General features: G+C 43.7%; 5 protein-coding genes across 13 annotated transcripts; 4 read left to right on the forward strand and 1 right to left on the reverse strand.

Moving 5' to 3' along the window:
• Positions 1-72,183: 72,183 nt before the first annotated feature.
• On the reverse strand, positions 72,184-79,047 carry LIPG (lipase G, endothelial type; the record flags this gene model as incomplete). The annotated part of the gene is made up of 9 exons (XM_080638760.1): positions 72,184-72,280; positions 73,185-73,403; positions 73,972-74,092; positions 74,582-74,824; positions 75,278-75,502; positions 76,641-76,752; positions 77,727-77,906; positions 78,709-78,890; positions 78,972-79,047. The coding sequence occupies 9 exons, from the start codon at positions 79,045-79,047 to the stop codon at positions 72,184-72,186; spliced, it is 1,455 nt and encodes a 484-aa protein (XP_080494886.1).
• A 22,644-nt stretch (positions 79,048-101,691) lies between these two features.
• On the forward strand, positions 101,692-105,286 carry RPL17 (ribosomal protein L17). 2 transcript variants are annotated; one of them, XM_080637224.1, is made up of 7 exons: positions 101,692-101,752; positions 102,116-102,168; positions 102,260-102,300; positions 103,246-103,380; positions 103,884-103,982; positions 104,504-104,695; positions 105,195-105,286. In XM_080637224.1, exons 2-7 carry the CDS (start codon positions 102,129-102,131, stop codon positions 105,240-105,242), a joined length of 555 nt encoding a protein of 184 aa, XP_080493350.1. In that variant the 5' UTR covers positions 101,692-101,752; positions 102,116-102,128; the 3' UTR covers positions 105,243-105,286. The 2 variants fall into 2 exon arrangements, with proteins under 2 accessions (XP_080493350.1, XP_080493351.1); XM_080637225.1 differs by lacking the exon at positions 101,692-101,752 and adding an exon at positions 101,790-101,877.
• A 232-nt stretch (positions 105,287-105,518) lies between these two features.
• LOC308231597 (UPF0729 protein C18orf32 homolog) lies at positions 105,519-110,401 on the forward strand. 3 transcript variants are annotated; one of them, XM_080637219.1, is made up of 4 exons: positions 105,519-105,601; positions 106,222-106,324; positions 107,894-108,201; positions 108,777-110,401. In XM_080637219.1, exons 3-4 carry the CDS (start codon positions 107,918-107,920, stop codon positions 108,865-108,867), a joined length of 375 nt encoding a protein of 124 aa, XP_080493345.1. In that variant the 5' UTR covers positions 105,519-105,601; positions 106,222-106,324; positions 107,894-107,917; the 3' UTR covers positions 108,868-110,401. The 3 variants fall into 3 exon arrangements, with proteins under 3 accessions (XP_080493345.1, XP_080493347.1, XP_080493346.1); XM_080637221.1 differs by having other exon boundaries at positions 107,894-108,145; XM_080637220.1 differs by lacking the exon at positions 105,519-105,601 and adding an exon at positions 105,608-106,062.
• A 3,399-nt stretch (positions 110,402-113,800) lies between these two features.
• Positions 113,801-342,648, forward strand: DYM (dymeclin). 6 transcript variants are annotated; one of them, XM_080636968.1, is made up of 18 exons: positions 113,811-113,839; positions 117,561-117,672; positions 125,748-125,925; positions 138,567-138,619; positions 139,266-139,359; positions 140,642-140,775; positions 150,596-150,668; positions 164,530-164,655; positions 166,280-166,422; positions 207,029-207,211; positions 211,567-211,745; positions 217,669-217,794; positions 229,357-229,470; positions 230,788-230,882; positions 274,856-274,958; positions 299,053-299,235; positions 309,596-309,709; positions 339,957-342,648. In XM_080636968.1, the coding sequence occupies exons 3-18, from the start codon at positions 125,786-125,788 to the stop codon at positions 340,104-340,106; spliced, it is 2,010 nt and encodes a 669-aa protein (XP_080493094.1). In that variant the 5' UTR covers positions 113,811-113,839; positions 117,561-117,672; positions 125,748-125,785; the 3' UTR covers positions 340,107-342,648. The 6 variants fall into 6 exon arrangements, with proteins under 6 accessions (XP_080493095.1, XP_080493094.1, XP_080493097.1 ...); XM_080636967.1 differs by having other exon boundaries at positions 113,822-113,835; XM_080636969.1 differs by lacking the exon at positions 117,561-117,672 and having other exon boundaries at positions 113,801-113,835.
• Positions 342,649-386,999: 44,351 nt separating this feature from the next.
• Positions 387,000-413,418, forward strand: SMAD7 (SMAD family member 7). Its single transcript, XM_080637764.1, has 4 exons — positions 387,000-387,507; positions 388,131-388,184; positions 392,964-393,035; positions 411,517-413,418. The coding sequence occupies exons 1-4, from the start codon at positions 387,015-387,017 to the stop codon at positions 412,053-412,055; spliced, it is 1,158 nt and encodes a 385-aa protein (XP_080493890.1). The 5' UTR covers positions 387,000-387,014; the 3' UTR covers positions 412,056-413,418.
• Positions 413,419-440,173: the final 26,755 nt, after the last annotated feature.

Below are 440,173 nucleotides of genomic sequence, written 5' to 3' on the forward strand. Positions count from 1 at the left end.
ATCTGGATCTAAATTGTTTAATTCCTGCTGTCTTTAACTCCCCACATCAAGTGTGCATCAAATTCTTGGAAACAGATTCTATTCATATAGGAAAGTAGGGAATAAGTATGTAAATATACATGCAATGTAGGAAATACTACGTAAAAATACGTGAACAGGGAGAACCTCATGGCTAACAGAGACCACCCCCATCTGTGTTGGGCTGTCATTTCATATACCTGCATTTATGGCCCTCTCCAGCTTTTTCCTAGCTGTAGTTAGGGGCTAACTCTTTTTGTATCTACTAACCACTCTGAAGATACATTTGGTCTTGCCAAAGTCTTCTTTGGGCTTGATGGTATCACGGGACAGCAGAGTACGTGAAGTAAGCCTCGGCGTGGGCTACAACATGCAACTCATCATACCTTACACCAGTTGAACCTGCTGGTGCACCCCTCCTCCCCGGGGCCAGTCAGGGACTGGCAGAGGCATATTCCCACATAAGGCAATATGGATCACCGGAGCGTTGATATTGCAATGGAGGAGCTTCAGGCTATGTCAGGAATCCTCCTCCTTGCTGGCTGAAAATACCAAGGTTACTTTCTTGATGATAGCAGTTTTCCTATTTTAAGTTTAGGGATTGAGAGCACAGTGGACAATGGGTAGAATACTCCTTTTTAATGCAGGAAAAAGTCTGTGCTCTGCACTTTCCCTAGAGAACTTTATATTGCAAGGGTGTTTTTAAATAATGGGGGAGGGTTACTATGGACTCCACCAAAACTGTTAGGCCTTCTGGTGTTAATAAGTGTTGATAAGATGAGGAACCCCAAGAGAGAGAGATCAGTCAGCACTCTCCAACTATGAGATGTCTGCAATTCACTTGCCGTGAATCGATATCTTCCCGTTCATGAGCATTGCAATGCAAGGATTTGAGGGAGAAGCTCTGCCCAGAGAGGTTGTACAGACTCTATCCTTGGAGACTTTCATGACTCAGCTGGATAAAGCTCTGAGCAACACAGTGTGACTTCGTAGCTGACCTTACTTTGACCAGGGTTCAGGCTGGAGACCTCCTGAGGCCCATTCCAATCTGAATCATCCAATGAGCCTGATGCTGAGTTTGCTAGACAAGCTTGATGATTAGCTCTGGGTCTTTCCCTGATGAACAGCTGCTTATTCCGAATCTGTGTAGTTTGGAAACTATAGTTTTCCATTTCTTGTATGTTGTCCTAAAGAGGAAAAATCCACGTTCCTGTGAGCATTACAACTAGGAAGCCTGATTTCCTATGGTTTTGTGTCTTGAGGTTGGTTGACTTTGATGTTTTAAAAGAGGATGAACTGTGATTTAAAACTTTCTCAAGGGGTGTCTTCTGTGTTTCTCCAATGTTTAATATGATATAGACCCATAGATTGTTACTCTGAGTGGATACACTTAAAGGGTCTTTCTCTCTCTGCTCTCCCCAACACACTTTTAGAAACCTTGCAGAAAAGCAAATTCTTTGAGATCACTCTTTTTATGTCAAATTTACTTAAAAACTTTACAACATGAGGCTTGTTGAAGGGAGGGGGATCCTAAACAGCTTGTGTACTTTGATGCAGAAAGCAGATCTGTAGACAAACCCCAGATCTTTTGGGCCCTCTTATGTCTTTGCTTTAGGATATAATAGACACTGACCTCTTTGAAAATGTGACCCTTTTTCAGGTTTGTATGTGAGAGCTGATATCTGCAAATATCTGGTGTTGGATTTCTTTTTGGTCAAGAAAACTAGTCATAATATGGCCTGTGATTATACAAAAGTGGGGTGGACCTTCTTGATCAAGGACAAGATCAAAAAGAAAGCAAAGTGCTTTGTATGAGGCTCAGTGTGCCCTCTAGCCTCTGATCCTCCTCCTGCCTTGTCTCCTCCTCTTCCTTTTTAGTTCCCTTTGCTTTCTTTGTTGCCTTTTAGCCTTAGTATTTGCCACTAAAAGCAGAGAAAATAGCATTGTGGAGTGCAACATAGCCCATGTAAATCAAAATCCCCCTTTGCTTTTTCTTTTGATGGCTCCACTCAACTGCTTTCTGGGATAGTGCTGCAATAGACTCTAAGTTGCCAAAACACTGTGGCATAGAAGCCTGTGCTCTCTTCACACACATATATGAAAGACTTCTGTGTCCCTTGGTCAAACCTTGATTTTTCTTTGTGTGTGTGTTTATTGATTAGGTTGACCAAAACAAGGGACAAACATGGGCTTCGAATGACAGTTCTGTCAATGGGGTCAGTCACCTGCCTTTTTGGTCCATGAAGCCCCAGCATGAATCTGATAATAGCAGTCAGTGTCTGAAAAGAATATTTTATCATTGACAGGAAACAGAATGTGAATGAGGCTCTCTAACCCTTTTCTCCCATCTTGGACACCTGGAGGTATCTGAATATAGCTTATATGAATATAGCTTAGTGCCCCAAAGCATGAAGAGATAGCTAAGTCATAGAGTAAGCCCCTTGAGAGTGCTGTGATCTGCAAGGTACATTGTCATCCAGGACAACTAGTGTCACCACTCTAAAGGTAAAGGACAAAAGAATATTAAGAAAACAAGGGTAAAGAGCAAGAAGATTTGTTAGGAACTGGGGGTACTGCCAGCTTGCACTGTGGGGTGTTTGCTGTGTTTAAGATCCATAAACCAGCTGAGTGACAGTAATCTGGCAGCAAGAGGAGATGGCATGGAAACCCTGCACCTCCTCGAGAGGTTAAAAGGCATTCTTGCCCTGCAAAACATCACATGTTTAATTGTTTTATCTTCGGCAGTCAGGTTTCTCTGCTGGGATGCTGGGATGGAGCAATGCAGCTTGTGTTTCACACAGAGACGTGAGTTTGGTTACGCTCTGGCTTCTGCCACTCAAGGAAGGTCCGTACCTTCTGATGAGTAGAAGAGTTTGCTCAGTAACCTGCCCCATTTACATACATTGAAATAAGTATTTTAACAAAGAACACTGTGTTTGGCTCATTCTCCATCCAGTGCCCTGGTCAGCTCTGAAATGCCATCAAGAAGATTGGCCTCGCCAGGAAGAGGTCACGACTACAAAGAGGCAGAGCAAGCGCGGCGGGACTTTTCTGAGTGCTGCACATCAATGGGTTGGTCCCTCCGTGCTTCCCACGCTCTTTGGGTTGCATTCCCAAAAGGAATATGGTGCAGGAGGGTGGTGCGAGTCGAGTGACGTGGCCTGAACCAGCGGTGGGGTGAGCAGCACTGCTGTGGTTGAGCTCCACCTCCTGCAAACCAGCAAAGAAAGCTCTTAGCGGTGAAGAGAAAGCCAGGTTTAATAAGGGAAATGGTTATAATTACACTGCAATGAGACCTGGGTCTCACATGTGGCATTAGTGTCACTGAGAGACTTCAAAGCCCTGCTAGGTAAGTGCTGCTAGGCTCTTGGAGCAGGTAGGGAAACTGAGGCACACAGCTTTGGTGCTAGAAATGGCCCGGCGCTAGAGACAGACGCAGGCTTTGCTGCTTTTGTGCTGGTCAGCCCTAGAGAGCAGCTCAGGCACTGAGAGAGCCAAAGCAGTTATCCCACTATAGACTGTGAAACACCACAAAGCTCAGGTGTCCAAGATGAAGCTTCGGTAGAGTCAGAACCTGAACATTTTAACCCCTGCCTAAGTGCTGCTGTCTGGGTCCTTGCTGTCCATCCTGTCTTGCTCCATGCAGCATCCTTGCTTATGTGCATGGGGATTCCTGGAGCCCCTTCAGACGTGTTCCAAATCCAGGCCATGTGACATAGCTCCAGGTCTCCAGACCGGGTCTGCAGGAAGCTTTTTGTGCCTGGCAGCAAGCCCTGGCTGAGATCTGACTGCCTCAGAGCTAAACCTGGTGTAACTCTGCTCTTGCTTCTTCCTGGGCTGAGCTCGCGCTCGAGATGGGTTTTCCCTTTGTTTTATGGGCTTGCTTGAATTTTATTGCAAACATAATGACTGGAAAAGGGCAGTCACCAAGGTCTCTTGGAGCAGGTGTTGGCTTTCCGAAGAGGCCAGGACTCAGCCACACCTGCAGAGCAAATAAGCGTATGGGTCACACAACAAGGGTGCAGGTGACAGGGAAAGATAAAATGGCCCATCTGGCATCTTCTACCTGGCCTGGGTTTGGCTCTTCCAGCCTGAATCCCATCAATGTTTGCTGAGGGTTTTTCCTAGGAAAATGGATGACTGATGCGAGTCAATGGAGAGACCTGAGGCCAGACGGCATGGATCCTAAGCCTCTGAGCTGGAAGATCTTTACCTGCTGCTGTCCTGACAAAGAAACCATCTGTACGTCTTGTTGCTAGCTTGATGGCTGCTTCTAAATCTGATCCTGGTGCATGGAAAAACTTGTCATCTAATAAAGCAGCCGGCTGGAGAAGGCAGTTGGCAGGCAGCAGCGGGGAGCGGTGTCCAGCGTGCATCATGTTTTGGCATGTCTGTCTCTGTTTCTAGCCACCTTAGAAGGTTTCCTGAGATATTAGTTCTTTATCAAAAAGAAAAACCCAAACCAAAAAACAATGCTTCCATTGCAGCACATCACTCCATAACTGTCTCCCTGCAGTTAACCGGAATGGGGGACTGGAGCAGGCAAACATCTGTACATCAGGTTAACGCAGCACTCTCACTCTGGATTTCATCCAGATTGTGCTTTCCTGCTCAGCAATGATTATCCCTCTCTGTCTTCTATGAACAAATAGAGATGCTCTGACAAAAAATTACTGGAACAAGCTTCTAGGAAAGAGTGCTGTGCGCATCGCCTTGGGGAGCCTCATTGCCTTACAGGGCAGGCATCCTTAAGCACTGGAAAGCCTTACCTCTACCCAGGTCTCTGTGTTTCAAGCTTTCAAAAATGTATATAGTGGTGTATTTTCCTACCTCATAGCTAATTCAGCTCATTGAGCACTTTATATCACAGGTGAATTACAGCAAATCTAACGCGGATTCAGTGAATCCAGATGTTAGCGCTGGCAATCACTGATTAGGTTTGGGGCACCTGAAGGCTGGGCACTATTGTCAGGTTGGATTTGCACCTCTTCTCTCCCTGTATCAGCTCCCAATAAACCAGTTAGACAGCGAGTTTCAGGGTCTGCCCTGCTGCATCTCCAGCCCAGCATGGGATGACACCACTGTGGGGTGTTGGCTGGGGCTCAAGGCTCTGAAACGCATAATGGATGTAGCACAGTGATGTTGCCCAACTGCTAACCACACACAGATGGCTGCAGTCACAACAATCTGCAGGCACGTTTGACTTCTGTAAGGCTGGATGACAAAAAGGATGACAGAAGGATGGGACCGACCTTTGTGTCACGATGACCAAATATGTTTGTTTCTATTTAAGGCTGAGGGGCTTTTTTTAGTGCTTTAACAGATGAGGTTTGCTAATCTGTGGCAATTGAGGATTTTCTGCAGTTTATGAGTATGAAGGAAAAATATTCATTTGCGTATTACTTAACTCTACTGACAAGTCAATAATTTAAAGTGGGTTTTAATGCCATTTGTTGAATGAAGTGGGCGTTTGCAGGAGATGTCAACATTGGATTGGAGTCCTCAACACTGACGTGGTCACAGCTCACTGGGGAGCCAAGTATGTTGTGCAAATACAGAATGAAAAAAGTGGTGATGTGAGTGACCTTTGCTATGTGATAGGAAGTCTGTAGTATTGCCCTATTGCATTCAAAGCAGACAGCTGGAGAAGAAGCATCCTTTCATTCTCCATCCGTTTCTCCTTGGGACTTTCCACTCCTCTGTGATCGTTAGTACCAACGTCCTTGCAGAGAAGGGAGGAAAAATACTCACAGAATCCCAAACTGGTTGGTCCTGTCCCTATAGGTCCTTGTCCAAAGCCCCTCTCCAGGTTTCTTGTAGGTCTGTTCTAGGGAAAAACATATTAGTAACTTGAGTTATCAGCAGGACACAGGGACCAGGATACGGAAGGCTGTACATAAGAAGCATGTAAAACAACAGTTATGTTTTTAAATTACAATTTTAGTGGGCTTCAGACATCAGCAGTGCTTTTTATTCAGCCTTCTAATATGACTGGAATAAATTGAGGGGGGGCGTGTGTGTAGGAAATAAGTACCTATCAAAAAAGGAGTGTTACTGAGTATAGTGTAACATAGAATTATTTAGGGAACTCCCTGGGGATGTGTAATTGGAAGGTAAAATAGCCGTGTATATAATGTTATGGTAGGCTGTCAGCAAGTGGCTGTGTTCCACACAGACATCCAGGACATTTCCTTTAATGTGTGAGCCAATGCTCAGTGTGGGGAGGACAAGCTGTGGTGATGTTAGCTTTTTATTACATCCTGTTCTGCAAGGAAACCAGTGCCTAGGAGAAGCAATTTATGAAAGCATTTACTTCTTGATTGTCTGCTTTGCCCTGAATTGTCTAATAAAGCACTTTAGCTGGTATAAATTGTTGCTGAAACGAGTTGGTCCAGCTTTTGGGGCTGGAATGTGGCCACTGGAATGGTAATGTGGGAGGTTACCTGAAGAGCAGCCCAGGTCCTGGTGGGAGATACTCCACATTGTGCTACGAATGCAGATGTACAAATAAACACATATGAAGGAGTTACCCCTCTAGGCTCATGTAAGTGGTGAACTTGAGAACCAGATGCTCGTTAAGGAGGTCAGATCTATGCATCTCTATATGCCCCCCCTGTGAATAGTTTCCTCTTTAGCAGCTGAGCCCATCACCGGTGTTCAGGATTTGAATTTGACACCTCTGCCAAGTTTGACATTTCCTGGCTCTTTGTAACCATGAAATTTCTCCTTTCTGGTCTTTTTCTCTGGGCTAAGGGAGACACACAATGATATTCCTGAGCCTCTAATCTACTCTGAGACTCATGTGTGCAAAATGCTGCCCAGGAACGTGATCTGGGATCCTTTGTCCATCTGCAGCTCTGGGAGAGGCAGAAGAGCAGGAACTTGAGAGATCTTTGTGCAATGCAGCAATTCAATCAGTTTCAATATTGCAGGAACCCCGGCTCACCTCAAATAGCCACTGCTGAAAGCCATATGTGTCGGCTTTCTTCTTTATGAATCACTCGCAAAGCCCATGTTTGACTCTAAAATCCATTCATTTCTAGCTGTACTGCTTTTATCTCCAGGTCAGACACTAGCTCCTAAGTGGGAGCTGATTCAAAACAGATTGATGCTTTCAATCAAAATCCTTTTCTTTAAGTGCACCATGGCAAACCTGGATGTTTAATACATTTGAGGAGGAAAATAACCCTTCCTTTCTCAGTCGTGCAGAGAGCCTTACTCTGTAAAACATACTGGCTGCAGAAGTAGGAAGTGTGTTTGTACAAAGGGGAATTTCTGCTAGGTTCTGCTGAAGGGGCCAGTATTTATTGTGAGGCTGCTCGAGGATGAATGAATGAATGAATGAGTAAAAAATCATGTGATACAAGTATCTGGGGTTACTTCGAGTCAGTGAACTTCAATTGCAGCATAGGTAACACCTCAGGCCCTCTCTTCCAATAGGAAAAGGACTTGTACGGAGCGAAATCAGGAGAGTTTGTCAACCAATGAACGTTTGCCCTGGGAGTGAGTCACATTCATAAAGAGTTTCAAGTTTGTGGTCTGGCAGATCCTGAGAGATGATTAAACCCACATAAAAGACCATTATTAATACAGTTTCTATAGCTCTGCTCCAGCGTTAGTTCATGCAGATGAGGCAGGGAAAGAGGTATGGGGGGGGGAATGAAAAATTACTTAAGCATGCTGGAAGCATGAATCACTGCTATCCTGGGTGAGAGGCAATCCTGTAAGTGCTCTGTGGGCTTTACATACCTGCTGGCACTCTCATCAAGAAGCTCCTATTTGGGACAAAGACAGTTGCAGAGCAATTGGCCCAGAGGAGTTTTAGCTGTGGCTGGCTGCTTTGAAGTAGGTTTCCACCTTCCTGCTGCAGGCTGCTCCCCGGTGTCCTGCCCAGCAGTGCTGCCGGCTGGGATGGGACCCCATTGCTATTTGGCAGTGGGATAAAACAGAGGGTAGGCCAGCCCCAAACAGCTTAGCCAGGGTTTTCCTGGAGCAGTACCCACCTCCTGACAAGATGCTCGTTTCTCCCTTTCTACCACTGGGATCAATTTACAGATTTATATGATCATAGAATCACAGAAGGGTTTATGCTAAGAGGGACCTTAAAGCTCATCCAGTTCCAACCCCTGCCACAGGCAGGGACCCCTTCCACTGGAGCAGCTTGCTCCAAGCCCCTGTGTCCAACCTGGCCTTGAACACTGCCAGGGATGGGGCAGCCACAGCTTCTCTGGGCACCCTGGGCCAGCGCCTCAGCACCCTCACAGGGAAGAGCTTCTGCCTAAGAGCTCATCTCAGTCTCCCCTCTGGCAGGTTCAAGCCATTCCCCTTGTTCTGTCACTACCCATCCTTGTAAAAAGTCTCTCTGCTTGTCTTGGACTGGAATAATTAGATTGGAATAATCCTGGTTGTGGGTTGGAGTAATTTGTCTTGATTTTTTTACATTGAGATGATTTCTCAATGTTTCTATCCCTGGAAGTCTTCTGTTAGAGTAAATGTTTTTCATTATCAGCTATGAGGTTGCCAGGTCTGGGAAATATTCCTGTTTTATATTACTCTCTATGATCTTCTTAGTGTGCATGAGATGTCCCAGAACCAAAGACAATGAGATGCCTGCTTTACCCATAGGAAAAAGATGCAATATAGTACAAGGGCTGCTGCCCCATCAGTGTTACTCCCACCAAAATGCCATAGCCCTATCTCAGCCGTTAGACCTTCAACCCCCTTGACAGGGAGCATGGGGAAGCCTGAGGACATCTTTCCCTGTGGCTGGTGCTCTGCTGACCTACATACCTCATTGCAGGAGAGCAAGAGGTGCAATTCTGACACACCTTTGCTACCGCAGCAGCAGCTGCCAGGGAAAGTGCAAGAGTAATGATGGGGAGGAAGGGAAGAGGGGCAAATTACAGGCTGTGAGCCTCCTAACACCACATCAGGAGTGGCTTAATGGGAAAGAAAAGGAGAAAGGGACCCATCTGGTGTCTGGCAGAAGCGGGTGACTGCTGGGAGTGGGAGCTCCCGCCCTGACATGGGGAAAAGCACTTGAAACAGTTTCCCAATAAAATTGGATCAGAAGTTCGTAAGGGAGTGAAAGCATTCAGCAAGGCTCATCCTGGTCCCTTTGTGTTCAGGGTGCTGCACACAGATCTGATCAAGAGGTGGTGGGTAGTTCTTTGGGTGCAGTCTTCTCCAGAAACCCAGAGAATAAGGGATATCAGTGTCTCTAATATGCTTCTGTTAAAGACCTGTGAGTGGAACAGGAATTTTTCTCTTCTATAGCCATTGACCTTCTGACAACTGTTGTCTTTACCCGAAATAGGTAGGTCTTAACCCTAAACACCCATGACTCTACCACCCATCCCATCATAGGCTGAGCAGCAGAGGGGGATGCCACAGGATACCAGGCCCCTGCATGAATGGAGAAAGTGTGAGCAAAGCCACCTTCACCTTCATCTTCTCACCCTGCTCAGGGGCTCTGCATGGAGATGCAGTAGCTTTCATATTACATCGTTCTCTGGGACAAGAGGGAAAGGACTTCTTCATCACCTGGCCCCAAGGGGTGCTGCACCAGGCCGGTTGTTTGACCGGTGACTGGATCAGATCCCATCTGAGGTCACGCTATTCCTACCTGATTACACCCTGCGGTTTTCTGCCTAGGTAAATAATCCCATACCGGCTTCAGGAAGGGCCGTCCCAGACTCAACTAAATATTTCTACAAGCAAATACTGCTCTATTATTTTTGGAATGAGACTTTAAATGAAATAGATTTGCTGTTCCTCAAAACCCCATCCACCTCTTTTCTTGGTGTGAAGAGGCTGGGTGTTATCCTGAGCTTTACCAATACTGAACTAAGTTATTTCCCATCAAATATACGTGTTGAGAAGACTGTTCTTATCCCTTTGGCTTCCAGCTGAAGAAATGAAGTGTAGCTGGTCTCAGCCATACCTACAGCACATTCACATTTCTAGGGCTTTTCATATAGAAAGGAACTAGAAAATAATGTTCTCAGATCTGCCTTAAAGAGAGATGGTAGTGATGACTGCTCATGGCTCTGCTGCAAAGAATGGCACTATCCTGCTCATCCCATGTCCAAGGGGAGCTCTGAGCTGGTACCCTTCAAGGAACAGAATCTCCTCCCCAGGCTGGGAGTCTTCTGGACAAATATCTCCTTGGATAGAGCCATATTGGCTGATATAGCTCAACACCAAATCAAATTATAGAATCATAAAATAGTTAGGGTTGGAAAGGACCTAAAGATCATTCAGTTCCAACCCCCCTGCCATGGGCAGGGACACCTCACACTAAACCATGCCACCCAAGGCCTCATCCAACCTGGCCTTGAACACTGCCAGGGATGGAGCATTCACAACCTCCCTGGGCAACCCATTCCAGTGCCTCACCACCCTCACAGTAAAGAATTTCTTCCTTAGATCCAACCTAAACTTCCCCTGTTTAAGTTTGAACCCGTTACCCCTTGTCCTGTCACTACAGTCCCTGATGAAGAGTCCATCCCCAGCATCCTTGTAGGCCCACTTCAGACACTGGAAGGCTGCTCTGAGGTCTCCACGCAGCCTTCTCTTCTCCAGGCTGAACAGCCCCAACTTTCTCAGCCTGTCTCCATACGGGAGGTGCTCCAGTCCCCTGATCATCCTCGTGGCCTCCTCTGGACTTGTTCCAACAGTTCCATGTCCTTTTTATGTTGAGGACACCAGAACTGCACACAGTGCTCCAAGTGAGGTCTCACGAGAGCAGAGTAGAGGGGCAGGATCACCTCCTTCGACCTGCTGGTCACGCTTCTTCTGATGCAGCTCAAGATGCAGTTGGCTTTCTGCCATGCTCCTCTGCATACCACATGGGTGGAGAAAGCCCTCTCTAATTACAGTTTATGAATAATAACAGCAAGGTTTGTGCTGAGCATGTTCTGGTCTGAGGGTATCACTGCGGCCAGGGCAGCTTTGGCTCATGTTCTGAGGAGACCTTAAATGGGACTCAACTTGTGACAGCTTCCCTGGATGGCTGCGGGAGCTGGGAGCATTTATCTGAACACAGTTCAGACAGCATATTTAGCTAATCTCTCTGTTGTTACCTCTTCCTATTATTTATCACTCTATAGCTGTTGCATGTGTTTCACATCAGCTGGTAAAGGGACAGGGGCTCAAGTACCCAGCTTTTACTTGCAGAGTTAGCAGAAAGGAGCCTCAGTTGGAAATGATGGAAATGATGAGGCATATCACTGCTAGGATCTCTCTGATGAAGCCTTATCCAATGGTCCGTGGAAAAATAACTCCCCGTGGCCAAGAATCACCATTTACTTGAGGTGTCCATCTTCAAGTGAAGAAAAAGGTGCCCAGAGAAGCTGTGGATGCCCCGTCCCTGGAAATCATAGAATCATGGCATGGTTGTAAGGGGTTGTAAGGGACCTTAAAGATCAATTAGTTTCAAAATATTCAAGGCCAGGTTGGACAGAACTTGGAGCAACCTGTTCTAGTGGAAGGTGTCCCTGCCCATGGCAGTGGGTTGGAACTGGATGAGCTTTAAGGTCCCTTCCAACACGAATCAGTTTGGGATTCCATGAATGAATGCTGAGGGATCCCACCATGCTCTGCAGGGTGAGAGAGGTCCCAGTGTGACCATGAGCCAAACTTGCCACTTGAAACCTAGGAACTGCCCATCCCAGAGCTGGGCTAAGCTGTGCTAAACCTGATGGGTTGTTGTTGTTTGCACAAGGAGGGTGTTACATGAATGCACCCGCCTATAAAAGCACCAGGTGCTATTAAAGCATCCAGTCCTGCAAGCTGGGAAGGGTTGGTGGGGTTCCTGTTCCCTGTCCAGAGCTTTGCCTGGAGAAGGGAAATCCTATCTTTGCACAAGCATTTAAAAGGAAACTCTGCTATGGAGGCTTTCCCTGAGTCAATTCTTTTCCTGGAAAACTTGTGCGGGGCAGAAATTCATCACTACATAGAAACTTGTGGGGTTTCATCTTCTGAGAAAGCTTCAGAGGCCTTGCTTGAGAGGGGGATTTTTTCAGAGCTAATGCAGCAGATATGCTCATGCTGCACAGTGACAGGAGAGGCTTTCAACACGAGCTGAGACGCTTCTCATTTCCTTGAAATCTTAGCTGGGGAATTTGGTTTGCTGCCATCAGCTGCTGCTCTTCAGAGAAAGCCCCCAGTGCAATCTCGTACCAGTGAAATGTACAGAAAAAGGTCTCTACTGAGCCCTAGTCCCATTCTGATCGCTTGCTGTAAGCCTGGGGGGGATGGCTTTGGAGAGAATCAGTTACGCCATGCGTGTGAGTGTTCAGAAAACACATTATTTGTAATATCTTCTAATGCCTGTCAATTTTGCTGATGAAGAGTTATGAACACCCAGCTTTGTTTTTGCCATTCTGAAAAAATCCACATCCTCAATCATGATTTCTGCCCTCCCCCCCCCTTATTTTTTTTCTTTCACCTCAAACCAATCTCTGTAGATGGTCCATCTTCCTGGGTAGATGCTTCTTGCTTTTCACCTGTAGCTGATGTTCATGAGCTGAATGCTATAACCTGACAAAATTAGAATTGTTCCCTCAAATGTTGTACCTACATTGTTTGTTTAGCATCCCTGAAGCCTAATCTTCAAACAACACAGCACTGGGAGCTAATGACTTTTTTTTTGCCAAAATAGAGTCTTTGCAACTGTTTTTTCCTCCCCAAAAAATCATAGAATCATAGAATATTTTGAGTTGGAAAGGACCTTAAGATCATCCAGTTCCAGCCCCCCTGCCATGTGCAAGGACACCTCACACTTAAATCTGGGTGCCATGGTTTAGTGTGAGGTGTCCCTGCCCATGGCAGGGGGGTTGGAACTGGATGATCTTAAGGTCCTTTCCAACCCTAACTATTCTATGATTCTATGATTCTATCTCACCCAAGGCTCCGTCCAGCCTGGCCTTGAACACCACCAGGGATGGAGCATTCACAACCTCCCTGGGCAACCCATTCCAGTGCCTCACCACCCTCTCAGTAAAGAATTTCTTCCTTATATCCAATCTAAACTTCCTCTGTTTAAGTTTGAACCCGTTACCCCTTGTCCTATCACTACAGTCCCTAATGAAGAGTCCATCCCCAGCATCCTTGTAGGCCCCCTAAAGAAATTGGAAACTGAATTTATTTTAATACTTTACAGAGGCAGAACTATTCCTGAGTGCTGGTGCTGTCAGTTCCTCATTGTTGTAGTTAGCAGGATTTAGACTGTAAAGATAAAAAGCCCTGAATGAAAGTTCTGTTGACCCTAATTTGCTGGCCAGTTATTTCCTGGGGATGTAACAGCTGCATGGTATATTTTGAAAGGGAAAACTGAAAATTTTACTTCCGAATATCTCCTTCTGGTTTTATGTGATTATATTTATGTGATTATATTATGGAAAAAGATGGTAGAAGTAGGAATACAGGTAGAAAAAAAGAGAAATCATTGTGTAGGAGTGCTTAGAGATCTTGAACTTAACCAGGAGCCCATTTCCAGAAATGAAGGTCTCACCTGAAAGGGTCCCTTCTCAACTCTGTCTTGGAGAGGCATTTGAATTTAGCTTTAGCCCTGGCTCTCTCACTTAGTATATTAATTAAAAGGTAATCACTTCCCTATCTCTTTTTCCCAACACACAAAATTGCTTGAAATCACAGTGGCTTGTTTTAAATCATGTATTCAGTGAGGCTGGTTTACCCTTTCATTTAGTCATAGGATCACAGAATCACAGAATGGTTTGGGTTGGAGAGGACCTTAAGATCATTCAGTTCAACCCCCCACCGTGGGCAAGGACATCCCACACTAGACCATGTTGCCCAAGACCTTGTCCAACCTGGCCTTGAACACTGCAAGGGCATTTACAACTTCTCTGGGCAACCCATTCCAGTGCCCACCACCTTTACAATAAAGAATTTCTTCCTTAGATCTAACCTGAACTTCCCCTGTTTCAGTTTGAACCCGTTACCCCTTGTCCTATCGCTACAGTCCCTGATGAAGAGTCCCTCTCCAGCATTCTTGTAGCCCCCTTCAGATACTGGAAGCTGCTCTGAGGTCTCCACGCAGCCTTCTCTTCTCCAGGCTGAACAGCCCCAACTTTCTCAGCCTGTCTCCATACAGGAGGTGCTCCAGCCCCTGATCATCCTCGTGGCCTCCTCTGGACTTGTTCCAACAGTTCCATGTCCTTCTGATGTTGAGGACACCAGAACTGCACACAGTGTTCCAAGTGGCGAGGTTTTTGATAATTTTTGGGGTTTTTGATCATTGTTTTTCCAGCATCCACAAGAAACAGGTTTCAGTTTTATGTTGGTGACAGCTAAAATTTTCCTTTAAGCACAGGAGCCCAGGAGTGATGATTTTAAAGAAACACTAAACACTGTGAACCTCCAGAGATTGGAGCAGCTCTGATTTAGCTTATTATGCCATCATGAAAGGTACCAGTCTGCTTTGGACATGGAAGGCTCAGCTTGTAATTCCACCATTGTGCTGTGCTTTTAGTTTATGAAGAATATGTACAATGGAAACAGATATCTTTTTTGCTGTTGATTGCTGATGATTGTGAAGGTTCTTTGGGCATGCTTCCAGCTCTGTGAAGGGATGTGATGGTGCTGATGATTTTTATTACGTGAAGTTATAATGTGTGGTTTCCATGTGGAACTGAAAGCTTGTGCTAACATCTTCCCCAGGAGGGGAAAACTTGAGGCCCATGCAGAGCAGCTATTCAGTAGTCTTGTTCCACCTTTTTTACACAAACATGTTTTGGTTTTTAGTACATTTTATTAATTTCTAAAGTGCCCCAGGCTATTATTTAGCTAGAATTTGACTTCCAGAGAATACCAAAAAAGTTAGCATGTAAAATTGCTTTTTTACCAGTCAAAACTCATGGAATAATTTTATTCTCTTAAAACTCACTGATTTATGCAGCCTTTACCCCGCTGTTGAGAAAGGAGACAGCAAGGGATGAAAATACCTGATGGGAGGTGGCTTATTGCTTATGAAGCTCTGCAGAACATGGAGCAATTTGGAAATGGACTATTGACATCTCAGTATGCTCAGCCCCATTTTGTGCTCTTGAGCTCTATTAGTGAACAGATATTCTGAGGGGTAGGTTGCTGCCCTGAGATGAAGTTGTTGAAGACTAAGAGATGTCTCTGAGCAGGAAATAAGGAATAGACCCATCAGACCACTTCCTAAGAGCATGCTGCTTCACAGATTTGCATTTGAAAACGCAATGTGTTTTGACTGCATGTTATATCAGGGATTTAGGTGGAAAGCTGTCCACTGTGGCTTGGTGGAGCTGAAAGGCTTTTTGTGTAGTAAATGGCTCAAGATGAGACAGTGGGGGAGCTAAAATAACAATTAAGAACACTTCTGAACAGCATCAGCTGGTACTACATGGCATAGGCTGCTGTTTGACTTAGACACAGCCCTTTTACTGAAGTACTTGTGCCAAGGAGCATGTCAAGGCAGAGGTGAATGATGATGATGCTCCTGCTGAGTAATATGCAGGTATTAGGTGGAAAGTACTGCACATTTCTTAGGGACTATGAGTTCATGCCCACATTTAACTAGCTTGCTACAGGTCAGTGATCTTCCTTGAGGTTTTCGGACACTGTAGATATCTTTCTGCCTCCCACATCAGCAGCTCCTGATCCAAGTAGTGTCTGACCTGAAGCAAATCTCAATGCCCATCAAAGCAGTGTTCTGGGCAGGTAGCACTTGAGTGTTGTGAGATGTCCCTGTATCCCAGTTTGAAGGGTTGCCAACCCTAGGAGAGGAGAATACCTTGTGGTGCCTCAGCTCAGGCTCACCCAGCTGTACCACTAGACAGGGTAGACAGATGAAATAGTGCATGAGGCTAAAAACATAGATTTGAAGTAAAGGATAAAGATGAAAGAAGATAAAACAAGAAAATACCTTCTTAAGGTTATGCTTAATTACAGAGTTGGTGCTTAGCTAGCTCAGCATTTTGACAAGCACATGTTGCTTTTTCTTCTGGAAAGAAGCTGGAATCACCCTCTCTTTTCTCCAGTAACTAAGACAGATCCTGAATCTTTCTGCTCTTCTGGGAGATGAAAAGTTCCACTGGAAAATCTGTTACCCTCCCATTTAACAAGCCCAGGCTCAAGTACCTGTAGTTGTGCATGTCTGTTCAAGAAAGCTCCATACCTTCTTCTTTGTGACTGAGTGGTGGGACACTGCATGGACTCGGGAGAGGTGAAGTCTTGTCCTTCTGAAGCCTTCTGTGAATGTTTGCATCTTAGCACTTCACTGGTCTCTGGCTGCTTTCTGCCTATTCAGATATGTAAAGATGTATCAGTAAAGCTCTTTAATCTTGAGAATATCCTGACATTTATAACTGAGTTAATAACTACTTTTAGATCAGAAGCGTTATATGATGAAATCTATGAGTACTTTTTTGGGGGGGTCTGTGTAAGGTAGCCAAGTAAAGGAAACATTCTGCCTATAGGTGTTCCCAAACATGAGGCCAAACCTTCCATGGGAAAAAGTCAGAGGCTCTCAGGGAATAATAAGAGTTGAAAATGCTGGCCGTAGGGTTCAGACCATTATGTTAAAAATTAACAGAGACATGTGAAAACCTCAAGCCACATCTGTGGTTCGTAAGTGAAGGTTTACAGTTGAACAAATTACTGCTGAAGTCTCGTTGAACTCCCTGAACTTCTGGTAGGTCTTTTAAAGGCTGTGTTTTGCTTTTCAGCATTTCCCCATATTATGTGAGACAAGTAACAGCATCAGCGTTCTGTGGAAATCCAGTCTTGTCCTCTCTTGACATCTTCATAAGTGCTGCAGCGAGCCAGATAGCTAAGGCATGCACTGTGATTGTAAACTCCTTTTATTAAAGAGTAATGAGGTTTAAGATGGAAAACAAGTGATGGCTATGTGGGTAAATAACAGCACCGAAATAGAAGTGCCTAGGATAGCCTCCTGATAATTACTGTGTGCATCTGCTGGTGTTTACTTTACATCCAAAAGTAAGTGAGCACTTGGTGGCTGCGTGCTGAGCCCTGCGTATTCCCAGGAGATGGATGCTCAGCTGTCAGGTGGAGATGCTGAGAAAAAATATGAGCTTGTTTATAAGGCCTCATCTGAAGTTTTGCAGCAGAGTAAATGAAGACAGGATGTCCTCAGGAGTCTTGACCCAGCCATCCCTGAGGGCTGTGCCTTTGGGACAACTGAACCAAAGGCCCATTTGCTCAAGAGGCAGGGATGTGGCTGACTTGGGGAGGAACGTGGCATTAGAACTGATTATTTTCCAGATAAAAGGAAGTGTTTTTCCCTTCCAACGTTTTGGTTGTTAATCCGAAGAGGAACATTCTTGTACCACCTGAATTTCTTAGGAATTCCCCAAAGCATTTCAGTTTGGTGGAATCTGCTCAGCACCTACAGCTATTCTCATGTTGTGCTAGCTTCATTCTTTTCCTCCTCCTATTCATTATCCTCTACATGCCTAACTGCCTTCATGCTTTGCCTTCCAACATCATTTACATAAGAGTAAAATTAGCAGCTTGAGTAATTATGAATGAGTTACATTAGACAAAAAGGCCCTTAGGCTGAACGTAGCCAAAACGTCTGGCATCACAAAACTTTAACGCACAGAACAGCAGGGAAAGGATTTTTTTTCTCTCTCTTCTGAAACAGAAATTCCCAGAAATGTCAAGGGTTTAGGAACCTAGATCCCATTGATGCTCAGCAGGAGGCTGGTGTAGATATAGGGGATGCTCAGTGTGCACATCTTCGAGGTGCCCAAGCTGTGGTCTTTGGTCCGGCTCACCTTTGTAGACCTCTTCTCTGTAGGCTGGCCACATGTAGCGCCCAGTTACAAACACCACTACCCATCTGCATCCCACCAGGTTAATCTGACACTGAACACCACTGAGCAGTTTTTGAGAGCAAAGCACTGGGGTTGAAACTAGATGATCTTTAAATTCCTTCCTAGCCCAAACCATTCTGTGACTCTATGACTTTATAACTTGTGCCCTGCTAATCCCTGGTCAAGGGCTGGGAAGGAAAGCTGCACCTGATTTAAAAGAACAAAGATCAGAGTTTGGGTTGGTGTTTTCCAGATTGAAGGGTTTACCAGCCACATTTAATGAGGAGAACGGGTGCTGCTGAGCTGAGTCCAGGACAACAGCTGTTGCTAGTAAAAATAATGATTGTTTTTACTAGGGAAAATCTACTCACAGGCAGCAGAAAGAGAGTTTTACTTGAGTAGAAACTGCAAGGTCTGTCTCCTTATACCCATATATTGAAAATATATCCTTAAAAGGACAGCTTGTAAACAGACGTGTTGTTGTCTCCAAGGCCTGATGAACATAAAAGAGTCTATTTTAATTTTTTGAATGTATTTGAACACTTACTTGTATAAAAAGCAGCTTGTTTTGTTTAAAAATATTAAAATATGTGTAAAAACCATGAGGCTTATGGACAATTTTCAGTCAATTCAGGGTCAGTGTCAGGGCTCCCAGCAGATCCAGACTGATAAAAACATGCATCTGACCGTCAGATTTTAATTGCAGCCAAAAATAGCATCTTCTATTTTTTTTTGGAACTTTTTTTTTTTTTTAGTTTTTGTTCCATGCCATAAAAAAAATGAAGTGCTTCTCCCATCATTTATGTATGGAAAAGGTCTGGTTCTGAAATTGTGCGCTTGCCGCTTGGAAAGAGATGACTGTTTTACAGCTTGCTGGTTTTCAGTGTTACTCCCCCAAAATGTGTCATGAGATGACACATTTCAAGACAGTAATTTTTTTTCCCTGCACTACAAGGCCTATTTGCATTTCATATTTTTCGATTCTGGCCTCTGGTCGCTTCCTGGTACCTCAAAGTTTATTTTTCTGTTACCGTTTTGTATCATTTTGATGTATTTGCTCTGCCAGGATTTCTGTTTTATTCCAGCTGTCATATTTCTTAGGGATTTTGGTCAGCTACAACATGTAGAGGCCAGAATAAAAGCCGTGTTTGGCAGAGGTGTTGAATAGCTTCTTGGTGAGCACAGTTTACTGTACACAAAGACATCACGAAGGATAAATTTTCTTCTGTCTTTTGCCTCTTCTTCCTTTGGATCTGGTATTGCAGTGCTGCTGCTTGATGTGAATTTGCTTAAAGACTCATTCTACCATCTCTAATCTGCTGATTCATCCAACCTCTCATGGGCTCGCTTCCAAACAAAAGGGGTTTTTAAACTTCTTTTCTGATATTTTTAATTGTTGCTTATAAGGTGAAGGAAGTCACAGCCTTTCTAACATTTCTAACATTTTTAACTAATTTGAGATGACATCACAGGGCAAGATGTTCCCCAGGTATGTAATGAAGTCACTGCTAAACCCTTTGACTCACTTTTACTTTGCTCTTCAGTATTTCAACTTGATCACTGTGACTTTTGCTCACTTCAGGACCAGCTTCACAAAGACACCAAAAGTCTCTTCTTATAATATTTTGGCTTCTTAACAAGTAGTCGTTTGTATGCTGTAAATCCTTTGGCATATTTCACATTGTTTTCCCTGCAAAGATAATTTTAAGAAAAGTTGCAGTATTGCACATACTGAAAGGTCATGGGAACCTCTTGCTAAGATTACTCCAACTTCTTCCTATCAATGGCTGTAAGTGGTGTTAGCATTGTAAAAGGAGTACTGTGTGAGCATTAAAAGACATTTTTTTTCCCAGTACACATTGAAAAGCACTTTTATCCCATGTCTAGGGCTGGGCGCTAACTGGAGCTCTATCACTATGGGCTGATGTTTTCTATTCAGTGGCTCACAGAGAATGCATTGTTTGGAAGGGAGCTGAGCTGCAGAGGTTGGAACAACTTCATAAGCACAAAATTATTGCAAGGTGTCTGTGAGGAGCCTTCAGATGGAAGGGAAACCCCACGATGCAGGCTGTTAAGCAAATGAGCTTTACGCTGTACAACTCTAAAAATGGGAGAAATAATTAAAACCTCCCAAAGTTGGTGCTTCACTTCACCCAGTTTATCATTACCAGAAGACGAACAGAAAACATCATGTTGTACACAGAGCAAATAGATTGTCCCGAATTTCTCCAAGGATGTACTAAAACTCAAACACCTTCCAGTATCCCTCTTCCATTAGCAGCTTACAATGGTGGTGATGCTGTGAGAACGTAGACATGTGTTCTTCTAAACCCTGAGAGACACCACTTTAATTTGAGACCCCTACCCAAATAGATTTAATTTCTCGAATGGCTGCTTCTCTTTTTATTTTGCAGCATGTGGGGTCTTTACAGAAGGAAGGCTGTAGGTTGGGAGCCCTCACAGAATCATAGAATAGTTAGGGGTTGGAAAGGACCTTAAGATCCTCAAGTTCCAACCCTCCTGCCATGGGCAGGGACACCTCACACTAAACCATGTCACCTAAGGCTTTGTCGAACCTGGCCTTGAACACTGCCAGGGATGAAGCATTGACAACTTCCTTGGGCAACCCATTCCAGTGCTTCATCACCCTCACAGTAAAGAACTTCTTCCTTATATCTAACCTAAACTTCCCATCTAAACTCATCTCCATGGGCTGCACCCCTTGCTTTGAGGAGTGGCTGGAGGCCACCTTTTTAGAAACACCATAGGTTGTCCTTAGCACAGAAACTCTGTGCTGATCAACCCAAACCCTGCCTAGCACCCCTGGCAGATTCTTCCACTTAAGTGCATTTCTACCAATATTAAGGGTTAAACGTGTTGCTTGATGGCTTTTCTACTCCTTCCAGTTCTTTGCTGAAATGTCCAGGTTACAGGTAGCTCTCCTGGTTCCTCAGCCCTCAGCAAAAGGAAGAGAAATCAGCTTGGAAAGACACCAGTTTCTGCAGGGGAGGGATTAAAACATCAGGCAATTACTGAAAACTCTCCTGTGTGGTGACGACAAATTTCCTGATTCAAATGGAGAAAGACAGAGATGTCCCCTGAGTAAGATTAAGGTTGGCTAGCATAACAGGAATAACAAGATGTGGTTTTGGAGGCTTTTCTCTCTCTGAAAAGGACAGGCAGTGCTTCAGAGAATCCTCCTTGTATTGCTTACAAAATGATGCTTCCCACTAAAAGGCTGATACATGGTCATAGAATCTCAGACTGGTTTGGGTTGGAAGGGAGCTTAAAGCTCATCCAGTTCCAACCCCTGCCACGGGCAGGGACACCTTCCACTAGAGCAGCTTGCTCCAAGCCCCATATCTGGGGAAAGGTACCTGAGGGTCCTGGGCAATGCAAGCTCAATAGTAGTGAATAGTGAGCAGCTGTGGCAAAGAAAGCCAAAAGGATGCTGGGGAACATCAACAACGACATCGCCAGCAGAGATAAAGATGTCAATGTCCTCTATTCAGTGCTTGTCAGGCCACCCTTGGAATACTGTGTTCAGTTTTTGTTGCCGCTACACAAAAAAGATGTGGATGGACGGAGAGGGCCCATAGAAGGCCATAAAGATGATCCAAGGAATGTGCAGCATGTGAGGAAAGGCTGATTGAGATGGGACTGTTTAGCCTGGGAAAAAAAAGGCTCAGGAGAGACCCTGTCACCATGTTTCAGTATTTAAAGTGCATCTACAAAGAAGATGGAGACTCTGTTTTCATGAGGAGTCCCATGGAAAAGACAAGGAGTGATGGGCACAAGTCACTCCTGGGGAGATTCCAGTTGGACAGAGGGAAAGTTTCCATACTGAGAACAATTAGCCACTGGAATAAGCTCCTCAGGGAAGTGGTGGATTCCCCAGCGGTGGACACTGTTAAGATTGGGCTGGACAGGGTGCTGGGACATCTAGTCTAAGACATGCTTTGCCTAGGCAGGTTGGACCAGAAGATCCTTGAGGTCCCTTCCAACCTGGTATGATTCTATGATTCAATATCTAAAGGTCTTACCAGCTCAGGTATCAATTTAATAACCCCTTTCCTTAGCTAGCTGGTTATCCTAGAGAAAACCTGTTAGCTGAAAGTGCATGCACAGCTCTCCTGCTTCAACTCTGAGCAGTCCCGACTGCAGGCAGATCAGGAGAGACCTTCATCCTGCTCTCTCCAAACTGCAGGTCTGGGGTAACACTGTAGGGCTGTTTGGGTCTGTCTGTGCCTCTGTATTTTGGTGAGGAGTCCCCTGTGCTTCAGCACCCACAGCTCAACCTGCCATGCTCAGGAGCCAGATACGTCTCAGCCTTTTTGCCATGGGGATGCCACAGCCACAATTAGAGCTGCAAACCCCCAACAAGGTGGATGAATATGCAGCTGCATTTGCTTTTTGTCCATCTTCTTCATGCAAAGACCTGAAAATATTTGGGTTTATATTTTTCTTTATTTTTAGCTTTTGTCTTTTTATTTCTTTTTTTATTGCTATCACCCTTTTCAGTATCATTACAGATGCATCTGCAATATTTCATCAGTTGCAATATCATTGCATCTGCATTGTTTCCAGATGAAACATTCCAGAACACATTTTCCCACCACATAGATAACAGCTACAACTGCAACTTTCTGTACAGCTCAGTGAAAACGGGATTTGCCTGGCTGAAGTATACCCAACATCTTGTGCAACTGCCCTGCCCTCAGTGATAGCTGCCGTCCTGCCAATGCTAATATTACCCACAGATTTTATCAGCAGGGTCATGTAGGCGTATTTCAGGATCATTCATTAAAAAGGTCAATTAGCATTGCAATATTTCCCACCTAAAAAAAACCCACCAGAGTTGATTCCAAATTCTTGAGATTCCAAAGTTGTGAGAGTCTTTAAAAGGAGCAGAGAGATGATGCTGCATGAAGGAAATTCCCTCTTGAGTTGTCTACTCCAATATCTACAGGTATATTCTCTCCCATCGCAGTTACTATGGTGTATATGTAGCTGGGGATGAGGATGAGACCTCAGAGCAGTCTTCCAGTATTCAAAGAGGGCCTACAAGGATGCTAGAGAGGGACTCTTCATCAGGGACTGGAGCAATAGGATAAGGGGTAACGGGTTCAAACTGAAACAGGGGAAGTTCAGGTTAGATATAAGGAAGAATTTCTTTACTGTGAGGGTGGTGAGGCACTGGAATGGGTTGCCCAAGGAAGCTGTGAATGTTCCATCCCTGGCAGTGTTCACGGCCAGGTTGGACAGGGCTTGGAGCAACCTGCTCTAGTGGAAGATGAAGGGGGTTGGGACCAGCTGAGCTTTAAGGTCGCTTCCAACCCAAGCCATTCTGTGATTGTATGAGTCTATGATTCTATGAAAGCACATGTGGAAAGCTTGAAATGCTCTCATAGGGGTTCTGCTGTCAGTACTAATATTTTCCACACTTGGTGTCCAGTATTGACAGTGGGATAACTTTTGGCCGAGGCCGATATGAAGTAACAAATCAGAGCAAATGTTTTATTTCTATTTAATATACACTCTCCATGAAACTATTGTGGGGTGTGTGACTGCTTAAAATGCACAGTCTGAATTTCAATCTTGATTAATTTCATGCAAAGACATTAGGAAAGCATTTGCAATATGATGTGTATGGCAAAACCACAGCCGATAGCAGAGTGGGTATAAGAATAGTTTTCTGCAATGCTAAGGTTTTTTCCTTTCACTTTAGACAGTGGGTAGTTTTGTTTGTCCCATCAGGAACTACTGATGAAACACCACTAGAGCTAATCTGGAGCATTTCTATGGGTATTTTTTAAATGGGTACCAACAGATTAAATAAATTTGCTTGTAGTTATCAATAAAACAACCCATACAAGAACAATGAAGGAACAATGAGCAGAAGGAACAATGAGCAATCTGATTTTGTCTTAAGCTTTTATGTCATTCTGTTTTGAGACTGAGGAGAGGACAAGGTAATTCCTATGATAAACATAGGAGATGGGATGGGGTGGGATGTCTAGAGTGGTAAACGAGAGAACTGGTAAAATTAAGAGATTTTTCCAGCCATGATGGTAAATCGACAGTTCTTGATTAAGAGTGATATTATAAATCAATGGTTGTACTTAATCTGTTAAAGTTACCATAGGATCCTAGGACAATCTTGCTTAAGCATCTGCTCACTGCCTTAGAGAAATATGTAGAGAGCAGCTAGGAAAAGGCCAGTTCCAAGGCACAAGCATGGCCCAGCTTGTGAAAATAGCATCCCCCAGGGTAGATCCTGGACTTTGCTGGCAGCTCAGGTGGTTTGGGATCTACAAATCCCAAAAAACCCTGCAACAGTGGCACAAACTGTGATTTGAGGGACACCTGAATCCTTAAGTTCCCAGTGTGGTTGTGGCCCTTCTGATTAACAATGCAACCTTTTGTTTCAGCCTGGCTTTTGAAGTCTAAAGGCAGATATTAAAGCTACACTTGCTTTAAATGAGACTGAAAGGAGGGAACAGGTCCTTACTAGGTCCCATATGGCTGTGCAATGTTGTTCCTGAGCACCCTGTGCTGAACATAGGGCTTCATTTTATTGCAGAGGAGCCTAGCAAACACCGAGCAGACACTAAAGTTTTAGGCTTTGGCACAGCCAAGGCATAAGAAACATGCTGGTCCTCACCAAACAAAATGTCAACTAGCAGAAAGTTTGTCTTTCATCTTCTCCCAAATACATCCTGTTATTTCACTGCTGTGCAGATCTTTCACTATAAGAATTACGTGGCTGAATACTTTGAGTACTCCCAGGATGCGGAGGCTGGGTCCATGTTTGCAAGGTCAGAGCACTTCTTCAATGCACCTTCCAGTTAGGTCTGAGCTGGTGGCATCAGGTTTGTACACCCAGATCCTTTGAGAAACCAAACCAGGGGAACAAGGGCCTTTCGGATATTGACCCTGAGAATGTGTTCCCAAGTCAAAAAGAAGCTCTGATATGGATCAAGGACTAAGCTCTGGTTTATGGACGTAGAGTAAACGTGGGTGCTGTGGTTGCCCGCAGGTACTCGTGTTCCCCCTCGCTCAGGATGCCCATCTCTGCTGCACGGGTGGTTAAGCTCCCGCGGAGCAGCTGTTCAACAGCTGCAGGTTACACTTCACATATGAAAGAAACCCCAAATCTGTGTGAAATTTCCAGTGGTTTAACAGCTGTCGCTTGAGCCAGGCTGTCTGTGTCACGTATACGGGGACACTGGAGGGGAGAGAGGCAGGACAGACAGCTGGGAGCAGTAATTTCTCCAGCCGCTTAGTTTTAATCTGCTTTTGGTCGTGTCAGAGCCTTCTGAGTGAAAATTTGAGAATGGAGAAGCCTTTGGATTTACTTTCCTCACTTTTCTCACCCTCTACCCCACGGCTGCAGTGAAGCTAGTGTGAGCCAAACTCTGTCATTAAGGGATTTATTTCTAGAGATACTTCTTGGTGGGATTTATTGCAACGTGTTTCAAATATCTGAGCAAGTCGAATGCTCATTCTTGTGAATGGAGATGAGCAAGCATCCAGGAATGGTCAATTCAACTGAATTAACTATTGGTTTTAGAGAAATACTATTCAAATTCTGAAGACAGGAGTCTTCTCTGACTCTAAAGTTCCTGGTTTTAGCTGCAGTGCTGGGGGTAGATCCCCGTGTGTTCTGGATCTTCTGGGAAGAGGAAGGTATTATGGAGAGACGAGAAACTTTGGAAGAAGAAGTGCCAATAAAACTCAGGAAATTGGTTGTGTACGGTGAGAAAACCATGAAGAGCAATTTGCCAGGGAATCTGGATGGTGTTTAAAATATCTACGTATTAATAGTCTGTGGTGTGACCAACTGACTAACCTTGTTTGCCTGTGGAAAGAGACAGTTTCATGCCCAGGACATAGTGGGGAAAAGTCTAGGTCACCAGAAGGGCTTCATTTACCTCAGTCAACAATTAAGTGCAGGATAAAATCTGTGGTATCGCTGGGATTTATTTTAAAAACACCTGGTACAAACCCTTGGTTTTACTTCCTGACTTTTTGTGTTCTGACTGCATGTTTAAAAATAAAATGACCCATTAATTCTTAATCAAAACCAGCCCTTAATTCTGTTTTTACTGAAATTGTACTCATGCCAGGAATCCCCTGTTTGCTCTTAAATGTGAATTCAGGTTAACCAAAAAGTGACGCGGTTTAAGCTGTAGAAAGTACTGCTGTCAGCAGAGGTGATGCTGCAAAGTTCAAGCACATATAGCACATGCTGAGGAGGTCATGTCTTCCCAACACTGGTTGGCCTTATTTTGGCTAGTATTTTCCTGATTTTTGCTTGCCAATGAGTTTCCTGCAATGTACTATCAGTGTCTGTTCAGATTATAACTTCGTTGAGGAATTATGTCTCTATGGAACAGGGTCTCCTGCAATGAGGCAGCAGACAGGTCACTTCTCTCTTGGTCTTGGTTCCTCTGGTTGAGATCATAAGCTGAATGCAAGGTCAAAATGATTTGGGTCTTAGTGTCTCCCAGAATAATCAGCCATGCAGGGTGCTCTTCCTAAACTCCAAACTTCCCTGCATATCTAATGGGTCCACAGGGATGGGGCACCAGGAATGGAGAGCCAGATGTGAGACCTTGAGCTGAATGTTACACTAGAGGAAGCCCTGCATCTCCCGTGGCTTCCTCAGGAGCTTGAACACCACTTCGGTAACCCCAAAATATTCCACAAGCAGTGCAAACTGGAGTTTTCTGTCTGTGGCAGTGAGCTGTGGGATTCATGCCTAAGGATGGCTGGAGAGGGCTGGGACAACTGGAGGCCCCACACTGGTGGGAGATGGGCTGCTGCCCAGCAGCTGTTGGGGTGAGACCATGAACACACTCTCCATGGAAAGAAGAGCAGAAAACAGGGGTGGTCCTATTAGGTTGAGGGAGAGCATGGAGGGCACCTGCTTTTCCCTTCCCCAGCCTCTGCAAGGGCTCTGTCATGCCAAAATAGAGTCACAGAAACACAGAATCAACCAGGTTGGAAAAGCCCTTTAAGCTCATCCAGTCCAACCATTGCCCAGCACTGCCAAGGCCACCGCTAACCCATGGCACTGAGGCCTCATCTCCACGGGGTGTGAACACTTGCAGGGACGGTGCCTGCAGCCCTGCCCTGGGCAGCCTGTTCCAATGCCTGAGCACCCTTTGGGGCAGGAATTGTTCCTCAGCTCCATCTAAACCTGCCCTGGTGCAGCTTGAGGCCGTTTCCTCTTGTCCCATCCCTTGTTCCTTGGGAGCAGAGCCCAGCCCCTCCTGGCTCCATCCTCCTGTCAAGTCATTGTAGGGAGCGATTAGGTCCCCGCAAGCCTTCTCTTCTCCAGACTAAAATCCCCTCCTTGGCACTGCAGTGTAGAAAAGACATGCCCCATGCTGTCCACTCACTGTCCCATGAGATAGCTCCAGGGGTACAGGACACCCCATCTCTGAAATGGGTCTTGTCCAGGGACACAAGGTGTGACGCCACCAGGGATGCACAGGCAAGCAAGGTGACACAGGGTGAGTTATCCTTGCCTGGCACAGAGGCTGGACGCTGCCAGGATATTCAAAGCAGAAAATGCCAGGGCTGGATGTGCGATGGTGTGGTTTTGTTGTCTTGTTTAAAACAGCCCCTGTGAGCAACTGTTGTGTGTAAGAGGCGGGAAGGGGGGGTTGCCATGGCAAAGTAGGATTTGTTGGGAATGAATAGCCTTCTTTTTCTCCCCTGAAATGAATGGGTTGCTAAGACCTCCCTGCGTATGAAGATTTTAGGTGCTACGCTCGATGGAAGAGACAGCGAACAATATCCCCCCCCCCAAGTTCTACGTTATCAGGCCTCTTAATACAACTCAATGTTATTACACACAAAAAATGTGATCTCAAGTGTAGATTGAGAGAGACAAAATGTTCCCAGTGGGATCTATCCGCGCCTCTTCCCCAGTCCGCTCCAACAACAGGGATTAGTGGCAATGTTTGCACTGACTGTAACTAGGACATAAAGACCATGGTTCATTTCTTCCCATTCAGCTAATTCTTTACATTGCAGACACTACAGGATCCATTTATGGTTTGTTCTTTTCTTTCGTTCTTTTTTTTCCCTTCTTTTGTGAGAGTGGGTTGGGGTGGGAGGGGTCGAGGGGGAGAAATCTGCCGAGGAAACTGTTGGAATCTCCAAAGAAAAGTGTCTTTTCAAACCCTCACCCTGCAGCCCACAGCCCTCCTCTGCCGGGGATGAAAGAAGCCGCAGTCCACATCTGATGAAATGACATTCAAAGGCAACATTGCTTTTAGATGAAGGCCACAATATATGCGCCAAGGAGGGCAACTTTTAAGAAATAAAGTGATTTAAGCTGGCAGATTTGACTTCTCATATCAAGCTCTGGGGCTTTTTTTCACAGCTAATGGGAGTGCTTGCTCTCAGCCATCTCTCATTCCTGACACGTACCCACCTCTAAAGCAAACTACAGCACCGACTTCAGGCATGTTTTTTTTCTGGGAGAGCTCTTGGAGGCAGGATTTGGCCATGTGGGGAGGGTCTGGCCAGAACCCTGGGGTAAATGTTTTTGTCCCTGATGCAATCCCTAATACACATCAAATGACAACATTCATGTTTTATTCCCATTTGGAAGAAAACTTCTCCAGCAGCCGAAAACAGATGTGGGACACAGGATTTGTGCAAAGTGGCTGGAAGATAGCCTTGATGTGGTGCAGCACGGTCATGTCACAACCTCAGCCTGTCTAGAAAAGGGTCAGTGGGGCAATGTCATCTGGAGCATCCTCATATTGGTCCTGAACTCACTCCATCCTTCTTCTGGGGCATAAGGATGAGAGAAGAGATGGTTAATGTTGCCAAAATGCCTTCTGGCTGACCCAGGAACATGCTTTATCTGCTTCAAAGCCATGCATCAAATTTGCCTTAACAGACAAGTCCTGCTGACTCACAGAGGGTTCAGGGGAGGTTATGTGGTACCAATGAAGGATTGTGAAGTGAAGGAGGAGCTCATACATCTTTCCAAGGTGGAGAGCAGACAGGGCTGAGTGTCATAGGCAGTACCAGGACATGGTGACCCATCTCTGCCTCGTGGTTTCTCACTCCTGACTGCTAAGTCAAATACTGCAGAAATAAGTGCCACAGAGTTCTTCAGCACTTCAGGATGTTGATTGTGATGGTTTATTTCCTTATTTAATTACAAACTTCCAGCCTCAGAGAGGAAAAGTGTGCAGTGTGGACACACCTCTTGTCTGAAACTTGGTCATCACATTTCCAGGCCATGGTCCATGCAAGGGTTAATCCAGATTTGTGCACAGACAAGGGAGAGGAAAAATGATCTAAAATTGCACTGTGCATCTCAGGTGATCCTCATTAATGTGCCCCAACTGTGTGTGATGATATATCTACTACCTCTCACTGCTGTTCTTGGCACTGAGAAAGAGAGCAGATGAATCTGAGCTGCCTTTTGGGGAGCATAGCCTTGCAACGGACTTCAGCACATGCTTTGGAGAACAATAGTGCATGTGCTTGAAGTGGAGGATGATGCCTGAGTATGTTTTTCTGCAGCACTAAGAAATATCCTAGGGATGGGCAAGTGCTGGTATGCATTATGCATTCCCAGGCAAAGGGAAGGCATGAGTGGTACCTGAGAGAAAGTCTCCTTTCTGGCATTTCAGTTCTTCTTGCAAAGGAAATCCGGTCCAGACCTCCCAGGCTAGATAGATAGATAGATTGAGACTGATAGACAACCTGTGCTCCCTGTTGGTTTGTAAGGAGAAAAACAGGGCTTCCACAGGGTCCTACCTGAAATGCGTTCTTCACCTTCAGATGTGCCAAACTGAAAGTGGAGAGGGTACCAATGGAAAGCAGAAAATAGCTGAGGATAAGAGAAGTTTGCCAGAGGCTAAGGAGGGATTTCCTGTAGTGGGCTTGATCCAGCATCCTGTTGAGAATTTCCATCCTGGGAAGTTACTAAGAAGGTTGGATGGGGCTTGGAGCAACCTGCTGTAGTGGAAGGTGTTCCTGCCCATGGCAGGGGTTTGGAATCAGAGGAGCTTTAAGGTCCCTTCCAACCCAAACCAGTCTGGGATTCTATGACACAGTGGGTGGGATTTAGGCCTGAATTATCAGTGCCCAAACGTAGATGTGCATTGGTGTCTCCATGTGTCATTGGTGGTCAAGTTCCCATCAGCTGGCAGAAATCTAACCATGTGGTCAAACACTTAGATGGCCCATGGCTGCTTTATCTGAGCAAAGTGCTCTCCAGCCTTTATAACCTGCATCAACCAGTTCTCAGATGACTCTGGGGGAGCTTAGATGTTTAGCACACATACAGACACATTCAGGTGTCCCCCATCTTGTGGCTGCTCACACTAACACTTTTGTTCTGATGGCACACCAAAAGATACATGGGACACTTGATCTGCTCATCCCAGGAATACCTATATGGACTGCTCACCAAAGCCATACGATGTTAATATAGTGGCTGTTCTAACGAATTTTCCTACTAGGCAGGGATATGTTTTTAGTAGGTCAAAGGATGCTATTTTTCAAAATAAAGGCATATTGGAGATTTTGGAGAACGTGTGCCCACACTGACATGTTCATTTGATGTTAATTAGTGAGGAGAGGGAAAATACTTTGTCAGATTTACTGCTCTTTGTTAACCCACTCCTCTTAGTCCTGAGCTGGATGAATGATTTATATCTTTAAACATAAAGAACCTGGAAACAGACCTGCTTTTTCTTCCCATGGGAATATCACTAACTCCACTTGTTCTAGCTTTCGTAAAGTCTGAAACAAAGATGGTTTTAATTCATTACTGTCAAATGTGAATGATGCTCTAACTTTGTAAAAAAGCAGCATAGTTCTAAAATTAGTGTCATCCTGTTTCACCTTCTTCCTGGTCTCTTTGTGAAAGCAAAGAAATCAAATCTTTGTGCTTCTCCAGAACAGAAATAATTCATATTTGAATTAATTTAAAGCGAGATCACACCACAGTAAGTGTGGACTGAATCATGTTTTGAAAATCAGGTGGGAAAAAGTACATGCTTTGACATTAGGAAATGTTCTGAACTTCCAGATGCTCTTCAAAGACACACTGGAGATCAAAAACCTCTTAGATTTTCTGTTGCAAAAGTGGTGAACATCATACCATGTTGTGTAAGGAAAGAAGTTAAATATACAGGACACAAAGCAACTTTATTACTCAGTTCAGTCATGATTAGACTTTACCTAGGACAGAGCTGAAGCATGGCTTTATGTACTACCTGTTACGGTTTTGGATGGATGGATGGACTCAAAAATCCAACCTACCCTATTTTCAATTTTTTATGGAGACTCTTTGGGGTTTTTTGATGAAAATCACCTAATAGCCACAGGAAGCCAGCTAACAGTTAGTTCCAGGTGGATTACTTCAGTTATCAATTAACTTGAAGGAATTAGTCAGAGTTTTCTCTTTCACCTAGGAGCTAAATCTCTTCATCATTCAATTTATGTAGTAATGGGTGCCTGCAAGAGCCTGGAGCAATTAATTACCTGTGTGTTTCCTCTTGTGGTGGGAAGAGCACCAGTTGTTGGAACTCTCTTAACAAACACATATCAGGACAGTCTCAGCAGCCCGTAAATCACTGCTGGTTCCCACATCTGAAGCTACACAGCCATGAAAATCAGTCTTATCTTGGTATAAAGTAGCTCCCCTCTCCCTTCAGGGCAGTATGTCTGCAGGTGTCCTTTGTCACTGAGAGCATCTTCAGAATTAGCATCAGAAGATGCAACTCAGCTGGAAGGAGAAATACTGGTGGGTTGCTTCTGAATGCATCTGCAATTAATTACCTGCCAAGTGAGGAGCACCTCTCTCTGTCAGCAGAAGATGTGTAGCTTTGTTTCAGACACCCAAATGAAATCAAAAAGCTCAGGAAAAATCCTTGCTGAAGATGTGGCAAGTCCCTGTGCACAGGAGTGTCACTGAGCTCACCCGGCTCAGGGTGATTTCATCCTGGGTTCAGGTACCTGGGTGGGTACTGGGAGGTGACGATAACCCTATAGTAAAGCCACTGCTGAAATCAAACAGCTTTGCATTGTTTTCTGCACAAATGGTTTCTCAGGAGGCTTGTGGCCACAAGGATACGTGCCCTTGCTGCTGGCAAAGAGTGCAATCACCCCTGCTGCTAATTACCCCACCACTTGGGAGACGTAATAAGTTAGGTAGGCCTCCCCCCACTAGCCTTATGAGAAGCTGGGTGGCGAGGCTGGAGGAACATCGGGATGGCAGAAGAGTGATGGCTGACGGAGCACAGTGTCTTCAAACTACACAGGGGCTTAGAGGGTGGTTCATCAGCTTTATTTCCAGCTAAGATATTTGCTTCACAGAAAGATAAGTGGTTTATTTCTATGATTTTCTTCATGAGTGCTTGCTGTGGTTGGTGGGGGTCATTATTTATAAAGGGCAGGGAGGAGGATATGATGGTGTGAGTGCCTGTGCCAGCAGCAGTGTGAATGTTTGCTCATTTAACTCCTGCTTCTTTCATGCAAGCATGCTGCTGAATATTAGCTTTGTGTAGCTAAGGATGCAGTATCTCTAGCTCTGCTAATTAGGGTCTTCTGTATTTCATCTACTGCTGAAAGGCTGTGGCTATAAATCAGAGAACAGAGGTCCTGCTGTATTTTTCCAGGTTTTAGGGATTTTGGGGTGGTTTACCTTGATAAATGAGCTAGGGGGTTTATCTTCTCGGAGTTGTTATTCTACTCAGTTACTAGACTTCTTTGAGAAATGTTTCCTGGCTAAAAATCTAATGTAACTGTTGGAATGGTAATGGAGTTTTAAAGTATAGTGTTTGGAAAACAGGTTTTCATGAATTATTCATATCCTGGCTTAATTTTTTTGTTTACCTATTGTATTGTAATAGCTTTTCAATTTTATGTTTCTACATATTGTTATCCTCAGAGAATAGAGTATGAGTGTATATCTTGTATGGAATACAGAAGAACTACTTGAAAATATAAGGGATAGTTCCCAATTTTCCGTAAATTTTTGGAGAAAATAGTTTTCATTATATATATTGTCTGTCAGTAGAGTATGAACACTTCTAATCTTCAAGCATATGGCTCATTTGTTAAAGTTTCCCTTTATAATTTAAAATCATACTTATTGCAAGTTTAAATACATTCAGACTATGTAATGAATATAGATTTTCAATTTTGCAATCACTTCTTGAAATTATGTGCAAACGCTGTTAAATTAACATCTGTTTGAAGCTCAATTTTAATAAAATTCCTTAGTTGGAGAAATCCATCAAATTATATATTTACAAAAGCAGAATTCTTTTCTCACTGGGATAGGGAATGAAGACACCAAATTCCAGAATTTCTGCAGAACTGAAAAGATGGTATTTTTTTCAAGATATAAAGATTAAGTAATTTCCTCATTCAGGATCCCAGAAGCACTGCATGTTGACATGCAGGGCTCTGCATACAAATAATCCATCCCCTATTTGGGGAGTTAAGGCACACCCTTGCGTGAAATCTTTTGCATGTTTTTCCTGTTCCGCAGCATTGTATTATTGGATACAAATTCTATTTACAATAAAATAATCCATTATCTGTTCCCTATTGTGAAGCTAGTTGTGTCTCACCGTTTCATTTGGCTGATGAAAGAGGAAAGTTAGTCATCCAGCCTCTCTCCATAGCTGCTGGAGCAAGACAGATTCAGGAAGCAATCAACCCAACTGTGCTGGGGGTTTTTACTGTTTCTGTAGGACTTTTTTTATGCCAGGACAATACTCCCAAAGTCACTTGCCTCTTTATCATATTAAACATTGATTTTATGTTGAGTTCACCCCTCTTCTGGAAATGCTCCTCTCCTACTCCCTGTAGATGAGATGCTTCCTATGGTGATGGCTGGAGTGAAACAAAGCCCCTTCCCAGTGTCCTCTTCGGATCAGTGTTGACACAAAAACCTCCACAAATGGAGCTGATGTGATTCCTTTGACTGAATGTCCCTTCTTGTGTTTTCCCAGAGGAAGGCAAGGTAGAAGGTGGTGATGAGGAAAAGGGCAGCACATCTGGGGAAGAAAGGGAGTGTGACAATGAAACCAAGCAGAGAGCCAGGAGGGACTTTCAAAGGATGACCTTCTCACCCTGCTTTCTTGGGACTTGGACTGGTTTTTTTATATCTGGTTAATAATAATAATCTTGTTAATAATAATGATCTCATTATTTTAATATAATGAGTTGTGCTCAAACCTGAGTTGAGGCTGAGCAGTGCTGTTCAGGTCAATGGCTGCTGGCTGGGGAGTTGGATGTGGGTCAGGTTTCCTCCAGCACAGTGCCTGATAATGCAAAGATTCCCGTGGGGATGAAGAAGGTTATGTGACTTGTGATAAGAGTGAGATGGGCAAAAGGAAGGTGGGCAGACAAAAAATCCTGTGATTTTCTCTATTAAGTTTTATCTGAAGAGGCTGAAGAGGTGTGTTCTGCCTCTGTGTTTGGGCAGAAGCAGGAATTCACTTTCTGTCTCGTGGTGCTTGGAAAGTCTCTCTTTGGGGACTTTTGGGGCTGGGGAGGGGAGGCTAGCTTGTTTGTTGGTTTTGAATCCCCAGTGTGAAATCAGACTTTCCTGTATAAGAGTGTTTTTCCTTTGCATCTCCGTCCAAGGGCATGTGGCTGGTGTACACCAAGGGCCAAGAAGAAGGAAGGATGGACAAGGAGTACCAGGGTGGGTTAGGAGCAGGGCATGGAAGCAATGCAGTCCCTTCACTGGCAGATGCACAGTGTCTTCTCAGGGTGTAATGAAGAATTCAGAGCTCCCAGGCCTCCTCCTGGGATGCTTAGTCCAAATTCCCTTCAAATGAAGGTCCATGAGAAGTTTCTCCTCTCCTGTCTATTAGCAGGACTGTTTGGAAGGAGGTTTGGCTGCAGAGCAGGGTTGTTAACAGCAAAATAAGGATAAATCTTCACCATGAGCAAAATAACTAATGGGGAGTTATCACCCTGACAAGCAGGGTGATAACCTGGGGCATGGTAAGAGACAGAAAACAGCCAGGAATGAGAGGGTGTCAGGACAGCCTGTCTCAGAAAACATAGCTCAGTTTGTTTTGGGTTTTTTTTTTCGCACAGCTTAACTTACAATGGGTGAAACCACTTGTGGTTTCCTGTTTTCATTATTTGGCTTTTTTTATTGTATGGCAGAGATGTTTTTTAGAAGCAGAGTCATCTCCAGGCCCACTTTAGCAGGTTTGGCTACCATGCAGTGTATCGTGGCCAACCAGAGGCTCCACTGAAGGGGTATGCATCCCACTATAAAGAGAAAGCTGCACTGTATGGCAAAGGAGAGGGCAAAGAAACCTGGTGTGAGGCTCATTTTGCCACGAAGCAAAGTATAATCTGCCTGTGTGTCTATTTTTATTGTTGATACCCCAAGCTCTGTAGCTGGAGACTGTCATTTATAATGCTGCATAAAGCGCTGAGAAATGGAGTAGACAAAACAGGAAGCAAAAGAGCCTCACAAATGTAAGTATTTGTGATTCACAAGTATTAAGGACTTTCTAAGTGCTGGAGATACTTATGGGATGATGGTGCTTTCCCCAGGAGTTCAGATGAGGATTCCAAAAAAAAACAAGGAGCATGCACTGGGCCACCTCTTTGGCTGCTTTTCTCCACAAGTGACTATGCAGGAAGAATTCAATCCCATGTTTTTTCCCCTGAGTTATACCCAGTATTGATACAACCATGCAAAATATGATGGATGGTTGCATCTTGATTGTGCTAGACAGCTGAAAATTCCTAGAATTAGCAGCTATCTGCCAGCCCAAGTGCACTAGGGAGAGGGTGTTCCTCTGAACTGACCATCTGTACAAACGTTGAAGGAGCTGAGGAGAGAAGAACAATGTTGTGGTGCATTCCTGGCTCCGGGGTTGGATTAGCAGCAGTGTATTCACGTCCAGGATTTAAGAGAAATGTCACCATGGGAAAACATAGGCACAAAGAGTTTCTGCACTTGGAGAAGAGCCCCTGCTCCTGCAGCCCATGCTGCACAGCTGAACACACGGGTGAAGTCTTACAGATGGAGTAATACCTGTCGTTGCCCTACTGGATTCAGCCTGAGTGTCACCACTGCTTCAGGCTGATGCTGTGTTATGTCCTTAGAGCCTGTAAAGGCCAGGAGTGTGCTGGCCTCCTGCTCGCTTCCCCCCATCATCTGTCAAGCTCTTCCCCAAACACCTTCTCCTGTTGCAGTGACATCATAATGTGCCGTAAGTGACCTTCTTCCCTAACATTCATAGATAAACTTAGCTTTTAGTTCTTTTTCTCTAACCAGGAAAACTTCTCCTTTTTAAGAGCTCTGTGAGTGAACCCTGAAAGTCAGTATCAATGAATGGACTTCTGCCGTGTTTCCTGGAAATTTTGTTAATTTATAGCACAAGATTTCTTTCAGGAAAGACAAAAATATTCCTGTAGTGTAAACCTTCGGGAAGCACTCGTTGCAGTAAGCACTGATAGAGCTGTGTTACACCAGTTTACATTCTGCAGATGGCTGATTTATGGTAGTGGCAAGTTGGTGGTTTTTCTTCCCCTTCTAGATGCAAGGTAATTTCCTGAGCAAGTCTGAGGTTGAGTATCTGTCACATGTATCCTGCAAGAACTACTTTTGTTTAAAGATGTCTCAAAAATGAGAACACTGAATGCCCTGCCGGTATGCAATTGGTACAAAGTCATGTTTGCAGTGAGCAGAAACTCTCCCCAGGTTGTGGATGAGATGAAGATGCTGACGAGAAGGGGTGTCTCCCTCCCTGTTGCTCTGAGCAAAGACCCAGTATTGCACAGAAACACTTCACCAAAAAAATGATGGACTTAGTAATTAAAGGCCTTAAACAATTATTTAGCTCCTAATAAGAAGCTGCTTCTGTGGAAGCAGAGGTCTGCAAGCAGCACTGGATAAGAAAAGCCACTGGTGTTTGGTGAGCAAAGGTTTTATGAAAAGCCAGCACAGTTCCTTGTAGTAGCAGGCAGCTGGATGCACTTGAGAATATTTTTATTTATCTATTCTACTGCTCAGCAACAGTAAACACTGTCTCTTCTTCACTAAAAATTGCTCACCCATGTTTATATCTGTAATAACATGTCAGTTTCTGGCACAAATGTTCCTTGGGAATTTCATCAGCTTGAAGAGCCACAGAGGGATGAAAAGGATTTGAGGATTTACTTGAAGGGTCTTCAAAACATCAAACCTCCCCAAGTGAAGCAATGAGGGTGTCCAAGGGTCTGCTTGGTGGGGGCTGCAGGTACTCTATTTGCTGGGGTTACCTTGAATTTGCAAGTGGCCTCCAAACTCCAGCCACCAAATGGATGTAGGATGCTATTCTATGATTCTATATGGAAGGAATTTAATAGCAGTTTTCATCCTGTGCTCAGGACCCACTAGGAACATTTTATATTTATTAATATTATTATATTATATGATATTATTTTTTAACATTTATAAACAAATATTTATATTAATATTTACCAGGGGTCTGAACCTGCAGTTCTTCTCATACTGAGCAGGATTACTATTGCAACAACACATCATCAGCACGGTAAAACTAACCTGTCTCACAATGGTCTAAACCCAGCTCACTTTCCCTCTTAGTGGGTGAACAATCCAACGCTTGATGAATTCTCCTTCACAATGATAGGAAGAGCTGACATCCAAGGATCAAGGAACATAACATTTATATTTAATGAAGGATTGCAGCAGTTGAGATGGGAATGAAAGAGTTTTGATGCCACATCCTACATTCCAGGAAGTACTCTCCCCCAAAAATCAGGAAAAATCCCAATAAAACCAGCTTATCTTTTCCCTATACTGGATACCTAAACAGAGCTTTTCAGTGCCATCCTGTTTTGTGGTTTCCTTCTGTGCTCCTACTTTCTGTCTTTCTACGTACACAGTCAAATGTATTAACTGGATATAAAAATCCACACTTGGCTGAGATCTTTAATACTGAGTCAGTGGCGCTTTCCTACTGTGCACAGGCAACTGTATGTGGCTGCACGTCTCTAAGCAGAAGCTCTATATGTGTGTTCAGCTTTTCTAAGGAACTGAAATGTAAAAAGCTCTTTGTCACTGTCAGCAAATGGCAACAGGAACAACTGAGAGGTGGGAAGGAGAAAGAAAATGTGGGGTTTTTTTCACCGAAAGACGAATTCTGGGAAACAGAAGAAAAAATAGATTGCAAGTAAAAAACTCCTAATGACTGCCCAGAACTGGTTCCTTCTAAGGTTCTCGTCTCCATCATTTAAACAATTGATGGCTTGGCTTCGCAAATGAAGTTTTGGGAGGGGCTTTACCCACACTTACTACAAGGGTGATGATGACTAAAAGGACAACGTGAGATGAGCAAATCCGGTTGGAAAAAAGGCTGCTTGGTCATTCAGGATGTTTCCAAACAAGACTGTCATCTTCTGGGTCAATCTTGAGAGACCAATGTCCTGAACCACTTGCATGCAGGGTTGGGTCTGTGGCTTCCAGTGCACCTTATCACCTGCTCTTTCGTCCCTTGCTTGTTGAGGGCTTTGCAAGTGTGAGTAAACCCTTTGGGTCTGCGCAGTGGGTTTTTTAGGTGAGGCACAGCATGCATGAAACTGGCCCCAGCCTTTACACCTGAGGTTTATCTGGCAGGGCCTAGTGAGCTTGGACAGTGACAGCAAAGACTCCAGGTTGTAGGTTTGGTTAGAGTGTCCTTCTCTTAGATGGAAGGCCTTACAAGGCTAGATGAGCTCCATCTGCCCGGGTTTGAAGTTAGAATCATAGAATAGTTAGGGTTGGAAAGGACCTTAAGAATTTTCCTTCTCCTAGGAGTATCGCTACATCTAGACAGGATTCTGACTTGGAAGCGTTCAGTCATAACCCCTCAGATGGTAGCCTCATGCCAGTGGCTCCTCAGCCAAGCACGTGCACCAGGGATCTAAACCTGCAGTTCTTCTCATACTGAGCAGGATTACTATTGCAACAACACATCATCAGCACGGTAAAACTAACCTGTCTCACAACGGCCTAAACCCAGCTCACTTTCCCTCTTAGTGGGTGAACAATCCAACGCTTGGTGAATTCTCCTTCACAATGATAGGAAGAGCCGACATCGAAGGATCAAAAAGCGACATCGCCATGAATGCTTGGCCGCCACAAGCCAGTTATCCCTGTGGTAACTTTTCTGACGCCTCCTGCTTAAAACCCAAAAAGCCAGAAGGATCGTGAGGCCCCGCTTTCACGGTCTGTATTCGTACTGAAAATCAAGATCAAGCGAGCTTTTGCCCTTCTGCTCCACAGGAGGCTTCCATCCTCCCTGAGCTCGCCTTAGGACACCTGCGTTACGCTTTGACAGGCGTACCGTCCCAGTCAAACTGCCCACCTACCGCTGTCCCCGGAGCGGGTCATGCCCGGCACTTGCCGAGTGCTTGGGGCTGGAATTATTTGTTTTAATAATAAATATTATTAAATATTAAATCTTATTAAAATAATTTAATAATAAATAGTAAGTTATAACTGTTATTAAATATTTAATATAATTAATAATAATTATTAATAATTAATAATATTTATTATTATTTATTATAATTAAATATTATGAAATAAAATAATATTATTAGAATTAAAATTATTATTAATTCTACACCTCTCGTGTCTCTTCACAGCACCAGACTAGAGTCAAGCTCAACAGGGTCTTCTTTTCCTGTTGATTCCACCAAGCTCGTTCCCTTGGCTGTGGTAAAATCTACACATCTCCACCAGTGGCAGAGAGAATATTCCTGGCCAGGTATACCCACCAGCTTTCTTGTAGTATGCATTGTTTTGGCTTCTCTTAGGTATGAGCTGCATGCAGATTACAGGGACAAGTGTCTGCAAACAGCTGATACTGGGACTAAAGCTGGTTTAACCATGCCAAGTGCAAGGTCCTACACCTGGGTCGGAGCAATCCCAGGCACAGGTCCAGGTTGGGCGAGAAGAGATTCAGAGCAGCCCAAGGAGAAGGACTTGGGGGTGTTGGTCAATGAGAAAATGAACATGAGCCGGCTGCAGTGTGTGCTCACAGCCCAGAAAGCAACCGTATCCTGGGCTGCATCAAGAGGAGCGTGACCAGCAGGTCAAAGGAGGTGATCCTGCCCCTCTACTCTGCTCTCGTAAGACCTCACTTGGAGCATTGTGTGCAGTTCTGGTGTCCTCAACATAAAAAGGACATGGAACTGTTGGAACAAGTCCAGAGGAGGCCACGAGGATGATCAGGGGCTGGAGCACCTCCTGTATGGAGACAGGCTGAGAAAGTTGGGGCTGTTGAGCCTGGAGAAGAGAAGGCTGCGTGGAGACCTCAGAGCAGCCTGCCAGTATCTGAAGTGGGGCTACAAGGATGCTGGGGATGGACTCTTCATCAGGGACTGTAGTGACAGGACAAGGGGTAATGGGTTCAAACTGAAACAGGGGAAGTTTAGATTGGATATAAGGAAGAAATTCTTTACTGTGAGGGTGGTGAGGCACTGGAATGGGTTGCCCAGGGAGGTTGTGAATGCTCCATCCTTGGCGGTGTTCAAGGCCAGGTTGGATGAGGCCTTGGGTGGCATGGTTTAGTGTGAGGTGTCCCTGCCCATGGCAGGGGGGTTGGAACTAGATGATCTCAAGGTTCTTTCCAACCCTGACTATTCTATGATTCTATGATTCTGTGATTCTATTCTATAAATTGGAAGTGTTCCTTGTCTACAGCTTCAGAGATGTAGTGCTGCAGACGTGTGACACAGGGAGGACTGCAAGTTCATGGCCACCTTTACTTAAAGGACAAAAAAGCCCAACTCACCACCACCAAAAACCAAACAGCAAAACCCTTTCCTGTGATGTGTCACTCACTGCTTAACTCATGGTTGTGTGATACTCAAAGACATCCTAGTGATGGGACCATTACAAGAACTGAAAACTGTTTCAGGAATACCCTGGAAATGAAATGCTCTGAAGAAGATGAACTCTCCAACCTTGTGGGTATTGAGTGGGGAAACAAAAGAGGCCATGAAAAATGCAAACATTAATGCAGGTAAGCTACTCCTTGGAGAAGACACATCTGGAAATAGAGCAGCTTCACAGTGGACTCCCCTCACGTGCTTGTGGAGAACCTCTCTGTGGAGAGCCGGAGGTGCTCTTTGGGAGTGTTCATCCCTCCCTAAGAAAAAGATTAAACATGAGATGAACCATCTTCTGAAGTGCCTGTTATCTTCAATAACTATACTAGACCTTTTGCTGAGACTTAAATATCAAACTTTTAGCAGCTTAAGGGTACAGAGGATCCTTGTGTGCTTGACCTGGATGCTCCAGCTGTCCCTCCTCTCTCTGTGCTCCTCTAGGTCTATTTGGACATCTTTGTTCTTTCTTTGACTGCACCTGAGAAAGCTTGGCAAAAGTAGATCCTTCTCCTTTAACAGGCTCTGCATGGGATCATGTGCTGCAGTTGCTGTCTGGATACTTTTGTGGCTCAGATTTCAAGCCTTTTTTCTGCTCGGAATCATATTGTTCCCTTATTCATACACTCTTACTCATAAGAGACATCCTCATCAGGTTTTTGACAGTGCATCTTGTAGGTACTATGACTTGCTCAGTGTTTTCTGTTTGTTTTAGCTGCTGCAGCGCGGTGTGTGGAAGTATTTGGCCAGTTGGAGTGGGGTGGTGTGGGCTCTGCATGCTTTATGGATGATCCTGCAAGTGATGTATGGTGTCAGACCTATAGGTTAAGAGTAATCAGAGGCCATGAATTACTATGATGTGTTGAGAAGACAGGAAGGAGAAAGGTCAGTTTAATTTTACTCTGTGAGTATGAGTTATTTTGTAATCTTCCTGTCACAACTAGGAACTGAACCTGGATAAAGCCTATTAATTCAGATTTTGCAAGCAAAATCCCTCAGTGCCTTCCAGCCATTTACCCTGAGTGTAGTCTCCAGCTCCTCTTCTTTCTAAAGATATTTCTGTGGTGTTTTGCACCTTATTACATCATGAAGCATCTCCTCTTCCGCACTAAGACATGCTTAAAGGTCTCCTCTGCAAACAGGAGCCTTGACTTGTGTGGCCAATCTGTGTACCATCATTTTCTCTTCCAGACACGTAATTATGTGAATAACTAGCCACGCTGAGCTGAAAGCTGATCCCCTGTAGTCATGGCAAAAATGGTCATGGTGGTTGTGTGCTGGGGGTGGGAGCAGAGCCCTCAGCCTTGGTCAGGAAGTCACTGGGACACTTCCATAGTGGAACAGTTTTTGTCAAAGCATGACAATAACTCGTAATCACCCTTATGTGGCCAACTGAGTAATTTGGTTGAATAGTCCAGAATTTCCTACTGCTATTCTGGCTGGAATACGGGATTTTCCTGCCCCAGCCCCCTCTTAAACAGGTGCTTTCTATCATCTGGAAATAGCTGCATTTCAGCACGGGGATCAAGTAGATTTCATGGAGAGGCTGAGAATTGCTTTCAAGCTTGGCTCATGTGACATGAAAAGCTGGCTTTACATGTAATAAACACTAATATTATTAAAGCACATTTCAAGGTAGGCATTCTGACAGAAAAGCACCACTTTATCACAAATGCAAAAGAGAAGGGTGGGGATTTTATGGGTTTTTTTTCCAGTTTTGGGGGGGATTTTAACTGTTTTGTTATTGTTCCAAACCATGGTGCATTTGACCTAAACCACAGTAATAAAAAACTCTCTCATGGGTAGAGCAGACCAGTAATCTCATAACCACACTTTGTGGATAACAGAGAAAAAACACCCTTTGCATCTCAGCATGTTGGAGGAACAGGCTGCTCTCCCTCCCTCGCTCTGGAGTCAAGTCAAAGCAGGAATCTTGGCTGTGTGAGTGAAAACAGGATGCCAAGAGATTTTTTTTGTTTTGTTTTTCATTGATTTATGACTCCACCTGCAAAATATTCCCAAACTTACATCTATGTTTTTCCAGCTTTGTCCTGATATGTTGAAATAGTGCCATGATTCCCGAAAAATCAGGGGTTATGTGTTCACCCTGTCTCTTTTGCTCTCTCTCCATTTCTCACAAAAATGGGGAAAAGTAAAAGCCTATTCAGGGTAAGGACAGTTTCTTATAGCATGAGTGTTCTCCATAGTGCCAGGGAGAAGGATCTTAAATGACAAGACTCTTAATTCCTCCATTTAGCCCCTATTATTTTCCTTCCTTTGCACTGGCTTGGCCATGGCAGCATCCCTGGAAGCCTTGAGGAGCACACTGGGTGAATGCACAATGAGGGAAGCGCACTGCTTTCAGAGTTACGTGGGCTCATGGCACATCTCAGTTGACATCATGCAATAACAGCCACAAATCCTTCACCTCCTCTGTATCACACCAGCGTGTTCAAAAGATTTAATTAACTATGAAGGCAGTAATTCTTCATGGGTATCAGTTTGATGACATTTTGAGGTACTTTTATCTGGTGTTGCAGTTTCCCAAACACACCTTCTCACGTTTTGTAATCATGGTCTCTGAAAGATCCCCAGTGACTACAGAAACTGAGCACACGCACAGAAGGAATGGAAGCAGGGAATTTTCTTCCTCTCTCAGCTGCTGAGACTTTCCCTTTTCCCAGCTGTGTTCCTTTCCTGAAAACTAAAAGGCTCCTTGAAGCTGATGTCAGTTGTAAGGTATTTTGTGCAATGATCCAAAACTGACTGTAAAAGGCTGCTGATGTCGTGTGCATGCAGTAGTACACTTTCAAATGAAAGTAACTTGGCTGCCAAAGGTTGATATGTTGAACACAATTAACCATCAAGAGCAAAGAAACTTATAAGTAGACCTATACATAACCCCATGTCATTATTTTGATCACTCCAGATTTTTGTGACTCGCAACATAGACTTCAACTAATTCGCTCTGAAGATATTTTGAGCTGGAAAGGAGGAGACTGAGATGAGCTCTTAGGCAGAAGCTCTTCCCTGTGAGGGTGCTGAGGCGCTGGCACAGGGTGCCCAGAGAAGCTGTGGCTGCCCCATCCCTGGCAGTGTTCAAGGCCAGGTTGGACACAGGGGCTTGGAGCAAGCTGCTCCAGTGGAAGGTGTCCCTGCCAGTGCAGGGGGTTGGAAGTAGGCGGTCTTTAAGATCTCTTCCAACTCAAGCCGGTCTAAGATTCCATGAAGACATGCTGTTGCTACAACATCTGTAGACATGAAATAAGAGTGGAGGCATCTGTGCATTGAGACTTGCTGGGGTGGTATATTATAAACAAGGGGCTAAATGGACTGAGGGACTTTGGGAAAGGAGGGCCAGAGTTCCACCTCCCCTCTTCTCTGCACATGAGTTGGACCCCTGGAAAGACCTCAGGCGATGGGGGCACTGGAGCTACTAGAGCATCTTCCTAAGCTTGACAGAGCTGGAGTTTGGACCTTCTGAGGCAAGTGTTTCTCTTTATTCTGGGAGGTGAAACTAAGATGGGGGATAAGGGGGATATTTTTCTTAGGCAAACAGAGGAAAACAGGGTCTGTCTCAGATCTAGTAGTCCAGTGAAGACCATTCACCTGAGATATAAAAGAGCATTGAGCAGCAATCTCTTCTTCAAGCCATACACAATTCTCTATACAAATGAGAGCTGTTTCAACTGGATGTATTGGCTTAGGGCAGAGGACGCAAGCTCAAACCTGGGCAAGAAGGGATTTGAACTTGGTCTCCCTCACCCCATTCAAATTGTTCCAGTGTTTGTGTCAAAATGGATATTGGCTGGGTTGGGATGTGCTTTGGGAACACGGGGGCATGTTTTCTGCAGCAGCTTGCCCAGGACTCTGGGGGTTTCCACAGTAGTGTCCTGAGGGGATACATGTGTCTGTGGTTGCACATCTTGCTGAGGCCAGCCTTGGGTGGTGGTACCCACACACTATACTCAGTCCTGTTCATGCTGCCCTTGGGACCATACAATCATAGAAGGGCACAATCCATTTATCAGGACACAAGGGGCTGTGGATCTTGCAGTCCTGAATGAGGAGCCCACATGCGCTCCATCATCTCCTCAGTAGACACTGGCAAGCAAGGTGCCCTTTTTGGGATAGGGAGAGGGACGCAACAGGCTGAGAGCTGGGCTGGGTCAGCCTGGAGAAGAGAAGGCTCCTGAAGGGGAGACCTGAGAGCAGCTCCAGTGCCTAAAGGGGCTGCAGGAAACCTGGAGAGGGGCTTTGGACAAGGGCCTGTAGGGACAGGCCAAGGGGAATGGCTTTAACCTGCCAGAGGGGAGACTGAGATGAGCTCTTAGGCAGAAGCTCTTCCCTGTGAGGGTGCTGAGGCGCTGGCCCAGGGTGCCCAGAGAAGCTGTGGCTGCCCCATCCCTGGCAGTGTTCAAGGCCAGGTTGGACACAGGGGCTTGGAGCAAGCTGCTCCAGTGGAAGGTGTCCCTGCCCGTGGTAGCGGGTTGGAGCTGGATGAGCTTTAAGGTTCTCTTCCAACCGAAACAAGTTTGGGATGCTATGACACGAGAATCTCGCAGATCTGAAAGTCCCTTTCTTTGTCCTTCTTTGAGTTCCTTAATCCCAGCAAATTTATTTTCCTGCAAAGGCTTTATTCTTTCTCTTTAAAATCAGTATTTATTTCCATTGAAATCCCTTCGAGACTACAAATCCCAACATTTCTCATTCATGATGCTTCACTCCACGCGAAAGCAGAATGAAAAATCAATCCTCCTGAATTCTGGGGAAAGGAACATTTTTCGGGCAGTTAAGCTGATTGCTGCCTCAATCATGGTGTACTGCTGGGGCACTGCTCAATTGTCCTTGTATATGAAATCCCTGTGAGTGCCACTTGAGCAGGTTGTTCCAATTAACAAAACAAAGTGTTTGTACTTAGACAAAACATCCTGACGCAAGATACTGGCTGTGCAGTTTAGTCTCACCAGGCTTTTCAGAGAGATGCTACTACTGGAGCCGATCTGAGGCCAGTTTAAATTATATATTGTATATTCCAGCTGTAATGAAAAAGCAGTCTCTAACGCTGATTTTTTGGAGCTGAAGAGAGCACTGCCACTGAGAGAAAACTCTTTGAAATGTCACTTGTGCCTTGGGGCCCAGCTCTGCTCTCCTGTAGGCAAAACAGCAATTAACATATTTTATTGTTTCTATTTCCCTCCTCTGCATTGGTCTTCCCAGCCACATCAGGAAAAGTGTTAGAAAGGAGAAGTGTTCCTGCTGAAAAGGCTTCTTTAAGTCTTGGGTTTGACACTTCTATGTAGGATTTCCATCCATGTACACAGCAAGGCCACGGCTGTTAACAGTGGGGAAGGGGCTGGGAAGCCAGGGTGTGCAGGAAACAGCCAGCATTTACCTTGTCTTCCTTCTGTTTGCAACTGCTGCATTTAATAAGTAATTAATAAGTAGTTATGTGATCAGAGCAAATGGATGTGCTCCAACAGTACAGAAAAAGGGCAAGGCCATAACAATGTCTGTAGCTATGTCCTTCTGGAGCCAGAGAAGCTGTTTGTGGCTTGAACAGACTTTGTCGCGTTAAGCGTCTTATCCTGTTCCCATCTTGTTGCCACTGAAACCAATGTCATGTCCACGGCTTTTTCTCAGCTTCATGAAGCATGAAAAATTGTCTTCATTATGCCTTCTTTTCTTTTTTTTTTGGAGCTTCTAACTGGTAATTTGATTTGTTGCTCTCCTGTACCTGGGCTGCAAAGGTGTGGATGCAAAATAGGCAATAAAAAGATTACTGAAGATCATCAAAATGTGATTTTCAATGATATTTTTAATACTACACAAAATGTGCAATTGCATCTGAGTTTCTCAGACTCGTTTTTTGATTACATGTAGGTACTAACTAAACTTATTCCCAGGTGTATCTACAACACCTTTCTTTCTTTTAAGGCTGTTTTCTTGTTGTCCTTAAGCCACCACCAGCCACACAACCCTGCATGCAGCCAAATATTTACAATGTTCCTCTAAAGCTAGCATCCACCTCGGAGGTATGTCTTTCCATGCTAAGCCTGGACATCTCCATTTTGAGTGTCCAAATGGAGTCTGCAGCAGACACAAACATTTCTTGCATCCTGAGGCAAATGGCAGCCATGGAAAGTTGAGATGGCAGCTTTGAGGCTGGAGAAGGACCATAGTGGGAACTCAAACCCAGCGTGAGCATGTGCTACATGGCTCAATTCAAAAGAGTTTTAACTGCTGATATGAGTGGTGATGTTTAGCAAAAGCTGTGAGATGTTGAGAGGCAGAATGGGTTCAGTTTAGATGATTCACATGAAGCTCAATGGGAACTGAAATCACAAGTACCAACAAGAGCCTTCTCATATATGTTTGCTGCTTTTTGACTCGTCTCCCGTCTGGCAGGTTCAAGCCATTCCCCTTGGCCTGTCCCTACAGGCCCTTGTCCCAAGCCCCTCTCCAGGTTTCCTGCAGCCCCTTTAGGCACTGGAGCTGCTCTCAGGTCTCCCCTTCAGGAGCCTTCTCTTCTCCAGGCTGCCCCAGCCCAGCTCTCTCAGCCTGGCTCCAGAGCAGAGCTGCTCCAGCCCTCGCAGCATCTCCATGGCCTCCTCTGGCCTCGCTCCAGCAGCTCCACGTCCCTCTTGTGCTGCTGCCCCAGAGCTGGATCAGGGCTGCAGGGGGGGTCTCCCCAGAGCACAGCAGAGGGGCAGGATCCCCTCCCTGAGCTGCTGCTCACGCTCTGGGGGTGCAGACTTGATGAGAAAGTATAGAAGTGTTGGAAGGGGAACATGGAAGGATGAGGGAGTAGAAGGTCCTTCAACACTGAGGCTATGGCACACTAATCAGGAGGAATGATGAGAAGCTGGACAGTTTTCCACGTTTATTCCAGCTCTCAAAGAAGTCTCAACCCACAGTAATGGCCAAACTAGTAGGAAATGCAAACTGGGGTGGCTTGTTGGTTGTTTCTTTTGTTACTTGGTTTCTCATGAGCATAGTAAGAAAGAAATTCTTCCATATTCTGTAACATTCTACACAACAACAAGAAAAGCTCGTCAAGAATTCCCACATTTTTTATGACCATGTTTTTAAAACATTAAACCATTGTAAGATCAAAGAGAAATGGAGACTTTGTCTTGAATCCTAGAAGTATTTTGGCTAGCCTGAATTGTACATCAGCTAGCCTAAATAATCTGGACTTTCACTCTCCCGGAACTTCTTGAGAGCCACACAGTGAAGTTCCTTTCTTTAAAGCCCTGAATGTGCAACACAAGCATTGGCTCTGTGAAAGCACAAGTGATGTTTCCAGAAGACAACCAATAATATTGCAAGGGGCATGATTCAGTAAATCTCAACCCAATTATATTTTCAAGCCATTCATTTATATTTGCAGTTTAAATAAAATAAGCCTGCATAGCAGTTAAATACAGGGAAAACACCAAACTTTGGAAATTGGTTAACCATGAAGAACTCTGTTTCTAATTCAGTGCTAAACTACTGCGTTTAATCCCTCTGGATTTTTATGGGGTGAGGGTGAAAGCAAAAATTATGATATTTAGGAGTTTTGCTGTGCAAAGTAGTTGGGTTTGTGTAAGATCTGAAATTGGTTCTCCAGCACAGTATTTCTTAGTAAACTGTTTTCTGAAGCCCTGATTTCTTAAATCTGAAAATTCCTGTATATAATTGTAGTCTTGCCAGGTCATGGGTTTCTTGCATAACTCCTGCAATGTGCAGTGATGCTTTTATAAAACCCTGTTTCTTGTGTTTGTGAGAAACTCAGCTCTTGTTAAATAAGCAAACAGAGCTCCTGGTCATCTTGACTGTAAGAATAAAAGGAAAATAAAGTCTTTTAAGACACAACAGGTGCATAACCCAATGGTGTGGGTGGCTTCTCAGCTCCAGGAAGGAAGCTGCACGCCCAGCTTTGCAGAGATGTTGTGTGTTACTGGAAGTGAGAGGGGAACTCGTCATTCAGATGTTGGGGATTGGCCTCTGCAAATAATGAAATGGGTTTTCTGGGTCTCTTTGAGGTGTAACAGCTCACAGAAAAGAGATGGCTCCTTGGGTCTCTGCTAGAGAGTCCTCTTCTGTAGACTCCTTGCAAAGCTGTCCATATGGATTAGAAGGAGTCAGCATGGCTGTCAGCAGGGCAACATGCAGAATGTATTCATAGGCCACAGAGGGGAAAGCTACTGGCTTAGTGTGGCCTTTCTTGTGACTATTTGGCAGTTAATTGGAGACATTCAGTGTATTGACACCTTGGAGCCAAAGCTGCCTTTGTTTCACCTGGGTTGGTAGCTGCAAAAGTGTAATGAAGATGTAGAAAGGGCACAGATCTTGTCAGTCTCCTGATTTCTCTGATCCTTGTAGGATTCAGTTCTCTCGCTGAAGCAACAGATCAAGACTCATTTGTTGTTTTGTCACAACGTCTGTGCTGGAGGGAAAATCCATGTCATGTAAAGACAGGTAACTCCTCAGTAACTGAAAAGTGCTTGGGAGCTATTCCTTACCCAATCCACTTACCTGCAAGTATCGGTATTGTTAATTCACAAAATACATGGGAAATCTGTTGTTACTCATCGCTACAGCATGATGGACTGTGGAGTCCTGCCAAACGTAGGTGTGTGCAGTCTGGCAAGGATTCTCTGTGGTGCAAAATGGAATGTGCAAGATTTTCCAGGGAATGTTTGGGGAGCGATTGGAGGTTTGACTGAGGCTGCAGGCACCTGAGGTCTCATTGCATCTGCTCAGAGTGAGTCATTCCAACCTTACGGACCCAGAGAAGAATTTCATCAAGTTCCTTCAGATGAACTCACCCCCTGCAGTGAGACTTTTATCCTGGATAAATGGGAAGTGAATCTCCATATCATGCCTGAATTTTGAAACGGAAAAAGGTACTGACTTGTTCTTGTCTGACTTCCTTGGCACTTCTACTCTGCTTCAGAAAAAAATATTTCTGGACTTCCTGAAATTAATTTTTGTCTTGTATTGAACAATAAAAATGCTGTACTTTAACATTCTGAATACTTTCGTTTTGTATTGTTTGTCTGGAGGCCCTTTCAGAATAGGAAATTTGTTGCACTTGGTGTTATGCAAGCACATGGGGAAATGTACATAGACTTTTTCTTTAAAGAACTGATTTAGAGATCCCAATTTGGCATAAATAGTGTTACAGAGCTGACTAAAATGGACTAGACTTCGGGAAATGCCTATGTACAGTGAATGGACTGACAAATTCATTCTGCACGCATTCTGCCTGGTTAAATGTCCATCAGCTGAAATGTAAAGGTCACCCTCTGGCTTCACATGGGCCATCATGTCCTTCTACAGGACACCTGCCAAAAGCACATATACCCATTCCGGCCAATTTCAACGCTGAAACTTGAAGAAGCAGTTTTAAGAAAAAGCTTTAGGTCTTGAAGTGATTAAAACCAACAATTAATTGCCATGTTTCTATGAAACTGGTACTGTGTTGGGGACGAGGAGGATTAGCAGCTCTGCAGTGAACCTACTTTTGTCCTGCTCTTTGATTCCAACCTCAGTGCATTGCTGATGGTTATGCTTTGGGCAAACGTAAGGTTTTGGCCTTGGTACAGGATGACTCGATGGCTGGATCCTTCCAGAGCAGCCTCCGAAGTGTATGCACTGCAGCTTCATGTTTGGATGTCATCCACTATAGCAGTAAGAGCCACCCGCAGAGATCTGCTCTGAGTTTAAACTTTCTGGGAGCATTCAGAGGATTTGACAGGGATTCTTAGTTGGGGATTGAGTACAGGGATAAAATGCACACATGAGCTCCGTAGCCAGATGAATAGGATCCTAGCAGGGAATGCCCATCATGATATAAACACATATGCTTCTTAACATCTAGACACTCACTGGGGCTATTTATGTCTGCCTCATCATTTATGCAATCCCTAAAACATTCTGGAAAAGCAAAAGCTGTGAAGCAGAGATGCCTGGTGAACCTGGCCCAAAGTTGCCTGCAGCAGTCCCAGAAAGCTAAGAAGTTGGTGAGTCCCCACTGGATAAAGGCTTTCAGGTGATGGAGGATGGATGGAGGAAGATCTGTTGCTGTTGCTCTGATGCAGTGAGGACTAACAGAAGTTGTTGCTCCTGTTTGTGTGTGTCCTTCATGTGTATAATTTAAACCCATAACTCATCAGAAGTTAATTTTTTTACGTTTGTCTTGAGTGTCTTGGCTGTTTCTAGACTGTCAAAACACAGTTACTTAGGGATGAGTCTTTGTTGTTATTGCCTGTAGAAGACTCGATGCTCAGTCCTGCTGGGCCAATTCCACCAAAAAAAAGAGTCTCTGTCCCAAATGATTTCCAGTCTGAACACAAGGAAAAGAAAACAGACATATTGGAAGCGCTAAAAAAGTGAAGATCAACTTCCAGGCACAGCAATAATGAGCAATCCACATCTGCCAACTCCTAAATTTAATTTAGCAAAGGTTTCTGAGTAGCAGCTGTATCTGAAAATCTATCAGTCCAAGTTCTTTCCCTTCCTCTCATGCAACCATAATGATTTTATCTTTTTGTGAGCTGAAGTTTTACTGACTTTTTTTCTCCTGCTTTTTCGATATTTAGTATTTTGTTTGTTCTTCCTCCTGCTCCCAGCCCATTTTTTCTCCAATACTTTGAGTATCCAGATTCCAGCCGCTTAAACTACAGAGATGGCCAGATGAAAAGACCAGCTCCCACCACTAATTCCCCAGAGTCTGGTGTAATCTGAGTCCTCAGGGCAGATCCTGGATAACAAACTCTTTGGGGTGATGCTGTCTGACTCAGGCATCACCCATGTCAGCATAGCAAGTGTTTTAACTGACCTGAAAGTAATGGCAGCACACACACTGGATGATAATTACAACAATCAGTGGAGATGTGAATATCCCAGTTAGTGTTTACTGAACTCCTGAAGCTGTACAGAGACCGTGTTTTGCAGTATGGACCCATTCCAAACAGAATCAGAGAACACCAGTGGCACACAGAGTGAGGCTTTGCTCTTGCCCAGTTTTGCAGGTTCAGGACATTTGAAGCACACGGGGTCTCAGATGCTGATCCAACCCTTACGACACAGTCACTGTGGGGTGCATTCAGGCAATGTTTTTCGCATGTTGAGAATATACAATGAGGGCCAGACTTAGAAGAAGCTCACGTTGCATTTAGGCAGTCAGATAAATCTAAGCAGCTCCTTTTAGGGTGAATGAGTTGCAGAATTGGATGTTCCACCACATGAGAAGGGGCTTGATTTCCCCAGGGTCTGAGCTACCACAGGGTAACAGCACTTGATATATCATCCCAACCAGTGCAGTGCTGACCTGAAAGAAACGGCTAGACATGGGAAACCTGTGTCTCTATGCCAGAAGGACCAGATGGATATTAAACAGCCAGACTCCCTCAACCATGTGTAACTGATAATATTCCAAATTCTTGTTCCAGGTAGAAAGTCCACAAGCAAACAGACTCTTTAATTAATTTATGGGGTTTTTAAGTTCAAGAGAGTGGTCTCTGTGCATCAATGTGCTGCTGGCTGGGCTCCAGGACTGGATGTATCAGGTTCCTGCCTGTGTATTTGCACATGGGTTTGGATTTGGGAGGAGAAGCCCTTCTTCCTGTAACATAGCTGCAGCCTGTGCTGGACTTTCTGTTGCCCAAGCACTGCATGCTGAAATGGATTTTAAAAAGCATGGGTCATGTTTAGACTGCTAAGCAAAGGCAACTTCAGTTTTGATCCTTGTGGCCAGTTTTTATGAATCCCTTGGTGTTCTTGTATTCCCTTCAAGATCCAGGGCCTCCCTTTGGTGTTTGAATAACTTTCTTTGCAGCTGAATTAGGTATCAGCGGTCGCTTTTCCAAGTGCCTGGGGATCTGATGATTCAATGACTCTCCTTCTCCAGTATCTATCTCTAATTTCAGTAGTTTGTCATCCAAAACGACTGCTTTGTGTTTCCATGTGTTGAGTGTTCACCCCATTGAACTGACCTTCCCGGCTGTTTGGCTGAGCTTGACTCGTTTCCATCACCAAGGAGACTGGTGAAAGGACAGATCTGAGTCAGCATAAATATGTTTAGGAAGCTGATGAAGCTTTATTTTGAAACCCTCTCACTCCCTCCCTTGTTACATTCCCTGTTAGTGCTGAGGTTTTCCATGCGTGTCTATCACATCCAGTGTCTGCCCTTGTCCTTAATCAACCCCTCTTTTCTGGTAACCTCTGGGCCACATCTCCCGGGCACTGTTTTGTTGCCTTGTTTGATGACTTTCCCTCTGGTCAGCTCCTGCAGGCTGAGGCTGGTGGTGTTTCTGAACCAAGACTCAAAACACTGGTTCCTCCCACGTGCTGGCTTCCTTCTGTGTGTATTTTTTTGACATTTACATCTGTTCTAGCCTTTCCTGGTTATCTTTTTGGCAGGGAGTTTAACCCTCCTTTCTTAGAGTCTGTCACTTTGCCTCTTCCGCTCCACCTTGGCTTCTCAAGGCCTTGCTCTTCTTTACCTTCATCAAGTGAATGAGGCCATCAATGTCAGGGCAAAAAAGCCTCTTGGATTCAAATTAAGTTGGTTTTTCTCCTCCTTTTTGTCTGCTGCTTAGCATGTTTCAGGGCAGTGTAGTTGCCACAAACCACATCATATTTGAAAATGAGCTAAACATCCCTGAAGGTATTTAAAAGACATGAAGCTCAGGGATATGGTTTAGTGGTGGACTTGACAGTGCTAGGTTAACAGTTGGACTTGATGATCTTAAAGGTCTTTTCCAACCTGGTTGATTCTATGATTAAAGGAGCTTGGAGCATTACTGAAGGTGCCTTTGGATGGGGAACCAAACCTTGTCCTTACACAGGTGGTACCAGATGAGTAGTCATGCATTGGTGAGAGGCTCTATGTCCCTGGAAAGGGAACCACCATCTTTTCTCTAAGTGCAAAATGTTTCTTCTCAGTAGGAAGCCTGCAGTTTGTACACACAGAAGTTACAAGCCTAAAAATACAAGGTTAATCTTTCATTCTCAGCTGCTTTTCAGTTGCTGTCCTTGCTTTCTTGCTGAACCCTGATGGTTTCTTTCACCCAGTAGACCTGGCACTGATTTTGTGACAATCCTTAACACGCATTCTTGGTAAACTTATTGTCGTATCTTCACAAGGTTTTGGTGCCTTGTGTGCCTTGGTGACCTGGAATTCGGGCAAGTAAGTTGCCAAGATACTGAAGTTGCTATTTCTCCAGCCAAACAAACTGTGCAGCACTGATTATAGTTAAAATATCTTTAGAGAGGACATCATATGCTGCATGTGTGCTATGCTAGAAGAACAAGAATACCATAGCAGGCACCTACTGCATAGATTACATTTAAGATTGCAAGTATAAGGACAGTGGTCTTCCCAATATTTGTTCCAGCTTTCAAAATTGGCCAATATAAAGAGTATTTTACAGTTGCTCCTGGGGTAAGAACTCTGACTTTCTAACTTTGTAAAAGTACTTAATAATAGGTGAAGAGTAAGTGAGTTCAAGTCCTACCCAGGTTGTTATTTGGTCCATGTTCTGGTCAAGTAAGTAGAAAATCACAGAATCCTAGAATGGTTTGGGTTGGAAGGGACCTTAAAGCTCATCCAGTTCGAACCCCTGCCATGGGGGGTTCCCCCCCCCATGCTAGGGGACACCTTCCACTAGAGCAGGTTGCTTCAAACCCCTGTGTCTAACCTGGCCTTGAGCACTGCTAAGGATGGGGCAGCCACAGGTTCTCTATCACACACTTTTTGTCTCAACTGTGTTTGGGGTAGCTACAGAGAAATTGGGAAACAGAGACTATGTGTTTTAGGCAACAAGGGCTTAACTAATGCCAAAAGATCAAGGTCAGACCTGAGAGCTGCATGCAGCTGATCCTCTGGTGACATGTAGCACAACCACTTTCTAAAAGCACAAAAGCATGTGGGCACCCAGCTGCCCATACTTAAAGATGAGCAAGCTCCTGTATAAATAGCATATTTACTTTGACCGAACGGTATCTTCAAAGATGCCAAAACCGCTCAAGAAAGTCTTCAGGAATTCAGAGTATCAGTTATAGAGAAGATAACCAGGCTGTCGGGGCGGGAAGCCCTAAGAAGCCCATGCTCCTGTGCAAGCCTGCAGCCACTGTCTTTCCATGTGGCCTCTGAAACTGAGGGCACGCAGGGCTGATGTCCTCAGAGATGCTGGTGAATACTGAGCCGCCAGTGTGTGCCAAATCCTGCTGTAAATAAAGCTGAACTGCCCCTCTGCTAAGCCATGCATCAAGTAAACCTCCTGGGAATGGGATCAGCGACTCGCTTCACATGCAAATCACCGTTCATGCCTGGCGGAGGCGCAGATTCACGTGCACACATCACCATTCTTCCAGCCCTGAAAGCCAAACAAGACTTAAATGAGTAATAAAGCACCTAATTGGACTTTAACTACCAGCTGCAGTGAGTGTGGACATGTACACGTGTGTGTACGTGTGTCTTGCCCTTCTCAGCCGGGTTCTTCCCTCGGGTAGCTGCTGCTGTCTAAATGGTGTGGGTCTGTCCGACACCGTCTGCTGCCTCTTGGCTGGCTTCCACCTGGCAGCATTTCGGCTAAGCCCTTCAAACAGAATAGCTCCTCTGTAGGCTCTTTCTTACTTTGGAGCTGGGAGCAGCCAGCGAGGACCCTGGGACCACAGAGCTATGGCAGCAGTGAGAGCAGGAGCAGTTTGCACCATCGCACATGGTGTGTCGTGAGCATGAGGCTATCTCATTGCAGTGCTCTGCCCACATGCAGCCCTCGTCATGAGAAAAAGGTATTTGAAGGTGTAGTGAATCCCACAGATGGACATATTTTGGAGAAGAAATACCTTGATTCATCTAGGAAGAGAAATAAATTGGGTTAGAGAAGGCACCAGTGTTGGGTTGTTTCTTGGGTTTGGTTTTTTGTTGATTTGTTTGGGTTTCGGGTGGTTGGTTAATTGGCTTTGTGTGTGTGTGTGTTTTGTTGATTTGTTTGGTTTTTTGTTGTTTTTCTTAAGGTAAGAAACTTCTTTTTTTGTCTAAAAAATTTCTGTATCAGTTTTCACATAGTACCAAAAAGACCTTTCCAAAGTCAGTCTTACATTGATATATTGCCCTCACCTACTAAAACCATAATCTGCCCAAGGAATAAATAAGGTTGCTTTGAAAAAATCTGCCACATGGAGTGGGGAGCCCACCACGTGCTGTATGTTGTCTAAAAACCCATAGAGATCTGGGGAAAGCAATTTCTCATCAAATGCGTTCCTCCTGTTATCCATCAGTGAATGCATTGGAGAAACATCTGAAAGAAAGATGGCATCATCTCTGACCCTTCAGGTGAAAGCAGATGTTGGCAGATGCTCAACCTCTGAAGACCCCAATGGTTCAGACCCACCAGAAACTTTATTGTCAGCAGAGCAGCATGAAGAAGCTCATGCTTCATGCATATTGTTTATCACCTGATCTCTGCAGCAAGTACTGCATGCCCTTAGGGCATAAGGATGAGACTGACCTGGTGCTTCAAACTGAAAAGAAGTTCTCCTAATAATTTCTAACACTTCTAAGGCATATCGTGTCCTGAACAGCCGCCCTATGTGGGGTTTTACTCTTGGACAGACCTCAGGCTCTTGAGACTGCTTGGAGGGCATGGGTGGAAGACCACACTTTCCTGGGGACATAAGTTAACCTTGTGCTTGTGTGCATAGGTATTTAGTAGGTACCAAAGGGGGTGGAAAGCTGTTTATGAGGTTTGTGACCTGGCTGAATCTCCTCACTTTTTCTATGCCTTGATTTCATAGAACCACAGACTGGTTTGGGTTGAAGGGACCTTAAAACTCATCCAGTTCCAAACCTCTGCCACGGGCAGGGACCCCTTCCACTGGAGCAGCTTGCTCCAAGCCCCTGTGTCCAACCTGGCCTTGAACACTGCCAGGGATGGGGCAGCCACAGCTTCTCTGCGCACCCTGGGCCAGCGTCTCAGCACCCTCACAGGGAAGAGCTTCTGCCTAAGAGCTCATCTCAGTCTCCCCTCTGGCAGGTTCAAGCCATTCCCCTTGGCCTGTCCCTACAGGCCCTTGTCCCAAGCCCCTCTCCAGGTTTCCTGCAGCCCCTTTAGGCACTGGAGCTGCTCTCAGGTCTCCCCTTCAGGAGCCTTCTCTTCTCCAGGCTGCCCCAGCCCAGCTCTCTCAGCCTGGCTCCAGAGCAGAGCTGCTCCAGCCCTCACAGCATCTCCATGGCCTCCTCTGGACTTGGTTGAGCAGGTTCATGTCCCTCTTGTGTTGAGGGCCCCAGCTTTCCATCCCACACTTCATATTGCTGCTTTATCAATGTGACCTCTGGGGAAGTGACTCTTTAGTTAAAGTTTACCTGTAAAGCATCTGGAAAAATGTGATTTTGATCCATCTTGAGGCCTCCAAGATCTACTGTCTTTCCCATACCAACTAAATTCCCTGAAAAAAAGTCTGCTTTATTATGCAAGGTGATTTACAGCCATCTCTTTATCTTCTCTTTAAGCTGAGCAGCGCAGATGAAGAAAAACAGGGAAAACAAATAAGCCTTGCTAGAGCCAAAGGGACTTCATATGGAGTTAATTCTTGTTTTGCTGTTGCATACACTGCAGTTATTCTTGCCCTCCTTTAATTCATCTCTCTCCCAACCAGTACAGGCTTGCACAGATGCAGCTGAAAGAGGAATGAGGCCCATGGTCCATAAACACTTCAGCCAAGATTAAAGGTACTCCATAAATGCAGTTTATGTTGTTATAAGGTGTTTCCAGATGAGAGAAAAAGGGATTATCCGTCAACTTAGTCAAGAAAAATATCATATTGCAGAGCCAGTCCCTGGAAACCTGGTTTGAAATAAAGCAAAACTGGCCTATGAGAGACAAGCAAAAAATATGTTGTCTTCTTCTCCTTGGTAGCAAATAGGGTTCAGATGCTACTGTGTCTGACACAATTACTTCGAGTTTTCTTCCCTTTTCTTCTTACCATCTAGTAGTGATGATTTTGCTAGCTAACTCCTTGTTTGCTTTCCTCCTGTTTTAAATATGGAAAAGCAGTAGTTTTACTTCCAATCCCAGTCTTTTGCCAACGTAGACCCCTTCACTTGCTTAGTGAAGAGCTGATCATATACACAGGTAATAAATTACCAGCAAACAGCGGTGGGTAAATTGGCTAAGTAAAGATCACGACAGAGCCTTTGGGAAAGTTTCCTGTGTTAAAATGCAGAACAAGGATTTGGCACTATTAAAAGGTGGGTTCCTCACTCCGTGTAGCAGATTTTTGTCAAAACAACCCTATTTATTCCTTGGGGAGATTATGGTTTCGGTAGGTAAGGGCAATATATTGATATAAGACTGACTTTGGAAAGGACCTTTTGTACTATGTGGAAACTGACAGTTTCAGTGCTGTTCCCATTACTCATAAAGAAGATTTTTAAGTGGGATGTAATTTGGGTGTGATGGAGGAGCCTTGATTAAATTCCAGAAAGACAGCGTTACATCCTCATCTTGTGTTTAAGTTGGATCTAAAATTTCACCTTAGGCGTTTAAGTTGGATCTAAAATTTTGCTGTTGTAACAGCTGAAGAGTTAAACTGATTGGTTTTTATTCTTTAATGAACAAAGACCTCAATATAAAATCTGCAGCAGAGTTAGCAGGGGTGACTATTTTTTTATCATTGCATATATCAATAGCTAGATGGACATTTCACCTCCACAGACCATACTCCACAGAATACAGGCACACACCTTTTCCCCTTCTTTCATCCTGGGACCTGAGCAAACACGACCCACACAGCCACATGCTTCAAAACTCATCCCAACCTGTGCTCCTGTCTCTCTTTTATTCTTCCAGCCTGGTTTCTGTACCTGTCAGTGGGGTCTAAGGTCAAGAAAGAGAGAATATGTGTTTCTTTAAGTAGTTGTTGGGTGGTTGGGGAGCTCCTTCAGGCCTTTATGCTCTGTCCCGTATCTCGAGAGAGCTCTGGCCAAGGGCAGGACCCCTTTGTGGTGGGAGGATGACAAGCATGTGGTAGGAAGCACTCCCCACCTTATGAGGCCCTTGGAACAAAAAGCAACGTTTTGATAACCCGAACTTGCTGATTTTCACATCAAAGGCAGGGCTCCCAGGAGTTTGAGATCTGCTCCAGTGTCCTCTCACTTGAATTGGGCCAGCTTTTCCAGGATGTACAACAGTGAGGTCAAGGAAGGGTTGATATAGTTCAGGCCCTGTGCAGCAGGTCAGCCTAGACATGAGGATTTATCTACAGATCTAGAAATGTGAGGTGCTCCAAGACTGAAATTCCTGCCTATGTAGAAACTCCTGTGCAAAACCTGTGTTTCTGGTCTTTTGACAAGTGAAACATCACCACGAAGTCCATAAAATGCTAAGTTCTGGCAGGAGCACTTGCAAACATGCTGGAGAACTGGTCTGGGGCCTTGGGTTTAGGTATGGTATGGTATGGTCTTCTCTGCTGTAGGGCTTTTTTTGCAGGGAACATTACCATCTTAGACTTGGTATTTGAGTGTTCTGAAGAGCAGGGGACATGATAACAGCAGATGGTGAATACAAAGGAGAGGTCAGCAAGGGACAGGCAGCTGGGCTACATCCTCTGCATTCTTAGGTGCATCCTTTGAATACAGCCCTTCAGAAGAGCCTGCTCTGCTCCTATCTGCTTTCTTTGGCACCTGAGCACCTTAGAAATACTCAGCTGGGTTATTTTAGGACTCTGAACTGGCACATGAAGGCCAATATGGCTAAGACCAGATGCGCTGTAACAGGCAGATAAAAGTGCTTTATCCATGGTCCGACTGCACAAGTTCTTCTTTCAGGTTTGTGTGTGTGTGTGTGTGCTTTTGTCCTCTCTGGACTTTGTGTGTGATAAGAAAGTGGTTGAGCAGGAAAAGATATTAAATCCATTTTCCTAACTCTTCCTCACTTACTTTGCAATGCCAGCTGCAGTCAGAGGGCAGCCCAGGAATGGTCTGTAGAAAGTTACTCTATCCCTGATCAGAGTATCATCTCTTTGTCTTTGGCTTGTACTCTGACAGCAAATGGTCCCCCAACCTGAACACCCCCAAAGTGGAGGTGCTTGGGGTACACATCCCTTGGCTGTTATCCAAGAGGTCTGATCATGGATGAATGGATTAAGTTGGTTTTATTCCTGTAAGTGGTAGGAGGTTGCCCTGCATCATTACAGTATTAACAAGGGAGCTCAGCAGCAGCGTTATCTGTTCATTTGGTCACCCAACATCAGCAACTATTTTTTCTACAGACTTCAATGAGGTAGGAGCTCTGATAACATTCTCCTACTGTTGAAACAGGCTATAGTTGCCAAAACAAGCGTGTCCTTTGTTTCACCCTTGGTCAGCGTTGGTCCTTGACGTCATACATGGAGTTGAGAGGGACTGTGTCTTTCTGCTTATTCTAACCTGTGCTTGCACACAGCTGTGTACAGGATTGCCACATGGATAGCAGAGGTCAGACTTGGCACGTCGTAAGATGTCCCTTGGTAGCCTTCATACCCACTGCTCTTGCTTTTGCTGTGCATCTGCAATGCCGTTGTCTTAAGCCATCAGACTTCCAGCTCATAGAAAGAAACCACAAGCTCGAGACAAGGCCAGCATAAATGTTTGTCTTAAAACAGATTTCACCCTTGAAAATCACCTTCAACCAGGCTGGGTTGCTGGCAACATCTTTTTGCACCTCTCAAGCCTCTACAAGCAGCTCATGTCTAGACCTCAATCAGCTTCACCTGTAATTGTGGAGTGCATCAAAAACAATGAATTATGGGCATGTTGTTGAGGGGTTTCTGGGCTCAAGACCCTGATACCAGCATAGGCTTCAAGCATTCTGAAAGGACAGAGACCAGTAAACTCACAGTCTGGTTTCGGCAGCTTGGCAAGAGGTTTGTAGCATATTTGGGATGTCTGGACTAGTCTGTGACCTTGAGGTTATCCTTAAGGATCAGTGTTGATGACCAACCTTGGATCCATTTTGCCGTTCTGTGCTATAACCAGAGACCCTTTCTGTGGTCGGCCAGCCAGTCAAAATATTATAACTGTGATTGCTTCAGCATGATCTCCAGAGACTCTGGATAGTCAGTCCAGTAGCCAGGAGGGAGATGCTTGGTGTGCATTTTGCAATAGGTCAGCTCTAGTTCTGATGGGTACAGAGACCATCTGTGTTTAACAAGTGCTGTGAGATTTTTATTGGTTCCTGTGACCTTCCCTGAACCTTTTTGCCATGGGGTGATGGATCCATTCACAGCAGAATTCAAGTTAACAGCTCCTAAAATCTGCAGCCTGCTGGGCCCCAAAGGCTCCATGTTAACATGTATTATTATTATTATTTTCCCCAAAAGCAGGATGAAAAAGCTACATCAGTATATGCCCAAGCCCACACTCAGTCTTTTGCTTTGTTTCCTGAGCTTAGCCCCATTAAAGCCATGGGATGGGACGTTCTAAGCAGAGCAGTTTGAGTGAGCTGGCACAAACAGCCTCCTGGCTTGCTGGAGCCACAAAATGCTGTTGAAGCTGCATAAGGAGGCAACTCAGTGTGATTAGGAAAACAGATTTTGCTTTTTTCCTAAATGCAAAGGTTTTTTAAATGGAGTTAAAAGCTGAATCAGCAAAACTGGAAGAAAACAACACAGCGGGAATTTAAGAAAGAACAGTTTCTCTTTGTCAGCCGGGGCAGAACAATGGGCATCTTTGTTTGAAGTGTGGATTATGCAGGAATAAAATAATAAATAAAGGACCTGCTGAATGGGGCTGACATAGCGTGCCTTCTGAGGGATACTGAATTAATAGGAGGAATAAATCATCCTCTGTTTACAAACAAACGCGCCTGCTCGTGTGCCCATCTCTCAAGGTGTGAATCAGCCCAGGCTTGCCCCTGAGAGCCAGCAGCTGTCTCAGTTCCCTGAGCCAGGATTGGAGCTGCTGTAAAGCAGGTGCTGCAGGTGGCTTTGTCCTGGTTTAAACAATAATAATAATGAAATTGATAGAGTGAGCAGAGAGCAAAGCTCTTCTGTTGCACAACCACCATGGGTCAGACAGGAGGGAGGACATGGTCCTTTCACTTGAATTTCCAAACTGGCCACAGATTTAGGTAAGGAAGGTCTGGATATGATCGTATGATCACCAGGTGGTGATAGTTTAGATGCACGTGGGAGGAGAGTTCTCATCCCATATATCCTTCCCAGTTGTTGCTATGAGAGCAAAGCACAGGGGCCAGCTTATCCAAGGGACTTCCCAGGAAAGGCTTCTCTTGCTGTGAATAGTACCTGTTTCTTCTGGATGCTCAAGCCAGGATCCATAAAGATATCAAGGAGGAAGCCTTTGGGATGTGCTGTTTGGCTCCTGTAGCATCTTCCAGCAAGGGGAGGCTGAGACTTGGCAAACAGGCTTGTCCTTTGGTAGCCTCCACCATGGCAGGGTGCACCATGACTGCTGCTGTTATCACAGCTCATGGTGAGTACTGGAATTGGCTTTACAAGATGGCCAGCAGCAGCATGACCCAGCCAAGAGGGATAGGCCCCAGCAATGCATGTATGCCTTCCACCTCTCTGCAGAAGCCAGGCAGTGTTTTGCCTTTATAAGATGCAGGCGAGGAGGGGCTCCTGTCTGTGCATCTCCTGGGAAGCCCTAGGAGAGGATGTAGGTTGAGGAAGCAGAGCTCCAAGTGCCTCTGCACAAGCAGAGCTGAGGGCTGCATCTCTTTCAGCCTCTCCAGCACCCAAAGGGTTATGGCAGGGAGCAGGTGGTGGCCTGGCTGGAACAAACTCTCCTCTATCCCTGTTTATGGACAAACCTCATAAAACCACTTCCTTGATCTCAGCTGCTTTGATGCGTGGCTCTTGGAGGGACAGGGGACCACTGTCTGCTTGCTAAGGCAATGTCATTGCTCATCTTATCCTGGGTGTTACTGGGGTTATGAGTGGGGTTTCTGCTCCATGGTGGGAGCAACATATCCTCAGGTACTTTAAGGCTTGCCCTGGATGCTCTTCTATACCTGGCCATTTCTCAGCTAAGGAGGAGTATAGTGCTCAAAGTCTTCCAGGAAACGCTTCTTGGAGGGCTGAGCACATAGGAAGAAGATGAGGAAGAGCTCAAGATGTTGTCTGAGCTTCAGAGAGTGTTGAAATGCAGGTTGAGAGTGAGCTCTGTGCTGTGAGGTTGCATCTCAGCAGTGATGGTGGGAAGAACCTCCTGGGTAATGACATGTCAGTGGATGGGGTGGGAATGATGAGGCTGAGGCAGATGGATGGAGCAGAACTTCATGGAAGAGAGGAGTTAGCAGTGGGTAAGTAACGGGAAGAGGAGAAGGTGGAAGAAGATTGAGAAAGAGGTAGGTTTGGAGGTTGGAGGGGGAGATGTCCTCAGCTAAAGCACTGCAGGTGGGATTGCACCATCAGCCCTGGGTTTTTTAATTCTAGTATTTGGGTGCAGATATTGAGCCTTTGGAAGGCAATCACGGGTTTGCTATTTCTCCAAATGTAGTCGGGGTAGAAGGGACCAATTTTTCTAACGCTTGACAGAAAAACAATGAGGAACATGGATATGGATCTACTGGAAAGAGGCAGTGGTTCGAGGGTGGGAGCCAATCCCAGAATATGGCTGCAGAAACACGGATGCAGGTTGGCTTTCACCTGCTGCAAGGTGAGAGGAGTTGTGATTTTGCAGAATTATCTAGAACAGTTGCTTTCTTACGGTTTCTGGAAACTAAGGGTGGACAGCAGAGATTGGCTTTAGCTCCAGTGGCCTGTATAGGATGCGATTTGAGTTAACATCAACTTTATCAAAATGTTGTTGGGTTTTAATTTTGGAGGTTTTAACTCACAATTTTGGTGTAAGTGGAAGAGTGGAAAAAATTTTCCGGTTACTTTCCTGTGTCCCAGCTATTTCCAGTATTAGTGATTATTATCTTAAGGAGATAGTAATCTATTTAAATATTATAAGTCTATTTGATTTTCTCCGCAGCTTCCCAGCCCACTACTTAATAACTTGGAGTAAGACTAGAAGAAAAGTAAACACTTGTGGATTGGGGTTTTTTACTCTTTTTTTCCCTTTTCTTTCTTCTTTTTCTTGATCACTTGACAGCATTCCATTTGTACAATCAGGTTCTTTGCTTATCCTGTGCAGCTGGCAGGTTTTCTTTGCTTGTTTCTCAGGGTCTTCTAGTTGGGAAGGGGAAACAACTTTTAAGAACACTGAAATCCTGTTACAGAGCAGCAAAAGTTAATTCAGGGACTTTGGATCAAAACAAAAAAAAAGAGCTTCTTTTGGCTCATCTTTGTAAAGATGCACTAGATATAAAGTTCATTGTGTCCCATTAATATGCTGTTGGTCAGAATGCAGAGCGGTGAAGGTCAGGGCTTTGATGTTGTTACTGGAGCTTGTTTGGAGGCAGCGTGTTGCCTGGACTTCAGACAGGAATTTAGGTCAGTTGCTGAGGATGATGGGAAGAAGAAACAGGACAAAAACGTGGATGAAGCTTAATTTTCCTTAAATTCATGCCTTTAGTAACCAATCTTGCAAAGCGCAGAGAGTGCTCCTCACCTGGGCATTTCAGCAACAAATCAGCTTCCACCACTATCCTGGACCAGCACCTCTCCATGGGCTAAAACCCAATAAACCTCTGCTGAATTCTGAGGAAAACAGCAGATTTCAAAGGGAACCCAGCAGGAAAACTCGTGCATGTGCTTATTTGTGTTCTGTGTGTATGTCCTATGGACCCGTGCCCCAGCGGACCAGTCTGAGCTTGTGTGGGAGCAGCTGGTCAAAGCTCTTAAGATGAGGACTGTGGAGCAACCTCCTTCTCAGGCAGGAGGAAGCTTCACGGACAGGCCTCATAGAAAAGCTAACCTGCCCTGCTTTTGCAGCTTTGGCTTTGCTTACTGAAACCATTAAGGCAAGTATGTGTAGTGTGTAAACGTGCTGCTTCTGTCCTGAGATGACCTACCATAACAGCCCCTAAGAGTGTCCTTCTCTCCCTTTAAATTTGTGCTTTCATTTACCTTAATCACGGAATCCCAGACTGGTTTGTGTTGAAGGGACCGTAAAGCTCATCCAGTTCCAACCCCTGCCACGGGCAGGGACCCCTTCCACTGGAGCAGCTTGCTCCAAGCCCCTGTGTCCAACCTGGCCTTGAACACTGCCAGGGATGGGGCAGCCACAGCTTCTCTGGGCACCCTGGGCCAGCGCCTCAGCACCCTCACAGGGAAGAGCTTCTGCCTAAGAGCTCATCTCAGTCTCCCCTCTGGCAGGTTAAAGCCATTCCCCTTGGCCTGTCCCTACAGGCCCTTGTCCAAAGCCCCTCTCCAGGTTTCCTGTAACCCCTTTAGGCACTGGAGGTGCTCTAAAGTCTCCCCTTAAGGAGCCTTCTGGCATATTATATGAAAATGGGGATGTAGATCATATTAGGCAAGGCTGAACAAGTAGAAGAAAAGTTCAGTAAGCAAAAGAAAATCTTCATCTGTTTTTCAGTGCATGAAAACTGCTTGGAAGAGAAGATCCTGCACCCTTTTGGTGCAGTGCTGAGCAGTTATCCAAGGTCAAGCCATCTGGGCTTTGTCTCTGTCACTGGCTTGTGGAGTATATTTAAAGCAGACCTGCTAATCTTCTTGTGCTATTAGTTGATTTTGTTGTGTTTGAAGGGATTCATGTGCCTCAACAGTAAAATCAATGCTAATAAACTCTTTGTAAGAGAGCAGCAAGCTTTTATTAACCTTAATCATCTGTAAACCAGCCAGATCCACTGTGTTGAAGTTGAGAGAAAATTTCAAGCTTGCTTATCCAACCGATGCTTTGAGATATGTCATTGGAAGTTCCCTCTGTTTCAATGCATGAATAATACAGAATCTAGCTTTTCCATGGGTGTTTCTTTAATGGGTTGTTCAAAGAACTGACAGATTTGGCTGTTTCACAAAGATCTGCAGAGCAATGATCTTCTCATTAACATCTGCAGACTTTATGGCATGGGAGTAAGATTGTTTCTGTATACTTCCTTAGCAGCAGCTAAGCTGAATGTGGCCTTTCTCTTCATAATTTGGTAGGATACATCTGTTTTCAGCCAAAAACAGGACATAGAAAGCCGTATGGAAAGGAGGAGAAAAAAAACCAACCGGATTTGCCTTAAGCTTTGGTCCAAGTCTTGTGTCATTTCTTACTTTGTCTGAGCTGGTTTGCCTGTTAGCAGTAATAAGGACAGCTGGCCAGGAGAGGTGAAACAGCACGGCCCAGAAAACCTTATTTTATTGGTCTCTTTTCCTTAATTTTCAATCTTATTAGAAGTCAGGTCGGAAGAAAAGGATTCTGAACGTTTGCATATTGTGTCTTCTTTATAGGGCTTGCCATAAACATCCTAAACTTTGTGAAACAGCTGCAAAACCACCTAGGACAGAGATAGGAAAAAACAGTAATCGAGCAATAAAAAGTGATCTGATTTTCAGTTTTACACTTGGGTCAGCTCTGGGTCAAGCTGCTTTACCCATCCCTCTGGGCAGCATGAGGTCTCGCCATGCTTTTGCACGGCTGTGCAGAAGTTGCCAGATCCTTTGTGTTTGCTGCTGGGCCGGACGGGATTGCCGGGAAGGCAATGAGCTGTATAATTTATGTTGGAATGTCAGCATCTGAACAGGCGTAAAATTACACCTTGTTATCACAGGCTGAGGAGCAAGATCTTGGGTTTCTTGGATGGTCATGGTCATCTTTCAGTGAGGCTGCTTGGGGACACCTGGAAAGCTTTACCTGGTGGAATGGGGCTGTTATTTCAACACAAGAAGCCAGCGAGGAATGTGCTGTCCTTGCTGTCCTTGTTCCCAAAAGGACTGGCTAGTCTTTTGCCTCCCAAACACAGCTGTTGTGTTGGATTTGTTCTTCTCAGCTTGGAAATTGTCTACGAGAGACAGCCAGCACTTCTCATGACAGGGAATTCTGCCGATCCATCTTCCAGCTCCGGCTGAAGGGGTGCTGTTAAACTGGGAAACAGGGGAGAAACTAATTCCAGGCAGATTTTGTGTTCAACTTCCCTTCAAAAGCAGGGATGTTCTTGGTGAAACAGCGCCCAGTTGCTGCTGCTCATGGTAGCTGGTGCTTGCACTGGGATGCAGGAGCTGGTGTTTGCGCTGGGATGCAGGAGCTGGTGCTGGGATGCAAGATCTGGTGCTCATGCTGGGATGTGTGGAGCTGGTGCTGGGATACCAGAGCCTGAAGTCAGACGCTGGAGCAGGTCAGCCCCATGTGGGGGGGTTGTAAGGAGGGTTGTAAAGCATTATCTTTGCAAGGCATATTGTTCCTCTGGAGACACAGCCTGACCCTTACTGGGACCCAGCTCTCAGGGCTGAATGGAGTGGCCGTGAAATAGCGATCCCAGAAAAACCTGGGAGAGGGGGAAGGATACCAAGGGGCTGCAAGCACAGGGGTCAGCCCCACAGCAGGTCCCTCCTGCAGCCTCAGCCCTGCCTGGCACAGGTTTGGGAGGCACCCGCTGTGCTGATCCTAGATTCATTAGAGACTGTAAATAAACCTGTTCCACCCCCTTTGGCTAATGCACATCCAAATTCCCAACTAGGGGAACTGTGCAGGGATGCATGTTGATGTGCCTGGAGGTGTGGAGTTAGCGTCAACATGAGCAGTGTGATGCATTTGGGAGCCCACATTTGCTACAGGTGCCCACAGGAGATGCCCATGGATCCTGTTCCTCCTCTCTCGTGAGCTTATATTCTTTCCACTTTTCCATATAGAGAGTAGCTGGATGTGAAAGCTTCACCCTTTTCCTTGTATAAGGAAAGGGACCAGATCCTGCTTGTCTTTGCAGGAGAATCACCCTGCAAGAGACACCAGCCCTTGTGCTGCAGTCATATCCAAGGGCCAAGAAATGAGTCCCAGATGTCTGGAATGGCTTCTGGGATTAGAGTTCTCCCTCCTTTGCACTGGGTGGAAGGTAAACCCACGGCAACACATCAGAAGAAACCTCCAGCTCTGGGCTGCAGAATAACTGGGGGTCCTACAGGTATCAAACAGCATCCCCCTCGCTCTGCTGTATCTACAAAGATTATTTTCCTCACAGTGACCTATTGCAGGGCTAACTAAGTAATTTCATGTATCTTGCACAGCTTGGAGGTATCTACTTTGTTTGCAAAGTCCTTCTGTCGCTGCTGGATTTGTGCCACCAATTTATGCCAGGCATAGGCAGAGCACTGTGAGAGGTTTCCTTAAATTTAGTGGTGTGGCTCCTAGAGAAAGCAAGGAAAACCCAGTTAGTGATGAGATTTGGGTAAGTTTTGTTTAAAGTATTCACCAGTGGGCTGGCTACTGAAGCCAGGCAACAGAGAAGCATTTCAGGGTAGGAAAAATGACATTTGATGAAGCAGGGAGGGAAAGCATTAACACAGGAAACCAACAGAGGAGTTTGTCCCAGCTTGCCCTGGCTAGCCTGGCACAGCAGCAATGGTCTTTCTAGAGCGTCCTGTGTTCCCTGCAGCAGCCATAGAGTGTAAGTAATACAACATCTCGTTTTCCCCCAGCCAAAAGCAGTGGTGGTATTGCTGTGGCTGAAAGGAAACAGGGTGGGAAGGAATGGTTAATGTCTTTAGTAGACTTCCCCTGCTGAATATGGCTTACGGGCATGGTGGGGAAGGGGCAGATAGAACCCCGGACTGGTTTGTGTTAGAAGGGAACTTAAAGCTCATCCAGCTCCAACCCCTGCCACAGGCAGGGACCCCTTCCACTGGAGCAGCTTGCTCCAAGCCCCTGTGTCCAACCTGGCCTTGAACACTGCCAGGGATGGGGCAGCCACAGCTTCTCTGGGCACCCTGTGCCAGCGCCTCAGCACCCTCACAGGGAAGAGCTTCTGCCTAAGAGCTCATCTCAGTGTCCCTAGAAGGTCCCTCTGATGCTACCCAGACAGGGATTTTTATCTTGTGATATTCCCTGTGCCAAAAAACAGATGATCCTTTGGGCACTGGTGAAATCATGTCCTTGTTGCTAGGCTAAAGCTCAAAGTAAACCTCCAATGTTGTATGATGGACAGCTCAGGAGCTACAGCCAACATGGGAGTAGATACGGAGTGACTTTACTCCACTCCTGAAGGCACATTGTAGTGTATGGATGGAGAGAACAAGCCTACTTTGGCCACACAGACTGGAGAGGATGTGGAAGGAAGGTGCTGGATAAGGGCACCTACTTGCCAGCACCCCCCTGGCTGCTGCTCTGCCATTGTGTCCTCATTCCTGCAGGAGAGGGACAAGATGGCCAGGGGCTGTTGTTCTGGCAAGGCATGTGTAAGCTTGTGATAGATCAATAATGATGTTTCACAGATTTTTATGAAGCCCTTTATTTTTTGTTTTAAGGCTTAATAAAAACTGTTACTCGAAACTAAAACTTTACATATATACAATACAAGAAATAAATTATGTTTTAAGTCATACAAAAACCACAATATACAAACAGGGCTTTAAAATCACTCTAAACATGGCACGGTGACAAGTCACAGATACCAAAGGTTTCAGTTATTGAAGCCTTTGCACAATACCATGGAAAAAAAAGCAAAACCCAAAAAACGAAACAAAATCAAAAACAAACAAAACAAAACAAAACAACCCAATCAACCAAAAAAAAAACGGAAAAGAAAAAGAAAGAAACAGAAAAAGAAACATCTCCAATGTGCTTGCTTTGGTTGGATTGAAGCTCTACAAAATCTCGGAGAATTGCAGGCCTCAGAAGGACTTGTTAAGTCTTCAGAACTCAGCGCACCATCTGGCAACACCACTCTCTGACACTGCATTTCTGCACGCCGAAATTCAAGAGTCTTTACACTGAGACTCCTTCCAAAAGCAGATAATAATGTAGTTCACCTCTGACAAGGTCCACTCTGCTGTAGCAAACAGGACAGCTTCAGTCTGTCCAGCTCAGAGCAAAGCCGAGTTCACCTGGCACCATGGAATCCAACCAGGATTTGCCATTAGGCAATGGGGGTAGGATGTTGTCTGTTTGGCTCAGTTGAGTAATTCCGCAAAAGATAAGGTCTTAACTGTGCACTGGTACCAAAGCAGCACCAGGACAGAGGTGAACGCATTCTCAGTAGTTAAAGGGACTGGTGCAAAGCTCTTCTGAAGCAATCACGGTTCATTACCTTCCTCCTCCCTCACAGTGGTGGGGCAGCTGCTTTTTGCCTCTGACACGTGGGACTGGGCAGTCTCACCGCAGACACTGACCCAGAGCAAGGAGCAGCTGCCAACACCATCATCTGCCATCTGCAACGTGTTCTGCCCTAGGTACCGTGAGGACGGAGTACCACCTTCTGATAAGGTAAAATACAGAGATTTAAATATCAGCCAGATAGAGAACAGATTATTTTTAAGGCAAGCAAAGGACAAATTGTAAGTGGCATTGTGCTTATCCCCATATTCCTCCCCTGAATATCCCCAAACACTTGACCTGTGCTGATCTCATCTTTCCATCACCCATAGTGCTATTGGACCCACATTAACTTCTATGCTAGATCCTAATCTGGTTTTGACAGCTCTGTTGCCAACAGTGTGATGGGGAGTTAGCACTGTTATCTTCTCAGCTCCACTGGTTGGCAGATCAGTAGATCATTGCTGAGCTCTAGATCTGTGAAGATCTCATCCATAGTTCTAGTTAATGGGAAATGCAGGGCAGGAAATGCAGTGTGTAACAGGTCAGGGTAAGGTTAAATGCACAAACCAGGCTTCTTGGGAAAGGGAGAACATCGGTTTAGTTATTCTAGATCCAAGCCAGAGTTTTGCCAGAGCATCTTGCCATCTCTGTAGCCATCTGGGTTGCCCAGCGGTGTCTATACAGAAGTCTTCAGAGCACATTTGAAACAGATCTGGGAAAAGCAGAGAGGTGAAAAAATGCAGTTAAATGCAGAAGACAGGAGGAGTAATAAAGAATTCCTAAGAAACTCTGGGACACTAAGAACAGGTTTGGACAGTACAGGTTGGTATTTTACTCTGACAAAGCAGCACTTTGCTCAATGAGAGCCTGAAGCAGACATTATGCACACAAGTAGGCTCCAAAGAGAAATTGCAGGTCTTGATGCTAGACTCTGCCTGCTCGGAACAGATGTGTGCAGACGCAGTCTCCAAGTAGGGAACTATAATCGTGCAGTGACTTGGCAGGAATGGAGAGCAAAGAGCAAGTAATCTGCTCATGATCTCGGGGAAGGATCATTTCCTAGAAAACACAACGTGTTGGAGCTCTTATCTGCCTCGTGTAAAAGCTGTACTCCACGAGGAAGCAGGAAGGGCACATCTGCCAGCAATTCTGCTTTATGGGGGTTACCAAGAGGCGTATCAAACCAGCCTTTTATAGTACCTGCAGGAATGTTTACTTGATCTTTCACAACACTGTGGCAGAGCAACAAGTTTTTGCACAGAGGCTTCATTCACAGAATTGCTTGTTACTGTGTGTAGCACAGCTTGATGGGTTTTGCCAAACCTGGAACCAGCTTGCATTTCTGAGCTGAGCTCTGCTGCCCAAGAGGGTTGTGCAAAGCACGACTTCCACAGTGCTTTGCTAGCCCTAACATGCGCTTTGTCTCCCTATTAGAAGTGACAAAGCTTTAAGTTTACAAATTGGAATGTTAAGAGAGAGAGTAAAAGGCTGAGTTTCATCTGAAGGAGACTATCGTTTAGTTAAATAAACAGGGATTCATTCAGAACACCACTAGAGACAGTCTGAAGCAATCAAGCTATCACTGCTAGGACCAGATTTACTGTTAGTCAAGCTCTGAGGGCTGATCCTAAGTGTCTGAAAAGTCCCCTAGAGGTTAAGCAGGCAGAGATGCTCTGTCAGTGGCCGAGTTCGCACTCTCCTGAACCAGAAGAGACTAGCATAGCTGGAGATGAAGCAGTAAAAATCATTACTGTAACACCAGAACAAGACCTCGCTGTTTCTTGCTCATGCAGTTGAGTTCAGACTTTAATCAAAGAGATTTTTTGGCAGCTCAAGGTCTTCTACCATGCTGAGAAGATCTGTGAGGCAATGCCCTGCACTCCCACCTTTCTTCTGTTTTACAGGGCAGTTAATAGATGCTCCTTATTAGCTCTGCACTATTGCAAGTGGTAGCACCTCATTTTGAGCATCTATCATAATAGCAAGCAGATGGGTTCTTTAGGCCTAAGGATTGTGTTATACTCACTTGATAGTAAGCATGTAAAGGTACAAGATGACAAACCATCATCAGAAGTGAGAAGAATATCACCTAGCTAGAGACAGCTGAAGGCACACATGAAAATTAACTCTAACAGCTGTGAATCTTGGGCTAGAATTTATTAGCTTTCTTCTGAAAGAAGACGAAGTTCCAGGAATCTAAACCAAAACAGCCCTAAAAATCTGGCTCCACTCATCCAGCACAGCCACATGCATCAGACAGGATTTCTCTTAGCCGATTTTTTCCTACCTTTTTTGCCATTCCTCTGTGCACTTCACAAACCAGAGCTCCTTACCAGGATTTATACTGGTTAGCTGGGCATCCTCCACACAGAAAGCAAACCTAAGAAGAGGAATCAGAAGTCAAGAAAAGGTACATTTTATCTCCACGATTAGCAAATAACATGTAGTACGGAGTACAGCTAATTCTAGGACAAGTTGATTTGACATTCTTCCTGCGGAGCACCTTAATATACCGTTAGCCTGTTGAATGGCTGTTTTATTTCCTACTTTATTTTTTATTTGGGAATCCTTTTCTTCTACTACCCCTATGTTTCATAAATTGTAGAAACTGAGATGCAGACATACCTTACATATGATAGGAGATGTTTTAGAAAGCTTTGAGAAATGTGGGAAATTGTCAATATCAACTGCTGTTCTTTGATAGATCTGGATTACCTTCAGAACATTAGCATGAGATTTGGGAGTGCAGGCTACATGCTTGGTAGCTTTTCGTTGGCTGTTGAGGTAGCTTTCCAGTTATAGACATCTCAGCAACACTAAGGACTTGTTGTCACCATGTTAATGGCTGCAGTTTTAGATCTGGTTTGTGCCAAATCAGCACATTATGGGTGTAAATAATAACCATTCCTATCTATGCTTCAGTATTTTTGGTGCTGTTCCTTTTTTTGGTCCTTTAACCCTTTAGGTATGACCTAAACCATCTTGAAGTAGGCTAATTTTGCCCCCAGAGGGCAGGCAGGGCAGCATCCTAAATAAAGCAAAAGAACATCCCAGATCTGACATATGATGACTAGTTTTGCTTACAGCCCAGTTCGCAGCCTCATGCTGGCAAGTAACCTACTCTCCTGCACCATGAGGGAGCATTACCTGGCACACTGAAAACAAAAGGCAGTTCAGAATATCAACCAAGTTCAAACCCCCAACTTTTCCTGCTAGATTCTGAGCATTTCTCCTTTGAATCAAGGTTTCCAGTCAAATCCCATGCAGTCTAACATAGCTGTTACCTCTGTTGCGTCTCCCCAGATTTCACACGGATACGTCGGACATGCAGCTCCTGGGAAAGCTTTGCAGGCCGGTACCAGTAGCTCTTCAGCTCTTTCCATAGGTCGTACCATGACTGAGATGTTCCCTCCCAGGTGAGCTTTATTTTCAGAAGTTCACCCATGTCCTTTTCAGTATACACCAGGAAGGTGTTAGTAGCATTGAGGCCAATTTGATCAAGCCTGAAAGATAAGCAGGGACTCAATATCTCTTCCTTATGGAAGCAAGCCAGATGCTCATTCATTTCATGCAAGCAGTTAAACAGAGCCCTCTGAAGCTTATCAAGTGCTCCACGTTCCACTGTCACCAGTTAATCACTGATTACAGCAAAGAAAGTAAGCTTAGATACCTGGCTCAATATAATGCAACATGTATTTGGCTCAGCCATCCTTCCTTAGCTTAAAGGTGGATTTCATGCCTTGTGTTTCTTCTGGGAGAGGCTAAAGGAGGTCAACAGTGCCTCCAGAGATCTGGGTGATTTCAGAGTACATCCAAATGGTAGGGGAGAAAGCAAAATAAAGTACCTCAACAATGAGCCATGAAGGCTAATACATAGAAGACTGGGCACGTCAAACTGCTTTTTCAGAAATAACTTATAATTAAAGTACTGAATGAAAAGTGTTTTGAATGGTGATGCAGCAGGTTGCTAGGCTCAGATGCAAGGTTAATGTTACCTGAGGGAAAAGAATGATGTCACCTTGCTTAGTCCCAGTACATCCTTAGCTAAACACCACAGGCCAGCTTACTTACATTTCTAAAGAGAGAGGTTCAGAGTCTCCATTGGTGCCAAAAAGGGTGACGGAGAAAGTGGGATCAGCCTCTCCCAAGCCCTGATAGCTGAAGACATGCATTTTCATCTGATAGTGATAGACTGGAGAGAAACAAGGAGAGCATAGATGGAACCAACTTTAAGAGACAACATTGCTCAGCATCAGTCTTTGTGAAATAGTGTTGGCTGGCAAAAGCTAGACCCTTTCTTTATCATCAGTTGCTTTTTCTTGCCCTTACTGTTTACAGAGTTGATATTTACACCACAACAACAGCAGGTCCACTCTGGGGAGAGCTCCCCAAACCTTACACTGCCCTAAGGCTGGGGTGGTCTTGCAAGTATGACATGTGTAAACTGCAGTTCAGCCTTTTTGAGCACCCTTATGGCCAGAGTCCTGTTGATTTTCCATGGAGGAAGGACCACTGTAATGCCACAGGACAGCAATGCAGCCAGGTAACAGCAAAAGACTAACACCTGGTGCTGTGCTGCTTTAAGGTGATGCTACTTTTCCACTTCCACATCTTTCCCAACACTGACTTTGGAGCCTGCTTTCAGAGAGGAGACTGCGCTCTTTCTAAGAAGGAAGCACACCTTTGAACGGCATGTCAGCTCTTGTTTTCAAGTACATCTTGCTGTTCCTTTTGTTCCGTGTTTTCCTGGCATTGTAGCCGATGCCGTTGCAGCGGTTCTTCCGGCAGCTCAGGCAGATGCCCTTCTTGAACCGGCTGGAGTCGGTGCATTGGAATGCGAAGCTCTGCTTGTCCTGGTTTACAAGGGAGTCCACGAAGAGGTACACAGACCGCTCATGCTCACATTTAACCACTTCACCGATCGCTAGAGAGGCAGAGTTGCAAGGGAAACATTTTGTTTAGGCACTTGCCGCCCCAGCAGCGGGTAAGGTACAGTGAGCTATGCCTTTCTGTAGCCCAAAACATGAGCTGAACATTGCCAAATGTGAACATTATTCAAACAGTAGCAATTCAAGAGGTTAGACACGTGAAGAAGACCATTCGTTTTGTCTCTACTATGAAGAAAGCTTTAAAGAGGATTTTAGATGCAGCATAAAATGACCATAGTTCACAATCAAGTGTTAGAGCGAGAACATACTACTTCAGAATTAAAAGCAGGTCTAGTTTCTAGCAACCACCTCCAGCAGTACAGGCAGTTTAGAAGGAAGGAAAAGAGTTTTCTGTGCTCTTGTAAACCAGATCATCCCCCAGCATCAACCCAAGCCTATTTGTGAGGAGTCTGCACTGACCAGAGGCAAAGTAAGTAACGAGAACTTACTCCCATAGGCAATTGCTCCCAAGACATCACTTAAACCACAGCCAGGCTGGAAGTCTCCCCCATTGGGGTAGATGTCAACATGGCCTACAGGCATCTGGATCCCAATGCTAACACCTAGTGTTTCCCTTGTGTAGGTGTGAAGGACATCCACAAAGTTAGCATCATCAGGGGAGAGGCGCTTGCTAGGGTCCACTCCTTCAAACATAGGGCCAGCAGGATCCAAACCTGGTGTTAGAGACAGTATGCAAAGACGCCAGGTAAGAAACTAGGTTATTTCATACAGAATACAGCCAGGAGCCTGCTGCTAGCAGACCTGCTAACACAGACAGTCCCTGCCTCATAGCTGACGCTGTCCCCCAAGATTTCTTCACCACGGGCTCACTGAGGGAACAAATGAAGATGTCCCATGCTACTTTTGGTGCAATACAACAAGTAGCACCAGTCTGCTCTACAGTAACGGTTTCAGATTGCCTTTCAGAAGGAACAAGTTTTTGCTAGGTCACAGTAAGGAACACCAGAAGAGGTCTAGCACCACACAGAGACCAGTAGTAGCCAAAGCTGCCTTGGCTTTGTCTATTTTCAAACTGGACATATGGAGAGACTGATGCCAGTTTAAGCAGCAGCCTGGTAATCACTGCATCTGAGATCCCATGAAGGGTTTGGGAGGTTCTGTCAACCTCTGAGCCTCACCCCCACCTGAAGCTGTGCTCCTGAGCCATTCCCAAACTTGACTTTTTAGTGATTTTTCTTTTCTTTTCCTCTGCTTAACTAAATACACTTATTTATTGCTAGGTTCTGAGGAATTCTCACAGCCAGTGTCACACCTAAGCGCTTAATGCAACTCCTTGTACCATGCTTCAAGTTCTCTCATGTTGAAATCAGCTTTCCTCTGGAGTCAGAAGCATTCCTTCCAAGATATTTTCAGAATGAGGGGTTGGGGTTGGTGGGTTTTGGGTTTTTTGGCCAAACATCCCACAGGACAAACAGCACCCAATAGTTCTCACTTCCACTAGTTCTGAGCTATAATTACTAAACCCAGTGACACTCAGAGGCTTAGGATTTGGACAGTAAGAGTTTGAGTTGGACTTGTTTGAAGTATTTGAAGTTAAATGTGGGTTCACAATCAGGTTATGCTTTGAAAGGTTTTCTCATTGACACCCCCCACACACACTTAAGGGTTCAAAATTAAGACACTTTCTCATGTGAAAGGACCCGTGCTCCCCACTGCTGCCACAGGTAGGAAACTTGTCATTTCTGAATGCGCAAGCCCAAAACAGCATCGCAGCAACACAGGAAATGAGCCTCTCTGGGGAAACATGCTGCTGCTAAGGGAAGGTAAGAGACCGCTTAAAAAGCCACTTGCCTGTAATCCTGCCTATCGTCCCATGGACGTGGTTACCAGCAAAGCCAGCGACGTGAGCGCCCAGGCTGTACCCGATCAAGTGGACGTTCTCGAGCTGGAAGAGCGGGTTCTCCTGCATGGAAAAAGAGGTGTGATAATTTTCTCCCCTGTCTTTGAGGGCATCTGCAGGACTATGAAGTCCAGTTCTAAGAAGGGATTGGAGGGAAGGGGCAGACAAGCATGCTTCTTTCTTATTCCATCAAGACACACTGAAGGATTTGGATGGCATTTGTCATCTGCCCCCATCCACAGTACCCAGCTTCCAACCCCAATTATGAAGCTCTTTCTTTGAGCAGCAGACCTCTGTACTGGCCACAGACTCCATGGTGCTACACCACAGGCCTTTTCTCTTTTCCACCCTCTTGCCAAGCCAAGGTTGACTTTGAATGCCCAACTCCTGACTTGCTCAAGCAGGACTCCTAAATGGAACTGCTGGAGCAAGTGCAGAGGAGGCCACGAGAATGATCAGGGCCTGAAGCACCTCTCAACAGGCTGAGAACATTGGGGCTGTTCAAGTTGGAGAAGAGAAGCTGCTTGGAGACCTCAGAGCATCTTCCAGTGTCTGAAGGATTCTGGAGAGGGGCTCTTCATCAGGGACTGTAGTGATAGGACAAGGGGTGATGGGTTCAAACTGAAACAAGGGAAGTTCAGGTTGGAGATAAGGAAGAAGTTCTGCCCTGTGAGGGTGCTGAGGCGCTGGCACAGGGTGCCCAGAGAAGCTGTGGCTGCCCCATGCCTGGCAGTGTTCAAGGCCAGGCTGGACAGGGCTTGGAGCAAGCTGCTCTAGTGCAAGGTGTCTCTCCTGTGGAAGTCCCCCTCAACACCACTGACCCAAACGCGCTGCAAGGCAGTGTCTCCAGGAAAGCACAGCAGCACTCCCTTGTGCCAGGGCTGAGCACACACCTCAGCTCCGAGCCATCGCCCCGCCAAGCCTCGGGGTTGGGATTACACCAGCTCGTGAGCGCTGGAGCTGGTGAATGCTCCGTTCCCTTGTGCAACATTCCCCCACAGAGCATTACAACAGAGGCTGTTCTTAACTCGCGTTACCTGTAACCAGTCAAGCAGCCTCGCTATGCTTTTTCCAACAATCTGCGTGTTGTTCACAGCATCGGTGTAGAGCTGGTGGGCGAGGGAAAGCCAATCCACCACCACCACGTTGGCATCCTTCTCCCTCTTCTGGAGAGCGGATACCAGGCTGCCCAGCCAGGTTTCGAACATGCCACTCATCTAGAAGGAGATCCAGATGTTAGTTTCCATCTCACAAAACCCAGATTACATATTCACAGTTGGGTTATTTGCACATCATTTACATATCCTGCTCCAACTGCATGCTGGTCCTCTGCAAGCCCCACTACTTCTCAGCATTGCACTAATGGTGTAAGAAAAACAGGTTTTGAGAGGCTCTGGGTCTTGCCGGTTAAGGCAATAGCAAGAGGCAGGCATTACATGCCACCTTATCTCCCTTTTTCTCAAGGGTTTCAGAAATTCTGATGGATTGCAAAATGATTTTCCAGCCCTGGTACTGTATAAGCTCTGGCAGAGTTCAGTCCCCTCGTACCACATGCTCGGCCACATTAAGTTCACAAGAAGAAAGCTAGGTAAAGTCTATCAGCCCTCTGTTTCTTTATCAAGGAGACCTTGGAGCTGAAGTCAAGGCTGCAGACTTACAGCTACGACTACAGAAAGGCTATGCATGTGTGTTAAGACACGTGCCACCTGCACAAGGGTCAGTTAGTTGGGTTTTAGGGAAAAGCCTCAAAGTTCCCATTGCCATGTTCATGTTATACAGGTATGACGTGGTCTTAGCAGTTGTGAATAAGTTGGGTGATTTCACAGAGCTATCGAGTGCAACTTAAATTAAACAATCCAGGGGCCTCAGGCACAGAAGCTAAGAGACTGCAGTGTTCAAAACACAAAAAGCTGTCCCAAATCCCACATATTCTGGAGCCCGAGAGCAATTACAGCGCATTTCACACTCTCTAAGCGGACGGATCGAAGACTGAGCATCCCCGCAATGCTCCGTACTTACGGTCCACCCGTGGATGATGAAGAAGGTCTTGGCTGTCACGTTGAACCTGCAGTCCTCCAGGCACTTGCTCTGACCGACGGCAATCGCGCAACCCTCCTCTTCAGCGCCCGACGCGGAGCGGAGCGAGAACTTCACCCGCGGCTTGGCTGCTGTCGGCGCAGGCTGCTCGGCGACCGTGGCATCTGCAAACCGGAGCGGAGCAAGGGGTCATGCCGGGGAGAGAGGGACCCGCGCTCCGCAGGGAAGGGACCGCGTTCACTCACCTCGGGCCGGCGGCGCAGTCGGCGCCGCGCTGCAGCAGATGACGGCGGCGCAGAGCAGGAGGGCGAGCTCCCGCATGGCTCGGTATGGATGGATGGAGGGAGGGAGGGATGCACGGACGGACCGACGGGCGGGCGGCGGCAGCGGCGCTGCTCCGTTGGCGGCGGGGCCCTTTAAGGCCCCTCGCGGGGCGGTGCTCGTGGCACGATGGGCGGTCCCTGCCGGCGCCGGCCCGCAGCGGCGCTCCCATTGGTCACGCCCTCCGTGACGTCGCCGGGGAATTATGAATGAAGGCCCGCGCGCCGTCGGGGGGAGGTGGTCACGTGTGGGGAGCCCAAAGGGGGGCAGGGGGGAAATGGGAAATAGGGGAAGAGAGGTTGTGTTTGTATGTATATGTGTGTGTACGTGTGTGTGTACATGTGTGTGTATATGTGTGTGTACATGTGTGTGTGTACATGTGTGTGTATATGTGTGTGTACATGTGTGTGTGTACATGTGTGTGTATATGTGTGTGTACATGTGTGTGTGTACATGTGTGTGTATATGTGTGTGTACGTGTGTGTGTGTACATGTGTGTGTATATGTGTGTGTACATGTGTGTGTGTACATGTGTGTGTGGATATGTGTGTGTACGTGTGTGTGTGTACATGTGTGTGTATATGTGTGTGTACGTGTGTGTGTGTACATGTGTGTGTATATGTGTGTGTACGTGTGTGTGTGTACATGTGTGTGTATATGTGTGTGTACATGTGTGTGTGTACATGTGTGTGTATATGTGTGTGTACATGTGTGTGTGTACATGTGTGTGTATATGTGTGTGTACGTGTGTGTGTACATGTGTGTGTATATGTGTGTGTACGTGTGTGTGTGTACATGTGTGTGTATATGTGTGTGTACATGTGTGTGTGTACATGTGTGTGTATATGTGTGTGTACGTGTGTGTGTACATGTGTGTGTATATGTGTGTGTACGTGTGTGTGTGTACATGTGTGTGTATATGTGTGTGTACATGTGTGTGTGTACATGTGTGTGTATATGTGTGTGTACATGTGTGTGTGTACATGTGTGTGTATATGTGTGTGTACATGTGTGTGTGTACATGTGTGTGTATATGTGTGTGTACGTGTGTGTGTGTACGTGTGAGTGTGTACATGTGTACGTACAGGTGCGTGCCTATGGATGTGTGTGTACATGTGTGTGTGTACATGTGTACGTACAGGTACATGCCTATGGATGTGTGTGTACAGGTGTGTGTGTATATGTATGTGTACGTACAGGTACATGCCTATGGATGTGTCTGTACATGTGTGTGTCTATATGTATGCGTACGTACAGGTACATGCCTATGGATGTGTGTGTACATGTGTGTGAGTGTATGTATGTATATGTATGTGTACGTACAGGTACGTGCCTATGGATGTGTGTGTACAGGTGTGTGTGCATATGTGTACGTACAGGTACGTGCCAATGGATGTGTGTGTACGTGTGTGTGTGTATGTGTGTATATGTGTGTATATGTATGTGTACATACAGGTACATGCCTATGGATGTGTGTGTACATGTGTGTGTGTGTATATGTATGTGTACGTGCAGGTACGTGCCTACGGATGTGTGTGTACAGGTGTGTTTGTAGATGTGTACGTACAGGTACGTGCGTATGGATGTGTGTGTACATGTGTGTGTGTATATGTATGTGTATGTGTATATATGTATGTGTATGTGTGTACATGTGTGTGTGTATATGTGTACGTACAGGCACGTGCCTATGGATGTGTGTGTAGGTGTGTGTGTGTATGTATGCGTACATACAGGTACATGCCTATGGATGTGTGTGTACAGGTGTGTGTGTATCTGTATGTGTATGTACAGGTACGTGCGTACGGATGTGTGTGTACACGTGTGTGTGTATATGTATGGGTCAATGGCTGAGGTGAACAGCTCGAGAGAGGACGCCTTCAACACCTGAGCGGGGGGAAGCTCAGCGTCCGGGAGCCTCAACTCAGAGCGGCCAGAGCCAACGGGGGAGCCTCAGGTCCTCGACAGGACTTGCCCAGGAGCCGGCAGCTCAGCTGACGCGAGCAGGGACTCACAGGGGGCAGAGCACCAGCCCTGACTGGGTAAAAACCCGCCCCAGGGAGCATGGCGAACAGGGCAGGTCGAGGCAGTTCGTGCAGGCAGGTGAGCGGGATGGTGAGCACCCTCTGCATGAGCAGGGCCCGCTCTGGGAGCTCTGCTCTGGCTGCCCCAGCAGTGACCAGCTTAGGCACCCAGACAGAGCCGATGAGAGGGGAGGCTGCAGTGCAGAGCTCGGAGTGCAGAGAGTGCCTGCACTGGTCTCCTGAGGGAACGGTGCCCAACAGGCAGGGCTGCACTCAGCCCTCCCTGGTGCAGGTCCTCCTGCAGGGGCTGAGCTGCGGGATGCTGTCAATAGGCTGAAAGATGTCAGTGAAGCTGGGAGGAAGCAGGACTGCTTGCTCCAGGCCCAAACTGTGCAGGGGCCTCAAGCGTCCCCTGCAGCTCATGGAGGAGTGGAGGAAGCTGTCAACCCAGGAAGCTGGGAAATAGTAACAACAAAAAACAACAAAAAAAGAGGAAGAGGACAATAAAAAACAAGGGGCTCCCTCCTAAAGCTGTTGTCCCCACCCAGAAACACTTTGCTGTTCTGCAGGGTGCTAAGAAGGAAGGGCACTTGCACCAGAAACAACCGGCTGGTGCACCAGTAAAGAAGATCACTACTGGTGATCCCTGGAATACAGGGATGCTGTCCAGGAAGCTAGGGACCAGGTGAGGAAGGCTAAGGCCCAGTTAGAATTGAACTTGGCTAGGGATGTTAAGGATAATAGGAAGGGATTCTATAGGTACGTAGAGAATAAAAGACAGACTAGGGACAACATAGCCCCCCTCCGGAAGCTATCAGGAGAACTGGCTACCCTGGATTTGGAGAAGGCTGAGGTTCTTAATGACTTCTTTGCCTCGGTCTTCACTGGCAAAGGCTCTGACCACACCACCCAAGTCTTGGAAGGTGAACGCAGGGACCGTGAGAATGAAGACCCTAGGCCCACCGTAAGAGAGGATCTGGTTCGAGACCATCACACGTTCGAAACCTGAACGTGTGTGGTTCGGTTGATACGCCGGAGGGAAGGGATGCCATCCAGAGGGACCTTGACACGCTTGTGAGGTGGGCTGATGGCAACCTTATGAAGTTTAACCATGCCAAATGCAAGGTCCTACACCTGGGTCGCAGCAATCCCAGGCACAGCTACAGGTTGGGCAGAGAAGAGATTCAGAGCAGCCCAAGGAGAAGGACTTGGGGGTGTTGGTCAATGAGAAAATGAACATGAGCCGGCTGCAGTGTGCGCTCGCAGCCCAGAAAGCAACCGTATCCTGGGCTGCATCAAGAGGAGCGTGACCAGCAGGTCAAAGGAGGTGATCCTGCCCCTCTACTCTGCTCTCGTGAGACCTCACTTGGAGCATTGTGTGCAGTTCTGGTGTCCTCAACATAAAAAGGACATGGAACTGTTGGAACAAGTCCAGAGGAGGCCACGAGGATGATCAGGGGCTGGAGCACCTCCTGTATGAAGACAGGCTGAGAAAGTTGGGGCTGTTCAGCCTGGAGAAGAGAAGGCTGCGTGGAGACCTCAGAGCAGCTTCCAGTATCTGAAGGGGGCCTACAAGGATGCTGGGGATGGACTCTTCATCAGGGACTGTAGTGACAGGACAAGGGGTAACGGGTTCAAACTTAAACAGGGGAAGTTTAGATTGGATATAAGGAAGAAATTCTTTACTGAGAGGGTGGTGAGGCACTGGAATGGGTTGCCCAGGGAGGTTGTGAATGCTCCATCCTTGGCAGTGTTCAAGGCCAGGTTGGATGAGGCCTTGGGTGCCATGGTTTAGTGTGGGGTGTCCCTGCCCATGGCAGGGGGGTTGGATCTAGATGATCTCAAGGTCCTTTCCAACCCTAACTATTCTATGATTCTATGATTCTATGGTGCTGCCAGGAAAAAGAGGCGGGTCATAGTGGTAGGGGACTCAACTTTGAAAGGGACAGAGGCACTCATCTGTCAGCCTGACCCGATCTCGAGGGAGGTGTGTTGCCTACCTGGGGCACGGATCAGGGATGTTGCAGAGAGGCTGCCTGCTCTAGTGAGTCCCATGGACAATTACCCACTTCTGGTGATCCATGTGGGTGCTAGCGATGTTGATAGAAGTAGCCTGGAGAACATAAAGAAGGACTACAGAGCCCTGGGAGAGGTGGTTAGGGGCTCTGGAGCTCAGATTGTCTTTTCATCAATTCTCCAGCATAAAGGCTAGGACCTTCAAAAAGCTAGGAGGATTGGCCAGGTTAATAAATGGTTAAAAGGGTGGTGCCATAGTCAGGGGTTTGGGTGTCTTGAACATGGGACCCAAGTTTGTAGGTCAGGTCTACTGGGGGCTGGTGGAGCTGCTCTGATAAAGAAGGGGAAGAGTGGTTTTGGTAGGAGGCTTGCCAGGCTGGTCAAGGATGCTTTAAACTAGATGTGTTGGGGGAGGGGGGCATCGTTCCATCCCAACACATTCAGTCAGTTGCCAGCACCTATAATAAATGCTCGGAGCGATGTAGAGATATTCCAGCCGCTCCAGCCAATGAGCCGGCTTCATTTGGAGCTCGTCTCAGATGCCTTTATACAAACGCCTGTAGCATGGGGAACAAACAAGAGGAATTAGAGATGTGTGCACAGCTATGGGGGTGTGATATAATAGGCATCACAGAAACATGGTGGGATGGCTCCTATGACTGGAGTGTTAGAATGGAAGGTTACAGGCTCTTTAGAAAAGACAGGCCGGGCAGGCGGGGAGGGGGAGTTGCTGTTTGTGTTAGGGATAGGCTGGAGAGTATGGAACTGTCTGGGGACAGGTGAGCAGTTGACAGAGTTTGTGGGTCAGGGTTAAAGGGAGAATAGCTATGGGAGACATTACTGTGGGGATCTGTTACAGACCGCCTGATCAAGAGGAATCTGTGGACAAAGCGCTCTATAGGCAGATAGGAGCAGCCTCACGCTCACAGGCCCTTGTTCTCATGGGAGACTTCAACCACCCTGACATCTGTTGGAGTGATGGTATGGCCCGGCACAAGCAATCCAGGAGGTTCCTCGATTGTGTGGAAGACAACTTCCTTCTGCAAGCAATAGAGGAACCGACAAGGAGAGGTGCCATGCTTGACCTCGTGCTCACCAACAGGGAAGGGCTGGTTGGAAATGTGATGCTCCAGGGCAGCCTTGGTTGCAGTGACCACGAGATGGTCGAATTCGAGATCCTTGGGACAGTGAGAAGAGCGTGCAGCAAGCTCACTGCCCTGGACTTCAAGAGAGCAGACTTTGGCCTCTTCAAGAACCTGCTTAGTCAGGTTCCATGGGATATAGCCCTAGAGGGCAGGGGGGCCCAAGACTCTTGGTTGTTATTCAAGGATCACCTGCTCCAAGCTCAGGAGTGTTGCATCCCAACTAGAAGGAAGTGCAGCAGGAGGGCCAGGAGACCTTGGATGGATAAGGAGCTGCTGAGGAAAATTCAAAGGAAAAAAGAGGCTTATAAAAGGTGGAAGCAGGGACAGGCAGCCTGGGAAGAATACAGGGATCCTGTCCGGGAAGCTAGGGACCAGGTTAGGAAAGCTAAGGCCCAGTTAGAACTGAACTTGGCTAGGGATGTTAAGGGTAACAGGAAGGGATTCTGTAAGTATGTAGCGAATAAAAGACAGACTAGGGACAACGTAGGCCCTCTCTGGAAGCTATCAGGAGAACTGGCTACCCTGGATTTGGAGAAGGCTGAGGTTCTTAATGACTTCTTTGCCTTGGTCTTCACTGGCAAAGGCTCTGACCACACCACCCAAGTCTTGGAAGGCAGACGCAGGGACCGTGAGAATGAAGACCCTAGGCCCACTGTAGGAGAGGATCTGGTTCGAGACCATCTTAAAAACCTAAACGTGCACAAGCCCATGGGACCTGATGAGATCCATCCACGGGTCCTGAAGGAGCTGGTGAATGAAGTTGCTAAGCCACTGGCCATCATATTTGAAAAATCATGGCAGTCAGGTGAAGTTCCCGACGACTGGAAGAAGGGAAATATAACCCCCATTTTCAAGAAGGGGAAAATGGATGACCCGGGGAATTACAGACCAGTCAGTCTCACCTCTGTGCCTGGCAAACTCTTGAAGCAGATTCTCCTGCAAGGCATGCGAAGGCACATGAAAAACAACAAGGTGCTTGGTGACAGCCAGCATGGCTTCACTAAGGGGAAATCCTGCCTGACCAATTTGGTGGCCTTCTATGATGGGGCTATGGAACTGATGGACAGGGGTAGAGCAGCTGATGTCATCTACCTGGACTTGTGCAAAGCCTTTGACACTGTCCCACACGACATCCTTGTCTCTAAACTGGAGAGACATCAATTTGATGGGTGGACCACTCAGTGGATGAAGAACTGGCTGGATGGCCGCACGCAAAGAGTTGTGGTCAGTGGCTCGATGTCCGGTTGGAGACCGGTAACGAGTGGTGTCCCTCAGGGATCGGTGTTGGGACCGGTCTTGTTCAACATCTTTGTCGGTGACATGGACAGTGGGATTGAGTGCGCCCTCAGCAAGCTTGCCGATGACACCAAGCTGTGTGGTTCGGTTGATACGCCGGAGGGAAGGGATGCCATCCAGAGGGACCTTGACACGCTTGTGAGGTGGGCTGATGCCAACCTTATGAAGTATAACCATGCCAAGTGCAAGCATCCCAGGCACAGCTCCAGGTTGGGCAGAGAAGAGATTCAGAGCAGCCCAAGGAGAAGGACTTGGGGGTGTTGGTCAATGAGAAAATGAACATGAGCCGGCTGCAGTGTGCGCTCGCAGCCCAGAAAGCAACCGCATCCTGGGCTGCATCAAAAGGAGCGTGACCAGCAGGTCGAAGGAGGTGATCCTGCCCCTCTACTCTGCTCTCGTGAGACCTCACTTGGAGCATTGTGTGCAGTTCTGGTGTCCTCAACATAAAAAGGACATGGAACTGTTGGAACAAGTCCAGAGGAGGGCCACGAGGATGATCAGGGGCTGGAGCACCTCCTGTATGGAGACAGGCTGAGAAAGTTGGGGCTGTTGAGCCTGGAGAAGAGAAGGCTGCGTGGAGACCTCAGAGCAGCCTTCCAGTATCTGAAGGGGGCTACAAGGATGCTGGGGATGGACTCTTCATCAGGGACTGTAGTGACAGGACAAGAGGTAACGGGTTCAAACTGAAACAGGGGAAGTTTAGATTGGATCTAAGGAAGAAATTCTTTACTGAGAGGGTGGTGAGGCACTGGAATGGGTTGCCCAGGGAGGTTGTGAATGCTCCATCCTTGGCAGTGTTCAAGGCCAGGTTGGATGAGGCCTTGGGTGGCATGGTTTAGTGTGAGGTGTCCCTGCTCATGGCAGGGGGGTTGGAACTGGATGATCTTAAGGTCCTTTCCAACCCTAACTATTCTATGATTCTATGTATGTGTACGTACAGGTACGTGCCTATGGATGTGTGTATACAAGTGTGTGTGTACACATGTACGTGAATGTACAGGTACGCACCTATGTATGTGTGTGTACATGTACCTACATGTATACATAGAATCATAGAATCAACTCGGTTGGAAAAGACGTTCAAAATCATCCAGTCCAACCATTCCTCAGCACTACCAAGGCCACCACTGACTCATGGCACTGAGGGCCTTGTCTACACAGTGTGTGAACACTTGCAGGGACAGTGACTTCACCACCGCTACCCCAGGAGGCAGCAGGGACTGGGCTCCATCAAATCTGGTTTCTCAGATGGGTAATGCAAAGCACCACGAAGGGCTATGTGAGCCATCAGCGTGTCTGTGCTGTGCTCACTGCCCACCCTAAGTGCTAGTGTGGGTCTGGGGCTTTCAGATCCACACGCAATCTTGTACACTCTGGATTCCACAGACCCAACAGGCATCAGATGTTCCCCATGGGGCAACCCCACCTGGCTGCCCACCAGCTTTCACAGTCGAGTTAGCGATGCCATAAATAGCTTTGAAGCCTCTGTTGTGAAAAGCTCTTTATTCCCATTTTTTAATTGTCTGATCCATAAGCTAATGATCTATAAGATTACATTTTATTGTTTTCTGCTGCTGTCTCACTGCACAAAGTGTAAGGAGGAGATGCCCTAGGACATGATCCCTTTCCTTTCCCTCCAAACCCACAGGTAAGGAAGAGGCTCTGGGGTCTGAGGTGTATGAAGGCAGCAGGGGAGAGGTGCAGCAAATGATGGGCAGAGATGAAGAGATGGAGGCCTAAAACCAGTCAATAGCAAGGGAAATGTGGGAAATCAGACACAGGAATTGCTTCAGCCCTCACTAGTAGGTATCAATGGCAGAACTGATCTGATTTTCCAGCAGTGCTTTCACAGAGAGCTGAGTTCATATCCTGCAAGCCTGCAAGCATTATTCAGCCCAGCCACCTCCTGACTCCACATGGGCTGGCAGTTGGCCTAGGTGACCATTGGAGGTCCAACTGAAATATTCCATTGTATATGCAAGGCCAGGTTGGATGGGGCTTGGAGCAACCTGCTCTAGTGGAAGGTGTTTGCGCATGGCAGGTGGCTGGAACTGGATGAGTTTTAAGGCCTCTTCCAACACAAACCACTCTGGGATTCTGTGTTCTTCGTAATAATAAAATCACAGACTCCATAAAGTTGGAAAAGATCTTTAAGATCATCAAGTCCAACCTTTACCCCAGCACTGCCAAGGCCACCACTAGATGCTGCGATTTCTTTTGTGTCCCAGTTGGTTCACTGATGGACAATAATTACATCTCTTACGTCAGGAAGCTTCTGCAGTTTTAGGGATGTGATAAAATGTGGCAGAGCATTGGAACTGGATGATCTTTAGGGTCCCTTCCAACTCAAACTACCCTATGAGCCTATTCTAGTCTAGTCTACTCTATCCCATCCTATCCTTCTCTTCTATTTTATTCTATTTTTTATGCTATTATATTTTATTCTGTTCTGTTCTTCTCAGTTCTGTCCTGTCCTGTTCTGTCCTGTCCTGTTGTGTCCTGTCCTGTTCTGTCCTGTTTTCTATTCCATTCCATTCCATTCCAAAAGGTTTCCTCCTAGTTGTTATATAGAAGGTTGTGGCGGGGGACTGCTGCTCTTCTCCTTTTGGGAATAATTCCTGAACTTCTTCATTTCTGACTTGGCAGAGTGAATACACATTCTGGGAGCTATTTGAGCAGCTCCTGTTTCAGGAGGCTGCAGATGACGCTAACTGCATCTCCCTGGGGAGCATGGCTTTGAGCTGCCTCTCCCACAGCTGTGTGGTCTATCAAGGAGCAGCATTCTGACATCGGTGGCCTAAAATAGAAAGGACAGAGGTTTCTCAGCTGCTGGCCCACAACCGGCCTTACTCCTGCAGGAAATGAATCAACCAAGCCTCATCACCAAACGCTTCATCATTTAAAGACATTCCTGGTGCCAACAAAGCCCTGCCAGACCATCCGCCACTCTGACGTCTTCTCATTCTTCCTCCCGTGCCTTTGCATTCAGCTGCTGCCTCTTGCCATTGTAAAGCTGTGATGGGTGGAGACGTGTCCTCCTTTTGTCTGTGCAGTGTCCTGCTCTTTGCCTCTGGCTTCCACACATGACAGTAGAAGTGAGAATAACTTAGCAACAGCGAGGAAGAAGCACATCAAGTAATTCCTGGCTGCTTCAGCCAAAAGGCCCAGGGAGATGCTCAGGAACTGTTGTGATGGGCATCGTGTCAATGCAAAGAGTATGCATGCATCAGCTCTGCACTGACCTCTCTGTAACCCCAATGGCCTGGGGGGTAAAAGGCTCCCACCCAGAGCTGCCTGGAAAATAACAGTTCATTAAGCCCAATAATTTTGAGGAGAAATTCCTAGTTTTGATTACTTTTTCACTGGGAGAGATTTCATGGTTCCCAGATGGAATTCCTGGATATTGTAATAAGTAATAAATAATAAACCAGGGTAAAATGGATAATAATCCACTTTAAAAGAGCTGGAAGCTCAGTATTTGCAGCACTTGTAGGGATGTTGGAGGCTTTATCCCAGCAGCTGCTGTGAGCTAGGCAATGCATGGGGAGATGGTGGCTGTTCTTGGAGGCATCTTTCTGGCTCCCTTCTCTCTTCCCAGCTCCATTCCCACTGTGATCTCCTGAAGATCTAAGTTCAGGGAAAGATAAAACAGGTTTTTCAGCAGCATTTAATCTGGGAGGTTTCCATGTTCATGCATTCATTGGTGAGACCCCTTCAATGCTGTTTCCACGTGAGTAGAATATCTCTGTCCTGCGTTATGGTCAGTGTCTTCTGCAGGAGCTCTGTGTCTCTGATAGAACCCATCTGTCACCGTCCTGCTCAAGGAGACTGACATCAGGAGCCTTTTGCAAAATAGTTGTCTTTAATGCTTCTATCTCTCTGTCTTTAAAATCAGCCCCTGAAGCCTTTCCTTGCAGAAATCACAGCAAGAAGTGTGAATGAACCACACCATCAAAGACCTGAGCAGTAAGGGGAGAGGGAAAACCCTTCAGCATCACACAACCTCTTTAAAGACTTGCAGAGGCAGAGTAATTCTGGTGTGAGCAGCTCTAGAGATCACAAGCAGAAAAAACAGCAGCCTCTTGCATGAATGGGGCTACCAATATTGCATCTTTATTCTCTCAGGGATGTCCTGCCATGGAAAGAGCAGCAGTGAGAACGTTTAGCTGCCCAGGACAAGGTATCATCACCTCACTGAGTGGCTGCAGGATGGATTTGCATGGTACTCCAATGGCTAAGATTGCATCCCGTCACATTCACATCACCAGGAAGGTGGAAATGGAGCAGTTGGCTCAAGTGGCCCCTCTTGATGGAGAAAAACAGTGGCTCTTGGGTTCGTGGATGCTTGTTACTGAAAGTAACGGCACACCAACAAGAGACAAAGATGCTCCTAATAAGGATTGCTCATTTGCACAAGCCAAAGATTAATTTCATTGCCTTAGGTCAGATACTCGGCATCAAGGAGTGATTATTCCTATTCTTCAAATTTTTAATTCCACATTTAGAAACCTGAGAATGCTTTACACACCCTCCATTCTTCCTGCCTGGCTTTCCCCTATTTTCATTCTTTCTCTCCAACGGAAGAAGGAGCAGGATTTTAGTATTTGCAGGATCGGAGGAGGAGGGGAGAGAAAGGGATTGTTCTTCTCTTGTGGTTTTTTTTGTTGTGTTTTTTTTTTTTTTTTTTTTTTGTTATAAAACTGTTTTTCTTTTCAATTATAAAACACAGCCCAAGCAGTAGAATTTAATGGGATTGCTGCTACTTCCCTTCTTGGCTCCATCTGCCTATTTTGTTGCTGAGATGATGGAGAGAAGGGGTAGAGATGGGGCTGTATAAGAAACCAAGGAGGGAAGTGCTGTACGGGCAGCTTTGGGGTGCACTGAGCTGGGGCCATGGAGGAGCCCCCATCAGACAGGTTGCAGAGCTGACAGCACCCCAAAGGGTCTGTGGTCCTGGAGAGGCAGCTCTGTGGTGAAATAACACCCTGGGTTAATCCTTGCATAACCCTGTGTCTGCTCAGTCCGGGCCCTCTTGGTTTGTCATCATCCCATCACGCCATTAATTCTTTTATACTTAGTGCTTACTGCAGAGGGGGGAGATATGACTTATGTGGCACAGTTTCTGCTGTGGGTGTTTTTGCTCTGTGAGCATCAAACTGAGGTGAAAAAAGGTCATGGTGCCTTTGTTTCACATCCATTCCTCAACCCACAAAGTCTCTCGTCCTCTCCTCAGCCTTTCGTATACACCCCCTCTATGAACATGCTTATACCCCTCGATAGCTTGCTTACAGAGGAGACTAATCTCCATTAGGTTATGAAATCAGCTCACATGCTTCAGTGGCATTACCCACTATTGATATCCCCATTCGATCCCTGTTGAGCTCTCTTTGTTGGAGGTAACCCCTTCTCCTACTTCTTCTAAGCTGAATTCTTAGGCCACATCATTCAAGTCCCACATCCCCATGGTATTTAGATGTAGTAAAAATGACTGAGGGGGAAAATAAATGGCAACTAAACTGTCTGACTATTAATGGTCCCGTTAGTTGCAAATTTACTCTACCACAAAAGCCCCAGCATGTAATCCTTAGATGAATGCCTTTGATTGTGAGGGAATATTTACAGCTGACCCTGCTGGCAGTCTGCAAACCTGCAATGGGCCTCCTGTCCCACATTAAATCCGCTAGCATCTGTTCCTGGGTTCTTACCAAGCACATGCTCTGTCGGTGCAGTGTTTGGGCTGCAGCGCTTGCGAATACAGTGGGCCTTGAAGAATAAATCCCTGCATTCCTGAGAAATGCTAATGCTTGTGATCGTTGTCACACAGGGAGGAACGTTACAGTCTGTACCTGCCTCTGGGTGTCCCCATCCACAGGGAGAGTCTCAGAAGGCTTTGATCCCTGCTGGCTGCCCTCTTCCCATAGCAGAACCCCAGTTCTGCTTCTGGACCACCCTTCACCAAGGACAAGCTTCTTCCTGGCCACTCTGTTGTGCCATTTTCCCAGACATGCCTAAGCAACGTGAAGTGATTTTTAGGGTGATTTTAATCTCTTTTCACCCCTGCCCATGCCTTGAAGTAGTTGCCAGGTTGCTCTGACTGAGCGTGTGTTGCTCTTGCAGAGACCCTCAGGTGATTTCACACCATCTCCAGCCACAGCAGAGCTGTGCAAGAGCACAGCCTGAATGCCAGTGAGAGCTCAGTGTGTCCTGATGCCTATTCCCTGTGTCCAAACCGACAAGTGCTAATTCAGTGCCTTGTCATTCCCAGCACGTGCCAAGGTACGTGAGATGGATCCAGACCGCTTGGCTGCTTTGTGTCGGACAGAAGACCCAGTGGTGGGTGGTGAGCCTGCTCCATCCACTCTAATGACAAGGATGTCTTTAGGTCTGTGCTGAGGAATGACATACATTTTCTCTCTTTCTACACATTTGCCCAAACCCCACTCATTTCCATCCAAGCTGTATGAACGCTGAGCATGTTTGGGCTTGAACAGGGACTTGGACCCAAGCCCATTGCCAGTGCAGAAGTGCTGTGGGTACCCAGGGGAATGTTTGTCTCCGTTCTTTTCTGTCCTGTTTTAAGTGGGGGATTGGAGAAGCATCACAGAAGTTCATGATCACTTGACTCTTCATATTGTGGTGGATGGTGAGCTTCCAGCAGCACTCCTGCTTTAACTCTCCTGCATTCAGCAAAGGGAAAGATTAAAACACCCAATAAATGACTAACACTGGTCCCCCGCCTTTTCTGTAAGTGGGGCCTGGTGCTGCTGGAGAGTACAGAGCAGAGTTTGGGGGCAGCTCTTTGGTTTAAGGAGTTTTTTAGAGCACATATCCTTATCCACATGCTTTTCTTCAGATCTGCAGAAATACCTGGCCCAAGTCTGGACGTGGTAGCAACATCAGTGTGATGTATTCGACACTCAGACAGACTGCAGCTTAAGGGGAGACCATAAGAGCTGTCCGATCAGGCAGCAGCTCTCCTACCTGCTTAGATCAGCCTGTCAGACCAGGTCACACGCTCTGTCTTTGGGCTCATTTCTAAAAGATATTGCAAGATGGCATTTGGGGAGAATAATCAGTAAGATGACATCTCCTCCTTTTCCAAAAACTTCCCAGACTAAAACCAAAAGCAGCCACCTAAATCATAATTTTTAGCACTCTTAAATCCACTCTAAATTGACCTCAGCAGCACTCAGGCTTTCAAAATGGATCCCATAAATCTAGATGGACACAAAAGTGAGGAAACTCTGAGCATGCCATTCAACATCCCAGTGCCTACAGGAAAGAAAAGGAGGTATTTATTAAAACCAATTAATTTATTACTTACAAAGCAAAGCCCTATAAAGACATGTAATATTTGTTCTCTCCGTTATTGCTAATTTGCACTTAAGGTTTGTGGTTGCAAATCTGAGATTATTCTTTATTCAGCTGTTGTTGGGTCAGACAGCTACAGAATGTTCTTCCTCTCTTCATGGTACCGACTGTTGATTTGGCTGGTGTTTAGAAGATCCTTCAGCAGTATTTTATTGTGATTGACATTACAGGAGAATGGCATTTTAAGCCACACTTTTTCTGGGGTTTTGTCAGAGAAATTGTGGCAAACACTTTGGGGCACAGAAGTAAGCAGAATGAGATCGTGTTGTATATCATCAAGGTTAGTATTGTTTATACTCCAGTGCCCTGTTTTTAATTTCCTCTCTTCTTTTAATCTCTGTCCTTCACAAATCGCAGCAGGGTGTAGCCTGGGATCTGCTGGAGACAGGGGAAAGCCTTGAGCCATCCTTGGAGATAAGTAGAGTCTCCTGCTTTCCTCAGATGTTGGCTTTAATTAATAATATATAGAAAATTAAATAAATTTATTATTGATTATACTAGAAAAAATATATTTTATATATAACATTATAAAATATTAATGATATAATATTTTAATGTTAATAATATAAACCAACAATATTACTAATTTAATTTTTCACCAGCTTGCACATTTTACTTTGAGAACCTGACAATTATCCCCTGCCTACATCCAGGCTCAATCCTCACTGTCTCAATGAAAGGACATCTAGCACATTCATTTACAGCATATGCAGTATGACAATGAGGAAGAACGAGATGTCCCTGAGGATGCTGCTTACACGCTCTGCTTCACCTTCTGGGCACTTATTCCTAATTGCCTACCTTCTCATATTTATTGTGTGTGTTGAGTGTGCAGATATTATTAGGAACAGGCAATGGCTCTAATTAATTAAGAAAAGCTTAGGACACTTCTTGGTACTTCGTACTCATGTTTCTGCCTGTAATGTACAGACACTGCTGATGTTCATCACAGGAACTGCCAGTACAAAGACAGACAGGCCGACTGAGGTCAGGTCATAGGAAAAACAGAGTTTTTCTGTAGAGTCACTTAAATCGCAGACTGCACCCTCAGACCGTGAGCAGCAGGTTGAGGGAGGGGATCCTGCCCCTCTGCTGTGCTCTGGGGAGATCCCCCCTGCAGTCCTGATCCAGCTCTGGGGCAGCAGCACAAGAGGGACGTGGAGCTGCTGGAGCGAGTGCAGAGGAGGCCATGGAGATGCTGCGAGGGCTGGAGCAGCTCTGCTCTGGAGCCAGGCTGAGAGAGCTGGGCTGGGGCAGCCTGGAGAAGAGAAGGCTCCTGAAGGGGAGACCTGAGAGCAGCTCCAGTGCCTAAAGGGGCTGCAGGAAAGCTGGAGAGGGGCTTGGGACAAGGGCCTGTAGGGACAGGCCAAGGGGAATGGCTTGAACCTGCCAGAGGGGAGACTGAGATGAGCTCTTAGGCAGAAGCTCTTCCCTGTGAGGGTGCTGAGGCGCTGGCCCAGGGTGCCCAGAGAAGCTGTGGCTGCCCCATCCCTGGCAGTGTTCAAGGCCAGGTTGGACACAGGGGCTTGGAGCAAGCTGCTCCAGTGGAAGGTGTCCCTGCCCGTGGCAGGTGTGTTGGACCAGGTGACCTTTAAAGGTCTCTTACAACCCAAACCATTTGAAGGTTCTATTCTATGACTCTTATGATATGCTGTAGAGAGCAAGGATGGTATTGTCTAAGCAGATAGCAATGTAAGAGGTGTGAGCAAAGTCCTGCCGGGCTGGCAGGTCAGGGGATCAGTGTCAGCAGACCTGCCCAGTCTGAGCTGTGGGTGAAGGACCCATCCTGCCAACCACCTCCTGTGTGTGACGCTCCTTCCTTGCATTTGCAATGCAGTTCCACGCCTCCAGCTCCCACCCGTGCCTGGCACTGTCTTTCTGCACACTGCAGGTCCAGCATCTGATGGAGTCACAGGGTGGCAGTGGCCATGGGGTGGGAGCTGGAGGTGTGCTACCCAGCGGGGCCCCACGTTCAGCAGATGCCTGCCGCAGCCTTGCCCAGCGGTCCCTACTCATCATATGACTTTCCCAAGCAATGGCATGTGACGGAACCATGCACGCTGGAAAAGAGTGGAGAGGAGAGGTTGGAGAGGGGGAGGGCAGCTCAAATAGGGGATTAGTAAGCATGGACAGATAAGGAAGGCTTTGAAAGAGGGGGCTTGTGTCAGAGCTGTTGTAATAGCAAAAGAGGAGGTAGCTGGAGGGGTGGGAGAGGGAGGGGAGAGCCAGGAGGGAGGGATGACCTCAGAGGTGACATTTAGGATCAAAGACGGGAAGTCATTGTCTTGTGGAGAGGAAGATGCTGCAATCATCACAGCAGGGGACAGCAGGAACTTGGAAAATCTCTGACAATAGGAATAGGAAAGAATGAACACAGAAACCACACATTGGGGTTATCAATGAAGATGCTGGAAGAGTTGCTGCAGAGATGAAGTTTAGATGAGCAGACATTGAGGGCTGAAGCTTCTTGCCATGCCTTGAACAGAACCCTGTCTGCTGGCTGGAATCCTTGCACTGGTTGTGCTAATAGGCATCATCCAACCTCACTTCCCAGGCTCCCATTGGATCTCTGCCTTGTTCCATGCCCAAGTCTCTCTGTGCTGAGTCTACTAGTAGTGAGATGCAGGTGCAGAAGCCCCTGGAAGAGAAGAACAGGTTTGATTGTGCTTTATCAGCTGATCCTGAGGAGCTCTTCGTCAGGCCAGATGAAGACGTAGATGTACCAGACACAGAAAGAAAGGTTGAAGCCTCTGTATTTCACAGAGGAGAGGAAGAGGCTTCAACCATCCTCAGAGGAAAACAAAAAATGTTTTATATTTAAACAGAATTCCCCATATTTTAATCTGTGACTAAACTGTGGATGCAAATTGTGGGCAATATCCCCAATTCCAGAGATATTTTTGGTTTCATTAACCAAAAGCATATTTAAAGCGGTACTTCTTGGCTATGAGCTAGACAGGTTAGAGCAAACAAGAGCCCATGATTTCATTTATCTCAAATAGTGTTTATGATCAGGCACTTACATGATATCTTTATTTACTGCCTTACTCATCAAGTTGATTGGCTGGTCCATTTCTGGCATGAAAGCCACAAACGAGCAGTCACAGAGCTGCAGAACCTGCGTAAATGGTTTGCTGGCAAGAAATACACTGAATAAACACAAATTCCAGCCACAAGGTTATTTGATCACATGGGAGATGCATTCCACTGGTGATTCCCTCATAGGTAGGCATGCAGGGGGCGGGTGAACCCATAGCTCTAGGATAATATGTCAAAAATGCTGAGTATTGAGACACTATCAACAATTGCTGTGGTTTCTTGTTTTGACCATGTTGCTGGCTGGCTGGACACCAGCAGCACGGAGAAGGTGTCATGCTTCAGCAGTGGTGACGGTAAGGACAGAAACATGGATGCCATAACACTAGCTGCCTTGGGTGTTTCCTCAACCCTGAACTGGGTACAGTACCTATAACAGAAACAGACTGTGTAGCTAACCTCTTCTTGTAAAGAATTGCGTGTGGCTTAGGAGGATTCACAGGGTATCAAAAGCATCCTGGTTGTTCACATATTTTAGATGACACACTTGTGATGATTTACATGTGTACACATATATACAGATACATACATACAAAGACATGTATATAAATAACCTTGTTATATATCTGCTTAAGTAAGGAAATTTTGGCCCCCTATGGAACCATGTCTTCCTAAAAATTACACGGAGGAATATAGAACATAATTGAGCTCTTCAAGTGACCAAGACCAATGCAGAGCAAAACTCCTATAGTGTCTCATTCTGCTGACGTTGATCAGTCCATCTTACCAAATTGTAGAATCCCAGACTGGTTTCGGTTGGAAGGGACCGTAAAGCTCATCCAGTTCCAACACACCTGCCACGGGCAGGGACACCTTCCACTAGAACAGCTTGCTCTAAGTCCCTGTGTCCAACCTGGCCTTGAACACTGCCAGGGATGGGGCAGCCACAGCTTCTCTGGGCACCCTGGGCCAGCGCCTCAGCACCCTCACAGGGAAGAGCTTCTGCCTAAGAGCTCATCTCAGTCTCCCCTCTGGCAGGTTAAAGCCATTCCCCTTGGCCTGGCCCTACAGGCCCTTGTCCAAAGCCCCTCTCCAGGTTTCCTGCAGCCCCTTTAGGCACTGGAGCTGCTCTCAGGTCTCCCCTTCAGGAGCCTTCTCTTCTCCAGGCTGCCCCAGCCCAGCTCTCTCAGCCTGGCTCCAGAGCAGAGCTGCTTCAGCCCTCGCAGCATCTCTGTGGCCTCCTCTGAACTCACTCCAACAGCTCCATGACCTTCTTATGTCAGGTAACTTATGGTGAGGAAATGCATCTTCTGGAGATGCATTTCCTCCTTTTCCAAGCCCACAGGTCTCCCTCTGCGACTTGCTGCCTGGGTCAGTGCATTTTAGCACGCTGCTGTGGAGAGTGGCTTAGCTGGAGAATTCACCCCATGTACAAATGCTGTTGGAGGAAAAGGGAAACAATGGGGGCAAAGTGTGCCTCTGGAGAAGCCCCACATCTGGGAGGAGGAGTGCAGGATTCCGTAGGCTGGTCAGGAGAGAGGATTTCAGGGAAGGGAGGTGCAGGCAGCTGTCTGAAGGCTGGAAAGCTTCAGTCTTTCAGCATTCAAGCTGGTTTCAATTTAAAACATCTTTTCCTTCAAGACTTTCTGCTTAAGCATTAGGACAAGCAACCCATTTGTATGTAATTTTGTGAATGACAGTTAATATCCCCACATAACCCTTGGACTCCAAAAACCATGTAAGATAAATGCCAAGAAATCTACAAAAAAGCTTGAGGAATTGGCTTTCATCCTCATGCAAAGAACCGGTCAACCCCCACTCCTACAGTGCAGCGGATACAGGATGTGTTTTAGCAAGCCAGAGTTAAGCTTGGTCAATCAGCCCCGCAGGATCTATCTGTCACAGGGATTTTAGCATGGACCCTCTTGTTGCTTTACCTGCCCCTCTGTTAGCAATTACTGCCTCCAAGCAAGAGCAGAGGCAGATGTGTGTCTGAGCTGACAATCAGGCACTTGAGCTGCAACAGAGTAGGTGATAAAGTATTGCCTTGGCAACTGCAATCAAAGTATTGCCTTCTGGCAAGTATCAGAAGAGGTTTGCTTCTGCCACATCTGCTGTGGTAGTGGTTGAACTCTAGAGCTGGGGGAAGGTCCTACAGATGGAAGTGAGCTCTCTTAGATACAGACCTGCTGTGAAAACCCCTAACCAGTTTCAAAGCTCACCTCTCCCTCCCCTTAGGGATGGTGGCTATCCAGGGTGTTGACCGACTGACACTTAGAGTGACATTTGGCTTAGCAACTACAGCAGGATAGATAAAGCTGCTTGTTTACTCGCTGTACATTCATAAAAGGACTTGTGTGATGCAGCATTCCTGCACCTGTACACTTCCCGCTGCCTGCTGGGCTCTTCCAGGGCAGGTTAATGGGTGCAGCTCCCTTTCAGCTCACAGAGCACATCCAGAGGAGAGGTGTGAAGGCAACGCACTGCAGGTTTCTCAGCAGAAAACCTGCATTAGGGAGGGTGGGAGCACCTCTGCCACAGAACAGCCTTTGTCCTTGTGGTTGGGTTGTGGCTTTGAAACCGCTCAAGGAAAGAAAACTGAAAGTGGGTCTCCTACGCTGCTGGGTCAAGGTGGGCACTATCCCTTTCTGCCGGTTTCTGTCTCAGGAGATGGTAGAAACCTTTGCTGCTTTTGTGATGAGCCCTTCATGGGAGGATGCTCCCAGCAGGAGCTTCCAGAGCAGAGGAATGGTTCAGGTATGAACACAGTTGGATCCTTGCTTTCAGTGCCTGCCAAGAGAGTGAGGTCTTCCTGCACATGCCTGGCACAATCACCAGGGCTAGGTGGTGTGGACAAGGGAGCTAAGAGGGATGGCACCAGAGGAGTTTAAGGTAAAGTCCTGCAGAGATTCCAGTAGGACTAGGAGGCAGTTGCCTCCTATGCAGGAGTCTTCAGGAACATGATTTGGGACTTAGGTGCCTACATTTTCTGCTTAGGATCCAAAAGCTCTTTTCAAGTCAGCTCATGCAAGCTAAATATCCAAGGCAGCTGGTGCACTGGGGGACTAATCTGCATAAGTCTCAACAGGGCACATGCTCAAGTGCCTCAGCCCTGATCTCAGCTCCAGTTCTGTGCTAGGCCGCTTCCGAGAGCAGTTGTTAACCCCCCAACAAGGATGAGAACATGCATTTCATTTCCTGACACCATCCGCAGAAGCCCTTACCTCTACACTTGCATCACTGCAAGCCCTCAGCAGCTGATGATAAACAGCTCCACATGTGGGGAAACATAAAATGTAAGTAACAGAAAACATGCCCTCTTTGTTTCGGATGTGATGAACACAACAACCATATGATAATTCCCACCATGTGTCAACTGCTTATGTTTCACACTTCTCTTCTAGCTTTCTCTGAACATCTCATTGCTCCTGTGCTTTGCTCCTAAGAAGCAGCTGTGTGTGAAGCTGCTTCCCATGGAAAGGCAAATTTCCCTCACTGGCAATACATGGAGGCAGGTGCCAAGGGCAAGACAGAGGACAGTTACACTCACACACACTGTGAGAGGAGATTCCCACAGGATAGTGGAGAAGGCTACGGAAGTGTTTGAGGACCTCAGCTTTTGCTAGCTTTAGTTTACTGCATCTGGAAAGTTAACGCTCTTGGAATACTGTTCTTGTTCCATGGGAAGGAGAACTGAAACACTAAGAAAGCACTGGGAGTCATCACTGAGATCTCTTTTTACATATTTACTGTTTCCTTGAAGCCATGGGACCCCAGAAGGGACACCTTCTTTTGTTTATGTTCCTTTAGTAACGCTTCACTTACAAAGGCTGTTGTGCGTGTGTTTTGGCAGTGCCGATCCTTCTTCACATTACCACTGTTCTGAGATGGTTGTGTGCACTGAGGTGCTCAGTGGCTTCTAATCCCCTGGACGATGACAGAAGTGCTAATTGGTGAAAATACGTCCTAATTATCTGAAAATAAGGATTTCTGACTGAAAGGTAGTGTGCATTCTTGTGAGAATGTGCCCCTAATTTTTTTTCACAAAAAAATCATATATAAAAAGAAAAAATAATACTTGCCCACATCCCAGCAGGTTTTCCTGCTTTGAGATCAGTGCTTTGAAGTTACATGGAGAAATTGCAGAAAGCTTCCCCTTGGAAAGCAAAGTAGAAGTCAGATTTTAAGGCAGGGAAATGGAAAGCTGCAGCCACATTTAGAACTCTACAAGTCTCCAGCCATGTAAATATTTGTGATAACTCAAACATTTTCCTCTTCCCATGTGGGTGAAATCCTAGCTTCAAAGCTTTGGGGGGTTTTACCCTAAACAAGAGATCTGAAAATAGCCTCCTGGTCAGAGCATTTACACGGACAGTGTGTTCTTGCTCTCCTTATTTCTAAAGGCAGAGTTGAATAGGACTCGCTCATGGCAGAGAGGTGACACCAGACTAATGGCTGCTCTGGAAGATGGTTTGATTTTTACCCACTGTGTCAAACTGTTCTTGATGAGCCTTTTGCTGGAGATGGGAATAACTTTCAGGAAATGTTTTGGTTTAATTTAACTGCTGCTTTGTCAAATTTCCCAAGCAGTTGTAGCTGCAAACACACCTAAAAGGAAAAAAAAAAAAATCTTTTATTTTAACAAGTAATTATAATTTTTTATAATGATGCAATAAATAACTTGACTCTCTTTGGTCTCATCTCTTGGATATTGTTATATATAAAGTACTATATATAAATGTGGATAATAAATGGATATAAAGTATTCTTGGATACTGTGGAGCTGCTGGAGCAAGTCCAGAGGAGGCCATGGAGATGCTGCGAGGGCTGGAGCAGCTCTGCTCTGGAGCCAGGCTGAGAGAGCTGGGCTGGGGCAGCCTGGAGAAGAGAAGGCTCCTGAAGGGGAGACCTGAGAGCAGCTCCAGTGCCTAAAGGGGCTGCAGGAAAGCTGGAGAGGGGCTTGGGACAAGGGCCTGTAGGGACAGGCCAAGGGGAATGGCTTGAACCTGCCAGAGGGGAGACTGAGATGAGCTCTTAGGCAGAAGCTCTTCCCTGTGAGGGTGCTGAGGCGCTGGCCCAGGGTGCCCAGAGAAGCTGTGGCTGCCCCATCCCTGGCAGTGTTCAAGGCCAGGTTGGACACAGGGGCTTGGAGCAAGCTGCTCCAGTGGAAGGGGTCCCTGCCCGTGGCAGGGGTTGGAACTGGATGAGCTTTAAGGTCCCTTCCAACCCAATCCACTCTGTGACCCTAATTCCATGACGCCTGTGTTAAGCGAGGCGCTCCTCTATTCTCATCCTGACCTGCCATCTAGCGGCACCCTTTCGGCTTGCTCCTCGGCCTCGGGCAAACAGCCCTGCCCCGAGCTGTCGGTTACCAGCACCTCGCCTTGGCTCCATTGACACCTTTCCCGACAGCAGCGGTCTGCTCCCCGGCCAGTGAGGGCTCTGGAAGCAGCTCCTGAGGCACGGATCCGCTGCCATCTTGCGCGGTTAGACCTGGGGCTGTGGGGAGCGCGGCACACGCGGGACTCAGCGCCAGCATTCCTGCACACGGACACAAGAGCACTGGCTGGTGTCCCCACATTCCAGAGCTTAGGATCAAAGGCGGGGATGTGCCGGAGCGACCTCTCGCTCCCATCCGCTGTCGCGCGCTTATCGCGATTGATTCTCCGATTCAACGGTCCCTTCAGCACGCCCCGCGCTGGCAACGCACCTCAGCGACGCTCCCCGGCCGAGATCGCGCCCTACCTCTCGCGAGAGCTGGCGCCTCTTCCCGGCTCCCGGCAGGCTGTGCACTTCCTTTTTCGCCGCCGCAGCTTTGAGGTAAGGAAGCCATGGCGGCTGGGGAGCGCCCTCAATCGGGTCCCATCGTGGGCTTATCCCGCCCAGGGAGCCCCGGGGAGGCCATGAGGGCACAAGGGTTCTGTCCTCCTCGCCGGATGCCTACGGTATTTGCGGGGCGGGACGGATGGAGGTGGCGAAGCGGGGGGTGTCTGGTGGTACGAGGTAGAAGCAGGCCTATGGGGGAGGCCGCAGCTGCGGTGATGATTTTCTTAGGACACCTTCGGACTTAACTGTGAAGAGTTAAGCGTAGTTTCTGAGCAGCTCCTTGGCATGAGGTGACCATTCTGCATATCTTCGTTATAAGCTTAATACAGGTTATTTATAATTACTTCTCGTTCGCAGTTGAGCAGCAAAGATGGTGCGCTACTCTCTGGACCCGGAAAACCCCACGAAATGTGAGTTGTTGAGGTTTTGTGGATGTTCGCGGGGAGCTTTATGGAAGCCGTTAAGGTTTTAATTCCAAAAAATGGTTTTATTTCTCCGCAGCATGCAAGTCACGGGGATCCAACCTGCGAGTGCATTTCAAGGTATGCAGCATGCGCATAGTGAAAAATGCAATGTTTGAGGTTTTTTTTTTTTTTTGTAATTTTGTGGGGTTTTCTTTTGCAATACGTGTCTTTTACTCTCTTATATCTTTACATAGTTACTCAGGGGTGGTAGCATTGGTTAGGGCCTGTGTTTGGTTTAGCTGATTGTAGTGGTCTTCATCCATAGGATCAGAAGTAAGACGGTATGCCCTAAATATCTTTGTATCTTACATAGATAAAACACAGTAGGGAAGCATTTGCAGGGAATTTAGCAGGGAGGGATTGGGCTAGTGAAATACTCGAGTTAAGCTGAAAACTGGAGCTGAGCAGATGCTTTTTTGCTTGGTGTTACACAGAAGAAAAGGGATTTTGCTCTTTTATTATCAACAGGTGGGATTCTAGTTACTTTCTGATGGTCTTATTCAGTGCTGTCTGAAGCACTGATGCTTTAACTTGATTTTTCTTCCTGGGCTTTCTCTCCTTTTAATAATTCTCTACACAGATAACTATGTAGTTTGATGCTTCTTTGCATAGTTTGTTATCACTTCCCTGAGGTGTCATATTTGACATTTTAGTAAGGATTTATCCTTCAGGTGTTTTCTTTACTTTTGGGGATTAGTGGTGAAAGAAGTTAAGAGAAGCATAAATACTAAAGTTCTGTTTTTTCTGCTTGGAAAGATGTAGGTACAGGGCAAAAACCAATAAAGATGTCTCCAGAGCTGTAAGTTCAGTAGTGAAGCTTATAACAAGGATTAGAAGAGCAGGTTGTGAAAACAGTAAATATAGTGTTGCTGGTTATTTTATGTTAATTTGTCTGTGTGTGATGCTTTTAAACTGTTATTGTAGCAAAAATAAGATCTGGGAAGGAGAAAGGAGTGCTTTTACTCACTTTATAACTTGGAAAGATGGCATTAAAGTGAAGTTTTCTGTGCTCTGTGTTGCCAGAACACTCGTGAGACGGCTCAGGCCATCAAGGGCATGCACATCCGCAAGGCCACCAAGTACCTGAAAGATGTCACCCTGAAGAAGCAGTGCGTTCCTTTCCGCCGCTACAACGGGGGTGTCGGTAGATGTGCCCAGGTGAGGGCTGGGGTGAAGAGAGGGGAGGATGTGGTGGCTTGATGGGAAGGAAAGACAGTGTGAGGAGCAGTGTGGTGGTGGTGGTGGTGATGGTTGTATTAAAATACAAAATAGTTTAATTACTTTGGTTGATGGTACCTTAAAGTTTATCCAGTTTCAACCCCTGGCATGGGCAGGGACACTTTCCACTAGGCCAGGCTGCTCTACAGAGAGAAAAGATTCACTCATTTACTTCTAATTCTAGTACAGGAAGCATTGCACATACTTGCAGGGTGAAGTAATTGACGAAATGTAATTATTTTGGTTTCACTTTAAGGGAATGTAATGATAAGTTAACAGTGCATAAAAGATAGGTAGTATTGTACTGGGACAAAGGTCCTGCCCCTTTCCTCTTCCCCCTCCTCCCCCTTACTCTTCCTTTTTCCCTCCTCATTTCCGCCTCCTTTTTACCTGTTTTTTTTTTCTCCTTTTTCCCCTTCTTACTTTTTTTTCTCTTCCTCCAGGCCAAGCAGTGGGGTTGGACGCAGGGACGCTGGCCAAAGAAAAGCGCAGAGTTCTTGCTGCACATGCTCAAAAATGCAGAGAGCAATGCTGAGCTCAAGGTGGGTGTTACAGAGCATTTGTGTCAGGCTGTGTGGCTGTGCTCCCCAACAGGGTGGCTCTGGAGCAAATGTGATTTAGTGCTCCTATAAACTACAAACCAAAGCAAATTCTTGGGGCAGTTTGTACCTTTGTGACATTAATTTGGAAAGTTTGATGGCGGTGATGACGTATCTTAGGACACCTTTGGAGTACCTGTGAAAAAATATTAAAGTTTTTTTTTTTCTGAGCCATCAGCATCGTTTTTTGAGAGATCTTCTTCCATATCTCTGTATTTGTTTTCTGGTTATATGTATGTGTATTCTCTCCTGAATCTGTTGTGGCAACAGTAATGCAGTCTTGTTTTCCGACTTCTGTTGGTGCTTCGTTGGCAAACAACCAGTACTGTGGCATCACCAGGTTTGGCTGTTCTGTTTGCCAGCACCAACATGCATGGAGGGGTGGTTATTCCCTTTTTTCGTGCAGAGGTGATTGATGTGAAGAGGAAAACCCAGTGACAAGTTTAATTTCTTCCTCTGCCCAGGGTCTTGACGTGGATTCTCTGGTCATCGAGCACATCCAAGTCAACAAGGCCCCCAAGATGCGCCGGCGCACCTACAGAGCGCACGGCAGGATCAACCCCTACATGAGCTCCCCCTGCCACATCGAGATGATCCTCACTGAGAAGGAGCAGATTGTCCCCAAGCCGGAGGAAGAGGTTGCTCAAAAGAAAAAGGTACCAAGCATTATACCCTTGTCACCATCCAGGGATGGGAGGGTTGGTGCACCGCCGCTTGCAGCGGAATGGGTTGCTGTGATGATGATCTTAGGACACCTTTCGAGCAACTGTGAAAAAAAATTCCATGCCAATTCTGAGCGACCTCATTGTTTACTGTAAACACAATGTTGAGAAGGAGGGAGATGGCTTTGCTGAGGTCTCTGTTATGGGAATGGTTTGTGCCACTGTGCTGGAGCAGAGTGTTGTGGTGAAATTGTAAGTTGAGTTGACATTGTCTAGGCGAATTAATACTTGTCAGCACACTTACTTAACAGTGTGCTAAATACTGTTAAACACGACTGCAGGTATGATCGATCAGTGGTTTTGTGAACAGGGGAAGGAATCCCTTGCAATTCCAAAAACTTCGTGCAAGGGGTGGCTGTGAGCTCACAGAGTGATTGAGAGGGGAACTGTAGGCTCCTACTCTCACTTTCTCCATTCCCTCTTTGTTTTCCAGATCTCCCAGAAGAAGCTGAAGAAGCAGAAGCTCATGGCTCGGGAGTAAGCGTGCTGCCGCAGATGTACAGAAATAAATACTATAAACTCCAGTGCTTTGGCTCAGTGTGTCTCAGCCTTTGTGGGGCAGGGTGTGTGTGGGATGTTGGTGCCGTGCGGCCGTTACTCACCCGTAAACCGAGTTAATTACCCAGGATAATTAACGGGGGGCGCGTGCAGCTGTGCCTATTGTCGTGCTGTCAGTGTGCAGCGCAGCGCGCAGGCGCACCTCAGGGGGAGGGAGGGTACCATGTGACGCACCACCGCCACCCATTGGCGATTGGGTCGACCGGACGCGCGGGGGCTGCTTCCGGTGCGGCGACGGAGGCTGAGGCGGCCGGTATCGGCGCTGGACGGGGGCCCGCTGAGGTGAGTGCGGGCCCGGCCGGACACCGCCGCGGCGGCGGCTGCTGCTCCCCTGTTGGGCCCTTCGTACTCTGCCTTCCTCCATCCCGGCTGCACGGGGGCTCGCTGCTCCTCTACGTTAACCGGGTGTATCCCGGCATGCCCAGCTCTTGCTGAGGTGTGGAGCGTTTCGGTCTGAATGCGCGTCTGAGGAGCTTCACCGAGTCGGAAAGGCCCCGCGCTCCAGGCTTTACGTGAACGGGCGTGGGGGGAAACTACTGCACGGAGCGGGAGGGCTGTGCTGGCCACCGGGGAGTGCGCCGGGGCTGCAGAACCGAAACGTGTTATGTGAATCGGCCCTTCTGGACTGGCTCATCCTGTATGGAAAAAGAAGGAAAACCCCGACCTTTTGTCTGTGCACCCTTGCTTTGTTTCCTTAATAGTTAGTTAACAGCCGAGTTAAACATGCAAAACAAAGACGAAAGGTACTTGAATGTGCCATGTCAGGCATGTTCTTTCTGCTGACCCTAATGTGTGTTTGTGGTACAAAAGCTTGTATCACAAAGAAGTAAGCTAGCTATTAAAATGTGACCATTTGCCCTATTATTCTTTTTTTTTTTTCCTAAAAATTACCTGCTAATCAGGCCACAGAGCACCACCAAACCGCAGAAGAACCTCATGAACGGAGCTTTGCTATCTTAGGACCAGCGTTACGCTTCCAAAGGCTTCCTTTTCCATCTGGCACAGGTATGACATACTTTTCAGCTGGTATCTTGACATGAAGTGGCTCCAGAGACACTCACTGTTGCCTCAAGGGCAGGCTGAGGTGTTCCCTTCAGACGCGTTTGTTAGCCAGTGGATCTACCTGCAATATCTTGCTGGAAATTTGGTGTCTGGCAGAGGGAGTAGCTGAATTGTCGTTCTGAGTGACTTTAATGGATGAGTTCATTCACATTGTCTCATATTCCTGGTCTGGGGAGAGAGAGGAGGATTTATTGTCTGATAGTTCATCTGATGGTACAGAATTAGTGTGAGATAAAAGGTATTCCACCAAGTGCAAGGTTCTGCCCCTGGGTTGAGGCAGTCCCAAGCACAAACACAGGCTGGGGAAGACTGGATGGAGCAGCCCTGAGAAACACTTGGAGATGTTGGGTGAGGAGAAGCTCCCCATCACCTGGTTTCAGTGAGCGCTTGAGCCCAGAACCCCCCCATGTGCTGGGCTGCACCCCCAGAGCGTGAGCAGCAGCTCAGGGAGGGGATCCTGCCCCTCTGCTGTGCTCTGGGGAGACCCCCCTGCAGTCCTGATCCAGCTCTGGGGCAGCAGCACAAGAGGGACGTGGAGCTGTTGGAGCGAGGCCAGAGGAGGCCATGGAGATGCTGCGAGGGCTGGAGCAGCTCTGCTCTGGAGCCAGGCTGAGAGAGCTGGGCTGGGGCAGCCTGGAGAAGAGAAGGCTCCTGAAGGGGAGACCTGAGAGCAGCTCCAGTGCCTGAAGGGGCTGCAGGAAACCTGGAGAGGGGCTTGGGACAAGGGCCTGTAGGGACAGGCCAAGGGGAATGGCTTTAACCTGCCCGAGGGGAGACTGAGATGAGCTCTTAGGCAGAAGCTCTTCCCTGTGAGGGTGCTGAGGTGCTGGCACAGGGTGCCCAGAGAAGCTGTGGCTGCCCCATCCCTGGCAGTGTTCAAGGCCAGGTTGGACACAGGAGCTTGGAGCAAGCTGCTCTAGTGGCAGGGGTTGGAACCGGAAGCGCTTTAAGGTCCCTTCTGACCCAAAACATTCCATGATTTTATGATATCGTCCTTTTCGCAAATCCTGACTAGGATTCTGCTACACTTTCACACCTGTCTGCCGTTCAGCAGTGGCACGCTGATGGACCAGATTCCTGCCATTTAATTTCACCTTAAGTAAAAGAGGAATGAGAAAAACAAACCTTTTGCCTCCTCTGTTTCACTATAGTAAGGAGTGGGCTGTTACCTGCAGCTTGCTTTTAAAACTATTTTTGTGTGGTTTAAGCAAAAACTTTTATTTTCTGTAGTTTTTTTTCTCTGTTTCTGCTGTGGGACTGATGAATTAATAGCAGACTTTTTTTTTTGTAATGCCAAGAATGTTTGTCTTGTTAAGAATTTTATAACGTTGTAATGCAGAGCATTTTTGAATCCAGAACAATAATTAAGGAATCTAAGGTTAAAGAATTCTATATCTAAAATGTCTTTCGTACATGAATATCAACTACAGTCTTTATTCATTAAAGACTGTTTTCTTATCTCACAGCATACAACCGTGTCATCCTAAGTTGTTTTTCTTTTCCCCTGTCCAGCTTTGTCACGAGCAAGAGGAAGCTATGGTGTGCATTCCCTGTATTGTCATTCCTGTTCTCCTCTGGGTCTACAAGAAATTCCTTGAGCCCTATATCTATCCCGTTATCGCACCTTTCGTGAAGCGCGTATGGCCCAAGAAAGCTGTACAAGAAACAACAGCCACAAAAGAAGGTCGAGGAGGCAGCACTGGGAATCCAAGGGCACCTTCAGCCACGAAAAGAGATCAGGAGGATGACTCTGGAATTTATGAAGTAAGATTAATGCATTCAGCTAGCTGGGGATTAAAAGCACCTGGTGATAGTTCAAGGTGGGCACCACAGAAGAGTAAATGGTTGTTGTTATAAGAGTTTTTATGGCTATTTTCTTAGCAAAGGGAGTTAATGGTAGAAATACAGCTAGGAATAGTTGCTTCAGCTATTTGATAGGTCTTGGAAGGATAGGAAATGCACCTGTTTTGTGAAACAGCTTAGTTAATTTATTATTTTTTTAAATAACTGGCTATTCTTTGAGAGAAGGGAGAAGTCAAGTAATGAGTACCTCACACCAGATACATGAAGCAGAACTAAAAATACCTTCCTCAGCCAGCTCTTTTCACTTGCAAGATGGGAAAATGTTTGGTGTGTGTAAATTGTGCATTTATTATTTGTCTTCTCTAACAAATTGCAAAGATTTGCATCTGTTATCTCTGCCTTTTTTTTACCTCCGGAAGCAGTAATGATATGTAAATCTAAAGAGAAGCCTCTATTCTAGTTCTTGCTGCAGATTTCTTCAGGATCTCCTCTGGCCTTGCTTCTGAAAGCCATTTCCATCACCAGCTGTTATTGTTCCAGGTGCAAAGTCCTTTTTTGATATCCCATTGATGATGCTGTCTTTTATTTGCAGTTTGAAAGCAATGGCGTTACAAACGGAATCACTGCAAAAAGATCCACAGAAGTTTCTGACAAGAAAGCGGATTAGAGGAATTAATTCATAATTTATTCGCTTGTGTCCAATATGAACTGGTAATATTCCTCCTACTTTAAGACATTTTTCTTTGCACATTTTAGCTGAATAAACTCCCCTTATCAGTCACAGGAGAAGGTCTCTTTTGCCACTCAAATGGCAGCTAGCACATTTCTTAATTTAAACTATCTGAAAACTGAAGTTCTTTGTTTTCCTCACTGGAACTACTTTTCATCTATAATTGATTTGGTGTGATTAGAGTTTAGGTTCAGTAGCTTATGACTAAGTCAAGCTTTGGAAGGTAAATTTATCTTAACATCTTAGTTTCATTAACTGCTAGTGCAGTACTTCAGGCTTTCACTTTGAAAACTAGAGCTGCTCTTGCTTGCTAAAGAGCCATGAACTGCATTGTGACAGAAGCATCATTGTTAAGAGTTTAGATTTTTCGTGTTAAATCTGTGGATGAGCTAAAGGAATTATGCTACATGCAGAATTTACTTAGCTTGCTAAACGTAGAAAGTCTTGATTTCATACTTCCATTAATTATTTTCCTTGAAACATTGTGCCTTTCTTTCCTGAAGGAGAGCAGCAGGGGCACGATGCATGTTGCATTGTATTCTGTTGCAGTGGTTTAAAATGGTGCAGTTCTGTCTTAAAAAAAAAAACTAAACAAGCAAACATCCAACTCAAATTTCTTCAACGTTCTTGTGGAAGTTGGATGATAATAAACCAGGATTTTATTTGAAAGTAAGTTACTTCATTCAGTTGTTCGTAGGCTTCTGAGCTACAAATATCTAAAGTAGTAACAAAACCTGGAGACAGGCTGCAGGCTGAAGGAGATCATAAAACTACTGACTTTGGGACAGAGAAAGTGAACTAGCGAGGTCCAGCTTTGCCTCCTCCTGGGAAGATGTGTTTTGGAACAGATCTGCCTCCCAACATGGTACTGTAGTTGTGAAGTGGTTTAGATGCCCATGTGCTCAGTAAGGAGATGATAGTTCGTACTTTGTCCTCTCTGCCAAACTAGAGCATTCATTAAAAGATTCAAGACGAAACCATTTTGCCATTCTGGATTTACCATTTTCCCAAAAGTATGCTTAAAAAGGCATATATGTAATCTTTGAACTATTCCTGAGGTCAGGTCTTGTTCTTGTAGCCACATTTCCTCCTAGAAGATAATTATTCTGCAGATTCACTTGATGCCAGCCAAATGCCTGTATTGTGTCCTGCTGGTACCTGGTTTTGTCAGGTCTTGTGTGAACTGATTTGCATTGTTTGTAGCTGGGTATCAGGCCCCTGTTGTTACACCATTAATCCTGTAATGAGATGAGTCTCAGAAAACTAGTAAGATGCTGCCTAATAACTGTTTGCTCTCCCTTAATGAGCTAGTCTTAGGAAGTGAATTTGGTATTGCTGTTTAAAGAGCTTTTGCATCATCCTTGGAACGTTACCCCCATGTGATCAGCATATCACAGCTACAGCTTTCTCCTAGACTGGTGAAGTTCCTGCTCCTTGTGATACGGAAACCTGGTTTTATTATTGTCAGTATGCACAGATGGTGTAATTCATACAATAAAAGATAACAATACTAAATGTACACTCCTGTAACTTCTCACGGGTGGTGTTGTATGGATTGTGTAGTAGAAACGACAGGGATTGGAAAGTGGAAGTGAGGGAATTGTGCTAGTTTCCAATTGTTTTTGTCCTCTGTCTTTGAATATTTCATCCATATTGTTGCAATGAATCATAACCATATCCATCCAGCCATCCCAACCCTATCCATCAGAATTTCACCTAGTAAAGTATGGATGTAATCTCTGCTGTGGTGGATTGGGTTTTCTAAACAAATCAACCTCCTCCTCACCCCAAACAATGAATTCCTCTGTCAAAGCTCATGCTCTAAATCTGAAAGCTTGGAACTTCTATCTGAAATCGCCTTGTGATGAGAAGGGAGTAAACTGCATGAGAAAGGCACTCCAGAGCTGAGGTCAGGCACAGTGCCTTTCAAAGGGCTGGAGAAGTGAGTCCTTGCAGATGTGCAGCTGAACATGAGTTCTTTCATTGTGAAGATTGCTCCTTCGCTGTGTTTCTTGTCCCAGGGCAGGTAACCTTAGCCACTGTTGTGAAATGTTGGGCATCTCATAAACAGGCCCAAGTTTTGGGATAATAAATTCACCTCTAACAGCTGTGAACATGACAAAAAGTAGAGGAAGAGCTGTACTGGGGCTCTTTGTCAGTGTATGCGGTTGATTATGAAGTGTGCATAATTAATTATTTGGGTTATGATTATACAAGGAAGTGCTTCAGACAGTAACAGGGAAAATAAACTGTATAGTAGATCAGCCTGCAGGCTGAGTGAGGCTTCTAGCTGTGTGCTATTTAAACACCAGTTTCACCTCTACTGAAGAGACTGCATAAAGCAAAATGGGCAGATAATGCAAGTAAAATTGCGTGATTTGTGCTTTATGAGATAGTGTTTTGGTGCTTCTGTTAGCTGCAGTTTAACACTCACAGGAATAATATACATCACAAAGCTTTCCAGAGTGAGGTGCTTCACTGGGAGTCGTGCAGCAGCTCTTCTGTTCCTGTAATTTTCCAAGAACAGGTCAATAATCCTGTTGTGTGTTGTGAGTAGTAAAAAAGCAAAGGAACTGCCTGAGCCTGGGCAGGAGCACAGGAGATATCTGCTGGGAGACAAAGAAGTGCACAAAGGCTTGAGAAAAGTAAGTAGGCAGAGATTAAGGAAATCCTCACACAAGAGAACAATATCAAGTAAATTTAAGTTAACTGAGAAAATCTGCATATATTCGTTACTAAAAGCAAGGTTTACAAAAGGGCCTAGGCACCTAATGATGGCAGTGGGCATCTACTAAGATTTATGAGGCCAAAGAACAGCTTCATTTATGCCAAAGACCTTTAGGAACCTGCAGTGTAGGAATCTTTAGGGACTAGAGTTCTGCAGATCTAGTCCTAAGATCTTCAGCATTAAAGCTGTCTGGTCCTATCTGAATACTATGGAGGAAGAAACAATAATATTGGAAAATATTTGGAAAATTATTCAAATCGACTCATTTAAAATATTTTTTTCTTCATGGGAAGATCTAGATGTGATATGGTACCTTCTATATGCTGGCTTGCATAGGTAGCTGACTGCCAGAGACATGGCTTTTATTGAAGTACACCTTAAAAAATCCAGCGAGTATCTGTAAAAAATTCTTAAATAGAAGTTGAGAAAGTTTTATGTTCCTGATTATTTTGATGGGTCTGATTTCTGGAAGGAAAGGAAGTTCTGGCAGGTTAAATTGAACGGGATCAGCCTCCAAGGATGTCTAAGCTGACAACCAATTCTGTGGAAAATGATCTTTATTCAGATGTGCTCACAGAACACAGTTGAGTTCTATCTGCAAAGCTGATCTAATGACAGGAACACAATATGCTGTCATTATCCGAATGCAGCAATCACGCCCCAGCCCTGTGGGAGCTGCTGGGCATGCTGCTGAGTTTAAGTCCTTGGAGTCATTCCTCCTTGATTTCTGCACAATGCGGAACATGATTGCTGACAGAGCAGTCTTTTCAGAGGCTGCAGGTAAAGGAAATGGCAAGAAACTCAATTTATACTTTAGATTAACTAAATTTGCCTTCAATGAGAACTAATTGTTTCATTAAACTGAATGACATGAAAGAAGAGATTATCTTCCCTGTGCAGTTTTCTTGATTGTTGGAACATGCTCACTGAACCAAACCATGTTTTGTGTTTCACAGCCTGTCATTACTTCTGCTTTGCACTGAACCTGACTGCAGCAGTTTAATTGAAATGGCCTAGAACACTGTGACTCTCTTGCTTTAGAAGTGGTTTTCGATCATATTGCTTGATCTTTCATTGTATTTGAAGCATAACCTACTTGAAATGTTGTGGAGTGTTTACATGTAGGGAGATGTAGCAATACTTGTATTTCAACTCCTTTGTGCACACAGTCCTACCTGTTCTATAGCCACTCTGTTGGCTCTGCACGGTTTTTATTGCCGCAGAGGTCTGATAAACACCATATGAACATGAGGCCAAACCCTGTGCCAAGATATTTGCTTTACGTGGCAATGTGTATGCAGTGCTTGCGCCCCACCTTTGCACATGTGCTGTTGGATTGCACAGCCCAGTTATAGGTGTGTGTAAGAACTGGGCTGCATATTTAGCATCACAAACTGTGATAATGTGATTATGCTCTGGACTGTTCATACTGGGAAAGGTTTCCCTTTTGAAGGAGCCATTGGGTATTCATAGAGCCAGCACAAAAACCACTTTGGAGATCATTGCATCGCAGAGTGCTTGGTGTTGGAAGGGACCTTAAAGCGCTTCCGGTTCCAACCCCTGCCACGGGCAGGGACCCCTTCCACTGGAGCAGCTTACTCCAAGCACCTGTGTCCAACCTGGCCTTGAACACTGCCAGGGATGGGGCAGCCACAGCTTCTCTGGGCACCCTGTGCCAGCGCCTCAGCACCCTCACAGGGAAGAGCTTCTGCCTAAGAGCTCATCTCAGTCTCCCCTCTGGCAGGTTCAAGCCATTCCCCTTGGCCTGTCCCTACAGGCCCTTGTCCCAAGCCCCTCTCCAGGTTTCCTGCAGCCCCTTTAGGCACTGGAGCTGCTCTCAGGTCTCCCCTTCAGGAGCCTTCTCTTCTCCAGGCTGCCCCAGCCCAGCTCTCTCAGCCTGGCTCCAGAGCAGAGCTGCTCCAGCCCTCGCAGCATCTCCGTGGCCTCCTCTGTCCCAGAGGCAGCAGCGATGGCTGGCACAGGGTGCCCAGAGAAGCTGTGGCTGCCCCATCCCTGGCAGTGTTCAAGGCCAGGTTGGACACAGGGGCGTGGAGGAACTCGGTCCAGTGCCAGGCTCCCCCCACAGGACTACACTTCCCGGCGTGCCCCGCGCCACCTCTCTTCGCCCTCCTAGCGGACCGCTACGCATGCGCGGCGGTGCGCGTTGGCGACGTGGAAGGCCGGACGCGGGCGGTGGGTACGGGCAACTGCGGCGGCGGGGGGCGCGCGGGCCGCTGAGGGAAGGGAAGCGGGGTCGAGCCGGGCCGGGCAGGGAGGGGGGACCCGCGGGAGCCGCAGTCGGGCCGGGCCCGCGGTACCGGCCGCCTTCTGCCCTGAGGCGTTGCGGTGCGAGCGGACTGGGAGCCGCTGACGGGGTAAGCGGGGCCTTGGCGGTGCCTCTGGGCCCGGCCCGCCGCAGGGGGTGGGCGCCGGTCAGTGCTGACGGGAGCGGAGGGAGCTGCCACGCGCCCTTAGGGTGCCGGTTGTCCCTTGTCACGACTCCCACCGCTCCCTGTGGTGATGGAGGGGCTGCAGCGGTGCGGGAGCGCTCAGCACTGAACCTGCGGAGAGTTCCCGGCGCTGCCGGTGTCCGCTCCTGGGCAGCGTCCCCGCTTTGTCCTCCCGGCCCTCCCGCTCCCCAAGGCTCACTCAGCGGTGCGGGGCTGCGGCCGCTGCCACAGTGCGGGCGTCAGAGCGTGTAGGAGAGCGTTCCTCCCGCATTGCTGGTGTTGCGCTCTTAATGACGCTTATTATTCATGAAAACAGTATAAAATGTCGTATTTTCCATTTTTCTTCTGGGAGTCGGGGAGTTGTCGTTTCCAGGGGTTGCTTCTGCATTGTAACGGGTCTGCTCAGGCTCCCTGTGCCTCGTGGTCACTCTTGGCTGTTTGTTTTCATTTCTCCCAGGGGTAATGATTAGCAAGCCTGGGGAATGGCTTAGCTGAAAAGAGTTTTTACGTTAACAGATGCCAGGTTGTATCTTGTATGCTTTCACATCAGGCAATTAATAATTGGTAATTAACTGTACCTGGACCAAATTGACCTCAAACAGGAGCTGGTAGCAAGAACTGTTACATCTTTATATATAAATGCCCCATCCCTGGCAGTGTTCAAGGCCAGGTTGGACACAGGGGCTTGGAGCAGCCTGCTCTAGTGGAAGGTGTCCCTTCCCTTGGCAGGCGGTTGGAACTGGGTGACCTTTGAGGTCCCCTTCCAACCCAAACCGCTCTCTGATTCTGTGTTTGTATGATTCTGTAATTATTATTATTAGTGTTTAATCTTTTGCACCAAGTGTAGCGAGGTTGTAATCTCATTTCTTCCATTGCGTGCACTGAGGGATAACACGCTGGGCTGCAGTTACAGTCATTTGAGGTATTTATTCAAGTAAGTAGGTTGTTAATATTTCCCCTGTTGGGCACTTTCTGAGTGCGGGGGAGCAGGAAGGAGCTCCCGGGTGGTTGGTTCTAGTTTCCTAACGCAGGCTGCTGGGTTGTGCAATCCCCATTTAGTCAATTTCCAACTAAAAAGCGTTGAAGCCAGGCTGGATGTGATTCTGGGCAACCTGTTCTAGATGAAGATGTCCCTGCTCATTGCAGGGGGGTTGGACTGGATGAGCTTTGAGGGTCCCTTCCATCCCAAACTAATCTATGGTTCTATGAACTTGCTCCATTTGGGGTGAGTTAAAATGTGTCCTTGCTCCTTAAATTGCTAGGAGCTCCAGGAGGCCACATTCCATCCTCTCCTCGAATTGTTTTCGCTTTCCATGTTGCTGCTGCATCAGCAGAAGCCCATGGACAGCTCTTTCATCTGGCTGAAGGAACCCTCCGTTCCTTCTCTTCCTATCCTGTGCCGATCTTTTAGTAGCACAGCTTCTAATGCTTAATGTTTTATGATAAATTCAGTAGGAAAGTATTTATGGCAAATTCATAACAAATTTAGATGGCTCTGGTGCTTCCAGCAATTTCTATCAGGTGAATAGGAAGATCCCAGCGTGTTTTTAACATGCTGATGACTGACAATATTAAAAAGTAAGAAATCCTGTTTGGTGGCTGGTGAGCTGATGTCAAAGTGGATGGTTAAAGGTGATAACAACATTTCTTCAAAGTGTATTCTCTACAGTGGAAAGCCCACTGCACCTTGTGGTAGTTGCGCACTTTGGCAAGTGTAATTTCATTTGCAGCAGACTCTGGAGATAGGCGAGATAAATCATGATGTGTCGTATCATATAAAATTACGTATATGTGCAAAACAGATTTGGCCTTCTGTGTAACATGCTTTTTTATGCTCTAGATAGTTTTTTATCTGTGAGAAACAGTTAAAGCAGAGACAAATAGCCTGTTGGAAAAATATGCATAATGCCCAATTGTGGGAAGAGTACAGATGCCAAAATAATTGTATAAGCTTTGAAATATAGCAAAACCTACCAGTATAAAAAAAATTGCAGACCTTTTAATGAACATCTGAGCATCTTTTTGAAGCTTAAAAGGAGTTTGATTTATTTTTCCTTTTTAAACATCGTTTTGGCTGTTACACAAGATTTATTTATGTCTGAGAGTGAAATAGGGAGAAAATCTTAAGTACGTGTAACAGTAATTTTAACATCCCTTCCATAAAGAGATAACTGTACCAAGCTACTAGCTATGCAGATGATTAAATCTTGTTAAGTTTAGCATGACTTGTGTCATATCCTACCCAGCTGCCCATTTTAATTATGTTAGTAAATTAATGGATTACCAGAAGTCCTTCTTTAAGTAGGTATAATGATTATTAAAAAAATAAAGTGGGGGCAAATTCATCAATAATCATAAAACATTTTCATAGCAAACAAAATTTTCAGCACTTTAGTCCATCATGGTTTATTATGTAGTTTGTATAAAACTGTGCTTTTGAAAACCATTGCTGTATGTGTGGTAATGAAAGTGTCTTTTTTGCCACTGTAAGAAGTTGTGGTCAAAACAGAAATACGGGTACAGATATACAGGATACTCTTAAGCTGTAGTCAGGTCTTTGTATGGATTGTGCGTACTCTTGATTTGTTTTTTAAGCTCCTTATTCCATTGATGTTCCTGTTCAAAGTTCAATTTGTTCCTCTCTCTTTATAGTTCCAGTACAGCAGCAGGAATGTCACTGGTGAGGGCAAATGAAACCTTTAAAGAAATACCTGGCCACTGCAAAGAGCAGGATTAGTATTTGAATTTACACTACTTGAGACTTTTGAAACATATGCTATATACCTGTAGTAGTTATTTAACAGGTGGAGAAAAGTGGAGCCTTTTACACAGTGCTTGCCCAGCCTTCCTTCCTTCTAATGGCACTTTGCTAATCAAATTAAAGAAATTATCTCTGCGTGTCTTCCAGAAAACACTGTTTTTGAGTTCTGACATTTACTTGGCATGTAGGAATGTAAGAGTGAGGATAGAGGTAATTTTATTTCTTTAATTGCCCCCACACCACCTCTCCTTCCCGCTATGACAGGATGTATTTCTGAAACTGGTGCTGTCATTCCACTCTCAAATTGGTAGGCTGGGTGCAGTAATTATTTAATAAAATGCTATGACTGGAATTATGTAGGAGGTCAGGAAAAGGATCTTTATAGATTTTGCAGGTTAAAATTTTGTTAGTTCCTGACAAATTTTAGAGGCTTTTGAACCTTCAGGGAGGTTTAGCCACAGGTATTGTGATTTAGTGTGGGAGTGTAATTAGCAGGATTAAAAATGGTCAAAATTAAAGAGTCCCTAACAGATCTTGTGGAATTTTATATTGAACTTTATAATGAATTTATAAAGTTTGTATTTAATTTTATAATGAACTAAAGATATGTTTTGTTGAATGTGTGTAAATTGGACAAAGAAATACTTAAATCCTATAAATGCTTATTTACTTGTAAAAGTTAAATAAAGGCTCTCTGAACTTAACAGGTGTCTGTGGGATTCGCATCCTGTCCATCCTGTCCATAAAAGCTCCTTTAGGAGGTTAGGTACGTTCCTGCTGTCTTGCCTCTGACAAAACATTGTGAGTGAGGGGAGAGAGGTAAGAGTTAAATCAGTTGTGTGATTTAATTGGTTTCTACCCCACTTAATGGGTATGTGCTAATGTAAGGGCTTATACATGGTGGGTGGAAATAGCACAGTTTTGGGGTTTAGGTCTTCAAAACAGGATTATTATTTACCACATATATTTCCTTATTGGTGACCAGTGCCATAATGTAACATTTTTGTATTTTTTACACCAGTATGTTTCAGATGTTTTTGTTCTCAGGCAAAAGGTCGGAGCAGTAAGAAGGAATGGCATTTTTATGTCAAGTGTTTTTTGATCTTGTATAACTTTAGAGAAAGGCAGTTTGGGCAAGGTTTTGATAGTGTTTTCCCCCTATGAGTCAGTAGTTCCATTTGGAGACAAGACTCTGAAGGTAACCAGTGATGGTGACAGTAGTATATCTGAAATAAGCTATTTTGAGATTAATAAACAGTCATTTCCTTAGTGATCAAAATCAGGAGATCTGATCACCACAACAGTAACCTGGTGCTTAGTGGTTATATGGAAAATACGTATTAGGCTCCTGAGATGGCACTGGGAAAATACATAAGCTATACATCTTAGTCTCATTTATAGAATTTAGGATTTCATTTGTCTGTCACCTTCTTTCCAGATCACTTTCTGGCAAACTCAGAGATTACCGTAGGGTGAACTGGCAAAGACAAAGGTGATTTATAGCATCTCTTGTTGAGCAGTTTGGTCAGCAACCACAAGATCCCATTTCTCCTGCTCATATCCCATTTCTTCTGCTTGAAATACACCTAACCAAAAAGGTCTTGAAAAATCGCTTCTTCAGCTGTGAGCAGAACAACTGTCCTGTAGGTGGGATGTGAAGTGAGCAGATTGTGCTCTTCAGAATTAGGCTTTTATTGATGACTGACTCCTACGTAAAATGGTGTGGGAAAGGAACTGGAGCAGAAAACACAGTATCTTCACTGGTTTTTGCAGCTGCTGTTTGCCTTCCCTATGAGTGGCCTTCTTTGCCTGCAGTAAATCTATCAAGATTAATCACTTCTACTATGTGCAAGACTCTTTAGGCTTCAGTGGAACCTGTAAGGACCATGCTAATGTCAGTGCAGTGCTGCTCTTGCTGCAGAAGAGGAAGGCACTAGAACAAGTTACAGTAGGATGAAAAAAGATGCTGTGATTGTTCATCCAGCAGACTAAAGAGTGGTCAAGTCAGATAATTTTTATTGAGAGCTACCTAAAGACCTGAAGATGGCATTTTCTTTATTTTTCTTGTACTTAAGCATTGTGTGGACCACTTCATAATTGTGTTGTATTTATTAACTGCTGTTCAAAAGTACATCTGTCTTCAGGTATTGAGCTTTAAGGAAACACGCTTTGGTACCTTGTGAATGGTTAGTGTCCTGTGGTGCAGAAAAATGTATTTTAAAAGACTGTAGACATAAGGGGACTTTCATGACCTCAGACAGTAACTATTGAACTTGATAGAGTCTGAAAAATAGTGGGTACAGGAAAAATAGAGGTATTTCTAGATATTGGTCAAATAGACAATTTGAACAATAACTTGAAAGCTATAAAAGATGGTATTTACCTCCAGGTTGCAAAAACAGAATCCTTTATGGTCAACAAGGTTCTCTAGAAGAGGAGATATAACGTATTTTTCACAAAAACAGCTTGTCTCCTGCACAAAACCTTATATTTTTTTCTCTTTTTTTGGGGGTCACCGCATGTGTCTGAACACTTTCAGTTTGGAAGATTAAGGGGTGTGGGTAGAGGGAATTGGAGAAAGGAGTGGTTGCTAAGCATGCAGCAGAAAAGAGGAGGAAAATTACGAGTCAGTGCAGTGAAAAGTAAAATGAGCACAGTCTTTCCTGCAATAGTCATTAACTTAAAATCAGTAGGAAGTGTTTTTAATTTCTAGTCATGAAGGATGCATTAATTGTGCTCTGAAATCTCCCAAGCTGCTTGGTTTTAAGCGGCTGGCATATAAAAGAACGTGAATTCTTAGTAGTGGATTGACTGCATTTGATGATTGCCAGACATTAAGTTTTAGCTCAAATATTTTGACTCATTAACATGCTTTAAAAGCAGAGATTGTTTCAGTGCTTTTCTCTGATTCAAAAAGGCAAAATTTCCTAAATTCTGAGGATTGTGAAGATTTTTCCTTACCCCCCTCAAGCTCCTGTTACAGGCATGAATTCTTATTGCTGTGTATTTCTGCCTCATCACTTTTGTTTAGCAAAATGTTACCAACTTAATTGGTAAACCCAAAATTCATATGCTTTTGTACCTCATTTTGGGGTATGAATGATCTCTTGCTGTGAGTGAAATATTGGTGTGAGTGCTTTTTATCTATGAAGAAAGATCAAGTCACATCTCTTGTCGTGTATTCTTTTTCCCCAGCCTCACTAACAACACCAGAACAATTCCCCAAGCAGGTACAGTGGAATAAACACTTTTTATGCATGGAAAGCTGCAAAGCCGTCCCTTTTAAGGGAGGGAGCAGTGTCACTTTGGTTTTCAGATACCTACGTTCATGCTTCAGTGAGTTAACTGCAATTTAAATTACAGGATCTGTTGACTGTTGCCTTCTTTTCTGGAAGTGGGCAGGAAGCAACTACAGATGACTTAGGGAAGAGAAACTCTGGTTTAGCTGCTGATATCAAATCTCTTTGGTTTTCCAGTATCAGTGCTCATTTAATAAGAGCTGTTGGAGCAAGTCCAGAGGAGGCCACAGAGATGCTGCGAAGGCTGGAGCAGCTCTGCTCTGGAGCCAGGCTGAGAGAGCTGGGCTGGGTCAGCCTGGAGAGGAGAAGGCTCCAGGGACACTATAGAGAAGCTTCCAGGCATTAGGCAGAAGCTCTTCCCTGTGAGGGTGCTGAGGCGCTGGCACAGGGTGCCCAGAGAAGCTGTGGCTGCCCCATCCCTGGCAGTGTTCAAGGCCAGGTTGGACGCAGGGGCTTGGAGCAGCCTGCCCTAGTGGAAGGTGTCCCTGCCCGTGGCAGGAGGTTGGAACTGGATGAGCTCTAAGGCCCCTTCCAACCCAACCCAGTCTGGGATTCTGTGATCCTGTGGTTTCTTTTGTGTCCCAGAAGGCTGTGTTGCTTAACTGATGGACAGAAATAACATCTCTTTCATCAGAAAGTTTCAGCAGTCTTTGGGATGTGATGAAACGTGGCAGAGGATTGGCAAAGCCAAGATGCAGAGGGGTGAGTATTAAAGCAGTACATGCAGGTGCTTGCTGAGGTCAGCTTGGAGTTATCCGATCTCCCGTCTTCAGTTTGATTGCCTCTCTTTCAGTGGGCCTGGAGATGTTCTGAGATATTTTGTGTCTTGCCTGGAAAATAGGAATATTTTAATAGGAATAAATCTCTCATTTGGGAATACAGAAATAGGCTAGTGAGTTGCAAAAGCTGGATTGCTGGTTTTGAGGAGCTTAATAAAGGTGTCAAAAGAAGCAGGGCTTCTGGTTTACTGCAGCTTTCCCTGGTCTAATAAAGCAGGAGAAAAGGCATTGAAGAGATGTTTCCCATGGACAAACCTGAGGGCTATGCAGCTACTGTGAGACCGCTCTGATCCTGCATGTGAATATATGTCTGCAAGATGTAACTTAAGTTTTGTCAGACTGTTCTTTATCTTTTATGCTGTATCTGTTTATTAGTTGTGTAGATATGTGTTGTGTGTGATACTTAGTCCACAAAGCATTTGATCCTTAGGTGTTGTCCTGGGTTCAGGTATAAGTATTATTGTCATACAAGTAAGTAGACAGAATTCAAATATATTGTGTGGACAGTGAAATTCAAATACTGGAGCTGAATAATACCTACTGTCAATGTAGCTTCCATTGTGTGGAGAGAAGTATATATATGTTGCAGTAATCTTGTAACTGGGGGGGAAGTTTTATGTTAGGATTTTGTGGGACGTTTTGGTGTCTTATAGGTGAAAGATGGTCTGAAACCTGAAGTTCTTGGAAGCAAATAGGAATCGGCCAAAAACCTCAGTGCAGCAGCTTTGATAATACTTGAATAAGCAGCATTACATCTCAAATGTTCTCATCTTTACAGTGGCATTGGCTGCTTTGCTGGAAAGGAGAGCAATGTCCATTAATTTTAGTTTATAAAGCAGCAAACTATGAAGGTAACCAAGTGCTGTTATGTATGGAAATGAAATCTTTTAGGTTTTCAAATGTAGAATAGCATCACTTTATTTATTTTAATATGGTTGTGTTAAAGACCCAACCTACAAAGCAGATCTCAGATGGTGAAGTCATCTGCTTGACTGCCTCAAATTCTTACACTTTAAAGTATTAACTTAAACCAAACCACAAAACCCAAACCAACCAAACATAAAACCCCCAAACCCCAAAACAACAAACCACAGCTGTATGTAATCTTCATTATTCAGGTTGTCTGCAGGCTCAGCCAGACGACCGCGTTGAGATTAGCTTTGGAAGGGGGAACTGGCTATACTGGACAGATTAGCAAAATGCCAACATCGGGAGTTAAGTTGTGAGACCCGTAGGAGATCTATTACCTGGTGGAGCTGTAATTACTTACCTGAAATTATTTAATTAGAAGGTTTAGAGAGCGTGACAAGTTTTTTTCCAGGTTCAGCAGTACACATGCTGTACCTTGAGTCACGGGCTCAGACACAGCATGTATGTACTGCTGAATTGGTTCCAACTTGAAGAGGGAAAAATTGTGTTCTTGTAAACACTGTTAATAATCGATATTAAAATCTTTTAGAAGGAACAGTAAACTCAGGATTTCTACCTACCCATAGCTATTTGAGTTTGGGATGAGTCCTCGTGCAAGACAAACTTCTTTGTGTTTACTCTGAAAGGTCTGCTGCTACATCATGGAGCCCAGTTCTAGGACTAAGAAAGTGTTGGGTTTAATAAAGCATGTCAGTTGTAGACAAGGCTATGATTCTTTGAGGGTGTTCCCAGTTTATTTAGATAGAAACAGTTGTGGTATGTGGAGGTAATAATACTATGTTAAACCAAATGACTTGCTAATAAATTGTCTCTTTTTCTTAAGGAAAAAAATAAGTTAATGCTTCTCAAGAGAAGACTTAATTTTATTTTTTTTTTATGAACCACGCTTTTTCTTTTCTTTTCTTTTTTCTTTTCTTTTCTTTTCTTTTCTTTTCTTTTCTTTTCTTTTCTTTTCTTTTCTTTTCTTTTCTTTTCTTTTCTCTTCTCTTCTCTTCTCTTCTCTTCTCTTCTCTTCTCTTCTCTTCTCTTCTCTTCTCTTCTCTTCTCTTCTCTTCTCTTCTCTTCTCTTCTCTTCTCTTCTCTTCTCATGTATTTCCAGAAAAAAAAAATTAGATTTCATTGATAATTTACTTCAAGGGTTGGAACTGACTTTTTTGGAATGAATGGGTGTCGTAGTATAAGCACCAGCTACTAAGAAGGAGAAAAATAACTGTTACAGCTGAATTCAGGACAATGGGGATTTCCTGTTATTTGGTGCTTAGTGTGGCTGTCCTGCCTCAGCACATGACTAAGCAGAAGCTGTTCAACTTGGTCTTCTGAAGTGGCTTTGGGAACCCCTTGGCTTACCTTGCTGTGTGGTGGGGGCTCTGATTCTATGAAAATCATGGGCAAGTGAGGATTAGGTACAATTTCAAAAATACAGTGGCAGTTGTGTTCCAAATTATGTGACCTTTTATGTCATCTAAAGATTGGAACCTCTACTGCTTTAACCAACATACAGATGGATGAGAATATAAAGGAGCACATAGCTTAACAGAGATGTGATGGGGTTACCGAATCCCAGACTGGTTTGTGTTGGAAGGGACCTTAAAGACATGTACAAACCAGGGGCTGCAGAGCTGATATGCCCATGTACAAGCTGAACCTTGATTCTACTTCTAAGTGATGATCCAAAATTCCCTGATATTACGCAAAATTTGGTTTCTCCTCTGTATTCTATTGCTTCTGTATTCGTTGGCTTTGTTTCAAAGGTAGCGTACACTGAGTGTTGATCTTTTTTCTTTGAGGCAGCAAAACTTGTGTGTAGGTTAGCTGCATTCGTTCTGTTGGGTGAGTAAGCATTCAACCAAAGTTCTGTAAATCCTCTTAAACTAATTACATTTTATAATCCTTTATTGCTTCTTCACAGAATTCCCTGGCACCAACTTCCCTTTTTACTCCTAGGTTGCTTTTATATTTCTCTTCCTCCAGGTAGTCTTCATGGCGAAAATGACTTCTGCAAATGCTATAAACAGTATTGTCTGAAGTTTTTTTGCTATATGAGACATATATAAGGTTATAAGGTCATTGTATCTCTCTCTCCTTTGGTCAGATATAAAGGGAAGTGGTAGAAACTAAACTGCGTTATAAAACTAGAGCTCCCTGGGTGAATGATAACAGAATGAGTTACAGCAGTGGAGTTGGAATGAGAACGGATATACTGATTCAGTGTAAAGTTTCATCTCATTGTCTGCTAGAGCAGTGAATAGTGATAGTGGAGGATGGAGCCCTGGAATGAAGGGGAAGGAGTGTGGAGTGGTATTTTCCTAGCCTATAGTGTCCCTTGCAAACAAAATTTAGAAAACAATAAACATTTTCCTCATTTTTGTGGGGTGTCAGGTTTTAAAGACCTCTTTATTACTTAATAGTATTAATTATTCTGTATTCTACTGTCCATCTGTTCTGGCGCTTTCTTGTTTCTGAAATACTTGGGTACTGTGCATTCCCTCTAAATCTTGAATATAAGTTCTTCAGGTAGCCTTTGCGATGGCTGCAGACATCTCATCTAGTTGAAGGTGTCCCTGCTCACTGCAGGGGCTTTGGACCAAATGACCTTTGAATGCCTCTTCCAAACCAAACTATTCTATGATTCTATGATTGCAGCTTTTCATGGCGTCTCTATTTCTTAATAGTAATTTCTCTTCATTTTTGTACTGATCTGTATTAATATAAACTGCTACTAGAATGCTCTTTTCTGGAAGTAATTGCTTCTGCAAATAAGGGTCTAAGAAAATCAGTACTGGAGTAATTCTTGGAACAAATCCTATTGAGACCAAGGGAGGTGTTGCAGCTTCTGATATAGCAGTCTCTGTTCTTCTGTCTTATGCCAGCTGAGGAGTGAATATTTAGGTTTCACAGTAATATGTTGCACAGCAATTTTATCTTGATGGGGGTGCTTTTTTAAATACAAACTTCTAAAGCTATTGGTCACGGTTATTTCTCCTCAAAAGGTGGGAGATTATTAAAGCTGATGTCCTGGAAATGTTTAAGATGCTCAGGAGCATCCCTGGCACATAGTTAATTGCCTCGTGGTGTTTTTATTTTCTTTAATTAAATCGTTTATAAAGTGCTGATAAGCAGCATGAAGAATTGAAATCTTTTCATTCTTCACACAGATCCAGTGAAACACAGCAAGTAATGAGAAGGTGTTTTGGAGCACATCCCTGCTGACTTGTGCAGTGTTGCTTCAAAAAACAGTTGTTTCTGATGTGTTCATTTTTTCGCTTTCCCCCCTTGAAGTAGTTGGCTGGAACCAGCCACGTTAGTTTACAAATATCAAGAGGTTCAGTAGTACCTTTCCTCACTTAACTCAGGTTAACGGTGCAGCATGGTAACCACTGTCCTTGCTCTGGCAAGGTGTCTGCTTTCAGGGTGTGGATCATTGATGGCATGTAGAAATTAGCTGCATGATGGACTCCCATTCTTGACAACAGGAGTAATTTTCTATCCATGTATATTCAGTTGGAAAATACATTTTTTGAACAGTTTGTTGACTTCACACCTCTGTTTAAATTGTGAATTCCTTGAGTTTTTCCGCACTGGTAGCAGCCTTGTTATTGATACACGTGTGACACTGTTGCTGCCGTGTGATTTATGAAAATCCAAGTTAGATGATGACTGAAGTATATAGCACAGTAACTTTTAGTTTCCTTGGCTGGAGGTGTTATTGCCCCAAGTTCTTTGAAAGAAAATCTTTTTAATAATACCTTCCTGTATGCCTGTTTTCTACATTTCAATAATTGTTCAAGGTTGTGAACTAAAGCTTTACTGATTCTGGGTCTGTATATTCTGTATTTGTACACAAGACTTTAAATGTTTCTCCCTTTTCATTTTTTTTTTCTTGAAGAAATGAAGATTTAGAAACCTATTTGCCAAACAAAGAAGATGGGAGCAAATAGCAGCAGCATCAGTGAGCTTCCAGAAAACGAGTACTTAAAAAAGTTATCAGGAGCAGAGCCCATCTCTGAGAATGACCCGTTCTGGAATCAGCTGCTGTCTTTTAGTTTTACCACTCCAACAAACAGGTAAGAGGGTGCTTGTTGAGGAACTGAACTTTGATAATATATTTATAGAAGTGATAAGTCTGAAAGCAAATGAGTGGGTTATGTTAATTATCCCTGCTTTAGGTAGGGAGCTATAAATGCCTAGGTAAAATGGACAGTTGTTTCTAACGCTTTCCACCACCTCTTCCATCTCTGTGGGTTCCTTTGTAATAGCTATAATTACTGTTCATGCTACTGGTAGCTGGGAAGGATCAGAAGTAGGGTCTGTAGTGTTGGGAGCAGCTTTTTTCTTTTGGTTGGGTATTTTTTGATTGTTTTGGGGTCCTCACTTTTATCTTTCTTTGAGGAATTCTCTGGAGTTAATGAAGATTCCAATGTGTGATGTTTTCTCTCAACTTACAGTGAATTCTACATCTTGCATGTTTTAGCTGTATGTTAGGTATTGAGTTTCTTAGTCTGTATGCCTTTTTTTCCCCTTTCACATTTTAAAAAGAAGCTTGGAACTTGTCTCCAAGTCTTTTGTATTTTCTAAATATTTGAAATTCAAATTCTGCGTGTCTTTTCACTTTTGTAAGTGGTGTAGGTATAAACAGAACTGGTATTTTTTTAGAGGATCCGTAGCATATCTCCAGAAATGCAGAATATAAGTCTTTGTGATTTATGTTAACCCAAGTCCATGGCTAAATTCATTGGCCTGGTGGGTGATTATCAGTCTCACAAGGACCATCTGGTATTACTTAATACTTCTAGATAGTACTTAAACTGTTTTTTAGTTTACAGTACCATCTGACACTTTTCTATCAAGTGAATGTCTTATTTACCCTGTTTTATTAGCAGTATTTCCTTGCAAAGGACCTAGCTTTTTCATACAGAGTCACAGGAGACTACAGCTAAACACATTTGTGTAGTAGGTTTAAGTAGAACACAATGTATGAGTGCTAAAATGGGGAACACTTTCAGTCTTTAAGAAATTTGACATATGTTTGAGAGGTGTTTTGGCAAATTTTATTGTTATCTTTTTGTTTCTTATTTATGATTCTGTGATTATTTTTGTTGTTAAACAGAGCTCTTGTGAAAATGAATGGCAGTCAAAGGTTGGTTTGTTTAGGTTTTTTTTTTTTTATTCAGAAGGTGAAAAACTAGTGCAGGTTCATGAGGTCTCAAACCTTGAACGTAAATTAATGTTTGAATGGAATACGATTTCTAGTGAGGTATAGCTTACGTGTTATCTGACTTGCCTCTGTGCTCTATCTTTTGCAAAGTACCTTCTGAAAAGCAAAGAATCACATTTATCTTTCTAACACAGATAAGGTAGATAATTTGTTGTCTTCTACTGAGTGCTTGTGAGTAAGTGAAAGTTCACACAACTGGGAGGGAAAATGGTTAAACAACGCGGAGGCACGTACTAGGTGTTATTTTTGTAAAGACTGAGGAAGAGGAAGGATTTTGGCTTCTGCATGGAGAGAATAGCAGGGGATCAGCAGAAGGTGCAGAGTTGTGAAGGGTTGTGATGCTGGCAGGGGGCAGTATGTAACTGTTGGTGTGTGAGGGAGCAGTTGTTCTCCAGGATCCCTGAAGGCATACGAACTAATTACAGCATACCCATAATGAGCAAAATTTACTGTGAGGGTGCTGAGGCGCTGGCACAGGGTGCCAGAGAAGCTGTGGCTGCCCCATCCCTGGCTGTGTTCAAGACAGGCCTTGAAGCAACTTGGCTTGGTGGAAGGTATCCCTCCTGTGGCAGAGGGTTAGAACTGGATGAACTTAGAGATCCCTTCCAACCCAAACCATTCTAGGATAATATGATGATTCTGTGAAGATGGAAAATATTCCAAGAATCCATATAGTACTATATAGTTTTGTTTTGGTTTTAGGGGAAATAGATATATATAAACCCCCAGCAATTCTTTTCAGTTGTTCTGCTCTTCTCTCACCCACCAAAGTAAAGGAATTTTTCCTAGCTTGCTTTACAGCTTTTTTTGTTCTTACCTCATGGAATCAGATCCAATGCAGAGTAATATTGCTTAAAAAAAAATCCAAAACAGTCCCATCACCCCCAAAAAAACCACCAATACCAAAAGCCCCAAAGCAAACAAAAAACCGGATCCAAAAGCGTGTTGATGGTTTAATTGTCTGACCACCAGATGGTGCACTTACCTAGCAGTTACAAGAGAATTGAGAGGCGTCTTTTGTGCGGCTTAATTGGAAGGAAACAGAAATTTTCCATTAAGTTGCATCTACCTGAAAGAACCATTTGACAAATGATGCCAGGTGATATTGGCTGCACAGCGCCCTCAGCCATTGTTTAAATCAGCTAACCTTGCCTGCAGCGACAGAACAATAGAGGTCAATGTTCATTTTTGAGATTGATATTTCACAAGATTTCAATTCAATTCTTTTTTTTTTTAATGAGGCTTGAGCGCAGGTCACACTTCTGACAGCAGCAAGGTGGCAGTTTGTGACTTGTGGAAAGGAGCTGGTTTTCACTATCAAACAGGACAGATTTTTTAAGTTTTATTCTGTTTTCAAATTACGGTTTTTTTAGTTGTGTGTTGCAAAATTAGGGACTGTTGGCAAATGTTAATGGGAATCGCATAAATGTTTGTGTTGTTTTCCTGGAGGTAATTGGTAATACTCAAGAGTGAAAGATCTATCCATCTTCCTCAGACTTTTGGAAAGAGGGGACTGATCGGATCCGCAAGAAGAGGCTTTTATTCTCTGGATGCTGTTTTGAACATACTTCTGTTCTACGTATGGCAGTACTACAGGGAAAGAGGAGGAGAAAAACATACTCAGAGCAGCCTTCCAGTAACTGAAAGGGGCCTATAAGGACGCCAGAGAGGATCTCTTCATCAGGGACTCTAGTGATAGGACAAGGGGAAGTGGGTTTAAAGTGAAACAGGGCAAGTTCAGGTTAGATATAAGGAAGAAGTTTGTTACTGTGAGGGTGGTAAGGCACTGGAACAGGTTGCCCAAAGAAGTGGTAAATGCTCCATCCCTGGTGGTGTTCAAGGCCAGGTTGGACAGAGCCTTCAGTGACATGGTTTAGTGTGAGCTGTCGCTGCCCATGGCAGGGGAGTTTGGAACTAGATGATCTTAAGGTCCTTTCCAACACGAACTAGTCTAGGATTTTATGAGAAGGTACTAGGAAAATGCACAGGAGCAGAGAAAGAAACCAGCAACAAAAAAACCCCATTGAAAACTCAGTAATATTTGGGAGGTGGTAGGGCCAGGGTAGATTGCATCCTTTCAGCAACTGATGCCCAACAGATTCACCTTGCTGTCAGGTAACCTTGCCCATTCCAAGGAACTGGTATCTGCAAGGAAGGTGAAAGGGTACTTGTGATACATTGAAGGGAAGCCTGAATCAGTGTGTAAGTAGGTGTAAAGTGATCAGTGTGAATCAGTGTTAGATTTTTAACACTCTCCAGTGCATGCTTTCTCCCTTTTGAATGTGTGGATAGTTCTTTGCTTTATGGAAGCTGTTCTGAATTAGTCCAGGTACAAAAGGAAGGCCAAAGGAAGATATTTCGGGCTACCAGACTGAGTTGGATCTTCTGAGGAACAACAGTCTCTTAATCCCCAAAATCAGAAGCCCAGGGCCTCGGTTTGGTAGTTGGTGAATTACTGGTTTTCTAATGTGAGAAGGATGAAAGTGTGATAACATATCAGATGGCATTTTTAATGGCACTGCTTTCCTTGCTCTCATGTCCTCATTTTGTTATGCTTTGCTTTTCTCAGCACTTCATACTCTTTTCTTTCTTTGTCATTATGTTGCTTTTATCACTTTCCCCTTTCAGTTTGGTTCATCTCTTCCTCTACCTATCCATTTCCCATCAGCCTGGTTCTCTCTCTTTGCTTTGTCTCCCCATCCGTACCTGATCATATGTGTTAATCTTTGTGGTTCCGTGTATAGTTCTTAAGTATTACTCATTTACTCAGCCACATCTTCTTTGCTAGACTTATTTTTTTCAGTACAGTTAGCTTTTTCATCTGTTTCTGTGAAGAACACAAGGTAGTTTGCAGGGGGGAATGGGGTTTGCCAAATACCAGTGCTACTAACTGTGAAGTTGCTGTGTCTCTGTCAGCAGCATTGATTCAAGGCACTCCTGCCCTTTCACTGTCCCTTCCAGTATTTATTCAGGTCTGCCGTGGGTTTAATAAGAAACTAATCTGTCTAAAAAACAACAGAGCAAAAAGAAGTGTATATTTTTTAGCCAAGTTAATTCTCTAGAGTGATTCATAGCATGGCACCACCAAACAATTCTGGCACAATGAGAGATTGATTTTTGGGGCACAGCAGACTGTTGGGTTAAAACGTGGGATTGTTTAAACCTGCTGTTCCATCCAAAAATGAACGTGAAAGTGCGTGATCAAAGCAGAGCTGGCTGTAATATTCTGCTTTTCTGGGCTGTTTGTTCTTCCTCTCATAATGTTGATTTTCTTAGTAGTTAAGCACATAGTAAGACAGAATATTAAGTGGGTGTAGTTCTGGTCTGTGCATTCACAAACCCTGATGATGAATCAGCCATCAGCAGTTAGGAATGAGCTGACAGTGAATCCCTGCACACTACCTGTGACTCCCCTTGCATAAGTGATGGTAAAAGCCAGAGCCAGTCTCTGGCATTTGGCAAATAAAGCCACTGCAGCCTTACAGAATTTAGGAGTCATATATATGTATGTGTGTATATATATAATTATATATATATGTTTTTATACACAAGTGATAGTATAAGGAAAAGCTATCAGCAATTCAGTTTTGAGTTGCCTGATGCTTTTCATTGTAAAAGGCGTATTGTGATACCCTGTTCTGTAAAGCAGGTTGTGGATGCTGGGAAGGTAAAACTCTCTTAGGCTACAGATGTGTCTGCTGAGAAGTTTCTGGTTTCATCTATTAGGAAATACTTGGTGGTCTAAATTCTCACTCCTATGTGTCCTTTTTCTTTATGATTCTTTCTTTGTTGCACAGAACAGATTCATGGGAACTGAATTAAAATTGTATAAAACCTCTTGAATCTGCCACTTCCTATGATTCTGGTGGCTGACTTATCAATCTGAGTAGTGTTTAGGTATTGGAAAAATGAAATACAGCTTTCTAGATGATTTTTTGGTTATTATGAGCAAAAGCTGTGAGGTTTACTTTGGAGTCTTAGCAGTCCGTTTAGGCAGACCTTTTTGTTTGTCTGACTCTCCAATGAGTTGCTACCAAGAATCCACATCCTCCTTAGTGGTGGTGTTATTTACAGTTCTTTCCTGGTGGAAAACTTAAACCAGAGTTAACTAACACAGAACTTGCTGAAAATCATGTGCTAATATAATATTTACTATTCCACTTCATTCCTTCCCTGGAGTTATTAATGAGTTGCTGGTTTAAGAACAGTGGGCATAAGCCTTTAATAGGAAGACATAAAAATCAGCAACTTTTATGTTGCCTTAATATACAATTTGAAATTGGTACAATAAATTATATGCAGCTTTATGTTCTTTGACATCTTTCCTCCAACTAGTCCCTTAAAGTCAAAACTGCCACAGTATGGATTTACTGAATGGGCTGATTCTTAAGTTTTATGTTCAATGGCAAAGAAAAAAGCTGTACTGAGAGGAAAGAAAACATTCCCTTGGGGGTTTTTTCTTCTCTTTTATGGAGAATTAGTTTCCTGGGGCTTATTCTTAAGGTTTGGGCCTTATTCTTATCATAATAAGGGTGGCATGGTTTAGGTATGTTTGTTGTTTCAGTTTCTATGCAGAATACTTTCTCTTGCCATGTTGTCACACTCTAACAGTAGTCACTGACACTTCGAAACCTGTGTTGTGATACCTTTAACATAAAAGCAGAGAAAACCATGTTCTTCAAAGATGACTGCTGTCAGGAAGCAGCTTTGCTTGTCATTTATGGGTTACAGGTTTGCTGAAGTCTGTAGACTGATTGGTCCACAGTTAGTAAATTTAAAGTAAGGCAACTGAATTCAACCACTCTAAAATAACTCCAATGATTTTTGTTTTGTTTTTACCGTCTTTGTATTTTAGTTTTTTCCCCCTCTTCTTTTGGGAAGTTATAGTTTTTTACAATATAAGCTGGAATAGCTAACTACAGAATCAAGCTTTCTGTTAGTGTGAAGCCAGAAATAAAAATCTGCAGTCAGTGAAGAAGATGACTTTTTATATTTTTTTTGTGCAATAGACTGCTTAAATTACCTTCCTTCCTCACCTTTACTGAAAACATACTTTTTTACAGAAAACTAAAGTTGTGATGAAGAAGCTGCATGTACTGTGATCAGTAACTACAAATACAAGGTGATTAAATCCCAACAAAATAAAAAAAAATTATGAAATGATAGAAGAGTAATTTCAGCAAGACAGTCTAAATACTGTTCCAATATTACATTTTACTTAGTTAATAATCACTGTCTGTATATATGATAAATAACGCAAAATTTTCACTCCTCCTTGTTGGACATGAAGACAGGCTGAGAGAGCTGGGCTGGTTCAGCCTGAAGAAGAGAAGGCTCCTGAAGGGGGAGACCTGAGAGCAGTGCCAGTGCCTAAAGGGGCTGCAGGAAACCTGGAGAGGGACTTTAGACAAAGGCCTGTAGGGACAGGCCAAGGGGAATGGCTTGAACCTGCCAGAGGGGAGACTGAGATGAGCTCTTAGGCAGAAGCTCTTCCCTGTGAGGGTGCTGAGGCGCTGGCCCAGGGTGCCCAGAGAAGCTGTGGCTGCCCCATCCCTGGCAGTGTTCAAGGCCAGGTTGGACACAGGGGCTTGGAGCAAGCTGCTCCAGTGGAAGGTGTCCCTGCCCGTGGCAGGGGTTGGGACTGAGTGAGCTTTAAAGGTCCCTTCCAACATAAAGCAGTCTGTAGTTCTATGAATATAAAGAGGTGACATTGGTTTCTGTTACTATTCCCATATATTTTGGTGGAGGTGTGTGCATTGATTCCCAAATGACATTTAAATGACAGTACAGGCTTGAGAGGTTGAGTTTTTTATCAGGCAAAAAGATGCCTCTAGTATCAAAGGGGCAGTATTTGAGCATGCAAGTTTGATCTTAATTGAAGTTTCTACCCTACCTAGTACAGAGTCCTTACTATGTGATGTAAGTTCGGTGGTCTTGCTGTCCCCTTTCCTACAGAAGGGGGTTACCCTTGATTACTCTTTACTTCTACAGCTGATGTGTGATACCTAGTGTCACCTTGAAAATAAAACAAGGTAAAAGTTTTCTTTGAAGAGATTCTGTGCTGTCAGGGAACAAATTTTGCTATTAATTAGTTTTGCTGAAGTCTGTGGGCCTACACTCGCCATAAAAAAAAAAAAAAAAATTTCTGGCTTTCTTAAAAGAATTTGAAAATGCTGAAAACCAAATCACAGGATGAGGCAGGAATTCTTATGAATTTTTTCCTAAAGTGTGTGAGAAGCAGTCCTGCCCCTCACATGTTTGCTTGGATCTAAATAAGCCAGTCAAGTCCGTGTGGTTAGGTATACTTAGTGTGTGTCTCCTGTGCTCACAATCTGTTTGAATCCCCAAACAAGGTCATACCTTTTACTTGCGTCTCGGAAAATTTTAGGACTGGTAAATATGATCGGGATATGTATTACTTGTCCCAGAGCAGGTAGGTGGTTTAGTTCAGGTTGTGCCAGCTGAACTATAGGATTACATGTACAAACTCACCCAGGTCACTGTGATCGCAATATTAAAGATTGGTAGCCTGAAGCTGGTGTTTGCTGCCACATGTCCCATTCAATGGCAGGGCTTACTGGATGTTGCTGAGGTGCGTGGGTTTCTCCCAGTGGTGCTCAGCAGTGCTGCAACGCAGCAGGAAGGGTTTACTTGCCTTGCTGCTTTGTTAATGCTAGAAACTCATAATCTTCTTGTTCTTGAGAATATGCTACCCGTTGTTGTAGACCAGGGGATATTTTGTGCCCCTATCCGTAATGAATCTCTCTTCTACCTTTACATGTTACAGACAATCTTTCAGAAGCTCTCTCAGTTCTGAAAAGGTGTGATTTTGAATTTCCCAGTTCCTTGTGGGTAAAATTGCAGAGTGGAACATGTGTGGGATTTTTTCTTTTTTTTTTTTCTGAAAGGTTGTTTTCTCCTGCATCCTCTCATAGGTACTTTGTTACGGTTAAATAGAATATGTTGATGGAGATCAGTTTAGCTGCATTTTAGACTTTTTTTCTCACCATCCCAGATAGCGGGCTCCTATAATATGTATCTATGTATATGTATACACATATGTTTGGCAACAAGGCAGTTTGTGTTCTTTGGATGGAGGTTTTCAGAGAGGATTGGAACTTTTATCTGTGATCAGTGCAGTGAAGGAGTTTCACTCTATCACGGCTTGCTCTTATCATTAGTTCTGAAAAATAGTTTGAATACTACCAGTGCTGCTCTGTGGGTTAGTGAAAAGATGGAAGTTTTAGTGTTAAGTTTCCATTCTTACATTCATTAACCAAATGTCATCTCCACAGGGATTGTAGAGCAAAGTCAGTACTGTACCTGGTCATCACCTTTCTTTTGTGCCAGCTTTCTGAATCTTACTCTGGCATTTTCTACCTGAGTGTTAATGCAAAGTGTCTTCTGTCCTCACAGCACAAAAAAACCATGCAGGCATCATTTTGCATGTCTTTCACTTCCCTTTCCTACCCAAATGAAGGCAAGAAAGCCACTGCCAAGCTTTGCCCCAGGTAGCTGGGAATGGGTTATTTATTGTGTTTTCCACTATACTCTATCCATGAGTCCATCCTTGGGGATGTAGCAGGAGTATAACTACTATTGAGTGTGCATGTGTTGGGTGGTGGTCTGCTGTAGTTCTTCCTCATTAGGTGTTTCTGTTGGACAAACTGAAGTTTTGCAGATGATGTTGCCTAGTTTTGAGTATGGCAAAATTCAATCTTGTGTTCTTGTTTTTAGGAATAAGAGGGAATGGGCTGTATACTTCTTTCTTTTTTAGTAAGCATTCAGCTTTTTTTTTTTGTTAGGAAAAAGAATGACTCAAGTGTTAAAAGCTTCGCTGAAGATGTGAAGGTCTTGCTTGGCTTACCACTGTTTTTGATCCTGGCAACTTGCAGAAATGGGTCAACTCTGGAATTTGTTTGAGGACTTTGTGTAGCTTTTAACAAAGGGAAGGAAAAAAGCCCTGTAAGAATGCTTTATGTTACAACCTAACTGCTTAGAAATCAGGGCAAAATGAATGAACCGTAATTAAAAACTGAATGTCTGCATTTAATGTTTAAATCCTAGAGGAATTACAGTAATCGATCAGGCTATACTACAGAAGTCCCCAGCATCTTTGGGTAGCAGGATGCGGGTCACGTTGTGTTGGATTACAACTATTCAGTACCTAAGAACTCTCTCCTGAGTTGGTGCCCAGTGTAACATTCACCCTGCCTCTCAGCTCTTAGGAAGGAATACATACTGATGACAAGCAGCCAAATGGACAAATGTAAAAGTATTTTAAGAAGTGCAGAAATTCCTTGTTTCTCATGGATTTAGGAAACTGTGTTGTCTGTAGTTGCTGGCGAGGTGTTTTAGCTTCATGCCATTTGTTTTTTATTACTTTGCATGTGTTCAGCACTGAAACAAGAGACCACCTTTGAGAGCAAGTCTGATGTTTTTAAAGTGTATATGAAAGTGTAAGTTTGTTCTTTCTGAAACTTGTGCTTAAAAGCAATTTATAAGAGAGGAACGAATGCTGATGTTTGATATATATAAAAAAAGCCAGTCTCCATACTCTAAAGTTGTCTAAGGGTATTCAGCTGTAGATGAAGAGATGTCCCTGCTGTCAGCTCACGACACAGAAAATGAGCCTGACACAAGGGAAAATTTGCAGGCATCTTAAAACTTAATTTATTTCATGTCTCCATCTTGAAGCATTTCCTTTCGAAAAGGTTTGAAATAATTCTTTTGGCTGCTATTTCTACCAACATCCTTACCTCCTCTTTCAGTCCTCAGGAGCTTGGGCACACCTCAGACAAACTCAGCAGCTTCTAAGAGCACAGCTCCACGTGGGTTTTCAGCAGTGGAGCTGGCTTAGGGGCTTCCCACACAGCACCACAGTTAATCTCAGCTTGATGCCACAGTTCTTAGGACTGTGCTGTAAACTGGATTACCATCTAAATTTAAAGGCAGAAAGAAGGGGGACTGCTTCCCCCACCACTGCCTTTTAGAAAGTCACTGGCAGAGCTGTAAGGGGATGCTGAGACAGGGTTTTGAGAGGTGGGACAGAGAGAGTGCATGCAGGACCATTCCTTTTTGCCTTCAGTCTCTGCTATTTTTATATAAACCAGGTTACTCATCAGAAGTCTTAATGCTTGGGAAACAACAGCGGCTTTGGCAATCTAATTATGGCAGTATTAAGTTCTGCAATATTTTTATATGAGGAGAGCTTGAATGGAGGCCACACCACTGACTTTTATAGGCTTAGTTACTTATTCAGGTTTCATTACATTGCCACTTTCCTATTTATTCGGAGATGGTGATTTTCATACCTTTAATTACAAGGATGTAGCTGCGCGGCTCTGAAATCGTTCAGCCTGTATTACATACTGTGTTATATTTGCAAGCATTAAACTGCTTAGGGTTTTTTGACTGGCTTTTGATTTGGGAAACTTCAGAAGGACTGCAGTTCCTGTAGGTCAGACTGCATGTTAATTGAGTCTGTGTAGGAGCTGTACAATCTTCTCTGATACCCTGAGCTGTAGGGCCTGTAGCAATGGGGCAAGGAGTAATGGTTTTAAACTAGAAGAGGGGAGATTCAGAGGAGATACAGGATTTTTTTTTATGATGAGAGTGGTGAAACTGTGGAAAAAGTTGCCCTTTAGGTGTTAATATGGGGACACCTTTGTATTGCTTAATGTGGCATTGGACACAATATCTTATTATTATTTGTCTTTTTTACCCATCTGTTACGGAATAATATTTCCCATATATTATTCTGTTTTGTATTCAAGGGTCAGTTACTCTGTTCTGGTAGGTTTGTAGTGATGGAAGTATATAAATGTCTTTTTATGTGTTTGACACTGCTGGTATTTACTTTCAATGGTTGTTGGCAGGTTCTGTTTTAGTGCTTTATTGTTCTTTTCAGCAGATGGTTTTCACTGGGGCGTACCAACAGGCAGGTAATGAAGTTATGAAAACTCTGGTGTATCGGATGTGATTGTTGCATGAGTGTAATAACATTAGTTACAGGAAAGTGGTGCGTTGCTTGAGGTAAAATGTCAGGTTGAAGATTCTTTAATTTATGCTTCTTAAAAAGGTGTTATTTTATATGATAGTTCTTGTAAAAATTAAGTTCTGTCTGTAGGTTGCCATTTGATGTGTAGGTTCAGTGGTGTCCAACTAAGCAGAGCAGCATAGAATCATAGAATGGTTTGGGTTGGGAAGGACCCTAAGATCATCCAGTTCCAGCCCTCCTGCCACAGGCAGGGACACCTCACACTAGACCGTGTTGCCCAAGGCTCTGCGCAACCTGGCGTTGAACACTGCGAGGGATGGAGCATTCATAACTTCCTTGGGCAACCCATTCCAGTGCCTCACCACCCTCACAGTAAAGAACTTCCTTTTATCCAACCTGGACTTGCCCTGTTTCAGTTTGAACCCATCACCCCTTGTCCTGTCACCACAGTCCCTGATGAAGAATCCCTCCCAAGCATCCTTGTAGCCCTCTTCAGATACTGGAAGCTGCTCTGAGGTCTCCACGCAGCCTTCTCTTCTCCAGGCTGAACAGCCCCAACTCTCTCAGCCTGTCTTCATACAGGAGGTGCTCCAGTCCCCTGATCCTCCTCATGGCCTCCTCTGGACTTGCTCCAGCAGCGCCATGTCCTTTTTATGTTGAGGACACCAGAACTGCATAATATGCTGCAAGTGGGGTCCTATCAGTGCAGAGGGGCAGAATCTGCTCCCTTAGCTGCTGCTGATGCTCGGGGGGTGCAGCCCAGCATGCGGCAGGGGTTCTGGACTGTGAGCGCACACTGAAGCTGGCTCATGTTCATTTTCTCATTGACCAACACCCCCAAGTCCTTCTCCTCAGGGCTGCTCTGAATCAGTTTTCTGCCCAACCTGTAACATTGAAGCCACAAAGATAATAGCAATATGAAACATGTAGTGCCATCACTTCATTTTGACAAACAATTCACATTTGAATATTAGTTTCCTGTATTATAGTCACTGTACTTCAAATGCATCTCATGCTGCCTGTTACTAGGGTGACCGAGCACAGGAATGGCTTCCCCAGGGAGATTGTGGCGTAAGTCAAAAGCTAGCTGGTTGTGTTCCTGGGCAACCAGCTTTGGGTGGCCCTAGTTGAACAGGGAGGTTGGACAAGGTGATGGACCTCCAGAGGTCCCTTCTCACCTCAACCACTCTGTGACTCTGTGATATCTATGTAAACCTATGTATATCATCATAGAATCAGAATGCTTTGGGTTGAAGGGGCCTTGAAGCTCATACACCACCCTCACAGGGAAGAACTTCTGCCTAAGATCTAACCTGAATATCCCCTGTTCAAGTTTAAACCTATTACCCCTTGTCCTATTGCTAATGGATCAGTAAAATTAGGTGCTTCATAGAAATATTTTACTACTGTTTTGTAATGGATTTTCACTCCAAGTACAGGAACCCAATTGCTTGTGTAACCATGTTTATTTTCTTTTTCCTCTCTCCTAGTGCTGACTTAAAGCTCTTGGAAGAAGCCACAATCTCAGTCTGCAAGTCTTTAGGTGAGAATTTGTGGCATCTTTTTTTCCATGTGCTTAATCAGAAAAATTAAGAAACAGCATTCATGTGCACATCCATGTCTTTAATATACCTAACTTTCCTTCTATGTGTAGTAGTGTAAAGAATGTGTTTTGTATATATATACCTCTGACTTTTAGAAGCTTCCATTGTCAATTGTTTTGTACAGCTTGAAATAACTGAAAGACATAAAACAAATAATTCCATCCCTACTATGTTTATGTACTCTGCCCTCTAAGTTGATCAGTAAAGGGAGAGAATTAATTGTAAGGTGAAAGGAAGGGATAATTTAAATGTGATCAGTGATGTTTCAAAAAGGTAAAAACTAGTTATGGAAATCTGCCTATGTTTCTGACAGGAGACTATTGTGCTATAGATAAGTCTTGAAGTGAAAGCAGTAGGAGCTCTACATTTGGGCTATTTTAAATCTAGGCAGAAAAGTATGTTTAGAGAACAGTTACAGAGTAGCATGTGCTGGAGAATCTTAAAAGAACATCAACAGCTATGCAGAAAAACTAGATATACTGTGCTTTAAGACTTTGAGATTTGGTTTCATTCTGTATATTTTTTGAACTAGGTAATGTCAACTTAGAAGTGCTATATAATCATATCTTATTTTTCCTCATTTAGTTGAGAAGAATCCTCGAACAGGAAACCTTGGATCATTGATTAAAGTCTTTCTTTCTAGAACCAAAGAGTTAAAAATTTCAGCAGAATGTCAGAAGTAAGTGCCCAAGGAGCAAAGCTTTGTGTGCCATTTCACTTCTTAAGTGTTGCTTTTGCTGCTAGCTCTTGAGTTTTCTACTTCGCTAATAAACATGCTCACGGACCAAAACTTAGAATTCTCTTAAGTTGTTATTTGAAAAGGAGCAAGTATCTAGTGCTTTTCCAAACACAGATTAAGTATAATAGGTAAATTGATCACTGGGGGGAAAAAGACATGTTTGTGTTCATCCTGTGTTACACAAATACATTTGTGTACAGGTGATGTAACTTCTGGTTACTACTGGTTTAGAGCTGTTTAAAAAACACCTGATCTTTTTAGCTAAATCTTAATATGCGAACCAGTGTTGATAAAAATGCGGAAATATTTTAAATTGGGTTGGATTTGAACACGAACTTCTACACAAAGACATCGCTTTCAAATAGTATTGTGCAACTGCCATTGGTTTTGCTTGCTGCTTCCAGCAGTAGTAAAGAACTCTAAGAGTGGTGTGTAGCACTGTATAGTTTTTGCATGAAGCTTTCTGTAATTGCTTCCCCACACCCATAGACAAATGTCCAAGTCTCATCAGATCTGGGACTTCAAAAAGGAAGATTTTCTTTTAGTGCCCCTTTGTACCAGGACTGTCCTCAGCCTGGATAGCTCCTGCTGTTTTAATCCAAAAATACCCTGAAAGTACAGTGGCAGGCAAGAGCTTGACTATGTGCTGTTGTGTGGGCTTCCCAGCAGATGTTTGCTGGGACTCAAGAAAACATAGAGAAGCTATATTGCCCTTGCATTCAGAAAGCTTGGAAAATATTTGTGTATGTTGCATAGAAAAATCTTGCTGTATTGAAGTCCATAAATGCCTATGGTCACCTCATGGCTGTTTTGACTGCGAAGAGTGCTGAGGGAGACAGAATAGCTTCTCTATCTGAAACTGATGAAAATTTTCAAATACCTTGGTGGCTTGAGTCCATAGAATGTAGAAACCTGTAGAAGTATGCCGAGCTACCTGGTGAGCTCTTCAAAGAGTGGTGCTTCTGGCAACTGTGGTGTTTTTTAACAAGACAAATTTAGCAATAAAGTTGTATTCTCTTTGGGCAAGAAAAAAAATACTGCTTTTAAAACCATTTCCAGTTTACTGTATCATCAACTGAAGACTCCATGCTTGAGCACTTTGGCTTTTCCTTGCTTTAGCTGTAGGAACCCCTTTGTCTCTGGCATATATTAACTTGTGGCTTTTGATGCAGGTTAGCAGGTTAAGCATTATTGATTCTTCTTTGTTTCTGCTCTTTCCTAGTCACCTCTTTATTTGGCAGGCTCACAATGCACTGTTTATTATTTGCTGTTTGCTGAAAGTATTCATCAGTCGAATGTCAGAGGAGGAGCTGCAACTTCATTTTACTTATGAAGACAAAGCACCAGGCTCATACGGTAGGTATACAATAGTGCTAGTGAAGCATATATCCCACAAGAGACTATAAAGTTCTTTGTCAGTGTTCGTCGACATGGCATTCAGAAACATGATTTAGTGATGATCTTGTTGGTGTTAGGTTAATGGTTGGACTCGATGATCTTAAGTGCCCTTTCCAACCTAGGTAATTCTATGATTTTATCTTTTGTTTAGGCTGAGAATCCCAAACATTGCTGGATTCAACTGGATATGAAGTACTCGTGAGGTTCCTTACAACATGTTTACAATTTGGGGCAACCTGTGAGGTTGAAAGTAGGTAGTAGTAAACCAGACTTATTTCCTTTGGGGTTTGATTTTGGTGTAAACCGTCTTCCTTTGTATCATACATACGAAGGCGAACACCTTCAGAATGTGATGAGACCTTTTAGTTGCACATTAGCTGTTGTCATCTGCTAGAATTAAATCTTTGTTAACAAGCTGTTACAGGTTCTTACAGCAAAATAGACTTCTAGAGTAGGGTTAGAGTTGTTTGGTTTATTTTTTTCTTTAAAGATTTGTATTAAATTTAATATGTCCATTTATTTACAAACTTATTTTGACATTCATTTTAAACAGTTGTTCAGAAGTGATGCTGTAGACCTATCTTAGAATCATAGAATCATAGAATAGTTAGGGTTGGAAAGGACCTTAAGATCATCCAGTTCCAACCCCCCTGCCATGGGCAGGGACACCCCACACTAAACCATGGCACCCAAGGCCTCATCCAACCTGGCCTTGAACACCACCAAGGATGGAGCATTCACAACCTCCCTGGGCAACCCATTCCAGTGCCTCACCACCCTCTCAGTAAAGAATTTCTTCCTTATATCCAATCTAAACTTCCCCTGTTTAAGTTCAACCCATTACCCCTTGTCCTGTCACTACAGTCCCTGATGAAGAGTCCCTCCCCAGCATCCTTGTAGGCCCTTCAGATACTGGCAGGCTGCTCTGAGGTCTCCACACAGCCTTCTCTTCTCCAGGCTGAACAGCCCCAACTTTCTCAGCCTATCTCCATACAGGAGGTGCTCCAGCCCCTGATCATCCTCGTGGCCTCCTCTGGACTTGTTCCAACAGTTCCATGTCCTTTGTATGTTGAGGACACCAGAACTGCACACAATACTCCAAGTGAGGTCTCGCGAGAGCAGAGTAGAGGGGCAGGATCACCTCCTTTGACCTGCTGGTCACGCTCCTTTTGATGCAGCCCAGGATACGGTTGCTTTCTGGGCTGCGAGCGCACACTGAAGTCCTTCTCCTTGGGCTGCTCTGAATCTCTTCTCTGTCCAACCTGTAGCCGTGCCTGGGATTGCTCCAGCCCAGGTGTAGGACCTTGCACTTGGCATGGTTAAACTTCATAAGGTTGGCATCAGCCCACCTCACAAGCGTGTCGAGGTCCCTCTGGATGGCATCCCTTCCCTCCGGCGTATCAGTCGAACCACACAGCTTGGTGTCATCGGCAAACTTGCTGAGAGTGCACTCAATCCCACTGTCCATGTCACTGACAAAGATGTTGAACAAGACCGGTCCCAACACTGATCCCTGAGGGACACCACTCGTTACTGGTCTCCAGCCGGACATGGAGCCATTGACCACAGCTCTTTGTGTGCGGCCATCCAGCCAGTTCTTTGTCCACCGAGTGGTCCACCCATCAAATTGATGTCTGTCCAATTTAGAGACAAGGATGTCATGTGGGACAGTGTCAAAGGCTTTGCACAAGTCCAGGTAGATGATGTCAACTGCTCTACCCCTGTCCATCAGTTCTGTAGCCCCATCATAGAAGGCCACCAAATTGGTCAGGCAGGATTTCCCCTTAGTGAAGCCATGCTGGCTGTCACCAAGCACCTTGTTGTTTTTCATGTGCCTTTGCATGCCTTGCAGGAGAATCTGCTTCAAGAGTTTGCCAGGCACAGAGGTGAGACTGACTGGTCTGTAATTCCCCGGGTCATCCGTTTTCCCCTTCTTGAAAATGGGGGTTATATTTCCCTTTTTCCAGTCGTCGGGAACTATACCTGCCTGCCATGATTTTTCAAATATGATGGCCAGTGGCTTAGCAACTTCATTCGCCAGCTCCTTCAGGACCCGTGGATGGATCTCATCAGGTCCCATGGGCTTGTGCACGTTTAGGTTTTAAGATGGTCTCGAACCAGATCCTCTCCTACAGTGGGCCTAGGGTCTTCATTCTCACGGTCCCTGCGTCTGCCTTCCAAGACTTGAGTGGTGTGGTCAGAGCCTTTGCCAGTGAAGACCGAGGCAAAGAAGTCATTAAGAACCTCAGCCTTCTCCAAATCCTGGGTAGCCAGTTCTTAGCTTTAGTCATTTTCATACAGCTTGAAAGGTGCTAACAGTCCTCTTCAGAAAAACAGAATAGAATTGGGATAAAGCTGACCATGTATTACTACAGGAAAAATGATGTTGCAATTTAGTAGTGTTTCTTTTCACATATGTTTCATAAACGAGCAGCATCCAGGGAGTGGAATTGATGCAATTTTCAGGAGTGTAGTGAGGGAAAATAACAGTACTGTGGTTAGAACTGATTCATTGAAAAGCCAACTGCTAAAATTTAATTAGTGGGCAGTAGTTTATGCAAGAGTACAGGAAACTCAAAGAATTTAGGCAGAATGTTCAAAACCAAGTGCATCTCCAGGAAATGGGTCACATACTAGAATCATAGAACAGTTAGGTCTGGAAAGGACCTTAAAATCATCCAATTCCAACCCTCTCTGTCATGGGCAGGGTCATCTCACACTAGACCATGACACCCGAGACTCTGTCCAACCTGGCCTTGAACACTGCCAGGGATGGAGCATTTACCACCTCTTTGGGCAACCCATTCCAGTGCCTCACCACCCTCACAGTAAAGAAGTTCTTCCTTATAACTAACCTGAACCTCCCCTGTTTAAGTTTGAACCCGTCACCCCTTATCCTGTCACTACAGTCCCTAGTGAAAAGTCCCTCCCCAGCCTCCTTGTAGGCCCCCTTCAGATACTGGAAGGCTGCTCTGAGGTCTCCACGCAGCCTTCTCTTCTCCAGGCTGAACAGCCCCAACTTTCTCAGCCTATCTTCATACAGGAGGTGCTCCAGGCCCTGATCATCCTCGTGGCCTCCTCTGGACTTGCTGCAACAGCTCCTTGTCTTTCCTATGTATTACACCAGGCGAAAGGTGACAGGCAAAGTGTTCAACTAATCTAGCTATTCTGTTTCTGCTATCACATCATTCTTTCTGAATGAATAATGTCAATGCATTCAAAATCAGTTTGATTACAGCAAAAAGAAAGTTGTAACACTGTCTGCTACAAATCTTTGTGTAGGCCTGTATCAAGACACTCTACAGAACACATGATAGATAATGCTGGCATAGGAGCCTTGATTGCTTTTGCTTTGTTGTAAAGATACTGTTGAGTTTGTAATTACATGTGTTTATTGCATAAAGCCAAAAATGGTCTTGCAAGAAAAACTGGTATGAGGATGCTAATATGTTGTGAGTGGATTATGGAATAACAACCAAAAGTATCTGACTCTGGATTTCACTCAACAGTCAGTCCAGCAAGGGTACGTGTTGGGAACACCTTATAGCTGCTTGCTCATTGAATAGGGAAAACTGTTTATTAAAATCTGTTCTCGTCCTTGGCACCTGCCTTTGCTCTGGGGAAAGCAGACTTCTGGTGCCAAAAGATTAACTGCTACACGCTGAAATGGTTTAATGTGTTTAAACGGTGCTGAGTGATCTCCAAGAATGAAGTCACCTACCTGATGTGTTAGAAGGCAACACCTGCTTGTGGAATCATGGAATAATTCTGTTTGGAAGGGACCTTAAAGCTCATCCAGTTCCAACCCCTGCCACGGGCAGGGACACCTTGCACTGCAGCAGCTTGCTCCAAGCCCCTGTGTCCAACCTGGCCTTGAACACTGCCAGGGATGGGGCAGCCACAGCTTCTCTGGGCACCCTGTGCCAGCGCCTCAGCACCCTCACAGGGAAGAGCTTCTGCCTAAGAGCTCATCTCAATCTCCCCTGTTCTGGCAGGTTAAAGCCATTCCCCCTTGTCCTGGCCTTGCAGGCCCTTGTCCAAAGTCCCTCTCCAGGTTTCCTGTAGCCCCTTTAGGCACTGGAGCTGCTCCAAGTTTGCAGCAGACTGCCTGTGAGTGTATACTTGCATTAAAAAACGTTGCCCACCACTTGCTTCAGTGGTATAGTGCGGCGCAGCACAACAGGTGGAAAAGCTGATATTTTGTTAGCTTGCCCCTGCAATCTTTACTCCTTATGCTGGGGATTCCTCGCAGCATGGTACAAAAGTGATTCTTGTCACTGGGGTAGCTCCATGTTTATACCGTGTCTAGTAGCACTTGACTGTAATTCACAGTGACATTTATTAGTGATAATTTTGTGCATATTGATGGCAAATGTACTTAGCAATTAACTTTGAGCAGATTGTTCTCTGGATGTTCTTGATTAGGAAGGTAATTGTGTGTGGTCTGCTGGTGAGAGCAGGGGATGAAGGCAGGAAGCAAGGAGCTTCTCCTCGGCTCATGTGGCTCCAGTCTGCTGCTGCTTTTGACTCTGGTTTCCAGTTGGAGATGATTCTTGTGACCTTCCTCAAGATGTTGATGTTCATAATGTGTTGTATTTTCAGTAGTTATGGTTTTGGTCCCTAGCAGATCTTCGTGTACGTTTTTTTGAAGTATTTATAGAGCGTGGTAATAAGGTGAGTGCCCTCCTATAGCTTTTGGCTTACTTATAGGAAAAGTGATATATCATTAATGGAGTATAATAAACTGCTGTTGTGTTAGGGCCTATTGAAGTGTGCAGAAAAATAATGAAATGTGGTTTTGTTCGTATTTTTATAATTAAATCAAGTGCATCTTTATTTTAACTTCGGAGGTTAAAGCGTGACTTGTTATTGTGAAGTTTACACAGATTTATTAGTACTTTTACTGAAGTTTAACATACGTAATGCTGTCTTTGGTGAACATGTTTTTTAAAAAATTCAAGCTTTTCTGTGTTGTCCTTGCTGTCTTTACATTTACCAGAGCCTGATGATATTTTGCTGTTCTTCAGTTGTGAGAATGATAAAACAAACCTTATAAAATACATAATTCTGTGAAGTATATAATGTAAATAAAATATCCATATAGATAAAAGCTTTCACGGGGTGCCTGAACTTTGAAGTACTGTTTGCTTATTTTCTTACTGGCTGGTGAGTAGTTATTGGAAAGAACAGTACAACTAACCAACAACACAACCAACCTCTCTTTCCTGTTATCCATTTTTAAAACCTTGTTCAATCTCACAGCCTTCTAAAGAGACGTAACCATTCTTTTCAGGATCATCTTAAAATCTGAGAATCACTGTGGTTTTGTGTTTGAACCATGAGCATCCCTTTTTATCCTTCTTGGTGAAGCTTATATCCAAGTATGATGTTCTCTGGGTTTAAATGTAGCACACTCAGGAGTACATAACTGCGGTGTCAGCACATCAGGCTGCTCACACTGCAGTTGGTCAGAGTGTCAGCATCTGCTGTGTGATACTTGGCATGACAGGCACAAGTGTATAGTGTATGACAGTAGTGATCCATGGAAAATGTCCTGGCATTGGCTACTCAGGAATATACCTTGTATTTTGGAAGATTATATACGACATAGCCACAATTGTTTAGTTAGCATTTTTTAATAAGTCTCTTATCTTGAAGATTTCTCCTCCTGGATTTGCAATTTATGTGCTTTTGCTTTTTCTGAATGTCCAATTTGTGCTTTTGCCAACTAGACTGTGTTTTAAGCTCAGAAGAAAGCTGAGCAGTTGTGCTTTGTGTCATGAAATATGATTATTAAGGTTTTTCATTTTCAGGTTTGAGTCCATAGATATGTTGTAGCCTATCATTATAAAGCTGTAGCGAAAAAATTGTGCGTGATTAGTCCCTGCTAACAGTGCTGTTTATTGAATTCCTTCAGGAATCATCTGACCATTAGTAGAAGTTTGTTCCTTTTGACAGTTTTCAGAAGGTTCTTTAGTCCAGGAAGAGCAACTTTTGCCTTTTCATCCACAATTGGGAATTTGCATATGAATTTGGAGGATTTTTTTTTTTTTTTTTTTTTTTTTGAGGATATATTTGGGCTGGGTCAGCCTGGAGAGGAGAAGGCTCCTGAAGGGGAGACCTTAGAGCAGCTCCAGTGCCTAAAGGGGCTGCAGGAAAGCTGGAGAGGGGCTTGGGACAAGGGCCTGTAGGGCCAGGCCAAGGGGAATGGCTTGAACCTGCCAGAGGGGAGACTGAGATGAGCTCTTAGGCAGAAGCTCTTCCCTGTGAGGGTGCTGAGGCGCTGGCCCAGGGTGCCCAGAGAAGCTGTGGCTGCCCCATCCCTGGCAGTGTTCAAGGCCAGGTTGGACACAGGGGCTTGGAGCAAGCTGCTCCAGTGAAAGGGGTCCCTGCCCGTGGCAGGGGTTGGAGCTGGATGAGCTTTAAGGTCCCTTCCAACCCAGACCAGTCTGTGGTTCTGTGATGTGATATTGAAGATTGTTGATGGTAGGAAAATCCTCATAGGGATTTCAGCCGTTTTCTTTAACATTCAGCTAAAAAAATCTGGATATTAATAAATCCTAAACTGGAATCAGCATATGCAGATCTAAGGCTGGAGTTAGTCTGGCTGACAGAAGTCGTTCATCTTTCAGTGAGGCTTCCTCTGGCTGTATCCCATAATTTTGGCACAGTCTTTTACTATTGTGATTCAGAGGTGTAAGAGAGCACACGCTGTTTATTATATTGTAAATCAAACCATCAATGCATTTAACCTATTTTTGACCTGTAGTAAGAGACTTTATTCATGCTCTGTAGAGAAATTTTTATCACTCGGCTGCTAAAGGCAGTGTTTGTTCTATTACAGCAAATCCGAGGACACAGAGGAGGGAATAAGTAATAATACATTTACTTCAATCCTCAAATGATTTCATGAGTGCTTAGCTGTCATACAAAAGACATGAGGGATGGCAATTAGTTTATGTACTCATTATTAACACTTTTAAGTGAAAGTTGGGAGCTTTATAGAGCCCACAGAGCTGGAGATAAAACCACAAAACCCGAAGAAGCTTTAAGTCCGCCAGTTGTGTAACGTGTTGAATGAATGGGGCTTCAGTTACTGTTTTGCAAGTAACAAGTTATGTCCAAGTTATGTCCTTATTGATGCTTGTGTTCTATCCTATCTGTAGGAGCAACAGGGAAGAAAAAGAACCTTGCTCTGCCTGAATATCTTATTAATAAGCACATCCAGCTGCTACAGCAGCCTAGATCATGTTTTGACAACAGTTAGGTTTTTGAGAGGAAAGACTGTTTTATAGTGAATGTTAAACCTGGCTTCATGGCCAAGGATGGTCCTGGGCTGGTTTCAGTAGAAGTGGAGTCTCTTGGCATGCGTACTGTCCTCTGGATAAGCCGGTTTGCTTGTGTAGTGTTAATCCAGTGTCTGTAATGTTTATAGCTTTGAAAAAGTTTTAAAAAACCTCCAAATTATGTAAAAAAACCCCAAGAAACCTAATCCAAACAAACCCCACCAAAAAAACCCCACAGTGCAAGTGGTGCACATGTTTGAGGACTTAAATATATTGGTAAAATATGGTACTTCAGCATAACTGGACATTTGAAAGCTGTGTGTGTTTGCAGTTACTTCTGCGCTGCAGCAGACTTGCACCTATGATTCCTCTCTGTGCAGGTCTGCTCTAATCTTATCTGGACAGATTCACCCTCTACTTATTTCCCCCAAGGCTTTACACGTGTCTTTGATCCAAGTATGTAATCTATTAATGTGAATGAGTATTGTGTGTATTGTCTCTATCCTGCTATTGAAAAGGGCATTGTTTATGAAAACACATAGTGTTCTGCGTTTATAGCTGTCTCTCACGTTATAGATTTGGCATGAGTCCGCCTCATTGTCTTGGCAAGACAAGGATTAAACAAGAATGCATGTGCCCCAATGGGGAAAAGGATACATTAGTTATTGTAGCTGAATGACATTGATTACAGCAATTAAGCCTTTTTTTATTTTTAAAGAAAAAAATAGTTGGAGAGCAGAGCAGGGAAGACTAACATCTTCCATTCTGTGTGATTGTACTAACTCAATATTTTTGTGCTTTATTTTGATTATAGTTTGGGGAAAACCCTCTTTCATATTGAGATAACATTAATCTGTCTTCAGATGGGTTGTGTATAGCATGGTGGGAGAAATTATATTCTTAAAATGCACTCACTTTACTTTTTTCATCCTTTTTCCTCCTCCTTTTCCTTAGTTGTTAAGAAAATGAGGCACTTTTTGGGAAGTAGTCTTGCTCTATAATTCTAGATTCAGAAAACCTTAGAAAGCTGTCATGTTTAAGTTACTTATAGAATACATTATCTGGGCTTCATTATTGGCTGTGGTTCTGTCTAAGGTTAAATACTCCTAGCAGTTCTCTTTTTTTTTCACTAACAGGAGCTACATTGTGTTACTCATGGGGGATTCTATATAAAGGAAACCACGTTTCCGTGATAAAAACCTGATTTCCTTTAGAATGTGCAGTTCACTAGGTGACAATTTTTAATGTGTTTTTAATAAACCGATTGTGGAAAGAAATAATTTTGCTTTATTGTGAATATTCCCTCTAGTGTGCTTCTTAAAATTGAGTCCTGGCTTTAGGAACAAACTTGGGTTAAACAGAGTAACACTGCCATAACCTGGCTGTAATGTTGTGTTTATTGCAGGACGTATTTATTTGAAAATACAAAATAAACAAGCTTTTGGGTAATCATTGAGTTGTAATGCAGAGGGGAAAAACTATGCATGTTTTTAGGCCATTCAGCACTATAAAACCCTGCACTTCTTTGTGCTGTAGGTTTCTCTTTATAATTTTATTTTGAAAGCAGAAAAAGAGATTTATCCTTTTTTTTTTTTTTTTTTTTGTTTATTATTGTGTGACAACTTCAAATGGTTTAATAATCTTTTTCCTCAGTACGTCTTGCAAGTTTTCATTACAGTTGCTTTTAAAAATTGCAGTGCTAGTGTAAAATACCACCAGTTTTATTGCTTAGAATAGTTGAATTTTTAAAATAATTATGCATTTTTAAAATAGTCTCATGCATTTTATCACGTTGTGTGTGAGTAGAGAATAATTTCTGCTCACTTGAAATGCAGTTCTAAAAATCACAAATCCTTATTGTAAAAAATGTGTGAAACCTCTTCAATAAATAACTATGTATTCATGAAAAAATAGTGTGTGCATTTAATTGTGTAAGAGTGACAGTGATGTGTACAGCAGGCTGCATTCATTTGAAAGATCACAGTTTAGAATATTGTTCAGTGCAAGTTAGGCAAATGGAGCAGTTTTCTGTCTGTCTCTGCTTATTCTTCAGTTGAGATTAGAAAAAAGTGGGAAGATAGGTGAAGTGCAGGGAATTTTGAGATGAGACTTGGAACTGTAGAACTGAGAAAAAGTCAATAGTGATCAGTTTGACTGTTAGTAGTAATGCCATTTAATATGACCTTAGATAAGTAGGCAAGTAAGGCTCAATGTGCTTAATATTAGCGTATTTTTACAGTACCAACATCTCATTTTCTGATTGTTGTTAGTTATCTTTTCATTTATAAAAGAGTCAGCATCACCATTATCCCAGTGGTAATCCCAAATGCTTTCTATTCCAAGAAAGAATGCAATTTTCTTAAACAGATAGAATTTATCTTCTGGTGTTCGTTCCTTAATTAAAATACTCATTGTTTGGATTTAGGTGTATAAATCTTTGCTGTCTTTCAGTATTTGAAAAATCCAGAAAACGTTTATATGCTTCTTTTCAGGAACAGAGTGTGAAGACCTCATAGAAGAATTGCTGTGTTGCCTCATCCAGCTCATTGTTGAAATTCCCCTCTTGTAAGTTGGCTTTTTCCTTTATCTTTCTCTAGCCTCCTTGTATAAACTGAGCATTTGAGAGAATATAAAACTTAAGAGTGATGGGGTTATAATGTTTAAATACTTCTGTTTGAATGCTCCGTGTTCAGTGCTGATAATGATAACCTGCTGCCAGTACCAGCCCTGAATATTCTGTTGGAAGAAGTACTTGAGCGTCTTGCATGCACTTCACATTACCAAGAGAAGCTGTCCCGTTTTATTTTGTAGTAGATTTGACATTTCTTTGAGGAACCCCTGTGGGCACACAGACAGTTGCTGGTAACTCATGGCTGGAAATGGTTGTGCTGATTGTACAGGGAGAGGTGCATTGGGTGTTGCTTCATCTCTAGGGGATGCAGCAAGGTGCAAACTGAAGTTTGTCTTACACAGTTGCATGGCTTTTTGAACTGCATGTGCATTAAATAAGTGTTATGACTCATTTAATATTAGTTTCTGAAATATCAGTGAATTGAAATATCAATCTGAAGAAGAGAGAAGACCAATGAGTAAGTGGAATCTTTCTGTAGATCTGCAGATTTGCCTACCTAGCTTTTTTCGTGCATCTGCTGTATTTGAGGTATGTTGATTCCACATCTCACTGGGATATGTGTCATAAAACATACTTCAGTATTACATGAAGAAGAACTTATTTTGTTCTTTGGAAATAGAAATCGTTTTACGCACCTGTCCTGACAAGTTTTAACCTCTTTTTTTTCTGCAAATAAACTTCATCAAAGACAGCGTTAGCAGCATTAGATGGTATTGTGCCTAAAATGTGGTGCCCCAATTAAAGGATCACAGCTTTAATTAATAAGAGTTTCACATTATCCCTTATAGTGTAGAGTAAAGCTCTGCTGACGATTTAGTTTTTGTACTTCAGATTGTTCTTTAAGTTGGAAAGCTGACAAGGATGCAACGGGTTCTGAAACACTGCTCTCATTAAATACAACTCTGTCACCATTACATGAGGGTTTTGTGTTGCTAGTATGTAATGAATTAGTGATATGATTTAGAGCGTCATTCTGCAAAGCTTGTCAGGACTTCCTGGAATAGATACACTTTTTGTTTGGAGCAGATTAAAGGAAGTATGAAGGGTGAAAGGACTCCGATATATGGGCAAGTTCATAAATCCTGCAGGGTTTTATTTTTCTTTCTTCTAAGTCCCAATGTGTGCGTGGGGTCCAATATTACTTACTTTGTCTTTCTGGCAGAAAAAAATTTGTGGGCATTATTGTTCTTAACCCTTTTGAACAACTCAACCTGTCAGCATCTCTGTTTGTTTGTGAATGCTATTGCTGGGAATGAAAGTAGCTGTTGAAAGCACTTACTTTACTGAATAATATAGTGATAATAAGGGTTTATTTAAAAAAAAGTGACAAAGCCTGTCTATAATCCTAAATGTTCAGCTTAAAACATTCACTTTTCTTAAGTGAAAGTTGTGGAAAGTTTATGTTTTGGGTTGGTTTTTTTTTTTCAGATAGGTTTCCTTAGTTGGTTTTTTTCCTGAAATACAATGCTACTGAACTGTTAGTAGGATACTAAAACTTACAAAAGTAATTTATTGTCTTGTTCACCAGTATAACGTTTGTCACAATAACTAAGGATTTTATCCCTAAATAATCAAAGGGGGAGTAGAGGTAGAGGAAAGGAGATACAGAAAATCTTGCTTTCTCTAATACACAATCCAACTCTTCATAAACATGTTATAAAGCTGAGATTTTTGCTTACTGTAATTTTATTTGCCGGAGGATGATCAAGATTATTTTAGTAGCGAGTTTGCCTTTTACTTCCCTCCCTTTCCTTGGTCAGATTTACGCTGTAAATTCTTCCCCTACTTTGTATCAAAGGAATAGCTAATTTCTGTCTTTTGGGTGGAATAAATCAAGGAAAACATAAGCCTACTATGTGAATTTTGGGAAGGAATATATTATGTGTAATACATGAAGTATTTAAACCTTGGGATCATTTGCTAGAGGATAGGCAGCATTGGAAGCATACAGTGGCACTGCTAATGGGGTCTCTGTAAAGCTGCTATTAAAGATGAATTTTTGTTGTGACAGACCATTAAAATATCCATGCTGAGCCTGTCTTTGAAGTGTCATTCAGAATAGCAAAGTTTTTGTTAGGACCACTCAATAGCCTAAACTGTGGATTGTCACAATTTGTGTGTCCCTTGGGTTCTGTGGATGCAGTTTCATGAAGGAGTGGATACAGCTGGCAGCTGCTGTCTAAATATATTGCTTTGCTACACCCTGGTTTAAGCTGCTGTTTTTCCTCCTTCACTGAAATACTAAGATTATTTTTAAACCATCAAAGACCATCTCGGTGTCTGAAATGCAGGAGCAGAGGTACCTGTACAACAGTCCTGCACTCTTTGCTTTTGGAATGGTTCTAAATGTCACAGGGGAATGGCTTTAAGCTTCCAGAGGGGAGACTGAGATGAGCTCTGAGGCAGAAGCTCTTCACTGTGAGGGTGCTGAGGCGCTGGCACAGGGTGCCCAGAGAAGCTGTGGCTGCCCCATCCCTGGCAGTGTTCAAGGCCAGGTTGGACACAGGGGCTTGGAGCAAGCTGCTCCAGTGGAAGGTGTCCCTGCCTGTGGCAGGGGTTGGAGCTGGATGAGCTTTAAGGCCCCTTCCAAACACAAACCATCCTATGGTTTGGTATGACCAAAACCAAGTGTAAGAGTTTGGGCTTGGCAGGGACGCTGAGTTCATGAACGCTTGAATCTTTGTGGAGTGTGGGCAGAGCTTGCTCAGCTTTGAGCTTGCTCTACAAGAAGCTTTGTTAAAACAAGCTCATGTGTGCCTAGAAAATAACCTACAGACAGATTTGGGAAATGCAGGTGGGCAGTCTAGCTCAGAATGAATAAGGAAGGTGTGAGATGGGGAAGAAGTCAAATGGCAAATCTGTATCTCACCTCTCCATATCCCTTACTATGAAATATAACTGAAGAACCAAAATGTGTTGATTGTCATTGGGAAAGGCTGCAGAGGTATACAGCAAAGCATGTCTAGGAGTGTCTCAGAATTGTGTATGGTGAATTTAAGAAACTGCTTCTCAACGTTAGTTTGTATTGGGAAAGGTAAGTGCTTTAAGGCAGTTCGACTTGGCATAGCTAAACCAGGTTGTAGGAGGGACCATGGAGCTCTGCAGCATTGTGGCTCTGTACCTGAGGTTTATTAAAAGTATCTTGAATTATCCCTTTGAAAAACAGGCCCTGCTGCATTGTACAGAATGCCAAGGAAGAAGGTTTCATGTTTAATTTTAAGACATTTTATAGAAACTACAGTATTATTGCTTTTCAAGAATCAGACTTTTGCAGTCCCTTATAACACTTGTGTTATGGTATGTTGGTGTTTGATTTATGGTTCCCTCGGGTATGTTATGGATACTCAGCTTTTTCTTTGGTTTTGTTAATGTTAGCACTCAAGAGTGTACATTAATGATTAAAAGTGCATAATCAGCAAAAATATGCCACTTCAGTATTTAATTGTATGACTTTAATGTAGAAACTATTGCTAACGTTATGTTGCAAGATAGAGCTCCCAAAGTTAAATTATAAAAGCTTCTTTCAGCAGCTTGTTAAGAGCTGGTATACATAACTGAACATCTGGTTGTTATCAGTAGGTTTTCACTTCATTAAAATCTATAAATGCATATGGAGGAAAAATGAAATACCGGGATTTAGTTGTGTCACTATTGAGTAGCACCCTGTGGTGCCAGTAGAAGTTAGTTGATATTTCTAATGCATTCCATTGTTTCCTGTAGTTACAATTGGCTTAGGTTGTAATCTCAGTTATTTCCAACTGTAAACGTTAACAATGTTTTGTCGTATTTAAGGATGTTCACTGCATTTCCTGGGAGCTTAGAAGTTGAACGTAGGAGGGAAAAGGGCAATATAACTGATTATAAGGCTCTACAGAGTCATTGCAGCGTAGAGTGCCGTGTTGAGAAACGTTCAGGCTTTTTTTCCTGGAAATTGTGAGCAGCGAAGAGGTTAAGAACTGTTTTCTCTCCTATTTCATGGCTGTCATATTTTTATTATTTGTTACTTTTGGAAAAGTCAGAATAGCGCTTCTTGAAAAAAGGACTGTTCAAGGAACTTTAATCAAGATTGTAGTAGCTCCAATGTTTGAAGAGCTATTGACTTCAGCATTTTTGGCGATTTTGTCTAATCATCAAAGGAAACTTCCATCTGTTGAAACTTAGGTTGAAGCTAGCGAAAATACCCAAACTGCAAGAGATTTGTGTTGCTTCACTTTGAAGATCCTCAAAGTTTAGGACTCCTTTGTGTAGGAGGGGTCTGGTGAATATAAAGAGAATTTTATTTACTGCTGAACCTTGAGGTAGTGCATCAAATAAAAAATATTGATTTATTTGGAAGATTGTCTTCATCACTCTCGCATCCATTTTTCAGCTGGCAGATGTGTGGCCTCTTAAGTGGGTAAAGGTCTTAAGCAGGAGAACCTTAACCTGTATCATGTATTTTTCTTCTTGTTCTAATTATGTTCCAATTTAGTTTTATTTCAAACTTAGATCATCATTTCTTCGTGACCTGTCTTTTCACTAGGCAAGGTTTAACTGACATGCAACTTGTAACAACCTTTGTAATCCCAGAGCATATTATTAGTGGTTTATAGTATCTATCATACGTTGTGCTGTATATTCAGGCTCCTAATAATCTGCTTTCTGTTATTCTGGTTTTCAGCCCTGTTTTCACAAAAGACATTGGATGCATCTTGAAAAATACACTTGCTAGTATTTGGGGTTTGTCTCTGATCTGGCCAGCAAAGATAGCTAGGCACTGAGGTCACGTATATCTCTCCTTGGCACTCCAGAAGTTTGAAGACTCCTCCAAATCAGTGACAGTGATGAGGTTGACAGCCATAAGCCTTTTTTCTCCATTGCCTTCACAACCATGAGGCCCAAAGAGATTATTACTGTCACTACATCAAGATGGCTCTGCCTTGGAACCAGTGGCTTACATTTGAGAAGTGTTGTGACAGAGAGACTGGAGCAGGTCTGCCTTTCACACAGGCTGGAACACAGGACATGATTCCTGTGCTCTGCCTCTGTCCAGACCTCTGCAGTGGTCTAGAGAAGACTTTTGATCACCTGGGGCATATCATAGGTCATAAAGTGGTTTGTGTTGGAAGGTACCTCAAAGCTCACCCAATTCCAACCCCTGCCACGGGCAGGGACCCCTTCCACTGGAGCAGCTTGCTCCAAGCCCCTGTGTCCAACCTGGCCTTGAACACTGCCAGGGATGGGGCAGCCACAGCTTCTCTGGGCACCCTGTGCCAGCGCCTCAGCACCCTCACAGGGAAGAGCTTCTGCCTAAGAGCTCATCTCAGTCTCCCCTCTGGCAGGTTCAAGCCATTCCCCTTGGCCTGTCCCTACAGGCCCTTGTCCCAAGCCCCTCTCCAGGTTTCCTGCAGCCCCTTTAGGCACTGGAGCTGCTCTCAGGTCTCCCCTTCAGGAGCCTTCTCCTCTCCAGGCTGCCCCAGCCCAGCTCTCTCAGCCTGGCTCCAGAGCAGAGCTGCTCCAGCCCTTGCAACATCTCTGTGGCCTCCTCTGTATGAATTCTCCATGTCCATCTTCTCTGTAGCTGCCTTTTCCCTGAGGGTTGAAAGCTACACAAGCCCAGTCACTGGAGTTGTCCATTTTGGACTACTCTCTTATGTTCTGTTGTTTGAAAAAGTGAGGTCTTTCGTTTAGATTTAGTGGCTACTGCAAACAAGACTTGTTGATATGAAAGGTACATACAAAAGAATAGATGTTAGAAAGAATAGAGGAGCTCTAAATCTGTAGAGGGAGGAATGCTGGTTAGGTGAAAATGCACACAGCCGTGTAGTCTCAGATGGCTTAGGAACAGGTCTGGGAATAAACGGTCTTGAATCCAAGTGTCATTTTCATCCCTCAGATACTCCTTTTGGAGTATTTCCACCTTTTTTATTTTCCCACTCTCATTCTGTCTCTCAGTTAAGAATACCCACTGCGAGGGAGATGCAGTAGGAAATGTCAGAGATGCTCTCAGCTTCCAGTTGGTGTTTCTCGAATGCCCCTTTGGGACATCTCCCCGAATGTCTGGAGTCGGCTATAATGAGCACAGTGCATTATCAGCTGCCACGGTGCGTATGTGCCATCAGTGGGTGTAAAATTAGGAGTGCTTCCAAGAGAAAAGATTATGTTCACTTCGAGTTGTTGTACTTTATCCTGACACTGATAACCAGATACTCTACTTGCTTTTCAGTTTCTCAAAACTGATCCTATTCGCTGTGGTGACTCCTCTTTCACCTTTCTGGTGGGCCCTCAGGAAGCAGGGAAATGAAACCTGGTTCCTGTATGATTTGAGAGTTTTTGTATGAATCAGCCCTTTTGGCAACTCTCCTAAATTAGAAAATTAGTTACCTTTTAACCTTTTAATACTTGGAGTAGACAGCGCTGGCTGGGTGAAAGTTCAGGAAAATATTTAAACAGGGAGGGGGCTTGCTCTGGTGGTGTGAGGTGAAATTCAGAGTTTTGTTCCTGACTGTTGAGGCTGTTTGCTCTGTAGGTGTGAAGTCATTTATGAGCTCTCAGCCTCTGTGTGTTAAGATATAGAAATAGCTGCATTTCATTGAGTAATTAAAGTGTTTACAACACTTCAGAGTTGTAACTGGGGTTCCTTAGCTGAGATTTTCCTATATATTGCCTCCACTCTTCATTTTGGTTCCTCTTTCACAGACCTTTCTCTCGTAGGCAGGGAACAAAGCTGGATGATGAGGTGAGCATCGATGCAGTTGTGAGGGGTGCTTGGTGTTGGAGAGAAGCCAGCAGCAGCAGGATGTTGACAGATAGGTAGATTGTTAAAGTTCTTGGTAGGTGATGCTGATAGAAGGTCATCCACCTTGTTCTGAATGGGAAAAGCAGATGCCAGGGTACCGGGAAGCTGAGGTTTTATCAGGACCATAGTTTTTGTTCTGGCATGGGATGACTGCATCATTTGGAAACAGTGGTTATGATAATAACTCTTCCCTTACCAACTTAAGATATATAAGCTGCAGGTGGCATCAGACTCCTGCAGACTGCGCCTGTTGTTCTTAATTTGAGTCTGCAGGAGCAGACAAGCGTATTTTAGGGTTTTTTGTATTTTCCCATAGGATACAATTAACAAATGACCTTGCTGTTATGATCTCCATGTTTTGGTCTGCTTTTGACTCTAGAGTTTTCTTTGTAGATCAGAAGAAATCTACTTCAAAACCTAGTGGTATGTTGTGGTGTGGCATTTGTTTGCTGTGTAGGACCATTTAGTGTGAGCACTTGTCTGTGGGTGCATGTAAGTAATGGCAGGTGTTCAAGCCAGTGCAGCTGGAATCACAGAATCAGCTCAGTTGGAAAAGCCCTTTAAGCTCATCAAGTCCAACCATTGCCCAGCACTGCCAAGGCCACCGCTAACCCATGGCACTGAGGCCTCGTCACCACGGGGTGTGAACACTTGCAGGGACGGTGCCTGCAGCCCTGCCCTGGGCAGCCTGTGCCAATGCCTGAGCACCCTCTGGGGCAGGAATTGTTCCTCAGCTCCATCTAAACCTGCCCTGGTGCAGCTTGAGGCCGGTTCCTCTTGTCCCATCCCTTGTTCCTTGGGAGCAGAGCCCAGCCCCTCCTGGCTCCATCCTCCTCTCAGGCAGTTGTAGGGAGCGATCAGGTCCCCCCTGAGCCTTCTCTTCTCCAGACTGAACCCCCCAGGTCCCTCAGCCGTTCCCATCACACTGTGCTCCAGGCCCTGCACCAGCTCCATTGCCCTTCTCTGGCCCTGCTCCAACCCCTCAATGTCTCTCTTGTAGTGAGGGGCCCAGAGCTGAACACAGGATTCGAGGTGTGGCCTCATCAGTGCCCAGTGCAGGGGGACAGTCACTGCCCTGGCCCTGCTGCTGCACTGGTGCTGATACAGGCCAGGATGCTGGTGCCTGGACACAAGCTGCTCATGTTCAGCTCCATCAATCAGCACCCCTAGGTCCTTTCCCATGAGCAGTTTCCAGCCACTCTTCCCCAGGCTTGGAGTATTGCATGGGGCTGTTGTGGCCCAAATGCAGGACCCAGCACTTTGCCTTGTTAAAGATACTTAAAGGAGGTACTGCTCAGCCAGGTTTCTTAACTGACTGCTTGCATGTGCTCTTTTCCTGTTTCTACCACAAAGAAAGTATTTTATTTTTGTTAAGTATTACTATTTTGACCATAGACCTCTTTTTCAGATATTTGAAGCTTTTAGAGTGGAGTGTCAGCATTGCAATACACTTGAAATAAGTGTCTGTAAAGGGCAAGGTGAAATCTTGGTCCAGTTCAAACAGACTCCCTGTGAGAGTGTAAGATGCAAGTAGATGGTCTGGTGCAGTTCTCCAGCCCCAAATGTCTGAAGGTTGATAGCTCTGATGGAATTTACAGGTCTGCCACCACAATTAATAAATAAAGTAAATCAGTAAAAACATATGTTCTTACTGGAAGAACTTCCTGACCAGAAGAGAAGTAATACCCTTTCCAGTTTGTATCATGGAAGAATTGCTCTACCAGTTTCTTCTAAAGCACTAGTACATTTAAGTCTAAATGCAGTGCTGCTTTAAAGCAGTACCCAAGGGCCCTTGGGGTCTCAGAGGACCTTAGGATCTCTGCCGGCTACCTGACAAAAGGGATTAAGATGGAAGGTGTTGCTGAATTATTATGGGATTTTTTGTCATTTGATTTTAATGAGTCATTGTCTAAAGATCACTATTGTTAAATAGAATTTTTGGCCCTGGGTTTCCCACAGCAGAGTCTCAGACATCAATTCCTAGAAAATAAATTAGTAGTTGAGTGGCACAGGAGTAGGAGTAGCTCAAGCTGGTGCCGCCAGGGAGGGACCCAGAACAAAGGAATTCCTGGTGTTTCATATACCCTTACATTCCATTCACCCAACCATCACACGCTGTTCATGTGCCTTGCACATGCCTCTTGGTCCGGTGGTGAATGTTGGTTTGGGGTCTCCTCATCTGTTATTGGGTTCTTTCCTTATCTTGAGACCAGCTGTAAATTCCTTCTTATCTCTCTCTTGTTTCTTGGTCCTTGCTAACTGGATGCAATGCCTTTATCTTCCAGTTTGTGCTGGTCTCAAGGTGTTTGTTTGCATAACTAAGCGCAGGTTGTAAATTAAGTTCAGCTTTATCTAAGTGGGAGTTAGTTGCCTATGGCCTAAGGCTGCAGCAGCTTTAGCTTCCCATGCTTAGCCGCTTCTTGTGCTAGTTACTTCAGTTAAAGGAATTCACCTAGCTAAACTTAGTTCACAACAACTATAATACAGATTACATGGTTGTTAAATTTAAAAGCACTCGCTGCTTTTGGAAGGAATCCAGTGACCTATAACTGTTTCTCATTGAAATACAGATAATAAAGTGTTTGTTAAGTAGATGCACACATTTATGTTATGCTAGCATCTAGAAATCTTGCACTTTGGAGCTCAAAGTCATCACTTTCTGAAGAATTCATAATTTAAGATAATCATAGATACATGTGATAGGTCTTTGCTTTAGAGACAAAATGTGTGTATATATATATATAAATATATAAATATATATATATAGGGTTTGTTGCCAGAAATCAGTTTTAATGTGGGTGTCACAGGGAAGAAACCTGGACCTATTCCATCTGCTTGAGGAAGAGGTGCTTGCTTTGTGTTACTATGTAAGAAACATGATACCAAGGAAGACAGCTACTTATAGTAAGGAAAGAATCCAAATGCAGGAGAGAAACCAGCTTTACAGTTTACCCTATGCCAGATTGTTCCCTCATGAAAGAAGTATATCTGAAGATGGACAAAAGAATAATATCTGTTATCTTGTCTGCCTAATATAGGAAAAATACGCTCCAGTGGGAGGGAGAAGAAAAAAAAGAGGAAAAAAGTTAAGTGAGAATAACTATTGAGATCTCCAAGAGAGAGAATTCAGGAGAAAAGTCAAAAAGAGACCTTTGTATGCCTTGGTGCACTCAATTTACTTTATCTGAGTTCTGTGGAATTTTTTTGTAAGACACTTGGGAAGGAAAAAGAAAACCCACAGAAGCTCAAAACATCATGCAGTTCTTCTGCTTTTCTGAAATACATATCTAAATAATTCTGACATGTAATTGATACATGAGTTCATTATTTCTAGTTTCCTCCTTATCTGCAAGCAAACAGTTTTCAGAGGAAGTTGGAGATCAGCATAAATTCCATGTAAAGTCATTCTACATGACTGATAGCTTTGAATAAAAGAAGTAAAATTCAGAACCAGACCCCCCTGTTCCACCAGTCTATAGTCTCTCAACATAAATAAAACAGTATTTTCTTTGAAGTTAGAAGAGATTCCTGGTAGTTCTTGTCACCCTTCAGAAATGCTTGAGTTTCAGAAAACTGTACATTTGACCCTCGGTGGAGAAAATAACTTTTCTCTGAAGCTTTATACTTGCTGATAAATTAAGGGTGACTGTAGCTGAGGAGTTACCCCAGGTATCAGGCCTCTGTTTGTGTTTATGTCAGAACAGATTTTATTTGAACAGATTCTACAGGTTGAGTGGAATGTTTCTGCAGTTAAATTTGCCCTAACTGGGTTTTGGATAGAAAGAACATGAGAACAAATCAGTAACTGAACTGCATGAATTTAGCTTGCTTTCTATTTTTATTTCTCTCAGAGTTACATAAGAGTATTGAAAGCAGATTCCCTTCTGTTCCCCCTCCCTCCCAAAAAATGTTCTGACATTACAATAACCTCTTTGTTTATTTCTTTACATGGAATCATATAAGAATAGAAAAGAGTTTTTTAATGTCTCCTCAAACTTGCTATTCCACTTGTATGATTTGTCAAAAACAATAAATGAACGAGTGATTGAAGTGGACGAAAAGCAGAGTAGACTTTAGAATTTGTTTCCTCTGAGCAGAGTGACCCAGTGCGTGTTGTACTGTGTCATGAAGTTACCTTTTTCATTAATCAGCTCAAGATTGGAGCATTATTCTTCTATTCTCAACCTTGGTAATTAGAAGCTTCTGATTTTTGTGGTTTTTTTTTTGTCTTCCATATCTAAAAATAATTTTCAACCTATTATTTTAATTTTGAAATAAAATGGTTCTGTTTTGATAGGAAAAAACCCCTATTTTGATAGAAAAACATCCTATTTTGATAGAGGAACTTTTCTTAATTTTTTTCTTCTGGCTTAACCTCTAATAATCAATATTTATAGGTCTTCCTTGCTTTGCCTGGGAGGAAGGTGGGTAGAGGGTTGCAAAGCATCGCTGGTTTGGAGAGGGAGTGGGAGCTGTTCCTAGCTCAGCCTTGCTTCTGGCTAAGATGGATTTGTCGTGGAACCACATCACAGTGTAACCTCTGGCCTGATCTAATTATCAGCATTTACTAACTTCCTCAGTAGTGGGCAAAAAGTCAGGTAACTGACAAAACCTAAAAGTAATTAAAATGTACTTCATGATTTAAGGAAGAATGTTATTCAAGCAGTACGTCTCTTCCTGACCTGTAACTAGAAGTGTCACAGATTAAAATACTTGAGTCATGTGGAAGGAGATAAAAACAGTGAGTTTGCATAACCTTCTCTTTCAAAACCATTTTCGTATCAGAGGTAGCGTGGGTTTGCAATCCAGGATATTGTGATTCCAGTTTGCTATTGCTTTGAGCAAATAGCTAATACTCTCTTTGCTCAGAAACTCTGGCTCAGAGCTTAATTTATCTGTGATGCATGAGACTCTTCTTCTTATGCTTTAGAGTAATGCATGTTACTTGCAGCCCAGGATACGGTTGGCAAATGCTGTATCAAAAGGAGCGTGACCAGCAGGTTAAAGGAGGTGATCGATCCTGCCCCTCTACTCTGCTCTCATGAGACCTCACTTGGAGTATTGTGTGCAGTTCTGGTGTCCTCAACATAAAAAGGACATGGAACTGTTGGAACAAGTCCAGAGGAGGGCCACGAGGATGATCAGGGGACTGGAGCACCTCCTGTATGAAGAGAGGCTGAGAAAGTTGGGGCTGTTCAGCCTGGAGAAGAGAAGGCTGCGTGGAGACCTCAGAGCAGCTTCCAGTATCTGAAGGGGGCCTACAAGGATGCTGGGGATGGACTCTTCATCAGGGACTGTAGTGACAGGACAAGGGGTAATGGGTTCAAACTTAAACAGGGGAAGTTCAGATTGGATCTAAGGAAGAAATTCTTTACTGTGAGGGTGGTGAGGCACTGGAATGGGTTGCCCAGGGAGGTTGTGAATGCTCCATCCTTGGTGGTGTTCAAGGTCAGGTTGGATGAGGCCTTGGGTGGCATGGTTTAGTGTGAGGTGTCCCTGCCCATGGCAGGGGATTGGAGCTGGATGATCTTTAGGTCCTTTCCAACCCTAACTATTCTATGATTCTCTGATTTCTAGCAACACATTTGAGGGTATTAAAGTATCAGATTGTGCTAAAAGTCAGACTGATTTCTTTTAAATGAAATCCATTTTCATTTCATTCAGTTCTGATCTGAGGCTAATGAAGAGTTTTACTCCAGCCAGTCTTTTCTGTGGTTAATTTATTATGCTTCAAGGGGGATTGCACTGTAGTTCTCAAGTCATCCTTATTTGAAAGAGCACTTAGTTTTATGTTTATGCTGGTTTTAACTGTTAAGAATGAAATTTTTGGAAGGTGACATTGTAAGAAAGAAAAATCTTGACATCGCTGCTTAAACATACTCTGATGCTGACATTTTTTTAATTTTATTTTAAATAGAGACACTATAAAATATTTTAATTTGAGAATTATAAATAGATTTTGAATTTCCAGTAGGTCCCAAGCTCAAAAAAGCCTTGATAAGTGAAGCTGGGCACATGCTGTAACTTAATGATATTGGACTGTGAATTGTAGTGTTTAAATTAAACCGTAGGGAAAGCATTAGAAGTACTTAATAACAATTTTTCTAACGGAGTACTGGATGATACTGTTGCACCAAGTGAAGTACCTCCTTACATTTAGAGGAGGTGAAAACAGCCTTTGGTTGAAAGGAAGAGTAATACCAGTTCATGTCAAAGTTACATCAATGTGTTTTAAAAGGTTTCTTTATACAATTTATTACTGATTAAGGAGGCTCCCCCTTTTAAAAACAAAAAACAGAGTCATTGTAGGCAGAGGTGGGAGCAGAAATCATAAGAAATCCCAAACCTCTGTCATCCGTTTTGCTGCACAGGCTTTCCCAATTAACTTAATGAGCTTTGCTGAACTAATAGGTATCTGTATTTAAGTATCAGTGCACATTCTTTAGAATTGTCTGAAATATCTTGAAACTTTATACTTCACTGTTACCTCAAAAGTACCATTTAAAACTGAATGGCTGTATGTAGTATCTTGATATCCCAAGCATTTCTTACACTTAAACTAGCATTTGTGTATTACATTTCTTTCTTAGGGATCCAGTTTTCCTGGCAGATGGACCTGTGTTTGGCTAGCTGAACGTTTCCCTGGCTTAGCATGATGGTTTTGTGACAATTTTATTTAACAGGACAAAGGGCACACTTTTGAGATACATTTCTTTTATTTTTAGGATGAAGTGTGGTCTGAAAATTGCATCTGGAATGTTCTGGGCAATACCTCAGTGTTTTCACATTGTCTTGGCATATGAATAAAAAGGTGCTTATATCTAAGAAAAACAACCCATTGTTGGTCTGAAGTGATTCTGGGTTTTTTGAATGTGGTATTTACGTGTTCCCAGTTGAAACTGGCTGTGCTACACAGTGTATATAACCTCAGGTGAAGCTTCCAAGTGTTCTTGGAAGTCAGTTTGTAAACAAAGCCAGTAGATTAACCTGTATAAATTTCCCCTTTTTTCCTGCAGAGATATTACGTACAGCATTTCTTTGGAAGCTGTGACAACTCTCATCGTCTTCCTCTCCTGCCAGTTATTCCGCAAAGAAATTCTGCGGGAGAGCATCATTCACAAATACCTGATGCATGGCCGATGGTACGTCGTGTTCTGGAGTGGTTCCTAACGGCAAAGCAAATGCTTCTGATCACTTGTAGACAGTTTGTACCTTAAAACAAATACGGTTGAATACATTTTGACAGAATACTTGTTCTGCTCTAAAGAGAACAGAACACAAAAGAAAACAGAACACAAAAGAAAGTGGAACACAAAAGAAAATGGAACACAGAACACAAAAGCAAACATTTGTAAAGGCTGTTGGAAGGTTCCAGGGCTACATCTCACAGCCCAGACTTCAGTAAAACTCCTTTGGAAATAATTTTCATTTTTTGAGGGTTATTTCATTAACTTAAAACACCTTTTACTTTTCAGGATGGATTTTTTTGATTCAGTATGGATGTTTTCCTCTAACACTGCAGTCTAGAGAAAGTCAGAATTGCTAATGGGCCATTTTGTGATACAAGTACATAGCCCCTCAAAAGATTGCAAATATGTGCTACTCAGTTGTGAGCTGCAATAGTGCAAATGCTTGGCAGGTGGTAAACTTGGTTGTGTGAGTAATACCACTTGTTCTGGTGAGTCACTTGTTCTGTTTAAATGCTTTGTCATGATGGCTTACATGCATCATCCTCTTTCAACTTCAAATACCACACGGGCAGATTTTTGGTAACTGTATCTATTGTCTGGTGTTCTGGAATATCTCCTAGATAGTAAGAGAGGAGTACTGCTACGGGGTGATGTTCAGGGAAAGGAGGAAGTCTGTGGGCAGACTTCAGCCTGAAGTAGCAGCAGGGTAGAGGTAGAGCCTCAGTATGCATGGAGTTCGGTGGTACTTCAATCTCCAACTGACAGAATTGAGGGTTTGGGGCAAAAAGTGGAATATTCGGGAGAATATGGTCTAAGGGGTCTGGGTTGGGAGTAGCAGGTACTTGGCATCTGGAGAGAGGGGTGGGAATTTGATGTCTGGGAAGCTAAGGCAATGCCAAGAGTTGGAGGGCTACTAGTTAGAGGGGATTGGAGTTCATCATTGCACATCATTACAGTTATATCATCATAACTGTCTGTTCACCTCTAAATTGTATGTGAATAGCAATCAACTGTTTGCTTCTGTAGAAATCCTTCTCTGTTTTGGAAATAGTGTAACCTTTTGTTTAAATCAAACAATTTTTACATGTGTTTGTCAAGATCACTGATACGAGGTCAGATGTCGTGTTGGTCTTTGCAAATGGACTGCAGCTTCACAAACAAACACAAATACTGGGGTAGGGAAATGCTCTTGTTACCTGTTCTATGTAACGAAAGCATAGAGCAAAACCTAAACCAATATAATGTTTCTCTCCCTTGCACAAATATTTTTACAGTCACGTTTTGAGGTAAAAGAATACGATTATTCCACAAACTGATTGACTTAAAAGTACTATTAGAAAAAAAAGAAAACAAAAAATAGTGCTGTTAAAGGTGCCCCTGCAGAGCTCTTCTCAAGCTGGTGCAGCTTTGCATGGGCAAGGCCTTGGCATTCTTTTCCTTTCCAGTCTGCTCAGCACTGGGAGAGCTACTGTCTGTTTTTAATGGCAAACACCAGCCTTTGCACCCTGCCTGGGCTTTGTTGTGCCAGATTTTGCAAGTTGTGAGTCAACTAAAGCTGTTTTCTTTTTCTTTTCAGTCTCCCATATACCAGCAGACTTGTGAAAACTTTGCTATATAATTTCATTAGACAAGAAAGAAGCCCTCCTCCGGGGACCCATGTCTTTCAGCAGCAAAGTGATGGAGGAGGACTGCTTTATGGAATTGCATCTGGGGTGGCAAGTAAGTCGTATTTTCTATAAATCATACTTCAGACCTTGGGAAGGAGCATCTTCTATGTGACATCTCTTACAAGATAACCTGTAGCCCATTTCTTTTTCAGCATTTCAGTTATATCAGTGTGCATGCTCAGTATAGAGAAGGTGTCCGGATCGTAATCATATACATTTTATCTTGACATGTGTTAGAACCTGAAGCAATTGTATCTGCAGGACAGCATGTGATAGAAGTGGCACGTAGACCCTATTCTTCTTTTATTGAGACATTAAAAAAAACCCTGAACAAACAACTAGTGCCCCATTTGATAAATCACATCCTTCAAGTTGCTTAAAATATTGTAAGAAATACTTTTATGTGCGTATTTTGTAATTACTCAGTGGCCATGGTGACCTGCTCTGTGGCTCTGCTTGAGCAGAAGGTTGGACTAGGTGGTCTTAAGAGGTGCCGTCCAGTCTTATGGATTGTGTGATGTAAAGGAGTGACCTAGACAGGAATATTTGTAACATATTGTAGAGTGTGCCTTTCCCGGTAGGTTGACTAATGTTTTTTCCTGAATAGTATGACTAGATTCTGACCTTTTGTGGGTGGCCTGTTTGTTACAGACCGGTATCGCCTGAAGAACGTGAAAGACTTGATGCCATTTTTTTGCTAGGAAAACAGGGTTCTCATGTTTGGTACACCATGTTTTGGTTGGTAGTTGCTCTCTTCTCCATACCAGATGTGTTTTATTGGTGTGTGTATTACATAGAAAAATTCTTCCTAAAGGTTTTTCGTTTTCCATATAAGAAGAATGAAAAAAACAGTGTATTGCCAACAGTAAAGGTTTATGTTACTTTCTTTTTTCTGTGATAAACTAAGTAACGCTTTTCAAGTCAGTTGCTCTTAAAACTGATGCTATTTATTTTAGTTTTTTGTGAAATCCATTCACTGGCAGCATCCCTAGGGGATATTAAAGTTCAGGCTGAGAGTGGTCTGCCAGAAAGTGTTTCACAGTCTGTGTCAGTGCATGTGGATCTCCTCACGGAGGCAGTAAAAGAGCATGTGTCTGTGACTTGGCACAGCGTAGTCTAGATACATTCCTGCTTCTGTGTGAGATGAGGTTACACGCAGCTCAGTGTGCTGCTGGAAGATGCATCTTCTCTCTGATTTCCACTTTACACGCTCAAGAGTAGGCCAGTGTGGTTTGCATTGTGTCTTCGGTGTAAATGCTTCAGAAAGCAGTTGCTTGGTTTGCAGTTTATTTAAACATTGAGTTGTGGTCAATGGCTCAATGTCTGGCTGGAGACCAGTAACGAGCGGTGTCCCTCAGGGATCAGTGTTGGGACCGGTCTTGTTCAACATCTTTGTCGGTGACATGGACAGTGGGATTGAGTGCGCCCTCAGCAAGTTTGCCGATGACACCAAGCTGTGTGGTATGGTTGATACGCTGGAGGGAAGGGATGCCATCCAGAGGGACCTCGACACGCTTGTGAGCTGGGCTGATGCCAACCTTATGAAGTTTAACCATGCCAAGTGCAAGGTCCTACACGTGGGTCGCAGCAATCCCAGGCACGGCTACAGGTTGGGCAGAGAAGGGATTCAGAGCAGCCCAAGGAGAAAGACTTGGGGGTGTTGGTTGATGAGAAAATGAACATGAGCCGGCTGCAGTGTGCGCTCACAGCCCAGAAAGCAACCGTATCCTGGGCTGCATCAAAAGGAGCGTGACCAGCAGGTCGAAGGAGGTGATCCTGCCCCTCTACTCTGCTCTCGCGAGACCTCACTTGGAGCATTGTGTGCAGTTCTGGTGTCCTCAACATACAAAGGACATGGAACGGTTGGAACAAGTCCAGAGGAGGCCACGAGGATGATCAGGGGCTGGAGCACCTCCTGTATGAAGATAGGCTGAGAAAGTTGGGGCTGTTCAGCCTGGAGAAGAGAAGGCTGCGTGGAGACCTCAGAGCAGCCTTCCAGTATCTGAAGGGGGCCTACAAGGATGCTGGGGATGGGCTATTCATTAGGGACTGTAGTGACAGGACAAGGGGTAATGGGTTAAAACTTAAACAGGGGAAGTTCAGATTGGATCTAAGGAAGAAATTCTTTACTGTTAGGGTGGTGAGGCACTGGAATGGGTTGCCCAAGGGAGGTTGTGAATGCTCCATCCCTGGTGGTGTTCAAGGCCAGGTTGGATGAGGCCTTGGGTGACATGGTTTAGTGTGAGGTGTCCCTGCCCATGACAGGAGGGTTGGAACTAGATGATCTTAAGGTCCTTTCCAACCCTAGCTATTCTATGATGTGAAACAGAAAGGAAGTTAATTAAATGGTTCCCTACAACATTTTTATTCCAGAGTCTCAACAGGTACATTCTTTCGAATTGCTAGAGAAATTGCTATTCAAATGTTTTTGTGAAGCAGTTTCAGCATGTGGTTTGTACTTTTGCTTGTGGTAGAAGAGTGGTTCTCTCGGCATATTCTCGTACTCCACTCACCTTGGTTCTAATCTGTCTAGTTACACTTCAGTGTCCTTCTACCTTAGTACAGCCACAGGGAAAATAGCTTTGTTTCCCCCCAGTCCTCTCCTTATTTGATTTGTAGAATCCATCCAAATTGCCACCACCCCTGCCTTCCTCTAGTGCCTCCAATATTACATGCGCTTCTTACATACTGGGTTTGCTTTTCTAAGTGCAAACTCCGAAGGTTTCAGCCTACGTCTGTTCTTGTCTCTTCCTACACTTCCACCCCCTTCACTCCTCTAAAACCATTCTCTTAATGTCTCCCTTGGTGTACTCCTACGCTTATTTTCTTGCTCCTTTCATGAGTACCTGAAGTACCATCTCTTCTCCCAGCGAATTGAAGATTTTCATTTAAAGCTTTAAGTAAAAGAACCTGTCTAGAGAGTTTTCTAATGACCTGCCTGGGAAAGAGGAAAAAATAAGTACCACATCCTGTTAGGAAATACAAGTATTTTTTCTGTTTGGGCCCAAACAGTTGGTTAATGATTTGATGTATCTGACTATTTGCCTGTAGATGATGTTGGACTATAAAGGACTCCATAAGATTTCTAGATTATATAGCATATTTGTCCATGTATAATATCTCAGAATTAACCCTTTGCAGTCCATTGTTTTATATGGCATCTGGTACGTTGGTAGAGTGCTGTACAGATTAGAAGATGGTAACACAAGCCGAGAGTCTTATTTTTGGAACAGAAGCAAGTTTAAAGCAATGAAAAAACAGACATGATTTCTGTGTTCTGGGTTTGGTTTTGTTTTTTGCTGGTTTTTTTGTATTTTGTAATCTTTACTGGAGAAGAGTTCAAAGAACAGAAGAATTGAAAATTCATGGAGGTGATCCTGCCCCTCTACTCTGCTCTCATGAGATCTCACTTGGAGCATTGTGTGCAGTTCTGGTGTCCTCAACATACAAAGGACATGGAACTGTTGGAACAAGTCCAGAGGAGGCCACAAGGATGATCAGGGGACTGGAGCACCTCCCGTATGAAGACAGGCTGAGAAAGTTGGGGCTGTTCAGCCTGGAGAAGAGAAGGCTGCGTGGAGACCTCATAGCAGCCTTCCAGTATCTGAAGGGGGCCTACAAGGATGCTGGGGAGGGACTCCTCATCAGGAACTGTAGTGACAGGACAAGAGGTAATGGGTTCAAACTTAAACAGGGGAAGTTTAGATTGGATCTAAGTAAGGAATTCTTTACTGTGAGGGTGGTGAGGCACTGGAATGGGTTGCCCAGGGAAGTTGTGAATGCTCCATCCTTGGTGGTGTTCAAGGCCAGGTTGGACGAAGCCTTGGGTGCCATGGTTTAGTGTGAGGTGTCCCTGCCCATGGCAGGAGGGTTGGAACTAGATGGTCATAAGGTCCTTTCCAACCTTAACTATTCTATGATTCTATGACTTTTAAATATCACATAATGCTTAAAATAAGTTTACTGAAATAGTCTAAATATAATCTACTTAGGATGAAAGGAGCTAGGAGCCTGGGTTTGAAAAAATAATTTATTTTTCATATTAAATTCCAAGGTCTAAAATAACAAGTGTATTTGTCAGTTTCAAATTATTTAACTTGATATGTCATATACGTTACTAAGTATTGCATTACACATGTTCTGTAGTTACTTGTACAGGAGCAGTAATCAACAAGCTCTTATGAGCATTGTACTTTAAATCCACCCTCCCCTTCCTTCCTTGTGATTCAGCGGTTTACCCTTTCCCACAGTTAACCTTCTCCTGCTTTTCATCCTTCGTATCTTGTTTTTTTTTCCTCTTATAAGTCTCCTTAACCCAGAAACTATGCAGCCAACATCCTCGCATCAGTTACGCCTCCTTAGTTTGGCTTTTGACTGTATGCAGGCTATCTATGTGCAAGTTTCTCCATCCTACCTACTTCAATTAGAATTGCATTGCCAATTATGTTGTTCTTCAGTAGTTAACAAACAACTGTGGGTTCAGAAAGAGGTACAGAAATGATAGTTTAGTTCTGTAACTTCATAAAGGTTCTTCTTCTGTATGGAGTCAACTTTGTCTTTGCAGTCTTTCTATAGGTGTGCAAGGTAATCGTAAAGTGCTGCTAGGTCTGGTGCTATGTTGCTGATGTGAAGGCATAAATTACATCAGTATGCATGTGATAGAAATGAGACTCCATATGTTAGAAATTCAGTTTTCTTTGTTCACAAGTCACATTGAAATAACTTAGCTTCAAAAAGATGGTTTGGGGTTTGGGGTTTTTTTTAGCTTTAAATCCCCTCCTCTTTTTTTGGAGTACCGTTAGCATTGGCAGATTCATGGTCCGCAGTTAACCAAGTTGAGAGAACTTTTTGTGGGCAAGCAAGATTTTTTTAATTAGCCATTTTATATCTTGCAGAATAAAATTCATGTTACAGGGAGCAACTGCCAAAGAAATGATATGCTAAGAAAGGAGAATGCTTGTGCTACTCAAGACTGTTGAAAAATAAGTAATTTCAAATAGTTTCATTTGAAGTTGTTGATCCGGTTTATACTTTGCTGTTAAAAAGACCGAAACACTTTAATGCAACTTGTAGTACTTAGGAGTTACTGGAACAGTAAGATCTAATTGACTTAATTTGTGCTGTTTAGGTGATTATGGATGTAATGGGTACAATGTTGTACCTGTAAGAAACTAATGAAAAGGCAGTAGCTGGATTCATCTTCATTAATCACCTAAGCAACCATCATCACTAATTTGGCCCACAAATGTACTGTCGTGGTATTCATCTAAATTGCAGAATTCAGTGTGTAGTGGTCAATTATGACTTGTTTTCTCATGTCTGTACTCTTTGGTTGGAACCAGACAAACATCTCTGGCCATTAATGACTTTCTATCGTGTAAGTATGTACTTCACTCTTCATTATGTCATTCAGCATAAGTGCACTTGAAGGCATTGGATGACCTCTGTTGTACGTCTGTGAGTTATATATATTGCATCTCATTCCTTTTATTTTTTGGTGCTATCCTTTGGTTAATAGGAGCACTTGCATGGTTATCTTCAACTTTACAAGAAAAGTGTTTATGAATATTTGGTGTTTTGTGTTAATATCTTTTTCCTCTTCAGTCTTACAAAGTCTGAGTAGTAATGTTTAGATTAGAACATGTCAAAGTAGACAGACGCAAAAAGCTGCTAATGATGTGTCTATTATTTCTTACGATTCCATCAAGTTCTTTTTCTACTAACAAATATTTCAGGCTGGTTGTTTCTACCTTCCAGAGCCTTTTCATGATGTGTCACAGATCTGGTGTATGATCTGCTACGTAGCTACAACCTTGTCTGTCTCCCTGGCGCTTAGTCAATGTTTAATTGCCTGTTCATGTTCACCATAATGAAAGTGTAGATCTGAGACTTCTTTCCTAGTTTTGTCTGTTCATCTTGCTTACAATCTGTAACAGTGTCACCCTCTTGTCTTGTAATTGTGGTGCTTTGACCTGACTGAATGTGAAGATTTAGGTAATGAATAGACCTTTAATCTTTCTCTTAGTTTCTCTGAAGATGCATCCGAACCAGAGCACACTGTGTGTTTGTAGTTCAAGGACACATTCTCTGAGGCTAAGTAGTTGAGTATTAATAGTAGTGTAGCTGTGGCAGGCTTCGTCTGCAAAATCTGCTTGGCAGGTTGGGATCTGAGCAGCTTCATCCTGACTGAAATCTGTGCTGTGAGGACCAAGGAGGTGGTTTGAAGTTTGGTTGAGCTACTGCCAGAGGGAGGCCTAGATGCCCCCTTTGGGAGTCTTCTTTCACTTTTTGTTATGAGATAAAACTCATCTTCTATATTCTGTAGCACAGAAAATAATTGCCTCTGGCATAAATGTCTGAAGGCCACTGATGTATCAAGGTCTTGCACACTTCCTTTGACATACACTGTGTTGTGGCTTTTGTTTTTCTTGAAATTTATCTTTGTGCTTCTGAATAATGTGAGAGCATAGAACAGTTACACAGCATCAGCGCTTTAGGTAGCATGCCTTGGTCCCAGGTCCACCAAAGGCTTCGGACTTTCAGCCACAAGGATCTCAAACTGGAAGAGTTGTAGTGTAACCCTTTAAGAAACTCTCGATCAGTCTTACAAGCTTCACCAACCTCTTTTTGATAAGTTGACCACCAGTGATTTAGAACTAGCTGGACAGTGTGCAGTTCTGGTGTCCGCAACATAAAAAGGACATGGAACTGTTGGAACAAGTCCAGAGGAGGCCACGAGGATGATCAGGGGACTGGAGCACCTCCTGTATGAAGAGAGGCTGAGAAAGTTGGGGTTGTTCAGCCTGGAGAAGAGAAGGCTGCGTGGAGACCTCATAGCAGCCTTCCAGTGTCTGAAGGGGGCCTACAAGGATGCTGGGAATGGACTCTTCATTAGGGACTGTAGTGACAGGACAAGGGGTAACGGGTTCAAACTTAAACAGGGGAAGTTTAGATTGGATCTAAGGAAGAAATTCTTTACTGAGAGGGTGGTGAGGCACTGGAATGGGTTGCCCAGGGAGGTTGTGAATGCTCCATCCCTGGCAGTGTTCAAGGCCAGGTTGGACGAAGCCTTGGGTGGCATGGTTTAGTGTGAGGTGTCCCTGCCCATGGCAAGGGGGTTGGAACTAGATGATCTTAAAGTCCTTTCCAACCCTAACTATTCTATGAGTCTATGATTCTGTGACAGGTAGCATAAGTTTTGCTCTGAGTCCGTCAGTCACAGCAACTGATGGCAATGATAGCAAAGTATCCTTTCCCAAAAGAGCAATTTATGCTCTAAGGTCCTGGGATTGATAGTTTTAGGAAGTCTTCTGAAGTCTGGTGAGACTTACATATTTGCAGTTCCAACCCCCTGCCATGGGCAGGGACACCTTCCACTAGACCAGATTGCCCCAAGCCCTGTCCAGCCTGGCATTGAAAAAGAATTTCATACTAAGCATTCAGAAGGCTTGTATGTTTTTAAGTCTTCTGTAAAGGTTCTTTTCTGTGCTATCTAACAGACACAGTCTAGGCGCATGGTGTGCTCTGAGCTCTGCTACTATGCTGACTAATGCTGCCTCTTCTCCAAGCCTCTCTCTGTGCTAATCCATCTCATCTCTTTTCCTATATCTATCTTGTAAGCTTTTTAGGTTATGGACCATGGAGACTACGTACAGTAGATAGCATAGCGAGGCTGTGGTTCATGACTACAGCTTCTGATTTCTGTGGTCATACAAATCATAATTGTAACCATATGCTCCAGCTTGTTTACTGAGAGTGCTGCAGCAAGTTTCACGAGGTGTGCTGATGATTTATCTCCCTGACATTTATCCTAATATTCCAAAACCTGAGCAGCTTCAGATAAACCATTATAAAAGGAAAAAAGAAAACCTGTTGGCTCAAAAATGATTTTTCTTCTTCAGTTCTTCAGGGGAAATCGCTTGTTAAAGGAAACCAAGAATCAAGCTGATGTATTATAACAACAGAAGTTTTAAAACCTGGTATCCTGCAATGACTAGGGCTAGGAAAGGAATTTCATATAGGAGAAAAGGAGGCATTTCATACTTTCCAAACGCTTCTTAGCTCTAGAGAGTTACATACATTGAAATTGATATAGAGACAATTTTTATAATTACAAAATTTCAGTAATCAGTTATTTTTAAAAATACCCTAAACACAAAACCTGTTATACTTGAGTTTTTCTTAAAGTCCTGTAACTTTCAACTAGGGAATGGTAAGAAATCCATACCTCTTCACTTTACAGTCGAGTGTCAGCAAGAGTGTTCATCTCCTACGTAGAATTTATTTTGGCAAGAAATGTGAAAATGCTGTAAAAAGATTGTAAACACCCCTATTTCCACTTCATTTTTGAACATATTGCAAGTGAAAAAGAGGCTTGGCCACACCATCTAGGAAATGGATCAAAATCTGGGAATTACATTCTTCTGGTTCAGTGCCTTCTTCCAGTAGGCCACAGTGCTTCTCAGAAAGTATTAACAGATGTTAAACTTTTTGATGATCATTCTTCTGAGTGGTAGATATGGGTATATAGTATTAATATGTGACTGAAAGGGTAGGGTTCTTATACTAATATGGGATATTGAAGTGAGTCAGAACTCCATAAGGCCTTTATTCTTCAGAATTTTGAAAACGCCTGCAGTGAACCGCTCAGGTTGTTCTGTTGTGCTGCACATTTTCCGACAAAAATGGCTCAGTATTTCAGGAAAAGGGACAGTTTGTTTGGCTTCAGATGCACAGATTGACACTTATTATGAATGGGTTTCCACTTGATGTCTGATTAGTGGCCGGAACCCTGGAGGGCTGGAAATAGAATGAGCTGCATTTTAGGTCAGGGTGAACTTCCTGCTCCTTCCCCAGAATAAGTGACCATAGATTTTCATTTTCAATGCATCTGAAATGAAAATCTGTATTTTAACCCTTTCTTCAAATAACTCCTGAAGTCTGGTAGGTTTTTAACATGTCCAAGGTGAAAGAATAAAAGCTTATTTGTATTGTATTTATTATGTTGGGCATAGAATGAGCTACTGATAGGAGCAGCAGTTTTGAAACAGTTTTATTTGCCTTATCAACAGTTCTGTTAGGGAAGGGGAGAAATTATTTCAAAGCTTAAAATAAATTAAAACAGTTTTTGCCTTGGAAAGGAAGTGGAATTTAAAAATAAAAAGCTAAAGAGTACATTTTCATAGTGAGGGACGTAATTATACGTAGCTGGGAGATGAGGAAGGCAACATCTGTCACTTAGGTGGACAACAGGAACAGTGAGCTTGCTTACCTGTTAATTGCATTAAATCGTTACATTAAATCCTTAAATTAATGCAGCAGCACTTCCCAAGCACACATCTTGCAGATACAGCAGAACTTATGTTTTTCCAATTATCAGCAGACATTCTAATTTACATAACAGATCATATCTAATATATGAATTTGGTATGAATATAGCCTTATTCTGTGATGTCAGTTTACCCAACTGCAAGGTTTAGATATGAAGAGTAGTTTACATAAGGAGCCTGCAGATGAACTCTTATTTAATGCTGGTACTTAGTAGACAAGAATGTTCCTTGCAGAAGAAAGTGGTGGCTGTCTTGCCAATGCCTGTCCAGGAGGAGGTGGATAATTAACTACATTGTTAACTAAGTCATTAATGCAAGTAGAAAGATGTTGCTCTAGCTGTTGAATATACATGGTGCAAAGGAACACTGTGCTGTTAGGATATGACAGCTGTGGTAGGTTTTGCAGGGGCTCTAAGGGAAATGAAGCAAAACGTAAGTGTATTACAAAAGCAACGCTTTCAGTGGTGCCAAAACTTAAAATCAGATGAACACTTGAATCTGATTAATCTGTAATGAAAATATTCGTGTGCATGAGGACATCTGTAGTTCAAAATTGCAGTTTTGAAGATGCGTGCAGAGGCTTTCAGCCTTGGCTTGGATCATAAATCTGTAGTTTTTATTTTCCTAAGTAGCATTGTTCTCAGTTCTGTTGTGTGTGCATTTTTATAGTTGTGGTCATTATGCAAAGAATACATGGAGTTTGCATAGTACAAGGCGAAAATATTTTGGGGGATAAGTGGACATGCCATGAAAATCTTGGCTGTAATGAGTTGTGTAATGCTGAGGCAGTGTGAGCTTGCTAGAGCCACACTCCATCTGGATGTGGCTCATAATATGTTTTCTCTTGAGCCTCATAAGTTACATACTGAAGAGCACATATTTACTATATTGCATATATGGACTGAAGTGTTTGATTTTGAGGATGGACTTCACAAATAATTTAATTTCCACAGTTTCTAATGAGTAATTTTTGTGTGAGAGGGAAAATGTCCTTCTTTACGTTAGAGCATCAAAAAGCTTGGAAGTCTTTCAGTCTTTCTTTTATTTCTATGGATTATGGCCGTGCTTCCTTGTTTTTGTAGACCCATGGAGGAACTAAGCTTTGCAAAGAGTGATCTAAGATTTAATGAGACCTTTGACTAAAATCTTTGTCTTAAACCAACAAAGACAAACCCTTAATGTGATTATAGCATAGCTATTTTTTACCTAATGTTCTAGAAGAGCCAATGGTAATTAAATGTGTTCTGCCAAACTGTAGTTTCCAACACAAGTATGAGATTTTTACATAACCTGATAAATGGCTATTTTTCCTTTTGAACAAGCCATCAAAAACATTTTCCGTCTTTCTGCGAAAGACTTCCCAGCCAAATTAGAGCAAAGCCAAATAGATCATGTGCTTAGCAATGTATTAGTAGAAACTATTCTAACAGTTGCAGATTTAAATTTTATTTCCTTGTCCTGAAGCCAGTTACTATTGTTGAGTAATTTGGAGCTTTTCTCCTCTGATTGAAGTTTAAGTTATCGGTACGTAGTGGTTTGTAGTATAGAGCAGTGAACATTCATTTTCATGACAGTTGGGTTTGTTTGTCAATTTTTCTCTTTCAAGTGAGTGGCATTTTCCACAGTGACTCACTTTGGGGAAAGAAAAATACTATTAACAAGAAAAGAATGTGGCACCTAGGAACAGACATCCTGGTGAAAAGAATGGATTTCCATTATTGAAAAATAAATTTCTGTATGACATGGAAATTCAATTATTATCCTTATAGGAAAGTGTGAATTTTTTCTTGCTTCTCAGTAATTTGATTTTTATTTGGTTGTCAAATTTTTAGCAAATCCAGAGCCGAGCTGCTGCCAACCTCTGTCAGTCCATGTCTAGCTGATGGCTGTGTCACGAGTAAGGGACATGGCTCAGACCTAAGTGATGAGCTGATGCTCAGCTGCTGACTGGCAGGGCACAGCTACACTAGGACAGGCTCAACACTAAGCTTCACCCTGATCATTCTGCACCTCCCTTACTGCGGATGAAAGGCTGGAGCAAGTGGGAAGAAACGGCATTTTGTTGGTGTCTGCAGTGCCAAGGATGCTTTGCTGATGGCAGTGTAATGTGGTAGCATTCCTGAAGGTGTGCACAAGAGAAGGTCTTTGAGTCTGAGAAGAACAGCTTTGAAGTTAGTGGTGTTGCAGTTCTGATGGTCTATGAAGGGCAGGTTTGTAGAAAGAGGCAATATTTTTCATTAGACCAGTTACAGCAGTTGAAATAGCACAGAGATATATGTGAAGTGTAATAGCATACGTGTGCTGCCCAAACCATCTTCAGATGGCATAGCTTCTAAGAAATTAACCTTATGAGAGGGTTAAAAGCCTTTGATGTTGGCTCCCAAAAGAAGATTTCTCTAATCGTTTTACTGGGAACAGTACTGGGAGCCTGAATGTAAATTGTGTTACCAGCACCATAGATGCAATACGGTTTTATTAATCTCATCTTTCATCAACAAATATTTGGGTTTACTAAAACTAAGCATTTTAAACTTGGAGCTGTATCTCTTTCACCATGGAATGCAAGGGAAGGACTAGATAGATGACAGGCTGGAGAGGAGGGCACAGAAATACAACTTTTCTTGCATTAGTTTCCTATATTGTCTTCTAGTCTTTTCCATCTTCTGTTTCTGTCCTGTGAGATAGAGAGAATGGGCATGGTGTGGAGCTGGGACAGCAGAACAGATGTAGGGAGGAAGATGACTCCCTGGTATCTCTAACTCAGGTATGATTTGGCTGGCTGATGCGAAAGCTCTTGCCAACATGTAGGAAACTGTTGTGGACATAAAAACATTCCTGATGTGAATATATATGTAAGAAGTTGATGGTAAACAAGCTTCCTTTGTTGGAGTATCATTAGGGGGTTGCTTAGGCAAAATAGAGAGCATGTTGGGCTGACAAGCTCTTGCACATTACTTTTATTTACTATGTTAAGCAAACACTTTCATGTTTGGCCTTTCTAGATTGGTCTCTGGATAGTCTTTCTTCCTTTGTGCCAAGCATCGCCCTTTTCCCTGCTCATTTTGGAGCATTTTGTGAGGTTTGGAGTAGTCTGTTATCAGGGGAACTGCTGCAATTCAGCAGACAGATTTTCCTTGGCCAAGATCCAAACCTTGCCTTCCTTTTGTGGATATTACTAATGACAGAGTTGTCACTCTTCTGCTGAGCAGTGTGGGTAATAAATTGGAAACTCGGTTTGCATAAGAGAATTGTGGTCAGGAACAGGACAAGGTTTTCTGTCGAAATGAAAAATTTCAGAATGATTCTAACTCTGGAGCAGTTCCCTATGATTATTAAAAGACTAAATTTTTTAGCATTCCTGCTAATATTTTGCATTTTTGCTCAGCATTATGAGAACCTGTAGTTGATAAATGTACAGACCTGTATTCTGTGACTGAACTAAGAACTGCTTTCCCACTGGTCTCAGTTCACACAAACCCCTTGCATTATTGAGCTGATGTTATGCTGCAGCTGACATTCAAAATCAGTTTAAGCCCATTTATTTCTGCCATGTACATACATGAGTTTTCTGTATTAAGCAGTTATTGTAGGACTTCAAGTTCTAACATGTTTCTGGGGCAATGGGTAAGTCTTTAGGCTGCTTGAGGGTGAAAAGCTTTTATCACTAGGTTTCTCAGGTCACGTTTAGCTGGCCATCAATAATAAGGCTTCCGTAAGGTATTGAAGATTGGCTTCCCAGATTTATTTTGCACTTCACATCTTGTGAAGAAAATACTTAAAATGTGCATACTTTCATCAGAAACCCTGTTCATAGAACACATGGTGATTATAATGGGATGCACAGGGCTGTCAAGAGAACGTTCTGCATCAAGTCTTTCCTCTTTCCACCTGTAATTGCTGTCCTGTGTCATTCCTGTCTACATCTGCCTGTCTACATCTGTGAGATATCCTAACAACTGCTCACGGTTAGTGCTGTGGCTGATGGGTTTTAGGAAGGGTCAGGAGGCATGTCTTACATACCGGTGTGCTTTTCATTTTCTTTGGGGTTTTCATTTTCTTTTCCTCCTCTCTCTTCTTTTAATGAGGTTTTACATTAGCGAAATCCAACCATTAGAAAACCTGAGATGTCTCTCATATAGCTAGGTATGAACCCGTGAGAAAAGGTGAACCTATAAATTCTTCTGAGCCCTTTAGAACATCTAGTTTTCAGCAGATCTGAATTAGGGCTTAAATGAGCTAGGACTTTACAGGCAAGAAATAGCTCTTTTGCAACTGGTTCTTACTGTACCAGTCACGTAATATCTGTCTAAATAGGTTGCTTTGTGAATTGAAATAAAAAAAAAAAAAGAAGTGGGGAAAAGGATTAGACAGTAGGATGTAAGAGAAGTGAATCATTTGCTGAGAACCATCTTAGCTATTTTTTCCTCAGTATTCTCAAGGAAAACCCTGTATTATAGTTATCAGCCTTACAGACTTTTATTTTGGACTGGCAAAGGAACATGTCATTTCTTTAAAGAGAAATTTAACTAAAGGCTGCCTGCCTGAAGGCTTGTCTTTTCTCCAACTGCATAAGCTGGTCTTACATTACTCTTTGAATACTTTGCTTTTGAAGTTTTTGTGTAAACATATTGGAAGCCGTGCAGTTCTTTTCAAGAAAGAGAACAGACCCTGAGGATTGCCATTAAACATAAATGACAATGGCAAATTACAGGGTGTGTGGTGTAAAAGCCTTCCTATTGCTTTGCGTGGAAGAGCATGGAAGAGTACACATATTTATGGCTTTAAAAATGGGTATGATGCTAGTTCTGGGTGTGTTTATGCACTGAGACATCGTGCGCTCATGCTACATCCTACTAGCTTCAGTGGAAATCTTTTGAGATGAGCCTAAGCTTTCAACTCTGTAGCTGTAGCAAAGGTACTGAACGCTTGTAGGGAAAAAGGGACACTTCCTGACGATGCTCTGTGATTTATAGTGATGGAGGAAATGCAGGAGCATTTAATTTTTCCCAGTATATCAGGTGGAATATATAATTTTTAAAGAAACAGATATGTTGAAAATAATCAGAAAACCATAATTAGAACAAATGCAAAATCACAGTATTTAAGCATTTGAAGAAAGAAGGTGGTGCAGCTTTCCAGTCAGAAACCGGGTATGTCGTGTGGTACAACGTGCATGGAGCACCTTGATATCTGGTGGGAACACTGTGATAATATGTCCCCAGCCACCTGTGTTCCTGAGGTTGTGCATCTTTCGGGTAAGAGCTTAGAGCTTAAGATGCGGTTTCAGAATTTCTTGATATCTGGATATTTAAATAATACTATGAAGAACTTGTATTTCTGTAGTCAACTGCGAACATGTAGGTCTTTTGTGTTGAGTGCTGTTTCTTACAGAGAAGAGTGGGAAAGAGAACAAAATAAGTTTGAAGAAAACAGTTTCACTAAAGAGACGTAATTATTTTGTTTTCCAAATACATTGTTCGGAACACCACTGGATATCTGTAGTGCAAGGTCAAGCAAGGTACGGTGACGTGCGTGACAAATTGCCTATACAGGAAACTGTTCTTTTAGAATTTTAGAGGTTCTAAAATGCAATAACTGCTTTAAAAACATGGCTGGGAAGTAGAACAGTAATAGGCAATTTTTGAAACGTAATGAGTTAACACCAAATTGCTGAAAGGGTACTTGCTAGGATACATTAGTGGGCTATTTGTGGTCTTGTGGTGGGTGGCAATCAGGCTTAGCAGCTAGAGTGCCTGTGACAAGGCAACAGGATTTATCATCGTGCTTTTGAGACCTAATGCCTACCTCAGAAATTATTTGTACAGTCTAATCAGAAACAACGTATGTGCTAAGTAATGGAATAAAGATTCCTTTGGGTTGGAAGGTCTCTCTTTGGAGAAAAAGTAGTTGTAAATCTAAAAGTACAGTGCTAAAACCACATGTATTCTCTTTATCCAGAGAATTCACTCGGAAGCTGTATGTCCTGGTGTGGAATATATACTAAGTTTTGGCAGGAGGGATTGTTCCCACACATGCCTTTCAAACAGCTGATAAGTGGAAGTGACGCAGCTGCTTGCAAATTTTTATCACCTCAGTCTCCTGGAGGAAAAAGTAAATGCAAATATTTCTGTTCTGGGAACAGAAACAGAGTGGTTGCTGCTCATGGTGAGCCAGTCAGTGTTGGTGCATGCACGTGAAGGGCTTGGTTCAAACGTGTATCTCCTTACAGTAAAATAAGTTATCTCTGAATGTTGTTGAGCCTCAAGAAAAGGAATTAACAGCATCAAATCTGGAGCATCTTAATTGGAATTAAAAAAAACCCCACAAACAGGTTCGTTATGAGAATAATGGCAAACCTGATCACTACTCTAAGCAGACACAGTCCCATCCTTAACTAAATAATGGACTCCATTGCTACAAAGCCCGACCTTCGTTGAGATTATCCACGAGTTTTCCTGTTGCCAGATATTTAGTAGAACGAGTCAAATGACTGTAGTATAAATGCTATGGGGACAACTTTTGTTCAACTTCTTTAAGTTATCCTGCTTGTGACCAAGAAGGGAGTGGAGGCAAAAGGTTCTTCCACTGACATTTTCAGAAGCAGCATTGGTCTTCCAGGGTCTGTCTCAAACAATCCGGAGCATCTGCTCCTAAAATCAAACCTAACATCTGCACACTGCAACTTGCTGAGGTAGGACTGCTGTTTTAACTAGCCTCAGTAGTAGACTGGTGGTCATTAAGAGGAGTTTGTCAACATGAATAAACATGATCCCTCTTTGTTATGGAGAAAGCCTGATTGATTTCAGGCATTTCTTTTTTCTCCTCTCGACTTTCTCTTCTGTTATTCATTTTGGGGATTTTGTGTGCTGTTATTTCTATTAAAAATTAAATTAGGGATTTGCTGTACAACACAGGGGTGTTTGTTACTTCTAGGACAGGGTCACTGCAACCTAGGAGATGGACAGAAGCTATAGAGCCTCTGATTTTGTAACGGTTGTCCTTGGACAGGAATGACATGTAATCTAGGTTAGAGAACTGCTTATTATGTAAAGGTTTTATGCAACTGAAAGTGCAGCATTTTACATTTTTGCAATTAAGTTGTCCTGAAATACTCTTAGCATAGATGGAAAATGTGCTCATTAGCCATGTTCCTATTCTTGCCCAATGTTCTGTTTAATTTGTCTGTAAACTTTTAACTTGCAGTGGCTGCTGTCACTATGTTTTTTTGTTAGAATTACTGTATTGGTAAGAATTGCTTATTAATGAAGATTTATATAAATTTCCACTTTTTTGAAATGTATTTACTTTCCTATCCTGACTCCTAAAGCACTGTGAAGCTTTGCAAAAGTTGTTGTACTGCTTCCCAAACAATTTTTAGCTCCTGTACCAGTCACAAAACAAAGTTTTGGTGACAGCTCTTGCTGCAATCAAGTGATTTAATTGCAGCATTAAAATGAACAAATGCAGGGGAAAAACTAGAGAATGTGGCTGGTCTGAGTGCATTTGCCATTTATGCTAGTGCTGCTTCATGAATTGAAAATACATTATGTTTAATCTGGGCTCTCCTGGGACTGTGTGAGCTTACTAAATAAGTGCATCAAGTGCTGTGAAAAAGCAAATTGTAGACTGTAAGAGTAGAAGATTCTTCTTCTACTGTTTTTCTGTTCCGTTAGTGCATTCTGTCTATTTATAAAAGTCTCTCAGAAATGAAGGTTTAGGTAAACTCACTCTGAACAACATATAGAGACTAAAATTCAATAATTACTTTCTAGATCAGTTGTCTGAAATGTTTTAAACGTAGTCCCATGTAGCTTGTCTAGTCGGGTTAGTGATTTGTCACATAATTTGTCGCTACTTGTGGAATTTTTGTTCCTGCTGAATAGAAAACGTTTATCTTTGCCATTTGGCTTCTTAGTATTTTCAGTGGAAGAAGAAAAAATAACCTTGTGTGCTTTTGCAGTCTGTGTATTGGAAAATAATGTGTTCCCAATCGCTGTTGCAGTGTTTCTTTCCCTGTCTTTTTAATAGCATCTTCCCTCCCCCAGCTCTGTGTTTTTCACTCTCTCTCCCTACCGCAGCCACCACCAGTCTCTTAAAACTCATGGCATGCTCTGAAATTTGAAGTCACTTTTTAAGTCATTTCGGCATCTTACTGGTATGTCGAGAAATGACATACTCGCAATTTGCAGTAGTCAGTTCATGAAGCATACAAGCTGTGTAAAAGTTTGCTTCATCATATATATACAGTTCTCCAGTTAATTAATTTTAAATTAAATTTTCACTGTGGTTTAGCACATACTTGAAGCAAGCAGAAGGCAACTACTAAAGATGGAAACCTGAAATTCTTGTGATTATTGCACCTTATGTACCAATTAATCCCCTTGTTATGTAGAACTGACATTTTCCTGTCACTTCTGCCTCCCTAGGAGGCAGACTCTGAAAAGAAGTAAATTAAAATTTATAGTTCAGTCTGGTTAGTGTGGGTGTCATGCTAGACATGATTCCTTACAAAGTGTGATGTCCGTTATGGAAATTGTCATTGTATCCTTTCTCAAGCGTAGGAAGGGATCTTATAATTTCCCAGAATGCCAAATGCTTTTAACTAGAATTGAATGTGGTCCACTATCCATAAATTATAATCATGCAAGCATGTGGGTGTCTTATCATTAAAGTCTTATGTCTGAGAAGTGTGGGAGGTAATAAAAGCCTGGGATGTAATAGGTGATATATTGTACATTTTCCTCTTAAAATTTGTTCTGAATGTATTTTGGGGTCCTTTAATTCACATCTTTCTCAAAGATATTGATGGTGTGTTTGCTTAAAGGGATGCTAATTAAGCAGTACTGTGTTTTGGTTTTTTTCTTTTGGGCTTGTACCAAATGGTGATTAAAAACAAGTTAATGAAGCCCATAGACTCTGCTTGAGTATGCAAGGCATGTTTACGCGATTTCATACTGGTTGTAAGCATTTGACGTGGAACTTGAGGGTTTTACAGCATTAAGTACATCAGGACATTGCTTATTGCAGAGGCAGGTGTCTCTGTAGCTGCTTATGCTTTTCTTCAATGCATAAACTCAAGGAAGAGAAGCTTGGCTTAGCCTCACGTATCACAGTACCACGGGGTGGTTTGAAAGAGACCTTAAAACCCACCCAGTTCCAACCCCTGCAGGGTTGTCCCCTCCAATGAGCAGGGACACCTTCCACTGGAGCAGCTTGCTCCAAGCCCCTGTGTCCAACCTGGCCTTGAACACTGCCAGGGATGGGGCAGCCACAGCTTCTCTGGGCACCCTGTGCCAGCGCCTCAGCACCCTCACAGGGAAGAGCTTCTGCCTAAGAGCTCATCTCAGTCTCCCCTCTGGCAGGTTCAAGCCATTCCCCTTGCCCTGTCCCTACAGGCCCTTGTCCCAAGCCCCTCTCCAGCTTTCCTGCAGCCCCTTTAGGCACTGGAGCTGCTCTCAGGTCTCCTCTTCAGGAGCCTTCTCTTCTCCAGGCTGCCCCAGCCCAGCTCTCTCAGCCTGGCTCCAGAGCAGAGCTGCTCCAGCCCTCGCAGCATCTCCATGGCCTCCTCTGGCCTCGCTCCAGCAGCTCCACGTCCCTCTTGTGCTGCTGCCCCAGAGCTGGATCAGGACTGCAGGGGGGGTCTCCCCAGAGCACAGCAGAGGGGCAGGATCCCCTCCCTGAGCTGCTGCTCACGCTCTGGGGTGCAGCTATATTATAGGGCTACAGTATACAGCTATTATGGAGGGCTATATTACAGCTGCGATGAGGATTCCTGGGCATGAAATTAATATGAACAGTAGAAAATAAATATGTGCATCATTTCAGTTATACAGCTGAAGCTCTGTACTCCAGATACAGACAACTGCTGACAATCAGGGCTTGATGTGGATATTAAGTCTTGTGGGACAATCTAAAAATGCCGCATGCCTTAAAAATGAAATTATATCATTCTGAATCTTTGTCTGGCGTGCTATTGTGGCAGTGCTAGCCAGCTGTAGAAGTGGTGCTGGTTTAGCTATAGCAGTCAGATGGCTGGAGAAAAAATAAGTCGTGCTTGGCCAACTGCGTTGCCTTGGCAATGGTAAAATGACCATTGTGGGTGAGGTAAGAGCAGCTGAAGTTGTCTACCTGGCTTTATTAAGCCTTTTGACAGTCTCCCATAGCACCTTTGAATGGGTATTATAGCCTAGGTAGGTGAACTACTACGTAGGTGGTGAGACACTGGCCTAAAGAGTGGTGGTTTGTGCCCCCTCCAGCACTCTCAGTTAGGTTTCTGTCTCCCACTGTGAGAAAAGCTAATGCTTTCGGTGTTTTCACTTTTACCAACCCCAAACCAAAGGTGTGGGAGAAAGGAAATCCTTCCTTTTGTGAGACTGTAAGGTTTCAGCTGACACTTTAGAGGGATATCCATATTGGTTCTGTTGTTTCCTTTTTGAATATAAATAGCTAATTTAAATTTTGCTGTGGTGTTTAGCTTTGGTTTCTTAGCCTGCCATGTGTATATATGTCTCAAAAAGTACGTTTGTCCCTCAGCAGTGAGTTGGCATTCCATCAGGAGATTATTCTGTGACTCTTAGTCACTTTGAATTTGATTTTCTGCATTATAATTTTTCTATCTTCAGATTTTAACCCCTGAGTGCTTTGCTGGTTTCCAAGATGTGGATGGAAAATCAGAAGTGTTAATATCCAAGGGAGCTGTGCAGTAGCTGGGGTAGCAGTCCAGAGATAATTCATTATGCAAACTGACCACTTACGCCTTTATTTAGTCCCTGTTAAATTTTATGAATCCTTTTCTTATTCTTTCAGAAGCTTTGCTTTTTTTTATAATAAAGCTTAGTAGAAATCCAGTTGTAGTGGATCCAATTCCACATTCACTTTTGATCCAACGGAAGTATGAGTATGTTGAAAGAAGCTCAAACCACATGCTACCGGTTTTGCTTGCGTGTTTCTGCCTTCCGATTTTTTGCTCGTATTTGCATTTGTGTGGCCTCATGGTGAGTTGTTGCAGAGAATTGAGCTAGCTAAAAATTGTCCTTTCCCATAACTTGGCCAAAGAAATTAATTTTCTTCTGTGGCTATGCAAATATTTGAGGTTTTGTTTATTTTCAGAAGGGTACAGAAAGTGGGAAGAGACGTGCAAAGGGAAGGGGCTGCGTTTTGGTGGAAGCTATGTTAAAAACTCAATTGACAGGCGCTCTGTGTCAACTAGATTGCTCCTACTCCTGTTTCTTGACTCCTTCAAGAAGTTTGAAAGGTCTGTGAGATAAACATATGGAAAAATGTTAAACAAATGGGAAGGGTTGATGCAACTTTTTTAATGGATTTGACTTACCTGTGTAAGATCCTGATCTAAATCTTCTCCAACAATCATAATTTATCCATGTGTCTCCTGCTTGTCACTGCTCTGCTTACACATTGCCTACAGTGACGGTGCAGCGATGTTGTTTCATGCGTCCGTTGGATGCTCTTCACAGATTGATCTTGCAGATACCAGTTTATGCTGCTTTATTAACAGACCCTCTCTATTTGAGGGTTTAATAGCAAGAGTTTACTTTAGCACTACCAGGTAAGCCCCTTGGTCTTGATGATTTGTGGCTATTCTGAATTTCTTTCTAAATCTTCCCCTCACTCTTCATTACAAGACTATTTCTCCAGAGACAGCTTCCTGGTGAGTCTTAACCTGATCAAAGATGACCTGTTGCTGAAAGAGGCTGAGCATGGATGCCTCAGCACTTGCTCATTCCACAAGTCTTGCGTCAGACCTGCTGATGGTGTATGCAGAGTGTATTAAATGAACCCAACATACTTAATTTGGCTCATCTGCTAGAGCCTGTCTGTATTGGAGTGTTACTTTCATGCCTCCATTGCTTTTAGGCCTCTCTGTGGAGCTGTCTACTTCAGATTGTTCAAAAAAGCTTTTACTGTTAATTTTTATACCTTTAGCAAGCTGTTCCTAAGTTATTTTTGGCTTGTCTCAATATGGTTTAGCACTGAACTTGCCAAAGCTGATGTACCTTTTTCTTTCCTGATTTGGAAAAGACTTAATCTTTTTTTCATTTAATAGTCTCCTTCCTCTGCAGTTGAGTCATGGTGCTTTTTAGTTCTGTTCAAGGCCTCTAATATCTGATATACATCCTCTCTGAGCCTTTAATGTGGTGACTTTAAGTTGTCTTACTGCTATCTACAAGCAATTCATAAGCTGAGTCTGTTTTCTTACCTCTTTCTTAATCTTTTCAGCAAGTGCTATGTCAACACTGACCTTGTTAACTAGGAAAATTAATTCCACTTTGACAAGATACTTGGGACTGGAAGAATCCTCTGAATGTTTTACAGTTAACAGACTTCAATTAAGAATTAAGAAAATCAGATCATGACCTTGAGCAAAGATTTTCCTTGTCTGCAAGAGAAGGTCAAGTAGAAATGTGGGAGGTTTCAGCGGAGTTTACTCCCAGCTGGAAGGAAAATCTGGGTCAAACTGAACGGGAGATGCTTTTAGGCACCCCAGCAGTTGACACTAGTTCTGTGTGTGTATGTATATGATGGAAAAATGAAATGGTACAAATAAAATGTAAGGACATAAATACATTTTTATAACATAGACATGTATGGTCTAGTATACTATATCAGTGTATGCTTAGTATATATATATAAATATACATCTTGAAGGTATCAAAATGCCTAGAGAGATAATAATTAAAATCTGCGTAAATTTTATATAAGAATAATTGGTTACATGAATGTAAAGAAAAAGAATATTGTATATAAAAGTAAATTATATGACAAGATATTAAATATATATATTAGATGTAAGCAATAAAAATATCACTAGAAAAATGTTTTAGCTTGCATAACTTCAACTTTGGCTTCAGGTTTATCCATGTAACGCACTGCTGATTTCTGAATTAAGCCTCAATTCAGAAATTGAGCCTTCAGTAGTTTGAATCTATGGAACTGCTCTCACCACTCGGCATTCTCAGAATGTCAGTTTAAGATCTATCTTTCTGTATATTTATATGTGATATCTTTATGTTTATATAATTGCATGTATATATACGTCCATATGTATGTACACAATGCCTATGTCATCTATTCTAATGTATATGTAGTCTATTCTGACTCTCTTCAGTAAGTCAGAGATCTCTGAGGTGATGGGGACATTAGCTCAGGATTTCATGATGCAGCCATCGGTCCCGTCCCTGACTTGCACCAGCCCAGTGTTGGTTTAATTTTCCAAAGCACTAACTGGGAATCTGACTAGTTTGCTGCTTGCTGATAATTGTTCTTTGTTCCAGATTAAGGAATCACCTATAAACTAAGGATTGTTTCCAGAAGTATTATTTCACTCCTTATGTCCTTGGGAAACTGTAATGATGAGAGTAGTTCTGGTAAACCTGATGTTCTTCCTGTGTTCAAGTATGTTGAGCTGTAATGTTGGGGAGATGATAAATGGATATCATCCAGCCTTAACCACAGCAAACAGCTCATGTTTGGGCCAAGGGCATTGAGATGTAAATGCCCTTACTAAGTAGAAAAAACCTCATTTTTACAGATAGGGGAAACGGAGGAAATAACATTCTTGCAGCTTGACTAAAATTATACAAGCAGTTGACATTACAACTGCGAATCAAATTCCAGTGTTCTGATCTTTACCCTCATGATTTAACTGCTAGGCCTTGCTTCAAGGTTAGTAAAACATGCTGCTTGCATGTGATAGCTTGTGGAAGATTCCCACTTAACTAACGATCTCAGATGATTTTATAAGATGTATTATAGCATATACATGTGTCTCTTTGTCTAGTCCTGCTAATTATAATGCTTTGTTTTGCTAAGTAGAGTTTAGGATGTAGGCAATCAACATCCATTTTTCCATGGATTTTCCTCATGTTTTCCACAACACAAGGAAGCCTGTTGTCAGCATTCCTGAAGAACCCCCATGAAAGGGTAACTAATGTGAAACACAATCATCGATTGCAATTTGAATAGATGCAAATACACTTGAATATTCTTGTACACAAGTATTTTAAGTTCATGGAGCTTCAAATTGTGTGTTAAAAGTGACAGTATCATCAACCAGCCTCGGTAATGGAGGTAACATCTGAGTTACCTACTCAAAACCAGGATTACAATGCACAAGTGGCAGCTGCTGATGCTAAAGGCCTGCAAAGATTGTATACAACCTAGGGCTGTCTTGGGCTAGGTAGGGCTTGCCAACAGTTTCCATTTTCCATTCAGGCTAGGTAGGGCTTTCCACTGAAGAGAGAGCTACATGAAAATCTGGAGCGCTGTTCAAAAGTGTGTGCAGTAACCGTGGGGGCTGTGGTGCTTTTGAGGGCAATCTTACTGCTCAGATTGCCTTTTCTTAACACCGACGTTGGTCTTGTACAGAATGAGAGTTGCATTGTAGGTTATATTAAAAAGTAAACTTCTCTTTCTCAAGCATGGGCATGGGACCTACTATAGATGGTTGCAGAGAAGGCAGTCATGGATAGACCTCAGTATTTCCTAATTGCACTCCCAGAGAGCAAACGCTTTATTCTTAATGGCTTGGCACTATTGCAAAATCCTTATGAACAGGAAAGAGCCTAAAGGAATCCCTTGCCCTGTGGTAAAACATTTTTGGGTACTGAATATGAAACCTTTTAGAACTGAGCATGCATGGTAGAGACAAAGTGCCTCTAAATGTAACTTCTAATACTAGTATAAGTGCAAATCTTTGTGTAATTTATGCCATAAGGTGGGTTAATAACAACTGGCAAATCAGGATTTGGAACCAAAAATTTCTTAATACATGATATGTAATTTCAGTCTTTAATAGTGAAGTTGATGAGCGTTAGCACATGTTTCTATATAATTTCAATGTTAACTATCAGTTTTTGTTGGAAAAAAAGAATATCTTTGTAAAAAAGCTTGTATATCCAGGCAGAGTCAGTAATGCTTAGTAAGCCTCTTTCTCCCCCCATAGCGTTGTATTTTTGTAGTCAGCAAATTCGATACATGGAAACCTTTCCCAACAGCATTCCCTGCACACTGGCCATCTACCCAAAAGACAAGCAACTTAATGGGTATTAGAAGTGTAAGAGAACTTCAAATAGGATATCGTGTATTGCGGCTCCATTTTGTTGGTTTGAATCCAACCGTGGTATCTAGTGACAAAAACTTGTTACTAACTGATGCCTCTGGAGTTGATTTCAGTTCAGAGACCGAAGCCAAAGGGCAGGTGCTAACATAAAACAGCTCATCAACATTGGCAGCAATTTATGTGCTGCTTTGAACAGCGAGCAGGGAGAGCAGATTCTTTCAGCTAAGGAGTCATTTTCTGCTAGTCAAGATAATGACAAATCTCACTCTGCTTTGCCTGTGATATGCTTGTTCGAGGGGCAGGACTTCGTTGGTCAGGACTGCTATTTTTCTCAGTGCTTTATCATTGAAAGTACTGTTTTAATAACGTTCATATGGCCGAAGCTGGTATTGATGCCTGTAGATAAGCTTATATAGTACTTTCTATAGCGAAATCCAATTATCAATTGCTCTTTTTTTTTTTTTTCCTTCAAATTTCAGTTGTTTGTGATGAAACTTTTCATGCTGAGTGTCTTCCTTAGGCTGATTTTTTTTTATTATTTTTATTTTACTGGCACTGCTTTAATTGAAAACAGTTCTTCTGTTTCTGAGAATGAGGTTAGGGAAAAATGTTACTTAACCAATGCTGGATTCTTACATCTGTTTTATTGAGGAGTTTTAGAGCCTTTACGCCTTGGAACGGGCTCTTGAGATTTGGGAAGGGGGTCTTAAGGGAGTGAAACTGTGGACAGAGATGTGCCATTTGCAATCCTGTGTAACGTTTACTAGATCTGATGAAGTAACAAGGTTGTGAAACTTACTGTTTGCATACGTTGAGCAGAAACTTGGTGAAAAACTGTCAGCAAAGTCTCTGAATCTTGAGTTTTCATCAGGTGTGTTACACAGAGCATTATGCAAGTGGGGCTTGGGAAGTACTCTGTGCAGTCCTGGTGTCCCCAGCATAAAAAGGACATGGAGCTGTCAGAGCGAGTCCAGAGGAGGCCACAAGGATGATCAGGTTGTGGAGCAGCTCTCGTATGGAGACAGGCTGAGAAAGTTGGGGCTGTTCAGCCTGGAGAAGAGAAGGCTGCGTGGAGACCTCAGAGCAGCTTCTAGTGTCTGAAGGGGGCTTATAAGGATGCTGGGGAGGGACTCTCCATCAGGGACTGTAGTGACAGGACAAGGGGTAATGGGTTCAAACTGAAACAGGGGAAGTTTAGATTGGATATTAGGAGGAAGTTCTTCTCTGTGAGGGTGCTGAGGCGCTGGCACAGGGTGCCCAGAGAAGCTGTGGCTGCCCCATCCCTGGCAGTGTTCAAGGCCAGGTTGGACACAGGGGCTTGGAGCAAGCTGCTCTAGTGGAAGGTGTCCCTGCCCGTGGCAGGGGTTGGAACTGGATGAGCTTTAAGATCCCTCCCAACACAAACTATTCCATGATTCTATGTGGCACCCTTTGTGGAGTATGCTAGTTCCAAAATGTGGGGGAGAATTTCCTTGCAGTTCCTTCATTCAGTAGCTGGTGGACCAGGTTTCAAGCAGGAGAATTAACACTCAGGGTCTTCCTCTTCCTTGGTACAGCTGGTAAAGTAGAGGAGAAAGTTATCTCTGCATTATAAGATGTTACGGCTCAGAGGAAAAATAGGGAAAGGCTGGAGCAGATGAAGACCAATATACCCGTTGCATGTGTGTGCTGTGGAGAGGTGGTAGGGTCCAAGGAGTGTGAGCAAATCTTCTCAGAAATGTGGGTGGCAGCCAGAGCTCTCCCAGACTGTACAGAACCAAGTTTCCCAGCTGTACTTCTATTTGGAGTTGTATTTAGTTGCTTTTAGATGCTCTCCTGATGGCTGTGGTGGAGAAGCTGGTTGAAGCTGCTGCAGGTACCAGTGCCTGGGGATGCTTCACAGGTTTGGAGGAGTGAAACTTAGGCCTAGCAAGGCAGCAGCAGATCTGCAGTGACTTTGCTGTGCTAGCTATTCCTTCTTAGTTTTTTTGGTGCAGAAACTGGAGACTGGGATCTTTACCTGGTATTTGGGGAAAGGAGCAAGCAGACATTTATTTTGATAGCAGGAAGGGCATGAAGAGGTGGCGGAAGATGCTGAGATTTAGCTGTCTAAGTGTAACTCAGTGATGGGATGGAGGGAATAAAGAGAACTGGGACCAGGAGGAGAGGTACATCATCACAGAGCCAGATCCAGCAGGTCTGATAAGCAGTCTGGTTGTGATGCAGGCAGTCAATTCACCCCTTACCTCATCCAGCTCCATCACATTGCCTAGTTCTTGACTGGTTAAACACAGATAGAAGCTGACTTCTCCATGGTAAAGCTGAGCCTTGATTCCTCAATACTGGACTTGAACTAAGTCTGCATTTGACCCCTTGAGTGGTGGCAAGAATGAGCTGTGAAGTCCTCCAACAAGGGAGATGTGTTGTCATGGAATTTGAATGTGTCGTCTTTTGATGGAAATGGGTATGTCTTGCCATGGCAACTGAGATGCATACCTTTAACAAGGAAGGGAACAGGAAGATGAAAATTATCTTGTGCTTTAGACACCTGAGTCCAGAAAAAAATAGTTCTCCCTTGTCGCTTACCATTTTATTATTAATTTCATTTTTTGGACATATGGCAAATCATTTTTAAGGGAGACTCCCAGGAGCCTTTTCTCATGTTCCTTGTGTTCTCATCTCTCACTTAAGAAATGGGTTCATTTTGCGTTGAGTGCCTGCAGTCACAACAGGTCAACAGGAGCAGTGTGTTAAAACTTGCAAAGTGATATAAAATTGTAGCTGCTCTGAAAAAGTCAATTGTTGGATGTCAGACTCTGTCTAGCAATGTAACAGGTCACTTCTGTCCATGGTAGTCTGAATTTCACCTGCCTTCTTCCCCATCTATGCACGGATGAAGTTCTTCTGAGAGTACTGCTTCAGAATCATTAGTTAATATCAACACCCTAATTAGCACTATTTAAAAATAATACTGGAATCCGGGAAATAAAGGTTAATGACAAAAGGAGAATTTGAGTGCTGTCATTCATAATGGGATCATACAGAAAATATGGGTGCCTGCAAGTGTTCTGGTATCATCTGCATAAACGAGAGCAGAACTCAGGTGCAGTGTGGACAACCATGATTTTTGCAGTTGCTTCAAACTCTGAACATGTGTGTGCCATGTGTATCTTGTGGTTCATGATTGGAACAGATTATCATTGCAGTAGGAGAAGCATGAGAAGGTGTTAAAAAATTTTATTGTCACTTGTTTGAGTAACTGAACACCACATCTTTAAGTTAGGTCTTACATTGTGTTTGAAGTACAGCAGAGCCTGGTGCGTGGAACACCAGCAAGTTGTGAGACCCCACCTGGAATACTGGAGCTGAGGTACAGCTCTGGGGCAGCAGCAGAACAGGGACGTGGAGCTGCTGGAGCGAGGCCAGAGGAGGCCATGGAGATGCTGCGAGGGCTGGAGCAGCTCTGCTCTGGAGCCAGGCTGAGAGAGCTGGGCTGGGGCAGCCTGGAGAAGAGAAGGCTCCTGAAGGGGAGACCTGAGAGCAGCTCCAGTGCCTAAAGGGGCTGCAGGAAACCTGGAGAGGGGCTTGGGACAAGGGCCTGTAGGGACAGGCCAAGGGGAATGGCTTTAACCTGCCCGAGGGGAGACTGAGATGAGCTCTTAGGCAGAAGCTCTTCCCTGTGAGGGTGCTGAGGCGCTGGCCCAGGGTGCCCAGAGAAGCTGTGGCTGCCCCATCCCTGGCAGTGTTCAAGGCCAGGTTGGACACAGGGGCTTGGAGCAAGCTGCTCTAGTGGAAGGTGTCCCTGCCCGTGGCAGGGGTTGGAACTGGATGAGCTTTAAGGTCCTTTCCAACCCAACCACTCTGGGGTTCTATTAAATTGCCTATAGTGGGTGTCGTGTTACTTGGAGAGAATTCACACTTAATGCATGTGTTATGAATGTGTGTTTATACGTGTTAACTACTTCACGATTCTGTCTTCTTTATGTATGCATAGTTGATATATATTTGATAATTTCAATAAACCGATTATATTTTATAATTTATTAAAATGTTATTATATAGAATACCATTTTCATATACTTACATAAACCCCAAAATGAATCTACCTACAGTAAAAATATTAGAGTAATATTTGGCCTCTTTGCTACATAGGAGAATTCATGCTGGCAGTCTTGTTCTGTTAAGCGGGCTTCTCTTCCTTTTGTCCTAAAAGGAGGTTAATCAAGATGTGCATAACTTTGTGACAACAAATTCTTGCTCTTCTCTAAGCCTACAGTAAACAACAAAAATTCAAGGACAAGGTTATCAGGAGAATTTCAGTGAGTTTTCTGCTGTATTGCTGTGAGCTATCTAAAAATTTTTGGCTTCAAATCCAGTAAACAGCAATCAGACTTTCAAAATGTTTGTCAGCCTGCATCTCCTGTTTTTCCTATGGTTTATGCTTTATGTTTTACCAAGATCATGTCTTGAAGTTCTAAAACCTCTAATGCAGTGCATGAATGGATAATGTCTGAATGTGGTATGTGGAGCACTTTTGGACACCTTGAAACCTGAGAAAGACCCTTGAAAGTCTTCTCACTTTTAATTTTCCATAGTTTTGTAAAATTCATAATACTGTCTTACTATTACATCATCTCTGAACTTACAACAGTGATCCCTTCTCCTACTGAATAATTTCTCTGCCCACCATTGCTGTGGCTGCATAGGCGTTATTGTCTAAGGCAGCATGAGTGTGATTGTTGTGGCTTTTTTCCAAGAATTACATTACTCTGACTGCTGTCTTTGTCAAAATACATAGAGCAGTGCCATAAATTCACCTTGATGGATTACATTGTTCCTTAATCGTTCCTAACTATTATATAGTATACTAAATGTAATTGCTGCCTTCATCTATTTTGTTCTGTGTACCTTTCTTTCAGGGCTTATATTCTTTCCTCTATTTTCTGTAATAAACTCTTAAAACAGATGTGTGGTTTCCCTAGGTGCATACTACAATGGCTTGAGCAGAGGTAGGTGTAGCTCAGATTGCTGATAAGTACTTACTGACTTTGTTATGAAAGAGGTAATGACTGACAACTACAGCTGCCAAGTGTTTGGCTTGCTGGTTTTGTAAAAGTAACTTTAGTAAGTAAAGCTAGTATTTTGTTTGCTTTAAATGTTTGCGTGTGCCAGCACTAGGTTTAAAGGTATTCTTTAATTCAAAATACCTCCTCTTTGAGCATGTACACATCTTAAAATCATTTCCACAACAGCCCTGTGCACCCGACTTTAAAGAGGGAGGAATGAATGTGAAATCATAAGATCTGATATCAGTGTCGATAAATCTTATTTTTCTTCTTGGAAAATTAATTTTCTCCTTCTGACAATTTTTTTGTTGCTTGTCTTTCTTCTCCCTTAATCCTGTTTTAAACATGCAGGATTGGAAAGGGATTTATTTTTTTTCCATTTTATAAATGAAGAATTATTTTTAAAAGAAATTAAGAGTTTCTGGAATCCTATGGAAATATTTATGTGTGAGGACCATGAGGACAGTTGAGCCATGAAGCAGGCTGCCCAGGAAGGTTGTGCCATCTCCATCCTTGGAAGTTTCCAAGGCTCAGCTGGATGAAGCCCTGAGCAACCTGGTGTGACCCCATAGCTGCCCCTGCTTGAAGCAGGAGGTTGGGCCAGGGACCTCCTGAGGTCCCTTCCAGCCTGAATCATCCTGTGATCCTATGCTCTGAAAAATGATTTCTTCCTTTCGACTCAGCTCCTAAAACTTCTCTGTCTTTTCCATCCTCTTCATCAGGTTTCTTTGAGCCATTGGTTTGGTCTTGGTCATGTTTTTCTTCAGTGCACTAGCGTGATCGTTTCGTTGTCAAAATCAATGCTGTGGATGAATGTGGCTCTCACTTTGCCAAGATATTTTTTGAACGTGTTTCCATGTTTGTTTCTGTCCCCAATTTTGTCTGGTTGTGTTGGCAAAAAATGTTACTGAAAAAAAACCAATGCCACCATCAGTGGGATTATATGTGTGCACTGTGCTCCCTTCCATTCTGACCACAACAATAAAAGACCAGGACAGTGCTCTGAGCAAAAGCCAAAGGAGTTTTCTACCTAAAAAAAAAACCCAAATCCAAAATGCCAGCACACAAACAAGCCCAGGAAACCACTGCCAGGTTTAAAATAGTCATAATACTTACGCAGTATCATAAAACCTTTATTATCTTTATGGCCACATTTGCAGCTTCAGTTATACTGGGTAGTCTTCATATGTGCAGCAGAAATATTGTTTCATCTCCGAAATTGTATTGCTTGTGTCCAAAGGAGTTGCAATGGGCGTTTTCATCAAGGGGCCTTGTGTGGAGCTAGTAAAAATGTGATGATTTCCTTCCTTGTTTAAAAGGTTCCCATGCTATAGGGTTTTTTTTCTGTGTTTCTTGACGTGAATTGATGGCTTATTAGAGTTATTTCTAGCTTTATTTGGCATCTTTATGGCCTTTTGATTCAGGAATGTGATAATGTAATTTGCTTTACTTAATTCTTCAAGGCGTCTGTCACGAGATGTGTCTGCTATTAAGATTCATGTTGCAGATACTAAAAACGTCTTCAGAGGTTTCCAGCTAACAAAGCTATCCCATTCTGCAGCACCTGTGTGCACGTAAGAGTTGTTCATAAATGTTTTTGTAGTTTTTCAGACTGAATAGTTGGGGAGAGGCGAATGTCTTTATACATTTCTGATACAGCTGTGCTGTCAAAAGCTTTAATGAGAATGCAAGTCTCTAACTTCATGCTTCTGGGAGAAGGTGATCTTCTCCTATTTTGAAGTTCAAAGCACAAAGGGTAAGGTAATTTGAAGGCATAGATAGGGCTCTAGCTCTGAAAAAAGCCTCTATCAGTTTAGATGCCAAAGTAAAGAACTCCTGAGTTCCAGTGGTAAAAAAGAGGATGAATAGTTTAAAATAAATAAACATTATTTTTGCAGTGAATTGAGGAATAGGCTTGTTTATGATATTAGACCTATGCAGTTTAGTGTTTGTAATCTTTCTCAGTGCAGTGACATTTGAGAGGTCATGCAAAGTGTTGGAGCTGCGATTAATCGCTTAAAGCAAAATGGAAAAGACTTTCAAAGAAAGGAAAGAAAAATCTGTGTATATAATTTGGCTAGGCAACAAAGGAGGCATGACTGTGCTTTTTATTTAAAGGCTGTAAACACTGAACTGGAGGAGAAAGGTTTTATGGTATTACATAGAACCACTTGTACGAATAAGTAGACAAAGTTGAACAAAGTAATGCTTAGGCTGAATATTAGGAAAACAATCTTAACGCTGAGGTTTATTAGATTATGGAACACTCTTCCCAAAGGAAGTGGTTCAAGCTCCGTTACTAGTCCCTTAAAATGAGACTGGATAGAATAACAAAATGTACTGGAGGGAACACTGGTGCATGGGTAGGGGATGAACACAGTTACCTAATGTGTCTTCGCTTTTCACTTACTTCCATGATTCATTTCCTGAAAAACTGCTTCCAGAATGTGTTAATGACATCACAGCCCCGGCCTTCTCAGACACGCTGGTGCTTCTCATGCTACAGCTTTAGGACAGTTTATTTGTAGATTTGCTGGGCTTTCCTTTTTTCCAGTGCCTCCTATAGCACTGCCATTCCCTGCAGCTTTCCTGTTCTGCTGCAGCAGTGCCTAGGGCAATGGGGATGGCTGAAAATCAGGTGCTTGGATTGCGTTTTGAAAATACAGATATAAACACACACAAGACCTGGGCTGTTCCTGGTCAGGACTGGGGCAGGCAGCATGTTTAGTGTTGCAGGGCTTGGCTTCACAGAAATGACTACCTTGCTGTTCTTGGCAAATGGGATGAAATACTCGTCTCCTTTACTATAATGTTATTAGGTGTGAAAACCCTCAAACAAATAAGTTTTATACACTCATATATTGCAATGAGCCAGCCTTAGTGGTTCTGTTGCGCTGGTTTGATGAGAAGAAAATAACTTGTTTTTAAAACATGTCTTCTGTAATTTATTTCTTAAACATTCAAAAATATCATCTAAAACGTGCTTAATTGTTCTAGAGCTTTTTCTGTAATAATTAGGAATTAAATACTGAAAATAAATAAATTAATGATTACGATAATAATAACAGTACTTTGAAATACAGCCCGTGGCAGTCTATTACGTACATTGTTGAGACGTGTGACTTTGACGTTGCGCAGCACTTTGCACCAAGGACTAAGTGATAGCTTGGTCAGATTTTAAGCCAAGATGTGTTGTTTCAACTGATGATGCATTTACTCTGATATACATCCCGTATTGTTCTTATGTTCCAAACAATAAATAGAGTCAAGATGGTTTAAGCTGTTGTTTCAAAATGCTTACAGCACTGCCCACAAGCTTTTAAATTCAGTATCTCCCGCGTGTGAATACTTCCTGCAGCCTGCTGATGAATTAGAAACCAGCTAGCCTACTAGTATTTAAAATGTGAATTTATTTTACTAGACCGTGTGTTACCCAGAAACTATTCATTTATAGCTGTTTTTCCAGCATCTTTCCTTCTATGTCTGAAGCTATCTTGGGCTAAGTCTTTTTGCCCAGTGCCAAACAGTGGAGAGCATGAAAATACTGCTGAAAATTAAAAAATTGTTACTTTGTCGTTTGTATTGCCATGTCAGATATAATGTTGCAAAAATCTGCCATTAATAAGGACTTGTGTCAGCTGAAGCAATTACTACAGACACAGTCACTGCAATATTTAGGACAGCCATTTTTATGCATCTCAGTTTTATAAATTCCCTCCCTAAAAAGTCCACGCTGTAATCAGATGCACTTTTTCAGTCAGGAATTGTAGTTTGTGTATGTATTGGTGTGTTCATGCTCCTTACGAGTTTATTGTTGCTTGAGGATGGAATACTTAACATGCAAGTTCACTAACCACATAGAAATTATTCTGTATTTCCTATACTTCAGCTTTGCTTGTTTCTTGCTGTAATGAATCTTCCAAAAACTTGCAATGGGACTTTCCTGAAATTAATGTAGCTGCTATTTTTATAGCCTTTTAAGCAAGTATACCCACTGCTTCTCACAATTAGCAGTTTGAAGCTGCTTTAGTAAAGACCGGAGACGTTAAGGATGTGCTTATAAAGCATAAGACAACTTTATGTGAACTGCATCTTGATGCTGCAGTTGCCTGGCTGATCCAGCCTCTCCCGTTTATGATTCCATGGGCCACTTTTTCCTCTCCCATTCATTATCACACAACATCCCCGTGGCAACTTGAGAAATTGCTTACATGGAAAAGTAGTCGTAGGAAAGTATTTATGTATTTTTAGCTTTCTTCTAACACAATGTAGCAGCTGGAAACAAGGACAAGAGCCAGCACAACGTGAACTGCCAGCTCTCCGTGGGCCACCAGAAAGTGCTCATCAAACCACAATGTGAGAACCGTTGAATTGACTTAAGAAATGTGACACATATAATAAGCATTAAATAAAATAAAACTAAAAAACCCCCAAAACAACAAACAAAAAAACCAGCCCTCAAGTTCCCAAAGCTGCTGCTTGAACGTAGTAAGAATGAACTGGTAATTGTAATGTTTTTGAATAATACGTTATTCACTGGTTTTGGTGGAGGAAGTACATGATGGTATCAATTAGATGCAATGAAAATCACTTTTGCTTTAGTTCTTCATAGTCTATATTTACTTCTGTCTTAGACGTTGTTGAATGATTGAACAATCTTCTGGATGCTGAAAGATTCATAAATAGGAAGGCAGGGTGTGGAGTTAGGACTTGATTTGGACAGATACTGAAACATGAGTTAGATCAGTTTGGTTTGGTGGGGGTTTTTGTGGTTCTTTCTGATATTTAACACTTTTTAAACTGTCTTCTCTAGCCTCATCTATTTGTGTTCTTTCCATTTTTGAAACAAGGGAAGAGAATTGCCATTTTGGAAATGTTAAAATGACAGGAATTGATCAAGAAAATCTTCTGAAGATCTTCATGTCTACTAAAACTCTTCGTACTTTTCAGTCTTGAAAGCAGAGGGGGGCTGCACCTTGACCTGATACACTCTGCAAAATAGTATCAAAAGTAATGAAACTCATTGGAAGGATGCTTTGAGCAGCATGGTCTAGGGGAAGGTGTTACTGCCCATGGCAGCAAGGTTGGAACTGGATGAGCTTTGAGGTTCCTTCCAACCTCTAACCATTCTGAGTCTATGAGATGTTAATGATTTGGGATAGGACTTGGGTTTTGTCTATGGGGGGATGAGGAAAGGACCTGTTCTGTTACCAAGCTCCAGTGAGGTGAGAAATCAAAGAATCCTGGGTTGGAAGGGACTTCAAGAATCCTCTGGCCCAACCTGTCTAGTCACAGGATGACCTAAACTACATGTCCCAGGACCCTGTCAGCTGAATCTTAACGGTGTCTAGTGTTTGGGAACCCACCACTTCCCTGGGGAGGTTATTCCCATGGCTGGTTGTTCTCACTGCAAAAGATTTCCCTCTAGTGTCCAACTGGAATCTCCCCAGGAGTGACTTGTGCCCATCACCCTCATCTTTTGCATGGGACTCCTTGTCAACAAGGAGTCTCCATTTTCTTTGTAGCCACACTTTAAATACTGGAACACGGTGACAGGGTCTCCCCTGAGCCTCTCAGCCTTTCCTCACACGCTGCCCAATCCTTGGATCATCTTTGTGGCCCTTGTCTGTACCCTCTCCATCCATCCACATCTTTTTTGTACAGCAGGGCTCGAAACTGAACACAGTGTTCTAGGGGTGGCCTGACCAGTGCTGAGCGGAGTGGGACAACGACATCTTTGTCTCTGCTGATGAGCATAGTCAAATGGGGTATGCCAGCATTAACTGAAATTTAATGCCTACATTGAAACTTAGTGAAGTGTAGGTTGTTCAAAGGAAAACCTCTTGAAGTTCAGTTATTACTGTGATTGCATTTTGCAACTGCTATTAAATAAAAAATAAATAAATATCTCCTTTTCCCAGAAAGACACTGTGAAATAAGTAACAGCAATTTCTTCTGCGTTAATGCTCTGTCCAGGGAGAGGGCTCAAAAGGGTTTATCTTCTTCCAAGGCTTTACATTGGAAGGTGCATAAGATGTGTTTTGTTTACAACTAGTTTAATAAATACCCCCGAAATGCTCACAAATTGATTATATCTCACAGTTTGTTGATATACTAACTTGAAATAATGGCATGCAGTACCAGAAGTTCAGTTGGCCATGAATTTCAGTGCTTTATAATGAGTAAATTTTTTACCCTCTGCACTCCCACCTATCTTTTGGTTTTAAAATGTCTTCAAAATACAGCTCAAAAAACGTTCCTTCATTGCATGAAACTGTAAAATGTGTTTAAACTTTTCTCCACATAGGTACAAACGTGAACATGATTTGTATCTTCTTGTTGCATAACAGAGACCAGAACATTAGGCTGAGATTTCTGCAGAATTGTGTTTACATTAAATAACAGTCAGGTGAAAGAAAATTCTTTTTTGACAAATGTGTCATAACTTCATTTTGCCATTAAGTGTTGTCCCACAGACTGTCAGACTAGATTAAAGTCCTGGGTTTGTTTTCATGGCTATGAACACTGTTTCTAGCCATCTTATAAGAGACCTCAGATTCTCTATTGGAAAACCCCCCATACATTGCTCTTAAGCAAGACCTGCTTTCCTTGCCATGCCTTACTCATATGAATTTGGGAAAAAAAAGAAGCTGCAATGGGTGGTTTTGTGGAAGAGAAAAATGCATCTCCCAATTTTGTTTTAAAGGTAAAAGCAGACTGTGTCTTCTCAAAGTATCTGTGTGCTTGCCAGAAATAATTGTCAAAATGTTACTTGAATGTTAAATATTAATCAACAAAAAAAATCTGGTAGTGTGGTTCTGAGTCAAGAAATAAATTTATATTAGAGAATTACAATTAAAAATAGATTTTGCAGAAAACAGTAAATTGTATAGATGAAACAAGTGATCCAAATACATAAATGTTTGTACTCGTTTTGGCTGGAATAGAGTTAATTGTCTGTAGTGCTGTGTTTTGGATTTAGGATGGTGAATAATGTTGATAATGTTGTTATCTCAATGTTTCAGCTGTCCAGTGCGTACAGTAAGTCAAGGTCTTGTCAGCTTTGCATACCGGTGAGGAGGCTGGGGGGCACAAGAAGCTGGGAGGGGGAACACAGCCAGGATGGGTGACCCCAAGCCCCAAAGGAATATTCCATGCCGTATGGTACATTCCATACCCTATAATGTCATGCTGAACAAAAGAAAAATGGGGGCCAGAGGGTAGTGGCTGCTGCTTGGGATCTGGCTTGGCATCAGTTAGCGGGTGGTGAACAATGGCATTGTGCATCACTTGTTTGGTGTATTCTTTTACCATTATTATTATTATTCTCCATTCCTTTTCTGTCCTATTAAGCTGTTTTTATCTCAACCCACAAATTTTACCTTTTTTTCCCCAATTCTCTCCCCAGTCCCACTCGGTGGGGAGTAAGTGAGTGGCTGTGTAGTGTTCAGCTGCCTGCTGGCTTAGACCACAACAATGCTGAAGAGACTCTTTTAGAATTATGGGTAATTAACTTCATCAAGCTTGTAATTAGCACCAGAAAGGTAACATTAGGTAATGCAGAACCTTTCCAAGAGTTTCTAGACCTTCAGTAGTACTTGGGTCTTGATGCTATTGCAGGTAAGTCACCCCCTTCATCCTTTTCACTTCACCAGTTTAGTTTTGAGTCGTAGCTCAGAGACATAGAAGGCTTTAAGAAAACTTCTGTAATTTGCATTTCCCTTGGGATATGTATTAAAATGATAAGAGAATAGGAAATTGAAAGTGAAATTTAAATGTTAAGGAAAATCAAGCACTATGTGTGGAAGTGTCTGAGCAAATTTCATTCCATGCTTTTAATGGTACCAGGCAGCACTAGTACAGTCACAGCTACTCTTGGCTTAAACAGGAATTTCAAAGATGGCATTTTCTTCCTTTTATTCCGGGGTGGGATTTTTGGAGATTTTTTTGTTTATTTGTTTGATTTTTGTTCTGCTGCTTGAGAACATCCTGTGATGTTCTCAGGAAGCAGATTCTGAAATGTGATTCTGGATACTTGTTTTGTGTCAGTGTATATTCTTCATAATTTTTCTGTTAACCTTCATATCAGATCTGAAAAGAATATAATGAGGAGAGCCTCTGAGGGGTTGCAGTATAAATTATTTTGTTTTGCTTCCTATAACCCCTGAAATACAGCTTAGTAATACTGAAATAACATAAATATCAAACCACATGTAGGAAACTGAGACTTAAAATATTATAAACATGTAGAATGTTTTAGAACACCGAATTCTTGTCTTGATGTCCTCTCAAGCTCTTTAGCTGTTTAGCTAAATAGCGTTTCAGTCTGCTGTTAATGATCAGAAACGATATTTTCCTTAGGAATTTCTCAACTTGAGTAAGTTGGGAGCATCAACTGATACGTACCACCTAACATGACATTGCATTTTGGAACTGAAGGGATTATTACAAACCTGTTAGCCTAGGATTGCTTTTCTGCAGGAATACGTTTGCCAGCAAGAGATGGAACTTCAGGAGATTACTTGGGTCATATATCAATGTGCAGATTTCTCTTGGACATAATTACCTCATTCTCCCTACTGGAAGATTGAACTTACTCACCAGTATTTTGGCCATATCTGTCTTTTCCTAGCTGTTGAGGAAAGGTGTAGTAATGGCAGATGCCAACCTCAGAAGGGTGGGGTGGTGGAAAAATTAAAAATGAGAAGCACTCTAAACTTTAAGAAAGCAAATGTGCCAAATTTGAAGTAATTTAACACATGATGATAAATACATAGATATGAATAATTTCTTTCCATGTTACCTATCTGGATAACTCGTGTGGGTCTAAAAGCTAACTTTGTGGTCATAATTTTTATTCAGCTTCTTTCTGATTTAAAGACACTGGATCAAAACCACGCTGATATGGGATTATTAATGTAACATGATTTTTTTGCTAGGAAGGCTGTAATTATAGTGCTTTTTATTATAAGAACTCCTTCAAGCTGCTTAGTACTGAATGGCATTAGTTCCCCTGCCCTTGACATGGCAGTAATTGCCTTGCAATTGTGATGATGGAGTGTTGGTTTATTACTAAATCTGACTATATATAATTATGTTTGAAGAAAAATACTCTTTGCCTGGCTTTCATTGTGCAGGACTAAGAGTACTTCAAGTTCTTTTAATTGGTTATACTGTGCATTCAAATGGCTTACAGGTTTTTATCCTTTGTGTCTTGAATCTAGCAGACTAGATTTCAGACAGAAGACTGAAAACTAAACTTTCTTAATTTTTCTATCTTCATTAAAAAGTGTGTTATAATTAGCATTTCATTTAGATAATGTTGAAAAAAGGGAACAGGAATTTTGTTTTGTTTTTAAGTTGAGATTATTTCTTTTTTGTGCTGTATAATTCAAGACTTTGACCTATTACATGAATAATTCAACAAAATGCTCAGTCTCTGGAATTAAATATCAAGATACATTCAGAAATAACCCCTTCTAAGCAGGCATTTTGGGGTCAATGTCATCAAGAGGGGATGTTTCTTATCACCTTGGAATGTATCAGGAGTCCAGATGTGGTAAGGGTAGATGCGCAGTGACATGGAACTTACCACGTATCACCATCACAATGGGGGGAGAAAATTTCATCCTTTGACCTGACTTTTCCCCCAGAATCTGCAGCATCTCCGCTTTAGTATTTTGGCATGTAACCGGTGAACTTGGTTCATCAACACTGCTGTAATTAGGAACAGGATTTCCAAGTATGGTAGTTTAGTATTGGAGTTAATTTTTTTTAATGTTTTAAGAATTAAATATGAAAATGACTCTGCATTTCAGGCTCAAACATCAAAGTTCAAGCAGTATGATAATGAAAGTTTTAACAAGCAGCCTTCAGGTTCTTTTTACTGGCATTATGCCTTAATACTGTATATCCACCATGTATATACACCTAGAAAAGGGGGAGGGTATGCTAACATGCATTCTTATTGTAGACCATGAGCAAAGAACTGTGAGTCGGTGTGGATTGATGATCTATTTATATTTATGTACCTAATAAATTTTTGAGGCTTTAAAATTAATTAAGTTTTTGTACTTTGTTATGTGTATTTTTGAGGCAGTTTTTAGTGACAACAAGAGCTTGCTTACCTAAGAGGAATCAGTCTGGTTTTTTGACTGGTTTTGGTTTGGTTTTTTTTGACACATAGTGATTTGCCACTTCAGACTTTGATTTCTTATTAACTAGACTTCCAAATTATTGTAAACCCTTTATACATCCATACCTTAACATCTTACATGCAATCTCTTCAAAGGGAATTTCTAAGCAGTGTAAGTACTTCTGACTGGAGTGCTTTTTCAAGTTGTTTCATCTTCGGTAATAATGCAAAAATATGAGGCTGAGTTTAATAATACCTTAAAATATAAATTTAAATTGCTGTTGATCCCGTCTTCTTTCCCAGAAGGTTTATTACTTGCTATTAAGTTGTCTGCCCACAATAATGAGCAATAATGATGATCTCTATAGGACGCTCATTCTCGAGATCCCAGTTTAAGCAATATTACATTTTGTTACTCTATTTTACCTAAAATATGTTGAGTTTATTAAAAATAGAATGCTGTATGATGGACCAAGTTGGTTACATTAAATTGTGACATACAAGCTTCTTTTCCTCTCTTAACATGTTAGCATTATTAGGATTGCTACATGCATCCTTTGGCTGGTATCTGCTCTGTGTTTAAGGTTTTCCCCTTCAAAAATATGCTTTTGTTTCACCTCTCCTGATTTCCTTTTATATCACAGAATCCCAGACTGGTTTGGATTAAATGGACCTTAAAGCTCACCCAGTTCTCAACCCCTGCCACGGGCAGGGACACCTTCCACTGGAGCAGCTTGCTCCAAGCCCCTGTGTCCAACCTGGCCTTGAACACTGCCAGGGATGGGGCAGCCACAGCTTCTCTGGGCACATCGTGCCTCGGCACCTTTACAGGGAAGAACTGTCTTGAATTCTGAGTAATCTTGAAATTCCCACTTCTCTGTGCCCACTGCTGTGTTACTCCTGAAACTTTCATTTTGAGAAACCAGTCAGAGCTGTCAACTCATTGTACAGGGGTGAATTGCTTATCCTCTCCTCTCTCTACCTGTGTGTCAGATGCCATCCTTTGCTCTAAAGGAGCTTTGTTCATTAAAATGTGAACAAACATAGTCTTTTCTGCCTTTTCTCTGCAGCTGGCCTGTGGACAGTCTTCACGCTTGGTGGGGTGGGCAGCAAACCTACGCCGCAGCTGGAGCAGTGCTCCCCTCTAGCTAACCAGAGCCTACTGCTGCTGCTGGTCTTGGCCAATCTCACTGATGCTCCAGATACGCCGAATCCCTACAGGCAAGCTATTATGTCCTTCAAGAACACCCAAGGTTTGTATCTGTTCCTACTTCTAACCATGAACTGATGAAAATGAACTGTTAAATTGCTGTGATGGCTTACAGGGTCTTTTTCCAAAGCTTTTTCTCCTTCCAGCCAGCCTGTGGAAAAGCAGTAATTATATATTATTGTTTTTCTGGGAGCTTTGAGGTGGAGTTCCTCAGCTGCTGGAACAGGGGAGAGAAGGATGTCCATTTCTTCAGACTTGAAAAATCTTAGAAAGCTTCATCATCTCAAAAAATATAAATAAAACTGGCCTACAAGTAGGTTGGTTATCCAAGAGTCTGCAGGAGTTGCCTGAAACTTTATAGCACTTGGGGAAATACTGTTTAGTTGGTCATGTTCCTGAGAGCTAAGATAAGCAGTTGAACTGCTGACGGAGCTGATTTGCTGAGTGTATTCTTGTATTGCAAATGTGAGGAGAAACTGGATAGTATAAATGCTTTCATGGTATATATGGAAAGTTTCAGAGTTGTTGCAGCACTTGCCTGGTTTTTGAGGCAGGTTCCAATCCGTATATTGGGTCACTGCAGGTGTACTGCTTACTGACTCACAGTGCCTTAATGCAGAGAGTCTTGCTTTTGGGACACAGTAATGCTGTAACACAGTTTGGACTACCTAGATAGCTCAGCTTGCAGGCAGTTTGCTGCTTTCCATATATACCTTACCCACACACTTAAATCTCTTCAAGTTTTAGCCATGGTGTTTTACCCTTCCCTGGCTTTGTGCAGGTTGACAGCATGCACAGGGCTACTCAGCACAGCTCAGGTGCTGCGTGATAACCTGTGGAACCACAGCAGTACCTCTGAGTTGCTCACTTTATTTTGGGGGAGTTTTTACATTCCTTTAACCATTAAGTTTTTAGCAGGGCGAGCTCTAAATTCGTTCACCCTTACCTCTGAAATGTTTTGGGGTTATGAGGATGGAGGGTTGTTATTGTAAGAAGAATTCTTAGTCCTGAAGTGCCCCTTTGCTTTATTAGATCCTGTTTACTCATTTCAGGCGTATCGGATAATGTTTACTCATTTCAAGCGTTTCAGATGAAACGCATGATACAGTTTTAGTTTGTTCTGGTTTTTAAACTGCAAACTTCTATGAATATTTTATTTTGATTGACTTTGTTTCATCTCATCAGTAACTAGTAATGTTATATACTGTTATATGTGTATCATTATAAACTGTTGTAACTGTACACATGTATCATAAAATTTTAAAGAACTTTTTGTCAAAAGCAGCATGAAAACCATATTTTCTCTAGATGTATACGTTTATGGAATTATTTATTGTTTCCCATAAACTTGTTTCCACAAGCAATATACTCATATAAATGAGCTTAAATTTGATTCTTGTGAACATTCTGAGGGACTGGTAAGAGGAGAAAGATAGGAGAAAGGAAGGCTGGTTACTGTCAGAGTGATCTATGGTATGTGACTATAAAATGAAAACTGTCTTTTTTTGGTGAAATAGTTTATATATAACTTAATTGGGACAAAGCTAATAAAATTCAGGATAGTTTTTGTTATTCTTCATGATCTAGAATAATTTTTCTGTTGGTCAGTTTAATGTTCTGTAGGAATACAGGATGTGCTGCTGTTGCTCATAAGTTTCTTTAACACTGCTTAGGGTTTTTTTCTTAGTTTTTTAACTATCCTTTAATAAAACAGAGAGTGAAGAGCTGTAATTGTAAGTGGCACAGTTTGACCATCCACAGAAGTGAAGCCTGAAAGTCAACACTCTTTAGCTAATGAATCATGGCATCAAGTTGCTGCTTAAGAGAGCGCATTGACTTGATCCGATGTTGCTGTCTACATACAGATTTTCCCTAGAAAACAGAAATACTTGCCTGAACACCACCAGGGATGGAGGTTGTGAGTGCTCCATCCCTGGCGGTGTTCAAGGCCAGGCTGGACAAAGCCTTGGCTGCCACGGTTTAGTGTGAGGTGTCCCTGCCCATGGCAGGGGGTTTGGAACTGGATGATCTTAAGGTCCTTTCCAACCCGAACTATTCTATGATTCTAAGTGGGATCTTTTTAAACCAGTTGGTCCACAATCACCGTGAGTGATTGAAGGGGCTATGGTGGCAGGAGCGGTAGTTCAGAACACAAGGTTTGGTCTCTCCTCTTCCTCATTGGTACGTCGTTTTGGGGCAGAGGCAGGGTTTCCATCACTGATGGGCTGCGTCTCAGCTCTGTGTGTGTGGCAGTGCCTCCCAGCTCCCGCAGAAAGGAGGAGGGTTTGCTCCAGAGCCTCCTGCTGAGTGCAGCTGAATGGCTGGAGCCGTCACCCCTCGCCCAGGCCAAGAGAAGCAGTGGCTCCCTGGCATGCAGTCTCCTGTGGGGCTTCTGCAGGTCTTCCAACACTCCTTCCTTCCAAAGAGGGTGGAGATGTTCAAAACAAGGGACAGCTACCACAGCCTTGCATGCTGAAAGCCATTAGAAACCTTTAGTCCACTAAAAAGAAAGGCGAAAGCAAGACACCCACATCTCAGTGGGTGCAGGGAGTGTTTGTGTGATCAGTCCCTACCAGTATAGATATTTCTGCAGGAGAGTATAAAGGTTTGGTAAGAAACCATGGAAGTATTCATTTAAGAGCCAAATTTGTGATGGCTCACAGTTGCTGCCCATGGGCACACGTGTGATGACACTGTTCTCACCGTTATCTGTGGTGATACGTTCTATAACATCCGAGAAATCCTTTGGGATTTGAGGAAAATAGAAGATTTGGATGAAAAACAAGTGCTGCTGCCTATTATGTCGGCTGTCATAATACTGTTGGCTGTAAAATAGCTTGTAAAAATGCTGGTTTTTAAATTTGCATTGTTGTTTTCCTTTATTCATCTGAGTCTTTCTTTCCTCTCCTTAAGATCCCTTCTGTCCACAAATTACAGTGCAGGAGGAGGAGTATTGTCACACTTCCCAAAGTTTATGCACTTCCTGAAGTTAATGCACTTTTAATAAATGATAAACAATTCAGAAATCTGCAGTCTGTTACAGTGGGAACTAAGGAATTTTAGATAAATTCTTCAACTTTGGAAGTTGCTCATAGTAATATGAAAATTCTTAAGTCTACATCTTCAGTATACTTGAAAATCCCTGCTATTGTTCCCAGAATATCATCTTGCCGTGAAATTGGAGTAAATTTTCCCTATGCACAGCTTATTTGTATACTCAGAAAAGATAGCCTCGCATTCAGTTGCCAGGATGCTGAAATCAATCAGCCCAAAAGGGCATAAATGTCCTACTTCATGTATCATCTCAGACAATACATGTTTTGGTTGGATGTTTTTTAAACGAGCTGGAGAGGAAAATGCTGTATATAAATTTCTGTGAAGCTTTTTGAGAGCTGAGAAATGTACCTGCTCTGCACTGGGACAAAACCTTGCACTCTCAAAGGTTTGGGTGCGTGTTTTGTTTTATTAGGAAACCAAAGGCGAAATTTCTGACTGGGGAAGATTGGGAGGCTGAATGAGAACAGGAGCCCGGCTTTCTGACATGAGTGCATCGACTGTCATTCTAGCTTTTTCCATTTCCACTGGAAATTGCTAGATGTTAGAGTTCTGTGCTGATGGACGTTTTTATTGAAATTGGTAAAGCTTCCTGTGAAAAGCTTCTGTGAACAGAAATATGTTTTATTCTCGTTTCCAGCTCTGGCACAGATTACGTTGTGAACATGAACAAACTGCTGTTACTTTGAGGGGTGTTAGACTATGTGATGTGGTGTTTTAAATCACTTAACCCACGACTTCCCACCACACACGCTTCTTTGAAGTCCTGACAATACCTGTGCTTCACTGACAATATACTGATAGTCTTGACCTGTGTACATCTGCTCTTCATGCCAAGAAATGGCGAGGAGATGCTCCACCTCAATGCCACTGAGCAAAACCTGGAAGTTTGGGGTGCAGGGTTTGAATCAGCATCAAGGTGCTGGGACACTGGCACAGGGTGCCCAGAGAAGCCGTGGCTGCCCCATTCCTGGCAGTGTTCAAGGCCAGGTTGGACACAGGGGCTTGGAGCAACCTGCTCTAGTGGATCGATCCATTGGTTCCAGAGAAGACACTGTGGCTGCCCTTCTTGAGGCAGCTCTTGGGATTGCCTTCCTTTCTAACAAAGGAAGCCATTTGGAAGAACAGAATTGCTTTATGAAAGATGAGTCTTTTATGCAGTTAAAGGGGTCTTAATGGAGGTCATATGGGAGAGCAAGTTTAGCATTTTGGCACAAATGGATCTTCATGAGACCCTATTAGTGTGTCTGTATAAAATATTTCACCAAGAGATTTTTGTAAACAGACAGCTGAATGGTAAATGTATTTGTTAAACACTGTTTTTTCTTTATTTCTTTATTTCAGATAGCACTGCTTTTTCATCATCAAATCCACACGCTTTCCAGATTAATTTTAACAGTTTATACACAGCTTTGTGTGATCAGCAGAAATCTGATCAAGCAACTCTTCTTTTATACATGCTTCTGCATCAAAATGGCAATGTACGGACATATGTGTTGGCACGAACGGACATAGAAAATCTTGTAAGTATTGTTTTGCTTACCTTGTGCTCATCAGGGGGGATTTGTCCTAGGAGCTTGTGTGTCACAGCTGCCAGTGTCCCCTGTTCTATGGTGAGAACAGCAGGTTCTGCTTCACTTACTCACCAGTTCTAGCTCACTCTTTCCTTTTGATTATGTCATCTCAGGAGTAAAAGACAGTAGTAAAAGACAGTACTGGTTGCAGTAAAAGTAAAAGACAGTACTGGTTGCGCTACCAAGCTGTCTTTTGAGTCCCTTCTGTCTTTCTCAGTGCTTTCTCACTGTCTTTCTCAGTGCTACTGTTAGTCTGATCCATGTCAAACCTGCTGCCCTCTGGGCATGGTGTGGAGGAAGTGGTAGCAGATACCATTCTACTCATTATTTAATCTTTCTTTTTCAGATGTTCAGGCCAGAAAGTTACACGAGCTTACTGTGTGCATATAGGGATCATAGTTAACAAAATGAGCTGTAACTTGGCTAACATGCCAAATGTCTTACAGGGCTGACCTGAGGCTGGAGCTCCTCAAGGAGCAGCTGACAGATTTTATAGAAATGCAACTGTAGTGAGTTTTTAGCTGCTTTAAATAGGATTGTGGTTAATGGCCAATGTTACAGACACCTGGTACAGTTTTTGTAGGTTATAAATTAGCTTCTGCTCCCCACTTCAGTAATGTCACAAACCACTTTAACAAATCTTACTTATTAAAAAGCATTCCTTTAATAAGATAATGGCTGTCTAGGGGAATTGGTAACGGAATAGAGAACCCTTTCCATTTTAATATTTGAAATCTTGCCAGATAATTAGATCCCTTGCCTGCTTGATGGCAATATGGAATGGGTTTGGTTTCAGTCCAAGTCCCAGCAGATGTATTGCTAAAATCGGAGTTGATAGACACCACTGTTGGCAAACTCAAGTGAGATGGTTGATGCTGAATTGATTCAAGACTGAGCTCCTGTGTAGTCTGCTGCAGATTATCTAGGTGAGGGCTGGGTCATTTTGCATGAACTCTGTAATTAAATGGTCATACTTAATTTTCTGGGCTGTTAGTATGTGATATAACAAGTTTCACAGCTGCTAACCAGATCAATTTACTTTAGAGAAAAAAAGGTTAGGTGTGTGCATTGTTCTATAATTTGATGTTAGGTATCTTGTAAAACTTGCAGTAAAAGCATGATGTGCGTGTGTCAAAACAACTCCAGATGCAGGTACACAGATGCTCTGCCATGTGGGGTATTTTTATGTACTATCATTTATCTTTACTCTCCTTCAGAAAATAAATAATCAGAAAATCACAGAATCATGGAAATAATCGGCAACATTAAACAGCTTTTGGGAAAAGCTGAGAAAATTTGGAAAAGCATGACTGAGAAGTCAACAGTATTTATTCTTTTAATACCAGCATTCGAAACTCTCTGCTCTTCAACAGCATACTGTTGCTTCCTGTGATCCCTGCTGACACATTACTGACATCTTTGTCCAGTGCTCTCATTTTTAGTGGGCAGTAGGTAAGAATGAGCAGCGGCTGACTGAGAAGAGCAGTTTTAATTGCTCAATAGTGCAGGCTGAGGCAGACACAATAAGGATTGGAGGGTGGGAGGGTTAATGGGGAGAGATCATGATCTCTCAATTACAACCCTGTGGTGAAAAAGGCTAATTCAGTTTTGGGCTTCTAAATGAGAAGAAGGGGCAGGAGCAGTGGAGCTGGTTATTTCCTTCCCTATATGGCAACAGCAAGAGCAGTGCTAACACACTGTTTACTGTGCTGGTGATGAACTACCATACTTCATAAAGTATTTACAGGCTATTGAAAAGTGGGGAGAGTGTAGAGAAACGTTTTTTTCTCTCTTTAAAATTAACAATAAAACTGGCAATGAAAGCTGACTTGGCTCAGTTGGTCAGAAAAGAGCTTGAGAAGCATCAGGATGTGCATGTGCCGGATCAGGATGTGTGCGTGCCTTTACAAGGGGAAAGCCTTGAACAGAAAGGATTCTCCGCTTGCAGAGAAGTGTGGTGAGAGCTAAAGCCTGGAGGTTGAATTACAACTTAGAGAGATGGGAGGAAAACAGTTAAGGTAATGAATTCAGAAACAAACCTGTACTCAGATACTATGGGTGTCTTTGAATAAGGGTGCATGACTTTCTGGAGGAATGTGGTGTAAGTCAGCAGCCTCTTCGTACAGAGGCAGGTGGGAGAAGTATGAGAGTCCACAGCATATGAGAGATCACATCAGCAGTCAGCTGAGTGCCCATCTTAAACTTTCAGGGGTTTCGCGGGTTGTTGCCGTTGCACTGCACGCAGTGCACCGCATTTGTTGTGTTTTGCCCTATTTTAATTCTTCTCAGTTTTGGTGCTCAGGAAGCATCGCTAGCAGATGTTCTGTGACATTTCCTAGGGGTTTTTGAAATACGTCTTTGCTCTTTTGTAACTTCAGTTTAATTTGTAAATTGAATCAGCATGTTTTTTCCAACTGTTACGCTAGATAGTCTCAGCTTACTTCTTTCTTCGTATATGAATCTACCTCTGCCAGTTGTAAATAAAGAACTGACAGGTAGATTGTGTTATGCTTTATAATGCTTTGTCATTAGTAAGCCAGTGCGTCTTTTTTGCTCTTTAATGTAGAATGAATAGGATGGGTTTGTGTCTTCCATAACTTATAGCATGTCACTTGGTATAATTTCATAAAATAACTGGGTTAAATATCTGGTGCCGTTAGGGATGTTCACATCTGGAATTTGGTTGTCTTATTGAAAGTACTTGCAGGGATTCTCCAGGAAATGGTGAGACTGGTGAAATAGGGGCAACTGGCAGATTTTTCATAAGCTATCTGTCGTGGTCTGTGGATGGGAGAATTTTGTGCCCTTGTCTGTTTGGAAGAGCAATTAACACCCATATTGCAGGTAAAAATACCAGTGAGATACCTGCTTATAGAAATAAGCTTTTTCTGTTGAACGTGTTTGCTTTGGCTGCTGGGTTGGCATTTCATTGCTGCTCAGTGACTGGACAGAAATAATGTATATGCTGATTTATTTATATCAACCCATGGTACAGCATTATTTTTTCCTGTGGTATTATTTGGCTAAAGCAGGGTTACTCTTGTGGCTACGTGGTCTTGTATTTTGTTGTATACTAAAGACAAGTTATTTTAAAACACTTTGCTTGGGAAACTGTTCCTGACCTTGGACCACATATAGCACCTGCAGTTTTCAGTGTCTGTTTTTACCTGCTTTTGCCATTTTTTTGTCTGTTTTTACCTGTTTTTACCATGTTTTCAATGGTGGCTGTGTCTTGCCAGATAAAAGCTGCTCCTGATGGAGGAGTATTAGAAGTAGGCCAGTAATGAGAGTTTAATGACTATGAATAAAAGGGCCAGCAACACAAAAAGAAGTGGTGGTTGTCTTCTCAGAACATGGACAATGCTGTTGCATAAGATGGCATATAAAAGTTTTAATGCATGTGCTTAACATAAAGTGTAGAAATGTATTTTGGTTTAAATTCTAGATAGTCTTTCATATAAATAAAATTTTAACCTTATATCCTTATTCTCATTTAGGTGTTGGCTTCTGAATTAATTTTTGTTTAGAGAACAGTAATACTTGTCCTAAATATGTCTGACCTCAGCAATCAGTATGCAAAGAAGAAGTGTTTGAAGGAGTAAGGGTTATAATCTCTGTGTGAATTGATACCATTTTCATCTGGAAATGGCAGGTATAGAGAGTTAAGGTGGCATTTGCCTTCTTCGGTTTGGTCTGGTATGTACATGGAGAGAAGTCTGAAAGAGGAGCAGAAAGGAAACTGGCCAGGGGAGTTGAGGAAGGAAGAAGAGGTTTTGGAAGCTTTGAAGGTGTTTTGGGGGCAGGAACACTGAATGGAGAGATCTGGAGAACCAAATCTCTCTTCAGAGTGGGAGTGATTTCAGTAGCTAGCATGAAATTTTAGTAAGAGTATTTCAACGTTATTGGCTCATGTGGAAATATCTGTAATGTCTCAATGTCAGAATCAGGTACCCGTTTTTAATATCATTGTAGCAACACACTTCTAGGGCTTGAAGCACTTGAGGAACATGAATGCAGTTTTTCAGCTTAGTTTGACCTAATATTAATGTGCATAGACAGAGATGTTGGGCTGTTCTGAAGGAATGTTTCTCCAGAGTTCTTCGGATAGTATTATTTAGCCTTAACCACACTGGCTCATAGTTACATTGAAGGAGTGCAAGCCATGTACTTTGTAAGGCAGCATATTCAATTCTGAGAAGCTGTAAAAATTAACAAACACGGCTATTTGAGAGCTGTCTTGAGAACTAAGAACTTGTGCCACTGGTTACCTTCAGAAAGGCTTTTATTGTTCTCCCTGTAAAGTCAACTTGTAAGTGCAATTCTTTGGTAGTTTTCTGGTTTTTCCTGCTGTATGCTGCTTATTGTAGTGCTTGGACTTAGAAATGAGTTTGAGCTTATGCAGTGCAAAGCTATGTGCAATATAAATATTGGAGATGGAAATCATTTGAAGAGTGGCCTAGTGCAGTGTTGTTTGTCTCCTTTTTCCCCTATCCATGAAAAAGGACTAATGTTTTTTTGCTGTATATGCTAAGTAGATATTCCAGGGAAAACATCTTTACTTTCGAGACCTATATTCACAAAATACAAAGACATCAACTCTGGTTTCATCTGGAGAGAGAAGTTTGCGAAGGATCCTTTGAAATGGAAAGATGATTGCAATGTGTAAATATTTCTTTCCCTCTGCTTTTGTTGTGGTATTGTGTTGACCCTGGCCAAAGCATCTGTCAAAAGGTTTTGTGGCCTGCAGCATTTAGATCAATCTCATTGGTTTTAATAGAGACTGTTGTGTGTTTTAATATGTTCCAACTGTCTGGGGACTGGTTGATTGTAAGAGAACATTCTGGTAACTTCAGAGGCTTATGAAGGACTCGGTGTCCTGGCTGCTCACCAGAATAGGTTTAACATGATTCACCCGGCTTTACTCGGCCTGTTTAGAGAAGCAGCAAGTCTTTAGGTGTCTGGAACCTTTTTGGAACAAATTCTGCATCTCATCCGCTATCTTGGAATTGAGAGTTTTCTCCAGTTCCTTTTCCCAGGGTGTTTTGTGATTTAGGCCTATTTGTACAGCCCAGGGAAGCCACATTGTACTAAGCCAGTGGAAAGCTAATTTTCAGTTGGTAGAGAGACAACATTTGCATCTGGATTAACTTTAGACTAACATTCAGGTATGCTTGCTGTTGCAGTGAAATCTCATTTTCATTATTATTGCAAGTCTTTGGCTTAAGCTGTTCATCCTGGTGGAAATGTTGCAAGACCTTGGGCTGAACTCACATCATAGTGTCAGTTCTCTTTGGCTGCGTATTATCTAGAATTAGAAAAACAGGCCTTTTCTAGTCTTAAATCCAACCCAAACTGGTTCTTTTCTGGGATTATCTCCACACACCAAAGTGGGTTTTGAGTTTCAGGTCTCAGAATGCCTCTGTGCACCTTAGCTCCATTATGCTTGGCATAATGAGGAGGGTCTTCAGACCAGGCTTGTGGGAGCACGAATGGTTAGAAACAATTGTTTTCCTCCTTCAACTGGTGGAAATCTTGTTTAATAATTTTATTTTCCACATGGTCTACGGGGGAACTAAAGCTTTCAGAACCCATGGTAACTGGTATGGCTGGAAATCTCATTTATTAGGAATTGAAATCCCATGTCTGACCACAAGAAAGAATTTGTTTAGACTCTTTTGTGGAGACAGAATGAAACAGATGGAAGGTGTTTGAACATTGTACGTCACTATTTAGGGGTGGTTATTTCAAGAAGGAGGAATAGCTATGATGTTGTTAAGGGCAGGGTAATACACGGGAAGTTTAGAGTCTCCTCTTTTTATTGTGTGAGGTATTTGAAGACTAAACTAATGCACACGTTTTTTCTTCCATAAAGGTTCTGCCAATTCTTGAAATCCTGTATCATGTTGAAGAAAGGAATTCACACCATGTTTACATGGCTCTTATCATTCTGCTGATCCTTACAGAGGATGATGGCTTCAACCGGTCCATCCATGAAGTGGTGAGTTGTTCTTTTGGTAAATAATTCTTCAGCTGTAGAAATGGTTTAAATCTTCATTTTTATAAAGATATATTGGTATATCTGTTTCCTGAGCAGAGGCTGTACGTGTTCATCCAGATTTGATGACATATACATATTTCTTTCATGAGGACTAACCCGAAGTTAGAAGAATCATTTCAAAACTTTCCAGATGAACAAACGCGTTCCCTCTTGTAGAGGAGGTGCTGCGTGTACCTCTTTTTCTGCCTTTTCTTGTGTTTCCTGTTACAAATTAATGTAATAATAGTCAGGCAGCTGTCTCAAAGATGCTGAGTGTTTGCCATGAAAGTGGAGGGGCTAAATGAGAGAAAAAAAACACAGAAAACCTTTCTTATTTCTCTTGAAAAACTTCGCTTAACCAGTTTGATGCAGCTGAGAGGAGCTTTTAGTTGGAGTTTTATTTTCCAGAGAAGGTTACTTGGCATTTCTTTGTCTGTCTTTCTGCTAGATTAATATCTATTCTATGTTGAACATATAAAATTATCCAGATTTTGACTAGTTTTGATGGGCCCCAACCATCTGTGCTTGGACAATGATGTTCTAGTTTCCTAGCTTCTAAAGCTACGATAATGCTGAAGGTGTCTGCACTGGTTTTTCTTTGATTTTTAGACTGGGACATGGAAATTCTTGTCTGGGGTTATGTGATATTAGTGAAATACAAAAAGCTGGAGGCAGGTTTCAAGGTGTCTAAACAGAACTCTTCTCTCAGGTAAATTTCCAGCCTGTTTCAGAGGGAACTGGCATTTACAATATTTACTTCCAGTATTTACTCTTGGAAATTTCAGATTATTTCCTGAAGCTTTGTATGGAGAAAGCAGGAAGAGATGATGTTTATATTTAATTTGCTGGGAGTACCTTTTAGGAAGCAGTTTTTAGGAGGAGCACCTGTAGTAACCACGCAGATAACTGAAACATCATTTTCCTGGAGCTTTCTTCTGCCTCAATTTCATGTGCCTTGAACCTGTACATCCACACCGTGTACATGTGTGATGTGTATTTTGGGGTTCTGTATCACCAAGTCGTTTAACTTCTTTTGTAAATTGAGCTTGTCAAGCATTAGCGTCCAGCAGACACACTGCCTCAGTGCCTTCATTCTTCATTTCTTGTAAAGGCTCCACACATGGTCTTTCAATAAATTCCTTACTGGATAAGTAGAAGTGGAAGATTTCCCTGCAATTTATTAATGAGAATCCAGATGTTGAATGAAAACATAAATCAAGTTTTCTCCAGTTTGTTCTTGCCTTTGCAGCTAACCCTGCCAATGTTTGTAGCATTTTCTGTAGCATGTGGGTATTAGTTTAGTACTTCCATTTTAAGTAAAAACAAAACCAAACCCCACCTTGTTCCTTTTCCCGTGCACTGTTTTGATGGGGTTTTTTCTTTTTTCAGCCCTGCCTTTGCTTCTTCCAGTTTTTTCTCTATTTAATCTTAGATTTTACTTCAGATTTTACTAACTGCTTCTTTCTTTTACTCTGTGATTGTGTTTTCCCACTCCATAGTATCTGGTAAGAAGCATCCATTCAATAATACCATTAATATGGCCAGAGTTTTGCTGGTTCTGCTTCTTAAGTAGGTGAGAGGTGGGTGTGAAGTGATGAGCCTTAAGGATTGTCTATGTGAACATCTGCTGTCAGCCCTACTGCAGAAAATAGCTGTGAAAATAGAAACGTGCATGGATGGACTGCTGTGATGCTGCAGAGGATAGATGTAGCATAGCCTTAATTCTTCTTCCTGCCTTCCTCTGTTCGTACTATTCTTCCTCTTAGACTTTTCTCCATTATCTGAAATGCCTTCATGCCGAAGGAGAGAGCAGACTTGGAGGCAAAGCAGTTTACTTTTCCACCCTTGCAGTGTTTCTCTTATTGAATTTGAAGGCTTTTTCTTGCTCCATGCTCTTATTTATGTCACGCAGGTGGATTGGATGCAGTGAAGGAGAAAGAGGTCTCCCGTTGTTCAGATCTTAAACTGCGCTCTGAAAGTCACCTAATAAACTATGATAGAGAAGAGCTGATGACTGTGATACCAACTCCTAAGTATTCCTTATAGAAAGGATTCCTTATTTACAGAAAAAAAACACATAAAATTAAATAAAGTTACCTTCTTGGTCGCTGTATCTACACCATTCCTCGACTTTACAGAAGGATGTGGATGTCAAAATACAAACATTCATAGATTGTGAACTGTTGGGGAATGGCTATATGGCTAGTGAGTTCCTACGTGTGAGGTAGTGAGGTCCTGTGATGAGGAGCAAGTGTAGTTAGTGCCTTACATTGAGGGAAAAGGATTAAAAATCATACTGATAAATCACTTCCTGTCACCAGTCTTTTTGGATTACTTAAATGGATGTTTCCAGGAATGAATGACCAAGTTGCTATTCAAAAAGGACAGTATAAAGAAAGTAATCAGTCTTATACTGTCTTAAAGATTAACTCCACATCTCCTAAAGGCTGAGAGCATATTATAGGCGAGCAAAATGAAGGGAGTTGGGAAAAATGTGCAGTTATTTCTGTAAAATGTGTACATCTAGCATCAGTAACAAAACTGGAATGAAGCTCTTACTCCCTGCAAATATTCATCAGATTTTATCCATTGCAGCAGGATTTATTTTTCTCCCCATCACTTGGGTAAACTGTGGAGAAAAAAAAGGCTTGATGTATTTTAGATCAACCTGTTTTTCACTCTGCTGCTGTGTATCCTGCATACTGTTCTTATGAGAAGCATGACTGTACAGTCTGTTTATGGGCTATTTTCCTTTGTGGCATTTAACCCATATTTATTTATTGATTTTAAAGATTAATTTTAGTAAGCACAGTTTTATAAATCTTGTGATTATACTGATTGGTAAAGAGCTCAGGAAACCACAGAAACTCCTTCTGACTGCTGAAGCGTTTTTTTTCCTTAACTGCTGGAAAATACGATCAGAACCATAGGTCCCACTCCTGCAGTTGGCTTAGTGCAGTTAAGTCCCTGTAACCACACAGAGCTCAATTTCATTCACTAATAATAATAATAACAACAGAGTAAATGGGTAAATGCAAGAATTCCCTAAAGGGAAGAAGTATTGCTGATTTTTCTTCTCTGATTTATGAAACTAAATAAAATTAAATCGGATGTCAAAATAACATCATATAATATTTTATGTAGCAGTGACTTATAGTACTACTATAGTACTTTTTGCTATAGTAAACAGTGATAGATTGTAAGTCACAGTTTAACTGTGTTTATTTTTATTGTGTTAAGAAACATCCCACAAGCAAAGTTATGGGAAACTGAGAATCTCAGTACGTGGTATATATAGAACTGAGTTCCTGTTCTTTGCATCTGCAGTTCTGACACCCTCAGTTGTAGATGTCCAGGAGCCTGGTGTTAAAAAGAGTAATTAAGCAAAACATTTTAATTTTAATTTTTAATTATTGCAAGACTGCCCCGGATCTGGACTTGTTTTAATTTTTTCCCTTGCTAATGTTATAAGCAAACCAATGAGGTTGTTCAATTGGGGCACTGAGTTCAGGCAGATGATTCTGAAATTTAAGATAATCTTTGTTTTGTGCTTCTGCAACCTGCGCCCATGGGAGCATTGGTGGCGGGTGCTGCTCTTTGTTTAAATAGGCATTTCATTGCCTGCCTGCTGTGGTTGCTTTCTTCAGTAAGAGGGAGAGGAGAATCGAGGTGATAGGGACTGGTAGATGACCTTTTAGCTTTGAGGTTTGGGTGTTGTTGTGGTTTGAAGTGCACTGTTACAAGCTGTGGTTGTCTCAGTGAATGTAATTTTCCAGGGCTGGTGTTTTTAAAGTTCAGGTGTGAACCATTGGCCATTTATGGAGTTAGACTAGGACATGGACATGTTTGTCCATGGTTAAAGATGTCAGAATGTCCTTTAACAGGCTCTGATAACTTCATGTTTTTCATTAGGCATTTGAAATGTACAGGCGGCCTTTGTGTGAGGGCTCTGCTGCCGATAATCTGACTAAACTTGGCCAAATTATAGCCTCTGTTTTTAAGCAGTCTGTTTCCATCTGTGCAGCAGATGCATAGTCAGAGGTGGCCTGATGTCTGTTGTGATTGAATATTCTCATTTTCCTGCTCCCAGAGCCAGGTGGGCTGTTTGCATCCTCCCTTGCCCAGTGATCATATATCAGTTGAGGTGCGTAGGGACAAGCTGAAGCTTGTGTAGATACTGCTTCCAGCTCCTGTGGGATTGGCCTGTGCTCCCAGTGATGCTTCTGTTGCTGCCTGGCAATAGTTGAAACCTCATAGAATCATTTATGATGGAAGAGACCTTTAAGACTGAGTCCAGCTGTAAATCTGATGCTGCCAAGTCCACCGCTAAACCATGTTCCTAAGCACCACATCAACATCTCTGAAGAATAAAGTGTGAAGGAACAGGACCCCTGACATCGATCCCAGGCTGGTTTGGGTTGGAAGGGACCTTAAAGCTCATCCAGTTCCAACCCCGTGCCACGGGCAGGGACACCTTCCACTAGAGCAGCTTGCTCAAAAACCTGTCCAACCTGGCCTTGACATGACCATGGTTAGGAGAAATTGGAAGGAGGCTGTGGCTGGCTGCACAAGGAACATGGGATGGGTGGAGTGGGGGAGAGAAAGACAAAATAAACAAGAAACAGGTAAGAATTGGGATTGCTGAGCAAAGAATTGAGAAAAGAGGCAGGATAGGAACAAAGTAAAAATGCTGGAGAAGGTGAAGTCAGATTTGTTTATGATGAGAGACTGGAATGGCAAGTTGACTGGGGGAAGAAGAAACTGGGAATAGAAAGAGCTGAGAGGAATGTGATGTGGGAGGGCAAAGAGCTGGGAACGAGCCACAGGGAGTTAAAACAGAAAGGGTGACAGCTTGTGCATAGCACAGGGAGCCAAAGATGTGTGACAAAGGTGTGACTGGAGGTTATCTAACTTGTTCCAGTCCCATTCTTCTTTTCCTGTGAAGAACTCCTGAGTTCCATCACAGTGTGAATCAAGGAACTTCCACTCTGGTTGGTGAAGCACAAGGATGTTCCCCACAAAATAGCACCAAAAGGGGTAGAAAGAAACATGGGCCTCAATTTGTTTGTGGGAGAAGGTTGCTTTGCTATTTCACTTTCAAATGAGAGACTGTAAGAAATGTCTTATTAGAGATTTAATCAGTAAGTTGATCTTTTTTGTTTGGGTAAGCATATTTTGTCTCAGACAGGGAGAAAATACCCACTCTTTGGGTATTGTTTTAGAGCAAATTGAGTGTAAATCTTTCTTTTCAATAAGCATCTGGAAATATGTGCCTTTATGTGGCAATGGTTTGGATTTACATTGTGCATCATGTCAAAACAAATAGTATTCTATACTACCCATTTTCGTATTTAAGTTTTGTTTTAAAGGATATATTACATTTTCAATAACGTAAGTGTTCAGAAGTTTCAGGATATGAAATATGCCGTCACAGCTTATCCTGTTAATATTTATGTATTGCAGAGTATAAACATTCAAAAACCAGTGTATTTTTCTTCTGGAAGGTTCAGGTGCTCAGCTTTGACGCTTTGTTGTCAAAGTGGTTCATTTATTTCCTTATATAAAATCTTTTCTTGAAAACAGATATATTCACATAGTCATAATTTCACATAAACTGTTTTTAAGAAATCAAAATTAATTTCAACTGAAGTGACTGTCTACACTTCATTTAGCATTTTGCAGTTGTGAAATAACCCACTAACTTGCTATATGTGATCATATGTTTATGTTTAGCAGCCTTAGGATGATTAAGTTCTCCTCTAGCAGAGTATCTTCTTGCAGTCAATTTCATATGTATAATCCATTAATTACTCAACTAACAGGTTTTTAACTTTTCATTGCCTCTTTTGTAAAAATATAGATAGATTTTTCTGTCTTTCAGGCTGTTCCTGTTAATCATCTTATGCTGTCCATCCTGACCAGATGTCCTTGTTTACTAAAACTCCTTGGATAACTTGCTTTCATTTAGACCATCACCACTTTGTCTTAAAATAGTATTAGTGACTTGTTACAACCAGAAATTATACTTGTTTCCACATCCACTCATAGCCTGCTATATGTGGAAACCTCTTGTGTAGTGATTTCATGTTTCCTATTTGTTCCTCAGCTTTAACCATTCTTCCTTAAATACCTCTCAAGTCTTTCCCTCTTCCCCATATTCTGATTTTTCTATCCTTTTAGCAAAAGGTGTTTACCAGAAATTGTCACATTTGAGCCTGTTGCTGGGGATGTTTGTCACCTTAGCCAGCACTTCAACTACTATTAAATGTTGGTTTTCCGTTCTGTAGGTCAGTCATTGGCTTCACTTTAGCTTCTTGTGGAAAACATGAAGGTGCTGACAAAAAGTCAGGGGTTAGCTAACATCTGATAATGGAGATACTTTTTTCATGTTTTATTTTAATGATCTGAACTTGTATTTTGTCTCTTCATATATGGTACAGAAATCATTTCAGATCTCAAACTGCATCAGCTTGCCTACAAACATGAATTTCCTGAGCCTACCAAGTATGTCTTAAGTGGCTGTGTCTTTTTTTGTCATTGTAGAGTATCTAGTCTATAATGGTATTTGGGATGTACCTCTTGTTGCGTAGGCCTTTGTATGCATGATTTTCCAAAGCATAAATGGGTAAGAATCCTTTTAGGAGGTTCATCTAAAAAGATCTTTCAGCACAGACAAATGAAATCTTCCCTGAAATACTTAATTAAAGAGAGGCTTTCAGGTATGCTAGGAATAAAGTGAGGGAGGAGAGAGTTTGATGAATCATAATTGGGATGCTATTTCAGATGTCTCTTGTACAGTGAAAGTACAAGACACACAGTGAAGGTAAAAATGAGGGTGGGAGGTAAAGGAAAGAAATATGTATGCATGTGGAATATGCAGAGCATGGAAGGTTCAACAATGTTTTTAATAAAAACCAAACCACCACCCAAAAAAGGCAGTTTTAAATAGTACTTATAAAGCATTACCCTCGTCTGGAATAAACTTCATAAGATTCTTTCTTTTTTCTTGGGTTTTGTTTTAGAATCTATTGACTAAGAGTTTTGATAAAATGTACGTGTAATTATTTCTTGAGTAGTAAGTATTCCTTACAGTAGGATCCTACAAGATACTAAGGGAAATATAATATCCCCCAAAGCCTTGTATTATTTATTTATTTAACAATAATATTAACTATTATTTAACAATAATACCCTGATTTTTGCCAGCAATACTGCTATCAGAAGTGCTGGGAACAGCCATGGTACTGTTGCAAAGCACAGCTTGGAACTCTCTGCTGTGGAGTAATTGAGAAGCGAATGCCTTGATGTGTGTCCCGGGCAGCATCAGCAGTAGCTGAAGCGGGGAGACAAGAAAACCGGTGATGTGAAGGCAGTGGCTGCTTGGAGGAGGAGTCCTGTGAGAAGGACTCCTTCATTTTAAAAAAAAGTATTTTTTCTTTTTAATTTGCTGATCTGAATCTTTCTGATTAATCCTGAATAGTTCTGTCAGGAGCACAAAGTTTGCTGAGAAGAGGAACTGCTGGATGTGTCAAAAGTCTTTCTTATATTACTTTGATTGGATAGGTCTGTCTTTGGTTTGTGTTTGGAGCTGATAAAAGTGCTTTTGAAGTCACAAGTGGGAGTATAGTGTGTAAGAGAGGGAGGACTTGATCCCAAATGATAATGAAAAGAAACCCTTAAAGCATAGAGACCTGTAACGTGCATGTTTGGGATTTAAGGGCAAAAGTTGATGAATAGAATGAAGCAGAATTACACGTAGGTTACAGGGTGCTTTGAGTATGTATTTCAGAGCAGTTAACATCAAACGCTTGTAGTCTAACCTCTGCATTCTCAACACGAATACAATTTGCATTACAGTGATTTGTGAGTAACTATTGGGGGTTCCTAAGAACAGCACAATATTTAAGATCATTGATGCTTCACAGATTGTAATATTAATAATTTGCTTAGTTCACATGCTTTTGTGGGAGGAATGGACTTGTGTGTGTGTCTTAAACTTACTGCAGGAATGAAGGCTGCTGAATAGAAAAGAAATTCAGCAAGAGGCACATTGCAAAATACTTCAAGCTGCCTTATTGCAGCTCAGATTTGGAAGGATTGGTCAGCAGCGGTGTGTTGGCTGATTCTATTGATGATATTCCAAACCCAACTATGGGGGAGCATGGGGAAAATTCAAGATGAAAGCAGACTGATGGAAGAGAAACAAAGATCAGGAAGACAATTGGAAAGGGAAATTCCTACTTAAAGTGTTCTTTTTATAATACAACTTCTAATTTTCTTTCCGAATAAATGTGTTCTATTTAAAAACAAGTTGTCATCTGCATGACAGTCATGCTGTTAATGTTCTTATGGGACTCTGACATAGCCTACTCATATTGCACTGTATGAAAAGCATCCTGGCCTGTATCAGCACCAGTGTGGCAACAAGGCCAGGGCAGTGACTGTCCCCCTGCACTGGGCACTGGTGAGGCTGCACCTCAGATCCTGTGTTCAGCTCTGGGCCCCTCACTACAAGAGAGACATTGAGGTGCTGGAGCGGGGCCAGAGAAGGGCAATGGAGCTGGTGCAGGGCCTGGAGCACAGTGTGATGGGGAAGGGCTGAGGGACCTGGGGGGTTCAGTCTGGAGAAGAGAAGGCTCAGGGGGGACCTGATCGCTCCCTACAACTGCCTGAGAGGAGGATGGAGCCAGGAGCTGCTGGGCTCTGCTCCCAAGGAACAAGGGATGGGACAAGGGGAAACGGCCTCAAGCTGCACCAGGGCAGGTTTAGATGGAGCTGAGGAACAATTCCTGCCCCAAAGGGTGCTCAGGCATTGGAACAGGCTGCCCAGTGCAGGGCTGGAGTCATCGTCCCTGGAGATATTTGAAAGATGTGTAGATGTGACACTTAGGGTTGTGGTTTAGCAATTGGACTCAATAATTTTAAGGGACTTTTCCATCCTAAACAATACTGTGATTCTGTAATTCAGAAGGGTTTGCACGGATCCAGGCTCTGGGCTGAATGGAAGAAGTTGCGTTAGCAAAATAGCTCTCGGTCTCCTGTTTCCTTCTTCAGTATAGGCAATGAAAAAAAGATTGCTTAACATACTGCCTTTAATGAGCTTTAGTGAACAGTGTGCATGACCATCCTTAATAATCCCCTTAAATACAGAAAATAAAGAATTTCAAATGAAAAAATTAATATTTTGGAAAATGCAGATATGGCATGACCTTGTTGGATTCCAGATCTGTGCTGTTTTAGTGATTGGCAACCAGTTGACTGCATCATTTAAAAACGTGACATATAATTGTGTGTAAACACATGATTATTAGAGAAACGAAGCAACCCTTTGCCATTACCAATACCGAGCCAAGTTGGTGTTTTGCACTGTTAACAAATAAATAACAAGATCTAAATGCCTATGTGTTGATTGTCCATTTCTCCAGGTCACGTAAATGTGTAAGTACAACCAGGGTTTTTACTTTGAGATGTGGAGTCATTTCTCCATGGCAGTGTTGAGTTGAAGTGGAAGAGTCTGCCCTACCAAACCAAGCGATGATGCTGTAACACTTCGAAATGAGAGCTGCGTAAACTAAACTGCCCACATTTTGCCATAGATTTTGCAGAATTTTACACTGTATTCCTTCAGAAGCCTGTGTAGACACCATTGTATAGATTATCTTTTTTTTTTTTTTTTTTTTCAGGTAACTATATGAGGCTTTAGATTCTAAAACTGCTGTTTTTAAAATATTTCAGAATTTCACTAAATTAATATATGATTTTAATTTTGCTTTCCAGATAACCCTTCCTTTTCACAAATACAATTGTGATTCTTTCCATCACAGTTTATATGGCTGTGTATGTCTTAGAAGGGGTAAATAGTATAAAATCAGCAGCAACTTGAAGTACTTCCTAGCGGTGCCTTTCCCTTTGGCCTTCTGCAAATCATTCAACATCCAACTCTTCATATCTCCTCATAGGAATTCAGTTGCTACTTCTCCATCCTCTCTCTTAAAGAGGTTTTGCTGTGAGAGCTTGTTAGAGGAAGAGGGAATTCTAAAAGCAGAAATTATATAAATTGAAGTGCAACAATTTTTTTACTCATCCAAAGGAGAAGTGGCAAGAAGGAATATGGTCGGAAGTCTTTTCCTGTAACTTTTTAAGAGTTAATAATCATAGAATCATAGAATAGTTAGGGTTGGAAAGGACCTTAATATCGTCCAGTTCCAAGCCACCTGCCATGGGCAGGGACACCTCACACTAAACCATGCCACCCACGGCCTCATCCAACCTGGCCTTGAACACCACCAAGGATGGAGCATTCACAACCTCCCTGGGCAACCCATTCCAGTGCCTCACCACCCTCACAGTAAAGAATTTCTTCCTTATATCCAATCTAAACTTCCCCTGTTTAAGTTTGAACCCATTACCCCTTGTCCTGTCACTACAGTCCCTAATGAAGAGTCCATCCCCAGCATCTTTGTAGGCCCCTTTCAGATACTGGAAGGCTGCTCTGAGGTCTCCACGCAGCCTTCTCTTCTCCAGGCTGAACAGCCCCAATGGGTTTAATGAAGTTGATTGTTGAGGTTGATAGGGTTTAGATTTTTTAAATACATCTGTATTATTTTCTTTGAATGTGAAGTTTCAATGGAACACACTTTTAATACATCAAAAAATAAGTTATATGGAGTTATAGCTTCATGTTAAGTAGTCCTTGTTAAGCAAATTTTTTTTTGACCCAGAATAAACCTGACTTTATAGAAGACCTTCTCCACTAGTTGAGTTCCTGTTGACCCATTTTTACCAGTTCTGTAAGGCAGGGATTTTTTGCTCTATCACTGTGGGTTGATTGGATGAGTAATAGGAGAGAGCGAATTGATTCTCATTCTGCAATAAACTCAGAAATGGTGACGAATTTCATCTACCCTGATGGTGGAGAGCACTAAAAGATATGCAGCTCTTAACCTAGCTGATGACTTTCACTAACCTATTAAGGGAAGAGACGTCACGTCTGGCAAGAGAAAGGCTTCAGTGCGAAGTCAACAGTTAACCTGTTGATCTGCCTCATGACCTTCAGCAAGTGTGCTCTTGCCAATCAGTCAGGGATCGTACATGCTGCCTCTTGCCCAGTTGGTAATGAGGGAAAATAGGAAGGAATTGGCAATGTTATTCAGGTGTCTGGGGTGGAACTGGAGACTTTATAAAGTGTGAAGGGTAAGATCAAAAAGAGTACAGACGTGTGGTGGCACAGGGCATAGAAATTAGGGAAATGCCAAGTTGAATCATCTTTCTACACATAGTGTGTTTCCACTTGACTGATGATAAAGCTGATGAGATCTATGAGGTGATAGTACTGCAGAGATCTGTCTTTTTTGTTCTTTTTCTTTATTACTATTTTTCTATTCATGCTTTAGAATACAATAGATTTTGTCATGTTTGAGTCTGGAAGCTAATTTACCTATCATAAGGAATACGAGAATACAAACAGCTTTTGGTGTTCTTATTCAGACCTAGGTGCTGAAGAATTTTGTTCTTGTTTTTCAGATATTGAAAAATATCACCTGGTACGCTGAGCGTGTCTTAACAGAGATCTCACTTGGGAGTCTCCTGATATTAGTCGTGATAAGAACCATTCAGTACAACATGACACGGACTAGGGTAAGAGTTATGTGTACTGCTTACGCACATCATGTGCATTTCTAACTTCAACAGCATCAATTCAGTTTCAAACAGGGTGTGGGATTTTCTTCATTCTGTTGCAACCAGTTGGCATTTGAATTTACAGGAGAGAAGGAAATGGATAGATCAGCCATATTAACTAAGCACAATGTTAAGTGGTTCTGAACTTGTAACACCATTTCTGTATCATCGTCCTGTTCAGTGAGTAGGATTTTCTAAAGACTGTAATTCAGACACTGCACTCGTCTTCAGATGAGAAGAAAACTTCCTTAGTTTTATGAAAAGAAATGAGTCCTATAGGTTGTTTGCCTCTCAAGTTACTCAAAAGGTGGGAAGTTCAGTTCTACTTGTTAGTGTTCTATGAAGTAGGACAGTGACTGGGCCATAAAAGTTTTTTGAGCTCTAGCGAACAAAACTGTTTCAACTTTATAGGCTTGTGTCAGATTGCTTTTGTGCATTTTTCAAGTATTCAATTCTATAACTTATCTCAAACATATAAGCATGGTATCCTACACTTCTGAGTATATTTAGCAATTGAAGGCACGAAAGTTTTTACATTGAAAAGTAACAAAAAATGTTTAAATATATTTTAAATTGGAAAACTTCAGGATCAAAACTTATGATCAAAAGAAACTGGGAGAAACAATGCCATTCTTGACATACATTTATAGGATTTGGAATCTGTCGTGTTATGTATATTTTAGATTTAAGTAGGGAAATAAACCCCTATTGGATTGTGTAAGTGAAAAGTTTGGTTCTCTGCAAACTCTTGACTTCACTAGGGCCAATATTTAAATGCTTATCTGAACAAATGGTTTCAGGGGTGCTAACAAGGGCACCAGTTCTCTGAAGTATCATATGGTTATAGTTGCTGGATAGACAGAATGCTTTGAAAGAGCTAATAGGGAAGATGAGCTGTGAAGCAGAAAATTTTAGGATAAGACTACGAAAGGGAGAGAGAGAAAGGGAGAGGATGAGAATGTTTCTCATTATTTGCTGTATCTGTGATGTCATTGTAAGTAACATTGCTAATGAGATGTATATGTGTATCCATATAGACATACACATTCCAAACTCTGAATGAAAAAATCATTCTTTTGTAAGCCTTACAATTTAAGACAACAATTTAAAACATCACCAAGTATATACACTGTGCATTTCTGCTGGATGCTTTTGACTGTGTCCTTTGAAGCAACATGTATTACTCAGTCTTTTGAATGATTCCTGCAATAGGTGTCAGTGTGTATCAAAAAAACAGCTTGATGTAGGTTTTTTCTTTCCTCTTCTTTCTGACAGGACAAATACCTTCATACAAATTGTCTGGCAGCCTTAGCAAATATGTCAGCACAGTTCCGCTCACTTCATCAGTATGCGGCTCAGAGGATCATCAGGTAAATATAAAGACTCTCGAAACTCATCTTTGAAACTGAAAAGTAGAGGAACTTGAATTCTGTATTCCTTAATAGATACCAATGAAGTAAATAAATGAAATGCTAACTGAATTACTAAACAATCCTAGAATAAACCTATTTGCTTTATACTTGAATCTGTTCTGGATGCACAAAAGATACTTGTTTCTCTGTCTGAGAAACTTCTGAGTCTATTAACAGAACAGCTCAGTAGCTGTTTTCATACCAGAAGTTTTCAGGGATTTGTGTGAGTTATGGTTGGGGTTTTCTTTCAGTCATGTAGCACATTATTAAAAAAAAGCACTAGAGTGGTAGTTCTCAAATACTATACAGACTGGATTTTCAACTTGCTTTGCTTCTCACTCCGTATTTGGCAATGGATCTATTTGTTAAATCAGACATAATACAATGACCATTTTGTGATGATACGGGCAATCAAACACACGCTTTTGAACTGATAAAGTGTATTAGCCTGTGTAGTCATAAGTAGTCAATATCTGCTCTGGTTCTAAAATACGGCCATAACTTTAAAGAAGTAGATACGGAAGGTGCAGATCACTTTGTAAAGGCAGGTAATTATGTGTCCAGCATCCTTCTTGTCTTGGCAGCCAGCCCCTCTCTGAGCTCCAGGGGAAACTGGGAAGGTCGTTGTTAATGCGATCTGGAATAAACTGTTAACAGTGCTTGTCAAATACAGACAGTGTGCCAAAAATAAGTAAATGATAATTGCATGCCTGTACACTTTGTAAAGGGCTGGATTAACAAGGCATTGTTCTTAAGCCATTGCTCTTCAGGATTTAATTCTCTCTGAGTTCCTTCTCTTTTGGAAATGGTTGATTATAGAAGTATGGACAGCAAACCAGGATGAAAGCGTTCTGCCTTTACCTTCTCCCTTCTGATGCTTGCTCTCTTTTCATACCTTTTGCAGTGACAGTGGTTGTTCAGAATTTGAATTGCAGCTCTTTTCCTGTTACCTATTACAGACGTAATCTGAAATGCTTGCTTGTTTCTCAAGTCATAGACACAGAGTCTGAGTTTTCCAAGCTTTTGCGAATGTCGCACCCTGAAATCATAGATCCTGGTGTGGTGTGGGATGCTCTACCTTGAGGCTCAAACACTTGGTCTGGTTTTTCGTGTGGCACTTCGCCACTTCAGAGCTTTTTTCAGTGTTCCCAGTTTCTGATTTTGTTCCATTTTATTTTGCTGCTGTTTCTGCAGACCAAAGTAACGTGTTCTTCTGGTAGCTGGAGCAGGAAGAAGTTGCCTTGCTAGTAATGTTACAGCCAGCTCTACCACTGCTCAGTAATTTTGAGTCCTCTAGACTAACTGCATGTGTATTTCTGAGTGGCTTGGCTTTTGTCAAAATGCTCTGAGATTATGGACATATACTGTTCAAAGTAAGTTTAGCTGGATTGCTTTGATTTAATTGGGTTACAAAATGGCTAAGCATGTGGTCTGCTGGACTATAGTCCAAAGATACTCCATTGCTGTTGATTTTAAGCTTCTCCCTTGTTGCCAGATGCTCATATTATTATTATTGTGGAAATAGTGGAGGTGACTTCAAATTTGAAAAAGAAACAGGGAAACAGGAGGAGGGTTAGGGAAGGAAGATCTTATTCTGCAGTTAAAAACCAGTACATTTGGAAAATAGGCAAAAATGGCCACCAAGTTTGGGATTTAATATGTCACCAAGATCATCATTGCATGTAAATCAAAAGACCCAACTATAAAACTGTGTTTAACTCTGTTGTAAAATGCCCTGTGGTGCTAGAAGATGAGCAGGCTGGAAGGCAGAGTCAGTTGAAGGGGCAGCTTGTCTCCTGTATGATTTTACTACGAGTATGGTAGCATTTTCTTCTCAGGAGCTTTACAACCTTGGGTTCCCTGTCAGGCTTAAGCACCATAAAGGAAGTATTTTAACCCAATTTCCTCTCAAAACCCACAGATTTGTTCTAAGTTTCAGGTTTTGAGAACTGCAGTAGGAATGCAGGTTTCATAAGAGATTGGTCTTTTGAGGCATACGTTGTCCTTCCTTTCCCTACCTTAGGAAGCCTGTTAGCCACTTTTAAACTTAGCCAGAGCTGATGGACCCAGCTTTGTCCATGATGCCAAAGCAGAATATTTATATTTAAATTCCTATTCTGGTTGTACCATCAGAGTGCAAGCATCTCTGAAAGAAGAAATCACGGTATCCATACTGAAAAAGTAGTTTCAGTAAAGAAAGAGCCTAAAAAGAAGATGGTATTTTATATTACATGAAGTATTTTAGGTATAGGTTTTTTAAATTAAGTAGCTCTGAAACACTTAACTTAAAATCTGCTTAGCAATATAACTGAACAGTTATAACTGAAGCCTTACCAGATGCTCTAATGAGTCCTTCCTTAATGTTGAGAAGTAATTCCATTTCCATGCAGGCTTTTTCCTAATCCTATTCTGAGCATAGACTGCCAATTGTTTTGAATTCTGAAGACTATTTTCTCTGAAAGAATTAGCTGGGAATATTCAATGTAGCATACTTAAGATCTCAGCAAAATACAGCTTCGTAATGTTGAGTAATTTGTGTCACAGAAAGCACGAAAATTGATAGATTTGTATAAATCTATCACAAGCAGCTGCTGGAAGTAAAAATAGATGTAATAGATGTTTTATAGTAAGATCCAATGCACTGTTCACTTAATGTTGGATGTCTTCTATTGTAGATTACCCTGACTTCACGATCCTTCCCTTCTCTATCCACTGTTAGCAGTGGTTTGGTTCTAATTACACAGAGCTGTTTTATCACAATAGTGCCAAGGGTGATGCTGCACTGCACTGTGTCTCTGTCATATTTGTGGAGTGCTGACATTTGTAGTATCTTTAAATTATATTGGTAGACTTATTATAAACAAATAAAACATGTGTTGGTGTCATTATTGTCACAAATGACTACCAGAGGTGGCTGTATAGTCTCTAAGCGGTAAAGCACAACCAGGTGGAGTGTTACTTACCTGCAGTGAGTGTAGGCTTTTCCTTTGCTTGCTTTCTGTTCTACAAGTACAATTACCAAAAAGTGAAGCCATAACTGCAGTATTAGGGCAGGTATTCGATTTGTGTCTTGAAATTTCAGTTAGTCGGCATTAATTCCTTTAACCTATTTGGAAACAGCTTTCAGGATCTTTGACTTTTCTACTGATAGCCTACCTACTCCAGTATGTGACACACTTGGAAATGGAGAGTCTGTCCCTGAACAGCTGTATTGACATCTCATCACCATGTCAATCAGTGACAAGAAAATGACTGATTACTTAAGGCAACCACTTTTCCTATAGGTTCATGTGTTGGAATGTTTGCTGTTTTCTGAGCAGGCATATACCACTAGAGGTTGCCGTACACTTTACTAATTAAACATGCTCACTTAACGTTAAATGACTTTATGAGGCTAGAAATACTATCCAGTTTTCTTTTTTAATACACTATCACCACAGCTGTTCACACGCAGGGCTGTGTGCGCCGCTAAAAACACTTTATCGGTTGCTCTTCTCCCTGTAGGTGACATAAGGAACTTAAATATCAAAAGATGGCAGATAATTATATCAGTGTCAGACCTTGTAGACGTCTTTGGCTATCATAGTGAGTTCAGTGGGGTTCACAGAACAATATGAAGAGAGAGGTTTGTCAGCTGTGACTGCCCCATCCCTGGCAGTGTTCAAGGCCAGGTTGGATGGGTCTTGGAGCAACCTGCTCTAGTGGAAGGTGTCCCTGCCCATGGCAGGGGTTGGAACTGGATGCGCTTGAAGGTCTCTTCCAACCCAGACCATTCCATGATTCTATGATTCTGTGATCCTCCTGATGCTCACAGGGGTCAGGTGGAATCAGGGAAAAAGGTGTACTTAAAAGGGATACAGATCAGAGACTTGGGCATGCTGTGGGATGCAGTATGTGGTGCTTGAGTGTCATTGTAGCCCTGCTGTACCTGTTAGGAGAACAAAACAAGACATCTACAGCCGACTGTGCCTGTTCTATGTCTTGACTGGAAGAAGAAGAGGTAGCAACCCTACTTCTCACTGGTTGGCCAGCCTGGTAGTTGTATGATACCCTGGAGCATAATGCTGAGCACAAGATTTGCTCAGTGTTGGGTTTGTCTTCTCTTTTGTTTTAAATACAGCTGTAAGTATTGTGCTTAAATACCTATGCTTGTAAAGGGAGACTGCATCACTGTGGATCCCCAAGTCTGCCTTCTCTCATCTGGGAGGAGGATGAAGCCTTTCTTTTCCTTTGTGCTCTTCAGCAAAGTCTGCATCAATTTTTAGAGTCAATTATGCTTCTTAAGCTACTAAGAAAAATTCCCATCCATTCTGACAGGTGCTGCTGTATTTGAGAAGTTTCACCCCGCCAACAAAACCGTTTTGTTTTTGCCGTTTCCTAATTTAGTAATTTAATTTTTCTGATACAGTTTCCTCTTATAGAAGTCTGTCAGGATTTTCTTGAGTGAAGATAATTATGGAGGTTCTTTAAGAACAAGAATACATGATGTTGATTTAAACTGCACTTTTAAAACTCAGTTTAAGATTATGCTGGGTTGAAACCTGTGTTTAAGTTGTAATATACGAGTTTGTAGAAATGTTGTATTGCTGCTGCAATGTATTTATTAAATGCATACCAGCTGCAAGTGTCTTTGATCAGCAAATTTCATGCTGGATGAGAAAAAAGCTTACTATCATTAGTGCTGCAGAGAGTAAAAAATACATATAGCATAAGGAGAAAATGTATTTCTCATAAGTGGTCATTTAACTTGATTTTTTCCGAGGGAAGTCTCTGAATTTTCATAATAGATGCATGGAGCTCTGTATTTTATATTCCTGCGTATGAAACCATATAGCTAACTTTTAAAAAATAGAGAATCATAGAGCCATAGAATAGTTTGGGTTGGAAAGGACCTTAAGATCATCCAGTTCCAACCCCCTGCCATGGGCAGGGACACCTCACACTGAACCATCTCGCCCAAGGCTCTGTCCAACCTGGCCTTGAACACTGCCAGGGATGGAGCATTCACAGCTTCCCTGGGCAACCCATTCCAGTGCCTCACCACCCTCCTTAAGGGTGACTTCCCTTCTTACAAGAATTTCCTCCTTAGATCCAATCTAAACTTCCCCTGTTTCAGTTTTAACCCAGTACCCATTGTCCTATCACCACAGTCCCTAATGAGGAGTCCCTCCCCAGCATCCTTGTAGGCCCCCTTCAGATACTGGAAGGCTGCTCTGAGGTCTCCACGCAGCCTTCTCTTCTCCAGGCTGAACAGCCCCAACTTTCTCAGCCTGTCTCCATACGGGAGGTGCTCCAGCCCCTGATCATCCTCGTGGCCTCCTCTGGACTTGTTCCAACAGTTCCATGTCCTTTTTATGTTGAGGACACCAGAACTGCACACAATGCTCCAAGTGAGGTCTCACGAGAGCAGAGTAGAGGGGCAGGATCACCTCCTTTGACCTGCTGGTCACGCTCCTTTTGATGCAGCCCAGGATACGGTTGCTTTCTGGGCTGCGAGCGCACACTGCAGCCGGCTCATGTTCATTTTCTCATCAACCAACACCCCCAAGTCCTTCTCCTTGGGCTGCTCTGAATCTCTTCTCTGCCCAACCTGTAGCCGTGCCTGGGATTGCTCCGACCCAGGTGTAGGACCTTGCACTTGGCATGGTTCAACTTCATAAGGTTGGCATCAGCCCACCTCACAAGTGTGTCGAGGTCCCTCTGGATGGCATCCCTTCCCTCCGGCGTATCAACCGAACCACAGAGCTTGGTGTCATCGGCAAACTTGCTGAGGGCGCACTCAATCCCACTGTCCATGTCACTGACAAAGATGTTGAACAAGACCGGTCCCAACACCAATCCCTGAGGGACACCGCTCGTTACCGGTCTCCAGCTGGACATTGAGCCATTGACCACAACTTTGTGTGCGGCCATCCATGCAGTTCTTTATCCACCAAATGGTCCACCCATCAAATTGATGTCTCTCCAATTTAGAGACAAGGATGTCGTGTGGGACAGTGTTGAACGCATGGAATAATGTGCATCCAGATTTCAGTGTTTTCAAGTTGTTTCAACTTCTCAGTGATTACAAGTTTATCAGCCATTTATTTAATGATGGCTCTGCTTGCTCTGAGTAAAACGGTCAGAGTAGCGTAAAGCATTTGTGATCCAAGCAGTAACTCCAGGTTAAAAAGTGAACTATTACAACATGTTGTGAATTATTTGTTTCTATATTAGCACACAATTTTTAGTCATTTAGATGTGTGCTTTATTCCTGGGTACTGGTATAATTCTTGAGTGCTTGAATTTGCAGAAATGAAAAGTAGTTTGCAGAAGAAAGTTCACTGCTTTTCCAAGACTGCATTTTGCTTACAATGTAAATATCTGTTGGGTCTGTGAATTTGAATTTTGGTTAGTTCACAGTTCCCCTTAATAAAGTAGCTATGTTTTTCTTGCAGTGTTTTCCTTTTACAGTCATCTTTATAGAATTTGTTATTTGGTGGAGTGCGTCACATACTGTATTTCCTGCCTAGCATTTATAGGCTGTGAGTAATCAGATTAGTTGTTATTGTTGTCAATTTTCATATTGTATTGTCTTTAAAAGCAGAAATTATATTACTTCCCTCTGCTTTCCCCTAGATTATGTCAGTTGTTGCTTTTATAAATTAGGGAGAAGGAGGAAACAAATCCATTTTTTCACATGTTGCTGTGTTTGTGATGATGACTCTGTGATGCATGTATTAATTACGTCTGATACCACTGCTTTTTTTTGCTGCCTTAGGAGTATTTATTGAAAATATATTTTTTTTTATATTTGTGTGTATATATATAGAGAGAGGTGAGGTAATTTTAAACCTACAGTTTCTTCAGCAAGGATCTCTGTGTATAAAAAACATCTTGAGTTCGGTAGGAGTTCGATTATTCAAATAGTTCAGTGTATGTGTGTTCAGCAAAGACGAAAAACATTTATGCAGCAGATACTTGTGATCTGACCTGTTATTAGGGGCCATGTTCAACTGAAAAGTCTGAAATTGTTGGCGTGTGAATGTGATAACATTAGAACTTACCAATTGCTTAATAAATTTTTTAGCAGTGTCAATAGTGAGATGTAGTTGCTGGCTCGAAACTCATCAGGCTGTTTATCTTCACATAGGAAGATAAACAAAGTTCTCTCCCATGTGGCTTTGCACGCTGTGAGCATTCTGGTTTTCCTGCCTATTTTACTTTGATGTCCATGGAGCTTTTGGGAAGGTCTTCAACATACAGCTTCCTCTTTTGCTGGAGGAGAGCAATGGGACAGTTGGTGCAGAAAACTGGTGAAATGGAGTTACCCAAATCAGAGGCACTTCTTAAGAACAACTTGGAATAAAACCCCAAGTTGCTGCATGAATGCTTCAGAGCTGTTTGATTTATAATTTAATTCTCATTTGGAAAGTATAGGAACAAAAGAGTTGCTTCTTATACAGGAATTATGATTTTTAAATGGTGAAATATTCGCTTAGTGACCATTTTTAACTTTAAATGACATATGTAAATGGAGCAAAAGAAATTAAGTGAATACGGTATGCAGTACTTCTACGAAACTCGCCTTGCTGGCTTCTTTCTTAGAGCAGAGGAGTGAATGGTGTTAAATTAGAGCTATTTTTCAGATAGAGAATTTCCTAAAATTGTTCCAAATTTAGGGGTTGGAACCCTTTGACCCTACGAAGAATTATTTTGTAAAAAATCTAATTCTGGAAATGTCAACTTTCAGTTTTCATTAAAAAAAAGGAAAAATATGTATGGCAGAATAGCCAACCTATATGTTTATTAACACAGAACATGAATACTAGTTCCTCCTTCTTTTATTACTGTTGTAATAAGGGATTTCTGTTGCTTAGAGCTGTGTGGCTCCAAGGATGCTTTGAAACATACAGGTTTGCATCATACCATGCACACTGGGAGCCCAGATTTTAATGACTTTAATGCCACAGTAGGAGCGATTAGTAGACAAGTCTTTTATGTTCTGGGTTCAAATCTTAATTGGACCATTAAATTTCAGTTTACTGATCTCTTAATCGTAATAATAATCTCTTAATTCATAGTAGCACACCCTAGAGAAAAGATGCTGCTTCTGCTCTCACACCAGTGTAGATCAAGAGACTTCACAAGTCAAGTTATACAATAATAAAAGATTAAGCTCTAAAAGGGGTGCTTGGAATTAGTATCCTGTGGCCAGAGCTGTTAAATACTGAACCTTCTGAGCATCAGCTGTCCTCTTCTTTTTTATAACTTAAAGAAAAGTAAAATGAAAGAGATTGATGTTAATGAACAGTTTCACTAAACCATTGAGATCTGCCTCTGAAGATACTGAGAGAGGCGTATTCACAAATCCATGGTTTCTGATTGTAAAACGGAAATATCTCTGGTCTGAGCTATTCAGGAATAATAGGTAATTTTTTCCTTCTCTTTTGCATCACCTGTGGATTGTGTCTGTGCTGGAAGGAAATTACCTTGATGAAAGTTATCTCAACAGTATGACTATTTCCTAAGTTTTTTAAATGAAGGTTTCTTTAATGTTGGGCCTATGTTGGATTTTGTTGGCGGTGCTCATGGTGCAGGTCATGAGTGTGCAGTATGCCCTGCAGCCCTGGACTTTGGTTCAGTACTTGGGAAGACCTACTGGTACAAACAATGACTTTCAGTAATTCCTGTCCCAAAATATTTTCATACAGACATCATGTCACTGGAATAAACAGGAAGCATCTTTCTGTGGGTACAGCTTCAGGTGATTTATCTGCCACTCAATGAGCTTGTTTGATTTTCGGGGTTGGTTGTGAAGCAGTAGCAAGTGACCTGTTCATCCCAGCAAACTTTCATTGCCAAATAGTACTCTGCCTGATGAATTTGTTACTTAGAAATATTTGTGTTGATTTGCCCCCCTTCCCCTTGTCCTTCACTTTGCTGTCATTTACCTTGTGCTGTAAGACTTACATTTTAGCAATAAATTCTCTTCAGTATAGAAGGCCGTAGAACTGACTGGTTGACATTGCTTCAGAAGTAAGAATTAAAAACCTCAAGGACATTTTAGTGCTGCTTAACTTTGAAAATAGTTTTGTAGCATTTTAGTTTAGAGGAGAAGACATTTATTATCTAACCTGGATATAAAATGATTCTTTATTAATGAGAAACTGCTTTATAGTAATATTTTTTCTTATCCCCCATGCAGTACAGTTAAAAAAAAGTGGTAATCCCATTTTTATTAGCTGTTTCAACAACTAATAAAGTAGAGTGAAAACTAACAGCTTCTCAGAAGAAGGGCTTTCATGGTATTGTCATGTTCAGGCCATGTTTCAAAGAGGACATTGTGCAAACAGATCGTCCAACAGCTCTGTTGAATGCTGAGCTGTGCTTTTACTCTGTTGACTGTCAGTAGTAGAAGTTATAAGCACAGCAGGATAACTGGAGAGATTTCTACATCAACTGGTCGACCTAGGGTAGCTCTGGATTGCTCTTTCACAAGCTGTTTGCAGGCACAGGCACACTAGTCTGTTTGCAGGTGGTTTTTATGCCCTTCATCCTCCATTCTGCCATTCTTCTTTCTTACACGTACAGAGGTTCCCGAATCTGTGGGGTGGCTTTTGTTGGGAGACAGAAGCAATCTATAAAGATCTGAATAGAGTTAAATAAAAGAAACATATGCTGGCCTTATTAGTAGCATGTTGACCTAGATTAGCTGTGGGGAAGCTTATAAGCTGATCAGCCATTTCAAAATTGGGAGGTGTCATTGCAATTAGTAGGAAAGGCTGTGACAAAAGGGAAGACTACGATTGATGAGATATGGGAAATGAGAATATTAGTAGCAAATGTCATCTTGTTGATATGACTGAGCAATGCAAATATAATGGGGTTAATATTTAAAAGGAGTGAAGCATGCTTTGTTACCATGCATTGAGTGTCGTCACGGTCAAGCAGTGTTAAAATACTGCTTCAGATGTTCCAACAGAAAGAGGAGTACTCCATGTGGGCTTGCCTGTTTTTGCCTGTGTGTAACATATGGAGGTGAGGTTTTAGGCTGATATCAGCTGTTTCCAACATGGAAATATCATTGAACTTGGTTTAAGCCTGGTTGAACCTGCTGGGGATTCTGAGTGGGCACCTGATGGGACAGTAATACCCTCTTCCCCATCTGGTGTGAGCAGTTGAGTGCCCTGCATGCCATTAGAAGTGTTCAGAGCCTGGGACCACCAAGCTCATGGGTTATGGAGAATTCGCAGATGGACAGGCTCATAGCTTTATTTTGAGATAGATTGGAATGGTGTAAACCACAGAGTAGTCTTGGGCACACGATTAGTTCTCTCTGTCTTGGGGTCTTCTCACGTGGAGCAGATTGGTTGAACTGTTATTCTGTGCTTTGCATGTCACAGCATAGGAGTCCTTACAAATACCATTGTTTATTGCTCATCTGGCCTAAAAAGGTTTCTAATATCCAAATATGTGCCACTTTAAAAGCTCAGCTTCAGAGAAGATAGTTTGCTCTTCCCTTGACCACTTTTCGTTTTTCTGATGACTGGTAAGACATAGCCATCCTGGTAGCACTGTCATTTTCTGGGGGGAAGTCATTACTACAACTCATTGTTCTTCTGCCACCCAGGAAATTGTACAGTCCTCATTGTCTTGAAGCTGTAAAAGTGAAGTTTATTGAAGTTTTGATACTTGTCTCAGGGAATCTGGAGCATCACACAGATGCTTGCATTCATCAGAATGGCATTCTGGAGGTAGAAAGTCCTGTTGTCCCATCTTTAATTATTATGAATGTCCCATTCATAGTTGTCGTGCCACATAAGCTCTTTGAAAACAGTACAGTTTGATAATAGTCTTAAAATTGGGGAACTAAACTTCTCTTTTTAGTGGAACCTTACAGCTTCTTAAACTGATGATCTTGCAAATGTGTTACAATGGAGGGGAAGAAATACTTGAGGAAACCTGTACAGAAATAACTTTTTTTGTGATGCACTTCCACTGTTGTTTTACAGATGAATTTGCAGAGTAGTCTGAGGTTCCGAGTCATGGCACTTCAGTTTTCTACATGTTTAACAGGGAAAGGAAGCAAAAATAAGAAAGTCAATAGCATTATTCCAGTCCAGCTAGTGGAATTTTGATTTCTTTTACTGGGCCTGGAAGAAAAGGTTATGTCCACTAAAAGGTTTACTGAGTTGTATACCACTGTGTTATGTGGGATTTGGTTGTCTAAGGTACAGTGCCATGAAAATGTGAATCTTATAGTCTTGTTTTATAGCAATAAATTGTCCTGCATAAGATTTTCCGAGATTTAAAAAAACCCCAGGGTTTTCTAATTGTCTCTTAGAAACTATTATTTGTTATTCTAGTAGAATCCTAGAAGCTGTCACCTTGTCTTCTCAGTATGCTTTGAATGAAACGTACTTACAGGTGACTTGAGATAATGACTTGAGTGAACCTGTGTTTTATCTTCACTTGCAGGGTATTGGGCTCATTATCTGCTTTATTCAGACACAACGTGTACTCTTTCCTTTTTAGAAATTATCTCTTTGGAAAAAAACTGTGGGCTGTGATCTAAAGAAGTGAATGAGTGATGAACTTACATGGATTTATCTGAAAATTAAAATAGTATTATGGCTGTAAGTAAGCATTAGTATGAAACAAAAAGTATTGATTATAAAATTACTTTTTTTCTTTCTTGTCAGGCTGATGCTTATTTCTCATTAAACTCATGTCGTTATATATGTCTAACATTGTTCCAGCATTGCAGTTCAGTGAACTAATTTTACTTTCCAAGTACGTGAAACCTGGGTAGGTATGAGTGAGTGCAAGGAGGGAAGCAGAGCAGTTACTAATTACGCCCAAATTAAGTGTGTTGGTGCCCTCCAAATTGCTCCTGAAAACCTTCCTTTCCACCACACATGGAAATTTTTTGGTTCATTCAGATCCCACGTTAAGAGACTTTTTCCAACTGGCTTTTTAACTCATTTTAGGAATAGGCGATAACAGTTAATGAAATTTTTGAGTCTCTTAAGCACTAGAGCCAAGATTGTACTTGTTGAATCAAAGCCAGAAGTGCATTCAGCTCTGGAGCAACAGCACAAGAGGGACGTGGAGCTGTTGGAGCGAGGCCAGAGGAGGCCACGGAGATGCTGCGAGGGCTGGAGCAGCTCTGCTCTGGAGCCAGGCTGAGAGAGCTGGGCTGGGGCAGCCTGGAGAAGAGAAGGCTCCTGAAGGGGAGACCTGAGAGCAGCTCCAGTGCCTAAAGGGGCTGCAGGAAACCTGGAGAGGGGCTTTGGACAAGGGCCTGTAGGGACAGGCCAAGGGGAATGGCTTGAACCTGCCAGAGGGGAGACTGAGATGAGCTCTTAGGCAGAAGCTCTTCCCTGTGAGGGTGCTGAGGCGCTGGCCCAGGGTGCCCAGAGAAGCTGTGGCTGCCCCATCCCTGGCAGTGTTCAAGGCCAGGTCGGACACAGGGGCTTGGAGCAAGCTGCTCCAGTGGAAGGGGTCCCTGCCCGTGGCAGGGGTTGGAACTGGATGAGCTTTAAGGTCCCATCCAACCCAAACCATACCATGGTTCCTGCCACCGTACACTTTCACGTAGCTGTGTGGCTCGCAAAGAGAATATTACACTTTGAAACATTGGACATTTTAAAATGGAGGGTGAAACTATAGGTAGAGAAGAAAGAATGGAGATTTAACAACTTTAATGTGCATCAATTCTTTACAACTGTTGAATGACTCATCCTTTTTAATGGTAATGGCCTTCAGCAAGTTTAGGAAAGAACAGGCTTTTAGGTAAAATAAATACACTTAGTTCTGCAATGAATAAATAAATTTGCTGTGAAGTTGTGTAGAGACATGTTTCTGTAACTCATTAATTGTGCTCTTGGGTCCACAAGGAAGTCTTTCTGCATATGCTGCAATTTACATGGGCTTAGATGGGTGAATGCTGCAGCAGGACAGGGCAAGGGCTCAGAGAAGCGGTGCCCTCTCTTGCGGTGCTGTAGCCATAGTCTCCCAATGGAGGATTTTCAGGTGCATGCAGACTGAGATGCAAATGTCTGTGTTAATGCGGGTGTTGTAGGCACCTCCTGTAATCCCATGCAGAGCCTGTGAATTATCACAAGTGTCTAGCCAAAGGATAAAAGCGCAGGAGGTTTCAAAAGCAACATTCCCATAGTAGCATCTCTTAAGCTGCCAGGGATGTGTGCCTTCCAAGTAACCAGTGCATCTGGGTGATTAAAGCCTTTGCTCTTTGAAACATCAGTGCTGAATAGATGCTTCCTCTGAGCTCTTTCATATCCTTTTTTTGTTACGGGTCATCAGTTGCTTGTGTCTGCTTCTAATATACAAATTCTTTTGTTCTCTTTATAGAGCTTCATCTGTACAGGGCTAATTTGGCCTTTCCATAGCAGAATCTCATGTATTTATAATTTTATTTTCAGTCTATCAAACTTCTCGAGAACTTGTTTGGTTTTCATTTCCTTGCCTTCCTTCACTATAAATACTTTCATGCATGAAGATAATATTCCTCTCAGAAGCCTGTTGTATACATTTGGCCAGCACTGTGACAGAGTGCTGCTTCAGGGCATGGGAACTTAACGTCTCTGACACATTATCACAAACAATCACTTCTTAAGTATTTAAATAATTTTCATGCTTCTCTCTTCCGTGTTGTTACAGCACCTCTAACCCCATAACGACCCCTCGCCCCCAGACTGCTGTTTTGCAATAATGTAATTTAAAATGCTGTCATCACTCTACGCTATAAGATATAAATTTATTGATACTTGTTTGTATCCCAAAAGTAGGCCTGCAAGACTGAAGTATTTTTAGAGAAGTCACCCTGTTACTTAGGTTAGGAAGTTAGATGAGGATCAAGAAGGAAGGAAAGTACTAGTAGTGAAAAAAGATCAAGTCAGGGATTACTTGAGAACTAACACATACATGTCTGTGGGGACCTGATGAAACACATCTGGGACTCTCGCCATTGCAGGACCACTGACTGTCTGTTGGATCACACGTGGAGAACTGCAGCCAGGTTTTGGGCCCCTGGACATAGGAAAGGTGTTTCTGGAGTGGGGCAAGTTCAGTGGAAGGCTTCCCCAATGGTTTGGGGTCTGGAGAACTTTCTGTAAGATGGGAAGATGGGCTTGAGGGATTTAGGCTTTTTTAGCTTGGACAAAGGAAGATGTCAAGGCAAGGCTACAGCAGGAGTTTCAGAGGAAGGGTTAACAGCATTCCTGCACTCATAGGATTGGATTACTGAGAAGGTAGAACCAAGCTCTTTATAGAAGTGTGTAGCAGGAAGATGAGAATGAATGGTCATGAACTGAAGTCAGGAGGTTCCAGCCTGATAGAGGACAAGAATTCGTAATGGTCAGGGAAGCACTGACAGGCAGCTTGGAGAAGTCATAAAGTCTCTGTCCCTGGTGGCTTTCAGGACCCAACTGGAAAAATCCGTGGTCTGGCCTGGATTCAGTGTTAACCCTGCTTTGAGCAGGAGGTCAGGCTAGAGACCTCCTAGTGTTCTTTTCAACCTTAATTAGAACTCTTAAGGTAAGAAATAAGGAAGAAATTCTTCACCATAAGGGTGGTGAGGCACTGGAATGGGTTGCCCAGGGAAGCTGTGAATGCTCCATCCCTGGCGGTGTTCAAGGCCAGGTTGGACAAAGCCTTGGGTGCCATGGTTTAGTGTGAGGTGTCCCTGCCCATGGCAGGGGGGTTGGAACTGGATGATCTCAAGGTCCTTTCCAACCCTAACTATTCTATGATTCTATAAGAATAGTTAAAAAAATACTGAAACTGGCTGAAAAAGGAGGAATTGTTTGAAGTGTTCTATTATGGTGAAGGCCAATGCGATCTCTTGCGTCCCCAGTGCCAGCTTTTATTGTACCTTTAAGCAGCTTAATGGTGCTAATACCACATTGACAGAAAACCGCCCCAAATAGCCCCAGACCGCGTTTCCATGGGCATATGCATGTCAGGCTTTCCTAACAGTCTTGTTACTGAAAACCAAATATATAATACTCTTTCTGCTGTGGTTCATCAGCACCACAGTTAGTCATGTCATCAGCGGCAGAGTGCTACACGGAAATGAAAATTTCAATCAGAAATTCTAATTTCAAATGAGGTATGCAATCTATTTTACCATTGGCAAGAAGGCAGGTAGGCTTTTGATGGTTTACCTTTCTGGTGTTTATACTGTATGAAATAACATTAATAGGTGATACTTTAGGCAGAGCATAAATCATTCTCACAGAGTGAGTGATCTAATAAATTGTTGTAGTCATCTGTGTAGTGTTTGAGTACAAGGATGTATTTTGTTTGGGTTTTGTATGGGAACGTAGGAGAAAGGACTAATAGGACTTCCTAAAACACAAGTTATCCAGCATGAACAACAGAATGTTTGCAGCACATCACAACATTCTCCCCACATGTACATAGGTAGTTTGGTGTGCTGACTAACATGTACTAGTTTAATTAGCTTCTCCTTGCATTGTTTCTTTTCTTAAATAAAGCTTTCACATTGGCTTTCCCATAAAGTCATGTTGTAGCATAACTTGCCTTTGGAAAATACAGCGATTAAGTCTTCAAACTGCACAAAAGATGTTATTTGCTGTGCATTTTTCAAATTCTGCTGCAGAAACAATATGACCCAAATATTTAATCAGGCTTAGCAGAATTGGCTTTTTTTATTGCAGCAGATTAATCTAGTTTCTCTGAGCTGATACATGTGGCACGTATGTATTCAAGACCGTATGTTTTCTGAGTAACATTAAAGATTTATATCCTTCATAAAATCTGGCATGCACCGAGAGGAAGACTACAAATTACAATTACTTAAACATTAGCACTGGGAATTTTTCTTTTGAATCCTCTAGATGCTGTTTCAGACTAGGTTGTACTCATAGGGGCATTAGTGAGTACTGGCTTTGTACTGCTTTTCTATATCCTGCCCGATTTACTTGATTTCTGTGTTGTCAAAAAGATGTCAGCCCGGTGGTGCTGTTTGTGCTTTTGTCCTTGATATATTTATTTTAAAATTGCAGTTGACTTCACTAGGGAAAACACCAGCTTTCTGGTTTAAATAAATAAGGATGTAAGTGGCTTTGCATGTTTTGCTTAGTGCTCTTGTCTCATTTAAGTCTGTTCTTGAAGTTATGGGTGAAAAAAAATTAATATGAGCATATCCATAGATTTTTTAGGTCTTATTTTTTCTAAATACTCTTATTTTTCAGTTTAATCTGTGGCTGTAGTCTTGTGTACACCTCTTGGATTGCATGGAGTTTGAGTTAAATATCGAAAGTGATACGATCACCTAAACCAACCAATTGCAATGGCCATTTGAGACATTGACAAACAGAGAAACAGCAGGTTTGAAAGAATCTTTAGCAAAGTCTCGTTGTTTGTTGGTTGGATAATCTGCGTGTTTCACACACAGTCATCGGAGAGCTTCCAGGTGATCAGGGAGACTCAGGAAAGCTGCAGAAAGCCACAGCATCCATTCATGCCAAGACAGCAGACCTCATCCTGGGATGCATCAAACATAGTGAAACCAGCCAGTGAAAAGAGGTGATGATCCTGCTGAATTCAGCTTTGGTGTGGCCCCACTTGAGTTCTGGGTGCAGTGCTGGGGCCCACCATTTAAAAAGGGTGTGAAGGTCCTTCAGTGTGTCTGAATGTGTCTAGAGGAGAGCAACAGAGCTGGTGAGAGGTCTTGAAGGGATGTCTGATAAGGGGCAGCTGAGGAATTCAGGCTCATCTAGTTTGGAGAGAAGACAGCTGAGGACCAACCTCATAGCTCTGTAGACCTTCCTGAGGAAGAGATGTGGAAAGGGAGGTCCTGAGCTCCTCTCACTGGGATCCAGTGATAGGATGCTTGGAGATGGTTCAAAGCTGCATCAGGGAAGGTTAGACTGGACGTTAGGAAGCATTTCTTTACAGGGAGAGTGGTCAAGGCCTTGAACAGGTTTCCTAGTTAGTCGGTGCCCCAAGCTAGTCAGTGCTCAAGAGGCATTTGGACAATGCCCTTAAAAACATGCTTGAACTTGGTCAGCCTCGAGTTGGTCAGAAAGTTGGATTAGATGATTGTTGTAGGTCTCTTCCAACTGAAAATATTCTATGCAGGTGGGATGTAACTGCCATCCCACAAGTGCTGTTCAGCTCACTGCTAATCTCCACCTTCAGCTAACATCAATGTCAAACTCCCATTGATTTGGAGTGTTTCTTTGATGCCCTTGTTTGGGATTGTCCAGACTCTATGGAAAGGAAACTTTGTTTGCCTTCATCGAATCTGCATTAAGTTACAACTAAATATAGATATTTTGGGTTAATTTTCATACAGATAAAAAAATCACATGTTTCGCCTCCATGTGTGTGAGTAGCTGACAGTGAAGAGTGTGTACAGCAAAGGTCTCTGCCCTGTCTGGGGTCAAAGTGATGATGAGAGCATTCATTTTAACTACTATTGGTTCAGACAAATCTAAAATGCCCTGAGGAAGAGGACATGAGATTGGCATGAGGGTAAGAGTATCCTCACTGTACATTTTTGTTCAAAACCACACGTTATTCATGGTTAGCAAATGAGCCTTTTTTGTATTGGTTTTGGTGTTCTGTTCAATTTTTGTCTCTCCGTTTCAATTCCCCACCAGCTCTGTGTAGTAGGAAAAGTGGAAAAACAAACAAGAAACCCACGAAAAAACACCTATGGAAGTAAACCCTTGGAGACTTCTAAATGCCACTTTCTGACTTCTTCAGGATTGAATTTGATGCTTTGACTTGATGCCTGTCAGTTTGGAGCAGCTTCACTTGGAGCATCTGCACTTATTTTAAAGATGATGTTGGGTTTCTGTGTTCCTGTTCATTTCTTACGCAGTTTTTGTTCTGGAATCACATAGCTGATCTGGTGTGAGAGATGGATGACTACCAGATAGAAAAAGATCCTCTCACTTGACTCTCTGAAATATTGATGCTAACCTCTTTTGGTTTAGATCTGAAAATTTGGGGGTTCTGTGGCTTTAATAGCCATAGCTATTAAGGAAAGGAATGTAAAGAACTTGATGTTCAGCGGAGCATATGGAATATATATACTTCTGGTTGGGATAACTGTAGTCCACTCTGATTTCCTAGACCTATGTAATCAGGCACTACTTCTTAGCTATTGGAACTTGACCCTGTACTGTTTTGTTATCAGAAGTCAAAGGGTTGATCAGATAGATTTTACTTTTTATAAGAGGGAATTACTTCTTGTGTGGGATTTTAGTACAGTATGAACTGTAGTTTTGTCCTTCGGGTAAACAGAATGCATGAACAATACATGCACGCACACCCCATCAATCAAATATGATGTTCTTTTTCAGCAATACTTCTTAAAATTTTTCAGTACTGTATTGTAGTTAAAGATTGCCTTTTGTTGTAAAGTATAAGTAATGTGCCCCATAAAACATACAGGAAGCAAAAATTTCAGTAACTTATAACTGTACGTGCAGTGGCTACTGGAAAACTGATTTCTGGTGGCTCAACCACATGATTTCAAACTCAGCCTCCTCAATTAGTCAGTGGAAGTTGGATGAGAAATTTTCTTAATATACATATCCATTGAGGGATATAAACCTTGATTTAACGCAGATTTAGGTTAGAGGATTTAAATAGTGGAGATGCTTAGTCTTTGCTATGATTTAAGGTATGTTGGTCACAGTGGCTGTGTTACAAGTTATAAAATGCAGGTTTATGGGATTGCCTCGCTCCTGGTACGGGTTTAAAATCACACCTTTTGAATAAATAAGTTCACCTTTGCAAACAGGAACCGCCTTACCCTGATTGTCTGAAATGGTGGAAGGAGGGACCACCGCATTGCACTGGCTGTACTCTATGAATACCCAAGAGGGCAGGTGACACTTGAAGGTTTGGTTTCCAAAGTGTGACACATGAGCCAGCAGCTGCACCAGCACCTGGAGCTGGCTCTGAGAGCTGCCTGCCCGCAGGAATGGTTCCTCCTGTGCTCAGTCCCATCCATGGGGCAGGAGGAGAGGATGGCACCAAAGCTGTCAGTGAAGGGAGGGCAGTGCTGCTGGCCCTGTCTCACACTGTGTCTGTCCCAACAGGGCATGAAACCCCTGGGTGAAGTTTCTGGGTAGTTTCTCCTCCTCTCCATTACATGCCACGTTCTCATCCAGTTTGTCCCTTTGCAGTAGTGACAGCACCGGTGAATGGGCATGGGTTAACGGATCTGTCTGTCCTTTGAAACTATGTTGTTCTATGTCAGACTGCTCCATTGCTTTCTTGGCATCATCCATTGACTCTTGGCACAAAAACCAAGGGACGTTAAACCATGAATTAGCTTTCTTAAAGGAAAATACCTCTTTTTTCTGTTTTTTCTCCCTTTACCCTTGTCTTTCAGTTATACCTGCCGCCACTTGCGGAGATATGTATATGTCTTGGACAAACTGTATTTCCCCCACTCCCACTGCTCCACGCTGCAGCATTGCTTCTCGACCCTCAGTGACAATGGAGAGGAACTCTTGTCTTTAACTTGTTCTCACATTCTCAGATCCTATGCTTCCAGGTTATTAACCTCTGCTCTCCATTTACTGCATGCTGCATGCTCTGTGACCGATCTGTGCATGTTTTCAGTAAACTGATGAATAGAATAACGTTAATTTATAAGGGGATGTTTTGTGTCTTTGTGGCATCCTTGATATAGGTCCTAAAAAATGTGGTAGAAATGAATGTCTGGTAACATTTTTGTTTCTTATTATATATATATAATGTGTGGCCTTTGGAAGTTTTAAATGCTTTTCATGTTAAAGTATTTTAATCCGTTTCCCAAAACTATGACATAAGAACATAAGCTGTGATTCATGAAGCTTCTATACAATTATGTAGTTTGTTTGGAATTAGTGGAGAGATGTAAGTCGTCTTACATGTAAGTGTCTAATACTTCATCGACGCCCATTGTCTATATAAATTGCTTTTCAAGAATGGGAATGACGAGGATCCACCAGCCCAAAATGACAACGTAAAATCCTTGTTCATGGTGCAGAATTATACATGCTCTACAGAAACTGTAAAATAGCAGGAATTCAACTTGCAATACCCAAATGTTTTCTCTAAGCTGTTTACTCCAAGTAAAAATTCAAGTTTTACTATTTCACTGTTGACGCTGCGGATAATAAAATATATTAACCAAGATGCCAGAAGCTTTAGGGGAAAAAAGGCAAAAATTGCATGACAAAATTGATCAGAACATGGAAAACATCCAGGGTGGAAATGCTGCTTCCCAGCTAAGCCGGCATACAATAGCAGTAGACCACACAGTAAACATAAGTAAAACCAGCTTTGATTTGTCAAGGGAAGAAAATATGGCATGCAAGCTGAAATAACTCTTTTTTGTACAAAAGAAATTTTATAGTGGTGCATAATGATGGAGAGTCACACTGAAGGATCTCAACAGGAGATGAAAATCTAGCTGTCCCAGGGGCGTTCTCCACATTAATTTGGAACAGGGCAATGACACTAAAGTAGGCAAACCCCTAAGATTTCAAAGGCATTATTTAAAAATGCATAACAATAATCAGCACGGTGTACACCAAAATCTTGTTTATGATGGAATATTTTACACGTAGGAGTGATATCCCGAAAACATTAAAGAAATAGCTTAATTATTCCATCTTGTTTCACTGAAATTTTGGTAATTCTGTACAATGGCAGTGCTACAATATTAAGTTGGCAGAATCATGCTTGGGAGACTAAGTATTACTCCATGGATATTGCATCTCTCAGGTGGCTTTATGGATGAAAATAAGCAGTGATAACACTATATGCAGTTTTATGTATCAAGCTTCTGAAGTTTTTAAAGCAAAAAGTTCGTTTAGTTAGTCTCCATACTGAAACTGATGGAGAAATAGTTTGCTGATTTACTTTCTGAAATGGGAGTTACGCATCAGTTGAGATATATTAGAATATATCAGCCAGGGAGATTGTAAAATCTCAGGTTTTCATTACAGGCTATCCTTTTATGAGATAGGAGGAGGATGGAGTATTTGAAATAGAAAATGCTGCTAGAAAAATATATAGGTAGCAGGTTTTAGTGGCTAATTCTCTGTTGTTGTTCTGGTGATATATGGCTAGAAAAGTGTGTGCTCAGGAAACTTGCCCTTGGAAGTCCATAAATAACATTAAATACAGTGGCATAAATGGAGGTGTCAAAAGTGTGTTTCGTGGGAATCTGTGCATCCATCCTATAGTAAGTACTGCAATATTTTATCCTGCTTGGAGAAGAGATGGGATGCATAAATTACAAAAGGCAGAGAATTATTTATCATGGTGATTTATAAATTACGACCCTCCCACCCAGGCTTTTTTGCAGTGCTCCTGGTAAATAACATAAAACTTAGCCTTGACTAATGGCTGGTCTCTAATGCTGTCCTGATACCCCCAGATGATGTTGCCTGGTTTTAGACATCCCATAGAATTAAAGTTGTTATTACGATTTCACTACGTTTTGTGTGCACGAACAGTTGTACCTTTAATTTGAAGGTGAGGAGAGGGAATTAATTTGTTTTACAGTATTTTACTTTGTCTTACTTAAAGTAGAAAATATGAAGGCAGTGTTAGAGTGACAGTACTAATTAGTACTTCATAACTACTGTTTTCCTTTAAAGCACTTACAAAGGGTGTTTATGCTGCTCGCTGATCAATGTTCAAATTGTCAAGGATTTGTGTGAGATACTAGCGGTGGCCTGTCAAATCTACAGGCACCGTGTATCCCATGCTCACAGAACAGCAAACCCTGGTTAAAGTGAGGGAGAGGGGAAGGAAAATAGTATATATATGCACTATATATGTAGCATATATTCCGGTATCCTGCAGGGAGGAAGCCCGCAGCACCAGGACTCCAGGCAGCTTTGACTGGGATTTAGTACCAGTGTTGCTTTTGGTGGCTTTTCTAAATGATAAAAACAGAGGAGACACAATACCTATTTTATTATGCAATGCATTAGCATAGCATAAATATTGAGTTGGGGATTGTAATCTGTCTAATAATTCTGTTGTGGCTGTGCTGTTCATTGATTCTTGCAGTAACTGCTTCGTGATGTGAAATACATTCTCCCACCCTTACCATTATGGTTTCCTTTTGAATTGCGTGTTTGTCGTGTGATGTTTTTATGCTCGTGTGTGTTCCCTTTTTGTTTTAAACCTCTTCTGGTTGCAGTCAATCTCAGGAAAATTGTTTTTGAAAACGAAACTGGCTTAGTGCATGTACTAGCAAAAGGCAGTTAACAAGCAATGATTTGTTTTGGGATGCTGAACAAATTAAGGATGGTTTTATTTTCATAGCTAGCTTAACATTGTGTGTGTGAAAGCAGGAAATATGGTTTTGCTGAGCCTTGTAAATTGAGTAAACATGTTCGTGAAGCAGTAGAGCAAAATGAAAAATTATATGGATTCTTTTGAATGGAGTATTTTTGCCCAGAGTACAAAAAAAGACAATGAAATATGATGTCAAATTCACAGTTTAGCCATTTTACGTGTCTTTTATTACTTAAGACTAGGTGAGTTTAAACAGGAAAATGTATCTAATAAGATTTTAATGCTCCCTTTCAAAAGCATTCTGGCACATTGTCTGAAGTCTGTAGAGGATAAGCTTTGCAGCTATACTCCTCCCATGCCATCAGTGTTGATGGAATTATGCAATTGCATTAATTTAAGAATGTGCAGTCTTTGCAGGATCAGGGCCTTGGAAATTAGCTTTGAAAAAATCTGCTAATTACCAGAAATGTTTCTGTTGCTGTAATGTGATGGTGAAGTAGTGCATAAAGCCAACTTGTATTCATTAACCAGTTGCCGGCTCCTTTTCCCTTGGAGTGTGTGTTGTGCTGGGGCATTGGGGCTGGATCCTGGGAATTCATGGAATCATAGAACTGGGGACTGGTTTGTGTTGGAAGGGACCTTAAAGCTCCTCCAGCTCCAACCCCTGCCACGGGCAGGGACCCCTTCCACTGGAGCAGCTTGCTCCAAGCCCCTGTGTCCAACCTGGCCTTGAACACTGCCAGGGATGGGGCAGCCACAGCTTCTCTGGGCACCCTGGGCCAGCGCCTCAGCACCCTCACAGGGAAGAGCTTCTGCCTAAGAGCTCATCTCAGTCTCCCCTCTGGCAGGTTAAAGCCATTCCCCTTGGCCTGTCCCTACAGGCCCTTGTCCCAAGCCCCTCTCCAGGTTTCCTGCAGCCCCTTTAGGCACTGGAGCTGCTCTAAGGTCTCCCCTTCAGGAGCCTTCTCTTCTCCAGGCTGCCTCAGCCCAGCTCTCTCAGCCTGGCTCCAGAGCAGAGCTGCTCCAGCCCTCGCAGCATCTCCATGGCCTCCTCTGGCCTCGCTCCAACAGCTCCACGTCCCTCTTGTGCTGCTGCCCCAGAGCTGGATCAGGACTGCAGGAGGGTAACATTTATTATTAACCTTAAATGGGTTTTGCATGTTTTAATGCAATATGGAGAAGTACATAAATTAGTATTCTTTCAGGTGAGCATTGACAAGTGTGAATTCTTTTTCTCTGATTCTGTAGATCATTTTGAGCATTTTTCCATTCAGTTTTTAAGCAGTTAAGTTAAAAATCTCACCCTGTTACTGCAAGTAAAATAGTCAGTACCTCAGCCTTGCAAGAGTACTCTCTGGATAAGAAATCTGGGTGTTCTCTTCCAGACCCTCTTCAGCATTCTGAAGAATGGTCCTTTTCTATTTTCCTGCTATTTCCAGTTAAAGCAGTCAATTACTTATAACTTTTGAAAATAATTTTTATCACTTCTGATAACTTCTTAGTGTGATATTTTAAGTATGAAGTAACAAATATTGATTCTTAGGAGCTTAACCCGTAAGAGCTGATACTGAAAGTGGCCATCATGTAAGGAGAATCAAAACACTCTTGAGAAATAATAGTGGTTGTATTATAAACATCTAGTAAGTGGGACAACGGATAAACACTGAAGTCAAGAAGATTAGCAGTATTATTTTGACTTTAACAGTCATTTAAATGAGAAGGTCTCTATTTGGTGTCACACCTTGGTTAAACACGGTTGTCTCTGCAAGCCAGTCACCCAGAGTGAAGTCAGTGCAGGTAGAGTTTTACCCAAAGTGGTGTGTAAAAAGTAAATATCTTTGTAAATTGGTGTAGGCAGGTGACATTGGTTTAAGAATGAGCCAATTTCCAAAGGTGCCAAAAAAAAAATCTTACTTCTGCAAGAAATTATGCTTGAGTCGTATCTCATGAGGGGCCCCATTCACAGGAACTATTGAAAGAGGTTTTGGTAAATAACTCAATAAAAGCTGTGAGAGAAGGAAAATAATTTGTGAGTAATTGGACCTTATTGAAAAGGCTTTTTAAGTCTTTATAAGTTTTGAACAACAGCTTTTTCATCTCTTATGAATAACCCCCCTTATGTTAAAGGGTTAGAAATAGAATAATGAAACCGGCAGCGTCTGGGTCAATCACAAGCAAGAAACAGCTTCACTTCGTTTATCACTAAAGAAAACTATTTTGGAATGGTAGATAAATTAGTTTAATATTTCTTTGAAGATGCAGGCTGGTTTGTTAGGATGGTGAGATTTCTATAGAGCAGCCAGTAACTTTTTATGGAAACTGTTCTCCAAACTTCCATGCAAAATATTTTGTGTGGACTCAGTTATTGATCTCCGTTACTAGCAGCAGGTGAGGCTTTTTCTTTGGCCACTGGGTGGTGTGGAACATTCCCCTGAAATCCAGCTTATTTAATCATTTTCCTTTGGGAAATAAGATAGAATTAAAACAAAATATGGTCAGAGGTCTGCTGAATGAATAATTTAATGTTTTATTGCTTTTTTATTGTGATTTCTAGTCAGCTGCTGATAATTTTATTGAAAGGTTGGGTTATTTTATTATGGAAGGATCACTTTACACTCAACATTGAGTGTCTTGGCAGTGGGGAATTGTTTATAAATAATTCTGTTACAGATTCTTTGTCTTCGTAGTGCACGGCATATCGACCAAGAAACCAGTGAGATACCAAATCAATGCTGTGGGTATTCGATGGGTGAAAAACCACGTAGGATTGAGTTCGTAGGTCTCAAAATGCTTTTTAACTGGATGCCCATCCATGGGGTGCACATCTAGTGGAAACCCTCGTGCATTGGTTTAACTCCTAACCTATTTAAAATAGCATATTGAGGATAGTTTTTAGGGAAGCTGTGGTCAATAAAGGGGAAAGATTGCCAGTATCAGAGAGTAACTGCCTAAGCCTGATGCAGGCAAAGTGTATTTTCACAGAGCTGGTACAATTCCATTCATGTGGGGCACACACTTGGGATAAGAGGTCTAGGTAGCATTGGTTTTAAAGGACTTGGAAGTACTCTAGGGCAGTTTTATGAGTACTCTGAAATTATTTGACAGATTAAGGGCAAATAAACCCTTTAATAAGGGGCCCTTTAGTACACAAAAGTATAATGTACTCCAGTAGCTGGAAATGGAAGCAAACCCGATTGAGACGGGTTCATCCTTTTTTTACACGGTGGATGATTCATTGGAATAGTTTAACAAGGGCTCTGGATTTCCCAAGATTGGAATTTTTAGATGAGATTGGCTGCTTTCCTAAAAGATATGTCCAAGTCCAGCCACAGCTATTGGACTTGAAGGAGGAAGTAGACGAGGGAATTCCAATGGCCTGTGTCAGACGAGCTGATCAAAGTGGCTTCTTCTGGCGTTAGAAATCAGAGTTACAGGCAGATTGCCATGCAGGATTTTGTAGTTTTGTTTGTCCTACAGATTTCTTTAAAAGGCTGCATTTTGAGTTAGAATTTTCCCATTACAAATGTTATGTTTTCAGGTACCGTCCCCCAGGTGATGTGATCCAAAGAGTACAAAACAGCACTGTTTGCCAAAACCCTAAATTCTCAGGCACCAAAAAAAAAAAAAAAAAGAAAAAAGAAATTGAAAGGGAAAAACTGCAAGATCTGTGTTCTTTCTATAAAATAATCTTTATTCCTCCCACCCTGGTAAAAATTTATCACAGACATGATCTAGACGCATTCTACCACATTAGCATGTGAAACTAAAACACATCTCAATCAGACGGAATTATTTTTAATTGAATGCTTATGAGCCCACGTTCCCATGAGATGAAATTGGAACAAAATTACTTTCACACATTTCCATCGTAGCAGTATGTTCAGAGTTTGGGGGTTTTGCACTCATACGTAATGTCTGGCAATTAATCAGGATTGTGGAGGGTGTCTTATTCTTTTATAAGTATGTAAATAAGCTATTGTTTGGAAACTATAAAGAGAAATACTCTATAGCTTGCCTGAAGAGTTCAGGAGAATGCTAATAAAATGGATGTCAAACTGAATATGATTTAATAGTTTTTAGCTGAAAGCAGAAAGAATTTATGCTCACGTAAGCCAATCTTCTGTCAGTCCAAGACCAAAAAGCCTTACTGAGGTTCAGCTTCTGTGTAGTGTCTGATGGCTTTCCTAAGGTACAGAACTTCACCTCATGGGTACAGAACATCACCTCTACCTCTCCAGCAGCTTCTATAAGTCATTGTCACTGGCAGCATGGACTGCAGCATGGATTATTCTCTGTTTTGCCCATTTGGTGATGCACTGTTGTCTGTTTTGGTTTCCCAGACAGCATTGCGTGAACTTTGACTAGTGAAGGCAACTTAGTAAAATGTGTAATTATTGCCTAAATATAGAAAATTATTCACTTGGAAAATAACAAACATATGTTACTGATTTGAAACATCTTCCGATTTGTCAAATTAAAGCACAGATTCTCACCAAAGCTACATTTTGGCTTAGGCAGAAGTCCTCTTTATCATGAGCTTTCATTGCAATCAACAGACTGTAGCTGTGATTCCAGCACTCCTTAAGTTCTGATGGAACTAATGGAAAGTACTGACTGTAGCTAGAATTACCACAGTTGGTAAGTGTGATTAAGGTGCTTCAACCAGAATGACTAAAGTTAAGCATCAAAATGTATACTTTAGGTTTTTTTCCTTTTAAGTATTTACATCTTGCAATAAATTGAGAATTAAATGTTTAATTCATACAGGTGGATGCCTGGAGAGACATCTGCGTGTCTACCCCCAACTGGGTAGTGCATTAATACTAAAATATTTGAGAGAACTTTGCAGATATCTCTTGGAGACAAATAAGTGATTAAGGGATTCAAATCGTGCATATGAACAGTGGGGATGAATGAAATTTTGGCAAAGGACTCTGAAGAACAGTAGCAACAAGAGATTTATGTTATCAATAGGGGACAAGCTTGGCTTTTAAGGTCGCATGCAAAGTATCCCACTCCATAAAATGTGTAAAATTTTAGTTCAGCAGTAGTTTGTAATCAATAAACCCAACAATCAATAGCGCAGCTTAAAAAAGAAAAATTAAAAAAGGAAACCTCGCAACATACTCTTAATACTGTAGGTGGCTTTCAGTTGAAATTTGATTTGATTAGCAGGATATGGTGCATAAAATGTGTGGCTGAATAGTCTGCTGATTCTGGGTTGATTGTTGAAGTCCACCTGGTTGTGCTAGATGTACCGGCTGACTTTGGGATAATAATGGTATGTTAGTTTAAAAATGATGAGTCCAAGAGAGAAATATGATTCCGTAAAATTCCGATTTTTTCAGTAAGCCCAAACTGTCTCAAAGCAAGTGTTTTGATATGTTCTGCAGGCACGTTCTGCATAGGAGCCAGAGGGTAGAACTGCTTAGTGAAAATACCTGAGAGTTTCCATTTTCCTCATTAATTGCAGCTCCAAGGTGCATCAGTGTGGAAAAGTTTGTTTGTTTTAAATAGTATCTTTATTTAATAATTTATTAACAATGTAAGCGATTAGAAGCATCATCCTTATGGTTCTCCTTCTGGAGCAGCTCTGGGTAATCTCTCAGCTGTCCAGCCATTCAGCTTAAGTTAGTGATTCTCCGACAAAGAGGGAAGTGCCACCCCTGAGGTGTTGTAAGAACATGGCAACGAAGGCAGAGCCCCTGAGTTGGAGAGTCCTGCAGACCTGGCCTGGCTCTCCAGGAAGACATGGGGCAGGATGGGAAGGAAAGGAGCTGGATGGAGAGAACTGGGAGCACTGAGACTTGATTAACAGATGTATAGCTGCTAAAGACTTGGAAGCTGTCATCCAGATGCATCCGTACTGATCTCAATGACCTAAAGCACTCCAGATTTGCAAAGTTAGTAAGAACTATATATCATGGAATCATGGAATAGTTTTGGTTGGAAAGGACCTTAAAGCTCATCCAGTTCCAACCCCTGCCATGGGCAGGGACACCTTCCACTAGAGCAGGTTGCTTCAAGCCCCATCCAACCTGGCCTTGAACATTGCCAGGGCATCCAACTACAATAGCTGTCATTTCTCCACCCATTTTGGTATTGCCATTCCTCACCACAGCCTAGTTGGCCAAGAAATGCAGGGGAGAGTGGGGGGGAAGTGGAGGAGGGGAATTAGTCAGCTTTTTATTCTAATCCTCCAAAGGATTAATTTAAGTTGTGTAAGGAGGGTTTGGATCCCCACTCTCCAGCAGGATGTAGGGGTTGAGAGCTGTGAGCTATTCTTAAGTGTTTTTGTTCTTTCGTGTTTGTAAGCTGAACTTGTGAGAAAACATTGATGAGAATGCTCCCACTGCACCAGCCACAGATCAGAAAAAGCAGTGGGAGAGGAAAATAAGAACAACCACAACTGGTTTCCAAAGATGACTAATCCTGCAGCCCCAGCGTAACCTCCAGGACAGTGATTAGCAGTTGGCTTTTCTTCTAAACTCTGGAAAAGCTTTATGGGGCGTCAGCCTAGTTGAAAACTAGTTCAATACGTGTACAGTAATGAAAGAAGATTTTCGAGTTTCCGTTTAATGTTCTTGCCTCACATACTCGACCACTTTAGATACTTCTAGGTGTGTTACGTGCAGCATTGCATCTCATCTATGTTACTTAATAGTTATCAGAATATTTTATGAAAGAGGAAAATAAAATTCTGTAGGTGGGATAAGAAGGTGCCTCCAAGGAAAATTGCTTGTACTCAATAGTTTGATAGTTTTTTTGACTTCCAGTTGGTGAAAAAACAGCTCTTATTTGTAAGCTTGCGTAGATTGGAGTGCAGTCCACATTAGTGGTCTACTAAGAAGTGAGCCTCACAGGAACGTCTACTCTACTGAAGGTGAATATCAACCCTAGTGGTTGTTAGATTCCATGAAAGTTGTTGTTATGCGTTTGGTAGGGCATGGTCCCACGAAGAGCTGTGCTTTCTTAATTTGGAGTTTTATTGTGAACTCTGCTGTGATTGCTCCTCAGTTTCGCAGAATAGTTTTAAGAGAATTCAATATAGTTATTTTGCTTTCCTCCACAGTGCAAAAAGATGCAACTCCTTGCTTTCTCTGCAGCATTCACCCAGCAGAAATTAAAAACTCATAATTATAAATAAATAAAATTGGGTCTTTCTGATGCTGAATTCTTCCAATTAATCACCAAGCCGTCCCTTTGCTACTGCAGGATTTTACCCCAAAATAAATTTTCTGTATTTCCCTAAGTGCTTTGTAGTACAGCTGTGGTTTTGCTTGGCTTCTACATTGACGTAGTGTTTGTTTCCAGCAGGCAGCACTGCCTGCATTTCGTTGTTTGTCTCAACTGTGCTCATGGTGATTTCAAAGAGTCACCAAATTGGTTGGGAAGAGATTGTCATGACCATGCCCCTGCCCAACACGCAGTTACCTAGAGCCAGTTGCCCAAGGCTGTGTCCATTTTTAATATCTCCAAGGATGGTGACTCCACAAACTGTCTGGGTAACTTGTTTGTTGGGGTTTTTTTTCCCTTATGTTTAAATGCAATTTCCTGTATTTCAGTTTGTGTCCATTTCCTCTTGTCCTTTCTCGGGGCACCACTGAGTCTGGCTTCGTCATCTTTACACCTTCCCATCAGATATTTGTATCCACTGCAATCCCCTTGAGGCTTTTCTTCCCTAGGCTAATCAGTCCTAGGTCACACACTCCAATCACTTAATCATCTTTGTTGCTCTTTGCTGGACCCACTCCAGTATGTGCATGTCTGCACTGCTGGAAAGCCCAGAGCTCCAGATAAGGCTTCCCAGTGCTGAGCAGAGAGGAAGTGTCACCTCCCTTGATGAGCTGGCAATGTTCTGCCTAATGCAGCCCATGGTGCCGTTGACTTTCATTGCCATGAGGGTGCACTGCTATTGTACGTTCAACTTGGTGTCCACCAGGACTCTTAGGTCCTTTTCTGCAAGGCTGCTTTCTAGCTGGTCAACATGCAGGATCCGATATTGTCCTTTGCTCAGCTTCACAAGCTCTCTGTTGGCTGTTTCTCCAGCCTGCCCAGGTTCCCCTCAACAGCAGCACAACAGTGTGGTGCATCTCTTCCCAGTTAAATTACCTGCAGTCTTGGCAAGGATGAGCTCTGCACCACCAGCCAGGTCAACAGATGTATTGAGATGAGCTCTTAGGCAGAAGCTCTTCCCTGTGAGGGTGCTGAGGCGCTGGCCCAGGGTGCCCAGAGAAGCCGTGGCTGCCCCATCCCTGGCAGTGTTCAAGGCCAGGTTGGACACAGGGGCTTGGAGCAAGCTGCTCCAGTGGAAGGTGTCCCTGCCCGTGGCAGGGGTTGGAACTGGGTGAGCTTTAAGGTCCCTTCCAACACAAACCATGATACTATTCTATGATTAATGAAGATGTGAAAGAGCAGTGACCGCAGAATCCATACATGGGATACACCACTCATGACTGGCCTCCAGCTGGACTTCGTGCTGCTCACTCTCTAAGCCCATCCATTCAGCCAGATTTCTGTCCACTTATCAAGCCTTGACTTCATCAGTTTGTCACAACTTGGCTTAATTTGGGAATACTACAATTATCTTGATTTTTCATTTAAGCACCTTTATATGGTTTGTATAGTTGACCACATTTACAAATTGCTTTAGTATCCAGAATAGTTTTGGTATCAGATTAATCCAGATTACATCAGTAGGGTTGTGAAAACTCATCTGCGCACACCTTTGCTTGTCAGCTGGATAAATTTCAATTCAGGAAGGTACTTGTATGGCACAACGTGCCTAGGAACCCATGTTGTGTCTCTTCATAATATACCATTGAAATACAGCTTGTGTTTGTTCCCATGCTCTGGCTTTGCTTCTGCTTCCCAAAATGGAGGGGAATCAGCATCCCAAGCAATGAGTGTTGTACTTGCTTTTTGTACAGCGTAGGATAGAAATTTGTTGGTGTTTGCTCTATCATCATACTAATTGAGTTCTTGGAACTGTTTCCTTTTCTTCAGGAAAAACAGAATGACCTGGAACATCACAGAAATTTGCCTTTTTAAAAACACATTTTGGGGAGGGTGGGTTTTTTTTCTTTTTTTTTAGGAATTTGGGAGGATTTTTGAATTGATAGAGGCAGAAAGTATTACACAGGGGAATAAGATGTATAAAACTGAGTGGGAGGTAAAGTGCAAAGCACAACCTCTTTTCTCTATGGGAATGAGGTTAATTTTCAAATAAATTGAAGACAATCTAAATTTAATTACTGTGCATCTTGAGGGACTGGGACTTAAAAAAAATATATATCATGTTGGTTTTTAAGATGGAAAAATATTGCACAACTGCAAGAATGCTGAAATGAATCATTAAATCAAATCTCTATCAGCTTTCCCACCAATCCCAGGGCTTGAGTGTGTTTGTCTGAAGGCAATAAAATAACCTCTCTGTAAGAATGACAAATTCAGTAGTGGATAAGGTAATTTAGGATGACAGTGTATGTGGGAAATAACCTTTTTCCTACTGAAAATGTAACAAACTATAACTTTGAATTGCTTTTCATGCCCATGTAATGTTTCCAAATCTTAGCCACAATGTCTGTAGCACCTTTTTGACGGAAAAACAAAAATTAACAACCCTAACAGGCAGACTACAGGGAAGAAACATGATTACGTTTTAGCTCTGTCGAGGTTGGGTAATGATACATGGGTCAGACGTGATGTTTTGCTAAATATGGAAAGTATTTTTATAAAAGATGAAGGGCCGGTCAAAGACAGAGCTCCTTTAGGATGCTGACAAGCCTTTTCCTGCTGTGAGCCGTGGTGATTTTGATCGCACGTGTTTGTCGTTTGGGAGAGCAGTACTGGTGATGGAGACAAAAGCCGAGCGAATTCAGTACTCCAAACATTTTTCCTTCCTTAAAGGGTTCCAGATGATCTGTTCTGAATCTGTCATCTTCCTACAATGATGAGTAGTGTAGAGCATTTCAAACTGTCTCTAATGTATTTCTAAATATGTTCTGTAGATGCGGAAGACCATGGTGTGTTCTTGATACATACCTGGGAGTTGTGTCTGTAAGCATTACAGGTCCTTGCTCTACATTTGCATAGGTTGTTTTATGGGTGTTTTTTAAGAGCTGTAGAACAAGAGGGAGAAAATCACTGAACTTCAAGTTTAGGGTGCAGTGTTAGGAAGGTCAGCTTTACTGTTCGTAATAAATTACACATAAAATGAAGCAGATGAAAGACCCTGGTGTTATTTCTAACACATATGTAAGGAAGGGCATGGGTTCTGTAGAAAGGCTCTAGCTACTAAGTAAAGAGAAATAAGGAAAATAAAGAAAAATGTTGAATAACAGGAATTAAGAAAATGCTGTGGGCTGGCTTCCCAGGACGTTGGCACAGCACTTGTACTGAACTGGGCAAGGGCAAGCTAGGGCTTCCTAAAGCCAAATTAACCTCCATGTGGATGATTAACTGTAGCTTTTTCCATAGTGAATTGAACTCTTACGAAATGCTGCATTATCCCTTGTTTTATTCAGCATCCGCTGCTGTTAGATTCTGGCTGGATATTAACATCCCTAAAAAAAAATAAAAAAAAAAAAAGAAATAGTGCTCTTGATAAATGTTTCTTTCAGTGATGCAGATATTTTTCAGGATGAATAGACCTATTTTTTTATTTCCTATCTATTTTGACGTGAATTTTCCTTTGGAAAGAGGTTTATTTATGACTGCCTACATTTTGCAGGTCTGTATCTAGGTACATGAATCCACAGAAATTCAACAAAGGGGATTGTTGTTGACATTACGGTGAAGGATGTAGACAATTTTTGCTTGTGGTATTTATTTTTAAAGTACAGAGCTGTTATGCTTTTGCAGGAAAGGTTTAGTAATAGAGATTAAACTTAATCTTGGTCTTGGTGTTGAAAAATATTTATATATTACATTATTTGACATTATCCGGCAGTTTTCTTCTTTTTTTCCTTTTACTCAAGTAGTAGCACCTTGATGAACCTCTCAAAATTTTTAAGCGTTTCAGTCACTTTTGAAGTTTGTATACCTGCATATCAGTGCTATTTGCAGCCAGAAGTAGTATTTCCAACAAATACTTCTTTTGGAGGAAGTTATGTGTATCTGTTCACATGTGCATACATGTATGTTAGACCAAATATTGTAGTATGAATTTTGAGTTCATGATAAGGTACCATACACTTTTAATAGAAAGCTCTCTCCTCCATTCCTTTCAATGTATTTTCCTATCAATGTAAATCATGTCCAACATGGTTTATTGAGAAAGGAATGCATAAGTAAAATCTGAAAATTTGAAATTCTGTATTTTTTGGTTTGAATACATGTGCCTTTGGAATTGCAGTTTGTGTATCAAGAAGGAACATCCTTCTGAATTACTGCCTGGTGAAGTTGTAGGCGAATGAACAAGCTGCTGATCTGACTTTGGCTCTTTAGTAGTGCAGCTCAAACTATAAACTATTTCGCATGCCTGGAAATTAAAACTAGATTTCTTGAGCCAAAATCACTAGTACAGCATGGATGGAGGTACTCCTCTGAATTATACACTCGATATATGGTGTTTTACCACTGCATTAAAAAAAAAAATAATGCCTTGATCAAAATTTCTCCTGAAGTTTAGGGAATAATAGATTAAGGTTATCTGTGAAATTTTAATTCAGTATCTTTGTTTCAGAGCAAAACCAAAATCTTTACTTAGGTATTTTTATGCATATTATGACTATGCATTGGGTTTTTCTTGTGAATGTAATATTATTCACTACTTTGTTTTTCTACATTGTCTTTATTCCCTGTGTGGCCTGAGGACAGACTGAGCTCATGGCATCTAAACTCTGTCCGGAAGACAAAAAATACTCATTTCCTTAATTACCGATTTTCTTTAGATCCTGTGGTACCAATAACAGTTTCTCAGAGATTCACAAAGTAAAGAAAGTATACATGTATTTGGATTTGAAAAAAAATACTACCAACTGTAAGTGGTTATGGAAGTTATCTACAGATACAAATGCATTAGCATTCAAAATTTTCTTTCCTTATGGGGTTTTAGAGGTCTAGAATCATAGAATCGTAGGATCATAGAATAGTTAGAGTTGGAAAGGACCTTAAGATCATCTAGTTCCAACCCCCTTGCCATGGGCAGGGACACCCCACACTAAACCATGTCACCCAAGGCCTCATCCAACCTGGCCTTGAACACCACCAAGGATGGAGCATTCACAACCTCCCTGGGCAACCCATTCCAGTGCCTCACCACCCTCTCAGTAAAGAATTTCTTCCTTAGATCCAATCTAAACTTCCCCTGTTTCAGTTTGAACCCGTTACCCCTTGTCCTGTTACTACAGTCCCTGATGAAGAGTCCATCCCCAGCATCCTTGTAGGCCCCCTTCAGATACTGGAAGGCTGCTCTGAAGTCTCCACGCAGCCTTCTCTTCTCCAGGCTGAACAGCCCCAACTTTCTCAGCCTGTCTCCATACGGGAGGTGCTCCAGTCCCTGATCATCCTTGTGGCCTCCTCTGGACTTGTTCCAACAGTTCCATGTCCTTTTTATGATGAGGACACCAGAACTGCACACAATGCTCCAAGTGAGGTCTCATGAGAGCAGATTAGAGAGGCAGGATCACCTCCTTTGACCTGCTGGTCACGCTCCTTTTGATGAAGCCCAGGATACGGTTGCTTTCTGGGCTGTAAGCACACACTGCAGCCGGCTCATGTTAAGTTTCTCATCAAAATGACCTCATTGTTATGCAGGAGGCAATCCTTGCAACCAAGATGATATTTGGGATCATGTCTTTGCTGTGATGCCTATGTCTGGTTTGAATTTCTGGCCATATCTGTAAAGTCCTTAGCAACAGCTTTACTGTAGAGTCCTGACAGGTCCCACTGATTTTCTTTATTTCCTCCAAAACCATTTCTAGCGTGTTAAAATTTCAGAGGTTTTATATCAATAGGGTAGTTTAACTATAGTGATTAGCAAGCGGCACGTGGAAGCTTTCCATGACCATTAGCAGAGGATCACCATAGAGGGAGGAGGAGGCCCCTAAGATCAGAAAGGACCTTACCAAAGAGAATGTCGGTCATAGAATCATGGAATCACAGGATGGTTTGTGTTGGAAGGGACATTATACTCATCCAGTTCCAGCTCACTGCCATGGGCAGGGACACCTTCCGCTAGAGCAGGTTGCTCCAAGCCCAGTCCAACCTGTCCTTGAGGAAAACAATAAAACTCATTCGTTTGGGGCAAGAATGGCAAAGAGACATTTAGGACTGGGCTTTGAAGAAAAGCAGTGGGGAAGGAAATGAAGGCGTTAGGCAAAACAACATGATAATATGTCCTCCTGGCAGCTCATTTCTTGTTCTACTGCTTCAATATTGAAGCTCAATTTTATGAAGTTAGGTCAAAGCCATGATCTTATTTCCAAGGTTCTAAGAAGAATGCAAGGAACTATTTGTTTTAACCATGATGGGGCACTGAAAAGCACTGAGCAGGGTTGCTATAACGATAGGGTTAGGGTGACATGTGATGCCAGAGGTGAGGACTCTTGGCGACAGAAACGCGGTCCAGGGCTCACGTTTTGCGTGAGTCTTAGCCTAAAGAGGGCTGTTAGCAATGCACATACCCTGTGTTGTTCTGCACATGGAATGAATCCATTAGCTCCTAACATGGATCCCAGATTCTTTCCTGTCAGAATGAGAACAGAGGGGCACAGCAATTTTATTTGTAAGTGTAGCAATGACCCAAAATTGTATAAATACCTATGTACACGCACACCCAGTGTGTTTGAGCAAAGCCATGCTAAATGAAAGCTGTTCAAAGGATTGAAAGTTGGACCTTTGGCTGCATAATAGTGATATCTTTTTAATTTTCTTGTCATTTCATTGTTCAGAGTCCGTCTTTGGGTTTTGGGGTGGGAGTTTTGCTCAGGCTGCTTTCTCCAGCAATTTCCTCTGATTCTCACCCACAGAGTTTTGTCCTAATTCAAGACAAATGTCTTCTCCCAGCAGCTATGAAACACCCTGTTGAATTAAGAGCAAGTGGATGAAACAGAATGATTGTAGACTCTGCCCATTCAGTATTCTTGTAAATATTAACAGTACAAACACAGGGAACATGGAAAGGAATTATGTTCCTTCCTTCAGACAACTAAGGGAGATTCAGGGTTATGTAGCTCAAGAGTAAATCTTTTAATTAGTCTGAGCTTTACAAATATGTATTCTGTTTTTACTGGACTACATGTATCTTTCCCCCCATAGCTTTCAGCCTTCCTGAATTTATTTTACCACTTGCTACTCTCTGTTACAGAAAAATAGAACAAGTGTCCAATCAAAATAAGCATCTCCTATAGGATTTGCATGGGAGGTTTCAGCCTGTGGTAGATTGCAGGCTGGTTATTGGGTTTATACTTTAATACAGGCTGGTTATTGAGTTTATACTTTAATGCAACATGGAGTTAAGAAGATGTTGTTTCTAGGTGTTGCTTCTCATCCTTGCATGACTGTCTTTTAAGTGGAATCACAAGCACATTTGGCATGCCATAAAAAAGGAATGAAATTATTTTATACAGGGGAGGGATTTTACTGCTTTCTGGTTTTTTTACTTCTCTAGCAATAGGAGCATCTATTTCCCAACATTTGTTGGAAAGTGGCCATGAGCTGCCTAACAATTTATGCCTTCAGTTGAAAAATACATTTCTTTCTGCAAATTAAACTCTCAGCTTACTTTTATAAATATTTATTTCTGCCTCACCACATCAAATTCCTTGCTTCCATTTTTTACTCTTGTTTCTTTTTGATTATATTTTAGCAGAAAATCCTGTTTATTAATGCAAAGCCACCATTAATTGTCCTAGGTTGCTTCTGAATTTGCGTATATACTTTTGCCACACGTGTTTGGTGACTGTGTGTTTTTCTACTTACTAATAAGCAAATTCCTTTAGGAGACAGTTTGGAATGTCTTCGTAGCACATGAATTATAGATACCTGTTCATATGTAAGCAGTGGCAGATAAAAGGATGCTCATTAATATTAATGAGAAGCTTTTGTCTTGAAGTAAAGCTTTCTTGAAGTACTTAATTTGTGTGTTCAAGTTTAGGACTGTGGAATTAAAAGAATGGTGTTTAACACTTGCTGTTTAACAGGAGGATGGGATAGCAATCCTTTGTTTACCGAGGTTGGGTTAAAATAATTTGTGATGCTTTGGGATTTGCCTTGAAATAGCAGGCAGCTGAGGCACACAGCCTGTTTCCAAGGGGACACAAACTCGTGGCTGAGAAGGCAAAGTTGTAGACAATAAAAGTCAGAAGTCTGATGACCAACCAGCTAAGTTAGAACTTGGCAATACCAGAATCATGTGGACCTTTTACTGCCTGGGAGAAGCTCTTTTCATTTCCTGATCCTTTAAATACACTTTTGGTGAATAAGTCCATCAGTGATGCCCATACAAACCATTTTATTTTCATACATGACCTTTGTGAAGACTCAGCACTGTAAGTCTCTTGTTTTCATATCATATCTACAAGCCAGAAGGACCTAATAGTAAATATAGCAAAGCTTTGTTCAGCAGAAGCTAGTCACACTTCACTTTACAAGATTAGATAGAAAGGTATAAAGTATGTTTCAGGGATTTTATCTGTGAAGCATTTTGATATCTTAATTGGTTAGCTTCTCACTCCTGGAATCCCACATGTCTCCCAGGCATTAAAGTTGGGCTCAAATAAGTAAGAACAGTGTCCCTCCATGGAGCAAACTGCCCCACATAGCCCTTGGGAATTCTCCATGGCTATTGTCTCTTGTTATTTCTATTTATGTGCTATTACAGCTTGGATAATTCAAACACAAAATGCCTCAGGGGCTCTTCAGTAGACATGGGCATTTGGGGACTCTAATGATTTTTCTGCATTTATTCATGCTAAATGGATTTCTCCCTGGGCCTGGTTCCTTAAGTGCTTACAGAGCACTTCTCCATCACCCACAGAAAAGCTGCTCAACTGCCGCTACTGCACTTGCTTGCAACCAGTCCCCCCGTCTAGGACTGTAGTACAACACATTTATTATATTTCACATGAAACAACAATAGTGCATTTGTTTTGATGTGGCTTCTTGTGTGATTCAGGTCCTCTGCTTGAAAATAAATGTCAGTGCAGACATCTTATCCAGTGCATGTGCAGGGTTCTTGTGCCATAGTGCTCTCTTTTTTGCTGTAATACATTAAAAAATAGGTCAAAACCAAGGAGCGTTCCTTACATGTACAGGAATTAAGGTATGGTTTCAACTTTTGTATGTCAGCTTTCAAAACGAAGATATTTTTAGACCTTGCTATATAAAGGAGTTTTTTCTAATATGATGTGGCATTCATGCAGGCATTGTAAAACCCTATTGTTTAAGAAGTATTTGCATAACATGGTTTCGGTGTTTAGGGCTTACATTTAATTCTTTAAAATTGAGAACAATAGTACATTTGGCATGTATATGAGAGCAGAGAGAAGGAACAGCACGGAGTATTGCAGAATTGTCTGAGAACATTCATCATCAAATTTTTTGATCTGGGGAACTGGTTTTTTCCATCATGAGATAGTGCTTTGTGTTTGTGTGCTGTTCAGTTTGTTTGTGGTGTGCTTCTGAACAAGGACAGTGAGGATAAAAGATTCAGAACATCTGAATTTCCAAGCTTCAAATAAATTATATTTCTAAATACCTAGGTAATAGAAATATTTCCTCCTTGAGAAGCTCACTTGTGATTGGGTTTTGGAGGAGTCCAGTCCTTGTCTGACCGTCCTTGACCTGACCTTCCTCTGCTAAGGTGCTCAGTTTGTCTCCCACTCTCTGATAGTGCCCCTTTCTTTCAGGCTTCCATCTCTGTCTTTGTGTCATAGCATCAGCCTAAGCTCAACTCATACGCTTGGTATTGAGATTCTCTTCTTTCCTCCCAGATTTTTGTCTCCTCTGTGCCATTGCTGTGACAGTGTAAATAGGAATTTTTTTGCACCTCAAGCCTGGTTTCAACCACCTCTCTAAGAGAACTGTGCCCATGGAACCAGTGCTTTAGTTTCTGTTCAAGTAACTCTTTCTTCTTCCAATAGATTGAAGGGTTCTCTGTAAAGAAACTTCTCTCCATGTGCCAATTTTCTTATTTTGGTCAATCAATCATGCTTTATTGTATTTCTGGTTTTATTGAACTTGTGCTGATTGTGCTTGACAAGGTCTGTTCATCTGTGCCAGTGATACTGTCCCTCGAATGGGTCTCACGATCACTGTTCCATTGTTATGCTCAGGTTTAACTGGCATGTTGCTATCTTGGGGCATCCTGTTTAATTTCTTAAAATAAAGTGCACTAGTACCCTCCTTTCTCATGGCCCAAAGGTTTTAGAAAGGTCTAGTTTTTTGCAAATTCCAACTTTGAATTTACTTCTTGTTTTAATTCCCTTTTTTTCTAATTTTTAGTTACAAAAGTTCCATTCTATACATTATTTTTTTCATGTGAGAAGACTACTTAATGAGCTGTTTCAATCTGCTGTAAATCAGACTTTCTGCAGAACTTCCAGAACCCTTTCTTGTGTTGTTCATGATTCTTGGCTTGTGATTTTTGGTGGACCAAGAAGAAATTAAGTTGTTTAATGAGTTCCACTTATTGGTTTTTTTCTTTTTCTTTCTTTTTGTTTTTTTTGGTCCCCTGACCCACAGGCTTTCTTGAATTGGCTTTTTGAAAGCTTTATGTTCATATATTACTGGTTTGAATTTTATTGTGTGTGCAAATAACACATAATCAAATCACTTGTATTTAAGCAACCATTACTGTTTGGTCTGTAATCGTTTTCTTATTGATCAAAGTTCAGCCTTGTGTTAAATTAAAAACTTCATCTGTGTAGAGGGAGTTAAGAAACTAGTGCTTTCTTATTCCTAAAAATCGGAAACACGAGACCTTGAGACTGTTGTTCAGCCTTGAGTCTTCCGTGTTGGTTGAGCTCATCCCTGGTGTGATTTGATGATGTGTAATGGATGCCAGCTGTTAACTTCATCTTGATGTTGTTCCAGCCTGTTATTTTCCTTGCTAAACACTGATCCATCCATACTTCTGTGAGAGAGAGCTGGGTTGAGGTACCAAGAATTTTAAATTGTTCTGATCAGAACTTCTTATTGCTATAGAATGTCTATAATGGGTGAGATTGAAGGGCTGTGGAGGTCCATAGCCTCCAATGGAGAAGAATAGAAGAAAGAGGAAAAATATTCTGGTCAAAAAATCCATATTCTTGTCAACCTGTGCAGGCTGCCCTCTGTGACCATGTACTTATTATCTATATCTTTACATTTGACCTCAACTTGATTTTTAGTGGGGCAAAAATAGAAGTGTGACTAAGACATGGCGGGGAAATTTGGGAGAAAGTCTTAATTTCCACCTCTGCACAAACTAGCACTTGTCTCTTTTACCTCATTGCTGGGGGTGGACACAACCTTGTTGTAAAACATTGTTGCCTGTTTTTAATCGCATTGTTCATGCTTTAAAAGTCAAAATAAATCCGAGAAACTTAGAGACACTGAAGATGTAACTGCATCAAAATTAAGCATCTCTTTTAAAAGGCAACATTTAGTGATGATGAAAGGTATTTATGAGCTAAATTGCATGCAAGTGCCTTTTGAGGGTTGTGACTAAATCTGATACTTTAAAAATGAAGCTGATATTTATCAAGGTGGTTTTTAGAGGCAGAGATAGAGGCAGAGTAAGAAGAGAATTGCTTGGTGGTGTGAAGTCTTACATCATTTTAGGAGGCAGCGCTGCTTCCTTCACAGTTCCAAATTCATCACTTAATCAACATTTTTGTTGTAGTGTCTCTCTGGAGCTCTTTTTGAGTTTGCTCTTGGTGCAGCTCTCTACGGTTTTATTCTCAGTATGAAAAATCCCTGCCTACGTGTCTCTGTCATCATGCTCCTCTAAAGAGTGATTCTTTCAGAAGGGTAGCCAGTTTATGAAGAATAGAATTGTGTTGAGTTTTTTAAACCTGAATATTGGTGTTCTGGGCAGCAGGAAAATATTTAAGGAAGCAAAAATACGATATAAAGAAATAGTCTTAAGGCCTTTTCCTTTCTCTTTCTTTTTCCCAGTTCTCTACATTTCTGCCAGAGAAAATAAATTTGCTCTTTGCTACTCCAGTTCCATGCAGAATACCAGTTGATGTGCATTTTCCTCTTCACATGTGTTGAATAAATGCACTGTTCCAAATCCTGATCTCCTGCCACTGTTTGTATTTAAATTTCATTTATAGCCAAAATGCTGTATGTATTTTGGAGAAGAACCTACTAGTTGGAAATCCTTTTTATTCCAAATTCTTCCTCTTTGTGAAATTATCTGTATCTTCTGAAGCAGACAGACACCAGATTTAATCTGTTCTTACTGTTCACACACCCCTAAGCATCACCAGGTTTGTTTTAACCGATTATTCTGTCTCCACAGCACTAGATGGTGCTGATGACAGTGTCTCTGCATTATGAGCCTTCAAGAATAACAATGATGGGAAAAGTGGTGTTGCTGTTTCAGACCAAGGACTACTTCTCAAATCCAAATTTTGATTTGAACAGAGATTTCAGACCACAAACGCAATAGCAGATTATCAGAGGGGAAAAGGTGGAAAGCCTGCTAATCCATCTTCCCTTTTTGACAGGGAATGTTTTGCTAGTTTTGACCAACAGCTGTGAAGGAGTGGGAGGTTGGCATTCAGAATGACACGTGTTGTCAAGGCTGTGTTGGATAGCCTGGAGATAAAAACAAGATTCTGGTTTTCATGATATCAAATGTGTTGTGCTATCCTGAAAACGCTTAATGTTCTAAACCTGTAGCGACCTCGTAGGCCTTGCATTCTCATCTGATGTTCTTGCCGTATCAGTCCAGTTGCGATTATCATCACCCCAGCGATAGGGTCCTGGTCCAATCAGGAGTCTGGCAGTCATGGCACTGACGTTGGTTTGGCCGTGACATCTCTAGGCTGTTCCTCATGCAGGCAAACTCTACCTGAACCTTGAACCTACCCAAGGCCTCTTGCATGGTTAGTCAGATATCTTGAAGCATGGCAGAGGTTGTCCTTGAAAGGAAGCTGTTTATCTGTTCAAGAAATGTCTGACTGAAGATGTGTTGGGAGGAAGTGGAATTTAGTGAGTTGGCTCTTGAGGGGTAAGATTTGGTCTTGAGAAGCATTAACTAATTCCTTGTGGTGGTGAGGAGCGTTGGAAAAGCTTTTTCCTGTGGCCCTTGACTATCAGTGAGGGGATGAGCACTTATACTCCAAGCAATCTACTACCGTCTGTGAAGGATGCAATATCAATGATCTTTTTTTAAGTAAAAAAATAAAATAAAATAAAATAAAATAAAATAAAATAAAATAAAATAAAATAAAGGGGACTTCTTCAAATGCTGACCATCATTTCTTGAGGTAGGAAAACTTCCCAAGCATGTGCCTCCAAGCACTGAAGCTGTCCTTAATTCCAAGAAATATTAGGCTATCAAGAATATAACACTGAGGTAGTATTTTTCCACTTTTTTAGATTTCTAAACTGGCTTTAATATTTTGTGACTGAATCTGGTGAACAAGGAGTTGCCACTGCTCCTTATCCAGCAACAAGTGTAACCAACTTCAAGAGCAGCATGCTCAGGCATTGGTGACTTTTGTTGGTACTTATTTGCCAAGTCAACTTTCGTACCCTCTAAGGAACAGCACAGTCATCCTTGGAAAAGCCTGACAGGAGCCTTGCCATGCTCCAAAAAGAAAAACGCAGAAAGACTCAAAACATTATAACCTATACCAAGATGGGGAGTGTTATCTGTGAGTTGAAACCCATGCTTGAGGTATTCAGTGGCTTTACAGAAGCATCGGACTCCTTGAAGCTGCTGAACACTAGCTGGTGGCCTTTGTCCACTGCTTCATTACTTCTTACATGTCATCTCTCCTTCTACCATTACAGTCAAGTTACATTCTACTTATATATCAAGATTATACCAACCTCTTATGAGTGCTGTTGCCATGCTTGTTTTCAAAGTGCATGAAAAAAAAGGTTTTTTCTCTGTATGCATGTGGGCCCCTGATTTCACAGGTTATTTATAAAGCTAAGATAATGCTTTATTATTTATGAAGCTAAGTAATGCCTTATTCCTTGACTTAAGCTAAAATAAATTTGAAAATAATATATGCTAGTAAAATGCAAAAAGTCAGCCTTCAAATACCCAAAGCTTCTGACATATACTTGGTTTCTTCCTGTACTAAGCAATTAGGTTAATGAAATGAATAATACACAAGATGCTTAAGGATATATTGCATGAGGTGCTGCACTTAAAAATTGCATTTTAGTGAACACATAGAAGTTACAAACTAAAATTGCATGTATGCCATTCCTTCTGTTACAGTTTGACTTTCAAGAATTTAACCATGCACATATGATGTTATTCACATAATTTTTATATAGAATATTTCTAATTCAAATTCTGTTGTTGTTTAGCACAGGTCTTAAATAAATAAATTCTTTAACTGTTGTGCATTGCATTCTAAAAATCTTGAATATATAATAAAACCTTTCTTCTGACTGGACAGTCTAACTATTTCAGTTATTTTATAATTTTTTTTCCCTTTTTTTTTTTTTCCCTCTAGTTTGTTTTCTTTGTTGTCTAAAAAACACAACAAAGTGCTGGAACAAGCCACGCAGTCCTTGAGAGGTTCCGTTGGTTCAAATGACTCTCCACTTCCTGATTATGTGAGTATCAAACTTAATGTTTTAGTAGGTGCTTCAAAACAGAAGTGGTGCATCACTAAATCTGCAAAGATTTATCAACATGGGTGACAGCTAAGCAACCAGGGACATCAAAATACAGGAACCTGTATGAATGATGTCATGTCTGAAATGTCTTTAAAAAAAAAAAACATCCCAATGTTACACTTACAAATGGTAAAACAAAACCGCAACTATTCATAGCTGAGAAACTTACTGTACCATGTCAACTTGCAATTTTCAAGCCATTTGGATTTCAGGATATTTAAATCATACAGTTAAAAACGTGAGATTTAAGAACGGGGCTTTGGCATCCACAGTATGTTAAAGTGCCTGAAAGTGATTGAAAACAATTCCCAGTGGGCATTTGGGGAAGTACTGTAGTCAGGGGGCAGATTAGTGTGTTCTGAATATATGGATACACACAGTACTTGTCAGTCTGCTGAGCCAATACCCGCAAGCAGGCAACAATTTTGTAATTTAATTGCATGGCTTGTTGGAAAATCTCTAGTTTCGATACAAGAAGCAGACGTCTTCCAAGGACTTGAGTAATATCTTTGTAGTACTGAAGTATCTTTGGTTTGTACTCACTTGAACTCATACTGCAATAGTGTGTATAAAATAAAAAGGGCTGTTTTATCAGTTGAGGAGGAAAACCTAACTAGAGTTTTATTTTTAGTGTTATTGCATGTTCTGGGACACGCCTGCCCAAGATTTTACATATCATACTGCTCTAGCATTTAGTATAAGAATACCTAAAAAAGATAATTTGGTATAGTAGTTTGATGTCTTCAATCTAATTTAACTTACCAGGTTTCTTAACCTGCACCTTTTAGTTGTTATTGCTGACACATATCATAGAAACTAGAGGCACTTTATTGTTCAGAAACTCGTGGGTTTATAAATCAAATGAATCGCAGGATTTCCCTGTGTATTCTTGCTGCCTTACCATGCCCTAATTCATGTGAAGCTCCTTACAACACCTGTGGTTTTGGTGCTTCTCATTTCTCACCCAGAAGTTGCTGTCTGACCTTTTATTTTTGGAATTTGAATCATTGCAGCAAGAACCTCCTCAAGTTAGTCTGTGGCTAAAGAGCAGAAGATCCCCATTCCGTTTGCCCGGTAAGGCAATACACAAGCAGCATAAAACTCTTTCATCTGCATGGACATGAACAACTGAAAGACCCCAAGACTTCAGACACCTTGGACAGGACTTGGTGTCCCTTTCCCATAGGTTTGCTTCTCAAGGAGCAGAGGCTCATAGTGCAAGGACTTCCACAACTGTGAGGACTGAAGTATTTTGGATGCTTTGTGCATTTTTGACTGTTGTGGTTGATAAGGCTCTTAGGGCTGTATTTCTCAGAGGTGATTAAGCCTGGTGTCATACCAGGTTCCAGCTTAAGCAGTTACACAGCTACTCATTCAAACTCCTCCTGTGGTCTCATGGCTCTTTATTGGGCTGTCTGGAGTGCTATGGTGCTTCAGTTGGCTTCCAGGGCAAAGGAAGGCTGCTTCGGTGGAGGTGATGTCTTTTGATACCTGAGATGCATTATACCATATATCATATCATGAGATGGTTCTGCAGAACATGCAAACTCACAGCCCAGAAAGGGTTGGAGTAGGTGCTTGGGGCTGGGCTTAAGGGGAAATAGGCTGCATAAGGTGGAATTGATGCTAAGGGCTGTGTATTTTGAAACTAAGCTGCACTAACATCGTGGGCTCTCAGTTAAATAACTGTATAGCATCTTCAGATGCCTAGAGGAGAGAGCTGAAGTTTTTAACCCTAGCTTGTGTTAGGGTTATACAAGGTCCCCCTTTTATACAGGGGCTGCCGTTGTATGTGGCCAGTTGTCAGGAGGAGGATATTGATTTTATTATGTTTTCTTCCCTAGACAGACAAGTTACCATCCCCACTGTTCAGAGGAAAGAAAGCAGGATAATACACACATGTGTTTGTGAAAGAGCACATATAAATAAGTATCTACGTGTGCATGCATTTATTTATAAAAATGTGAAGATCTGTATATGCATATTTTGGAGAATGTGTAAGAATTTGGTCCTTGAAAAATATTTTGTAGGTTCTGTACTTCTTTTTAACTTGCTGGATGCGAGCTAAGCTGCAGTTAAGGAAAGACCTAACATGCTCTCTGTACAAAGTTATCCCCTTACACATGGAGACAGCTGAGAAATGCTGGAGGAGTACTGGGGAAACACTCTGGAATACAGCCCAGAGACTTAGTTCACTGAATTTCTGCCCCTTTATTGTTGGTATTATGTAGGGAGGGAGAGGAGGAGAGCAGCTGGAAAGATTGTAAGGGAGAGTAAAATCACTGAAGTTTGTGGCCTGTGTTCTGAAAGAAGACTGTATGCTTTTACACGTGGCTTTTTGCCTTCTTTTTAATTCCAAATTCCTAATGTTCCAGCTCAATCTGAGGCATAGTCAGTTGACTAAATAGAAGTTGAGGCCAGATTTCATTACTTCAGAGTATTCTCCTTCTGAAAGCCCATGTCTGTGTTGTCCTTAAGAATAGTGAAGAATTTAGGAACTGAGATAATTTAAGTGTCTGAAGTCCTGCAGCTTGTTTATACCATTGATCCCTTTCTTTAGCTCCATGCTGGGATAGATTCCAAGATTGCCTGCTCTGCCTGGATTTATGTCTAGGGAGGAAGAGGATTGCCGAGTAAGCTGTTCTCTTCACAGGTTTCATTCAGACCAATCAAATATGTCTTTGAAAACTGTATTTCCCATGGATTTTTAATTTGCTTTAATTTAGAAATCATGTTTTTCTTACTGTGTTCTGTAAGTTCAAAAGTGAATTTGTGTGAACCAAGAGTCACAAGAGTTAAATCACACATAAAATTCCAGGTTGCTTAAGGTCTCGTCATGAGGTCTTTCTACTCATTTGTGGGTACTAGATGTCAAAAAACAAGTTACAGTAAATAGTGCGTGTTCTTCTTAGGGCCAGGAAGGATTTGGAAGGGAAAAGGCAGCATCAGTGATCTTAAACTGAGTGCTGTCCATTGTGAGCACCATACGATAAAGAGGTGCTGTGATTTTGAGCGTGGTTACATAGTGTACCCAGGCTGTGACACGTACATACAAGGGCAACAAATGGAGAGTAGACAAGATGCATGTCTCAAGCAGTAATAGCGTTTCTATTCAAAAACTCTTCAAGTTTCTGACCTACTATTCAGTCCCTAAGCTGGTGATGGTTGATGGTGGTAAGAATATACTGGGATCTTCCTTTACCATGTTTCCTACAGTCTTTTTTATCTACTGCAGACTGCCATCATGTCTTTGGTGTGCCAACAAAGCTGCTGATACTTTGCTGTGAACTAGGATAAGAAACTAACCCAGTTGGCTTTTATATTGTTCTTATTGAGGTTTTATGGGCTTTAAAAAAGAAAAGAGCAAATTGTTTTAATTTATTAGGGCTAGACCAATTTCCTGGTCCTTTCCTGATAAACTGTTGTCAATGGAGTGGGATTCAGGAGCAGGATGGAGAAGCCAGCAGGGAAGAGAGAAGAAACCCCATCATCAAACCATTACGTCGGAGGCAGGATCCTTGGTTAGCCTCATTCTCATGCTATTTCATATACTAGATATTTCATAAGCTTTATTAGTAAGCATTAGTTTCAGAGCAGCAATGACCTGTTTTGAAATACCACACTTGGGGCAAGTTGTCTTTGTCTGCGAGTATCTCCAGGCTTGAAGAAATGGGAAAAATCTAATTAAGTTTTTTTATTGCTTTCTTGCATTCAATGAAAGCACATTTTCCAAAACTTTTAACAAACCGGAAAACTTATAATGAAATATTAAGAATTTTGCTTTTTTCAAATGAAGGCAAATTTCTTGAGTGAACATATCAGTGCGTTTTTGGATTATTTTTTTTTTTATTTTATTAGCACCTAATGTAATTTGTTAAATCATAGATACTGAACAGCATACTGGAGGCATGCTAACTTGCCTTGGAAAGCACCATTTCAAACCTATTTGTTGGAGCTTCCAACTACCCAAACAGTTGCTTTTTAAGGATTTCATGGTATAATGATTTTTGAGCAGTTCAGTGCTCATTATACTATAGCTGGTAACGAAGGGTTCCCCTTAGCTTTTTGTAGGAAGGGAAGGGATGGAGAAGAGGAGAGTAAATTTTGTATTTTGGAAAGCTTATGTCAGAGGTTCAGAATTCTCTTGCTGATGTAAGAAAGAAGTTTTTTCTTAATGCAGAAGTTGAGGAAAATAAATATCAAATGTAGGAATAGGTCTAGATTCAAATAGTTTGGCATGCATCATCACTTGAGTCTGTATTTGGATACGCAGCTTTTGATTTGGTTTCTGAATTTATTTCAACATCATCTAATGCAACGCAGGGACAAGGGATTTTATGTCAGTGGGAGCCCAAACTCTTGTTTACTGGTGGTGGGTGTGAAGGCTTAGTAGTTAAATGAAAACTCCTTGGAGCACACTCTGAGAATCACTCAACACCCTGGGTAGGGGTCACATTTCTGAGCACCCCATGGTGTTGTCTGCTGGGAGTCCTTCTCTCTGCCATCCATGGGGGTTTCACCAACAGCCTCCAGTTGCTTAAATGGAATAATATCCACAGAAAATAGCGTAGGTAAGATGATCACTAGCCACAAAGGAAAACAATAATTCACTTCAATTTAACTTTATTTTTACCTTCTGAATTTTTGGCTGTAAGAAAATGCATTGTTCTATCCAGATGAAGCATAAATGTATTAGGACAAATTCTAAAAGTAATCCCACTTACTGCCAATATCTTCGATTATTTCATATATGGGACCGTCACTTAAACAGCACTTTGATAGTGGAGGAATGTTGTTGATGATTAAAACAACATAATACAGTGTTGGACTTCTCATGCTGCATATGTGCTCCCGTGAATATATGAAGAGCTATCCTTTAAAATCTGTTGTTTCCCTGTTAGTTGAGGTATAAAAATAAATACATGTTGGCAAGTCAAAGGGAAAAATGTAAAGATTATCAATGCAGTGAACTGTGTCTGTGTATATGGGTGTGTGTTTATATATATTTATAAAGTCTGCAGTAGCAAAGCCTGGTGGTACTGTGAGAGTTCCCGATCTTAGCTGGCCCTTTTCCTGGCTCCTTACCAATCCAGTTAAATCTACCTGCTGTGTGGAGCTGATGTGTTACATGGAGGCTTGGAATTCTGCGAGTGTCAATGAGCTTTTCTCTCATCTTAATAACAAAAATAAAACTTTGTGTTTGAGTAATGAGATTTCTATATTTTCTTTTTTCTTTTCCCTCTCAGTTTGTGCTGCATAATGGGCTAAATGAAGTCCAATATTTAGGTTCTTCTTTGATTTATCCTTGATTTTTATGGTAAATAGAAAGCAGCTGCCTATTTAAGCATCTAATTCTTGAAACTCCTAGGCCCCTCAAGCGTCATCTGGAAATAATGTAGCTTGTAAAACAAAGCTAAGAAGAAAAAGCAATGTTTGTTTTATGTGGGATGAATGACTTCGGTTGGGGTCCTTCTAATTCGGCCATTATGAGGGTTATTAAAAAGCAGTATTACAAAAGTGGTTTCAACAAAAAGAATTTTTTTTTCTTTTTGTAACTTGTATCTTGTTATTGCAGTTGATTATGTTCAAAGCTGCAAGTACTTCATAAATAGTTCTTCATTTTAGTTTCTCCAACAGAGAATCAACCTAATCACCCTCCTATACATGGGGAGATGTTAAGAGGTTCCTCTGTTTCATTTAGTCCCTGGGATAAAATTGTCTTTTATAAGTAAGGGCTCTGTATTTATCTTAGAAATTTTGAGTTGCTAAAGAATAGGTAGAATAAGGTGTGAACCTGTCTTTTAAACGTAATGAAACCAATCTAAAATCTATAAATTTTACATTACAGTGGAGGAAAGATGACAGTACCATATATTCAAAAAAAACTGATGTCAGCTCTATATTCAGTTTAGTTTTAGCCTTGCTAAACAACTAAAGCAAAATTGATATTCTAGAAATCTGTAATATTAACAGCTGTAGATTAAAATTTTTTGTCCAATATGTTTGTTTACCGGTACATAGTCATATAAACCTTGCTCTGTACCTTTCAAGGCACTACTGGGGTTCTTTCATGCAATAGTTTGATATTTGAGTTGAGATTGTGGGATCTTGTGATACAGACGTATTTTTTATGAAGGATCCTGTGCAAATAAGTTAATTCTTTCAGTCTATATGACATGTAGCAAGCATGCATTTTGTTCACGATCAATGTGAACAATATTTGAACTGTAAATAAATGTTGCGATGTTTGGAGTCCTAGAAGATGTTCTATGATCCTTCATCTAATGCTACATTAGGTATGCTGCAGCTCTGTCTGATTTTTTCTGATTATCTGGTTTAATGCAGAACTCTGCCACCAGACATAAGCATTTTCCTATAAATGCGTGCTATCCTGAAGAAATAGGAAGTCTTCCCTGTGATGATCTGATGACTCTAGTAATGATGCAGAAATGAAATTAAACCCACTTCCAAATAAACTGGTCTGCCATAATAGAGTTAGTACGATTAACATTTATGTAGCTGGTAGTCTGTAAAAACACTGCTTAGTGGTAACTGCTGTGAACGTACAAAATGCATATTGTTTAGCTGTAGAACTGAATGAAGCATGGAAAATTCTGTATTCAGAATGAGAAGAACGGAGAAATTTTACCAGATTAAATCAAGGCTCCCACTTGAGATGGGTCCATATTTATCAAATACGAGAGGTGGGGGGAGTTAAGGGAGTTGATTCTGTCAAAATGTTTATCCAAACTCAGAAACCACCTACTTTTAACCAAAAGCACTGCCTCTGTCTCGTTGGTGTTCTTTTTGTCTGTATATTCTTCCATTTTTATATATCTCTAAGTAACTAAGTGGAATTTTTTTATTTCATTAGTCATGCATTGTTAATAGTTTAAAAAAAAAGAGAACTTTTTTGTGTGTGTGATTTTTTAGATCATTTTTTGTCTACTGTAAAAAACTTAAAATATGATTATACAAGATTTTTTTAAGATGTTGTTTACTGAAAGCAGTATGAAGTAATATATAGTAAAGCAATCTAGTAGTTCAATGGCATGTGTATGGCATGTGGATTCTAGCAATTTAAGTTACATTTAATAGGAGAATCGTCTTGTTCTGCACTGAATTGCCTTCTCCTTGATTACTCGGAGTTGATCTCTTCTGAGCAGAAGTAACATCTTCAGTTATTCTTGAGTATACTTGTCTCCAGTACGGTATTGAGCCAAAGGCCTATAAATATATTTTCTAAATATTAGTCATACGCTCCTTCTGATGAATTATATTTTAAAGAATATTACTCCTACCTAATCCCCCTATTTTTATATCATAAAAAATAGTAATTTCAGAATAGACTGAAATAACCAACCTAACCCAAATCTAAAGCAAGCTTTTCTATTGAGTGATAGCCAAATTCTGCAGTTCTCTCTGAATTCATAATCAGTTCTTTCCTTGACCTGAATTTGAAACTTCTCAGAGAAAATGCTTCTTATCAGAAATGGCTATCTAAAATTCCTAAGATAAAGACGTTGGTGAAGGTCAGTCTGTTTAACCTTCTTTATATTAGTATGAAGGACTGAATTACTTGCAATTGGTGTTTGCATTATTTTGTGTTTAGTAATATGTTTGTGGTTGAAGGATTTGGGAATGAATATATTCAAGAGCATCAGGATGTTCTGCAAAAGTATGTTTTTCTTTCATCAGGAGTTCCACAGAAAGTCCGACTGGTGTTGGGTGTTCATGTTATGTGTATGGTGTGAAGCCTTATTTCACTTAGAAATTCTCAATATTTTGGAAAATAATTTTATTTTAGTTAAATTAATTAGAATTTAGGATTAAAGATTTTAAGAATTAAAGAAATGAAAGAACATTGCTATATTAAAAAAAACAAAACAAAACAAAACAAAAACCAGACAAACCCAAACAAACAAAAGACATCTAGTGTGGCAGCAGCATCTTATGCTCATCTGACTGAAAATTTTCCATACTTCAGATTTAAGAGACATGAGAATAACTTGAAAGAAGTGGGAAGAATTTCTGACATTAGCAATACAAATGTCTACACAAGTCTTTTAAAAAGCCTGTTATCTTGGTCATTGCACATTTGAAGAAAGCCAAGCATTAACACAGTATTTTTAAATTCTTTTTCCTCCTTTAATAGTTATATAGGTTTATATATTAGTTTTTAGGGCATTACCATCATTTTGCAGTAAAGAGTATGAATAATGTCTTGTTTTTTGCATTTTTGTACTCAAAGGACAGGTTTTTGTTAAGATCACTTAAACAAGTGACCTTAAAAGCAAACTTGATTAACCTGAAGAAGTAGTGAGTGCTTATTTCAGAAAAGGATGAGCACTATCTCAGGATCCCTTCATGTCCTCTCAGATGAAGCTGTATAATATTGTGTGCTGATCTTTCTACTGAGCATCTGCTTGTGTTGCATTTGGAAGAGCTGAAAGCCTGATACAATACTGGGATTTTAGAAGGGCCTGAGGTATGATACAGCATAAGCCGTAGATTGAATATGTGATATGTTACTTCACAGTCCTTTCTGCAAATACTGTTTCTGACCTCATTGTTAGCCAACATGTACTCAGTCCGGGCTAGTAACAGCACCGATGTTTAAGCATCCCTCGTTGCTCCCCATGACCCAGCTTCAGTGAGCGCTTGAGCCCAGAACCCTCCCGTGTGCTGGGTGCACCCCCAGAGCGTGAGCAGCAGCTCAGGGAGGGGATCCTGCCCCTCTGCTGTGCTCTGGGGAGACCCCCCCTGCAGCCCTGATCCAGCTCTGGGGCAGCAGCACAAGAGGGACGTGGAGCTGTTGGAGCGAGGCCAGAGGAGGCCATGGAGATGCTGCGAGGGCTGGAGCAGCTCTGCTCTGGAGCCAGGCTGAGAGAGCTGGGCTGGGGCAGCCTGGAGAAGAGAAGGCTCCTGAAGGGGAGACCTGAGAGCAGCTCCAGTGCCTAAAGGGGCTGCAGGAAACCTGGAGAGGGGCTTGGGACAAGGGCCTGTAGGGCCAGGCCAAGGGGAATGGCTTTAACCTGCCCGAGGGGAGACTGAGCTGAGCTCTTAGGCAGAAGCTCTTCCCTGTGAGGGTGCTGAGGCGCTGGCACAGGGTGCCCAGAGAAGCTGTGGCTGCCCCATCCCTGGCAGTGTTCAAGGCCAGGTTGGACACAGGGGCTTGGAGCAAGCTGCTCCAGTGGAAGGTGTCCCTGCCTGTGGCAGGGGTTGGAACTGGATGAGCTTTAAGGTCCCTTCCAACACAAACCAGGCTGGGATTCTGTGATCTTTGCTGATTTGGTCATTAGTCGCTTTTCCTGCTGCCTCATTCACATGAATGGGTTGTTCTGGACTTTACAGGGGAAGTTGATTGTTCTGCATGGTTCATCTTTGTCAAATCTCCATAGACAAAAAAAACCCCAATGCAGTAGCTCTCCAGAGAGCAGGATTTATTTTTGTAGCTGCTATGTATTTCAACAATGTAGTGAAACAAACTTCTTGTATTCCTAAAGCCAGGTTTTGATTGAAAAATGTAGTGCTTAAAAACCAGAAGTATGTTACCATATGTTATAAACATCTCAGTTTATGAAAACTGATTTCCTTTTTTTAAACATGCAGCCATATAAAGTAAAGGAAGTGGATGCAGAATTAAGACTGTTCAGAACCTTTAGGCTGTTTGTTACTATATGCTTAATTGGAGTTGGAATCTCTTTACACTACTTTTCTGTGTGAGATACAGAAATACGAGGTATTGGTGAAACATGAGAAATTTCTGATGTTGCACCTTCTGTTTCCAAATACATCTCTTTGTGTTTTACAAGGGCTAACCAGTGATGTTTTGGAACTATTTTAGTTGTTTAAAAAAAAGAAAAAAATCAATCCATTTATACCTAAGAGTAGTAAATAGTTATTGAAAAATAGCGTAACAGAGATATTTAGATTCCTTCACTGCAGATATCTGTGGTTTGGAATTGGATAGACAGATGGAGAAAGTAATAGAAATGAAGGTAAATCAAGACTTAGTGATTTTGAAAGAGATGATAAGAGGACGATAGTGTGCTATAGACCGTGGATAAAGTCATGCATGAAATTGTTCACCTGTCAAATTGCCTCTCAAATCTGTCTGAACTGGAACATGAATAAGTTGTTAGAAACCATTTTTAACCTCTGCAGAGCCATGTTTATTCCAGCTGTGTCCAAGTTACAGGAGCATGGTCTTATCAACTTAGTTTATCATCTTGGACAGGTGTCCCTCTGAACAACATACTGAGCTGTCTTGCTGAAGGCAATTCTCCCACTAATGGCTATTGTTAATATTACCTATAATTATATCATGCAACTGCTATTAATTGGCAGTGTGGGTGGCCAGGGGACCAAATGATGGGATGAGGGAAAAGAGAATATTTTAACGGGAATGCATCAAATAAGATTGAAAGACAGTATTGGCATGAAGTGAAAAAGAAAAAGGTTTGAAGAAGGAAAATAATTGATTTAGGCAGAAACTCAAAACCAGAATTACCCTGCCAGGGCTGGTTCCTCTCCTGCTGCTCATAAGAAGCATCACACTGAGCTAAATAAGCCACTTACTGAAAAGTGATTTCCTCATCACACAGCCTGAAAAGCAGTGCTAAAGAAATGTAGAACAGAGAATTCCAATTTTGTTTATTCCTATTGACAATGGTGGATTCTTGTTCTCTGTGAAATAACTTTGTAGGAAATCTGTCAAAACACATGAAGAGTGTATTTAGAAGAACTAGATATATAAAAGAATCTCTGTTTTTCATGTTTATTAACTCTACAAAATCACACTAATGTTTTTCACAGGCATAATTGGAAAGATAAACTTTTATTTCCCTTTCATGTAACCAGTGATTTCTCTTAAGTTTCTAATTTCTTTTTAATTTAGGAACTAAGAGAGAGAGAGGAATATCTTTCACATTCCATACACTAAATCCAGTTTTGTAAATGGAAATTCTTCCACACAATTGGTTAATTACAAAACAATAACCCAGAAATTGGACAAGAAGTACCAATTTTTAACATGCTATGATTTATATACAGACATGATGGTTAAAGGATTCAGTGTGATGATAGATACTTAGAATTTTCAATTAAATTGTATCTTAACACAAATACACTGGGATAAAGGAAGCCTGTGCTTTGAATCTGATGTCTGGTTTTTGAAGGTTTAACCATGCAGTTCTAATTTTAAAGCAACAACAGGAGATTAATACATACATAAATTCTCTTTTTTGTCCCTTTGATTTATGCTAACATAAAATTTTCTGATTTTCTGAAGGGGAAATAAATGATAAATAATAAATAAATAGATATAAAATGCACACAAACAAAACAAACAAAAAAAAGGAAAAAAGCTGATAGTCATATTCTGCATCTGTTTTCTGCCAGTGAAATACCAAACATAAAGCCATTTCAGGGAATTATCTTTTTAAAGATTCATAAAGAGAAAAGACTCTTAATATATTGCCATTATTTAATCCTCCTATATTCATATCCCCACTTCCATTGGGAGATTGCCTACGCTGCTCTGAGACAAAGTTGAGACGAGTAAGATAAGTTTTTTTATTGTCCTTCAGATATGTTACTGGAATGTGGTGGAGGTTTTCCAGAACTGCTCTTGCACATATTTAGGCTTGACCCCAAGCGGAGAGAGCTGTAGCCTGCTGTTGAAATACATGACATCTTCTTCAAGGACGCTGTGGTCTGCCGCGTTTTTCTTGGTACCAAGCTGGTACAGCATGAACAGAGGCCGTTCCCGCTCCAACATTTGTGTGTGTGCTAACCCAAACCCTTGACCTGAGCGAAACTGTTTACCAGTAACAAAACCCAACCATCCTTTTCTAGAGAAAAGAAGATGGATTGTAACAATACAGGTTAGACTTCATCTTTTTCATTGCAGTGCGAATCAAAATTTCTTCCCTCCAGGTAAACTGAAACGAGAACAGATGTTGCAGTTCCTAAAGGCAAGTCTTTAAGCTACTCACTACCAACTTACCTGTTGCACTTGCAACAAAATCAGATTCTTGCTCATTGCAGGGAAAAAAATATCTGAATGAAAAATGACAAGTTTTCCCATTCTCACACTAATCTTTTAGATTTTGATAGATTGAAATGATAGGAAGAGTCATGTCACATTTTTCTGAAATATAAAATTATTTTACCTTGTGGTGGGCTCTGTTAATTCAAATTCATTAACAGAAAACTGTTAATTAGAATTCATTAGGTAACAATCAGAATTGCTCATAGGATTTTGGTAAGGAACAGTTGACTGACTCCAGGATGGATGTACAACATACCCAAGTGCTTCTCTGTCTTTCAAACACAGTGATCTCTCATCGTGTCCCTATCTTGTCACTACAGTCCTTTATGAATCAGGCTACATGAAATTAAGTTTTGTCCCAAAACAGATGAGAGTTCATAAATATTTCAGGCAATTTTATTTAATTTTATAATGCAGGTTTTTCATATTTCTATCAAGAGGGTTTTGCTTCCAGCAGTTGAGAAAATGTTATCTGTTGCTTATAGTTCATGTTGGAGCAGATACCTCTGTACACAGGCTTCTTGAATTACTTCTGTGTGTGCTCTGGGTTTTCCAAATCCAGTTAAAGCTTCATTCTTCAGTGTTCAGGCTGCGGCTGCTGTGTGCTTCCATACCATTCATCAGGAAGCTTAGAGGTGGCCATCAGCTTTTGTGTTTATTAGAACTGATGCAATGTCCAAGGGAATGAACTTGAAAAATAAGACAGAATGTAGTAAAAAACCCATTTAATTTAGAAGTTGCTCCATTTTTTTGGTTTGCCTGCTGTCATCTCTCAAAAGGCTAGTTTTCATCTGCTTTCTATTTGTATTTTATTCCACTAGAGAGAGCAGTTCTTGAAATTTGGGTTTTGAGCTTTTTTTAGGCCCATCTTAATGGAATAAATGGTACTGCTACTGACAGTGACTAGTTTTGAAGAAGTGGTAAGAGAAAAACAAATAAACCTACTTTGTTGTATTTTAAATAGGCTTACCTATCCTTCAGACTGCAAACCTCCTCAGAGATCAATAATGCAGTTTTTCCTTTGAATATAATAGGTTTCTCATGTCTTTATTTATCTATCCCCTTTAATTTTCAAAATATTTAACACCATTAAAAGAAATAGTAAGGTACATATGCCAAGTGGTCTCATGAAGTTGTATTTCTGTATGCCTTTTCTAACCATGCTGCTGTATTTTAATATATCAGAAGAAATAAAAAGAGTCTCCATTATTTATCTTCAGCTCAGGGGTAAAATGATGGCGGTAAAGCAGCATATTCCTGCTCACAACAGTTTGGGAATCTTGTACCTTAATTCCTTACCAAGTGTATGTTATCTGGGACCTGACGTTTTTTATCATGCCCTGTTACTATTTAAGGAGCTACAGCAGGAAAAGAATACACCACAGTCATCGAAAGTTTTCTGTGTGCACACTGTCATCTTCTGTATGAACAGCAATGGATTAAATCAACCTATTTTTGTTATTCTTATTTTTAAACATGGCTATTATTGTCAGGAGGCAGTCTACAAGTGGTTTTTTTCTGGCTTGTGGAGACTATTAATGTCCTACTCAACCCAGTTTACCTTTACAGTGATTTTCTTGTTTGAGCAAAGCAGGACTCTTACATTGTCTAGGCATGGGAAGAATGCCTGGTGGCCTCAGCAGTAACACTGCTTCACTTGCCTCCTTGACATTCCCCAAATTGTGATGATGGAAATGGCTGCTTTTCAAACTCTTCCTGACTTTCTTATGCATCCCACAGAAATTTCAATAGCAATTTTCACCCTAAGGGCAAGAATACAGAGTCTTTCGGCTGCTGAGCGTGTAGGGAGTAGCACTAACTTTCCCCACTGACATCCTGTGCGTCATCAGGACCAGAAGATCTTCTGCTTGGGTAGTCTGGAAATTATGGAAACTTAATGCAGTCTGTGTTCGTTATTGAGGACTTGGATTCTGCAATCTTACTGGCGATGTTTCTTTTCTTAAACAGGGTCAAAATGAATCAGGGATACTTTCAGTGAAAGATGACTTACAGTTGCAAGGCAATGTCTGTTTTGAAAATGTCACAGCAAAGATGCTGAACCACAGGATGTAATCAATGAGGAACCAGCAGAGACCCTCCAAATTGAGATTCTGTGCAATTGACAGCTTTAGTGAGGAAATGGTGTTTATTCAGTTAGTTTTGATACCTTCTCAATTAAAATGGCTTAGACGCTGAAGACAGGTCTGCAAAATCTGCAACACTGAGTGATTTTCTTGAATAACAGCAGCTGGTTTATTAGAAATACGCTCTTAGATATACATATATTTTGCAATGAGTGTCATGGTTGTTACTGCCAAACATAATATTAAGGGTGGAGAAAATAGGAAAATAGTTGATTATATGGAGATGATGCTGTAGCTATAAGGAAATGGTGGATAAATTACATTCCTATAACTGTAGTGTACTTTATGGAGGAAAGTTTGGGAGGTGTGAAGGGAAAATGTTAAGAAAACTGTTTGGTTTAAATTGCTAATCGGTCCTTTTTTCTGTCTGTTGGCAAGATGTAATATTTTTCTGTCTTATTTTAATTCATCATAGAAATAAGGGCTTCTATACTTTAGTTAAACGTCACACAGGATAAAAAGGATAAGAACCCATTCCAAAGAAGCATTAAAGACATGATAAGGATTCTGAAGTCTGGACTAAACTGCATACTGAAACACAAACATCAGTGTGTATGCTAGCAGCTGTGCCCTCCTGCAAAACTGTGAAGTTTGTTTCTTTTTGGAGGACCTCTTGCTTCAAAAAGGTTCATCAGAAGTTGTTTTAAAGGAATACACTTTTAGGTCAAGAGATTTCATTAAGTAGCATTTACATATTAAATGCATAAATGTGAAACTTTATGTGAGCGTTATATAAGACCTGCTATGCAATTAAAAAAAAAAATAATTAGGAAGTGTGGAAATTTCAGTTCACGTAGCAGTAATTACTGCATAACACCTCCGAACAGTGCTCTGGTGACATTTTATAGCTAAGCTGTGTGTGTAGTGCTAGAATCAGAAACTTTTTCACTTGAGTAACATCTTTAAAGTCCTTCAACTCTACTCAAGGTGGATGGGTTCTGTTAATTAAAGTCTGTATCAGTATGATCCATTTACCTTTGTATACTGGAGATGGGTTTGCCTATGGAACTTGTCCTTTCTGTTCTACCCATCAAACTAAACAAAATCTTCCCATACCTCTGGGAATACTGCCTAGTTTCAAGGAGAAATAGAGAATTCTTAATTTCCTTTCAACAGCATGATTTATCTCAGGTGTGATTTGACAAAAACAGAAATTCACACTTTTAACTTTAATTTTCTTAGTATGAACATTGTCATTTTCAGAGCAGCAGTTGCTTCCCAGGCTTTGTGGGACCTTAGAAAATGATTTGGTTTAGTTCTACTAAATACTATGTGCATTTTGTTGTCATGGTTGCGTGTGTTTGGAAATACTGGCTCTTGCATGGACAGCATTGAAGTCCCTAGCTGTTGACTATCAAGTATTTTGGGCAGTTTGGTGGGTCCCCTTATGCTGGACCTTCTTGTTGGGCTTCAGCCACACTCTGAAGCTGAACCTGGAGCAGATGCCTTCGATAGTCATTTACTTTTTCTAAGCCAGTTGGGGTGAAAATTATTTTAGTTAATTTTAATCTTAGAATGCCAGGTTGGAGGTGACCTCCAGGTTCGTCTGATCCAACCTTGCTATGCAACCGTGACCTAGAATAGATTTGATTCGTCATTTTTGTCATCTTAGGAAATCACTGGAGAAGGAGATTTGTGACCTTTTGGCTTTTCAGGGTGGAATTCAGCACTTGAATGAGATGGGAAGTTCCCAAGAATGGAGTTTGGAAAAGCTGGGATGCTGGGATGAAATGCCAAAGAGGAGATAGAATCATAGAACTGTAGAATAGTTAGGGTTGGAAAGGACCTTAAGATCATCCAGTTCCAACCCTGCTGCCATGGACAGGGACACCTCACGCTAGACCATGTCACCCAAGGCTCTGTCCATCCTGGCCTTGAACACCGCCAGGGATGGAGCATTCACAACCTCCCTGGGCAACCCATTCCAGTGCCTCAGCACCCTCTCAGTAAAGAATTTCTTCCTTAGATCCAATCTAAACTTCCCCTGTTTCAGTTTTAACCCATTACCCCTTGTCCTGTCACTACAGTCCCTGATGAAGAGTCCATCCCCAGCATCCTTATAGCTCCCCTTCAGATACTGGAAGGCTGCTATGAGGTCTCCACGCAGCCTTCTCTTCTCCAGGCTGAACAGCCCCAACTTTCTCAGCCTGTCTCCATACGGGAGGTGCTCCAGTCCCCTGATCATCCTCGTGGCCCTCCTCTGGACTTGTTCCAACAGTTCCATGTCCTTTTTATGTTGAGGACACCAGAACTGCACACAATGCTCCAAGTGAGGTCTCACGAGAGCAGAGTAGAGGGGCAGGATCACCTCCTTTGACCTGCTGGTCACGCTCCTTTTGATGCAGCCCAGGATACAGTTGCTTTCTGGGCTGCAAGCGCACACTGAAGCCGGCTCATGTTCATTTTTTCATCGACCAACACCCCCAAGTCCTTCTCCTTGGGCTGCTCTGAATCTCTTCTCTGCCCAGCCTGTAGCTGTGCCTGGTGCATGTCAGGGTCCTTCTGGATGGCATTCCTTCCCTCCAGCATATCAACTAAACCGCACAGCTTGGTGTCATTGGAAACTAAATAGATCCATCTAAAGTCCTGTCCTCTGTAACTGAACACCTTCTGCAGTCGTGGCGCTGAATCATAGTCTCACAAAAATGCCAAAGCCTGCACCTCTGCTGCACTTAGGTGCCTGTCCATCCTCTTGGGTCTGGATGACAGCTCATGCTTTCCTTTTAAAGCAGAGGAGCAGAACTATAGAAGAAATGAGTAGCTGTAACATTCCCCCAGAAAGTGAAACATTAATATGGGAGCCTGAATGTCAGGTTAAAGCCATTTTCCCTTGTCCTGTCCTTACAGGCCCTTGTCCAAAGCCTCTCTCCACCTTTCTGGTCAGCCCCTTTAGGTATTGGAAGATTGTTCCCCAGAGCCTTCTCTTCTCCAGGCTCATGGGACATGCTGGAAACCTGCTTTTCAGCTTACTTTGTTGTTCATGACGGCAGTGATGGCAAGTGTCAGGACATTAGGTTTATTCAGTAAAGTGTTGGGCAACAAACTTCGCTCCAGTGTGACAGCTCTTCTTTCATTTCTAAGCAGTGATCAGAGATGCCGGGGTTAGTTTTTGAGACTATATCCCATAAGCCCTGCAAATTTCCACTTAATACCCACTTACCCACAATTCAGCATCATGGCCAAAAGTTATCTGGATTTGACATAGAACAGCCAAAGAGTATGTGCCGGTAAAACAGATGAAGATAAGATTTCTGTTACCAAAGTCTTGGCTTTGAAGTTCATTTGCTTATTGAGTACAAGAGCAGCTTTCTTGGACGCTTCCTTCTTGCCCCTCTGCTCTTCCATTCCTTTGGCAGAGCGTGTTTATTTTGTTGAAGGTTTTATTTTCTGCTGAAAATGCAGGAAATTCAGACAGCGCTCTTGGAAGCTCCCCAAAGCTAATACAAACAAGATACATATGCTTCTCTTAAAGTAACTAAAAATAAAGTAAATTATTTGAAACTATTTAACTGCAGAAATTCCCCTGTAAAGAGAAAAGGGAAGTTTACATCCGTGTAATTGTGGATGCTGTTAAATTATATTATCAAGGTGAAGTTCCCTGGAGTGTCAGCTTGTCTACTCTACACAGAAGAGTACATCACCTTGGAGTTTATAACAGTGTTCAGGCAGGTGTGGAAGAGCTGAAATGTCCAAAACCACCATCACTTGACATATTCCTTAGCACATAGCAAGCTAGCTGAAAAAAAAGTAATGGAAAATAGACCAAAGCGGTCCATGCATCTAGACTTTTTGTGGATGCAGTTGATGGATCTGTAGCAGTTTACCAGATCTTTCCTCCTTGTTTCAACCTGGTAAAAAGAAGAACGGCAGGAGCTGTCAGTTTTGCCTTAATTTGGTATTTAATATTTTTGATACGTGTTAAGTATATGGTCTATGTCTACTTTTATTTTCCATTGCTGACAAAATCGCCTTTAGAGCCGTATCTGCATAATGAAGGAAGTAGTTGTTAACAATTACAAGATTCTATGTTTGCAGCTCGAGCTAGAGCTCCTTCAAGTAGCCTCTTTGCAGCTTTTGCATACTGTATGCACTCCTTGCTGCGCCACAGAGGGTCTGCAATGACAGTAATTGTGAACTAAAGCCAACAAGCTTCACCATAAAGAAACTTGCACTTTGGAAAATTCAACTGTCGAAGCATCCTATTAGTGGCAGCAAGATGCCACCTGCTAAAAAGCCATTCATTGCCATAAGCAGTAACTTCAGAACAGTGTTTGGACATGTTTCTTTGGGTCAGCCTGCATTTCCATTGTGTATTTCTTTTCCTATTACAGGTGACACTGCCGCTTTATTTTATCAGGTTTCTTTGGATTAAGACTTCACTAGTATTCCTTTCCTAGTGGCTTGGGGCTTTTTTCCCATCCTGTTTACACTGTGTGGGTGTAGTGTATTGCATTACCCATCCCTGCTCGGGTTTTGGGTTTTTAGGTAGATAAGGTTCTTCGTGCTCATTGTGCTAATTGTATAACTGCCTTTTTGAGAGCAATCGTTGTGCCATTTCAACAGGCAGAAACCTCGAGCGGTTACTTACCTAAAGGTATCTGTGGGATGGAAAATTGCTGCCATGTGAATGCCCAGTGAGAAGTGGGGCTTTTTTAGTTGTTGGTAGTGTCCTGGATGTATACAAGTATTGTTGTTTACTGCTCTGTTAGATCTCTGGTTTTTTAAAAACTTGCAAAGTAGACCTGTTTAGCCTTAAAGTTACATGTTGCTTTGAATTGCAGATTAAAATACATCCAGATAAAAAGGAAAAAAAGTACTGTTGCTTTTAAGTGAGTGAATAAATAAATATATAATCATACATCTTGTGGAGATGATGTGAAACTTAAGTTTGTACACTAGTGCTTTTTAGAATCATAGAATAGAATCACTGAGTGGTTTGTGTTGGAAGGAACTTTAAAGCTCATCCAGTTCTAATCCCCTGCCATGGGCAGAGACACCTTCCAAAAGAGCAGGTTGCATCCATGCTGCATATTTACCCCAGATACCACCCAGAACTGGGCAGTGCTCGGCTTATAGCCTGTGCCCAGGGCTGAAGGTCAACAGATGAGCCAGGCTCAAGCGAGAGGCTTCTGCATGGCTCGAAGCCAAAGCAGGGACAGGAGCACTTGAGTCAGTTCTGCAGTGAGGACACATCTCGTGTCTTGTTCTGCAGTGAGGACACATCTTGGGCCTGAGGCTGGCCCAAGTGGACATTGGGCTGCTGGGGTCACAAGCTGCAATCGCAGAGGAAATGGCTTCAGAGAGGCTAACAGGATTCTTAAAAGTGTTCCTTTCTCTAAAACTTAACACAAAGCTTATTTCATCGTGAAAGAGCCTCATGTCCATCCTTGCTATAGGTGTCTCTTCATAATAACACAAGTGACTGAAATTCTGGTTTTCAAGTAACTATAATTTTCCATACAAAATGGAATAGGAGGAAAGAAAACAGATTAATTTTGTTTCTGTTTTTTATTAGATAGTACAAGCCCCAAGGGATGGTTAAGCAAAGTTAACCTTACTGACACACGGACATACTTCCCTTTTTCTCCTAAGAATAGTCAACATTTAGAGGCTGGAGATCTGCATTCGTTCATAATAGAACTTTTTTATCCAATTCTTTAGTATTATAAGAATCAAAATGAATGGCAATTTAAAAGGGTGAGCACTCAGAATGTTCTGATATAGTGACCAGGACATGGCTACCATAAATTAAGCAGGGTTTTGGTGACACTGGATTCTTGTATCTTGGTATTTAGGCTGCTTGACTTCTCTGTTATTTTATAAGCCATATATTTTCAACTGTTTTTGCACATAAGTGTCTTTACAGCAGTATAAGTATCAAATTTTCTGGAAGTCTTTTTCCAGAAAGATACCATGCTAATTATTAATTATATTACAGTAAGGAAAGCAACAGCATTCCAGGATGGTCAGAGACAAGAACATCCAGCTCTGCCCATAGTTTTCTTTGGCTTTGCACATTTGTGTGTTCCTTATTAGTGTTTATCAAACTCAAATTATTTTTCTCCAGATAATGTTCTCATTCCTGTGCTCGTTGTTTTTTCCTCTGCATCCTGTCAGCTTGGTTTCATTCTCTTTTCTCTGGCATTATCACTTGCTTGTGCCTTTTCCTTTCAACAAAAGAGACCCAGACTACCCACAACTGTACCTGGATCTCTTGTAGCTGTTGCTGCCTGCTTTGTTCCTTGTCAACTAGAACATGACCAAGCATCTGGCTTTTTGTCTTAACAATTAAAAACTTTGCCAGAAATGGTAGCACATTTAATTCCATTCCTGAGAAGAAACTGTGGGGTGATTGCCTAGGATTACCCGCAGTAATGCTAGTGCTGTGCCTACATCTCCATCCCCTTTGTAGTCATGATTTCAGTCTCAGAAAGTTGGTACCAAGCTTTAGCTTCAACGTTTAATGATGGGTATAATTGTTTATATGGGCATAAACAAAACAAGGGGGAGGACTGGTGCTCATCGTTGTCAACAGAGGCATTATCTGAGCCCTGTTTTGTAAAGGAACACTGTAATAATTTTAAATGTGAATGCCATGTTGAATCTGCCAATTGTAAGCAATAGGAAAATGCCATTACTTTTAATTCCTCTCCCACTGAAATACAGATTGAAGCTTGTCTACCTGTTCCCCCCCAAAATCAATATCTGGCTTTTTTTGTCACAAGATAACTAATTCAGTCAAAGAAATAGCCTTACAAGATTGCAGTGGATGATGTGGTAGTCCTTGTCTTGGCCATATCTGTTGAGCATTTCAGCTGTGTTCAGTCTGAAAGCTAATATGCAGGGCAATAAGCTTCTCTTCAGTAGCTCAAACGGTTCTGTAACCTTATGTATATCTGTTGTTACGCCATGTCTAGATGCAGGGGGGCCATAGCTTGATAGTGGTGAGCAACAAAAGCACACGGCATTTCGTCAGCTATTACAGCAGTTCTCCATTGTCTCATCCAAACGCTGTCCTTGGCTTTCTGCTTGTTTTTTCCTGTTTTGAAAACTTTTAAGCCTTTACAAATGCTTTAATTGCTAATTATAGGAGCATACAGCTCTCCAGGTAGCATATATGCAATACTGTGATTCAGTGCCACTTCTCTGTCTTTTACAGAGCTCAGTCTTCTTCTAAATGGTTTCTTTATATAATCACTTGTCAGTAAAAATCTTCACTGTAGCTCCTGGTTTTTTTTTTTCATTAGGGTCCCCGAATCCTTACCTGGAATACAGTAGCTGAAAAAGAGATGGTTGGTTCTGTCCATCAGCTTCTAAAAGTTTTAAATGTATTTACTGAGCAATAACGTCTGGTAGGTTTTAATTGTTTGAAGCTGACCTATAGCAGAGTCTGCCTTTTCTTGAAATAACATGTTTGGAGATGGTTAGCAATGCTTTCTGATTAAACTAGCTGTGATGCCCAGGTTTTAAGTTCAGCATATTGTATTAAAAAGCATTTAGTTTTTTGAAAAGCAGTTGTGTGGCTTGTTGCCTTTCTGGTAACTGGATAGATCTCACTTGATCCTGAATCATAATGTTTCTGCAGAAGTGATGTATTCTGTAGTTTAGGATAGTGTCTCAGTCACTAGGTCATCCTATTGCACTGGGAAGAGAATTTTACCAATGCTTAGAGCTTTTTAAAAGCCACCGTAATATACTATATTCTGACATAAATCCAAGTTGACAGGCAAGTACCACTCCCAGATGAGTTAACCAGGTCTGGATTGCTGAAGCAATTATTTCAGGTTTTGTCTAATATTTTGCATTAAAGACATTTCACATCATCTAATGGGGATGCTATTTTATAGCACGATAAATAGGAAGCTACAGAGGAGCCACCTGTGTTTTGAATGTAAAGATTTTTCTGTCATAGAAGAATGCGATCACATTGACAGGCTAAGTAGTTGCAGTGATCAGCTGTGTAAGGGTTTCTGCCAACATGGTTAGCACAGTGCAGTGTGAATTACCACACTACAGTGGTAATTCAGGTGACAGAGGCAAAGTCAATAAAGAAACAGGAGGAGATCCTCACATTCAGAAAAAAATCAGTGACCTCCACAGTCAGGCATCATTGCTGAAGAGGGAGATTTAATTGGAGTGTATGCACCAAATACTGTTCTTTAGACAAGAATTATAGAACCACAGGATCCCAGACTGGTTTGTGTTGGAAGGGAGCTTAAAGCTCATCCAGTTCCGACCCCCTGCCACAGGGACACCTTCCACTAGAGCAGGTTGCTCCAAGCCCCTGTGTCCAACCTGGCCTTGAACACTGCCAGGGATGGAGCAGCCACAGCTTCTCTGGGCACCCTGTGCCATTGCCTCAAGTTTCAAAATTTCAAATTTAAGAAGGCTTTCATCACTTAAATCTACTTTGTCCACGCAGAAGTCAAGCAATGTGGGTAACCAAATCAGAGTGCTGATGCGTTTCAGCATCCTCAGCACCATAGAAGAGATGGAGGAGTAGGTTAGGGGAATGATGCTGCCCTTGCAGGAAGAAACTTATCTTTGTTTTCCATTGCAAGTAGCCAGAGCAAAGTGGTACCAAAGAATTTTGCTCTTTAATTGAATCTAACCAGGATAATGAAATGTTCCTGTGTTCTCTTCTGCCTGCTAAGAGCATATATCTGACAAGTGACGATTCCTACAGTGCTACCTTATAGAAGAAAATAACTACATGCAGATTGAATGACAGTCCAATGAAATGCTGTTGCAAGAGCAGCCTCGTTGTGAAGTATTTAAGTGCCTTATGATAACTCAGAAAATGAGTGCTTTGTAGGCAGTCAGCGAAAGGAAATGCCAGTGGTTTCAGTGTTCATACTAAACAGAAAAACTCAAGCCAGTTTGGTATGCTTCGCGTTCTTGCCAGACCTGTAAAGTCTCACAATCCAATGTTTGATGTGGTGGAGAGACCTAACAAAACAAACAAAGTAGATTGGCCTTTTTTACCCTATCCCAAGGGAGGACAGACAGCTCTCCCATATGAACAGCTGTATCAGGTACATCCTGATGTGCAGCCCAAGGAGAGAAATCCAGGCAGCTAGCAGGGGTTCTCATGCCAGCTTGCTCAGTGTAGAAAGTTTGAATTTCACAATCATCAGGGATGGTTTGCCACAGGCATTGACGTGATGAAAAGCTCTACAAGTTTATCTTGAGCATTAGGGCTTAGCGCACTACAGAAGATGTCTTTTATCATTCATTACAAGTATTCTTCTATGCTAAAAATACACACACACGAAAAAAAGGCCAGGATAAAGTCTGGAGAACAGTGGCAGATGTTGAGGGGTCAATGGGGTTTGATCCAGTCAGTTTTCCTTCCACTGTCTTTGCTTTTCTCTTTCACCAGCCACTTTTTATTTTTATGGTATTTTTTCCTCTCTTTTTCTCCCTATCCCTGCTCCCCAAGCCAGAGGCTCACCAGGAAATGTATTGAATTAAATGTATCCTGAAATGCTTTTACTTAGCATAGGAAGGGTTGACAAGACTTAAATTCACTTAACCCCTAGTGAATTTGGCTGATTACAATATGTTAATGCTTTTTGGCATGAGAAGATGGCTGCTATTGAGAGAATCAAGCTATGAGGCTGAATGCTACAGTGCAGTGCATTTCAGTTAAGATTTTGGTTATTATAGAAGAAAACAGATCTCTTTCCAGATAGATATGCCAGATTTGCTCACTGTGGAGACTTTAACCAGCTAATAGCTCCATTGGTAATAATTACCTGTGCGCTATCTTACTACCTTATAGGTTTTACAATGGAAAAAGGCACACTAACCTTTTATTCCTTTCTTAAAGGCGCAAGACCTGAATGTGATTGAGGAAGTGATCCGAATGATGTTGGAGATCATCAACTCCTGCCTGACGAATTCCCTTCATCACAACCCAAACTTGGTGTATGCGCTGCTTTACAAGCGGGATCTCTTCGAGCAGTTCCGAACTCACCCTTCCTTCCAGGACATAATGCAAAATATAGATCTGGTGAGTGATACATTATTTAGAGAATGCTTACACGTGATTATCTGATCTCTTTATCCTCTTGAGAAGTGGAAAAAACTCATCATCTTATCAGTTTAGTTTAAAAAGTATTAAAATGTTGAGTTTTTCTTCCTTATTTTCTGGACCTCCACTGTGATTCTGGACAACATCTTTAACTTGGCAGAGCCAGAATTCTTCTGGCAAGGAATTCCTAAGCTGCGATGCTGAAGACATTCAAGGCCAGGCTGGATGTGGTTCTGGGCAACCAGATCTAGTTGAAGATGTGCCTGCTTTATGCAGAAGGGTTATACTGGATGACCTTTGAAAGTCCCTTGCAACCCAAACTATTCTATGAATCTTTCACTCCCATAAGGAAGGACAGCACCAGCTTCTCTTTACTGCCTCCTGTCTTTTGGGGAAGAAAAAGTCAACTTTCATCACCAACCAATTTTTCTTTTCTCTTACTCCCATTACCAGCCAATAAATTATTATATAAGGAATTACTTTTTTTTAGTAGTTAAGAACAGGAACTCAGCTGCCATATTCCCTGTGCTGTAGAACCACAGAATCCCAGACTGGTTTGGTTTAAAAGGGAGCTTAAAGCTCATCCAGTTCCAACCCCTGCCACTGGCAGGGACACCTTCCAGTTGAGCAGCTTGCTCCAAGCCCCTGTGTCCAACCTGGCCTTGAACACTGCCAGGGATGGGGCAGCCACAGCTTCTCTGGGCACCCTGTGCCAGCACCTCAGCACCCTCACATTAAAGCATTTATTCCTAATATTTAACCTAAATCTCTCCTGTTTCAGTTTGAACACATCAACCCCTTGTCCTGTCACTACAGTCCCTGATGAAGAGTCTCTCCCCAGCATCCTTGTAGGCCCCCTTTAGGTACTGGAAGACCCCAGTTTTCTTTCTGTATGTGAATGCTCTTGGCTTTCACCTGCAAAGTGTCTCTCCACAGCAATCCCTTTGGATAAGTAAATGTACTAGAAGAAAACAAAATTAAATAGCTGTGGAGTAGAACCTGTTCCCAGTGTGGCTCTCCATGGAGTATGACTTTGGAAACAGTTAGCTGTTAATTAATTACTGCTGCAGCTGATAGTGGCTTTAATGTTCATACTGAGAATCTGAGTAATGATTCCTGGTAGAAAATAACAGATTTTAATTGCAATAAATATCTCCCTGTCCTCCCCTCAGTTTTTGCAGTGCTAGGCAATGCTTGAAGTCACACTGACCACTAGATGCAAAATACTGGAAGGAGATGCTGAACAGGGCACTAAATTTCTTGCTGCAGTAAATAGCACATTTATTCAGATGATTTAAAATTTGCTGAGGTTCTGTTTTGATCTGCTTTTATTTTAAAATACTACATGAGATTGGAAGACTTCTGATGATCCATAAAGGAATGTGATTTTAAATGTCGAACTGAGATGCTGCTCCGTACCTCTCTCTTCCTCTTCTGTTCTTACTTTGTATTTTTCTGGTCATGCAAGAGGTTGGAGAGCAGAAGATTCAAAGATCAAAACTCTCCAAACTTCAGGCAGCTGCAGACTACAGCTATAGCATGCTACTGCCTGGATTGTAAGGGCAAGATGTCTTTGAGTTGTGTAAAGAGAGAATATGGCACAGTAAAGATAAGTCTTCTTCATTCCTGACTTGAGATAAGGACCTGCTCTAGTTACTTGCCCAGGTCTAGAAAATCTAGTGGTGGCCAGATCCTTCTGCGTGACAGCCCCGTACTTCCCACAGATAGCAGCACATCCTTTCCTTTGTAACACTTAAATGTAGGTTTTCCTCAACAATTTCAACAATTCCTCCCCAAAACTATTTAATATTGGGTTGCACCGTAATGCCAGTTACATTCAGAAACTATTTTAAAGCTTTCCAAGGGAGCATGTTGAATTTTTAAATAGCTCCTTTGTTAGAGAAGCGAGGATGTCAGAAAAATAATATTTTTTTTTTTTAAATGTACCTGTCACCAGCTGGCAAATGGTGAGAGCTGTCAGGCTTGCAGATCTGAATAAAAGATGAGATACAGCTGACTCCTCTGCTACCGTGTCATGTCCTCCACTGCATACACGGTATTGGCAGCACCGCCATCCCATACAGAACCAGTCTTTGTCCTCTGTGCTGCAGCCAAAATGTTTTAACTGGTCTTCAGATCCCTTGAGAACATGGCAAATCATGTCAGTTTTACTGTACACACTGGGGGGATGTGGTCTGCGACCATGTGGGCTCTATTTGAGAAGAACCAAAGTAGGTTTCTGGATCCCAAACTTTGTTCAGGCTTTTTCTCTGCAGCAGTAGAGGTGGGAGCTCCATCCTCATAGCTGTGTAGAACGTTGTGAATGTCTGAAACGCAGCTGTGCTCCAAAAGGAGTCATAAAACTGAGGAGAAGAGGGGGTATGAAATCTTTAAAGAAACATGTCACTCAGTAAATTCCTAAACTGTATGTTGCTGGAAGCTTGGAGGATATATTCACGGGGAGGATCTCCCTATAATTGACCTGGTCTTACGTTCTTATTTGATCATCTATCGCAGCCTACTCTGAGTGACAGAATAGTGAGCTGGCTAGCCTTTTCATGTGGCCAAGGCTGGTTATTCAGAGCAGGATGGATCCATGAACTTAGTGTGTATCAGGAGCTCTGATGGGTTTTAGACTACTTTGCTTGATGTGAATTTGGTGGCCCAAAGCATGTAAAGCATAGGTGTGAACAGCAAATGTTGCAGCTTTTGGCGATGGGATGGTGAGTAAGTTCTGCTACCTCTCTGAAGCCCCCAGAGCATGTCTGCAGAAGCTGTGTGTCATCCTGACTCCCTCCATTGGTACTTTTCCTAGTCATTACATAGCAAAGTATGTTTGGATTATCTCCCCCCATGCTACAGTGGCAGCATGAATCACAGAATCCCAGACTGGTTTGTGTTGGAAGGGACCTTAAAGCTCATCCAGTTCCAACCCCTGCCACAGGCAGGGACACCTTCCACTGGAGCAGCTTGCTCCAAGCCCCTGTGTCCAACCTGGCCTTGAACACTGCCAGGGATGGGGCAGCCACAGCTTCTCTGAGCACCCTGGGCCAGCGCCTCAGCACCCTCACAGGGAAGAGCTTCTGCCTAAGAGCTCATCTCAGTCTCCCCTCTGGCAGGTTCAAGCCATTCCCCTTGGCCTGTCCCTACAGGCCCTTGTCCCAAGCCCCTCTCCAGGTTTCCTGCAGCCCCTTTAGGCACTGGAGCTGCTCTCAGGTCTCCCCTTCAGGAGCCTTCTCTTCTCCAGGCTGCCCCAGCCCAGCTCTCTCAGCCTGTCTTCACAGGAATAGAATACGATGTCCATCATCAGATGCAACTAGAGGTCTGCATGAGCAGTAGGTGCATGTTATACTCCGGGTCACTCTGACATCCCTCTGTGCTTTAGCAAAATCCTCCTTACATTGGGTGTAGGATCCTTTGATCCTACACTATAGTCCGGTTTTGTATTTCATATAGATATAGATGTACTAACAGATAGTATAGCAATGTTCTATATTGAAAAGATCGGATCAAAATACAGAATATATGCAATCTGAAATGAGTTTGGGACACCGGAACAGTTGCCAGGCTGCTTTGTCAAGAGTGTATAAAATGGATATGACATATCTTGACTTTAATACTTATTATTTTTACTCTGTTGCACATAATGTTCTCATAAACCAAAATAGGAAGCACGGAAGGGTTGAAACTGCTACTGATTGTATGCAAAATTAGTTGGAAAATGCACCGAGAAGGTAGTAATTAATAGTTGATGGTGCAAATAGAAAGAGGTATTTGTTGTAGTCCTGTGTGGACATGCAAAGGGAGAGTAGCACACAGGTATCCTCTGAGCTTACTCATGCTAGCGACATGTTAGCTGCTTTACTCTGGATTTAGAATCATAGGATAATCTAGGATGGAAAGGACCTTAAAGATGTAAAGCCAGCCCTGCCAAGCCTATCACTAAACCATGTCCCCAAGTGGCACATCTACACATCTTTAACACTTGCAGGGACGGTGACTGCAGCCCTGCCCTGGGCAGCCTGTTCCAATGCCTGAGCACCCTTTGGGGCAGGAATTGTTCCTCAGCTCCATCTAAACCTGCCCTGGTGCAGCTTGAGGCCGGTTCCTCTTGTCCCATCCCTTGTTCCTTGGGAGCAGAGCCCAGCTCCTCCTGGCTCCATCCTCCTCTCAGGCAGTTGTAGGGAGCAATCAGGTCCCCCCTGAGCCTTCTCTTCTCCAGACTGAACCCCCCAGGTCCCTCAGCCCTTCCCCATCACACTGTGCTCCAGGCCCTGCACCAGCTCCATTGCCCTTCTCTGGCCCTGCTCCAACCCCTCAATGTCTCTCTTGTAGTGAGGGGCCCAGAGCTGAACACAGGATTCGAGGTGTGGCCTCATCAGTGCCCAGTGCAGGGGCACAGTCACTGCCCTGGCCCTGCTGCTGCACTGATGCTGCTACAGGCCAGGATGCTGGTGGCCTCTTGGCTGCCTGGGCACAAGCTGCTCATGATCAGCCATCACCTTGAAAGAAATACTGGGGAGAAGCAAGAGCTGTAGGAAACAAGACTTCTAAGTACAGATAGAATGGGTGCTGACTAGCAAAAGGAAGGCAAAAGGTGATGTGATATTTTTCAAAAGAAACACTGCTGTGAAGGGAAAGGGAGTAACGTTTTTCACATACTTGTGGATTCACAGGTCATAACAAAAGACTTTCTAATGGTCCTAATAACGAAGCACTGTGGTAGGTTTCCAGAGCCTTCAGCATCATAATCCTCTGGATTGCAGACGTTTGGCAGGGTGACAGTAGGGCAGAAGGTAGAGCAGAACATGTCTGTAGGCACATATGAATATGGGGGTGAGTACACAGATTCAGTAATGCTCAGCTCTACCAGCTGCTCAGACCAGAGTGGCAATTGCTCGGATTAACAGTAACTATGGACCTCATGATTTGGACCCTTTCTGGAGATAACACGTAACCTCTGTGTGCTTAGCTGAGGCAAAAAGTGTGAATGTTTAAGGGTAATCAGCATATAGAACAATTTTATATTGAAAACTATTTATTTGCCTCTGGGATTTTATAAATAAGCTAAAAATCACCATTGCCAGCTGATTGGGAACATGTGGGAAGGGTTAATTCTGTACAGAAAAAACCGAACTCAAAATACCTTCTGTTTCCTATTAATTTACTTTTCATTTTAGAAAGTCATCTTAATAGGATATTGTGCATCTTGTTTAGCTAAATGGGGTATTCTTCCTCTGAATGGTGAGCAAAGAGGAGCGCTATGGTTCCTGTTCTGGCCTCCTGCAGAAATGTTTCAGCTGTGAACTATCTATAATCCTCCGCTTCAGAGGTGGTCTATAATTTGGCCAGCAAGCTCAGATGTCTCAGGAATTTGGTGGAGACTCTTTGCTAGGAATTCCTAAAGATGAGTTTGGTTCATGGCCATCATGAGAACTCACTGGCTTTCATTTTTTTCATATTTCCTATGAGCTAATGATAGATAGTGTGTGGTTGAACAGGTTTAACTAGGATTTGCTAGAAGTTTGTTTGCAAAATAGTCTGATAGAAATCAGGAGGTCAGGAGCAATAATTTAATGGTGCAAGGGATCTGTTTGATGCAATTTTCTGCTAGGTATTTAATTCTCCGAGGACATTTCCCTCCTAGATTTTAAAATCAGTTGCGTTGGCTTGGCTCTGGTACAGCAAAGCCTACTTTGACATCGGCAGGGCTTGCAGTAGACGTGAGAACTAACATTTTATGGTTTTCCTTAAAATGCCCATACAAAAACCTTGATCCTGCTGATTACTAGAGCCTGGCTAGATACTTTAAGTGATTATTTTTGTCTTTTTGCTTTGTTTTCTCCCCACTCCTACCCACTTCCTATGCTAGGAGTGAGGAGATGAGAAGTACTTTGAAAAGTTTGTATCTCTTTGAACATGCTCCTAGTTTCAAGGTGAATCTGAAAAACTTCAGTACTTCAAGTCTGCTGATAATCCTTCTGTGTTTCTCCTGATATTGAATCACCTGAAGCTATTTCATCCCTTCTTAAATCAGTGACGGTTGGCGTTGCCTCAGTTTTGCTGCAGGATAGTGGGCTATGCCTGTTGCCTACTGAAAATTGCTGCGATTTATGTTTTCCTAAGGAAACTACTTAGCTGAAGTGCTAATTCTGTGGTACTTTACTACAAGAGGTTTGTTTTTTCCTTTTCTTCTCCTTTCAGTGTGCGTCAATACAGTCTGTTACTCTCCCGGTGTTGAACATGGCTGGACATGTAAAATAGCCAATGTCAAAATGTGCGCCTTTCCAAAGGGAGAAACAAAAGAAAAAAGGGCAAAAAAAGGAATCAGAACTTCTCCATTTGGTGCCAAGTTTGGGTTTTTTTCTCTTTTTTTTCAGAGTTAACCTTGACACCCGCAGGCAGAGGAGATAGCAGCAAATTCCACTGTTATTTTAGCTAGAGGAGAAAGCGAGGAGCTGTAGTGTTCATTAGGGAATGGGCTGGGGCCTTGCAGGACTTCGGCATCCCCTGAAAGAATCCAAATGGAGAAAGCGTCTTGCCCTTGAAAGCGTTGCTGATTCGTGCATGCTATAATAAACAGAAAATTTGTTTTACTGCAGCCTTTGAGCCCTACCAAAAACAATAGATGGGTGAAAGAACAGATGCTGTAGTTATACCTTCATAATATTAAAAAAAGTCCCCGAAACCTAAAATGTTGGTTTTGAATAACTCTAGCTTTCTTGTAACACTTTTAATCTCTGAAAATGTTTCATTGTTTTGAAAATAAAAGGGATAAAGATGGGTCTTTCAGGGAAAATTGACCTCATAAATTGAAAAGCTCTATGAAAACCTATTTTGGAAATCACTATAGAAAGCAGGTTTGTTTAGAGATCTCAAGTCTGTTAATATTATAGGAATCAAAGCCTGGAAATCCCTAGAACTGGTGATGACCAAGCCATATCACTGCATGTCCATCACACTGCACGGTTGGATAGCCTGCACAACCATCATTAGGCTCTGCACAGGGCAAGGTGCTGTTCGTACATCATTTCATGTGGATGCTGATAAGATATGCCTGATGAGGGGTTGTCTAATCCAGGATTAGACGTACCTTTTATTCTCTGTTAATGTGGAAGGCAGATTGCAGAGAGAGAGCTTTTTAAAACAGGTTATGTTCCTTGCATGGAGAGGGCCTCTCAGTGCAGAGCGTGAATTGGATGCGAGTAATTCACAGTGACTTGTTAAATCCCTTGTTATTCTTCTGAAGCACTGTTTGCTGTTATTTTCTATTTTCTTAGACTGCTTGCCCAAATAATTGATGAGAAAAATAATTTGCAGAATATCATAAAGTGGGCACCATCTCTCAGCCTCATTCATTTGCCCTGAGATCTGGTTCTCTTCATACACTACATTAATATGCTGAGCATTAGGTTTCAAAGCATGTGCTAAAACTTGAAACTCATTTAATATTGTCCACCCAGTTTGATTTTCCTGGTTCATTTTTAAGTTGACAAGGAGTTGAAATCTGGTAATTTTCATGATTATTTAAATGCAGCTCTGTTACTATGTCTAGAAAATAATTAAAGCTCTTTCAAAGGAAAGGGCTACTGTTCCTTGATATAGTGTTATGCTTCTATGTTTTTATATTTGGGCTTTGGTCGGATTACTAGGTAAAGTGTTAGACTTTCTGCTACAGCGGATGGAAGCTTGGGCAGTAGGGATGTAATGCTGGATGCTTTTTGGTTTATTACCAATGTAATGGCAATAAGCAAATGCCTCTTTTATAATCCTCTATGTATAATTCATCTTTTTTTTCTTTTTTTATTTTTTTTCTTCCTTATTTCCATATCTCATTGAGGTACTGTACAATCAGTGTTAGAAAGATAATTACTCCAATTTCTATATTGTCTGTAGTAGTAAGGCAAATAACACTTAGAGAAAAGTATTATTATTAAGGTAGGTATTTTTAATTTCAGTTGTCAAATGTGTACTGAAAAAAAAAAAAAAGAGCCATTCAAAGTGCCGTGAAATGCTGACATAGCCTGAAAATACTAGAATCCCATCTTACTTTTGTTCTTTGTGGAATACAACTCAACCAAGATTAGTACCTTTACCACAAAAAACATAAAAGTCTTTTATAAAAATATGTTAAGATTGGAGGCTTTGACTTTCCAAACTAGAAAACATCAGAATTCAGGTAGTATCTGTGAGCTTCATTCAGGTTTTTTATGCTTTTGCATTAATAATAGTATTTTATCCTTTTGATTAAAAGCCAAATATTAAGCTTTGCTTTTGTTGTGGTTTAGCAGAACTCAAGCTAACAAGGCAGCACTAGTGGGATGGATTCTCTGCATGAGCCTGCCCTGGGCGAGGATAGGTTTCACCAGTGATTACTGACAACAGAGGAGTGTTGAAATGCAGGAAGATGTTTTTCTCTTTCGAAGTTTGTGGGCAACTTTCTCGTTCCTCTCCGAGCTGTGTATCCTCCACCAGCAATTTGTCCCAGACTCCATGCCAAAACCATGTCAGCCTCACTCCAAGGTCCTCACACTCTTTGTGCAAGCTGTTTCTTGCCATTCCCCTCTGTAATTCCTGGTTCCTCCCTCCAGCTCCTTTGCTGATGAACTCAGCACATCTTCCTAGTCCTGTTTATTTTCAAGAATCAGAAATCACAGTGCTGCACCGGGTCCTTATCTGTTAAAGTGTAAAACCTACCTGCAGCATCTGCCAGAGGCAGTGAAATTCTCCCTTCTACTCAAGTACAGAGATAATCATAAGGACAGAAGCTTAGACCTGACTTTTGACTATTTCCATGGGTCTGTTGTTTAAAACACAACAAAGAAAAACACCAAAACCCCTCAACACCCCCAAAAAGACAACTTGAGCAACTGTCATTTGTCTTTATCTCACTTGCTTGGTGTTTCAGGTTTCTAGAGAAAATTGCTGTATGGCCCAGCAAATCTTACCTGCTTAAAACAAGGACTAAGGTTTCAGGATCACAAGAGAGGAACGACAAATTTGAATCTCACAGTAATCAAGCCATCAGCTGTCTTTGTTTTATTAGCAGCAGCTGGGCTTGGAGGCATAATTAGGGTAATGGTTTCTGGCTCCAGCTGTGTCTCACTCCAGAACAAAGAGAGCTCAGCAGAGATTTTGTAGTATAATACACATTTCCCCCCCTTTTACTTGGGAGAATTAGCAAAAATCACTTGATATGCTGGAGGCTGTGATTCAGATGCAAGTGGACATGAGTACTTTTCAGAACAGAGCATGTCCAAAGCCCACCAGATGTTGAAGAACCTCCAGCCACGGGGTAGCCTGGTGCTCACATGTATTCAGGCTCTACTGAATGGTTCTGAACGTCTTGTGGTACTTTCAAAGGACACTAAATAGGTCCTAAACAGGAGTTGAAATTTTCCCCGCTACCTTTTTTGCATTGAGTTTCAGATCCTCTGCATGACTGATGAGTTCCTCTGGGATAAGGGATGGAGCTTGCAGGGTGTGTTCTCTTTAGATGAAAGCAGCTATAGAAATGGAGGTTTTCTGATGTCCCACATGGAGAACTGCCGGTGGGATGTCTGCTTCTGGTGTGACCTACTGAGCTTGGAGAGGGATAAAAGTTAAAGCCTGACCTAACTGTGTTCTAGCTAACAAGGACCAGCTGGGTCATAGAAAAGGGGGTGGGGAGGGAAATATGGTGAAAATCAGCTTGGCCTCACCAGGGAAACTGGTGGAGGATGAGAGCATTGAGAGGTAACTTAGAGGTCCTTGGGGCTGGAATCTGTGATGGAGAAGGTAATGGGGCTTTCTGGGTGATTAATTTAGGGAGAAGTGGAGCTTTGTGGGCTCCCCCCACAATTGCCATGGCTTTGAATACTACAAAAGCCCCAGGAAGTCATGTAAGTCCTTGTATTGACATATGTAGTATTTCTCTTCAGGCCTTCTCTCCAGAAGTAATTGAAACTATAAGGATTTTACTTCAAGGCTGGAAAGTGAAAGCAAATTTCTGGCACAAACTATACAAAGACTGGAAGGCCTTGAAAATCCTGATGTGCAGAAGTACTGACAGGTAGAAATATAAGCATATGTCAGTGCATGGCACTTGAAAATGTAAATTTATTAATTCAGCTCTGTGTGTTAAATTGTAAAATCATCTATCTGTTAAAAACGACTGCAGGAGGATACTGGTAATTGTGCTGGTTTGACATTAACGAAGTCTCTCTGGCACAAGTGATAACATGATTATTCTTTGAGAAGTGCAGATACATTGATCCACAGAAAGAAGATGACAGCTTCGTGTGTAAATTGATAAAAAGATCTCTTCAGGTTTTTTATGTGCTCTGATTTTTCATTCCAGGTGATCAGCTTTTTCAGCTCCCGATTAGAGCAAGCTGGAGCTGAGCTGTCAGTGGAGCGAGTTCTGGAAATCATCAAGCAAGGAGCTGTTGCTTTGCCCAAAGACAGGCTAAGAGTAAGTGCTCAAGACCTTGTCAATTAAAGTGTACTGTTCCAATCAATTACATACCCTTTATATCCGTAATGTCAAAACATCATTTCTCCTATCGATAGCAACTGATAAGGGTTTACATTGTGGATTGCCATGTGAGTATGTTTTAATTTAAATTCCTCATTTGTACTAAATGTTTGGGTGAGTTTTCTTGATTAGTTATTAAATTGAAGTGCGTGGAGGAATTTCAATTTGATGAGGCCAAGGTTTTCTTTGACAAAGAAAATGTCAAGGATGCAGTCTCACCTTTCCATCCGTTGTTTAGTTAAGCTGTAACTGAAGTTTGATCTTTCTCTTTGCTGTTGTTGTTAACTTAATCTTTTTTCTCTCGTGCTCTGCTTCTCTGTTTGAGTCTGTATAAAATGCTACAAAGATAAGTTCTGGGGGCTTTAGTTAAGAATTAACCAATCTAGGAAAAATCATTTCGGGACCTGTAAGTCTGGTCAACATGATTATGAGCTTTTTGTATAATCCTGAGCAGACCCCTCCATTCCCTTCTGAGAATCTCTCAAGTCTTGCGAGGGATTTACCAACTTGACAGGTTTTGTGAGGCTAAAATCCATTAACAGCTGTGTGATGTTTAAATACTGCAATAATTAAATCTGTATGAGTAGGTAAGTCAGTAAATGGGAGTTATGTGTGTGTTTTAAGCACACGACGAATTTTGGTTTTCTGTTATGCCAAGTGTATTTTAAATACTGCCTGCTTTCTGCAGAACCATTTTTGTTCCTACTCCATGATAAGGGAGCAGGAGCGTCTTCTCAAGACCCATTTCTTTCATGGTAACTTTAGGAAAATATCATCTGATAAGGCACACTGAATACACAGCCATTGGCGACGGCTGGTAATTTATTTATACCCTGGTAATTTTAAAACACCCAGTGGGAATAGTCTAGCTGGCTGCACTTACTAATGTCTTTCCTACAGTTCCTTATGTCCCTGAGATGGCACGTATTTAGCCACTCAGGCCGAATTACTTCGGGAGAGATTGGTCTAGAGTCCGAGTCCTGAGTACAGGAATAGCCTGAGTAACACCAGAGAAGTTGTTGTATCCAAATACAGCCCTTTGGGTTGTGTCCTTACTACACTTCAATCCTTTGAATACAAACACTGGACCTTTTGCTTTTTCTGTAAGAATTTGTTCTTAAATGCAGATAATTAAAAGCTGTTAAGAGGCTACAGTGATTCCTTCTTGACACAGAGCCATTGCTAAATAAGTTCACAGCTTACAAGCAAATGAGGGGTTTATCTGTTACTTAATGTGCCAGATTGATTTGCATTTGGGCCACAAGTTAAAGAAATGTTGTTTCTGGAATGAAATCCCATTATGTTTAAATTTTCTGCATTAATGATATACAGCATTTAAAATTACATGTTTATATTGCCACTTGAATCAAAGGATCAGAATTTTTTGACGAGTGCTGAGCTCTGTAAGCCCTCACCATGCAGTTGAGTACTTACAGTTTTAAGGATGCTTATAGTGTGAGTTGGAGTGTGACTTACTATAAGCTCTGAAGCTTATAGTGTGACTTGTCCTTCCAAGGATTTGCATTTGGGGACAGGGGCAAAACCAGACACTTTTCACATAATTCTTCTACACTGCCCATTCTACGTACTGAGTTTTGTCATTGTTTTCAAAGTCCTTCTGCTGAGCAGCAGTTTGGCCAGAGCAGGTGAGAGAAGTTGGTGACACTGACCTTGGTATCTGTAATGTCATGCATTAATTTGTGAATGCAAATAACATCCTTTCTTTGAACAGATTAATGATGAGCAGCATGAGATTCCCTCCTGTAGAAATGACCTTGTGAGTCTCCATGCCCTCCATCCTTGCACCTCTCTCCTCAGAGTCTCACGGTTCCTCAGGCTTGCCGCTTCAGCCTCTGAGGTTTTCAGGGGAAGCTATTCTAACGCTCAACAAACTCATAGTAAGATCAGACTAAAGATATAGTTACACAATAACTCTGGCAACTCTGAGGAATTTCAGCAGCTAAATAAAGGAGAAAGCTTTAATCCACATGTCTTTAATGACACTCTCTGGGCATGTCTGGATGGGTGGGAGCAGCCCTACCTGCAGTCTCCTTGCCTGCACAATAGGCTCCTTCGCTGTTCGCATTGCTAAGCTCCCGACTGTGAGCTGCATAGACCAACTAATATTGCCTGCTGAGAAGACATGTTTTCTAACACACACTGACTAGGGCACAGCCAATTCAGAGAAGCAGCTTCTGCACAGGAGTTGGCTTGTGTCTGGCCAGCTTGGACAATGTGTGAAGGAATTACGGGTCTGTGTTATCTGGGTTGACATGATCTACATGTAATTGCAACATGCAAAGCTGTGGAGTTTAATCCTGAGAATTTATAGATCAGCTTTGCGGTTAATTGCTAATTAATTTTCAAGCCATCCTTCCCTTTTGCCATAACATACTGAAGTGTTCTCAAGTACAAGAGACCCTGCAGAGATATTACTCCTACCTCCTAGAAATTACCATCTTCAACTGAAGCACTGTGAGGGAGGTGGCTGAAACACAAATAGGTTATGACTGGGAAGAATGAGGACTGAATCAGTGCTTTTACTCACTCGCTTCCCTGCAGCTCAGACAATGGTGGGTTTTTTTCTTATGTGCAAGTACCTAATGTATGCACAGATAAATATAGTGAATGTTTTCAAGTTGCTTATCTTGGCCTTTGTCAAGGAAGTGAGCATTCAAGAGGCGTTACATGTATTCAGATCTTGAGACTGTTGCTTAGACCATAGTTCAAACGTGAACAAACGTCAACTAAAAATAACAGCACTCAGAGCCACGATCCTGATCTGCATAATGGAGCTTATCAGTTTTGTAGCACACCCTGGTACTCCTGCTCCCTTTCACCGTGGGAAGCAACATTGGGATGCAAAGTGGGCATGTTAGGAGGAGGTCACACACATATATATATAGAGAGAGAGAGAAGACCAACAAATAAATACATGTGTGTACATATATGTATTTGCATATTAGGAAGGATATCCTGTGTTTTCTTAGCAAATAATTATTGGGAAATGGCAGCTCTAACTCAGATTTTCCTTCCAGTCCTGGAGCAATCTGACTGGAGACAAACAATATAATTAACATTATTTTAAGCATATGCTTTTAGCCATGTACTGTGGAAAGCAGGGAAAGTCCAGGCTGAGTAATTAGCCTTTTAGAAGACTTCTGCATAAACAGAGAGATAAAGGGCAGGTGCTGAAATCAAGAGCTGGTTATTTCTTCTTCAGTCTGTGAGAGAAGATAAATGAAGTTAATATGCCTAGGATGGAGGCAGAAGCCACGGCATGGAGATAGAGCTGTCTGCTTCGCAGACGAGCAGCCCACAATCCAGGCTCCCTGTTTTATTGCAGAAGCTTATTAAAGGCAATTTAGAGATCATAGTGATAGGTGAAAATTGGTCTCATTCTTTCTTTATTTTTATTTTTTTTTAAAGTTCTCAGGAACTTTCTTTTCTGCTTTTCTTCCCTTTAGTGAACCATCCCTACTTTCAGGATTAGGAACGTGAGAGAAGTGGGACCGTGTCTGGAGTCAGGCAGTTATCTCAGGATTTCAAGGGGAGTTAGCCAACAGATAACCACTCTTTCACAATAAGTGGGAAAACTTGTTTCAAATACCAGCTAGTGACTAGAAGCTGACATTTGGGTTCATGGAACGATCACACTTGGGAGGCCACATTTAATGCTTTATAAAAGAAAAGTTCCCATTAGCTAAGCCGCTTAAGGGAGAGATTTCATCTTCATCAACGTACACTGAGCTGCTTTTATTTTTCTCCTATTCCTTTTCTCCGTGTGTCAATGAGTATTTTGTCACCAGTGTGCATCCTGTCACACATTCTTTGTGTGTTATACAGACATGCCATTATGCCATCAACTCACACTTCTTTGGCATGGTACAAAATTTAATATTTATTAATGTACGTTCTAGTTTGGGCATTAAAATTTCACAGAATAGTAAAAGAAGCAGGAGTAAAAGCTTTCAGTCTCTCAGCAGAACATGTTCTTTAGGTGTTAAAAGCACTTCTCATAGGTTTCCCCTTTTATTAATGGTGTACTTCCAACTTCCATTTGTTTCATTGGAGAAAGCCCCTAATCATGAAGGCATCAGAGCACAGGGGAAAAGAGTAAATAGTCATTGGAGTGAGGGTGGGAACTGCCTGGCAGATGGACCAGAACAGCTTTGCGTCCCCAGCACATCACCCCACTCCTGAGGAAGCAGCACCGACACCAAAATGTCATAAAAATAACGTAAGTGTTGACTGAGGTGATGGTGAACTCAATGGGGGATGCCAAGCATTAGGTACCTCCAGCTCTGGGAAGAAGGTGGACCCATAAAGTGCATGTGAAGTCCCCAAAACTGATGGAGTCTGAACAGTTTCTTGGTTTGGCTGCTGAGTGCTCTGGGGAAGGGTTACCCTCTTTCTGCAGATGGTCCTTCTAGGAAGGAGGCATCTTCTGTTCAACAGTCACTTGTACCATCACACTGTGCAGAGGGGCAGGACATGGGTAGCACTTGTGCAGCATCCCAGGTTGCAAAGGAAACTAGTGGCATTCTATGTATATGCATCCTACCTAACATGATGTTGATACCAAGAGACCATCCATTGCGCTGTCTTCTATTCAGTTGCTCCTGGTGCTCTGGTTGGGGTTTTTTTCCAGAGTCTTTATGTCCTTAATCCTCAGTGGTTGTTATCTGGCCACAGCAAGATACTGGCTTTGGAATCCAGACCAGTGGTTTTTAATGATCTAAATTAAACCTTGGGGCAGATCTGTAATTCTTAAGCTATGTACAGCTTTCTTGCATTTGTTTTAGTCCTGTAACAGTACCTCGCTACCATGGGTTTCAGATAGAAGACTGCATGATTTAACTGTATGACACTGTAAAGAGGTAGGGGCAGAGGAGTTATGGAGACCAGCAGCTCCTTTCCAGAGCTCTAGGGTGTAGCACTAATCAAGAGAGACAGAAAACTTCCTTAAAAAAGAAATTAATCAAATTCTTCCTGATATATATGTTTTTCTGGCTGAAGGGTCAAAGATCTTATTATAGTGGAAGCTGATTGTGTCTAATACATCCTTAGGTCTGACGCTAGGCAGGCATCTATAGTGCAGGCTTCCTTTCCTGGCCCTCAGCTGCTGTTAACCCTTAACCTGAAGAAGATCGGAGTAGTAAGAGAAGTGTAAGAAACTTTTAAACAAAGTGCTTTTTGGGCTTTTCCAAAACACCAAACATATGCTAAGAAGAATAATATTTATGGATTGTATATTTCCTTCTGACAATTTATACCCTCAATTAAGATGTCAGACTTCCCTGCTTCCGTGAGCTGACCTGTAAGTGATGAACAGTAATTCACATTTCTTTTGAAGGCATTCGTTTTAGAGGTCAGATTCTCAGAGACCTCGGGTAGAGAAGAATATACTCCCCATCCCTTGAGAAACATGATTTTGGGTAATCAAAATTCCAGGAAAAACAATCTTGAAAGTTCTGATGGGCTTTGTGGTCAGAAAATAACTTATCATCGTGAAGCTGTGAGCCGGCAGTCAAAGACATGTCTGCACTCAGCTGACTCTGGCAAATCTTAAAGTGGGATTATAAACCTGTCTGTCTAAACCAGGGCAAACCCTTACGCAGGTGCTCTTCTATTAATGTAAGCCCAGCCACTTAAACTGTTGAGAGTGAGTTGAAACTAAACTGAATGACACCACTTTATAATAAGTATGTCCAAGCAGGAGTTTATATCATCTAAATCTATTTAATTAAATGGTGCAAACTTGTGTGTAGGCAAGATGGAAAGCACGTGAAAAATATTATGGAAAAACTGTGACTATTACAGTGTTTAAGGTTAGATACTTGCTGGCATTCTTAAGTGCATCATCTCAGAATGGAACCAAAACTTCAGGACTGTAGTTCAGAAATAAATGCTGCTGATGCTTTCATACATAAATATGATAATCCACAGAAATGCATCCTTGGTAGGATGTAGGCTGGAGCAGCTGGTTAGAATTTATAGCATGGTAACAAAAGACTTTTGCTTATATGTGCCTGGTTACTTTTTTTTTAACAGTGAAGACGCCAAGGGCCCAAGTAAATTAGCTTTAGCATCTGTGGACTCAGGCTCTGAAATTTGGTGAGTCCTTTTGTTCCATGGTTAAAAGTAGAGTTTGGCAGGTCTTAGAGAGATTTGTTTGTAGCTATGTATAATGCAAATACAGTTGATGAGTTGGATTGAATGCTAACACTTCATTTTCAGAAGCATCTTCAGGTAAGACAAGAGAAATTGGTTAACTTTGAAACTTTAGAGAAAATGAAATAAATTATACTGCAGACCTTTGAAATATAGTTTTGACTGGAAACTAGTGATCCATAGAGCTTCATATTGCTGAACTGTGGACTTCTGAAATGTTGGCATAGTCTGATAGTGTTGGTGAGTCACTTATAAAGCATATTTATTTATTTTTCAAACTTTGCTTTGATATTTTTATGTAAAAAACCAACCAGACCTCTTCCTACAGTTGCCATTTTGGCAGGTGTTTGCATGGATTTTGACTGTCGTTTATGTCAAGATTTGGTTTTTCTTGGAGTGGTGCAAGAGCCCTTTTGCACATAAGGTCTTAGTTACAGCTGAGTATGTATTGTATCTGTTTGAATACTGCCAGCTCTAACAGCAGTGGTGTGTACTGTGGCATTCACAACCTCTCTTTGGCACTCCCAAAGAGAGTCAGCTAACACTGTAACTGATCGCATATTTATACGTTACTGTCAAGGCTATTTGAAAAGGGGATGTGCTCTCCACCTCTCCCCAGTTGTCTGTATGTGAAAATTAGACAGTTTTGCTTTTTTACATTATTTTCGTAGCATTATGGGGAAGGGTCCAAAAACACCCCACCCCTCTCGTGGCTCCAGTAAACTAAATTTTTCAAATGTGAATGCTCTTGAGAACCCAAACATGTTAAGTTTGCTTTTACATAGCAGCTGTCAGTCAATTTGGAATTAAACCCAGCTTTTTAACTTCAGTTTACTTCAGTGGTTATAAATTCTTACATGGGGGTGGAGAAAAATAAACAGTAACTTTTGGCATTGTTGACTAGAACAAGAGGGAAAAAAGAAAAAGCTATTTTATTTTGCTTGTTTGCCTAGCACACAGTTAAAACATATTAATGTTTTTCTGACACCTCCCTATTGAAGAGTAATATAAACACCATTGCAGCATCAGCATAGGAAAGTATGCATTAGCAAACTCTTGAATCTCTGATCTTTAAACTGTTTCTCATGTAATATCAGTTTCTTGCTGTATAGGAGCCAAAATCTCTTTGAACAGAAAATAATAATCATGCTTGCAACTTGGAGAGAGCACTGTATAAAGCTTTAAAGTAAAAAATAAATGGAGAACTTCAACCTTGTTTTTTTCCTAGTTGCTGGAATATTCATTGCTATATCCTGACTCTTCAGAGATCCATAGGAAAACTCCTGCTTTTGCTGGAGAGTTTTGCTGTTGGCTTCAGGATTCTCAAGGTTTTCAAGCCTTATCTTCATGCTCATGAGATCCTACCAGGCATAATGTGAGAAGGACACTGGGCAGGTGCTTAGGACTTTGCAGATGTCATTGTGGGGAGTGTGTGGCTCCTAGTGGCTGGTGTTAATCAAACGAAAGCAGGACTATCCTTCACTATTCTCTGTCCTCTCCTTCATTTTTGTGGCTGCTGTTTTGAAGGAGTCACATTGATGGAGCAATAGTGCAGAAGGTTGAGAAGATGTCCTCTCTTTGATTGAGAAGATTGTCCTGGCTTTGTCTCTCCTATGTTGCTTTAAAGGACTGGGTTTTTTTCTGTTGTATCACTGTAGATGGAAGGAGACCAGCCCCATCACCTATATCTGCAGTAGTTCAGTTGACTACCAAGGAAAGCTGTACATGCATTTGCAGAGCAGTCATGCCCATGGTGGTCAGCAGTCTGGTGAGGATCTCGCACCATGAGGTCTTTGCATTTCTTCCTATGTTGCATGGGAACAGAGCAACAAAAAAGAGTCTGGGAGCTTCTGAGCTTCAACCAATTCGGTTGAAGTGGATTGAAAGAAGCAATTAAAGGAGCGAAGATGGAGGTTAACTGGTGAATAATCAGCTGGAAGGATCTGGGAGTGAGTCTTGGTTACCCACCCCAAATCCACTGAGCTTTTGAAAGCTCTCCTGTTGAAATGGAAAATGGTAGGTTTAGATTGAGCATTAGGAAGTTCATCCCTGTGAGGGTGCTGAGGCGCTGGCACAGGGTGCCCAGAGAAGCTGTGGCTGCCCCATCCCTGGCAGTGTTCAAGGCCAGGTTGGACGCAGGGGCTTGGAGCAAGCTGCTCTAGTGGAAGGGGTCCCTGCCCGTGGCAGGGGTTGGAGCTGGAGGAGCTTTAAGGTCCCTTTAATCCAAACCAGTCTGAGATGCTGTGAAAATGTAAATTATTCCACAAACCATTTCTCTTATACAGGTTATAATTGAAATAACACACTGATGTCTAAATCCCTTCAATGTGCTTTGACTGCTCCTTGTAAAAATAACAAATAAATACTAATATTATAGTGCCTGGTTCTACTTATGTCAACCTGTCTGTGGTATACTATACTCTGCAGTATTATCCTCTATTTTAATACCATGCCGAAGAGATAAAAAAGGAGACTACTTGTTTCCCTGCTCTGCAATGATGTGCAATAGTCAAGGCAGTATTTGCTAAAAGCACAGCAGTAGCCCAAAGGGTAGCAAGGACACTTTCAAATGCAGCAGTATCGTGGAATATCTAAGTGCTCTGAAAGAATTTCATTGCTCTTTTTATTTGGGGTCTAAAGGATGCATTAAATAGCATGAGTATTATGGAAGAAGCAGCAGCAATAAGGCTCCTGGAGTTGGTTTGCTTTAAGTGTCGACCTTGGTGGGTCTGGAGGAAAACCAGTCCGCTGTAGTATCCCTCCAAGGCCGCGTACGTGGTTTGTAAACCTTGGTAGTTAACAGAGAAAACTGTCTTTTTTGATGTTATTAGCTTGTGTTTCTCACAGTCTTGAGCACAATGCATCAGAGATCCCAGCAAATTAATGAGTAGTGTTGTCATGTTAATGGGCAGCCTGAGTCAAGTGAACATCATTTTCCTTGGGAGCAAGAAGGAATTTACCCCAGGCTTTCCAAAGAGCTAGAAGATGCAGTAAAACTGAACTCAGATGCTTTGGTTGAGAACAAGCATATTTCTTTAGCTTTCACAGCTTCCATTTTAGATATATTGTCTTTCTCTGAAATGGTGTTCTGCTTCCCAGTAAGCTCTAGAACCAAAAGAACTTTCCTTCTGTCACCAAAACATCTGGTTGTGTTGTGGTAGCTGATCAGTTACAGACGTCGTTGCTATTATAAGCCTGCAAGCCACTTGAAAAGTTACCCAGGATTTTGGTAATGAAGGGCCTGAAGTTATTATTTGAGCTATATTTTTTCCTTTTATCCTCCCTTCAGGGGTCATCAGACTGGCAATATTTATTTATTTATTTATTACAAGCGCAAACTTCAGACTTCTAAAAGTTCAAATCTCTCTGTGTGTCGGGCTACTTGAATTTCCTGTGAAAATGTTGGAGTTCTGAATCAATTTGTAGTAACATAAAAGCGAACAAACATCCAGGTTACCTCTGCATGGAAAGATGGCACTCACATAGATGAGCAGCGCACAGCTGAGCTGGTGTTGGGGCACATTTGTCATTTTGCAATTAGATCTGAATGTTACTGTTAACATTCAGCACGGCTGTCATCAGTCACTTCTATGAGGTCAACTCTTCAAAAAGTCAATTTAGAGTTTAAAGCTGAGAACAGTTTAAACCTGAGAGCGATGTTCAGCTTTCCAATCAAGGCAGCCTATAGCTCCTATTGAAAATGCCTCCTTTGCAGCCTCACTACTGCCAGAATCTATGTAATAATGAATGATTTATCCTTCTGTATTTGGCTTTTTCCTGTTGGAAGGGCGGGGAAGGGGGGAGACTCTAAGCTCCAGAAAACCAAGTCACTCCTAGCACTTGGCAGTAAAACACATCAACAGTGCAGTCACATCCCAACGCCTGTGCTATACAACCACGCGTTTTCAGCCCGGTTGCTTGAAGCCTAACGCAAGACGTGTGCTGGAGCTGGTTTATTTTTTCAGGGGATCCCGTGTGTTGATGAAGCACTATCACGTTGCAGCTCCAGCTCGAAATGGAGTCTGGCAGCGCCGGTGTTCGGATGGTGCCTTTTGGCTGGGCGGTGATAAGCAAAGAGACAGTCTGGCTCCTTCCAGGAGCCTCTCGGTCATGTCTGAGCTCTCGACAGTTCCCAAAGCCTCTGGCTGACTTTCCCCTGCGGACCGTTCATTTATCAGGAAATGAAATTGGTTACAGGATTTCGCACGTTGCCAAACCTCACTGACGAAACCCGGTTCGTTCCTGCTTTCAGAAGTAGGAAGAACGCGTTAACTCTTTGTGTTTGGTACTTGTTTTTATTGCTTTTGCTGGAAACCAGCCAGGTTCCTTCTGGCTTTGAAAGGTTTCTGGAGATCGCTGACATGCTTTCACGCTGTATGAATGTACTACCAATGCAGCGAACTTGGTAATCTTGCCTGTTACACTTGCTCCTTCACGTCATAGTTGCCACTGCCTTTATACATCTTTTAGGACTATTGAACTATTTTAGGCCAGTTGAATTGTTTTAGGACCGTTTAATTATTTTAAGGTAAGATTGGCCTAACGAGTACAGTATAATCTTGCTTGAAATACGTCATCCAAAGCAGAAGAAGGAAAAGTAAGATTTACTAAAAAGATTACTAGTGCTTTGTGGCTTACAGGGAGGTTTTAAAGCAAGTCATGTAATTTATAGAATCTCAGGCCGAATTGAATAGAAATATAACTTTAATTATGCAGATAGGATGACTGTGAAAAAGCCACATGCAAACAGGGTGCAGTTGTTTCTGAGTATATTGCTGTGTTTGCACATAGTTAGAAACCCAATTGTCTTGCAGCAGCGCAACCACCACTTGTGTTAGATGCTGTTTGGATGTCATTATCTTCCGTTATATATCGAGTTTTCAGCAAACATCAAAAATCAAACACATTTTGAAGAAATCTCGGTGTTTTTCTGAGGCCCTCCAAGCTCCAGGTGATCTGGGTTCATGAGGTAGCACTGATTGTCATCACTTCTGCCTGAGCAAACTCTCAGTATGGCAGATGGTGGAGAGAAATTGGAGATGTATTTTTGTTATGTTTATCGATAGGTACACCAAGTGATTTTGCATTTATCCAGCGGTCAACATCTGCCTCTTAAGACCCTATAATTCTTGTCCCTGAGCAGCTGAGGTAACTGCTGACATTCTCCTGCTGTAATACTGGGTTTATGTGTTTTAAGAGGGGATGGAGAAATGACTGTTAGCAAGTTGTCCGCTGATGGGTGCAGATGGCAGTTTCTGTATCACTCGAATCATCTATTTTGTGCAACGATGTGTTGCAGTGGGAGCATTTCTGTTGTAACATATCAGTATGTTTTAATGCAATCAAAAGTTGTAACCTCCTGCATATGAAATTAATAAGCCCAGAGGTAAAGCCTAGTGCACATATGGTAATTATTATGTCTGGAAGTTGTTGCTGCATTAATTGATAGCAGTAGCAAGTAATACAGACTTACTTAATTTCATTGCTTCTTATATGAAGGTTCTGAAAACAGAATTTTTGCACTTTATCAGAGCTCTTTTTCCTTTTTATTGAGACTGGAACCCTGTGAAAATATTTAGAGCTCTTTTGGCTCATTTAGCTTTGTTGTGGATCATAGAACCCCAGACTGGTTTGTGTTGGAAGGGACCTTAAGGCTCATCCAGCTCCAACCCCTGCCACGGGCAGGGACCCCTTCCACTGGAGCAGCTTGCTCCAAGCCCCTGTGTCCAACCTGGCCTTGAACACTGCCAGGGATGGGGCAGCCACAGCTTCTCTGGGCACCCTGGGCCAGCGCCTCAGCACCCTCACAGGGAAGAGCTTCTGCCTAAGAGCTCAGCTCAGTCTCCCCTCGGGCAGGTTCAAGCCATTCCCCCTTGGCCTGTCCCTACAGGCCCTTGTCCCAAGCCCCTCTCCAGGTTTCCTGCAGCCCCTTTAGGCACTGGAGCTGCTCTAAGGTCTCCCCTTCAGGAGCCTTCTCTTCTCCAGGCTGCCCCAGCCCAGCTCTCTCAGCCTGGCTCCAGAGCAGAGCTGCTCCAGCCCTCGCAGCATCTTCCCGACATCTTTGTCCATAAACAGAAAGTTGCTGAAAACAGCTTGTGTGTGACCTGAGAAGTTGCCACCTAAGTCTCGTCTGCCACTCACTGAGTCTTGGTGCTGCAGGATCAGTGTGTGGCTGATGCTAGTGAAGGGAACCCATCCACAGCTTCCATCCTGCAAGGCTAAGCCACTGCAAGAAGAAGGTAGTCATGATTTGGCCTCATTGTTGACCTGAGACGCATAAAAATCAGACACTTTCAAAACTGTGTCTACCAATGAATTTAACTTAAAAATATTATAAATTTAGCATTACTTGCTTTTTTAAAAAAAATTGTTGTTTAGTAGTGTAAATATGATTTTCCTTTAAAAACGCAGACATTTTAAAATAGTGTACATAGATGCTACTGAGAATCTCAGAACTTTGGTATTTCTATCACAAACCAGGGAAGCCAGAAGATTTCTAAGGGCTCCCTCATGTCTGTTGATGAGGAACTGTTGATATCAAGGCCGAAGTGGCACTAACACTAAATTCCACATTTGCTTTATATGTTGAACAATCAGTGAACTTGTCATGGTCCCAAAAAGACCATTTCTGTCATCAGGGGAAGCTCCAAACACTTTAATCCAGTTTCAACACTTGCTTAAGTTCATTATTTTCTTTAGTACTCACAAGAGCGATGACTGTCTGAAAATGGGCTAATTTGGAGTAATTGGGAATAACGATTAAATTGTATAAATGCAAATATAATACAGGGAAACTTTATGTGTAAGGTTTTCAGAAGTACTGGCAAGGGTTTCGTTGGCTTCAGAATTATAATGGCAGTTGTGGTTTTAAAATCTAATATTTTATGTGGTTTTATTATCTCCTTTACATCTTATTCATAGTTTGATCACAGTTCTCTAGGAAAGAGAATCCCCTATGGGGTTTTTTTACCTTGCTGTAATCCAGAGAAGCAAATTTCACCTTCCAGAGATGAAGTAAAGCAGCAAGAGCTGTGTATTGCACAAGAAAAGGTAGCTTGGGAGGGTGGTGCCTTGGGTGAGTGACTCGAGTAACAGTGATTCTGCAGTTCAGGAATGAGGTGCATTGGCCAAGATGAGGATGAAGGGTGGGCTAGCTCAGGACACTCCTATTCCCAAGCTGTCATCCACATGGAGACTAATGTTTACATGGAGGCTTAATGTCTGTCCCCTCCACCCCTGAAAACTCTTCCAGTTACCTTCTGGAAGCCTCATTCTGGATTCAGTCACTTCATTCCAGAGTAATTGCTTGCTTCACAAAGCTGAACAATTACACTGGAATGAAATCACCTTATTCTGGAGTTACCATGACCGCTTCAGAAGAGCGATTCAATAGTATTGCTATGCAGGTCAGTGTTTCACAGAAACTTGGACAGTTTGGGTTCTTCAAAACCACAGTTTTGAGAATCAACAGAAATGTTCAGATGACAAGATCATGTCTGCCCAGCCAGGAGACAGGTACTAGGTAATAACAATTTAATTGTATAAATGCAAATATAATAATATTGTATTAATACAGTAATATATATTATTAGTGATTCTAATTCTTCAAGAAAAATGTAAAAGGGAAAATAAACCCTTCTAGGAGCAGGGTGATGAGCAGTGCAGGAGTTATGCTGTTCCACAGGGCTTCTGTCCTGCATTGTCTTCACTTTGCTATTGACTGAGCTTAGTCCCTTCACTGCTACGCAGTGAACTGAACTCTTTAACTGCTGTTACAGCCCCGTACCCAGCCGACCTGATTAATGTCTCAGCCTTGCCTGTGGCAGCTTGTGGATTGTAATTAACTGCTTCCCATTAAGACAACAGATGAGGTTTCATGCAGTTACATGCAGAGGCTTTAGAAGATGGAATAGTGTCCTGTAACAACAGTTATTAAAGGGGTGCTTTTTTCCTTTCCGACCCAGGATTAGGCCATCAGGAAACTATCGATGTTGTAAAGTTAAGAATTCCTTTGAACCTGAGCAGGAGCAGAGCTGGGGTCTGGGCAGAGCAGGAGAAGGTGGAGGGCTGGTTATCAGGGGATTTAAATGCATCATGTGGTCAGGTAATAACAATAAAATTGTTTATTCGTGTTTGTGATTAAAGTTCATAACAAAAAAACAAAGTAAAATGGGGTAAAAGAGCTGTTCGACAAGTAGCCTGGGAAAGAGCAGCACTGAATTGGCTGCTCAGCGTTTGCTAAGGGTTTAGTTAGCATCCTTTTGCCTCCAGGGATAAAAAATAGGAAGGGAGTGTGAATGACAGTATAACAAACAATAATGAAGACGCAGCAGTGCACTCTCATGGGGGCTGGTTACCTCCTAACTAACAGCATTTGCCTTTTGTTTTGATGATCTTCTTCCTTGGATCAGAAGAGTCTGGTTGTGCTCTGCTGGTGACACAGCGTGAGAGGGGCCCTTCAGCATCTTCATTTCATGGCCAGTGAAAGATGCTCCAGGCAGACAGAGGCTGTTTTGCAGCAGTGTGCAGGACTCATCACTGTTAGGAATTTGTTTTGGAGGAGCAGAAAGGTGGTTACGTGGTGGCATCTTCCTACTGTCACCCAGGATGAGGAATGTTTTCCTTACTGCTGCTCTCCAGATGGCAGAGCATCCTTGCACAAGGCATTGCCAATAGTGATAAATGGAGGGCCTGATGTTAGGTTCTCTGCAAACTCTGTGGAAGGGAAGGGTCAGGAGATGACATACAACCTCCAGTCATTAAAAGGAGCATGGGTTGCCAAAAGAGATCAATCAGATACTGCTTTATGCACAACTGAAGTCTGGTCTTGGCCTCTCATTGCACTGTGAAACACCCAGTGAGACTGGAGGTGAGTAGCAACAGCATCTGTTTTTCCCATGTGAGCTTTTGAGATGCTGAATTGCCCATCAGTGCATCTACTTTGATTTAATTGTGCTGTTAAAAAATAAAAGACATATTCTCCAAGTTTAATTTTTCTGTGGCACATAGAAAGATAGGGTCATTCCTTCACTTTATTGGAAGGGAGGGCACCTGTTGGGACTGAGCCAAAGAATTTAAACTTTACACACATTCTAACAGGAATCCGTCTATCTCTGTGTATCTGGTTGGTTGTCACCAGCTACATGAAACTGGTTGCTTTCACTGCTTTAAGGAAGCTACTACAAGAAAGACATATAAAATATAAGGCAGGAAGAAAGCACTGGAGAAATGAGAGGATGGGAAAGCAGCGTGAGACTTTCCAAGTCTCTCCCCATAGTAACAGATCTCTGACACTGGTAAACAACGTTTTGCGTGTGTACGTTTCTCAGAGCTACTGCCATTCTGCTAACCGCTTGCCTGCCACATCATTTGAACTCTGTTAACCTTCAGGGATGATCCCATTTGTTTGAAAGAGAGCACAGAGGAGCTTCCCTGCCCAGAGCTGCAGAGCTTCGCTGGCTCCGCAGCAGCTCGGCAGGAGCCCAGCGCTCATGAGCAGCCCATAACTCCCCATCCAGTACATCTTACAGCAGGGCTGCAAGCCAGAGCCCATCCCCTGTTAACTTCAGAGCTATACATTTGCTCGAGCTAAGTAACATTTCCCAAGCTTTCCTCCTCCATACCCTAGAAAGCCACCCCATCCTTTTTATTACGTTTTTGGCTGTGACTAAATCTGCTTTGCATGTGTTGTGCAGCCTCCCCTTACTTAGTTGCATGTGTTGGGAGTCTAATGAAAAGTCCAGTGCCAAATGCACTGCATGTGCATGACGTGTTGTTTCCAAATTATCTTGCAACTTTGGGCAAAGTAAAATTACACTGAAATGCTCTTGACTTTATTTTTTTCTTCTCCTCTGTTGAGAGCTATTTCTAACCCTTGTGTTCATTTTTTACTGCAAGGTCTCGGAATACGCAGGGTAGCTGAAAAGGGAAAAAAGTTGCATTTAAAATTAATTTATTACTTTTTTTGATTAAAAAAAACCCCTACATTTTTTCCTACTTCATTTAAAAAAAAGCCTATTTTAAAAAAAATATAAAATAATGTGGCAGAGCCAAGCAGTTTTATCCCAGAAGGCGCAAGATTTCGTGAGTTACGAACAACTGAATACAAGATAAAGGGAGGGAAAAAAATCATGTAACCAGCTTCCAATTATACTGGCCCAATTGCTCTTCCGCTTTAAAGGTTTAGCTGTCTTTTCAGAATTAGTCTTTTAAATTAAGTTTCCATAATGTGGCAGATTGAGAAAAAAACAGTCCTTGGAAGATTTCTGCCCCAGTTGACAGATGAACTAGATAATGGAGTATAATCTTTTCCATTTTCATGATCTGACACATTTTCACTTCTGTGTGTATGTTTAAATCAATGAATCAAAATAAATTTGAGTACAGAATATAAATCCCAGGCAAAATTACAGCTTTCATTGCAGCATTGGGTTAAACGTAAACAGCATGAATGTTATAGATATCTTTTAATTAAATGCATAAATCAGAGAAATGTCTTGAATGTTTACAGCAACTACACCAAGAAGTGAGAATGAGGAAGAAATGTACTTTGTCAGCTGATGGCTGCCTCAACTGCATTCCCATACTGAGTTTAATTTTGTCACAACCTTTGGTACAAGTTGCAGTGCTTCTCTCCAGTTGATTTACAGGCTGTTTGTTCCTGCTGAGGATGATTAGTGATGTAGATGGCTTTTTCCTGGCCAAGCAGGGGAATTCTCACGTATATCAGCATCACTGCTGTTAGGATTTAGAGGGCAGCTGGTTTAGGTCACCATGCCTTTCCTGTAGCTGTGCTTGTTATGAAGGATCAGATGATTGCATTGAATCTTGAATCCATGTGGGTTTAGGCTGGGTTTATGGTTCCTAAGGTTGTAACGCTCAACCCATCTGTTGAGCTTACAAACTCTACTATCTTCTTTCCAGCTTTCCTCCTAGCACTTAATGACTAGTACTCTAGGTAGGTGACAAGTGTTTCCAACCACTGTGTGCTCTTAGGGCATGGAAGATGAGGAAAACCAGGGAGTCCTGCAGGACATACATTGCATTTGCTCCCTTCATGCTAGCTAGGTAATTTGTACTAGTTCTTCGTTACAAAATGTGATTAATCTATGGGAGAGCAATCAAACTGTGGCTCATGAGCTAAGTTCAGCTTGAGGACAGACAGTATGGCAGTGGGGTGAGATGTTCCCAGCTTGATAATGCTGCAGCATCATCCCACAGCTCCAGGAGGAAGGTTTCCCTTCGTTTGTGCTGTGTGTTAAGTATCAAAAACCCCAGGAAGGATTGTGTTTTGCAGATAGGAAACCAGAGACTTATATCAGATAGCTTATGAAGGAAGGTCTGCTAGATGGCAGCTCCAAAACAGAGCAGGAAATGTTGTATCTATGGAGTAAAGTGGGAGAAGAGCACAGCCCTTAAATTTAGGTGTTGTCTTTAATTGAGACCTGTGAGATTCAAGTGGTGCCTATAGCTCTGAGATCGGAGTCAGACAGCAAAGCTTAATTTGAATTCCTTGTGCTTATCTATCCTATCAGGTTTTGCCAGGCTCCATTCTCCTGTGCTAAGACCAGCAAAGACTGATTGTTGCTACCAGGGTAAACAACCTTGATCTGAATGCACAGGCAGGGAGGGGGCAGATATGTTCAATAACTAAGGGATATAATAGCATTAATGAATAAATTGCTTCTAAAATTCCTCTTCCTGAAGTGGGGAGCTTTATAGGACAGTTTAATTTCATGTCTGAAAGACAGTCTTTAGAAGTATAGGTGGTTTAATGCAGTTAAGGTTAGTAAAGGCAAACAGATCTGGAAGTACTGCATCTAAAGCTTAGTAAAATGGAGAACACAAGTAATTTTCATGTATTATTGAAAGAGCAGCTCACTTGAGGCCCTTTTTCTGATTGAGGTGATTGTTTGCATTAGAAAAAAAGCAGTTTCACTGTAGGAGAGTGCTGCTTTTTAAACCTGTGGGTTCAAGGAGGACATCAGGCATACAGATTGCTTTTTGAACGCAGTCAGCTCTTGATTCCCCATACTTAGCCAGCTAAAGAGATGCAATTGTCCAGCATCCAGACTCGTAAAAATGTTCTCCACCGTGTAGGAATCCTTGTCTTATTCATTAGTAGCTATCCCTTTCTCCCTCCTACACGCTGTTTGCCTCTATCATGATAAAGGCTTGTTTCCAGTAGCTAATATGAACATGCCTATTGCAACCATCCTGTCCTTCATCACTAGAATATAGAATATTGAATATAGAATATAGAATGTCAAATATAGGACAGAATGAACAACCTAAATATCCATTTAAAAGAAGGCACCATGGTCATACGTTGAGTTCAGCTTAAACTCCCCTGGCTTGGGTCTGTCTTTACAGAACAGTCAGCATTAGAGTGAATTAAAACAAAGCAATAAAAAAGAGCTGTGAAGTCCATATCTGCAAAAGAGAGAGTGTAAACCTCCACATTTGGCACTGACTCCTCATCTCAGGAACCAAGCAGAGATAAGGCTGCAGTTTGGCACCGCGTGCTACGGCTGGAGAGGTTTTACTGTCATTCCACGTTTCACTCCTCAAGACAAATAAATTGGATTTCCTGCATTGTAGCAGGGCAACGCTGCTCATCTCACGGCACGATTTGTCTGTTTGCTGAGGCCTGAAATACTTAAGAAGGGAGTATGTCCGTCAGGGTGTACATTTTCCAGTTTGGGGAGATTAGGGAGCCAAAGGTCTGCAGTCTCAATAGGGGTGTTAGTCAGCATGTCCTGGACCTCAGTCAGATAAGGGTCCACTTCCTAGGCTGCCCTGATCTGAGAGTTAACAGTTGGTGACAGCGAGTCTGTCTCTGCTCTAAAGTCATTGTTATCATTTTTGTGTGATATTTACAGGCCTGGCTCCCTCAGATTAAAAAGTACAAAATCAAAAGGAGGTCTTCCTCCACGGGCGCTCGGGGAGGGGGGAAGGATGTTTGGGCTTGGCGTGCCGCCCCGCCGCCGTGCTGGGTGGGAGGGACTGGAGGAGGATGTCTGCTGGGGCTTCGTCTTTGTGGCTGCTGTTATGTGAAAGTCAAACCTCGTCAAAGGAGCTGCGAGGAAACGTGTTGTAAACGTCTTGTAAATGCCGGCCTCCACGAGGCAAATTGAAGGTGTTAAACCCAGCAGGGAATGAGGTCTCCTTTCCCTGCTTGATGCACAAAGCCAGAGCCTAGGCAGTGTTTTGGGACCCCTGTACAGTGATAACGGAGAGGAGCTTTGTCCCAGTTGTCCAAAGGAATGTTCTTTTTGGCTTGGTGGGATGTTTTGGATGCTGCTGCAGAGTTGCACCAATTTCCAGTGAAAGCATGTCTGGGACCTCGTCACTGGAAAAATATGCAAACTGAATCACTCAGCTCTTCTCCTGCCACCTTTGTGTTAGGAGAGTATGTTCTATGCAACTAAATGGGAAAACAAACTGTAGTAACTCTGAAATTTGGGTGAAAGAAACCAGCAGGTGAAAACAGTATTTTGATTTCTCGATGCTCTGCATTTGTGCTTCAATGGGATCATCCCAAGACTGTTTTAGGACAGCAGAGAGGGCTCATATAGGTAGTTTCCCAAAGGAAAAATCCTTTAACTATGGAGATCAGCTCTAGAGACCTTGTGGTGGTCACCAGCTCCACCAGCAAGCACAATGTGGGGCTCAGCCTGTAAAGATGGGTGGTGAAATCTCCACTTCCTTTCCCAGGTGAGAGAAGACAAATCTAACCCTGGGCATGACAATTGCTATGAAAAAGTGAGAAAATCGTAGTCTTTACATGTTTCTGGGTCACAATACGTGCATTATGCAGACAGTGTTCCTGAGGCGAGTCGCTCCTGCTTGCTTCACTGCCTTACCTAAAAACGTGGATCATGGTCTTACAGTTTAATGGGTTTCCTTCATTGCCACGCTTGTAGCAAACACCCTGTGCTTATTTTGCATTGCTGATGGCACGGTACGCATCATGGCAAGACTTTTACTGGCACAAGTGCTGGGGGTTTTGTGGGAGTAGAAGAAGTCAGGTAGCAGTGATAGGTTTATCTGGGGTTTTACTTTAGGACGATGCGGTGGTACGTTAGCCTAGGTAGGGTAATCATCGGTGATGTTATCTGGAGTACGAAGCCTTCCACAATAAACAGCATTCCTCGTATTTTAGACTAGTCTGCTGTCAAAATCAAAACAGTCTGCTGTGACTTAAACAGTAGCAGTCACTGCTAGAAATTAAAAATATATAGCTGGCTCTTAGATTTGTGTAGATTCACCACGTCTCTGAGTATATAGCTACGTATTTTAGTATACATTCATTATTCAGCAGGATTATTTGCTCCAACCCTTCCGTTGTTCATAGGCTTAAGAAGCCCTTTAAGACTTTTGAGGTGAGGTTTTCTTTGCTGTTAAAGTTCAATAAATTATGTCAGATTAAAAGGGTGCAACTCACTTTTCAGAAAATAATTGGCAGATAGTTTTCTCTGATGTGACAACTGGAATAGTGGTTGTCATTTATAGCATTGGTTTGGGGTTTTATAGAAAGGTTGATGAAGGGAACACATCTGTAACTTTTATCCAGTTGGAGCAGGCTTCGTAGCCCAGGCACATGAAAGCTGAACCGTAAAAAGCCCTGTTTGTTTTGTCTAAGGGTTTCCCTATTGACCAGGTGATGGTGCAGCTCTGAAGGCACCATGAGCTTTCTTTGAAAGGACCAAACACCTCAGCTTCTTGCTGATCTGCTGGTGGACTGCATAGCTGATCTTCCTTTGCCTCCTCTTGTTTGCTAAACTTAGGATGTATTTTGTCTGCCTTGATTGTCAGAGTGATCCAAACAGTGCACATATGGATTTTGGACAACTTAAGTTTTTGCCCAGTTTGAGACCTTCAAAGAGTTTATTCCCCCTTCCTTTGATTTACACAACATGTAAAAGTAAGTAAGAGGTTTCCAACTGAGTCATTAAAGCCAATTTCTTCGTTGAAAGTTTACATTTTGCATACTTGAGAAGTGGCAGATTTTCAACTGTCTCATTCATAAAATTCTGGAAACAAAATTCAGCCTTGAATCTGCTTTGTCTCTGGGAAGAATGGTATTCTGTGGTTTGGAAAGCCTTTATAAGTTCGCAGGGCTTAATTCTGAGACTTAGGAAATTCCTGGATGCCCAAGCCCTTCTTTGAGAGTACTGCTAAAGCATCATTGTCTTAACTGTGAGTTGTAGCAGAGTAAAGTATACAAAGTCTCCTCCAAATCTTGTAGTTTTTTTCATAGCAGCTATACAAACTTCTGTATGAAGTCAAATGAGTGATTTCTAAATGCAGTCCAATTTTAACAAAAATGTTTGCTTCAGACATGCTGATGTTCACGTCTGTGTAAAGCTTTGCACATTATTCTAGAGAAGGACGGGTTGAGAGCTGAAACACAGGAAGCCAGGGCTTAAGTTCATTTGCATCTTCCTCAGCACTGGTAAAAATAGGGTCTGCTGTTATGAAATGTGCATTTGCTGCAAATCCCACAGTAAGAAGACTTATGCATCCACTTCATATCATTAAAAGTTTTCTGAGTTGATAGGTCTGTCCCCATTTGTGCAGTGGCATCCCTTAATGCCAGTGGGAAATGTCCAGGGATTATTCTGGTTTTCAGGCTTTAATTCCCTAAATTCAAAAGCACACAAAGGATTTTACTTACTTATCTGAGTGGTCAGTGTGTGTGTACATAACAGGATCATGAATGCTCAAGCGAGGTCAGGCACCAGCACTGTTTTTGTGAACTGAACCAGTGCCTTTCTTCATTCTACACATTTAAATCTTTTCTTGGTTAGTTTTATTTCAATTTTAAAAACATTCCTCATTTTTACCTGTCATTATTTTGAGGCTGTTCATTTTTTGCTCAGATCCCACACCTATGTTGTTTCTTCTCAAAGGCCTCTGTATTTTCAAAGATCTATTACTGTTTCGTGTTAAGTCCTGAAGTGGATGAAAGTTCTGGTTTTTTGTTGATGGTACCTCATCTACACGTCATGCCTTCATACCCAAGCTTAAAGCATAATTGCATCAGTCTCTAGTCCCTTTTTTCTTACTATTTGGCAAAGCCAGCATATACTATATTTTCTACAGTGTTCTGAACATCCCTGTAATGTTCCTGTTGCAGTTTCCTGTCTCTCTCTGGTCTGGCGGCAAGTCACAGCTTGGGCTCTCAAATTGAAAATGCTCTGAAATTATGTGTATCCATCTAGACAACATCGTATACCGAACATTCCTGGCATGGCAAGCAAATAGTAATGATAACTGTAAATCCTTGGATTGTGACTCTGTGTGTGTAATGCATGCAGTGTTGTGTAGAGGCTAATGATGCTTATCAGTGCATAATATGTGAGTTCTGCTTTAGTCTTCAATCATCTTAATCTTTTCTTCCCATTCTGAAATTTCTCCACGTAGACACAGCACCCCTGAAGCTGAGCAGGGATCCCGTTGTTTCCTCAAAGTAACTGCTTTAAGGTATTTTCTCTGGATCAGCTCTTCAGATGTCACGTTTTCAGCCAGGTTTGCTGAAGAAGCTGCTGACCAGGGGTCCAATTTATCTACTGTGCTGTCTGGAAGTAGCCCAGAGTCAGATGTTTCTGAGGTGGACCCAGGGCAGCCCGGAGTGGGTACCTGACTTCATCCTGAGCTCTAATTTGTACCTTTATACAGTGCTTTTGGAATTTGTACAGATTAACAACTCGGTATGAAGACAAAAATAATTTCTACTGGTGCTTATCAGCAGTGATTTCCTAGCTGTAAGGCAAAGAAACAAGAGCTTGGGTACATGCATCCCAGACTCTTGGAAGGACTTTAAAGCTGTGTTTGCCAGTCTGTCCCAGAAAGAAATGCAGTCCTTTTAGCAATGTGGTACTCCACAAAGCTTTGCACCATGGCATGGTTGCTGCAGACATTTCACTTCTTTAAATCATTGTGCTTCGCTAACACACACCTAGCCACCACTGTTTGGTTGCTTTTCACACAACTGACCTGGCTTCTCAGTACTCTGTAAAAAGCAGTTGTAATTGCTGAACTCTGACCAGAGGCATGTCTGCTTCTCTGGTGGTCGTTCACATCTAACAGTGCAAGTTCACTCCCTGTGCATTCATTTTCCCACAGCTGTGGTTGCACAAACCTTTACTCTCGGGGACCTGAAAACAGAAATCACGTATCAGTGATCCTAACTTGCTAAAACTATTGTGTCTCTACAGATAAACTTCCCTGCCTTTGTAGTCCAGGAAGATTGTATCCCACTGGATGAGTTTGAGTTATCTGGCTTATTGAATTTTACTCCCTGGAAAAACATTGTTCCCTACTACAGCTCATGTGATTGCTCAGATGGGGATGTTTAGCTCAGTCATAGATTGTTTTGAACCTTTTCTTATCACCTTGAGTTTTCTATTTCTTTTTCAAAGCCTCCTGACACGCTCCAAGCCTCTGTTTTCTTCTCTGTCTTTAAATTTGCACCTATTCCTTACGCAGACCTCTGAACACGCTGCTCATGCTTAGTCTAGCAGGTTTCCTGTTTGCTTCCTTCATCTCCCCACCATCGTCTTCTGGGCTATCTGTGTTTCAAGCCTCAGATGGAGATAAAGATGGTATCAGGCAGGTGCAGTGTAGCCAATACAGATACTTCACCAAAGCCACAGAAACTATCTGGCTGAAGTAGCACAGTAGACACAAACAGAACCAGGGGAAGATGAAACGGCATTATCTCCCCAGAACAATTAAATAACTGCAAAAATTCAGTCTGTCGGTATCTTAGAACATGTACTGACAAATTTTCTTCTGAAATTTTCCTCTATAAAACCACTTAAGTGCTTATATTTGCATAAAAATTGAATATATAAATGTTTACATGTGTACTTGAATATCTGTACCGTGAACAGTGTGCTAGGCATGACCGTTGAGTTGTTTTCATTAATTTAACTCTGATTTTGGGGTGGCATTGTGGATTTTGCAGGCAGTTAGAAATGTTATTTCTCGGCTCAAACTCTTTACCTGGTGCAAGGCAGGTTGTAGGACTAACTTTGCAGGGGTAAATTTTTGCTGTGGTTTCTATAATAAAGACTTGGTAGTGTGTTGAATTTGAGCCACTTTGGGTTTTTTTCAGTTTGCCAGTTGGTTTTTTGCTATTATTATTTTGCTAGCAAGGTCCAATCCTGCAGATGCTCCACAGGCAGTACTATTATATTTAGCTGAATCGATATGAAACATGTAATTTGCCAGCATGTCATTAGGTTACCAAGCACGACTCATGCTAAGCTTTTTCAAACACACGCAAATCCTGTTTTCCAAAAGACTTTGAACCTTCAGATAGGTGGAAGGTTAATGGGAATTAAGACTCTCAGGTGAGTTCAGACTCCTTTGGAAATGGTCCTTTTCTCCTAAACCAATCATGTGCTTTTGAAAATCATAGAATCACAGAATGGTTTGGGTTAGAAGGGACCTTAAAGCTCATTCAGCTTCAACCTCCTGCCATGGGCAGGGACACCTTCCTCTAGAGTAGATTGCTCCAAGCCTCATCCAACCTGGCCTTGAACACTGCCAGGGATGGGGCAGCCACAGCTTCTCTGGCCAACAAAAATTAGTGACTTGCTTTGGATTGTTTCAGAAACCAGTGTTTCTAAGGGAGGTCTCAAGGAAAAGATTGTTATCCAGTTCTATGTTAAAGCAATTCTTTGACTTCTTTCCTTTCCACAGTGACTGTTTTTTGATGAGGGCTGCTTTTCATCCAGTTAAGCATCTACATAAGTGAAGAAGCAAAGACATAGCTCTGCTCCATCAATCTTAAAGCAGCTCCATCTGCCCTTGCTTATGTTATCTGAGTGGAGATCATCCACTGACATGACACTGCAGCCGAACAGCAGCTCTGATGGCTCATTTGTGAAGGGAAGGGGACTTTCTTTATTTAATGTATGCCTCAAGTGCCCCTGAGTTGGCTGGAGCCGTGCCAGGTGCTGTTGGCTGGCTGTGATGCTATCTTCCTAATCGTTAACTGCAAAAACAACAACAAAAAAAGCCCCAATGTTGTTGGACTCCTGCGGTAGGGGAGTTACTGCAGTTCAGTTCTGCATCTGTTCATCGGACTTCCTGTGGTTTTTCATCGAATCATATGATTGACAGCGCAGACAGTCTGCAAAGTTCTTGGTCTGTCTAGTTTATACCCTCGTCCCAACCACTAAATCTTGACTTCTGCTTTGTCTGGCAGAAGAAAACAAGACAGGGTGCTGTGGTAGGTTGATTCACCAGAGCTGGTAAGTGGTTTCTGTATTTAAATCGTGCAGTTCACATCCTCGTGTTAACTCCAGCTCTCAGGTTCTTGGGTTGGTTTGTTTTAAACTAGCTGGGGTTGTTTCTCCTCTGGTAGTAACTGGGATAAATGCAAATAATGGCTCCACTGGACCCATTTACTTCAGGGTAATGAGTTTAAAAACTTAAATAGCAAAGCGAATGGGTAACAAAGTGTTTTTACATCTTTCAACACCGTCCAGCTGAACGAATGGGGATGTGAAGGAAAAACAGGGATAATATACCCCATGCCAAGACTTTTCCTCTGTTATTAAGTCTTATCATTTAAGATGCCTTAGAGTGGTCCCTCTTTTAGCAAATGCTAAGAATCAGATTCATTTGAGTGTCACCAGCTAGGGAGCAAGTGTCTTTCTAGGATTAAGTTGGGCACAAGAGCAATAATGCGGAAGAAAGGGGGTTTCTACATTGCTGCAATGCTATGGAATTCCACTTTGGGAATTTCAACCATGATAAAACTCTCTCCAGTGCTGGCTGGGAGTGCCCCAAGACTCCTGTGACCTGGTTGCTTTACAGCTCTCCTGAAACATTCATTCGGTGTCATCTCCTGTCTGTCTGCAGCACATGGTGACAGCTCTGACCACTCATTTGGAAGCAGTACATGCAGGAGATAAATAGCACAGAGCTGAATTTAAACATTCCTTAAACTCCCACCCATCAAAAATCTTACAGCTTTATGGCATCAGTCAAGCTTTTTATGTGATGTTTAACCCCTGCTGTTATAAATTGCTTTAAAGTCAGTCTGGTAAGTCAGAACCTCATTGAGGTGACTTAAATTTCATGATTTTTGAATGTTAACAAATTCTGGTTACAGTGAACACCGGAAGAGTGAGACAGTATGGGTAGTGTTTTATCTTTACAGCGGATGACTGCCACGCTGGTAGATGTTGTAAGGTGCAGTTCTCTCCATGCTGAGCCTATAGGATTTCTCATTTTTAATAAATGAGAAGACATGACCACCACACAGCCATGGATCACTGCAATCACCTAAAGAAGCTGGGTTTGAATTACTGACCTGGAATTCAAATTCCCTGTGTCTCGTTAGCAATGCACTGAGCTATTCTGGGCCCACTATTCAGGTGGACCATCAACTGTCCATCACTTCTGCCGTTACTTATGTTCGTCCTATAAAGATACACTTGAAATTGTGTGTATGTAATCGCATCGTGTATTATACCTCTCCTTAAAAATCTTGTCTACATTCCTTGTCTACATTCCAAGATAAACGTGCAGACTGCTCAAGGCATATGTTGAGTGTGAGAGAGTCCAGGCTGATTGCAGTAAATTATAGTCTTTAATCTGAAATTGATTATTAAATTGCTAAGGTACGATCACAATAGATGGCAACATTGATCAGTCTGAAGAAAGGCTTGATAATAAAATCAATGCAGGACTGTTACTGCCTGAAAATATGAATGCTATCTGATTTATTTTATGCTGTCCTTTCAGCTGAGAGATAATGGGATAGTAAGAGCTGAGCATCTCAGATGTAGCTATTGGAATTTCTAATGCAGTCTTACCTGCTGTTTTAAAGCTAAAGATGTTTGTTAAGCTGCTTGAGAGCCCAGAATGGTCCCAGACTTCTGCTGTAAGCGCTTGCAGAACCAGCAGCTATAATCTGTGACCTTGAAGGTGAAAAATAGTTGTGTGTTTCATTCAACTCCAATGAGCATCTTTAATCACTTTTTTTCCTCCTTCCCTCCCAGAAGGACTACTACAGGCTGCAGTATTGGCGTGCAGCCACCTTTGGGGTGAACAGTGGCAGCCGTGTAAGGGCTTTTTCTCTGCTAGGAAATGTTGCAGCGGTTTAATCTTAAGGTTTAGCCATTCATTCTGCTGATGCAATGCTGAACTGAACGTGTTCCTGTCTACACTGACCACAAGGCAGGAAGCATTTAGGAGGGAAGTGGGGAAGATTACACTGAGGATAAGCAGGGTAGAATATCAGTTTAAAATAATAATGATAATTAAAATCTACACGAGGGCTTACTTGGAGAAAGGCTTAACCTCCCAAAAGAGTCATGGGATGGTGTGGCAGAGAGGGAAGGCAGGCACAGCTTGAGGGCTTGGAGCCAAGGTGGGAGGGGATAGAGGATGTTAATGAAAAAGAGGATCTCACAAGGCTGATGAGCAAAAAGAAAACTTGGGCAAGTGCAAAATAGGCAGATTGCTAAAGAGACCCATAAAGATGCAGTGGAAGGAAATTGGAGACAAGAGAAGGCAAGGAGACAGAAAATGAGAGATGGGGGTGAGTATGGGTGCAAGGTATCATAGAGTGAGGAAGCAAGATGATGCAGAAGATTGAACAGGCTGATCAAAACAGATTTGGGGAAGAGAGGTTGTAGACAGGTAGTAGAAAATGGTTTAGGTGCACAAAAGGGCCGTGAGAGAGCTTCTCTACCACAGACTGCATGACTGATGCAGGAAACGAAACTTGCTGATGTACCTTTGAGGTTCTGGGCTTTGAACTCAACAGGAGTTAGATGCAGAAGTGCCTTTAACAACCTTAACTTTTAGCTGCCTTAGTTCCTTAAATAGAGATAGTAGTGCTAGAAACTATACTGTCCTCCTTCCATCCCGGATTGCTATTAAGGATGAGCTCTGACACATTCTGAAGTCATCCAGTACTATAAAGACAGCCACACTAATGGCCAAAATGATTCCTCCCAGGCTAAAGATTGGCATCCAGCTAAATTGAACTGTGGTGAAGGGCCTCAACATAAGCCAAACAGCAGCAGCTCCAGGACATTAGAGCATGCTGGAAGGTGACACCAACATCCTCATCAGTGGAGGCGATGGCACGTCATCACCCAAGGCTGTGGTTGAGTGAAGCTGAAAAGGCTGTCCATGGAGACATGTAGGAGCTGGCACATTGTCGCCTGTGGTTGAATGAAGCTGCCCATGGAGACATCTGCATAATGCAGGTGGCACCTTTGTGGCTTGGTGTAACTGTATGCTCGGTGTTTGCACCAGACTGCTCCAGTAACAACAGCAAGAAAAGGAAGGAGTAAAGCAGTTTCCATGCTTTCCGACTTCGAGGACACAAATAATGTGGGTGTCTGAAAGTTAAATAAACAACCCTGAAAGGCAAGTGGCTGAGAAGTGCCCCTTCAAAGGAGACTGTTCCAGCCAGAAGGGTCTTGTACCCTAACACAAGGAAACAGGACACTCTGAGCTCCAGAAAGATGATAGGGTATCCCTTCATTATTAATGGGCAAAGAGGCTTCTTAGCCATTGCTGTGCTTCTTCTGAGCGTGTCACACCATAGAGTTTATTCTTAGTCTCAGCCACAGCCTTATAAATAATAAAATGGGTCATGTTTTATCTTACCCCAGTGATCATTGTAATGTGGCTTTTATCTGAGACTCTGCCAAGCTCTTGACATAGGCAACATTTAGAGATAGATAAAATGATTGAAGAGCACAATACGAAAGTAGGCTCAGCTCTTCCCCAAAACGCATGCTTACTGAGAGTGAATGCAGTGGGTTTGCAGTGTTTGTGCTGCTTTGGGAGGGAAGAAATGAGAACACTGGAAAATGGAGGACGCAGCATGTCTATCCAGTTAGGATGGGCTGGGGTAGTACATCCAATGTGTGCTGATTCTAAAAGCTGTGTGCTTTGCTTAAAGCTGGTACTGAAAAACAGAGCTTTTGTTGAAATTATTGTCGTCAAGCCTGTAAGTCTTGGTTGGCATGGTTTAGTGTGAGGTGTCCCTGCCCATGGCAGGGGGGTTGGAATGGGATGATCTTAAGGTCCTTTCCAACCCTAACTATTCTATGATTCTAAGTTCCAGGAGGGGGAGATACGTGAGTGGATGGGCAATGATGTCTATGTGTGCAGGTCTTATAGTTAGAGCCTTAAGGGGCTGAAGTGGGATAGACACGTGATGTGTTGCAGTTGAGGAGCTTGAAGGGCCTTGCACTCTTAATTACCACAGTGATGCCATTAGCATGCTCCTAAGCAATGGGAAAGCCAAGGCACAGAGATAGTGACCTACTCAAAAGTGCAGGAGAACCTGCAGCAAAACTGAAAGTGGCCTCCTGGACCCAGTGAGCTCATGCATGGAACCTAGACATGCTTCCCACCATGCTTCCTGGAGGAAGAGCGATTATCTCCTGGAAACTTCTGTATCATAGAATCATAGAACAGTTAGGGTTGGAAGGGACCTTAAGATCATCGAGTTCCAACCCCCAATACATGAAGTCTTTCAGAACAGATGTTAAAAATCAGTTTGCCAGAACACTGAAAACTTATCACAGGATATGTTTATTCTTACAGCATTTCCAAAGAATTGTCCTGCTGAGATGCTGAGTACAATTAATAGCGAAATGCTTTGTAGGAAAAACTGCAATAAACAGGTCTGTACATGCACACGCAAGAAGGTTTTTGTGCGGCTGCGAAAAATGAGTTTTCCTTTAGACCTTTGTGTTTTGCAAAGGATTCACATGTTTAGTCTTTGTTAACAGGCAAATTGAGTGTGAGTTGAATACAGTATGCTAATGTAGCGTTCAGTTTGGAGAAGAAATTATAAATGATCTCTTCATCCCATAAATGTTTTTGTTCGGGTCTGATGGTTCAGTTCTTCCCATGACTTTCTTCACCAGAGCCCAGTGCTTATGTGGGCTGCGTGTTTGCAAACACACACACATGAAAACCTTCCCTCAGCAGGCTTTGGTTTCTCTCATTGCAGAAGTTCCCGGAGCTGAAGTTCAAGTATGTGGAGGAAGAGCAGCCCGAGGAGTTCTTCATCCCCTACGTGTGGTCCTTGGTCTACAACTCCGCTGTGGCCCTGTACTGGAACCCGCATGACATCCAGCTCTTCACTATGGACTCTGGCTGAAGGAGATGCCACAGCCAAGCCAACTCAACTCCCTTGTCTTACAGGAAACAGAACTCTGCACCGCGTGTTAATACGTGACCCCCTCCAGCGTGCACCCTCTGACCCCACAGCTTTTGGAGAGTGAAGCTTGCCGCTAGTGCACAGTCCAGTGTCAACGTCTTGGAAGCAAACTGCCACCAACACGCTGGCAACAGACTGTGGTGTGAGGAACTGACGGCTTGTAGGCAAACCTTGCATTTATAGTCCTGTAACCTAGAGCTTGTTTGATGAAAATGAGGCCTTACACATGGGGTGTGATGTTACTACCAACCACAAACCTGATTGTTCTTTTGACTTAGCGGGATAAATGCGGAAAGGGATTGCGGACTTTGATTTGGAAGCAGCATTTGTATTCTTGTTCCTTTCAAGTGAGGGAGGTTCGTTGGGTCAAGCTTTCTGTGGTCTGTTGGATTCTGCCATGGGTTCCTCGTCACCTAATCCTGTGCTTTCACTCACAGCCCTTCACTTCGGTGGCACTCTCAAGGCTGCAGACACTAAATTGGTGTCTATGCCGTCAACCAAATGAACTAAGCAAGCAGCATAGTAATGAGATTAGCTCCCAGCCTGATTTAAAACACTTGATTTAGCTGTCAAAATGTTTGTGGGAGGATTTTCAATAGAAAGTCTTTTTTGTCGTTGTTTTTTGACTGGCAAACACTCGATAGAGGGCTACAAACACCATCGTTCAGAGTCAGGTCCCTTGCAGACTTGTTTTACTGCGTGTCTGAGCAAAAGTTGTTCCTGGAAATTGAATGTGTGTGTGAGAAAACAAACAAAAAACTCTCCAAAGAAAATAGTTATAAGATTGTACAATAGAACAATGTCCTGTTAGAATGGTGTGGGATGGGGGCAGTGTCACGGGGATCCTTGGCTCAGTTTCGTATTGAAAATGCCGTTTGCCATTACAGAGTTTATGGCAGAAGTATAAATTTACCTGAATGTAGAATACTTCTCTTTTGTTGTTGTCGTTGTTTTTAAGTGTCCTTTCCTGATATACCCGTTTATGCAGTTGGGAGAACAAAAGAAATGGCTTGACCTGATTTTGACCGAATATCTCATTTTTCGACGCGAGGATCATTTCCTCTCTGGGGAGGCTCCTGATGGTGCCCATGGCACGTGCATGCAGACACTCTCCTAACCCCACATGCTGCTGTGTGGACTGCCACCAGTGGATTGCATGCCAAAACATAAAAACCACGTAATTAGCTCCTAAAGATACATGGCAACCCCCTGTATCCACCGCCTGCTCCAGCATGTTCTGTTTATTGACCTGAAGAATTGGGTGCATTTGCTTTCAGACAGTTCTTTGAGTGGCTTTTAATAGAATTTCTTGCACCCTTCCTTTATTTTTCTTTCCCTGAAGAATGAGCTAGCATTGTACTTTCCTTTTACCTGCTTATTTAGAGGTGGGAGTCCATTAAAGCTCTACCCAAATGGAAATGCTGGCTTAAAAAAACAAAAGGCAAAAAAGCTTTCCAAATTTATTAAAGCATAGCTACAAAGTGATATGTACAGCCCAGGAGCATTTAGGGCTTTAAAATGACAGACGCTGTTTTAAAAAGGCAATAGTTAAGACTGGGGATGCAGTTTTTCTTAGCAAAATAAGTGGAATGAATGAACCATGACCGAGCTGCACAGAGTTTTGTGCTGGTTTTGGGGTTTTTTTGGTCTGTTTTCTTTCGTCTTTGAGCAGCAAACGTTGAAAGGGGATAACTCTTCTTGGTTATTGTGGTGATTTGTAATTTCATCTTTATTACAAAACTCAGAGTGTTTGTGAGTCAGCAGGGCTGCCTGGCCTTTGGAAGGGTCAGTCTGAAGATGCACTTTTCAACTGGGTTCTGAAGGTACTGGATGGCTCATTTTAAATCTGATTTAAACTGCCCATGAGCACTTGAACCCGAGGTGAGCACCCTTCACCCCGCTGCCTGCAGCAGGAGTGAGCACTTCACAAACAGGGCTCAGCAGAGGTGATGCGTTTCGGCTGGGTGTCAAGCTGGAGAGAACCTGATTCTTCTCTTTGAAAGGCCTTTTCATAAAGAGAAAGGTACACAGAGCAGTAATCTGATAGAATAGGTCAAACCAGCTGCTGAATCAATGTGGGAGTCACACAGTAAGTTATTTCTCACTGCCCTCTTGTTGCGATGACCTCGAGTTGAAGTGCAGAAGGAACAGGTTTGTTCCCATCACATAATTTCCTTGTGCATTTAGTTCATATTTAGTGCTCCTAGGGCCTGGCTGGTTTGGAACAGCTGGAGTTACAGTCCAAAGCCCAGACAGCAGAGACAGACCAAGATTTATGCTGAAATCCAAGCTAGCCCCATTGGCTCTTCCAAGAGTTTGAGCATTGTGTAGGTCTGGCAGCATCCTGATGTCTGCAGTCTGGCATGGTCACAAATACTCTTGTTTTCCTTCAGATCTGTAAAGTACCACATTGGGGATCCTTTTCATGACTTTGTGTGAAAGATTTATTATGCATAATGATAATAATAAAAAAAATAATTAAAACAGTAAATACAGGGTGTAGTCGTGTTTGTTTTAGGTGATAGCTGCTGCGTGGTGCCATGTGGCCAGTGAATCTTGGTGTGGCCATCAGACCTAACACGCACACGTTTTTATAATGTTCTCCATGATGAGCAATGGGAAGAACATTATTGTATTTGTTGTATTAACTAGGAAGTTGTTTAAATCTGTGCGTGGTGGAAGAAGAGACGTGTTGCAATGCCATGCTGAATCTCACCTAATGGAGGGCTCTTGCCAACTCAACTTCTATCATTGCAATAGCTACAATCCCAACAAGGCCCTGGGAACATGCGGTCATGGGGAGGAGCAGAGGAGGGACAGAATTTTCCCCTTCAGACCAGACCCCACTGGTGGCTCTTTCCCCTTGTTCTGGCCACACCATTTAAGCACGTGGTGTGTCTCTGGTTCTCGGGCTGTCGGGTGGGTGTTGCACCAGGACCTTAGCATTATCATGCTCATATCCTTGCTCCAAGCGCTGATCGCCATCCGCTTAAGATCCTTGAGTAGCGTTGGAGAGGGAAATCCCTTGCTGCAGGGCTGGGGAGGAGAAGGGAGATCTGCTCCATCCTCACCCAGAGAACCATCCTGTCCAGAAGACCAAGTTGTCAGTGAGGAGGTTGTGCATGTGAAGTCCTAACTCATGTGTCCCTGATGAGGGAGAAATTGTCCTGCCCCATTTAATTGAGAGCAACTGTGATCTCGCTACAGAAACAAGGTGGTGGGTTGGAAGCTACAGATGAGTTGGGAATCATTCACTTTGGCAAAAGCAGCCCAAAAAACTTGCATATTTCACAGCATTTCTTGACTCTGCTAGCCCAGAACTGAAGAGTTTTAGGCAAGTTAAAGGAAAAAAACCCTAACTATTTTCTATGTGCCTGTTAGGTTGTTATCTACCAGTTAAACAGGTAGAAAGGAAGAAGCAAACAAGCCCCTCACTTTGCAAATTCTAAAGCTTTTGTACAACCTTTCCTACTGGGCAACTTGATTTTATTCTTGTGTATGTTAATTTAGCCAACTCAAGGTCAAATAGAGTCAACCCCAGGTTCTCTCCTGATCAACTGGGCTCCGTCTGTGAAACCATTGGCTTCTGTGTGCTTGAAGACCAGCAGTTTTCTTTACAATTACACTTCTATAATTGCCCAACCACCATGAATCGTTTCCCATCTTCACCCATTAGCAGGACTTTGGCCACCTTACCCAGGTAGCTGTAAAAAACCGTACCAATCATAGAATCACGGAATCACAGAATAGTTAGGGTTGGAAAGGACCTTAAGATCATCCAGTTCCAACCCCCCTGCCATGGGCAGGGACACCCCACACTAAACCATGGCACCCACGGCCTCATCCAACCTGGCCTTGAAAACCGCCAAGGATGGAGCATTCACAACCTCCCTGGGCAACCCATTCCAGTGCCTCACCACCCTCTCAGTAAAGAATTTCTTCCTTAGATCCAATCTAAACTTCCCCTGTTTCAGTTTGAACCCATTACCCCTTGTTCTGTCACTACAGTCCCTGATGAAGAGTCCATCCCCAGCATCCTTGTAGGCCCCCTTCAGATACTGGAAGGCTGCTCTGAGGTCTCCACGCAGCCTTCTCTTCTCCAGGCTGAACAGCCCCAACTTTCTCAGCCTGTCTCCATACAGGAGGTGCTCCAGCCCCTGATCATCCTCGTGGCCTCCTCTGGACTTGTTCCAACAGTTCCATGTCCTTTTTATGTTGAGGACACCAGAACTGCACACAATGCTCCAAGTGAGGTCTCACGAGAGCAGAGTAGAGGGGCAGGATCACCTCCTTCGACCTGCTGGTCACGCTCCTCTTGATGCAGCCCAGGATACGGTTGCTTTCTGGGCTGCAAGCGCACACTGCAGCCGGCTCATGTTCATTTTCTCATCGACCAACACCCCCAAGTCGTTCTCCTTGGGCTGCTCTGAATCTCTTCTCTGCCCAACCTGTAGCCGTACCTGGGATTGCTCCAGCCCAGGTGTAGGACCTTGCACTTGGCATGGTTAAACTTCATCAGGTTGGCATCAGCCCAGCTCACAAGCGTGTCAAGCCCTAATACTGTAAAATCCATGGTCCCAACTGCTTTTGTGTTTAGTTTGCTGTTAATTTGGTTGAGGGGGTATTATTATAATTGCTATTATTACATCAGACTCTATTAACTCACCAGGAGCAGTGTTTAAGGTAACAGCTGCACATCTAACAGTGACAACCTCAATCGAGTTACCAAGTTCAGAGGAAGGAAATGTTTACTTGGTACAATCCTGTCTGTGGTTGTGGTCTCTCCCTCTCCACCCCAAGCCCAGATTGGGGTGCTAAGAGCTGGGTCAGGGCATTAATCTTACTACAACCACTCAGTTTGGGGAGCTTTTGCTTGTACTGAAAGCTGCACAAAGGTTTTTAAACTTTGAGGTCTCTGCAGCCAACATTATTGGGTTAAATTCAGTGTCAAGCGCATGCCTGCACCTGAAAGGTTCCAGGAGGGCATTTTTCCCTTCAATTACACAACAGATAAAAATGTCTTCAGCATCATGACACAGACCCGATCATTGCTAACATTGCTGGCAGTCAAATGTCAGTTGTCATTTAAAGAGGAGGAAAACATCTACCTGCTCCTCAGCAAGCTGCAGTGAGCTGGTTGGACAGGAGCAGCATCCTCCTTGGCTCCACCACGATGGCCTCTGGATCCATCTGCTGAATCCACCCAGACTGAGAATCCCAGACTGGTTTGTGCTGGAAGGGACCTTAAAGCTCTTCCAGTTCCAACCCCTGCCACGGGCAGGGACCCCTTCCACTGGAGCAGCTTGCTCCAAGCCCCTGTGTCCAACCTGGCCTTGAACACTGCCAGGGATGGGGCAGCCACAGCTTCTCTGGGCACCCTGGGCCAGCGCCTCAGCACCCTCACAGGGAAGAGCTTCTGCCTAAGAGCTCATCTCAGTCTCCCCTCTGGCAGGTTAAAGCCATTCCCCTTGGCCTGTCCCTACAGGCCCTTGTCCCAAGCCCCTCTCCAGGTTTCCTGCAGCCCCTTTAGGCACTGGAGCTGCTCTCAGGTCTCCCCTTCAGGAGCCTTCTCTTCTCCAGGCTGACCCAGCCCAACTCTCTCAGCCTGGCTCCATAGGAAAGAGCCAGCTGCGGGCAGCCGGTTGGGTTTGCTGCCAAGGAGCTCTTTAAGGAAATTTACTCAGGGCATCCCAAGAACCTGGACAATGAAGCATCAGCTCGTGGACACCATCCAGCAGAAGCCGTGATGTCCATCAGCTCTCAGTGCAGGTGTCCCTTGAGACTCAATTCTGCAGGGCAGGATGTCCCGGATGTCACCAGGTTGGTTGTCTGGGTTATGCTGGGCTGGCAATTATTCTGGGCTTGGCCAGAAAGCTGATTTTTAACTCTTTCAGGATTATTCATTGATGGTGCCTTTGCGTAGCTCATTCACAATGTTCTGATTCAGCAGCTCTGCTGTGGGGGCAGCAGCACGAGGGTGTGTTTGGGGAAAACATCATGAAATCGAGGAGTCTGCCTGGTTTTACCCTTTCAGGAAAGGAGATGCTGGCAGGAGATCCCCAGGCTGCTGCGACATAACCCAGGCGCTGCCAAGCGCTCCAGTGCGGTCCTCCTTGTACACGAGACATCAGCGCATGTCATTCATTATGCTGATACCAGTTCTGTTGTCAGAAGATAATGATATTTCAAATACAAAAGAGCAACACACCTTCAGCTGACCAGGACAGCAGAGCTGTAATTCCTGCCGTGACTTTGGGTACGACCCATTAGGAACAGGGCATGGAGGTGCTACCAGCCATGGAGGCAATGAGTTAGGGTAATCATGGAAGTGGTTGCATGACTGCATGAGCTTCGGGCTCAAAAGCAGCAACACGTGAGCTACATCCCTCCTTCCCATGTCCCCAATGACGGGTTTTGGCATCCCTTCACTGGGAAGACCAGGGACCACTCTGGAGTAAGTGTTGTAAATGGTTTGCTCTTTGGGAGTAGTTAACCCTGAGCTGCAAAGCTCCAGCTGAGATTACAGCACTAGAAGCTTGTAAGCATTTAATCATAGATGCTGGGTTATTGCTGGATGGATGCTTTTCATATGCGAGGGCCACGCTGCGCTCTTGCAAGTGAATTACTGCAAGTAGCCATGTTTAATAGTGAAGGCGCTGCTACCACCCATGGGTTGCGCCAGCACTTACATCACTCTGTGTAGATGAATTAAAATGTCACTATCGGTGAACCCCTCCAAATCACAAATCACATACACCGCTGAGCTGCCAAACTGCGACAATTGGAGTGAGAGATGTAGAGAAGAGGGAGATTTTGTTATTACATTTTCATGCTGCGGGAGCGCGCGGCACAATTAATCCAAAATGAACATGTCTTGGCAGACGTGATGAAATTTTCAGCTGCACGTAATGGTTTTGCCAGCTGTCTTGGCACACTAAATGGCAGACTTCAGTTTTCCTTACAGCCACTTTGTGCTGCTGAAAGCCCTGAATCCGATGGCACCAGCAGAAAAGTCTTTGAGTATCCAGAGAGGAGCGGTGACAAACCCGGTGACGTCCCTGGTGATGCCATCCAGGCCCCTCCTATTTATGGAACAATGAAACAAGTGCCTTCCAAAGAGCAAAGCAGCTTCTTAGAAACTGGCAATTGAGACTAGGAACGGCTGTCATCACCCGGCTGCTTCCATTTCTGTCCCTGCAGACACTGTCAGGGTCCATCCCGGTCCATCACTCGGCACAACTGCTGCATCCGAGGCTGCGGTGTCCACACCATGAGTCCTGCCCAGGGTACAGGTGGCATGGGATGCTCAGCCCCATCAGAGATGGCTGCCCCTGTTTAAGGGCTGTATCAACCACAGAATAATGGGAATAAACCAGCCAGGGACAAAACCAGACCTGGGTATTAAAGGTGTCTTCCAAACCAAGTGCTTGAGGACCACTAATGGGATGGCCTCTTCAGATGGCGTCTGGGCCAGCAAAACCAGCATGTAAAAGAGGGGCTGCATCCAGGAGGGTATCCCTGAGTGCCAGCATGGCAATGGCACCGCACTGTGGGAATGGGGAAAAAATAGTGGGCAAAGAATTGGTCACTGAAAATTGCCTAAAAATGTGGGGTTTTCTGTAATCCAGCTCTGTGTGTTGTTTTCTTGCTCAGGCTGTTCCTACAGGGAGAAAACCGACCTTTGTTCCTTGATATAGGATATTCAGTATCCAGTGTATTTACTTGGCTGATCTTCAGACTAAATGTTCTGCTTAGTGCCTCGTGTCTTGTACATGTGTCTGCAGTGCAGAGCACTGGCGCAAGAGAAGCAGCAGAGCCATTTTCACCTGAAATGAAGCTCCTTGCAATGGCTCCAGGAAAACTCCTCAACCTCCTCCCCAGAAAAGCATCTTTGGCGTCTGCAATCTTGTGAGTTTCTCCTCACTGAAATACGAAGTGAAAATTGAATTTAAATTCTTTTCTTTCTCCTAAATCAAATCTTGCAGGCGCCAATTGCCCTTTAAACGGTCAACCTTTTAGCCCACAAAATACATAATCAATACATTATTGACCTAAACAATAGCCATAAACTTCAGGCTGCCTTTATCTCCTCACTTGGCTTCTCCCCCTTCCTGACAGAGCACGTTTGGGCTGGGAAAGTGGCAGTTCCTGGTGACGATAGCATGGAGAGAGCTCATAAGACCCCACGCCCACAGCGGTCCCAGAGCAACACCAATGCCACACAAGGCAGGATTGCCTCTTTTCTTCCTTTCTTTGTCTTTCCTGCTTGCTTTGGTTTCCTGGAGGACACATTTGTGGTGTGTCAGAGGCCCCTTGCCCCTCTTACAGAACCATTGCTGTAGGACCAAAGAAATCAAGTTTAACAAATGTTCTCCCAGAGCCTGGCCAGTTTTGGAGTGGAAACCATTTCTGGTGGTCAGTGCGGTCGGAGGTGGATTTGCAGCATGTCCATCCCTAACATAAACACAGAAGACGCTTGCCATTTGCACATCTTCCACTCATCACAGCATTGTTTCTCTGCTCAATTAGGTGTGTTACATGGGATGTACAGCCACACCAGAGCCACACCAGCACACGTCAGCAGCAAGACCAAGAGCTCATGACCAGGTCACCATGGCCAACAGGACTAAGAGTGGCCTTGAGAGGATGGAGGTGATGCTCTCCTGAAAAGTGACTCTTTACCAGGGCAGAAGGTAGGAGTCTGGAGCACAAGGACAGATGCATTGATGCCACATTGGAGGATACCAACTTCCCCACTGGTGTGTCCTGGAGACAGATGGTAGATGCCCTTCCTGACTGTTTGGGGAAGAAACAGCCATTTTCAGGCAATACCTTCCTGCTTGTTGTCACTGACTCTGTGCAGCCAAGTGAAAGTTCAGTGGGTACAAGAAGGAGTTAGAGAATAAACCAGAAACCATGGTCCAGACCCAGAATACTAATAATGAGGAAGAAAATAGACTGGTTGGGAAGGGACTGAGACTAGACAGGCAGCTTGGACGTAGGTGTATATCTAATATATATAGTATGTACATATATACATGTCAAAATGGCTATCATTATTATTTATTCATGGAATCATAGAACCACAGACTGGTTTGTGTTGGAAGGGACCTTAAAGCTCATCCAGTTCCAACCCCTGCCACGGGCAGGGACCCCTTCCACTGGAGCAGCTTGCTCCAAGCCCCTGTGTCCAACCTGGCCTTGAACACTGCTAGAGATGGGGCAGCCACAGCTTCTCATTGTTCTATTCTTATTATTATTCTATCATTATCTAGAAAATGTCTCCCTGTCATGGTACCACCCTATCTATTGAAGGGCCATCAGTGGAGGCACACCACAGGTTGGGTTTGGGTGAGTGCTCTATATAGTACACTATAAAGAAGCGATGGGTGAGTAGTGACTACAGGTAGCATCTCAGCTGCATTGTGGGCACGACTTGAGGGATCACGAGGCTTTTCCCAGTCTGGTTTCATCCATCCCATCCGAGCTGGAGCTTTGGAAGCGTGGCAGTGGGTGCTGGGGAGCGGGAGCTGTAGTCACCAAGGCAGCGCGCCCTGTGTAATGAGGCTGGTGATGATGGATTTACCTCGTCTATTACCTTGTGTGGCGCGTATGTTTATGTTCTGGCTACCAGTATTAAACGAGGGCAGATTAGTTGTGTTTGTGCAGCTGCCAAGCTCGCTGTTGTGACATTTCCATCTGCTTTGCTGTTGTATAACCCTCTGCTCACACTGAAATAAAGAGCAGGGAAGAAAACCTCTCCTTCCCTGCTCCTGCACAGGGGCTGGCAGGGCAGCTTATCCCCCAGCCCTTGGCACCAAGTCCCAAATGTTTCCCTCCAACATAGACCTGAAATCCCGTGTCTTGCCCCATGGCCAACAGAGAGCAAAACCCCTGTTGGCAGTCATGTCTTTCAGCATCACAACTGGCTCTGATAAGCTTCGAGGGCTGACAATCATCTCCAGGTCAACACAATTCAGGACCTGGTCTTTGTAAGCCCTTATTTTCACCTCTCTGGTGTACACCAGAAATAGCTATCAGCAAAGGCAGAGCTGTTTCTGACATGGCAGACCCTCACCCTACCTCATCCCCCCCCAGAAAGTTGGAGTAGGATGGAGAGCATCTCTGAAGCATCCCAAATGACAACCTGCAGGTACCTGCTGGCAATGGCTGGTGGAACCAGGGCTTTTTCCTCAGGTCTCCATGGTCTGGAGCTTGGGTCTGCAGCTCATGGTCTGGTCTGCTGCGCGTCATCCCAGGCAGTGCCCCCAACCCTCCATGGACCAACCAACCAGAGGTTGGGCAGTGAATCACAGAATCATAGAGTAGTTAGGGTTGGAAAGGACCTTACGCCCATCCAGTTCCAACTCCCTGCCATGGGCAGGGACACCTCACACTAGACCATGTCACCCAAGGCTCTGTCCAACCTGGCCTAGAACACTGCCAGGGATCCTCCTGATTTAAGAGACTTGGAAGAGGATTTGGCACCCTGCCCTCCCCATGTAAGGCCAGATGGAGAGGGGTTAGGCTTAGGACAGTTAGATAGGAGTTAGGATTCTTATTTATGCTGTTGTAGTTCTGCCCATTCAAGTGTATCCTCGCTTCCTAGCTTTCTCTTACCTCCACAGTAACCTTTGGGATGGCAAGCTGGTGGGGTGAGTGTGGGAGATGATGAAAGATGGGGAGGTGAAGGAACTTGTACTGAACATACTGTTGGCTCTTGGCCTGAGATGCTGGGCCCTCTGAGGGCCTTGCCAAGATCGTTTTCGCTGGGAGGATATGCTGATGATGACAGCCAGGTATTTCTTTGATGCAATTCTGTGTATTAATAGGGAAAGTATGTAAAGTCCTGTTTCCTTGAACACCGTAGGACCAAGTAGGCTGCACAGCCTGGAGCCCAAGCCTGAGCCTGCCTGCAGCCACTCCTGCATTGCATCTCCCCAGCTCCCTTTCTGGTACCTCCCTGGCACTTTGCTGGCTTCCTCTTTGCTTTCTCATCCCTCTGACATCGATTAAAACATGCACACACACCCTCTATGCAAGCAGATGCAACCCAACCAGAGCCCTGGGAGGAAGAGCAGCCTCTCCTCCATCCTTTACAGGGATTTCCAGGGAAATGGCTCATTTTCCAGCCCAGCTTTGCCATGGTGGTTTCTGGCCTGTGTGAGAGTTTCTCCCATTTTGGCTTTCACCAAAGAATGGTGAGAAACTCTTCTTTCCTTTAGTCCCAGGGCAATATAGCAAATTGGCTAATGTGATGCTCAGCTTCAGCAGAACATGCCCCTGGATCAAGGTGAGGACTGATGGCTGCTCAACTGAATTCTCTTGGAGAAAGGGAGATGCTCTGCAACATGCCTGTCTGTCCTGCCCCATGGAAAGGGTCATGGGGCCCCTATGACCATCATTGTCCCTCAGAAAGCTGCTCCATGGGGTGCTCAGCCTGCACTGTCTGGGTACCATCACCCTGGGCATGGAGCAGAAGTCAAAGAGGGCTTACCTCTGGGTCAGCCATTGCTTATTAGAGAAAAATACCATCTTGGGGTAGAGAGGAAACCCCAAGGAGATGATTGCAAAGACCAGCGCTCCCAGAGGCTGCCCAGGACTGGAAAGGACAGGAGTACGAATAAGCCATGCCTAGACATAGAACCATAGAATCATGTCATGGTTTGGGTTGGAAGGGACCTTAAAACTCATCCAGCTCCAACCTCCTGCCACGGGCAGGGACCCCTTCCACTAGAGCAGCTTGCTCCAAGCCCCTGTGTCCAACCTGGCCTTGAACACTGCCAGGGATGGGGCAGCCACAGCTTCTCTGGGCACCCTGGGCCAGCGCCTCAGCACCCTCACAGGGAAGAACTGCTTCCTTATATCTAACCTGAACTTCCCTGTTTATAAGTTTGAACCCGTTACCCCTTATCCTATCACTACAGTCCCTGATGAAGAGTCCCTTTCCAGAATCCTTGTAGCCCCCTTCAGATACTGGAAGCTGCTCTGAGGTCTCCACGCAGCCTTCTCTTCTCCAGGCTGAACAGCCCCAACTTTCTCAGCCTGTCTCCATACGGGAGGTGCTTCAGTCCCTGATCATCCTCGTGGCCTCCTCTCGACTTGCTCCAACAGCTCCATGTCCTTCTCTACGCTGGGGACACCAGAAATGTACGCAGTGCTGCAAGTGGGGTCTCATTTCTCTGGATGGATGCTCAGAGGGATACAGGAACCAACAAATGCAGCAGCATGGCCTCGGAGAAAAAGCAATTTCTTGAGAAGGAAAGAGGTACTGAATTTGTGGGTCTGCATCCACCAAGATAGATTTATGCATGGGACATCCCAAGACAGAGGAATCCAGGGGAGCTGGGCGTGTTGAGTAACCCAGATTCCCAACACGTGTTTAGCGTGAGATGGTTTTTCTGGGAAAAATAAAAAACAAAACCAAACTTCTGGAGCATTCATGAGTGTGGCGCACGCACGGCTCAGCGTAAGGAGGGAATGGGCTCTCCTGGCCTCTGTGCTCGGGACAGAATGTCTCAGGGCTCCTGACGAATCACAAATGAAAGACAAACGTCATGGGGCTGACGCCGCTGTGCATCACCCCGTCGTGACCAAGGCATGAGCTGGGAGTCGTGACCAGACTCCCACACAAGGCCGCACGATGGAGATACATGTGTTTTATTTCTTTTCTGCATGACGGATGCCTATAGCTCCTTTACAGGGCACTGAACCATCGAACACTCAGCACACCCAAATGTGCTGCACACAAGAGCAGAACATCTGGATGTGCTCTACAATAAACAAGACGTGGGCAAGTCACACCCCTCCAGATAATCCATTGTTCAAAGTGAAAGCTAGCCACAGAAATTTGGAAAGGGGGTGGGGAGAAGCGGAGCAGGACTCTTATTATGCTTGGAAACTATTTAAATATGTCAATATTAAGGGAGCATAATTACCACTCAAGCAATTCCAGCAAACAAGTCAGTAACAGTGCCTGCTTTACGGGAAGTGCATTTCCTCTTGGCAATCTCTGGCTGGGAATTATCGAGTACGCTTGTGCTCCTGCTCCTTTCCATCCGCTTCATTGCCGGCACCAGAGGGACCAGCATCTTTCAGCCAAGCAGGGCCTTGGAGAGATGTGTGCTGGGGTGCATGTAGTGCACATGTAGGACCATGCTGCTCAACATAACCCACTTGGAAGTGATGCCCTAGCCCCAGAGCAAGGTCTGCTGCAGGTCTGAGGGCATTGAGCAGCACCATGGTGCTGAAGAGCTCCATCTCATGCTCTTCTTGGGGTCAGTGCCAATTGTGGTTAAGGTCACCAGGAGCATCTCGGTGCTACTCTTCTTCCCAGAGCATTCCTTGCAGTCCAGAAAGTCAGAGGAAGGAGAGGCCTGTGGTTAAGGGACCTGACTCCATACCCGGATCTCCTGAGTCAGCTCCCAGCATTGCCACTGACATCCTGTGTCACACCGGTGGAGTGTCCTCACCCTTGGTGACGCCAGCTTCTGCCTTATAAAGCCCTTCTGTGGTCAGCTGTGTGGCAATGCAGAGTTGAGCTCCGGCCTGGGGAAGTTACTAACAGTCTTTGACACCTTCTGTTTTGAAAACCAAAAGTGAGGTTCCTTGAACCATTAGTCATCGAAGGAAACGGCACCTTCCCAGAGCTGCTGAGAACCTTCCCAGGACTGCTGAGAGAGGACAAGCTCCCTGGCCCTACTGGAGATGGTTGGGATGCATCTGGGCTGGTATGTGGTCCAAGGAGACAGTGAAACCAGACAATTCCGATGAACAAAACCCATCTCATGGGAAATCTACCCTGTAGAGTAGCCACCCTGCATCTGTTCTCTCCTGGATCACCCATAGGTGCTGCTGACCCCTCGCCTACCTAGTGCCATTTACTCAAGAAACCACTGAGGACACCAAAATATAATCTTCAAAATAAAACCAATCATCAAAGCGGTGGCAATTAAACCTCATCATTCCTTATCTAGAGTCTGTATATAATCCTTATAATTGATTCTATGTGTTTTCCAACATCCCGGTATGTTCTGGAAGCACTGTCAATCTACTCCTTGCAGACAGTGAACCAAGACTGAACCCAGAACATTAACCCATCTCCACCAAGATGCTGGACTCCCGACTCTGCTGGGTCCCAACACGGGGCAACAGTAGTGCCCACAATCTATCCTTCATCAAAGACCAGTCCCAAAGTCCATGTAGGCCAAAGTGATGCTCAGATGACGTGCTGCAGGCATTTGGGTTTGGTCATTCAAACCCATTTGGAATTCTTCAGGAATGTGAAGAGTCCAAATGACCAGTTGTCAGCAGTTTGACTAGTTTTGAAGTGCATTGACTCAGCATTGACCAGGACACTCTCACAAGCTTGATATGAACTGTGTGAGTTCTCATTATAACACATAGACCATGGTATGGGCCCTTTTAAATTCATTAAAAGCACTTGAGTACTTTTAATTTACTTTTTTTCCCCAATATCCACCCAGTTTGAGTCCTAATCCCATCTAACGGCTGCAGAGGAGCTGTAACAAAAGATTAGCTCATGTTTAATGTCTGGTTAGTGCCTGAAAGGCATCTTGAAAATGTAAAATGCCACAGAAACGCTGAATAATCTTATTTCTGTTGTCAACACTCCCCTTTGAGCAATGCCCTTATGCCTGGCGAATGCTCACTGCAAACGGAGCGAACATCCTCTCATTATATTTGAACAATCAGATCTCAAGCCCTGACGTACAGAAAGCCCACCACGATGGGGCCTGGCTAGCTGGGAACATTATTTTTGCTGGGCAGCCCTGGTTTTGACTCACCCCAGAATTTCTCATTGCAAAGCTCAAATTCCTGCCTGTTGCTCAGCCCCTGCCTGTTGCTCAGCCCCTGCCTGCAGTAGCTACTGCCGTGTGAGGTCCAGTCTTCAGTGCCCCAGCAGAAAGGTAATGGATGAGCTCTCCCATCCACATCTTGTGGGGAAACCTGAGCTAAGCTTCTTCATTTTCATGAAGGTGTTTCACCCTTGTTGTACCAAATCCTCATGAAAAGCCACCACTGGAACAACAAGTATTTTTTAAGCATATTTTTTTCCACTACATTTTACCTATTGAGGAGGCGATAGCCCCATTCCCTGCACCCAGAAGACACCTCACCCTTATTCATTGATTTTTTTCTTGCATCCCTCAGATCACACCAACTCATCCCATCGCTTTTCTCCCCAGACAGCCCCAGCTCATGGCATTTGGGAGCTGGCCTAGATGACCTTTGAAGATCCCTTCCAACCCAAACTATTCCATGATTCCATGCTTTGGGGGAGCCGGAGCTGCCCACAGCCACACGCTCCACGCCACATTGATCATCACAGTAATTCCTCCAGCGGCGTGGGGCATGCTGTGCATTAATCTGCTCCTGTTAGCTGTAATTTGATAACATTAATGCTTGGAGCCCAGCCTGCAGGAGCATATGGATGGCTTCCCAGTTGTGCCGAGCTCCTGCTCTTTCTCACAGCATGCTGTGACGCAGGACGGGCGCCGTAATGCATGCGGTTTGGTGGGGGGGAAAGCCTCTTAATGTAGGTAATGCACTCAGGAAGTCGGTTGTGGAGAGAAAGGTCAACAAAACCTTAGGGGAGGCAACGGGGAAAGGCCCTTTCCATTGCCCATTGGAGCCCATTGATGTGCTGCTGTGGGGTTAGACTGGTGATGGACCCTCACAGCATCACAGCATCAGGTTCGTGTTGCTTATGGTGAGTCCTGGAGTTGATGTGAGCAATAACTCAGTGCAAGAAAGTCATGGATCTGTTGGAATGGGTTCAGAGGAGGCCACAAAAATGGTCTGAGGGCTGAAGCACCTCTGCTATGAGGACAGGCTGGGAAAGCTGGGCTTGTTCTGCCTGGAGAAGGCTCTGGGGAGACCTTATTGCAGCCTTTCAGTACTTGAAGAGGGCTTAGAATAAAGATGGGGACAGAGATCTTAGTCAGGCCTGCAGTGATAGGAGAAGGGGTGATGGCTTTAAGCTAAAAGAGGAGAGAGTTAAACTAGATAGAAGAAAGATATATTTTACAATGAGGGTGCTGAGGCGCTGGCCCAGGGTGCCCAGAGAAGCTGTGGCTGCCCCATCCCTGGCAGTGTTCAAGGCCAGGTTGGACACAGGGGCTTGGAGCAAGCTGCTCTAGTGGAAAGGGTCCCTGCCCGTGGCAGGGGTTGGAAATGGATGAGCTTGAAGGCCCCTTCAACACAAACCATACCATGATTCTATGAATAATAATGATGCAGATAGACTCAGTGGTGCAAACATTGCCTCAATCAGGGTGGAAGGTCTCAGGCATACAGAGGAGCTGCTCAGTGAAATGAAACAAATGTGGTGGTGCTGATGGCAATGCCAAGACAGGGACCTTGCTCCCAGGCAGGATGGCAAGAGGGATGCTGATGTTCTACAGCATGGACCAAACCATTCCAATTTGATCTCCTTTGTCCATTCCAATGTCTTAATATTGCCTCATCACTGCAAATGAGATGGCAGAGGCAGTAAAGTACAGCCACATCTGCACCAGTGTACTGGGCTGTCTCAGGGCTCTCTGCATCCACAGTAAGTGCAGGGATGCTGTGAGTTTGACTCACTGGGAATCCCAGCTTCTTCAGGGTGAGAGACTATAGGGCTCCCACTGCCTGAGGATCTTGCATGGCTCTTCCCTCACCAGCACAAGTTGCGGTCCTAGATCCAATGGCCAAATCTGTGCTGGCCTTGTCCTCACTATAATTAAGGTGTGAGGAATTGCTTTAGTTTCGGGGGCTTAATTTTTTGACAGCTGAAAGTAGGAGAGATGAATCTCAGCCAAAATGTGAAACTTTTGCCCCTATAGGATTATATTATGTATATGTGTCCCACCATGCCATCCTCAGAAGAGAGGCTGGTCCACAATGGTTGCTCCATCTCCATCACTCTGAATGGCCACAGTGGACATGGACACAGAAAATTCAGGTTACTCACCCTTTGGCTGGATGACAGCACCCTGGAGCCAGAGCTGCTTTCCTGTCCTTTTCTGGTGAGACACATGGCTCAGTAAGAATGGATTTTCTCAAGGTGGGACAACAGTATTTGGTGCCTGAAATCAAGTAAGTTCTTTTAAATTTAAGGTCTGCTAGGAACAGCCCAGCCAAAACCTAATGTAGATGGAAATACAGGAGCTGGAAGCTTGAATCCTTTGAGATCAATGATAAAACTGCTGTTGTCTTCAGTAGGGCCTGAGCACAAAGAAAAACCCAGCTGTGTTACAGGGAGTAATCGTTCTCCTAAAGCAGTGGGTCACGAGAAAGAGTGATTTCTGGCTGTAATCCCAGCAGTATTATGCTCAGAAAGAGAACTGAGACATTAATACAGAGAAAGCTCAATACTTTGTGTCTGGTTTATTTGTTTGATGAAAAATTATCAAGAAATGAATGGGAAAAGTAGTTATTTTCTCTACTACATAAATGCTATCCCAGAAAATAATTTCTCTTCCCTGTAATAAATCTTGGGGTGGAACTTCTCTGACGGGCATTTCATCCTGGTTGTCAGCTGAGATAGATGCACGGAAAGATATAGAAATAAAATAAGGAGATTTTAAAATAATCTAGATTCTGTTTCTCTATCAGACATAATTTAAAGTAAGCCTAACCATCCATGTTTCACTGCCTGAAGACAAAACAAGGTGTAACATATATCCCTTCAGAAGCCCCTGAGATGATTAAGAGAAAGGCTTTCATAGAGCATTATTTCCCTGAATAAACAACAGCTCTCCTTCCCGGCGTCAGCACCAAGTACCCCTCCTTGGCAACCTCAGCATCTCGCAACATGAATTTCAGGTGGAAAAAAGAAACTGGGGGTGCAAAATGCGCCATGGAAAGAACATCTCCTTAGGGGACGCATGGTCTCCAGGGAGACCCAGGGCCAGCGTGGTTTTCAATCAAATATTTAATATCCACCTCTGTATGGCCTCAGAAACTCTTAGCCTGAAAAGCCCTGCTGAGGCAGAACATCCTGCTCATGTCACGCTTTCATATGGACGCAAGCCTGGATTTTAACCAAAGCGCCCTAATGGAGATTAAACAACTCCACAAGCAGCTGCTCTATGGCGATATTAAGTGGAGACTGGATAAAGTTATCAATTTAGATTGAACTGGGGAAGTTCTGCTAATGCACTTGAACAAGAAAGGTGCACAGATGGCAACTGAAATGCTTAGGAAACTTCTTAAGAAAATTCCAGCTGAGCCTTATAAACAAATGTCCTTTGTACAGCCAGCATCTAAGGAGCAAGTGAAGGAGATTGGCTGAACTACTTTAATTAATTTTGCTTTTTTTTCCAACAGGGACCTGCCTGAAGTGTGAGATGTTTGAATTATCAGTACCATTCCAACATCCACATGGCCGCAGGGAGTAGAAAGGGAAGGCAAGAATTTACATATGATCCATCAGTGCTTGTTAAGGAAACAGCAATATAGAGTAAAGAAACCAGCTTTATACAATTCTTTTCCTGCTCATTTCTGTGGGGCAGGGGTGTTTCTGAGTGCAGCACCTTGCATCCATTCGCAGAGGTCTTTGAAGCTGTCCAAACACAAAACATCAGGGCTGAAGACCCGATGAAGGTTGCCTGGCTTGACACGCATGCAACTAGCAGCAGAAGAAGGCGACGCAGCTTAGCTGATGGCTTTGAACTCATGCATATGCCTTCCAATTATTTTGATGGCCTGGTTAGATAAACATCAGCACCAGGGATTGCCATTAATATGCACAAGAACAAATGTTCCTGATGTTTAGCCAGTAACTTATTCAAACCAGTTGGTAGGGAACAGGGCTGTTGCACTCATGTTGCCTTCAGCCCCGAAGCCTTACAGGCAAGGGACTTGTCTGAACCCATTCACCTGTCCATGTCCCCTTACATTCAAACTGGGGCCAAGTGATCTTGTGTTTGAAAGGTCTTCAAGTGTGCATCAATGTCAAAAGAGCTTTTCCTCTGCAAGAGGTCATGAGCAGATGACAGGGTGTTTGAATTTTGCTGGGGAATTGAGCAGGCTGCATTATCAGCATCATCAGCTGCTCCCCTCAAAGGATGGATCTGCTCACCTCCAGTTGGTTTCAGTGCCAGTTGGTTTCACCCCCATATATTTCAGTGCCGGGTCCCACCAGCAGTACCAGGAGGATGCTGCCTGCTGTGGCTCATGTCACCTTGTCCAAGTCCCTCCTTTGACTGTACAAAGAACTAAGGGCAACCAGGCTCCTCATGGGGTGCTGTGGGTCTTGCTGTCCATGGCAGGACTTGAGAACAAAGTGGTACCCGAGACATCAATGTAATTAAGTATAACTCAGCTTCTGGTCTTTGGCTCACCAGAACATCCAGAAGTGGTCTACAAAATGATCACCACTTCCAATGTGTACAATCAGGCAGAATTAGCAATATGTCTCATTAAAAGTTTCTGCCAGGTGATGGTGTCCTGAAAAACAGCACGCACATCCCAGTGTGGCATTAAGGAGCCCAGGCTCAGCCTGCCTTTGGCAGCCATCCCCTCTCAAGCTCCATGGTAAACCATGATCTTCGTTCACTTGATGGCTGTGTCAGGCTTTGTGCAGCTTGTTGTTGCAAGCTTGAGCCCTACCCTGGCACCTTTGGCCATCAGCAAGGCTGTTCCCCACCACCCAGCATTACTGCCATGTCTCTCATCTGATCAAACTTCCCACAGACCACATAAACCACCACGGAAGAGAAGCTTGCACAAGGACTCCCCTGGAGCAGGGACAGTTGTGGTTGACCACTGGCAGCACCCCAGCTCTTGCAAGATGACCACCAGCAAGGAGGAGCTCTGACCATTCCCAGACATGGATAAGAAACGTTCTTCTACAGCATGAGCCCAAGCAGAGGACAATGCCCATTCATTGCTACCAAATAAACCAAGGCAGAGCAGGTGGGAAAAGAAAGTGTTAGCTACCACAAATGAGAGACACAATAGGAAAATAAACCAATAAGCAGACACTTCCAGATCACGGCTACAGATCACTTCCAGGCACGGCTACAGGTTGGGCAGAGAAGAGATTCAGAGCAGCCCAAGGAGAAGGACTTGGGGGTGTTGGTCGATGAGAAAATGAACATGAGCCGGCTGCAGTGTGAGCTCGCAGACCAGAAAGCAACCGTATCCTGGGCTGCATCAAGAGGAGCGTGACCAGCAGGTCAAAGGAGGTGATCCTGCCCCTCTACTCTGCTCTAGTGAGACCTCACTTGGAGTATTGTGTGCACTTCTGGTGTCCTCAACATAAAAAGGACATGGAACTGTTGGAACAAGTCCAGAGGAGGCCACGAGGATGATCAGGGGAGTGGAGCACCTCCCGTATGAAGATAGGCTGAGAAAGTTGGGGCTGTTCAGCCTGGGGAAGAGAAGGCTGCGTGGAGACCTCAGAGCAGCTTCCAGTATCTGAAGAGGGCTACAAGGATGCTTGGGAGGGACTCTTCATCAGGGACTGTAGTGACAGGACAAGGGGTAATGGGTTCAAACTTAAACAGGGGAAGTTTAGATTGGATCTAAGGAAGAAATTCTTTACTGAGAGGGTGGTGAGGCACTGGAATGGGTTGCCCAGGGAGGTTGTGAATGCTCCATCCTTGGCGATGTTCAAGGCCAGGTTGGATGAGGCCGTGGGTGGCATGGTTTAGTGTGGGGTGTCCCTGCCCATGGCAGGGGGGTTGGAACTGGATGATCTTAAGGTCCTTTCCAACCCTAACTATTCTATGATTCTATGATCACCTGTTTTCCAAGTACTGCCTGATTCTGTTCAGCTAATTTTACCCTTGATCCGCATAGGAAGATGAGTTCATCCTATATGCCTGAAGTGCAGCACCTTGATAGGCCAGATTTACAGATATATTTGATGTGGTTTGTACGTCTGTAAGTTCTACTAGGTCTAAGCTGTGGTATAACCTGGGCTTTCTGGGGCATGAGACCTTCATTTGGTGGAGACTGATGGAGGGAGAAGGTGGTGAAATGTGGGCTCAGCCAAGACAAGCCAAGAGGAAGAGTTTGCTGTTCCAGTTATGGGTTACCAGAGTTAAATTACTCTTTATGTAATGGTATTACTTACCTTTGCAAATCCAGCTGGTTGAGGAGAAAAACAAGAACACACCGACAGGCTCTTTAAAAGTAGATTTTGCTATATATTGAAAAGAGCCAATGGCAGAGATGTGCATTGACATTTCTGAAAGCCAAGTGATGTACACTGTATGTGAACTGGGGTTAGTGGTTGCAATTTTGATGGGTTAAGGGGTCTGTGTCTTCCTTGCCTAACAACAACCTGCCGCATGCAGGCAATAGGGACATTCTTGTCTTTGGAAGCACAGCAAAATTACTCACATGCTGGAAGAGCATGCTAGATGGAGGAGTTATACCATAATAATAAAAATGACAATACAGGCCAGTCAACTTCCGTTTAAAAACAAGCCCTACTGTGTGCCTTATTCCCTGGCATCCAATTTTAAAAGTATTTCCCATTTCTTTTTTGAACATGGACAGTAAATGCTGTGATGTTAAGGGATTTTCATTGTGCAAAGTAAACTTTTTTAGATCACAGACAGCCATGGGTAGCAGACACCTATTATCTCAAAACCTTCTTGACTAAAGGACTCCAAAAGCCACCCAGTTTCTCTGCAGCCATGTAAGTAATGCCCTGGGAATTCCTCTAAACTGTTGCTATTCAGATGAGATGCACTTCACAGGGCAGATGGAGACTTATTTTCTCCCACCAAAAATAATTACATATTGATGCTCAGTTTTTTTCATGCTTACAAACACATACTAATGTATTGAATGGAACATAATGGCCGTGTGCTGGAAACCCTGGCCCAGGAGAGGACATCCTGAAGTCCACAGTGCTGCTCACTCAAGTAAAGACCACTTGCAACAACAAGAGCTTGGGCTGTGCAGGCACCTGTGATTAACTGGAAACAGAAATGGTTGAGATCAAAACTTTTCAGAAACCCATTAAAGAAAAGGCTGGTGCCAAATCGTACAAACACTCTTTGTAAGACCAATTAGCTGATGTATGAAACAGAAAAGAGTGAATCCTGTAATCACCTTTCTTGGTCTCACGTTTGGCACAGCCTAACTGCATTCCATAACTGCCTACCTGGATGCCTTATTCACATGCACATATATTTCCATATAATCACATGCTGGTAGAGAGGTTTGCACTTCTCCTTTAAAATGCTCTTTATATTAGGAAAAGGAGGAATTTCTTCTTGCATCTTCACAGAATTTTAGAATCCCAGACTGGTTTGTGTTGGAAGGGACCTTAAAGCTCATCCAGCTCCAACCCCTGCCACGGGCAGGGACACCTTCCACTGGAGCAGCTTGCTCCAAGTCCCTGTGTCCAACCTGGCCTTGAACACTGCCAGGGATGGGGCAGCCACAGCTTCTCTGGGCACCCTGTGCCAGCGCCTCAGCACCCTCACAGGGAAGAGCTTCTGCCTAAGAGCTCATCTCAGTCTCCCCTCTGGCAGGTTAAAGCCATTCCCCTTGGCCTGTCCCTACAGGCCCTTGTCCCAAGCCCCTCTCCAGGTTTCCTGCAGCCCCTTTAGGCACTGGAGCTGCTCTCAGGTCTCCCCTTCAGGAGCCTTCTCCTCTCCAGGCTGCCCCAGCTCAGCTCTCTCAGCCTGGCTCCAGAGCAGAGCTGCTCCAGCCCTTGCAGCATCTCCATGGCCTCCTCTGCACTCGCTCCAACAGCTCCACATCCCTCTTATGTTGGGAGCCCCAGAGCTTGATGCATCTTGGCTGTAGATCTTGATGTATGTTGGTTGCAGCAACCTTCTGTGTTTCATAGAAAGTATTTTCAGAGCAAGACAGGGTGATGCAACTTCCTTGTGTGCACCACACCTTGTGCATAGCTATACCCAGCACCCATGCATCACTGTGCATCAGGTCCCTGTCGGCAAAGAGTGACAGGAGTTTGCAGCTGCTTGAACTCTGAAGACACCAAAATGGCCTTGATCTGCAAAAGTTTTTGTAAAGCTGTGCTTGAACAGCAAGAGGCGGGGATCCCCAACACCCCAACATTAGACAGGGCTGACATCCTATCTGCCCCCAAGTAAGAGTCCAGTGACAACAAACTGGGAGGAGATTGGGTTGGTACCCAAAATGTTACACCAAAGAAATGGACTCAATATTTTTAACACAGACAGGGTTGTTCTCCAGCTGCATACAGTCACATATAAATTCTTTCTGCTTCTTTGCTTGGAGAGCTAATCCAGAAGCTAATTCATACGGTATTTAGTGCAAATCAATGCTGACAATAGTAACTCATTGCCTTTTGTGTCATCCAGTATGAACCAGATATCAAGAGCCCTACTCTTGCTTTGAAATTGCGATTTTGAAAAGGCTGTGCAGCTTTTAGTTATACACATTAGCTGACTTGATCTTACCTGTCAGCCATTAGAAACAAAAGCTGTGTATAATATTTTGTTGTATAATTATGAGGTCCATTTCAGTACTCCATCTGCTGTTCTTGTGCACTGATGCTTATATTATAACATACGTTGAATAATACCTTGACATTTTATCATCTGATAAACAGGCAGATGTACTGGTCAAACCAGGACAGCAAAGATGTCCTTACGCTCAGGGCACCAGTCCCCAGTTTCTTCTTATCTGTGGTCCAGGAGAGCAGGGACCCTACTCACAATGGGGCTTCCTGAGCTGCTGAGAAGCCATCCAGATTTTCTCTCGGGAAGGGGGCTCTGAGCACATGGATGTATCTTCTGCAAAGCTCCATATTCCCTCCCCTGGCAGTGTTCAAGGCCAGGTTGGACACAGGGGCTTGGAGCAAGCTGCTCCAGTGGAAGGTGTCCCTGCCCGTGGCAGGGGTTGGAACTGGATGAGCTTTGAGGTCCCCTCCACCCGCACCAGTCTGGGATTCTGTGGTATGTCATAAATAACAGTGGCTGCTGCTTTGTTGAGCTTTTCTTATTAAAGCACAACAGGTGCAATCCCCACACAGACAGCGTGCCATCATCAGAAAACATTCAAGACTCTTGCACACCTATGGCAGGTTTCATAAGATCATAGAATCTCAGACTGGTTTGGGTTGGAAGGGACCTTAAAGCTCATCCAGTTCCAACCCCTGCCACGGGCAGGGACACCTTCCACTGGAGCAGCTTGCTCCAAGTCCCTGTGTCCAACCTGGCCTTGAACACTGCCAGGGATGGGGCAGCCACAGCTTCTCTGGGCACCCTGTGCCAGCGCCTCAGCACCCTCACAGGGAAGAGCTTCTGCCTAAGAGCTCATCTCAGTCTCCCCTCTGGCAGGTTAAAGCCATTCCCCTTGGCCTGTCCCTACAGGCCCTTGTCCCAAGCCCCTCTCCAGGTTTCCTGTCAGCCCCTTTAGTGGGGTTTCAAGGAAAATGAGTGAACCCTAGAGACGCAGCAACAGAAGTAATAATCCAGTCCTGGATTTGGCAAATGGACAAGGGTTTATATCCAGAAACAGGGTGGAGGCACAATGGGCTGATGCCACCCAGCAGGCAGCCAGGACTGCCATTTCTCTGAGAGAATGGGGATTGTTTGCCCTGGTTGCTTTCCAGATTCATTCTGATGCCTCAGAGGTGAAAGGATTTCAAGGAAACATTTGAGATGCTCATTCGGTGACATCCAAACCTTTTTTTATAGCATGCCTCAGCAAAATGACTTGGTGTTTCACACGGGAAGGCTGCACGGTGCGTCAGCAGTGGGAAGTGTCGGAGCTAGAGCAATGCCACATGGACGGTGCTTAGTCCATTGGGCATCTGGAGCGGTCAAAACCCAACAAGATTTTCCAGTCTCCTCATTGATGGTAGAAGGAAAAGTATGAAAAGTCTTTGGGGTGCAATATGAGCTGATTAAAAGAAAAATAAAACAAAAGCTCTGATTAACTGTGCTATTAGAGGTCCATCCACTTCGCTGGAGGAAAGAGCAACATCTTCTAGGATGGATGCTTGCTAATAAATCAGGAGGGCTTTGTTCATCTGCCAGCTCCCCCACAGGCTGGCTGGGTGGTCTTGCTGTGAGTTAAATCTCTTTAACCTCAGTTTCTCTATCTGCAAGATGGGGGGGGGGGGGGGGGGAAGGAACTATGTATTCCCCTCTCCCCTTTATTGAATGCTGAACTCCCAAAAAATCTTTTAAAAATTAGGAAGTGCTATAGGTATCTGAGGTGAGGAGCCCCTTTTACCCTGTGCAACCACAGGGGTTTTTTAAAATAGAGGGGACCCAAGAGAGGAGATAAGGCAGCTGCTCCCAAAAGAAAGATATGGCCAAAAACAGCTAAATCATGAACAGGACCCCTTCCAAATTGGAGGAATTGCCAGAAGCCTTCCATCAGCACACTGATAATCTGCTGCCTAGAAAGGTAGCTGGCAGGAACCGTCTCAAAACATCTGATACCCCCTCGGATCTGGCAGGGTTTCCCACAGGAATGCCATGACCCGCTTCCCATGAGGCAGAGGACAACATATGGAAATCAAAAGGCTCTGGCTCCTGCTGCTGAGGTGTGCTGCGAGACACCATGGATGGGGAGGTGGATGGAGTTCAGAAGCTTGGCAGGAGGAAGGAGCAATGTGGGATTCAGTGAATCCTCTTGCTAAGCTCTGCCCCACCATGCGAGACAGCAGAGGGGAAGAGCTGGTGGAAGCAGCATAGGAAGAGAAGAACTGGGCATGAAGACAGATGGAGTTAAACCTAATGGATCACACCCAACTCCTTGCAGGGACAACGGTCAGACATCAGGATGCTCATTAAACCAGATCAGGTTTCCCCATGCTCCCTAAACCAGGGCTCATTCAGTTACACTTTATTAGTTTACAGTTTTTCCTAATCCAGTCTGGTTTTTAATTAATTGGTTTTTACCTTGGATTACCTTGTTGTATAACAGCCCTTGCTGAGATAAAAAGTGTAATACGTGGAGCCTGGGTCCTGCAATTTGGTTATTTCGGTGGCTCTAAAAGTGTGGCCAAGAACATTGTAAAAAAAGATAAATCTGAACATCCATGGGGTCTGCCAAGTCAAATAGCTGCAACTCAAATATGAAAACAACCATCCAGAGGGAACTGGATTTTGTTTTTCAAGGTAGCCACTCTAGATGTAATTTTACCATCTTATACCTTTCTATTCTCCTGTTTCCTTCTTAATTGTCCTTTGGGGAAAATTTTGAGACTGCATTTCATTATTTTCTACCATCAGTTCCACAATTTGCTAATGCACATAGCAAGGTGTTAGCAAACAGGAGGAACAGTAAAAACCACTCTGCTCACTTTGCTGCTGTTGAGATAGCATAGGTATAATGCATCTATTTACTGAATTATTGAATTACGGAATTACAGAAAATTGCTTTCCTCCTGCAGATGAGTGTTGGCAAAATTGGTCATTTAATTCTGAAAGACTGGGATAAAGGTAGCAGTAATTACATCAATGTCATGGCAACACACGCCAGCGTTGTGAGGATCATAACATCTCCTCGCTGCAATCCTCCCTTGGAAAAGAAGTCATATTTTTGGCAGCACTTTAGCTCTGAGTTTTCCTGGGACCATCTCTCCTGGGGAAGCATTCCCCATGCTACCAGGTCTGATAGATTTGGGGGAGCATCTTCAGCCAGCCCCATTCCAAGCACCCTTCAGGCAGCTGCTTCTGCTCTCCCCAACGGAGAACTATCAGCAGGCGTCTGACAGCACCTTCCTGCCTGCTATATAAATCCTCCCCAAAGCATGCATAGAGTTTTTCAGTAGAGCAACCTCTGCAAGAGCACAGGGCCAACATTTCATGCTGTCTTTGCAGCCTTCTCACACAATCAAGCAGTTTAAGGGTCTTCGCTGAGCAGTGTGATAATGGCTGGTGTGGGTGTGGGGGCTCAGGTTTTTGGCTTCTCCATGTGACAGTAAATTATCTTGCTATCCAAGCTAATCATATGGGAATAAAATCCTTACAGGCTATAAATTACTCTGAGTCTCCAGGATCTACGACTCACCCTCCCAAAAATCATCTCTCTTGCCTTCAGCCAGGGCTCAGTTGACCGTATGGGTGGAGTACGGGTGGGTTCCCAATGATATCATGGAAGGATGTGGGCTTGCCTGCAAATTCCTGTGTCTTCTCCTGAGCTAATTTCACTCTTTGTTTACTCTTATCAGGACCTCTGCAGCCAAGAATTAATTAGAAGCACTGCTTTAGTACATTGGGGTCCTATCAGTTCAAGGCATTGTATGCACACAAAGCCAAGAAGATCTGCACAGCTTAGAACACATTTTTAAAGGAAACCATTACTAAGCATTATTACTGGTAAAAAACCAAGCTAATTACACCGGCAAAAATAAACACTTGAGTGGGGAACATCTCTCCAGTTTCACTGCATAAAGCAAGCAGGGTTAGTGAGTAGGAAGAAGATGTTTTAGTAAGGACTTTGGCAAACTTTTTGGGTTGCTGAAGAGGTTTTCTATTGCCCTTCACCAGGCCTGGTACCTGGATAAACCAGGCCAGATAGACTCAGTTGTTGCATTGCCTGGAGCTATAGATTTTTGCTTTTGTGATTGGTTTGGGGTTTTTTTAAGGATAAAAAGCATCCTATACAAAGTGATACTGTATCACGCAGCATTAATGCAGCTTCTTGAAGTGAGACTCGCAGAGGTTATTTGCTTCCTCTGTTTGCTAACATAAATAAATTCAGTGTCGATTAAGTGCTGTGCAATGAAGGCAGCATTGTGCACCATGGTCCCCAGCAGACGCTTACATCTCCTAGATAAGATGCATGGCAGCAAAGGCTGATGAACTGCAGACTTCCACATAAAACTTATTACTAACTACTATTGCTACTAAAAATATCACCTACCTATATCTTGCTAAAATAAACATATATATGCACAGATAGTCCCCAAGCTTCAATGTATAAACCAACTGGTGGTGGTTAACTGTTAGAAAAAGCTGTGCCAGTAAATGCATTGCAGCGATTTGCCTGTTACAGGCTCTCTTCCGGCATCATCGCCAAACTATTGACAGGATTTGGGACACATTGGCAAGTGGAATCAAATCCAGGCTGCGTGTCCCAAAACAAACAACAAAAAAACCCTGAGAGATGTGATCTATTTTTTTATTGGTTTTAATTTGAAGAAAATCATTAGTAAATATTTTCACTTCATCATTTTCATGCCGATGAGAGCATCGGACCAAAATAATAGGAGTCTCATTTCCTCTTAGGAAACTAAATGAAAAATGAGGCTTGGAAAGCAGCTCATGAAATCAGCTAATCTGTTGCACAGCTCCAAGAGAGGATTACCCACAGCAAACGGAGCTTTAGGACCCCCCTTCTTCACTGACACTGTGCTAGGAAGCTCTGTATAAGCAAACCCTGGGATAAACCACCTCCATCCTCATGTTGCTTCCACCTCCATGCATCTCCCCTTGAGAGTAAGTCCATATTCCACGTCTGGCAAGTAGACACCCTTAGCCATAAAAAAGGTTTGCGACCTACAGGAGGCATTTATTTGTTTTTCTGTTGTGTGGGAAGACAGGTCACTAAGTAGTCATTTGCCAGACAAAATCAACTCCAGAATTCAAAACCTACGATGGCAGACCAAAAGCCAGATGAGAAACTTATTCAAGCATTCTTGTGCAACGTTTCTGCTCAGTGAAGATTACGGCTATGGTTTCATCTGAATATTTTGCAAGTGCACATGAAGTAATAATGTTACTAAAGTTACCCTTTATAACACTGATGTTGTTATTTTAATTTTTTTCCCTAGGATGGACTGAATTTTGCCATTAATGCAATTCTAGGTTCAAGCAAGATGACCTAAAACACCTTGGAAGCATCACTGAAGTGCCCCAATGAACACCTTGTTGTTGATGCCCAAAGACTGGACCATCTCTGCCAAGGTGGAGCCAGGTATATTGCTCGGTTCATTCTTTTGGATAAATACTATAACAGCAACCTGTTATTTTAGGCAAATCAGACCAAATGCAGCTATCAGTTCTCTTAAACTGCTTTTGACCCTACTTATTTTTGCATGCCTGGGATGGGAATACTGCATGTGAGGCAGCATCATGGCCTTGAGATAAAACAGTATAGCTTCAGAGCCATGAGAGAAGTAGCTGTCACAAGAAAGAGTTCGTCAGGTAAATCTGAATGCAAAAAATAGTGAGATACATGCCAAAATCATGTACTGGGGCTCAGTACATACAAATCCCAGAATAAAGATAAGCCAGCCTAACCATCTGGATACATATGTCATACAACAATCTATGCAATTTGGATTTTGAAAAAAAAAAAAAAAAAAAAAGACAGAAAGAAAGAAAATTCAAGTTAACTCTAAACAGGTTTTTTCTACCACGAACATCTAAATTGGAAACTCTTTGAGCAAACTGTTCCTTTTCTATTCCAAATCTTAAAACAAAAAAATCACCCAAAACAGGAACAATGAAATTCTGCCACAGAAATCAATGCAGACAAGCCCCCTTTCGGTGTTAGATATTTGTTTTCCTCTATTAAGTGTTTCTAGTAGACACATGAAAGAAAATATCTCAATTTTCACCTTTCACAATGTGATTTCTAAGAAGCATTTTTTCAGTGCCAAGAAAGATCAGTCACATTATTGCTGGCAGTAAGCAGCACTCCCACAAGCTGTTAAATTCTTTACCTGCAGACAAGTGGCTCTTGAATAGGTTAAAAAAACTATTTCCTGCCTTTTGAAAGAGACCCAAAAGGATTATGAAATCGCTGTAACTGATAACCTTCAGACAGCAGCTTTATCAAAAGGCGAGGATAAATGATGAAATTCATCCAACATACAACTGTTTAAAGTCAGTAAGTTCAAACTGGAGATGAATTGCCTTCAGCAAAGCCAGGGTCTACAAGGTGTTGTGTTAATGAGTACAGTGAAAGAACAGCAGATACTATGGTTGACAGTGGTAGTATATATATGTGTGTGTATATACATACAAAAATATGTGTATGTGTGTGTGTCTATATATATAAAAATCTAGAAATAGAATACAACACTTCAGAGGAATGAAACCACAGATCTGGGGTAAAATTAACAAAGGTGCCAGCATGATACAGAAGCCTATTTCCCAATTTAAAAGAAAAAAATCCTACAGTCTAGACTGGGAGTCTGGAGCCAAGAAACTCCTGCGGTCACTTTGTCCAGGACAGGAGACAAGCTTACCCACAGCGTACCACTGTAAGAGCTCAGAAAGGGTCTGTTCATTGTGCATACGCTACAATTACATATGACCAGGCCGCTACCTGAAAAGGTTTTTAATGGGTTACTCTCTTATTAAAGCCGTAAGTCCAACATCTACGCATGCAGTGAGCATTGGGACTGGAACTGGCCTGTAGATCCTCCTTCCTAGGACCTACCACCTTTTATTCATTTCGTTTATGGCTTGCCCATTGTTACCCATCTGACAGTAAGGTCAACATCAGAAAAACAAGGTCCATGCCACCATGCGATCTTCATGGTGGAACACAGACCAAACCCAGCTTTCCAGGCAGTGACAGCTTTATCTTTAAAAGCATTATCCTCCCAACAATAGTTGTAAATACTTTTAAGCTCTCCCTGATACCAGGAGTAATTGACAATGCTCTACTTCCCGCGGGAACAAGCTTTGTTTCCAGACATATTAAAAGTACTTTAGGTTATTCTGGCATCTTATTTGAAATAATCTCATTGGATTCATGCTTTCACTGCATCATTTAGGTTTGTCCTGCATTTCACAAAGCACAAGACAATGGTATAAGAACTAAGTAACTCAATCCATTGCATCTGTGTTACCTTCCTCTCACTCATGTTTTAAAAATTCACAAGAAAACAGTAATTGGTATTATTTGTTATCTGTCAGTGTTAGCACCCTCACAATCCTGGAGGATTTCTTCATTCTGAAGAGAGTCCTGCTCCATGAATGGCTTAGCATTCAGGTGGATGGGTAAGTCAACAAAGAGCCATGAACCACCTCCGAAACGAGAAGAAAGGAAGTAGCTTGTTGATAAGACTTGAGGATTTATTGGCAGAGCTCATGTGTATCAGCAGAAATATCCTTCCAGTAGTGTAAACTCTGATTATCAACACAGACAGCTCCACCTGCTCTTCTAGCTCATGCCACTTGGGAGATGAGGCTAAGCTACACAAGAGGAAGATTTTCAAGTCAGTATGAGATGTATTTCCTCAGCAATACCACTGCTACCTGGTTGCAGTGGTACAATTCTGCTGCTAACTCCTGTGAGCATAGGCAAGTCCCTGTACTACCCATCCTCACCTGGAGGGTTAAATATGCTGAAAATGTATTAATTCAGAATATTCACCTACAGCCACACCTGATGGGTGCTTGTACCAACATCCAAGCCAGGAAAAGGGCAGAACACACACTCTACGAGTACACCACGAGCAGAGCTACTGAGGTTACTGAAAGACATGACTACATTTTCCTATATCCTTTGACCCCAGTCCAGATGCTTTTCTCTGTGTGCCATCCACATCCCTCCATGAAAAAGCACTGGATGAGTGAAGCTGTGCAAACGATGGCCTGTGCTTGGGTTCACAGAGTATGGACCATGTACCAGCAGGTAAAAGCAAGCCAGGAATTTGAGATTAACATTCTGGTAGATAATATTTTGTCCATCATACCTGATAGAGGACTTGGAGACAGACCTCTTGCCTGCAACGACAACTGAACTAAAGTAAGAAACTGAAGCTAAGTTTCCCTTGAATTCCTCTCTTTATTCTATACCATAGACTGCTGTCACTTTCTGGACATCTTCTCTCAAGCCAACCCTATCAGAATGACTGGATTTAATATTATATCACAAAGTGACAGGAGGAGTTAGTGATATGTGTCACCTCTACATGCCACTTCCCACGAGGCCTAGAAAAGATCATCATACTTTATTTTATGATCAGCGGGTCATTCATCTATATCTGCTTTGAAGCCACAGTAGACTTTTTGCCAATCACTAATAGAAACTAAATAAACACAGCCAAACAGTGTCATCTATCAGTGCGGTGAGTAATTATGAGGGATTCCTCTTTAAATAGATACTTAAGTAAATATAGAAATATCATTTTACAAACTCTGGCTCAAGAAGAGATGTTGGGGAATTACAAAGAAGGGGCACCTCCATATGCACGTATATAAATGCAAATGCAACCCTACACTGTTATCAAGAACATAGCAAAGTAATTTATTTTGGCTCTTATGTGTGTGCTTTCTGCAATGCACCGTGCTCAAGATGGAAAACTACTTTTCTATTTCCAAAGCTTCATTCATAAAATGACCTTTTAATTGAATTGTTTTCATTCTAGTGTACTATGCTATTTATTTCCCAAGGAGGCTATTGGGGGAATATTTCATATAATACATTATGAGTTCGTGCAATACGATGGAGTGTTATAGCCAGCCGTACGATCTTTACGTACCTTACATAGATATATATATACCTGTTTATTAATGACTCAGTAGCACTGACCCCAAAGCATTCCGTGTTCTGGTGGATGCAAGTTATTTTTCTCTGCCCACTTCAATCCTCCCTCTGTGTCACTGGAATGCAGTTTTCAGCCTCATCTCTGCTTCTGCAAGGTCAGACAGGGCTGTGGGTTGAGGTGGATGTTTCACAGAGCTGTTTGCTACCTGTAATGAAGAAATTTAAACATTAAGGATGGGTTAGTTTGGGAAGTTCAGCTCTCGGTGTGCAAAACTCAATGAACTATGGGAAGAGGGAAGCAGAAATCAGTAAGAGGAAGCAGTGGGGAAGCAAAAAGGATTTCAGATGCCTCTGTAATCATCTGGAGATCAGACAAGTGGCTGGTGACTCCCATTGACACCTGCCAGCATAACACCATGATGGTTCATCCTGCCAGCTGAGTTCAACACCCAGACAAATAATAGAGATAGTGGTATAGAGGGAACAGGCAGACATGCAAGAGAGACTGGGGTGCAGAGAACAACTGCCAGACAGGAAACCAGGGCACCTCAGTCTGGAGATAGAGGGAACAGGTCTCTGTCACTGGCAAGTGAATGGTTGCCCTTAGACCATCTGGGCTCTGAGCACTGTCATTCCACATCTCAATCCCTTCACCTCCACACGCTCACTGCCTCCCCTATTCCAACTGATAACCAGAAAGGAAGAAAAATGCAGAACTTCTGCAGTATCACTGCCTTTGCACGAAAATAGGTTTGCAGGGAGGCCAGGAGTCAGGATTCCCCACAGCCACGCAGAGGGAGGAGGCAGCAACAGGACATGGGCTTTTGCAAGAGGATGTCCCCACTTCAGTGCTCATCTGGCTCCGAGCTCAGCAGGATCACCTGGCTGAATGCCATGTAATTGTTTGCTTTCCATCAAACGGGGCCATGCCATCACTTTTTTAACGGGAAATTGCGGCTTACAGCCTGCAGCTCCTCAGAGGCAGCCATGGCCAGGCACATGGGTTAGGTACAGCCAGCCAGCAGGTCACGGAGGGAATCCTGCCCTTGTGCTGCACTCTGGGGAGACCCCCCCTGCAGCCCTGATCCAGCTCTGGGGCAGCAGCACAAGAGGGACGTGGAGCTGTTGGAGCGAGGCCAGAGGAGGCCATGGAGATGCTGCGAGGGCTGGAGCAGCTCTGCTCTGGAGCCAGGCTGAGAGAGCTGGGCTGGGGCAGCCTGGAGAAGAGAAGGCTCCTGAAGGGGAGACCTGAGAGCAGCTCCAGTGCCTGAAGGGGCTGCAGGGAACCTGGAGAGGGGCTTTGGACAAGGGCCTGTAAGGACAGGCCAAGGGGAATGGCTTTAACCTGCCAGAGGGGAGACTGAGATGAGCTCTTAGGCAGAAGCTCTTCCTGTGAGGGTGCTGAGGCGCTGGCACAGGGTGCCCAGAGAAGCTGTGGCTGCCTCATCCCTGGCAGTGTTCAAGGCCAGGTTGGACACAGGGGCTTGGAGCAAGCTGCTCCAGTGGAAGGTGTCCCTGCCCGTGGCAGGGGTTGGAGCTGGAGGACCTTTAAGGCCCCGTCCAACACAAACCAGTCTGGGATTCCAGGGAACAGCTGCTCCCAGCAGGACAGTGGCAGCATCTCCCCCACTGCTGCAAACCTCCCTGGATGCAAGCATTTGCTGGGTGCAGAGCAGTGGTCCCTGAATCAAACCTCGCTGAGCTGCAGTGCATCCCTCGCCTGCGCTGTATCCTGGTGTCTCACCCTGACCATGCACCTCCTGGGTGCAAGCGGGGTCCCAGCAAGGGTGTCTCACCCTTACAGTGGTGGGTATTGAGGAGAAGGGAGAGGAACTGACGTCTGAGGGGTCTGTGTCCTGTCAGTGACCATAAAGAGACTGTGGACAACGTCAGACCACAAATCTAACTTTCCTCTTGCCAAATTTAGGCGAGGTGAACACCATCTTATAAATGTCCAGGTAAATACCAATAAGTGACCAATATTTCGTCAATAGCGAAATAATTGTTTCAATCAATGTGAAACAGTCTCTGAGTTAATGTTTTCCTGTCCAGTGTGGGGAATAGAGGTGAAGTGCCTTGGAAGATGCTGGAACAGAAATACACACTGCCTTCAAGGGCACATATAATGGCATGGGATTTCTTTGTGTTGCAGCATTCCTTTAAAACCATGTCATCTAATGACAGACCTTCTTTTTGGGGCTGAGAGAAACTATCTTTGTTATACGATTTCCTCCCTCTTACCTGTTTCTCGTTTTGGTTTTTGGAGGGATGCACACCATAGAAGACATGTTAACTGTAAATAGTAGAAAAACTCATATTTTGCTGTGTAGTGCATGCTTTTTGTGTGCAGGAGGATTAATTGTGCAGCTTTGTACTGCACATAGTTCATATGACTTGGAGTAATGACTCAGTGAGGAACCTGTCAGTAAGACCTGGTAAACTGAGGCAGGGGGGCAGAGCAGCAATTAAAGCAGGAATGCAGCATACTCGATGAAAACCTATGTGAGCAGATGAAAATCTCCATGCAAATTGTGGTATTTAATACAAAATGTCGTATTTTCAAACTGAAATTTGTTGTGTTTTAGTTTTACTATCTACCTGCGGCCCACACAGGCCCATACAGGCCCACGCAGGCCCATACAGGCCCACACAGGCCCATACAGGCCCACACAGGTCCAGGCTCTGCAGCCGCAGCCCGGGACCCTTCCTCGCAGCGAGGCCGGGCCTAGCCGGGCCGGGAGCACCCGCTGCCGCCGCCGCCGCCTGAGTCACGGCCGCGGCGGGATGTGGCAACGCGGAGCGGCGGCGTCGGGCGGGGCCGGCTGAGGGCGAAGGGCGGCGGGAGGGAATCCCCAGGCCCCCGGCGGTGGCTGCGCTGCCCGGTCCCCATCGCGGCGGTCCCCAGCCCCGGGGCAGGGCAGGCGGGGCGGGCTGCGCCGGGGTGGGCAGAGACACAGTGTGGGGCTGAGCAGAGGATTAACGACTTCAGTATGTGTTAAATAGTAACTAATTGTGTGATTTTTTTTTTTTTGTATTTATTATTTTTATCATGTGACAGTCAATCATTCTATGATTTTTATTTATTTTTATTTATTTCCTCAGCCTTGGTCAAAGAAGGCTTAGGGGAGTCCTTAATCACTATGTTCCAGTATTTAAAGGGTGGCTACAAAGACAGAGACTCCTTTTTGACAAGGAGTCCTATGGAAAATATGAGGGTGATAAGCACAGGTTACTCCTGGGGAAATTCCAACTGGACACAAAAGAAAAATCTTTCCCAGTGAGAACAATCAGCCATTGGAATAATCTCCCCACGGAAGCGGTGAGTGCCCCCAGTGTTGGACACTGTTAAGATGCAGCTGGGCAGAGTGCTGGAACATCCAGTTTAGGTCATGGTTGCCTCGAAAGGTTGGACCAAATAATCTAACCTGTGATTCCATGTTTTTACTATTTATCTTAGCAAACATTTCACGCTGCTGCAAATGGAAGATGCTCTGGAGCCACGTGGGAGCTCATCTCTTTTATCCCAGGGCGGCATCCCAGCGGGTGCTGTGCAAGAGCCTCCGGGGAGTGTCGTCAGCAAGAATTCTGTGTACAGGGAGGTAGTGCTTAAAATAGTTCAGATGTATAGAAAACACGTCTTTGCTCCTGAGACACTGAGCAGTCTTGTGTTCACGGTAAGTCAAAGCAATTAAGAGGGCTTTCTGGCTTTACTTAATCTAATTTACCACATTTTTCTGTAATGAATATGTTGCAAAATAGTTTAACTAGTCCAAACTAAACAAACCTTCAAATCAGTGCCAATTTACCCGACCTGCTGTTCTGCAAGCTGACGAGCTCACCATTGAGACGCAGGAAGACAACGCACTTAGACACTCACCTTACGACTCACCAGAGGTATCAGGACAACATGTCGTGATGTTTCTAGCTTTAAACTGAGAAGCTAAGACCTTGCTGTCCCTTCTTTCTCCTTCCATTCAAATTTTGGGTTGAATTCATAGATCCTGTGACTGGAGCAGAGCAAGAAAAGCTTGATTTTGCAAACATAAACGGCCAGCTGTATGTTTGCTTGCCATATATATGGGTCAAATCTGTAATCAGGCTAATGCAACCCATCTTATCAGTTGAGCACATGTTGGAATTAGTGCCGCTATCTAACAAAACTACCTCCCTAAGTAGTTACCTCGCAGGGGAATAAGTGTTGGTGAGGATGCCCTGAGAGCTCTCAACTCCAATTGACGCCCTTCCGAGGTGAGGCTTCTCCTCGTAGGAGTCAGTTTGGTCTTGAGAAACCTGAGCTGCAGACTTCCTAGCACATCACCATAAACAAAGAGAGTAATAGTAATAATAATACTTAGCACGTAGGGACAAAAGCTGTTAGGGCTGTGAATGGGATGGTTCTTGCAAACCTGTGTTTATGGTGCCGGTGATATCACTCAGTCTGGCAGGAGGTCTGCAGCTCGGATTTCTTAAGGCCTTTAGGAGGTGGTAATTGTCTCACTTTTGCTTTAAACACAGTGTTAATTACGTTTTTAAACAATGGCTATAAAGCTGTCCTTTAATTCTTTGTGAAGTGCTCTTGCCTGTCTCTATGATTTTGGAGGGGTGAGTGTTGGAAGGTGCTGGGGAGAGTCACAGTTAAATACCATCACAAGGGCTTATAAAACGAAAAGAAAAAACAAACTGGCTCAGTGTAGCTGATACCCTTTAATCTCAAAGTTGTGTGTGTCTTTGAACTTGAAGGCACAGTTAGCATAGGATCCATTACAGTACACTTTCCCTTTTTGCTTCTAATCAGTTCTCCTTTCCATAGGTGGTGGTGGGTGGTTCAACTTTGTGTCATTAAATTATGCCAGCAAACCCCGTCCAAATAATAAAAGAAGTAAAAATAAAAAAGCATGCCTGTAATATCCTTTGGATATTTAAGATCCAAAGGTTACTTCTATGTTCTTTAAAAAACACCAAATATTAATATATTTGGGAAATGGTGGGCCATGTTCTGAAGTACCTAGGACACCCATCCAGCAGCCCACAGGTATCTCAGCCAGTAAGGCTGCTTTTACCTTCTCACAGAATGTGTAATTTTTCCTCTTAAATGAGGAGAACAAGTCTGGGCCTCCTTTGGATTAATCACTGCTATCAGATGTCATGCCTTCTTCCCTCCAGATGAAATGAATGTGCAGGTTTGGGTAACGTGCTTTTGAAAATCCAATCTTCAAATTACACTTTACTATTAATTCTTTTTTTTTTTTCTCTTCAGTTTATGCAATTTGGATTATGAAATGAGGGCAGCCAGTTCCTGTCCAATATTATATTTCTTGTTTACCTGAAACTCACTTATTTCAGGTTCAAAGGAAGTTTCTTATCCTGGAGGTAGCGACTATGAGATAGGGTCCCAATTTCATTTCAGTGCCACTCTTCAGTTCTCAAGCAATTTCCATCACTTGGATATTTTAGAGAAAAACTCAATTCCGAGGAGGTTGTTTTCCCTGGAACTGAGCCATGTGGACGACTTGTCATGAAAGCATTTCTGTTGGGTTTAATATTTGTAAAAAGCTATTAAAAAATCCCAACCCTGCATTTAGACAAATGAGGACTTTTCAATTATCTGTTTTAATACACTGGCTCTACTAATTCATAAATTATCGGGTTCGAAGGGCTATTCCTACTGTCTAGACTACCCACCTGAGTAACTCCCTGCATCCATGCAGGTTTAAACCAGCTGGAGCTCATCTTCTGAATACCACCAAAACCTCACCTCAGAGTTATTATTGACAGAGCATCCACCACAACCAGTGGTTAATTACTCTACTTGGATCATTACTATTGAAAAACGATGCTTCGTTTTTCCCTTTTATTCTCCAAACAGAATGACTAGGTTTTGGCCGATCCTGTATTGTTGAGAGACTGAAGAAATGGTTATCAAAACTGTTTTTTTCACCCATGCAGGTGTTTCACAACTAAGTCATTGTGGACTTACAGATAAAAGACATCTGTGTGCAACTATCCTGATTTGGGAGCATCTTTTAATTGTTTACATTTTCTCCATTCCTTTTTTAAGCACAGCATGGCTTTAACTTGCCAGAGGGGAGGTTGAGATGAGCTCTTAGGCAGAAGCTCTTCCCTGTGAGGGTGCTGAGGGGCTGGCACAGGGTGCCCAGAGAAGCTGTGGCTGCCCCATCCCTGGCAGTGTTCAAGGCCAGGTTGGACACAGGGGCTTGGAGCAAGCTGCTCTAGTGGAAGGTGTCCCTGCCCGTGGCAGGGAGTGGAACTAAATGGTCTTTGAAGTCCCATCCAACCCAAACCAGTCTGAGATACTATGATCATAGAGAGCCCAAAATGTTTATTAGAGACATAATGCTTCCATAGAAATGGAATGTAAAGAAGCATTTGAGAATTTGTTATTTTAAATTATAACTTGTATTTGAAGACAAGAAAACTAAACCATGTTCTTTCAGGCAGACTGTTGCAGAATGTTAACTGGAATACTCAACACTTAAAATGTCAGTGCTTTATAAAGTGCTTGTCTAACAGTTGTCTGATCATTGACTTATTCTTTTATGTCAGCCTGTAGGTCAATATGAGGAACACTGCTCCCGGACAACCCATCATAAACATGACAATTTTCTTTCTACAACAGGCTGATCCCACTCTCTGGACAAAATTCCCGTTAGAGTCAGTGGGAATTTTCCCTGGAAAAGACTGTGAAAAGCACAGGCTGGTATCTCACCACACATGAGGACATGGCTAATGTATCAGCTCAACACTGCATCTGGCTGGGCCACCGCAATAAATACAGAAAGACACATAAATGATGGTAAGGTTATGACCTATCCCATTAAAAAGGAAGGAACTCCAAAATTACACCCCTACCTGCTAGCAATAGGAAATAGAGAAGCTGGTGATTTTCCTCTTGCTTTGCCTGCTACTCTCCTATCCCTTTTACAACTATTTCCTTCTGCCAAAAAAGAGCTTGGCCAGGTTTGTTTGATTTTTAAAGAAGAAATTTTTCTTTCTGCTGGTAAACTGATCTGTATGGCAGTGGCACCTCAGCCCTCTCTTCTGGGTAAGCAGCTGATGCTGAGGAAGGGGCACATCGCTGCATTGTGGCTGCCATCTGAGCAGCCGAACTTTCAGGACCTGATAAATCCCCCCTAAGGCTTGATACCTCCCACCAGAAGTCAGGAATTAGCCTGATAATGTTAGGATTGAAATGTGGCTTTTAAGTTGATGGACACCCCACCTTTCCCCAGTCCCCCCTGGCACAGGAGTTGTAATGTCGTATATACCATATATTCAGCGTCCGGGAGGCAGTGGATCCACATGTGGGATGTACCCTGGGCTCTACAGGCAAACCAGGATCACTGGTTGAATCCAGAAAGCAGCTGTCCCCATCCCCACTCTGGACTCCAGAGGTTTCAGCAGGAGGAATCACAGGGTAACAGACACCCCTGTTTCCAACAACAGCCTCAGCTCTTTCCATATACCCCATATAATGGGGTATATGGGTCCAGAGCTTGCCATAGGTAACTACAAGTATAGGCAACTACAGATAAAACATTGCAGCTTATGCATCTGGCAAATGTACTTACTTGAGATAAAGAAGATTTTTATTTACACCATTATTTTATTTACACGTTAAAATGCTGGAAGTGGGATACCAGCAGTATTAGCCATTCTTTCAAAGCCATTTTGCTGTTTCCTGATAGAAAAAAGAAACACTTTTTTTGACAGTTTACCCACCAAAACAAGTCTCAAACCAGAAAATTACTATTTCAGACATCTGAAACACAGAAGTACAAGGAAAATACAAATTAAGGAGTTACACATAAAGTGATGCATTAACATTGAGTGTTTTATATGAATATTGAGCCTCCCACTCTGCAAGATCTTAAGGAGCTCCACTTAAGAGTACGCACAGATCCCACAGGCATTGGGATCTCTGAGTTGGACTGCTGACGGAAGAAGCCAGTCTCTTCTCAGCATAGTAGGTCCCAGCAAAAGGGATTTGCAGACTTTCCTTTGTCTGTAAAGTCAAATATTCCACCTGCTTCTGAGCCTGCCCTTTACATTTTCCCCTCAACAGCGTCTTCTCTGTCTGGCCAGTGGGTCCCAAACCGCATCACGTTCCCTTGAGCTGCAATCCCCAGACCCCGGGTCATCCCCTCCCAGACAGCCTGACCTAAATCCCTTTCCTTTCACCTCCAGGTCACAAATCCCACCAGTGACGTTCAGCCAGAGCTGGACTGAACCTCCTGGCCCCACTAGTGACACTGCACTGCCATCACTGGTTATCTGTGGGATAGTGGTGTGACACGGGAAGAGATGTAGGTTTGACATGGATTAACGGATGCTGCACGGCTGGAGATGCCACCCAGGGCAGGCTCTGCTCCTCCTGCCCACCTCGGCTTGCATCATGGTTGTGGAACACCAGATGCTGTTCTGCAACACCTCCTGCCCTCTGACACTGGCCCATGTTCATTCTTCCCTTCCTTGCAGCACGTTGAGTCTGGCCTGATCCCTGCACTGTGTATGTTCCTTTCTGACAAGCAGTGTTATGCCAGCACCTTGTGTTCCAACCAGCAAATTCTACTAGAATTAGGGAGCAATTATATCCATCTAATATTTATGTATCTATAATTTCCTTTATGTTGGCATAAGTAATCCAGGTAAGGAGACAGCCTTGTGTTTAACCCCTGTCTAGCTACAAAACCTAACCAGCACATTTCTGTTGTGGTCAAACTGTAAAGCCAACAAAATTTCAGCTAGAAAACACACATTTAAAGTCAGCTATGTGTGAGTGCTTTGATAATCAAAGTATTCCATGACTGAGTCCCCCAGAGCCAGCACCAGTGCCTGCCATAGCTAATGATGGACCACTTGATTTGCATGGACTAATTCCCAGGGCTCGAAAATGAAGTGTTTTTCCCCGTCCCTGGCAAGCAAAGGTGAGGGTCCATCTGACCAGGCTTTTTTTCCTCATTTATCCTACTCACCTGCAGTGAACCTCTTTCCCACAGGTGCAGTCCTGGAGTGCACCAGCGCTGAAATAATGGTTTTCTGCTTAAAGTACTGCATGATTAGAGAGCATGAGGTCCGTGTCTCCATGTGTCCACTCAGCACTTAAAAAACTTGTCTGGAGAACAGTTTTCTTTGCGGACCTGAGGTCTTGTAGCTTGGATTTGCTGCATCGATAGAGAGGAAGGAGACCTCGTGCACAGCCAAAATGGCATCGTAACCCAGACTTCGAACATTGTTTGAGAGCTCTGCTCTGAAAATAAGGCGTAAAAATAGCAGCCGGGCCACAAGCTCAGCTATTCCCACTGTGCACAAAAGGATGGGAGAGTGCCAGGAGCCTGCCTGCGCTGCCTCTGCTCTGCCTTCAGCCTGGCTTGTTCTCTCCTACCTCCCCTGAATGGCTTTTCACTGCTTTTAAAAAGAGAGACATACCCCCAAAAGAGCAAAGTGTGTTTGTTCTTGACCCTCGCCTCGAAAGTGTATGAAGAGGGATCAGCTCTGTTTGTTTGTACCCGGTAATGATGTCAGGAAAAGGTTTTCTTCCCAAGTCTGGTTTTATCCCCTTTGTTGGAAGTGCCTTTGGTGAGTCTCACACCCTGGTGCTGTTAGCACAACAATTAGGTTAACAGTGCCTTGGCTCCAACTGTCTGTCAAAGGCTGAATTGCAATGCAAATTAACTCGGCTTTAGCTCTTCAAAGACAGATGGGTTCGGAAAAGGTCCTCAGAAACCTCCATGAGAATTGAGGGCGAGGGATGGGGAGTGTGGTCTCGGTGGGATTTTACACGCAGGACCTAATGCGTTTCCCACGAGGGATGCCATACATTACACAGATATATTATAGGATGCAGTACATTACAAATACACAATAGAAATGCGCTGCATTATACACATCCTTACAGTATGTAAAGGGGGTTTAGAAGAAAGATGGGGACAGAGCTTTTAGTCGGGCCTGCAGTAATAGGGCAAGGGGTGATAGTTTGAAACTAAAAGAGGGGAGGTTTGGATTTAACATAAAGAAGAAATTCTTTATGATGTAGGTGATGAAACACTGGCACAAGTTGCCCAGAAAGGTGGTAGATAATGGATGCCCCATCCCTGGTAACATTCAAAGTCAGGTTGATGAGGCTTTGAGCAATCTGATCTAGTGGAAGGTATCCTTACCCATGGCAGAGGAGTTGCACCAAGCGGTCTTTAAAGGACCCTTCCAAGCCTGCCCTGTGCTTTTAAGACAGGTTTCTTATCCAGGCTGACATTTTCCTGCCCAGGGGCAATGCAGTCCACAGGTGGTGGGTACCACCTCCCCCTTCTAGAGCATCTCCCCAGCCCAGGTACCCAGCCCATTTTTATCTGCTTCATTATACTTATTTTTGTATTTTCCATATGGGCACATACATATGGCCTGTTTAAACAAGTTTTCAGGGTTAATTAGAAAGCAGTTCTTTATCGGTTATTTAATATTTAGCACTTCTGTAGTAATTTTCACCTGCAGAAATCACAAAGACAGGCAAGGCTGGTGGTCCAGCTCTACCGATGGGCAACCAGAGGTTCCAAAGCCCTGGACCCTACTCACAGGGAAGAGGGATGTGCCCAAGGTCACCTACAGTACCCATGGCAGGGCCCCCCATATATATTATTAACTCCTGGACCCCATTCGTGTGCTCCATCCCTTCAGCATACACCATGTTATATTTTCTGTCACTCTGTTCATGACAATAAAGCAATCAGTTGTCAAGGCTTTGAGGCAAGAGGAAGTGCAAAGGGAGGGAAAAATCACCCTAAAGATGTCAATCTCATTTATAGCAGCCTGGAAAGTTTAAACATCTTTAAAAGTATACTGCATGTGTTAATGGACAGTGTGTCTTTCACCAGCAGATATGGGAAGAATGAGAAATAACTTTTTGTTGGTGGTTTTCCTTTTCCCTATCAATTTCTCATATGCATCAGAGTGGAAAATGGGTTGAGGCTCTCTAAAGAAACAAGGATATTGGCCTCAGTGTGCATGAACTCGCTCTAGAGGCTGGTGAACAAGATGTTAAACTGAAAAAATACTGCCAAATTTCCACTTTTCAGGGTGCAGAAGTGACTGTTTTAAAAGCAGTGGGATTTTCCTGCAAGTGAGGATGCAGACACTGATGCTGGCACCTCTTCTATCACCCCAGGTGATGCTGTGAGCACCCTGCAGCTCACACAGCCTCTGCAATGGCTTTGGCTGTGGCATCAGTGACTGCAGAATTTGCTGGGACATTTCACAAGCAGGTTCTACTTGTGCCATTAATTTGGAGGTGAAGTGAGGAGTCCATCCCCTTCCCCACACTCCAGCTCCATAACAAATCTTCCTGGATTATTATTTAAGATGCTGGCAAATAATGTTCTTCCTCTATTCATTTTTTTCACGCTATTTATCACAAAGCAGATTTTGAGCAGATTTTGGGCCTGGATGCTTGGACTCTTACTAACATTTAATGAAGCTGCCCCAAATGTAGCCCCTTTCTAACTAATTTAGACGTGTATTCTGCAAATACTGTGTGTGATTCCAGGCCCTTTAGGACTCTCCCTGACCTACTCATGTGAATATTTGCAAGACTGGGCTCTAAAATTATCCCTGCCTGCACCAAAGGCAGGCATCCAGGACAGACAATCCTGGGAACACGCTGCATGCACGGCACGTTAGTTTTGTACCCCCCATCCCCTGTGTTTTACAGCTGGTGTCCTGTTTAGCTTGGGGCAGTTGTTTTAGAATTTGACTTGTTTATAGCAGGTGTGCGTTGAGAGTTTTGGCTTCTGCTTCCAATGCGGTGACCGATTTATCAACGACTGAAGCAGTCTTATATGATAAAATTGCTTCTCATCCTTGGGAGAGCTGGTGGGATGGGTGCTTCTCCAGCTGTGTGAGCCTTGGCCCTGGGAAATCTATCCAGACGTCCTGGCTCCAGTGCAGACCGCAGTATACACTGCCCCTTGGTGGCTCAGTTTCCCCATCCTCTGCAGGTTCTTTCTGATAGAGTTGGAAGAGAGGGGATCGGTGGAGTATCCGGGGTGCCAGATTACTACTGCTAGTAGTACCCACAACAACAATAGCCATGGTGCGACGTGCTGGTGATTTCTGCTTCTTATTTTGTGAAAATTGGCTTACACTCAATGACTTATTTTCCCTTCCGTTGGTGACAAGTGCTAAGTGCAGAGTATTGTTTGCATTATTGGGTTTTGTGCCATGCCCTCTTTGATGCCCAGAATAATATATCTATATATCTATATACCTATATACCTGTGTGGCAACAACACAACAGGGATGTGGAGCTCTTGCAGCAAGTCCAGAGGAGATGCTGAGAGGGCTGGAGCTCCCGGTGCCTGAAAGGGCCACAAGAAACCTGGAGAGGGGCTTTGGAGAAGGGGCTTTAGGGACAGGACAAGGGAAATGGCTTTAACCTGCCCGAGGGGAGGCTGAGATGAGCTCTTAGGCAGAAGCTCTCCCCTGTGAGGGTGCTGAGGCACTGGCACAGGGTGCCCAGAGAAGCTGTGGCCGCCCCATCCCTGGCAGTGTTCAAGACCAGGTTGCACGGTGCTTGGAGCAACTTTATGTAGTGGAAGGTGTCCCTGCCCGTGGCAGGTTGGAACTGGATGAGCTTTATGGTCCCTTCTCATGCAAATCTGTGATTCTATGACATATACTAGTGTATTTTATTATTTTATTGAAAAAAAAATAATATTTTGGCTGGATTTGCATTTAATCCTTTAACATTTACAGCCTCTCCAATACACGCGTGCTTCAAGGGGACTCCCTGCACTGATGGGTACCGACCGGTGGGGCTGGGGACCTGCCTCTCGGCACCCGCGCAAGGTCTGGGGGGCCGGGGGGTGCGCAGCACCTTTGGGCAACCCGATCCGCCGCTTGCGCAAGGCGGTTCGAGATAAATATAATACATACACACACACACGCACACACATATATATATATATATATTTATTTTTCCCGGAGCGACACGGTGTCTAGACACTCACGTGACGGGGCCGGGCCGCGGCCGCGCCGCTGCGCACTGCGAGCAGCCTCCGCCGGCACCGGGAGGGGACGCGGGCTGGAGGGGCGGCACCGAGCCCCGGCTGCGTTCGGCGTTGCGGCTGCCCCGCAAGGAGACAGAAAGGCGAAGGCAGTGGTGCGGGTCGGGCGCATAGTTATAGCGGGCGGCGGAGAGAGGAGGGGAAAAAGGAGGGAAAAAAACGCGAGGAGGAGGAGGAGGAGGAGGAGAAAGGGGAGTAGGAGGAGGAAGAGGAGAGAAGAAAAGCAGGAAGGAGACGAGCCGGAGGCAAGAAGGGGAAAGAAGCACCAAGAGAGACGCTTCGGAAACACGGAGAAGGGTGGCCGGCTGGCGGGTCCCCGCACTCATGTAAGTATCGCCGCGGAGGGACGCGGAGCGGGGCGGCAGAGAAGGAAAGGGAGACATAGCCCCACTTCATTTATTCCTCTATTTATTTTCTTTCTTTTCGTAGCAGCCGGACCAAGACTCTAGTTTGTGTGTGTGTGTGTGTGGATTAAAATCCTTTGGGAAGAAGGAGGGGGAAAAAATAATTATCACGCAAACCCCCGCATCAGGACGAGCTGGGCTTTCAGAAGGGATACAACACTCTGGATGCGCTGCTGCTGCTCTTTTGTGACAGATGCCTAAACCGATTCCGACGCCCGCACCTTAGGGTCGGTGTTTTTTTTGGGGGGGTCCTTACATTTTTATTCTATTTTTTTTTTTGTATGGATAGGCATCTTTTTGGCTTGCTTTTTACATTTTAACCTCCCGATTGCGCCCGGCTACGCCTCCGATCCTTTTTCCTCCCCCTTTTCGCCCCCCTTCCCGGCACTGGCGGGTTGATGGGAGCCGCGGCCCCCGGGAGCCTTAGGATCCCCCGCGGCTCCAGCCGCGCTCCGCAGCCGCGCAGGGCGGCGCGGCGCCGGCAGCAGCGCGCCTCCCCCCGCGCGATGCGCCGCAGACTCTAGACGGGATTTAATTTTTTTTTTTTTTTTTTTTTTTTTTACCCCTTTTATTATTTTTCTTTTCTTTTTTGGGCAAAAACCAGGGCGAGGAGCGGCGCTCTCTCTCCTCCCCCCACTTCTTCCCCCCCTCCCCCCGTTTAATTTTTTTCCCCTCCCCTTTTAATTTTGGTATTATTACCGGTTTGATTTTGCCCTCCTCGGCCCCCAGCGCGCAGAGGCGCGGGCCGGCGCAGCCCCCCGCCGGAGGCGGCGGGACCCGCGGCCCCAGCGCGGAGACTGGCGCATGCCACAGCCCGTCTCGGGTGCTCCGCCACCGCCGGCCGCCGCTGCCCGCCGCCGCGCACTGGTTCCCGGCCCCTTCATGCGCGGCGGACGATATGCCCGTTTTGTAGCCGGGGGCCCCTCCTCTCGTCCCGCATGTTCAGGACCAAACGCTCGGTGCTTGTTCGGCGGCTCTGGCGGAGCCGTGCGCCCGGCGGTGAGGAGGAGGAGGAGGAGGAGGCGGCGGCGGCCGAGGCCCGGGCGCATGCCTGCGGCGAGGGGCGCGGGTGCTGCCCGGGCAAGGCGGGCCGCGGCTGCGGGGCGTCCGCGGGCGCGGAATCGGAACTGAAGGCGCTGACCCACACCGTGCTGAAGCGGCTGAAGGAGCGGCAGCTGGAGGGGCTGCTGCACGCCGTCGAGTCCCGCGGCGGGGCGCGGACCCCCTGCCTGCAGCTGCCCGCCAAGGCCGACTCCCGGCTGGGCCAGCACTCGTACCCGCTGCCGGTGCTGCTCTGCAAGGTGTTCCGCTGGCCAGACCTCCGGCACTGCTCCGAAGTGAAGCGGTTATGTTGCTGTGAATCCTACGGCAAGGCTCACGCCGAGCTCGTCTGCTGCAACCCGTACCACCTCAGCCGGCTCTGCGAGCTAGGTAGGGCTGCGGGCAGCGTGTGTGTGTGCGCCTGTGTGTGTGTGTGTGTGTGTGTGTGTGTGTGTGCAGGGGGGTCCGATGTGTGCAACGGGGTGCAGCCCCGCTCATCCCCCTCCCCACCGAACTCTTTACAGTTTCACCGAACCCTCCCCAAAACAACCCCCCAAACCCCTTCTCCGTGCCCGTGATTTATGTGGTTTTATTGCTATTATTATTAATCCGAGGGGGTGGGCGACCCCCCCCCCCCACACTTCTCCTCCGCCGCCCCGTCCCGGCGCTGCCTCCCCGCCGTCCCCGCTCGGTGCCGGGGGATTAGGGGCGCCTGGCGCGGGCGGGCGGCCGCGGCTCCACCGAGCCAAGGAGGCCCCGATCAGACAGCCCGAGCGGCAGATAGCAGCGAGACTGGCGCCAGACGGCCCCTTTTGTTTATCTGACAGCTAAATATCAAGGCAATCACCGCCTCGCTGCCCTGCCTCCAACCCCCAGAGCTAAGACAAACAGTTTTGCTAAAAGAATGCCACTGTTATCATAAGTTCCTATCTTTTTTCTCTCTCTTTTTTTTTTTTTCTCTTTTCCTTTCTCATGGCTCTGCCTTTATTTTCTCTGTACTTTTCTAATTCCAGAGTCTCCCCCTCCACCCTACTCCAGATATCCAATGGATTTTCTCAAACCAACTGGTAAGTGGACTTTTTCAATGCAGACTACAGATAAAAAGCAAAATAAAAGGTGGTTGGGGGGCAGGACCCAGACTCTTTCCCAGCCCATCTCTCAGTCTCTTTCTCTGGGGGATCCATCACCTGCCTTTGTCATGCTGTGATGCATTTTGCTATTGGGCTGGCTTTTGCGCTTCTGTGCCCCCCTGATATCCCTGGAAGAAGTAACATCTGATTTATCCAAGGCATCCTGTGCACAAAGTCGGGTTTTAGAACTGTGGCAGGAAACTCTAGGAGGGACTGCAGTGCAGTGCAGGCCTGCCTTTGCTGCTGGAGCCACTTTGAAAGCCAGGAAAACCCACTTGTAAAACCACTTGTAAACCGCGGCGCTCCCGCACCCCTGGGTGAATGCGTGGGGATTTAGGTTGGGATCCAGCGCAGCATCTCCCTGGTGGCTGGGAATCCCAGGGAGTTGGTAGAAATCCGCCTGTGTTTTAAAGGAGCCTATCTCCGCCTCACCAGGTTGGAAGAAAAAACTGGGAAAAGGGGTTGAAAAGTTACTTATTTTACCTGTTTCACTTTTTTTAGCAGCACTCTGCATGCCTGTTGCTTGTAATTGAATGTCAGGGTGCCAGGGGAGAAGCCCATTTGAGGCTGGCACCAGCTCTTTTGCGGTTGTCTGCATAAACTCCTGGTTGGCAGCGAGCTCTCCGGCTGCGAGATAAATCAGGCTGGGAGAAGGAGGAGAGGTGGGAAAAATCGGAAACGGGGAGGGAGGGAGCGCGGGGAGGAGCAGCTCCCGGCTCCCGGAGCAGGATTAGTGGATGTGGAGCGTTGGTTGGAGCACGGTGGTCTCTGTGATCGTGTCCCTTGGTCGCAGCAGGCAGGAGGGGCACGGCGCTGCAGGGAGGCAGGGGTTGATGTGTTTCTGAAGACCAGTGTCAGGTCATTTGTTTGTTTCGGTGTTTGTTGGGTTTGTTTGGGGTTTTTTTTTTTGACCAAAAGAGCAGGTTCTGTACAATTCCTGCTCTTCACTTCCTCGGGATTAAAAGAAACCCCAAACTGGAGGTTGCTCCAGACACACGGGGCACTGTTATGGGGTCCCAGCCTTCCCCCCTCAGAGACTGGGCTGTTGTGACCCCCTGTCTGCAAACTCTTAAGAAAGACTAATAAGTCTTTTTATGGCTTGTGGCAATAAGAGCTGTTAAACAGATAGCTGGGTTGCAAAGTAGGTAATGTTTTGCTTCGGTGTGAGAGAAACAAGATAAAGGCTGATGCATGAAAGGGGAGTATCGGGATTAGGTTTGACATCCTGAGCACGTGCTGGGATGCGGGAGGGTTGTTCCCTGACAGACTCTGAGAGTCTGCTGGGTCATGAAGTTTTGTGGGTTTGGGTGAAATTAGCATAATTCTGACTGCATCCGTGCAACTCTCCCCTAAACGTTTGTATTTCTGCCTCTCTTGCCTGCCTTTCCACCCGGTGATGATGCTGGCATGGGATGCCAGGGGGTTTGGAGCTGCGGGAGAGAAGAGTTAAAGCTTGCCTTTGGTTTTCTGTAAAGATGTTAGGGTAAATCTATTAGCAGGGTTTAAACTTCCAATCTGCCTCTGCCAGGACCTCATTTTCAGTTAGCCGAGTGATATATTTATTCATTAGCAAGTGTTGACATAAGGTAGCAAAATGTGTGTAAACAGAAAAGCCGCAGAACATGAATGTGCCATTTCGAAAGGAAAAGTTATTCCTATCGGCCAATAGGAAGTGATTAACGCTGCCCATCGGAAACGCAGAAACAACTGAGTTACTCACCAAAAAGTCCTCCTTTTTTTCCCTTTTTGAAAGAAAAACCCATTTGGCAGCTGAACTCTGACTAACAGGGCAGCGACAGGCTCAAGTGGAGCCTTGAAGTCTGTTGTTGCAGGTGGGTTTTGCAAGCTCAGGGTTTCTCAGTGTTTCCTCTGCGGAGGTTTCCCGTCCCGGCATCAGTGCCATCTCCTGCGGCAGTTTCCCAGCCATAGGTTGAGGATTGAGAGAGGGACAGGAGATGACAGTGGTGAGGACTAAAGCCTTTTACCTGGCTGATGCACAAGAACCATCTTCTCCCCTTGGGATCTTGTTTGGGAGCGGTCCCTCCATTTAGACTTGGGCAGCTGCATCTGCCAGTGGAGACAGGAGTGTGCATCAGGCAGGAAACTTCTGCTTTTCCATCAAGCATGATGGGGTAATAAAAATATTTAAACATTTAGTGCTGCATCTTGTAAGTGCTTCATATGGACAGACAGACAGGAATACCTGGACCGGTATGGGCCCTGGCAGTGGTTGTTAGTGCTTATGGTTATAGAACCATCAAATGGTTTGGGTGTAAGGGACTTTAAAGCCCATCCCGCTCCAACCCCTGCCACGGGCAGGGACCCCTTCCACTGGAGCAGCTTGCTTCAAGCCCCTGTGTCCAACCTGGCCTTGAACACTGCCAGGGATGGGGCAGCCACAGCTTCTCTGGGCACCCTGTGCCAGCGCCTCAGCACCCTCATCATAAAAAAATTCTCCCTTCTGTCTAATCTAAATCTCCCTTCTTTTAGTGTAAAACATTAAGATGCGGATTACATTTGTTTTTGGAGGTGAGGGAGGCTGAGGCAGGCTGTGTTGGTGGCTGGGGGAAAGCAGGGGTGGTGGACAGGGAGCTGGGGGTCTGCTGCAGGCAGAGTCTGTGTTGATGGGATAGATGTAGTACATGTGTGCTTGCCATAGGGCAGAAAGATCTGCCCTTGGCAGCTGGGTTCCCTGCAGGCAGGCTGTAGGTCTAAGCTGTCTTGGTCATTTATCAAGGAGAGGACATTCCCTCTTCTTACACAGGATGTTTGCAGGGATGTGTGCTGGTGGCTTGCATGGAACAGGCTCACCTTGTCATCCTGGAGGCATGTGGATGCTCAGCATCCCTAGTGTCCCTGCAGAAGCTGCTGCTTGCAGCCGTGTTGGAAGCGAGACACATAGGAGTGTCTCCAGATAATTCAAGCAGATGTCCTGACCCATCATTAAGTGGGGCAGGGGGCTGCAATAGCTTGTGTCCTTCATGCAACTGGATGACATGGTGGTGCTGGAGCGTGAGAGTGCGGGAAACCCACTGAGATGTGGATGTAAAGCTGAATGCCTTCCTGTGGCATTGACTTCCAGGGGAGCTGGAGGTTTGGCAGCTTCTAGGAACTATTCAGCACCTTGCAGGGTCAGGCTGGTGGCCACCGGGAATGTCTCCATGATGGTTTTATATTGCAGGAAGGCAGTTTTGGGAGGAGAGTCCCATGAAGTAGGCTTGGGTGAATCTCTGATCCTGTGACAGCTCTGTGTCTTATAAGGAGACTTTGGAGGGTAATCAGTTATTGAAGGGGACTGGCTGTTGGGTAGTGGGACGTAGGAAGGGAGCTGACAGCTCTAAAGAAGTCATGAAAGCACATCACCCCATTGCTAAGGTTATGCATTTAAATTCAGCATAGGATTCTCTCCTGCTATCCTGTCCCATGTGCTAGCAGATGATGTGGTCACTTACGATCCCTAGAGCAAGACCACACGGAAAAGCACAAATTACATCCTTTACCCTTCAGGGACTCATCATGGAGCTGTAACTGGGGGCAGAGGGAGCCCAGTGCAGGGCAGGGCAGGGTGATCCAGCCTGTGTTCAGATAGCATCTGTATCCCAAGCAGTTGAAGGCGTCTTAGGGAAGGGGCTGGGGGAATCTTCTGTACGGACTAGAATGGGTTAAAAAAAAGAAAAACATATTTCTGTAAAGCGTAGAAAGCACGACAAGGCATTTAGAGAGTGTATCATATACAGCATTTCACAAGTAAGTCCATTTCCTGTCTCCCCTATTGTTTTCGGTTTGATTAAGTATATCCTGTTAAACTGTATATTCCTGTTAGGGCTTCTACTTTACTCTGATAAAACAGGGTTATGCAGACAGGAATTTAGTATTCAGTGGGATTTCAGGGATGGAATCTGGGAAGACTTACCAGTAGGGAGAAAACATTCTTTGCTCTCCTGGTGGTGGCCCTTGCTGAGATAGAGCCGTGAACAACATGATGTCATTAAGGAGCCCAAACCTGATGAAACCCTGTCCTGGGTTCAGTTTGCCTTTAGGACCAGGGGATCAGTGTTGGCTTCTGGCTGTTGTCACCTGGGGGAGCAGGCTTGGGGTGGGAAGTTCCAAACCTTGAGCTTGAACACCTCTAATGAGGCACCACGTCTAACCCTGCCCTTGCCCCTTGATGGTGCATGGGGGAGTAGCTCCAGTTCACCTGCCCCGGGAGGTGACAGTGGGGTGTGAGATCTGCCACCAGCTGGTGGTGACCAAAACCAAGCGGGGGAACTCAAACAGAGACCGTTTGGCACAGACAGGGCGGTGATGAGACATTTCCCTTTCGGTTCCCATTTCAGTGACTTACAGGTGGTGTTGCCTAAATCGGGTGCGCAAAGCCACGATTTAAGCGTTTTTGGGAGCTTGCTTGCATCAGAACGACAGCAGCCCTGATCTCATTACCTGGTGACTGGGCCAGAGAGGTGGCAGCCAGTCTGTAATTTCTGCCGGTCTATAATCAGCGTTGGCTGGTGATGAAGCGCAACACGCAGCCTTGATTGAGGCAGCGAATTAGGGTGGATGCTCCTTGATGAACTACCGTCTCTGTGCGGACAATTAGTAATCGCTTCCTGCTAAACCCTTTGGAATGTGTGTTCTGCTCGCGGCGATGCTGGGAGCCTGCACAGAACCACCTGTATACTTACTGATGGGTTTTTGTCTTCTCCTCTGCTCCCGCAGATTGTCCAGACTCTGTGCCTTCCTCCACTGAAACAGGGGGAGCTAATTGCCTAGCCCCTGCGGGGCCTTCAGGTAAGACATCTCTTGTTGCACTTGATTTTGGCCATGGGTTGTGTTGACCAAGGGTCCTGATGGAAGACAAAGGGATGTTGGAGAGCTCTGGGGATGTGCATCGTTGAGGAAGGCATTTTCAAAGGGGGAACTGAGTTTTTTTTCAGTAGGAGCCATGTGCCTCATGCAGAGGAAATATGGGCTCTATCCCAAGACCCCATATTTCCTTTGAATTTCAGCCTTAGGCTCCATTAGTTTTTGGACTTGGGGTGAGTGATGTTGGCCACCCGTTTGTTTGGATGCATTCATTATCAGAGCAGGTGCGGTCATGCCTTACAGAAGGATTTGATGTCAAGCTTTCCTTGACTTGGTGGTGGCACCTCTTGTCTTTGGGACAAGAGCTATGCTTGGGCTTTGCTCTTGGTAATGTAACCAGCATCCCGGATCCAATATGTGAGGCTCGTAGTGCCTGGGGAGGAAAGGTGACCCTGTTTTTCCAGAAGATGTTGGAGAGGGAGTTGGACTCAGTGATCCTCAAGGGGCATTCCAACTTGAGCTACCCTATGGTTTCCCTCATTATCCCATTTGCCATATCCTTCGGCCTCTAGGTGCCATAATAGAATGGGGCTCATTCCCCACCCTTCTTGAGCTGTTTATATATAATAGGATGGTTTGGGTTGGAAAGGACCTTTAGAGGCCATCTAGTCCAACTCCCAACACCTTTTCCAAGGTGTGATGTCTCCAACACCTCATCTCTCACCCCAGACCGGCCAACTCTGTGGCTGGGCTCTGTCTCTACCAGGATTAAAGTGTCTGAAACCGTGTACCTGCATGTACTTGCAGATTATTGAAGGTGTTCCCTTTGTGGGAATGTCTCCCTGATTTATGATTTATTCATTGCCCTGAAACTGGAATTTCAGAAATAGGTCGGCAGTGGCCGCACGCGCGTGTGCATCTGCCCCTGCCTCTCTCCAGGAACTGCGTTTGGTGTGGATGTCTTTAAGTGAGCGTTGTTTGTTTTTCTTTGGGTGTAATATATACCCTGTCTGTTATTTGAGAGGGGAGCATATTGTTTGTTCAAAGGCCCTAATGAGAATTAATCAGAGGGGGAGAGGGAACAGAGAAACTTGTCGCTGTTTTGATTTTTTTTTTAATGCAGAAGACTTTTGGGGTTTTCTTTATTTCGTTGCTGTTGGAGCCCATAGCTTTAGGGAAGGAAAAAAAAAAAGGGGGGGGGACTGTAAAAAGAAAAAAGACAAGAAGCAAAACAACACAATAAGGATGTTGTTAGATCTTTCTTTTTTTTTCCTTTTTCCTCCTGAAATACACCCATTGCGGAGGGGAGGAGAGAGTTCAGTTCCACAGGATACCACATGAAATAAGCAGAGGAAGTACTCGCTTTTAAAAGGGGGCTTTCTGTAAGGTTCAGCCTATTGATAACATCTCGTCTGGCTGCTCTGCTCCCGAAGGGAAGGCGGGAGGTGGGGGCTTGGGCTGCAGGAAATAACACCGCTCGTTCCTGGTGCCTCCCGAAGGGCTGCGGGAAGGGGACCCCCAGCTCCTCGATAGAGCCAAAACAAAGCACATTTCCCCCTCAAAATGCGTTTTTTTTTAACTTATTTTATTATACTTCTATTATTTCATTGGATCAAATTGGGTTTTTGTCTTCCTTATCAAAGGCTTCCCCCTAACCAAAGCCTGGAAACAGAACCTTTTACGATCATTAACCGCTCTTTTTTCCTCTCCAAATGTAATTGTAGCCATTTAGTTTAATGAGGAGCTGATAGGAGAGTTGACTCATGAAGGGATACGGTTAGCTACCCAAGCCCTGAAACAAAGCCGAATGCCTCCACATGAAAGAGCATTTGTTTTGAATTTGCTCTGATTTACTGGCATCTCCCTTCCGCGCGCAGAAGTGCAGCACTGAAAATTCCCAACTGGAGAGACCCAGTCGAGAAAGGAAAATAAACGCACTTTGCAGCAATCCTCCAAAGCTCCCTTTCTCCTCCTTTTTTCTACCCGCCTCCTGCATATTTTAGTTAGCAGAAGAGTGCATTCGAAGAGGGCTTTAACAAGTTGTTGGCAGGGTACATGGGGAGCACTTTGGCTTGGTTTTATCTGCGTTAGGGCAGGTGGGAATGGGTGATGCTGGATGGAGAATCCAGCATCCCCTCTAGACCAGGGCTGTACATGCAGGATTTGCAGCTCTTTGATGGAAAGATGGCTTTAAGAAAGGCAAAACCACGCTGGTTTTGGTAGGTTTGGAAACTGGAGCAGGGGGGTGAGGTGGAAGACGTCATGGATGAATGGTGGTGATAGGTCCCTATAGCACCGTAGGCTTTGGCCACCATTGATGAGCAGTGGATGCTGATGTAATAGCAGTGTTCAAAGTGAGTAGACCTGCCCTAAAGTCTTGATGCTGGAAGGGCAGGATGTAGTGAGGCAGGCGGCTCTCAGCACCAACAATTTGGGAATGGGGCCAGACTGGGGTTCACAGCCACTGGCAGGAAAACTTTATGGGGGGTGGAGAGGGTGATGGCAAGAGAAGCATGAAGAAAGGGAGCCCTTGCAGTGTCCCTTGAGGACCCTTTGATGATGAGGAGTCTCAGGTCCAGCCACTGCCGGGATTGCAGTCTCCTGACGGAAGCTGAAGGCAGTTTCATTGATGGATACCAGAGGCACTGGAGGATGTGGGAGGGGGAGCGATGTGATTGAGGGTGATGTATGGGGAGTGTTTCCCCCTTCGATAACTATCTGAGCTGCTCTTTCCCTCCCTGTGCTTTCTTTTTTGTCCTTCCTGGGCCAGGAATGCAATATTGGTTAGTCCTTCATGCCATGCTGGTGTCCTCTTCTCATGCCACCTCTACTGTCTCTTCGCCTGCCATCCCATTCTCTGGCTCATGGACCGCTCGCCCCTTGTTCCCCAAGGCACTGCCTCTCACTTCCATATTCTTGCCTTTATTTGTTTTCTTACGTGTTTATTTTTATCAGTGGTCACTCCGTGGGTAGGTCAGGACTCCTAGCTCATGGTGTCTCCCACCGACATGGTTGTGCTCAGGTATTACTAGTCCAGATCCTTTCAGCGTGGTTAGAGGGAGCAGAAATAGCCCATTGGAGATAAAAATAATTCCCGTAAATAAGAGACAGAGGGTGGTTTTTCCTGTATTTTGAGCTGACTCGTTTTCAGCAGATGTGTTTGGTTATGACTCTTCGTTCAAACAAGCAAAGCTGTGCTTGGAGAGCGTGGAGGTGGCCAGCCCATGGCCCAGTGACATCTGATCGGTGGGAGCCAAATTCCCATCTGAGCCATGGAGAAACTGTGCTCCAAGGGCAGAAGTGAGCTGATGGTGCTTGATGGTGTTGGTGTCCATGGGATGCTCTTCACCCAGCCCTGGACATCTCCCTCCTGACCTGTGTATGGTGTGGGATTGGTGGCTCTTGGCTCGTGGAGGGTTGTGGTGCCCATAGTGGTTGAGAAGGTGGTTTTCCTGCAGGACAGATCTGCAGGACAGTGCTGGTTCTGCTGGCAAAGTGAAGCTCTCTAAGAAACTCAGAGCTGGCCATCACAGAGGGAAAGCAAGATGAGCTGGCTTGCGGCCTCGCCACCTCCACTGGGTTTTATTTATAGAGGCTGTTCATAACATACCAAACCCAAGAGTTTACCCAGATTTCAGCCCAATCCTGTTGACTTGCCCTGACTCTGGAACCGCTCCACGGTCTCTGGAGTTGGTGGACATTGAATGGTGATGCTTGATGGGTGCTGAACCGAGGTTCCCCATGAGACTCTTGGGCAGCAACTGCAGCCTCAGTTTTTCCCTCCCACCTCCTCTGCACCAAAGAGGTGGGGGGAAAGAGCCTCCAGAGGCTGGAGAAGCATCAGCATTGCTCCCTGCTCCGCCTCGGACCTTGTCAGGTTTAAGGGACCGCTAGGCTGAATGACATTTCATTCCAGGATTGCGGGCGGGCTGGGAATGTTTCACTATGTCTTTGATCCCTGCTGGTATCTGCTCGCTGGGGAACAAGCACCTTGTCCAAATCCGGAGCTATTCGCCCCTGAAGCGTCTCTCCATCGCTCCATGTAAACAGGATCCCGCATGGTTTCTCCGGCAGAGTCCTGCCTGTGTTTTCCCATTCCCCCCTCCCTCTCATACAGAGTTTATAACCTCCTGTGAAATGCCTTTATTTACAAATTGGCATCCTATTATAATCTGAAATTGAGACATCTTCCTGTGGAACTAGGATTGTATATTTGTCCCAGGCATAAACAATTGCTTGGGATTTTTTTTTTTTTTCTCTCAAAGTCACTTATTTTGGGTTTATTTTTGAGCGTACGGTCCTTCTAATACTTTTTTATTCGCTCTGAGCACCCTTTCTTTCCCAGCCTCATTGGAGACGCGATTCCCCGCCCGGCACTTACCTAAAAACCACCATCCTGTCCTGGAAAGGACAAGGTTATCAGGGGTTAACGCCAGGATGACAGCACTGGAGCCTCTGGAGCAAAGCAGGCTGCCTGCCAGACTAGGAGCCTCCCGGCTCGCCTCACACATCATCTGACCCTGGCCGGCAGGGAGGAGGGAGCCGGCGCTTGGCACCGGCCCTGCGGCTCTTGGCTTGGCCACCAGCTCCGGCTCCTTCAGCCCCGTGGGTTGGGTTTTGCTTTTAAGGGGGATCTCGCCCTGCGGGAACCCCCCTGGGACACAGCTGGGGTAGCCCCTGTGCTGCTGCAGGGATGCTGAGGGCATCCTCCCCCTGGCTCTTGGCTGGTCAGAATCCCCCCAAAGCAAATAGGACCCGCTTCGTAATTACTTTTAAGTGCTTTAGAGCCCTTAGAGCTTTTGCTAGATACTGTTCTAGGATGGATTTTAAAAAGAACCCTGATGGCAGGAGTGCTCTTCCCGTTAAATGCTGGGTGTTTCAATCCATCCCCATACAGCTCCATTAAATCTGTTTTTCCGGGTGCTGATGAGTTTTCCCAACCAAGTGTTGCCTTGAGAGCAGCTCATGACAAAAAGCGGAAGACCCCACCACTAGGGAGTCCTTTAGTGGGCACCATGATGGGGACCACTCAGGTTTTATCCCACAACCTTGTGCTTTTTAGAGAGGAGTGAGGACAAAAAGAGGTGAATTTTGGAAGCTAGGTGTCAATTCAAACCATGCCCTGCTCGCATCAGACGTCCCGGTGAGCGCTGGCAACTTGATCGTTGGGGACATTTAAAACTCGATGGGACAAAAACACTCGTAGAGGAGCAGCCCCGGGCTGGCAGGGATGCGGGCTGCATCGTTTCCATCCCCGCTGTCTGCCAGCGGGTATCGCTTACACTGGAGGAACCAGTAACATTAACCACGTGCATTTCCCCGCCGCCGGCATGGGGGGATGCCTATTTCTAACCGCGGCGGCCAAGACCGTAAACCTCGATGCTGGGTTAACGTGGGATACACCCCATTTTAGGGTGCAAAGGGGAAAATGGGATGTGCGGAGCCCCTCCTGGCGATAACCAGGTGCTTTAGGAGGGCGATGTGCTGGATGGTGGGTGCTGGCTGGGGTCTGGTGTGATGGGTGCCAACCCCACCACTGTCCCTGGCCGGCTTGAATGACCCACGCCGCAGCCTGGCTGCCTGCCTACTGTCACAAAGGAGCTTCCTTTCCAGTTTATTTTCAGCACTGAGATATTATTAACTGCTGAGACACGGTCTCTGTTCTAACCACCCTTGCTTTTTGCCTAAATCTCTTTGTTTTCACCCCGTTGGCGTGCCAGGGCCGTGGTCTTGGCTCTGGTGCCATGGGGCAATGGCTGTGTTAGGGCTGCTGTTGAGGAACAGGAGGGCACTGGGGTGTGGGCAGCCTGATCCTGTGTGGGGCTGAATTTGAGGGGGAAAGGAGCTCAGTGTCATGCAGGATTTCCACCCAATGGCTGTGGATTAGCCCTTGGTTTTGGGGTTCTTTTCTATTCCCCCCCCCCCCCCCAATTTTTCATTTCTTTAAGTAAAAGCAGCATCTTGGATGTTGCCAGTTTCGCCAGCTGCCTCTTCCTCTGCTTTTTTTACTATTTTTTATTTATTTAATTTTGTTACTTTCTTTTCTTTTTGTTTTCTTTTTATTTTTCTTCATTCTTTTTACCTTTTACCTTTTCGTTTATTTTTTCTTTTTTTCTTTAATGTTACCTTTTTTTAATCTCTTTCCTATTTCCTCTTACCCTTTTTTCTTTCCCCCGCTATTTCCCTTTTTTCTTTCGTCTATTTTTCCCTTTTTCTTTTTTCTCTTTTTCTCTCCCCCTCCCACCCCCCCCTTTTCTTCCTTCTTTTTAATCTTTAAAACTTCTTTAATGCAAGAAAAGATGTTCTCTTGGCAGGGATTTTCCATCCCAATCCAGGGAAGGGTGGGAGCTCACATCCCCTGTGCTTGGACCCACTGTCTGTGCCACTCTGGGGTTGGGGGCCGTATCTTTGGTGACGGGCTCCAGTCATCAGGTCCAGTATGGTTTTCCCAGAGGGTTTTGTGCTCCTTGGGATGTGCCGTGCTGTTTGCTGACTGACGGCCCTTCCCTCCCCTCTCTGTTTTACTTTCTTTTCTTGTTTTCCCCTTGTTTTTTTCCCCTCCCCTCTTTCGGGTATAGCCATTTAAATGGGTGATGATAACTTTCACCCTGTTAATTAACAGGAAGCATTGGGACAAGACAGGAAATTACATCAGTCTTTTACGAGGAAAGAGCCAAGAGGAAAAAAAAAAAGAATCCCTACAAGAAAACATAGTTATTAGTGAAAGGAAAGAAAGTGCCGGGGGAGGAGGAGAGAGAAAAGGAGAAGAAAGGAGGGAAAAAAACCCCATCCCATGGGCTCTGTTTTTCCGAGGGAGGCTGCTCCAGCGCTTGATTTTCTTATTATGTTGAAAAATATTTGACTAGCAGGGTCACCTTTGCTTGAGTGCGACGCTCCAGCTTCCCAAGGAACCTTTTTTTTTTCCCCCTTCATGCCTTTTCTCAGCTTCCTTCCCCAAACTGTGAGGCCTAGGAAGCTCTTGGCCGGGAGACTAATTTTGGTTTGGCTGCTCAGCCCTTGAAATTGGTCCCCACCCAGTGTCATTATCTTGGTTTTAACTTGCAAGAGGAAAAAAAAAAACACCCTGTAAGAGCTGGCTCAGCCCTTCTCTACCCTTTTAACCTCGCTGCATGGAAAAACTCCCTGGTTGGGTTGTGCCGGCAGTGCCGAAGCACCGCGGGGTGGTTGCAGGAGGTCCTGGTGATGCTCCTCCATGGCTGATGGTGGGTACGTAGCTTTGTGGTCCTTCCTCGGGGTTGAAGTAAGGTGCCGGTGGGGTGGTTGTGGAGGTCCTGGCGATGCTTCTCCGTGTGTGATGCTGGGTACCCGGCGCTGTGGTCCTTCCTCGTCCTCCCCAGGGATGAAGTAAGATGCCCAGTGGGGTGCTGGGTTTTGGAAAGCCGTCTTTAGGGTGAAGTCCTGGCTTCTGTGGCCTTTCCTGGCTTTTCCCTAAATACTTGAGCCAGGTGGAAAGGTGAATTTTGCCATTCGGTGAATAACTCAGAGCTGCTCAGGCTGTTAAGCCTTGTTGTAAATATGTACCTCTATGTGTACGTAGTAAGTGAGGCTATGGATGGTTAGAAATTCCATGAAAATGTGTTCAACCTGTATGTATATGTATAGGTCGAGTATATGTGTATGGAATGTATTAAATGTATTTGCTATATTACATGTCTGAGTATACATAATACATAGGTTATATTCAATATATAATGTATATATCCTATATAGAGAATTCTATATTATATATAGGTTGAATATATTCATTATGTAGTGAATATAGCCTCTCTCTTTAGAATTATATGTAATATATATATTGAATATATTCAATATATAGTGAATATATTATCTCTCTATAAAATTATATATAATATACATATAGGTTGAATAGATTGTAGAGCTGTGAAAACTGCATCAGTAAGAGCTTGCTTTGCATGGGAGAAGCTGAGGTGACGGAAATATGCTGGAAGTTCAGACATTCTTCGCCTTTGCATCACCAAGTTGGCTCTGGATTTGGTGATTTTCGGTGATGGAAACCAATGGGTTGATTCTATAGGTGCTAAAAATTGCCAGGCATCACCACTGAGCAGGAGCTCCTTCCCCATAGTAATGGCAGAGGGGTTGTGTGTTTGCACATTGGTGTGCAAGGTGAGGGTTTTTTTGAGTAGAAAAGCAGGGAAAATAGCAAAATTGTAGAGAAATTAAACCGTGAGATGGGTACTGCTTGCCCACGTGGGGTGGCTGTCGGTGACCCTGTGGCTGGGCTCTGGCTGCACCTTCCCAGGCAGAGCGGATAGAGTAAATAACTCCATATAATCATCCTTCGAGCAGGAATCAAATGACAGGAGTTTTATTTGGAAAAGGAGTTGGGAGCCTGAAGTTACATCACTGCATTTGAACTGATGAATTCATTTACTTTGGAAGCCAGGCTGAGACTTTTTAGCTCATGATAAGGAACAAACTCATAAATCTTCTTGTGTAGAGGCCCGTAGTTTTCCTGTTCTTTGTCACAGCCAAGTATGGAAAATGTGTCTTGGGTGTCAAGAGCTCAAAGCCTTGACACACCTGAGATGTTGCACCGAGGTTTGTTTGCAGAGCAGTCAGCGTGGTGCTGGCATTGCCAAGCGGTGGGTTTGCCAAGCTGGGCTTGTCAGACTTGGCAAACAAAGTCCCTGGGCTTTGTCCCCATGGGAAGATGCTGTTGGCTCTTGATGATGCCTGAGATCCTTTGGGTTTTATCCTCATGGGAGGATGTTGCTGGGTCCTGGTGGTACCCAAGTGCCCTGGGCTTTGTCCTGATGGGAGGATGCTGCTGGGTCTCGGTGATGCCATCCAGGCTGTGGTGTGGTCCTCACATGGGACACAGCTCTGCTGCTGGTGGGATGAGCACAAGGAGCTTTTTGGGGTTTTGTATCTTCTGTTAATCCGGGTGCTGCCGACCTGCCCTGTTACATAGCCTGGGGCAAACCTCTGCCGGCCTTCGTCTGCGAAAGGGGGTGCCAGCTCCGCCGGAGCGCCGGGAGGGTTAATTACTTAATGAATGTAATATTCTCTATAATTGCTAAGCGTTATTAATCCAGAGCAAAGTGAGAGGGTGAGGGGAGGGGTGTGTGCGTGGCCAGGCTTGTGAACTCCCATCCGAACGCCGGCTGTCCGTCCATCCCTTGCCCTTGCCCCTTACCCGGGTCGGGGCTGATGCTGTCTGTCCGTCCGTCTGTCCATCCCTGGGCGGCGACCCTGCCTGTACGCCAGCGTGCTCCGCCGCCTGCTCTTAGGAATCGGCGTGATTAGATTATGAAGGCAGACAGAAGTAATGATTAACTTTTTCAGTCTGCATGCTGTCTCCAGTCTGGCGCTGGGTGTTTTTTTTTCCCCCTAAGTAGGCCCTGGCCCCGCGTCGACAGGGTATTAGGTTGTAAAGAAAGCCAGGAGGAATGAAGGCAAGGGAGGGAGGGGAAAGGGAGCGGGGGGGAGCCTTTTCCATCAGATCCGGGACTGGAATTTATTGGCAGGAATGCAGTAAATGCTCCAAATGCCAGCCCAGCTAAACAGTTTTCATAATTGTTGCAGAGCGGGGCACGACGAGCGTGAAAAGGACTTTTGTTCCAATGCTGCTTTTTCCATGGGTTTACATCCCTGTGAGGGATGCTGCTCTGGAAAAGGGAGCTGGAGGGGGGTGGTCTTTTCTTTTTTAGGGACACACACACACGTAATTACGTCTGTTTTCAGCGTCTGGGGAGAACTGCAGGTCAATGTGCTGCAGGGAGAGGCTTTTCTTTGGTTCAGTATTGAAATGAGAGCGGCAGCGATGCCGTGTGTGTGTGCGTGGAATGCAGTTAGGAGGGAGGGTAAAAGGAATCCTAGCACACATCTGTGTATTAGGTATCCGTTTGGAAATCCTAGACTGCTCTGCTTCAGTTTTTATTAAGGTCTTTACAAGGGTTTTAACGTGTAACCCACATAGCTACATGTTGTCAGTGAAGAGCTGTGGCTTTCCTGGGGGCTGTATCCCTGCCCTCCCTGGGGCATCCCTGGGTACCAGAGGTGACGTCCCCACCTCCTTGTGACAGCAGAGCTTTGTTCTTAATTGTCAAAGTGTTTTAAGGTCCTCATCCTCTAAAATGGAGCGTGGTGGTGGCTGTGTGCGGAGGGACTGACCTGGCCTGGTGGCCCCTGGTGGCTTTGGCATCCCTGTTCGTGATTTATCCCTGTTGGAAAGGTGATGGGCAGGATGCTGTCATGGGAGCCTCCAGCAGAACCCAAGCTGTAAGAGGTACTTCGGCAGGCTCATTCTCAGGGCTGACTGGCGTTGTTGTAAGTCAGGAGCCCTTTGTGTGCTGGTTTCTCTCTCTCAGAAGGTTTCTGGTTGAGACCTGGGATGGGTATGGGTGGAGAAGAGGTGTGTCTTGGTAGCTGCTGAGGTTAAAGCATGGAGGTGTTTGCTCGTCTCGGGAGCTGGGGCTGGTACCAGCCTCAAGTCGCTTGGTGGTCTCATGGCAGCATCTCATGAATGCTGGCCTGGGCTTCCTGCTTTTTCCAGAGAAGCCTCTTGGCTGATTGTCATTAAGATAGGATTATTCCATGTTGCTGTCGAGTTAGGAGAGGAGGGTACATGGAATCATCCTGCAACACCTCCTGAGCCAGCAAGTCTTCCCAGGATATCCCCACCAGCACAGGAGAGCAGGAACAGGGACACATGGAGCAAAAATAGGATTTCTGGGGCTTTTTCCATACGGACCTGCATGCCTTCATGCCTGTCTGGGTGGGCTAGGGGTCTTAAAAACCCCCGTGGATGTTGGCAGCAGCCCTCTGGAAGGGTCTCCCCTCTTGAAGCATCCCTTCATCCCACCCAGCAGCCGGGTTGGAGCTTGGGGAAGGGATTCCCGTCCTACTGCTTTTTGAAACAAGGGAAAAGTTTTCCCACACCTTTGAGGGGTGCAGGAGGAGAGGCAGATAAAGAAGGCTCTTTAAATTAAAACTTCAAAAATAATTAGACTGACTGTATACTAAACAACAGCAAAGAGGCCCATTTACTGTAAATATTATGAATGGATTTGGCTGGCTTCTTCATCCCCACCCTTCCTCTAAGGCTTTTCTCTGAGCTGAGTCGAAATTCGGCCTTCAGACAGCACGGTACTCTATAATTTGCATGGCTGATGAGGCCCGAAGCCTGGTACGGAGGAAACTGGAGTCAGCTGGCTCCTCTCTAACCGCTGGAGACAGGCAGACAGGCATTTTTGGTGTGTGCCTGCGTATTTCCCGCCCTGACCCCCCCTTGTAGCTGCAGCCTCACTTGGCTTTTAAAGAAAATGGGCACAAAAAAGGGTTCTTCTCTTCCCGAGTAGTTTTTAGCCGTGGTAATTGATTAATCACCGTAATTAGACAGTAGCAGTGACTAATAGGATGTTTATGAATCAAATTTCTGGTTTGGTGGACTCCATGAACTCAGCAGTTTTACTTTGGTTCTTTCTTCGCTGTCCTTTGATGCCTGGGACATGGGGGAGCTGGGGCTCTTTTGCACGTATGTATTGATCACCCTGTATTTTCCAAGCTTGGACATGCCTCCTGGGTCAGTCTTGGCCTTACTGATGCTTGCTCTTGAGGCTTTGTAGGTCTGCAATATGCTTGTAGGGACCCTTTCTTGGGGGGCTTTTATGTCCCATCCCTGAATTAACCCCCCAAGGTCAGGGCTGGGTTCCAGACGGGGAGGAGGTTGACTCAAGATGCCACCAAGCTGTGTGAAGATGATGGAAGTTCTTGGTTGGGTCACCAGGGGATCGAGCAGAGCATTCCCAAGCTCATACGTTGCCAGTAACGTGGAGTTTGAACTAAAACCCTCATTACAACTATCAGGAAATTCCAGACTCCTTCCCCTGATGGCTTCTGCCAAATTTTACTCTGTGTTCCCATCATACTCGCAAGGTTTCAGATCTGTTGGCAACATCTCAGCTTCTGGATACCAGCCCTTAGGAAACTGCAGCAAACTGAAGTATTGGAGGGAAACTAAGGTGGACCTTTATTTTCATGCAAGGATGACTTACTTTGCTAGGAGCAAGAAGCCATTTAAGTGATTGGGTGGACAACTTGTTAATAAATTACATAAATAATCTTAAGTCTCTTTAGCCTGAATGACTACTGTATATGTTGAGTAATAAGAGCTGCCTAATTAGGCATAGACACAAATTTATGGTCTAGCCTGTCAATCCGCGGATTAAGGACTCCATAAGTACCTACTGACACGATGGGCTGCAATGGCTCCTAAAGAGATGTTATGGTCTATCGTGTTAATAATCCACAGATTAAAGGCTCCCTAAGTATGTGTTGACGTGACCGACTGTCCCAGCTCTTTGGAGGCTCTTGTGTTGGCACAGTGGAGGGACCCCATGAGCCTGCAGGGATGCAGTGGCATCCCTGCAGTGGGTGAGGGTGTATTTTCTCTGCAAACAACAGGAGCTTAACGCATGACCATCCTCTAAATTAGCCTCTCAGAAACCATCCCAGCCATCAAAAGCAAGGTGGGGTGAGGAGGCTGAAGCTGTCTAGCCCTTGTGTGCGTGGAGATATATAAAAGGTTTGGGGCAAACACTGCTATGGGTGGTGTCTGTAGGCTGCCCACAAACTCCGTTAAAGGCACAAAGACCCTTTTCTGCAGCAGGATATAGCCTTTAATTTGGATTCTTTTTCTTTCCTTTGCATACCTGGAAATCTGGCTTTTGAGGATTTTTCATGGGTTTTTTTTTTGGCTTGTTCCCCCACCCAACTAGCCTGTAAATTACTCAAGAGACTAGAAAGGAAGTAAAATTTCCCCTTTTGGTGCCCATTTCTCTTTGCTTTGGTGAGCTGTGTGGTTGCACATCATGCTCAGTGTTCTCCTCACCTCCATGTAATGCCTGTTGGCTTCTCAAGTAGGAGTTCAAGGATGCTTTTTTTTCCTGAGATCCTGCAAAACCAGCACTTCCCAGTGACACCAGGGGCAAAACACAGAGCGGCCCTGGGAACCCTCAAGAGGAGCATGCGGAAACCCCATTAAAAGCTCCGGGGTTTGCGTTTCCATCTCTTCCACCTCGATGAGTAGGAGAAGATGGGACATGGCTTTGTCCCGGGCTCACAAATGCAGCTTAAGGTCAGCCAAGAGAGATTACCGGGTGCGAGACACGCTGAGCTTGGTCTGAGCCTTGGCCCTGGCCAGACAACACGTTGTGCTGACACCAGCCCAGCCAGGTTTTTTTAAGCACAGATGCCCTCCACGTGTGCTGACGGATAAAGAAGGAAGCACCATAGGTTCTGCTTGTTTTGCAGCAGAAAGCTGCCTCCTGGGAACCCAGGCAGGGATCTTGCCGTCCCTCCAGGTCTCCTTGTTGCCCCAGGAGCTTGTATTGGGTCCTGGTCCTTCTAGGCGGGGCCGTAAGACCAGTCGCCTTTTGGTGCTGTGATTTCTTGGTGGACGTCTACATTAATTTATCTGTTGCCATTACCCATTTGTGTTGAGTTATTGGCCGTGAGTGCCATGTCACCTCTGCATGTGGCCCAGGGGAGGGTACCACAAACCTGAGCAGCCTGGTCGAGTTAGAGATGTCCGTGCTCATTGCAGATGGCTGGAACTGGATGAGCTTTAAAGGTCCCTTCCAACCCAAACCAGTCTGTGATTCTGTGAAAACGAGGAGACTTCTGTTCACAGTTCAGGGGGGATGATACCGTCATGAATATTGTGTCAGGGTTGATGTTTGGTGGGAGATCCATCCCCAGGGATCACAGAGGAATGGGGGAGAGGAGGGGGTGAGATGAGTGAGAAGTTTAGGAAGAGCATGCTTTGGGTCAGAGCATGGTTTGAGCAATCTGCCCTAGTGAAGGTGTCCCTGTCCATAGCAGGGGGTTGGAACTGGATGAGCTTTAAGCTCCCTTCAACATAAACCATTTGGTGATTATATAATTCTATGAAAGCAGCTCTTAAAAAATTAAATCTGTCTGTATATAAAAGTATAAGTGTGTAGTTTGAAACACTTCCACAGTTGGACAATTTAATTTGCATCTAATCCTGACACTATTGAGGAAAAACCCAATTACACGTATTTAAAAACCTAATCAGGATCGCAGTTGTATTCCCATATTCAGCGAGGGAGTTGCTATTATCGCAGATCCATCAGTGACAGTTTAGATAGCTCTTGACTTGATCAGATGGGAGTAGTCCTGGTGGGTGAGATAGCTCAGTGTGTGCTAAACTTGCTGTTTTCTTTAGAGGTCGGTTGATTACAGGAAAACCTTTAGCTATGTCAAAACAAAACAAAACAAAGCAAAACAAAAGATCCCCAGCTCACCTCCCCTCTACGTTCATGAACTTGGCACTCGGACAGTGCTGAGATCCGAACGCTGGCCAGGAACTGCGTTGGTTTTGTTTGTATTGTATTTTTATATTTATTTTTTTTAAAAAAAATCAGTTTTGCTGAAATGTTTTGATTCTTCCTGAGTGAAAAAAGAACGGTTTCTTCCCAAACTACTCATAAAACTGACAGGGCTTGGAAGGAAAAAGTACAGATTACAGGGTTTCATCATCTTAAAAGTGTCCATGTGTCGAGGAGAAAAAGCCACACCAGAATTTTTCTGCCATTTCCAAGGGATAGGAGGTGTGAGTCCTCCTGATGCAGCTTGGGGCCATTGCTGCAGTGTGTGGCCATTGCTGATAAACTGGGGTGTTTCCATGGTGTGAATCTTCTGTACCCACCTTTATCTGGACCACCTTGGCTTCACCTTAGTTTGATTATTGCTCCCCTGTCCCTTCCTCCAGGATTTCCCTATGGAAATAGCATTCTTTTCAGCTTTTCTCCCCGGAGCAGGGTGATGCTCTGAGCCCATGGGCAACATGTGCACACTCAAAGCTAGAGAAATCCTGGCTGTGGCCTTTTACTGAGGAGTTTTGGGGCAGGATTTGATGTTTGTGATGGTCAGGGCAGGTGGTGGGAAACCTCATAGCCTCTCATACTGGTTAGTGTGTTGGGAAGTGGCTGGGATGGTGCTTTTTGGGGAGGACTCCCTTGTCACTGAGGGATGCAGCAGTAAGTCAGGGTAGCATAGGAAAACGCAGGAGTGTGTAAAAAATATGGGGAAAAGATCAGTTTCCCAGTGGGAATGTGATACTGAACAATGTGGTTGTGCTGGGGTATCCCTGGTGATGAGCCATCTGCACCAGATTCCTTAAAAATGTTAACCCAAAGGCTTCAGGGTATCGAGTTAATGCCTTGATGTCTCCCCTGCAAGCAGAACTGTGCTCTGCTTTGGATCCATTTCTCCCTAGACCCAACCATGAGTGATCAATACAACTAATTCTCTGCATTCCTGAGGGCAGACTCGCTTTATTATTTGTTTTATTTATTTATTACATATTTTTTTTCACAATAAGCTTGCACAATGCACTGGGGGGAGCGTGGCGGAGCCCCTGGGCGGGCTGTAATGCAAACCATGGAAAATACTAATAAACCAGTGATAGCAGCAAATGGAGGGATGCTTAATAACGAAATAATAGCACGGATGTTTATAGCACTAAGCATTATCATTGTTTGCTGGAATATGGGAACGCTCCCAGTTCACTGGGAGTTTTCCAGGCATTTAGAAAGGGATGTGTTTGCTCTGAGGAGCTCGTAAAAATGATGCTTTTAACTGAAAACATGAATCCCAAAGCGTTTTTCAGCCATCTCTGGGCTGTTGCACACGAGGATGAGTTGAGGGTGATGTGGCTGCCAGTTTCCAGGGATCTGGGGTTTCGGGTGTATTTGCTGCTGCAAATCCCAGCAGAGATGGGAGTTGAATGGTGAGTCCCTGCCGTGACCCCAGGTTGTACTGGATGAGCCCAGGGGGTTGTTTTTGGGCAGAATCCATCTGTTTGCTTCATTTGCCCAGGTCATCGCCATCAAAAACACCTTTTGGGGAAGGAGATGCCCATCGCTGTAGGAAGCATCAGTGTCATCATTTTTCCCTCTTCCCCTGCAACTTTGTCCTTCCTCTGCTGCCCAAGTGATGCCATCAGCTTTTCCCACCCCTTTTCCCCATGGATGCCAGAGTTAGGGAGGCGGATGGGAGCAGGGAGGCTCTGCTGGGGTCCCAACAACCATGACAAGCAGCTTTAGTGGCGACTGGCAGGGAGGCCTGATCCTGTTTATCCTTGCTCAACCCTTATATTCTCATGGCTTTTTGACTAGACATCCAGTCAACAGCCGAAGCCCGCAAGCGGAAGAGGCTCTGGCATATTTATACTGTGTCCTGGCATTGGTTCCTTAAGGAAAAAATATATCCCAGATTACCTAAGACTTGTCCTTGAGGTCTGGTCACCCCATGTCATTGAAAAACCTAGTGGGATTCATTCATGAACTTCCAGCCCTCCATAAAGGTCTGTTCATTCATAGCCAAGGCAGTTTTCTTTTTTTAGGGTTGTTTTTTTTTTAATGTGCTGGCAATTAAATAACTCTTTGTGAGCAGCAGTGAGCTGCTTGTTAAGTGGTCTTCACTAATGCAGGCACAAATGTCAGGTGAAAGAGTCTTCCCCTCCATCCTGAAAAGGGATGCTCTTATGTTCAAATAGGTAGAAACCCATAGGAATTTCAGCGGGGGTCAGTGGCAGTTGATCCAAAATCCCCTCAACTGCTGTAAAACAAACCCCAAGAAGCTGAGTGTCACTGGCAGGCAATCAATGGGATGAATGCAGCAGAGGGGGTTGTTGAAATGGGGATGGATCCAGGAGCATCCCCACAAATTCTTCTATCTCCAGGGCATTTCCCCCTTTCCCAAATTCCTCTGTCTCTGGGTGAATGGGGAAACACCATCCTGGGGATACTTCTTGCCCTGCTGGGTGGGGGGCACCCCATTTGGGTTAAGGTGGAGGGAACCCAAGCCATTCCCTCCCTCAGTCCCTTGTGTGGTGCCAGGTTTCAGCAGCATTTGTTGTTATCCACAGCAAAGTCTTGGGAGGCATCGAAAAGGGGGTGTGTGTGTGTGTGGAAGGACAAACCAGGGCATGGATGATGTCCCAGGGAGTGCCCCCTGCCAGAACCCCCATCCCCAGTTCCACCCAGGAGCAAGGGTCCCTCTTTCGGGGCTTTCAGAGCCGGGCCCATTTTTAGTCACTGACTCCAGCAACTGCAGAAATATTTTCCTCGCTGGCATAGAAATGAGGAAATTAAAAGTGTGTGGCTGGGCTGCTTTTTTTTTCCCCCTTTTCTTTTTTAAAAGCACAGTGCAGGGCTTGAAGCACAACTCGGAGGCAGGAGAAGAGAGACGCCTGCGCTGGGGAAACGGGCTTATTAATAGCAAAAAACTATAGAAAGCAGGGCAGCCAGCATTCCACTGCCATTGCTCATGCTGGAGGGGTTTGGGGGAGCTGTTCAAGTGATGCAGGGAGAGCTTTTGGGTGCTGGGTGACCCGTTGTCCCATAGCTGCTCCTGTGGTGCAGAGGATTACTTTGGTGCTCAGTAACTCACATTCCCAGCTTCATTTTTTATTTTCCTTTTAATGTATTATTTTTTTTTAATGCAATTATAGAGATGAATAGTTCCCAGGTCTTGACATGCCTGCTGAGGCTGGAAGGAATTACCCACTGCGCAGCGCCGGGCTGCTAGGGATCCTCTGTTAAGAAAAGGGGCTTTTTCATGTTTCTCAGCTCCCCCCTCCTTGCTTTTTCCTCCTACGTCATATCCTTGCTGCTTGCATAGGGTAGCTACAGGCAAAGGAGTTGAAAGAAGGGCTACAGGAACATATTTCTGGGTTTTTTGCATGTTTTTTAGCTGTTTTTATTAAGAAGAGCAGTATTTCTGGTCCCCACTGTGCCACCATCTGATGGTGCTTCCTGTGGCTTGGGTATCAACTGGTGCCTCTGTCTTCTCCATCACCCGGGCTCTGTCTATGGGCAAAGAGGAGCCCCATGGAGTGAGTCCTTGTCCTCCCTGGTCCCACGGGGTGACCTTCAATGCGCTTTTCATAGCAGCACCTCATTTGTTTTGGTGTCTGTGCACAGCAGCTATTTATGGAAATGGATCCATTGTCTGGTGGATGAAAGAGAATCGGGGGGTTTAGGATGTTTGGTCTTGATGGATGCAGCTGCTGGAGCATCTCATCTCTCCTGTTGGCACTGAAGGTGGTCCTGGTGGTGGTTTGGGTGAGGGATGGCTCCACTGTGGGTGCTACTGATGGGTCTCAAGCCACTTCTGAAGGTGGATCTGGTGATTTAGATACCTGTAACTCCAACCATAGCTAGGCACAGCTAGGAATCCTCCAAACATGAGTAATCTTAAATGGTCTTAATAGTGGCCTTAATACAAGGCTTTTGGAAATGGTGGATGTGCTACGAGCATTAGTGTGTGCATGGAGATATCCTGAAGACGTGGGCAGGCAAAGACCTGTCAGCATCGTACTGCTTTTGGGTGATATTATACCCCGGTGCTTAATTTCTCCTTTCCTTCCTTCCTTTCTCCTGTTCTGCAGATTCTCAAGTACTTCAGGAGCCGGGGGATCGTTCACACTGGTGCGTGGTAGCATACTGGGAAGAGAAGACACGTGTGGGTCGGCTGTACTCTGTCCAAGAGCCCTCCCTGGATATCTTCTATGATCTACCTCAGGGGAATGGTTTCTGCCTCGGACAGCTCAACTCTGACAACAAAAGCCAGCTGGTTCAGAAGGTCCGCAGCAAGATCGGCTATGGCATCCAGCTCACCAAGGAAGTGGATGGCGTGTGGGTATACAACCGCAGCAGTTACCCCATCTTCATCAAGTCGGCCACACTGGACAACCCTGACTCCAGGACGTTGCTGGTTCACAAAGTGTTCCCGGGATTTTCCATCAAGGCTTTTGACTACGAGAAGGCATACACCTTGCAGAGACCCAACGACCACGAGTTCACGCAGCAGCCATGGACTGGATTTACCGTTCAGATCAGCTTTGTGAAAGGCTGGGGCCAGTGCTACACTAGACAGTTCATCAGCAGTTGCCCATGCTGGTTGGAGGTTATCTTTAATAACCGGTGACTCGAGACAAAGTGGGCTTATGACATCTGTTCTACTTTGCTGCTATCGTTTCCTTCTGAGTGCTTGCTTTTCATGCGAACTATTCGTGTTTTGTTTTGTTTGTTACCCTTCTTGCCCGTGTTGAGAAACAGCTTCTGAAAAGACTTTTTTTTTTTTTTTTTTTTTTTTTTTTTTTTTTTTTTTTTTTTTGCCTTGGGTATTTTGATAAATATATCTATTTTTTAAAAGTGTGAATGACCAATACTCAGAAGGGCGAGAGAAGGGTTCTTGGGGATAGATTGCATACGGTAATTGTTTCACGCCTCTGAAAGGGTTACCTATGTGATCAACAGATTTGGAAGCCACTTCCTATATGTTACAGCTCCTTCTCTTGGATAAAACAACAAGATACCTGTACTTTTTATGCACCACCTTCCCCTTGCCGCCAACCAACCCTGGTGATGGCGATACAGAGACCCCTTCCCCAGTGGTGCTAACCTGATGTTGCCACCGAAGGATGGTGCAAAACCTTCCAAACCAGGTCTTTACCCAATCTTTTGATTTTTTATTGTATTGTTGCTGGGTTCACGTCTTGTCACTGTGTTCATCTTTCCACTGCTTTGTTTTTTTAACTTATGGTCATGCGTTGATGAAAGGGGAGAAGGCAGGAGCGGAGAAACTTTGTGCATGACCCGTGCTTTATAATTTGAACTGAGATGTGAAGAGACCGAAGTTTAAGCCTAAAAAAACAACTCCCAAACCAACAAAACAAATGAAAAACAAATGAGAAAAAAAACAAGAAAAGGTGTCCACAATAGTTGGTGTGTTGTAACCAGCCTAGATCAGGTTATCCCGGTACCATCCAATCTGGAAATAAAAGTTGTGCTTTCATTTCTTGAATTCATACACAGGTATGATACTTTTACACTGTTCTTGGCTCAATGAGCATGTTTAGACCATAACATAAGCTATTTTTCTAAATAAAAAGGTTTAAATGAATAAAAGAGCATTCTCATTGGCATTTTGGCATTACAGTGCTTTGAAATTAAAACACAGGTTAAAAAAAAAAAAAAAGACTCCTTAAAAACCCCCTGAGATTTATTAAAGAAAAAAAAATTGTATTTTATGTTATATAAATATATTATTACCTGTAAATATAAAGACGTTTTATAAGCATCGTTATTTATGTATTGTGCAATGTGTATAAACGAGAAAAAGTAAGAAAGATGCACTTTGCTTTAATATAAATGCAAATAACATGCCAAATTAAAAAAAAAAAAAAAAAGAACACGAGATAGATTGGTGATCTTTTCTATGGGTGTTGTCATCCAGATGAATGTTTTTTTCTAAAGGAGTTTATGTTCCATTAAGAAATAAAGATATACACTTCATCCCAGGCTGTGCCGAGTGGATTCTTTAGTGACAGAGGCTGAGACGAGCTCTTAGGCAGAAGCTCTTCCCTGTGAGGGTGCTGAGGCGCTGGCCCAGGGTGCCCAGAGAAGCTGTGGCTGCCCCATCCCTGGCAGTGTTCAAGGCCAGGTTGGACACAGGGGCTTGGAGCAAGCTGCTCCAGTGGAAGGTGTCCCTGCCCGTGGCAGGGGTTGGAACTGGGTGAGCTTTAAGCTCCCTTCCAACACAAACCATTCCGTGGTGCTATGATTCTAAGGGGGTTCTGCATGGGTTTAGTGGTGGGGGCACCCACCCCAGCCCTGTGTGGGACCACTGCCGCGGGCAGCATCCAGGTAGGGTCATTCCAGAGCTCTGGGCTCTGCTGGGCTCATTCAGTGCATGTGGCTCTGTGCTCGCTGATGGCGCCCATCAGCCCAGGTCTGGAGGTTATGGCTAGGGGTGCCTGTCTCACTCTCCAGAACTTGCTGTTGTTTTCTGTTATTACTCCTGGTTTTCATAATGTGAACTTAAAAGGGCCCCTGTGCTAAGGGCCCAGCTCCCATCTCGCACTGTCCCAGGCCCCGAAATACCACGGGAGGCCACGCTTCTGTGCTGGGCATGGGTGTCACCAGGCAAGGAGGAAAACCTGGGAAGCTGGTTCTTGCCTCTTGTGGGGAGGGACTTGGAGTGGAAACCACCAGAGTCCTGGGGTCTGCAGGGTTTGCAGAAGTCAAAGGTCCAGATGGGTTTGTCAGCTCCCTGGTGATGTGACCAGCCTCTGCTGTCCTTCACGTGGTTGATGACCGTAGCAGTAGGTCAGGCTTTGTGCCCGTCTGGACCAGGTTCAATACTGTGCCTTTCTGTTCAACCCTGGGGGATTCACTGGGATACAGTATTTGGGCTGTTCTGAATGGCCTGTGCCTTTGGTTGGGTTCATGTCACTTAGGCCCATGAAACAGCTTCAAAATGGCTTTTGATCAAGTGTAAAGTTTGCATGGGAATTTCCAGTATCCTCGTTCTTCAGGTGGGACTCAGCAATGAAGGCTGAGGATGCGATGGATGCACCCACTGTCTTGCTTGGTACACACTAAGGGACAACTGAAAGGGCAGATGTTGGGGTCAGTACCACCTGCTCTAAAATTTGGCTCATTTCCTTTCCATTCTGCACCAGCAAGACTTGCAATACCCAATAATCACAGCATCCCTTCAAGGTCCAGCAGCCAAGCTGGCAGTGATGGCTTGCATCAGAAACACAAAGAACAGCACTCCCACCCTTGTCCTTAACACACACTCAGGCAATGAACCATTAAACGTTAAAAGATGAGGATGGAACAGACAATTTTACTGCAAAACCAATCTCCAACACCTCTCAGCTTCTGTGGTGGTCATCTGCAGGAACAGGGCTGTGCAGGTGGTAGGGGCCTGGGGTTAGATAGATCCCTCCAAATCCAGGAGCCACCAGGTTGATGGCCACACTAAGGATATGGTCAGCTCTCTGTGAAGTTGGGTTTTACCCTGGAGAAACCAAAAGACAGGGAGTATTGGGCTCACTCATACTTTTTGCACCCCCAAACTGCTGTTCTGGTCACTAGTCATGCGTCTCTAACCAAAACAGATGAGATGGTGAGGTTTTGTCCCTGATGTGTGACACCAAACAGCAGCAAGCCACGTGGGCATAGCAGAGGCCTCTGTTTAAGAGCTGGTTTAGATGTGTTTTCACCTTGATCCAGGTGTATATCATATCCTGATGGTTAAAGCTCTTGAAGTCAAGTTGTAGCGTAGATGGCAAGCCTTGAATCATAGAATCATAGAATAGTTAGGGTTGGAAAGGACCTTAAGATCATCCAGTTCCAACCCCCGTGCCATGGGCAGGGACACCCCACACTAAACCATGGCACCCAAGGCTCTGTCCAACCTGGCCTTGAACACCTTGAGTAGAGATTTGTGTTCTTGTTCACACTTATCACTCCATCAGATGTGATCTAATCATTTAGGAGAAATTTAGGTTAAATATTAGGAATAAATTCTTTGATGTGAGGGTGCTGAGGCGCTGGCACAGGGTACCCAGAGAAGCTGTGGCTGCCCCATCCCTGGCAGTGTTCAAGGCCAGGTTGGACACAGGGGCTTGGAGCAAGCTGCTCCAGTGGAAGGTGTCCCTGCCCGTGGCAGGTGTGTTGGAGCTGGATGAGCTTTAAGGTCCCTTCCAACACAAACCAGGCTGGGATTCTGTGGTAATAGAAACAGGAGAAATGATCCAGCAAAGTCCAGAGGCTGTCTGTGGAGGTGTCCCCATTATGGCACAGTGCTGGTGCGCTGTTCTATCACCTGCAAGATGCAGCGAGGGTCTGCTTGGGTATGGAGCATCTTCTAAACCCCCCTTTCTACACCTTGTCCTATGTGACTAGTCATTCTGTGACGGCTGGACCTCCAGCTGAACATGGCTTTCCAGATCAAATGTCACAGTGGTTGTCTGGAAAATGAGCTCAAACACCTCACGGAACTCTTTGTTGTATAGGATCTTTACTTACATTCATCTGTCAAAATAAAAGACCATGCAACGCTGTTCTCAGTAAGAAAGCTGGGAAATATCAGCAAAAACTATGGCTGTTCAATACTGCAACAGCTTTAGTTAAAATGTTCCAGTCTTCACCTCCTGCTGAGCTAATCTTAGCCCTCATTCAGTGCAAGAAAAGAAAGAGGAATGCAACAGAAGGACGCTGAGCACCAGCTCATCTGTGTCCCCATTCACCCAGAGCCTGTTCAGCTCTAGGGCTGGTAGATGCACGGTAGATGGAAGTAGTCTGAAGCTTAAAATAGAGATCTGAGTTTAAAGGGAGGAAGAATTTCCCTTTGGCTGGGGTTTGCCAATGCTGTAAATCCATCTTTAGGGCTCAGCAAAGCTGCAGCTGCACAAAGCAAAGTGCTGACCTGGTATAAACCTGGTCTGATGGAGTTGTATGGTTCGCACCAAGGCTTGGTCTGGTTGTACCACGCTCAGGTCACACAAGTACCAGGCTTTAACACATGTGCTGGCACAAACCCCGAGTGCTGGAAGTAATCTGGGAGAAATGCAGTTACATGGCTGCTCTTGATCTGGTCAAATTTGGATGATCCAGTAATGCCTCGATTAAGGAGCAGAACCACAGCCCCGACCTGCCTTTGGATGGAGGAGCTGTGGGTGAGGGCAGAGCTGGCCCCTTCCCAGGTGAAAACACTGATGTCCAGCCTCCAGGTCAACCCTGACCAACAATGTGATGTCCTTCTTGCTCCATGCCCGCTGCACCTGAATTCAGGCACCTCCCACCCCTCCAGCTGCATGGACATCCAACAGAGCAGTGGTGATGCTGGGATCTCACGTATCATCGCGCTCTGTGTGGCTTAGCAGTGGTTTCCACTCTTCCCTCCTTGGAAATCACCTTACATAAATCTCATTCACTTAAGAGGCTCAGACATTAGCTGGTTGAGACAGTCTGAAGTCCTGATTTCCCAGTCTCCCTTCTCTCTTACTCGTAAAAGGATTTCTCTGGGAATTCGGGATGTCTGAAATCAGCCTGTTCTAGTTAACTGTACCCTTGCTTTGGACCACCAGCATAATCAGTGCTAAATCTTCTAATGACATACTGTAATACAGTAAATTACAGTATGGGTGGGTCTTTTTTCCCCAGTGTTGCTGAGTGGCACTTGAGGAGTGCAACAAAGATGGGCCAAATGATGTAATTTTGGTGCTAAATATGCTCCAAGTGTCAACCGCTGATAAAAGATAATGACTGATGTACCGCAAGGGAAGGAAGTAAAACTCTGCCATCTTGAGATCATGGTTTTCCACATGGGAAATCCATTTGCAAATAGATTTCCACTGGGATCCTAGCGCACAGCCATGATCCCAGTCTCACTTAAGATGTGGTCAGCATCTGATTTGCTCTCCGTTGTCCCCAAGGCATCTGTGGGCTCTTGCAGGTTGTTTGCAATGGATCAGGTGAATGGATGCTTCTGTCCATATATCCTTCAGGACAATGTGGTGGTTGTGGTTTGGTAGCTCCAAACCAAGCAGACAACCCAGGGTAAGTCCTTGGAAAAGTATTTGCTTTATGCTGATTGTACTTTGCTCTTACTGTTTACTGGTATAAAGTTGCCCCATTGAAGCTTAACTTAGTCTGCAAATGGTAACTCAATTATATATATATATATGTTTATGTAACTCAGTATATATGTATATATAAGCATGTCCTGGTCTGCAAGGACTTCTGGAGGCAAAGTGGTGAAGAACCGGGTTAAGATGAATTAATTTAAGATGAATTAATAAAAGCCACCCATACATGGAACTAGCATTTTCTTTCTGTTGTCTACATGTGTTTAAAAACACATCCTGGTTTACTGGGCGCACGGTAGGAGACAAGACATCCAGGTGGGTATACATCTGTGATGGTTTGAGTGAGGAAGAATGAGTGTGTGGTAGGACAACCGATTGGGAGACATGTTCACAGCAAGAAGTGATGGATGGAGCTTCTCCTGTGTCATTTATGTGTACATCAGCACAGACTCACATGGGGCCCTGAGCTGGCTTTTTGGGCCGGGAGTCAGAAAGAGAAACACCCAGGCAGCCTATGAGCAATCAGCAATAAGAAGTGTGCTGGGGATGACAGCAAGGCCAGGCTTGGACCTGAACCCCCAGCACATGGTTGGAGACATCTATCCCCTGTGTCATGAGGCTATGACAGGAGAACCTCCCTGCCCAGCCTTTGCACATTGTCACAGCAGAGCCAGAGGGACGTCCCTGGACACTCCAGTGAGTCATTGTACAAGCTTCTGGGTGGCTTAAAGATGAACTGAAACACAAACTGAAACACTTGAGAGGCTCAGGTAGCTCTTGTGGTTAATGGGGAAGTCACTGCTTTGTCACGTTTACCAGTCAAGGTCCCTGTCATCAGCTTCAGTGGAAAAGCCTGGGACATTCCCTTTGCATCATGCTGGCTGGACCAGCATCCTAAGCTGCCAGATTACTCCTGGTGATGAACCTGACCATCCTCTTTGTTTTGTTTAAACAGTCTGGTTTCTGAGAGCCAAGAGGCTCCAATGCTCACACGTCCACCTGGCTGTCAGCTGCACAAGAAGTAACTCCTGAACATGGGGACAATGTCAATCAGATCTGAAAGGTGATGGAAATCTGAGGGTGGATTCAGTTCCTGCTTTCAGAAATGAGAAAGGTTGGGTGGAAGGAGAAGTCCTGTCCTGGAGCAGAGGTCGGTTGAGCTGTTACACCATTACTTGTCCTCCTTGAAGGACCCTGGCGTAAGAACAAAGATGTGTTTTGCCATCCAGGCTGGAGCAATGGTCCTTTGGTGGCCACATCTTGAGATGCATTAGCTCAGTGAGCAAGGAAAAGCAGGACTGAGAGGAGGAGGACTCAACTTCAGTGGCTAAGACACCTTGTGCAAAGGGAGATTGATGTTCCCATCCCAGCCTTGGCGTGTGCCTGTTGCCATATGCGATAGTGAGATGTTAATTGCAGAGAGCGGGAAGCCCGTGTGTTCTCTCTGTAAATGCACACTCAATTGAGCTGAAACAAGAGGGGGTTCTCCTTACACCACCCACCCAACCACCCACAGCTCATTCTGCAGGCACCACTGCGAGGTGGAAGCTCTGAGCTCCTTCAGACAAGAGGCATTCAGCCCCTTCCAGCCCAACGTTGTGAGCAGATGCTCAAACTTGTTGGCTCCATCACCTGCAGTCTTGCATCTCTGCTGGGTTAAGGACTGAAGGAAGGGAGTTTGAGGCACGCTGGGTGTTAGAACAGCTCTGAGAGCAAAATCTGGCAGGTTTCATTAGCTTTCAGGGGTGGTGAAATGTTCACAGTCTTTCTTTGTATCAGGCAGGAACAAAGCAGCGTAAGTCAGACGAGGGTATGGGTGCTGTTGGTTACCAGGGTTACAACATGCATGGGAAAAAGGAAAAAAATCATCTATATATTGCAAGGAACTAACTATTAATGTTGCTGTAGTGGCAACACTTGGGACTGGCATTACCATGGATGTATTTATATCGTCTGTCCTGTAGAAAATATGTAAGTTATTCCTAGGCACATGTGTACCCGGAGCTAGAGCTGGGCCACCAGAGACCTCTGTGGGGTTGTCGTGTGAGAGCAGAGGGGGTCCCCTGTTACCCTCTGCAGCTGCCCAGATGAAAATGCCAACATGAACATGCTTCAAATTAGTTAAAAATCACGGTCTAACCCCAAATATATCATCTTTTGCACAGGGCAACCTGCAAATAAATGAGTAGGACAGCTTAGGGTTCCACCACTCAACCAGTGAAAGGACATAACTGCTGCCCAGTATCACACCTCCTGAAGCTCATTAGCTCAGTTTAGAGCTAACAGGTCAGGGAACAAGTTTTGCATCCCTTCGGCAAGGCAAGCCAAGGCTGGGAGCTTGCAAGAGGAGGTAAGGAGAAGAGGAATCTGTCGTAGAAGGGGTGCCATGAACGAAAGCAGAAATCGGAAGTCAAGAGTCAAGGCATCAGAAGGCTATCAAGTCAAGTCAAGGCATCTGGTAGCCCCTGGAGGAGGTGAAAGAACGGCACGTCCTGATCTTGATGGAGCAGGGATGGTGGTGGGATCCCCCAGAGCCTTGGGTGGGCAGGGTGCTCACCGAGGTGGCTGTGGGAGGTCACTGGCCAAGGGGGAACATTGGTGCCAACAACACAAACCCCCTGGAGATGCCCCCGCATCCCAAACCGCCCCACTGGAAGCTGCATTTACTCCTTCCCCTGGAAGCCTAGGCCCTGTGGTTTGGTTTTTCCAGCCCAGCATGCCATGGGGAAGCTGGGATGCATTTCATGGTTGGGGAATTCTCTGGTTTTAATAACTGATCAAGAGTGAGCAGTGGGACAGAAAGGCCTCGTGCAGCGACGTGGTGCTTGCGGGTTCCCCGGCCGAACCACTTCCAATGGGGAGATGAAGCCCAGCAGGGCTGGAGGCAGGGCATTGCCTCCACAGAATGGGCCATTAAGGGCTTAGTGCCTCCACAGCCAGGCAGAGGGGATTGCTTTCATCTTCCTGCCTCGAAACATCTGGAGCCTTGGACTCGTAAAACTTTCATTGTTGCTTTAACCCTTCAGGGCCTTGTTGTTTTTAAGGGGTTTTTCGGGACTTGAGGCTGCAGTTGGTGGAGCACTAAGCCCGTGCAGCAGCATCGCTGGTTGGAAACGCTGCCAGCTCCGTCTGCTGCCTGTGGAGAGAGGGGCAAAGGGGCCTCAACTCACAGATAGGATCACCCCCTGAAGGACTCCAGCCTGAGAGAGGCCGGTGGCTGGTGTCAACCATCACTGGTGTTCTAGTGGGCATCCTGAAAGAGCAGCCCTGAGGAGAAGGACTTGGAGATGCTGGGTGAGGAGAAGCTCCCCATGACCCAGCTTCAGTGAGCGCTTGAGCCCAGAACCCCCCCGTGTGCTGGGCTGCACCCCCAGAGCGTGAGCAGCAGCTCAGGGAGGGGATCCTGCCCCTCTGCTGTGCTCTGGGGAGACCCCCCCTGCAGCCCTGATCCAGCTCTGGGGCAGCAGCACAAGAGGGACGTGGAGCTGTTGGAGCGAGTGCAGAGGAGGCCATGGAGATGCTGCGAGGGCTGGAGCAGCTCTGCTCTGGAGCCAGGCTGAGAGAGCTGGGCTGGGGCAGCCTGGAGAAGAGAAGGCTCCTGAAGGGGAGACCTGAGAGCAGCTCCAGTGCCTAAAGGGGCTGCAGGAAACCTGGAGAGGGGCTTGGGACAAGGGCCTGTAGGGACAGGACAAGGGGAATGGCTTGAACCTGCCAGAGGGGAGACTGAGATGAGCTCTTAGGCAGAAGCTCTTCCCTGTGAGGGTGCTGAGGCGCTGGCCCAGGGTGCCCAGAGAAGCTGTGGCTGCCCCATCCCTGGCAGTGTTCAAGGCCAGGTTGGACACAGGGGCTTGGAGCAAGCTGCTCCAGTGGAAGGGGTCCCTGCCGGTGGCAGGGGCTGGAACTGGATGGGCTTTAAGGTCCCTTCAACCCAAACCAGTCTGGGATTCCATAAAACCAACATTTCTTGGGACTTTCAAGGTCTTTGCCGGGAGCCATCACTGCTCGTGGGAGCGTGGCTCTGAGGTCGGGTTGATTTTTCAGCACAAGTCAGCCCTGATGCTCCTAATCCAAAGCCTTTCAGCTTGTGGAGGTCACGCTGAGTTCAGGAAGCAAATTTCTCACCTGGGGCGTATTTTTTGTTGCAGGAAAGCAGATCTGCAGATAGAGACCTGCTTTGTTACAGGAAACCCATCTCCAGATACGGACCCGCTCGTCACTGGGAAACTCCAGAATGATGGAGATGGGGTGATTCTGGTGTTTAGAGCTCAGAACCTTCAAGCACATTCACCTCCTTCCAGTGGAGACAGGCAGCCCAATAAAACAACCTCAGCTGAAGCAATAAGGGGCACAGGATCATGATAAGGCAGAATTCAAGGAATGCCTAAAACGGGCCTGAAAACGGAGATGGTCGGCATGAAGAGCAGGAAACCACAGCAGATCTTGGTCAGACGTTTCTGCCCCAAAGCTCTCACCCATGGGCTCTGCTTGGTGGCTTCTGGGTGCCTACCACAGGCTCACAAGCACCCGGGAGCTCCAGGAGCTGTGTGGGCATGAATAGCTGAGAGCAGATGCAGTTCTCCACTCCTCCAACTGCAGGAGAAAGGGTAAAAGTGCAGGCTCAGGGGCTGGATGGGTGAGGGAAGGACTGTTAGGAGCTATCCTGACTTGAAGAGGATATAGGTAATTTCCTCTTACTGAAATGGTTGGGTTGGCAGAGCTTGGCTGGGCTCAGGGATTCCTGATGGGAGTAGCTGGGGGACATCCCCAGGCTTGACAAGCCCAGGGCAATGTAGAATCTCCTCAATCAGACACTGAAACCTCCTAACCTGAATGATGTGAGGTATTTATCTTGTCCAAGTGAGCTGCACTGGGCTGAGTGATGGAGAAGGAGGAAGAACGGGAGACCTTAACAGAGACACACTGGATATGGATATATCCTTCCCTATCCATCATCTCCTGAAGCAACATCTCCCTCTGTGATTTTGCGTTAAGCGGTTGTATCTCAGGGTCTGCCCCAGATCCCTAAAAGCTGGACTTTAAGCCCGGCTTTTGGTATCTGCACTATGAGTGTGATCTCTCCTTCACGTCCCACAGTCATCCAGTGGTCCATGGTAGCCTCGCTCTGCCAGTGCCTCCCACTGCTGCAGCCTTTCTGAAGCATCCCTAACCTTGTCACATCGCAGAAACTCTCTGAACAACCTCGGGCAAGCTGCTTATGCCTCAGTTTCCCCTTCATCCCAGTTATCTGCCCCTGTGCCTTTGACAGCATCCGGGATAACTTCCCTCCACCACCAGAAGCTGCTTATTTTAGAGCGTGGTTATGGCGTCTCCCTGTCCTTATAAACCCATTGCCCAGCGGAGTGCTGCAGATGAAAGCTGCGTGGCTTCCTGAAGGCGAACATGGGAAGGGAAGGTTGCAGCAGGTACATTAGTGCTGCCGCCACTGCCGGTGTTTGTAGAACCTCCACGCCAGGAGACATCAAAGAGGGGATGGCACCCTGGGCTTGCAGGCAGCGGGGAGGTGAAATGCCCTTCGAGTTCAGGCAGGCCCTGCAGTTTGCTACAAAACCCCACTTCTTATTAATCTGTGATTGAAACTGTAATTATGTCATCGCTCTGAACAGCCTCATCGACAAGTTCGGGCATGGGGAGAGCCTGAACCACTGAGGCTGGTGTGCTGCTTGCTGTGCACAGCCCAGCCTGGCCCTCTGTCCTGCCCTCGCTGTCAGGGTTATCCAGGCTGGCAAACCTCACTGTGGTCCATGGTGTCCTCTCCAGTGGTGACAAAAGGGTGCTTGGTGGCAAAGATGCTTATGGGAGGTGTGATGGACTCATGTGGTGTGTGGTCACTGTCCCCCCACAAAACTGATGTCCTAGGCGCCCCCACCTTCATGGGTGCCCAGCTATCACCACCATACCATCACTGAGGTTGGCTTCCTCTGTTTCTTGCCTGAATTGTGCCCTCTTTGCAAATGCAGGACCCAACTGCTTCTGCAGGGTGCTTAAACCAGACAGCAGACACTCAACATAGCCAGCACCTTAACTGAGGGGATCCTGTGTCCCAAAACGGCCTTGTTTTCTGATGCTGATCATCTTCAACCTCCTTAAATGCCACCTACAACGGGTACTGGCACACACGGGGCATCTCACATCCCAGGGATGCTCAGCTCTTCCTCCACCCGGGGCTGTGTGACCCAGCAATCCCCCAGAACCACATCTCTGAGCACTTCTGTCCCCAGGAACTCCCAGCACTTCATCTGCCCTCATCCCCCAGGGAATCCAACCCTGCTCCCCCAGCCCCACACTTGTTTCTGCTCTGAAAATGCTGGTTTCAGTTTTCATTGCTCTCAGATGCTTTTTGGACCTTATTAAGTAACATTGCAAACGCTGATGTTAATTAAAATTCCTCCTAACCGCTCGCTGCTCACCCTTGTCTTGTAACCCCTCCTTAAAACCTCATTAAGTTTTGGGACCTTCCCAAGCCGAGTCTCTCCAGACCCAGCTTTATTTGGTGTGTTTCTCCATGCCACATTGCCTCCTCTGTTAAGAACCTCCAAGATGTAAAGCGTTGTCTGCTTTCTCTTCATCACCATCTTACTATCATTTGTCTGTCCTTGGAGCTTAGGCCTGAGGAACATCAAAAGGATTTATTGTGCTTAAGCTGGTCTTTCATCTGTGCCAGGAACACAAGGGCTGGCCCTATCAACAGATACATGACATCTCATGGAAACAAGTCTTCGTCTCCCACGTTCAGAGTTGGTACAGGGGACGTCTCTTCAAAAGATGACATTTTAGGAACCGAGCTCCCATCTGTTCATCATTGGACCTGAATATCTGGAATACTGTCTACTAGATCTCTAGGGTTTGCCGTTAATAATGTCTGATCTACAGGTTTTTTTGGCACCCTATGTGTCCTTTAGAGATTTGATAGGAGATGTCTTCCCTGCAGACCAGGGAGAAAAACACTCAAGTGAGAAAAATCCTTCAATTTCAAAATGCACCCAACCAAGGAAATAAAATGAACTGAATAATAGAAAATGGGGCTGGAAAAGAGCACTGGAAAACAGCTAACCTACCACTCAAACCAAGGGCAATTCAGGTGTCCTTAAATCACTTTTGATCTGTGCTTTTCCAGCCTGTTCTTACAAACCTTAAATGCAGCTCTACTGGTTTTCTTCAGGCAGATTTTCCAGGCCTTAATTGTCCCCTCTGTAGGCAAACTGCCCTCTGTTACCCAGGCTGCATCTTCCTTCCTGCAGGTTAAGCCCATGACTTCTTAGCCCTTCCTCTGCTATTATGAAGAGTTTATTTCCTTTCTCTCAACAGCTATATTTTACGATTTACTATGTCCCCTTGCTGTTTTTCTTCTCTAAACTAAACAACCCCAGGTCCTTCAAGCTTCCTTTTTGGGATATCTTCTAATTTTCTAAGCATTTTACACACTCTCCTTCAGACTCTCTCTATTCACCACCTTTATTACTAAAGCATTATCTAGCATTCATTAAACATTACTTATTCAGGTAAACGCTATTTATTACCGCATCTTTATTCTTCTCGTTATTATAGAGAATTTGTATAATAGCTGTTGTCCAGCCATCCGCCAGCTCTTTATGGCTTCACAGGGGTGAGGGATGTGTGTGCTAGGAGCATTCATTCTCTGCATCAAACTGCAGTAAGACCATAAGGAAGTTGGGGAGGGTTTAAGGAGAACCAGCCCAGTGGTTCCAGCTTCCCAACCATCACCCATACGTGCTTCAGGATCCCATTTCCAAAGAAGTGTGAAACACAGAACAGAAATTTGTGATTCCTCTGTGGTCTACATGGTTTTGGGGAACCCCTGGATGGGCCCAGTCTTAACTTGCAGGGTCCCATGGAAAATCACGGTGAAGTCCCCTTGTTTGTGCTGGGCAGGGAGTAGCACAGCAAATCGATGTTACATAAAAGCAAGGACAAAAACACCTTTAATCCAATTTCAAACGATGATTTTCTCCACAAAGATATTTTGATAAGAAAATATATTTTGTCTTATTGCAATGAGCTCTGAGTATACAGTTGCCTCCACTGAAGATAAGGACCCTGGGATGACAGGAACAGCATCAAAGGTGAGATAAGCAACAGCCATCAGTACACAGCTGGTTTCCCCTTCAGACAGGGGACATCAGACCCCTCGCTAGAATAAAAACATCCAGCCCTACCCAAACACACAGAGATAGATAGAAATATTTTTCTGCTTGAAGACCTGGCCCAGGATCAGTGAGATAAAGCAGCAAACTGTGTGCGTGCACTTTGTGTCTGCTAAGGATGTTTTGAATGCAGTGTTTTGGTAGAAATGTCTGGACACATTGCAGAGATGTTGGGCAAAAAGCTCCATTTACTCCCCTGCAGGTATTAATTCAGGCCGTTTGAGACTAAAATACCTCTAACTGCGTCTTCACACAGAGAAACCTGGAGAAGGGCTTTGGACAGGGGCCTATAGGGACAGGCCAAGGGGAATGGCTTTAACCTGCCAGAGGGGAGACTGAGATGAGCTCTTAGGCAGAAGCTCTTCCCTGTGAGGGTGCTGAGGCGCTGGCACAGGGTGCCCAGAGAAGCTTTAAGGTCCCTCCAACCCAACCCATTCTAGGATTCCATGATTCATTAGCATTTAGTGGTGTCAGCTCCACCAAGGGTGATGATCCTGAACCCCCTGAGGCTCACTTTCAAGCCCACCATCGGTTAAAGAAGTGGGAGGAGATGAGGTTCCCATGGAGTGGACGTCACCCTGGAATTGAGGCACCTCCACTGATGATGGACAATGAACCGTCCCCACAGCCCCCTCTCTAGATCAAACATGTTGGATCTGGGAAAGGGGTAGCTCCCAGAGTAGTTTGCACATCTGAGATTTCAGTTGTGTCCATTACTTGAGAGGGAGAAAACGCCCTGGCATTAGGGAAACAGAGGGAGAATGCGGGGAGCAGAGGGCCAGGAAGGAGGTGTGAATTTTCCTGTGAGATCCTGGTGGTTTTCCCCTCCTTGCTTCACCTTCCTCCTCTTTGTTTCCCCTCTTTCTCCTTCCCTCAGGCCAGGACAAGTTCTTTTATAAGTTCCAGGTCCCTTCGTGAAGTGACCCTTAGTCCAGGTCCTCTTAGGTGAGCAAAGCCCCTGCCAGCCACTGCTGATTAATCATTACTCCCATCCTCCTGCTTCTCAACCTTGGTAAACTGCTCTCTATTTTTTTTTTTTTTGTTTGTTTTTGTTCACAAATGGACAACAGTCAAAATGAAACTTAAAAAACTCCTCCATTTCCTACCAAAACCTGCAGTTCGGAGGCAATAAACCCTTTTGGAAAGGGTCCATGGATAGAGGGGTGTCCCCCTTCAGAGGTGCAGGTGCACCGGGGCAGCAGTATCTGGAAATATGATTTCGTGGTGACATTGGTGGCTTGGCAAAGGGACATGGCAGAGGCTGGCTCTTACAACACAGAGCACTACAGCCCTCGGCATGATTTCCATTGACACCTGCACTTGGAAGCCAAGCAGGGGACCTTTGCTCAGCTTCCTATTAACCATTTAGCTTCAATTGAAGGCATTAACCAGTCAGCTGTCACTGGCTAAAAGAATGATCCCTGACCATCATGTCCACCTATTGTTTTCGTCACTCATCTGTCCATTTTGGTACTGCAGAGGAAGGGAGGAGATGGGTGCAGGGAAAAGAGGTGTGAGGTTGTGCTGGAGCTTTCGGGGACGAAAACCCTTACACTGCAGCATGTATGGTGATGAAGGACTGAGCAATGCTGAAACCCCCCTAGTCCAGCCTGAACTGGAACCCTCTCCTTGTATGATTGTGAATGGGCAGTTTTGGGTGTGCACACCAGTGAAGGAGGGTGAATGCATCACCCCAGTCTGCCCCAAGTGCTTTGGTCCTGGTGTCACCTCACTGTCCCAAAGGACCAGGAGCTGCAGGGATGCAAGTACCACTCCAGCTGAGTCCCTGTGTCCTTCTCATGCTGACATCTGTCCCTTGTGAGTCCGGGGGACAGCAGCAGGGACCAGGCTGCCGTCCAGCCCTTATCTCCTTCCTCTTCCTTATCTGCTTCCAGTAGAAATTGGATTGGGAACGGGTGCCCCAGGAGTGATGCGGGGAGCTCGAAATGGAGCAGCCGATGGGGGTGGCTGATAACGGCGTTTCCTGGAGACGGAGCACTTGGGCAAGGACTCCTAGAAACAGCTCATAGGGGCTGAGATGGGTGAGATTAAAGAACCCCTCTGCAGTGCTGGATTCCTCGTCTGCCTGCACCGAGATCCTGTCTGACACCTCGGAGCGGAAACAAACCTGCAAGGGACCCTGAGAACCTCACCAGGGCACCCAGAGAAGCTGTGGCTGCCCCATCCCTGGCAGTGCTCAAGGCCAGGTTGGACACAGGGGCTTGGAGCAAGCTGCTCTAGTGGAAGGGGTCCCTGCCCGTGGCAGGGGTTGGAGCTGGATGAGCTTTAAGGTCCCTTCCAACACAAACCAGTCTGGGATTCTATGGCCAGGGGTGACTCTGTGAGGCTGCAGAGGATGAGCAGTGCTGGTGGGCAAAGCTGCACCTCTCATGAATTGGGAGCGAAAAGGGCAGCTCATGCACTTGAAGCAGTGCACGGCTGGAGATAAAGACTTGTGCTGTGAAACACCCCAAGGCAGTAAGGTCAGGCTGTCAGTGGGTGAGTGATGTGGGTCAAGCACAGGCATTGTAGTGAAGCACAGGCATGGTCCCCTGGGACCAGTGAAGGATTAGCACCAAGGCAACTCACCCCCACGTGCCCTCATCCCATACATAGGTGGTCCTAGGTGGTAAGGGGCAGTCATACCCCAGTGAGACCTCGGGCTGATGTGTGGTTGGGGTTTGCACACACACACAGGGGTGTCAGCAAGGGATAGAGGCCACTGGTTGTCCTCTGGAGACCTCGATAGTGCCCTGGGTGGAAAGCGCGATGGTGCCCTGCCGTCTGGGCTCCCTTCCAGGCTCGTCATGGGACTCCCAGCAAATCCCCCAGGGCAATCCGATCTCCGGGGCGCTGGGCACCTATCCCTCCCTCCGGCACGCTGGGTTTTCCACGCTTTAAGGTGCCAAAGTCCATTGACAGTCCTGGTGTGACGGGCGCACCCAAGGGGCAGCCTCTGCCACCCTTCATAGGACAATGCAGGTCACCCAGCGGGGAGGAAAGGAAGCAAAGTGCGAGGGGGTTGAAGCCACTTCACACCAGTGTGTGAAACCTCGGAGAGAAGACATCAGTCACCCCTGTGACACATCCAAACACCCGAGGTTACACCGCTGCTCATAGATGTTAGCCGGTTTTATTTCACGGAGCAGTCAGACTTGATGATGAAACTGTCTGAAGCTTCGTGGAGACAAATGACACATGTTTCCCAGTAGTCCTTGAATGGCTATCAAATGTGTCATAGTTAGGAGCCAGCCTGGAGGGACTTTTTCTCCAGTAGATCCTATTCCAAGAAATGAGTCTGCCCTGCGCATTCCCTAAATTTGTCAGTGATCTGGGAGGCTTCTTTGTTAAAACTAGAAGGTCCGTTTTGGTGAAGCTTCTACTAACTCTTGAATGACTTAGGAGGTGAAATAACCATGTAGTAAAAGTCCCTCTTCTTGGAAGAGATGTTGGGCTCGTCAGGAAGCACAGCTCTCCCAGGAGTGATGCAGTGCCATTCCTCCTCTTCAGCTCTGCTGCGGTCTGATGGGAAACCTTTATAACCATGGCCTTGTGCTGCTGCTCATGGCCCAGAGGGGACCTTCCTCACCCTGAGCAAGGCACACAGCCCTGTACGTGCTCTCTGCACCATCCACACACCTTTGCATGGATGCCAGCAGCTTGCACAACCCATGGGGATGGGGTCAGGGACGTGGAGCACAGCACTGGCTCCCAACCCCATGGCGTGTGTCCAGGCAAGCAAATTCATCTCCACTATGTGGTGGCCACTTGGAAACTGAGGGTGCTGAGGCGCTGGCACAGGGTGCCCAGAGAAGCTGTGGCTGCCCCATCCCTGGCAGTGTTCAAGGCCAGGTTGGACACAGGGGCTTGGAGCAAGCTGCTCCAGTGGAAGGGGTCCCTGCCCGTGGCAGGGGTTGGAGCTGGAGGAGCTTTAAGGTCCCTTCCAACACAAACCATTCTATGGTTCTACGATTTGGAGTAGTGTCAGGTCCATATGAACCCCTTGGTGATGCTGGAAGGTTGCCTGGAAGCAAAACAAGTTGGCACGGGACAAAACTGTGCCAGGAAGCCCTCAAAGCATCCTCAGTGTAGAGAACTGTGATCCTTTCGCACAGTGTGGTACCCACCAAAACCGCTCCCATCCTGAACTGGGCTGAGCCAGACACAGGGCTGACCTACGTGTGGCACAGGGAAGGCTTGGTCAGCCCTACACCATCCCAGCCTCAAACACCTGACATGAAACAAGTGACCGAGGCAGGATTTGAGCCCCTGCATCACCACCTCCAACAGGAAATAACTGCAAGAAAAGCCTCTCCAAGCAGATGAGGCGGTCAAACCCCAGCAAAATCACAGACAGAGCAAAAAAATTCCAGTGCCCCCCCCCCCTTTATGTCCCTCCCCATGAACTCTTTTAAACTTGGAAAAACCAAACCAGGGCTGAGTTCAGCCTCAGTTCAAGTAATAGATAAAGTTCAACTTATTTCTAATTTTATCCCTAAATTTCCCACCAGAAAATAGGCTCCGGCACATGTGGATAATCCAGCTCTGACCCTCACCCCTCCATCAGCCCCTCTGGGTGTCCTCAAACCACCAGGTGGGATGGAGCACAGGGACACGTGTCCCAGCCATCCCATGGGAGCATCTCCTGGATGCATGATCATGGTGCATGGCCATCCCATAGGGCTGGCCAGGTCTCCACATCATGGCTGCTTGGACTTGCCTTTCCTCAGGGCTTTTCTGGGTATCCCTGTTTCATTGCTTCCCTTAGGATCCAGTGCCACAGGGGGCAATTAAGTGGAGGGGAGGGTAATTAAGGGAGGAACAGGGCTGTTCATCGAAAGGCAAGAGGAGCAGAGGGACATGGGGCTCCCTGCAGCTTCCTTGCAGCATTTCTATGGGTGACACTGGTGCACATGGATGGTGGCGATTGAAGGTGGGATTTTGGGATGTGGACCCAGGAAACCCCAGGCAAAGTGCGCGCAGCAGCAGAAAACCCTTGTGCAAGGTGGTGGGATCTAAATGGGAACTCCAGGGAGCAGGATGGTTGCCTGTATCCAAAAGGGTGAGTGCAGACGGGGACAGGCACAAGGAGAACTTGTTACCCCTGGGCAAAGGGAGAGGAGGTGGCCAAATGTGAGAGCATGGAGCTGGAGAGGGGAAGGAGCCCTGTCTGCAAACACAAAGGAAGCAAAGGCAAATTCAGGTTACAGGGCAGAGATCAAATAGGGCAAAAAATGGATAAATTGGGCCAAAAATCAGAATCCAAGCAGCAGAGCTGGGCTATTTGAGCACTGGGAGAGCAGTGAGCCCCTGCAGCACTGCTTTTAAGTGCTCATAGTGCAGTTTTATATGAAGAATACACATGAGGATGTGTCCACGCAGTGATGTAAAAACCACCTGCAGTCTCCACATGCAACACAATCCCTCTCCAAAACGCTTCATCACCCCCCAGAAAAACACTGCTTTTATCTTTAGGAAACCAGCCCAAAACCTTGTTTTCAAGCAGGCACGCTGGATTTTTTGTGCTTTAGAGGAAGAGCAGAGCAGGGCTGCAAAACGGGGTTTGATTTCTCGCACGGGTTGTAAAACACAGCCCTAGGGATAGAAGTTACCTTCGCTGTAAAACAATCCACGACCTGGATTTCACAGCCGCTGTCGTCTTCCTCTCCCCAGAGCAACATTTTACAGCGTTCGCCCTCAAACCAGTTTTTCACCAGATGATGTGTAATTGCCACCAGACAGGTTTCTGCTAACCCACCTCCCGGTGCAGTTTGTCCTCCCACCCTCATGCTGCTGTAGCCGCTGATTTACTGAATCCGGCCTCTTCCAGACTTGCTTTGAAAGGTGAATTTGAGCTGTTTCAGAGCTCAAAACTAAAAAATATCAAAAAATGTTGTGTCAAAATTGATCTCTGAGCTTGAAGGTGCCCTTCTCACCCAATGGTGGCACTACCTACTGGAAGAGTGAAAGGACAACAGGGAATGGCTTGAACCTGCCAGAGGGGAGACTGAGATGAGCTCTTAGGCAGAAGCTCTTCCCTGTGAGGGTGCTGAGGCGCTGGCACAGGGTGCCCAGAGAAGCTGTGGCTGCCCCATCCCTGGCAGTGCTCAAGGCCAGGTTGGACACAGGGGCTTGGAGCAAGCTGCTCCAGTGGAAGGGGTCCCTGCCCGTGGCAGGGGTTGGAACTGGATGAGCTTTACGGTCACAGAATAGAGTGGAATAGAATCATACAGTCACAGAATCATAGAATAGTTTGGGTTGGAAAGGACCTTAAGATCATCCAGTTCCAACCCCCCTGCCATGAGCAGGGACACCTCACACTGAACCATGGCACCCAAGGCCTCATCCAGCCTGGCCTTGAACACCACCAAGGATGGAGCATTCACAACTTCCCTGGGCAACCCATTCCAGTGCCTCACCACCCTCTCAGTAAAGAATTTCTTCCTTAGATCCAATCTAAACTTCCCCTGTTTAAGTTTGAACCCGTTACCCCTTGTCCTGTCACTACAGTCCCTGATGAAGAGTCCCTCCCCAGCATCCTTGTAGGCCCCCTTCAGATACTGGAAGGCTGCTCTGAGGTCTCCACGCAGCCTTCTCTTCTCCAGGCTGAACAGCCCCAACTCTCTCAGCCTCTCTTCATACCCTTTAACACAAACCCTTAAACCCAAACCAGTCTGGGATTCTGTTATTCTGTTACTCTATGACTCTATGGTTCTATGTGGTGCCATGTCTCTGTCCCTGGGTCTGATGGATGAGGAGAAATACCTGGAGGTATCCGAAGGATTAAGGGCTGGGCTGGGAGTTTCTGGGAGAGCCGAGCCCCAGCTAAGGTCCCTGATTGTCCACTGGGGTTTGGAGAGGGGATGGTAGGTGAAGAGGATGGTCCTGCAAGGTTGCTGGAGGGGATGAACCTGCAGGATACTGGATCCATCCCATTGCTATTCTTCAAGGTATTGAAGGCCTTTCTTCAAGGTATTAAAACACAAACTTCCCCTTGGTGTAAGTCCTGATACCCGTCTGGGACACACTTACCTGCAGTAAGGGAGATCTGTATCTCTGGGGCACGGCTGGACAGCACAGTGGAGGATTTCTCCCTACCCATGGTGGTCCAAGCTATGAGAGAACCACTATGGTTCAGGAGATGCTATCAAGGATGGGAGCAGTAAATGCCCATTGGGACTTCATTCAGGTTTCATGCCACGGATGAAAAGGTGCCAGTGACAGACATTTGGCTGTGGTTGACATGTGGGACCTGGGGAACCCTCAGCTCAGCCAATGCCTGACCATGGCACATCAGGCTGATGCTGCTCCCATGTGCATGGCACCCTGGCTCTGGCTCCAGCCATAGGGGATTGTACATCTGATGCTGGGGCATTGGGCTATGTGCTCAGAGAGCCCAGGCTTCTGCAGACCTCACTATCATTATTTTAGAGGTAAGAGAGAGCTGCTTGTTCCCCATCTCCATTCACAGGGCAACAATCAAAGGGAACTCCTGTCTGGTGCATGCATGAAGCAAGAGCTGATGGGATTTCTCTTTAGACCAGGAAGCCTGGCGATGGCACCTGTACCTGTGAGCATCCCTCAGGTAAAACCCAGGGCTGCCTGCAGAAGTGTGGAAATGGTCCCTATAACCACCCATTTTGGCTTTGCACAGGTTCTGGATGCCCAGGAATCTCATGGGCTGCTTTCCCCCCCTCTCACGCATGTTCAGATGCTCACTGCAGCCCAGTTCCACAGCCAGCCACATCTCTGCCAGTTGCAAAGGCACTGACCCTCTCCAGGCCCTGGTTTCTTCTCACAGCTCCATCATCAGTGACCGCTGTGGGGTCATCAGCAGCATTAGCAGGGTCTGTGCAGCTCCCTCCCCATCTTGGCAGTGCATCTACACATTCATGCTATGTATTTGGACATCTGGGAATGACACATGGGGATGGACATCAAATGCTGATGCATTTCCTCTGGAGGGGCTGGAAGAAGAGGTGCAGAGGTTGAAGAAGCCCCAGCACCATGCAATGCAGACTGGAGGTGACTGCTGCTCCCATCAGGACTTTGCCACCTCCCAGCATCTCTTTAAAAAGTGGAAACTTGATGGGAAAGCTCTATGGGAAGTTATTGAAAAGGTCTGTACTAATAAAGTCCACTTTCTTTAAATGTTATTGCTACAGCAACATAACATACATTGAAACAAAATGCTTTGTTTGGTGAAAGACTCCGGCGATTTAGGACGGAATGGTATTTTGAAATCTCGGCTTTTCTCTTGAGAGGGATGTTTGCATTTTTCCCCATTAACTCTGTGGCATGGCTATGACTGGTGGGAAATGGTTAGCCAGCATTGATCCACCATGGGATGAGGCATTGGTTTAGCATTCAACCCACCAAGGCTTTGCTCTTTGCAACCACTAACCCCCCTTGAAGGCTGCAGCTCTGAGGGGAGCCATGCCTTTTCATGGGGCAGAGGAACCTAAACCTCCTTAAGGCAGCTCTATTTGGGCCTGCCCTGGGACCATCCATCCTTGAAACCCCATGCTCATCTTAACAACAAGGATAACCAGAGCAACATTCCAAGAGTCACAGGCATCCCTGGAAATCAAATCATTGCATTATAGCACAAGGATGGGGTATTTTTTGCAGGAATCCGGATCTAGGAATTAACTCGGAGAAGTCCTGAGGAGGGGGACAGAAGAAGCCAGGCTCAGCAGTCACATTTATGTAGCCACATGAGTCTTCAGCTTTATACTTAGAGATCATAACGTAGGATCCAAAAGGAAGAGTTCATATAACAGAGGGCTCAGGGGAAACCTTATCACTGTGTTCCAGTATTTAAAGGGTAGCTACAATGGAGACTCCCTTTTTACAAGGGCTCCCATGGAAAAGATAGGGGGTGATGGGCACAAGTTACTCCTGGGGACATTCCAGTTGGACACAAGAGGAAAATTTCTCCCAGTGAGGACAACCAGCCATGGGAATAATTCCTCAGGGAAGTGGTGGATTCCCCAGCGTTGGACACTGTTAAGACTGGGCTGGACCGGGTGCCGGGATATCTAGTGTAGGTCATGCTGCACCTAGAAAGGTTGGACCAGATGATTCTTGAGGTCTCTTCCAACCTGGTATGACTCTATGATTCTATATAGTTTTATAATGTGCATTATTGTTTTAATATTGCTGCTCGTTCTGCACTCCAAGCAATAATCACTTCAGCTACAGTTCAGCTTGCAAAACACGGCAGCAGTGCTGCTACATGAAGTGTGAATGTGCTTTGTCACTTAGGATTTATCTTTGTTACCCACTTTGCTAACAGCACGAGCATTTAATAACTCCTTTTAGTATCCAGTATTAGAAACGGAGCTGCTGGAACAGGAGAACAACCTCTATCTGCAGGTTTGCTGTGGAAAAGCCAAGGAAACTTTGATTCATGGGGTTGCTTTATTTGCTGCTGTCTGGGGTTTTGGCAGCCACGAGGAATTCACAGGAATGCTCCTGCATCTTGAAAGCTTCAGATCTGAGCAGTGCTCGCCCATCTGCTCCAGAACCTTGTGTTCACTGCAGGCTGTTTTCTCATTTAACATCTCAGTGGTCTCAGGGAACGTCCCCGCTCTTGGCTGTTCCCATCCCAACTCCACTGTTGATAACCTCTCTCTGAAGCTGGTCCAGATCCTTTGATGGAACATACCAGACTCCAGCCCCAACACACTCTAGAGCTGTAGGACCTGGTTGGGGAGGCTGATGGGGACATTTAGAGATGGATCCTTGGAAAGGGTGGCTTTGGAGGAGATTTGGATGGTTTCATCCCTCATTTACCAGCAGTGATTTGTCCCGCTTGCTGCAGAACTTTCTCCCTCCCACTTGATGCAGCAACAGGAATCATGGGAAGGACACAGGAGAGTCATCAGAAGTAACATGATAAACCCAGCTCCTACTGGGTCAGCTTTTCAGTGGCAGATGGCATGGACCAGCTCATTGTTTTTCCCTGTGTTATCATCAAAATAACCCAAAGCAACATCTGGTGATTGCCCGAAGGACTGAACAGAGGGTTTACAGCCTATGCAAATATCCAGGAATGAGCCCGTGGTCCATCACAAGACAATTTGGGGAGGCAATGGCAAATCTGCCCTCCATCACTATAGGTTTTATGATCAGGAAGGGTGCTGGTGTGGTTGGTCCTGTTGTGGGGCATGAGGATGGAGCAGATGGAGCCCACATCATGACTGCCTGGTACATCATGTCATCGACCTTTAGTGTCAGCAGAGATGAGGTGTGAGGACACTGCTGTCCCCTGTGTGTGAGACCCAGTCTGGGTGTGCTGCTCCAGGGATCTGCAGCAGAAACGGGCTTTGGGGGCAAATAAAGCACGAGGGGTTGTGAAAAAGGGAAGCAAACATCATGGATCAGCTTGGTTCCATCAAGGACATGGGTCACCCTCCACCACCTGATCTTGGCTATGTCTAATTTACTAGTGTGGACGTTGCCTGTGATGGTTGAGACCTTAAATGCAGGCAAAAGAGCAGAAAAAATGAGCTCTTTGGGAAATTGAGTTAAACTCATATAAAATGCTTTGCATGGACTGCAAGGTTAGTAAGTAGCTCCTGGGAGATGCAAGAGATGATCCTGAAAGCCAGCAGCACAAGTCAGGAAGCATTTAATAAGCCCAAGGCTCTCTCCCTAAGCAGATACAGGGTTGCCTGGATCACTGGGTCACTTGCACTGCCTCGCACTGATTTAGTCATGGGCTCATAGCGATGAGTGGAGCCCCCAGCCAGCGGCAGGGATCCCTCTGCCACAGCCCCACCTTCTACCACCTCCTGTTAGTGTTCACGCTGCAGGTTGGTCCCAGCACACACACACGGTCACGTACAGCGTTTCACAACAGCGCTTCTTTAAAAGCAGGAACCATTTCACCTCCAATCCGCTGGCCACAGCCCAGTAACACAGGGGCACAACGCTCACCTCCCGTGACCCGTGTGGCTTCCCGAGCCAATGCATGCATTCCAGCTAGCCAAAAATGAATTGGCTCGGCTTAGAGCAGGGTTTTCCAGAGCTGACTTCTATGAAAAACTGCTTTCCCAAACATACGTTGTAAAAGGTTGGATGTCCCATGCCTGGCAGAGTTCAAGGCCAGGTTGGACACAGGGGCTTGGAGCAAGCTGCTCCAGTGGAAAGCGTTCCTGTGCGTGGCAGGGGTTGAGCCAGATAAGCATTAAGGTCCCTTCCAACCCAAACCAGTCTGGGATTCTGTGATTGTGGTAGAAGCAGAAGCGGTTTGTGAGCCCTTGCTGCTGCTGTGTGCTGCAGCATTGGGTGAAGTGGATGCGGTAAATGTGGGGTCCTCCATCAGATCCCCCAGGTCCAGCTGAGGTTGGACACAAATAGGTGGCTGGGCAATTCCCTTGGGACAGAGGCTAGGGAGCAGGTGGCCATGGAGGCAGAGGCAAGAGAGGGGCCTAATCCATCACCTAAGGGCTTCTGAGCCCTTTGCACCACTCCCATAGGCTTCATCCTCACCCCATAAGAAACGGGGAGAGGGATAAACCCAACCGGAGCCACACCACTGTGCAGGATCCGACCTGGCACCAGGAGAGAAGGATCAGTCCCTTTGCCACATTTCCAAGCAGACTGTGGGATGTTTTGTTAGGGATGTTTTTCCGCTCCGTATCTTCCCTTTCCTCCACCATAAACAAAAGGAAAGGTCTCTCCCAGACCAGCACAAGCTATAGCGCGCACCCACAAAGAGATGGGAAGATGTCAAGCTTTAAACATTTATTACTTGATGATCCATTTTATAGCATACAGTGGGTCTGGATGTTCTATAAACAAAGACTGAATTGCCACAAAGAATTATTAGCTCCCTTGTTGTAACAGTCTCTGGAATCTGAAAACAACAACTTTGTGTTTTCTCTAGTATGAATACCTAGCCTTTATTCTCCCCAAAACATTTTTTCATCCTTTTATTTTCTTAAAAGCGCTCAGTTTAACAAATAGGATTAAATTAAAAATGTCGCTTTTTCAAATGCAAATAAATACATTTAAAAAATAATAATAATGAACTGCTAGCATTAACTCCGTGTTCTGCAGGGCACCGCAGCTCCCTTGGTTATCCACAGTGGACTTTGCAACCCTTAGTGTCATTCCTCCTGAAAAAACACTGAAAGTGTCACTGGGACTGGCTAACAGCTAACACCAAGGAGAGCAAAATTAGTGTAAAGCCATAAAATACCTAGCGGAGAAGTAAAGTAAAATAAAATCATATTTAAGATTTTGGGAGGCTTCCAAGTCAGGGATGTTATAAAAATAAGCATGAAAATAAATCGTAAGTTATTCTGACAAGTTTTCCTTCAAAGCCATCAATCATGACAAGAATAGATACTAATCAATCTCCATCAGGGGAAGAGAGGAACCAAGCGAATTGCCTAGTTTTCCTTTTTTTCCTCCCATTTTCATTTCACCTCCATAGACACGAGACTTCTCCAAGCAGGGGTGAAACCCCTCATGGGAGAGAACGGAGCAAGTCACTTTGTGGGTAGCAAAAATCTTCAATTTGGAAATGATTTCACTGGGAATGAGGTGAACTGGATGCTGTGGAGTCTGGCAGGGAGCTGGGAAAGCTGCTCTGCATCCGAGGGGGACCAGCACAGTGGTGGTGCAGAGCATCGCTCCTCCGCAGATGCTTCAGACACTCACCTTTACGCTAGCCCGAGGTTTGGCCACACACACATTTGGCCTGAGGAGGTTATTTTCCCCTTTGCTGATGTAGCCATATGGGGACAACACACGAAATCCCCACACGGACAGTCCTATTGAGCAGTGAAGATCAAACCTGGCTAACTCAGGGAGCCATAGCCAGTGGCTTCGCACCTTCACAATCTGGTCTAGTGGAAGGTGTCCCTGCTTATGGCAGGGAGTTAGAACTTTAAGGTCCCTTCCAACCCAAATCAGCCTGGGATTCAGTGAAACACACTCTTTGGTGACTGTTTCTGAAGAAAGCCAAAAAAGAGAAGAAAATACTCAATGACATCACCAGGAATCCCAAAAAACTTCCCAGAGCTGCTCCCCATCCTGCCCTATCAAATGAACTTGTGGCACCTCTTTCCCCAGCATGGTTCTATGGTTAATGATGCCACGTGCCTGCCAGCTCCCTCCTAATGGACTTCAGCAAGGTAACACTGGCAGCACATAATTCTGGGAAGAAAAACCCAACATTCTGGTCAACATTTCGACTCTCACACATCAACAGAGTGACCGATGTACCAAAGCAGTTAATGGCTGCATGAATGTACGTTAATAGCAGAGATAAATGGCAAGACATTAAAAAACAACGCATTTCACATAGAAGTTCTTCAGTGGGAGAAACCCCAGTGTTGGAGGGGAAAGCCTTGGGCAAGCCTGGTTACTGTGGGTTGCAGGATTGCACCCCAATGGGAAAAGTGAATAAACCTTCACAGCTGGTAGGGGTAGGGTAATGCTTAAGCAGAAATACGGCCATGTGGCTTACACTTTGTGGCTGAATGCCTCCTGCTGCGCTGATGGGTGAAAATACAGGTTTTTCGAAGCAAAATCCCCAATTGTCCGGGAAAGGGATAGGTGGCGGGGGCCAGAGCAGTGACCTGGATCACTGTAGGGAGGATCCCTGGCACCCCAACTCATCAGGCTGTCCCTTGGTTTAGGGACTTTCTGTTCTTTAAAAACAACAAGAAGACAGAAGTGGTTTTCAGGTCTTCCCCCAGAAGACCAATGCTGTGCCTGGGTGCGCTGCGATGGGTTTTATATCCCCTTCACATCTGCTCCCCGAGAAACCAAGGAGCAGGAAAAGCCAAAAGCAATGGGAGCAACCCTGAGCCTTATAATACTGACGGGCTTTGATGCCTTAATCAGCTGCTCATTAACACTATCAAACCCCATTGCTAATAACAAAGTTGACCCAACGCAAGGCGCCATCACCACGTGAAGATCCCAGGCTTGAATCCACGAAGTAGAAATCAGTTTTTCCAGACAGTTCCAGGGCATTCCAGCAGTCATTTTGCTGCTTTCTGGGTAGACTGGAGAACTGAATCTGCTGTTTCCAGCTCGTTCCTCTTGCTGCACATGCGGATTTGAAACCGCATCTGCAGGCAAACAGATGAATATTCAAATAATATTGAACTACAGCAGCAGGTCTCTTGCCTCCTGCAATGTTTTGTCTGCTGGAAATTTCTGCCCTTTAAATGTTGCAGCGAAAGCTTCCTCCCCATCACAGACAGACCAACACATTCATAAGGCACCCGAGAACATACTGCACATCCAGAGAGGTCAGGGTGAAATCTCTCTTCTCTACAAACCATCAGAAATTCAACATCTTGCTTGAAAAAAGGGGTTTGAGCTGCTGAGTTCAGACCCAGGCTGCCTGGTCCAGGGTCCATGTGTGCTGGCGTGGTGGCGTAAATTCTCTTCTTATCACCAAGAAAGGAAAGGAAAGGAAACAGTGAGAATTAAAACAGGATGGGCTG

The sequence above is a fragment of the Psittacula echo genome (assembly GCF_963264785.1).
Source record: "Psittacula echo genome assembly, chromosome: Z".
NCBI lineage: Eukaryota > Metazoa > Chordata > Aves > Psittaciformes > Psittacidae > Psittacula > Psittacula echo.

Coding starts and splice junctions, on each gene's coding strand:
- LOC308231597 (XM_080637219.1), top strand. CDS start 107,918: ATGGTGTGCATTCCCTGTATTGTCATTCCTGTTCTCCTCTGGGTCTAC. Junction 108,202..108,776: donor GCACCTGGTGATAGTTCAAG/GTGGGCACCACA, acceptor TTTTATTTGCAG/TTTGAAAGCAATGGCGTTAC.
- SMAD7 (XM_080637764.1), top strand. CDS start 387,015: ATGTTCAGGACCAAACGCTCGGTGCTTGTTCGGCGGCTCTGGCGGAGC. Junction 387,508..388,130: donor CAGCCGGCTCTGCGAGCTAG/GTAGGGCTGCGG, acceptor TTCTAATTCCAG/AGTCTCCCCCTCCACCCTAC. Junction 393,036..411,516: donor AGCCCCTGCGGGGCCTTCAG/GTAAGACATCTC, acceptor CCTGTTCTGCAG/ATTCTCAAGTACTTCAGGAG.
- DYM (XM_080636969.1), top strand. CDS start 125,786: ATGGGAGCAAATAGCAGCAGCATCAGTGAGCTTCCAGAAAACGAGTAC. Junction 150,669..164,529: donor ATTGTTGAAATTCCCCTCTT/GTAAGTTGGCTT, acceptor TTTTTCCTGCAG/AGATATTACGTACAGCATTT. Junction 207,212..211,566: donor GTCCTTCAAGAACACCCAAG/GTTTGTATCTGT, acceptor TCTTTATTTCAG/ATAGCACTGCTTTTTCATCA.
- RPL17 (XM_080637224.1), top strand. CDS start 102,129: ATGGTGCGCTACTCTCTGGACCCGGAAAACCCCACGAAAT. Junction 103,983..104,503: donor AGAGCAATGCTGAGCTCAAG/GTGGGTGTTACA, acceptor TCCTCTGCCCAG/GGTCTTGACGTGGATTCTCT. Junction 104,696..105,194: donor AGGTTGCTCAAAAGAAAAAG/GTACCAAGCATT, acceptor TTTGTTTTCCAG/ATCTCCCAGAAGAAGCTGAA.